Source organism: Ctenopharyngodon idella, chromosome 9 (genome assembly GCF_019924925.1).
Source record: "Ctenopharyngodon idella isolate HZGC_01 chromosome 9, HZGC01, whole genome shotgun sequence".
In the NCBI taxonomy this organism is placed as follows: Eukaryota; Metazoa; Chordata; class Actinopteri; order Cypriniformes; family Xenocyprididae; genus Ctenopharyngodon; species Ctenopharyngodon idella.
Genome location: NC_067228.1, coordinates 7,655,301 through 8,225,002, shown reverse-complemented (window position 1 = coordinate 8,225,002; position 569,702 = coordinate 7,655,301). Strand labels below are relative to the sequence as shown.

Below are 569,702 nucleotides of genomic sequence, written 5' to 3'. Positions count from 1 at the left end.
ATATGAAGCTGCCAAAATTGTCAATGAGATGCAGCTTAAATGAGATGTCACACGAATGACTACGGAAATATGATAGCCCTTATTACTCAAAATTATATGAAGCAAAATATTGGCTTGTTTGTTGAACTAACACTGAAAATGTAGTCATTGCAATCTACATATTTTAAAGGTTACTAAACCAGAGCAGGGTCCAAAATGAACTCACTCCATTGGATGTTAACTGAGACCATTTACGATCCATAAATGTTTTTACCGACCATGAAAATGTATTTTAAATACATCATTAAAGCAGTCATGTCATTAGGAATCATCTTTTGAGATAAGAGTTAATTGTGCTATTGTACTAGTCATGATTCGCATTCATAAATGTAAAAAAAAATTCAAATATGTTTAAATTTATAAATATGAATCACATAAACTGAAATGGTCCATTGTTCCATCTTGTTCCACTAAAATTTATACAAAATGTTCTATTAGGCTCTAGTTTCTTTTACTCATTTAAAATTCTTAATTCATAATATCAGTAATTAGGGATAGGATTATTCAGTTCAATATGATGGAATTTTACTATACAATTGAAATTTGCAAATCCTAAAAGCATTGTTTAGAGTGTACCTACATTTTTGTAAAAACACACCTATATATACAATTGCTGAAATGAACATTAGTAGCAGTAAAACACCAACAAATTTTATTCATGTTCACACAAATTATGATTAAAGGGAACCTATTATGCCCCTTTTTACAAGATGTAAAATAAGTCTCTAATGTCCCCAGAGTGTGTATGTGACGTTTTAGCTCAAAATATCCCATAGATCATTTTTTATAGCATGTTAAAATTGCCACTTTTTGGAGGTGAGCAAAAACACGCCGTTATTGTTTGTGTCCCTTTAATTGCAACTGAGCTGCTGCTCCCAGCCCCCTTTCAAGAAGAGGGCAGAGTTTCAAGAACTCATGCAACAACAAAACAGGACAATCTCACGCACTAAAAATGTCAATTCTGTCAGTAGCGGTGTTCAGCCTTATACGTTCAAACCGGACAATGATGCCTACAGAGCCAGAGAATATATGCCGCATGAAGATAGAACAGGTATAGTTTAGTTTAATTACAGTTATAACTTATGGTGTCATCTTGCTTTTATCCACTATTAGTACAAGCCTGTTGTAGCGGACCCCGTCTGAATGATGGCCAAAACTTTACTGATGAGTTTTATGAAGTTTATTGTACTTCACACAAAAGATAAAGTGTCTGTTTTCACTCCAGAAGATCACCTTAAGAGCTGCATAAAACACTGTACAAGAAGTTTGCATTAAAGTCTTATCCATAATCTCTCTCTCTCGCTCCCTTGCATTATCATCAACATACACAGCGAATTACACAAACACACTTGTTACAACTAACAGTAAACAAATATATGCAGACCTTATGCCTTTTTAGGGAGGTCCCTAATAAACTGGTAAACTTTATATCCGTAAAACAACTCTGATGAATTGTAATAAAGTGCGTGCTCTCTCTTTCATTACTGCTGTGACCAGTATCGCTCCGGAGACTATAAGCTGGATCATGAACAGTTGGTACTGATCCATCTTTTTAGCAAAACCTGCACGTGTTTTGTATTGTCCCTTTGCATTGACCCTCGTTCACAAATCAGTCTGGTGTAAAATGATTCGCGCTTACATAAACAAATTTAGGTATATGGGGGCGCATTCCCTTCAAAAATAAAACTAATCCACTGCGTCTTCAGCGGCTCTGATGTCAGGAGTACATGAAGACTGTTCACTCTTACATCCAACAACAAAACACCTGAGTTGTTTTCAGGACATTCTTGTCACTACAGCTGCTCTGGCCTGGAGAACATGGCGGACAGTGTACAACTCGCTCAGGGCGGGCTTTATGCTAAGCCAGAGTCCGTCAGCAGCTGTGGACGGGGCCTGTACAAAGTGACGTCACTTTGTACAGAATCTGCGAACGGCTTGTTCTGTGAGACAGCTTATGATTTATGAGGATTAAAAAAAGGAGTGGGTGGATTTTCACTATTATAGGGGCACTGTGTACACACACTGCCAGTGCCAACACACATTTATGTACAAACACCATGTAAAAATGAATTTTGCATAATAGGTCCCCTTTAAAGGGCAGATAATCAGTTAATAAAGACTTATTTTTGCTCGATTCTTTTCAAAATACCATGTTATGACCTTAAAACAATTTTACCGTAATGCATGATTTGTAAACAAATACATTTTAAAGTTTGCATCACATAATCAGATGTCTTTTCTATGGCATTTCTGACATAGTAAACTTGCTTGGGAGCTTACCTGGTACAGCATTGCACTTGCTTAGTGCTCGGGTACGAGTCACGATAAAACAGATCTTTTAGAAGCAAGCTTTATTTATTTTTTTATTTTGATAGGGACAGTGCTCATCAATCACCAGTCAGACATCGTAAATAAGCCAGAGCTAGCCCAACAGACTAATTTTCATCTGTTGCCCCTTGCCAGATTTTAAAATAGAAACCTAAAATTTAAAAGCTAAACTGGCATGTTTGTTTCAGCAAATGCGTTTTTTTTCCTCTCACGTTTGCTTTTGTTAACACTATTGGTTAGGTTTAGTGTAGGGTTCATTGTAGGTGGTAAGTTATTTCAAACGCATTAACCCTTTTAGCGCCTTGCACTCCCTGGAGATTTCATTTCAGAACTACAGCGATATGTACAGAAACTGTTGCCAGATTCACGTTCATCTGTTTGGAATAAAACTGAACGTGCTTTTAGCGCAACTCACTGGACATTTCTTTTTGAAAATGTCAGGAAATGTGCAAGAACCAACGTACAGTAACATAATTTTGTAGAACTAGTCGCTTTAGATAAAAGCACTAAATGCATAAATGTAGAAATTTCGCCACAGGCATGTTTGTCCACTTGGATTTAAACCATTTATATTTTGCAATTCTAAAAAAAATCACAGCCCAATAACTAATTATTTGCTTGATTTAAACAGCAAAACCTCAATTTATTTGTGCTCAACACCTACATATGTTTGTTTTTATTGTCAGTGTCTGTTTGAAGACATCAAACCCCAGTATAATGACATCCACTTATAAGTGCCACATGTTATAAATCCTCTTGCCTAAGCGGAGCCCATCTCCCCTGCTAAGCATGACATTTAAAGCATGATTGTACCCCAGAATTAATGAATATTTGATGAGATATCTTTCTGAAATTGTAGACTAAGGCAGTGGTATGCTATGCTCTCAAAACCCCATTGTTGTAAATGTGTTTATAATGAAACGGATCTGTGTCTCAGACTAAATGTAAATCACTGGGGCAGTAAGTGTAATGACAGCCTATATATACTGGCTGAATAAATGCTATTTTTTTTATAGCGATTGTGGATATTTACACATAAAGCCATACATGAGCCATTAAATCTCTTGTGCATCAATGGATTTACGTCTAAATCTCTGTTATTGCTGGCACAGTGCAGCAATGGTTTTGGCAGGTTTAGCGGTGGAAGTTAAGTGCTTTTTCCCCTTACTTCTCTCCTCTTAGACCTGAGTTCACTAGTACCTTTCACTCTCATAGCTTTCCACACACCGGTATCTCTGCAGCTGGAAACATATCCGATGTGACATCTCCTCCTGTTGCTCATGCATTTTTTATGGGGCCTCCTCTCCCACCCAGTCCTCTTGGAGGAAACCCTACGCTCTGTAGCGTACCACAGTCTATAGCACATTTCACCGTCGCTGTCAACTTCATGCTTAAGCTGCTTTACTCGTAAATACTGACACGCTGATATCTGGGAGGGCTGTGTTTGGACCCCTGCTGAATCATCATAGGTTTGTGCTTGCTCATGCTATGCATATCGGCTCATGTTATGATGCACGGTATCGATGGGTGCATCGATTTTACCGCTGCATAAGATTCAATGAGCAGAAGTGCGTATTCTTCTGAGAAAGCGAGAACTGCTTGGGAGCCCCGACCCTGAAATAATGCTTTGTCGCTTGGATGTCAGCAGAATTGGGTGCTAAGAGAAGTTTCGCCACTTTGAGCGCCGTCCTGTCATCCTGAAAGTATATAGAGGTCCATTTCTTATGGTTGTTAATAGGACGTTATTAAGTCTCTGTCCCCACATCGGTCCTTCCTGCTGTGAAGGGGATAGTGCCAGACGATGTGCTTTTCATTCGTCATTCTAACAGTTCGCCATTGATCATTTCTCAAGCCTAGACCTGAGCCAGAATATCGATCTGGAAAACAGAAAAAGGTCTTTATGAAATGAGTTCCGTTCCTGCTCTATGATTTTGGTTTTATGTAGAGAAAGTGTAAAGTCAGAAATGATCTTTTTGATTAACAGGCTATATTTGTCACCACTGGACTTGATTTTAATGGGCGTTTTCTTTTAAGATGGCATTAAGTTGGCATATTTTTTATAGCAAATAAAAAAAATGTACTGTCATCCTTATGCATTATATTATATTATATTATATTATATTATAAATATAGAAACTACACAACTTATTCAAAAGTTTAGGGTCTGTAAGGTTTTTAATGTTTTTGAAAGAAGTCCTTATGCTCACCAAGGCTGCATTTATTTGATCAGAAATACAGTAAAAAACAACAACAAAAAAACCCAGTAATATTGTTATTATTATTGCTTGCTTATTGCTCATCATTACTCCAGTCTTCAGTGTCACATTATCCTTCAGAAATCATTCAAATATGATGATTTGGTGCTCATAAAACATTTATTATTATCGGTGTTGCTGCTTAATATTTTCATAGAAACCATCATATTTTTTTCCAGGATTCATTGAGTAATAGAAAGTTGAAAAGAACAGCATTCGTTTGAAATAGAAATCTTTTGTAATATTATATTTTTTTTTACTATAACTTTTGATCAAACATATGCGTCTTTGATCATCATATCCTCCAGGTCCCGCAAAAAATAAATAAATAAATATATGTAAGCAATAAGGTACAGGAGGCTGTGCTGTATTGTGAATAAGTCATGGCTGAAGGGCGTTGTTAGGCACGACGTGAAGCCGAGTGCCTGCAACCCCTTCAGCCGTGACTTATTCACGATACAGCACTAGCCTCGAGTACCTTGTTGTTTTTATAAAACGGTTACCACACAATACAAATATTAAAGCCAAAAAATCTGTATCAATGCAACTTTCATAAGGTAAAATCGCTAAAAGCCTTCCTTCTGCCGGAAAAAATAGTCCCTGACCGTGAACAGCAACAGAAGTTATATTATTATGCCATTAGATGGCGGCAAAGACTGTCTTTATGAGTGTGTCAGTCAGTAGCGAAGACTTTTATATTGAAAAGACTGAATTATTGTGAACACTGAACAAGACGCAACTGACAAATGCTTTGACTAGCACTGTCAGTCACGGGAAAACCCCTTAACTGTTAAAAGGACAGGATAATACATCGGACATTTAAACAGATTTTTTATTATGAACATAGGACTGACCTGAAGGAAAATGCTAAATCTGAATGCAGGTAATAAACTCGCTCACTTGATCTCTTTCTCACAATACTCTACAATAATTAAACCATATTGAACACATACTGAGAACATACAGTTTACATTGCTAAGAGTGGTTGCTAAGGGTTTTGTGTAGTGATACACAGAAGCGTTGGGTGAAGCGGTGATAGCCGTGTTTTATCGTGAATAAAACACAGCTACTGACCAATCAGAAGCAAGGACAGGAACTAACCGTTTATATATATATATATATATATATATATATATATATATATAGAATAATATGATATAATCACTTTTGATCAGTTCATAAAATAAAAAAAAGTTTATAGTATGTGACAATATGCATAACCTAGAAATGCATTTTTAAAATCGTTATGAACACAGGAGTTCGTAACGATTTTTTTGGCCAACATTTTGAATCGAATGTGCATTACACGATACTTTCTGTGTCTTTTTGTTTTTTAACATTCCTGCCCCTAATTGTGAATATTGGAAATACAGCACCTGAAAGCCTGGAAGTGTCACAGTGTGATAATAATATACATTGATCACCGTGGTAAAAGTTCCTATTCCTTCTCTATATAAGCATAATTTCTGCCTACTTAACATCATTGCACCTTTCCAAACCCTTCCCCGTGTAGCCTGCGCCTTTGCCAGTTCTGCAGTGGAGCATGCAGCGTTATTCTGCTAGGTTAAGTGCGGCACAATCTAATTACTCTAATGTCGGATGCGGTCTTAAATCACACTTATTGGGTAAGTGCACCCGTTTGTCTGTCCTTCAGAAGGCAAGCCGCTCCGCGTTGCTCTCGGACTAATTATTCCAACTGGATATGAGCAATTGCACTTATTGGCTAGGGCATGGCACCGGCTGCCTGCGCTCCTATTCGTTGCCAGTGAAGTCTGTGTGCGATTGGGTCCAGGGAGGGAGTGGGAGGGGCGTCCTCTCTTTCCTCCCTGTGCTGGAGCGTGTGTGGATGTGAGCACTCTTTTCTCTCCTATTATTTGAGTGGCTGCAGGTACTGGTGTCTGCCTCTATGCCTCTGTGCCAGAGGGATAAAGAGAGAAAGACAGAGGACTAGTTCTTCATATCCCCCCTCTGGCCTCCCCGTCTCCCTGCTCCCTGTCACTCCATCCTTCCTTCCTCCCTCCCGGACCACCCGTCAGCGGCTGGATCAACCCGCCCGGACCCTCCTCCCACAACCCCTTTGACTATCCTCACTTCACCGTCCCATCTTGTGAACTGTGTGCAGGTAAGCCAGCACCTAAATGTGACTTTGTTGTGCTTTTTTTCTGCTTCTGTACACTCTTTCCTCTTTGCATGTCATTTCGTCTCTGTTTCTCACACACGCTCTTTTTCACGCACCCTCCCTCACTCTCTTTAGCTTTCAAGTTTTCCCCTCTGGCAGTTCCTCTCAGAGGGAAGCGTGCAAAGAGAGATGAGGGATTAGAATCTGTGAGGTCACTGTTTGCGAGCCCAAACTCAGTTCACACAGAGTGCTTACCACTTCTTCTATCTAAGACTTTATCTGAAGCGATGTAATGCCCACCGGCTATGCTGGAAAACCGATGCTCCGCGCCACGAACCGAGTGTGTACTTTAGCTTCACACGCTTCCTCTGTGTTGTCCTTGACCCCTGCAGCAGTTTGTTTTCTGTTTCATGCTGAAGTGTTTCAAGTAAACTTACAGATGGTTTTGCGGCTCTAGGATTACCAATGTCATGATGTAACTACTGGACTGACTGATTCAAACAAGGTATTCAAACATTTAATATGATCTGTAAGGCCAGAAACATACTCCATGCATCACACAAATGCTTGGTCGACACGTTTTAAGTTTTTAGCTCTGTTGTAAATAGTTTTTAAATTTTTAAAAACACATAAAGTTTTGGTAAGCCATTTTGTAGTTTGATTTCTCTAAAAAAAGCGTGTAAACATTGAACTTTAAAAATTTCTCACTTGTTTTAGGAACTGTTTAAAACAAAATGTTTGTTGACATTAGTGCCGTGGAAATTACACATTCCACCTTTAACGTCTATATTTGCACAAATCTGACAGTAATAAACCTCAGTACCCAAAAGGGAAACGATAGTGTTACCTTAAAAAAAAATTTAGCTATTAAAGGGATGATTTTTTGTCGTCGTTTACTCACACTCATGTTGTTCCAAATCTGTATGCCTTTCTTTCTTCTGTGGAGCACAAAAGTAGTGTCTTAGTGTTTTTACAATAGAAACCAACCATTGGTTACCAATGTTCTTCATATCTTCTTTTGTGCTCCACAGAAGAAAGTCATACAGGTTTGAAAAAACATGAGGGTGAGTAAATGACAGAATTTTAATTTCTGGGTAAACTATTCTTTTAAACTGTCTTTTGTACTATCAAAATAGAGAGAAGACAAAAAGTTGTTTACGTTAACACGATTCTATAAGAAACTATTGCTCTGTCACGACAGTGTTTGACCTGAAGGTGAAAACTGACCGTAGAAGTTTGGACTTGCAATTCAGGAAGCACTGATGTGTGAAATCAAGTAGCTAGAAGCATTAACGTTAATATACTTGCTAGAGTATGTTTCAGGTCTAAATCTACAGAGCACAGCAGACAAAAACTGCTTAGGTCTTCATCCAGTTCAGTGCTTTGATGTGAATGGGTTCTGTGTGAGATTGAAGTGGTGCAAACATCAATAGTGGCCCATGGTTTGACAGATCTTGAACTCGTCTCCAGCACTTTAACAGTTGGCCAATAGTAAAGACATTTCCAAACGATTTGACTAACAGCACTACAGTTCTAGTGTTTGCTCTGTTTACAAGCACATCGTACCTATATATATTCTCTTTATTAAGCTGTTTTGAAATGTAGAGCTGAACTATCTGAGGTTATTGGAAGCAATGATTAGGTGAGTGAATTCACAGAAGAACAGGTGTCTTAATTAACACCATTATTCCTTCGCTGCCTTGTTGGCCTGTTTCCAACTGCGGAATAAAGAAGGAATGATTGTTCAAACAAAAAACAGATCTTCAATTAACACAGACGTGTTATAGGAACATAGAAGGAATGAAAGATTTTGCCTTACTTTATTTAACTGAGCGTTGATTTATCAAGTTACATAGCATCTCGCGTCCCACAGTCCTTGTAAAGTGGATTACATCAAAATTCCTAAGATGCAAACAGCATATTTTATGCTAATCGAGAAATTCATTTAACCTCTCCCTTACAGACTATCATAACTTTTTGCATTTTAGAAAGGAAATTTCAATGACGTTGACAATGACTTTTAGCTGCCCCTCATGTTTACTCTGAAACAACTCAGCGGTTTCATATTGCTGATTTTATATTATTTCTAAATCATTGCACAAATAGCGGCACCTCCTGAGAAGTGAGACGTGCCTTAATGCTTCTGTGACTCTTAGATCTAGTAGTTTCTTAGATTTGGAGGTTGTTTTACTGACAGCTTGAATGTTTTGAAATGTTCCTGTCAGGCAATCCGGATTTGCATTTTAGCATGGTGCCTTTTTTAGCTTTTGGCCTTGAAAGCTATGCTTATCACATATAGTATAATTATAAATATGGGCAGATTCTTAAGCTGGAGTAAATTGCAGATGTCATCGATGAGGACTTATATCTCTTAAACCACTTTAGATTAGTTTCAGTTGCATATTTACTTCACTGTATATTTTCATCAGCATGAAACAGATGCATGAAGTTTTAGGAAAAGCTATTACTTGCCAGACAAGTTCAATTATATTCTCTCTAACAAGACGTTTTTTTTTTTCCGCTGACGCCCATGATCTCGAAGCAGCTGGTCTTTTTGTGCTTTGGCTGTTTTTTTTTTTCTCCGGATCTCATGCTGTCCTGGCTTCCGAGTTGCTGGTTCGGCAGAGTTGCAGTATCAAAAGGCCTCTGCCATTCCCTGGGCTTCCTCTCCATTCCCTATGTGCCAGGAAACTATGGGAGCCTGGATGTCATTTCGGACTGTGATCCAAACATGTACATGTAAATCATTTCATATCCGACTTTACTTCAATGCTTTCGGCAAGTAGGATGTGGAAAGAAGCCAACTCGTCTTTAGCTTCAGCCAGAAGATGGGCCACTTTTATTTACTTTATTACATTTCACTATTACTGATACTCTGTGCTGACAGAGAATTTGTTTTTTCCACCCATCCTCCCTTCAGCCTGATTAGTACGCCGGTTTCTTCAGCATGGCCGTATAGTAAGTTAAAAACGTCATGGCTGTGTCATAACTCATAAGCGAATGCAAAGTGTTGCCGAGGGCTGAAATTGAATGCTGCACCTTTTCAAAGTTAAGGCCCGGAAAGAATTATGGCCTGTGAAATCCTGGGCCCTTTGTCTTTCCGCAAAGCCACTCTGCAGTGTAATTTAACCCGCCGATGGGCCGTGAGATCAATCAGGACCCAGGAAGCTGGAGGGGGGTGGTAGTGAGTCGAACCGGCCCTGGACCACCCGCTGCCGTCGTTCTTAATGCTTGGCTGGATGGCACGGCTATTTTTATTGTTTGCAGTGAGGTAGTGGAGAAGATCTTCTGGAAAAGGTTAGGGAAACATTGCAGGCTTGTTTGAATTTGCAGATCCATGGGTCATGTAAGCTACTGATGCAGCTGGCTGTTTGATTAAGTCAGGTCATCCTGTTGTTAATCTGTCAGTGAACCAATTTAATCAGTCATGGAGTCCAAGCTATACACCGAATGTACTTAGTTACCTTGTGCCATTCTCTGTGCATCTATATGGCAGAAGAAGGAACTCTACTCTGAGACTTGGACTCGAGTTGTGCATGTCGCACATTAATTGGTTTGAGACTGAACTTGGGCTCAGACACTTGATTTGAGACTTGAATTGGATTCCAAATACAAAATCCAGGGCTCAACAATACAGATTCTTCTTACTGATCCGCCACAGAGGAATGATCTTTTTGTTTTCTTTTTTTCTTTTTCTTTTTTTTATTTTTTTCCCTCAATTTTTATTTATTTATTTATTAATTATTTTTATTATTATTATTATTATTGTATTATTTATTTATTCCAGTGACATAGTGGAGATGTTCTGGAAAGTGTTAGGGAAGCATTGATTTTTTTTTTTTTTTCTTTTCTTATTTGATTTAAAAAAAAAAAAAAAAAAAAAAAAAATCCTTAAATGTTAAGTTTATTATTATTATTATTATTATTATTATATTTTAATAAAAATATTTTTCATTTAATATAATAATTGTAGTTGTTAAAATAATTTTATGAACAAATGAAAAATGTTGTTATTATTAATATTATTTTTATTATTATAGTGGCCATCCATGCTGAGTCCTGAAATTTATTAAATAGATTGCCCTTCAACAAGGTTTATAAAACTTGTAATTTACAGAAAACGCTGTAAGGGACATGTAGACTCTTATTCAAAGACTTGACACTCCAACTGTACCAAAGACTGTAGAATAACACAAGACGCGTCACTTGTATTGTTTTGAATGGGAGAAAGTGCAACACGCAATATGGCGGAATAAGTCCCGCCTTCGAAATAATTGGCGATTGGTAAAGTCATTGCGTTACTGCAACAGCCGTTAGAAGCTCCGGTTCCTATAGAAACAGTCAGACGCGCGCCTCCAAAATGAGACACAAGAGACGCGCATATAGGACTGCACATGCACATTAGCTTGATCCAGCCTGAAAAATATAGTTTTTTGTCATGGTTTGAGCATTTAGAAACAAAATTTATGAGACAATTGTTGTCAGATTTCATTGGTGATTTCAAATATGAAATTTAATCGAAAGCTTGGCAAACAGCTTTGGAAAATTTGATGTTTCCCCATTCAAAAAGATAGGAGCTGCACTTGCATGCCTGAGAGGCGTTTCAAAGATGGCCGCCGAGTGAAATGACTTGTCTTAAAGGGACTTTGACTGTACTTGAAAACTTTAGTCATGAAGTCTAGACTCAATTGAACAAAATAATGAAAATTGAATGTTCTTCGACTAGGTTTATTAAACTAACCTGCATTGTATAGAAAACTTTTACCAGAGGGACTTGAACTCCAAATTAAAGATGAGCAAAATATGCAAAATTGTTTGCCCTTCAAGGTTTACAAAACTAACCTGTAATAGAAAACGGTTCACTTCACCTCAAAGACTTGAGACTTGAGAAAATGTCTGCCATATGGTGCCTGTGCATTGCAGGGAATATAATATGTCAGGATAAGTCTTAAAGAGACTTTGAGGCCTGTCTTATAGCGCTGTCTTGGCAGCATGGCTGGATCTCATCGTTTTTGTTTGATTAAAAGCGCACAGGAGTTTGTAGCACACGGTAGGTGCAAGAGCAGGGCTGACAGCTTAACCACTGATTATTCAAGCCTCTTAGGCTAAGCCATGGCACTCCAGTGATGAACGCCTTCTCCACTTCACATTCCCGCTCCCTCGACTTTTTTTTTTTTTGCATTGCTTTCTTACTCCCTCTCTCTCTCTTCCTTTCTCATTGAGCAGTGGGATCAGTAGCAGAGTGATTCATGCAGTGCTGAGGCTTTATTTAGACATAATCCGCTGAGTGTCACTATGGCACGAGGCTTTGGTCAGGTTCTCCTACCATGCTCCTGCCTGCCTTCGCACCCAACCCCCAACAATATGGGAGTGTGTCAGCGGGTCACATGGCGTGACGCGAGGAGACACCCAACCATGAATGATGCAGCATTTTCTCAGCGGCCTCGCCCCTCTTATCGGACGGGGAGTGATCGGCAGCGTCGTGAGGAGGAGAGAGAGGATGTCCGCTTCCTTGCAAATGCGTTCTAATAAAATCTAGAGCCTCTGGAGCTTTTAGTAAAAGCTCTGCCTCATGTTTGGTGTCTGTTGATGCCCTCCCACCTGCTCCCTGGCAAGGCCTCCGATCCAGAGTGTTGTGACCGCAGCGATGGCCAGATTGAACCCAGCGGGGTGAGGTGTGAGGGGAAAGGTGTGACCTGCTGCTTGAAAAGTCTTTTTTAGCCTCTGAAATGGACTCCCGAGTGACAGTTACCATCTTAAACCTGTAAACATCGGCCGTGTTTTGACTGCTGGTTCACCTGGGGTCTTTTTTTGTTGTGGTTTTTTCAGGATAGCTCTTGGCTTGCCCTCTCTATAACAAATATGCTTGCCTGACACACTTTCCTGAGCCGATGCCGTTCGCTCTTCCAAAGCATCTGCACAGCTAAGTCAGCAGTAACGGTTCTGTGTTCTGGGGATGCACAGATTGAGGAAAGAGGCATGAGTTTCCTCTCAGCTCTGTGCAGTGTACTGTATGCAAATCTGAAAATCTGAATTCTATGTCCTTATATTTGCCCTCAGGAGGATTTGGCTGATATATAAAATATTCACAATATATTTGAGATGATTCTGCTGGCAATATCGTGTGAATTTTACAATAATTCTAATACATTGTTGTCTATCAAGTTTACTCAAGACTGTGTCATTAGACTTACATGATTTATAAGGATTTGGAGTCTGTCATTTGGACATCAGCATGATGTGAGTCTGTTCAAACTGTCTGTTTCAGTGAACTGATTCAAAATTCGTTTTCACAGACTCCTTGGTGCATCACTCAAAAATTGTGGCATAATAAAATGCAGAAATAGTATATATTTGATAAAGATACCATTCAGAAGTTTAGAGTTGGTAATGTTTTATTAGGGGTGTAATGGTACACATATTCGTCATATACGATGAATACAGCGTTGTAGCCTAACCACCATTAACCATCAATAATCGCAAAAAGCTCTGTGTTTTGTTACTTTCGATAAGAAACAATATGTCATCTTTCAAATTCTGTCCATTTTATCATGAAATTAAAACAATAAATGCCGTTTTGGCACGCTTTGATATGGCGTGACTGATTGCTGTATAGGTGCCTCGGTTCAAGCACGAGCGAATGAAATCATCCCTTCTTATTTACTACTAGTTACAGAATAAACATGAATGAACATCTGAAGGTGTGTCGAAAGATACAGTACAAATTACTGAAACGAATTATGTCTGATGTAATGCCTTAATCAGTGTTTTAACCACGGAAAGACATCAGTAAAACAGCTTGTAAACAATCACGTAGCGTAGCATTTACCTCAGGCAAGTCATTCAGTGTCCACAGCATGTGAGTTCACTAGAGAAATTAACTCTAGAGTGGAGCATTTCATTAAATATATGCACTATATTACCCTATATATTCATATTTTACTTAACCTATTAGTGATGTCTTGATTATTTAAAGCTGCAATCCGTAACTTTTTTTGGTTAAAAATGATCCAAAATCTATTTTTGAACAAGTACATAACCAGCCAGTGTTCAAAACTATCTCCTTACCTTAGCCCGATTCACAATCGTCTTTGTGTCATTACGTCATGTCTGTTTACATAAAGAAGGAGTCCCAGCTAGTAGGATATATGGTATGCGAGGATGCTGCAGGTGGATCATTTATAGCCTTTTCTCACAGCAGCTGGAATAATTAAATGTATCATTTTGATGGTGGATTGTATGGTATAACAAATTAACATTAGATTGTACAGAAATTGAAATCTACAGATAGCGCTAATACACACTAAATACACGTAGTTACGCAATACTGATGTTGTTAACATTAACAATTTGAGAACAAAGTATAACAATAATAATAATTTGTAAGGTTTGATGTGATATGAGCTAAGTGATCATTAGATTTAATCTCCATTGGCAGCGCAATTTATTGTAATGCTTTTTTTTTTTTTCTCAGTTGGTCAGAACAAAAGTGGCAGATTTGTTACTTACTTGTTTAGATGACATTTTCTGGTGAAAATTCTTATTTTGGTCATACTTCCAAGACATAGAATCTGTGATTCCGAAGTACAGTATCCACACCGGTGTGTTGACTGACAGCAAACATTAGATTCATCCATGCTGAGCAGCTGTGCCGATGCACAACCCACGCAAAGATGATAATTCCACAAATAACTGCAATTGCAGGTTTCAAACAGAGATGGCGACAAAGAGGCAAAACTTAAGGACTGCAGCTTTATTGTGTTTAAATAAATCCATCATGAAAACAAGTTATGACAGCCACTGTGTAAATGATTATATTTCAACAACAAAATGGAGTAGAAACAATTTTATAATTAGATATAAAAGTTAATGCAAAAACTGCCTTATGTGCAATTTACATGTTTACATACAATTTTTTTTTTTACCTAAAAAGAAATAGCAAGTGAATTTAATATTTTGGGCTCTGTTGTTAATTGTTACCTTTAATATTATAGTAATGTGCAAGTAAGGGCCCCCAATAGTTTACAGTATCAGCAGAGGTAGATTTTTTTTATCCTTAAAGTATATTTATAATTGAGTTAATTTAAAGACAGATAAAATTTGTTCAATAAACCACTGTTTAATAAAAAGAAAAAAAAAAGAAAAAAGAAAATAAAAGAAAAAAGAAATACTGAACCATGACTTAAATACCGAAGTATATATGTATTATGTACTCTTACAGCCCTAAGTCTTATGGGTCACAAATACAAAATTACATAATACATACTTTAAAGTAAAAATATTAATATTGTAAAATATTATTGCAATTTATAATAACTGTTTTCTATGTTAATATATTTTAAAAAGTAATTTATTCCTGTGATGGCAAAGCTGAATTTTTAGCAGCGATGCAGTCTTCAGTGTCCTTCAGAAATGTTTTCAGGATTCTTTGATATCTAGAAAGATCAAAAGAAAAGCATTTATTTGAAGTGGACATTTTTGTAACATAAATGTCTTCACTGTCATTTCTGATCAGTTTAATCCATCCATGATCTTACTGACCCCACACATATAAACGGTATTGTGTGTGTATTGTCTAAAATATTTATTAACACGCTTAAAAATGTTATGATTTTTATTGGCCAGTCTTAATCATAAGTATAGAGAAATGCTGTGTATGTTTGGCCAAAAATTGAGCTTATGTTTTCTCTGAACTGCCTGAAACAGTTAAACAAAGTACCGTGGGCTAGCAAGTATTAACAGGATACTTATTAGGTACGCATTTCTCCGTTTTGTGAATAAAGGCTTAGTCAATATACCCTTACATACTGCTTTGTCATTGTTAAGATCAGTGTAGAGATAATATTGATTTTTTTTTTTTTAATGCTATGCTCCACATAACTATAGAAGACAATGATGATCTGAAATATTATAGCAAGAGGAAGACATAACAAATAGAGCATATGGAAATGGAATAGGGCCATATGATACTCTTGACACATTAAACCCATATATCATCTGCAATGCATGCATTTTCTCTGTGATGACTGCTGGAAACATTTACTCAAACCAGATGAGCAGGATTTCATCCATGGTTGAAGATATTAACTCAGTGTGCCCATGCATAAGCAATTTAAGTGTAGTGTAATTAATGGGATCTATTTGATTTCTGACATTTTTTTTCAACAGCACATCACAAGTTGAGACTCAATCTGCTTCTTGCAGGAAAATCTCAACCGCAGATTAGTTAGTGCACTATGATTTCTCCCACGAGGTTGAGGGATTTGATCTATCGGCTAATTCCACTCGATGAGAACTGTCTGTGACATCACAACACTATCCCTCACTTCAATAAAACCTCAGCAGAGAAGGTAAAGCACATGATATCGCTATCTGTTCTTCTCTCAAGGGGGGAGGTACAGAGCTGTGGAGATATTCAAATGTGCGACGTGCCTTTGAATTTCTGCAGGAGCCTTTTTGCAGGATTAAGACTTAAAAGCCTTTAAAGGAGAACCCCTCCAATCATAAAGGTGTGAAAGTGGCAAGCGTTTTGCCAAACATTTCTGCAAGTCTCGGATCCTGTCTATTTTAAAAGCTAATTTGCAGTCTTTCACATTGCTCGGTGTTAACCAAACACATTTGAATAGTTATAAGAAGCTCATACAGTATGTGCATCTTCACATATCTCAGAAGTTTGGGGTTGGTGAGATTTTTTTTTTTTTTTTTATATATATATATATTTTTGAAAGTGAAATTAAGTAAAAACTAGTATTGTAAAACATTGTTACAATTTAAAACTGTTTTCTGTTTTAACATATTACAATACATTTTTTTCTCAGGATTCTTTGATCAATAGAAAGTTCCACATTTATTTGAAATGGACTATTTTTGTGACAATGTAAAAGTATTTACTGTCATTTTTAATACATTTAATGCATCCTTGCTGATTAAAAGTGTTAATTTAAAAAAAAAAAAAAACCTTGCCCCCTGACCCCTAATTTCTTTTGTATCATCTACTATTTTAAGCTACTGTATTTTAGGGATAGTTCACCTAAAATTAGTAAATCATCTGCATTCATTTATTAACCCTGTATGGTTTTTTTTCTTCTTCTGTGGAGCACAAAATGAGAAATTTAGTTGAATGTTGATTCTTTTCCATGCAGTGACCATGGTGACTAGTGGCTGTCAATCTCCAGAAATGACAAAAAACAATGTAAAAGTCGTCCATACAACTCATCTAAAGCATTTTATGTCTTCTGAACCCATGTGATAGCTTTGTGAGAGGAAAAGACTGAAATTTAAGTTGTTATTCACTGATAAGTTGCTGAAGAGCCTATGTTTTCAAATCTCATTCATGTTTGTGTATATTCAAATATTGAACGTCAAGACATGTCGCCATGTTTAAAGTCAGTGGTTCTTGTGTATCTCTTACCCTATTGTGATGTATAAATGCAATAATTAATTATATATAATTTGCACAATCAAACAAGCATGTCACATATACATATTTATGTATGTATACACTGTATGTGCATATTTATGTGCATAAGGGTTATAGCTCATAAGTGAATGGCGACTTCAATTTTGGTCTCTTCCACACATAAACCTGTCATATGGCTTCAGGAGGCTTGCAATATTGCATGCCATTCATACAATACATAATAGTTTTATTGTTCTTTTATGGTGCTTTTTTGTCATTTTTAGAGCTTGACAACACCCCTTTCACTTTCATTGGAAACAACAGTGTGTAAACAATATCCCACCTAACATCTGCTTTTGTCTTTGACAGGAGAAAGAAAACAATACAGGTTTGAAACGACATGAGGTTGAGTAAATGATTTTAAAGATGCTTTTTTGGAACTATACGTTTAAGAATTGAAGGACTCAGTAATTGCAGTGTTTATAAAATGACTCACTCATAAAGACATCACTTATTTCATAACTGGATGAATCAGCGTTTATGAACAAATCTTTTGAATGAATGATTCAATGACAAAAAACATTTTTTTAACAGTCAGTCGCCACCTACTGGTGTAACAATGTCATTGATACAATCAATGTCAAGTTACTTCCAAAAGGTGATTTTTTGATTGCTGCCGTAGACATCAGTGTTTATATTTGAACTATAAACTTTTATCCCAGTACTTCTGTGATTAATTTGAGTTATTGTAACATAGAAATAATGATACTGTGGTTGAAAAGACTGTTTGTGAAGCTGTTTCATATCTATACATGACATAGTCATTTAGAAATAAGAAAGTTGTGGGTGTTTGAATCGAGATTGCGGTCTTTTAACAATTAATTGTGCAGCTCTACTGCAAACAAAGACAGTCAGATTGATACAGATGCACATTTAAGCATTTGAAATTTCCAATTTGGCTGTCAGTGATCAATAACTGTAATTATGACCACTACTGTAAAAAATGTTTTGTGGTGTGGGCGGCCACTTCCGTTATCGTCTGTGTTTTACAGCAGTATTTTATAGCGTTCTTCTGCATGGCTGGAGTACTTAGCTCTGCCCTTTCACAGATTGTGCGAGCGACTTCAGAAGAATCCCACCCATATGTTAAGAACACACACACTGTGAAGGATATTATGGGACAACTGTCTCCCTCAGGCACAGATACCCAGGTGGAATAGGGGCTTCTGGGGGACTGACTCTTGTCTGAGGCTCAGCACAAACCGCAATATACAAAAGCCGCTCAGCACAAAAGGGGTCAAATAAAGGATATCTATGAAATGCCATTAGCTCTCAATTAAGGCCAAGGGCATATAAAGTATAATGACTCGTCGGGCTAATACGCGTGTGTCCGGAAAGGCTGATACAGCTATTGAAAATTGGCAAATTACAAGCCTTTTATCTTACTTGCATGTAGAGCAGTGCTCATTGAGAGGGGTGAGGAAAAGCGTCGGTGTGTAGCTGTGAGGATGTTTTGGCCATTTTCATATTAAAATAATCCTTTTAACTCTGTAACATTATTTTTTTGACTTTGCACAGTGAAATATCCATTAATTTAATGTATTTTAGTATATACATTACTGTTTAAAAGTTTGGATATTTTTAAAAATGTTTTTGAAGGAAATCTCTTACCCTCATTAAGGCTATTTATTTGGTCAAAGATACAGTAAAACAGTAATATTGTAAAATATTATTACAATTTTCAAGTTTTATGTTTTATTATATTTTAAAATGTAATTTATTCCTGTGATGGTAAAACTAAATTTTTCAGCATCATTACTCCAGTCTTTAGTGTCAGAGAAATCATTCTGCTAATTTGATTTTGTAACAATGTAAAAGTCTTTACTGTCACTTTTGATATAATCCATCTTTTCTGAATAAAAGTATTAATTTCTTAACAAAAACTGACCCAAAACATTTGAACAGTAGTGTGTATTAACAATGAAATAATTCTACAGTATAGTTTAATTTTAAGAGCTAATGAAGCTTCTGCACTGTATTATTTGCTGATGAGTTTCAGTATTAGGTGTTCCTTAGGCATTTAAATCATCACTTCATTTTCACAGACTCAATTCTAGATTAAGTTGTCACACTTATGAGTTTATTAGAGGCACTCTCTCAAGAATACACTGACACCTTAGTTTTGATGCCTTTAGAGATTTGGTAATTTGTTGAGACAACTTCTTAATTAATTTCATGTTTCTATTTGTTGTGCTGGACAAACTGATGGCTAAAAGATCAAGCCCTGTGAAAATATACTGGCATGTACCACCAGTGTTGGGGTAACGCATTACAAGTAACTTGAGTTATGTAATCAGATTACTTTTTCAAGTAACTAGTAAAGTAACGCATCACTCTTTAAATTTACGACAAAATATCTGTTACTTTTTCACATTTATTGACTGACAGCTCTCCTGTCTCCATGTTGAGAGAAATAAAGTGCAGAGGTGTTGTGTGCGCTGTGTGAACATGATGGGTATTGTAGTTCTAGACCAAATGTGAACATGCATTTACGCATCTCACTTGCACAAAAACATTCAGTATTCCTCAAAATGAATAAAAACAGTGAAATGCAATCAGAATTTTATGCAAACCTGTAATAATTAACTATATTAAATTACCCTAATATGCTTTATGTATTTAATCTCACTTTATTAACCAATGTCTTTGCTGCTGACCTTCAATGATCTAATTCAACCATACTAATATGCAAAAATTACTTTAGATTAGATTTAGAAATAAGAGTGTTAAACTTCCTTCTCCTGTACACTCTTCTTCTTTAAATGTGGCAGCACAGCTGAAAGGTTTGTTTGAGCTGCGCCCTCTACTGTACAGGCGTAAATATGCATTTCCTTCAGCCTGAGGCTTATTCATTTCACTTTTGGTGTGAAAGGGCCTTAATATTTGCCAAAAATAGAACTTTTTTGTTATTAAAAAACAAACAAGCAAGCCCAGCCCAGGTGAGAAAAAGTAACGCAAAAATAATGTAACGCATTACTTTTCATAAAAAGTAACTAAAGGCTGGAATACACTACATGACTTTTCCCCCGATTTACAGTCTGAACAAGTTGACGCTAGTTGCTAAAAAATCAAAGGCAGTCTTGAGCTGACAGATTTCATGGAAAATCACGTAGTATTAGTATATGATGGTCACAGACTCCGATTTTTCAGACTTTGATTCCATCCAGTCGGAGGATTTAAAACCATGTTTGATATTTTGAGCCGATTTTAGAACACATATCAGTGTATGTTATGCGTTGCTAAAACAACATAGATAAAACTACACCATTTACCTCTAAATACTGTTGTAATCTGTTGAGTCCATACTGACTGTGTCTACCCACCCCTGTCCATCTCCAAACGCACTTGGCTCGCATCTTCCACTACTGCGGGTCATCTCATCTCCTGCATTTGTTTCGCCTGTCATGTGTCTCCTGGCAACGAGGCGCATGTTTTTGTTTGTGTTCGGAACGATTTTAATGTCTGGTAGTGTGTGATCCTCAGTCATGTAGTGTATGATGCCCAGCTTTTCTCTGTAGCCATTTACAAAGTGGGCAAGTATATGATGCCTGCTGTTTAAAAATCAGTTCAGATTTTGTGTAGTGTATTCCAGCCTTAACGCAATTAGTTACTTTTTTGGGAGTAATGCAATATAAAGTTACTTTTAAAGTAACTTTCCCCAACACTGTGTACCACTATGTATCAAATATTTAATAATTGATGTTATCGTAATGTTTTTCAACAAATAATCTAATACCTAGAAAGTCATTTGTGTGAACAGTAGTGATATTGTAATGTAGATTTGTGACTCAAGGCATGATTATGCACTAATGTCTGCATTTTCAACAGGTTTTTGTTGCAGAGAATGAAAAGAGGTGGCAAAGTCAAACAAGCTGGTGTAGATGAAATGCTTTTAAAGGTTCCTCTAAGCTCCTTTGCTGGGTGTTTGTGTATAAATGACAGCCTCTCACAGCCCTGTCAGACTGTTTCTGCACATAAGCAGTTCTCCTAACATTATGCTTACTGCTTCTTGACTTGTTTTGTTCCTGTGTAATCCCTCCGCACTTGGTCGGCTCCATTCGCTGTGCTCCGGCTGCTGAAACTGCAGCTCGCTTTTAAACCTTGCTCAACTTTTCAAACTGACTTTCAAAGCATCTTGTCATGAGAAAGCAAACCACCAAACTCTCTCACACCGTCACGCCCGCATTATTTTCATTACTGGGCAAAAAAGAGCTTTCATCAGTGTTTTCTTTATTGCATGGTGGCATACAGTTAGCAACAATTTTAATATTACTGGGAGAATTTACACTTGATGTATAGTCCTGGTATTACAAAAATGTGATTGTTCAACTCAAAAGTTGCTTTGTGTCTGCTAAATTCTGGGATTGAAACGTATTCAGTTATATATATATATATATATATATATATATATATATATATATATATATATATATATATATATATATATAAACATCTTATTTACTGTTCTATTCTTCTTAAAATATTTTTTCTTTATATCTAAAAAATTAAAACAAAACAAAAATAAACAAAATAAATGAAATGGAAAATCAAAAATGTCCACCCTGTTAAGGACAAATGAACAACAGTTTAAAATGCGTATGATTCTAATTTATGGCCTTTGTGTACATTTTCCTTAGACAGCTCATGTCCATTTGTCCCTTAAAAAGCGTATCAGTTAATAAATCATCAGAAAATATAGATATTATGTATGAATTTTACTTCTCACAAATGCATTATTTTACATTTTTTGTTTTCAGATAAAAATGCCTCAAATGCATTTTTGTCAAGTTTTTAAAGTACTACATTATTGGTACTCCAATAAATGTTCATTGTCACTGAATTATTAATATATTTTTCTGTTTTTATGAAATTATTGTAAAAAAAAAAAACTGCTTAACAGGGTGGACAAAGTAATAACAGGGTGAACTAAGTAATGGGATAGACAAAATAATAAGAGGGTGGATAAGTGGTATAAAGAATGAATGGATGGATGATGTCCTATCTCTCACATACTGTACAGCTGGTTACAATATTACTTTAGCCTTGCACTGGATTTTTAACAATGTGTAAAACATTACCAAAAGGTCTGTAAATACACTACTACTTCAACATTAAATTTCACCTATTATGCCCATTTTTACAAGATGTAATATAAGTCTCAGGTGTCCCCAGAATGTGTCTGTGAAGTTTCAGCTTAAAATACCTCACAGATCATTTATAAATCCATGTTGTAAATACCCATTTCTGACTACAGTCAAGAACAGGCTATTTTCGTGCATGTGCCTTTAAATGCAAATGAGCTGCTGTGCCCCGCCCCCTCTCCACGATCACAGTTCCTGCCTCAATCGGATTCTCTGCCAAATATTAACAAGAAATCTGCTTGGTTTATATTATCATCTGTATCGTGATTACTCTCACGGATAGCATAGTTCTTTCATCATTAAAGTTTATTTTTCCACGCGTTTTGAAGGTATAACAGTTTAAACTTCTAACAGATCGTTTTCTGAGCGCACTTATCTGAAGCACGCGCACACAGACAGCTGGCTGTCAGACATCAAGTCTCGTGAGTAACTTCTCCTTCACATTTTTTGTTTTGTTTAAACTTTCAGATACACACAAGGTTCTGTCAAAAACACACACAGTTCACATAAACACAGTCAGTTATGTCTGTGAATGTAAACAGCAGGCAATGTTACAGAAATCGTATGTGTATATTAGATCTGTGGCGCATTCCCTTCAAAAATAAAACTGATCCACTGCGTTCAGCGGCTCAAATGTCAGTAAATGAAGACTGTTATTTTCACTCATACATCCAACAACAAAACAAAAAAGGAGTGGGTGGATTTTTTATCATTGTAGGGTGGTGTGTTCATACACTGCCAACACACATTTATATCCAAACATCTTGTAAAAGTGGATTTTACATAATAGGTGCCATTTAAACATAAATTCCTTCACAATCTCCATGTACACTCTCAGTGTCCCCTCTGTTAGAGTTTCTAATTTACCAGAGTGGACATTCTGAGCTAAAATCAGCCACTGCACCATGTTTGAGCAAAAGGAAGTGAACATATAAGGTTTATCTAATAAAGAATTGCATGGTTTTTAAAATAGTAATTTTAAAAATATGATTTTTCTACAAACTTTTTTCATAGTTCCCTTGACGGAGTGGACGTAACAAGGTTGACCACATCAAATTTGAAAGATAAAATTTGTCAAAATAGACACTTAATAGAGGATCTTACTCACTTTCAGTGATGATTGCTTTATGATTTGATGTCATTTAACTTTTCCAACTTTCATTTGAAGGGAAAGTAGTCAAAAATAACAGAGTGGACAATAACTTGAGGGACAAGCTAAAAACCTTTATTATAATTGTTAAAATAAGTTTAATAATTGGAAAAACTCTTTACATTAAAGAGAATCATTACTGACAACAATGGAAAAAATAATGTATAGTAAGTGTATTTATCATGCAATTTATGTATTTATTACGCAAGACAGATAATATAGAGATAGATTACACAGAGAATATGATATATTGTGGTTCAAAATGCTGTAAAATGTCTCAAATTATTTCTTTTAATCAACTTCAATATGCTTATAGTTCAAATGGTGTTATTTATAACTAAGATGGCTTTAAAATTGATATTGTTCAACATTAAGTCAGAAAGATCATGATCTTTACTGGGGACACAAAAGGCACTGAATCCAAATGAGGATAATAAAATGATGATAATTTTATTCTAAAATATTATTTATTTATTATTTTTATAATATAATTATTTCATGTTAAATTGCACAATGAAAACAAGGCTAAATGCAAATAATACCAATAATCACACATAATTAGATTAGTTATTATATTGGTAGATGATGTATCTACATATTTTTCTATTAACGGCCATTCATTGCACACTTCCGGGGGGTCGTGGCCAGCCAAACATCTGTCATTGAGATGAATGGGAAAGCTAACGGATAGCTTTCTCCAGGTATTATAAACTTCCTTGGGTCCACCCATAAAAATTTCATCCGAGGCCCTGTGAATTCAAGCGACAGGCCTGGCTGAAATTAATGGAGACGTTTGATTGATTAGACCTGCATTTCAGAGAGATTCCTTTGCAAATCAATGACTGCCTGCATGTAAGCGTTAATGAAATTGCACACCGGCAGAAGTGAGCTGACTTTTTCCATGACGGAGTTAAGAGTCTGCACTTTCTCTAAAAGCCCCGTGGAGATCTTTCCCCATTTAACGTCTCCATCAAAATGTCATTTGATTCTAAAATTTTACAGCCAGTGAAGTGTCTCCAAGTTGATTCATTTATTTATTAGTAAATGAAAGTAATGAAACGCTTAAACACATTTCAATAGCACTGTTTTGTGCTGCTCTGGTTTTATTGCCTTCCGAGCGCCCACAAAGATTTACTTATTTGATTAATGCATTAGGTGCTTTTACAATATTTAGCAAAGCATAGACCCTCTTAATTTATTACCCCCTGGCTAAATGAAAATGGAAAAATATCTGCTTTCCTCTCAGGCTTGATATTACGTTTTGAAGCACAATGTTGAAAGGGCTGCAATTCATTATTAATGCTCACAATATAAATAGTTTAGATCTTATTAATATTTCATTTATGGTAGAAAAAAATATTTGAGTGACTGCTACAGTATTGAAAATCTGTAAATATATTATAAAGGCTGTTTGTCTGAAAGATCGCCTGTGGGAAAAGCAAAATGTAAACATACGTATGCCATATGTGTTTGTCTTTTGAAATAATTCCTGCTTCACTCGTTGAGCGCAATATGTAACAAAGGAGTCCAACGGTTTTGTTAAATATGCACTTACATCATGCATGTGCCAAGCGTGAGTATGCTTGTCTCTCTGGGCTGTGTGTCGTACAGAGATAACTTGTGTGTTTTATGGATCTTTTGAGCACTGTAACCGCCATCACAATGGAGATCTTTAATCTCACTGATGTGTGTTCGCCATCGCATTGGGACAGTCCTTGAGTAGGGGTCAGGTGATAATCTGCAAACGCCGGGACGCGGGACCCTGAGAAAGCAAAAAAGGAATATAAGCTTTTAGAGATCATTAAACATTAATACAGTGTGATTTGTGTGTCGAGCCCTTGTGCCGAATTTCAGTCTACATCATTATAGAATTTCATCTCGGGGACCCTCTGAAGTGGCTCCATGTCAAACAGGAGATCAGATTGTAAGCGCCTTTAGAGGAACTGATTAACTTCTGGTTTGTACAATCGCTCACAGGCTGACGACCGAAGTGTTTTATCTGCATCCGCTTGAAGCCCCTAAATAAATTGGCCAAATTGGTTTTTGGACCAGCTGAGTCTAGACTAGGTAAATATTTAGCAGGTTTTTCTTCTGCCAATATATTACATGTGGAGAAGTCTACATGTTCCTTTTTTTCCAGAATGGTCATCAAATTGGAAAATGATTGACAGTACGTGTCAGTAGTTTATTTTGCCAGTAGATGGCAGTCTTCCCTAAGTACTGTAAATTGTGTTTTAGTACACTGAGATGGGTCAAGCTTCAGAGTTTTTGATATAGTGTTTAGGAGAAACTTCAGATGGTTCACCCTCTCTGCCATAGCTAGTCGGGCTAAATATATCTCACTAGTTCCATTATTGTTTGATCCTTTGGTAATAAGACCATGATTAATGTAGTAACTTGCTGAATGAATATGAAATGTGTGGTCGTGAGTGTGTTTAGTGGCATTTTTCTGCAGATTTGAAGGTGGCTCATCCAATCAAAATGTAGTATGAACTAACCGTTTTATAATAGATGTCATATATTTGATAAACACTTTTAAATCACAGAGCCAGAACCAAATTCATCACCATCTTGTTAAACAATGCAAAACATGGCCATTAGAGGGAGCACTTTTCACACACACAGACAGACGTTCATTTACTTACACTGATAAATGTCTCCTTGTCTTTTTGAAGGAATTTCTCATTGCCTGGAGTTGAAGGCTGGATTTGGCAGTGCAGTCACAGACGTAAGAGATGGTTGCAATTACAATAATATGTATCAAAAAATCATAACTCTTTCTACAAGCTCTTTTTTTATGCAGATTTGTATGTTAGACATGGAAATCTGGAATCTGGAACAAGACAGATTATTCCTGTTATGCATTACTTTTTGATCTCCTGTAATTTGTGTTGTAATGTATGGTATTATTTCTATAAAATTACATAACAGACTTGTGCTCAAATAGATATAGAATTATTCTTTTAACTGTAAGACTGTAAGACTTTAATGTTTATAAAAATAATTATAATGCAATATTATATAACAATTTGTTCATATTAAATTTATCACCCTAATTTCTGCATGTTTGGATTGAAATATTTCTAGTAGAAAATTAAATCACCCAAGGACATGACAGAAATAACATCATCTGCTCAAGCCAATGTAATGTTCACTTAATTGTGAAGTTGTGTGATGATTTAATTAATTTTTTTAAATAATATTTTACCCAATTTATTAAGACATATGTGATGGAAACATTAAAATATCCTACATAACAGGAAATAAAAACATGTAGTGTTAAAGGCACTGTGCAAATACATTGAATAGAATTGGATTCCAACTTTTATTTATTACTTAATATAATATGCAAATGTTTCCCCCTATCTTTCTTGCAGAATCTTGGTTTGGGCGAGCAGAAGAAAACCTTTAAATTCAAATTAAAAAAATAAACCTCCTGTACAGAGAAACAGTAAGGAGTTGCTCAGGTAATGCATAGAATTCATACAATTCTGTGAATCAATGGATTTTTGAATGTTTTCTCACACATCTGCTTCTGTTTAAAAGGTGAGGTACACTGGACAGACGGACCTCGGAACCCAAGTCGTCTGGAAAGTGTGACGGCACGTGGTCACATGACCTGGAAGAGAAAACCCAAGAGACTTCTGGGATCCCTCTCTGGTTAGTGACACCATTTCACGTATTTATGAATCTCATAACATGGCAGATTTTTTTTGGTTCAAATCCCCAAAGGTGGTGCATCCACAGAAATGTTAGATGCTTAACTAGAAGCTGACGCTTTTGGCCTTTTTTTTTTTTACACAATGTTCCTGTTTAAGGATTCAGTTAACCGTGAGATAAGTAAATCAGCGCACATATGGCTTGTGCAATTTCACCCGTGCTCTTGAGGCAAACCCCCTTTCGCTACACAGAGACCCTGATGTGGAGAAAGTGCAACGTATGGCAGCCTCGCATGACTGACAAACGTGGTTTAAACTGACATGACGACACAGTGTGTTGTTTTGATTTGCCCTTCTGCCTGCAGAATGGGCCGGTTATCAACCTGGAAAGAAGTCTAAAGGCTGATGAACTGATCCGCACAGCGACACAGCTGCGCTCTCTTCCCCTCTTCGTCTGTCCAATCTCCCCATTTATGTCCTGAGATCCACAACTTTCTGCAACTCTGGTGAGTACTGTGCCCTTTCTTTGTCCGTGTGCCTATTAGAACCCCTTCTAATTCTTATAATCTTGCTGAACTGGTTCCTGCAGTTTCCTCTTGGGCCCATTTTTTGACCAGGAAATGTCATTATAGGAAATGGGATGACCTTTTGGGTTGGCAATCTATTGATGAATCAGCATCCATTCTGCTGGGAGCTTTCGCTGACTGTTGTAGGCCTTGAAGCGCGTGGGTTTATTTCTGTGCTGAATTCAAAGCGTGGAAGCTCTGAGCACGGCGTGTGAATTGATTTTTTTTTTTTTTTTTTTTTTTCCCATTGAATGTTATGAGCATGTTTCTGGAGGAGAGAGTCATTTGCAGTAGTATGGGAAAATTTGACTGTGATATATTTAGCCAGTTTGATATGAGACTTTCTTGCTGACTGTGCTTGCGGTTCAGGGCCTGGTTGATTCTGACTGAGCGAATGCTGTAGAAATTAGGCTAACTATCGTAATGAATATTAATGGCAGATGGCGTGTTTGCATCTGTTGCCATGGGTAGTTCCAGAGGTTTCTGGCGTCTCCCTGCACACGATGTTGCGTCATGGTTATTTTCCTTCCCACCGACCTGTCTCAGATACCTTAGAGGGAACTCTAAAGGGAGTTTTTGTCCTTTGTCATCGCAAGTAGTTTTGCCACATTGGCAGCTTTTGCTCAAGGGCGATCAGCAAAGGGACTGCGGAATAGAGCATTAAAAATAACTCGCGTGAACCGTCGAGAGCTTGTGTCACACGTTGGCTCACGTTGGTGGTGAAAGGGGATGTCGAAGCTTTGTCACGACGCGAGAGAGCTCACCCTGACAGGCTTTGCTTAGATGTTGGGAAATGCTAGACTAAACTAGACTAATTTAACCAGTACTGACACATCAAATGACCAAATATCTTCATGTGTCTTGGCATAATAACATGGCTATTGTGTGATTAATTATGTTGAGGGGGAAGAGAGAAGTGTCGATAGGTAGTAAGTTTCAAGAACTGTATGTTCAATAAAAAAAAAAACAATAGTAATTTTATTAGATAATGAAATATATATATTAGAGAACCACTGCCATAATGTGTCTGGATGTAATTCTCGTTAGTTTTCTTTGCTGTAATACAGTACTTTTGGTGTATTACAGTAAAAAATATTGTAATCAAGCATATTTTTCCACCAACATCTCATTACTGTAACGTGACAGTGATTACTTTTATTATCAATGGTGATTTTCAATAGATTCTTATTGCTGCACTTTTTCATCCATATTACATTTAAAATAAAAACAAACAATACAGAACATTTTATACACTAGCTGTTCAAAAGTGTGAGGATTTATATATATATAATATAATATTCGGGACTTACCTGGGTTTTGAAGTTTGGTTCGGTACAGGTTCGGTAAGGTAAAGCAGGGGGAGAAAACTAAACATAAAACACAGGCTAAGTAAAAAATAATGAATATATAGGCTAATATAGTGCATATATTTAGCAAAAGAGTTAATTTCTCTAGTGAACTACGGAGCTGTGAACACTGAATGACTTGCCTGAGGTAAATGTAATGCTACATGACATTGTTTACAAGCCGTCTTTTCCACTGATTGAGTGAATACACAAGATATGATACGTTGCCGTAAGTTGTACTGTATCTTTCAACATACCTTCAGATGTTCATTCATGTTTATTCTGTAACTAGTATTAAAGCGGAAGAGATGACTGCATTCACTCGTTCTCCTGCTTGAACTGAGGCACCTATAGAGTGATCTGTCATGCCACATTAAAGAACGTCAAAACATCATTTACTGTTTGAATTTTGTGATAATAAAATGGACAGAATTTGAAAGATGGCAGTTCATTTCTTATCAAAAGTAACAAAACATGGAGCTTATTGCGATTATTGGTGGTAAATGGTGGTTAGGCTACAACGCTGTATTCGTGCATACCGAACCGTAAAACATGTACTTCAAGACAGAATATTCTCCTGTCTTGAAGTGTCTCCTTTTTATGAAATTTCTCTTTGAAAGTCAAGGTTGCTTGGGGAAATAATATGCGAAACATAGTGCAAAAGGCATAAAAATTCTACACAGTCCAGGAAGGATGGATGAAGAGGCTTGTGGGTAGTTAGCATGCTGGAGCGCTTCCTGTCTCGGCTGCATGCTTTGCCTTTTCGGGTATTTTGGCTTAAATGATGCTCTTGTCATCTGGGCACACATTAAAGGCAAGCCCATCTGTGACTGCGGGATGAGTGAATGCAGGGCACACGCAGATTACTCTTATTAACATCTCAGTGCCACCATTATCAGCTCAGCAGGGACTGGAGTCCCCTGTTTGTCACAGTTAATGTTTCCAGTGTAGTCAAAGCCTGACTTATGATGGACTATTTCACCCGTGTTTAAGACCGACTCCGTCTGGTGTGTTGTGTGGTCGTGACTCTAATTTGTCATTCTTAAGTATTCATATATTCATAGTGCACAGCTTGAGCACATTCACTTGTGTTTGTTTGTGAGAGCTTGGATGCATGTTTTTTTTCCCCTCATTGAACTCTTTGAACTTCTCTTAATGTATGCGGCGTATGACGGCAATGACCATGCAACTTATGTAAACATCACCGCAAATCAATATATATTCAAGCTCACTGGAATGACTGTTTTACCAGGTACAGAATTTGCATGATTCCTTTAGCACCTATTCTTTGTAGTGTGAGTCCATTATAGACTCTTTTTTTTTTTCAGTCATTTTAAATCAAAAGCATTTTCTAATCGGCTCATGAAGTGAATGACAATTTGACTTAATTATTAATATGTCAATATCTCACTCTTGAGATTCTTTTTTAGTTATGTATGTTTAGAACCAACCACAGAGAGGATATGCAAGAACATGCCCAGTCTTAAAAATCCCACATTACAGCTTGGTCAAGGCTTATCTCTGTGCTCTCACGGGGCTCGGATTTCTGATGGTTATGATTTTCTAACGTTTGCAACCCTTTCTGTCACCCATCAAAAATGCATTTTGTTTTTAGAAATTTTTATATGTACCAGAAAATCTATATGTAAATATATAAAAATAGAAAAAAAATAGAAAATTTATATCTATTTTATATTTATATATATATATATATATATCATATTATGTTTTTCATTAAATTAAAAAAAAGTCATAAAGTGGAATTGCAGCTGTATAATGCCAAATTGCCAATTTATGTTTATTATATAAATATTTATAATTATTGCATCTGCATTTTTTATATATATATATATATTATATGTATGTGTGTGTATATTTGTAAACAAAAAAATTAAAAATGAAAATTTTCATGTTTTTTTTATTATAGGTTTTAAATTTACAATAATAGAGGGAAAATATACAAATGTTTATACAAAACTTTACTAATTGCTTTTATAATTTAAATAAAAACATAAGTACAAGATCAACAACAGTGTCTACACAGCTCTGGTCCGATTAGACAAGTGACCGCCCCATCAGCTGCACCCAAACTCTCTCACACTGACCCCAGGGCATCAGGCCATTCTTATTGTCAAGCCCCATGTCATTGTAAGATGCCCTCTTGCAATATTTACCAAATCTTGAAATTGCTTTCTGATATGAATTCTGCTTTTTGGATTTGTTATGTGGAAAGTACCACCATGCAGAGGTATTGCTGCCAGTTTTAAGCTCATTGGAATTTAAAACTTGTTTGGACTTCTGCACACAGGGTCTTGTACCTACATTGTACAGAAAGATGAACCAGCCAACTGAAATTGAAAATCAGCGTGAGCCTTGTATAAAATATCTTCAGATTGTTGTAGTTCTTTCACATATAGCGTAGACCCTCACCGCAATCATTTTTAAATGCACTGCCATCTATTTCAGAGCTGTGAGGTCTTGTAAATCTCTCCTGCCTGAAGTGGAAGTTCCTCAGTTCCAGCTTGTAGATGGCATCCCTTTTTCACAGTTTGGTCGGATATGGCAAAGAAAGTAAAACGAGAAAAACTAGAAAAGAAAGTAAAATGAGAAGCATATTACTAACATTAACTGACGGTAAAGAGAGAGAGAGTGTGCGCACTTCTGTTGCATGCTCTTGATTGCTGATCGCTTACTCAGCACACATGCGTCATTTGGATTAAAACTAAATTGTGTGTGCAAGTAAAAACATGAACTGTTAAGTGATATTTGTAGCCTATAACGAGTGGTTCCTTACATTATTACAGGAAGGCAGTACAGTAATCACATGACATTTTCAGTCAATTTTCTGTACACTAACAGCGCGCTCTCAGAAAGCTTCCTCTCAGACAGCATGCGAATAGCCTATTAAATTGAGTTCTCCTAATAAATCTTGTATAATAATCAGTGTTAATCTAACAACAGAAGACAATGAGAAAATCACTCACTGCTCTTTACTGGTTGAGCCCTGCTGGAGCAGCTCTAAATATTCACTGTGCTATTAAGTTAAATTAACGATAAAATATAATAGAGCAAAAATATGAACAGTGAAAGTAATATTAGCTCATTTTAACAGGCATAATTGGTTGTGAAATATCCATTTGCTAAGCCAACTAATTTGATTCATATTCTTTTGATTTCTCTGTCCAGTATTTTAAAAATTACAAATGCAATGAAAATATATAGGTATAGGACATAGGTATCAGTACTCGGTATCGGCAAGCACTAAAAATGAAAGTATCGGTATCAGACTCCTTCTGGAAAAAGAGTTATTGGTGCATCATCACATACTGTTTTTCTATATATAAACTATATATAAAGGAAGTATGCGATTTCGGATAACAGTTTGATTTTTGCACCCCTGTTCTAGACTAATGTAACTGCCCCCCTAAAGGCAGAACCAGCCATATATATATATATATATATATATATATATGTTGTAATAAAATAATCGTGGTTTTAGTGAGACGTGGTTATGTTAAGAACACAAAGGCGGCCATGTTAAGTAAAATACATGAAGTGGATGATTTGGAACTCATTTAGCTGTCAAAACTAAAAATGTGTGCACAGAGGCAAGAAAAGTAGGATAAATAAAATAATAGAAATAATAGCTAATAGCATTTTTTCCCCAATTAGGCTTAGGGTGCGTTCACACTTGTAGTTCGGTTCGTTTAGTTCATTTGGTCCTGACCAAAAAAGAAAAAAAAACATTTATTCCTGGTCCGATTAGCGTTCAGACTGGCAATTTTATCACCGAACCAAAAGATACCAAACCTAAAGGCATAGGGATACATTCACAACCTGATTGGTTGGATTTTATGACGTATTGCCTATTTTGAGACGGAACATACCGAACATCCAAAACAATGCTGTGTGCTGAGGTAAATGTGCTCGTTGTATGTGTGTAGCCTGCATATGATGGTATTTTGGCCAGCTGGGAACTTGTGAAGAGCTTATAAAATGTGTAAAGGAGTCAAAATAGCGGCTGGAATCCATCCGTCACACACACAAACGATCTCCTGCATGGAGACACACGTCTGATGCCTGTGATGGGCAAACTCATGACTATGACGAGAAAAAAAAAAAAACGATATGCGTGAGGATTATGTCCTTTTTAAGGTCTCATCTTCCTGTTTTTGGTTCGTTTACATGTCTTTGGTCCATGTTGCGTTCATATATCATTCGAACCGCACCAGAGTTCTTTTGGAAGCGGACCGAGACCCATCTTTTCAGGGGTCTCAGTCCGCTTGTTTGGTGCGCACCAGGTTTCGGATGGCAGCGTTCACACATGCTCAAATGAACCGCACTAACAGAGCAATCGCACCAGGGTTCGTTTTAATCGAACCAAACATGCCAAGTGTGACCCTTAAAGTCCAGTATGGATGTGTTATGTAAACGGAATAGTCTGCGACCTGTTATGTCACCTGAACACTTTGAAAGTGGGAGGTTTTTAGTACTCTGTAGAAGGAAAAACACTTTATTTGATCGTTTTAACAACCTTGCAAAAGTTCCCCCCCCAGAACCGCCCCTGCCTGTCAGCTGAGCTTTTTTGAAATCCAGAGCGATTGCCCCATTGATCCGGTCTCGAGCAAAATGCACTTTTGTGTTTTGCATAATTCGCCTTGTTAAACAGTCATGCTTTTCAACAGCACATGGATTGTTTGTTTCTGTTCAAGCTTCCTTTGCAATACTTTCCTCTGCCACTAATGATTCACTTTGATGCTGATGCAGTCTGACTGATTCTAAGGCAGGGCATTAAACACACACACACTTCTCAGTGCTCCAGAAAACAACAAAGGCAGGCATTTTAGCTTTGATTTTATAGGTCTACACATTCTGAAAGCTTATATAAATAAACATGTTCTACACTTATGTTTACAGATTTTGTTATTGTGTGCATAAAGTTCTATTTTTTCCCCCCTGCAGCAGGGTGAGGTGACTACGTTGTGGTCTTTTTTTTTTCTTTTTTCTTTTTTTCCCCATTTTTTTATTTTTTTATTTTTTTTGTACTATTGCACTGTTTTTGTAGTCTTCTATTTTATTGATTTGCAACCAGGAAAACTGGACACAAGCATCATAAAGTACATTTAAGCTTTGTTAAATATTTTAAACAGAAGCTGCGACTTAAAATAATTCAGGGCTGTCAATAGACTGAAACAACATATTCTGTTCTTCATAGCAATACAAAATCAGATGGAATTGCCTCCAGAACTATTGAAGCATGTTTCTGCTTTGAGTGAAAAATGAAAAGTTAGACCTTCTTTTTCTCATAATTGACTTCAGAGTTTATTTCTCAAAATTGCAACTATTTCTCATGATTGTGGTTTTATTTCTCATTATTGTGCCTTTATTTCTGAAGATTGTGACTGTTTATTGTAATTGCAACTACCTGTATATATCTCACAATAATGAGTTATCTTGAAATTGCAACTTTTGCAACTTTTTCTCATTATTGTGTATTTTTTCATAATTGTGACTTCATATCTCACAATTACAACTTTAAGTCTCAGAAACAATGTGACTCCTTATTTTAAAGTAGCTCACAATTACCTTTTTTTAAGTTTTAAACAAATATCTGCAACATTAATCTTCCCATTAGCCCTCAGAAATACAAGAGAATATAACATGCAACAGGCCAGCTCTTTTCTAGATAGAAAATAGGAGAGAATTCGTTTGTTCCTCAAAACTCTGCAATTGAGAGCAGAGTTTTTTTTTTTTTTTTTTTTTTTTTAAATCATTCTTGCCTTCTCGACAGAATGCGAGGATGATATCTCACAACTCCCCTGAGACAAACGTTCAGACACTGATAAATGCATTTTGATTTATTTAGACTTGTTCTACAGTCCTTTGCAATTACATCCTCCCTGACATTGCAGTTTCAATTTTATTATCCTTTTTTTTTTTCATATAGCAATGTAGGCTATATATCCGATTGACCGTTATAAAAGATTTTTGGCTCACCAGTTGGTTTTCTGTATTGTATGTTCAAGTTGCCAATGTAGACAGTAGGAGTCAAACATGCTATGAAGAATAGCCTTAAGTGTATACAAGGAGAGGGAGTTTGGCAAGAGAACTCTGGGAGAACTTCATCAGTGAGTCGCTGTGACATCTTCCTCGGCCACTTCAGTCCTGTGTCACTGGGTCTCGGCACCCGGCCACATGAGCCGCAGTGTTTGGGCTTCGTGTTCTAGATCAGAGGGGGGGCTTGGCGCACACGAGAAGATATAGCATAGGACAGCAAGGAAGGAAAGACCCAGAAGACTCCAGAGGTCTCTCTGAATCACTGGCACTGTTTGAAGGATGATGAGGCATTGCTTTAAGGAAGGATGAGCCATGTAGTGTGCTGCCAAGCTGACCTGAACAGACATCTTAGTAGGATGGACCACATTAACATGCAGCGCCTGTACACAATATCTGAATATCTCCACACCAAATTATTATTTTGCATTACAACATTGGCTTTTGCTTTTGCATTTTTATTTTTCGTTTTATTCAAAATATATACCTGGCTTCTTAAATGAAAGCTTTCTAAAGTGTTTTCCCCAGAAAGCATTTACTTATAGTTTTATATTTTATAGGGGTCTTTTTTTTTTTTTTTTAAGAAGTGCAGTAACACACAGCAGAATCTTTTCACTCTAAATCTTGTTTCTAGCATGTTTAGATAGTGCTTTGATATAGTTTGTATGAAACATACACTGCCGTTGAAGTTTGGGGTCAGTAAGATTGTTAAATGTTTTTGAAAAAAGTCTTCTAAGCTCACCAAGGCAGCATTTATTTGATCAAAAATACCATAAAAACAGTAATATTATGAAATATTTTTACAATTTAAAATGAATACATTTTAAACTGAATTTTTAGCAGCCATTACGCCAGTCTTCAGTGTCACATGATCCTTCAGAAATTATTCTAATATGCTGATTTGGTGCTCAAAAAACATTTCTTATTATCAGTGTTGCTGCTTAATGTATTTTTTACTGTGATACATGATTTATTCTTTTTACATGTAGATAGTTAAAAAACAGCATTTATTTGAAATGGAAATGTTTGTAACATTATAAAAGTCTTTACTGCTACTTTTGATCAATTGAATGCATCCTTGCTGAATAAAAGATTTAACTTCTTAAAAAAATAATAATTTCCCTCAGTGTGTAAAGCTTTATGTCAAATTCAAAACTTTACACATGGAACAAATGATGGTAGCGGTGTTAAAGAAAGGGATAGTTCACTCAGAGGTAAAAATTTTCATAATTTATTCACCCTCTTTTTCATTCTAAACCTGTTTGACTTTTTCTTTTGAACACAAAGGAAGGTATTTTGAATAATGTTTCAACTGTTTTCACTTATGAAAGTCAGTGTGATCAAAAAATTACCTTTTCAAAAACATCTTTTGTGTTCCACAGAAGAAAGAAAGTCATACAGGTTTGGAACAACAATGATGAACTATCCCTTTAAACATCTATCAGTTCTTGATGGGTATATGAGAAGCCTTTCCAAGTTGAACAAGAAAGGGACACATGGATAGTTGGAAGGAATTCTGCTTTTTTTACTGCTTGATAAATACAAGCAGCACGACTCAACGGTTCATGTGCTCGTTGTCGCCTTATTAGGACCCGAAATAGATAAACATTAAGTCTGCTTTTTAAAACAAAGAAAAGGAGGATGGTTAGTATGCAACAACAGCGGGAAACTGTATATTCGTGCAGTGTGCGCATGTTAAAAGATTAAATCTGATCAGAAGCTTGTGACATATAAACGCGCACATCACCCTGATCACTTTTAGCGTTCACGTAAACACTACGTTCGGATTCAACAATCAGAACGAATTCATTCAGATTGAAGCAAGAAGTGTCCATGTAAATCTAGCTACTGAAAACTACTTGCTTTGACATGCTTTCTTGTCTTACTTCTTTAGTGGTACACAAAAATTACATTTTTTAAAGAGTTACCTGCTGCTTTTCCCACCTACATAATGAAAGTGAGTAGATATGGGTGTTGTCAAGTTCCAAAATTACAAAAAAACAAACAAACAATCTAATAAAAAAAAAAACATAGATTTGTCATAAAAATGGTCTATATGACTTGCACACTATATTCCAAGTCTTCTGAAGTCATACTGTGATGCTTTTATTAATTAAAAACTGGTCCTCCACACTACCTCTCAAAGCAAATATGGCACCTGTTTGTAATCAGTGGTGTCTTTAGTCTTTTTAGACACATCTAAAAGTGTTTCAGAATGAATATTCCTCAATATCTACAAAATATTCTTTAAAATGTACAATTTATTTAAAAATTTACATTTTGTGTTCCACAGAAGAAAGATAGTCACATAGGTTTGGAACGACATGAAGGTGAATAAATGATAACAGAATTTTTTTAGTTTTTGTAGTTTTGAACCATTCATTTAATAAAACTGTTTCGCGCCATATCAGAGATGTAGCACACACATAACTTTTTGTACATTACATGGCCTTGCATGTTTTATCTCTGTGAATTACCAAGGTTGTTTATGCACCATAAAGGTGACAGTTCCACTCTGAAAGATCCATTTGAAATGGATGTCACAAGCTATTGGTTTTAGCTGCAGGGGTGTCCCATTATTGAAAGCTCTCACTGCAACCAAATGGAGGGTCAGGCGAAATTTTCCATTACCGACTCTAGCTAGGTCTGGATGAGAGGGGTGGCGTAAAAGCTTTTAGAGCAGGGGCAAAAGCCAGTTCGCAACAGCATGACTGAGACCCTAGGCAACAGAATTTTCCACTTATCCTTAGCCTGTGTGTGTGAAGGTATGGCCAAGGGATACACTTAAACTACAGAATTCCTCCAAACCTCCAGGGCAACGTGTCTTAAGCATCCACTTCCTCTTAGAAAGGAAGAACTATTCTCACATTGACCTCGAGCATTTTAAACATAGTGGGGTATGAACCTTTCTTTCCACTGTCAAAAGGAACCCGTATTGTCACTAATAACGTCCTGAAGAACTCTTTTTAAAGATCTGAGTGGAAAGAGATTTTGCTCGAGTGCATAAAATAAGAGGCCGCTGTCATGCGGTACTGGCGTAGGCATTTGCACATTCCCTCTACGCTCAGCGATTTATGGATTTTTCAGGCCTCTCGAAGCAAAGGCACTGAGCCAGTACAGCGGTCCTCGTGTCATGCAGTCAGTAATGAGCTTCTTAATTAAACCCTGCAGGCCTGTGGCTCAATTAGGGCTTACAGACAAAGTTAAACTGATCAATCCTGGAAGTGTATCTGCAGAGCATGACAGCTCTGTCTGACGTACGGTAGAAGAGTTCTTTGAAGAACAAGAGACTGATTTGATGTTCTGTACAAAATTTTCATTGTGCTTTCTATGAGATCAGGTGCCCTTCACCCTTTCAAACTCTGTATGGTTGTTGTATCTTTGTCTCCTTCATGCTCGTCATGGCCTATTAGCTTGCTCAATTGATGAGTGTATGATGGACCCAATGCTGTTCCCAAACAACTCCACTGTGCTTCCCACCCCACCCTGCCTTTTGACCTTGCTGGGGGCAATGGTCGAGTTTACTTATAGGACTAGGCGCATTCACGTTCCTCTCATTTGCCTACTGTCTCCCATCTCTGGTCCTTATTAAACCTTGAGAACTTCCCTTTAACACTGGTAAGGATTCTAAAATGTATAAACCTTGGGTTTCTGATTTTGGTTTGCACTTCTCCACAGGAATCACTTGAAGTTTCTTTCCCTTTGTGAATGTTTGAACTTTTGTCTCTTTGAATTAGTGTTTTTGTTGTCTTCAGTGACCGGATTGAATTTACCTCAGTGGAGAACGAAAGAAGCACCCATTTGATGGGTCTCGAAGTTAAATGCTTTTGAGTTGATGTCTTACCTCAGGAGTACCTAGATTCTCAATTGTTGGCGTACTATGCTTTAAGTGGCTTTTTTAAACCTTTTTCAAAGACATTGAAAGAGATATTTGTCTCAGTAACAATTTGTAGTTCCTGTAACCGAGTTGTGATTCTACAGAGTTTTAACCTCAATGATTCATGATTAATTCACATTCTGCTGGTCAACTGAAGCGAATTAGCCTAGGGTTTGTAATCCAGATTGTGCCAGCGCAGCTCCCCATAATTCCTTACTCTGCCAGATTAAAATGGCTGGTAGACGCAATGACTGTCAGATATTGTGATGTTGATCGAAAGCCACCCCTCACCCTGCTTAAATCTCTTGGTTTCCAGGCCATGTCTGTTCGCCTGTTTTTATTGCTCATGCCATGCGTATTTTAGCTCTGAAAAAATGAGGACAGATTGCGGTGAGGGATAGGTAGAAGGGGCATGGAAACATATGAAGGTTAAAGCTTAAATGTCACAACAGACAAGTATACAGTGTAATGACAAAAGTAACTGATGTAAGAGTGTACAGATGGTGACCAGACACCCTGGGCTGGACCAGACTGCAGGAATGGGCATGTACAGTGGTGGGTACAGCTTCGTTGACGTGTCGCCCGCTGGAGATACCCAGACGGCTGGAGTCTTGGGTGCCGATTCCACCCCCAATACCCCTGGGGCTGCTCGCTGAGCGTAGTGGGACTTCTCTAGCCTCAAAAACCTTTACCTCAGCCCAAGCAGTGATAACGCTGTCGACAAACAAGGAACTGCTGCAGTGAAATTTGGATTTAGGCGTTTTTTTTTGTTTTGCGCATTGTATCCGGTGAGGGATCACGTGTCCAGCGCCTTACCCACATGACCTCATACCAGGACCAATCAAATGGTGTCGTTCCATTGGGGCTGAGCGACAGATCACTGGAGAAATCATTTTCCCTCTGTGGTTTTTAATTTCAGTCCTTTCCGAACATCAATATTGGTGGCCATCGGTTAGGAGCTCTGTGAAGGTAAATCTTTTTACATTTTCAAATGTTATTTTTGGCATAGGTTTCAAAATAACATTGTGGCCTGGCCAGTTATGATTGGTCTTAAGAAACGGCGTTCTGTATGTCCGTTCACTGAAAAATTAACCTTACAATATCTTTATGGATGATGTTCCTTTGGAATCATCCATTGGAATCATTCTTCTAGCCCCAAGTCTCCTAATGCTAGCAGTTTTGGGTCATATATAGACTATATTTATATATTTTTGACCATTTAACATTAAATTAAATGGTCTTTACATCTGAAGAAATTTCTTGAAACTGTAGGAAGTATGTAGTCTAAGCCTGTAGTCTAAGTGATTTGCTTTATTTGCTGTAGGTTGTGGCGTTTGTGTTATATCCGTATATTGTTCGACAATGCTCTGTATGCCGCAGACAGTATGGCGTGAAGGATTGTGACTTGTGTGTCAGTCTCAGTTGCGATTCCGACCTTGATGGCAGTTCGTAACATTAAATGCTGCTCGGCCCTTTGATTAATGCTTCTAGAGAGGTACACAATTTTGTTCGTCGTCGTTACTTCAATTATCGTCATAGGTTCTTTATCTGTCACAATGAAGCGGAAGAGATTTCATCCTAAAAAACTATTGGTGCAGAGTCCAACCATTGCTAGGATTTTAACAGATTTGTGTATGAACAGAACAACAGTTTTTACAATATTTAAGGTTATTCTGAACCTGAGAACCTTAAGAGTTTCAATTTGTGTATTTATATTGTCATGATACTATCTTCCCAACATGTCTAATGGATTGTTGGTGCCATAGAATTGCCACATTCAAGGGTTGAACATTGCATTATAGACTCTTTAGAAAATTCAGCCAGTTTATTTGGAGATAATGTACTGAAACGCTTTTAAAAAGTGTCTAAAGATGCAGGTTTACATCGTTACTGTGCTTTCTGCCAGCATGTCGATGATTTTAGAAATGGTTTTCACTGTGATGCCTGGAGACGGCCAGAGGTGTCTCCATTTAGCATTTCGGCACTTTCGATTAGTAGGCCGTTAGTGTAGCATGGGTCATTGGTACCGATAGCCCGGATCTCAGATCCCTGGATCAGTTTTGCTTGATCTTGCATTGGCATTGCTGGGCGACTGAGCTCTTGATTATAATTTGGGTTGAGATCCAGGCAAGGGCGACTGATCAGGGCTGACAGTTTTCGAGCCGCCTGTCAGGCTGAGTAGGGGAGGGTGCCCCTGCAGACACGCGTACTGCAACAAAAGGCTCCTCTAGAGTTGTTCACATATGAGTGTTCATGCGCCCCCTCCTCCCTCATAACTCCAAGCCAAAGGGACCCCAGCCCTGGTGATGCTGCATGCCCATGGGGAACGTGTGTGCCAGAAAACTTAAATTTTTTACAGTGAAAAGCTGTATTATCACTTGGTTTTTACATAGTGTGCTTGTACTGCATGATTAGGAAATCAATATTTGGCTGAGGCGCCGTTTTAATCGATACGTTTCTCATGAAAGATTTTGATTGGGCAAATTACTTTATCTGTATCAAGGACTGTGTGATTGCTCATTTTGTGCATGAGCTGGGAATCCAATAAATGAAAATGAAGACTATAGGTTTATGCACATTCGGCTTGGTCTTAATCATAGTGTTTTTAGTTATTCATAATGTAAACTGAAGGATATGACTTTGAATAGTTTTTGAAATATAATTAAAATGATCCCTTTAAATACTTTTAGCTCCATATTAGGGCTGCATCCAACAACCATTTTACTAAACAGCTAATCTGTTAATTATTTTGATTAATTAAGGCAAGACATCCAGGTGAATAGGGTCAAAAAAAACTAATAGATATCACCATACTTCCCTAGTTGATTGATTACAGTAAGAATTGCAAACATTTTTTGTATTACAAGTTTTCTGAAATGTTGTTTAAATATGCAAATGAGGCAGTATCTAATTAAATTTGCACTGATTTGCATAAATTTCTAGAACAAAAATCTGAACATTGGAAAAAGCCAGGTTCAGAAGTCTTGTTTCATTTTTTGACACGTCAAAGGTTTTTACAGAGGGGATTTTGGATATTTTTTTAACACTCTATAAATCAGAAAATACTGTCAACAGCCAAATAATAATAATAATTTTCACCATTTTTTAGGAATAAAATGTTATAGAATAACATCAGGCAAATTATATATGAACAAACCCCTCTGTAAAAACCTTCAGAATATAGATAGGAATAAAACTGTAAAGTTTGGTGTATGTAAGTGCTACTGAAATGGAGATTTCTGGCTGAGCGCAGGAGCAAAAAACTTATTTTGAGAAAACGGCCTTTAAAGATCTGTACTGTAATTGAAATCTACAGGCGCAAATAGATAAAGTGCTTAAAAGTGTATTTTGGATGTTTTCTTTCCACTAGTTTGAAAAAACACTTTATGAAAAGCCAAAAAGCCCAAAATCTCAAAATTGACAAATGCATGAAAAAACAGTTTTTGCCTGTAGTCTTGCCTTAAATGAATATTCCACATTGCTCTCTATTTAAACAATTTGCAGTTATGTGTATGGTATATAAAATATAAAGATTTATATATAAAATGATGGGCATGATTTATATATACATATTTTATATATAAAATATAATGATTATAAAGTATTTTACTAATGATAATTTTTAAAAAGTTGTCACTTTTTCATTTATAATTTTTTAAATGTTTAATAAAACAAAAAGTGATTAAAAACTAAAGTTTTCATGCAATGAAGTATTGTAAGGGGCTTGATTTATTCTCCAGTTATATTATAAATTTATTGTTCACATAAAAATGCAATTATTTGCTATGATTATTGAATTTCAGGTTTCAGTTTAGGGTAATTTTGGACCCTTTTTAAATTATAAATATTATTTGAACATTTTTCTCATTCTGTTGAACTATAGACAATGCAACACACCAGATCTGAACATGCGTAATAGCTAAAATACTTAGTGTTATTCTATTTATGGAACAGCCATCCTATTATCACAGAATCACAATCTGAAAATGCAGTTTAGATTTATATTAAAAAGTACTATGCAATTGAAAAATGTACTAAATACACAATGAAGTATTTGACATTCATAAACTGAGTGGTTACGAAAGGGTTCATAAGTTCATTCTGAGTATTTTATGACAGTTTAGGATGAAAGCAACACTTTCTGCAGTCAAATTCTCCTTATGGCGTGGAATTATGAAGCAGGCTTATGGCCGGTTTATGTTCGAATGTAATGACTGCCTTGGAGGATTAGGGCAGGCCAGATGACGGTGGATAGACTCAGATTATATTTAGCATTTTCCACTTGCTCCCATTATATTGCTTTGTGTTTTCTGTGTTTATTAACAATTGCAACAGTCGTAGGAATCATGCATTATCTTTCAACAGTATTGCCTCTCTGTATCTCTAATGGCTGCAGATCAGATGCTCCCACCCTGCTCTTTATTCAGAGTTTTTAATTTAATTCCTCCCCACAGTTAGAGCGATGACCCATCATAAGGACCTCATCACCAGAGAGAATATCCTCTCTTAGCCGAAGCAATCATAATACAGATCTTCAAATCGGTATTAAGGCAACCATTTGCACATATTTTACATTTGTGAAAATCAAGGCATTAGAAGTGGGTGGTCTGTTACTTATTTGCATACATCAGTGTTTATTTTTGATTATTCAGACTTTTCAGTTGCCATATGTTTATTATAGTAGAAAATACAGAATGCTACTGGACATGTATATAGACATATCTTTTTTTCTCTTTGATCTTTTTGATCCTGCTGTAAATCGCAGTGGAAGTATTCTGCTGTGGGTTCATAATCCTGTTTGGAATCATATTATTTTGTTGCACTACACATATAATATTTAATCCTCTAGTTTTTCTTCGCCCACAACAGCAAATTCTCTTTTTGATTATTGTCATTTTCATGTTGAGCATAAATACCGTTGATTTATCTAAAATCTCTGCATGACCCTTCCGACCGTTCATAGACATAGACTGTGGACATTTTCTACACTGCAAAAATCTGTGGCATTGTTTAAACGTAATACGTGTTAAACAAAACACTTATTGGTGGCTGGAAGCATGATCAAATTAGTTAATTATTTACACAAACATGCAAGGGGTGGGGAACACCTTTGATTGACAGGTAAAAATATTTTTGATATTTCTCGTATTTTTATCTGTTTTAGAAATGTTTTTTTCAGATGTGTTGTATTAAGAAGGGCTAAACCAGGACAAAATGTACAAAAAAACAAGTAAAAATAGTTTAGACAGCATGAACAATTTAATTTGGCTCTTGTTTTGGCCCTCTGAAAATAGTATTTGACAGTCTTTCAGGTCGATGAAGAATGACTGTGCTGCTTCCGCCACACTATACTGCCGATTATTCCTCCGTTACCTCCCTTCTTCCTGGTTGCTTTTTGTCTCTCATCCTCGTGCCCGCCCATGGTTGTGATTTCGAGAGCAAGAGAAAAGACAAACTGCCTCAGGCTATAATTTGCCCTGAAATCTCGCATGAGCCAGTGTCTCCAATAAACACTGTCGCCTCTTGTTAAGCTCTCGCCCTTGATACACTGACAGGACTAGTGATGTGTTTAACACGATAAATCATGGCGCTTGATTTGTCCAGGCCTCCCTGCCAGCCCACTTGTCTGGGGACTTACCCCATCTTTCTGTCAGAGAGGACCACACTCGCTGTTCTTTATGATTTAACATTACCTTAAAGTCAACATGAAAAACTCTATTTACAGGTTTCTGTTCTTGTTGAAAATTTTTCCAAATAAAACTGTTCTTTGTAATCTAAGCATCTCATTTGTTAATCAAATCAGTCTACGTTTTTTTTTTTTTTTTTTTTTTTTTTAATGTGTGACAATGTTTTATAGAAAAGAAAATGAGCTGCGAATGCCATTTCATGTTTACTTTAAAGGGATAGTTCACCCAGAAATGAAAATTTTGTCATCACTTACTCACCCTCAAGTTGTTCCAAACCTGTATGAGTTTCTTTCTTCTGTTGAACACAAAATAAGATATTGTAAAGAATGATGGTCAAACAGTTGACGGTAGCCATTGAATTCCATAGTGAGAAAAACATACTATGGATGTCAGTGGCTACCATCAACTCTCTGGTTACCAACATTCTTCAAAATACCTTTTGTGTTCAACAGAAGAAAGAAACTCATACTGTCTGGTAAAGTGTTCATTCTGGAATCACTGAGTTAATAAGGAAGTAAGTAGGGTGCAGTAAATGTACGATCTCAGCACCCTTCAACTTCTCTACAGAAGCACAGTTAGTGTTCTAGCGGTGGACAGTGCGTCAGCAGTTTGGATGGACATGCTTGCATTGACTAATCTTTTTGTCACCCAGTTTTTTGATGCCAAAAATATTCGTTCACAAAATATAAAAAACTTTTGTCAGTGTTATTCATGAGTTGCTTGAGGTATTGCATGACATATAACCAAATGTTAAGAAAAGTTAAACAAAACGGACAACTAGACAATGCTAAATCATAATTAAATTGTCATGAAATCAAATTTGAGCCTATTTTCTATCTTAAAGCATGTTCCTGGTATTATTGTGCATGCTATTCCAAATTTTTAGTTTTGGTAATCTTCTTTCAAAGTTTCCTTCATCTTTGAAACATCTTTCCTTTTCAGCTGACATCACACATGTCTCTGTCTTTTTAGCCCCTCTCCTTCAATCTGACTCCATGGGCCCTATCATACACCCAGCACAATGCGGCAGCAGGCTAGTTTTTTGCTAGTTTCAGCCCAACGCAGTTATAATTTTCATGTCCTGCGCCAAGTTGTTTAAATAGCAAATGCATTTGCGCCCATGGGCGTGCTAGTCTGATGTTCAGGTGCATTGTTGGCGCATTGCTATTTTGAGGCAACTGAAAACAACTGCACCATTGACCAACTGAAACCTGCTCTAAAGTCAATGGCGCAATATTTTTTTTGTTATTTAAAGGGCGCATTTGTAATATGCGCCTATAGGCGGGTGCACAACACGCGTACACTCTGCTTACACACACACAGGGAAGCTGTAAAAGATTATTATTGTGTGCATAAAGATAAAAATGCTTTGGTGGAATCCGGCGTGTCCATTAGAAGGTCTGCTCGTGCGCTTTAACCTCGCGCATGAGCAGATCCATTTCCTAACTAGAGAAGCAATCAACTTTTCCCCTTGCAAATTCTGCCATGTAAATAGCGAATTCACCATGGCGCGAGAGCACCTGGCTTTTAAAGGGAATGGGAGATGAGGCTCTGGTGCAACTACGTGCAACCCATTTAGACCATGCACCGGGCACGCCCACCATTTTTCCCTTCGTTACACTAGCAAAAGTGGATTCGGACACGCCCTAAGAGCACTTGAACCGTGCGCTTTAGACCATGTGCTTAGATCATTAAAATAGGGCCACATGTTTCACTCAGAAATGCATCATACTGTGAACGACATTTCAGTTTAACTTTAATGTCAGGTGACTATTTTGGCAAAATTGTTTCATTACAGTATTTGCCCTTTCTCATTATCATGATTTTGTCAAAAGAGAAATTAAAGGTACACTATGTAACTTTTGTCCCTTTGGCGGTTAAAAAGCAAAGCTGCATGCATTTAGTGGAAGAACATTGTTTTGGTTGTGCTTCGGCTCTGTGTGACTGTGGATGAATATGGTTCTTTCTCATAACTAAGAGAGAGAGAGATTATCCTACTGCTCATAAAAAATTCACTACTAGGCTCAAGCGATATAATGGAAAGGATCTCAAGCTGACTTAGCTAAAGACGTTACTGTATACCAATAATAGACAAGGTACTTCCTTGAAAATAAATTCCAGCACAGCGCTACATGACCATTCACAATAGATAATTCTTTACAATGAACTCTGTTAGAGAGCTACTTATGGCAATTTATCTCTTCAGTAAAATACCTTACTCACCTGTTGAGTATTAAAAACATCATCTCCACATTGCTTTTACAACCTTTTCAAATCCCTCAGTTCTCGCCATCTCTGAAAAGACAAGCCGATGTTGATTCTCATTTTATTACGAGTTCTTTCGTGTTCTCTTTTTGCCAGCAGACTCTCCTCTGTTTAGCATTTTTTGTTTGAAAAAATACAGGTGATTCCCTGGAGGTTTGAGATTTAACATGCTCCATGTCAACCTTTCCCGCTTGTTGTGACAACTAACCTATGCCAGTCACCAAACATGCGTCAAAGTAGCCGGAGAAACTTTTATCTATTTACGGATATGACGTGACACACACAGGCGAGTGACGTATGTACGCAATTTCCTGCATAAACCATATCCCATCAGGTCTAAAACATAAACACCTAGGCTGACCATAGTGAATCAGGGTAAGACAAAAACAAGTTTTGGAAGAAGGATTGATGATGAGCACAAAAAGTTACGTAGTGTACCTTTAAATGATTGTACCCTAGTGTTACCCACACTTCTATTGTTTTGTGATTCAGCCAGTAGGGGTCAATAGCTTTGAGCAGTTGACAAATGGCTTGTTTATGTAGTCTTCTTGCTCCTGATGTTCAAGAACTTTTTTTTTCCATTTCACATTAATTAGAAAAACAGCCTGTATGGTCTGGAAAAGCATTTTGATTTATTTTCTCATTGCAGAACTGTTTAAATTGCAGTGGTCATTTTAGGAAGTGGGGTGTTTGTTAGTTTCTGGTTGTGTGGGAGTGAATTGCAGCCTCAGGTTCTGTCTCCTATTATTTTCCCTATTACAAGGTCACACTGTTGTAAGCAATAGGGTTATTATTTTTCTTCTCCTGTTATAGCCGCTATCAAAACACCAGTTTAAATGTTCTTTGAATATTCTTTTTTTCTTTTGTACACTCCATATATCCACTCATTCTAACCTCCCCTTGCTGGGGAAATCAACCATGGTCAGGTGTGGTGAAGGCATAGCAGTTATTTATCACCTTAAATCTAACATAGTCTTTACATCTATATATATTTGTCATATCAACCATGTAATTTGTCTTCATGTATCCATTGTTTTTAGAAAGTCCACAGAAGTTGAGATATTTTTTGGTAATAATCGTTGAGATTTTAGCTATTAAGACCGGTGAAGTTGAGCACAGAGACAATGGAAATTAACCTTGAGCTGCCGGTGCCCCATATGTGTTTTTCATCTGCAAAATTGAATTTTAATTAAATTAATTTTAACATTACCAGTTTAAGGCTGTGTATTACACATTTTTTTTTTTTTAACCACATTTTAGGGGTCAGAGCAATGTAGCAACTTAAAGGGACAGTTCACCCAAAATGAAAGTTACTGAAAATTACTCCTAATCATGTCATTCAAAACATGACTGTCCTTCACTGTTATTTTAGTATTATTTATATACTTTTATGGCATTTAATAATATTTTGAATGAGCTTTTTTTTTATTTTAAGTTTGTTTTTATTTTTGTGTGCTTTTGTCATTTAATTTAATTTTATTTATTTTTTTATTTCTTAGCTTTATTTTCATTTCAATTTTGGTTATAATAATTTTAATACTTTAATTTATTTTCAGTTACTTGCCATGGCAATATTTCTAATTTTCATTTAAGCATTAAGTTTTTATCTAATATTTATATTTTATTCGATTTCAGCTTTATTTCAATGAACAAAAAGGATTTTTAATCATTTTAGTTTTAGTTTATTCTAACAGTGTTTTCTTTTGAGGAACATCTTATCTTTTTTTTGTCCATTCAAAATCAGTCAAATGGGGTCTAATGTTCAACACTCCAACATTCTTCAAATAATCTACCTTTTTGGTCAGCAAACAAAATAAATGCATGGTTTGGTTTGGAGTAAATGGCGAGTAAATTGCTGTTTTAAAGGGGCCATATGGTGCTATTTTAAAAGTTCATTAATTTGATTATTGAGTGTAGTAGAAAATGGTTTAATGTTCAAAAAATGCACATACTGTACATTATTGCAGCTCCTCTATTCACAGTCTGTCTGAAATGAACAGATTTCTACAAAGCCCTTCCTTCTGAAAAGCGCTCTGTGCTCTGATTGGTCAGCTGACCCAGTGCACTGTGATTGGCCAAACACCTCAAGCTTGTGTCAGAAATATAATGCCCCTTACCATAATCGTGAGCTTCAGCTTCTAAAGCATTTGTAGACACACAGTTAATAATGTCGTGGGTTTTACCGTATCAGTTTCGAGCCCAAATCGGATTCTGAAAAAGCGGATGATCAAGCCGATCGATCAGAACCAACTTTGCAAGCACGACTTGAGCAGAACATTTCAGGGTGATAAGTAGTCTTTGTGTATTGCCGCCTATGCCGGTGTTGTAGCCTACTCTCCCAGGTTCAGGAAGCTGTCCTCTGTAAAATGCACTGTGCACAAGCAAACTTTTGGGTTGTACTGCTCGGGACCAGCTCAGGACCAACAAAAGCGGTTTTGCTTTCACATCCAAACACACAGCATCTTCGCGACATTTACTAAAAAAACATCGCCTTCTTTCTTTGCGTATGCCTTTGGGCGGGCATTATGCTAATATTTGACATTGTGACGTGGACGTTTGACGAAATAATATATGGACTTCGATCTAGGCCTTTGAGGCAGGTCTGGATCAGTGTTCTGAATAAATCCCTTTGTGGGAGACTGAGCTTTGTAACTTCGCAGGTCGTAAACAGATACATTACACACTAAAGGAAAACATTAAAAAGCATCATATGACCCCTTTAATTTTTGGATGAACTATCCCTTAAAGAAAGTTTAATTAATATTGAATGTGCGGTCACATGTATGTTTATTTAATAAAAATTTAGTCTGAACTGTTTTTTTTTTTTTTTTTTTTTTTATAACTAAACAACATAATTTCACAGATACCGTATAACACGTTTGGCTGTTGGTCATTTATATGAATTAAAATGAAACCGTATTGTGCTGCATTTGAAGCAAAGTGGAGAGAGATAGAAAAAGGAGCATTTTGGGAGCACTGCTTGACCAAGCGTAAAGCGTGATTAATTCAATAGGTACCACAGAGGAAGGGGCCAGAAGCTCTTTAGAGGAAGGGCTGACCCACTTTCTGTATCCTGCGCTTCAGCAAAGACTGAGCTTATCTACCACCGGGAAGATATCAGACTTATGATTAACATAAAATAGAATTAAAATGTGAAGTATTTCAATGGCTAATTTTTAATCTGCTCATACTTTTTTGAAAAGCATTGGAAATGTACCTGCTAAATACACACACTTCGACATCAAAAGAAAGTGGTTTAAAGGACACATGCCATTTAAGGTAACATTAGTGTGTTTATGCAGCCATTGCTTTTGCTCTGATGACTGCTGTAATCAGCCCACAGATGTAGCGTTCAGATGTCTGCTGAATTCTGCGGGCTGTTGTTCACCCGACCATGTGTTTGTTCTGTGTTTGGGTGTTTTTTGGGCACTTTTGACCCTGTGGACTTTTAGAAACTAAACACACTTTTCACACTTTCATTAGTTTATTTAATTTTTCTACTAACTATAACAGTGTATGCATGCCTCACATGATTCTGTATTTTTGTGATTTTATTTTTAATAAAAAAAATTTTTTTTGATAGAACTGTTTTTGTCTTGCTATAACTAATTTCATAGCTAGATGATGTATACTAAATGCACACAATTGAATATTTTCACAATTCTTGCTTATTTGGCAAAATTACTGAGGATGCACAATTTAAATATCACGCTAGTTATCTTTAACTTTTTATTTGTCTTTTTCTTAATCTTTCAAATGTCTCATATTGCATCTCAAGTTTTAGAGGCAAAATTGTTGGTTCAATCATTATTTGTGTACAAATTTATATAAATAATTGAAATGATTTGTTTCATATTCTGTTTTGTACGGAAGTTTGTTTCTGCCTCTGAATAAAAAATTAAAAAGGTAATTACCACTTTTTATCTCACAATTCTTTTTTTTCTCGCAATTGCGAGTTTACATCTCGCAATTCTGACTTTTTTTTTTTTTAAAGTCTTTTTTCCCCTCAGAAGTGGACTTTATAATTCGCAATTGTGACTTTATATCTCACAATTCTGAGAAAAGAAGTCAGAACTGCGAGATATAACTGGCAATTGTGCATAAAAAAAACTTTGTGAGGGGGGAAGAATTGTGAGGAAAAAAGTTAGAATTGTGAGGTGGAAAAAGTCAGTATTGGGAGGAAAAAGTCAGAATTGCGAGGAAAAAGATCAGAATTATGAGGAAAAAAGTCAGAATTGTGGGGGGGGGGAGTTAGTATTGTGAGGAAAAAGTCAGAATTGCAAGGAAAAAGATCAGAATTATGAGGAAAAAAGTCTTAATTGCGAGGTATAAACTCACAATTGCGAGAAATAAGTCAGAATTGTGAGTTTATATCTTTATATCTATTTTTCGCAATTGCGAGATTGTATCCCACAATTCTGACATTATAATTTTTAAGCTTATGAACAATGTCAAAACTATGGAAGCTTGTTTCCGCCACTAAATAAAAAAATAAAAAAGGTAATTGTGACTTTTTATCTCACAATTCTTGCAAAAATCTTTTAAATAAATGATGGTGTTGTAAAAAGTTTCCTAGACCATATTAAATGTGACCTTCATATGACAAAAATAATATTTGTGCATTTAAATCAACCCAGAGTCTGAAGAAACACTATTATGTCACCTCAAAATATACAAAGAAAGAAGCACTTTAAAAATGTAATCCTTCAGGCATTCGTAACGGTTCACTAAACATGATCATCTAGTAATAATATTCATGTTATTCAAGCAGCTTTTCATTGAAGCACCAGATATGGAGCATTAGCATCACATAAACGATAAGATTGCCTTTCCTCAATCCAAATTTAGTGTATGCGTAAAGTTGCCACAAGGTGTTAGCACCTCGCCCACAGCATCCATGTTGTTTGTTGTCTTACATGCTGATTTAATTAGATAAGATTTCATGCGGGGTTGAACTTGAAGGCATTTGAGATTTAAGTCATCTGAGGAGGATGAAGAACTACAACATTTACTGAGTCATGAGGAGAAGTGTAGAACATTGTTTGTTCTCTGTGACCAAGCACACACTGCAGCTAAATACAGTTGTCACTCCTCTTAATCCTGTTCTGTACGCACACGGGGATACCTGCAACATCTCCTTCAACAAATTCACGCCCGAAACTTCCAACCACGCTTACCCTGAACAATGTTTTCCTGATTTGTAATTTAAGGGATTTAAATGTGGTTGTCACTTGCAAAACATTGCATTGAGTTTGTGGTGTGTGTAAGTTTCTACACACTACGATAGAAAGTATTTAAATACAATGACAACGTAGAAGAAGAATAAAACATCAAGCGATTGCATTCAATCCAATTTACTTTGTAATTACTTTCCTTTTTTACATTATTTATTCTTTGAGTGAATTGCTACAGCATTTCTCTGAATCCATAAGGCCATTTTCACACACGTTTTCTTTTGATTTCTCTTGTGAAAAAAGTAGTACACATTAGCATACTTTTTAAAGTTACTTATTAGGGGTGTGATGAGACCGTTAACTCACAAGATGAGATGCAAGATTGAGTTCACGAGAACAAGACGAGACAAGATTTTTACACAGTATTTTTAAGAAATCCTCAATGATGAAATACATGACTAGAAAAAAAGTCTACAGGTGCGTTTGAAATGATTTAACTAATCATCCTGTAATGAAAGTCATTTCAGTTCTACTTTCTGAGTATGAATTATCATATGCAGTAAAAGACAACAATACTCAAGCACTGTAATGTTTTGCCACAAACTCAACTTGACTGGCTTCTCTCCTGTATTTCATATGAGTCTCTTCAGACCTTACTGTACATGATTTATGAGCTTCTACAACGTTTGACCTCCTAACTGAACTCCTTTCCACAAATTGATCATAGAAATAAAAACAGTATAAATAAAAATGAATAACACAGTTTTCTTTTAGTCTTATTAAGTGCAAACAATAAGTGCAACCATAATCAAAGTACTCTCTCAATATTCAAAGTGCAAATAGAGACCAAATTTTTCTTCAAGCATGATAAAGAGCTAAGAGATGGTTACAACTACATAGCCCAGCCTAAGATAGCTTTCATATTGGGAGATATTTGCATGCATCAAGGAGATGCTTTTACAATGCAGGGTACTGAAATCACGTTTGAATGTGCACTCGCATTTTACTTTCGCTTTCATGCGAAATCTGTGAATAGGGAGCGGCAGTGCTGAGTGCGCATTCTACAATACTACAATTCTACTCTGTTGTGTTGCGAATCCTTAGCCATGGTCTTGTCAGTCACTTACTCTCGTCACGTGACTCTGCAGCTCATGTTGTATGAGCTGGATGGAATTAAAGTGACCGTTATATAACTAAATGAAATGGTTTCTATAAAAAGCGAAATGAAAGTGGATGAGTAATGTAAACAGCGGTGGCATATTCTATCCTAATTTCACCCTCCCACTCCAGTCATGATAATATTGCAAGCTTTTTACCTTGTCGAGAAAACTCATCACATTTTAATCTCGCGAGATCTTGTGGCATGAGATCTCGTCACACCCCTATTATTTATTAAAGTACTTCATCCTTTAAAAGAATATACTTAAATGCTAACTGAATGTAATGTTTTCGGACACTAAATTGCAGTTGTTTTCTGCAATTAAATGAAATGTATTCTAGTTTAAATTTATATCAAATGTTATTAGTTGAAGTTACTTACTTGGGTCAAAAAGCACTCTTAAGTACATTTTTATATGTAATATATATGTAATTTATATGTATGTATATGTGTGTGTGTGTGTGTGTGTGTGTGTGTGTATATATTTGTATTTACACATAATGTAATGATAATTGTAATGATGTTGCAATTTAGTACATTTAAAATGTATTAGCTTATAATATCAAATACCACACTACAGTTAAAGTTATAATCAAGTACTTACATGTGCTTTAGTAATCAAAATAATTGTGCTTTGTTAAAGCTTGACAACATTAAAACATGATTATAAGTCAATACTTTGATTTTAAAGTACTTTGAAAAATGTGTGTACTTGTTTTTAAAAGTGTACTTAAGTGTTTACTTAGTCTTAAAAGTGAACTCTCTTTAAATGCACTTAACTTTTTGTTACATTAATATTAAAGTATCTGCAAGTATAGTTTTTAAAAAATATACTTTTAAAGTGCACATTTATTACCATTAAGAGCACTTCTTTTTCACAAGGTTTTCTCAGGTCAGGGGCTTCTTAAAATGGAGGACACCCATTTGTAAGAGTACAGGCTGGTTCACTTCTGTCCATTTGCTTTGTTGCTTCTGTGTGCTCTTAGCTCAGATTAGAATTTTCATGCAATCTGTGCTAAGCAGGAGATTTGCGGACAGCTGGCAGCTCATCTCATATACCCATGTGAATCTGTTCTTATCTTCCCTTTGCTTTCTCGATGCGTTTCTCTCACACATAACCCGAACATTTGTGTTCAAAACTTTGCTCCGCACATCTCATCCTCAAGCACGCATGCTATTTTTCTTTCATCGTGCTTTTTACAGTCACCATCATTCACTTTTTGCTCTCTCTTTATCCTGCGCTCCATTCGAAGGTCTGGCAGCTGCACTGGGACGGCTTAATGTTTCAATCTCTCAATCGTTGTCGATCCCCAGACCCACATGACGGCATAAATCACTGAAAAAGGGACAGGTCTGAAGCTGTGCGGAGGAGTTAGGATTTCCCCCTCCCTCACGAGAGTACAGACAGATACTCATTATAACCACTGAGGATGAGAAATCATCGGAGGGATCAGAGACCCAAAATACAGATTCGGATAAGCTGAATGTTATGAATTATTACGCAAAATGGAAAATAAGTTGTTTTATATGACCTTGTTTGTGGTAAACCCACAGAAATCTGCAGATTTATGTAGAATTGAACAGGCATTATGCTTCTTTTTTTTTATTAATTTACTTTTTTTATTTATTTTTTAATTCCATATTCTTAAATGGTTTTAAAATGTGTATATTTTTATTTCTCTTCCTCATAGCCATGAAAATTAGTTTTAATTGAATAGAATTGGTCCTTGGAATGTATAGAATTTTATTAATGACAGGTATGTTTTGCAGAAATCAATTACCGTCTTTGTCTACCCATAATATTATCATCAACATTGTGTTTGTGTTCTTGATTTTTGGGCACTGAATCTAAATCTTTTTTAACAAGAGTTTACTGAGATCAGTTTGGTTTTAACTCTATTGGTTTTGTTCACTTTGTAAGACATGTGTTTTCTCACACTGGCTTAATAGCCCATGAAGTATTGTGCTATAGCTAAAAGCCGAATGACCTCAGCGGCTATTAGATTTTGAAATTAATTTGAGATTACTGCCTGGCAACAAACATATTTAGTTTGATTACTTGTGAAGTGCTCCCTCTTGTGTTCAGACTATGAATATAAAAGGCTATTAATGATATGGCATTGTGGTGTTAAAGGAATTTTCCATATTCAATACAACTATGCTTACTGCATAAGGTTGATTTATCATGGAAAATAGATTGACTTGTAAGTCATTTAAAAAAAATGAAACACACAGTATATAAAATGTATATACTTAACATATGTTAACATACATTATGCTAGTGAGATGATAAAATTATATTCAGTCTTTGCAGGAATTACAATACAAGTTAAACTACAAGTTCGCATTTCTGTTTTTAAACTCTCTGGAATGGACTGTATACTTTTTACATTAACGTTTAACTGTAAAAAAAAAAAATGCAATTTTTTTATTTACACTATTGTTTAAGGACAGCAAGTGTTTTTTCAGTTTGTTTGTTTGTCTTTTTTAGAAATTAATAGCCTCCTATTATTCAGCATGGATGCATTGAATTGATCAGAGTGACAGTAAAGACTTTTTTTATATATAATTTTAAAGAAGATTTCTGTTTCAAAATGCTGTTCTTTCTATTCAACAAGATAAATGTATCAGGGTTTCCACAAAAATATTAAACAGCAGAAAAATGTTCAATGTTAATTAAAAGAACCGTTTCTTGAGCACCAAATCAGCATATTAGATTCATTTCTGAAGGATCATGTGACACTGAAGACTGGAGTAATGATGCTGAAAATTCAGCTTTGCCATCACAGGAATAAATTACATATTAAAATATATTCAAATAGAAAACAGTTGTTTTAAATTGTAAGAATATTTCACCATGCTATTTTTTTTTCTCTACTTTGATCAAATAAAGAGAGCATAAGAGACTTTTCAAAAACATTAAAAAATCTTACCGACCCCAAACTTTTGAACAGTAGTGTATTTATTTTAAACGAGTCGAGATTATTTTTTGTGACAATCACAAATGCTGAGCCTTTCAACAGAGGAACATTCCTTTAATTCCAAGCTTTCGTTCCTGAGCTGAGCCAAACATTCTGCAACCGTCTTCATTTGGAAGTCTTGGGCTCTTATGACACTTGTGAATTGTTATTCCATCCTCCCTTGCAGGTGACTGGTTGGCTGCTGAACCATCATTCTCGTCCTTCTCCTGGGGAATTCCTGTCACGTGACCATATTCCTGCTTCACCTCCACTCCTAGTATGGAACCCAACAAAGTCCAGTCAGAGGGCGGGCTGAATGTGACCCTGACCATCCGGCTTCTCATGCACGGCAAGGTAAGCTGAGCCCGCAGAGCAGTACAGAGAGAAGTGGATGGGGGTAGGTTGGTGATGTCACTGCAGAGTGTGCCTGAGGGATGTGTCCTCTCCTGACCCACTGTTTCAGGACAAGGTGAATCAGGGGTCGTCAGTACCAGTGACCATTTAGACTCGTTAAATCTCTGTAAACAAGGACTGAATATAAATAGCATTTTTGTGAGGAAATTTGTTCCAAAATGTTCTGTTTATGCTTGCAAAGATTTGATTTGTTTGTTTTTATTCCTGCAGGAAGTGGGAAGCATCATTGGAAAGGTATGTTAGATACAGACACTGTGTATTTGTGTGTGTGTGTACATGTTTTAAGCACTGAATCTAAATATTCAATTCTTATTTTTGCTACAGAAAGGGGAAACTGTGAAGAAGATGCGTGAAGAGGTATGTTTCTTTTCACTAATTTATTTTACCAAAACCCTCTTGTTCTGTTGAGATTGGCTTTGTTTTTCATGTTCATGAATTACAGCAACCTCACTGTTGTATGTCTAAATATAATAATAGTAATTTGAAATTTACATGTTATTTTCCCTGTTAAAATAAGATAGAGGAAAGTATTTTAAAATTGCACCTTTAAGTGTGTTTTTGAGCTATTAAAAGGGTATTGGAGTCTCTCAGACGGAGAAGAACAAGAACATGAGGGTTAACTTGACATTTGACATCTTACAGAGCGGTGCTCGCATCAACATCTCAGAAGGAAACTGTCCTGAGAGGATCGTCACCATCACTGGACCCACAGATGCCATCTTTAAGGCCTTCGCTATGATCGCGTACAAGTTTGAAGAGGTGCTGTCTTGAATACAATATTTGAAAATCTCACTTAACACAAACAAACCACTTTAACAAAACTTGACCAAAATGTTATTTGTCAATGTTAAAGGGTTAGTTCACCCAGAAATGAAAATTCTGTCACCCTCATGTTGTTCCACACCCGTAAGGCCTTCGTTCATCTTCGGAACACAAATTAAGATATTTTTGATAAAATCCGATGGCTCGGTGAGGCCTGCATTAACAGCAAGATAATTAACACTTTCAGATGCTCAGTAAGCTACTAAAGACATATTTAAAACAGTTCATGTGACTACAGTGGTTCAACCTTAATGTTATGAAGTGACGAGAATACTTTTTGTGCGCCAAAAAACAACAATATCTAGTGATGGCCGATTTCAAAACACTGCTTCATGAAGTTTCGAAGCTTTACGAATCTTTTCGGAGCATGTATCAAACTGCCAAAGTCATGTGAACCATTGAAATTTTGAAACATTTTGAAACACTTATGATGTAACAAAGCCTTGTTTACTGAAATCATGTGACTTTGGCAGTTTGATACATGCTCCAAACCACTGATTTGAAACAAAAGATTCGTAAAGCTTTGAAGCTTCATGAAGCAGTGTTTTGAAATCTCCCATCACTAGATATTGTTGAATAAAGTCATTATTTAGTTTTTTTTGGTGCACAGAAAGTATTCTCGTCGCTTCTTAACATTAAGGTTGAACCACTGTAGTCACATGAACTGTTTTAAATATGTCTTTAGTAGCTCTCTGGGCATTTGAAAATGTTAATTAACTTGCTATCAATGGAGGCCTCACTGAGCCATCGGATTTTATCAAAAATATCTTCATTTGTGTTCCGAAGATGAACGAAAGTCTTTTCTGGGTTTGGAACGACATGAGGGTGAGTAATAAATGACAGAATTTTCATTTTTGGGTGAACTAACCCTTTAATGGTACTGTATACACAGATTTTTAAAAGTTTTTGAAAATTTCTTATGCTCACAACATTTAGTTGATCAAAAAATACAGTTAAAACTGTAATATTGTATTAAGATTTAAAATAACTGTTTTCTATGTTAATATACTGTAAAATGTAAATGATTTGTGTCATGGCAAAGCTGAATTTTCAGCATCATTACTCCAGTCTTCAGTGTCACATGATCCTTCAGAAATCATTCTTATATGCTGATCAAGAAAGACTGGGTTTCAAAATTGGTAATACACATTTTTTAATAATCTGATAAAATTAACAGTACTTCATCTGTTTTGATATTCTTCTCTTTATATTTGGAACTTGATGGACACAAACCAAAAGATAAGATTAGTTTGGCTTCAATGCACAAACATCTTCACAAACAAACAAACAAACAAAAATTTCAACTGTGATTTCTGATTAGATTAGCTACATTGTTGTTGCAGCTATATTAAAGTTTTATTGCTTATTATGTAATTGTTTTCTGATATTTCTTCAGGATATAATCAACTCCATGAGCAACAGCCCAGCCACCAGTAAGCCCCCTGTCACTTTGCGCCTTGTGGTGCCCGCCAGTCAGTGCGGCTCCCTCATTGGCAAGGGAGGCTCAAAAATCAAAGAGATGAGAGAGGTACGAAACTGCCATTATTCTCACTTTCAGGTCAAGGATTGCCATTGAATTTACTAGCCTATGCAACTTTACCAAGCCCATCTTGTACTATAAATGGGCAATACTGTATGATAGGAGTCTTCAACCACAAAGCCACAAACCTCACAAGTATATACAAACATGTAAATATATTAATATGCCACCAAACACATGCTGTTATAGCCCAGACTAAGGGTATGTTCACACTTGGCATGCTTGGTTTGATTGAAACAAACCTTGGTGCGATTGCTCTGTTAGTGCGGTTCATTTGAATAACTGTGAACGCTCCCATCCGAACCCTGCTGCGCACACCAAACAAGCGGACCGAGACCCCTGAATAGATGGGTCTGCTTCCAAATGAACTCAGGTTGAATGAAATATGAAAGCAACACAGACCAAAGACATGTAAACAAACCAAAAACAGGACACAATGTCACAAGATGTGACCCTTAAAAGGACAGAATGCTCAAGCATACCTGTTTTTTCTCATCATAGTCATTATAGTTTGGTACAGGCATTGGAACCGCATCTCCTCGCAGCAGATCGACGCTTGTGTGTGTGACGGAGGGATTCCTGCCGCTGTTTTGACTCCTTTACACATTTTATAAGCTCTTCACGAGTTCTCAGCTGGTCAAAATACCATCATATGTAGGCTACGCACACACAACGAATGCATTTAGCCCAGAACACAGTATTGTTTTGGATGTTTGGTAAGTTCCGTCACTAAATATACGTCATAAAAGCCGAGCAATCAGGTTGTGAACGTATCCCTATGCCTTTAGGTTTGGTGTTAAAAATGCCATTGTGAACGCTATGCAGACCAGGACTAAATGTGTTTTTTTTTGGTCCAGACCAAGTGAACAGAACTAAAAGTGTGAACACACCCTAAAAAGGCAGTTGTGACCCTGGACCACAAAACCAGTCATAAGTTGCACGGGTATATTTGTAGCAATAGCCAACAATACATTGTAGGGGTCAAAATGATTGATTTTTCTTTTATGCCAAAAATCATTAGCATATTCAGTAAAGATCATGTTCCATGAAGATATTTTGTAAATTTCCTACCATAAATATATCAAAAATGTATTTTTGTGAGTGGATATGCATTGCAAAGGACTTAATGGACAACTTTAGAGGCGATTTTCTCAATATTTTGCTATTTTTGCACCCTCAGATTCCAGATTTTCAAATAGTTGTATCTTGGCCAAATATTGTCCTATCCTAACAAACCATTTAAAAAAATTGACCCTTATGACTGGTTTTGTCGTCCAGGGTCACAATTTTTTAGTCCTTTGTCTAAAAAAGGTTGAAGACCCCTGCTGTATGGAAATCATGACAGTGCTGATTATGTATGTTCTTGTCTTTTAAATGACTTCAATGGAAACATATGCTTGCATGCAGATGGCAACATTTGTCCCAGTGTTCCCCTGAGAGCTGTGTGGTCTCAGAGCTGATCACACCATTATCAGCAGTGGATGCTCTGAATCTCTCTCTCTCTCTCTCTCTCTCTCTCTCTCTCTCTCTCTCTCTCTCTCTCTCTCCTCTCCTCTCCCTCTCCCTCTCCAGTCCACAGGAGCTCAGGTTCAGGTAGCAGGGGACATGCTGCCTAACTCCACAGAGCGCGCAGTGACAATCTCCGGCACCCCGGAAGCCATCATCCAGTGTGTCAAACAAATATGTGTGGTCATGCTGGAGGTACAGTATTGAACAGTATTGTTCAAGGGATAGTTCACCCAAAATGAAAATTGTCATTCTATACTCCCCCCAAATAGCATTTAAAACCCATGTGACATTCTTTACACTGTTGAACACAAAAGCTCAAAATGGACAGAAAAGCACTATAAAATTTTCATTGAAGTAGTCCTTTCGATTTCTAAAGCTATATGACTGAAATTTAAATTTGGCATGAAATGAAAATGTTTTCTAAATGCATGTTATTGATCTTTTGGGAACTATTCATCCACGCATGTTGTTTTTTTCCAATTTGGCATTAAATGGAAGTTGCGATAGTCTTTTCTTCCCTATTGTGATGTACAGTATATCTGAGTGAAACGGCTTCTCGAACAAGAAAAAATGTAGGGCGGGACATGATTTTGTCAATCGGGAATTGCTATTGCTGTGATCTCATTTGAATGACAGGTTGTTCCGCCCTCACGCCAGTGAACGCGTCATCGGAGAAGAGAAGAGATGTTGTTGTAAGAGAGAGGGGAAGTTATTTTAATTAAAGATTATGAGGGCACTTTTATAATAAATACTGCAATATTCCAGAAAAAAATAAGAATTGTCCAATTTGATTTTATGTCATAGCTCGATTGTCTGGTGAAACGTGAGACTACTTTCTCGGGTAACATATGGTGCCTTAGACCACTTAAACCCTGCAGTTGTATTGACTGCAAGCTCACTGCCTCTATCAACAACCAATGGATTGAACCAAGTCCTTGCCCTACATTTTTTCCTTTTTCGAAAAATCTGTTTCACTCAAATGTGCGTCACAATATGGAAGGAAAGATCACTGCTGTCATTGCTACCATTTTATCATAACTTTAAGTGGCTATTTACTGAAATAGCCATCTTTTTTGCCTTTATGCCCAAGCTGTTGTTTGCGTTGATATCTAATTCATGAACAAATTGTTCTTTTCAGTTAGATCTTTTAAATTAATTGTTTGATCAAGTTCACTAGTTGACTTTAAAATTCTTGGATATGGTGCATGAGTCATTTGTCATTTGTATTTTTATGATACAAAACGATGGTTTTGCATCCTTTTTAAACCTTTAGTCCTGATTCATTGTAATTGCATGGAACAGAGCAACCAGTACATACAGTGGAGCATTTTCCTTTTGTGTTCCACAGAAGAAAGTCCAATTTGGAACAACTTGAGGCTGAGTAACAAATGAATTTTCTTTTTTGGAGGAGTGAAATCCATTTATTATGACAATAACAATGGGTGGATTCACAACCATACACACAGCCACACTCCATTACAGCCACTCTGCCAAAGAGAGACTACATTGTTTTACTTGTGATTAATGAGAAACACAAAGCATCCGTTGGCTTTCTTTCGCCATCTCGGTTTATTGATTTAAATGTTATTCTTATCCACCAATGACGTGCAGGGCTGATTTCCTGCTGAGGTGAATTGTGCTCTGATTGGGTGCTATCGAATGATTTTCATTCTTCGCTTGTACAGACACAGACATATTTCTAACGTAATCAGATCGCCTGGGAATTTACAACAGGTACTCTTATCCTTTGTGGGTAGATGAAATTTTAGGGCTATTTTTTTATCTTTACAAATGTGCAGTATACAGAACACTGCAGTTATTATTGTACCCAAAATTCACTGTGCTTGATTTGAGCTTATATTTCCAGTGTGACAAATAAATGGGAAATAATATCAGCCATGGATTTTAACATAAAAATGCAAAAAAAAAAAATTTTTTTTTTTTAAACATAACTAGACTCAGTGAAGTAAGCATGCAATGTGATGAGGTCATATGGCTACAATGTAGCGTACCACTATATTAAACATTTATGATGGAATAATGCTACATATTAACTTAATACATTGTATACTGCCTACTCTTATGTAGAGAGTCTTAAAGGGTTAGTTCACCCAAAAATGAAAATTCTGTCATTAATTACTCACCCTCATGTCGATCCAAACCCGTAACACTTTCGTTCATCTTCAGAACACAAATGAAGATCTTTCAAATGAAGATTTCTGTCCCTCCATAGACAGCTACACAACTACCACTTTGACGCTTCAAAAAGTTCATAAAGAACTTGTAAAACTAATCAGATTTCATCAAAAATATCTTCATTTGCGTTCTGAAGATGAACGAAAGTCTTATGGGTTTGGAACAACATGAGGGTGAGTAATTACAGACAGAATATTCATTTTTGAGTGAACTAACCTTTAAGTACTTTTTGTAGAGTAGACAGTTGAGGTTCAACAACACAGCCTAGCGCAGGGGTGTTCAAACTTGGTCCTGGAGGGCCACTGTCCTGCAGAGTTTATCTCCAGCTTGCCTCAACACACCTGCCTAGAAGTTTCTAGTATGCTTAGTAAGACCTTGACTAGCTGCTTTAGGTGTGTTTAATTGGGGTTGGAGCTGAACTCTACAGGACAGTGGCCCTCCAGGAGCAGGATTGGACACCCCTGGCCTAGCAAATTGGACATCCCTAGCGTTGAGGTCTCACAACATGCCTGACTTTGTTTTTGTACAACTTTACCACATAAACGCTCCACCACGCACACCTGTCTGCACCTGTCTCCTGGTCTAATGCTGTTTCTGCCTCTTACCTCTTCCCCTCTCCTAGTCCCCACCGAAAGGTGCCACCATTCCCTACCGCCCAAAGCCCGCCTCCACCCCCGTCATTTTTTCAGGTGGCCAGGTAAGAGCCGACCCGCTGGCGGCGTCCGCAGCCAACCTCAGCCTTTTACTGCAGCACCAGCCACTGCCTGTTAGTTCACTCAGGTTTTCTCACCTTCTCACTCGCATGTTGTCACACCATCCTGACCAGGGAAATGCTTGCAGAGAGGAAGGAGCTTTAGATTGTGAATGAGAGCTCAAAGCGGTCCTCAGTGGGCTCTGCTCTTCTGCCATCACATATTTTAGTCTTCTACTGCCATCCAGCAAATATGGAAATGAAATGAAATGCACATTTTTGTGTTTTTGTCTTTCTGATGCAGTTATGCATTGTAAGAGCTCTTGGAAGGTGCTCAAAGTTTAGTTCACTTTAAAATCACTTTGTAAGTTACTTTGCATTTGTGTGTAACTATGTGCATTTTGAACTCGAGTGCTTTGGTTTCACTTCATTTTCATATTCCAGACATTTCACCCATATTACTATACAAAGTTTGGAATGAGGCACATATTGAAAAAGTGAAAAACTGTAACATGTTGGGCCGCTCTTACACTCTTCAGGAAATCAACATACAGATGCCTTATAGTGGTCTCTGCAGATTAAACTGGGCAAGAAAGAAAGTATTCCACCATTTGATATATACAAAATTGCACACTTCATCTTTACATGGCAATGAATGCATTTTGGCTCTTTTGAGTGCATTTTAATTCTAGCACGACTGTTCACTCTTATTGCAAAATAAACTCCTCCCTCTCAGAGCAAATATCATATCCTTTTAATATTTTCAAAGCTTGAGGTGTAACATCACTAGAAACTCTGAATGACCTGGATTTGCATTATTTTGAGATTCCAATAAAACTTGAAATGTCAAGTTATAAATATTAAATGGATATGCTATCAAAAGTCATCCCAACTCATTCGCTAACCAACACAAAATACAATTTGTTTGTAATTTTTTTTCCCACTAATCTAACATTCCATTGATGAATAATAATAATATCCTTTAACAAAGCTCTCAACATCTTTTTAACATAACTCATTCACGGGCACTTCATCCAACATGACCGTAGATGCCACATCACGGCTTTTCCATGAAATACAACATGATTATCAGTGTGACACTTTAAATTGAAATTCTCTGGAACATGTACAGGAAATGAAGTCATTTTTGATACTAATACTAGCTGATATGAGGTTAAAATTTTTGTGTACTTTCTTAAATAGAAAACTTGAAGGATGTTATATATTCATCTATTCAAATGGTTCAGAAATTGATTTGATTTTATTGTTGGGTATATTTACCCAAACAAGGAATGTTTTTATCTGTTATTATTTGCAGTCAGTATAAAATATATTTCAAGCATAGATAAGAAAAGCTAGGAGTGTTGTAAATGTGTGTGGAGAAGCCTCTATTATTTAAGGCGCTGACTATTATTACTGTATAACTACCCATAAAATTATTCACGCAAAATATAAAAGAAAATTTCATCTTTTGAAGCCAAATGTTTCTGTAAATTATTAATAGGTCCTTTAGCGGTTATGAATCAGTTAGTTCTTGTGTTTAATGGGCCCTGCAGCCTTGTGAAAATGTTGATTCGATTTTTCTTCTCTTTTTTTTCCCCCCTCTCCGTCTTCACAGGCTTACACAATTCAGGGACAATATGCCATTCCACACCCAGATGTGAGTCCCCAGCCATCCACCCCCTTCCCCCCAGCACCGTCAGCAGTCTGCATGGCTATGTAGTTTTCAGTGTGGACCTCTCTATTAATATTAAGCAGTAATATTAATATGAAGTTTCTGATGTGTAATTTTTGTCGCATTACAATCTGAAAATGTTCTCAACTTCAGCCCTCCGAAATGTAAACCGAACTTCTAAGGACTTGGCCTGTTGGAGGAAATGACACTGTTTGTCATTTTCTAAATGGTCCGCATAGAATTACATATGAGACTCGTAACGCTAATTCAAAAGTGATGTGGATACCTAATCCAGTGGTTCGCAAACTTTTCAAACCATCATGAACCACTTATCATTTTTTCATCTATTTTTTTTTTTTTCATCATTAAGCAAATCAGCATTTCTGTGAGAAATATAATACCGCCTAAAACTACAGTTGTAGTTTTGTCAAAGGACGAAAAGGCATCATTTGTTTACAGAGAAACAAATCCTCTGTCAGACTTATTACATTATTGATAGAAGTATCAAAACAAGGCGAACAGAATTATATCTCTCTTTTTTCTTGATTATCATTCTATTTTTAGCATACGCAGCCTGAGAATGATCATCACTTTATGTGTTTTTACATGCACAAAGCTGCATTGAAATTGTACACTACCATTCAAAAGTTTGGGGTCAGCAAGATTTTATTTAGAAAGAAAGTTTCAATAAATTGATCAAAAGATGACAGTAAAGATATTTAGGGTCCTATCATACACCCAGCGCAATGCGACGCTAGGCGCGACACAAGTGTTTTTTACTAGTTTCAGTCTGACGCAGTTATCATTTTCATGTTCAGCGCCCACATTGTTTAAATAGCGAATGAACTCGCGCCCATCTGTTCACCCATGGGCGTGCTGGTCTGAAAGCGAGGTGTGTTCAGGTGCATTGTTGGCGTGTTGCTATTTTGAGACGACTGAAATAGATTGCGCCATTGACCAACTGAAACCTTCTCTAAAGTCAATGGCGCAGTATTTTTTTGTTTGTTTAAGGGTGCGTCAGTAATATGCACCTATAGGTGGGTGCACAATGCACGTACACTCTGCTTGTTACACACACAGGGACGGGCAGCAGCACACAAACATGCCAAATATTAAAAATAAAAGAATTACAATGTAAAAGATTATTATTGTGTGCCTACATGTCATAATGGATAGTCACTGCATGTATCAGAATTACCTATTTGCAGTAATGACGAATAAAATTGGCTAATTATTTGACCAGTCGTGGCAATACACACGTATATTTAAACTAACTCGTCAGGTTGAGGATGTCTATATTCCGTCATGTAAATACTGTAGAAATCAAGCGCACCTGGCTTTTAAAGGGAATGGGAGATGACACTGATTGGTTTATTGCACGTTACTCCCAAAACACACCCATGACTCATTAAGAGATTAGGTACAACCCTTTTGGACCATTTTTTCTGCTGTTAAACTAGCAAAAGTGGATTCAGACATGTCCTAAGTGCACCTGCACCATGCGCTTCAGACCATGCACTTAGATCATTAAAATAAGGCCCTTAGAATGTTACAAAATTCATTTCAAATAAATTCTGTTCTTTTGAACTTTCTATTCATCAAAGAATCCTGAACAAACTATCATGGTTTCTACAAAAATATTAGGCAGCAAAACTGTTTTCAACATTTCTTAAGCATCAAATCAGCATATTGGAATGATTTCTGATCAAATAAACGCTACCTTGGTGAGCATAAGAGACTTCTTTCAAAAACATTTAAAAACTCTTACAGCCCTCAAACCTTTGAATGGTAGTGTAGATAGGAAATGTATTTTCTACCTACAACACCAAAATTACAGATCCCAGTTTGAGAACCACTGACCTTTTCAAATTGGAATCTTGGTCATTCTTTAATCCTGATAGTTGTGTTTTCCTCACTGATAATCTGAATGAATGTCTTTCAGAGAGAAGGAGAGATGCTGTGTGTTAGTCCTTTTCATTTAAGATTGGCAGTGATTGATGCTTAGAGATGCTTCAGCTGACACTGCAATAACTCAAGTAGAGGTTGGACATCCCTTTCAACCTCCTTTAAACTCAGATTTAGGGGATGTACACAACAACACCCAGTGCAAGTCTGCTCTGGTTCAAAGACTGTTTATAAAGGAGGCTTGTGTGTCCTCTGAAGGTTGCCCAAGCACTTACATGTTCATATCTCTGATAAATAACGGTTCACTCGTAGTTCAGGCGCATGTCTTAAGGACAAATTATTCTTGGTAATAACGTCACCTTCTAATGCATTTATACTCTTCTGAGATGCTCAGGTTACATAAAATCACAAACTAAACTCACAAGGATATTTAGTGCCTATAATCGAAATGACTTTTGTGCTAGAGTCCGATTGACCTTTCGTTAAGCTCCGCCCCCTTGGTTACTGTTGCTCAATCAGGCAAGCTTTACAGAATGCCCAATAAGAATTAATTTGGACATTTCTGTGAATAGCACCATTTTCAATAAAATGTGGTCATAAAGTAGTAAATAATATTAAAATATAAAATATTTTGTGGTCTGACATTGCTAAGCATTTTAACAAGTCTTTTTTTTTTTTTTTTTTTTAAGTGAAAAAAAAAAAAACAGTAATATGATTAATTGGAAAGGGCTACATTTATAAATCATAATTTAAGGCGGGGCTTAGCAAAGGTCAGTTAGCGATCAGATCAGGTCAAGGCCAGGCCAAGTCCTACTAAAGTTTCAATCTCTTCAGCTTTCTCTTTTGCTCTTCTTCCACCACAGTGTGTCATGGCTTCTTATCCTCTTTGTCTCTTTGTTCTAGTTTAGTTTCTTGATTTCTTGGTGTGACCTGTCTTATAACAATAACCTCTTAGCTCTACTGTCCCTCCAAACCCTCAGCAGTTGACCAAGCTCCACCAGTTGGCTATGCAGCAAACCCCCTTTACCCCCCTCGGACAGACCACCCCTGCTTTCCCTGGTACGTACCCACGAGCCCTTTTGAAGTTTCCTTCTCTTTGTACCTGTAGAGACGCTCTCTTTGTCTTTCTCTCTCTCTCTTTCCTTCTCGTTCCATGTCAAGCATCATGACATGCCCGTGGTGGTTGCTCTTCACTTTGTCAAATTTTTTTTTGTTTACTTATTTTTTGGGGGGTGGTGTTTGTTTAAAAATGAATGTTACTGCTTTTTGTTTTGTCTCGTTTTGTTTTGTCTTGTGTTTTTTCTTTGGTCTTGTTTTCTTTTGTCTTGTTTTGTTTTGTTTAATTTTTTCTTTGGTCTTGTTTTCTTTTATCTTGTTTTCGTTTCTTTTTTTGTCTTTTTTTGTTTACTTTTGTTATGTTTGGCTTGGTCAGTGTTTTATTTTATTTGGCTAGTATTTTATTTTATTTGTTAGTGTTTAATTTTTTTTTTTTTTTTATTAAACAATACATCCATTAATTGTTTCATTCTTGCTACCCACAATTTATTTATTTTCTAATTTTTTTATTTTTATTTTTCTATTTATTTTCTAACTTCAGGGTTAACTTTGGGGGAAAAAGCTTAGTCATAAATGTCAGAAAATTACATCTCCCTGTTATACTAAAGCAACTTGCATTGTTGTTGTTTTGTTTTATTTATTTATTTATTTATTTTTTGTCAATTTTTTCTGAAGCACCTTATCCTGTTTTGCTAAGACCCGGGATGCAAGATAGTGATGTTTTGCTGCTTATGCAACATTGTCACGTACAGGGGACTAATGGTGTAGAATTTTGTGCTTGAAAGAAATTACCAGTAGCACAAAAAGTGTTCTTTCCTGCCCTTCAGAAGCTGGTGTAAGAGAACCATATCAGTGTTTTGATTTTACAGACCACAACACATCTTCCATCAAGCCATTCATTACGTATTCATCTTGATAAACACTGTCTTAGCTCAGTTTAAAGCAGTTACTAAGGGCAAACCCAATGCCATACACTTGAGTATAACATGCCTTGCTATTCACACACACAGTATATCACACACATATCAAATATATGTTTGTGTCAGACCAAGGACATACTGTAGGAAACTTAGCTTTGACAGATGACAAGATGTGAGAACCGCTAGAGATATTTATGGTGGTTTAAGGTGAAAAAAGGCCTTCATAAAAAGCCTCTGGAGGACTAAGAGTTTCTCGCACTCTGCACCTGGTCCATTAAGGTCACCAGTCTTCTAAAGCTCACACTCAGTGTTGACGCCATCATGAGTGTGTATGCAGTGCTGTTTATCCTAGGCTGTCTCTCGAGCTTCCTTCTGCTCTCTGATCCAGGTCTGGATGCCAGTCCCCCGGCCAGTACTCATGAACTCACCATTCCCAATGATGTGAGTATAAAGATTCATGCTCAGTTTTGACTATCAGTCCCTTGTCAGAAAATCCTAAAAATAATTTTTCATAACTGAAGACAGAAATGAGTCCATGTCAGGGTCTTTCAAGAACAAATCTACATCAAGTCTCAAGGTTTTTAAAGCAACACAATGTAGTTTTTTTCGACCTTAAAATAATGTCTCTAAAATTATTTCAGTGGTAGAACAACTCTTAACCGAACAAATTCTACTGCCGCTGCTACCTGAGCAGCCTCCTAGCGGCTACAACCACACTCTGAAAGTTTCGTGTTCGGGTCGGTACACACAACCCTGCCCATCCCCTGCCAGCGGAAGAGTGCAACCTGATTTACAGCATACGTCACATATTTTACACATGAGTGGAGTTAGCCAAAAGCTAACTATAAGACGGAAACGATCTAATATGCAAGTCTCAAAACCATGCGGACATTTTATTCTATTATACAAATTACACCCTTTGCAAACAATGCTACATACGAACTATGCGAGCATAAAAAAAAAAAAAAAAAAATAGGCTAACATACTACCGTTCTTTTTGTCATTTCTCTTTTTGTCAATTCTGGAGTAACAATAACAATGTCAATTCTGGAGTAACAATAAATAAAACTATGTAATGATATTTGTAGAACATACTGTAACACGGGCTACTTTACCTGGTCGGTGGACATGGTTTCCAAACGAGGTTTCTATATTTGCCGGTTCCGTCAGCTTAGTCAACAAATTCACGTGTATTGCGCTGCCAACGGGGAACCTTATACAGCGACAGTATTTACGCCACTGGTAACAGACAATTGCGCTTATCAACCACATGGGGGAACCGTGAGCCAATGTTCCATGGTGTTGCTTGAAGTCTGAAAATCCCTTTTAAAAATAGGTTTGTACATGTACCGACGTACACAAAAGTTTGGGGTCGGTATGATTTTTAAAATGTTTTTCAAAGAAGTCTCTTATGCTTACTAAGGCTGCATTTATTTGATCAAAAAACAGTAAAACAGTATTATTGTGAAATATTACAATTTAAAATAGCTGTTTTCTACTTATAGAAAATATACTTATATACTTTTCTACTTATCTACTAATATATTTTAAAATATATTTTTCAGGATTCTTTGATGAATAGAAAGTTCAAAAGAACAGCATTTATTTGAAATGGGTATCTTTTGTAACATTAGAAATGTCTTTACTCTCTTTTTTTTTTTTTTTTTTTTTCAATTTAATGCATCTTTGCTGAATAAAAGTATTATTTCTTTCAAAAGAAGATCCCAAACTTTTGAATGGTAGTATAAGTGTGACTCGATTCTATGTTTCAGACTTGAGTTTCCATCTCTAGTTTATCCAGTTGGATTAAATTTGATTCTTCAATCCCATTAAAGGTGGGGTAAGCCATTTTTCAAAACCGCTGTTGGACATTGTTGATATTCGAAATCAACCCAAACAAACCCACCCCTCTCTTCATTGCTCTGCCTCCACAACTCACCCTCCAATCCTAACCACCCAACAAGTTACTTACAACAAAAGGAGCAACGAAAAATAAAGCGCAGATGATGAACAAACGACAAGGAAGCACAAAAAAATGTACGTGTAGTACACAAATGTAAATACAAACAAGAGTTTGTTGTTAGTCGCCAACAGCACAGCAGCTCCAGACAATCAATGACACTCAAACCCAGTGTTACGGAATCAAAGCAGCCTCTTTGTCTGTTTTCAGGCCTTCCCGCTTAGCTCTCTCCAGCGCTGGAAAGCTTTTCTAATATTAACGCGTGTCCTAAAGTGCTTGCCCAGTCATAAACCTTCATTCCAGTGATATTCTTTTGAGCTCTTTTGTACTGTCTCTCATCTCTCTTTCTGCAGTTTTTCTTCAAATCTCCCTCTTGCTCGTTCTGTCTCTTCGACCGTCATACGCCCCCTAATGCTGATTGGTTATACGTTTGTTGTTGGTGTCGGCCCGACTAACTTCCAAACAGTGTTTTTTAAAAAAGACTTACCCCACCTTTAAGTCCGCTTCCAAATTATTAGAAAAATTCAAATTGCATTCCTAGGATTTTTTGACATGGGTTATCTGACTGTCTCCAGCATACCTACCTACTATACTCAAATATTCTGTTGTGAATAATACAAAACGGATCATACTTTCTGTAACATGAAGAAACGAAACTGATTTTCTTTTGACAGTCTTTTAAGAACCTTTGCGCTTTCTTCCCAGCTAATAGGCTGCATAATCGGGCGCCAGGGAACCAAAATCAACGAGATCCGTCAGATGTCTGGAGCGCAGATCAAAATAGCTAATGCCATGGAAGGGTCATCAGAGCGCCAGATCACCATTACAGGAACCCCCGCCAACATCAGCCTTGCCCAGTACCTCATCAACGCAAGGTGAGCCCATCAACGTTTCACAAAAGTGTTGCCATTTTCTTCCAAACTGCAGTAACCTAACTTTTTTTAATGGCCTCATGCTGTTCTAACTCAACACAGTTTCTTAAAAGAAGCTCAGATAGGGTCATCGCAAATGCAACAGTGTTCTGTTTTCCTAGCGATATGTTTGGGGAATCAGAGATGCTTAGCCACAGACCCTCTAAATCTATTCTTGTGTGTGATATTGAGGCTTGCAGGGTAGCGGCCAGGGCGATACTAATGCATATTGCTTTCCCACGGTTCTGATGGCAGGTTCAGAGACGTGGCAGCCATGTGGAATGACCCCTCATCAATGACTACATCCTGAAGCCCCAAACTGCTTTCATTATCTGAAGCTATCAGCAGCTGATTCCCAATAAACCTTACATACAATCTTCCCTTAGAACTCACCAACCCTTCCCTTAAACCCCATGGTCAACTTCATCAGTAGCTTCACTCATGTAGGCAGACTCCTGAAATTAAAAAATGAAGAAAAAAAAAAAAGAAAAGCAGGACAACTGTAGTATGATTTGTTCATGTTATGCCGTGTTTCAGTGTAGTATTTTAGCATGCTGAATGCTTGGATCTTGTTATATATTTATTTATTATTTTAAATTGGATAGATTAGTTCAGTATGGTTGCTGCATAAGTCTTGTAGTTTGACAGCAAAGCCTAAATGATTTAAAAAATGTAAAAAAAAAAAAAAGGATTGCATACAATAGCATTTTTAGCAATGCTGTTGGCAAGGAGCTAGTGATGTGATGCAGATGTTGTAATGAAGTACAAACGCATGTCAGAATCGAGGAGATGTTGGAAACTGTGTTTCTTTAGAGGCGGAAAAGATTTTATTTTTACATTTGACAGTGGCTTGATTGTTTTCAGCTTGACCGATTTGAAAGAAATGCATGATTATTACTCAACGTGGAGAGCAACAAGGCGGAAAAAGCGATCATTCTTGTACAGAAGTGTCAAATGCTTTCAGAATTATTTTATGTTATCTATTTTTTCTATCTTTTCCTTACCCCTCCCCTTTTTCCTCTTCCCTGAACTATTCTAGGCTGACGTCTGAGGTCACTGGAATGGGCACTCTCTAATTTCTACCCATGATCCTTCACTGCATCACATGACCCTTGAGCCAATGGCATTGCACCTAGTTTGTTTTCTCTCTGTACTTTTGCTGTCCTGTATTTTCAGTACTTCTGACTAATTTATATTCTATAATGTACACATAATGTTCCTCCTTCTCAACCTTTGTTGTGCTCCCTACTTATTACCTGTTTAATTTAAAAGACACTTTACTTTTTTTTTTGACTCTCTAGTACCTCATGTCACCGGTGTCCTGTTTTGCCATAGCTTTCACTGTGAATTCACGTTTTCCGGTCCGTATTCTATGGTGTGGTACAGCTAAGCCAATGAAATCCTACTTTTTTCCAATCTTTCATTTGGTCAGACTGAATTTGTAATTTTTAAAGCAGCAGTCCTGTGCTTTGCTCCAGGGCTTTGCTCACCAGGTACCTTACAACCATGCATCTTTTACATGAATAATGAAACAAACTGATGGAGTTGGAATGTTTGCACCACGCCTGCACGATTTGTTTGCATTTGTCATTGTGGCATGCGGAGTAACACAGAGAATCCATTATCAGCCTCTTGTATTCAAGGAAGAAAAAAATCAGTGTGAAAACAAAGGATATGAGGATGTGGCAGCTTTACTGCATGCTGGGACATTTCAATTCAGCCCACAATCTTAGTTTAAGTAATTGAATATATTACAGCAGAATTATTTATAGAATATTTTTATATGCGACGTGTTTTTGCAGTAGTATGAGAAATACGAAGGCTTTATTCCTTTGGAAGTGAATACAGACCTGCTGATAATGAAATCCACCCCATGTTCCTCTACCATACGGCCTCTGTGAGTATGGTAAACTCTCATGTAGGGTCCAAAATTAACTTTTTGCCATATCAACCAATGGCAGATGAATTTGAACATTTTCACCTACTATGAAACTGTATTTTGCATTATTTTTGGGATCTGCACCAGGGGCCTCATTTATAAAACGCATGTACGATCGGATTTGATCCTAAATTCCCTTTTATCCTACATCAAATGTGAGGAATATTTTGGGATTTATAAAGGTAAAAATGTGCGTGAAAATGTTCTTATGTATACGCCAACTGAAGAGCATGCATACACACTTTTTGAGCTTATATTTACCAGTAACTAAAATAATCCAACGTCGTTTAAAAAAATGTAAAGATAAATAGACAATCACGATGTATATTAATATTATTATATGCGCAAATGAGCAACTGCTTAGTGATAATTGTCACTGAAATTAATGTATTAATTATATATGATTTCCTGAAAAAAAAAAGATGAAATGTGATTTGTAAAGGGGGATTAATTCAGGAAAATCTTTTGTGTGTATGGACATTTTATAAATCGTTTGTATAGGAACATTTCGGAAATTGTTGTACGTTCATATTTAGGAACATTAAGTAGCAGTCACACTACATTTTTCATTCCATTGACTTCCATTCAAACGCATGTGAATGCTGGAGACTGGAAATGCAAAGTCATGTGAAGAAGTTTCATTCCAAAGTTCAAGTTAAACTCTGACCTGTAAGTTCATGTCACGTAAGACGTGTGACAAATAGAAGATCGATACATCACCACTGCGACCTCTTGGCTGAATTAAAAGAATGCAATTTTTGCAGTAAAGTGGAGTAGATTATATATATTAACCTTTTGGATTTATTATTATTTGTTATATATTGAATTTGTTTATAAAAAAGACGTCATATCATGACTAGTTTTGTCAAAATTACCGGTACCAAGTCGGTACTGAAATTTTAAAAATGTGACGATACCAGCATTTCCCCCTAGCATTTTGAGGGGATTCGTAAACACCTCTGATTGGCCGCTGTGTTCACACGCTCAACAGATATGTTTGTGATTGGCTATAATGATCAACGCCATTTGAAAGCACACAAAAGTGTTTGAAAGCGGGAGCGTTTGATAGCAGGCCTGCTTTCAAAGGCTCCAGTGTGCATCTGTGTAAGCGCTCGGTGAAGAGCATCAAAGATGTCTATTATCAACATGTTTTTGAAGCATTGATCATTGTAGCCAATCACAGACATATCTGATGAGCTCGTGAACACAATGGCCAATCAGAGGTGTTTAAGAATCCGCTCAAAATGCTAGAGGGTAATGCTGGTATCATCACATCTTTAAAGTTTCAGTACCGAAGTCGGTAGTTTTGACGACACTAATCACGACCGTTGCTCAAGGTCTAGTGTGACTGCGGCTTTATACTCGCATCTTTATAAATGAGGCCCCTGATAAATTTGATCAGTTTCTACTCACATTTGGTATTTGATTAGTGTTAATTTTGGACCCTGCCCTCATGCATTCAGCAACACACTTCATTTTGACAGTGTTTTCATATTGCTCTCCAAAACCCATTTATCAGTTGAACTGAAAAGACATGCACAAGCTCTGCATGCGTCAAATGAGACTAAAAGGTCGTTCTCCAATGACATCTTTTGAAACACGCGCACACACAGTCGACACAGCTGCCGAGGGCGTATTTCTGCTACATGGCAATACAACAGAATGCTTGGTTATTTTCCCTAGGCCACCTCACCAATGATAAGTCAGGATCATTTGTATCTCGGGCTCTGGAATGTTCATGGGTTTAGGCCAGAATTTCAAATGTGATTTTAAGATTTACCACCCTGGTCTGCTCTTAAACATGATTGTTTCTTTATAACAGCTGTTTTGTTTCAGTTAAGATCACTGTGTGTTTTTATTATTATTACTGATACCCATGATTCCTGCTGATGTAGCCTTACTGATCAGCTCTAATAATATTTTTCTCACGTGCAAAATTTGATTGACTTTAGGCTGTTTATGTTGCATGTTTTGCTGTGGATAATTATTAAGACAGCCTGTGTACACTATAAATGATGCATACATATTCTTTCCTATTATATTTTTCACCTATTGGCACCTTCGATCATATAATTTCATCCCAGCTAGAAGAAATGTGTAATTTCTGCGGCACAAAACAATTGCAATCTGTTTCTTTGGCATGAGTTTGGGGGGGCAGAAATGTTCTAATAAAATGTGATGCATCTCTTAAGGAAAGTATAAAAAGACATTGAAATGCTTTTCAAGTACAAAGACCTTTAAAATGAATGTGTAATGCCGTAAATCCCACCTGTTGTACTGTAAATACCTCTTGAGAAATTCTTGTGGCTTGAATGTGGAAATGAGTTCCCCTCCTCCATGCATGTTGAAGATTAGCGGCAAGGCACTCAATTTATTATGCGTTTCCACACAGAATCTGTTTAGTCACTGTACCGAGGCATTTCGTCCTTTGACTTCCATTCAAACAGACAGGGGAATGATTGAAGTCATTATTTTTTGCAATTATGTTTGTTACCGCTAGTGGCGCACAAATTACACACTTCAATTCTCACCTCACCAAAACTGTCAGTGTGGTGTTGCTATAGTTGAGCAATTTATTTCCAGTATCGAAGCCCTTTGATTTAAGTTTTCCCTTTTTTTTTTTTCTGAAGATTACGTACCAAGGAGAAGTCATGTTGAGTTACCCTTTTATCCAAATCTGAACTTTTTCAGTCAGCAATCAATATGTATTTCATCCTCCACATTTAAATGTCTAAAATGTGGTATTGAGGCTGAAAGTTGAATGTAACTGCTTCAACATGTGATTCATTATTCAACCTCTAGTTTACACTTCTTGCCATTTTTTCCAATTGCACTAGAGGAAACAATTTTCTTTCCCAGTCTTATAACAGAAAATGCTTTCTTATTGAGGTAATCAAGTACAAAAGAATGCATTTAGGCTATAAAGATATATATTTCTATATTTTTATTTGGTATCTGTTGAGCAGTATCATGCACTGCAGCCAAATCTTAGATATGCACCCGAGTTAATTTACACCAAAATCAGACATTTTATGATTTATTGTCCATTATGAGCACAGAACTTTTATAATATTGGAATCTAACACTAAAAGGTATGCACATCCGTGCACATGGCCGGAAATGATGTCATACTGTTGCTTTAAAATAACTAATTTATCTGGAATTATTCAACACATTTTGTTGTTTTTTTAGATTCAGCGTTCAGTTTCTTGTTGTCACATTTACCATACGTTTTGCACTGCTTTGAGATGTAATTTGTGTCAGTGTCTTAGGCTCTGTTATACATTAAGTTAGATTGTATGTTTACACAAGACTATGTCTTGTGATATATGTATGGAATGTTTTATTTGATGTTATGTTTAGTCCATAATGTGCTGTACTCTAGATCACTGTACAGATGCATATTAATATTCAGACAGCAGCATGCGTAACTTTGACATTTTTCAGTAGCAGAATGCTTTACCAAGGGAGGCTGTTGTTATTTTTTATTACTATTGTTATGCCTATTATTTCACAAATGCAATAAAAATAAATGTGCGTATAGGACTGCAGTGGCGTGTCGAAAATGATTAACTATTTGGTGGAAAACTCGGTATGGCATTACAAACGGCTTTTATATTTTTTTCATGTTTCATCTCTGCCCGACCTCATGATATCACATGATGTTGTTCTCATAAATCATGTGGTTGATTTGCACTCATAATTTTAATACACATTAACTCACACTGTGCACATCTGAAATCATTACATTCATTTTGTTGGTCATGCAGTTTTTCAATGTACTAGAGCAGCAAAAAAAAAAAAAAAAAAAAAGGAAGAAAAAAAAAACATCTACCTGTCTGTGCTTCTGTAAATGATTCTGTTTGGGGGAAAAAATGTAACAGAGTAATTATTTTATGTTGGACAATTTGCTGCTTGCAGGTCTATATTAGATTCAATTTACTGCTGAGTTTAGTTTAACTTTGAAATGTTTTGTAAAAAGGAGAGAATAAAGTTTGTTTTTTTCCCTTGAATTTTTGTGATGCCTTTTTTTTATAATTTATTATTTGCGGTTTGTCACTATGGTGTAAGGTGAAAAATTAGCCAGGGCTTATGGCAAAAAAAAAAAAAAAAATGGTTGTGATCTAAAATAAGTCGATTTAATGAATGTGAAGAAAACATTAGCAACATCTCCATACTTGAAACATAAATCGAAATACATACTTATACAACTTATTGTAATGGTAAACAGTGCTGTATAATATGAAGTAGGGACTATTTGTTTATGTTAAATTATTTTTAGCACACTTTAAAAAATCAAGTTGAGAACTTAAAAGTTTAAGGCAACCAGCTGTAGGAGATTTTTGAGTTCTCTCAACTTGTAAATTGAACTTGTTATACAACAAGTTGACAAAACTCAAAACTGTCCTTTAATATATATATATACATTCAAACCAAAATTTATTCAGACACCTTGAACATTCCATTCATTAATACAGTTTATTCACTAGAGTTTAAAAAAATGGTAATAAAATATGACAAGATCTCAGAGTTAAACTGTGTCAGAAAAAAATAATCTTAATTATGTCAGATAACACTTTAGCAAAACATGGTCAGGTCAAAGTGTCTGAATAATTTTTGGTTCCAAATTTGTATCAATTTTACTGGTAGTCCACTGTATGAAGAATTTTTGGGTATAATATGTCACAGTTTACTTTATTTTGCTATCCTCACTTACATAAATGAACTATAGTGTCCTGCACCCACTAGTAAAAATATATAAAAAAAAATATCAAAAATGGCTGAAAGATTTTGCGTTTTACTGTATATATAAAGCAAACCAGTAATACTTTGGCACTTTTTGCCAATCCTTACCACTAGAGGTCGCTAAATGTTGTAATTACCTTCATGTAAATTGACCTGTATATGACTGCCTCAAGAACAGTTTTAGTGTGACCAGGTGTTCTTTAACTTAATATTTAGTATAAACCTTACATTTTTTGAGATGCTTTACCTTGCATAACCACAAACAAGCATTATACAATTGCATTTAAAGTGATTAATTGTCAGGCTGAAGATCTTCTTCAAGTGTGACATAATCAATAATAGCCAGTGGCTATAGGTTTCTATGATGCTTTCTTCTCTGCAGAGAGCGTATAGCAAGATTCAAGGTTGCACATATACAGGAATCACCTGGGAACCACAAACAACCTGAACTGTTATTTAAAATCCATCAAGTTTTGAACAAAAGTTTATTCGCTGTCCTCTGTAATTCTGTTGCACAAGGTTCTCTACAGCACTAATAAAACTCAAAGTCATTTTCTTTAAATTAAAAATGGCAGTGTGGCTAATCGCCGGTTGATCCTGCCGGCCTCTCTTGAACACCAAGGGAAGGCAGCAGAAATGGCCCTTGATCACCGCTATGCTTCAAAATTAGTACGTCACTCCAGGGGGAGAGGAGGTCACCTCTACCCACCCTTCGTCATTGGCCTCAGTTTGTTCCCTGCCAGAAATAAGCTCAAATTAAAACACCTCTTGATTGCCCTCCCTAAATCCCTGAATACATTTGGCTGTGCATGTCCCCCCTGGAAAAGAGTAGACAAGGTACAGTCCAGAGGATAAACAGCCCATAACTTCAGTGTTTGTTGTGTTATCACCGGTAGTCTGTGTAGTTATCCGAAACTCCATATGCTTTTCAGTTTCTTGAATAAAATTGACCATTGTAGGGGGGATTTCTGTTATTGAATTTTTTGGACAATTGACTGCTGCTGTATAATCTACTGCTGTGAAACTCCATTTGCAAAAAGAGAGGTTTAGAAAAGGTCTGTATTGATATAGTATTAATAATATTTTTAAGCAATTTAGAATGCAGAATTTTCATGAGAGTTGATATATACTTTTAGATATTCTAATTTCTGAAAAATCTTTTGGTCCATACAATTAAATTCAATCTTGTTTGGACCACAACATTCTTTAGAATACCTTTTTCTGTGTTCCACAAAAGAAAGAAAGGTTTGGAATGGCATCAGGGTGAGTAAATGGTGGCAGAATCTGACCTATCCCTGTAAGATTTGATAAACAGTGGGTAGCTCCTATATTTCTTTTCAACATGTATTCAATTGCCTGTTCTTCCATAACTCTGCAGCTGCTTGCAGACATTGCATTGTGTTGTGATCTTAAATATGTCAAGCTAAAGGGGATTTTTTTCAAGTGTTCTATTTCCTTCTGTAGAATATTTCTCTTAGATGTGCACTAACTCATTATATCTTCATCTCTTGATATGACATTCAATTTCCACTGACAATATTCTGAATTAAAACTGTGCCCTGAGGATCTGACTTCATCCTAAATATACTAAAACCCAATAATATGTGATTCCCATGTGTCCTGACAGCCTTATTTGAAGTTGCATAAAGCATAGCTGCCAATAAAAGAAACTCAATTCATTAAGAACGCAGCTGACAAAATAAATAAGCTTAAGTTAAAAACAACATTGAATCTTCAGCAAGGCTTTAGCATAATTTTGGGTTTGCTAGACAGCCAATGCAAAGATTAAATGAATTACACTTATTAAAAAAAAAAAAAAAAAATCACTTTGTTCATAAATGTGTGGAGCAGGATACATTTCAATGTCAATCACAGAGCAAAACGCCCAAATCCCTTGGGTGCCACCCTCTGAATTACTGAAAGGTTGGCTTTTATGTTGGATAAAATGGGGCATGGAAACTAATTAGGTGTTTTTTTCTCCATCAATTATTCATCAAGATAGGACATTTAATGTGTATTTAAAAGATAAGACAGAGATCTACTGCAGGCATGTGATCTTGGAAATGATAAAAGTCAATCCACTTCATATTATATAATGTTCTGAATTTTTTAAGTCATGAATTGTAGATCACCATAAGCTTATTAGCCTTTAGTGCAGAGACACTGTGGTGTTTGCTAAAGCGATCATCATTTTAATTTCTCATATTTAAAGTCACCATGAAATCAAAATTGAGAATTCTTATTTTTTATGGAATGTTTATGGACAGTTTATCCATGCACATCATTATTTTTTAATCCTTTGTAATGTTTAATCAAAAACTTTAATGTCCCTTCTCCCTTGATCCAACGATCCAATCAATTCCCAGTGGACAAAATTCCTGCCCTATTTTTCCTTTTCATGCCAGCTTTAAAGGGTTAGTTCACCAAAAAATGAAAATAATGTCATTTATTACTCACCCTCATGCTGTTCCACACCCGTAAGACCTGAATTTTTGTTCATCTTCGTAACAAAAATTAAGATATTTTTGTTGAAACCCAATGGCTCAGTGAGGCCTAAATAGCCAGCAATGACACTTCCTCTCTCAAGATCCATTAATGTACTAAAAACATATTTAAATCAGTTCATGTGAGTACAGTGGTTCAATAATAATATTATAAAGCGACAAGAATATTTTTGGTGCGCCAAAGAAACAAAATAACGACTTATATAGTGATGGCCGATTTCAAAACACTGCTTCATGAAGCTTCGGAGTGTTGATTGAATCAGCGTGTCGAATCAGCGGTTCGGAGTGCCAAAGTCACGTGATTTCAGCAGTTTGGCGTTTTGACATGCTATCCGAATCAGCTTCAGGAAGCAGTGTTTTGAAATTGGCCATCACTATATAATGGATCTTGAGAGAGGAAATGTCATTGCTGGCTATGCAGGCCTCACTGAGCCATCGGATTTCAACAAAAATATCTTAATTTGCGTTCCGAAGATTAACGAAGGTCTTACGGGTGTGGAACGGCATGAGGGTGAGTAATAAATGACATTATTTTCATTTTTGGGTGAACTAACCCTTTAAGGTTAGGGATTTGAACAAGCTTCTATGATTTGTTCAAATCAATAAGCAATGTCCCTTCTCCCTTGATCCAATGATTCAATCAATTCCCAATGGACAAAATCCAGTCCCACCCTAAATTTTTTCTTGTTCGAGACACTGTTTCACTCAGATATACGTCACAAAAGGACAGAAATGACGGTTGCTATTTCTGTTTCATGATAATTTAAAGGTTAGTAATTTGAACCTCTATGGATTAAAAAAAAAATCTCACCGAATTAAAGGGATATTTCACCCAAAAATGAAAAATCAGTCATTAATTACTCACCCTCATGTCATTCCAAACCTGTAAGACTTTTGTTCATCTTCGGAACACAAATGAAGATGTTTTTGGTGAAATCTGAGCGTTTTCTGTCCCTCCATAGACAGCTACACAACTACCACTTTGATGCTTCAAAAAGTTCATAAAGAGATTGTAAAACTAATCCATATGAATTGAGTGGTTTAGTCAATTTTTTCTGAAGAGACACAATCGCTCTATATGATGAACAGATTGAATTTAGGCTTTTATTCGCATATCAACATTCATCAACTCACACATCTGTTGTGGTAAAAGGAAGTTCAAGCCTGTTTGCTTGACGTGTGTGAGAACCAATGAGATTCGTTCTTGTGTGTTACGCAGCACGTTTGAGCTTCCGGAAGAGTTTGGTGGAGCTTCTGTTTATGTTCACTGATCAATGTTTATATGCGAATAAAAGCCTAAATTAAATCTGTTCATCATATAATCAAGTCTCTTAAGAAAATTTGGACTAAACCACTCAATTCATATGGATTAATTTTACGATCTCTTTATGAACTTTTTGAAGCATCAAAGTGTCAGTTGCATAGCTGTCTATGGAGGGACAGAAAGCTCTCAGATTTCATTAAAAAGATCTTCATTTGTGTTCCAAAGATGAACGAAAGTCCTACGGGTTTGGAACAGATGACCACAGATATCACAAGGTCTAAAATGTTATTTGGAAATCTGTATTAAATTTGCGTTGTACATGCTGCCTAAACCTGAGGTCTTTAAACTGTTGATTGAATTTTCCAGGCTCCAGTTTCTTCAGAAGCCATTCAAATTTCCGGGCATTGCATTGTTATCAGCTCTGTGCATGGCTGACCGTTTAACACACAATACAGGACAAAATAATTTCCCTTTTTCACAGCTCAGTACCTCTCATCCGCTACGGAGTCTGTCTAGTGCTTCTCGTAGGATTGTTTCACATTGGATTGTCACAGCGCTTATGCGTTGTAAGAGCAGGTTTTTTAATTAACCTCTGAAACACTCGGTTCGTCTTGGCTCTGACTAATGTAGGTGCGCTGTGGGACTTGGTTTGCAGATTGGTGACAGTGACCAGCAAACCCTGGCTGGACCTTGAAGGATAATTGTGATAAATCTAAGTGGGTTAAAAGCGTATTTTAATCAGGAACCAACCCATCAGAGGAGATGGATTTGCTTTGTCGCAGCACTGATTCGCTTGAATTAGCCCAATGGTTACAGAGGCAGAATTCTCTTTTGGGACTTGACACACGTAATTTATCCATTAAAGATGCTCAAGAAGAGGAATTCATTGAGGTGAAGGTGTATTGAAAGAGAAAATGAGCTGCCTTAATAAACAGTTAAGTAAAGTTTGTTCATGGCTAAGGACCATGCAATGACACTTACTCTGCGTCTCCTTGGAACCTTGATTAAATCCAAGAGGTTTTTTTTTTATTTATCCCCAATAGAAAGCAACGTAATTACCGTCATTCAAGGTCCAGAAAAGTACTAAAGACATCGTTAAAATAGTCAGCGTGACTCTATAGTGGTTCAACCCTAATGTTACGAGAATACTTTTTGTGTGCAAAAACAAAACAAAAATAATGACTTTATTTAACAATATCTAACAATAACAATATCTTCTCTACCCTTTCAGACTCGTATGCAGTTGACGCAGTGAACGCAGTTCAGCGCTTCCGTTTTTACATACGAATGCCGGCTTAGTATTGGCCGACGCTGTTCACATGACCACCACGACGCATGCGTGTCATGCTGATGCAGGAGCCGGCCAATACTGAGCCAGAAATTATTGAATAAAGTCGTTATCTTTGTTTTGTTTTTGCACACAAAAAGTATTCTCGTCGCTTCACACATTAAGGTTAAACCACTGTAGTCACGTTGACAATTTTAACAATGTCTTTAGTACTTTTCTGGAGCTTGAATGACGGTAATTACATTGCTTTCTATTGGGGTTAAAAAAAAAAAACTCTTGGATTTCATCAAAAATATCTTAATTTGTGTTCTGAAGATGAACGAAGGTCTTACAGGTTTGGAACGACATACGGGTGAGTACTTAATGACAGAAATTTCATTTTTGGGTGAATTAATCCTTTAATTCTGCAATAAAAGGTCAGGTCATTTGATGTTAACTAAAAAATTTTAAATTCTAATAAAACCAAATTATCTGAGCTATGCTATCCACAATTATTATACTCTCACTGTGCTGTATGTCAACTGTTTTCTCTTTTGTGTCTGTTTATTTCTAAGGATTTTTAGGAGAAACAACTGAAATTTAACTGAGAAGAGCTCCATTGAGTCTTAAGAGCTAAAGAGTAACCTGTGTGCAATAACATTTTCCAATGGGCAGCAGAACAATGAAACTAATAGAAGAGTGATATAGCCCTTCAAAAAGAGATAGAAACAGGACGCTTTTCACATTAAAATGGATGAATCCAATAACTGAATTTTTATGGGATTATAGCTTGATATACACTAGAAGCCTCACTTTCTCATAAGTGAATACCACCATCTTTCTTTTATCTTTTCATAACTGTCCACTTCAGCAAGGATGAACATTAATAATGTATCTAATCTACCGTAGTTAAACAGAAAGGTCAAAGAGACCTTTTCTTTAAATGTCTCCACACACACCATTAAGAGTCCAGATCTGCTCAACATGGAGTGTAACATTCATGTTCTCTTATCAACCAAATCAGTATAGACTTTTTTTTTTTCTACAGTAGTTTGTTTTGTTCTGCCCAGACTGCTGTTTGTGATCTTATGGGCTATAAATCACAGCTCACTTGCATGACTCTTTCACTTTTAACTTTCAATCAATCCGAAGCACATTGAGGTAGGTGATGTGTTGAAATATTCATTAATCTAAATACAACCCTTCAATCTAAATTCAATCTTCCTCAAGGGGATCACCAAATTGGGAATATTATCTTAGTAATTTAAAGTCTACTTTTATCTCAGTTGGGTGCCATGATGTGTCATATAGCTGTAAGAAATCTCAAAGCAGAATGACAAACGTCTAACTGCAAGTGCAGACAGACTGCTGTCCATACTGTCACTCAATTCTTGTTCGTTTAGACTGAGCGATTGCAGGTCATCTGTAATTTCTGAAATAGCTATCTACTCCTGCAATGATTGGACTCAACTAACAAAATCAACCAGGAAGCAATATTTCTACAACCCCATTTCCAGAAAAGTTGGGACATTTTGTAAAATGCAATAAAACCGTCAAAGAACAGAGGTAAGTCTGCTGTATATATACCTCCTGATGCTAATTGAGTTGATTAACTGAATGTGCTCTTCCCATGTTAATTATGTTAATTATCAAAACGTGCTCCTCCCGAACTTGGTTAATAAAACATAATTTCTCTTTAACCTTTAATTAACTGACAAAAGTATAAAGAAAAGATTTTCAATGTCTTAACTGACCAACTTCATTGTATTTTGGGACAGAAATGACCCAAATGACTGTTGAAAATACCTCCCTCTGAGGCTCCGACTCGTCCCGCCATGGTTGAAAAATAATTCCAAAATGAAATTTAGGATAACTTAGATGTTATTAATTAATTAATTAATTAAGCATTATATATTAAACTACACGTAGCTTATAGTCAAAGTAACAATTATACATGCAATCCCAGAGAATTGTAGACATGTACAAATGTATCTGAATGTTCTGTGTTACATATTTTTACTGATTTATGCCGTTCTACCGCAACTATTTTTGGCCAGGGACATCGACGTTGCCGTCGGACCAGTGTTTGCTAGGTAATTGTTGCAGTTTTGCAAGTGGAATTTTTTCCCAATCTCGCCTGATACAAGACAGCTGCTCAACAGTCCGTGGTCGTCGTTGTCTGATTCTTCTTTTCATGATGGGCCGTACATTTTCAATAAGAGACAGATCTGGACTGCAGGCCCACCAGTCAAGCACATCTCTATGGTGTCTAGAAACCACTCTGATGTAGCACATGCAGAATGAGGCCTGGCATTGTCTTGCTTCCCAGGAAAGATGTCGTCTTGATTGGCAGTATATGTCTCTGTACAATCCCATTATACACCTCCACGTCAATGGTACCTTCACACATATGCAAGTCACCCCTTTGCACCGATGCACCCCCATCCCATGACAGATATTTGCTTTTGCACCTGTCGCTGATGAAAGTCTGGATGGTCGCTTTCATCTCAGCATACATTTCCACTGTCTTTTGGACCATCTGAACTGAGCTCTGCATTGTTTGACAATTTTCTCATGAAATTTGGCACAAAGTGATGAGCTGTGACCCTAAGACTGAGCCTTTGGTGGATGCTTCTTTTATAGCCAAACGTGATACCCTCACCTTTACTAATTCAACTGCCAATTGTGGACTGTTTCAAAACAGTTTAACTTGGATATTCTGAGATCTTTTCACTTTTATTTTGCCTCTGTCCCAACTTTTTGGAGTGTTGCAGCCATCAAAATCTAAAATTGTTTATATTTACAAAACGCAATTACGTTGGTCAGTGAAAACATTGATTTTTTTTCTGCACTTTTGTCAGTTAAATAGAGGTTTAAGAGAATTAACAAATCACAGGTTCTTGATTTTATTGTGTTTTACAAAATGTCCCAACTGTTCTGGAATTGGGGTTGTAAAAGGCTTATTTTTATGTGCACTTATTGGCACTTTTTTGGTTTGTTTTAAAACTCATACTTTTGCATGGTGAGAACAAGTTTATTAGAGCTCTGGGCATTGTAAAAATGCATTGATCTGATTTACTTTTTGCAGCAGACTGAAATAAAAGAGACAGTGATTTCTGGTCACACAGTTTGAAGGACTGAATGAAAAGTTGCAGCAGCTGTATTGCTTTATGTAAAATTCTTTTATTATTTGTGCCATTTCCATGTCATGCCATACATGCTAAATAATTTTGAGTTTTTTGTGCTTTTTATTACATATACTGTATTTTCATATATTTTTCTATATCTACATTAAAATACATTAGGGTGAATCTGTCCCACCAGTGCACTAGTTTCTATTAGTAGAAATGGCCTCTTATGCAATTCTAGTAAATGGCTGGAAGATAAAAATAGTGCCCCAAGTACAATGAGCAGCTGAGGAAATAAGAATTCGGAGAACTGCTTACAAAACACAAAACAATAAAAGGAGGTCAGTGAGTGTCTGCCATCAGCAAAATGTACAATGAAAACCAGTATAATGCCAAAAAACAAACAAACAACAACAACAACAAAACTCTCTTATCTGTGGTGAATGGTAAAGGACGTATAGATAGGTGTTGTTTGGTTACAAGAAGATATTGTGAAATGTTTGGTTGTGGGTTGTTAGAGTAACAAACTAGCATTCTGAAACTGCCCAAAGACAAACTCCAGTCACACTGAAGTCATTAAAGCTGTGGAGAAAAATATAAAAGAAGGGGAGAAGCTCTCCAGAGGGAAACATTTGGGACTTATGCTCTCAAACCAAGGTCTCAGTGAAGATTTGAACATTATTCTTTTTATGAACTCCATCTAATGTCCCAATTATCTTCACATTTTCAGTTGCGAGGAGCTCTCTGAGGTGACTGTTCTGTTCACAGTATCCTCAATACTTTTAAACTTTTGTTGGTTTTTAACTACATTACCTATAATTCAACTGAAGCAATTAAGGTAATACGTTGTACTAGGCAAGTTCGCTTGATGTAAATCACACCCTGTAACTGATGTGATTTAATTGGTGGATGGTGTTGGAACAAACACTGTGGTGGTAAGTAATTAAATGCCTTTGATTTCACACTTTTAATTATCTCGAGGACTACAGCCCTGTTTGAAACTGGATTCGTTGTATAAGTTTGAGAACATCCAACACTAAAAAAGGAGCAGTTTTCTTATCTTTACCTTAGGGAGGAAACCCTGAACTACCACATTTAATAGGATTCTGCAAATGATGTGCCCATAAGGCTTTCAAAATACAAAAAATGTTGTGATGTGCTCTGCTGCTAACATAAAACATTGTTTCAACCAGAAATAAAATGAATTGGTTGTGGACGTTGATGCATATTTTTCCTTTAATTTCTCAATGCCCTACAGACAAATTGTTTTAATATAATTTTTATCTTCATTTAGAGCAGTGCACCCAGTATTACAGGACTTGTGAGTATGTCACATAAGCAAGGTTTTGACAAGTAGGTTTCCCATCCTGTGCAGTGATAGTCTGACCTGTCAGCTGTCACTGACAGACTACTCATTATGTTGAGTCATTTTATATTCTGCAGTCCTGCCAAAATAAGGAGATGTTGGCTATTCTAGGTTTGTGCTGAGGGATTTGAATTAGTTCCTGAATCATTTCACAACAATCAGGTATAGTTGAGTTTTATACAGGCCTGGATAAATGTTCTCAAGTATTCCAAAACATGCAACAAATGCTATTAATATTTTATCATACTGATTAAATTGTATTCTCAGCACTAGGAAGTATTTGCACAGGTATAATCTTTAAGTCAGGTAAATAGAAATCTACTTTTAGAGAACATTCGCATCCAATCTTCAATGTCCAGTCTCCAATCAACACTCAGAATATTTCCATGTTACAAATAGGCTACACAGTATGCCAGTATCAGCATCCTCTTTTCACTGGTTTGCACAATCTTAAAAAACTTCTAGCATTTATGAGGTCAAACCTCATGTACTCTTTCATATATTACATGGGGGAAAAAAACTACTGCAAATACATGTCTTTAATGACACAAAATGGCAAAACGTACTATATATATATATATATACAGTTGTGGTCAGAATTATTGGCACCCTTGGTACATATGATCAAAGATGACTGTAGAAATAAATCTGCATTGCAAATATCGAAACTTTCATTGAAGGAAAAGAATTGAAAGTGGGGGGAAAATCACATTATGAAATAAATGTTTTTCTCCAAAACACGTTGGTCACAATTATTGCTCCCTTTTATTCAATACTTTTTGCAACCTCCTTTTGCCAAGAAAACTGCTCTGAGTCTTCACCTATAATGCCTGATGAGTTTTGAGAACACCTGACAAGAGATCAGAGACCATTCCTTCATGCAGAATCTCTCCAGATCCTTCAAATTCCCAGCTCCATGTTGGTGTTTCTTCTCTTCAGTTCACTCCACTCATTTTCTATAGGGTTCAGGTCAGGGGCCTAGGATGGCCATGGCAGAAGCTTCATTTTTTGCTCAGTGACACATTTTTGTGTTGGTTTTAATGTTTGTTTTGGATCATTGTCCTGATGGAAGATCCAACCACAGCCCATTATTGGATTTCTAGCAGAAGCGGTCAGGTTTTGATTTTTTATCTGTTGGTATTTGATAGAATTCATGATACCATGTATCTGAACAAGATGTCCAGGACCTCCAGCAGAAAAAATACAACATTAAAGATCCAGCAGTATATTTAACCGTGGACATGGGGTACTTTTTATCCATGTGTGCACCAAACCCATCTGGTGAGTTTGCTGCCAAAAAGCTCTTTTTTTAGTTTCATCTGACCATAGAAGCTGGTCCTGTTTGAAGTTCCAGACTCTCCAAGGAGAGTCTTTGGCCACTCAAACTTTCCTCCTCATCGCTCATCAGGACAATTTAGACACACGTCCTCTTCCAGGCAGATTTGTAACATCTTTAGTTGATTGGAACTTCTTAATTATTGCCCTGATAGTGGAAATGGGGATTTTCAATGCTTTAGCTATTTTCTTACAGCCACTTTCTATTTTGTGAAGCTCAACAATCTTTTGCTGCACATCAGAACTATATGCCGGCATTTGGACGTATACAAGGAAGCGCTGCACTGAGTTCACTACATATGACAACGGTTCAAATTGTTGAATAAAGTCGTCATTTTTGTTTTGTTCTTGCGCACAAAAAGTATTCTCATCGCTTCATAACTTTAACTTTAAGTCACGTTGACTATTTTAACCATGTTTTTAACTGCCTTTCTGGACATCAAAAGGTGCAATAACGTTGCTGCCTATGTGTGGATCAGATACCCTCATATTTCATCATAAATATCTTAATTTGTGTTCCGAAGATGAACAAATGTCTTACGGGTGTGGAACGACATGAGGGTGAATAAGTAATGACATTATTTTCATTTTTGAGTGAACTAACATTTTAATTGGAATTAAATGTATTATATATATATATATATATATAGTTTAGGGCATTTTAATACTTTTGCTGTTAAGATGCTTGTATAATATTTCTGCAGGAATAGTATAATGTTTTATGAAAAAATGTTATTAGAGCTTTGTTTCTTTTAAGACAAAACGACACTTGTCTCCACCACTGGAGTAACGATGTAACCTGCAGAAAAGAACCACTGAACGAACCAGTTACCGAATCTTTTTGGTGAACTGATTCAAAAGATTCCGAAAGCGTCACTGAACGAACCCGTGAATGAATCTTTGTGGTGAATTGATTCGAGTCATTGGGATGAATCAAAATCCCCACCACGAGCAGTCAGTGAGAACGCGGGTGGAGCGAGCGGTCAGTCTCCGGCACAGCAAACAGGGCTCGCCATCCAATCAGCGCAAGGCGGCTGTCTTATAGCTGCTGTGTGCTCTTCACTTTTTACACTCACTGCAAAGGCGTCTGATCCTCTAAAGTATCAACAAGTATGGTAAGTCACGATAACGCATGCAATTTTTTTTAAACCGTACATGAAAAGCTTAAATGTAAGTTGTAATTTGTTCTGGAAAGTATTAAGGTTTGTCTTTTTGTCTTGTTTTTATACAGTATGGTCGTGTAATGTGTTTGTGATAATCTTGCATTCATCTTTTCATTTATTTTATTATTATTACGTCTTTTGTAGTTCCCCATTGAATTTAGGTTGACATGCTATTCTATATTATATTCCCTAGTCAGCTGTTTATTGTAATAACAGGTGCAAATTTATACTATAACATAATTGGACGTGTTTTCAAGCGTGGTCATTAAATATAGACTTTGAGTAGACAAGGTTCACAAGCACTATGGTCAGTTTCGTTTGAAAATGACTTAATTTCCCACATTATTGTCTAAATGCGATTACTATTTCACTTCAGCGTTCCTTTCTCGTATCCAGTCTGTTGTTATGAGGTAGTACGCTACCAAGTCCAGCCTCGTACTACATAACCGTCGTCATGTTTTGTCAGGTACATTTTTCAATGTAAAGTGTTTACCAGTAGCATATATCCTACGTCTTTGCCAATGAGAGAAGACAGAAAGATGAGATAAACTGATAGTCCAGCGTTGTCTAGTTCGCTCTCAAATAATATCAAAGCTATATGATTCATGCAAGTCTAAACAGTCATACTTCCAGTTGTGGGCTATTGTTTTTATATTCCATCTTACATGTACCTACTTGTTACATTGCTCTCGTATATGTTCATTTCTTTCTTTTTAGAAGATTTTTGATATAATTTGCGGTGAGGTAAAAGTCTCTTACCTCAGAAAATGCCCCTCCTGTTCAGACTCCCCTTTCTAGTCACTTTAACCTTTATTTCGCGGGGGAAACAGTAACGTCTCGTGCGCTCATTCAAAAAGTCTCCTCCACTGACAATATAGTTGAAACGTTTGGTGGTTACATTGCGTGTTATTGACACAAATTTTATTTTTAAGTTCATGTAACGTTAAGTTTAAAAAAGCAGACAAATTACGTGTTTGCATACAGGTAACGTTTTTGAAACGTCTTATTCAAAGATTATGCTAAAACAAACGTTGCAGTTTGGTCAGGTTTTGTTTCCTTAGTAAAAATATTGATTTTTAAGGCTAAAGAAAACTGACCAAGTAGAAATTTTCAACGTTTTTAAAATGTTTTTAATTTTTTTTCAGTTTTAGCCTATGTGCGGTTTCTTAAGGATGTTTTTAAAACGTTTTACTGTGACTTTACCTAACTGCAACCATGATGTGCTTGCTGGGGGTGTATCTCTCTTAGTACAATCTCTCTTTCGCAACACACCTTTATAGATGAACCATGTATTGTAGCCTACTTGCATCCTATTGGATTCTAAATGTGGCTTGTGGTTTTAGTATCCATCACAATAATCAACTGCTACTGAGCTGCTGCTGATACAGCAATCAATCCTGAGCTGTGTTTGCTGTGTACATTGCCAGCGAATTAATCTTTTATTTCGACATTTTCAAAATGATGCATTCAACATGTCTCGAGTGCTGCCTGCATGTGACAAAGTTTTACTGGAAAGAATGAAAGTCGCTTCACTGCAGCATGTGTTCGGCATATTAATATTTTCTACCTGCCTTACGGCCTCTTGTAAAATGATTTGCTGTCTCAGCAGAGGGGGTTTTAACAAAAGGGCTTTTCACAAAATGTAAAATAAGTTATGAGGCACACGATTGACTGTCAGATAGTCATAACATTATAACACTGCATCGTTTCACACTGTACAAGTTTGGCACTGCAATGTAGGGTTAACACAGCAAAAGCGGTACTAACCCTGCTCCGGAGCAGGGTTTCATAACCCAGGGTAAAAAGAGGTGCTTCTAAATTACAAGTGTGAAATGTTCCTTTACCTGGGGTTAAAAGCTGGGTTTAGAGAGACGATAACCTGGGGTTAAGCGCAGTGTGAAATGCCCTAAAGTGTAAGCTATCCGTGTAGACTGGTTCATGATCTGATTGATCGGCACAATGTAAGGAGTTCATATCATCTGTTCTTGAATGAAGTATTCCTCCCCCGTCTTCTAAGCTTAAAGGTATAGTGCGCCCAGAAATTAAAATCTTGTGTTTTCCTCACCCTCATGTTGTTCTGACGCTGTATTATTTTTGTTCTTCCATGACACACAATGAGGAATTTCAAAGCTGCTCCAAGCTTTGTTTGATGAACAGACTTTAATTTGATCATATATAGTTTCAAAAAACTTGAAGTATAGTTGTCATATGGACAACTTTTATGATACTTCTGAGAAGCCATTTTATCCTATTTGGAGTTTGTCAGTATTTAGCAGTGTTCACTTTCCTTGTGTTGAAATAAACAACTGGGATATTCTCACTGGCCTACATCTTTTGGATTTCACTGATGGTAAAATTACAGGTTTGGAATGACATGATGGTGAGTAAATGATATTTTCATTTTTGAGTGAACTATTGGGAATGGGATATTAAAAAAAAAAATGTACGTATGTCTAAAGGAGCCTAATTCTTTTTTGTTTGCATCATTAGAGTTTTTAATAGCCATTAATGAGCATTGTGTTGCTGTGGAGCAAATGAGAAATTGATTTGTTTTGTTTTAATAAATCAGCCCTTTCTAATATTATTGGATTATATGCAGCATAACAAATGTATTCGTCTGCAAGATTATGAGACTTATCTAAAATTGTTTTGTCATGGTTGGAGCCATTTCAGGTCAGAGCACTCTGTGTGATATGATGTTGCTTTGCATGTTACAAAGCACATCTTAAAGGGATAGTTCACCCAAAAATAAAAATTAGATCATTCTTCAAAATATCTTTTTGTTCCACAGAAAAAAAAAAGAAAGTCATAGGTTTGTAATGACATGAGGGTGAGAAGAACAGAATTTTCATTTTTTCTCTTTTAGTCAGTCTATAATTCATATTTATATTGATCAAATATGAATGTGTTACTTTGTTAATCCACAACATCTATGTGTGGGTGATTCTTGTGTTTTCCTTTTGTTCTTGCAGTTTCCAGACTTGGCAGGATGGATGTTAAATGAAGGGAGCCCTCTTCATGTTTCTTCTCCTTTTGGTTTCTAGCCTAATTAAAGCTTGGCTGCAGAACTTTTTCCTCTCAAATCTTTTATTGCCTTTCAGATGTTGATTGACTCATTTGGATTCTCTCCAGGACATTCACAATGGCTTCAAACACCTGAAAATTAAAACCACTACTCTACATGTGCTCAAAGGGCGTTAATAAGGAAAAACTCCTGCTGTTGGAATGACACAGTGACCTGTAATGTTTATTCATTAATTTTCCAATATGACATGGATTAACAATGGCTGCCCTTGAACAGTAGAGCATTCTGAAAGTAAGTAACTGGACATGACTTACCCTGGAGGGGCTCATGTGTCAAAGAAAGTCTTCATCCCTCATGGCTATCCCCTTATCTTGAGATTACTTTTAGCCGTGATTTGTTTGAGCGTGATGGGTTTTGCCTGTCCCAAGAGCTGCCACTGCTCCGAGAGGAATGGCTTGACAGTAGTGCAGTGTTCCTCTCGCAACCTTGAGGAGATTCCCCCCGACCTTCCGCACGATACTGTGTCACTTCAGCTGTCCTCCAATCACATAACCAAAATCCCAAACCAGGCTTTTAAAAATCTTCCCTGGCTCCAAGAGTTGGACTTATCAAGGAACGCTATTGAAACCGTGGACGCTGGGGCTTTTCAAGGTGTCACGGAGAGCTTGCGGGCGCTCGACTTATCCCATAATCACATGCAAAGCGTCCCCAAGGAGGCCTTTGCTCGGCTGCATGCCAAGATCAGCCTGTCCAATAACCCATGGCACTGTGAGTGCACCCTGCAGGAGGTGTTGCGCGAACTCAGGCTGGACCCCGAGACGGTGAACGAGGTGAGCTGCCACACCTCTGTTCAGGAAGAGTACGCAGGCAAGCCTGTCATCCAAGTCTTGGATTCAGGCATAAACTTTTGTAACTTCCACCATAAGACTACTGATGTGGCCATGTTTGTTACCATGTTTGGTTGGTTCACGATGGTTATCGCTTATGTCATCTATTACGTACGGCATAACCAGGAAGATGCCAGGAGGCATCTGGAGTACCTCAAGTCTCTGCCAAGTAGCTCCCAAATTAGTAAGGACTTTGACACAATCAGCACTGTTCTCTAGCATCAATCAATGCAGTGTAGGAGTGAATGTGTTTGGCACAGTGATGATGGCACAACAGCAAGCCTTATAAGGATGAGTGGGGCAAGATGTGTCATTTACTGAAGATGTTCTCTAGGAAAGGAGAAATGATGAATCGCTGATGAACACATGAAAGATTTACATTTCAAATACATATAAATCAACATAAATGAGAAAAAGAAAACATTTAGCTAATGCACAATTATTATTACAAAGTATTATTTTGCTGCATATTATATACATTTTCATAAAAAGAAAAACATTTAATTTTCTGAATATTTTAAATATTTTATTATAATAGTATTTTTGTGCAGTTGAAACCAATTATTACCAAATGCAAATAATGCATGAAATTTATCTTTTTATTGAATTATTTATTTATTTTAACTATCCACTAGGATAGTTCCCCAAGAATTAATTTCTCCCCCGGCCCATGTTCCTGGTTGCATTCGCACCGGGAATAGGAACTGTGAAACGGCCGACAGCAGCGTCTTTAGGCGTGGGATTTACAAACACTAAAACCCGGTGGATGGAAGACGCCATGATTGGAGCTGTGTTTGTTGTGCCGTGGGTTTCGTGATAATGAAGATGGAATGTAAACACATAATTTACGCGACTGAAAGAGCAAAAAGTGGGGCTAAGAGAAAAAATCTCCTATGACAACTTTCAGTATTACATATCATTGGGGCGGAGAAAAGAACACAACCCTGCAGACAACAGTTATATGCCGTTATCACCATGTTCTTGAAGTAAATGTGTTTACATGGCTTTTTAAAAATGCCGGGTGCCAGTGTTTGACATGCGTTTGACTAATCAACGTACACTCACATCACTGATAGTTCCTATAGTGCTGGTTTAGACCCTACTCTGAAGTAGGAGCTAATTTAGTTCCCCCAAAAGGAGTTCCTAGAACTAAAATCATTCCTAGTTCCTGCGGTGTGAACATTTCAGCCAGTAGTTCTAGGAACTATGAAAAGGTTCCTCCGGTGTGAAAGCCCCTAATTTTTACATGCAAAAGAAAAAAACATTTTAGCATTACAAAAATCTAGCACATAAAAAAAGCCCTTTTTTAACTCTTTCCCAGCCATTGATGGAAATTTCCAGCAATCCATGTTTTCACTGTTATACTGTAGGGGTGCTATTATGCTTCTTCTGAAAGAGTACAGAATCTCAGAATCAAAACACAGGTGACAGAAAAAAGCAGAAACAAGCGATAAAAGCATTGCTTATGCACATGTAAAATAACATGATCATCAAACATTAAACAGCATATTAATCAAAACTCCCCAACGTTACCGAATGAAATGCCAACTATCAAGAGGTATAGGACTGTGCAAGCTTTGGGGGTGTTGATGGACTCTGTCTTCTCCATCTATGTTATGATCATCGTTCTGAATCTAATCCAGACATAGTCTTTGACAAAAACACAATTTTCTCTGCTCTTTCATGTCTTATGTTCAGATATTCATACAACAGAATATTCTGGGAGCCATGAAAGTTTTGTAAAAATAATGATCAAAAATACTGGCGGTGGCTGGCAACTTTTTTTTTTTTTTTTTTTTTTTTTTTAAATGCGGTCAAGGAAAGAGTTAAATACATGGCCCAGTTTGTTGGTTTAAGAGGGTGACAGATTACTAACTGACACATCTTACCCCACTGTTCCCAAGTTACAGTATTATTTGATTTGATTGTGAATGTTTTCAGTGGGTTTTCACACAATGAATGTGTTGACAGTTGTTCCGTGATGCAATTCAGTGTTCCCATTCCCCTCAGTCGACCTACATAAGTCCTGCAGTCTCTGTGGTGGCCGCTTTGTGCCTCACAACAAGCTCTGCAGAAGCTCCAGTTTTTCTGCAGGTGCTTAAATCACATTATTTCTTGAATTAATTTATTAATTTGTATGCTAATGTAATGGTGTTTCAGAACCGAATATTAAATGCTGGATTAATGGGATTTTTATTTTCCTTATTTTATAGCATTGACCAAGTAGAGCAAGTACATAAGCACTGCCAAAAAAAAACAGTTAAGCTCTGCCTTGATAATTGGAAACTTGCCCCATTTTGGCAGAGTTCTTTAAACTCAAGTGCCTGATCCTGGTACCTCAGCACCAATACACTGTGCATTGGGCATTATTTGGTTTGCTATCTCTCTGTTGTTCTACAATAATAAAAAAAAGAATCCTTTGATAGTGAGTGTTAAGTAGAACAGTGTAATATTAGGTCAAGTGAAAATGTTGGTGTATTTTAAAGATTTCTCAGATTGATACTGGATCAATTATGTAAGATTAGAAGATATCATGAGATGACATTCAAAATGGATTTTGTCACCTGTGCATTATAGTTAAAAGGGCTTGCAGGTTATATTTCATGTAGGCTAATGTGAATTTCTGTCCACATGTATCAGTTTTTCATTGTGATAAGCCTTTCAGCAGTAGTGTGTATATCATAGAATCATAAGAAAATAAAAATGCTATTAGAAGGACTCTGCCTTCTTGCCTAGACTTTTCAATTTCTTTGTTGTTTTTTAAGTTGCATTCAATTTACTATGAATGAGCTTTTGTGGACATGTTCAGCAAACAAAAAATCGATAGCTTGGGGTCCTTGATTTTATTTACCTTTGTTTTGTGTGAGTACTAGGCACAAAACAATGCCTTGCAGAAATGTTTCTTGAACCTTCAGGGATTTCATGAGGAGTCATGCCACTGAGAGAGGATATTATGATTGCTTTCCAGCAGGGTGCTTGAGGTCTAGCCATATGTGAGTCTGTAGCTCTAGATCAATAACAGATTCATTACAGGGGAAGGTTTGGAAAACTGCAGTGAGCTTTAAGGCATGCTGTTCTGGGAGTAGATGGCACCCTCAATTCAGTGAGGATCTTTCAAGCCAAAGTATAAGTGAAAGTGGTTTGAAGTTTGTGCTTCTGTCTTCAAAGAAAACATTGAAGGGGTGGTCTGGACTGTTTAGCACTAAAGTGCTCCATAATGATTTACTATATCTGATTATATGTAAACAAATGACCCTAAAGTTTGTATTTATTAATTGCAGTAAATCCCCATGAAACCCTTGAGGTTTATCAATGTACCTTTGCCAAAGTCTTGATTTGTCCTTTAAAACAGGTTTTGGATCAGTTTCCCTCAGCACTGTAAAACTATATATAAAAAGTCTGTTACATCCTGATTGCCTTCCATTGCCTTCAATTTCATGTACTAACCCATTGTTTGATTACATGTTATATAAAAAACCCATTAGCAAGTATTAACTCCAATAAATCTTGAAGGTGCTTATCTGGAGACATTAGCAGGATATTAACTTAAATCTAGGAGAAGCTTATCACATTTGGGATGTGAATGATTTATTATGTACATGATTTAAGATATCACTTCTGCTGGGTTGTTTCTCGTACTTAATGGAAAATTTGAATGTTTTAATTATCTCTTAAAATTGTGTAAATTATTCATAGTAATATTGTTTCAGCAGTTTTAGGAACGAACATCCCAATGATACAGTGAATACACTGGGAAAAAAAACTGGTGTAGGATTTTCTTTGAAACAATTTTGATTTAGAAATTGCTTGTAAATTTCAAAAATAATAACAAAGAAATGACACTGAATTAAATGTGAAATTTTGAAGTAGAAAGACTGAAATAGTATATTCTTATAAAACATACTCCAATAATTGTTGTTTTATTTACACATTTTTTTACAGTATAATTTAGATGTCTAGGTGAAGACATCTGTCTTTTTCTAAAATGAGCTGCCTGCATACACTCTTAAAAATAAAGGTTCCTAATGGCATCTATGGTTTCATGAAGAGCCTTTAACATCCATGGCACCTTTCAATTGCACAAAAAGTTATTTATAGATTATTTTAAAAATGGATTCTTTTAAGAACTTTTCACTGAAAGGTTTTTTGGGGAAACAAAAATAGTTCTTCTAGCATTGCTGTGAAGACCCCCTTTTGAAACCTTTATTTTTAAGAGTGTAGATAACATTTAAACGCATGCATCAGGTCTTTAGTGACCCCGGACGTCATTCACTACCCTGCCCCTCTTTCATTTTTTAAAGTTAGACATCAACCTTAGTATTCCTCAATCTATTCATTATAAACATTACAACAACAAAACAAAATTATAAAACAATTTCTGTTTTCTAATTAATTTTTTGACAAAAGTGTATAGGGTTGCTAGTGACCTAATGTATGTAATAGTGTTGTTAAAGGTAACGTCTTCAGTACCAAGTCGGTACTGAAATTTAAAAAAGATTTGAGGATTTCCCTCTAGCATTTTGAACGCTGTTGAGCGTATTCTTAAACACCTCTGATTGGCCATTGTGTTCACACGCTCAACAGATATGTCATTTAGACATCTTTGACACTCTTCACCGAGTGCTTACACAGATACACATGGGAGCATTTAAAAGCAGTTTCTGATCTGTTAAAGTTAATTAAAGTTAATGTAACTCATCATTTTGATTATAAAGTTTAACATTAGCTCAATGGTGTAAGCAGGTTATATGATATGAAATTTCAATGTAATGCCAAACCAATCAAATAACGTTAACACCAGCTCGAAATTCAGTAGGAACACATGGGAGTCTACCCTAATGGTACACAGCTTATAAAGGATCATGTTTTAATTATTATTATTTTTTTATTTTTTTTATGTATTTGTGCGTTAAAAGTGCCATTCCAGCCGCAAGAATGATGCTGAACTAAATGAAGATAAATGTCTTGGCATCTGGCGTGTTTATTGAACCAATCAGAATAGAGTAAATCGAGAGTCAGCGAGAAGCTCATTTGATTGGCTACAAGAAGAAGGACCCGCCTTCCTCACGCTTGCAAAACTCAGTGAGTGAGAGAATCGTGCCAAAACTGTAAGTGCAGCTTAAAGAAAGACGGAACTGTACATATCGGGTTATTTCAGGACACTTTTGCCCTACATACACAAGTCATTTAGACATTTGCAACAGTTTGATTTTTACACATACAGATTCGTTTTGCAGTTCTTTAAACTGCTGTTTTCACATGCAATTCACTGTTAACAGGCTTGCAATGCTTTTGGACGTATTTTGGCAAAAAAAAACGTGCCAAAAGTGTAAGTGCGGAAAAATGGAAGTCAGAAGAATACAGATCATATTTATTTTGCCTTTAGCTGCAGTTTCACAGTTCATGAATTGCACTTACGAATAACAGTATAACAGTAAATGAGGCAAATAATTTTTTCTTATGCTTGAAATGCGATTTACACCTGTACAAATCTTCTCTTGCGCATGCAAATTTAATTTACACTTACAATCTTGTGTACATTTCCACAAATATTACCGTGCGCATGCGATTCTTTATGGCATCATTTTACCTTCACACAGGTGTCTGTCAGCGGATCTGGATATATTAGGTATTCGCTGATAGACGCCTGCTTTCAAATGCTCTTGTGTGTATCTGTGTAAGCGCTCGGTGAAGAGCGTCAAAGGTGTCTATCTACAACGTTTTTGAAGTGTTGATCATTGTAGCCAATCACAGACATATATTTTGAGCGCGTAAACAAAATGGCCAATCAGAGACATATATGTTGAGCACGTAAACACAATGGCCAATCAGAGGTGTTTAAGAATCCGTCAACCATAATTGAATCAATGATGACTCAATAAGTGCAATTCACTTTTAGTTCTCAAGGTTGCAGTGTCTGATAGACAATGTGATGTTTCACTCATAATTACCGTAGACACAAAAAACAAAATAATGCACAAGTATCATCAGCAAAACTTGAAATGGCTCAGCAGTTTAATGCAGAGCAAGTATTGTGTGCAATCAAGTGTCACTGTAATTTGATGGTGGATCTGGTGAAGAAGCTTTAAGCGAACAAAATACTGATTTTGAAGTCTGAAAACAACAGTTTTGAGAATATGGTTGAGGTAGTGAATATGAGCCAGATGCTTAATGAACTGGGGAAATGAGCTCTGTTGATGACAGTTATTATGGCAAAAAGCATCTGCTCAAATTGAATCCTTCCAAGTTCCAAAAGGTAAATATATGTGCTTTATTTTATTCTTCTGTAATTGTTATTAAAATATCAGGTCTGTTTTATATTATTGCTGTAGCATCCATGTTAAATATAGACCCGGGTCACAAAAGACCCGAATATGTAATAATGATTGGTGAAACATTCATGCATTTAAGGGTTAAGCTAATTTTAAAGGGTTAGTTCACCCAAAAATGAAAATTCAGTCATTAATTACTCACCCTCATGTCATTTCACACCCGTAAGACCTTTGTTCATCTTCGAAACACAAATTAAGATATTTTTGATAAAATCCGATGGCTCAGTGAGGCCTGCATTGCCAGCAAGACAATTAACACTTTCAATGGCCAGAAAGCTACTAAAGACACCACACTCTAGCAAAATCAAATGAATCAATCTCCTGTTTCAGCAAGTTTTGGAACAGAGCCATTTTGATCACCTCAATGAGTTATAACCCTTTTAAATAATATACAATAACTCATCATCTTGCTGAATATGTTGTGGGTGTGGTTGGCAGCTGTAATGTACATGACTGATTCTGCTGTTTTAATACATTTGATGTGATGGGGTTTTAGCTCTATAAATCTTATGCCTGTGAGGTTAAAGCCTGTACACAAGGAAAAAGGATTAGATGACAGAATGGAGCATATAATAGACTCCAACCACAACAGTTTAGGGTCAGACCACAACACTATGTGAAGTGCATTTGACTTTCACAACAAAACCATAACCACAAAGCAAGAGGGTTATATTCTCTTAAGGAAACATCAGCAATTTTCCAAACGTCATCACTGACCTAGTTCACCTCTGAGAGATGGATGTTGTTTGAGCATCTCAGCATGGCTTATCCATCAGTCTCTGACAGCATAAATGACGGATGCTCTTTGTGCCCTGAAATGACATGCAGTCAGCTGGTCCAAAGACACACAGTAGCCTTACTGGTTTTTAACATGCACTATTCTATTCACATCTCCTCACAGGTCATGCACTAGACAATGTTTTTATTGATAAAAACATATTTCATGTCATTTAGCTGACAAAAGATTTTGCAGCAAGTTTCACATTTAATGAGCTCACAGTCTGCTGCATGGTCAAAACTTTTTCAGACCAAAAATAAAGAATCAATTTGTTTTTACTTTCTTTTCTGGCCGCCTATTACAATAAGCTAAGACTTCATGAAAGACCGGGCCACAAAAACATATTTGAAATGAATAAATAAGAATAAAATGTTGACTAGAGACCCCCATGTGTTCAAGCATAATACCGCCTGAATATTAATTGTTTTTATTGATCTCAGTTTGGGCACTTGCATATGATGAAGGCCACCTATTAAGAGGGTATTTGAAATAGTATTTCGTTAATCAGAAATACTGAACTAGAGCTTTTTATAAACCACTTTTCCCGAGCTATTCATACTAGCTGGCAGGAGTGTTTTTCTAAGTGGAGCTCACAGCACTTAGGACACATTAGAGATTTATTACCTTTTTTTTTTTTTGTTCATCTGCTCTAGATTGTCATTTGCAGAAGTGTTATCTTTGCTTGGCCAAGTGTCCTCCCACTGAGTTGTTTATTTGTTGGTGCTCTTTCACCACAGGGGTAATCTGCGCCATCCAAACAGTGCTTTCCTCCTAGATTGCGTGTATTGAGCCTCCAGCACTTTTTAGTAATAATTCAAAAAGCTCCTGTGGGTATATGTTTCTATTTACGGTTTCGGTTACAGTACCAGTCAAAAGTCTGGACACATTCTTTATATAAATATTTTCCACATTTCTAAATTACGCTGACTCTTCCATGCGTGTCCACACTTTTGTCTGGTAGTGTTTTTATTTATTTGTATTTATTATTTATACATTTGTTTAAATTTTTTATTGTGCAGAATTCACCACTTCACAGTTTTTTTCATTTCATTTTTTACATCATTGACATTTTTTATAGTGTGTGTACTAATTATGCATGAACAGAATGAATCTTCTGCTGTATTATATATATATACATAAAGGATGCGGAAGATTATGGATTTACTTTTAAACAAACATATAAAGATATAAGTTTAGCATGTGCAGGATGATGATGCATCAGCCAGTGTGTTATTATAGGAAATAAATAGAAACATTTGCTAATTTAGATGTTATAGCACAAAATGTCATATAATAAAAGAAGGGTAAGTTGGCCCCCTACCTGGGGTAAGAAGCCCCCCCTGGATAATTTTTACAGAATGTATAAATGACTTTTGATATAACTCTTATTAATATGTATATATTTTTTATTAATGTAAATAGTGTCATAAATGCACAAAACTAATATATATATTTAAAATTTTATTTTGACAATTTAGTTGAAAAATTATTGAATAACAAATGACAGACAAAGCAGAATACCATTAAAAGTGATAGTAAAATTATTCTATGACTTATATACAGGCATATGAATATTTACTTATTTAATTGCCCATAGATATGTCATAATAGCAACACTATGAATGCAAATTTTATGATTTAACTAACCTATAGGTTTTAATAAAAGCAAAGATATCTGAAATCTACACCTAATTCAATATAAATACTGAATAATAACCTCATTAATTACAATATTTATTAAATTTAAAAAAAATAATAACACTAGAAACAACATGCCACTTGGGGCCTTCTATACAAGTCTTCCCCCAAGGGTCTAATTTGATCTTTTTACTTCAAATAAAAACTATAACTTTTACTCTACAAATCTAAAAACATGAATGTGTCCACAAATCCCCCATTAACAAAAATCTTTGATATTCAACATAATACATTGTCATAGATCACTATTTTCCAGAGACACAAAATTAGATCAATTCATCTCAAAACTGTTAGTATTATATATATATATATATATATATATATATATATATATATATATATATATATATATATATATATTACTGTATATAATGTGTGTGTATTTTAAAATCTGTATTGTTTTAAGACATCACTGTATTATTTTTTATTTAATACTATTTATTATAAATACTGATTTTAAGGGGGAGGGATAGTGAAATATAAAAAAAATAATAAATTTTTGTCATATTCACATTTTAAAATGTTCAAAATTCTTAAAGTTTGTTTTGAATTTGATCTTGAATCAGAGATTTTCAGTGTAGTCTCAGACACGCCACTGCTTTTCCTTTGACTGGTCTGCTGTTGCTTTGCCAAGTGATAAACTAATGGTACAAATGAAATTTTTGTTTGCACAAAATAATGGCAACATTTGCCTCTATTCTAATGATGGCAGCACTAAAATCAGTCTCTTCACTCATTATCTATTATTACCATAACACCACCAAGCCATCCTGTCATTACATGTACTAATTTATGTGAAGGAATGTGACCCTCTACCTCAGTCTGTGTTTGGTTGTTCTGTCTGGCCATTAGCCACATGTGCCATCTGTTCATAACAATATAAACACTTCTAGATTAAACCCCCTGCTTCTTCTTCCTGCAGCACACAGCCATTTGTCCTTGTTCTGTTGCACTACCTTTACTGCCATCATTTCCCCCCGATGGCATTCAGGTGTAATGTGTGTGTCGGTTGGAGACACAGTCAGGCAGCACCCATGCTGTGCCCCTTCTGACCCCACCTCCCACAAGACTTGTGTTCCATCCACCTTCATTCACATATATATGAATGCCATAGACCATCATACCTTCTTCTTCATGTTCATTAGTGGGTCCAATGTAATTTCTAATATGCATGCATGATCATAACATTATTTTCATGTGAGTTTGTTTACTTCATTATGAATTAAATCTCAAATGTTTTAGTCACTCCTTTATTCTTTTAAAACTAGATGTCCTCATCTGAAATTCATGAACAGAGGTCAGGGTTTCTTCATTGTATTATTTGTATGACACATTTAAAAGACACGCGATGCCAGTAATTAACTTCCATTCAAGTCCCACTCCTGTTTAAACTGGATCTGGAAATCTGTATCTACTATAAGTAGAGGTTCAGTTTTCCTGAGAACTAAATTGGATTTTCTGAATGTGATGTGTGACTTACACGAACAGCTGTAAGAACATTGTTTATTATTCCTTTTTTTAAAGGAAATGAGGTTGACAAATTTAGTTTTCAGCTGGCATCTGATGCAAAACGAATGCATCTATTTCTCTAGTCTTATTTTGATGGAATAAGATATTATTTTTTGACTGTGACAATTGTAAGAGATTGTTGTCTTACATATCTTGTTTAAATCTGTCTTTTTTGGGAGAAAAAACAAACCAACATTATTTGTGATGCAGTGACCTTTATAAAGCATTAATTCTGGCATTGCTGATTTAAATGACAAGCCTTTTGTTGTTGTTTTTTTTTTTAAGTACCCATTTTTGTGGGGGAGGTATTCAAATCCTATTTATATTTGCGTATGTGTGTCAGTGTGCTCACATTTACCTTGGTTCCTGCCTTTATTCTTTATCAAGTGTTGATTAGGCGGCTGGCAGGCCTCATTTGTGGTTTTGTGTGGATGCTAAAATTAAATTTTATAAAACGAACCCTCGCTGGTCTAGAGAACATGCGTAAGATCAAAAAGACCCTAATGGAGGATGCATGTGCACTCTTTTGTTTTCTCAAGCTCCTGTTTCATTAATGGAGATTCTTTCATGTGCTTTCCCATTCACTGCTTTTTTTTTTTTTTTCTGAGAGCGTAGAGAGCTCTCTGTGTGTTGATTTCCTGTAGAGGCTGAGGAGCTTTAGTATTCTAGAATTTGAGCCAAAGGAATAATGCAGCCAGAAAGGGAGAAAAAAATCATTAACTCACCGTCACGTCATTCCAAACCTCTATGGCTTTCTATCTATAGAGCACAAAGAAATTTCAAAGAATTTTCAATGATTAAGAGAACTGGAGCTTTCAAGCTTCAAAAATTGCAAGTATCATAAAAGTGGTCCCATTAAAGGATTAGTTCATTTCTGAATGAAAATTTCCTGATCATTTATTCACCCCATTGTCATCCAAGATGTTCATGTCTTTCTTTCTTCAGTCGAAAAGAAATTAAGGTTTTTGAAGAAAACATTCCAGTATTTTTGTCCATATAGTGGACTGTAATGGGGTTCACCAGGTTGAAGGTCCAAATTGCAGTTTCAGTGCAGCTTCAAAGGACTCTACACGATCCCAGGCAAGGAATAAGGGTCTTGACTAGTGAAACGATCTGTCATTTTTTACAAAAAATACAAATGTATATACTTTTTAACCAGAAATGCTCATCTTGCGCTGCTCTGCGATGCGCCATGCCAAGGTTACACGTGACATAAACTTCATATAATTTTCTCCTCCAACTTCAAAATCGTCCGCTATCGTTGTTTTACCTTTTTTTTTTTTTTTGTAAAGGGCGTTTGGCTTAATATTTGCACGTTCGCTTTGTAGACACTGGATCGGTACTTTCGCCTATGTCACGCTCAAGCATGACCTTTGTAACGTGATTACGTCATGCGTGCGGATCGCAGAGCTAGTGCAAACCAAGCATTTGTGTTTAAAAAGTATATAAATTTTAATTTTCTTTAGAAAATGACCAATCGTTTCGCTAGATAAGACCCTCTGCTGGGATCGTGTAGAACCCTTTGAAGCTGCATTAAAACTGCAATTTGGACCTTTCACCTGGTGAACCCCACTAAAGTCCACTATATGGAGAAGAATCCTGGAATGTTTTCCTCAAAAACCTTAATTTCTTTTCGACTGAAGAAAGAAAGACATGAACATCTTGGATGACATGGGGGTGAGTAAATTATCAGGAAATTTTCATTCAGATGTGAATTAATCCTTTAACTATACTGCATATTTTCTCTGGCCGGTTGCACGGTTGCTTCCGTGGCGGTCTTACAAGTTAGTCTTCAATTTTTTTTTCTTTAAGACTTTTTTTCCCTTTAATTTTCTAAACATAATGTCTGTTTATGCAACAGGCCCCTGAAGTCATACAATAGCTTTTGCATGAGGAATTAATCTTAATTAATCGTTTTATTCAGTTCACAAAATCAGTCTAAATGATTCATATATTAATAAGACTGATCCAAATCTCATGTTCCGATGCAATAATGAACAGTTAAAACCTCATGAGGGGAAGATTATTATAAAGTGATGTCTTAAATTTTGGTCTGTTCATCACATAAACCTTGTATTACTTTAGAATATCCACTTTATTTTTCAAAGCTGAAGTAATGTGTTTTCTGTGAATGTGCGAGACTTCCGATTTATTAGCCGCTATAGGGAAATAACAAGAAGATTATCAAAGTGCAGTAAACTAAAACTGTATGCGCTACAAACCAGCATGTTTATAATTAAGACAATACATTAAATTTACAAATGGCCGTGTCCGCTCTCAAAGAGGTGGTTGATTATGATTTAACTTTAGTTAGTGTGTAATGTTGCTGTTAGAGCATAAACAACATCTGCAAAGTTATGACGCTCAAAGTTCAAAGCAAAGGGAGATATTTTCTTTTAAAGAATTCTCTGTTTAAGGACTACAACAAACGGCTGGTAGGGACTACAACAAGCTTCTTCCCGGGTTGGTGACATCACTAACCCTAAAATTTACATAAACCCTGCCCCCGAGAACACACAACAAAGGGGTGAGGCCATGTTATTGCAATACAATAACACAAATGCAATATGTCATAAAAGCAAGATGACAACATAAGTTATAACCGTAATCAAACTAAACTATACCTGTTCTATCTTCATGCAGCATATATTCTCTTGCTCTGTAGGATCTTACAACAGTTCCCACATGAGCGATTTATAGATTATCATGACAGAATATGCTAATCAACTCCACATCAGCTACATAAATTCATTAATTAACCATTCAGAAACGTCCAGTTGCATTCAAAATGTTGTCACTTCTTCTTGAGTCTCTCCATCATTGTCCAGTTTGAACATGAAAGGCTGAACAGTTTCTGACATTTTCAGTGAGTCTGCGTGAGGTAATCAGAATCGGAGGAGCTCTTAAAACTCCACCCTCTTCTTGGGAGCAGCAGCTCATTTGCATTTAAATGGACACACAAAAACTGAGCGTTTTTGCTCACCCTCAAAAAGTGTAAAATTTAACATGCTATAAAAAATTATCTGTGGGGTATTTTGAGCTAAAACTTCACATACACACTCTGGGGACATCAGAGACTTATTTTACATCTTGTAAAAGTGGTATTATATGACCCCTTTAACTGAAAAATAAAGTGGATAGAATATATAAAACACTCTAAACCATATTCAGTTGCAAGGAAAAAAAACAAGTAGTACATTTCTGTAATTGTGTTATACAGAAGAAAATCATATCGATTGACTTCAGAGTGAGTAAATGATCTATTGCGTATCATTTCCTATTTCCTTGCACTGATGGAAAGGCTCATCCATTGACGACATCAGTAAATTTAGACTGCATTGAGACTATTTGTGTGATTCAGCATGTCACGCCAACTCTCACCCTCTCCCACCACCTCCTCCTCAAACAGGCGGTCAGTCTGTCTTCACATTCACAGAGTGCGTGAGGCAGAGAGTGGGACTGCTATTCAAGGTGTCCACAGAGTATTATGTACTTTAATCTACCTCTGTACCTCAGGGATGTTTTCTTCAAGGGGGCAGTGCAACCTCAAAGAAATTCAGAGAAGATAATCGACAGTACAAAAATAAGACAAAACAAATATTATGGAATGTGAAACGAAATAGTGCGGCAACTGTTTTTATAAAGTATCACTGTCCAACAGCAACAGTGGATACAGAAGGCGACGTCTCTTTTGCTTCACTCAAGGCCACTGTGTTCTCATTGAAGTCCTAAAGTATAGTGTATGATTACTATATGATATGTGTATATGTTTTGCTTGTTTTTAGCGTAAGGGTTGGTAGTGTAAGGTAAATGGTGTTCTGTGTAAACATCAATTGGTATTGGAATATAAATTCACAATGCACTAAATCCCCCAAATATAGAGAGGGAACTTTGCCACCTCATTTCAGAAGTCCACCACATGCCACAGCGGTATCTTATACATTAATCTCGCTGCCTCTGGGACGTACACAGAAATGCACAGAAATTCAATCTGTAAAGGTTTTATTGATTTGTTTTGTGAATAATAAAAGAACATACTCATTCAAGGGTTGTGTACATTGTTTGATGCGTGCATTTAAGCCCTAAACTCTCATGCATGTAAAGAGGATTTAAACCATTTGTATTTTGGGATTTGATGGGAGGCTCTGTTTGCACAGATTCAAGGGACCGAGAAAGTGAATCATTATTAAAAGATGTTATTAGCCTAAGATTCAGCAGTAAATCCATTCTGTGCCTTACTTGGCAGGGGGAGCTTCATCTAGGGAGATTAATGACATGCTGTAGGCATAGCGAAAGTGTTACACCTCCTTGGCTGTAGATTTCAGAAGCACAAGAATAAATCAATACTGTCCACCCAAAACACTCAGTTTTGAAAATGCCCTCTGTCAGACTGGGCTCATCTAATGTTCTGCCTACTGGGTAAAGGAGTCTTCCATCCAATAAAAAGACTAATGCACTTTGAAGAAAAGAGTGACTTGCTTTGGTGAAGTGCCAACGTATTAGCGATAAAATCAGCTTTACAGTGCCTTGTCACTCTGAGAACTGTGTCACAGGGCTCTGCTCTTAGCCGATTGTGATTACAGTATTAAACTTAGATGCATAATCTTATTTGCATTTTTTAGTAATGAAAGTGAAATCTCCTGTTGTTCTGTCCCATCTAATTATGAAAGGCACCAACCCCTTTTTTCTCTACAGCGTAATGCTAGCACTCCAGTTAAGGCTAAATGAATTAAAGGAAAGCTTGGGGTTTGACTGGTTCTTTTCTGCAGGTATCAACTTGATGCATGGCATAACTATACCATTATAGAGGGAAACGTCATTATATCATAGTAGACGCTTATTGACCAATTTGTTTTGGAGTGCTCTTAGCAGCATGAAACAAACTTAGGCCTATATTTTTCCTTTGCTGCAAAAGTAGCTAGTTGCTTGCTAAACTAGTTGAAAAGTTTTAAATTCAAGTGAAGCTGCTTTCCGTGGGTGGTATCCAAGCACCAAAACACCCTCATTCACTATTCCGTACATCAGTCCACTAATATAGTCCACTTGAGGGAGTAAATGAAAGCGAATGAGCGAATACGGACACTTTTGGATAATTTGTGCTGGCTGTTTAACAGTTATTTGAAACTTAGCAAACTGGCAGCTCCGGTAATAAGACAATTTAATAATCAATTAAAGCTGCAGTCCATACATTTTTTTTTGGTTAAAAATGATCCAAAATCAATTTTTGAGCAAGTATTTAACCAGCCAGTGTTCAAAACTATCTCCTTACCTTAGCCCGATTCACAACGGTAAGCTTGTAATAGTATTTTCTAATTCAAGTGGTATTGGTGGGTTTCCGTGGGAAATTCGAGCATGCCGCCATTCGTCTTTGTGTCATTGTGTAACGTCTGTTTACATAAAGAAGGAGTCCCAGCTAGTAGGCTATATGGCATGCAAGGATGCTGCAGGTGACGGATCATTTATATCCTTTTCTCACAGCAGCTGGAATAATTAGACTTATGGCGGATTGTATGGTGACAAATTAACATTAGACATTAGACTGTACAGAAACTGAAATCTACAGGTAACGCTAATACACACTAAATACATGTAGTCACGCAATTCTGTTGTTGTTAACATTAACAATTTGAGAACAAAGTTCAGTTGGTCAGAACAAAAATGGCAGATTTGTTACATAATTGTTCATGTGAAATTTTTTGACCAAAATTCTTATTTTGGTCATACTTCCAAGACTACAATCTGTGATTCCGAAGTATAGCATCCACCCGTGTGGTGACTGAAAGCCACACATTCTCCTCAAAACGTTAGATTCATCCACGCTGAAGAGTCGTGCCGATGCACAACCCACGTAAAGATAATTCCGCAAATAACTGCAATTGCAGGTTTCGAACAGAGATGGCGACAAAGAGGCAAAACTTACGGACTGCAGCTTTAAAGGTGGGATAAGTAGATTTTGAAAAACGCTGTTGGACATTGATGATATTTGAAATCAACCCAAACAAACCCACCCCTCTCTTTATTGCTCTGCCTCCAAAACTCACAATCCAATCCTAACCACCCTGCTCCGAGTCGGACACGCAACAAAATGCTTCACGAAAAGTTGATGAACGAACAACAAGGAAGCACAAAAAATGAACGTACAGTACACAAGAGTAAATGTTCGTTGTTAGTCGCCAACAGCACAGCAGCTCCAGACAATCAAAACCCAGTGTTACTCACATGTGAAGCGGAATGAAAGCAGCCTCTGCGTCTGTGTTCAGGCCTTCCCGCTTAGCTCTCCCCAGCGCTGGAAAGCTTTTCTAATATTAACACGGGTCCTAAAGCGCTTGCCCAGTCATAAACCTTCATTGCAGTGATATTCTTTTGAGCTTATTTGTATTGTGTCCCATCTCTCGTTCTGCAGTTTTTTTTTTTTTTTTCCTTTTTTCAAATCTCCCTCTTGCTCGTTGTGTCTCCTCGACCATCATACGCCCCCTAATGCTGATTGGTTACACTTTTGTTGTTGGTGTCGGCCCGACAAACTTCCAAACAGTGTTTTTGAAATTCTACTTACTCCACCTTTAAGAAGGAACTTATATATACCTGTATGATATTACGCTGTAGCCACATTGGACCAGCGATTTGGAAAATGGATGGATGGACGATTCATTCGGCGTGACCCTCACAGTGCATTATGGGTATTTTCTAGCGGCTGACCATACATTGTTCATACACTCGTTGTTGCGGTGCATTGTGGGACTGAATGAGTGCACTCGATAACATACACTATGGTTTCGGACACCACTACAAATGGCTGTCCCCACAAATAGTACCCTATTTAAGCGGATGGGGGTGATTTCAGACAGAGCCAGAGTGAGAGCGGGATTGTGGCAGCCATCTGGTAACCCTTGTGTTAGCCATCTTAGATATAGGCTAACACAATTGCTCAATATACATTGCAATGCCCTAACAAAATATACGTTTTGATCATTATTTACAGTTAATTTTATGGACATTTTATGTAACTTAACATAATGCAGCTGAATGAGCCAAGTCATTTCAGAGCACTCTTTCTCTCAAGGGAGTGTTAAATATGACAGTGGCTGATGACACACACTAATGGCCTAATAAAATCCAAAGTTTTATTATATTTCACTGTACCAACCTATTTTATAAACTCTGCAGGTGACAGTCCCCAAGCATCAAAATGCATTCAGACCTTTTTAATGCTCATCTTTCCATTTAAAACTTCTTTCAAGATGACAAAATGTAATTTTCTCAGTAAGGTGACAGAGTTCAGAAAAAACATGCTGTTATCCTCCTTGTATGTTTGATTGTTTCACCCCAAAGTGCACACTGAATTAATTTTTAGATGAGCTCTTGATCAGATGTTGTGTTGAGGATTGTAGTGTTGTTTTCAAAAGCCTTTGGAACTGTGTATTAATTTCGGTCCATCTGTCGTGTACAATTTTTCATTGTCTTGATGGAGTCTCAGAGGCGTTGTTCGTTTTGACAAGTGTAGATTACAAATCTAATTGCATCTTCTCTTGGGATTGGCTTGCAAGTGAAGTGCTCTGTAGAGTCATTCATTCTTTGCGGTTTCACACATTCAGGGTGCGTTAGTTCAGTACTCTTTGCTTTGAATTGGCTAGTGATTGCTGTACTCGTATTGCATATAGCAACAGATTTTAAGGTAGAAAAAAACCTAGCAGTGAAAATCTGTTTGAGGGAATTTTCGTGGGAATTGAAATGTTAACATTTACTATTGTACTCATGTAAATATAGCTGATACAAATAAAAGGGATAGTTGACCCCAAAATGAAAATTCTGTCATCATTGACTCACCCTCAAGTTGTTCTAAACCTGTATGAGTTTCTTTGTTTTGTTGAACACAAAAGAAGATGTTTTGTTGTTCATAAACAAAACAGCTGGGGACCAGAAATTGTTTGGTTACCCACATTCTCCAAAATATCTTCTTTTGTGTTCAACAGAAAAAAGAAACATAAAGAATTAGAATAACTTAAGGGTGAGTAAAAATGACAGAATTTTTATTTTTGGGTGAACTCTCTCTTTTAATGTTAGTAATAAGGTTATTTGACTTTGAACATTATGAAGAAAGATTATATATGAATATATAGGTGCTCTCCAACATGATTTGGAGTGACCTGAGCCTTTAATTATCTTCTTTGAACTATGGCAGATGAACAAAGAGGTCATAATCCAGGGTCTAAATGATGCTCTTTATACTCTTTGTTGACTTTGTGTGTAGATATATAAGGAGGAGGGGGTAGGATGATGTTATGTGACCTTTAGCATGTACTACTTAAAACTCTGGCCACGTTTCAGAGTATACAGCCAAGTAAAGATTCTATATTTCTGGCAGTTGCTTAGAAAATGTTAAAATGTCTAATAGAGGGAGATTTATTGCGTCTTTAGAGAACTGGTCTTTCATTATTATGTAATGTGTTTTACAAGCTAAAGTATGTGTAGTCTATAAAAGTTGGGAAAGCTCATATAGGCCTTTGACAATAATTATTCAGAGATTTAAAGATTAGATGGATATCAGTAATTAGATTAATATTTCATAGATACGGTTTTTATTTTTACATTTAAAATATCAGAATCTGCCTATCTTTAGTTTCAGCAGTTCTATTATAATGTATAAATGTAGAATCACTATTGTAAAAATCATTTCTCACAAATAAATAAATTATAATTAATAAACATTAGAGTGGAAAAACTAAAACTCAAAAATGAAATCATATTGAATCATATGCACTGGTGCTTTTTTATACTTTTTGAGTTTGACATACATAATGAACTTGTTACAAAACAGCATACAAATGCATGACAGTGAGTAAATAATGACACATTTTATTTTATTATTATTATTTTAGTTGAACTATTCCTACTGAGCTATAAAATTCAAACCTTTTTAGACATAGCATTATTTTTATGGATTGTTTCTGCCCAGAGTTTGCAGACATCTTTCTTTTCTGTGGTACAGTATGAGTGAACAACATCACTTTGCATCATCTTGATTGTTCTACCCTTCATGACGACCCCGGTTGAGACAGGCTGCATAATAGGTTTAAGTGAGCCAATTGTCAGAGAACGGATGTAATTGGAACAGCGAAGCACAGCGGTCAGCGTATGGCCCTGAGAAGCTGGAAATACATACAATCAGAGACACTTCAGTAATTTCAATCTAGAAATTTCCCCATGATTTTCTGCTCCTTGAGTTTAATAAAGATGTGCTGAATGTCTGCATCATGCCAAAGATGTGTGTCATTATTGTAATGGAAGTCATTCTTATGCACTGTAATAGTCGTATACAGTTTAAAAAAACCCATAAGATATCTCCAAAGGTGCTCTTTGGTAGGGAACGGGGCATCTTTAAATCAACACCACTATATTACTGTATAGTAAATCAAAAGTAGCGGCGAGATCTGCTTGGTTGCAAACATTCTTCCAAATATCTTCCTTTGTGTACAGCAGAACAAAGAAATTTATTCAGGTTTGGAACAGCATGAGGGGGAGTAAATGACCACCCTAAAAAATTATCCCTTTAAGACTGTGTTAAGGTTAGGGTTAGGCTTACTTTCAGTTTGTTCTTTGTTTATTTTATATATTAAAGTTATGTTTGAACATTCCTTCTTCCTGTATCTACGAGCTGTGTTACAGGCTTTTTAATAGGTTGTTTGCAATCATGTGGTTCTGGTGACACGCAAAATTCAGGTGGAGGGCAAGAAGTGAAAATTACAATGGAAGAGATGGAGAAAAGTCCATACTGCACTGGTTTAGAAAGGTATAAACAGAAAATCACCACATATGTTGGACGTGATCCTTTTGCTATGAAGAGGAGCGATTTTTCTACTGAGTTAAAAGACTTGCCTGCCATCGAGACGGTAGATATAGAGAATGCGAAGCTGCCATCACGCTGTGTTCTGTTCTAGTCTGGTTTGTTTATATCGCGCTGCCTTTCTGCTAGTGACGTTAGGGCAGTATTTAGATTTTCTGTCATAAATGTGAAAAATGTCGCCATTGTAGGTCATTTATGCTAAATCGAGAATTGCAATAGGAACTCACATCATCGTTCAGGGGAAAAACTGGACGGTGTAATACAATTTTCACCTTTTCTATGTGTAAAAACACACTAAGGGAAGCAGGTTGAGGAAGTGACGGGAAGACGCCGTATAGCAAATCTAATAATGTCACTGATTAAACCCACTGCCTGTCACTCAATAAAATTGTTAAAAAACGATAAAAGTTACGTAAAAGATAAAAGCTCCTTATGGTTTCTCGGTTTGATCGATTTGAGCAACCATAAACGTTGCAAAACGTTTGAGTTTGTGATAGGATTCCTATATAGAAAAATCACGTCCTGCCCTCCAGCCGCATTTCGCGCTATAGCAATGACGTCATGTGCAAACAACCTATTATTTGAATCTGAAGTTGAAATCTTTTTTTTTAAATATTATAATTTGAAGAATGTCGGTAACGTGACCATTTTGGTGACCATCTTTAATGTGCCACAGAAGAAAGTAAGTCGTACAGGTTTGGAAAAACATGAGGGTTAGAGTAAAATATTCATTTTTATTTTCAAATGAACTATCTATTTAAGATTGTCATAACCATTTTGAACATGTGGAATGGAAAGAAACTGAAGATTTTTCAGTGACTAGCAACCTAAATGTCTATTTGTTTCTCACACAAAGCTGTCAGATAAAGTTATATAGTCATTTTTTCTGGTGTTTTTAATGCCTTTTTGGAGTTGAAAAAGAAAAGATTTGTTTGAATATGACTGAAAATGAAAATACAGCATACAGGATACAGGTTTATAATTACAGAATTGTCATATTTGGATTGCATTGATGGGCATTCCAACAGCGTTCCTGTAGGAAAATTAGAGACTGATGAAAAGTCAGCGAGTTATCGACGATTCCTGCTATTTATACTTCCTGTCACCTCATAAGTGGTGGAAGGGCCCTGCTAGGAAGATTTGCATGTGTGGAAGCAGCTAATGGGAGAATTCGCCGCCAGCCATTCTCTCTCTCTTTTAGTTACGGCAGACATCTCTCCTTTCCTACCTGTGGGCACTGGGAACTCAGATCGCTTTGATTAATGCTTCTCAGCATGAGGCATGACCCACTCTACCCATATGAAGCCAGTCTGAAACAGTTCACATCCTTCTTCCAGCTGGGCCTCTATAGTGTCTATGTACGTTGTCACATGGCCCCTTGAGATTTAATTGCAACATTTGTGCAGTACGGAGTACAGGTAACTAGAGCAACAAATATTTCAGCACTAGCTCAACCTCTTTTAGCTGGTACTCAAAACATCCAGATCTCGGTTATAACAGGCTTTGCAAAGATTTATGGCAGAATATTCTACTTGCAGTTGACCTACTCCAGCTTGTTATGTCTACTAGTTTGCTGATACACTAGATACGCTGTACAGTTAGCCTAACACACAATGTAGGCCTATACTAAAAATACTGGTTGAAAAAAATATACGCATTTTATTCAATCATCCTCCCACCTCCCTGCTTTTTGTTTCTGCTGCAGTGAATTCAGACAATTGTACAATCTCCTAGAAATTGAGGCTAATTAATGGGCACACAGAGACAGTAGAGAGACATTCAATTCATGAATTATCTTCTCGATTGGTGTGTAATTATGTTATCTAAAGAGGTCATGGTCAGAAAGCCTGAAAATGCTTAAGGTGCCCTTGGCATTGATTTTCCAGAAATTATTAATTGAAATGGATTCAAAGCAATGACTCATGGAGCCAAAACGTGTTTCAAGAGTAGACAAACACATTTTCATCTGCATGACCTAATAAGATCTAGTCTAACTGAAGTGGCAAACTGAATACCTGAAAGCCGACTGCTTTTTTAGCTGACGTGGCTACAGTACCTGTTGCCTTGTCAAAGTAGTTAATAAAGTAGAGGAACAGACCAAAATATAAGCTGTTTTCACTGCAAATAAATAAATGAAAAAAGGTAAATGTAACTTTATCAAAATATGCAATTATATGTTTAATCGTCATGCTATATAAAGTACCATTCGAATGTTTGTGTCATTAAGATTTAAGATTTAAGTCCCGCTATGGTAAAAATAAAGTTTTTTAATGTTGTTTATATGTCTATGTGGTGTTTTTAATATGCTTTAAGACAAACCATGTGCAAATTCATAAGTCAACACCATTGTCGGGTATTTTCTCTTTAAAACTGCAGTGATCTGAATAGTTTCAAAAACGCGGTTTGAAATCCTGGTGTTTCTGACGTCACAAACTACCTTGTAACCAATCACGTCAACTTGCCATGTGGGCTTTAGCATATCATTAACTATGACCGATTTGAAGCAGAAGAGTCTCAAGAGAAGGTTATCCCGGTATATTTTTCTGTTGATATGAAAAATTGGGTAGATTTAGCAATATAGCAGGTGTATGATGTATATTACGATGTTATGATGAACTATATGCCTTTCTCCACTGACGTTCTAAGGTGTTCAAAACGTTTCTAAGGATACTGATTGTTAGAAGGCAGCTGTCTGACTCGCAAATGTGAACATGGTTTGTGTAACGTTAGCAACACATTATTAGCTGTTTAATAATGTAGTCAAGCAAAAGGCTAATCATATTAATTACCGTCATGTCTGATGTTGTAAAATACGATAACATTGTGCAGCGTTTACCTCAGTAAGTTGATCGAGTGGATCTCTGAGCTTGTGCGAGTGAGTGGAGGTGGGGCTAATTAGCATATTCATAGATCTGCATATGCTAAATGAAGCAAGGATGTAGGGTTACATTCAAGCTATTTTCACAGGAAAAAACTTTTAAATGTGTCATTTTGGTGATCAAAGATGAGTTTTAAGGGATAAAAATATTGTCTACAGGGAGACTTTAAGAAATTAAAAAAAGCAAAGACACATTAAACTGATCAAAAGTGACAGTGAAGACGCATAATGTTACAAAATATTTTTATTTCAAATAAAATATATTTTTCATCTATTAATCAAAGAATCCTGAAAAAGTACAATGTCCTCAAGAATATTGCAGCACAACATTTTTCAGTTTTCAACATTGATGATAAGCATTTTTGAGCACCAAATCAGCATATTAGAAAGATTTATGAAGGATCGTGTAACATCAAAGAATATTAAAATAGAAAACATTTTTTTTAATTGTAATTATACTTGTGATTATACTGTATTTATTTATCAAATAAATTGCAGCCTTGGTAAGCATTAGAGACTTTTGAAAGGTAGTGTATCTAGACTTTATGTCTCAAAATTGGACTTTGTATCCCACAATGTGAATTTATTTCATATTTAAAAATAATTTCACAATCACTTGTTTTATTTTTTACTCTGAGGCAGAAACAGACTTCCATATGGGGGCGTTTTTGTGCACTTTTAATAAAAAGGCATAATTGTACCAAAATGCCATATGCTATAAAAATATAGGTAAATGCAGGCAAAAGCAAAGTGAAAGAAGTTGGTGTAGAGTCTGCAACTGCAATGTACAGTGACAAAATGAGGAAACCTTTAATGGAGGTGACTGACAGAGGACAGGAAGGAAGCAGGTAGCTTTGACAAACATCTGAACTGAGGTGGGATGAGATGGGCACAGTGATAAAGCTCTGTTAAAACCTGCTTATCCCCTTGATCGATCCATAGGAAGATATGAAGTACTCGAGAAAGCAATCATTCAGAGGTGTACTGAGGGAAACCTGGAATGAGTTTATGGATCCATCCACCTCCTGGAATATCATGCCATCATCCTTTTTTTAAGCTTTCGTGAGTTTTAACTGCAAAGCTGAAATGAAAAATGGCATCTGTAGCGACAGATCCTTTTAAGCTATCTAAAATTTCCTTTGAGTTTAGACTGCAAAGTACATGGAAAGAAGTGATGCTGTGCTTGTGAAGTTATGAGTGGATAGATGATGATGATGAGGACACGCTGAGCTTTCCACAAGAGCACTTGTGCCGCTCAGCTCATTTATTGGCAGAGATGGAAGCAAAGAGCACTAAAAATAGCATCGGTGCTGTAGTGATGCTACTCAAGGGGATCAACATGTTTAGCAGGGTTTGTTCACAGAGGCGATCAGATGTTAAATATGGAGTCAATCAATACTCAAGAGTCAAAACAACACTTCAGAATAATCACTACAATCTGGGAAAAGCAGGAAAGCACATGACTGCAATAACCTTTCTCAACCTTCTTGTCTATTTATCTCTTCTCAATTACTCACTCATTCTTTCTTTCTTCCCCTCTCAGCCAGTTCATTACAGTTGTGTGACACACAGCGCACCAAGGCTTTTAATCTTTTGTGAACAATGTGTTAGATCAATATAACAGAATAACACACATCTTTGTCCACCAATTTGACAAAGTACATAATTATAGTGATGTTAAGCTGTGAGCCATCTTTATAAGGTAAGTGACAGTCTTTCATCCATAGCCTTAAAAGAAGTCTTTAAATTTTAAATACAGCGTCTAGTCATAAATGTAAATAATCAAAATACGAAGTCTGAACATCTGTCAGGTTGCTTTTAATTCTATTCTATTGGGAAGGGAGGTATTAACAATACAAGAATCACTATTAATTTTTCTAATACCCGATTAGGCATTAACAAACCTATTAAACAAACCTGTTAAACACATTACTCATCACTGCTTTTAACATTTGTGAATGTCATCTCAAATGGCTTGTTGAAGAGAAATGTGTTCAGATTTGAGATGTGTGGCCAGGATAAAAAAAAAAAAAAAAAAAAAAAGGGGCTAAAATAAATTCCATTGACTTATATCTAAAGAAGGTCACATAAAGTTCATTTTATTCAAGCTAGTAAGCAACCACTCAGAATACCTTAGCTCAAGCATCTTTACACAGCCGAGTTAAAGGGTTAGTTCACCCAAAAATGAAAATAATGTAATTTAATACTCACCCTCATGCCGTTCCACACCCGTAAGACCTTCGTTCATCTTCGGAACACAAATTAAGATATTTTTGTTGAAATCCGATGGCTCAGTGAGGCCTGCATTGCCAGCAATGACATTTCCTCTCAAAATCCATTAATGTACTAAAAACATATTTAAATCAGTTCATGTGAGTACAGTGGTTCAATATTTATATTATAAAGCGACAACAATATTTTTGGTGCGCCAAAAAAAACCAAAATAACGACTTATATAGTGATGGCCGATTTCAAAACACTGCTTCATGAAGCTTCGGAGCGTTATGAATCTTTTGTGTCTAATCAGTCATCAGATTTCAACAAAAATATCTTAATTTGTGTTCCGAAGATTAACAAAGGTCTTACGGGTGTGGAACGGCATGAGGGTGAGTAATTAATGACATTATTTTAATTTTTGAGTGAACTAACCCTTTAAGCCGGGTCTGTACCTGCTCAAAATTCTGTGTAAAGACGCAATGCCGCATAAAAGCAAACCTAAAATAAGCCGGGTCTAACCCACCTCAGCCCCTAGTATCAAAGGCGACTCTGATACTGTTTTGGTTCAGTGTAAATGAACGCGAGCTTGTGCCACTAAACTACATCATTGTCATGACAACGCCTGTCAGCTCAGGCGGCGCGAGAATCAAAAGCGGGAGACAAAACATAGACCTCGCTTCATTGTTTTAGGCAAATTATACAGTGTATACCAACAAGAGACAGTGAAGTAAAAGAGTCCTGTACTCACATCGTGAAGTCTCCGTTTGTAGTCTTCCTTTGAAGAGACAGGCAGATCAACGCACTGCTACAATTCTCTCAGATATGGTAGATGCTTAACCCAATCGGCGTCACTGTAATTGTGTATTGTTATATTATATTCCAAAAATCCTCTCCTTGAGGATAATATTTCACCCACACACGACGGACTGGTGACATCTGCCACTGCTGTCCTGCCTGAAATGCTAACGTTAGCATGTGTTAGCAACATTTGCCAGTGACTTTCTAGATCTTTGAAAAAACTTTCGCCCGCTTTTAATCCTGTGGGGATGTACCCGGTGTAAAAATTCATAATTTCTTTGTAGTGTTTTTTCCAGCTGGAACAATTTTATTAAAAAAAAATAGAAAATAACTATCAGTACCAAAGAATTATGACAAACATCAAAGCGCGCTGTAACGCGCAGATTATTTTGATTTATTTCGAGTTGTACAGACTATTATTTCATTATTTTTAAATAAACACTAAAATTTGTAACACTTTGTTAAAACTGTAATTTTAAAATAGTTATGTTCAAAGCATTGCTTCCCACGATTTCAATTCCTGTGTAAATGCATTTATGCCGCATCAGAGCAGCATTAAACAGTCTGTGTAAATGCACATTTTCATGGTTTTATGCCGCTTCAGATTTGGTTTCTGTGCCGCCTTTGCTGTGTAAAGATGCCTTCAAGAAATGCTAGAAACTGCTTCGCAACACTATATCAAAAATAGTGTACATAGCATACAAATAGCAACCACTTGGTAACCACCCATTTCCCACAACACCCCACGGAAACCACACTCCAACACACTAAAAACCTATTTCAATTATAAACTGTAACATGCACATAACAACACAGAGCACATTAAAGTCCCCCTGTAGTCAACAATTTTTTCCCTTAAAACTTATTTTTGATCACAAAAATGTTATATTTAAATGTTTTTCCTGTGGAAAAAAATCTTCATGCCTTAAAATAGCTTGAATGTAACTGTGCGTTCACACCACCGCCTTCACTCACTCACACCAGCTCAGAGATCCACTTGGTCAACTTTACTGTGGTAAACGCTGCACAACGGCAAGTGGAAATACTGGCTTAATTCAGCCATATATCTTTGAACCAGAAACTGATTCAGAAGAAGAAGTGGAAGAGTGAGTTATACAGGGTTGTCTACAAAGTCGATGTATCAGAATGGTAATGCGTTTTATGTATCGCTCTTTACAACATCGGACACATAATGGTAACTAATATGATTAACCAAACAGCTAATAATGTGTTGCTAATGTTACACAAACCAGAAAATACTCAGCAATGGTGTTGACTTATGAATTTGCACATGGTTTGTCTTAAAGCATATTAAAAACACCACATAAAAACAATATTAAAAACTTGATTTTCACCACAGGGGGACTTTAAAAACCTTAATAAGCACATAACAACACCCTGGCAACCACCGATAACATCTATAATGCATGTATGTATGTGCGCACAAGTGCAAGCAGATAACAAAGTAGAGGCTGTTCCGCCATGTAAACCTCAAAGACACATTCAGATGTATTGTGTAGCACATAATGTATTTTTTTTTTCCAAAGCATTCTCTTTTTGTTAACCTTATCAAATTTACATCTATTCATGTGGAAGGATAATTTTGTTCAAAGTGACTTGCAGTGCATTCAAGCTATACATTAGAACATGTATTCCTTGGGAATTGAAACAGTGACCTTGGCATAGGCGGCTCCATGCTCTACCAGTTGAGTTACAGCTCAACTTATCAGTTCTCAGCAAATTTACATAAAGCAAATGGGGTGGGAATGGATATATGCCTCATGGCCCTTGAAATTACAAGTCACCTTTCCAACCTCTATTACAAGTGTTCTAATCTATGCCTGATTACAAATCAGCGAGTAAGTACAGTGTGTGTGACTATCTCAGCCAACACACCAAATCACAATGTGCATATTATGCTCTTTAGCTCAGAGGATCATGAAGAATGATGAAAAGATTGAGTGTTTTAATGAGGCAAATTATTCAACCCCCAAACCAGTCTTTAAAAAAAAGAATCGAATAAACATCTGTGCTAAGGAGTTTAAAAACAAGAAAATAAAAATGATAATGGAAGACAGTGGTGTATGACGACACATTTTTATGAAGAATAGAATAGCAACGGCATTTTCTGAGTTCTGCACTATGTATTTGACGGAACTTCACCAAACATACTGTATGTGTGTAAGATAGATAGACAGACATGACCTACAGTAGCTCAGAGAAAGCATAATCCATTAAAATGAGCTATGAGAGCTTTGGCAATGACAGTGCCAAAAGTTGAACATGAAGTGGTAAATGTACCCATTGACTTTGCTGTTTATAGATATTTTGCATCTCAGAAAAATAAAAGGAAGTTGTTTGTCAAATACAAGGATAAAAAAGTAATAAAAAGCGGGCTCTTTCAGATAACTACTTCATATAACTTGAGGCAGAAAATGTACCACGAAAATCCACACAAAAAATCCTCCCCACCATCTTTGTGTTCCAAGAAAGCAAGTCAGTCATACAAGATTTCAGAATTTTCATTTTACGTGAACTAGCTTAAAAGGAAAAAAAAAAAAAAAAAAAAAAAAAAAAACTAGATGAGTCCATATGTCATTTTTAAAAAATCTGATTGCCAGTGAGATTCCAAATATCGTCCTCGGTGATCCAAGTAAACTACACAAAAACTAATTACTGACCTCAATTCATGTTCATCACTAATGTTTGTAATTAACAAAAGCCATTAATGTGAATAACCTGTCACTTCTTTGATGATGCAATTTGGGTTAATTAATGATGTCTCTCAGAATATTATAATGTGCTAATGTGGAACACACACACATATAAATTCCTTTAGACAGCAAGACATCTGTGCAAATCTGATTAGTAACAAAATTCGCTTTTTCCACAGATGTCACTGTCCTTGCTGTCATCAGGGATAACGGATTATAAAAAGATAGAAAAGTGTCTTCAAACAGGATTTTGGCTCAAAAAGGATGGATTTTGAAAATATGTTTACCAAAATTTGTTGATTTGCAGGCAGATCACATTTTATTTTGTTTTCTTGATTGTCTCTTTCACGAGTTCACACTTACATATAATTAAATAGAGTAAAGGTTATGCGTATTTGGCGTGCTGTCCAAGGGGAGGGCTCTGTGCTTGAAATTTAGCCCAAACCCATAGAACTCCCCCCATCCCAGATTGGGAGAGGAATAGTTAGAAGTGAGAAGATGGGGTGGTGGTCTGCTTAGGTCTGCTGTATATATACCTCTTATCTCGCTAATTGAGTTGATTAACTGAACATGCTCTTCCCGTGTTAATTAGGTTAATTATCTGAACGTGCTCCTCACGAACTTTGTTAATAAAACAACATTTAATATAATGTGAGTTAAACTAGAATTACTACTGTGAGTTAAACTAGAAGTAAATTTAACGATGCATTATTTTTGTTATACCATTCATGTTTGCAGTAAAGTTTATACATTCAAGGATGTTGCATGAATAATATTTTTATATTAATATTTTAATACATTAATATTTTGTTAATTTGCATCTTCATTGCATAAGTTGTTGTTGCTGCCAGTGTGTCACTCTTAAACTAGTTCTGTCATGACAAATCTTGGAGAGATTAGATTATGGCATGGTGATTAATGTGTTTGGCAGAATAGATCTGCTATGCTGCTGCTGCTGCTGCTGTTGTTGTTGATTATTGCTGCTGCTGTTGTTGTTGATTATTGCTGCTGCAGAGCAAGTACAGAGACTTGCTACTGGAAATGGACAATACAAGCCAATATATGCATGATCCTGAGGGTAAGAAAGCAAACTGCTGCATCAGACATGCATATATCCGCACATCCTGTATGGATGAACATAGGACAGGATAGGACAAAACACCCCCACCCACCCAAACAAGCAGATCTACTACCAAAACATATGTACTGCTGCTGCTTCAAGAGCCATGAGACCGCATGCTTTACTATTTACCTGTGCCTGGGCTATCACGCTGAATGGCTTAACTCTAGTGGCCTATGACTATGTGTGCCTGGGCTACCACGCCGAATGTTTTAAAGGATTAGTTCACTTTAAAATGAAAATTGCCCCAAGCTTTACTCACCCTCAAGCCATCCTAGGTGTATATGACTTTCTTCTTTCTGATGAACACAATTGGAGTTATATTAGTAAATATCCTGACGCATCCGAGCTTTATAATGGCAGTGAACGGGGCCAACGAGTATGAGCTAAAGAAAGTGCATCCATTAATTATAAACATACTCCACCAACCCCGGGGGGTTAATAAAGGCCTTCTGAAGCGAAGCAACACATTTGTGTAAGAAAAATATTTAACAAGTTAAATAATAAAATATCTAGCTTCTGTCAGATCGCCTTCCGTATTCAACTTACGAAGAAAGTGTAAAATTCTCTTATTTCAAAAGCTTACGCTTTGTCCTATGCCTTCCGTATTCAAATTGTGAAAAAAGCTTTTTCCGTAAGTTGAATACGGAAGGCGGTCTGGTGGAAGCTAGATAAGATGTAACCCATTTATGATATCAGTAGCTTAGACGGTGTATCCTCACAGCAATTATATACAATAGACTGATTGCTGCTGCATAAACACAATTGCTTCAACGCTGCTGCTTATATGCTAAGTACTTCACTCCTTAAACATGTTTAAACTTGTTATGATTATTTAGGAATCAATAAGTAGACCACACAATATGCACAGAGACATGGATTAAAACAGAGCTTACTTACCTTAAGCCCGGGGTACACTGCACGATTTTAGCAATCCTATAAGATCATTACTTTATCACACTGTGCGACATGGATCTATTAAACTTGGGTACGACATGCATGTAGACTGTATGTTGACGACACTTATTGACTCGTAGGCTACGATGCAAGTTTCTATACAAGAATAAAATGTCATCAGCATGCGCTAGTAGTTAACAAAAAGACCATGTTGAATCACACTTTGGCAGTTGTAGTTTTTATGTGTGCTGAAAAAAAAGGAAGCAGCGAAAGAAGAAGGGAAAAGAGCTTGAGGCAAGCAGTTTTAAGTATTAGCGCCATGTCACGTTGATTTCATTTCGCATTTTTATTGGCTGGTCAGTAGACGCAGGTCGTAGCAGCAAACACACTGTGCGTTGATCATGCTGAATTTCTGACACTGTCAGAAAATTATCGTAGGCTATCTTTGGTCGCAAGACTGAGAAAACAGCTGTCTTTGAACCTCTCTCACTGTATGACATAGGACCACCGATTAAGAGCCACGATCACAGAAATCGCCACGATTGTTTCACGATGGCAATCTTTCATCTGGGACAGCCGAAAATGGTGCAGTGTATCCTGAGCTTTAGATGCTTTCCAAAAGTGTCCTGCAAACTGCTAACAGCCAATACTGCCAACAGACAATACTGCCAAGTATTTGAATGTTGAGCAGTAAGCTCATTGGCTGCTGATGCAAAAGCAACCAATCAGCTGCACTATGTAGACAACGATGTGATTGCTCGCAGATTGAGTTAAGGACCTATCAGCCTGCACCATCTAGAGTTTCATGACAGAACTATGTATTTCTTTTTATGTTGACATTGAGGAAATCTCATTCTCTCATTCCTAATTTCTGTTCAGATATATTTGCACCTGTTGATATAATCGTTTAATTGCATGTGTTGTTTTAACACCTGATTCACTAAAGTAATTATGCTAATCTGATAATGGTGCAAACGCCCCCCCAAAAAATCTGTGCTGAATACAGTTTGCAAGGTGCAATTTCCCATCTTGCAGGCCTGTTCTGAGTGAATACAGAGCAGAATATCAAAATCAGGGATGCTTTACTGAAATACTGCATGCAGAAGTGTTGCAACTGTTTAATGAATTGACCTCTCTATCTTTAGAAATATATTCAAGTATGTTGAAAAAGAAAAACTATTTACTAGCAGCTGTGCACAGCCATTACCCTGAGATATGCCAGGCTATTCGAAAGCAACTTTTTTAGCGTTATCAACCCAACTGATATATGGTGGCATCAAAATGATGTTTCTCTCAGGGTGACAATCTTTTCTCCCCAAACCGCTTCATCAGTCTTTTATCTGGTTCATTGTCAGGTCAGCTATGCTGAGAAATCTTATAATGTCGGCTTTTGTATTAAGTCATGAGTCATCACTACTGATCTTTCATACGTTTATTTCTTTAATCAAATTCACATCATTTTATTTTATGTTACCTCTGCAGAGGTATTTAAAATAACGATATCCTAAGTGTGTGGCATTTAAGCTGCAAACATCATTTAAATGAGAAAGTAGGTGAGAAAAAATAAGATTCTCAGCGAGGCACATTTTTCCAGCAATATGTCTAAATGTTTCTTCAACTACATATGGATTATTTCCCAGGGGTAGATTTTTATTAAAAGGATAGGTCATTCAAAATTTCTCTCATCCTCATGTCATTCTAAACTTTTTTTTTTACTTCTGCATAACAAAAAACGGAAAAAAATGTAATGCACTGGTAATTTTTTATTCAATTATGTTTAATGGGGACTGGAGTTTTCATATATCAAAAAGGACAAAAAAGCACAAAAGCACCATATGATTTGTGCACTGAATTGTCCCTTTGTGTTCCACAGATGAAAGAAGTCATACAAGATGGGAATGTGGGGGTGAGGAAAGATGACAGTAGTAGTTATTTGAAACCAAAAAAATGAAAATTAAAATTTCATCAAATTAAGTGGGAATGTGAAAATGTTTGTGTGCATTTAAAATACAAGATATACTAAATAATGCTCAATGCAACTGTCAGAGTCCAGTTGAAATACAAATTGAGGAAAGGATCTAAGCGCAGCAGTATAAAGTTTTTATCAAACAAATAACTCAAAAACCAAACACTCAGAGCACAACAACAGAACAACCAGGGTATAATGCGCCAAGAACTGACAAAGAACTGAAAGAAACACAGGGCTTAAATAAATACACAACCAAACCAATCAATAAAATCGACTCCAGGTTTAACTAAATCAGTAACCAAAGCAACAAACACAGTACTTAACACATGAGGGAAAACCTGTAGCTTTTGGTAGCTGTGCATTATCAATGATTGAACGGAGTTTTGCCCAAATTGAGAGTGCCTAGCTATAGAGAAATTCCATCAATACACAAAAAGCGATGGACAAAAAGTGTTTGTACAGTCTGACCATAAGCCTCTTGAGAATATTGTCAGGAAACCATTGCTGCATGCATCCAAGAGACTTCAAAGTATGTCAATGAGACTCCAGAAATATGATTTTGTCATTACCCATGTTCCAGTAAAGGAGATGCTGTTGGAAGATGCAATGAGTCGAGCATACCTGGAGGACACCGCACAGGAAGGATTGTCTTCTCACTTCTAGGATTGATGGAAGAAGAGATAAGGTGTGAACATGATTCAGGACCTCCCGATATCTGATGAGAGACTAAAAGAAATCAGAGGCGGGATAAAAGATGACACACTTCACACACTGATGAAGACAATCAGAGAAGGATGGCCAACAAACAAAAGAAATGTACCAGCAAGTTAGTTCGTGGAAGAGATGTTTTGAGAAGTGTGATTCGTGTAGATCACTGGAAATGAAACAACAGATAAAATCACCACATGAACTGCCAGACCGTGGTCTAAGGAGGGCACAGATCTGTTTGTATTCAACAATTATGACTATCTGATCACTGTGGATAATTTTTCACATTTCTTGATTAATTGCCAGACACAAAGTTGTCCATGGTGATCAACAAGCTGAAAGCTCATTTTGCCAGGCAAGGCATCTCTGACGTTGGGTTCTCAGAGAATGAGCCACAATACACAATACAATGTTAAATAAAGTCGTTATTTTGTTTTTTTGGCGCACAAAAAGTATTCTCTGCGCTTCATAACATTAAGGTTGAACCACTGTAGTCACATGAACTGTTTTAAATATGTCTTTAGTAGCTTTTGAAAGTGTAAATTAACTTGCTGTCAATGCAGGCGTCACTGAGCCATCAAATTCCATCAAAAATATCTTAATTTGTGTTCTGAAGATGAACGAAGGTCTTACGGGTGTGGAGCGACATGAGGGTGAGTAATTAATGACAGAATTTTAATTTTTGGGTGAACTAACCCTAGCATAAGCTCGTTGTTTTGGTTCAGGAGGAACTATAAAAGGCGGCTGCTGTTTGTTTTTGGCGCTCAGTGACCGTCTGTTTACAACTCTGCATAGCTTTACGAAATGCGCTAATGAAATGTGATGTCTGTGTGAGCAGGGTGCATGGAGGTTATGGAAATACATATGTTGACTGGCAGGTAGGACATGGTATCGGACCAAATGCAATGATTGGACGAACATTTTTTGGTGCCGAGACTTCCACATTGTATGTAAATTTTTTAGATATGTAGACCACTTATATTATTGATTGCTATCAGGATGTGAAGAGAATTTCAACCAGTATAACAAAAAGTATTTATAAATAAAAAATTTCCTACCCTACCTTTAAGGAGCAGAAATGCCTGATAATGGACGGCAAGGTTGCTTTATTTCTTCTCGATAAGTGAGTAGCATTGGTTTTGCTGTGTTTAACAGAATTAAGATATGAGATTATAAGCCTAGAACGTAAAGCTCCTCCACCGCCCGTTTTAAGCATCAGCAACATAATGTTCTCCTTTTTCTCATTTGAATATTTTAAGTTTATGTTTTCTGAATAATATTTATATTTTATTTTACTTCAGCTTTATTACAATTAATAAAAATGGTTTTTAATAGTTTTACTTTTAGTTAACAGTAACAACACTGTTCCAGTGCGAAAGGTGTTTTAAGGGAGTTATTTTATAAAAATAGGTCAAAAGTGCCCATAGTGGAATATTTAGTATTTAGTAACAAACAGCCTTTTTTGGAGCTAGGCCATTTCTAATTTCTGTTGGCAGTCCTTGTACAGTACATCATTTTACTGAAATGTTTTTTTTGGACTAGTGACAGCCAGAGCACAAAGACAGCATCTTCTTTGACAATGATGAACATGCATGTATGAACCCTTTTAAAGAAAGCTTGAGGAATTTCCCCGAAACATCCTAGAGTCTCTAATCAAATGCTTCAGGCTTCAGAAAAGCTTGTAAGGTTGCAGTTACTTGAAGTGTAGTACTTGAAATGATGATTTACACTTATCATATGCAGTTTTGAAAACAGAACAATTCAGCACTGGCAAACAACACACTTCAGCACTCTAAATGGTGACAAACTCAATGTGCTAACAGTGAATGATTTGGCTAGAACTTTGGCTAACGTTCTGGCAAGGTTCTCTCAAATTTAAGAAAAAAAAGTTATTTCAGTATTGTTAATAAAATGTTTGTTTAAAGTTAACTGGTCTTTCATAATGTTCTCAAAACCTTAGCGCAAAAACATTATCTAGGGTGAATTCAGGTTGATTGGGACACTTTCTGCCATTGAGATGACTGGGAAAGTGTGTCCCAATCAACCTGAATTCGCCCCTATACATCGTTCATGAAACATTTTCTTTCTAAAAAATATATTGGTTGGATGTTCATCTAACATTTTTAAATGTTATTACTTGTTTTAAAATGTTCAGAGAACATCCAAAAGTAGTGTTCCCATAATGATTGCAAAATTATAAACTGGAATGTTCGCTTAACATTAGCATAACCAAGAAAAAGAGTTTTTAAACATGTAAAAAATTGACGTTTTAAATGTTCAGACAGACAACATTCAGATATAAGCTCTGGCATTAATTGCATATAGTATGGATACATTTTTGATACCTTCATATTGGAAGACATGACCTAAACCCCACCAGTAACGTGCAGCATCCAGCGTAGCTGGTGATGAGAATAATAAGGTACTTGGAAGCAATTTAGCTCAGTTGAAATGGCAAGAAAGCTTCCCTTGAGAATATGTTTTGCCAGTATGTGAAATGCAGCTGGCCTTATGCTTGGAGGGTCATAAAATCATGTGTTGCTGTCAAGGCTATCTGGTGGAGAATGATAATATGACAGTTTTGATGGCAGAACTCCATTTCCAATGCAGAAAACTGCTGGCTTGGCACTTTTATTAAGGTCCAATTGAGCTGCTGCGCTGACCAAGATGTCAGGGGGCTGAATGGGACAGACGTCCCATAAATGCTGCCCACATTCACTCTGTCTCCCACTGATTGCGAAATAAAACTCTCCACTGAGTGTGAAATAAACCTCTCCACTAAAGCTAAGAGAACCTTTTGTCTGTTGTTTCCAAAGGTAACAATTTTGCTGGCAGACGGGTTACACCTCATTTCAGGGCTGGAAACTGGCCTGCATGGCTCAACAGGAGGGCCACCCAATTATGAGGTTGATGGGGCAATCCAATTTCAGTTCACTTGATGAGACAAATGATGACTCATTTTAAATAAAACTGCTATATTCTCTCCTTTTTATCTCCTATTAACATAGGACCATGGTTCAGTCACCACGCTCATTCATACACTGTGTCTTAGATCTTGTACATATAAAAGTTTTGTCATAACCAGCAGTGACTGGGATAATGAGAAGCAACGGGACATTTTGTTGATTGCCTGATTTCTATTTTCGCACAGTTGCAGTGGTTAACTATTCACTGTGAAATCTGATTGATCCAAAGTCCTGTTTCAGAAAAGATTATATTAAACATCAAATATTTCCCAAGTGGCTGCAACTTTGTCACGCCACACAGCATATATTGTATCAAGTCGGTTGGTAAGGACACAGTGTTAAAAACTGTTCCTGAATATATCTTTAGTCTATTAAAATAAAATGCTCTTACCAGATATACAGCAAAGAACATCTGAAACAACAAAACATTTGATACAATATGCATTAGTTCAGCAAATGCATGAACTGGACACACTCTGGCTTTAAAAATCTGGTTACCTTCAGGTAAAAAAATTTAAAATGAATTAAAAAATAAAAGTTGAAAAAATAGGGGGGGTTGATGGTTGTGGGTTTCTCCTCGGCCGAAATCGCATTCCGGAGGGGGAGAAATGGGGGAACACGGGGGCACCGCGATACGCCTGCAAAGGGCACTTTTACTTTCGAGATCCGATTTGTGCTTTATTTTCAATTTTTTCGACGGCATTTCGATCCTTAGTTCACCTCAGAAAGTTAGTGAAACGAATTAAACTCGTATAAACAAAAAGACGGATAACATACAGGATTTTAAGAGAATAACGCCAGGAGCTCACAAAAAGACGGGCACTCAGCTCTAAGTCATAACCACGCCCCCACTAAGGATATTTTTAAATATATCTCCTATTGTGTTCGTCTGAAAGAACATAGTCATATACACCTAGGCTTGAGGGTGAGTAAATCATGGGATAATTTTCATTTTTGGATGAACTATCCCTTTAAATCCAGAAAAATCAGCTATTTTTAATTTTATTGCATTGCCTGTTAATGACGTCATATCCGTTTTATCCTCGATTTCCGTTTTACTTCCATAGAGGCCATGGAAACCAAATACGCTTTAATATATTATGCGTTTTATAGACAGGCGAGCAACTGTTTGGATACCTTTATCGACAGAAAACTAATCATTGTTATAGCGCTCAACACAGTTAGTCTTACTGTTTGAATCTCTTGTTTTCTTGACATACAAGTACCATGTTTTTACCATGCCTCAGGGACATCATTATTTTGTGAAGTGGCTAACATAGCAAATTATGTGAAAAATAATGTGAAGAAAGTGGACGTTAAGCGTAACTTTAATCATAAAATAAACATAAACAACAAAACGAAAGGAGCGACAGTGTTTGACTGCGGCATATAAGAATAATAAAAACAGCAACATAAAATGTCCCAGGCTCTCAGCCGAGCCCTGCTTCATATCACAGTAACATTAATAAAATTTTAATACATTAGCTAATCTATGAACATAAATTTCTCCCTGAGTCCCATCGGATTGCTTTTCATCAGCTGTGGAGGTGAAGACGACAACTCCCATGATTCCACACTCATTCACGGCGCCATCAAGCTACGGCTTTGTTATTGTTTTGAATAAGCAACTTCTAGCATCGAAACTTAAAGCCATTCATAACAATTAGAGTTTAGAACCCTTGTTTTATTTAGTGCACTGACAGTAATTGATTGATTGATAGGTGAGGAGGTGGTTCTTCACTGTTGTTTGAAATGCATCAAGACTCAGCTGGAACCGGGCCTATAGCTGGTAACGTGAATCATGAAAGGTATTTCAAAAAAACTCTACAAAATTTCTGACATAATTATATTTAGATTATAGTATTATATTAATTGTAGTTTTGAATTTCATTTGAGAAGATTACAAAACAGTCATCTTACTATTTTACAGATTGTGCCATAGATCAGTTCCTGCTGTTGTTCTATTAAATGAGCCAATTTGATAGAGGAAGACCTATCTGGGTTAGAACAAGATTGATACAAGTCTAACACTGTGTGTACACAACAAGGCTAAGAACACACAGTGGTCCCAGCGGCGATGGGTATTTATGGGGAGAAATTACCCATTACTGTATCTAATTTGTGGAGAATCGATTCTGGTATCATGCTCCATCATCCACCCACAGCCACTGTGATGTTTAGACTCAAACCGTCCATTCATAGTGTCTGTCAGGCAGGGGATAGAGCTGCTGAGAGACAGGGAGGAGAGAGGCTCATATCACTAAAGAAACATAAAGGGCAAAAGACCTTGAAATGAGACATCTCTGTAAGAAGACTTCAACCATGATGTCTTTATCATTTCCTTTTAATATGCACTTGGCACAAGCCTGTGTAAATAAGGCTGAAGCTTTGTCAAAACTAGTCCTCAACAATGTTTACAAAGTTTTCTTAGGCTTTAAGGTGACTGGTTAGATTAATATGACAATAAAAGAGCTAATTTTTCACTCAATTTTACTTTTTATTTTTGGGTCTGAAGAACATGTAATGATCCGGGAAGCCAAGTTAAATGAAGTTTAAAAATAAAGTTCTCATTGTTTCCGACTAAAACCTGAGAGTTTCGAAGGAAGTAAGCATTTAAATAGCCAATAAATATATTTGAATATTTTTTATTATTTATCTGAAATAGTCTATGCAGTAATTTTTTTTTTGTCAAATTTTTGCTTGAAGATAATTATTGGCATCTTTCAGAATTAATTAGGCAATTAAAGTCTTTCGTCTCAAACTACTGAGTTGTTTGCTTGCTCAGCAATCATGTGACTTCCTGTGCTGCTTATCTTTTCATTCAATTTCCGGACCTTCTGTTATTGTGCCTCATGGAACAATGGAACATGAGACTGTGCATCAATAATGCATATAGATTATCTCAATAATCATTAGGCCTTTAAAGAATGTAAACATTCAGGTAAACAGCCAAAGAGCAAACCATGTGGCTTGATTTCTGTATGTAAACATGCAGACCTGATTAGTTGGTCTTTGACCAAAATGCAAATGCGACTCCAAATAAGCGCCATTGCTAAGAACAAAACCCCTATTAATGAGTAGTTGAACAGCAATCCATGTTCAAGCTGTCAAAAATGCAACAATTACTTAAATGGAACAATTAGAACAGCAGATGGGCATCTTCAAACATGAACACATCAAGGGTTGGATGGACTACAGTAGTGAAATAACACGCCAGGCTCCATTCATACCAGCTAAGGCCTGGAAGATAAAGCTTATAGCAGCCACATGAGCAAAAACAGATGAGTGAGGATAGGAAAAACATAGCCTGGTCTGATTCATTTCAATTTCCGCAAATACTAGGGTGAAAATTAGGTGTAAACAGCACAAATCTGCGGATTCTTCCTGTGTTTTGAGCTGATGTTGCAGTGTAACGATACTGGAAATGTTTTCCTGGCAAAACTAAGCCCCTTTATGTCAAATGAGCATAATTTAAATGCAAATTCACATAAATGTGTTCATTCTGACTGTCCTTTTATGGCCAGGTACAGTCTGTCCACTTTCAAATTGAAATTCTCAGCAGGATAATGCTCCATGTCACAGAACACACATCAATGGTGCTGACAGCAACCTGCAGTGTTCTTCATCACGCCTGCACAAAACAACAACAACAGCCTTCCAGCGAAAAGTCACTTCAGTAAGTTCCAGGTTATCTATATAATACATTAATGTCCTGTATTATATCTTCAGTGAATTCAGGTCTTTCTACATAGTTGCTCGAACAATGTCTCTGGTCGCTAATAAATATTAAGCCTATATAAAAATAGCGATCTTCTTCTTACACTGCGATGTCAACCATCGAGATTCATAAGTGCTCCTTGTATTCAGTACACACACAACGATAGTCCACGGGAATCAATCCTGTATTTAAATGCTTTGACGCTCCTAAAACTTTGCAGTGTGTATATGTGACCTTTATTCACAGAGACTAGATTTTCATCGCCACGTTCCACGGTATTTATTTGCTCTTTCGTCCTATAACTTTTCTTTCTTAGGCAGAAAAGATAGATTACCACTTATGTTTTTGCAGCTGCAGCAAACACAGAATACTTCAGAAACGTCAGTGAGCAAGGTCTCACAGAGCCCGTGTGCCATTTCCTTTTTCTGCTGTTTCATCTTTTTGTTAAAAAACATGAAACACCTGTATACTTGAACTATGTACCGCTGACAAAGCCAGCGAGTAGTACTTTGTAATAAATCACCTAATAATTGAGTTCAGTGTTTGCTATAGGGCTACATTGCGTTTCACTCAAGGATGAATGGGGAATTACTGCCATCTAGCTGCCAAGCAGTTTAATGACACATCCTGAATGACTATCTATCTATCTATCTATCTATCTATTAGAACGCTATCTGTTAGCATTGTTATTCATCCCAATAATGTTTTTGATTTAGCATTAACATGAGAAAGGCCACAACATTTTCGGTTATTAATGAAGCTGTTTTGGCAAATGGAAACAGAGAGCAGAAGAAACATACAGGGGGATGAAATGCTTGATTTCAAGTGTTGCACATTTCAAGTGTTGTTTCCTCATCTTTTTCTTTTGCCAATCAGTTCCTTCCACGTTAAATGTAATTTTTGCCAATTTCAATAATATGGTGACTACCCTCATTTAAATAGTACCTGCATTGTGTAAGCCTTAGTCATGCTGTAGTAAAGTGAATTAAAAAAAAAACACAATAATTGACATGCACAATTTGCTCCTAGTTCTCTGGATTTTGCGCAGCTTGTCAGGTGGTCCCGGTGGATCATTTAACAGAATGTGTCCTGTTGTAGGAAATAGCTTTGTGATTTTTATTCTGCACTGTTGAACATGCTGTGATCTTCCCAACTAAACGATTCCCTCCTGGTCTTTCCATCTGTTGTTTTTCTTCAAACAAAGCAGGGAGGTAGTGGGATTCTGGAAAGAGTTGAAGGAAAGAGCTGCTCTGCCACAGAAACCATACTGTTTAGGTGCAAGGAGGTGTCAGCTTCAAAGACCTTACAGGTTTCAATCCCAATTGCTTTTAATATTGGCATAGAAAGCTTTATAAAAACAATTCCTACAGAGGATCTCTTTCTGGTTGTGCCTGGTTAAATTTATGAGGTGCAAATGCTTTGTTTTGAGTAAGCATGTGAAACTTGACTAGACTGACATCTCTGTAACCTACAGCAATCTGTGTGCTCCTATTGTGCTGTAATAATGATACAGTCTGGATGATATTCAAATCATACTGGAAAGCATTCCAATGTGTCACTGCTGTTAAATACATATTTGTTTAGATATGTTTGCAAAGTACAGTTTATCCAAATGTTAAGTTTGATGTATTTTAAATTGATTTATTTAATTTTATTAAGTTTGTTGTATGACTACTTATACGGAAGCTATTTTTTTTACACAAAAGACATTTAGTGGTAAATATCTATCAAATAAAATATAGTGTAGTCTCCTCCAGGATCTTTGTTTGTCAAACACATTTTTTCTTTCATTTTTAGATTTTTTTCTCTAGATTCTCTAGTTTGTTTAATGTGATTGGATCATGTTTTGATACCTGGGGCATCACTTGACATAGATTTCTTTTCTTTTGCTGGTGTAAGCAGGGTTGTGACAAAACAAATATGATTCATACGGACCTGTGTCATCTGCTTTTGCTTCAAGCATGTTTGGCTTTTGAAGATTCCCTTGTTGTTTTGTAAATTTGGCTACAGTCTCTGTAAATGCTAGATACAATAGATAGATAGATAGATGCTCATCAGATGCTTTAAGTTGCTTTATATAAAACGTGTGTGCTAAATTATAAGTAATTAAGGACATCACAGATGGTGATGTTTCAGCTAATTATGAATTAAACATCAGTTGGTCAACATCTTATAAACATCTGGGGCATAATATTAGGCTTGTAGGGATCAATGATGTACAGTTTATTTTTTTGTAGTCCTGCATGTCTTATGTAGCACCATGGTCGTGGAGGAACGTTGTTTCATTTTTCTGTGTACATGCTGTAGCTGAAATAATAATAAAGCTATTCTGACTCTGATTAGGAAAATTATGTTGACAATATATCTGATGATCTAATGACTCATTTTTTAGTTGTCTCTCATTTTATCTTGGTATCGACTATAGGGGACTGCGACCTCATACTGTAAAACTACACTGGATTTTGTCCACTCTGCTTTAATGTACAATTGAGAGATTGTATTTTCTAAATAACAAGAATTCATTTTTAATGAAGGTGACATTGCCTCCTCCTTCCTAACAGGCTAATGCACAGTCAGCGGAGCGCTTGTCTCACCTCTTAGATTTAGATCTGCTGAGTCAGCTGTCAGTTCCTGCTGTCACTTTTTGTTTTCTCAATCACAGATAATAAAAAAAATCAGGGACCATGTGCACAATGTTTCTTCCCATCTATTTTAACTACAGCACTTGAAACCACAGTAAAACAAAAACAGTATAGTGTGTTGTACCTCTATAGACAGCAAACCACTTTATTTATGTAAGCTAATAAGTAAGAGTCAGAGGACCAATTTTTTGATAGTTTATGACGCTTTTGCAAACAGTGTATAGGGACTGACTCAAGAGTATTGTTGAGTAGTATAGGCCTACACTATACGTCTCTGTAATCTTATTTTTAGTTTCTGTTTGCCTGAGTTTGTTTTTCCTCTCCATTGTATAGTCAGTGCTAAAATGAAAGAATGAAAGTGACGTGTAGCCAATGGTGTTCCATACTCGGAATCTGTGCTCTGCATTTCACCCATCCAAGTGCACACACCCGGAGCAGTGAGCAGCCATGTTTGCTGGGGGGGGGAAAGGACACCATACTTGGCTACACGTCACTTTCACTTTTTCACTTTCACTTTAGCACTGATATAATGGAGAGGAAAAACAAACTCAGACAAACACAGAAACTCAAAATAAGATTACAAATGGCTAGAGAATAAATAATACTCTTTCTAGAACAGAAATGCTAAATTTTCTGAAGACAGAGGCATCATGCACAATAATGCTTTTAATGAATGAACAAGTTTTATACAAATTCAGTTTTAGCTCATGCTAGAAAACTGCCTCAACAGACAAGGTTAAGCTACATAACAGTGCGTGAGATAACACATAATGTACTGCAAGATGCAAACAAACATATAAATAGATACATTAATAAATAAAACTAACAGTAGACAGCTGTCCTTCTTACACACCATCGCCACCCAGCGGAAGAATAAATGCAACGTACAGATAGAAATCGAAAGTAAAGTCTGTCTACGGTATTTATTAAGTCAATACAAGGTTGTGGCGTAAACCTGTTGCTAGAAAATGAATAAAGTCATTTTGAATAACAAACCTAAGCTCATCAAATGGCTTAGTGTGGATTTAATGCATATTTTGCAACATGTTCAAGCTAAAGAACTTATAACAATGCCGGAGTACGATGAACTGAAGTCTGTGACAGTTCCCAGAGATAGGGTTGTTAAACTTTTGGACATCATCCTTGGAAAAGGTGAAAATGTGTGTCGAGATTTTCTGATTTTGCTGAAAGACGATGATGTGAATGAAATTTCTCCTGAACTCAGAAATTGGATCAAAACCGTGGACACTTCAGGTATGTTTCTTTGCAAAATACAACGTGCACATATAATTGTGCACTTATCATTTATGATTTAATATCGCTTAAAAACCAGTTCATAAAGTGAAACTAGTGGCCCATTTTTGCTGAAGGGTGTCCAAATACTAGCAACCAAATAGTCTTTTTCATAAGATAGGGTTTGGGAATACGGGAATAGGCTACTATAGGCTATGTTTTCGTATAGTGATCATTCGTGAAACTTTACTTAAATATGTCCAATATTTTCATCTTATGAATAAATAAACATCCAGCCTTAGTAAGATTTGTCTGCCCACCTTAGCAGATCATCGTATGCTCAACTTAAAGTCCAAAACAGTTAATCTAAAAGCCATAAAAGCGTTTTCTACAAGAATGAACAAAATGGCGTCGATGACGTTGAGTTTTGATGTAAAGAAAAAACTTAAAGAGAAAGAGCGAACTAGACTCAATATGATTTTTCTATATGAAACGGAGCCAAAAGACAAACCTATTATGCCTAATGAAAAATGGCTTCCAACCTAGGGTGAAGTTATTAAGTTGTCTTTATATATTAACAACAATTTGGGACAAATAATGTAATTCAAGGGAAAACGATGTCGGCTCCGTCAAGTGTCTTCTTTCAGATAGTTCAATTTTCGTATAGGCCTATTAAACTGCCCTGTATGGAAAAGAACTGTAAAATTCTTCAAAATCATATTTATATAAATTATATACACATTAGACTCAATTCTTGCAAACAAACAAATAAATAAATAATTCTTCTAACAGGTCATTACAAGGTTAGATTCAATCCTTTTATTAGTCTCACCTAAATAGCCTAGCTATGTGTTGTGTTAAGCTGGGCACTCTGCATTACTGCCCATAGGATGCTTGCATGATTTTTGCTATCTAAAATAACATGGTCTTGCCTTTTTTTCCTCTAGAGACAGCAAACACGGTGGGACAATCAGGCATCCAAGTAACAAGTTAGTGTGGTTTATATTTATTATAATGAGAAACATTATAGAGTGCAACGGCCGGGTTCCGGAAGTAAAAATTTATTCAAAGTCCCTTTATAGGAAAGTCTGTTCACTCAGCAGCCATATTTGCAACGATCTGGGCAGCTATTTCGGGAATCCAAGGCCAAGTCTGTGTTCAAAATCGCCCCCTATACCCTCATTTCATTCACTATTCCCTACATTACCCCACTAAAATTGTCCACTTGAAAGAGTGAATGAAAATGAATGAGTGAATTCGGACACTGAGTGTGCTGATAGGGCTGCCGCTTTTATATAGTTTGTGCTTTAATCATTTAAAACTTAGCAAACTGGCAGCTCCAGTAGTAAGATGAAAATATTTATCTTGAACTCTGTCACAATGCAGAAACCTTAATTTAATAATCACTTAAAAATGAACATATACATGATATTACACTGTGGCCACATTGGACCAGCGCAGTTTGGAAAATTGATTGATGAATGATTCAGCTGCGGGCGCCATCTTTTCTGTGAGATGGAAGAATTTATTTGGCACGTGACTCTCACAGTGCATTATAGGTATTCTCTAGCCTTTGAGCATGCATCAGTTGTACACTTGTTATAGCGGTGCATTGTGGGACTTGATATCGTGCACTATAGTTTCGGACACCACTACAAATGGCTGTCCCCTCAAATAGTGCCCTGTTTAAGGGTATAGGCAGTGATTTCGGACACAAAAATTCTTCAAAATCATATTTGCATAAATTATAAATATATTTATAATTTATAAATATATTTGATTAATTTTCTTCATAAGGATATTGATTTTAAACAATAACTTACAAAACTTTAAAGACAGACCTACTGTGAGCTACAATGTTGTTAATACATGGTATTTGCTTCTCCTGAAGCTGTAAGCCCGCATTATTTCAGCTTATTTTTAAAATGATCGTGTTTAATAGTGGAATTCCTGGTGAAAAACTACATTACCTATGATGCCGTACAGAAAATCACGCCAATCAGAGTTTAAAAAAAGCAACATGTTCCAAAATAGCTCTTTAGCTCCGCCCACTCTCATCAAGCACTGCAAATGACAATCTCCATATGCTCTCGAAATACTGAAATGTTTGTGTAGGCTATATGCATATTTTTGCCATCTTTTTCAATTGGATATGCTCTTCGCAATGCTTCATGGGATTGTAGTCCTTTCCCTCACTAAAACCGTTAAGTACACAGTCTTGTACCTTTGTTATTTTGTCTGATTTTTAAAAACTTTTTTGCTTCAAATCAAAGTTTGTGGTGTTGTGTAAATTAACCTCGCAGCTGATTGGCTTGGTTCATGTCTTATAACGAAGACTATTTTAAAACCCTTATGGGAAAAATGATTGAAAAAAATACTTACGGAACCAGCGCCGCCGAAAAAGGGGATGGGCGCTGTTGCACTCTATTGGATGTATAATGAACAATTGTATGAATTGACATATTTTATGCAAACAGGCAAAATCTCTGCATCTGATTGCAGCAATGTGAATTCACCTATCATAACTGGTGCAACTCTAGGCTCCTTTACAATGAACGTGACTAATGCACCCTCAGGCAAATCAAATGTGCCTGCAAATTGTAAGTGTAATACATGTGAATCTATTAAAACAGTTTTTTTTTTGCCAATGTAAATGTATAAAATTAGACTCAGTAACAGAGTCCAAATTAAGCTTAATTAATCACTCAGGGGTTAACTAGTTTGGTTAGACCAATTTTTAGGGAGGTTACATTTTGCTCAGTGTCATGTTCAAATCTGGGATACAGCTAAATGTTATGTTTTTTGTTTTAACTATTGGATTGAGTTTTGTAAAATGTGTCAAGAGGAATTGAACATAATAATAATAATAATCTCACAATAGAACATAATAATAATCTCACAATAATCCTATTTTTTATTTTTTTTTGTTTCAGGCCAGAAACCTGATAGAGACTGGGAAGGAAGAGAAAATGGTAACAGGCCAATACAAGGTTAGATTCAGTCTTTATATTCTTTCCCATTTTGCCTTTATTTTCCTTTTCATGTTATTATAATTTTTTTTTCTTTTTATATTCCCAGATTATCAAAAGCTTCTAAAAGCAAACACCAGTCATTTGGTTCAAAACGTGAAGAACATTGATGCAATTATTGATGATCTTAAGTTCTTGCACAAAGAATCAATTGCAAATGTGAGAGCGAAACCAACACGGCAGAAGATGATGAGGGAACTGCTTGACTGTGTGAACTGTAAAAGCTCTGCTAAGGAACTGGTCGATGCTTTGTTCAACCATGAACCAGATCTCATGAAGGATTTGCAATACTAAAGGTTGTATGGTTTATGCACCAGTTTAACAGCAAATATTACAGGGAAGCAATGGCATTATGTACCTTTTTTTTATTTTTATTTTTTTTTATGTTTTTAATAATTGATTGGTGATGGAGTTTTACTTTTTTTGTATTGAGAACCAAGTATATTTTTTACAAACAAGAGTACATATAACCAAACTTGGCATATAAATGATATATGGTATTGGTATCTATTAGGTTGCTTCTTTTTTTCCCCCTTTTTTTAAAAACTGATATCTGTGATGGTGTATATGGATGTGTATGTCCATATGTATAGTATTTTTTAATATTTTTAGATGTACCAGTCGATGTTGGAATGCTGGTTTTGAGTCTACTCCAAATTTTCCTACTAGGGACAATAAAGTATATTTCATTTCATTCATATTGTACATAATATAATAATAATGATTGGTCAGTGATTGAACCATTGCATGCTGAATACTACTATCCTCTGTGAACTAAAATAAATGATGTTGTCTTAACATAACCATACGCTATTGTTTGTTTTTGAGTTTAAGCACTTTTTTGTTACCCTTTTATAAAACGGTTTGTTCCTGTCCTTGATTCTGATTGGTCAATAACTGTGTTTTATTCACGATAAAACATGGCTATGACCGCTTCACCCAACGGTTCTGTGTATCACTACACAACACCCTTAGCAACCACTCTTAGCAATGTAAACATATGTTTGTTATCATTGATATTGTTTATAGAGTACCTCAGGGATAACATTTTTGTAGGCAAAACCCGGAAGCAAGTTAGCATTTTAGGACTTCCGGTTCCATCGCCCCGAAGTCAATGGGTTTTTTTAATGGGTTTTCGCCTGAAATAAGGTCTGTGGTTAACAAAGCCTCTAAATATTTTCACGTTTTGATCTATGACATAAAACATACCAGTTATAACACGCTTGTGATTTTTTTAAACCTTTATTGTGTCTTAAAAACGGCGAATGCTAACAAATTGCTAAAAGGGACTACTTCCTTTGGCGGGGACTTTAGACGTCGTCATGACAAACAGGACATTTGGACAGCGTTTCTCATGAAAAAGTGGATATATATTCATACACAGTGCAGATCATAATCAGCAAGCATGTTTTTAAATAAAGTTGTTTTTTAAATTAATTTTGAGGAAGCTTGGTGGTGGTGACGTTGATCCGCGACCATGATGTGCTGTAGTCCGTTTATAGCCTACTGTTAGCTTTTTATATCTGATGACTTTATTTAGGCTTCAAAATGTATAAATGTTGTGTTAACTTGTAAAGATTATCTTGATAGACAAAATGTGCAAGTGTCATAACCCTTTGTTAAACACAGCTTATTTTTTGCAATTTTCCAAAAGTCTATGGGAAAAATGCATAGGAACCCGTGCGCTGCTAACTTCTGTGTTGGCCTAAAAAAACACATCATCCCTGAGGTACTCTATTGAAGCTTACTGTATTATGTAGAAGAGTATTGTAAAAAAAAGGACTGCATTCAGATTTAGCATTTTCCTTCAGGTCAGTCCTATGTTCATAATAAAAAATCTGTTTCGCGTCATGCCTAACAACGCCCTTCAGCTGTGACTTATTCACGATACAGCACAGCCTCTCGTACCTTATTGCTTACTTATACACTATCAGAAACAAATTATGGTCACATACATAAAGGAACATGAGGTAAGACATCTCTCTTAGGACTAGTGTACATTTACTGATAAATTATATTTAGATACCAATTTACTTGTTGGCAATGTAACATCTTATAGGCCTATGCGTGGGAACTAAATTAAAATGTACATTTGCTAAAATGTTGTTCTTTTAGTACAACATTGAAAACGATGTGAAACTATGAATTATGTCAACAATTGTAATCTATATAGCAACCTGTTATATATAAACATGAAAAATATAAAATATATTATTAGTTTAAAAAATAACACTATTTTTCTTTCAGGCCTACACTTCTACGTTTCTTTACTTTTTACTATTTTACTTAGACTGCTTAGAACCAATTAAAAATCTTAGGAGAACCAATGGCGAAATTAGCCTTCAAAATGAGAAAATCCCATGGAGAAAATCCCTCACAGCCTTGTTATCATTTAATATGATATCTTGGTTATTTGCCCGGTTTCTAGCACAGCCGCGTAGAACTGTCAAAAACAACTGGAGCCGCAGTAACAGAATTCAGGCACTAGATGGCGATGGTGGTTTAGCACAGTGAGTGAAGAGAAGGAATGAGGAGCTTGAACCGTGATCTGTTGGCATCCAGCATGGCACAGGTAAAAATAAATACAACTGTAATCTTAATTATAAACTGTTGTTCACATTATAGAGCATTATTATACTCGGGTGGGTAAGTTACTTTTATATTCACATTCATCATATACTCGGGTTTGGGAGGCACTCATGCTTGATGTTTTGAGGTTTGTTTTTGTAAACATTTCTAAGTGTTGTTTGATTCTCCTCCATTAGACTTGTGGGAAATTTTAAGTGCTTAGAAGAATACACGAGAGCACACAAAGTTCTTTGTCTGGCATTACTTGCACTAGAGCAGTGGTTCTCAAATGGTTGGGCCATCCATCATCCATGATGGGACCCACATTTTCCCATGGTCATAAGCCATGATGAGTAATGATATATATAGGCCTATATAAGCCTATATATAAGCCTATATATATATATATATATATATATATATATATCATGGCTCATCATGGCTTATGACCATGGGAAAATGTGGGTCGTCATGTAAAAAAATGTAGTGATTGCAGTTACGTTGCGTTTATAACTAATAAGCGAGACGCTCGCGTTCTCAGTGTTGGTTTACTCATTTGCTTGCTCATGACAAATAGCAACACAGCGAAAAGTATTTCTAATATGTTGGACCTTTTATTGAGAGTAGCCTGTATTTACCTGTTGAGACGTGCCTTCACAAGCAACCATAAGAGCTTTTGTGATGTTTGAGTCGACAAAGGCTCGACATGCGAAAGGTGCGTTTGCAAAATATGCTGTATTGTTGTAATCCGCTAGGTGCCGCTAGTGTCACACAAACAACATACTAAATCAGACACGACAAATAAAAAAAACACCATTTCAACGTCAATTTAAATGTATGCCAGAAGTATTTTTTAAACTAATAATTAAAAATAAGTATAACACAATAAGTATTAGCAGCCCATTATAAATAAAAAATAAAATGTAATTATAAATATAAGTAGGCTATAATAAATAAAAATAAATAAAAATATCAGTATTCTTTAAAAAAATAAGTTGAAATTGTGTAAACTGATGACTTTTAGCAAACGCATTTAACATCCTCTGATAGGGTCAGACTGTCTTAAACAAGTTGTGACAAGTTTTCATAAAAAAATTGTAAAAAAAAAAAAAAAAACTAAGAAAATTTTCTTAGTTTTTCTAAATACAATGGGATTTTCGGTGATCGAGATCTGGCAGCAGCTCATTTTTCCTCTTGGGCGAGCGGTCCGCTCACAGTTTATCCTTAAAGAAAATTACCGTCGTTTGGCAAATAAATAAATTACGGACAGTTATACGCATTTCCAATCATGTAGGCTTTATGGTACACATCAAACAAGGGATTTAATAGTCATTTATAATGTTAATTTTAGTTGCAGAGTCCACGAATAGCTTGGCTATGCAGAGCATTCGCAGCTTATATGAACTGCACGCCACTGATATATATATACAGGTGCTGGTCATATAATTAGAATATCATCAAAAAGTTGATTTATTTCACTAATTCCATTCAAAAAGTGAAACTTGTATATTATATTCATTCATTACACACAGACTGATATATTTCAAATGTTTATTTCTTTTAATTTTGATGATTATAACTGACAACTAAGGAAAATCCCAAATTCAGTATCTCAGAAAATTAGAATATTACTTAAGACCAATACAAAGAAAGGATTTTTAGAAATCTTGGCCAACTGAAAAGTATGAACATGAAAAGTATGAGCATGTACAGCACTCAATACTTAGTTGGGGCTCCTTTTGCCTGAATTACTGCAGCAATGCGGCGTGGCATGGAGTCGATCGGTCTGTGGCACTGCTCAGGTGTTATAAGAGCCCAGGTTGCTCTGATAGTGGCCTTCAGCTCTTCTGCATTGTTGGGTCTGGCATATCGCATCTTCCTCTTCACAATACCCCATAGATTTTCTATGGGGTTAAGGTCAGGCGAGTTTACTGGCCAATTAAGAACAGGGATACCATGGTCCTTAAACCAGGTACTGGTAGCTTTGGCACTGTGTGCAGGTGCCAAGTCCTGTTGGAAAATGAAATCTGCATCTCCATAAAGTTGGTCAGCAGCAGGAAGCATGAAGTGCTCTAAAACTTCCTGGTATATGGCTGCGTTGACCTTGGACCTCAGAAAACACAGTGGACCAACACCAGCAGATGACATGGCACCCCAAACCATCACTGACTGTGGAAACTTTACACTGGACCTCAAGCAACGTGGATTGTGTGCCTCTCCTCTCTTCCTCCAGACTCTGGGACCCTGATTTCCCAAGGAAATGCAAAATTTACTTTCATCAGAGAACATAACTTTGGACCACTCAGCAGCAGTCCAGTCCTTTTTGTCTTTAGCCCAGGCGAGACGCTTCTGACGCTGTCTGTTGTTCAAGAGTGGCTTGACACAAGGAATGCGACAACTGAAACCCATGTCTTGCATACGTCTGTGCGTAGTGGTTCTTGAAGCACTGACTCCAGCTGCAGTCCACTCTTTGTGAATCTCCCCCACATTTTTGAATGAGTTTTGTTTCACAATCCTCTCCAGGGTGCGGTTATCCCTATTGCTTGTACACTTTTTTCTACCACATCTTTTCCTTCCCTTCGCCTCTCTATTAATGTGCTTGGACACAGAGCTCTGTGAACAGCCAGCCTCTTTTAGCAATGACCTTTTGTGTCTTGCCCTCCTTGTGCAAGGTGTCAATGGTCTTCTTTTGGACAACTGTCAAGTCAGCGGTCTTCCCCATGATTGTGTAGCCTACAGAACTAGACTGAGAGACCATTTAAAGGCCTTTGCAGGTGTTTTGAGTTAATTAGCTGATTAGAGTGTGGCACCAGGTGTCTTCAATATTGAACCTTTTCACAATATTCTAATTTTCTGAGATACTGAATTTGGGATTTTCCTTAGTTGTCAGTTATAATCATCAGAATTAAAAGAAATAAACATTTGAAATATATCAGTCTGTGTGTAATGAATGAATATAATATACAAGTTTCACTTTTTGAATGGAATTAGTGAAATAAATCAACTTTTTGATGATATTCTAATTATATGACCAGCACCTGTATATAGCTTACTCAACATAGCCTAAAAGGTAGGCTATGTTGTCCCAAACAACAGCTGTCCCAAACTAGTTTTTGATACAATAAAGTTAGTAAGTTGGTATGAGCCACTACAGTAGTCAAAAATATACAAAATAACACAAAGTGAAAATAAAATGGCATTTTAGGGTTACGGAAACAACAGTTACCATGGGAACTCTGTAATACTAACATGAACTGTTAATGAAATATGGAAACTGCTCCTGATGAATAGAACACATGCATGCGAATCCTTTCCAGCTAAGAAATTTATTTATACTTTTTGGTAATTTCATGACTTACTAATTGATAACATAACTACAGCTATGCATGCTAGTAATTTCTTCTGTGCCAATGAAGTGATGTACAGCCATGCACCGCGAGCACAGTATAGGCTGACTTGACAGGAAAGTTCGCTTTTCTGAGGTGAGAGACTTTTTATTTCGTAACAAGTTACTAAAATAACATTAGAATAATGATGACACTGACATATAGCCTGGGTTTTTCTCAGGAACTCTTTACTTAAACTGAGTCTAACAGAAGTATCAACAGCTTTCATGCACGACTTTCAAAATAAAAGACTTGCATCAGAAAAACAGAATTACGTTTGTTGTTTTTTCTTGACTGCACAATTCGCGACACAGTATTGTGACCCACCTTTACGTCGCGACAGTTGAGAAACACTGCACTAGACGGTACATTAAAAGTAAAAATTTTAACCACAGTGGTTGCAGTAGTTATCAGAGCTGTAGATTTATTGTGCACTAGCATCCGAGAGGCCTATATGTTAGTGACTTTTTGTTTATTTTTGTTTTGTTTTATTTTAAATAAATCTTCCCTATGTATGTTCCACAACTTCTTAGAACCATTACCAATCAGATGTCAAATTTCTATGGTACATTTTAAAACAAACGTGTGTTAAAATATCGAAATAAAAACACTATAAAATCAAAATCGACAATTCTTATTTTCTTTTAATAAAATATTGCAGTATTTATAAATGATTTATCCGTGCTCATCATTTCTTGGGTCCATCGAAATAACTTCTCCCTCTTGCAGCAACATCTCTTCTCTGATGACCCGCTTACTGGCACGAGGGCGGGACAACCTGTCACTCACATGAGATCGACCAATAGCAAACCACTACAATCCAATCAATTCTCAATGGACAAAATCAAGTCCCGCCTTACATTTTTTCTTGTGCGAGAAGCCATTTCACTTGACATATGTCACAATAGGGAATAAAAGACTATCACAATTTCCACTTCATGCCGAATTTAAGATTTAAAAGGCACAGAAAATGCCAACATTTTACATTTGACTATAGAGACTGAAGTGGAGGACAGCTTTGACAGAAATGATTAGCAGTGACCCAGAGAAAATGTCTGTTGTTGCCAATTGTTGCAAGATTTGGTTTATTTATTTATTGCACATTCTCCATAGTGTCATTCTTGGTGGAGTTTAATGAGATTGTTCAAACTGGATTAGAGAGGATTGACATTGAGAAAGACTTAGTGGAACGGCTATAACTGAAGATGTCATTGTCTTTCGCTGATTATAAGAACAAGACCTCATCTGACATGGCATTTTTTTTATGAATAAACTTAAAGGGATAGTTCACCCAAAAATTTAAATTTTGTCATCATTTACTCACCCTCAAGTTGTTTTAAACCTGTATAAATTTGTTCTGCTGAACACAAAGGAAGATATTTGGAAGAATGTTTGTAACCAAGCAGATCTCGCCCCCCATTGACTACCCCATTGATAGTAGGAAAAAAAAAATACTATGGCAGTCAATGGGGGGCGAGATCTGCTTTATACAGGTTTGGAACAACTTGAGGGTGAGTAAATGATGACAGAATTTTAATTCTATCCCTTTAAGACATCCGCTCTGTTCTAAAACCTAGTGAACTGCCTAACATCATAACCGATGTGAATAAACTGTTTATCTATCTATCTATCTGTATGTGTGTGTATATATGCAAATCTCTCGCTAATAAAATCCTGTTTGGATGCTGTATTGTATGGCAGTTTACTGGGTTTTTTAGTACATGGAGCCATTATGATTTAATAAACTTGCAACTGTCCAAGTCACTTGTTTATATGAAGTGTGGCTGTTTCAAGTACTAGAGCTTTTCCCATTCAACCTTTTTTCTGACTCAAGTGTCCTCACTGCAGTAGGCTAATTGTTATTCCTCCTCTTGCCTGCCTGTCTGATGTTCTCGGGCCAGTCTGATGCTGCAGCCGTAAGCGGATCACTGCCCGGGAGCTCACGCATCACGCAGCAGACAGTGTAGTGGTAAACAGGGTCAGAGATTTCTCCTCCCTGAGCGACTAATGTGAACCCACAAGAGTTGCTATTCCACTTAAACAGCTTATACCGGCATGTATTTCTGGTCTGAATTGGTTTATGCTGGTTTGGAGTTTCCTACTAGTCAAGAGTAGATTGGAACAGATTGTGAACAGATGAACGCTATTTGGAACGCTTAGCTGAACAAATTCAGATAGACTTTAATTGAGAGAATGAGTGGCCTACCAGTGCAGGCTGACTAGATACCATGTGTTAATGATGGCTTGAAATGGAAGTTGCGATAGTCTTTTCTTCTCTATTGTGACAGATCTGATTGAAACGGTTTTTCAAATGAGAAAAATGTAGAGCAGGACTTGATTTTTGTCCGTCTGGAATTGATGGGATCATTGTGGGTTGCTGTTGGTCGATATCATGTGACAGGTTGTCCCACCCTCACACCAGTAAACACGTCACTTCTCAGAGAAAAGTTGTTGCAATAGGGAGGAAAGATATTTTAATTAAAATCACAAGGACATACATTTTTTAAAAATAATGATGTGCACAGAGAAATCATTCATAATAAATACTGTCCATTTTGATTTCATGGTGACTTTAAATGTGTAGATTCATAATACACAAACACACACACACACACACACACACACACACACACATATGTGTGTGTGTAATGGGGTTCAGTGTTGTTTTTAAAATATCTTTTTTTTTGTGTGTGTGTTCCACAGAAGAAAGTCATACAGGTTTAGATTGACTTGAGGGGGTAAACTGGTTCAACCGCATGACACTTACAGTTTATATAACAAATCTTTCATGGAGTAAAGAATGCGAGTTGGTCCTCTCAAACTAGATACTTTAGTTTGCGAGTATTGGACAAGGCTTATTTAAAGGCCTGGCACACGTCAATTGAAGTATCTGCAAAATGCTTCCCTCTGCGGTCCTCTAAATAGCGTTGTGCTTAGAAGCATTCCGAAATAGTTTTTGCTTTCTACAAGCTAGACATGGGACCACAGTGTCAAATGTCAATTACTTTTCTTTCTTTTCCATTCCTCTGACTTCCATATAGCTCCCCTTGGGTATAATTAAATACCCTTCTTGAGCCCCTTTTAGTGCGGGTTACCCTGATGCTTTTAATAGTAAAAGAGTTTCAAATAACTACTGTATGTGAACGCCTGAAATGTTTTCAATTTTGTAAATGATAATATATATATATATATATATATATATATATACCCTTCGTCGGGAGTTTGATTGACAGGCGATCTAACCAATCATAACGCCGAATCCGCTATTTTCTCCGACAAAGCAGTCAGGGGACTTGAACTTGAAAAATGGTGTGCACTGACGTTTTTCCGTGGTTAAAACAACATTCATTATGATGTTCATTCATGTTTATTTGATGCTATAAATAAACTAGTAGGAAGGGATGATCGGATCACGAGCCGTTTGAACTGAGGCACTACAGCGATCTGTCACGACACATTAAAGAGCTACAAAACGGTGTTTATTGTTTAAATTTCTTTAAAAATGACAAAATTTGAGACTGTTTCATATCAAAAGTAACCTGCTCTGTCTTGTCCGTCGACGCGTTGTCAGTGTCCTCTTTGCTCCGCGATGTATTTTCGTTGCATGGCTCGGACATAGCAACAGTAACTAAAGGGGGCGGGTCTTTGCGAACGGTCAATTAAATCAACATATTAGAATGATTTTTAAAGGATCATGGGACACTGATGCTGAAAATTCAGCTTTGCATCACAGGGATGAATTACATTTTAAAATTAAAATAGAAAACTGTTAATTTAAATTGTAGCAATAATAAACAATACTGATTTACTGTAGTTTTGTTCAAATAAATGCAGCCTTGGTGAGAAAAGGAGACAAAAAATTAAAATTGTACTGAACCCAAACTTTTAAATGATAGTATTTAGAGTTTTTGTGTACATATGCACACAAAAACTCTAAATACCATATATATATTTCATTATCTGTCCATTTAAGTTCCCCTATTTTTATATTATATATTTTTGTTTGCAGTAACTTATAAAGTGATAGTGTTATATTATGGCAAAGACTTCACATTTTTAAAATCAGTATATGTTCAGTTTAAACCATTTTGACCAACCTTTGAGACCATTAACCACATTATCTTGTTCTTTAGCTACACAATGGAAAGTGGAAGAACCACATTAGAGAAATCCTGTATGGAATGAAAGAAGGAAGTCACACTTCCTTCTCTGATTTCAGCACACAGTGATTTCAACATGATGTCTGAGTCTGATTACTTGTTACTTGCCCTTTAAAGCTTATTGACCAACATATTTGAAAGAAACATCATTTTATAAATCCATCAAAAACTTGTTTAACTTGCATAATAATGTGTCATTCAGAGTCATAATTATTTCCAGCACTGCCAGTCTGTTTTCATTGGTCATGCTGAATTATGCTGTTGAGGTTGATTTTGAGACCTTTCAGGGACATTTGGTCATGGGAAATGGCATACTGTACTATATGTAGTATCACTGGGGAGTTTGAGGGGAAAAGAGATGAGCTAGTTCAACATGGCAGGTCAGAAACTTAGAATATCCTAAATAATATACAAATGGAAATGTTGATGTGCACATGGCTGTGCCTTTTTTGTTTGCTAAACCTCTTGTTTGTGCTTTTTTCATATAAGAGATTGATAGAATCACTGTGTTTAACTTAAGACTCTTTATCTCACGCTGTCTTGTTTACCACTTGGCTAAGTGAAATTATAGATGCCATTGATGGCATTTTATTGGCCGGTTAGGGCTTTTAGAAAACGCAGTAAAGAGTTGCATCCATCTCCTATCAGAGCTAACAGAAGCAGGATTGGTTTTAAATGGCAATTTGATTAGGCTAAATATAATTATGTTATCTTATTAAGTAAAGTCCCTTCCAGTTTGCCATCTGGACAGTATTTGAACTTTTCACCCTTAAGTGCATTACAAAAAAACAATATAAACAGACAAAGTATGATTCATAAGCTGCAATTCATTATTGGAAGTCTTTTTTTTTCTGATTCAAACAGAGATTTTGATTATTACTTGCTAGAGGTTCAGAACCATTATTCTTTCAATAGTTAGTTTGAGCCCACTATCATAAGAGACCAGATAATTTGCAGTAGCACATGCACCCATCTGCATACGGAGGTAACGGTTTCACTGCACATCTGTTCAGCAGACATTGTGACTAGGGATAAGTGAGGGCTTTTTACAGCATTCTCATTAGTCTGTAAAGCTCTTACTGAATGTTAAACTATTATGTAACATCTTGTTAGAGTATTCACAGATTTATGTATGCAGAAAGATTGGCAACAGACATTGTAGTTTAAATTTTGAGCTGATGTTCTTGATTGGTAAATGATTGCCAGTGTTGATGAATCTTGTGTTGAATAATGTTATCTGCATCAGCCCAATGTTTTTATATTTCTTTAAGAGCTGAATGGACTACTTGCGCTGAGCCTCGTGACGCACATCCGGTTTGAAATATTACGGCTCAGTTGTTTCCGGTTATATATATTTTCAATGCGCCGTTATCGTATAGCTAACTAAACTCCTCTTAAAATGAGAGTCCTCGGGGTGATTTTAAATTCCAGGCATATTCAGAGACAGGAGAAGAGATATTCTGATGATTACCGTGTACAGACCTTTCCAAACTCAACGGAACTTTAAGTTTTAATCCAACATAAGCCGTGATTCTTTCACCACAGGGTGTCAGTGCTCTACTAGTGATCGCGACGCTGCAGTGCGAGACGTGATGAATAAAATCAGAATAAACATATGAATATTTTAGTCACTATTCTGTGCCATTTTTTTTTTTTTTTTTACTGACAATCATTTGTATGTAATAAACACATTTACGCCAAAAATCCTAATATTCAAAGTAGTTGCGCTGTCATTGCGTTATTCTTTAAGATTAATTAAATATTTAACGTTGTTAAGGCAGTTATCACATTCATTCAACTATTTCAAACACTGGAATAAAAGAGCACCAACGCAAGCAAATACTGCTCGTACGAAAATTAACCATAGTTACTACACTCTTACTATAGTAAAACCATGGTTCGCCTTCATAAGTATTTGATTAATTATAACTATTATATGAAAGGTAAGTTATACTGCTGTTTAATCGTCACCTTGGTTTGTTTGTGCATGTCTTGTGTGCTCTTTTGCTCGTTTACAGTCAGAAAGCAGCTAGCACGCGATGCTAACAGTGCTAACGGACTTACAGTGATTGTCATTCTGTTAACAGATAGTGTTTATCAGTTAAATTCATTTTAATGTAAATTTAACAGGGATGAAATATGATGACTAAGAGAAAAACACTGCTAATGAAAAGACAAGCACTTGACGGCGGCAGGTTAGTGGGGAAATATATTTATTTATTATTCAGAATGCGCATTTGGAAGGGAAAAATATTAATAAACATTGCAGCAGGTTGAAGATAATTAATGTTAATGCAGAGAATATGATTAATTGTTTAAAAAACATTTTGCAGCCCTAAAACGTAGTAATAATCTGCGTTTTCATGAGAAGCTCGCTGTATGTAAGTGCGCTGAACGCTGACCGGTGTTGTGCCGAATTTTGACTCCCTGCCAAATTATTACCCCCCCTCGTTGAGGTTGCTACCTGATTGTCTAATCCTAACTCCACCCCTAATCCTAACCCCTCCCCCACACCTAATCCTAAACCTACCAATACTAGGGGGGTAATAAGTTGGCGGGGGTCAAAATTCGGCACAACACCGGAAACGCTCGAGCCGTAATAAGTAGAACGCGGAAGTAGTTGTGCAAGTAGTCCATTGTCTATAATTCTGTATTTTCTATTTATTTGCTGACATACATTAGGAAAATCAATTGTATACTTTGTAGGGGTGTAATGATACCCTCATGTCACGATTCGATACATATCACGATGCTGAACTCATGATACGATGAAATTGCGATACCACAGGTCAACAAAAAATTGCTAAATTTGGTAACATTTGGTATTACATTGGGGGTGGAAATGAATGGACTTGGTGCTGGTAACCCAAAGAACAGGACAATTGGGACGCTGGAATAAAAATATTCATGATTCTAACGCTGAAACACAGATTTATTTTAGATGAATATGTTTGCACTCTGTCACTAGATGTATTTAAAATAATGTAGGCCACTTTTTACTGCTATAGACATTTGGCATTATCAGACCCACAAATATTCTCCCATTGCATTATTATAAATTATATTCAACATTATATATAGTAGTTTAATTTAGTACTGACACTCTGCAAACTTGATTTTTTTTTATTTTTTAGTAATTTTCATTTTGGGTGAACAATGCACAACACATATTGTCACTATCCACGATACAATATTGTTGCATTTTTGTATTGCGATATATTGTGACACGACACATTGTTACACCCCTAATACTTTGGCAAGCGGATGTCTTTTAAATCCATAGAAAGTTATTCATGCTACAGTTGTGCAGAGTTTAAAATATTTACATATTGTTTGCAGTTTGCACTATGAAGTGCATTACATTTTTTTTGTCCCTGAGGTCTAACAAAACTAACAAATAAGGCCTGAAATTCTTTGTAAATTCTTTGCTTGCCTCATGCAAAGAACTATTGAAACTTTAGTTTAGTTTGCTAATTAGCCACCCTGAAAAAGAGGAAGACAGAAGGTAAAAAGAAATAAAACAAAAACACCCACTCAGTTTAGATTTCTTGTTGTTGGTGACTCATTCAAAAAAAAAAAAAAAAAAAATCCATATGTAGAGATTTTCTTATGATTAATTATTTCACTTTTGTTATACAAAAGGTTTTCCAAATTTTTTCACTAACATTCCCCATTATGTGTTTAGGCATTGGAGATAATGAAATGAAATAATACACAAAAAAAATTAAAAGCAGTCAATAGTAATTCCCGGCCTGAAGAGATGTTATTTTCTAATATGCTTATTATAAACATCTATTGCAAAGGAGGAGAAGTGATTTGCTTTGATTGTCTCATTATTTTACATTCCTTGTGAAGTCATACCGCTCTCACCTAGCCTCCAGCCGCACGTCATCATGAGAATACTAATAAGATTTAATGTTTCAATCTGGCTGCAGCAAATGCTTTATCAGGCTGAACAAATGTGCAGTCTACTAAAGCTGTTTTGTGGCATTTGATGGCAAATAGCAAATAAATACAAATAATCTCATGTTGTATAAAACTGAAAACATTTAACCTTAGTTCATTTTTGAGGGACACTCTTGTGGCGTTTTTCTGATCCATTCTTTCCATGACTCTCTGAAATGCAGGATATTTTTATATCTATTTCAGTCTTGCAGCTTATTTAAAGGCTTCCCAAAGTCCAGTTCATCTGCCGATGTTGACTTGCTATTTTTAACACCAGCACAAGAGGTGAGGATGAGTCATCTTTTATTTTTATGCTAAGGGGCTTAGAGATCACTCTGAGTTATGAACAGGTAAAAGGATGGATATAGTGAAGAGTGTAACCAGTGTAACTATAGGTGGAAATGTAAATTGCAATGATTTCGCAGTAAAACAGTTACCACTAGAGCAATAAACAGAGAAATTTCAAATTTGCTAATTAAATTTATTTTCATTCCATTTTTCCACACCACTTTGTAGGGTCACAGGAACCCTGAGCCTACAGTAGGGATGCTAATCAACTTCTTTTTGTGGAATGTTTTGCTTGAAATCTTCTCTTCTATTGCCTTCCCTGTGTGTAGCCATGTTAACTCCCCATTAACCTAGATGACAGTGATGACAGTCTAGCAATAGAAGATGAAAGCGCGCTTGGAGAGTGATGGTTTAGTTTCTAGTAGCTATGCCCACACGGGGTCAGTGGTGATCCTGCTGGGAAAAGGATGCAGTTGTATGGGGTTTTACAGTATATGTTGAGTAGAATGATGAGTCAGATGTGTTGCTCTTTCATGTTTTTATTTTTTGGTGTTTTTTTCTTTTTCTATAGTTGTTTCTGACCCCTTTAAGCCATTTCTCGACCCCATATCTATACCGTCAATATCTTTTCCTTCACCTTGAAAGCCCTATTGTTTTCATTCAGTGGTGCTTCAGTGTCCTTGGAAAGCACTACTGGAAAATTTTTTAATTTTTTTTTTTTTTTGGAAGAAATCTCTTATACTAACCAAGACAAAACATTTTATTTCAGCAAAAACAAACAAAAAAACAAACAAACAAAAAAAACCCCAAAACATTTATTTCAGCAAAAATACAGTAAAAACAGTAATATTAATGTTATTACATTATAATTTAAAATAAAAATGGTCTATTTTAATGTATTTTAAAATGTAATTATTCCTGTAATTCTTTGAATAGAAAGGTATGGAAGCCCGTTTCCGCCACTAAATAACAAAATAAAATCAGAATTCTGACTTTTTTTCTCACAACGGCGAGTTATAAAGTCAGAATTGCGAGATATAAACTCGCAATCGCGTGATATAAAGTCACAATTCTGACTTTTTTCTCGCAATTGTGAGATATAAACTCACAATTGTGTGAAACTTTTCTCACAATTCTGACTTTTTTTCTCGCAATTGCAAGTTTATATCTCAGAATTGTGACTTTATATCACGCAATTGCGAGTTTATATCTCGCAATTCTGACTTTATAACTCGCAGTTGCGAGACAAAAAGTCAGAATTCTGAGATAAGTCGCAATTACTGTCTTTATTTTTTATTTAGTGGCGGAAACGGGCTTTCATAGAAAGGTCAAAAGAACATAATGTATTTGAAATTTAAATATTTTGTAACATTAAAAAAAAGTCTTTGTCACTTTTAATAAATTTAATCCTTGCTGAATAGTAGTATTAAAGTGTTAGTTCACCCAAAAATGAAATTTCTGTCATTAATTACCCTCATGTCGTTTCACATCCGTAAGATGCTATATAATGTCCAAACACAGTGATCTCACACCATATTTGGTTACTATTTTACATTGTGTACTCTTGGTTTTCAATGCCATTCTTACATCCTGAATCTCCAGTATTGTTTCTGCAAACGAATTGACTGGTGTGTAGGTGTAGTTTTCCAGTTTGGATTCTCTGTGTCATATGGTGTTTGTGCAACTGTCAGAGCCCTTTGTAGGCAGCTTGCACAATAACGATTTAAACCACATGTTTGTGCTTCAAAAGCCTCACTGATGCCCCATGAATTCATGCTTTGGAAACAGGATTCTAATTAGCAGGCAGAGAAAAAGGGGATGGTATTTGATTAATGATGCTCCTTAATGCAAAATTAAATGTTATCTTATCATATTTGTTCATCGCTTTTTCAATACAAAACAAATCATTATTATTATAATCATTATAGCCATTATTACCACAAGGATTTTAAGGTTTTCTAAGCAAAAATGAAGGTAAAGGTAGTCTCTGACATCTCTGAAACAGCTCCACTAGGTGTATGAAGGTGTGAAATTGGAAAAATAGGATAATGAGATGTGAGAAATCTTTTAGGAAGAAAATTCGGCTGACTCTGGTTTTATAATAATTTTGTGCTTTCTTTTTTGTTTGCTTTCTAATTATATTCTGTTTAAATTTCCTCACTACTAAATATTCCACGGTCAACTGTTAGTGGTATCAAAACAAAGTGGAAGCAATTGGGAACAACAGCAACTCAGCCATGAAGTGGTAGGCCACGTAAAATCACAGAGCGGGGTCAGCGCAGTGCGCAGAAGTCGGCAACTTTCTGCAGAGTCAATAGCTACAGACCTCCAAACTTCCTGTGGCCTTCAGATTAGCTCAAGAACAGTGTGTAGAGAGCTTCATGGAATGGGTTTCCATGACCGAGCAGCTGCATCCAAGCCTTACATCACCAAGTGCAATGCAAAGCGTCGGATACAGTGGTGTAAAGCACGCCGCCACTGGACTCCAGAGCAGTGGAGACGTGTTCTCTGGAGTGACGAATCATGCTTCTCTGTCTGGCAATCCGATGGACGAGTCTGGGTTTGGCGATTGCCAGGAGAACGGTACTTGCCTGACAGCATTGAGCCAAGTGTAAAGTTTGGTGGAGGGGGGATTATGGTGTGGGGTTGTTTTTCAGGGGTTGGGCTTGGCCCCTTAGTTCCAGTGAAAGGAACACTTAATGATTCAGCATACCAAGACATTTTGGACAATTTCATGTTCCCAACTTTGTGAGAACAGTTTGGGGATGGCCCCTTCCTGTTCCAACATGACTGCGCACCAGTGCACAAAGCAAAGTCCATAAAGACAGGGATGAGTGAGTTTGGTGTGGAGAAACTTGACTGGCCTGCACAGAGTCCTGACCTCAGCCCGATAGAACACCTTTGGGATGAATCAGAACGGAGACTGCGAGCCCTTCTCATCCAACATCACTGCCTGACCTCACAAATGCGCTTCTAGAAGAATGGTCAAAAATTCCCACAAACACACTCCTAAACCCTGTGGAAAGCCTTCCCAGAAGAGTTGAGGCTGTTATAGCTGCAAAGGGTGGGCCAACTCCATATTAAACCCTACGGATTAAAAATGGGATGTCATTAAAGTTCATGTGCACGTAAAGGCAGGCGTCCCAAAACTTTTGGCAATATATATATATATATATATATTACATTTGTTAAATATTGTTTTAAATGTAGATCCTTATGTTTATGTGTTTGCATCTAATTCAATATTGTTAATGATTTAAAAAGATCCATTGATCAGTAAATAATGTGTCTGAGCAGCACATAATGGAATACAACAGCAAAAAAAATCACATCATTCAGTATAAACCATAAAATCTATAATTAAATTATATTATTACCTTGTATAACTTTCATAATACCCAGAAATCCCTTTGTGCAGTATTTCTGTGCTCTATTTTGTTCTTTCAGTTTACAGTACATCTACATCATGTTCCTCCAATAAAGTTTCCCAGCCATAAATTTCCATGCTTCATCATCAGCAGTATGAATGATTCCCATGATTGACTGTTGACACTGACCACAGATCTCCCAGACAGAAGATAAAAGTCATTCAAGTGCTTATATTTCTCATGTGTTAGCTACATTTCTTTGAATTTGAACATGGTGAACTTTGTACAGTCATCTGTACAACATATGAGATCAGAACAGTCTGTGAATGTCTCTATAAATTTAGGATAGTGAAGGCTCCTTTCCCTCAATGTGATATGCCAGCAAGAATGACTAATGATGTCTACGTGAAGAAATCTGTTTGGTTTAATCATAGAGAGAAGTCACAAATGTACTACTGTATTACGTCAGAAACAATTTCCTCTCCTTCCTGTGTGATTTACATTTTCCATCTGCATGTTAAACCAGTAGCTTATCACGCTATGGTCAATGATACCTCAACTTGTGTGGCATGTTGAGGAGAGGTGAGCCATTATTTTTCAAAGTGATCAGACTTACAATTTTGAATGTAAAACGGGTGAAAAAATGTCCTACTGACCTACTGAAGGAGGGACTTGCACATAGGTCATAAAATCAGACTTGGGGCTGGATATTTTCGACTAGCAGCCAAATAGCAGTATGGGAACATCTTTGAAACCGCACAGAAAATATGTAAAGATCGTGTTAAAACTGCAAACTGTAAGAAGTCATTCACTTTAATGAACTTAGCAGTTCTGATACTGATTGAAACTGGTTGAGTGACATCATAAAATTGCAATGGATCTAGTTTACAAGACTTAGACATTTTTAGACATCAGGGCATCAGGAATATTCCAAAAAGTTGCATTTACTTATTTGGATAACTTCAGTGCTATCTGTTCCCATCTTTTTGCCAATTCTATTTTTTCTCTTTCCTTTGGTTACAGTGTAGTGCATCCTAGGAAAACCCATAGCAGAAGTTCAGTAAACACGCTGAAAGGTCAAATAAAAATCATTTGCGTCAGAGATGCAAAACCTAAAATCTAATGTATACTAATCGATGCTGAACCTCCTCAGGGAATCTCAATGAAGATGTACTTTAAGAACAGCTTTGTCACAGTTGGTGAAAGAGGCAAATTATGTAATTTATTTCCCTTGAGCACTATTGAGATGCAATTATAGTCTAACATGTAGAAGAACTAACATTTTTAGCTCAAGCTGTTAAACTGACACAAGCATCAATTCATTTTTCATTTGTTAGATAACATATATTCATAAATCGTGGCCACAAATTTAAGGGATAGTTTACCCAAAAATGAGAATTCTATCATTTACTCTCCCTCAAGCTGTTCCAAACCTGTATAAATTTCTTTCTTCTGCTGAACACAAAAGAAAATATGAAGAATGTCGGTAACCAAACAGTTGTTGGGACCCTATATTGACTTCCATAGTATTTAAGTCAATGGGGTCCATCACCTGTTTAGTTACCCATATTCTTCAAAATATCTTCTTTTGTGTTCAGCAGTAGAAAGAAATTCATACAGGTTTGGAACAACTTGAGTAAATTATGACAATTTTTATTTTTGGCTGAACTATACCTTTAAAAATTCATTCCCGTGTTTTAGTAAATCATGGCCACAATTTACTAATTCATTCCCTCGTTTTAAATAATGGCCACCTTGTAATTCATTCCATTGTTTTAGTTGAATCAAAACGAGGGAACAAATTAGTACAACATGGCCACAATTTACTAAAATGAGGGAATGAATTTGTAATTTGTGACCATAATATGTAGGTTTTTGTCCGCATATCATGTGAGGGGCTTCGTAGTACGTTTACTGTTTTATATTTTTTTTCCTTGTATATAGGCTTACTGATTTTGATGATAACAAAAATTAATAAACTAATTACATGAAATGCTTATTAAACACAACTTAAAGGGGGACTCAGTATAGTATTTCAAATACACTGTTTGGAAGTTAGAAGGGCCGATACCAACAATGACGGTCGAGGAGAGAGAAGAGAGAGATTTGAAAATAAGAAAAAAAAAAAAAAACTGCAGAATGAGAAATGGGACACAATACAAAAAAGCTCAAAAGAATATTACTGGAATGAAGGTTTATGCCTGGGCAAGTGCTTTAGGACCCGCGTTTATATTAGAAAAGCTTTCTAGCGCTGGAGAGAGCTAAGTGGGAAGGCGTGAAAACAGACGGGGGGCTGCTTTGATCCCGCTTCTCATGTGAGTAACTCTGGGTTTTGATTGTCTGGAGTTGCTGTTCTGTTGGCGACTAACAACGAACACTTTGTATTTACTCTTGTGTACTGTACGTTCATTTTTTGTGCTTCCTTGTCGTTCGTTCATCAACTGCGCTTTATTTTTCGTGAAGCATTTTGTTGCGCATCAGCTGTGATAAACAGACATCCACTCGCATTGCGTGTGTAACAGTGGCCAGATAGTGAGAGTTTTGCTGTTAAACTACTGTACACTGACGACCGCTAGAGAATGCAGTGTTTAGCGTCATTGTTAATGCACTCGCCTCGCATGCCAGTGGCGATCGGGCCGGGGTTCAAGACCGACTCGGAGCAGAGTGGTTAGGATTGGAGTATGAGTTTTCGGAGCGGAGCAATGAAGAGAGGGGTGGGTTTGTTTGGGTTGATTTTAAATATCAACAATGTCCAACAGCGTTGTTCAAATTCTACTTAGAGCACCTTTAATCAAAAATTAATCGCTGAGTTCCACATGGTTGAACTAAAATAAAGATCAGCTTCTTTGAGGCGTTTCCACCTAAAAATCATTGAGTTCAATGACACAAAAACTTTTGATCATCTAATCAAACATGTTTTACTGACACATCCACACCCATTTAGAAGGAATACTTCATGCACTGATTTTATCTAAAGTGTTCCGTATGTTTTATACAAGTTGCCTTTTAAAGCCCTGTATTGATTTGATCTGTTGTTTGATTATGTAACTATGTTACATAGCAGATGGCAAACAGCTCTGAGTTGCAGCTCACTCAACTTTTGTTATGTAATTTAAGGCCATTATAAATACATTTGCATCTCTTTTCACAGAATGATGTAATGTTATTCAAAGTCGCACACAGAAATCATCACAAGTGAGTGGTATTTTACCACATGTTTGCCACAATTAGTATGTCTTTATGATGTGCAAGAATGTCTTGTTGAGTGCACAAGCCAGTCGTTTAAGAGCCTGCAATGCTTTGTCTTATTGTATCAATCTCTTTTCAGTTCTTTTCTTCTGACAGTAGCCACATCATCCTATTAACAATGCTGTTTGTTTAGAGTTAAAACCCCTCATTGCAGGGAGATGCTGACAGATTGTGTGGGTATTCAAAAAAGTGCTTGAATATTTCCCTGGATTCTGATAAACACACCCCCTTCCCCATGTGAAGGGGAGCATCAAAGAGACTGCACTGTAACAACCAACATAGGCTATAAGGCAAACCAGCAGGGTTCCGGAGGAAGAAGACGACGACACCTCACTCCATTCTCCTATATTGTTTGCTTGTTTTCTGTTTATTTGCTTTCTAAATCCAAGAATGTACAGCTTAAAGTCAGCTGTCATGATGGACATTCCCTTTGCCCAGTAGTAAATTTTTGTTTTTTTTCCCCCTCTCATTTCATATTTTTTCGTAAATTACTGTGCAGTTGTGTGCAAGTATAGCGATAATAGGGATAGAAAAAAGATCAGTTGAGAGCTGAACTGCTGAGGTTTAAAAGTGGACATGAGGAGATGAAGGTGCTATTAAACTGAAAGATCCATTGCCCATAGATGAAAGTCAGAAACCGTTGAGAGTACTTTTTTAAAAACTGAATACTGTATGAGATCAGTCAGAGCAGATTAAACCTGATGAGATTCATATGTGCAGACCATTTGGCATTTGTGAGATCCCAATATTCTTAATTTTGGATATTCAAGATGTATGATCATGAAGATGTGAACTAGAGTTTTGGCATCTTTTTAAGCCAAAAGTGAAATGGGGATGGAAAATGTCTCAGGTTACATCTGTAACCATAGTTCTCTAAGAAAGGAACGAGACGCTGCAGGGAAATGCCTCAACTATTCATCTGCTGACTGTCTGTTTGGATGCAGGATACCCCTTTTTAGGCGATTCAAAACAAACAAATAGCTGATCGGTTTTCCTCCACAGGGCAGCTCTGTGGACATAAGTATCCAGCGCTCTCACTGGACACAAAAGATTTAGCCTTTCCTGGTCCTGATCTCCGAAAGGAGGAGGGCAGAAGGCCTGTAAATCAATAGGCCGCGGTACATTGGTCGGCACCTTGGGGAAATAGCCCGGCTTAGGATACAGGAATGCCTTGACCATCCCTGGTGTAAACTCAAGGCACGTGGGGGATACCGACAGGGCCTGAAGATGAAATAGCTAGAAGGAACACAGTTTTTAAGGTCAGAAACTTTTCTGGAACCATTTCAAGGGGCTCAAAGGGAGCCATAGATATCCCTTCTAGCACAATAGCCAGATCCCAAGCTGGAACTCTGGAATGAATTGCAGGCCTCAGCCTCAAAGTGCCACAAAGGAAACATGGGACATGGTAAGCTGCAATTGCTGCCACATATACTTTCAACGTGGAAGGGGAAAGCCCTGCAGAAAAACAATCTTGAAGAAACTCTAGCACTGAGCCAACCGGGCAATTAACTGGATCCCACTGTCGCATTCTGCACCAAGAAGTGAAGAGTCTTTACTTCAAAGCATAAAGTTTCCTCATGGAGGTAGCTCTGGAGTGAAGTATGGTCTCAACAACTTCAGTTGAGAGACCTGAGTCTATGAGTTGGGCCCCCTCAGAGGCCAAATCCACAGGTTCCAAATCTCTGGGCAGGAGTGAAGGACTCTGCCTCTCGCCTGAGACAGAAGGTCCCTCCTGACCGGAATCTCCAGGGGAGAGCCATCGAGGAGGGACACTAGGTCCGAGAACGATATTCAGCTCAGACAGTACGCGCTACTAGGAGTAGACTTATTCTGTCCCGGCGGACCTTCTCCAGAAATCCCTGGGAGCAGAGCAATCAGGGGAAATGTGTACAGACGCAGCCCCGGCCATGTCTGTACCATAGCATCCAGCCCCGGGGGACTGGGTGTGTTAGGGAGAACCAAAGTGGACAGTGCAGTGTAGTGCACAGTGCAGAACAAGCACATGATGGCCTCTTTGATCTGGGAGGAAGTGCTTCAATGCCATGAAAGCAGCCATCATCTCCAGGCAATTTATGAGCCATGAAAGATGATTACTCCTCCACAGACCCTGAGAATAGCAGGAAACTGAGCGGCCTTCCACTACCACTCCCCAGCCCATGAGAGAAGCATCTGTCATGAGCATGACGCGATGACAATGAGCTCCTAACACAGGGCCCTCAGACAGGAACCAAGGCTTCCTCCATATAACCATCTTGATCATACGAAGTGGGTTGCCCCTCGGGTCCTGAGCCACCACTGCAAGGGTCTCATGTACAGCAGGCCAAAAACATTGGATGCAGCTGCCATCAGACTCAACAGTCTCTGAAACTGTTTAATGAGGTGTATACCATATAATGAGGTGTCCACCGCTCCACCCTGAAGGGGGCTGCCCTAAGAAGACTTCTTTTTAGCCGAAGCCTTCTTCACGAGAAGAATGGTCCTCAGATCCGCCTTCTGCTTTAGAGGCTTCGACTGAGAGTGTCGACCCTGTGCCCCATGACTTTGAGGGGGTGCATGAGAAGCATCACTCTCTTGTTGCTGTGCCCTGTGTGAGGAGGACGGTGAGGGAGATAATGCTTAAACGCTTCCACCTGTTTTTTACTTTCCTGGAACAACGACATTAATGGCATCGCCGAAGAGGCCAGGCGGCTAAAGTGGAGCATCAAGGAGAAAAGCTCTGCCTTTTTCCTTAATATCAAAAACATTTAACCAGAGATGCCTCTCTGTGGCCACCAGAGCTGACATAGACCGCCCAATAGCTCTATTGGTCTCCTTGGTGGCCCTGAGAGACAAATCTGTGGCCCGACGCAGCTCTCGAACCGCGTTCCTCATCATCCAGATTCCTCAGCAGATCAGCCTGGTATGCCTGGGATACTTTGGGAAATACCATATCAATTCTCAAATATATTGTTTTCTTTTAAAACCGTCAACGTTGTTAGACAAAGCTGTAGGGAGGCTGGGTGCCCTTTTATATTCAAAAGTGTCTTTATTTTCTCCTGTTTTTAGATTAGAAAATGAGTCAGGGCAGATTTTTGTTTATTTGCATTTACTTTTAAATTAAGTTAGTGTATTTACTTTGAAATCAAGTTAGCTTTTCCTGTCCGCTTTAGGTAGATGATGTTTTGTTTATAACATTGGCTGTTCCCTCTCCTGAAGTCTTGCTGTTGCTTCTCTAATTTTGTTTTCATTAGTTAATAAATATTATTTGACTTGGAAAAACTGACTGTTGTGGGACTGGGGGAAGGAAACTCCACAGTCATTTATCACTCCTCAATTGTAGACTAGGGAGTATGTAATGGCTTGACTATCCAATGGGCTGCTTGTTTTTTATGATTTGATTTTAAACAAGTTTTGGTGCTTGTAATTTATGGATCTGACAGCTCAGAGTTCTTAGTTTTCTTACGCACTCACCCTCACATTGGCCTCTCTCTTCTACTGGCAAAACACATTTACTGTATGCTGGCAAATGCTGAGAGCTTGTAGTTGGAGGTCTGGGTTTTATTTAGGTCATGTCCAAGACTCCTACATGTGCCTACACAACTTGAACAGACTCAATATGACTGCCACTGCTGCCATCTAGTACTATTTATTCTTTTCTATAACCACTGATGCTCATTTCTTACTGCTTTGTGAAACTGTCAGCCTATTCTAAAGGCTATAATACAACGGTTATTTCTGGTTATTTGATTGGCAGTGGCAATATTTTCTGTTTTGAAACTGTGTGTACTGTGAAAAGCATTACATAAACTGACTTGATTAATATTCTCTACCTACAGTATATTAAAATTAATCATATTACATATATTTATATGTACGTATACTAGCATTCAAAAGTTTAGGGTTGGTAAGATTTTAAAGCTTTTGAAAGAAGTCTGTTATTCTCACAATATTGATCAAAAATACAGTAAAAACGGTAATATTGTAAAATATTAAAATCTAAAACTGCTTTCTTTTTAAAAATATATTTTAAAATGTATGCCTTTAGCAAAGCTGATTTTTTAGCATCATTACTCCAGTCTTCAGTGTCACATGATCCTTCAGATATCATTCTAATATGCTGATTTGGTGCTCAAAATAATTTATTATTATCAATGTTGAAAACAGTTGGTCTGCTTAACATTTTTGTTAAAACTGTGATAGATTTTTTTCAGTATTCTTGGAAGAATAGAAAGTTCAAAAGAATAGCATGTACAGTATTTGAAATACAAACAAGAGCAGCTGATATACTTAGTGAACTGGGAATAGTTTTCAATTCTCTATGAGTGATATTTTCACTATGTCCTGCCAGAGTTAATGCACCTGCAGTGGACTGAGTGGCCTGTTGAAGTCTAAGCGAAGTGATGAATGGTGTGGTGAAAAATAAGAAGTTGGGAGTACGGAATAACTGAAGATATCAACTTTCCGTTTGCACATTTAGCTGTACTATTTAGCTGTACTTTGTTATTTACTTATCCTGTCGGTAAGTAAATAACAAAGTCAGACCTAGCATGTAAAGAACCTGTAAATTAAATAATTTTATAAATATTTTTACAGGCAGTCCAGTCTTGACATTTAGAGTTATACTCCAGCAATGTTTGGCTAGGGTTATGTAATAAAAGCGTCTACAAGGAGATTATGTATAAATATACATTTATCTCTGACATGTCTTTTGTTGTGCTGTAATTGCGTTCTCTCCAAGGTCCAAAACACCATTTTTTTTTTTCTCTCTTGAGCTTTGACATTGACTGCTTGATTCGCAGTATTAAATGTTGTGGAAGCTATTTTGAACTGTAGCTTGTGAAGCTACAAGCTTCTCATAAGTTAAAGTAGCTGTATTACTGTCAATCTACCGTTTCAGTTGTTTGCTACACTAAAGCTTCTGCAGAAAAATAGATATTTTAAATAGCTTCAATGTAGTAAACGATGACTGCAGTATTGTTGTATCATTTGTATGTAGTATCAGTTTAATATGGCTATACTTATATTTAATGTTTATATGTTGACATACATATTGATCAGTGGTGACTGGTTGGATCTAGATGTTAGTTGTCCTTCATCGAGTGCTGGCAGATGGTCTTTAGGCAAACAGGAAGCTGATGCTACTTCCACCCCCTCTTGTTAACTGGGCATTCACCAGGACAATAGCAGGAAACAAGGCAGATGAAATTTTACATAGCTCTCCTTTCTATTATAGGAACAACTTCTAAAATGAGCAAGATGTGTCAATACATTGAATAGGGAGAGACTATTTAGCAGTCACTGGCCTTTAATTGACCGCATTGACCTCTTGGATACTCTTAGAGATTGGAGATCCTCCAGCTGTTACTAGGATACTTGGCCATTGTTCAGCTTTATGGTATAGTTCACTGATTCCCAACCAAAGGTTTATTTTAGTCTTGTATAAGATAGATGTATAATCTACTAATTACTATTTAAATAATATAATGACCCCCCTCCCCCACAAAAAAACAAAAACAAACAAACATTGATGATAATCCGAAGTAATATTCATTATAATATCAAATAAAAAGAACACATTTCTGTTTTGGTGTTGATAAAGTAGTACTTAAGCTTTGCTTGGGGTTACCTGGGAAACGCTGTACAAGTTGTTACATATTAGGATGTGTTTAGGCCCTTGGTGAAATAGGAACTTTGAGACAAGAAATTAGATGTGTAAAGCATAGCCACCTGTCCACAAGTCACCACCCAAAGCAGTTAATTTCATATGATGTACTTTTAAGTTAAGCCAGAAAAAAAGTTCCAGAAAGCTGCAGTAATCACTCAACACAATGTTTTGATCTATCACTTCCATTAAATAGTTATTCCTTATAGCAAATATCGTAGCTCTCTAAAGTAGCTCTTTGGCTTTAACCTGTAGTGATGGGATTACTGTCACTTCATCATTCTTAACTCTTGCATTGATCTTCTGAATGCTGCTGCCAAGACGAGAATCAATGACGTCACATGTCGTAATGGGAGGACTGAAAATTATAGCTCAATGAATTGACGCTCTGGCATGATTCCGTCCCTCCACGATACCATCCAACTGCCGATCTCCACTGCTTCTTTGCAAGAGCCTGACGCCCCTTTCCTTTTTAGCCCAAGGAGTTTTGTTGTTCTCCACAGTGCTAAATATTCAGACCAGGTCTGACTAATGAGTATGTTTATCAGTATTGCTGTTCTGTTTAGGCCTACGGGTGATTTTCCTACGGGTGATTTCATCGCCCTATTAAGGCAGGAACACACCAAGCCGACGGTCAGCCGTCGAGCAGGTTTTGTTCGTCAGCCTACTAAGTTTTCTCAGTGTATTCCGCACTGTTGGCTGAAGTTGGTCCTCGCCGGCTTTTTTTCGGTCGATTCAACATGTTGAATCGGTGTCGAAGCTCGTCCGTCGGGCAATCTGATCATTCTGATTGGCTGTTCAGCTACTGCCACCTGCTGGTACGGAAAGGCATTTCATCTTACGCAGGCACAGAAGGACGTGTTACTTGGCCGTCGGCTGTTGAGCGTCGGTTTGGTGTGTGAGGGTAACTTTGGACCCAGCACATTTCCTGAAGATGTCTGTGTGCGGTGGCTCTTGATGCACTGACTCCAGCTTCAGTCCACTCCTTTTGAAGCTCTCCTAAGTTCTTAAATCGGCTTCGCCTGACAATCTTCTCAAGCCTGCGGTCATTCCTTTCACTTGTACACCTTTTCCTTCCAGTCAACTTTCCATGAATATGCTTTGGCACAGCACTCTGCGAACAGCCAGCTCTTTCAGCAATGACCCTCTGTGGCTTACCCTCATTGTAGAGGGTCTTGATAATCGTCTTCTGGACAACTGTCAAGTCAGCAGACTTCCCCATGACTGCTGTTGGGATTACTGACCTAAACCCAGTATTTATACCCTGAGAAGGGTAATTTAATAGATCTTGAAATTAAATATTCTAATAATTTGAGATACTGATTTTTTTGATTTTGATGAGCAGCAAGCTGTAATCATCAAAACGAAAACAAAAAAGTCTGGAAATATCTTACTTTATGTCTAATAAATCTAGAATATATTTAAGTTTTACTTTTTGAATTAAATTACAGAAAAAAAATAACTTTTTCATGATATTCTAATTTATTGAGATGCACCTGTATATCTCTGATTGTGTTTGTCTGAAAGAAGATAGTCATATACACCTAGGATGTCTTGAGGGTGAGTAAATCATGGGATAATTTTCATTTTTGGGTGAACTATCACTTAAACTCTTCAATGCCTCAGTTATAACTAGTGTTTGAGGTTGGGTCAAATTAGACGTTCTTCACGGGCAGCTAATGAAGACCATAGGCTGACATTATGCAAATTTGTTACAAACCACGTAAGTTTGTGCAGGAAGTCAGACTGGAATTACTGACAACTCAGTTCAGAATCGGTTCGTTCTTTTGGGAGACAATTACTCCATTGTTGTGCACTTTGATCTGCTGACCTTTTACATTCACAAACAGCTATATTAAACACTGCGTGAAAGGTTATATCTGAAAAAGCATAGTAGGGGCACTTTAACGGAGTATAGTGGCGAATACAGCTTTGGCAGAAGAATCCTTCTGGTGGTAGCGTTAGCATTATCTGCATCAGACTAAGATGGAAGTATGTGTTACTTGAGCAAGCTCATCGTTGCATGCCTCACTGTCATCATGTCATCAAATCACCATGGCTACAAACACACTGCAACCAAATACAGTCACTATATGAGTCCTGAGTCTTGTTTTATACAGACACAGTTCACTGTAGTTCACGAGCGACAGTCACATTCTATAACCAAACTCACTTTTAAAAAATTAAGGTTGTGGCAATGAATTTATTTTAAATTTGCCATTTTTTCAACATTGATAGCTTGTCTGAAGTGCAGGAAATCTGTAAAGGTTTAAAAGAAAATGGCATACATACCAGTCTCAAGTATAGTCAAGTATAGTTTATGTCATCAAAAATAGCTAACACCAAATACTGTCACTGATAAATAATAAATACAGTAGTCAGCATTTGAAGTGGATCAAAACTTTTCATCAAAGTTGTCCTAAAACCTTCTTCTTAGGACAACTTGATTCTTAGGACAACTTTAATGAACTTTTTTGATCCACGTCAAATGTTGCCTACTGTAATTCAAATAGAGTAACCAATAAATATTCAACACACACACACATATAGGTATATTTTAAATGCGGTTGTCACTTTTGAATCTTGAAGCAGTGTTTTCTTGGCCCATGAGACTCGGTCTGTTTCCAGTTTGTCATCAAATAAGGAGTGCTTGACAGTGACTGATTGTCTCTACAACAGGTGAATCAAAAAAGCTTTCAAGGCATGTAATACCCTGTCATATGGATCTCATTATTTGGCTACTGTAGGTGTCACTGCTGTCTGAAATCCTTGGAGAGCTTTGTAACTTGCTGTGGTATTCCAGAAGGAATAAGTGATGACATCTGGAACTTTTGATAAATAGTGACTCTAATCATTTTTGCTGTAAATCACTACAAATCAGCACTTTTAGTTCTAATGACACATCGTTTGCCTCATGCAGTGGGACGTTCAGTGTGAAAGTCTTAATTGCTGTGCATGTTCTGTTTAATTGTATTAGATGTGTGGCTAAACAGTGTAATTCTTGGCTGAGGTTAGAATTTGTGCTTTCAAAGCTGGAACCACAACAGTGACATTTGCAGAGATTAATCTAATTGGACTGGATATGATGAGCAGAATTAAAATAAAGGTCAGCGTGGTGCATTGACAAAACAGTGGGATTTACAGTCAAGTGGCTTCTCTTCTTTGTGTCAAAACTGAAGCTTTGTCATCAGAATGACATAGCTAAAAGCTTACTCCAGACAAGGGTCTTGTTTACATAATTTGCATCAATTAGGCTGTTACATAAATTGTTTGCCATGCCCTAATGTAAGGTATATATATATATAAATAAAAATGATTTTAAAAATATTACAATTAATTTTTGTATACTTACTACCAAGCATCAAAAATTTAGTTAAAAGTTGCATTTAATATGAGGAATTATGAATTTCTTAATTGTTTGTGTAAAACCTGATTATCATGTTAACCAGTATGATTTGAGAATGATCCAAAGATCATTTTGTGCTTGAATGGAATGACCTATAAAATGTGTAGAATTTTTTTATTTATTTAGCGTTGTAACTTTTCTTTGTTTCAAACTTTATTTCCAGGAGTAGATGATGAAAAAATGGTCTCAGACCTTTGGACCCCACTGTACGTAACAGTATAGAGCAATTGTTCATGTAGGCAGTGCAACAAATTTTTTTCTAGACTCTTCAAACTAAACCCACGTTTGTCCCGCCACGAGGCTTCAAGTGTTTTTAGAGGCCATGTTAGTCACTGCTGCTGTGATTCATCCTCTTCACAACGCATCACATGTTCTAACCCTTCTTATGCATAAGACCAAGGCTGCACAGCTACATTAATTCAATCCCAAATGGACTTCAACACCCACCTTGAGGGAAATATATATATATATATATATATATATATATATATATATATATATATATATATATATATATATACAGTTGCAAGAAAAAGTATGTGAACCACTTGCAGAATCTGTGAAAATGTGAATAATTTTAACAAAATAAGAGAGATCATACAAAATGCATGTTATTTTTTATTTAGCACTGTCCTGAGTAAGATATTTTACATAAAAGATGTTTACATATAATCCATAAGACAAAAAAATAGCTGAATTTATTAAAATGACCCAGTTCAAAAGTTTGTGAACCATTGATTCTTAATACTGTGTGTGGTTACCTGAATGATCTACGACTGTTTTTTTGTTGTGTGATGGTTGTTCATGAGTCCCTTGTTTGTCCTGAGCAGTTAAACTGAGCTCTGTTCTTCAGAAAAATCCTCCAGGTCCTGCAGATTCTTCAGTTTTCCAGCATCTTTTGCATATTTGAACCCTTTACAACAGTGACTGAATGATTTTGAGATCCTTCTTTTCACATGGAGGACAACTGAGGGACTCAAACACAGCTATTAAAAAAGGTTCAAACATTCACTGATGCTTCAGAAGGAAACACGATGCATTAAGAGTCGGAGGGTGACAACTTTTGAACAGGATGAACAGGTCCAAATTTTTCTTGTTTTGCTTGAATATCATTTTTTTTTTTTTTCATTTAGTACTGCCCTTCGGAAGCAACAGAAGATACTTGCATGTTTCCTGGAAGACAAATTAAATACAATTTACCTTAATCTTCAAATTCCAAATGTTTTCACCCCCTGTCTATTAATGCATCATGTTTTTGTCTGAAGCATCAGTGAATGTTTGAACCTTTTTTAATAGTTGTGTTTGAGTCCCTCAGTTGTCCTCAGTGTGAAATGATGGATCTCAAAATCATTCAGTCACTGTTGTAAAGGGTTCAAATATGCAAAAGATGGTGGAAAACTGAAGAATCTGCAGGACCTGGAGATTTTTTCTGAAGAACAGAGCTCAGTGTAACTGCTCAGGACAAACAAGGGACTCATGAACAACCATCACACAACAAAAAAAAACAGTCGTAGATCATCCAGGTAACCACACACAGTATTAAGAATCAATGGTTCACATACTTATGAATGGGGTTATTTTAATAAATTCAGCTATTTTTTTTTGTCTTGTGGATTATATGTAAACATCTTTTATGTAAAATATCTTACTCAGGACAGTACTAAATAAAAAATAACATGCATTTTGTATTATCTCCCTTATTTTGTTAAAATTATTAACATTTTCACAGATTCTGCAAGTGGTTCACATACTTTTTCTTGCAACTGTGTGTGTGTGTGTGTATATATATATATATATATATATATATATATATATATATTTATATATTGGATGGATGGATTTGGTGCTCATTGACTGTATCTTCTTTTATATTCCACAAAAGAAAGAAAGTCATACAGTTTTGGAACAACATGAAGACAAGTAAATTATGATAGAATTTTCATTTTTCACTTAAAAAACACTACAGCTTTCCCCAATTTTCCCCGGTGTGTCATCCTACATGTCATGTAAATTGAAAATATAAAAAATACTGAAAATATAAACAATGATTTCCATCAACAATGCTGAGATGTTTTCCTTATTAGTTGCTAGGTAGCAAATGTTCTGGGAAAAAAAAAATATATATAAACAAGTTCCCTTGTGTCCTTACGGTCTTCCTCCATTTATGATTTTTGGAAATTAGTCAGACTGACATACATTCCCACCACAGTGATGATGAATGGGAACATTTATCAAGGAACCACAGCAATATTAAGTGAAAAAAAAAATTTACGGAATGATTTTCTTACCAAAAGAGAGCATGAGGTTTACTTAATATGCTCTACTTCCCTCTGGCGGGAATGTGTAGACAGCTGTGCACTTTGCTCATTGCTCTACTCCAGGGAATTTGACATGACTTTCATGCATAATTCATCCTCAAAAACCTTTTAATTAAACTTCATTATTCTGCTTACCAGATATAGTTTATCAAAATATAACCAGGCAATGAGTCCCACTGGATTTGCTTTGTTTGGATTTGCATTTGCTTTTTGTTATTGCTAGAACATCCTCCCATATCCTCCATCCTCCATATATACAGTATCTCACAGAAGTGAGTACACCCCTAACTTTTTAAAAAATATTTTATTATATCTTTTCATCTGACAACACTGAAGAAATGATACTTTGCTACAATGTGAAGTAGTGAGTGTACAGCTTGTATAACAGTGTAAATTTGCTGTCCCCTAAAAATAACTCAACAAACAGCCATTAATGTCTAAACCGCTGGCCACAAAAGTGAGTACACCCCTAAGTGAAAATGTCCAAATTGGGCCCAAAGTGTCAATATTTTGTGTGCCCCACAGATGCTCAATAGGGTTTAGGTCTGGAGACATTCTTTAGCAAGGCAGTGGTCGTCTTGGAGGTCGTTATCATGTTGGAATACTGCCCTGTGGCCCAGTCTCCGAAGGGAGGGGATCATGCTCTGCTTCAGTATGTCACAGTACATGTTGGCATTCATGGTTCCCCTTAATGAACTGTAGCTCCCCAGTGCTGGCAGCACTCATGCAGCCCCAGACCATGACACTCCCACCACCATGCTTGACTGTAGGCAAGACACACTTGTCTTTGTATTCCTCACCTGGTTGCCGCCACACACGCTTGACACCATCTGAACCAAATAAGTTTATCTTGGTCTCATCAGACCACAGGACATGGTTCCAGTAATCCATGTCCTTAGTCTGCTTGTCTTCAGCAAACTGTTTGCGGGCTTTCTTGTGCATCATCTTTAGAAGAGGCTTCCTTCTGGGATGACAGCCATGCAGACCAATTTGATGCAGTGTGCGGCGTATGGTCTGAGCACTGACAGGCAATCTTCTTATAGCCTACGCCATCTTTATGTAGAGCAACAATTCTTTTTTTCAGATCCTCAGAGAGTTCTTTGCCATGAGGTGCCATGTTGAACTTCCATTGACCAGTATGAGAGAGTGAGAGCGATAACACCAAATTTAACACACCTGCTCCCCATTCACACCTGAGACCTTGTAACACTAACGAGTCACATGACACCGGGGAGAGAAAATGGCTAATTAGGCCCAATTTGGACATTTTTACTTAGGGGTGTACTCACTTTTGTGGCCAGCGGTTTAGACATTAATGGCTGTGTGTTGAATTATTTTGAGGGGACAGCAAATTTACACTGTTATACAAGCTGTACACTCACTACTTTACATTGTAGCAAAGTGTCATTTCATCAGTGTTGTCACATGAAAAGATATAATAAAATATTTACAAAAATGTGAGGGGTGTACTCACTTCTGTGAGATACTGTATATAAAAAGATAAACTAAGTATTGGTGTTCAACATAGTTTATTTAATCAAAAACTTATGTCACCTTTATTTTGTTTTATTATAGTAATTGTTGAATGCTCAGTAGAAACCTTCTGCGGAGGGGGTTGAGATGATTTCTGAAAACCTCAATCATCACAAGCAGGTAAAAAAGATCCTTGCTGGTGATTTTACACAATCACAGGAAAACTGCAATGCCTTTTCCCTTTTGACTACAAACTCAACTGGCAGAAGTTTCCTCTTTCTTGATTTGGACCTCCTTAGTATGAAAGACTCTTAGGCTCTTGGTAAAAACAAAAAGTTATCTCCATACAATACCATGGGAAATATTTTCCATTAGTTCCATTAGTAGGACTTCCTAATGTTTGTTATAGGGTTGTTTTTTTAGTGTGTAGACAAACATCCCAGTTTATGATCAATTATGTGGGATGGGCTGGCATTAAGTTCATTAGGTGCCACTAAAATAACAATCTTTCTATTCAAGGAAGTGAAAAGTCCAACACAAAACATTAAGGTTGGCAACATGTCAATCATAAGAGTATTTTCTCAACAGATGCTTTTTTACCAAGAAAACTATTGCGTAAGGAGTGCGACTGTAGGTATTTTCTGCATAGAGCCATATACCAAACCAACCAAACATTAATTTGAAGCAAATAAGTAAGAAAAATACAAACTGTGTATTTAATTGTTTTTTTTTTATTTTTTTTATGGGGGAATGAAATACTTATCCAATGATGAATTTATAATTAATTGAATTAGAGCAATAGTACAATAACTATTGACTTAAGTATAATGCGCAAAATATTTAGATTTGTTGTAAAATATTCAACAAATAAATTACTAATCTGAGTGGAGTGATCGTTCACAATGCTTCCCTGTTTGGTGAATCTCTCTAAAGGTTTATGGGTGGTAGAGTTCTTCAATTGTACAATTAACCTTCATTGTTAGTCGAAATCATACATACTTGTCGCAACTTAATTTCATGTGTTCAATCCACCTAATATATTCAAAACTGAAAGTTTACTTAATCCATTTTTTTGTTGGGACTGCATGAATCATTTTTGTTGACATACTGTAATTAACAGGGCAGTGGATCTGTAATTCCCAGCATTCTTTGCAAGGGACTGCATTAAGAGAGTAAGGGCCAGATTTACTAAACGGGGCAAATTAGCATGAGAGTGCAATTCCACAAATGCGGCGATGGGAGTGGCAAGTTTTGCGCATGATCTACTGCTGATGCTCAAATTAAACAACACAGACGCAGTCAAATCATTTACATAATGACCAACGCATTCTAACAAGAGCAGCGAAAATTAGCGTTGGGTCGCAAAAAAACAGTGCTGATGCCTGATGCTGATGCTCTCATCAGGTGCGGGTCGACACAGGCGCAACTTAACATGTTTTCTGACAAACACGTAGCCTACACATATATCGTTTGCCAAGTCACGTTGGCCTATATATATATATATATATATATATATATATATATAATATATATATATATTGACAAACAATATGTTCGGATAACGGCATCCTCTGGCATTCCAAAGAAATTAATACGAGTGGAAAATAATTTCTCCCTTCTACCACGTGCTCTGTGTTCTCTGCGGTGTCTCCTCCTAGCAGCAACAATTATAGCCATGTCGCAAAATGGGTTAAGACATGCTATTTTGGGGCGTTAAATAATGACGCAAATACCAGTAAATTGACGAGCACTCATCTTAGTAAATCGCATTGCGGGATTCATTTAAATACTCTCCTCCCATAAATTTTGCTTCTGAAATGGAAACTCCTACAAATGCATAAGCAATAAGGTCAGCCGCAAAAACAACTCAGTCTACGCCTTTTCAGCGCTAATATTGCACTGTGTGTCTTTAGTAAACCACCAAAAAGAGGGTTTGCGCTGGCGCAAGCTGTTAGTAAATCTGGCCCTTAATTTAGAGATTTGCCCTGCATATGAAATTGCGTACTTCCCTACTATATAGTAGGCGAAAAACAGTATGTGACAAAAGAAGTATGTCCGAATTCACAGTAGGCTACTCATAAGAGTAGGCAAAAAGTACCCCGATGACCTACTTCTTCTACCGAGACTCTGAAATGTGCATACGATGGACACTTTACTATCCAATGAGGCCACTGGAGAGGATTTATGAATGGCAGTAAAGTGACACAACTGATGCTGATAGGTCACATGATAATGACAACACGGCAGATGTAGTATGTCCGGATTACATTCACACACTACATTAAACTACATACTATAGTTATGGTATGAGTTGCTTTACTCAGTGAGTAATAACTATACTATATATTACTATAGTATACTATACTATAGTAATATATAGTATACTATATACAGTATATACTATATATATACAGGTGCTGGTCATATAATTAGAATATCGTGAAAAAGTTCATTTTTTTATTGTAAATTATTTTAAAAAATGAAACTTTCATATATTCTAGATTCCCTACATGTAAAGTAAAACATTTCAAAAGTTTTTTTTTTTTAATTTGTTGATTAGAGCGTACAGCTAATGAAAGTCCAAAATCCAGTATCTCAAAATATTAGAATATTTACATTTGAGTTTCATTAAATGACCATCCCTACAGTATAAATTCCGGGTATCTTTTGTTCTTTGAAACCACACTAATGGGGAAGACTGCTGACTTGGCAATGGTCCAGGAGACAATCATTGACACCCTCCACAAAGAGAGTAAGTCACAGAAGGTCATTACTGAATGGGGTGGCTGTTTACAGAGTGTATATCAAAGCATATTAAATGCAAAGTTGACTGGAAGGAAGAAATTGGGTAGGCAAAGGTGCACAAGCAACAGGGATGACTGCAAGCTTGAGAATACTGTCAAGTAAAGCCAATTCAAACACTTGGGAGAGCTCTACAATGAGTAGAATGAAGCCGGAGTCAGCGCATCAAGAGTCACCACACTCAGACATCTTCAGGAAAAGGACTACCAAGCCACTTCTGAACCAGAGACAACGTCAGAAGCATCTTACCTGGGCTAAGGAGAAAAAGAACTGGACAGTGAACAGTGGTCGAAAGTCCTCTTTTCAAATAAAAGTAAATTTTGCATTTCATGTTGAAATCATGGTCCCAGAGTCTGAAGGAAGACTGGAGAGGCACAGAATCCAAGCTGCTTGAAGTCTAGTGTGAAGTTTCTGAAGTCAATAATGATTTGGGGGGGCCGTGATGTCTGCTGGTGTTGGTCCATTGTGTTTTATCAAGTGCAAAGTCAATGCAGCCATCTTCCAGGAGATTTTGGAGCACTTTATGCTTCCATCTGCTGACAAGCTTTATGGAGATGCTGATTTCCTTTTCCAGCAGGACTTTAGCACCTGCCCACAGTGCAAAAACCACTTCCAAGTGGTTTGCTGACCATGATATTACTGTGCTTTATTGGCCAGCCAACATGCCTGACCTGAATCTATGGGATATTTTCAAGAGAAAGATGAGAAACAGTCGATCCAACAATATACAGATGATCTGAAGGCTCAATAGTGCCTCAGCAGTGCCACAGGCTGATCACTTCCATGCCACACTTCACTGATGCAGTAATTTGTGCTAGGAGCAAGTCATTTGCTGTAATATGTCCTGCCGATCAAGTATTGAGTGCACAAAAGAACATACTTTAAAGAACTTGAACTTTTCTGTTTTGCAAATCCATTTTTTGATTGATCTTAGGAAATATTCTAATATTTTGAAATACTGGATTTTGGACTTTCATGAGCTGTACGCTCTAATCATCAAATTTAAAAAAAAAAACTTTTGAAATGTTTTACTTTACATGTAGGGAATCTAGAATATATGAAAGTTTCATTTTTAAAAATAATTTATAATAAAAAAATGAACTTTTTGATGATATTCTAATTATATGACCAGCACCTGTGTATATATATATATATATATATATATATATATATACTATTGTTTACTATATATACTATATGTCATTATTAACAGTCTCTTATTTTTTCATTGTATACATTTTTTCATTTGTATTACATAATGATGAAAGAAACTGCATTAGCAATAGTGCATATTACTTTTTAATTACTTAATTTATTAAGTTGGCTCAACAAAACATTATTTCCTTAAATTAATTTGTGCCATTCTAATTGTAGTGACTTTTTTTTAGTGTTCTAAAGCGTATGAATGCTTACAGTCATCAGAGCTCATGGTTGGTCTGTGGTTTATACATTATTGCTAAAAAATCTGTTGTTCTATGTAGAGAATGAATGGGATTTCTACTATCTAAACCCTGAAAGGGTAGATCTGAAGAAAAATCTAAAGTAAGACATCTGTTTGAAATATAAAATGTAGTAATTGTTGTAAATTCTTCTGGACAAGAATTACCCCACTTTTTATCCCACTAAGGGTTCAGCTGATATTATCGTAACATAGGTCAAATTACAGAGCACAAGTCATTAAAAATGAGTGGATTCAAGGATTCATGTACAAATCTAGAGCACATCTTAGACTTCTGTTTGATTCACCATGTAGGACGAGAGAAAGAGAGAGAGAGAGCACTCAAATGTACTTGACAGCTCTCCAGCTCTCAGTTATGCAAGGATCCCCACAGGCATCCCATTTCTCGCCTCAGCATCCAGACACTGATGTACATTAGGGTCTGAGCAACTAGACTATGGCTTAGTTCAGACAAGCGGCAAAAATCTGATTGTTTTGGCTGATCCGACTCAAATCCGTTTAGTTGATTATAGTCTAGTGATTCGTGAACAAGTCATTCCTCTGAACCAGTTCTTTTGAATGATTCACATGAACTGATTCGCAAAGTGTTTGTAAAGCATTCCACTGTAGAACTTTGGATATAAAACACAAAATTACCATGGTATCCATAGTTTCCACCAAAATACCATAGTCACTACAGGTATCGGTGCTGTAAAACTGTGGTATATGCCACACTATCAAAAAAGGAAACCAGACAAAAGAACAATAAGATTCTTTTTACTGTTAATTAATTGACTATAATTGTGGTATTTTGGTGGAAATGTTTGGTGATCCTGGAAATTTTCACAAGAAGGGTGACATTGGAACCATAAACAACATACTGTAGCGGTTTACATCATCTTTATAATGAATGCTATATGTAATTAAAAAAATAATAATTTACTAAAGAAATGAAATATTAAATTCTGTACTTGGGACTATTGACTGAAGACACTTTAAAATGACAATTCAAATGAATCTGTGATTTGGTTATTTTAAAAAACAAATTCTTAATGAATCGCTCTTTCCAATGTTAGTCTGTACAGCAGATATCAAGCAGAATTTTTTTCTCTCATTTGGGATATGACATAGCCTAGATAGTCTCATTTTCTCTCACATGTGTCAATTATTCTGTGTTGAATGGTGAAAAAGTAAATGTTTTTGGACGTAGAATTTGTATAAATGTGTAAATTAGACAGTAATGCTCCTGGTGCATATGTTTTCTGAAGGATGATGAGTTCAACACCATCATGATGGGCAAGAGAAGTGGTATCATTTCAGTTTTCAATCCTCTTCCACAATGACAGCTTCCCTCATGTCTCTTGCTGTCACTTATATCATTACTATGGCAACCGGTATTGATATACAGGATATTAACCATTCCATCTGAACAAATGGATCTGAGTTTATCACTTGCAACATGACAGTGCAGACAGTCAATCCTAAAGATTTGATTTGATCAGATTTACATGCATTATGAACAAACCCAGAGAAACAAATATGCACTATTCAACCAGCAATTTCAAGGTTCTTTTGAATACACTCTCTATGTTAGTAATGCACATTTTTAATGGATTTACTTTGCAGGAAGCATTGGCATGAGTTCATCTCAGTGGGTGGTTGACAGGTTTATTTTAGAGTCAGTGAGGACACATTAATGTAGCTCAGGCTACTCTCAAGGACCTTACAGAAGACTGTTCTTCCTGTATCTGTTTTCCACCAGCCTTTTAAATGCACAAGGGCATTATAATTTACCTCCTGCACAAAGGCTTCAGTAGCCATACTGAATCATACATATGAGAAGAGCTCTAGTTACATACACCCAGAGCTATGTCCTGGCTTTATCCTGGGATTCTCACTTCCCGTTAAAGAGTGTCAAATACGATACACCTGTCTCCACGCAGGGTCTAACCCCATCAATCGTCACCAAGCTTGCTATCTGACGCATGTTGGCACCAGTAATGGAACGACTTTCCATGTAAATTTGACAGCTGAATGAACCCATCTGCGTTACCATTAATAGCTTTGGTCTGAATTGCTATTTATGATACTAAATATTATTTTTGTGAGATTTCATAACCATTTAAGAATTGCATAAGCATTTATTTATTTATGTACTTACAGTATTTATTCTAAATGTAATTATGTACAGGGGTTGGACAATGTAACTGAAACACCTGGTTTTAGACCACAATTATTTATTAGTATAGTGTAGGGCCTCCTTTTGAGGCCAATACAGCATCAATTTGACTTGGGAATGACAGATACAAGTCCTTCACAGTGGCCAGAGGGATTTTGAGCCATTCCTCTTCCAGAACTGTGGCCAGGTCACTATGGCCCTGTTTACACCTGGTATTAAGATGCGTTTTGGTTTGGTTTCGATCGGATCACAAGTAGAAGATGTAATGGAATGACTTTCCATGTAAATTTGACAGCTCAATGACCCTATCTGCTACCACAAGTAGAAGAGGGAGACACATACCCGTTTACACCTGTAGTCTTTTTTGTCCACTTTCAATCACTTCCTGATTTCTTTGATGGGAGGGTCTAGTGGAGGGTAAATCAATGTTGTTGTTTTTTTCAGATCTTTCGATCTAATGGCCAAATAAGCTCACACAATTCTGCTATGACAGTGCGTGTTAGAATTCGGGAATGGTGAGAGAACATTGTGCTTGGTACATTTTTCATCTTCAAACCAAACTTGGGTCTCTTGCCAACAAAGTTGAAATCCCGTCTGGCTTCCCATAATGTTTACACGTTAGGTCAGTAGGCGGAGAGTAGGTGGTCTTTTGTGGCTGTTCGAATGCATTTGACCACATGAGCGTCTACACTTCGAAAGCAATTCAGTCGACTGCGTTTTTGACTACCTCTGAAAGTGGTCGAAAGGGGACAAGCTCTAAACGTTTTAGACCCCGTTTACACCTGTATCTAGCGTCGTCCACTTATGATCAGATCGACCAAAACACATCTTAATACAAGGTGTAAACAAGGCCTATGTGGTACTGGTGGAGGAAAACTTTGCATGACTTTCTCCTTCAAAATACCCCAAAGTGGCTAAAAAATATTTAGACCTGTTTACTGTGCAGGCCATGGGAGATGTTCAACGTCACTTTAATGTTCATCAAACCATTTTGTCACAAGTCTTGCTGTGTGTATTGGTGCATTATCATGCTGATACATGGCTTCCCCTTCAGGGTACAATGTTTGAACCATTTGGTGCACACGGTCCTCCAGAATGGTTCAGTAGTCCTTGGCAGTGACGCGCTCATCAAGCACAGTAGGAAATGCCATGATATTGCAGCCCAAACCATCACTGATCCACCCTTGTGATTCACTCTGGGCAGCAACAGTCTGGTGATAAGCCTCTTTGGATCTTGTCCACACTATAACTTCCACGGATGTGGGAAAGACAGTGAAGGTGGACTCATCAGCGAACAATACATGTTTCACATTGTCCACAGCCCAAGATTTGCACTGTTTGCACCAATGAAACTGACATTTGGCATTGGCACGAGTGACCAAAGGTTTGGCTATAGCAACTCGATCATGAATATTGACTGTTTTGGTGGAAACAGGAAAGTCGAGATGCACATTTAATTCTGCAGTGATTTGGGCAGCTGTGTTTTTTTTGGATACAATCCAGGTTAGTATCTGGACATCCCTTTCAGACAGCTTCCTCTTCTGTCGACAGTTACTCCTTTTGGATGTGGTTTGTCTTACATGGAGGTTTGCCGACATCACCCTGCATAGGTCTTGATACACCACAAAGACTTGCTGTGCTGGTCTCAGATAAGTCAGCGAGATGAGCACCAACAATTTGTCCTCCTTTTAAACTCCGATATGTCTTCCATTATGTTGTGTGGATTACAATATTTTATGTAAAGCTATGCTATTGCTCTGCTAATTTAACCTTCACACTCTGGTCTTACTGAGGGAATGTAAAATCAGTGAAGATTGCCACCGGGCTGTGTATATATAGGCGTGAAACCTCCAACACTATATTGGCCAGTGTTTCAGTTTCAACCCCTTAATATATATATATTATTAATTTATTTATTCTCTTTTTTTTATTAAAAACATTAGCATGGCACATGTAGTTTTGCTGACCCAATGTAATTGTTTTCGGTTGACCCAGGATTTGCAATGCAATGGATCTGTAATATAGCTAACATTCTGGCTGTCTGAGTTTAATTTGGCTCATGCTGCGCCCAGACAACTACGACAGGATGTTCCCAGAGGCATATGGCATGCTCACTGGGTGCTTTCGCTCACAGCTGTGGCCTATACACCCCAGGCTCTCAAATAACAGCACCTGTCCTTGTTGTGTCCACTATGGACTCTCCTGGGAAGTGTGAGAGAGAGACACGATTTCTCAGAATGCATAGGTCAAACATCTGACAACAGCATGAACTCTGTGTTTATTGCTAAACTGAACTAAACTGGGGACACAAACGTGGGGGGAACAGTTGTGGATCAATAACACCTCCAGCTTGGTTGCTGTGGGACCCAGTTTCAGTCACTTTGAAAATGGCTGAGGTTTAATTATGTGCGCTGTCCATGTCTGACGCATTTTCACATGTCTTGACGTCAACTGTGAAATTACAGTGCCACACCTCTTATATTTCATCCGTTCATTTGGACAAATAGAATAATTTGTGGCAGGTCAGAAAATAGGACTCTCCAGGCATTCTTGTACTTGTGCTGCATTTAGTGTGCATTTGTGTCTGTATTGCAATAATGTGTACATTGTCTTGATATTTATGGGAATCTCTGCATAATCTCATTTCTGCATTCTCTGACTAAAGGTCTCTTGTTGTACCATGTGAAAATTGTTAAAACTGAGCAGATCACCCAACAGGCCTTGCAAGGATAAAAACTAATTGAAATCATATAACCTCCTGGGAGCCGGGCACTTTTTTGCCTCTGTAGGGGACATCTGTCTTTTTTCTGAATGTCTTCAAGGGTTTGTCAAATTAACTTCCTCTTCCTGGTTTTTGAATATTGTTGACTCATCTTGTACAAGAAAGACATCAATATTTATATCTGTATATCAGGACTAACTGCATGTTTTTTCCCCAAGTTGGATAAACTGCAGGTAAAAATGTATTAGTAGCAGTTTTTCTACAGTAAATTTTCATGTTTAATGCAATGTACTTGCTGTTTCTTTATAATTGTTTGTAAAATTTACTAGCAATTTCTGAGTGAGAAAATTTCTTCATCATATATATATATATATATATATATATATATATATTCAGGCGATCCACACTCCAATCCAGAAGGGGGCGCACGCAATAATATAACGCTGTTTGCTAACCACCACAACAGGAAAAAGAGCAGAAGAAGAAGAGTGCATATGAGAATGACTTGAGCGCTTGAAAACAAAGTCCACACTTGTCGAATGCATCTTTCTGTGCTCATGGACAAAGGACAATACTTTGAAAGGCTCAAGCACTGCGAATACTTCATCTTTTTATGCGTACACTAGCATATGAGCACAGTTGAACACACAGCTTTGAAAGTATACTTCATTTGATTCGTACGCATACACAGGTATTCGATGCATGCCCAGTTTTGAGCAATCTCTCGCCACAAGTTACAAGCTACAGCCTCCGACATCACGCCCACGGACCATTGGCTGAACACCTGATGCATATGGCACACTTATCTGGAAACATTTCAGCAGTATCGAAGTCGTCATCTGGTTGGTTGAATTCTACAGGATGTCCGGGAGATGTGTGTGTTGCATTGTTTAATGGTCTGCTTGAAAACAAATGCCGTGACGCCAAACCCCCTCGTAGAAGAATGCCGTCATGTAACTGTGACAACGAGCACTTATCAGGATCAAATAAACACTGTTTTTTTGTGAAGTTCGTGGCTCCATTGTTGCAGTAAACTTGCACAACGTTCTTGAATTAATAAATTATAGATGCATGCCGGACTGTTATTGTAGGGACACCGACTTTCATTTTCACACCCCTAAACATGACGTGGAACAAAACAAACTCTGATTGTTTGCTTTACATGTCAGTCAAACGTCCTCTTGGGCGGTCCTTAGCCAATGAAAGCTGCGATAGAGTCCAGACCTTCTGCCGTCAGTCTGAAGGTCTGGCTACGCGAGACTACAACCCATGTAAACATCTTTGTATTCTTTCGTGCTAGAGTTTTACAAATGAGGGTACTTTCTAACCTCCTCACACAATCTCTCTTCTATGTAGGCCTCCATTGTCGCTGTAGCTTGCATGCGTTCCGGTCTGTTCTGTTTATGCAGTTTTTCTTTGACTACGTTGTGAATCGACGCCCCCAGGACACGCTTGCCACCTTGTGGATAAACTAATTACTGCAAAAAATTTAATGCGCATGTGCGACCTGCATGTACAAGTACACATGGTTGCAAAAATCCGAAGGTGCGCATACTCTTCTGATGGTGAAATTCGGTCACACGCACTGTACGCTGACCCTCGCGTTCGCATAAAAAGTGAACTATACTTTGGGATTCACGATCTCAACTGTGTGCGAAACGGAGTGGAACATGGAATAATAGGTATAGGAGGGTTGGGCTTAAGCTTTGAATGTTTAAATACAGTTTAAGTGGAGCAAATTGTAACACTCCTAATGCACAAGTTTTATTTTTCATTATTCTATTTATTTTGTACTTTTATAACACAAGATGCTTTTCGGTTTTGTAGCTGATTGTGACCAAATACCTTTTGTTTTTATCAGCCTAGGTCAAAAAATGACTTATGCAAGAGTGCATTCTGTTTACTGCTTAGTGCTTAATACAGGAGGCTGTACTGTACCAACTACTTCAGAGGGACTAAATGCTACTAGGTGTAACAAACTGTAATTTGCACTACTGTCTGTTCAAAATAAATGAAAAGAAACCTATCCATTGTGGATTTGTTCCTTTGTCTGTTAACACTTGACTTGACATTGTCAATACAGGATCTTGACCATAAAAGTAATGCACCTCTTGATGGAAATAAATGTTATTTCCATTACAATGCAAGAGGTGAGCACTCTGTAAAGTCTCCTCCAGCACATCCCAAAGATTTTCAATGAATTTAAGGTCTGGACTGTCAATTCATGTGTGAAAATGATTCTTCATGCTCCCTCCCAACCATTCTTTCACAGTTTGAGCCTGATGAATCTTGGCTTTGTCATCCTGGAATATGGCCATGATGTGTCTTTCTACATGGTTGGTTAAGAAATGAAAAGCTACACACTATGTAAATCCAAACAGCGACTTTTTTATGAAGAAAATCTATCGATTATATATGAAGAACATCTATAAATTTGTAGGGTTCCACAATAATAGGTAAATTATTACAAGTATTTTTTCTCAAAATTATAATCATTATTGTTTATAGCAGTTATGTTATTTGAGATCCTGTTTATATTGCCTGTATTGTATTGCCTCAGGATGTCCCAAACATTAAAATGAAGTGAAAAGAACATTCCAAAAGTCCAAAGACTTTTTGTTTGGGGCCTCAGGAGGATGTAAGATTAGCCGTGCTTGAAAACAGTGTTTTTTTAAGTTGAACAAGTGATATAACTCTACATTATCACATCAAATGTACCACAGTCCCTTATTCCCTTGGAAGGAGCTCTTATTCAAATGTCTTGTTTACTTTACAGATAACTGGAAATTGTACAAGTAAATAGTCGACTCCCTTAAAATCCTGGTAGCATTCCTGAGGGGGGACCAGTGCTATCTGGATGGTCTTTAGTGATTGTTTTCACTGAGTAAAGACTCTCCCATCTGCCCATTTCCTGTGCTATCAAAGACAGGGCTTGATTAGATAGAACAAACACACGTTTGGCGCCTTTGTTTCCGGAATGAATTTGTGCTAGCCAGGTCAATGTGTCACAGGTCACAGGCTGCGATGGGGTTCAGGACCCCATTGTATGTACTATGAAGTCAAACATTTTGTCCGAGTTCAGGAGTGATCCTGAATTATTTATACATTTTTGAAAGATTTGTCATGAATGTTTTCTTCCAAAATGGAATACCACCTACCAATACAAGTACTTTTTTTTAAATTTCATTCCAGCCTCTCTTGGATGTAATTCTCAGTCATTCATGTTTCTCATGAAGTCATACATTTAGGTCAGTCATATGTCAGCAGGTTAATGCTGGTAAACTGCAATTTCCTACCCAAGGATGTTCTCTTAGATGTCCCTTCAGGGTCTTGTTGGAGTCTCTTTTATTGTTATGTCTAGTAGAGTGACAGTTATGTCGTCAATCATAATATTGCCCAATGAACTGATTTGATTATTTTGGATATTTACATGCCAATGTTTATCCTATTAAAATTAAAGAAAGCTGATGCTAGTCACATGTGCATTTCATTTAACCGTGCACGTTGTTTGGCCAGTCATGATCATTTTAAGTAAATGTGCTGTCGTTTCAACAATATAATCATTTTTGGTGATGTAAGAACTATGTGCAATTAGTGAAATAAACAAATGGAAGAACAGGCTTTTCTATGTGTGTTTTCCATTTGCTGTGCTTCAGTCATGTCTTTCCCTATAGGCACATGAATGTGTGAGGATGAAAGTGAGTGTTACTCACCCATCTGTGAATTGTAATAAAGCATGTTTTTATCAGATTTTGAAGCTAAATGCAGGTGACAATGGCCTTGGGCAGCCTCTACCCTGTGTTATATTCCATTAGTGTGGCCTGCCTGCTATTTAGGTCATTTAGGGCTAACTGTGTTTTTAAAACATGGATGTTAATGTTGTTGCATCTCCATTGTGTGAGATTGTGAGAGATTCAAGTCATTCATATCAAGACAACTGAATAGATTAATTAAGGTGAAAGCAAGATTTACCCATTTAGAAATGAGTAATGTTAATTGGAATATATTCTCAGGGGGAGCAAAGATATTCAACTTCAAAGTATAGGTAGAAAGCATTAATGTGCCTACAAACACTAAAAAGACTATTTTAGATGTTACTTGTGTGGATGTGGCTTTACTGTAATGTATGTAGTTTATGTTTAGTATAGGAAAAATTAATTTCTGTTTATTTGATTTTGGCATAACAGTGCTAAAAGGTATCCAAGATAACTTTTACATGAAGTCAGCTTTACAACACTACAGCCCCGCCCCTTTTCAGCGCTGCGCTCGTTGTCTTCCGTCTTCTTCCGGTTTGTATTTCCACAGCGATTTTACAGATTTATGAATGAACTGCTCGTTTTAAAATCTTCCCGGTCTACTGACATTTGTTAAGACATCTGCTTTAAACATTACAATGCTCATAGAAACTTTCGTTAACAATACAACAAGTAAATCAACTTAATCAGCTACTCTACAAGAGCGATGTCATAGAAATACACGGAGCTACCGCACAAACGGAAGTTCAAAGACAATATTCTGAAGATGGCTGCGATACAGCAACTGCCGGAAGTGAGGTAAAATTTCACGATAAAATAACAATATGCTACTTATCAGATTGGATTGCCTCATCATTCCTGCCGTACTACACCTACCCCAACCCTAAACCTACCCTTACAATATTGCAAATACAGTAATTAAATTACCCAATATTAATTTTGCGCATGCCCAGTGTCCATAGCTGTATCCTTTCTAGTCTTTACCCATGTTTCTCTGGAGAATAAGGTCTATAGACAGTATAGAGATCAGTGGAAGATACTGTATAGGCTACACTTTTATTTTATAGGTCAAGCCTTGTGCTAAACGTTCATTTACAATAGAGAAATCATCTAGCAGTATTAATAATGAAATTCATATTTCAGCAGCATTTTATATTTTATCCAGTGTTATTCTTATAGGCAGTGAAAATGTTTAAAAATTAGTAAAAATGTTTCATTCATGCAATATATTCTATAAAGGTTTAGTTGGTAAATCTCACAAAAACATGCCCAAAGGTCTATTGAATTAATGTCTATTTTATCAATGATAAACAAATAAAAATGATGTATTTAAAACATATTTTCTAGGGCTATAAAACTTTTTGTGTTATTTTCATGGCTTTTAAACACATTTCCCACAAAATTATAACCATAATAATACCATAATTACAAATACTGCAATACAATGACTGCAAAAAATTCTACCATTATTTATACTTTTTTTATCATTAGAATGAGTTGTTTTTTTTTTTTTTAAACATTACAGTAATAAGAATTTGTATGAGGGTGTTCAGAATTGTAATAAAAATAATGTCAAAATGTAATATTCCTAAAATGCATTGTCTTTAAGCAAAATATATTTTCCTTGTTCTTTCTTATAAATTTGGGGTGGAATATGACTGGGTCTTTTGTAAGACTGGCCCTGTTGTATTTAGTTTGGACAATACATATTGTGGTTTTTAGCTATTAAAAGATATTGCGTTTAATAAAACAGCTTCTATAGTTCTTCCCCATGTACTAAATCAACATCATTTGCAGTCATTGTGATATGCAAAGTCTTCCAAAAGAGCTGCTGCTGGAAGTAGTCTTTAATTTATTCCTTTCCATCTGACATTTTCTGTATGTCCTTGTCTTTGGCATTGATTTCAGGATGACAATTTTGGAGTGAATTATTACTTTAAGATGACTAATGTGGCATTTTTAATACTCTGAGTTTGTTTTTAACCTAAAACTATGAACTTTTTTGGTTCATTTTGGGGTTATTTCTTAATCTCTTGGTGAAAAATCATTGTAGTCTCTTCAAATGCATTCCTCACCTGGCAGAACTGCCTCATCGTTCCTGCCGTATCTCCCTGAATACAGATGAGTACTATTTATTTAAGGCAATGACGTAGGTTACTGTTAAAATCCTTGGATAAAGCAGAACATATGGTGAACACGCATTCATGTGGGCAGAGGAATAAATGCTTATCTCCTGTTTGTCAAGTGTATGTTAGCCCACCTGTTTCACCAGCTCTCAGTTTCATTGGACTTTCCCTCTGATTAGACACTGTTCTACTTGTTGAGAGAGATTGTTTTTTTAGCTTGAACACTGAACATGATCTTTTCAGTTGGAACAGAATAAATAAAACACATTCTCCTCTGTGTTCAAGCTAAAGGAAAATGGGCACCAAAGTATAACATTTCAGACTTGAATAGTATTGATGATGACTCCATTTCTCCAAGGCAGTCTTGTATTTTTTGTATGGCTCTCACAGTTTGTTTTCCATTCAAGTGTTGTAATGACTACATCACAGTGCTCTTTGGGATTGCCCCATTTACTTCATTCTGTCCAAGATGGTGGACAGCATATGTTCTCAATTTAATGCTGCACTGTGGCATGTCAAAGGAAACATCTGGCGGGCAATACTTCCTTGGTAAACTTTTTTTTTTAGTCTTCACTCCCAGCATGATGCCCTTTAGTTCTCAAAAGTATCTGATGACATGCAGAACAGACATTACTCCTGTAAATTTACTCGTGCTGGTAGGAATTCAACTATATTATCTTCTTATTTTTACTGTTTGAGTAACTGTTTACCTCACCCTATTACATAAAATAATGCCTACTACTTCATTATTTCCATTCGGTGCTTAATTACATATTACCCCTCTAAATTAATATTTTTTTCATCAGTGGCTACTAAATGAGCAGTTCTCAGTCTGTTTATACTATTTTCAGACAACTAGATTTTTTTTATATACTGTTAAAGGCACAATATATAAGATTTTTGGAATATAATATCCAAAAACCGCTAGAACAATGTTATATGTTTTGTTGATGTGTGTACTTACATTATCCCAAATGTTTCCAAGAATGTTTAAAGGGTTAGTTCACCCAAAAATGAAAATTCAGTCATTAATTACTCACCCTCATGTCGTTCCACACCCGTAAGACCTTCGTTCATCTTCAGAACACAAATTAAGATATTTTTGATAAAATCCGATGGCTCAGCGAGGCCTGTGTTGCCAGCAAGATCATTTCTTTTTTCAATGCCCAGAAAGCTACTAAAAACATATTTAAAACAGTTCATGTTACTACAGTGGTTCAACCTTAATGTTATGAAGCGACGAGAATACTTTTTGTGCGCCAAAAAAACAAAATAGCGACTTTATTCAACAATATCTAGTGATGGGTGATTTCAAAACACTGCCCCCCCCCCCCCCCCCCAAATGGCTAAACACTAAGCTTTTAAATGTCTAAACCAAAAATTATTGGTCAAGAAATTAGCAAAATTTAAAGGGGTGGTTGATTATGATTTCACTTTTAGTTAGTGTGTAATGTTGCTGTTAGAGCATAAACAACATCTGCAAAGTTACGACGCTCAAAGTTTAAAGCAAAGGGAGATATTTTCTTTTAAAGAATTCTCTGTTTAAGAACTACAACAAACGGCTGGTAGGGACTACAAAGAGCTTCTTCCTGGGTTGGTGACATCACTATCCCTAAAATTTACACTTTAAGATAGTTAACTCCACATCAGCTACATAAATTCATCAACTAACCATTTAGAAACGTCCTGTTGCATTCTACATGTTGTCACTTCTTCTTGAGTCTCTCCATTATTGTCCGACTCCAGTTTGAACATAAAAAGCTGAACAGTTTCTGACATTTTCAGTGAGTCTACTTGAGGTAATTGGAGCTGCTAACACTATGTGCTAACATGAGCTCTTGAAACTCCGCCCTCTTCTTGAGAGCAGCAGCTAATTTGCATTTAAAGGGGCACACACAAATGGAGCGTTTTTGCTCACCCTCAAAAAGTGACAAACTTAACATGCTATAAAAAATGATCTGAGGGGTATTTTGAGGTAAAACTTCACACACACACACTTTGGGGACATCAGAGACTTATTCTACATCTTGTAAAAGTGCCATTATATGACCCCCTTAAGCAAATACTTAAAAAGCCCATTGCTGTCTCAGGAAACATCAAAGACAGAATGAAGTTTTTGGCAGAATATGGCAAATTGTGTGTGCCTGTGGAGTGATGAATCACAATGAAACACGAGTTGTCTTTGAAAATCTGCTGAGAAATATAATAAATGCATCTCTACCACAGTGAAGCATGGAGGAAGAGTGTCATTGTGTGGGGAGCCTTTTAGCTGCTGATATTGGTGAATATTGCGGAATGTCTTGCTTCCCACAATTGAAAAGGAATGATCAGATGTTATTTTTCAACTAGACAATGCTCCTGCCCAAACTGCAAAGACAACCAAGAAGTGATTTGAGAACAAGTTAATCAGGACCATGTTTTGGCCTTCTTCAGAACCCTTTAGTGAATATTTGTTCTCACTAAGAAAATCAAATGAACTAGGAGACATTTTTCAACTACTCATGAACTGTTTGAAGCCATTAACATTGAGTAGAACTACACTGACTCTTCTTCCTGTAAAAAGCTGTCTGCTAGTGTACCCACATGGCCTAAACTTTTAAAGAAAACAATGAAGGCTATTCTGTGCTAAGTTACTTTATCTACAGTACTTGAACTATTTCCTGAACAGTGATTTGTGATTAAAATGGTTAAGACTGTTAAAAGACCACTAAATATAAATTTAGCCATTTTTAGCCAGGAGTCTAGTTGTTGTTAAAATTCCTCTAACTATAACAGAGCAGTGTTCATCCAGATGCATTGGCTTTAGCTTTAGGAGAGAAAAGTCCTTCTTGTTTCTAAAGAATTGCGAGTCTGTTTTCCTAAGCCACCTTATTAAAATCCACTCGACTGAAGGCAGTTGAAGGACACGTTTGATGACGAACATGACTTGTGAGCGGACATCATTAGAGATTGCCCTTGGAATTTGAGTAAATTAATTTCAGTCCAGTTCAGTGTGAATAGTGGAACCATTGATGTGCTTTTGTATTTTGACCAACATCTATTCCCCACCCCAGTGCTTTTAATGAAACACACATTAGCATTCAAACAAGACACTTGAAATAATAATCTATAATTACAGAATAATACAATACACATGATTGCAACACTGCCCACATTTTATGAAATAAATGTTACACGAATACACCTCAAGAGAACAAAAGACAAATTACATTCATACAGAAAAGAACATTTGTAGTGGTTGAGTTTAGGTGCAGCATAGACACAATACAGCTATTCTGATACCAACATAGAAAGCAAAATTAATTTTCACAAAAAGTACAACTTTAAATACCAGGTCGAAAAACGACAAGCAAATGTATATTTGCAACATACTATGAAACATATGAAACCGTCCTGCAGTGAGTATTTTGTTTTCACTGAAACACAAATTATCACAAACAACATAACAAAACATCATGAGCAACAGTAATTGGCACACATTCATGAAAAAGAAATGTTGTGTTGAGTCGATTCAGTGGATATTTGGCATTTTTTTACATGCTGTGATTTGCAGTATTAATACTGATTTGCTCTGAACCCAGATTGAGAAATGTTTCTTGTTTAGAGAGGAAGAAATGTAATGCAAAGCAATATTATGCACACCCCTATAAAATATTCAGATGTGATTACAGCTAACAATATAATATTTACATATTTAGTACAAGCACATTCACGCACGTTTGTAGCATTACCTGTGTCAACGATTCTGTTTGCATGGTCTAATATGGACAAAAGCAGGAATTAAAAATGAGTAGTTCACCCAAAAATAATGTGGCCAGATCGGGGAGTCTTTTTTTCCACTGATTTATGAACCTTCAATTGGCTCATTCATAACAGGCTCAGTGAATAATGACTTCAGATTTCAGTCTGTTTGTCACGTAAAGTGAACAGATTGAAATGTAAATATTGTACGAGTTCAGAAAGCTTATATATATATAGTGCATGAGTCAGATGTGATCATCATTAGAAAGAGTGGAGTAAAATTCATCAGAAGTTTTCCTTCTTTCCAACAGAAATAGCTAACTGCATATAGGTTTGGAATGACATGAAGGTGAGCAAATAATGACAGTTTTCAGTTTTGGGTGAACTATTCCTTTAAGCATTATGAAAACTTGCTGATTATCAGAGAAGAACAGAGTGAGCTTAGGTAAAGCTGTGACATCAAAGGAAATAAACACTGGGCACATTATTCAAATCATGGAATGTAATTGAATTTAGTGAAAGGTAGAATTTAAAGCATCTTTAGAAGCCACAGGGTCAAATATCAAGAACCTTTTTTTATTTAGTTGCTTCTGAATCCCTGCACTTTGACACAAGAGAGCGATATCTTAAACACTCCAAGCGTATTATAGGAAATATGAGTAGCATATTCTAGGTAGCGGATTATTGTACCTTATTTCATAAAAGTCACATGACTGAACACTACAAGCATGTTAAGAAATATGAAGTCAAAAAACACTGAAAATGTGGCATGGGTAGTATAAATTTAATTGTGAAAAAATAAACATATAAATTAGATTATACTGAGAAATACTGTATATCTTAAAGTGATAAGCATGTTTTTGTACTGTAAGACTTCACACGGAGTTCTTACATAAATTATGGTCCAATCTCCAGTGTCATTTTCAGGTGTCCCTAAAGCAGGTGTTTTGGAATTACTTCACAGAGAACTCACAATATTTGTGATTTGTGTTGTCAAATAACGGATATACTTAAATAGCAATTAGAGACCAAAATTGTGCATACTAATAATACTAAATTTTATTGATTTCTTCCTGAAGTTTAAATTTACTTCGTCCAAAGAAACAACAGCTGGCTATAATACTGTTTCAGATTTACGTTAAAATAGTTGCCAAATCATTATTAGGCCGTGTGTCCACCAAAGTGTTTTTTCCAGCGGCTATCATACTTTTCCAATTGTTTTCAATGGGAGCGCCACGTTTTTTAAACACCAGGAGTGTAACGAGGCGCTGAGCGTCTTTTTCACGCTCAAGCGCAGAGCGCTCGGCATTTTTACCGGTCGCCTCGAGTTGAAGAATGTTCAACTTTGAGTAAAACGCTGCGCTCATCCCTTTTTACTTTTTAGCCAGCCGTCCAATCAGAGTGGAGGAGGGGTGGGACAAATACAACACCGACCAACTGTCACAACATTATTGCTGTACAATGACATCAACAAGCAGAGATCGGAACAAAATGAATGAGAAATTAATATTGCTGGTCTCCGAACATACAAAGCAGATACTCTACATTGTGTCAACATTTTTAGTCTGAAACAAATTATCAGCGAATTCAGTTACAAGTAATAGTTACGGTATTCCGTATCATTGCAACAAAACGTCTTAATTGGAAAGAAAAAAAACTGCAATGCCGAAGTGCTCTCAAACGCTCACAGATAGGCGTTTTCAGCAGAGCGTCTAGCGTTTTCAGCTGGCTAAAACGCTTTGGTGGACACACGGCCTTATAAAAGAAAAAGGGGCACTGGCTTTTGCGCACTCTTCAATTTTTGTTTCAACATATATATATATATATATATATATATATATATATATATATAGTTGTTGTTGTTGTTTAAAAATATACTCAGTGTGGTCATCATTTGGATTAGAGGGACAATCCTATAAGACAAAGAAGTGCATTACATATAAGAGCTGAATATTTACACTTAATTCCACTGCAGACAGCAGTCGAGCAAACTAAAATACTGTGAAGAACAAAGACATGGCAAATAATGCTTGTATTTGTCCATTGAACATTGAATGAAGGTAGCAAAATGTTTTTCAGTGTAAATTCTAAGAGAAATACCTTTTCTCCATCCTTCAGAGAGTATGAGCGGTGAATTATGGGTAGAAAGGTCCAAGTCAGCCATGTGACAGCTGTTGCTGTAATCAACAGTTTATATATATACTGCCACGTTCAGTGGCATCAGGCAAAGGGATTCTCCGGTTTTAAGATGTTGTCAATGTCATTGCAGTTTTTGCCATTCAAGTGTTCTGTGTGGCCATCGATGCTGTAACAGCCCTGGACCTCTGTAATGGAGGACGCTGTGTACGAGGCAGACCTCATAGCGTCGGACTGCGCGATGGTGCTTCCAAACTGGATGCGGTACTGATTCCAGTGCCGCCTTAAAACTGCTTGGACCTGGGGAAGGTATGGACAGATGATCTCAGTGAACATACATCACTTATCATGCAGCATTAATAATACATTATCTACTTTTTGAGCATTTAACAATTCACTTTTAACTAGTTTTATAAAATAAGATTTATGATTTAGACATAAAGAGCCAGATTTACTAAACAGGGCAAATTAGAGCGCAATTCCAAAAAAGCGCCTATGGGAGTTATCTACTGAATTAAAGAACACAGACGCAGCCGGATCATTTCCATAATGACCAACGCAATCTACCAAGAGCAGCGCAAATTAGCGTCTGGTTTAAGACATGCTTTTTGGGCAGTAAATAATGGCACAAATACCAGTATATTGACTAGCGCAAACCTTAGTAAATCACCTTTAATGATTCATTTAAATACTCTCCTCCCATAAATTTTGCATCTGAACTCATAGAAATGCATATGCAATAAGGTCAGTCATAAAAATAACTGAGTCCATGCACTTTCAGTGCTAATTTTTCACTGCTAGTCTTTGGTAATCCTAACAGTAGTTTTTTAATGCCAAAAGAGGGTTGTGCTGCCGTAAGCTGTAAGTAAATCTGGCCCAAAATCTCTAAACTCATGTCACCATTTTAGGGTGTGGGTGTCATGACCAAAAACATAAAATTCATTTCATTGTAACTTTATATATTGCAATTTAATTTTTTATAATGGAAATTTAGCAAATAATAATATAATATTTGTCATATAAAAATTTATTATTTAGAAATTTAGCAAATAATAATAAAATATAATATTTATAGTCACAGATACACTGATATTTGCTGAAACAGCACGATTGTGAGCATGATGTTGCTTAAATAACCATGTGGTAATGCATATTTTTGGATATCCTAATTAAAATAATTACTATACAAATGAAAGTAAGTCATCTAAATTGATTTATAAGTTTAGCTAATTATAAGTCTGGCATCAGTACTAAAATCAGCACAGTGCCATGCAACAAAACTCAAAACAGTAAAACATATATTATAAAATTGATATTTCACAGTGGTATATACACTCCTAAAAATTAAGGTTCTTTGTTGGCACTGATGGTTTTATGAAGAACCTTTAAAGGCCCACTAAAGTGCTTTGGAAAGCGCAGCTTCATTCACATAATTTCCAATGAAACAGGAAGACAGGGTGGGATATATCTAGAAGCTCCTCCCCTTTTTTCAAAATAGCCAATAACATTTTGCCTAGATCACAGCTCGGCCAGAGCCGTTGAGCTCGTAAAACCCAATTTTCCTCATAATCTCTTACCGTTACTCCTCCATATTGCTTTAAAAATATAGCATTGTTTGTAGAATTCAAATGTGTCTGAACGTTTTGTGGTCTGTGCCGACTCACACGTATGAACCGCTCTGTGCTCTTGTGTCTCTGGACCAGAGCAGACTGTGCTCACGCTGCGGCAGTTCACGTGACACTAACGTGAATCCGGACTTCATTCGCGTCAATGGAAAGCATATTTACACTGTCAGAATCGTTCTCTATCCTTTATATAGTGCCCTTTGTGCTATTCAACATATAGAAACTAGTAAATATGTGAACAAGTGACCGATTTCAGCCACTGCTGCAGCGTCTGTTTATAGTGTAGAAGGGGGCGGGACTTCAGATTCTAGAGAGCATTTGATTGGACAGAAGATTTGATAAGAAGCTGAAGTCCATGCTGATGTCATGAAAATCATGATCCATTTTAGTGGAAGTGAGAGACTAAGTTTTGAATGCTTATATCTCCCAAATGCTATTTCATGCTATTTCATGTATTCTGACTTATTTACACTGTTAAAGAGTTGGATTCTCATGCTAAACATGGCCAAAGTTTCAAAACACGAGATGGACGTATGACGGAGTATTTCTGTGCCAAAAATACTTTTGCAAATCCAAGTCTTTTTTTCGAGTATGGGGCTGTATGACGTCATAAATGTCAGAATTTCCGTGTACTGGCACTTTTCCCGGAAGAGCGTCCCAATGTGCGTTCGGCTTTACGGAAGCCGTTGGCAGCGCTGCACAGGTCACAGGACTTCACAACTTCACTTAATGATCCCGGTCATAAATCGGAACCGCAGGTGGTGAGTAAAACTGCTTCAAATGTCTGTTTTGTTGGCAATAGGCACCTAAGTGCATATAATGTAAACAACACGAACGTAGTGAATTCATAAATTCATTATTCATCATTCACTATACGCTATATTCATTATAGTGATTCAAAGGTTATCCAGGGATAATGCGATGGTGTATTGTGTGTGTTTAAATACATTTGTTTAGCTGACCATTAATAGCTTGCAGACGATCGCTACGCAAAAGCTGCGCGATCAGATGCTTTCTTAACTGCTGTTTTCTCACCACTGTCCTTTTTGTTGTGTGTTTATTATGTTTTTAAGAGGAAAGCACGCAGCATGTATTTACATATTCATCTAAACATCGCTTCCAGCAGCAGGGGCGGCATCAAGATGTACATTAAAAAAAGTATATATCTAAGTGAGTATATCGTGGCACTGAATCACGGTCAGTGTCTTGTATGTTAGGAGTGTGAGCACAAGCAATAAGTTGCTTGCTGTAGTTCACTTAACGACCACCGGTGTCGCTTTTAAGGGTTCTTTGGAGAACCAAAAATGGTTCTTCTATGCCATTGATGCCCTTTGGAACCTTTATTTTTAAGAGTGTATTTGATATAGATATTCGTCATACATTTTGAAAGCTATAAATCAAACTCTCTACCGACTGACACATATATCATCATAGCATCAGCCATCCATTTAAGAATACAGGTTGTATTAACTGCCAGACTGGTAATGTTATCCATAATAGCTTCTGCATGCCGCATTACCACAGTGCCTCTAAAACAGCTCAACGAAAAAACAAAATGATTTGGACAGGTTCCCTCTGAGTCAGGCTTCTCGTACTGGTACATGTGGATTCCTGCCAATGTTTTTAGGATTTAGCATTAAACAGCCAATACAGAATCTCCATATCTGAGCTTTGCTTTCAAGGAAAAGGATGTTGCACAATCTGTAATTCCTTGCAGATAAACAGGAAAGTTTTTATTTTAGTGGGGTAAACTCTTACCTCTCCGTTGAAAAAGCAGAAGATTGTGGCCACCAACAGTCCCTTAAACATAAAATCAGAAATGCACGTCAGCAGTAAATCAGCATAAACTGCAATCTTGCATTGCTAAACTATAATCTCCCATATCGCAACCTCTTCACTAATCATTTCTCGGCTGGTGTTGAGTACTGTTCTCCCTTGTGTTTTGACACATTTTGGCAGAGAGTGCTCTTGATGTGCACGAAAGAGGCATCTGGGATGACAAGCCTGTTTTGTTGCATTATTCATTGTGCCGATTCAGCTAGGTCTAGCAGTACCAGCTGTCCAAGGCTTCTCACTTTGCTGTTTTCTTCACAGCAGACTACAAATTATTATTTTCTTGCTGCTGTTCACCTACCAATTTCAAAATAAATGTTCATAAGTCAGACTCTTAAGAGGCAAGTGGCCTGATGTCATTATTCTAACTTTTATTTTAAATGAATAGTTCACCTCCAAAAAGGTTGTCGTTATTTACTTTTGCTTGTGTTATTTCTTCAGTAGATTTTAATGGAAATCAAGATTATCTGTGAATAATGATTTGTCTTAGACTTTTGCTTGCACTTTCACAGGACTTTCAGTGTTGTTTAATGGAAAAGACCAGTGTGGAAAACCTTTGTTTACCACAGAAATAAATAACAGCATATGGTTTAGGAAAAATATGAGGATTAGTGATTAAAAGCAGAATATCTAAAGAGACAAGTTTTCCCCTCTGGCTAGTATCTAGAGAGCTTCTGTTGTGATTTGCTTTACAAGCTTTTTAAGTAACTAATGGAAAAGTAAACTTAATTACAGGCTGCTGAGCTTCTGCCAGTCAAAGGGACAAAGAGAATGAGAAATCCAGCCTTGTAATAATAATAATGTACCCATGGTCAAAACTGAACACTCCACAAGTGCAAAATGCAAGTAAAATTTAGCATAGGCAAATAATTAAAGTTAGGAACTGCAAAATAATATTTGTTTAAAATAAAATGATAGTCTGACTCTCACTGATATAAGGCCACGTACACACTGTAAAGTAATAAAGTTAAATTGTAATAATATTTCACAGTATTTTTGATCAAATAAATGCAGCTTTGGTGAGCATAAGAGACTTCTTTCAAAAATAGCACAAAATCTTACTGACCCCAAACTATTTGACAATGTTTTACCTGATAATGCATTAAGATATGCATGATGTAGTCGTAGATTTCAGCGGAAACACGCCCTGCAGGTTTATATGGGAGGAGAACATACTGGATGCCCAGGAGTGGAACCAGAATGAGGGTGGCGCGGACAGCTTTCATATACAGACTAGACTCTGCATGGTGCGTTACTTTCAGTTTGGTGATGAGGACTCGTACGATGTTCAGCAGAAAAAACAAGTTCACCTGGAAGGACATGCAAGATGAGTGGCAAACGCAAAGCAAAGACAAAGGATCTCAGCTGGCTGGCAGATGTCAGAAGAGAGTTCATGTAGGTAACTTCAAACCACTTTAGCATGCTGGTTTTCTTTTTGATGTACTGATACATATAAACATTGTGCTAGGCTACTCGAAAATGAATTCAGATTGGTGAATACAAACTTCTGGATGCAATTTGCACAAACAATACACAAAGATTATAATTGATGCTGCACAAAAAGAATGTGTTTTGGAAACGAAAAGGACAAAAACTTCCAGATGTCTTACCAACAGCGCTGCACAGATAGGTCCATGAATAATGTATAGCAGAGAAGTATTTGAGCTGATCCAACAACTGTGGATTAGGAAGGCAAGGATTAGCCAAACATTTGATATGGATCCCTTAAACAGGAGTATTATTTTGTACCATAATTACTTTAATTCATGCGGATTTAGGTAAGCATCTTAATAAAAAGGATTAGCTTTTTTGTGTGGTTTATAAAAGTACAAATAAATAAAATACCAAAAACTGTAGTCACACTATCCTACATTATATCCTACATTAGCAATAATAATTTTAAATTTAATCAAGTTTATGCACTATACTTTCCCAGATGATTGATTACATTAAGAAACAAGTTTTCTGAAATACAATGTCAAATGAGGCATTATCTAATTAAATATGCACTAATTTGCATAAATGTCCTGAACAGAAATCTGAACATTGGATAAAGCCAGGTTCAAATTTTTTATTTTTTTTATTTGATCTTTTTTTTATCACTGTCAACAGCCTGAAAAAAAAAAAAAATCATCTTGTTTTTATGAATAAAAACATTATTGTGTAAAATCAGGCAAATTATATATAGAAGCTTGTTTCCGCCACTGAATAAAAAATAAAAATTGACATTTTTTTTGTTAATATCTCAAGTTAATATCTCACAATTGCGAGAAATAGTCAGAATTGCGAGTTTGTATCTTGCAATTCTGACTTTATTTCTCACAATTGCGAGTTTATATCCCGCAATTGTGAGTTTATAACGCGTAATTGTGAGTTTGTAACTCACAATTCTGACTTTATTTCTTGCAATTGTGAGTTTATATCTCGCAATTCTGACATTATAACTCGCAATTCTGACTTTATTTCTTGCAATTGTGAGATTATATCTCGCAATTCTGACATTATAACTCGCAATTCTGACTTTATTTCTTGCAATTGTGAGTTTATATCTCGCAATTCTGCGATTATAACTCGCAATTCTGACTTTATTTCTCATAATTGTAAGTTTATATCTCGCAATTCAGGCAATATAACTCGCAATTGTGAGTTTATATATCAGATGTAAGCTCGTTTAGATGTAAGCTCGCAGTTGTAAGTAAAAAAGTCAGAATTGTGAGATAAAAAGTCGCAATTACCTTTTTTATTTAGTGGTGGAAACAAGCTAATAAAATAAATACTTAAAGGTGTATTTTGATTTTTTTCCCCACTAGAATGAAACAATGCGTTATGAAAAAACAAAATCGCACAACTGACCAGTGCGTGAAAAAAACTATGTTTTACTTGAAAGCTACAAAGCAAATATACTCACTTATCATTGTAGTAATAACTTCTGGCTACAGCATGTATTGTGGCGGGTATAAGTGGGAAACCTGTAGTTTAAAAAAAAATGGATTAAAAGAAGTTAGGTTTCATTAATTCAATCAATGCTATAAATAAATGCTTTGATTTATTCGAAAACTCACCCCATCCAAGAAGGTAGTACCACATTAAATGCTGTTTTTCAGCAAACACTGCCACAACAATGAGTGTGTGCAAGTAAATCCCTTCACAAAGCATCCAGAAGTAGTTGCATCCAAAGATGTATAGATGGATAAATTGTGATACTTTGCAGCTGATCTGAATAAAAGCAACACAAACATTTAAGGACGATTAGCACAGCAGACTGATGACATACTGTAATGCCTTTAAATAATCAAAGGATAATACTGCCTTCATTTATTCACCCTTTTGTTCCATAACCTGCAAGCCTGCATTCTATGGCAAGAGATGCAAAATTTTTCAAAAATGTCTCCTTTTGAGTTTCACAGGAAAAAAAATAAAGCATACAGGCTTGGGATGACATGAGGGTGAGTAAAAAATGACATATTTTATATTTGGTTGACTAAGTTACTTAATACACACTTACTGGGTTTTTCTGAACCAATTCCTGGTTGTTTGCCACTGCTGTTAACCAAATGATAGTGATAACGGAGTTTAATACAAATGAAAAGAAAAGGTTTTTGTGCAGGGTAATTCTCTGGCAGCTCAAACTCCTATAAGCACAAAAAAGATGAAATAATTGTGATAAGCATTATTAACATGAATACAATAGCGAGAGAGACATTTGCACTTACTTGAAATGAAAGAATATGCCTAGTGAGATGAACAAAGACGTTAAAGAGAGCCCATGACCTATTAACGCCAAGTAGAACAAGTTCATTGCGGTCTGCAATCACACAAACAATAGAGTCATGAAGTGTTTATAGCACAAGCCCATTCAAATGTGTGTTTATATTCATCTCAAGTGTTTGTAGTGTTTACACTCATACCCTTCGTCCTTCAGTAGTGTGCAAATTACATCTGGTAAAATTTGTCCATGTGCGGTTACTCTCAGGATGCAAGAACCACTGCCCACTTTCTGTACATATTTTGGTGACCATTTCTGCAGAAGTAGAAGTAGATCAAAATATGTTACTGAGAGAAGCATTAGTATTAGATACAGACACAGTGGAAAGCATTATTCATTTGTAAAGTGAAGTTTTTCACCATGAACCAACTTCATATCTTGATAATACTGGCTAATCTTAATAACATTTTTAGGTATGGCATGTCATAATCCTCTTGTCTTCTATATACAGTATGTGGTGTGCTTTATTTATTTAATATTTTATTACATTTTAGGGTGTATATTTTATCACATGTTAGGGTGTGTTGTGTATTATATATATATATATATATATATATATACACACACATACACACATATATGCTTTATTCTTTTCTTCATGTATTTTTCTCTATTATTATAAGTGGTTAAAATGTTGTTGTTGTTTTTTTTTTTTTAAATAAAACAACACTCAGCTTCTGCCAAAAAATGGCTAAAGTACTATTTTACTGCTATTGTCCTGAGCACTTTTTAAGATGAGTGTTAGAAATTATTTAAGTAATTAATAACTTCAATGCAAAATCTTTTGAAACTGGAAAATGTCTTTAATATTGAAAACATGCTCATTCATTCACCTTATCTTTCTTCATGGCAGAAAATATGTCTTATAAAAGTTTTAATAGCCATTTAGTCTATGATTTTAGCATGATTTGACAGTGAGGGGTAATGGAGCGGAAGAACTGAGATAAATCTAAGATGACGTAATTGTATTAGGCAGGTGAGTAAACCTGAAAGACTGAACCTTATACAGGTTAAAGGAACCTTATACTGATCTCTAACATTCACCTGTAGGGTCAAAGTCCTGGAAATAGTCAGGACAGTGTTGCTCGGAGGTGACACCGACCTCTGTATCATCCCAACACAACCATCCATCCCAGGTCCTGTTGCACATCGGGTCAGCTGAATATAGAAAAAGACCAAAACATTTATTAGTTCCTATGGAGACTGGGAAACCGTAAGTTCCTGTTATTTTCATTATCACTATTCTTAGTTCTATCTGCCTGTTCCAAAATCTAGTCCCCCATGCTCTATTTGTGTGCCGCAGCCTTTGGAGAGTGTTCCAAATCCATCATTGTTGTGTCTTGTTTAGGATGCCAAGTATGCAGCCCACTAGGTTTTGGAGCAGAGCTAATATTTCACAGCTGTCTTGCCACCCAACGGGGCCAACTGCACTCTGCCTAACAATGAATATGAGTCACCTGAGGCTTTGTGTGTTCTTGCTGTACTAATTAGACAAGATGACAAAAATTAATGTCATGGTTTGCAATATATATGAGGGGCTTACTGAAAATCTTATTGAATTATTACTATTATTATATATTGCACATTTAGCATGACACATTTGTGCTATAGTATTTGCAGTAAAATGCAAATACAAAAAAGTTATGGTTATATGGCTAGTAGAGTAGTCAAAAGTATCGACTTTGGTACCAATCGGTACTGAAATTTTAAAAATGTGATGCTTTGAGCGCTGTTGAGCAGATTTGTAAACACCTCTGATTGGCCATTGTGTTGATGCGTTCATCGGATATGTCTGTGATTGGCTTCAATGATCAACGGATGGGAGTGTTTGAAAGCACATGGAAGTGTTTGAATTTGAAAGCGGGAGCATTTGAAATCAGACGTCTATCAGCGGACTGGTCTGCGATAGACGCCTGCTTTCAAACGCTCCCATGTGTATCTGTGTAAGTGCTCGATGAAGAGCATCATTGATGACTATTTACAGCGCTTTTGAAGCGTTGATCATTGAAGCCAATCACAGACATATTCGATGAGCCGTGAACACAACGGCCAATCAGAGGTGTTTACGAATCCGCTCAACAGTGCTCAAAGCGTCACATTTTTTAAATATAAAAATACGAAATATAATTGCAGAATTAATTTTTGTAAAGTGTTTTAACATTGAAAAAAATTACACACATCATCTTTGTCAGGATGCAGGATAATACATCTTGTCAAAACTCTAATATGTAAAGTATCTACCTCTTTTGTCTTGACTGTTGTCCTTCATGATCTTCTGATAGCACTCAAACTGTGCAGTCACAATCTTGTTTCTGGTAACACCGATGTCATGGTACACATTTTGAGGATGTTGTTGTTGGCTTTCGTTCACCTCAGGACTGGCTTGAACAATGAACTACATACAGCAGGCACATTAGGAAATGTCTAAGAACAGGCTAATTTCACCAGCTTCTTTTATTAGATGTAGAAGACAGGTACATGTAAAATACTGCCTTTTTTTTAGTTGTTACTTCAACTATAGGCACTACAGCGTTTCATGCTTTGTGGAAACCATTTTTTTTTTTTTTACCATGTATAGATTGTATTGTTTTCCCCTGCCCTAGTCTGTAAAACAACTGTAGTTGAAATATGCTAAATACCTAATCTAATCTGTCCTAATCTCTTATTGTATTTAGCTCCTTCAGTTACACATAATGTGCCATTAAGAAACATTTACCCATCAAAGACATTACCCTATAGAGTAATAGAGAGCTGCAGGGTATGTTTGTAGGCCAAAACCCAGAAACGAGTTACTGTTTTATCACTCCTGTTCCATCATCCTGAAGTCAATGGGATTTTTAAATGGATTTTTGGTTAAATGCCTGAAATAAGGTTTGTGGTTAACACAAGTTCAAGATATTTTCATGTTTCATTCTACGACATAAAACACATCAGTAATACCCCCAGACGATCTTTTAAAAGCTTTTGCTTGCTAACAAGTGTCTAAATGGGACTACAGAGGTTGTCGGGGCATTAAGCCTCAACAAGCTGAACAGGTAAACTCATGTATTCGCTAGTCCGCTTTTACATCCTCATTGTGTTTATAATCACACTCTTGCAAACTATTCTAACTCAGACTTGTTTAAGCAAAGACTGAAAGAGTTGTCAGAAGCTTAATGGAGGTGACGTGGAAATCATGTGACGGTGGGGTAGTTTGTTTATAGCCTACGTTTAGCTTTTTACTTCTAAAAAACTTGAAAGAATAATAAACTTTTTGTTTTCTGCAATGATATAAAAGCCACTGGAAAATCCTATTGGGCTTTTGTTGAGGGAACCAGGTTGATGCTTACAGTACTTCCGGGTTAGCCTACAAATTACATAATCACTGCAGCACTTTATATTTTGAAGCTACAGAAATCTTACAGATGTTTATAAAAATGATGTGGAAAATAATCTTTCACCTCAGTGACAGATCCCATCAGAAACAGACAAATCGTCCAGTCGCTAGCTGTCATCTTCTTTGGCATTTCCAATGACCCACTATCGATCTGCAAGGAAGGTAACGTCAATAAAACACTGTGCACAATTCTAAGGGCTCTTATGCTGTTATTGACACAAACAGAAGTACTTGTCTTCTTTTCTAGCCTGTTGTAATAAACCCACACCCGCCACGCATAAACATACAGACATATGCACAGAATATGCATTTTAAATTTTTGTCTATTGCCTCTGATGGTCATTTCAGTTCTTGCAGCATTGTTGAAGAATATGTGGAAGTTAGGCTGGTACAATATAACTATAACAATTATATGTTTTACAATGTTGCTTAATTATATCGACACCAAAACCATTGTGAATATAGCTTAAATATATTTGTGTGGTTTCTTTAAAACTCAGTGGTGAAGAACGGTTTAGAAGAACAGACTCTCACAATACACTTATCTATTGCGAAAAAAGAGTAGCTAATGTGGAGAAAAGATCCCTGATATTACTAAATAATGTCCCTTGACTGCTCACATGGAAGGTATGGCATGTCTTCAGGTCCGTTTGGACTTGTGCTTCTCATATTGTGTCACACTCTTGCAGTGGTGTGGGGAAAGCAAAAGGGGGTATTGCAAAATAGAAACAGATGGTGAAAACCAGTCGTAATGTTACTCACAATGCAGCATATCATGAAACTGCACTGGCAGATCCCAAGGGCCACTGCTTGTAGCTGCGTCATTGGCTGTAGCTGAAATAATGGTGTTTACTTTTCCATTCGAGGGAATAAACATGCAGGTTAGAGCCTTTGTGAGCCATTCTGCAGGCTGGTTGCACTGATATCTGTCCTCTACTGATATCCGCACTATTTTATCTTCTGCAATACTTGAACAAACAGCTATTTTTCCCTTGCCGATGCAGCCTTTTGAGTACAACCAAATGGGAGGAAAATGAAAGTGTCTTATGTTCATTTTACCTGCTTGAGTTTGAAACAAATAAATCAACTAAGTACTCAGGGGACGAGACGAGGTGTAGCAAGTTCAGTCGAGCTTCTTTTTAAGTTGTTGTCAACATAAATGTAGTTAATTTTTTTTGAATGCAGTAACATCCTGTATGTAACTGTACAATCTCTAATCTTCATAAAGTTTTCAGAGCTTTACAACCCTTGGTCACCCGTAGGTTTCTGAAGAGCATTTCTGAAGCCCAAAGTGGGCGGAGCCAGCCATTGCCATCTTGGCAGCACCTCACCGTGCGTCACTCCCAGATAACCAAAAATGGGCAAAGAGGGGGGACGTGGGTGGAGCTGAGGTGCCTGGTTGCTGAAACCACGCCCGCCTAGCTCGACGTGATTAAGTTAGCTCAGGCTAAGGAGAAATATTAATAAATATCCTGATGCATCCAAGCTTTATAATAGCAGTGAACAGGGTTCACAAGTATGAGCTGAAGAAAGCGCGTCCATCCACATCCATCCATCATAAACGTACTCCACACGGCTCCGGGGGGTTAATAAAGGCCTTCTGAAACGAAGCGATGCATTTATGAAGTAAAATATCTAGCATCCGCTAGACCGCCTTCCGTATTCAGCGTATGAAGAAAGTGTAAAACTCTTGAGGTTCAAAAAGCTTACGCTATGTCCTACACCTTCCCTATTCAGCTTACGGAAAAAGTGTAACTGACGCGACACCAGTTTACACTTTCTTTGTAACTTGAATATGGAAGGCGGTCTGGCGGAAGCTAGATATTTTACTTCATAATTTTTTTTTTTTTTTCTACACAAACGCATCGCTTCACTTCAGAAGGACTTTATAAACCCCCCAGAGCCGTGTGGAGTACGTTTATAATGGATGGATGTGGATGGACGCACTTTCTTCAGCTCATACTCGTTTGGTAACGCTTACTGCCATTATAAAGCTCGGATGTGTCAGGATATTTATTAATATTTCTCCAATTGTGTTCATCAGAAAGAAGAAAGTCATATACCTGGCTTGAGGGTGAGTAAAGCTTGGGGTAATTTTTATTTGAAAGTGAACTAATCCTTTAATTAAGCAGAACTTTAAGGCTTAATATAATTTAAATGGATAACTTATAAAAAATAAAAAAAAATCACCCCCCTCAAAGTTGTCATAAAAAGGCAAAATTAGCTATATAGACCAAAACCACTTTTTGTACCAGGCTGTAGCTAAACATATTTTTTTCTGCTGTAAAGTTGGGCATTTTAAAATGGGGGGTCTATGGGATCGACTCCCTTCTCTAGCAGCCAGTCGATGAATTGCAGTTTAAGTCACTTCCGTGTTGGATTCAAGAGAGAGACCGGAAGGTTGCCACTTGACTTTCATATATTGGACACTTCACTTATGCTCTGATCTAAATACATTTGTGTTGTGGTCATTGCACAAGTTAAATAGTTCCCCCTTCTGAAATTTATCATGCGCCATATCAAGTGGAGAGCAATTCAGAATGAGCATGAAATAATCAAGGGCTAAGTCCACACACACTCCTCTGAGTAATGACCGATCATCTCCATCCTTACACTTCCAAACGGAAATCCAATAACGCTTCCTTAAATGACACTTTTTGGAGTCATTAGTCATAAGCGAAATTGATACCATTTCCTGCAAACATGCAGTCTGATAAATGACTAAGCGTTACAAACTATGCCGCGTGTGTGTTACCTTATTACTGCTGCAATCGATAGACAAAAAGGTCACTTTGTTGGTCAGGCAATCTCCCTTAATACCTCATTGGGTAATATATAAGACTTTGACGTGTTATTTAATTCAGCAGAGCAAACCATGTATCACACATTTATAGATCATGTGTGAAGTCTTATTTATATGAAAAACCAACAGGGGCACAGGACTGTATTCAATTCAAGTCCACTATTATTTACTGTTATTAATTATACACTATTATTTATCCTACAACAAAGACAATATACACTTCAATTCAAAACTTTGGGGTCAGAAAGTTTTTTTTTTCTTTATTTATTCAGTAGCTGTATTCAGCAAGCATGCATTAAATTGATCAAAAATGACAGTAAAGACTTGTAATGTTACAAATCTATTTCTATTTCAAATAAATGCTGTTCTTTTGACCTTTCTATTCATCAAAGAATACTGAAAAAAAGTATCACAAAAATAAGTTTTCACAAACATATTAAACAGCACAACTGTTTTCAACATTGATATTAATAAGAAATGTTTTGTGAGCATTTTTTTTTTAAGGACGGTTTTTTTTAAATGCAGCCTTGGTGAGAAAAAAAAAAAAAAATCTTACTGACCCCAAAATTTTGAAGGGTAGTGTATATATTAAAGTGATTTAAACACTGTGTACTTGTGTATAGATTTGTAAGAAATCTTTCCTTACTGCTTATCGGCACTATTGTTTTGAATGCAGTTGAAGCTTGTAAACATCCTACAGTGACCAAAGGATGTTTACTTGCTGTCCAAGTTCCTTCTAAGCGTTCACAATTACCTTTTCCTATTTACAGAATAACCCAGGCTCGCTCAGAACTCCCACAGTGTGATCTGCGGCGATTAGACTTATCGCTCAGATACATGCTCGGCACAGACCCAGTGGCACATCTCTTGATGTAAATATGCCCCGCACACAAGTTGTATTAATCTCATTTCCATTAGAGATGCAAATGTAAACACTGCAACTGTGCACTCAAGATAAACACTCCTTAAAATATATTGAATTGAAATCCTAGAAAATGTGGGAACCGTGGACAAACCAGACAAATGAATCGTTCAGATGATTCTTTCAAAATATAATTCCAGAAACCCAAGCTCAGAGAATGTAATTTTCGGCTCCAGTCCGTCTACAGAACAACCCCCTGCTAGGTACTTTTATGGCACCCATGCTTCCTGACTGAAGGAAAGGTGGCAAACTTTTAAGCCATTTGTAGAAACCAAATGGTCGAAAAGACCTGTTTCTCTGAGTGACCTGTTTCTCTAAGTGACCTAACTTTACAGAAAAACCCACAGAGACTGTTTCTACAACTAAAACTGCATCGAATTGTTCCAAACAATTTGAAACTGACTTATCAAGCATCTTTCAACTACATAAATTTTATATCATGTCTACACATGCTACATGTGACCAGTTATGTTTTAGAACACCCACAACTCATGTAAATGTGATAACTATTGAATGGTTGAATGAAAGTATTTCTTGTTTGAAATGTATTTAAATCTCTAATTTATGTTCAAATAATGGCTTGAATGAAATCTGTGTAAAATGTATCATATTCCATTTAATAGAAATCATGTCTAAACGGTACTCTCTGCCGAGACCGGCAATTCCAGAGGCCCGAGGTAAACACTCAGTTTATGATTGGGGCGGAGAAAAGCCACCTTTGAAACAAGACGATACCTGATTGGTCAGAACTCCTCACAGAGGTGGGACAAACCCCTAAGTTTAAACAGTCACATCACAAGACTAGAACAAAAAACAAAGACTAGGGAAAAAAAACAAGACTAATCTGAAGACAGACAAGCAGCTCATTCAAGCCATCCAACTTTTACTCACTTTTCTTTTCTTTTACTGTAACTTTCTTTTCCGTTAAGTCTCATGTTCTAAGCAAGTTCTAAGTTAGGTTTCACCGCAAAGTTTAACCAATGACTTTTGCCACCTCAACTTTAAACTCCAGCCACTACAAGAGACTTCATTTCATCTGCCAGCACGCTCAAACATGATTGGTTTTTACCTAACCACAATCCAGACCTGAAAAGATCCTGCAACAAATCATCGACTCGGAAAAACCCTTCTCTCAGCCAAGAACGCCAACGAGGAGATTCCCATTTAAAGTTGACAAGCAAGTACCTGCAGATTCTAAAGCTGAACTGGTGCATTAAATTAATAATTCATGGTTCGTTCAGGTCAGGTCTTTTGAAGTGCATATTTTACTAGAAATCATGCTCATCATTTCATTCTCTCTTAAAACTCTTTCTCTCTCATTTCTTTTCTTTCTGCAACGTGTATGAATGTTTGTGTGTGTGTGTGTGTGTGTGTGTGTGCGTGTTTGTGTTAGATTAGTTTGTGTTAGAATAATCAATAAAGTCTCATGTAGATTTTAAAAGAAAGTGCCTTGTATTATGTGCTTGAAAATTTAATGTCTTAAACTGTCGATCTTGTTACTGAGCTATTAATTAGTGTTTTCACAATAGTTGGATATTCATATCCACTACAAGAGCTTATTATGGTCCGAGCGAATGAACGCTGGGCGATTCAGTTGCTCGGTCGTAAACTAAATGACTCTTTATAATTCCCTATAAATTAATTATTTCATTTGAGCTGATTTGTTCCTACAAAAATTGTCATTATTTACTTACCCTGATGTTATTACAAACTCATTTGCTGATATTTTTAAATGGAAAACCAAAGGGGAGTTTTTAAAGAATTTCACATAGATCCACTGGCAGATCATAGTGACCACAGCTATCAAGCTTCAAAAATGACAAAAAACACCATAGTGCCATAAAAGTGCTCTATATTCCCAGACTTTTGAAGTTGATAGCTAGCTGTGAGAGAAAAAAATCCTGTCTAGAACTATAGGATTTTTTTAGAACCAAAGGACAAGAGTTTTAAGAAAAGTTTGACAATTGACTGCATATTTCAAATGTAATTGATCTAAAAACACATGACCGTAATGCATTTTCTTTCCTGAGATGTATTATTTTAGTATTATTTAGTATATTTCTGTTTCTTTAGTACTTCAACTTATTTTATTTCAGTTAGTTGCCAATGCCTCACTTAAGTTTTTTTTTTTTTTTTTTTTTTTACGTTTCAGCTTTTCTTATACGTTTAAAAGATTAGTTCACTTTAACATGAAAATTAGCCCAAGCTTTACTCACCCTCAAGCCCTCCTAGGTGTATATGACTTTCTTCTTTCTGATGAACACAGTCAGAGTATATTAATAAATATCCTGACACATCCGAGCTTTATAATGGGATCAACAAGTATGAGCTGTTATGAAGTAAAATATCTAGCTTCCGCCAGACTGTCTTCCGTATTCAACTTACGAAGAAAGTGTAAAACGCTTACACTACATCCTACACCTTCCCTATTCAACTTACGGAAAAAAAAACTTAACTGACGTGACACCAGTTCCATTTTTTCCATAATTAGAATACGGAAGGCGGTCTGGCAGAAGCTAGATATTTTACTTCATAACTTGTTAAATATGGATATATTTTTTTTTTTACACAAACGCATCGCTTCACTTCAGAAGGCCTTTATTAACCCCCCAGAGATGTGTAGAATATGTTTATGATGGATGGATGTGGATGGAGACACTTTCTTCAGCTCATACTCATTGATCCTCGCTCACTGCCATTATAAAGCTTGGATGTGTCAGGATATTTATTAATATTTCTCTGATTGTGTTCATCAGAAAGAAGAAAGTCATATACACCTAGGATGGCTTGAGGGTGAGTAAAGCTTGGGCTAATTTTCATTTTAAAGTGAACTAATCCTTTAAGCTGTATTCTTTTATGTTTATAGCTTATCTGATCTTTTAGTTAACAGTAACAACACTGCTCCTAATTGCAACACATTCTTTCTTACAACTGCAACTCTTGTGTATTTCGGAAAATCTGCAACAAGACCATGTCCTAGAAAGCCAAAAGGGTAACAGCTGTCTTTGCACCAGACATTCCCAGCTGTAACCTGCCACCTGATTTTCACAAAACAGCCAAAAAAGCCCTCAGGTGCAGTTCACTCCTTCACACACTTACTCCACCCGTTTGTTTTGTCAAGGCACCTCAAACCCTCAGACGATCCTTTCATGTCATTACACTGTTGTTGATTTTTCTGTTATTTGCAGCTGATGTGTATTAGCTGAACATGAGGATGAAGCCAATATTGGCGCACAGCTTGCCTTGGGCACAAACAGATGTTAAGCTTTACGAAGCTAATCATAATGAAGTCATGCAGATGCTGGAGAACATGGCTTGCGATGCTGTCAGAGAGAAAGCTGCTCTGAAGTGTCTTGGAAGGTGGGTGGGTTGTAGCACAGGCCATTAGAAAATGCCAAGCTTTTACTTCCTCTGATTCCCGTGCCCTTTCACAGCCCTGCACAACTATCCGTCACATGCAACAACTCATACAGTACAACTATGGGGGAGTAATGGCTCTGATGGTAAACAGCGGCAGAATGTTTTTTTTTATACAATGAAATTTCTTTTTTTTCCCTTTAATTTGCATTTAAATAAAAGCACAGGCAAATAGCACAGGCTCAAACTTAAAAGAAAATACAAAAGAAATCGTATGTCATATGTTGAAATTTCATTGTGTTTGTGTTATTAGCATTAGTAATTTTCAATCACATTTATGTGCATTAACATCCTCGTCTCAAACAATACAGTAATTCAGTTGTTCTCAACTGGTTTTGATTTAGGTTTTGACTTAAGTATTTTAGATTTTTTTTTAGGTTTGGATGCCAAGTGGTGACCCAGCAAAGTAACAATATTGTTGCAAGTGTTGGCATGTTGGCAACTGTATAATTTTATTAACTTCTACTAGTTTAATAGATTCATTTTCTTCATAATTTTGTAGAGTTTGATTTGATGTCAACAAAAAAAAGTCAGAAGTGTTTTTGTGTTGTTAAAGATAAGAAGCCTCTAACTATTCGCAATTATACAGTACACTACCTTTCAAAGGTTTGGGGTTGGTAAGTTTTTTTTTTGTTCTTTTAATGTTTTTAAAAGAAGTCTTTTATGCTCACCAAGGTTGCATTTATTTGATCAAAAATACAATAAAAACAACTATTAAATAACTGTTTTCTATTTTAATCTATTTTAAAATGTAATTTATTCCTGTGATGCAGAGCTGAATTTTCAGCATCATTACTCCAGTCTTCATAATCACCAAAGTCCCTTTCAAGGAAAGTCTGTTCACTCGGCGGCCATATTTGCAACGCAGCTATTTCTGGCATCCAAGACCAAGTTCTATCTACTTGAATGTGGGAATCCTGAAATCTTAAAAACTGCTTGGTGAACTTCCAAATAAATTACGTTTTTCAAATCAGCAACAAAATCTGATATTAACTGTCCCATAAATGTTGTTTCTTATGCTCAAATAGCTTTAAATAGCTTATTTGTCAGGCTAGACGAGCCAATGCGCATGTGCAGTCCTATGCGCGAGTCTCAGGTTTCTATGGGAACCGGACCCTCTAATGGCAGCTACAGTGACGTAATGACTTTATCAATCAGCGATTAGCTCTTTTACTTAGAAGGCGGGACATATTCTCTCCCAGTTTCTCCCATTCATAACTAATAGGAGTGAACCGTCTTTCTATATCTATAGTCTTTGGTATCACATGATCCTTCAGAAATCATTCTAATGTGTTGATTTGGTGTGCAAGATTATCAATAAAATTAAAGATGATCAATAAACAATGCTGAAAGCAGTTGTGCAGCTTAATATTTTTGTGGAAACCATGAAGTTTTTTTCAGGATTCTTTGATGAGAAAGTTCAAAATAACTATATCTATTTGAAATAGAAATCTTTTGTAACAATGTAAAAGTCTTCACTGTCACTTTTGATCAATTTGCAATGGTATACTGCAGACACAAGCTTGTCATGTTTGTTTTCTATTAATTAAACGCAGGAAGGTTGTTTCAATGTCACGTTATGGTGGTTTCAACAATAGCAGCTAATGCAGTGACAATTTGAGGGATTATGTATACTTGAGCATCAGGTTCGTCTAGATAGCTACAGGATATTACAAAAGAGGGTGTGAAATCATACACTGTAACACAATCTGAGGAATATACAGTACCAGCACTGTAACTTAAAATAGAGCCAGAGAGTATGAAATGAAGCCTATAAAAAGTAGTAGAGCATTAAGCAAATAAGTATGCATGTTTTATTCAGCCTGAATACTACACCAGCATTTGTCAAATCAGGGCAGCAAATTGCTGTTATGAAACACAGCAAGTAACTACCTGGAAACATCTGCCAATGTTGATTCGTGGTAATGTGATCTGAACCACCCTTTTCCTGCCCCAGCGTAACACAGCTGAACACGCAAAACTACAGGGGCGACCATTATCCTCCAATGTGGCTACTGATACAAACAGCCCAAGGAGAACAGAAATAAAACAGGGTGGCAAAGCTGTTCATAAACAGTTACAAATATACACATTTAAAAATAAAGCCATCACAAGCTGCTCCAGAATAACACCTGCAGAGTAAATACATATTTTAAGCTATTTTAGGGCTCAATCCATAATCCATCCCCAAAGTGTTTCCACTGTTTGTCATAACTTGCTCTTAAGTGTCTGGATACAGATAAATGTTATGATACAAAATTGAAAACTATCATTTTGGAAATGCAGGGGTGAATTTACTAAACAGCTCAACTAGCTAATTGCTAAACAACTGATTTGCAGAATTTCTTTGGTGAATTGCATGTTAAACAACTCATAAATGCATGTAAATAAAGTGTTGCCAGCTGGCACAATTTAGATGTTAAGTGTTCTGCTGATAGCATATTGTAACTTTTAGTGTAAAACTGGTAGTGTTGGGGAAAGTTACTTTTAAAAGTAATGTTATTGTGGTACCCCCTAAAAAGTAACTAATTGCATTACTTAGTTACATTTAATGGAATGTAACGCATTACATTAATTTTTAGTTACGTTTTCTCACCTGGGCTTTTTATTAAGGAAAAAAAAAAATAAACAAAAGTTCTATTTTTGGCAAATGTGAAGGCCCATTCACATCAAACATGAGATAAATAAGCCGTTCAAGTCCAAATTTAGACATGCACTCGCAAACTTCCCTAAGCACTTCCCCTGAAGTGCGTTCAACTTCGTCAAGTGGCTGAGGGAAGTTTACTTTCACAGACCCTCGACCCCTCGATTTTGACCGTGGGAGTGAGTCTACGCAGTACACTTCAGGCAGAACCATAGACCAAAATGCACCATGATTGTGACGTCATAGCAAGTCGCGCTTAATTTACCCCCACAAGTGTATGATATTGGTGTTATTTTGACATTTAACCACGTTTAATACATGTAACTACCTTAAGCTTACTTTTTAACACAGTTATAGTTTATTGTATTGTTATCATTTTCGTTTGTGTATTTTTTTATATAAATATATGAATATATTCATATTTAATATTTGTTTATATTTAATTTTTTAACAGCCCAAGCATACATACGGGCCTATAAAATGGTGCGTAAAACAAATTTATAAGGAAAAAAATGTAAATAATAAATCAGCTCCATAGCAGATTCCAAGTGATTAAGGGCTTAGGGTGTTTCATTTAAACACATATCAAGGGTTCTGGCAGAAGTAGGCACTCGTTCAACATAAGCAATGACGTACATTCAAGTGAACGAGATGGAGGAAGTTAATGAGGGAAGGGTGCAAAAAAATTGGACTTAAATGCAGCCCAGCACAGCAATAAAAACAAAAAATGAAACACAAATGTTATGTTTAACTAAAGCCATTTTTGCTTAGTATTGTTGAATTGGATCATCGAATGCAAATACATTGGTTAATAAAGTGAGATAATAAAGTATATTTGTGTTATTTAACATTTAATTATTGCAGGTTTGAGTAATATTCAGAGTTTGCATGTCACTGTTTTTATTCATTTTGAGGAATACTGAATCTGTTTTTGTTTAAGTGAGATGATGCATGCTAACATTTAGTCTAGAACTCTAATAACCATCATGTTTACACAGCGCATACAACGCCTCTGCACTTACTCCTGATTTCTCTCGATATGGGGACAGGAGAGCTGTCAGTCAATAAATGGCAAAACAAAATGACTCAGATATTTTGTTGTAAATTTAAAAATAATGCGTTACCTAACTAGTTATTTAGAAAAAGTAATCTGATTATGTAACAGTTACGTAATCAGATTACTTTTTATGTGTTACCCACACATTGGCTTAAAAACACAGCTCTCTCTAGTTTACAATAAATGCATTATTCAAAGCATAAAATGCAGATGCCCGTATGCAAGATTATCACATAGCAGCTCCTGCAATGAAGAGAGATTTTTTTAATGAAACATTCCTCAAAGAAACCTGCAGATCAAGTACACTCTAAAAAATGCTGGGTTAAATACAACCCAAGTTGGGTTGTAAATGGACAAACCCAGTGACTGGTTGGGTTAAATGTTTGCCCAAGGTGCTGGGCAGTTTTATTTAACCTACTATTGTTTAAAATTACTATATGGCTGGCTCAAAATGAACCCAAAATTACATATAATTACTAGAGGCAACAATAATAATCAAAAGGTGAACATTTATTAATAAGCAATTTAATAAATGTTTAATTATTATTCATTAAACTTATTATTAAATGATAATTTATTAAACATATTAATAAATGTTCATTTCCAACACATTTTGGGTTCATTTTAAGCAAGCAATACAGTAATTTTTTAAACAATAGTTGAGTTAAAATAAAAAAACTCCCCAGCAGGTTGGGCAAATACTTAACCCAACCGCTAGGTTAAAACAACCCAGTCACTGGGTTTGTCCATTTTCAACCCAACTTGGGTTGTTTTGGGTTGTTTAACCTAGTATTTTTTAGAGTGTAACAGCACAAATAAATAAAAAAATAATAGTTTATAAAAATATTTAAATACCCCCAGTGCGTTTCAGTGCATTTAGCATTTGGTTGAGTCATTTATGCCTCGTTCAGACTGTCAGTCCAAATCTGATTTTTGTGCATATCCGATTGAAATCCGATCAGATTTAGCAATGAAATGCGATTTTTACAAATCTATAATTCAAATCTACAAATCAAATTTTACAAAGCTATATGTGGTTTGAAATCCTATTCAAATCGCATTTCTGGAAATCCATTTCAGTCTGACTGCTCTGATCGGATTTCGCGTGGTTTATGTGACTTTCTCACGCAACGTAAAACGTATACATCAGACGTTGTTATAGGAAACATGCTGAAAGATGCTGCAGAAACAAGGATGTGTTGTTGCAAAGTCCCGGACGAGCAGAAATTAGCAATAGGCTATAACTGAGACATGTTTTGAGACCGACGGAGACGACAGCACGGAATAAAGCCGCTCATACCAGCCTCCTATGTTTCTGCCATTGCCTCATCATAACGCAGTAGTCCAGCACCGGCGGCTACACGTTGTCATGATGTAACTAAGAAAACATCTGTATTGCAAACCCCTCCATGTTGCGGTTGTTGTTGTTGTTTTTGCCGTATACCTACCAACGCAACGTCATTGCCATAGAAACCAATGCAGATATTCCGGAAAACGAAAAAGCGAAATGGACACACACAATCAGATCTGAACAGTTGCGACACACAGTGTGGACGTCAATAATTTTAGATCAGATTCCAATCGGATACACAAATAATCGGATTTGGACTGACATTCTGAACGAGGCTTTAGTGAATTTCCAATATGATCATTTTCAATTTTTCCATCATTTAATTTGTGCTGTTACTTGCTTTGCGTAATTTTTTTGGTGAATTGGATGCTAAACAACACAGAAAATGCATGTAAATGCATCAGCTGACACGATTCAGATATTCAAGTGTTCAGCTGACAGCATATTGTAACTTTTAGTGTTTAAAATCGGCTAAGAACATCCTGTGAAAAATACAGCTGCTAAAAACACATTTCTCTCTCGTTTACAGAAAATGCATTATTTAAAGCATGCACCGCAGATGCCCATATTCAAGATAATCACATAGCAGCTCCTGCAATGAAAAAAGTTTTTTGTTTAATGAAGCATGCAGGACTAAAAAACAACTGATTTTGCATATTCTGCAGTAACAGGCTTGTTCCAATAAATCAAAAGGACAGAATACGTCTCCTTATTTCACATGGCATTTTTTTTTTTAGAATACATAAACAAATTGAAGAGACAATTAGGACTTTCTCAAACCACAGAGACAGAACCTCTAGCCTCCTTTGATAGTGATTCCAGCAACCAAAATTATAATCTACTTCATCGCTTGGAAATCTGACCAATCACATGCAAATGCATCCCTAATGTATTAAAACGACAGCTGAAAAAGCTCAGGGGAAGCATTAGAGAAGCACTGTGTTCAAGATTCCCAAAGCTGTCCTGCTGTGTCTAGCATTTAAAACCACTTCCTCTGCAGACCATTATTTGGGACCATGAGTTCTGCCTCTGCAGGCCACCAGTCTGCGCTCCCAGGATTCCTCTGAGCCATGGAAATAAAACTAGGAACCTGATCATATTCACCCCTATTTTTAAACCTGCAGACCTTCAGCCTGTACCCTCTAGGACTATAGAAGGCATGTGAAAGGTCCTGAACTTGAACTTCAGGAGACTTTGCTGCTTATGGGAGAGAACGGCATCGGAGCGTTCGCACGGAAGGCTGCGGCCCAATGAGTTATGCAACTCAGGTAACACTTTCGGCAAGCTCCGTGAGGAGCAAACAAAAGTGGGAAACTAAGGGGAGGAGGTGAGTGTTAAAATTAGAAGAGGAAGATCCGGTTCCACTTGGTGCTCCTAAATCATTCTGAGAAAAATTCAATCCCACTTTAAAGGAAGTGTTTGGCAGACACATGATAACCAAACTGACCCACTTGGAAGTGGGTGGGCTTTGATTCATCCACATGCATTCCCAGGATCCCCCGCACTCCCAAGTGGTGGCAGAGGCCAGTAAATCTTAAAGCCACTGCCCGCCAACGGCAGTTTGTTTACTGTGTATCAGCGTTAAACACTCATTCCGAAGGTCCGTCTATATTTCCAATGTTCGGCAACCCACACAAGCCCTTCATCTCTAGGGTCCATTTTTAAAAATACTACAGCCTCATTCACTCTGTGTCATCAGCTACATGTATAGCCATGATTAATCATACTGCAGGACAAACCTGGCTGCCAGTATTCATAGGAATATTCACATAATGCTGTTATTTGAAGGCCTGTATATAGCGAACCATAACTAATATCTAGAGTGGACGTGGCCAATAGCTGATTTAATGCCAAAATACAAAGTGGTTCAAAAGTCTGAGAAGCACATCTATTTTGAATTTTTATATATAAAATTATATATATTATAGTCATATATATATATATATATATATATATATATACACACATATATATGTATGTGTGTATATATATATATATATATATATATATATATATATATATATATGAAGAGTATATACACTGTATTGCCAAAAGTATTAGGACACCCCTACAAAACATTGAATTCAGGTGTTCCAATCACTTCCATGGCCACAGGTGTATAAAATCAAGCACCTAGGCATGCAGACTGCTTCTACACACATTTGTGAAAGAATGGGTCGCTCTCAGGAGCTCAGGAATTCGAGCGTGGTACCGTGATAGGTTGCACCTCTGCAATAAATCCATTCGTGAATTTTCCTAACTACTAAATATTCCACGGTCAACTGTTAGTGGTATCATAACAAAGTGGAAGCAATTAGGAACAACAGCAACTCAGCCACGAAGTGGTAGGCCACGTAAAATCACAGAGCGGGGTCAGCGCATGCTGAGGCGCACAGTGTGCAGAAGTCGCCAACTTTCTGCAGAATCAATAGCTACAGACCTCCAAACTTCGTGTGGCCTTCAGATTAGCTCAAGAACAGTGCGTAGAGAGCTTCATGGAATGGGTTTCCATGGCTGAGGAGCTGCATCCAAGCCTTACATCACCAAGTGCAATGCAAAGCGTCAAATACAGTGGTGTAAAGCACGCCACCACTGGACTCTAGAGCAGTGGAGACGTGTTCTCTGGAGTGACGAATCATGCTTCTCTGTCTGGCAATCCAATGGACGAGTCTGGGTTTGGTGGTTGCTAGGAGAACGGTACTTGCCTGACTGCATTGTGCCAAGTGTAAAGTTTGGTGAAGGGGGGATTATGGTGTGGGGTTGTTTTTTAGGGGTTGGGCTTGGCCCCTTAGTTCCAGTGAAAGGAACACTTAATGCTTCAGCATACCAAGACATTTTGGACAATTTCATGCTCCCAACTTTGAGGAAACAGTTTGGGGATGGCCCCTTCCTGTTCCAACATGACTGTGCACCAGTGCACAAAGCAAGGTCCATATAGACAGGGATGAGCGAGTTTGGTGTGGAGGAACTTGACTGGCCTGCACAGAGTCCTGACCTCCACCCGATGGAACACCTCGGGGATGAATCAGAACGGAGACCGCGAGCCCTTCTCATCCAACATCACTGCCTGACCTCACAAATGCGCTTCTAGAAGAATGGTCAAAAATTCCCATAAACACACTCCTAAACCTTGTGGAAAGCCTCCCCAGAAGAGTTGAGGCTGTTATAGCTGCAAAGGGTTGGCCAACTCCATATTAAACCCCACGGATTAAGAATGGGATGTCATTAAAGTTCATGTGCACGTAAAGGCAGGCGTCCCAAAACTTTTGGCAATATAGTGTATATATACATAATATTTACGTATATATATATAGACACACACATGCACACACTTTATACATATAGTTTTTGAAAGAAGTCTCTTATGCTGACCAAGGATGCCTTTATTGTATCAAAAATACAGTAAAACAGTAATATTGTGATTAATAATTAATAATTAAGTTATTAATTATCAGTATTGATGTTTTTGCCGCTTAATATTTTTTTAGAAACCGTGATACATTTTCTTTTCACATTCTCTGATGAATAGAAAGTTCAATGAACAACAATTATTTGAAATAGAAATATTTTGTAACATTTGTAAATGTCTTTACTGTCACTTTTGATCAATTTAACGCATCCTTGCTGAATAAATGTATTATTATTATTATTAAATCTTTCTTACCCCAAACTTTTGAATGATAGTGTAACACAATTTAAAAAAAATAAATAAATTAAGCAGCACATTTGTTTTCAACATTAAAGATAATAAGAAATGTTTCTTGAGCAGCAAATCAGCATAAATCAGCACATTTTGTAGGCTCACATGACACTGAAGACTGGAGTAATGATGCTGAAAATAATCCCAGGAATAAATTACACTTTAAAATATACTGAAATAAAAAGCAGTTGTTTTAAATTGCAATAATATTTCACAATATCGCTGTTTTTACTGTATTTTTGATTAAATAAATGCAGTATGGTGAGCATAAGAGACTTTCTTTTGATCGTTCAAACTATCTGTGTATATAGCAGACAGATATTTCATGAGGTTATACCATGCATCTCTTTAACAAGGATTACAAAATAAACATCACTGACTTTGTGTTTGATGCTAGGTGATAATACTGATTGTGAGTGAAATAGAAATGATGGAAATAACAGCTAGAGAGCCGGTTGCAATAAAAGGCTTGCTGCAATTCAGCGCATATAAAATCTAATGAATCTAGAGAGAGGAAATGAAATGGTCCTATTAGCCTGACGCAGTTTAATGCCTGAAACAAGACACTGAATCCCTGACTGTAATAAATCTTTTTTTTTTTTTACATTGAAGCATCTAATCATGAACACTGGCACCGCTGTTAATAAAAAAACATGACCTGTCTCACAGTGGAGAAAACATTTACTTTGCAAATGCTCAGGGGTGTTTTGAGTTCACATGCATCTAATTATGTGACCAGTGTGCACAAATTCTATTAATCCAACCAGTGGGACTTTTTTACTTATAGTACAGGACTGTGATAGCTATATTTGCAATTAAACATTCTGGCATTGTTTACTGTTCGCTCTCCACGTTTCCGTGACGGAGGTAAGGGGTGAACCATGGTAATGGCACAGTAACTGAATGCTATGTCGCCAGGGCAGGAACACAGCTTTGTTCTACTGACATTAAATCCTCCTTGAAAGCAGTACTCAACCCTGACAAACACATGCATGCTTTGGGGCTCTGCATTGAGAAGCACATAAAAGGCTCTCAAACGGCGAGGCTAAATAATTGATTCCCTTTTAAAAGCATAATCTATGCTCTTTAACGTATTCTGTGTGTGGATTAATTGGCTTTCCGTGATCTAAGTAGAAAATCCTCCTTCATTAGGTCCCTTTGCCAGCTCGCATCCCCAGAGACGAACAGTCACTTTTAATTTCGCAACCTATGCAGCTGAATCCGTAGAACAAATTGTTCATACCTCAGCAATATAGTCACGCTTGTCCATGTAAAACTCGCCACCATTATGCTGGAATGTGATTGCCAGAGCTATGCCATTGCTAAAGTGGTTTACCACACTTCTGTGCAGTTACTAGAGTATTCAGAGTGATTACTATGGCATTGCTAGGTGACTGCTAGTGTGTTCTGGTTGGTCTATGAAAGCTGCATGATTTAAGGTATTATTTAAACCAATAGCACAAACTGTGCAGCATTAGTTAGTTACGCTCCAAAGTTTAATTTTTACATTAAGAAATTTGTTCAAATCCCTAAGCTCAAGTATGAGTAATAATAATTGATGCTTGCATTAACAATTTTTTGAGATTAGAGAGCCAAGCAACAGAGATGAGACAGAATTTCAATGAAATATCTTAGGAAGATACTGCATGTCAAACGGAGACGGTGTCATTGCATCATATGAGCTAAATATGAAAAGATCATTTTAGCAATCTATCCCCCATCGGCTCCACAGTATTTCACCACATGCAAGCGGGCTGCTTTTGTAACCATGTGGCACAAATACCAAGGCTATCTGTTGGCTATTATTTATCACAATTTTCCTCCACAATTTTCCTCCTTAGAGAGACTGTCAGGCCCCTTCTGTCAGAAGTGTGGTTAGGTGTCAACAGATCTTGGTATTTCTAGTTACTTCATGATCTTGGTATTTTATCTTCTCAGTTCCTGGCACTGATGGGTAGGCTATAAGGTTTTGGAATAATGATTAAGTATAATAATAAGAGGTACAGTCCTAAGATTGCATGGAAAATAAATATGTTTACAATGCCCCAAATAATTACTAGTAAATCTACATTCAGTTAAGGTTTGCCATATAAAAAAAATCAAACTTAAAGTGGATTTACCTTAGGTATTGTGTAATAGTAATGACATTTCTCACTTTTTGTCGATAACTCTTGGATTTGCTAAGTAATCTGGCAGTCAACATTATTTGGGGGGGAAAAAATGGAAGAACCATTGGTATGCTGGTATTTAAAGCAGTACAGACATTATAAATTATTATAGTTTGAACCTATAAATACAAAAAAAAAAAAAAAAAAAGATCAATTTGTTGGTGCAATACAGTTTCGGTCGTTCTAATACACAAGCACAGATGTGCCCACACTCACATATCTCATCTCTTTAACGAGAGTTATTAAATTACCGGAACACAAGAGCCAATATCTGAACGACATTTCAGTCCAATAGACAAACTCGCCGTTTATTTCTCAGTTTGAAGCTCTTATTAATTCATAAGAAGTCTGAGAGTCTGTTAAGTCAGCAATTGTTATAACATGACAGCCGGTTGACTGGAGAGGCTCCAGCAGCACTAAATTAATTCCCTGTCCATATATATAATTTACTAGTCGTTCGTCCGTATCAAGCATTTTCTTACCTGTAGATTAAATCCAAGGTGGTCTGGAGAGGTTCAGATAAAAACGAACGCGCCTTCTTGTTATTTAAAAACATAAACAGTCATTACTTTCCTTTGCGACGTCACGGTGGCATGAAACGATGTACAATATCACAGCGCGAGATGAAAGAGCGCGCGAGACGCGGGAGCGTGTGAATGACGACGGCTGTCAGGCTGTACGATATTCAGTGTAGTGGCTTCCTGTTACATCATCACTGCTTATCCCCGCCTCAATGGCACATTGAGCTTTCCTTACACTGTTTGCTTTTTTGTCATTTAAAATCATAAGATATAACATAATATATATTATTAGTGTATTCAAACAATTCTAGCTTCTAAAAACTCTACAGACGCCTGTGAGCCTTTTCTTTATATTTTTATTATGTGCTGAATACCTTGTTTTTTTTTTTTTTCTTAATGTATATTACATTTTATGTAGCGTTTTCAAGTTTTATGTCGATTTGATGATGGGATATTTGTGGACACAGTAATTCATTTAGGTAATGTGTCCTCCTTGTTACACGTTACATATACTTACTGTAGTAATAACAGTAAATTATGCATAATTACAGGCACCTAACTATAAACCAAGCCCCAATCCTAACGTTAACTCTATAGTAAGTACATGTTGTTAATTAATATCACTCAGTACTTACATGTATAATTACACTGGAACAAGGACACCTTAACATAAAGTGTAACCTTAAATTATATTTAAAAATTTTATATTCTCATTTCGGAGTAAAAAGTTAGACCCTTTGGGAAAGATGACCCCCATCTTATGACAGTTTCACAGAACAATATGTACACACTAAGTACATTGTATCAAATGCTTTAAATTTTAATAAAGTTCATAAAAGTTAAAGATACCTTATGTAAAGTGGGACAGAAAAACTTCACCAGTCAATAATGAAAGATCATTCAAATATAAGTGTTTAAAAAGAGTGCAGGTAAATGTATATTAACAACTGGGTGGTAGTGGGTTTGCAAAATGTCTTCTCAAGAGCAACAGCTCCATCTTGTGTGGAAAACAGCAATTTTTTAACATACCTATCATCAAGAAGTTTTAAAATACTTTTCATGAAGGAATCGCTGGTACTTTATTGGTAGTTTAAATTATGCAGCCAAAGAGAGGTAAGAGATGTTCTTAGTGATGATCTGTTGGTCACATTTAGTATATTTTATTATAAAATTTAAGGTTTTTTTTAATGTTAGACTCGAGGGTTTATCACTGTGTCCTGGATAAAAGAGTTATTTTCCTCTAGTCATTACATACAAACAGTGGCATAAGTTCAAGACAGTGCAAGGGCAGAAAAGGAAACATTTTGGAGTGTACTGTATAAACATGATAAAAAGACAAAGAATTAGTATGTTTAAACATTGAGAACAATTTAGAATCCTGAGCAAATACTTATAACAGCCATAAATACTCAGTGTTAAATAGATCCATAAGCAGCATTGTGAAAAAATGATGAGTAATTTATAATATAAAAGTTAATGAGTCCTTTAGTATATAAATTTGTCCTTTCTTCCCCATAAAACGATATAGAGAAGAAAATTATGTTTGACATACACAGAATGTCTTCATATATGAAGCCAAGATTAAAATCCATTAACTGTGGTAATTATATACATGCTAATAATGTGTGGATCAGCAAGGTACAAGTACATTGCTGCTGTCTCTTATTTTCTCAACCACAATCACCAAAGGTGCATAAAAGAGAGGTTTAGGATTTGGTATCATGAAAATGTATGTCCTAGACAGATCGGAATAAGATATTCGAGTTCCTCGTCTTTATCCGTATTTGCTTTCTCCGGACGTGATCTGAAAAAGAAACATTGAACATAGAGAATCAACAATACACATAAATCTTGCTTTACTTTTCTTGTGGTCCACCCTAATGGAAGCCAAGTTTTTATTTTTACTCTGTATCTTTGAGCATGCATCATCATCATTATTGACACTAAACTACACAGTTATTATAATATTAAACCCTCCAAAATAAACAAAGGCTGCAGGAAACACACCTTTCATGCACATTTTAATGCAGTGTCTCTTGTGGACAAAGTTGTTTTTGTTGCCTCCACAGCCACTGTAGCGAAACGCCTGGCATCTCCCAGTCCTGGGGATGTACACGTATCTCCTCTCAAAGCCGTCACAATCGCCCCGATCGACCGGACTGAAGCAGATGTCTGGGATATTGAACTCTGAAATACAATAACAATGTATTGACATTATCACTAGCAGTTTAAAATACACACACATGCATGTTCCACTGAGACAAAACCCATAATAATATGACATAATACAGTATTACATAAAAATAATAGAGGTACATTATCTCAAAAAGCTAAAATATAATTGACATTAGAGTGCCCCTATTATGCTTTTTCAGATATTGCCTTTCATGAAGTGTGTAATATAAATGTTTGTGAATGTAAAATGTCTTTACATTTAAAGATCAAAGTGCATGATACATGAAATTATTGTCTCCCAAAAGAAAGAACCGATTCTGGACCGCCTAAAACGAGTCGTCAGTAATTCCAATCTTACTTCTTGCACAAACCTATATAGGTTTGTAACAAATTTGCATAATACCAGCATATGGTCTTCATTAGCTGCCCGTGAAGAATGCAGAGGAGGGAGCAAAACAAAACACCAGTCATGAATTAGAAGTCTAAAATGAGAATTTTTATGGAGAAATGTTGGAGGATTTCGATATAAGAGAAGAGGAGCCCTATTTGTTTGAACAGCGAGTCTAAGCTTACGCTACTCCTACATCGCATCAGGGTTTACTCTTTTGGCGTAAGTCGACGTGCTTACAGCCGTGTGCCAGAAGCCAATTATTTAAGTTTTTAGGATATTTTTCTAACACAAATGCATCGGTTCGCTACAGAAGGCCTTTATTAACCCCCAGGAGCTGTGTGGTTATCTTTTATGACGGATGGATGCACTTTTTTGGGCTTCAAAATCTCATCCTCTATTTACTGCCATTATAAACCTTGGGAGAGCATTATTTAATATAACTCTGATTGTATTCATCTGAAAGAAGATAGTCATATACACCTAGAATGGCTTGAAGGTGAGTAAATCATGGGGTAATTTTCATTTTTGGGTAAATTAACCCTTTAAGGTCACAGTAATCTTGACTTGACTTGATATAACTTATCCACTAGATGGCAGTAAAATCTAAGCATCATCCTTCAATGGCACCACAGAGAATTTGGACATCACCCTTCTAACCCATAATCAATTACTGTAATTAATTAGCAGTTGCTTTTAACCCAAAATGTCAATTGCAAATAATAAAATAGTAAAACAGACCACTGACAGGATGGTTTATTTTAAACATGGTAATTCACTTATTATACTTCATTAACCACAGGCAAATGTGGATAAAATAAATAGCTCCCATTAACACGTTGTAACCATGTAAATACATTAAATTGCAAGTGTTTAATAGTTTGTTTCAATTTCACCTTTAAGAGCCCACATGCAAGAAGAAAATATAGTTGAACACAAAATATACTTGCAATTACAGACACTGAAATTCATTTTTTACATTTCAAAACTGAGGGTTAATATTATAAAAAAAATCACATATTTGACTGTGAATTTTGTGTCTCAGTGTGTGCTATCTCTGTGCCAGACTGGGATGTCATGAGCCCTGGGGCTGTGGTGCAGAGAGCAGCTCTTAACTGTCAAAATAAGCAGAAGGAGGCAGAAAAAATGGCTGCTACGCTGCCCTCTGGACTCAGACAAACAGACTGTCTGACATGAAAGCACAGCTGTCTTGAACCCTCTGCCTTCACATCCACAGCTAATGTATGTGTGTGTGTGTGTGTGTGTGTGAGAGATGTGTGACTCTCACCTGGTTCCTGTGCAGCTGGTTTGGGCACTCTTTGCAGTGGCAAATGTGATGCAAGCAAATGAGCATCATCTAAAAATAACCAAACACTTAGTGAATCACAGAAAAGATTCATATAAAAGTTTTTGTTTGATCCCTAGAAGGTGTCAGTATAAAGTATAACATTCCAACAATAATCAAAAACAAACAAAAGATGGCTTAGGGCACCTTTAAAAACAGATCATTGTAACATCCAGTACAAATAAAAAGGTTTTCTGACATTATCAAAAAGCAGGTTGTGTTTCATCTCACCATGTTTAGGGGGAGGTTCTGTCCTGGGTTTTGGTTCCTTCTCCTCTGGTTTTAATGGAGAATTTTTTTCCTTGTGGTTTGAACTAGCTAAAAAGGAGGAAACAAAGTGAAAACATCATATTTGTTATCCGTTTGTTATAGTTTTTTTAGGTAGCACTAACATGCACCATTAATACGTTTCCTGTCTGTCTGTTTATCTAGGTTTAGTGCTTCTATATTTAAACATATGCTTATTAACAACTAACTATTCAGTGCTTGGCACCATTTAAGTCGAGAAGGTACAAACATTATTTGCACACTTCTTTTAGAACTTAAAGGGTTAGTTCACCCAAAAATTAAATTTCTGTCATTAATTACTCACCCTTATGTCGTCCCACACCCGTAAGACCTTCGTTCATCTTCGGAACACAAATTAAGATTTTTTTTAATGAAATCAGAGAGGTATATGACATAGACAGCAATTTAACCACCACTTTCAAGGTCCAGAAAGCTACTAAAGAAATCGTTAAAACAGCCGACGTGACTGCAGTGGTTCAACCTTAATGTTATGAAGCGACGAGAATACTTTTTGTGCGCAAAAACAAAACAAAAATAACGACTTTATTCAGCAATATCTACACCAGAACGCAGGCTCAGTATTGGCAGAGGCTGTTCACGTGAGCAGCATGACGCATTCGCAGGAGCCAGCCAATAATGAGTCAGCATTCTGACGTAAAACCTGGAAGCACTGGACGTAAACAAAAGCGTATGAGAATGACACAGAAGAGAAGATTTTGTTGAATAAAGTTATTTTTGTTTTGTTTTTGTGCACAAAAAGTATTCTCGCCGCTTCATAACATTAAGGTTGAACCACTGTAGGTCACGTCGACTGTTTTAACGATTTCTTTAGTACCTTTCTGGATCTTGAACGTGTTGATTATATTGCTGTCTATGGAGGAGTCAGATACCTCTCGGATTTCATCAAAAATATCTTAATTTGTGTTCTGAAGATGAACGAAGGTCTTGCGGTTGTGGGTGAACTAACCCTTTAAATTCTATGATCTCTCTGGCTTTGCATTCTCTTCACATGACTCTTCATTTTTAATTTTGTTCAGTGTTTTTCAACATGAGGAAAGTAGTGAAGCATTTTGTATTTTGTTTCATTTTAGTGGCCCTTTTAGGAAATTTAGGACACCTAGAGATTAAAGGTGCAGTAAGCGATTTCTGAGAAGCGCTGTTGAAACTGGATCAGACCGAGCACCACAACACAATTGTAGCCAATCAGCAGTAGGGGGCGTGTCCACTCATGATGGGGGAGGAGAGAGACTGAGCAAGAGGGGTATTTGAAGAGGCTGTAGAAAGAGAGATGGCTGAGAGACATTACAAAAGAGTCAAGGTCAGAGGAATATCACTGGGGAAAAAAAGGGTTATGATCTGGCAAGAGCTTTAGGACCCACGATAATATTAGAAAAGCTTTCCAGTGCTGGAGAGACCTAAGTGGGAAGGCCTGAAAATGGACACCGAAGTCGCATTGTTTCTGCTTCATATGTGAGTAACATTGGTTTTGCTATGTTTCACAGAACCAACATATGCTGCTGTTGTAATTTTAGCTAAAACAGAACAGTTTTGAGTGTTGTGGGGTTTGTGAAGCTGGTGTGCTGCTGACAGCTCTTGCTTGTATATACTCTTGTCTTCTGTACTGTATGTTCATTTTTTGTTCCTCCTTGTCATTCCTTCGCCATCTTCACTTTATTTTTTCATGAAGCATTATTTAGCTTCGCTTTAGCTTTTATAAAGAGACATCCACTCTTGTGTTGCGTATTCCTGCATTTGGGGGCGGAGCAATGATGGGTTGATTTCAAATATTAGCAGTGTTTCTCAGAAATTGCTTACTGCACCTTTAAATAGGGTATATATGTTATGAGGAACAGTCATCTAAACAAAAATCCAATTGTAGTAAACAAAGAAACATTTATGCGTCCACCCTGGGGTTACCTTATAGTTTTGTTAAAAGGTTTTTTGTTTGTCAATTTTTTTCCCCCACCATAAACAAGCTGCTGTCCCTTTAAGACATCTGTGTAAACACCCTGTTCACATGTGAAATAAGATACAGTGCTGTGCTGCTCTAACACACAAACTGTCTGGTCCAATATACTGTAACAGCCCTATCCTTCAAGTACAATTTGATTCCTAAAGATATAATTTTCTACAATTACAGTTCTGCACTGATTTTGACGGTTAAAATTACTGCCAAAAAATAGAATGCAACCAGCTGAATTTGTGTCTAAATTAAAAGTGCTAACTGTACTATGGAATGAAGGTTATAGAGATCAGAATACTAAAGGGATGTAACCTTTGTCATGCAGATGAATTTAATTACAGGACTTGTACAAAAACAATATGTTATTATTGAAAATTGCAGAGAAGAGAAATGTTTTGTTGCTGGTACATACGTAGACATCTCTCATGGCAATCTCTTACGGTCCTAAAGTTGTTGGCATTCCCAAAGCAGCCACCATAAAAGAATCGTTTGCATTCCTGGCTCTTGAAATCAAAAAAATAACGAGGCACCAGTCCTCGACATGGCCCCGGCTCATCCTCCAGACGACATGGACTCTTATCCTCTAAAAAAACAACAACAGCAAAAAGACAGACCATAAATCATGTGTTCCAATATTTAAAGCCACATTTTCATTAATTTCAGTCTTGGACAGTGTTTTTGTTTTGAAAATATATTTAAAATATATATGATCATGAGAAACATGTGCTTGATAAACATGAGCTGTAATAACTACACCTTCTGGCTGCATAAAGCCATGAATTGACATAAGATTTATTTTTGCAAGTAATATAGAAATTGTGAACATTTCACCATCTTATAGTAGCTATTTTACCAGTGCCTGATTTTTCGAGGTCTCTTCATTGAAATTAATATTTGTCCCTGTTTGCTACCTTTAATTTTACAGCTCTGGATAGTCACTTACAGCACTTATAAGATAATTAAAAGTTTGAGAAACTGCCTTCACTAAATGTTTAAAAAAAAAAAAAGGCATTCATTTGTCCATTATTTTTATGCAAGATTTTACAATGAGAACACAGGAAATATTTGCACAACATATAAACTATGGCATATTAATATGTATATTGAGCGTTTCATGATTAATCTAGACAAATATTGGAATTGAATATTAAAGCAGCGGCTTTCAGCAGAACCAGTTTGACCGTTGCCTTAACAGATCCGCTGGCCATAAGCCACAAACAGGCTGGAGTGATTGATATATTTTAGCTCAATCTATAGCACATACCCTGTTGATAAATTAATGGCTGGATTCCAAAGTTCCACAGATTAAAAAAATCACTTAATTTCCAGCCACGTTTTTGCCCCGTAATGCAGAATTTATTTATGGCTGCTGCTAATTAAAATATTTCACTTAAGTGGCAATTCATCATGAAGAAAGGCAGCTTTAATCAGCTAGGAGAAATCATCAGGGTATTTTGTTTTTCTCTCTTCTTTCGGATAAATCGGATTTAGAGAGAACGGTGAGTTGCACAAACCTAATCATAAACATCACATAGTAACTATACAGATTGAAGCAGGCTGTTGATTTTGGATATAATTCAATGTTAATTGCAGTGTCACTTAGGCTACTGCATGAAAGTGGTTAAAATGTGATTAGAATCAGGGCAAAATCAAAAACAAAAACAACAACATATATATACAGGGCCTAAAACTTTTTACCACACCTGCCAATGGCAAGTGACTTGAGAAAATTTACCGGCCATAAATATTTTTGACCATCCATTTTGCAAAAACAGGCAGTTGTGACACCAAAATTTAGATACCAGTGCAAATTCACAATTTTTCAGGTACAGAAATGTAATAAAGTAATCAAATTTAAAACAATCACTGCATAGTCTTCACTGTATAAAATAAACGTATATTAATCCTTATTAACATTTAAACAGTTATTCAGATAAGAGCAGTGAGTGACTTTCTCTTTGTCTTTTGTTATTTGATTAACATTAACGACACAGACAGCAGCAGGATTATTAGGCTGCTGTCACTTTAAGACCTGTACATGCGTTTTCGTTCTCATTCACTTAAGACATAACCGACTATGTTTACTAGGATACTTTGTGCGAATTTGTCCTTTCAAGCGCAAGAAGATATGAAAGAGAGCTCAATTCAGTATTCGCACGATATGAGACACTGCTTTCTGAACACGTGTTTCGGATGTTTGCGCACAGAAAACTTCCCACAGCGTGTGAGAAACGAATTGAGTTCCCTTTTGTGACGACGCAGCACTGTTCAGAGCATCATTCATGCATGAACATTGCATTGTTAGGATTCATAAAAATGTTACCGGCCAACTGGCGATTGACACCGTTTCATATACTCACCAATGCTGTTTTTTAATCATATTCATTTTAGGCCCTGTATATCCTTACTGTTTTTCCTGTATGTATGTGCGTGTGTGTGTGTGTTCTGCAGAAGAAATAAAGTCTTACATGTTTGAAACATGAGAGTAAAGGTCCGTTCACACCAAGAATAACTATAAAGATAAAGATAACAATAAAGATATAGTTCTAAAAATCGTTCTAAATATAAAAGAACAGCACTATCCACACCACAGCTATAACTAAAACAATATATAGAAATATATTGGGACAGTCAATCAGAATCCATTCTAATTTAAGGGCTCGCACATTTAAAATGGCACACGACACTGCAGAGAAGTTAATCGCTGAGGTCCAGAAAAAGCCACCACTGTTTGACAAGGCAACCTCATTTTCAATGATTCTTTAAAGAAAATGGATATATGGAAAACAATCAGTCATACATTTGGAATAGTGAGAAGTATTAATGATGAGATCATTATTCCAGGCTAGCAAACATAAAATTACCTCAGGTATACAGCGCTATGTCGACAACATTGTCTTGCTTCCTTTGAAGTTGCAGTGAAAAAGAATAGGCGTTGTTTTATTCCACTATATTAACTTCGTCAGCTAAATTCACTGTTAAATTAGATCAATTACACTAGATATTCACTGGAAACATAGCATGCTGAGGATATCTTCTGGTTAAAGCCATGTAAATGCAACAAGAACAGCAAAAATGAGTTGTACACACTTTGAAACCGCAGCGCGTGATCTTACAATAAACAGACCGTTATCGTTCGTTGGTGTGGAAGTTATCGTTATAGTTATCTTTATAGTTATCGTTCTTGGTGTGAACGGGCCTTGAGAGTGAGTAAATAATGTAAATAATGACAGAAAATACATTTTTAGGTAAACAATGCCTTTAAGATACTACTGAGTTTATTTGCATTACTGTGTTGCCAAGATGGCCAAAAAGTGGATTATCCCAGTCATTTGAATCCCGTAAGTTTCTGTAGATAAAACTTGTGAGCTAAATAACAAGTAACATACATCAATACATGCATATACATCTTATTCAATTTGCATACTGTGTTGTACATGATGAAGTGTGAGAATTCATCAGTCAGCAGCTAAACTCACTGCATTAGATAGTGTTCTGATTTAGTCTACGTCCCAGACAGTTGTCCTGACCGAGAGCTGTGGAGGAATGCTAATTAAGCTTAGCAAATGACCACTCACATACAGCATTGATCAAAAGTTCACATTCACAAGGACACCTAATAAACTGAATGAAATTAACTGAATACTAATGCTACAAATGGATTATGCAATTTGAAATAGTCATAGTCAATATTCTTATACTTCCAGCACAGAGAAGTGCAGATGGCATGCATCTAAAACACTTACCATATGAATAATTCAAAACTGCTGTTCTCCTGAACAGCCTCTTGGGTGCTATTTAGGAAAGGAGATTGTATTGATGCCTGGCTAGTGTCTCTCGCTGTGCTTGTCATTTACTCACAAGGACAGGACTTATGGTGTAATATGTTTAACTGAGTGCCCATTAACAAAGATGGCAGCAAGACAGGTAATTTCAAGTAGGTGCTGCACCAGCTGAGCAACTACCATTGAGATGAATGTAAAAGCTATGGAGAGCTCTTTCAAGACATCATAAACATCCTTGGCTCAAACAAACAGATTGCAATTCCGTTTATAGCCACTAGAGGCACAGAAATTAAACACATCACCTTTAATATTTCAAAAGAAATGTGTAATGATACTGGATCAGTCTCCTAGGAAAAACATTTAGAAAATTATGTTTCTCTCCCCCTATGTCTCTTTCTCTGTCTCCTACTTTACATATCAATGCAAAATCAAACATGTGCACTGATAATTTGATTCACTAGATGGAGACATTCATCAATGATTTCTCACAGTGGTTTATTATTTGATGTTGGTTCCATATGCTCAGTGATTCCCTTTGAATCTGAATTTTAAAAAGTGAGAAGAGCTTAAATGCAAGCAGTGTGGGCTCATTTAATTGTTGCCTTTTCATTTAGAAGATGCTTTTATCCAAAGCGACTTACAAATTTGGAGCATCACAAGCAAGAGCCAAAGTACCGCAATGCAGAGTTACAATGCAGAAAAGCAGAGAAAAGTGAAAGGAAGAGGAGATTTTTTTTTAATAAGAAGTGTATTCGCTTAAGGTTATGGTCCATGATACAACATAGACTATTAAAAATGAAGGTTCTTTATTGGCATCTATGGTTCCATGAAAACCTTTAACATCCATGGAACCTTTCCATTCCACAAAAGGTTCTTTAGATTCTTAAACAGTTCTTTACACTAAGAAAAAAATGGTTCTTTTAAAAACTTTTGTTCTTTGGGGAACCAAAAATGGTTCTTCTACGGCATTGCTGCAAAACAAACCACTTTTCTGGAACCTTTAAGAGTGTAAAGAAGAGTTTGTGAGCTTCAACCAAGGGGAGTGTGACATAAATCCTCTTTGGTCCATTGAAGACCAGATGTTATGTTAGAAGGGTTGTTATGTTTGAAGGGTCAAAATGTTCCCTCTATTACTAGGAAAGCAAGTTTGGTGGCCACAGAAATTAGAAACTGACTTGGCAGAGCTGAAAATAAATAGGAGCATGTGGTGAAGAGAGCAGAAGAAATGAATCCAAACACAGCAGTCAATTTCCTCTTCAGCCTCCATGGGGGATCTTTGGCAATACTTTGCAGGCATTTACGAGTGCTCATGTCCTTGGAGGTGTTTGTCCAAATGAGCTGCAAAGTTTCTGTTTTCCCTACTCTGTGATGGGACTGAGGCTTTTTTAGCAGTCACATGACAGAGTCTGTTTTGTGCTGATTATTATGATGATCTCTCACAGGAGGCAACGTTGCAGGGGCCAGTCCAATTCACAATGACCCCCACTGGAAAGCGTAATGAGATATGACTCACCCAACCAAACAAAGTGCTGTAAATAATACAATGTGGCTTGGCTTTACTGTGAACCGCACATTTGTCCTCTTTTTAATTGGAAAAGGACCAAGAATTCTTTATTATTCTTGCAGAAATAATCCGATTGTTTAAATGGTTTCTCCCTCATCTCAGCCTTGGCTTGTTGCCATGAATTGGACTCGAGTAATCTCCATTTCTGCCTTTATATACTAATTTAATGCCAATATTGAAGATGAAACGTAATTTAATGTTTTTTTTTTGTTTGTTTGCTTTTCCTTGCATTAGAATTCTTTGTATTCATCAGAGCATTGCTTTGAAGGTCTACAAAACATGCATTACTCCATATATGGCTTCCCATGTGTATGTGAATGTTGGGAACATACACAATGTCTTTGTTTGAAGGTTTTCTGAGCAAAACAACAGCTCTTCTCCTGCTCTTAGTCTCAGTATTTTTAAGTATCTGTCATGCCCCCTACAAAATAATATAGTTCAAGTTATAATCTTGACACTTCTACACAAAACCATAATTGCAGTACTGTGCCAATGCATTACGTTACTGTTTTTTATGGGATGTTAATGAGTCACTGGGAGTGACTCCCTCATGGTGAACTCTTCACTCTTCCCATAAAAGTTTATGTTTTGGTGGAATGCCTGTTATATCTATGATTGTAAAATGAGTAGTTCCGGTTTTGGATGCTGATTGGTCAATACAGCATTCCAGCTGTAGTAAAGTACAGATATGACGTCCAATACCCACATCACTGTGCTGCACCCATAGACTAATGTGCTGTTATTGTTTATATGTCAAGGACTATACTGGGGTCCAAAATGCTGAGATAAAGTTATGTGTTTTTTTTTGTTTGTTTGTTTGTTTGTTTTTTTCATGTAAACTTACTTTAAAGAAAATATTAGGATTTTGAGGAAAAAAGGAAAAAAACAATGAGATTCTGAAATTCATATTACATTATTAAATCATCTTTTAAGTCAAGTTGTTGTGCTGATAGCAAAAAAGATTAAATTAGAAAAGTATTTAGCTTTTATTTTTATTTCAGATTTGATTTTAGTTAAGGTTTTAGTACTTTTTATGTGCTTTTGTCATTTTTTTCATGCCTTTTTTTTAATACACTGCCCGGCCAAAAAAAAAAAAAAAAGTTAAAGGTGCCCTAGAATTGACATTTTACAAGATGTATTATAAGTCTAAGGTGTCCCCAGAATGTGTCTGTGAAGTTTCAGCTCAAAATACCCCATAGATTTTTTATTATACCATGTTTTAACTGCCTATTTTGGGGTGGCATTAAAAATGCTCTGATTTGGGGTGTGTGTACATCTATAAATGCTCGTGCTCCCCGCCCTCAAGCTCGCGACTCCAATAAACATTGCATAAACAATACTGAAGTTCACAATATAACTCTCAAAATGGATATTTACAAACTATTCGTGATGCAGCATATCAGATCGCGTAAGTATGGCATCTATTTTGTGGATGTTTGCTAATATTTGATTCTGAATGAGTTTGATAGTGCTGCACGACGGCTAACGTGGCTAAAGCTACACACAGTTGGAGAGACTCAATAAGAATGAAGATGCGTTTATGAATTATACAGACTACAAGCGTTTTCGGGTTAAAAATTAAAATAACTACATGGCTCTGCTCTCCGTGAATACAGTAAGTAACATGATGAAACATGATTAACCACATTTAACAGTACATTAGCAACATGCTAACGAAACATTTAGAAAGAAAATTTACAAATATCACCAAATATATCATGATATCATGAACAGTTATTATGCATCCATCTGCCATTTTCGCTATTGTCATTGCTTGCATGCTTCACAATACCTGCAGAACGTCTGACGATTGGGCTGTGCAGCTCCAGATGTTAATACTGCCTTGCCTTGAACATGGCCTGGTATATGCAAATGTTATTACTTAATGTACATATTAATGATCCCGACTGTTGCGTCACAGTCGGTTTTATGTTGAGATTCGCCTGTTTTTCCGTGGTGTTTTTCACGCACGAGATTTACATATGAACGAGGAAACAATGGTGTTTGAGGCTCATGGTATGTCATTTCCATGTACAGAACTCTTATTATTCAACTACGCTAAGGTAAATTAAATTTTCAATTCTATGAATGGATCATTATTACAGTAATTATTATGTTTCTAGCATGTTTTATGTTTGGAAACAGTTCTTTTAACCCTAACAGGAGTTAACCCTAATGAACCCTAACCCTAATGGAGTGTGTAGCTTTTCATTTCTTAAACAACCATGTAGGAAGACACATCATGGCCATATTCCAGGATGACAATGTCAAGATTCATCAGGGTTAAAACTGAATGAGATCAGAGATCATTTTCACGCATGAATGGGCACTTCTGAGTCCTGACCTTAAGATCAGGATGTGCTGGAGGAGACTTTACAGAGTGCTCACCTCTTGCATTGCCAATACAAAATTTGATGCAATACAAAATTGATGCACCTCTTGATGGAAATAACATCACAACATTTATTTCCATCAAGAGATGCATACATTTTTGGTCAAGATCTTGTATTGACAATGCAAGAGTCGAGCACTCTGTAAAGTCTCCTCCAGCACATCCCAAAAACTTTCAATGAATTTAAGGTATGGACTCAGAGGTGCCGATTCATGTGTGAAAATGATTCTTCATACTCTCTGAACCATTCTTTCACAGTTTGAGCCTGATGAATCTTGACATTGTCATGCTGGAATATGGCCATGATACATCTTCCTACATGGTTGTTTAAGAAATGAAAAGCTACACACCAACTTTCACGGTTAAAAGAACCATTGCCAAACATATAACATGCTAGAAAAATAATAATCACTGTAATAATGATCCATCCATAGACTCTTAAGTATTTGCCTATTAAAATCTAAACAGCGAATATTTTTTTGGCTGGGCAGTGTATGTGTATATATATATATATATATATATATATATATATATATATAGATAGATACATATATATATAGATTCAATACATTTTCATGTCAGTTGTAGTCATTTTAGTACTTATTTCAATTAGTTACCAAGGTAACATTTCTAATTTTCTAGGTTTTTCATTTAATATTTATATTTTATGGGTAAAACTGGGTAACACATTATTTAATTTCACAGTATCCTTGTTACAAATGTTACAAGTACTTACTGCAGTAATAACAGTAAATTATGGAAAAATTCATGCAACTAACCCTAAACCCAATCATATTCCTAACCTTAACACTATAGTAAGTAGTACATGTTGTTAATTAATATTACTCAGTACTTAAATGTGTAATTACACTATAACGAAGACATCTCAAAACACAAGCACTTTCACTAGTACTTTCAGGCTTTTGGAACTCAATGTATATGGAGTTAATGAATTAAATAATTAAAATAATGCATTTCCTTTATTTTTCTGTACTAGACGTTTAGATTACTAATATAGAATTAAGCAATAAGTTATGAGAGGCTGTGTTATCTTGTGAATGAGTCAAAGATAAAGAGCAATGCTCAGCAGAGTATATACTCACAATATAGTATATATTGTGTAATATTATATATTGTGAGTATATATACTCTGCTGAGCATTGCTCTTTATCTTTGACTCATTCACAATATAACACAGTCTCTCATAACTTATTGCTTAATTCTATATTAGTAATCTTTGCTTTTACTTAACCCAAGATACGCTTATCTGGAATGCTGTTTATAGCATAGGTGTGTGGAACACTGTCGTGACACACGAGTCTGGGTCAGGCCATCCAATATAGTGGAGCGAAAATGGAACAGGACTAACACAAAGAATGCATCCTCTTTCTGAAAGATGCACTTACTCTGAAAAGGTTATTTTATGCCATTTCCTAGAAAAAAAAAGTTGACATTTGTATTGATTTTAATGGTTATTCGTCTTTGAAGAGTAAGGTAAAGATTGCCTTACCTTTCACAAGACACATTTCCTCACACTCCTGCAGGGTCTCGAAATTGTTTGCATTGCCTTGACAGCCTCCGTATTCAAAGGGCTCACAGCGACCTGTGTCAATGTCAAAGTAGAACCTGTCCCTTATTGCCTTGCACGGCCCTTCGTCTTTCTTCAGGGCGCATGAGTGATGAAATATGCGGAGTTCAGACCTCACTCCATCTGCTGAGGGTGGAAGGAAGCCAGAAATTATAATTTGCTCTGTACATAATTCACAAAACTCTGCGTGGTAAATTTAAGCCATCTATAAGCTTTCACCTAAGGCTTTGTAGGGGGTGAAAGAGCTTTCTGGCATTGGAAAGTAACCATACACCTACTTTTAACAGAGTCGGCACCCTTGCTTATAAAGATCTCATTGACATGACAGTCTGTAGATTTTAGGGATATCACAGCTTTGCCCTTGGTGTTTTACGCTTGGGTAAATCAGGATGAACCTCCTACACTATTCCACTCTCAAGCCAACGAGGATGATAAAGCGCTCTTTTTTGAATATAAATTTGAACGGTTTATATAAAATTTTTTTCCTTTCCCCAGAACTAGGTTCTTAATCCCTATACCAAGAATCAACCGTATTAGTCTGTTCTAAGAGCATGCTGGGTAAAGTGAACTCAGTGGTTCTTCCTGTTCACACAACACGGACTGAATCCAAAGTGCCACAAACTAAAGTAACAGATGGTCTTGGACTTGAGTGACAACATCCTGCGGGGGTGGCTGGATCACTTATCCTGTCACATCCTGATGTTCATCTCCCCACTGCTCTCAATTCAATCTAAAATACTCTCTCAACGCTGCCCTCGAGTTGGAGAGAGTTCTGATGAAGTATTCCACATGCTCTGGATAAAATTCTTGCCTGCACAAAAGCAGGAAACACACACCCCATAGCGTGGTGGGTTTGCCACTGTAAAAGATAACAAAGCATCGGTATTCTTATTTGCATTATTATCTAATGCATACAAAGAAGAAAAACACTAAGTCACTAAGTAGGAAATGCTCACATGAGTTTTCAATGATGGGTCTATTTGCCAACATAAATTTAAAGATTGCATCTCAACACAAACTTCAAAAATTGAAGAAGACTACAGTCAAACTAATGGAAATGACCAAAATCTGAGAAGAGGAAGAAAGCATCTGAAAAGCAAATACATTTAAAGAAATATTTTTTTATAAGCTGCACTGATAAACAGACAATTATCATAGCTTCTATCTATAGCTCACATACACTACTGTTCAAATATTTGGGTATTTGGGATTTTGGGAGTTTTTCTTTTGATTGTTGTGTATTTATTAAGCCAACCAGAGAACTCCCTTGCCTTACAAGTCATCAAACACTATTCATCTAGTTCAGTTTCGTAAACTTGATGACAAGTATTCCAGCCTTCAGTGTCACATCATCACATGATGATGAGAAATCATTCTAATATGCTGATTTGGTGCTCAAGACAATTTTCTTATTATTATCGATGTTTTTTTTTTTTCTTTCTCAGAATTCTTTGATAAATAGAAAGTTGAAAAGGACTGTTTATTGGAAATATAAAACTTTTGTAACATTATAAATGTATTTACTGTCACTTTTGATCAGTGCATTGCATCATTGATGAATGAAAGTATTCATTTCTTTGTATGATTCCATCTTTAAAGAATTTTCACAGAATTTGGGGTTTGCTAAATATGAGCACAGTTGAGACTGTTGAAATTGCTGAGATGTGAGATTTACTCAAGATGAAAAAAAGAGAAGCAGGAGTACGGTGTACATTTTAGGACATCCTTAGACCTCAGTCATGCAACGAAAAGGCATCATGCCTCAGACTAAAAGGATTCAGTCATTGGACAAAACGGCGTCGCGCCTCAGACTGAAAGGCTTTAGGTCTCAGGAAAAACAACGTCAGGTGTCAGGTCTTGTACAATTAGGCATCGGACGAAACAGCCTTAGACTAAAAGGCATCAGACGAAATGGACTCAGATAAAAAGGCATCAGACGAAACTGACTCAGATAAAAAGGCATCAGACGAAACGGACTCAGATAAAAAGGCATCAGACGAAATGGACTCTGACAAAACGGCCTCAGACATGAAGGCATCAAATGAAACAAATTGCCCCGCCTCAATGTGACGTCACATGCATGCAGTTTTCTAACTGTTAAATGTTACACTAAGGTGTATAAAACATATCCCACTGAGATTATTTTGTAAATTTGTATTATTCGCTAGTTTTATTTGCACATATAAAGTTAGCTAAATAACACATTGTAACTAGCTTGCATTGCAAACTATCATGATTTTTTTGTCGGATTGATACTATTTGTATAACAATAGTTTTACTACAAATACCATAAACTATAGTGTAGCAAAATCATGGTTCATTTATAGTTACCATGGTTTAACTACAATAACCATGTTTTTTTTTGTTTTTGTTTTTTGTTTTTTTTTGTAGTAAAAAATAATTTTTCTAAGGGAAGTAAAAAATCTTTTGAGCTATAAGCACAGCTGCTTTGTGTACAGAGGTTACCAAGGAAAGGGCTTTATTTCTGCTGTTCCAGCGCCACCTACTGTCAGAGAGTCGATTACATTTTAATTCAGTTAATTGCTGTTTATCTGCAGACCAATGTTCTTTTCTGTATAGAACCTAACCAGTGTAATATCTAATTAAAGCTGAAATATCATAAAATATCAGGTAGCCTATAGCTTACCTTCGGCCCCTCTCTCTCTGCTTTCTTATTGGTGTTCAATGCTCAAATAACAATAACATAAAGAACATTGCAAAGGGATTAAATAGCCTACACGAATACCATCAATAGATAGGTTCTACATAATTAGCACACACACCTTAGACCAATTTGGGGATAGGTACAGTTAAATATAAAAAGGGGGAGAAAGAAAAAGACAACTGAAGGATGGCATTATAATGGGATAAAAGCCAATAGAAAGTTATACAAAGAAAACATAGCCAAGTTTCATCCGATGTCTTTTCGTCTGATGCCTTTTATTCTGAGGCCATTTTATCTGATGCCTAATTGTACGAGACCTGACACCTGACGTTGTTTGTCCTGAGACCTGAAGCCTTTCAGTCTGAGGCTCGATGACGCCTTTATGTTGTATGACTGAGGTCTGAGGATGTCCTAAAATGTACACCATACTGGAGAGGAAAGTGAAGTCTAGATATAGATTTTATTTGTGATTTTTTTTCTCCAATGAGCCAATATTTTTTTCTTATCTAAAAATTAAAAATGTCCCACACAGCTTTTTTATTTTATTTTATTTTATCATAAAACCATTATAAAGATTATGGTTAAAAATTCTGAACAAGGTAATTACATTAATTATGTGAGCCAGAATTTTTTTTTTTTTTTTTTTTTTTTCATTTCATCATACAACAGCTTTTTTAAGACAACAAGGTTGTGTAGGTCCTTTACAATTTAACAGTTTTTAAATATATCTACTAAACATGCATTCAAGTGTTTTAAAAATGTTTATTCAAGACAATAGCTGGACCTGCAGAATTGCCCCCAAAAAGTTATTTTTATAATAGAAAACATGGCAGGCTGTTAAATTTTTAACTGCCAGCTGCTTTTTTAGGCCAGCACAAATTGTCTGTTCTGCTTGGCTTCAGCCTCATCACACCTCAACTGGGATAGTGGTCAGAACAACCCAAAACTGGTGCTTTGCCAAACTTCGTTGCCAAAGCTGAGCTTGGGCAGGTTGCCCCATGTTGAGACTCACCCCTTTCTTGTTTTTATACCCGTGTGAAAGAAAGAGAGGTGTTGATTTTATCACAAGCTGGAATTCAGCACATCGGTCAGTATCTGAAAAGAGCACAATGCATGCAAATATCCGTTTACAGATGTCAACGTGTCATGTTTGCTCAGGGTTTGCTGTTAGCTACCTGAGCAACAACTCAGTGATTAATAATACCGTCAGCAGTGAATCTACTGTAACACAGTGACACTATAAGGATGAGTGGCAAAGTATTTGTAATTTGTAAATTAGTAACCAGTGAGTCAGTTTTAAATTCAGCCCCTTTTCATTATGTAGCATAATAATAATACTTATCACTGGTACAGATGTGTGTTGGACAGTAGTCATAGAAAGAGAGGTTTCATAGCCAGAGGGTATGATTTTACCAGCCTGAGTCATACTTCTGATTATCTGATTTAGTCAGCAGAGAGAGTCCAAAGTCCAAGGGAACAGTCACTCAGGTGGGAACAGTCACCTACACCTACACACACACTAGGGATGTGCATCTCCATAACTGAGGCCGATGCGATTCGCATCTCAATGCATAGCCAACGATAAGATACATTAAAGATACATATGAAGCAGCTACCGACACGATGCGATTCACCCCTATTACGATGTGATGCGATACGATTCACCTCTATTACGATGCAGTGCGATCCGATTTCGATTCGATTCATCACAATGCGATTCAATGCAAAACGATGCAATGGAAAAAAATATGATGCTATGCAATTCAATATGTAGGGCTCTAAACTTTAAATTTAACTATTTCTCAAATTCTGTTTTATTTCCAAATTACTGTTAAAATTAAAACATGGATGAAAAATTGTGTGATAGTAGTAGTATTACATTAAGACATACATTATACCATACAATAGTAATACAATAGTAGTACATAGTAATACTATAGTAATATATTTCTGTTATAATTTAAACCAAACTTTTATTTTGATGGGTGGCCGTAAAGATCTTGAAGTTTCTGTGTGTAGGCTATATGATATGACTGGTTTTTCTCAAATGAAACAGTAAAATGCTCATGAAGTGACTCTCAGAGCAGCTCTGGAGATGAAGTTTATGTGTTCATGTAGTCATACAGTCAGATTAAGACGCTGAAAAAAAAACACTGCGAGTGTCATGCGTGCTTCAGTATGTGTAGTAAACATATTCGCGCGGATGCGCCATTCATGCAGAACATGCAGGAATCATATTCAAATAGTCTTTTTGCGGGTTAATATTTACAGACACTAGTCCATATTCCGATTTGATTTAAGTGTACCCACCTACTTTTGATTTATTCATCCAAAATTTGACAAATTCCATTACATTATACAGTAAATTCCGTTTTTATGAATGGATTCCGCGATTCTGTCCATGTTTTCTGCATCGTGGAAATCATAGGGCTCTGAATATGGTACAGATAGTTCGCTTTTATTTCTTTGGTTCAGACAGACAGCAAATCATAAATTAACTTAAGTGCCTTCTGACCTCTAACGCATGGACCTTTCACAAACATTGTAGTGCCATGATAATCTATAATCTGTGTGACTCTCAGGACACACCTCGGTCTCCGTAGTGTTGTGATACGTCATATTCACGTCGCAGCAGTGGTGATGAGAGAACACGCTTGAGAAACAGTTTATAGAGGAGAAATCAATCTACATATAAAATACTGGTCACAAATTATTGTTCACTTTCTAAATAATAAAAAGTATTGCGCATCTATTAATAATTATATATAAATAAATCGTTTTTTACCGATGCAAATATGTGAGAAACGATGCATCGCGATACAAATGCTTGTATCCGATGTGCACTTTTTAAATCGATGCATCATTAACTTTTATGCCGATGCACCAATGCGAATCAGTGAATCTTACCATCCCTAACACACACATATATATATAGTTCAGTCATGAATCTCTTCCGAGATTCTGTTCTATCTACGTAACCTATTTATTCCCGACTTCGAAAAGGATCAGTTCATTGCAGCGCGTCATGGGATTTCGCTTGCCCTCCACCTTCCCCAGCACCACCTGGCTAGATCTGCTCTGGGGGGTTCTCCCTGTTTCCCTGCAGCAGCCTGAATTCAATTCACTGTTTTCATGTGCATTTTAGATGTATCCTCACAGCAGCAGCAGCAGCAGCGTAGCAGATCTAGTCCATCAAGACCAAGCCTATGTACATTCCATGATTATTAATAAATGCTGGTTAAATTCATTCTGAGAGTTGTCATAATTGAAATATGTGTGTGTGTGTGTGTATATATATATATATATATATATATATATATATATATATGATAGAGCTTATAGAATGCAGCTATATGCTCCTAAATTCAAGATATCAGGGCAAAAATGCCCCTGTATGCGTTTTTGTTTCATATTTATATCATGATATAGTTAAGCAATATCACACAAGTAACGAGCACAGTATCACACGAGTGCTGTTTTTGTCCTGAATAGCATGAGTGCAAATGTGATACTGATTTTATACAACAGTTCAATAAAAGTTAATGGCCCAATTCAAAAAGAGAACCATTTACTTAATTCCTGAATGAATCAGCCATTTCAACGAATCGAATGAATGACGCAAGTGTTTTTTGCTAGTTTCAGCCCGATGCAGTTATTTTCTCATCCAGCACCCACGTTGTTTAAATAGGAAATGCACTCACCCCCATCTGTTCACCTGTGGGCGTGCTGGTCTGAAAACGAGGTGTGTTGTTAGTGCGTTGGTATTTTGAAGCAACTGAAAACGACTGCGCCATTGACCAACAAGAACCTGGTCTAAAGTCAATGGTGCAGTATTTGTTATTTAAAGGGCGCGTTAGTAATATGCGCCTATAGGCGGGTGCACAACGCGCGTACACTCTGCTTGTTACACACACAGGGACTGTGCAGCAGCACACAAACATCTTTGGTAACACTTTACAATAAGGTTTATTAGTTAACATTAGTAAACTACATTAGTTAACATGAACTAATAATGAACTGCACTTATACAGCATAATCTTTGTTAATATTAATTTCAACATTTACTAATACATTATTAAAATCTTGTTAACATTAGTAAATGCACTGTGAACTAACATGAACAAACAATGAACTGTATTTTCATTAACTAACGTTAACGAAGATTAGTAAATACAGTAACAAATGTATTGCTCATGGTTAGTTCATGTTAGTTAATACATTAACTATTGTCACCTACTGGCAGTTTTAGTTTCTTAATTAGAGTATCATTTCACTTTAAAAAAAAAAATTTCACATTTCTATAATAAATTAAAAAAAAAAAAAAACGTTAAAGGTATAGTTCACCCAAAAAAGAAAACTGTCATAATTTACTTAATTTATGTCATTGAAGAATACAAGTTCGTGTAAATTCTCTGTTTTTTTTCTTTTTCTAAAGCTACTTTTTTTGTAATATCTATTTGATGCTATTCTTATTTAATACAATAATGACTTCAAATGATCTTTTGGGGGTAATTCCTCAGCCAAATTTGATGTGTGATTATTAGATTAATTGTCACATCTTGTAATTAATTCGATTAAAATGTATTTATTTATTTATTTTAATATGTCCCTTGAGATTCCTAGAGTTTTTTTTTTTTTTTGTCTTCCACAAAAATTAAAAAAAACAAACATATATGATGCAGGTAAAAAAAAAAAAGGATCAGCATCTCTTGTCATCAAGTTTTTGGAACTGAACTAGCTGAATCATGTGTATGATAACTTGTTGTAAGACAAGGGAGTTGTATGGTTATCTTAATAAATATTACAACACAGCCTTGCACAACAATCAAACTTTTGCTCAGTAAAGCTGAAATGTGTAATTTCTGTCACCAAACTGAACTGCAACAATAATGACAGAGGTCTAACTACTTTTCCAGAGGAAGTTTTGTGCACCACAGGTTGAGCTGTGTTGGGTTAGTGCCACAGAACGACAATGTTTAGCCTACCCTTTTTAAATAGCTTACAAATAAATATTAAATCGTTTACTTATACTTGTCTCTGCATGTTAAAGTGGGATTAGAGAAAGTAATTTAACAGAAAAAACAAAACAAAAAAAAAAGCAATATGGCAATATGGGTGTTTTGATTTGTTTATCTTATGCACTGACTTCTAACCTAGCTTTGACATTTTTTACTTTGCTGTTGTAGGTGTCCAGACTTGATCGACGTCTAGGCCTGTTTGCCAGTGTTACTGCAGATCGACTTTGTCTACAAAATCCTCCACTCCTGCAATGGCTTGGTTGTTTGCAACACCTTAAAATCCCAGATAGGTCAGAACTTGTTTATTCTACTACCGTTCAGAGATAACAACAATGGGTGACCTAGTAAACCTTGTCGTGTCGGATCCCATGAAACTCTTGTGGGACAGAAAATCCGCCTCGCTGTCACCTTGTGCAATTATCTGAGGTCTGCAGTTCAGGGCTCGATGAAGCAAATAATCCTGTACACCCCAATTAATCATTGTCAGGTCTGCAACTGACTGCATGAGAGGATTCTGGCTCTTTAAATGAGTGTGTGGCCACCGGTCTGCTCGACCATATGGGACACCTGATGTAGACATACGTTTAAACATAAGGCTGAGAGGGAAAGATATCCCGCAGCATTGCATGGTATGCTGTATAGCTAGTTAACCGCCTAAGGTAAAAGGCTTATCTGGTTTATCTCTGCAGTAAGTCTATACACAACACAGAAAATGGGAAATTGAGAACGCTGATTAACCACCACAAGGCTGTTGATGTAAACGTGTGCAGGCAGGAATACATATAGGGCAAATAAATCAGCACGGTTTCTGGGTGTTTAGAGGCCGCATATTGAAAACAAATTTGTAATGTACAAAGATATTTACGCTCACTTTCAGCTAATTGCTTGTTTAACCCACTGATACAGGGTGTCTGGAAAGATCTTAGCCCTTTTAAACAATTCATGGTATGGTTACAGTCAAACCACTATGGGTTATTACCTTTGCTTTGGCCCTTTCTGATAATTCTATATGACTGTCCTCTTTATATGTCTTGCCCCCGGTTTCACAGACAAGGCTTAAGCTAGTCCCAGACTAAAATGCATGTTTGAGCTTTTTTAACTGAAAGTAATTTGCACCTACATATCTTAAAAAGAGCCATTGTTTTGTCTCAAGATGCACACCAGTAATGTTTTTTTCTAGGGTATATTTATAAAAGCTACTTAAATACCCTAATTTAACTAAGGCCTAATCCTGGCTTAGTCTAAGCCCTGTCTGTGAAACCAGGCTTTGGTGTTTTTATTTTTGACAACATAAATTACAAATGGCTGATGAAATCAAGCACCTCTGAAATATCTACCTCTTCCTTTTCAAGGAGATCTAAACTGGTAAAAAATATTATAGAAAAATGGAATATGATTTAAATGTTTTCATTCAGGTACTATCACTGTTGATATATTAGTTTATTTTCCATAACTTAACACATCTGTACACTATAGAAGCTTGTTTCTGCCACTGAATAAAAAAAAAAAAAAAGGTAATTGCGACTTTTAATCTCGTAATTCTGACTTTTTTTTTTCCTCAATTTGCGAATTATAAAGTCAGAATTGTGTGATATAAACTCGCAGTTGCAACTTATTCCCCCAGTTTCACAGACAAGGCTTAAGCTAGTCCCGGACTGAAATGCATGTTTGAGCTGATTTAACTGAAAAAACTTGTACTGATATATCTTAAAATATGTCAGTGCCATTGTTTTGTCTCAAGATTCATACCAGTAATGTTTTTTTCTAGTGTATGCTTATAAAAGCTACTTAAATATCCTAATTGAACTAAGGCCTAATCCTGGTTTAGGCTAAGCCCTGTCTGTGAAACCGGGCCATAAAGTCAGAATTACGTGATATAAACTCGCAATTGCAACTATAAAGTCAGAAGTGCGCGATATAATTTCACAATTGCGAGGTGTAAAGTAAAAACTGTGTGATATAAACTCGCAATTGCAAATTATAAAGTCAGAACCATATGATATAATCTCACAATTGCGAGTTATAAAGTCAGAATTGCAAGTTTTTCTCAGAATGGTGAGGGTATTTCTCACAATTCTGCCTTTATAACGCAATTGTAAGTATATATCTTGCAATTCTGAGAAAAAAGTCAGAAGGATGCAATTAGTTTTTTTATTTCTGTTGCAGAAACAAGCTTCCATACACTGCAAAAAAGTACTGTATTAAAGAGTACTGAATGTCCACTCAATGTATATTTCTAAGACTATTTAAAAGGACATTATGCAAACTTTATATTCTATGTATATTAAACAGTGTCATTTAACAATAGGGTATTAAAATAGGGTAGGTATATGAAATAGCAATAGGTATACAATCTATTTTCTACTCTGAGCTAGATCATATTATACTATGTAATCTTATGTATTAATAACAATTGTTGTAAGTTATTCTTATATTCTTAGCTTACATTCAAATTGCAATCGGCCTATAGTACATTCCAACCCCCAAATGCATGGTGTAACTCTCTCAAAACTCGTAACTGCTTGTTATAAAGTCAGAATTGTGAGTTTTTCTCAGAATGGCGAGGTTATTTCTCACAATTCTGACTTTATAATGCAATTGTAATTATCTAGTCAGAATTGCTAGATGTCGCAATTATTTTTTAGTATTCTGTGGCAGAAACAAAAAAGTACTGTAGATTAAAGAGTGCACTTGGCCTATTGTACATTACAACCCTAAATGCACGGTGTAACTCTCTCAAAACAATTCTTTGGAAAAAAAATGGGGTCTTTCTCTACCAAATGTCTTAAGAAAAACCTGGCAGTCAGGAGATCATTTTCTTTCCTACAGGATTAGCTTTACATGAAATAAAACAGCATAGGCAGTAGAAAACTGATCCACTATTAGGTTATAAAGTAATATCTGACAATTAAAAATCTTCTGATAACCTCTGCTAGGCTACAAACAGTTCAAAAACCCTACAGGAATACCACACACTACAGGGAGTATGCACTTTCTCCTGAATGCAGTGAAATACCATCAATCATGGTACAAAAGCTTTCAAGGTCAGAGGGAAGATGAGACCCAATATTTGTCTATGCATGCATGAATACCATTCCAGTGCCCGAAAAGTCAGTGAGGTAGAGTTTAAAAAGAGAAACCTCAACCGCAGTGCTAGTTTGGTGTCATGATCTGTTGAGTTAATGCAATAGATCAAACAAGGTCTCGACAAACCGGTAGACCTTTTGACTGTTTTTTCCACAATAATTATCACCATGGGAACAGTGTCATGAAACTAGTTGATACTCTTGGGCACAGAATGTTTGACTAAGTCAAAGAAAGAATTGAGACATGCCTTTTGGGATTTTTATGTGCAAGGCTAAGATGCTGCATGGTAAGAGCGTGCATTTCTGAATCAATATAAGAGATATTAAAAGGGGACAGATAAATTAATGGGAAAAATCACAATATGATAATTTTAGGAAAGGAAGTCCTGCCCTTTATTTAAAATGCCACATTGCCTTGTTTGGTAAAATATTTGCTGGTCTTATTGCTCAATAACATGCATGCTCATTAGCTGGACCGACCTAAATAATGTAGGGTTCATTTCAGCCAGATTTTAGCAAAATAAAAACACAAAATGCCATTTTGTAAAATATGATACCATGTTTTGAAATATGAAACACAAGCTTAACCAACAGTTTCTGATATTTCTGTCTTTCCACATTCAAGTAGATAGGACCTGTACTTGCACGCCTATTGCGATAGAAAATAGCTGCCAGGGGGTGTTAACATGGCTGCCAAGTACACTGACTTGCCTTAAAGGAACTTTGGTTATTTTTTCATATACTTTGAGATTTAATACAGATGGCTGTAGGCACACACACATGCTTTTAAAGGTTCATAAATGAGATGACATAATGCACTAAAACGCAATGTCCTTCGATCATTTTTTAATCCCTGCAGAAGTGATTGGCTGACTTTGGCCTGGAAGAAAAATATGATCCTGCCACAACGAAGTCTCATTCTCCAGTTTCAGAACACAAGAGAAAATATGACCGCAAAGGTTTGTTGATAATATTGGAAGTACAGTCCATGAGTAATTCTGACGTTAATCTTGTGTGTTTTGCATGCAAAACCCATCCAGCGTTAAAAACTACTCAACCATGCTATATTGCTATAAGTGATAAACAGCCCAGAGGGCATTTGCAATATGTGATCTTAATACGGTTCCTTTATGAACTGACAAGAAGACAAAGAACAGTGTCAGAACGTGCCTTGACTCAACCCTATTGCTGAGCTGGGTTGTAATGAAAGCAAACCTATGATGTCATCTCACTAAGAGTCATTGTGGAACTTTTGATACATGGCATGCATGACGAGCAGGCCCAGACAGAAGCGGCAGAGGTTTTTTTTTTCCTCTTTTTTTTTTTTTTTTCATTTTATGTGCTGATTTTAAAGGAAAATCATTTGGAATTCTTTATCAAATTAACCCAATAATATGCAAAGTGTGAACATGTGAAGAACCCGATGCATGTTGAACTTAGTTCTGTGGAAATATACTGAACTTTCTGTGGAGTTCTGTGGGAAAAAATTCCATGTGGGCCTGATGATAATTCTCACCGAACAGCTGGCTTAGGGCGCCTACACACAAGGGAAGCATTTGATATATAGGATTGTTAAAGTATGTTTTAAGGGCAGAGCGGTATAAAGTTTCTGAGTAATAGTACTTCACTACTAGTATTATTTTGGGGAATCTGTACTTTACTTGAGTTCTGTTAAAACCAAATATAATTTACAAGGGAAAAAATTATACTTTTTTTACTCCATTACAAGTTCATGTAGTCTTAAAGATACAAAGCATATACAGTGGGTACGGAAAGTATTCAGACCCCCTTAAATTTTTAAGGGGTCTGAAAGTATTCAGACCCCTCTTTGTTATATTGCAGCCATTTGCTAAAATCATTTAAGTTCATTTTTTTTCCTCATTAAAGTACACACAGCACCCCATATTGACAGAAAAACACAGAATTGTTGACATTTTTGCAGATTTATTAAAAAAGGAAAACTGAAATATCACATGGTCCTAAGTATTCAGACCCTTTGCTGTGACACTCATATTTAACTCAGGTGCTGTCCATTTCTTCTGATCATCCTTGAGATGGTTCTACACCTTCATTTGAGTCCAGCTGTGTTTGATTATACTGATTGGACTTGATTAGGAAAGCCACACACCTGTCTATATAAGACCTTACAGCTCACAGTGCATGTCAGAGCAAATGAGAATCATGAGGTCAAAGGAACTGCCTGAAGAGCTCAGAGACAGAATTGTGGCAAGGCACAGATCTGGCCAAGGTTACAAAAAAATTTCTGCTGCACTTAAGGTTCCTAAGAGCACAGTGGCCTCCATAATCCTTAAATGGAAGACGTTTGGGACGACCAGAACCCTTCCTAGAGCTGGCCGTCCGGCCAAACTGAGCTATCGGGGGAGAAGAGCCTTGGTGAGAGAGGTAAAGAAGAACCCAAAGATCACTGTGGCTGAGCTCCAGAGATGCAGATGGGAGAAAGTTGTAGAAAGTCAACCATCACTGCAGCCCTCCACCAGTCGGGGCTTTATGGCAGAGTGGCCCGACGGAAGCCTCTCCTCAGTGCAAGACACATGAAAAAACACCTGAAGGACTCCAAGATGGTGAGAAATAAGATTCTCTGGTCTGATGAGACCAAGATAGAACTTTTTGGCCTTAATTCTAAGCGGTATGTGTGGAGAAAACCAGGCACTACTCATCACCTGTCCAATACAGTCCCAACAGTGAAGCATGGTGGTGGCAGCAGCATGCTGTGGGGGTGTTTTTCAGCTGCAGGGACAGGACGACTGGTTGAAATCGAGGGAAAGATGAATGCGGCCAAGTACAGGGATATCCTGGACGAAAACCTTCTCCAGAGTGCTCAGGACCTCAGACTGGGCCGAAGGTTTACCTTCCAACAAGACAATGACCCTAAGCACACAGCTAAAATAATGAAGGAGTGGCTTCACAACAACTCCGTGACTGTTCTTGAATGGCCCAGCCAGAGCCCTGACTTAAACCCAATTGAGCATCTCTGGAGAGACCTAAAAATGTCTGTCCACCAACATTTACCATCCAACCTGACAGAACTGGAGAGGATCTGCAAGGAGGAATGGCAGAGGATCCCCAAATCCAGGTGTGAAAAACTTGTTGCATCTTTCCCAAAAAGACTCATGGCTGTATTAGATCAAAAGGCTGCTTCTACTAAATACTGAGCAAAGGGTCTGAATACTTAGGACCATGTGATATTTCAGTTTTTCTTTTTTAATAAATCTGCAAAAATGTCAACAATTCCGTGTTTTTCTGTCAATATGGGGTGCTGTGTGTACATTAATGAGGAAAAAAAATGAACTTAAATGATTTTAGCAAATGGCTGCAATATAACAAAGAGTGACAAATTTAAGGGGGTCTGAATACTTTCCGTACCCACTGTATGTCATACACAGTGCTGGGTAGTAACTGATTACATGTAATCTGGATTACATAATTAGATTCCAAAAATGTTGTACTGGTAATTAGATTATATTACTTTTTAAAATGCAAAATAATTAGATTACAGTTACTTTTTTATAGATTATATGATTACATGGTATTCACACAATGGCAGTGAATCATTCATAATATCTAATTCTTCTTTTTACTCTTAAAGGGTTAGTTCCCCCAAAAATGAAAATTCTGTCATTAATTACTCACCCTCATGTTGTTCCACACCCGTAAGACCTTCGTTCATCTTCTGAACACAAATTAAGATATTTCTGATGAAATCCGATGGCTCAGTGAAGCCTCTATTGCCAGCAATGTCACTGAACCTCTCAAGATCCAGAAAGGTACTTAAGACATATTTAAAACAGTTCATGTGACTACAGTGGTTCAACCTTAATATTATAAAGTGATGAGAATACTTTTTGTTCGCCAAAAAAACAAAATAACAACTTTTCAACAATATCTAGTGATGGCCAATTTCAAAAAACTGCTTTGAAGCGTTATAAATCTTTTGTTTCGAATCAGTGGTTCGGATCGCGTAAACTAAGCCTCGTTTACTGAAATCACGTGACTTTGGCGGTCTGAACCACTGATTCGAAACAAAAGATTCGTAAAGCTTCAAAGCTTCATGAAGCAGTGTTTTGAAATCGCCCATCACTAGATATTGTTGAAAAAGTCTTTTTTTTTTTTTTTTTTTTTTGGCGCAGAAAAAGTATTCTCGACGCTTTATAATACAGTATTAAGGTAGAACCACTGTAGTCACATGAACTGTTTTAAATATGTCTTTAATACCTTTTTGGATCTTGAGAGGTTCAGTGACATTGCTGGCGATAGAGGCCTCACTGAGCCATCGGATTTCATCAGAAATATCTTAATTTGTGTTCTGAAGATGAACGAAGGTTTTAGGGTGTAGAACGACATGAGGGTGAGTAATTAATGACGTTATTTTCATTTTTGGGTCAACTAAACCTTTAAATTTTCCTTTCTAAAACATCCTGTTGTGTGTTTAGCTTTGACTATATTCACAATATAAAATGGCCATGTGAATGTCATGTAAATAAATTTGTGATGATTCTAAATTTGGGTACAAAACCTCTCAATGTATGAGATTAATTATTATACAAGTTACTAACCACTGATGATATATAGCTGTGAAACTGTGTGTCTGTTTATTATTGTTTGTTTATGTAATGCAGGGATTCCCAAAGTTTTATTACCTAAAATATTTACTTGGAGACCCCTGGGATTTTAAGATTAATTTTTCAATAATTTAACAACATATTTGCATGCTTCTCTGATGTCGGATAATGGTCACATGGACATGCAGGTAAACAAATAAAATATTTATATTTTTTGTGTTCAATCATTTTATTTTTTATTTTCAAATAATGTATTCATTTTAATTTGACATTTTTATGATTTATAGCTTTTCATAAGCTCATAACCCCCCTGCAGTTCTTTCATTAACCCCAATTTGGGGAAAACCCTGGCATAATGTAATGCTTAATGCATTTCATGTTGTTGATAAAAAAAAAATTAAAATATTTTCTTTTTTTTTCTTTAATCAAAACTAAGTGATGAACAACTTGTTAGGTAGAAAGTAATCTAAAAGTAATCGGAATACATTACCTACAATGCATAATCTAGATTACGGTACTAACTACAATTTTCATCATGTAATTATTTTTGCAATCAGTAATTGACTACAATTTGCAAGTAATCTAGCTAGCAGTGGTCATACATCACTATGACTTAAATCTTTCCCAAAATAAATTTAACTTGCTTTTATTTAAACAGCCACTGACATTTATTTTAGTGTAGATACTGGTTCCAAAGTTCCAAAAAATGACAAAAAAAAGCATCATAGCGGGAATCATTATATGAGCATGAAAGCATCATAAAAGTAGTACAGTACTCCAAGCCTTCTGAATCCATATGAGGCTTTATGTGAGGAAATTTATGTTGTTATTTACTTGCATTTAAAATCCAGCTTAACAGCCATGGCCTTCGTTCTCTTTCATTATATACAAGATCAATTTGGACATTGTGCTATAAATAACTAATTTTGTGCTCATTTTGTTAAAAAGACAAGGTTGAGTAAATTACCATTTCATTTTTGGGTGAACTATCCCTTTCTGATTCAGACTTTGAACTAGTTATGTTTTATAATAACTATTGCTATAGATGGATGAACTTGAGTCAAGTGTGAACACAGTTCATGATCAGTTTTGATTATTAGTCTAAAAAACACTAAAAAAAATGTCCAGATGTCCAGATACTGTAAAATCATCTGCTGCTAATTTTAGCTGAAAATATTAAGATATCAGGTTTCAGGAAATTCAGGACATAGCATCCGTACTTTCCCCTTAACGGAGTATCTGTTTAGGCCACTCAAGTTTTAAAACAGATGTGTGGAATTGGCGCAGCAGTAGCAAGTAAGGCTTGCAGACCTGGCTTTTAACGCGATCAACACGGGTTCGAATCCGCCTTTTGCCGAGCTCGCATTTATTTTCAATAAAAATTAAAATAATGTTCTAAAAGTGGAAAAAAAAACTGTGAACGAGTATTTAATAATACTGGGTTTTTCATCAAAAATATCTTAATTTGTTTTCCAAATATTAACGAAGGTCTTACAGGTTTGGAGCAACATGTAATTAATGACAGATATTTCATTTTTGGGTGAACTAACCCTTTCATTTCCCAGTACATTATACACCTCTGTTTAAGGACAAGGAAAAGCTTGAAACCAAGCGGGAATACCTGTACCTGCTTCTCTGACATTCTCATTGGCTCATTGGTTTGTCACTTTCGTAAAAACCCTTGCATTCTCCCTCTATACGCTCTTGTGACACAATATTATTGAAATCAATGTATTTACAGCATTCTCTGAAGCAGTATAAAAGTGTGTAGGAGCCTTTCATCTCAACCCACACAAGGTTACTCTACATATCTTAGCCTTTTTACACAGTTTGAGCAATAGAGCTGCCATATGAACACATTTGAGAATAATGTATTTTTAACCATGTAAGTCTATATTTAATGACATCAGTCTTGCATGGAGTGATCAGGAGCAAATGTATAAGGAATGACAGATGCAATTACAGTCTCTGTCACAGTCCAATCAAGGAAGCACGCTTCTCGCTGACCTCTACTGATGTTTTACTGGAACTCCAGATATGGCACTTCAACTTTTACAGACCATTCAAAAGTCCCTTAAGGGAGGAGCTTTGTGCAATTCTGCGAAGACATTCAACAAACACTGAAATAAGCCATTCGTTTCGAAAAAGGGTCCGACCTCAGGAAAAAGATAGAGCTATCGGCTCAGACAAGCCTTCCTCTAATGACTCATTCAATGAGGCATGACTAATAGCTGTATATTTAACCCAGAAAGAAAAAAATTAGTGAGGATTATGTGTCTAGCAGCTTAGGATGGCTTTGCAGGGTTCAGTAAAATTTCGTGATGAATATTAATGTGAAGTAGCCAGTAATGTCCAAAAAATATACAAAGCCAACAACAAACTTTGTGAGGCTGAGAGTGTTTCTTAAATATAAATAAATACAAAAGCCAGCAGAATGTGTTAATTTACATAACCTTTGTCATATAATATTCAAAACACTGTCAGTTATGTCATTAGCATAACGAGAATTCATTACATGTTTGTTCATTGAAAAGGTTACTAATAAATCACTGGTTCACAAACTGTCACGCCATATCAGAAGCCTGATCTCTGCATCGCACCATCTTGAGAATGGAGGTCACATGTGGTGAGAGTGGATGTCTCTTTATGTGAGATTCACAGCCGATACTAGAGTACAACCCCATTATTCACAGAAAGGAACATCTCTTACTCTTCCTTCTAAATTTTTCAGGACTAAAAAGCATATGTCAGAATCTTTCAAAAGAAATTGAACTAGTATTTCTATGCACTGTGTCAGGTCACAACAGGGGAAAATATAAGTAAATATATAATATGTCAAATTAAAGAGTATATATATATATATATATATATATGTGTGTGTGTGTGTGTGTGTGTGTGTGTGACTTATTCACGATACAGCACTAGCCTCAAGTACCTTATTGCTTTTATAAAAGGTTACCACACAATACAAATATTAAAGCCAAAAATATGTATCAATGCAACTTTCATGAAGTAAACTTTCACTAAAAGCCTTCCTTCTGCCAGAAAAAATAGTCCCTGACCATGAACAGCAACAGAAGTTATATTATTATGCCATTAGATGGCAGCAAATACTGTCTTTATGAGTGTGTCAGTCAGTAGCGAAGACTTTTATATTGAAAAGACTGAATTGTTGTGAACAAGGAACAAGACGCAACTGACAAATGCTTTGACTAGCGCAAAACATGGTCAGGTCAAAGTGTCTGAATAATTTTTTGTTCCAAATTTTTTATCAATTTTAATAGTAGTCCACTGTATGAAGAATTTTTGGGTATAATATGTCACAGTTTACTTTATTTTGCTATCCTCACTTAAATAAATGAACTATAGTGTCCTGCACCCACTAGTAAAAATATATAAAAAATGTCTGAATAATTTCTGGTTTGATTGTATATATATATATATATATATATATATATATATATATGTATAAATATATATATATATATATATATATATATATATATATATAAAATTCCCAATAATCCCAATTTTTTTCAAAGTAAAAAAAAAAATATGTAGTGGTAACTAGCCTTCATGTTTTAGATAAATCATGGTTACATTTTGTCTTAGGATATTATTCTGGTACTCAATCAAGTTCATATAAGGGCTTCATAAACCATATTTAATCACACTGTAGGCTTTAAAGAAAAGAAGCATCACTTTAAAGTAAAAAAAGTCAAAGTTAAATCTGCCTAAACATGAAGCAAGTATAGTGTCAAGCAGGCAGATTTTTATAACATTACCATATGCACAAGCCAGAGTTTTGCAGCATTAATATTTCATTCCACCCATACGTACACCAATCTATTTTTGAAGATCATTTAATTAAAACAAATCCTTTCATCATAGCAGCAACAGTGTTGAGTTGAGATTGTGACCTCCAAGCATTCAGAGACGCTAAAGAGATTTATGGAGGATAGAGAGCCAGCATATTGATTGCTGCTGTTAAGCAGGTCTAAAAGTTCACAATGCATGGACTGCAGCCAAGAAGAACAAAACCCATTTCTTCGGCGTAAGCGGTTTCCATGTGCAACTTATTAGGGAACTATGGCAGCAAGGGGTGGGTTATAAGAAAATATTAGACTAATAACTAAGTAATCTCATCTCACTGATGTTATATCCCAACCATAATGAGATCTATCTCTGTACCTAAAATCTAAGAATTGTATATTGGAAAGAATTTGTTCTAGTCAGGGTCAAAATTTAACAATGGCTTGGGACAAAAATAAAACAAAAATCGATAAAGAAAATATCCAAGATATTTATATTAATAAATATGGGGGGCAAAAAAATTCCCTGTAATGAATTCATCTAATATCTTGAAGATGTTTATTGTGCTACGATATCTTGTGTATTATTTACAAATACTTTTGTATTTAACATTTATTTAATTTTATATACAACAGCCATTATTGTTTAGACTGGGTATTTTGCTCATTTAAAATAATATAAATGGATGGCATTCGGTGTTTATAGCCTATATAGAAAATAAGAAATAAATGCCTCATAAATTACTGAAAATCAAATACGTTTTTGCTAAATATTGCCTCTTGATAGAAAAAAAAGTTCTCACACTGATTTTGATCTGAATGACTGACATGAAAATGAACTGACTGATAAAATCTTTGCATTCAATGATATTTGTTGGTGCCTGCGATTAAAAAAGTCAATAAAATCACTGATTTTGTTCTTTTTTTAATCAGATTTCCTAAACTTAAACTAAACTAAGAACATGTAAAGTTACATTTAGCTACATTTAATCTAATAATATAAAGTCAAACATTACATAATTGCAATAACACAAATTATAGCCATTCAAATATAAAAGACATCTACTGACCCGTTTGTTTGCATTGCAGGGATTAAATACACATAACCTACCAATAAGCTAAATATTAAATTCCCATTCCCAAAAGTTAAAATGTCATCTTCCCATATTTATCACAGCAAACAGAACAAAAGTGGCACAAAATGCTCATTTTAATGCCAAATTCTTACAATCCTTGAGTTTCATCTTCTTTAGACATTAAGGTTGTAAATACACACAGCCCTTGTTGACAAAAATAAATCCTGAAGATTATTTTGGATTTAACCATCAAAGTTTGAGCCACCAGAGAGCTTGAACTCTCAGTGGCGGGACACTTTAACCATAGGCAACCTAGTATTTAGTATGCAATCCTGCAATCTTTATAATCCGTGATCTAAAATATAAACTTAATATGTCACGTTAGATTCAAAGCAGCTTTGTCTCTCTGTAAACACTTTAAAAGGTGAATACTGCGTGATTTGACTTTCATTTCCTTGACAGTGGTCGTGTGAGGGTAAAGTTGCATGTTCTGACAGCAAATACATTAACTATAACACTCGAATCATTATTGTATTTAAATCAACAACTAGAATAGCACAGTTGAATCTTCTGTTCTTAAACAGTTTAAAATGCTTTTAGAACTTCTAGAAGTGCTCCATAAAGCAGCATATTCCCTCCAACTCTGGGAAAAGGAACTTTAAAATAATAATCATGAAAAAAAGTAATAATAACTCACCCCTTGCAAATGTCGTGAAACATACTCCAATAAGAGACAGTAGAAGCAGCGGTGTACATGACAAGCTCAGTAACGGAGCCATTCCAGCAGGCGAGGCAATCACGCTTACAGAGAAATGTGGAGCAGTAAGTATGCTGTAGTTTAGTTTGTGGCTCCAAATAGTCAACTACTCCAAGTGTTCATTGACTGCGCGGTAATAATGTCACGCACTTCCGGGTGACCGTTCGTTCTGGCAAAGTGTTTCTGATTCCCTTTAACGATTCTGGTTACATTTATGATTCTTTTAATACTTTTTAAGAAAAAAAATATTTGAAAGAAATGCAAATTCCTATTGTATTTACTGCCCGCAGTAGTCTGTTGCTAAATTCATTTTAGAGTTCAGAATAGGCCTATATAACACATCATAAAATTAATAAAAATAATTCAAAAGGTTAGTTTACAGACTTTTTAATGACTTTTCAAGGAGGTTGCATAGGTCATGCAACAAAATTGTTTCTGATTATATAGGATATAAAAAAAAACAACAAATGTGGTAACAAACATTCATTCACTTCTTCATGTTTTTAATAAAGAATTCTGATTACAGCAAAGTTTTATGAGCCGTTAGTTCTTGGTTCATTTCGAGTTGTTAATAACTTAATAACTAATTAATAACATATCGACAGTAATAACTTGAGGTTCAGTTTTTTATTCTCTAAAAAGAGCCGGATCATAAGAGTCATTCATTCGGGAATCGAACTACACTGGTCGCGTTGTATGTTTTGATTCACTCAGGTGAACAGGTCATTTGTGAGGCAGTAGGTCCTCATGGTTCTGCTCTTGGTTTTAAATCACTAAAATGAATCCGCTCATAAGAGTCATTCAAAGGTCAAAGCAATCTGTCTTAATTAGCAAATCAGTCTGAATTAAATCACTGATTTGAACTGATTTGCTAATGAATCATTCAGACCTATTTGTAAAATAAATAAAAAATAGGTTCTCAAATCAGAAGTCATTATGGTTTGCAAGCTATTTCTACTTGGGAATAATATTAATTAAAAAATATTAATAAAAAAATTCAATGATATTCAAGGCATGGGAATCACATCTGTTTTTCCTTTTTTTTTTCTCCCCTTCTTTTTTTCCCTCTTAATTTCCTGGTTTTCCATGAGAGTGATAACCCTGATTGCGGCCATGACACTCAGTTTACTGGAACTGGATCTGTATTCTTTAGTGACTCACTGCTTTTACTTGTCCTTTTGAATAGATGGTCTGTTTCTGTCTTAAAGGGAATTATGATTCACCTTTAGAGGAAGTATTAAACCTAAATGAAATTTAGACACTTCAATCCACTAATTCCCCCCCCCCCCCCCCCCCCCCCCCCCCCAGACCTGACCTGAGCACTCTTGATGGAGTGTATATGGCTATGTTAACCCTGAGAGAAATTTTGGAGCTAGCCCATTTAACGATTTAAATACAGACACTAAAATCTCAAAATCAATCCTAAAATAAACCGGAAGCCAGGAGAGCTGTCAGTCAATAAATGGGAAAACAAAGTAACTTAAGTTACTTATTTGAAAAAGTAACTCAGATATTTTATACATTTAAAAGTAATGGATTACTTTACTAGTTACTTGGAAAAACCGGAGGGAGGCCAATATGGGTGAAATGTGTTCACATTTGGTTTTAAAGTGTCCAAACCCATATGCAAGCATCACTAGTTCCAAATGCAATGATTTCAGTTTTTAAAAAATTAAGGCTATCCAGGCTTAAATATCTTCAAAACATTTCAGCAATGGTTTTAGAGAGTTTCCATCTTTCCTTTTCAAGGGTAGATAAAGCTGAATGAAATGAGAGGCCATACTTTGTAAGAATGTACCCTAAAAAGTAAAGGTGTAAATGTTGCAGTGATGTCCAAAGACAATCTCCTTGAGCACTCTAAATGGACTTTTATAGGGTGAAGTATTTATTCAGCAATGGAAGAAAAATAATGTGAAGATTCAAGATTGGAGAAGCTTTAAAGGGATGACTAAAAAAAATACACTAACTGTACATTAAACATTATCTACATACAGTACATGCACACTTACCTGTGCAAAGTGTCCTGATTACTTTTGCCTTGATGTTCACATCCCGTTCAATGCTCAAATGAGTTTGTAGATTTGGATTTCCACAACCACAAGTTCTGTGTGATTGTTTGCAAAATAGGAAAAGAATGTGATTTTGATTTGTGTGTAGTTAAGGCATGAGGTTATATTATTCTCTTCTGTGTAATTCATTATTTGAACAATAGGGAGTCTTTTGGTCTATTTTCTTTTGGTCGCCAGATCTGTTTTTGCCTGCCTGGCTATGTTTACTAAGCCAGACATGGTCAAAACTTTTTTTAGTTAATGGTTGGACATAGTGGTCAGGTCTTCCAATTTGTCTTTTCTATTTTGCCAAATAAACAGAGTGCATTCCAATTCAGTCTGTTTATCTGTTGTTTCTGTCTTAATTTTGTGTTTTCATTTAAGTGAGAGTTTTTATTCTGTGGCTGATCCGGGCATGTTTTGATTTGTGACCTTAATACCAACCTTTTTTCCATTTAGGCCTATTTTACCTCCACCACTTCTTCCTCAACTGTAAACAGTAATCATATTTTTCAAACTTTTATGGTTTACAAAAATGTGCATCATATAATCTAAATTAGCAGCTTTAAAAATACAGTAAAAATATAAATTAATATGATTGAATCAACCATACTTAGTTCGGACACATCAGCAACAGTTATTTCTACTAGTCAGATTAAGTAGAAATAGCTTCTTAATGTAATAACTGCACATATCCATTTTCACATTCTAAACTGGAAAAGTGGAAAATTTTCTTTGGCCTTTTTTTCCCAGGATACCACATCATCACTCTCAAAAAATGTGTATCAAAATATTCCATGTGCCAGAGCATAATGTTCTATCTCCGTTCAGACCCTTATCCCACATGAAATTGTATACTGATATCACAACATCTCAATGCAAAGATGAAAAATTTACAGACATGAGCTTGATTTATGCTTTATGGTCTATGGTACCGCTCATTACATCAGCAGGAAAGTATTAAATGTTCCACCAACATCGCTCAAGACAATATAGAGCAAAATAACAACATATAGCCATATGTTAAAATGTTTACACTGCTCTACAATATACAGACAGACAGATAGATAGACAGATAGATAGATAGATAGATAGATAGATAGATAGATAGATAGATAGATAGATTGTGAAACAATCTGGATGGTGCGCGTAGTCTGGATAATGTTTTAGTGGATGCATCCTCTTTCATCTCAGATGGGTCCCACAGATTGGTGTTTACCGTGAAGGCAGGTTTGAAAATATGATTGGGGCAGGCGTGCTCTCATTCCCCTGTGCTGTGCTGGCCGATGTTGCCTGGAAACAGATGGAAAATCACAGTCCATCATGCATTTATGGTGGTGATTACCTTGAATATCAGCCTGCAAGGCTACATTCAATTAGTCTGCAACCACAATAACTTTAAGTTTACTCCAAAAAGGTCAAGTGACACTTGTAGACATCCTGCTCAGAATTAGAAAATGAATCAGAATCAGAAAAAGTAGCCTTTTTAGCTAACAGTCTGATATTGCTCCATTAAATCACGAGTCTTGTGATTTGCTCCAAATTGATTTTGCCACCTGTATGTCTACACTATCCCTTCTCACATCATCAGTGTTGTGGGTAGAGTTGTCAAAAGTACCGACTTCGGTACCAAGTCAGTACTGAAATTTTAAAAATGTGACGCTTTGAGCGCTGTTGAGCGAATTCGTAAACACCTCTGATTGGCCATTGTGTTGACGCGTTCATCGGATATGTCTGTGATTGGCTACAATGATCAATGCACGGGATTGCTTGAAAGCACACGGAAGTGTTTGAATTTGAAAGCGGGAGCGGCAGCGTTTGAAAGCAGGCTTCTATCAGCGGACTCGTCCATGATAGATGCCTGCTTTCAAACGCTCCCGTGTGTATCTGTGTAAGCGCTCGGTGAATAGTATCATTGATGACTATTTACAGCGCTTTTGAAGCGTTGATCATTGAAGCCAATCACAGACATATCTGATGAGCCGTGAACACAATGGCCAATCAGAGGTGTTTACGAATCCGCTCAACAGCGCTCAAAGCGTCACATTTTTAAAAATTCAGTACCGACTTGGTACTGAAGTCAATACTTTAGACAACTCTAGTTGGGGGTAACGCATTACAAGTGACGCACGTTACGTAATCAGATTACTTTTTTCCAAGTAACTAGTAAAGTAATGCATTACTTTTAAATGTTAAAAATATCTGAGTTACTTTTTCAAATAAGTAACTCAAGTTACTTTGTTTTCCCATTTATTGACTGACAGCTCTCCTGTCCCCATGTTGAGAATTTGTAAATGCAGAGGTGTTGTGTGTGCTGTATGAACATGATGGTTATTGTAGTTCTAGACTAAATGTGAGCAGGCATTTACTCATCACACGTGCACAAAATCATTTCCATTTCCTTTAGCCTGAGGCTTATTCATTTCAATTTTGGTGTAAAAGGGCCTTAACATTTGCCAGAAATAGAATTTTGTTTTTATTAAAACCAAAGCAAGCGCAGCCCAGGTGAGAAAAAGTAATGCAAAAGTAATGTAATGAATTACTTTACATAAAAGTAACTAAGTAATGCAATTAGTTAATTTTTTAGGGAGTAACGCAATATTGTAACGCTTTACTTTTAAAAGTAACTTTACCAAACACTGCACATCATAATCATCATATAAAAGCTAGGTCAACCTCTCAGTCTCCCAAATCATTAAAAGCCTCTCACTGTGACAATACACTCTCCATTCATAAAACCTTTAAAGGTTTACAGTCAAAAAAAAGATAATATAATACACTTGAAATAATGGTTTAAGTCACAGAGATTTGATTAATTTAATAGTGGAATATTGAGGTTAATCTTATTTGTTAATCAATTAATGAATTATTATTATTATTTTATTTTGAAAGCGTCACTATTTGATATTGAATGAGAGAATCACCTCTTAGTGTCTGAAGGTCATTATATTATTTGTGCTAGTTATAATAAGCTTCCTCTGCAGTCATTTAATGTCACAGTATACCTGTGGGCAACTTGGGTTACATCTCATTATGCAATGCACTGACATTTACAAAAGAAGTTTGAGCACAGAGACTGGAATGTTTTTAGTTTGGTAAAAATGGTAAAGTGACTGGAAAGAAGTTTAAATAACTTGCTGACTCACTGTCGAACATTATTTCGAGACAGATGCCAACATTTGTATTGTAATTTATTTGGCAGGTTATTCTTTGAAAATATAAAAATTTATATTTGACCTTTCATACTGTTATGAAGGAATAGTTCACCCAATAATAAAAATATAATTTCTGTTGTCATTTATTCACCGTGGAAAGTCAAAGGTGACCAGAGCTTGTCATGCTCCTAAAAGCACCGTTGATTTCCAAAATAATTAAACTAGTTCTCATTTATAATCTCAGTTCAACATAAAGATGAATAAATGATGACAGAATTTTGATTTTTGATTAATCTATTCCTTTACAATCTGCAGTATGAATTTTACATACTGTATGATAAACCTTCTTGATTTTGTCTTAGTCATTATTACATCCCTTTCTAAAGATAATCAGCAGAACCTTAATCCACTGACAAAAGAGGGCCTGTGAAAATAGTGTGAGAAGTCACTATCTCTGACATGTTGTCTCTGTTAATGCAAAATAGTACAGCTAACAGTTTCAGGATGCTGTGCAATCAGACTCAACAACAGCTCAGTACACTGAGATAAAGAATAGAGTGTCAGATCAAATTATCCACTTATCCATCTTAAGGAAAACAAACTGCTTCAGGTCACCTTCAGCAATGGTTTGCCCAAAGGAAAGAATCGCTTTTCTATTTGGCCCTTGGATACACTTAGGGTTCTGTGATTTCCTAAAGTGAAATTTGAAAAAGAGAGTTAACTGATTAATATGTATTTGGGTCTGGTGTTCATGTTATGCAAAAAGCCTGTAGGGTTTAATTCGTTGCCAATTATCCTATACAGGAAGTTGAGAACAAAGGCTTGCTGCCATAATAGTGATTCTAGCATAAAAATTCTTAATCACTGATGAATCTGAGATGATGGCTTGAAGACACATATTGGAGGAGAGACTTATCACGTTGGGCAGAACAGTGTAGCAGACCAGTTAAAGTCTTTTAATTTTTTATTTTTTATTTTGCAGTTAATAAAGAGACATAATTATAGGCTATTGTAGTGTAAAACCAAACCATTTTTCTGTTAATGTTTTTACATGGGCTTTTATGCTGAGTAACTGTATAATATTCAAAATTAGAAATGGTATTTGTTATACAGTAAAACATCTGTTTTCAAATACATTTTGCTTAAGTGTACACATAAGACTTGTTTTTGGGGGGGTTTTTTGCATGCATTTGCTGTTTTTAATGTATTCATATTTGTTTATAACACATATATTAATATATATTAGCCCCGTTTTCACATTGTTAAATAAACAGTAATTACTCCGTAGAGACCGTAGAGACCGTAGAGACCTCAAGAAAGTCTGCATTTGCTTTACACAAATGTGTGAAGACTCAAATACTGCAGACACAAGTATTAATCTATCAAGGATAGAGGCCATAAAAAAACAGATCAAGAGAATTGTGACATATTCTTGTGAAATTTACTGGTAGAGCAAAAGTCAAGATATGTGTGGGTTTGTATCCATTTACTGCTACACTATAGTAAACAAAGATACTACACTATAGATAACAAAGGGAAAAAAAATAAAAAAAAATAACACATGATGGACCATGGTGTTTCCATAATGATAACATATTAAATACTGGGGAGTGGAATGAATGATGGTCCAGTTAAGGAATAATGTAAGTTACAAGGTATTCTGACTAATGTATTAGTGTATTAGTCATTTTAGTCATTTGGTAGAGCACACTTTTAGTTTCAGTTAAAGCTACAATATGTACATTTTTCGCCGCTAGAGGTTGCCTATTTAAAACAAAGGCATAGCTTGATGACGCCTAGTTTGAGCGCGAAATCTTGGGAGATGTCGTCTTCACATCACAGTCAGTGGAAAAGAATCGGGACGGGACACGGGCAGAAATCATATTCATGGATGAGATTATTAATGTTACTGTATGAAGCAGAGCATGGCCAAGTGATGTGGGAGCTGAACTGGGAGCTTACACCGCGCTCTGCAATACTCAATTCGGATTGGTCAATCGCGTCACACAGCGGTCTGATATTTCCTAAAGGCACATATTCTACTCAAACATCTCGATTTCTCTCGCGCCTTTGCGTTCTGAAATGTGCAGAGAACAACGGATATCAACGCAAGTTTTTGTTTTTAGCGGAGCAACATTTTATTAAAGAGAACATTACTAAGCAAGTTAGTCTCTTTCACACTGGTAAGAAAAAAACCGAGGTGGTATCGCCGGCGTGACTGCCGACCCGAGGGAGTTAAAGTCATAATATGCTTATAGCAACTTACCGAAGTAATAACACATCCGGTTTAATGTCAACGACTTTGGCTGAATCCCAAATGGCACACTTCTATGCACTTTCGGTCTTGTGGACACAATGGCTACCACGACTTTAACCGGCAGTCAAAGCAGCATTACGTCACGAAAGTGCGGACTCAGAGGAAGACCGTGAGGGTTTCGGGTGCCATTCAGCCTTTTTATCGCCCTTGTTATCGCCAGACAAACGGAAGTAAATTTAACTGGATCGCGCTTTGCCAGTGCTTTGGCTAATCGCTGGCCTCTACGTTCACGTACTAAGTACACTTGCATCGTTGTACATGCAAACGTTGCAGACTGCTCTTCTAACTGTCATATTTTGTCATGACGGATGCTTTAACTCAAATGAATATTTAATGTCACTTATTTATTTATAGGCTTAGTGAGTGGCCATGTTGTAAACTGGTCGATGTAGCAGTGGCTACTTTTGTTTCATGTCTTAATTTTTTATTTCACACAAACTTATTTTATTGAGAGTGGTGTTGAACAGAAAGTTGCCACGTATTTATTAAAGGATTAGTTCACTTCAAAATTAAAATTTCCTTATAATTTACTCTCCCCCATGTCATCCAAGATGTTTATGTCTTTCTTTCTTCAGTCGAAAAGAAATTATGGTTTTTGAGGAAAACATTCCAGGATTTTTCTCCATATAGTGGACTTTAACAGTTACCAACGGGTTGAAGGTCCAAATTGCAGTTTCAGTGCAGCTTCAAAGGGCTCTACATGATCCCAGCCGAGGAATAAGGGTCTTATCTAGTGAAACGATTGGCCATTTTCTTAAAAAAAAAAAAAAAAAAATTTACAAATGCTTTGTAAACACTTGCTCGGTACTTCCGCATACATCACGTGTGACCTTTCCAACGTGATTACATAATGCATGGCGCATCGCAGAGCTAGTGCAAGATGAGCATTTGTGGTTAAAAAGTATATATTTTTATTTATTTTTTTAGAAAATGACTGATCGTTTTACTAGATAAGACCCTTATTCCTCGGCTGGGATCGTGTAAAGCCCTTTGAAGCTGCACTGAAACTGCAATTTGTACCTTCAGCCTGTTGGTAGCCGTTGAAGTCCACTATGAGAAATCCTGGAATGTTTTCCTCAAAAAACCTTAATTTCTTTTCAACTGAAGAAAGAAAGACATAAACATCTTGGATGACATGGGGTGAGTAAATTATCAGGAAATTTGAATTCTGAAGTGAACTAATCCTTTAATAATAACAATCACAGTGGTGTCTGGCAGAAAGTAGGCCATAGTGATTTTTAATTTTTGACACAAATGCTAGGTGGATATCTACTGGCCCAGATAAAAAAAAAAGGCCTACCCCAAGTCTCTCTATATTTTGGTCTATGGCTCAGGTAAATCCTTTAATATAAGTCTATGAAGTTTTGTTCTTTCTTATTGTCTGATTAGCCTGATTATGTAGAAAATAATAGCACACCTCACTTAAACAAGCTATATGAATTGAAGTAGGCTATAATTTATGTTCATAGCACAAACTGAGGTTTAATATTTAGAGTTAAAGACTGGTTTAGTTTTGCTTTGTTGAGTATGAGCAGTATTAATAATGATGCTGGTCTCTGCATCACCACTAATTATGATTTTTATTTACAGATACCACAATTTAATTCGTTTCCCTATGATAAAACCTGAGACTGATATGTTTTGACTGGAAGTTGATGTATCAAACTAATAATAATTGTCACAGTGCAATTTTAACTTTATTATGCATAATGTTCTTATTCCCATAGATGAACATTAAGTACCGCTCTTATAATTACAGGATTAAAATTTAAAGAAAGAAAATGAATCACGAGTCAAAGCAAACAACAATTCCAGAATATGATCGCAAAGACCAGCTGGAGTTTGGACCTCATGAGGGATGAGATCAAATAAACACTAACTCGGGCCAAATACAATAAATGGCACATTTATATCCAGTTTCTTCTTACTTGAAAACACTAGCCATGACACTGAAGCTGCTCTTTTTAAACAAACAGATAAAAATCATATTAAGTTGCACATTTTATTGAATAGTATCTATTGTTCAAATTCAAGTCCACACGGACACATTAAACTTGAAATCTTTATTTCTTTGTTTAAATACAAAATTATTGTCAGTGCTCAAATAATTAAATAATAAAATCATCCACAAGTAAGCAAAATGTGTGGATATATATGTTTATAATATTTCTTGACAGGTTTATATGAAATTTTCTGGGGGTGGCCTAGTTTAGTTTGGGAACACCCTGGCCTGAATGATAAAATAATGCTAACTTTTCCTTCCCAGAAAAGCAGGCTGTGTGATTCATCTTTAGTAAGTGTTCTTCTGGCCGAAGTGGCCGTATGGCAGAGATGCACTGAATGTTTTTTTACTCTACAGCCTCTTACGTCTCTACACCTCACTGTGTTCATCACAGTATCATAGTATGTTAATATCTAATCAGTTCTGCATGGATACAATAATTAATATGTCTTGATAATGTTTGTTTTTTCATCAAATTCTCTCTGTTAAGCAGACTGCCACCTCAACAGTGCCCATCTAGACAAGTGCAGCTCTAAGACTGCATTCCACAGAGGACTGGATGATCATGGTATTTCCCTCCTTAAATTCAGTTACCCAATGAAGTGAGACTCCCATAAGGTATCTAATGAAGCAAATAACTGATTCAGGGTTGGTTTTGAACAGGCAGGAGGGAAGAAAAACATAGCGATGAGGCTGGAACCCACAAGACAGTGCTGTCGACTTCCATTTAGTTGTCTTACTGGAGACTGTGCCAAAAGTGCTTTTCTACATTTGCTTGGAATAATCACAGAAAAATCTCAGAGCTCAACTTTTGCTTTGAGGAAGAGGAAGCAAAGACAAGGCATGCCTGCCAGGCCCAACAACAATCTGGAATACTAGTTTAGCAAGTCTAATGAACTTAAGTTTATACAGAGTATAGTACTGTAATTAAAATTAACAGATTAAATCACCCAAAAATGAAAATTCTGTCATTATTTAATCACCCTCATGTTGTTCTGAACCTGTATGACTTTTTTTCTCTCTCTCTCTCTCTGGTGCACTCTTGTGAATTAAATTCCTAGTCATACAATAGCTTAATTTAATTCATTATTCACTCATTATCTCCACCACTAGAGGGCTGTTAACTGCTGGGACTGGTTCCGAGTTAATGAGTTGAACTCAAGAACCAGATCATGTTCATGTCTATGTCATCTTCAGATATCACTACTTTTCTTATAAACGCTCATTCTCTTTTATTGTAGTGAATAGCAGTTTCGAACGATATGAGGGTAAGTAAATAGTAAATAAAAATGATTATTCAATAATTTTCACTTTTGGATAAACTATTCTTCAATACATGCATTTTCATCAAACAGCCATATGTTTTAGTTTGTTTGCTGTGATTTGCTTTTCGTTGTTATTATTTTTCATCATACCACACAGTTTATTGTTTAGAATTAGTGCATTTAGGCTATGATCCGTTTTAGCATTCACAGCAAGCTCAAGTTCAAGTATGTTTTTCTGCTTGTGAATTAGAGTGCTCATTGACATGACACAAAAACAAAAAGCCCATTAACACGTTTTAACTGAAACTCTTTATCGTACAGATTAGCATTTTTCCCATAAACCACACATCTCATTCTGCCAGTAGATGTGCTGGGCTTTTAAGGGAAAGTCCAGAAAGGGTCACAGACTCCTGACTGAAAAGTCCATGCCGAGAAGCGGTGCCAGTAGGCCAGAACAAAACTATCCTTGTGAGTTAAAATAAACTATGCCAAAAGTATTGCAAAGAAGATTTCCCTTGAACAAATTTACTGTTTCTATGGCACTGCTATCTCTTATTTCAGTTGTTGGAGAAAAGCCCAAGATTCCGAAGGTTAAGCAATCCAGTGTTCTGGAACATTCAGTTCAAGCCTTCATTATCTGCAAAAAAACAACTGTCAAACTCTGGAAAAATAGTTGTAAGGAGAGAGGTGAGACAGCCTATAGGAGTGGACAGTAGATCGACATGAATTCACCACATTTTCCTTACACATTTTCATTAGAAAAATTATTTTCTAATGGACAATAATAGTATCAAATGTTACCTGGTACTTCATCAGTGTGTATACATATATATAGTATAGTTAATTAATAGTACTCAGTACTTATTTGAGTAATTAAAATGTAACTATGGCACTGTAAAATAAAGTGTAACCTATATTTTTTTATACAATACAACAGTTCTTTCTGGTTCTTGAATTTGATTGGCTGAGAGCCGTGCAATATTCTAGTGATAACAGCACTGTTACCTTTTCACCTTTTTACCTTTTCACTCTGCTTAAAGCGAGTGTCATGGTGGCTGAGCAAATCCACCGTATTTTTTTACAAATGTTACACTTGTTGTACCACAAACTGTAGTATGTGACTCATATTTAATCATAGCACCTATTTTACTAATTGTTTAAAAGTTATCGGAGATGCGAGCTCCAGGCCGTCAGAGGCCGTTCACTCCTCGTGTACCCGCTGAGAACAGCTTCATCTCAGCCAGTGCTTCGGGGATTTGCGGCTGTCTCTTATAGTGGTTAAACATGAGATATAATTCATTTTGGGTACATAAAACAGGCAATCTTTGGTCTTATTAATCTATTACTTGTTCCTGAGCAAATCGAATTGGGCTGTGTTAAATTTAATAATTGAATATTAAGGCTATATTTAACTTACATCCTGTAGATCACTGCCTTTGTACGTTTGACTGAACTGTACAATTGTGTTTTTTTTCTATTGTCATTTATAATGGCTATTGTTGTTAATTTAAATATTGTTCTATAAATATTATTTTATCTAAAAATGTTATATTTGGTATTGAGAAAGGGTCCATTAGTGCGTAATATGGATTGAGTAAAAGTTACATTAGTACGCCATTAGATGGCGGCAAACTTTACGAGTGAATGAGTCAGTCGCAAGAGACTTTTAAATTAAAAGGGACTTTTGTAAACAAATGACGTTGTTTTAGCGCTGTTATGGAAAATTCCCGTAACTGTAATAAGGACAAACACAAAGATCTCTTTCCCCAGCGGACATTCAAACAAATTTTTATAATGAATATAATATTATGGACATCGCCCTGAGGAATGAATGTTATATCAAATGTAATGCTATATCAGAGGTAATGCTCGCTCAGGTGATCTCTTTCTCTCTCTCTCTCTCTCTCATACTGTACAAAATACAATGAGTTTCAATGGAGGGACTCAATATTTCGTCGTTACTAGTTCTAAAGTGACGTTTTAGAATCACAGCCGTGCTGATATACAGCTATATCGCACAGCTACTCGTGTGATATTGCTCAATTATATATATATATATATATATATATATATATAAAAGGTCTAGGTAGTTTAGGTTGTAAGCCAGCAATCAGTTCTTGTAATCAACATGTTGGATGTAGGTGAAATGGGCAGGAGTAAAGATCTGAGTGACTTTGACAAGGGCCAGGTTGTAATGGCAAGGCATCAGAGTGTCAGAGTATCTTTGAAACGGCAAGGCTTGTGGGTTGATCCAAGTCAGCAGTGGTGAGAATTTACCAACAGTGGAAGGAGGGGCAAACCACAAAACGGCGACAGGGTGTTGGGAACCCAAGGCTCATCGATGCATGAGGACAACAAAGGCTATCCTGTCTGGTTTTTCATTTTCAATCTTAAGCCGGGTGCACACTGTGCGATTGCGGCCACGATTTTGTCGTCTGAGGCAAACTTGGAGAATCCTAAAAGATTCCTGTAATCCTAGGCTAAAATCTGTAGTCTTTGATCGCTAGTTTGACTTGTTTACCAACAGCCGATTAATGACCGTTGTGATCAAATTTGACCTCAGACGAAATTCTGGCAGTGTCAGATTTGGGCGCACAGTCCTGCAGTGTGACTTCTTTTACGATAAACATTAAATTGTCTTCGTTTTCAAGACAAGCCGTGATCAAAATTAACGCTAAAGATGTCTTTGTTAGCCACCATTTCAGTCCTGTGTGTAATGTAGCTCACAGTCACCGAACGTGTACGGGTTGATGATGTAAAACTCCGGACAAGTTTTCATGTGCGCATCCGTTTTTAACACGTCTTGACTGTCGTACAGTCTGACGGCCGAGATCACACAGTGTGACATGAGGATCATGTTCGTACAGTCTGACAAGCAACAATCGTAAAGGACTATTATAAATTGCACAGTGTGCACCCAGCTTTAAGCTTTTATTGTCATTGCATTGGAATGCAATGAAATTTCAGAGACTACACAGAGGTGCTACAATCCCGGTAACCACATACAGATAAACTGCAATAACCTAATCACAGTCCATGTATAAACCTGAATGATGCAGGTACGACAAAGAAAGTGCAGTTATATGTACAAAAATTATTGCACAATGTTTTTTGCTCTGGATAGGTACAGAGTGTTTGCAATGTCCAAAGGGAGAGGGCAGCCAGCGATGTTCTGCGCAGTGTTTATGACCCTCTGTAGAGCTTTTTTGTCAGCTCCTGAGCAGCCCCCCATACTACACCGTGAGACAGTATGTTAAAATACTCTCTATGGCAGAGCGGTAGAAGGCCACCAATAGTTTTTCTATAGGACTCGCAGGAAGTGCAGACGCTGCTGATTAATTTGCCTAGCTGATATATATTGGTGTGTTTTTATTATAAAGAATATATATATTCATTAATGTTAACTGTTTATGGGATCCACAAAACAGATTCTATCAATCCAACTACGAATAAATATTCAACTACTACTATAACTGATTTTTGCCTTCTTTGTCCTTTGAAACCGCACCGAGAACAGTTTCCGTTCTTTGTCATAGTATTTGCCTCTACAGGCTTCAGGTAGTGTTCAGCCACAGTTATAATCACCGGAGAGCAACTTCAGCATCTTATTACTTAGCTGTTTCTGGTTGTGGACTTATATGATGAGTGATGTGGTGTCCTATAACTCAATTAGAGGAGACACAGTCTAAAGATTTTTTTCTTCAAGAATCATTTTCTAATTCAGTTTATTAATCTGTGCAAAGACATCGTGAGCTGTCAGACTAGAGAATCCTCATTATTCAATACACCTGAAGAAACCGACAGGCCCTGTAATGAGATTCTCACTCTGTGCTTTTGCAGTCTCATACCAAACAGCACAGGGTGCCGCTGAGTAACTGTCTAGAATAAAAGCATGTGAAAGGATCAAGAGAAATGTGATTAATTTGGTTTCACAATTGGCTTGTTGGTGCAATTTCACTTTCACTAATGTTACAGACCTGAATTAACAATTTAATGGTATGACCCTCAGTGGTCCCTTGTTTTATTGAAATTGGGTCATTTTCAAAATATGGGAACAAATATATCCCTAGATTTTTCAGTTATGAAAATATTTTAGAACAATAAGCTTTTTTGTTCTAAAACTGACTGGCCTGCACAGAGTCCTGACCTCAACACCTTTGGGATGAATCAGAACGGAGACTGTGAGCCAGGCCTTCTCGCCAACATCAGTGCCTGACCTCACAAATGTGCTTTTAGAAGAATGGTCAAAAATTCCCATAAACACACTCCTAAACTGGAAAGCCTTCCCAGAAGAGTTGAAGCTGTTATAGCTGCAAAGGGTGGGCCAACTCCATATTAAACCCTACGGATTAAGAATGGGATGTCATTAAAGTTCATGCGCACATAAAGGCAGGCGTCCCAAAACTTTTGGCAATATAGTGTATTTTGAATAAGTAATTATTTTGTGACCGCTAAAAAAGTATGTTCAATATAGTATGAATGTGTGTAGTATGAATGTAATCCAGACGTAGGCTACTACATTAGCCATGTTGTCATTATCATGTGACTTACCAGCATCAGTTGCGTTGCTTCATTACCATTCACAGATCCTCTCCTTTGACCTCATGGAATAGTGAAGTGTGAATGTCGTTTTGACTTTTAATCATTCACAGGATATAAATTCTTAATAACAAATTTTTAAATTTAAATTTTCACTAGTGAAAATGGTAATTCTTGATATCAGGGTTTTTGCCTGCTGTGAATTCGGACATACTTCTTTTGCCACATACTGTTTTTTTGCCTACTAAGTATGCGATTTTGGATCACTGCTGGTCGAGACACAGAAACATGTTATTGTAGGCTATCTTTCACTCTGAAGCTTTTGAAAATCTTAAATCTTAGTTTAAAGTTACTCTTTACACGTTCAGATTTCTGATTTAAGCACATTTAGCACAACAAAAGGAGACAATGTGCAGCGAGGACGTTGGATTCCAACTTCAGATCATCCTAACCATTTTGTTTCATTTAGTCTAATGGCTACACAGACTCACCAGTTTTGAATATGTTTATTGTTATGTGCTTGTCTAACAAATTAGTCTTGCAAATATTTTTTATTTGGTTGTTTGTTCATTTTTAGATCATTATTCATACCTCCTCGAATGAGGTATTAGGCGTTATAGGCTACTGTAGGCATTTCCATAATGAACTTATTTGAATTTATCAGGTGTCTGAGGTCTGTTTATGGTCCGAAACACTGTAATTATTATTTTCTGAACTCAATACATAACTCTCATAAACTTTCTTTCTTTCTTTCTTTTTTTTTTGGAGAATGACCCAATTACGGAAGGCTATTGAACTTAAACCCAAAAGGTCTTTTATCTAAATACTTTCAGGAGGGGATTAATCCTAGTTTTGGTGCTAAAGCCTATTTATTTGAAGTTGAACTCAAGGTATTAAGGTCTTCCTTTTGGCTTTAAGGTGTTGATAATGTAGATGCTCTTTCCTTTTAAGGCGCTCTTTATCAAAATCTGTCCTTGGCCTTTCTCTCATTTTTAATCTCAACACGTACCAGGCTCACGTTAATGAGAATATCACTCCCATCAAACACTTAGTCAGACGTCATTTCTAGGATGAAGTTTGTCAAAAGCTTCGGTTATAACAGTGATGCCTATAAAAAAAATGAATGCTGCGAGCTTTAGGGAATTGCATTGAAGGCAATGAGTTATAAGCACAGCTAATGCTACTGCTTCTCTATCAGACTACAAAGTGTGGAGAGCTGGATCTGGATAATAAATGAAGACTGAATTCAATTTTAGTGGAAAAATGCCATTTTTAACTTGAGCCTGATGCATTGTGGCTGAATCTCTCCATCATTTGTGACATTCTGTCCAAGGTTAAGAATTTTGTTTACCAGTCAACTTATTAATGTCACCGCTCTCATCTTTTCTATCATTTTGTTGACAGTCGCCCAATTTATAATACTGGAGATAAAGTTAGTAATTCGACAAGAATCAGACAGACCTCTCCGTCTTTGCAGACTGGATATCAGAGGCCTCAGATAAGCTCCTCACATTCATTCTACATCTGTTTTCTTCATAGTGCGTACAACATCTTGTTTAGTTTTGCTCTACTGGACAGTTATGCTTGATCTAACATATTTTGACATCTAGTAAATTTGAAGTTAATATGGAACAGCATTTTCAATTCCCATTTAATGTAGTATTTTCCCAGAGTTGTTGTATAAAATTTTTGATTTGGGCGTGGGGGCTTTTATCTAAACTGCAGCAAGATGACCTATTGGCATATTCTCATTCATTTTATCTCAAGGGTGGCATGCATTTAAATAGCAAAAGGTTAATGGTATTATAATGACTTTCTCAAACAGTTTATTGATTATAACGCTCATTAACGTTTGGATGTTTCCCAGCTGATGCAGCATATAATGTAATGCTCCAGACTTTGCCTCATGGCCATATGATCCTACTATTCACATCTGATAGCCAATCCAGCAGTTTTGTTGCTGTAACCTTTTACTGCTGATAGATTTTTTCTCCTTTTATTGGTGTACCACAGCATTAAAAATACAACCCACTGTGTGGGAGCTAAAGCACTCACAGTTAGGTGTGTGATTAATGCATGACAATATGTTGAATGTGGACTACTTGCAATATAAATAAACTCATTCTCAGTGAGACTGGTATGTTTAGAATCAGAGATTTGCAGTGCTATTCACATTTTTTTGCCTGTTATGGTGGGCTCTATCCATTGATTTATATTTTGTACACTAAGCTAATTATGTTTTTTTTTTTTTTATCCCTAAACCCTAAACCTTCAAGTCCCCCTGTGGTGAAAATCAAGTTTTTAATGTTGTTCATATGTCTATGTGGTGTTTTTAATATGCTTTAAGACAAACCATGTGCAAATTCATAAGTCAACACCATTGCGGAGTATTTTCTATTTAAAACTGCAGTGAAAAAACTTCGCTTGTGTTTCTGACGTCACAAACTACCTTGTAACCAATCACGTCAAAGTGTCGGCAGCCTTTAGCATATCATTAAACCATGAGCGCTCTGAAGCAGGAGAGTCTCTAGAGCAGTGGTTCCCAAAGTGGGGGTCGGGAGCCCCCGGGTGATCGTGAGACATCGAGGCAGGGGTCGCGAGATGATTTCCAGAAAAAAAAAAAAAAAAAAAAAAAAAATTAATGATTAGAAATAGCATATTTTATGAATAATTGTAACAAAATACTAAAAATATTAGTTAAAAAACAAAAACCATGAAAATGAAAAAAGCCATCAACCTTACGATTTTCCTTCCCTTCGACCGTGACTCCTGAGGTGATTACGACAGATTAACGACATATTAGCAACAGCATCAGTTGCAGCAGGTCAATTTACAGCACCATGTTAAACATTCAGACATGTGCATGTAGGTAATTCTTTAGGCTTTAAGCTTTGGATATTATTTTTCTCGAAATGAAACGTTAATATCGACCAAAGACAACGCAGAGAGGAGAGCGGAGAAGGTGGAAAAACAAAATTTTTCTGAGGGATTTCTTGTAAAAAGATTTAAAAGGAAAGAAAAGACGAGAGTCGCCTGTTTTTGTCTGTTTTAAGTCTTAATTTAAAATGTTTGTGATTTTAACATAAAGCTTATGTTTAAATGTGAGCAAGTATATAAAATATATAAATCAATATATAAATCAAAAGTATTACTTTATATAAATATAAAGTAATGAATTGAATAAAACAAATGTAGTGCGTTTAAACGTGACATCTATGAAATATAGGCTAGTGTATACAAAGCGAATCGCAATGCTGACAAGCCATGTTCAGTAACAACTTTTGGAATTGAAATAAAAATAAGTAGGCTAAATGTTGTTTGTGATAAACAGCCACGGATCAATTGCGCACTGTAAACGTGGCATATGTGAAAGCACAATAGCACGTGATATGTACTGCAAAGGCATATTCACCTAAATGCCAGGTAAGGTCCCATTTTTCTTGCTTTACCCGAGGCAAAAAAGCCATGTGTTGACTGTGTAACAGACACTTTAAATTATATGCATCTATGGTTAAATTAGTAGTTTTTAGTAGTTCGTGTCAATACTTGTTTATTTTAATGCGAACAGTGAGCTATCGTTTTAATTCAGCGCGGTGCAGCGCAGAAAAAAATAGACTGTGCGTAAATGATCGCTGCACTGCTCCAGACGTACCGCTCCTGGAACGCATTGCCGGACTGCATCCGTGTGCAGTGTGAACGCTCTAATCCGTTAATATGGGAACGGAAAAAAATACGCACTGCAAACAGAGTATGTGTGAAAAAGTGCGTGTGCGCCATTGCGCACAACGTTTGTATACTGTAGAGCTGCTGTGCAGCCAAACAATGTACCAGTTATCAATGTAAAGCTGCTTTGACACAATCTACATTGTAAAAAGCGCTATATAAATAAAGGTGACTTGACTTGACTTGACTATACTTTAACCACCTCCGAGGATAGTGGGGGTCGCGAGTCACTGGCATTGGTATTTTGGGGGTCGTGGTCTGAAAAGTTTGGGAACCCCTGCTCTAGAGAATATATCCAGGTATATTTTTCTGTTGATATAAAAAATCGGGTAGATTTAGCAATATGGGAGGTGTATGATGTATATTATTATGTTATAATGAACGACATGCCTTTCTCCACTGATGTTCTTTAAAGCGTTTCTAAGGATGCTGATTGTTAGAAGACAGCTGTCTGACTCACGAACAGGAACATGGTTAGTGTAACATTAGCAACACATTATTAGCTGTTTGATAATGTAGTCAAGCAAAAGGCTAATCATATTAATTACCGTTATGTGTCTGTCGTTGTAAAAAGCGAAACCATTGTGCAGTGTTTACCTCAGTGAGTTCACCGAGTTGATCTTTTGAGCTCGTGCAAGTGAGTGGAGACGGGGCTAATTAACATATGCATATATCCGCGTATAATGAATGACGCAAGTTACATTCAAGCTATTTTAAGGCATGAAGAAATTTTTTTCACAGAAAAAAATGTTTAAATGTGTCATTTTGGTGATCAAAGATGAGTTTTAAGGGATACAATTATTGACTACAGGGGGACTTTCACATAAAACATTTACATCAAGACATTACTTTTTAATAATATTCCCCACAATGCAGGTGATTTCAGGTTTTACTATCCTTGGGGAGCATTCTAGGTCACTGAATTTAAAATAATCAGCTTTTATTTGGCTACTGATATGAATGGAGTCATCATCTCTTTTGCGTCAGCGTGATTTTTATAAGTAAAAAAAGAACTTACGTGTAAAACTTTTTAAAATGAGGAAATAATTACTGAGTGCACATTTAATTACTTTGGTTATGTCATGTTTCTGTTGACCTTTTGTACAGAGGACTGGCATCTATTGTCTGTCTACAGAGACACTGATTGCAGATTATAGGAGTTATAATTGCAGGGTTGTTCTTGGAATGTATCTTCTCAAGTAAATAACTATTATTTGAACAGAATACAATCATTAATCACTAAAGATTTTTGAAATCAAATGAACACCTTATGCTCACTGCATGATAAAATGATTTATGTAGTGAAATAGAATAATGTATTAGGCATGCCGTAAGTACAGGCAATTTTCTGTACCCTCCCTGAAATCAAAGAAACTGCAATATTCTATACATATTTTATAAAAACAAATACATATGATTGTCTGCCCTCATCTGTGTTTTAGTGACTGAAAGGAACCATTATGAATGCTGGCAGGCTCCATGGCTTGCTGGCACTTTGAAGCAAGACGTTTTGGTCAATGGGTTTTGCAAGGGTAAGAACTTTCTCTGCCAAATTCATAATTAATTGCAAAGAGGCTCATTTGACATGTTAAATGGAAGTCTTAAATCTTTTGCAAGGTTCAAGCATGGTAGAAAAACAGTACACAAGACCTTGATAAAAAGACTATGAGGCAAAATACGAGAGAATGCAATAAGCACTTTATGGGAATTAAAGGTGCTGTAATCCTACTATCTGACAGATATCACTTATGCCCTGGCTGAGATATTACACTCATCTACAGACTCATCTAATACTGGAGAAAGCTATCAGTTATCATTTCCATTGAGAGGGCAAGCAAAATGGTTGAAATCAGTTACTGCCCCTCTATGCAACTAAAAATTATCAGAGCGTTTTTAAAGACATCAGATTGTTTACTCTATCTAAGTGCTTATGTGAAAGTCTTCAGCAATACTCTTTTGGACAAATTGTTTTTTAATTGCCCTCTAGAGAGAGCCAAGACTGGATGGATATATATCATTATCTTCTGTTGATGCAAATGCCACTGCAACATGTCCTTTCATTTATTTTTATTTTTTTCAGTCTGGAACAAAAACTTTGTTTTTATATTTAAATTAAATATAAGACTATGCTTCTGCCTCTGAGGACGGAGGTCCACACTTCACTCTGCAGGAAGTCTGCATTGACTTGTAGCAACATTAGGCAAAATGGAAAGTTGGGCTGCAGGGCATACACAAGAAAGTATGCTGTCAGATTCAGCAGTCTTTTATAACAGTGCAGAACAGTGGTGGGGAATGACCCAAAAAATTTTAAGAGTCAGTGGTCTAGGGTCACAGACATGGAGGAATAAATGCAAAACTGAAATGCTACCAACCATTGTGCATTTAGGATAGCAAGGCTTGTCAAGTTGGCTGTTTGATGTTAATAATTTTGCATATTGTTGGACTTTTGATTTTTGTTATACTTTAATATCATGAACACTATTTAGCTTGATGTCGATATAAAGTCCTGAAAACAAAACTGTTGAGAACCAGTGATCAAAACATTAAGGTTTCATTCAATTGTTTTCATTCAACAGAATATCTTGGAGTTTGTTATACAGTCTAATGCAAGGGTGCCCAACCCTATTCCTGGAGATCTACCTTCCTGCAGAGTTCAGCTCCAGTCTTGTTCAACACACCTGTCTGTAATTATCAAGCGCTCCTGGAGATCTTAATTAGCTGATTCAGATGTGTTTTATCTGGGTTGGAGCTAAACTTTGCTGGTAGATAGATCTCCAGGAACAGGGTTGGGCACAGGAATTTCATTTCTAATAAAATTATCTTTTTCAGGAACATGTTGAAACAAGTTTTCTGCTTCTGGTTGGACATTCATAAAAGCAAGGCTGTCTGTTTGCAATGCATTAAAATTTAATCCCTGAAAATAAATAAATAAATACAGATTATTGCTGTCTTGTTAGAGCCGATAGCCTTGTGGGCAGCGCTCTGATGTAGTGTGGTTGTGTTTTGAGCCCCGAGTTTGAGTCCCAGCTCGTGGTCCTTTCCCAATCCCTTCTCCCTCACTTTGCTTCATGTCAGTCCTCTACTCTATCCTATCTCAATAAAGCCAAAAAAAGCATAAAAATAAATTAAATAAAAAGTATTGCTGTCTTAGAAATATTATATTGATTTGAATGGATAATGCAGTATGTATGCACTTACAGGCCGCATAGGCATTTCCTTGCTGGAGATTTGTTTCCCATAAGGCATTAGGTCCTTCTCCAAACATTTGTGGTTAAACAAAGTGGGATTTGGCAGGTCATAATTAATAATTCAACATATTACAGAATAAGTTGTGTGATTTATGTCATTTCAAGTGTAAGACAGCCCAACCTGATCTCACAGGAAAATGTAACTATATTATGAGGTGGCACTTTCATATGAATTTGTACAGTGTGAATTTTATTAACAAAAAGAGTAGTCATGAAGGTCCACCCCTAGCCCCACCCTTAAACATACCCATCAATGAGGCATAATTTATATGAAAGAGATTGTACAAATTCATATCAGTTAGCTACCAAGCTGCCAAAACGTAAAATAGTTACAAACTACCATTAAATTGTGTTGGACCACAGTGTTGGGGCAAGATACTTTTAAAAGTAATGCGTTACAATATTGCGTTACTCCCTAAAAAAGTAACTAATTTTGTTACTTAGTTACTTTTTATGGAAAGTAATGTGTTGTGTTACTTTTGTGCTCCTGGGCTGGGCTTGTTTGTTTGTTTGTTTGTTTTTTAATAACAAAAAAAGAAAAGAAAAAACTTCTATGCTTGGCAAATGTTAAGGCCCTTTCACACCAAAAGTGAAATGAATAAGCATCAGGCTGAAGGAAATGCAGATTCACGCCTGTACAGTAGAGGGCGCAGCTCAAACAAACCTTTCAGCTGTGCGGTCAATCTGGATTGCAGAAGAATGCAGGAGAAAAAAGTTCAACACTCTTACTTCAGCAATAAAAAATAAAAAAATAAACACAAATGTGATGTTTATCTAAAGTCATTTTTGCTTATTAGTATAGTTAAATTGGATCAATGATGGTCAGCAGGTCAGCAGCAAAGACATTGGTTAATAAAGTGAGATTAAATACATAAAGTATATTTGTGCTATTTAACATATTTAATTACTGCAGGCTTGCATAACATTTTGCATAGTTTGCATTTTACTGTTTTTATTCATTTCGACACTGAATCTGTTTTCGTGCAAGTGAGATGAGTAAATGCCTGCTCACATTTAGCCTAGAACTACAATAACCATTATGTTCACAGAGCGCACACAACACCTCTGAACTTACTCACGATTTCTCTCAGCATGGGGACAGGAGAGCTCTCAGTCAGGACATTATTTTGATAAAGTAAAAGTAACATATTTTGATTTAAAAGTAATGCGTTACTTTAGTAGTTACTTAAAAAAAAAAATCTGATCATGTAACTCGCATTACTTGTTACCCCACACACTGTTGGACAGCCATGCAAAAACATGGCAGAGATAAACATTGTCAGAAGTAGATGTTAGAGACATGTCCAATGTGAGATATTTCACTGCACAGGCATCACTCTTATTTATTTATTTCATATCGTCTTTAAGACATCTATATCTCTGAGGGGTACGACAGAGACTTCATCTTTATATTGAAGTCAAGGACAGGTTCTATTTTAATAAATGTCTCTGGAGAGTTCATGCCAGTGTCTCTTAGGTGGGGTCACGGTAGCAGTCATTTTCAGGGTGTATATATCTGGACGAACACTTACAGGAGCAGGGAAATAAGTGCACAAGTATATACATGGGACTAATCTACTTAAATGAGGGTAGGAGCATATTTTTCTGCTCTTTGAACACCGCTTAATATCATCACAGTAGTTTGCACAAGATAATTTACAGTACTTTCAGCATTATCTGTGATATGATATTGAGCTTGCTAAAACATAATTTCTCAAAATTGAAATTCTTCAAACAAGGGCTGTCATATCTCTCTTCAACTTTATAATCAGAAAACAATCAGTCTTATACCATAAGAATTTCGATGAAATTGCTACGTTTTCTTTGGCAGACAGTAGACCTATTCTCTTTAGGGTACAAAATAGGGACTGAAACTCTTAAACAACAGATGGTCAGTGAAAAGAGGTGCTTAAAATGTAGGTCATTATGCTCAGAAGGTCAAACTAAATATTATATGAGCTGTTTTTTTATTTATTAATAATATTAATATCATTTTTCATTCATTTTAGATTATTTCTAAATACAGTTTTAAATAATTATTTTATGTTTTATAGCAGTAAACATTCAGTTCAATTCTGTAGCAGAATGGATAGGCTGCTGTCGCGTAGCTACTTTTTAAGTCCTTATAGTAATTTATTTCATCTTAAAATATGTCTCTTATGTATTGAAAGTCTGATTCATTCTAGCGAATGGGTTTGTCCTAAACTACTCCCTCTCTCTTATGTACTGTTTCAAAGTTTGATTCATTTTAGGGAATCGGTTCATCCTAAACAGTCATATGTAGCATTGGAAAGTCATTTTCATTTTAGTGAATCTGTTTGTTTGGACAGTTCATTAACTGATTAAAAAGTGATACACTGATTTGAGTCACTGTTCTATGTACTGTTTTATACATGGTTATGTAAGTCTTTTTATGTGTGTGTGTGTGTGTGTGTGTGTGTGCGCGCATTTTTGTGACATATCAGGACACACATTTGTATAATGACATGGGTATGACATAGGTATTACAAAGAGAGGGTGACTTATGAGGACATTACCCCATGTCCCCATTTTTCAAAAGGCTTATAAATCATACAGAATGAAATTTTTTTGAGAAAGTAAAAATGTGCAATTTCCTGTGATGGGTTTAGGTGTAGGGTTGGTGTAGGGTGAAAGAAAATACGGTTTGTACAGTATAAAAACCATTACGCCTATGGAATGTACCCACAATTCACAAAAACAAACCTGTGCGTGTGTGGTAGTTAGTATAAATGCAAAGTTCTGTCATGAAACTCTAGATGGCACAGCCTGACAGGTCCTTAACTCAATCTTCTTGTAATCGCATCATTCTCTATAGGGCACAGCTGATTGGTTCCTGCTGTATAAGTAGCCAATGAGCTTGCTGCTCAACCTTCAAATACTTGGTCAACATTTGCTGAAACAGTGCAGCGCTTTCAGAAACCCTCCACCATCCCCAGCTCCACCTGTATAGATCTGCTACAGGTATTTATGCCTTACTCGCTCACAGCGTGTCATGTATGTATTGGTAGCAGCAAGTCAGCAGTGTAGCAGATCTATTCCACCAAGACCAAACATATCAACACTGTCATATCCATTACCATGCCAAACACTCAGAGAGTTGTCATGACAGAACTGTATCCCTTTGATTGAGATGTAATATTTAACGTGTTAAAAACTAGCTACGTTTACGCTAGATTATGTTTATGTTGGATAATAGTTCATGAAACATTTTTAAGAGATCTCACTATAGAAATGTGCTGTACTAATTCTGGGAAATTACACAAATGTATGCTGTGATCAAAAGCAAAAAATGCTTGCTAGTTAATTCTTGATAATTAGTAAATTCTTAATCTTGGAATTACATTTATTTGATTCATTATTATTTGATTCATTTTCCAGCAAATTACAGGGTCTCAGATCTGTAGAGACAGGAAAGGCAGGGCACTTTTCTTGATAAAGAAGACATTCATGGAGGTGTGAGTAATATTACACAATTCTGTAATTTCTGTACACCACTCACTTTTGTCTGATTACGTGACATTTATTTGCATGAATTATAAGATTGGTTTGGTTGAGCTGGGAGCTCTTTCACAACAATCTGTCACTTGCATTGTTCTGTTATTAGCCAGCTGAAGCTGGAGCGTTTTAAAACAGGCGTGTAATTGGCTATTTCCAGTATAAAGCAACCTCTAGCCCAGGGGATGCTTTGACCTCTATAACTGCCATGTTCCATATGTGAAGGCAATGGGAAGCCTTTGTGGGGTTTTTTTTTTCATCAGTCCCTGAGAAAACATGCCACCTGCACATGAACTCTTAAATTTTTTTCTGAGAGGATGACATTCTGGCATATTTTGGTGCTGGTTCATAGCATGCTCAGAGAAACATAAAGGTGATGAAATGTATCTGTAGTCATCAACAGAAAATCGACCCTGTTGGTCCCCTAAGTGAGCCTTGGAAAATTAGATTGCTGAAATGATATCATGAAAGCTGCCACAACGACTTCAGCTTGGCAGTTCACCAAAGCTCCCGCAGATATAGCCTACTCCCAGTGGGCTTCAGACATGTTTTTTAAAGAAGGAATATATCTCTGTGAGAAATAATGTTCAGGAAAGGAGACCAAGAAGCCCATTGTAATAACCTGTATAGATGAATGGCACTTGTTTTCGATGTTATATGTGAGAAGACAGTAATGCTTTTCACCAGCATATAGGCCAGCTAGGATATTACAATTTTCTGAATGAGACAACAGCTTTCTAAAGGCTTATACATACTATTTTTGAATGTACATTGAAGTACTTGTGAGTGAGCTGTTTTAACCATGGCATTGCTGTGTTTGTAGTTTTTATGTATTTATTTATTTTCACAATATATCTGTGTCATTATTGGTCATTATTACTCTGGCTAATTATTTCGCTTACGTGGCTGCTGACTAAATCAATTAATGAATTGAATAAATGATGAATTGAATTACTTTATCAACTTACCTGTATATTGTTGCTGATGCATGGGCAGAAACCTTGAATCATTTCAGGAAAAAAAAACATTATTTTTTAAATAATAATTGTCAGATATTGTGGCTTTTTAAATGGCCAGACACTTCAAGCTCAAATGGAGTACATGCTTGTTTTGTCTGTCATTAGAACAGCCACGTCTGAGGCGGTACATGCATTGCATTACATTTTTACAGGTTATAAAGTTTATTGTAGCTATGTGAGTGTTCAGTTTTTTCTGTCATTTGGCCAAGATCTCATTTTATTAAAGACGAAGTGCTACACATAGGCTATTTAAGACAGTACTGGCTATATGGGCAAACATTTAACCCAACTGCTGTGTTAAAACAACTGGGTTTGTCCATTTTCAACCCAACTTGGGATGTTTTTAGCCAAGCTTTTTTAGAGTGTATGAAATATCCTGTATTCATGCAAAATAAAGGATGTGTCACGTAAACACAGTGGTTGTGTAGTGTATTTTACAAATTTGAGTAAATATGGAAATATTAACCCAGGTAAGGTAAAGGTGAGGTAAAATTAGCTAGTATTCCTGTAAAAAAAAATGCTGGGTTAAATAAACAACCCAACATGCTAGGTCAAAATAACCCATAGTTGGGTTTGTCCATATTTGACCCAGAAATGGGTTGCAAAACAACCCAAATTGGGTTATTTTTTTCAACCCAGCAGTTTTAGTGTGTTGTGTTCATGAGTGAATTGTGTTGTGGTGGACTACTATTTTGAAAAGAAAGTCTGAACTGTTGTGCAATGACATAATGACTTTAAGCAACAGCTGCTCAGAGATTGTATATTATAGCAAAGAATATACACTGACAAGAAGCGAAACTCAATAGAAAGTTCCAATGCAACACCGGCGCCCAGCAGCAGCCCTGTGTTTCCATCATTTTGGGGTGAACTCGCAATCCTCTAGTTTCTATGGCAATATCAGCTGCTTTGTTAAAAAAAAAAAAAAAAAAAAAACGTACATTAAAGCTAGAATCCAACCTGAACGATGACAACACAGAATAAAATACTATCATAAGTGATCATCAAATCCTTTTAACAGTTTATTTTATGGACTTTGTGTTTAAGTCTTCCACTTTTTTCACAAAACCTTTTCTCTCTTGAAACCAGACAGTTTGGGTTAAAATTCTTTAAAGTTCAAGTATTAGCATTATAAACACTGAATTAATACAACATATGAAATTAAATGAAGGACATGCATCAGAAAAATTGGGAATGTTGGACAATAAATATATAACAGAATATAACAGCTTGATAGTAAACTGTTTTCGCAGTGTTGTCTAATATTAATGTCCGTTAAAGCAAGACTATGTAAACAACAAAAAAAAACAAAAAAAAAAAACACAGCCACTGTGTCCAAAAGTGGGAATTATGGGATAACAGACACAGCAATGCATCATGTTCTAAAATATCATGTTTGTAGCGTGATCCAGGGGATTAAAATGTATATATTTCAGACCTAGTGGAGTAATTTACTCTACTTTAATCCCCTGGATCACGCTACAAACATGATCTTAACTTTATTAATTATTAATTTATTAATTTACTATTAATAGTAAATATGTAAGTTGCATAAAATGGAAATACTCAATAAAGTAGGCTAACTAAGTTACCTCAGATGTGTAATGGTTGGATTCCACAACTGATAATAATAAAACATATATAGGCTAAGACAATACAACATTTACTGTAGGTGTCATAAAATTGACTGAATTTGAGAAATTTTCTATTGCGTTTCTGATTTGGATGTGAGATTCGCCGATTTTGGGTGCGTAAGATGTGATGGATTCTATTGTCCAGTAGGCATTTTCACCCCAAAATGGCTGCCGCGCTACCGAAGCGACACCTAGTGGCTGTTACCCAAAAAGCATCAGAGTTTCGCCTCTTGGGTTCTATGCTCTTTGCGTACTAGTAGAACGTAAAGAAGTATCAGTTAAATTCGCGCATGCGCAACAAAACGCCAGAACGCCATTGCCGTTGTATCAGCAGCTGCTGCTTAAAGTCCCTAATTAATAATGTGTGGAGAACGGAATTGAATGAGTAAACAAGATGGATGAAGTTCGCTACTCCTGTCTCATGTGCTTTATTGCTGCTTATAACTCCTGACAGATACCACGGTGTGTACTTTTTTTCTGTAAAAATACCTGTCTCAGTTGTTTTGATTTTCATATTTCAGTTCTGCTGCAGCTAGTTTGAGTCATTTTACAGCCTCCCACTGCAGAATGAGTAAGATACCTCCCTTTGCTCAGAATCCCAGTGTGTTCATTTATAACTGGGGTTGTGTTGGGTCGTATATTACATCACGGACCAACACCAACTTACATTAAACTGTATGTTCTGAAACCCTTTTAACTTTTGTTGCAGCTGTAGGGATATCTTCTGCTTATACTAGCACCCTCGGTACAATTTTTGCCTCATTTAAGAGGGTGTTTTTTTAATCAGTCTTAATAAGGAAAAGAACCCCACCTGCAAAAAAAGTTCAAATTCAGGCAGTCCAACAAATTACATAGATTTACAAATTATATAGACTTTCTTATATCAAACCTATTTTGTTGATCATTAACTTCATGACAGCAACATTCCTTCCTCATAACTAGCCTCAAATGTGTCTATGCCGCAGTGGTCTTGCTGTGGGTAGAAGCAATAGTGAGGTGTGAAATTCTGAGCCACTTTGAGCAAACTGTGATCGCCTTATCAGTGGACCCTTTTTAATGGGATTTTCTGCTCTGCCCGCCAGTGCTGTTTTGCTGCTTGTTGTCTGGGTGTCTCAACTCCTGCTAACATGCAAAGTTTGTTCCTTGAGAAAGAAAAGATTAAAGCAAACAGCACATAGTTCAGATGGGGTCTTGGTCCTCACTGGTATCTCTCTGCATAAATAGACGTGTATTATCTTTTAGGCAACATATAAGGTGGCAAGCAATACATTTAAAAGTTTCCTATTCTCTATGTCAGTATGAAGTGGTTTCATTAATTATGTTACAGCAGATGAAGAAATAATGCCTAAAAATGTATTATTCTTCATTTACAGATTTTTGTGACTGCAATTTAATTTATCTTTACAAGAAAAAGAGGAGGTTTAATGAGCACACAGAGAGCTTGTTACAGAGATAATGTAGTACATTGTTAACCCGTCTCATGACAGGGAGCTCATTTCAATTAATCACTGGCTAAATAGTAAGGCTAAAAACTTTTCCTGTTTATAATAAAATACATTTCTGAAAATAAGATGTGCGACAAGAAATATAAATAAAGATAATTGGAATATGTTTTACAAGAAAATACTATTTTGGTCTTTCTGCTTCAAAATTTAATTCAATGTGTTACTTGCTGTTTTTTTGTAATTATTTGTGAAATTTACTAGCAATTTCTGAGTGAATTTTTTTTTCAAAGTAAAACCTATGCCAATATTATTTTTCAGTGTGATTCAATATTTAATATATTATTTGCATGTGACCAGGGCTGGAAATGGCTGAGATTTACTGGGGGGACTGTAGATGGATTTTTTTTTTTTTTTTTTTTTTTTTACTTTCAATGACTTTTCAGATGTATTTAAACAAAATATTATATAATTATATAATATGCTAACATTAAACAGGCCTATTTCATGTTTCCTCCAAACAATGTTTTCTTAATTATCAAGCAGAGACATGAAAGGTCAATGAACAACATTTATGAATTGTGTGTGGCACAAACATGTTTATCCAACAGAATCTCTGCTTAGAGAAAATTACCTGTTTAATTTTGGCCAAATTAAAGATACATTGTCTAGGAACTAATATGTGGTGCATACTGAACTTAACAGGTCACAGACGTTTTAAATACATTTGTCCTCAGGTTAGAAAAAAGTGATGTTTATCATTTTATAAAACTTTTTGTTTTGAGGATGTTATCATAGACATGGAGTTTTTTAAAACATTGCTACCTAAACATGCAGTTTTGTTCTAATATTCCCTGAAATAATTTCAACTGCTGATTGCAGAATTTAAAGAGTAGCCTATTAATGAGTTGTTCTCCTTCTCACAACCCGTTTCATCACATCAGGTGATCAACGAGCTGCAAGATTCTGGATCACAATTTTTTAAATAGTGTTCACAACTCTCCCATGATTCTGAATAGACAACTAAAAAAATAACGTATAATTTACTACAGGTTCTGACATAATGTTAGTTGCTGCAGTCTATTTACAAAAAACATTAATTATTTTAAATCAATTATTATTATTTTTTAAAAATCGGTTTGAATAAATGATTCAATGACTCAATTATAAAGATGTCACTTGTTTCATAGATGAATCAACGTTTTTGAACAATTCTTTGTAATGAATGATTCAATGACAAATACATTTTTAACAATCATTTGTCGCCACCTACTGGTGTAACGATGTAATTGATACAATATTTATTTGAAGCATCAAGTTACTTTCAAAGGGTGATTTACTGTATTTTGTTCACTTCTGTTTGGGATGGGGGACTGGTTGTCTCCCTCGGTTGCGATGAGTTTGGGTTTGCTCCCTCGTGAGGTTTATTTATTTGTTTGTTGCTTTATTTTTGCAAAATGGTCCACACATGCAAAGTTGGTTTATAACACAACTGCAATAAAGTAACAGCTTATAGTTAACAATCACTTGTTTACAAAGTGCCATGGGAAGTCACACTATCTTTACTTAAAATGTTCTTATACTGAACATGTTAATTCTTGGAATACAGCCAGGTTTTTCCTAATGGGCATATCTGTCATATTAGCAGAACACATTTTACACATGAGGAAAACTAATGTTTAGTCAATAATTCAAGAAGATCCATACTTTAAAGCTCTTGATTCTAACTTGCACTTGGCCCTATGAAAAGTAGTTCTTGTAATTGTTTAACCATAGCATTTGTTACAATAAGGATATAATTAAAGCTAGACCATTGATGACTCCTCATTGCATGCTTAGGGCAATGTTAACTTTTTTTCTCTTTTTTAAATCTATTCCCTTAACAACAGTGACAGGGTCATGGGCGGCCAAGGCTCATTGATGCACGTGGAGAGTGCCAGCTAGACCATGTGGTCCGATCCAACAGATGAGCTACTGTAGCTCAAATTGCTCAAGAAGTTAATGCTGTTTCTGATAGAAAGGTGTCAGAATACAGGAATGGTTCAGGAACAACGAGTTTGAGGTGTTGACATGGCCTCAAAATTCCCCAGATCTTAATCCAATCGAGCATCTGTGCTGAAAAAACGATCCATGGAGGCCCTACCTTGCAACTTACACGACTTAAAGGATCTGCTGCTAACATTTTGGTGTCAGATACCACAGCACACCTTCAGGGGTCTAGTGGAGTCCGTGTCTTGACGGGTCAGGGATGTTTTGGCAGCAAAGGGGGGACCAACACAATATTAAGAAGGTGGTCATAATGTTATGCCTGATCAGTGTATGTACATGCTTTAATATTTAGACCACTTCTTTTATTGATTGCTATCATGATGTGAAGAGAGAAGTTCAAGAAAGTCTAATCATTAAATGATGTTGCATCTGCAAGTAGAATGTTGTTCAATTAATTCAGTATAATTTAGCTGATATCACTACAAAATTGGCACTGTATTAGTGCAAAATTACTATGTCGAACTCGTAATATATGTCTGAAATGTAGAAAAATTTATTTTGTGCAACTACTTACCATAAAACATGCAGTTAAATCCAAAAGTCATTATTTTTAAGTGCAGTGCCTGGTGTTCAGAGATGTAAGCACTGACATGCAAGTGAAAACTGAACAGTTCGCCTGGTCCTGCATCAGTATCAATATCATTTTGTGTGTGTTATACACACAGAATTGGAAACAATTACTTCAAAGATAGATTCTAATTTAGTTGCATTGTTTGAATGAATTGCTGCCTATTTTTAAAATACACCAAGTTATATGCTTAATGACTGATCAAACAAGACTCCTCCCAATACATCAAAAGATATTCTCTTAATTGGAAAGGGGGTTGTTTTGATGTGCATATTCAGCTTGCATTGCCATGATTACCTGTCCTTTCACATCTGTGTGTTCATCAGATCTCAGTGAGTTCATGAAAAGATATAGCGAGACTGAAAATGATTATAATTCTTTCTTTATGTAGACTGGACCACTGGCCTGTAAGCGATTCTCTTAGTACTTATTTACAAGCAAATGTAAACATGTAAGTATTTACTGTGATGAGGTTTTGAGTTTCAGTGCGCCATAAATGTAAATCATGTTGTTCATTGAGCCTTATAAAATGTGCCACCATTCCAAATGCCATGATCAGCCCATAATAAGTGGATGTAATATATATTATGAAAAGTTTAATGCCCATATTAAGCTTTAGTTGGTCTTGAAATAGTATCCAGTAGAATAATACAACTGTTTTTATCCAATTTTTTACACCAAATATCTGCAAATATCCTACACATTCCTTACATTCAAATTTTCACATTCACATGCATACAATGCTATAATTTTAGCCTTCATTTTTCCCCTCCTCAGTAAAGCCTTTGTTCCTGGGATTATATGGGTCTCTGCTCTGAAGGAAAGGATTTCATGACTTGTAGCTATCTGATAACTAGGCTATGTATGAGCTTTTTCATTAGAGAGAGTCAATTATCTTTAAAAGGCTTGTTGAGTAAAATGAGATGGAACAACAACCTCTTGTCTGATAGCTTTCAGATTCTTAGATCTCTGTACATCAGCACCCTTTGAGAGAAGAAGTCTCTATGACTCTGAATACAGGACAGCATTTGAGGCGTAGTCATTAAAATTCATTCATTATATGAAGTACGTCCTATATTAGAGATATACTGAACAAGGAATACATGAAAAAACTATGAGATAGAGTCATACGAGTTACTATATTATGTTTGTCTTTATTACAGTGCAACAGTACTGCAGTACCAAGTTCATGGTTTTGATAAATACTTTCAGTGGCATAACTTTGTTTTAGTGGGTGGGACATGAATGTGTGTTTATTTTGAAATAGCAATGAATATGAAAATCATGAAAGATTGATATACCTTGGTTAGTTTTCATGCCAAGCATTCAAAATATAACATCCGTTTTTTTTTTTTTTTAAACAAAAAAGGTCTGAAAATGTTTTAAGCATAAAGAAAAGAGATCAGATTCTCCATTTGTAATGCGACAGCAAACAATAAAGCAAATCCATGTTCTTTCAACTAAGTGTTTGTTAGAGGTTGAACTCAAACTGCCCATAGGATAAGGTGACCAGATTTCTGAAATGGAAACCGGGGACATTTCCTATTTGAGTGGTCAAAATACCACCAAAATCTCATTTGTTATTATCTGTTTATTAAAAAACGGGGCAATACATTTTTGTTTTTAATTGATGTGGGTTCCTTATATTATTGCATTAATAATTATTATGATATAGTTTGATTATTAGGATTTTTGCTCTGTTTTTAATACAATTCACCAAAAAAACTATTACACAATTAATAAAAGCATTGTAAAAGCAGTTCAAAACAATATGCCTGTTATGACAGAAGTATAACTTTACAAAAGCACATTACATTACAAAAATAAAACAACATAAATATAAGATAAATAAAACGGCATTTAACAAATATTTAACATTATTGAATTTAATATTTTAATTTTCACAAGCTGTTTTTACTGTATACAGAAATTACAACTGTTTACTATTAACTATTTTAGACTCATTTTAAGCACAAAGTTGCACGTGTATTATTTATTTTATTTTTTATTCATATCTGAGTGTACCTTCACCACGTGATATGCGGAACTTTTGTGGACGTTTAAAATTGTGCAAAACAATCTCGCACGCTGTTGAGGCCCTGTTATAAAACATACAAACAGCATTACTTTAATTTAACATGAATAGTTAGTATGTTACTACCTTGAAGCCGATAACGATGTTTATTTTGATATTTGACGGTAGCGGCGCGCGCGCGACCAAGTGTAGATTCACAGCCCCCTCTGTTGGTGAACATGATCATTACACAGTTGCTCCGATAACCAGCAGGCTGCTGTATGCTGGTCGGGCTTTTTTTGAAATGTATTTGCGGGTTGTTTTGAACGAGCTATAAAACGGGGACATTTCCGGGGACAGAACACCAAAAACCGGGACTAAAAACGGGGATGTCTGGTCACCCTACCATAGGATGTCTACTTCATAATTTGTATGGTTCAGCTCACTCAAACCATATATGGAAATGTCCTTATATGGTCACCAATGTAGTCTGGATGTCATCTAGTGGAAAAGTTTAGTACTGCGCCCAAACAAAATCTTACTGAAAGGTAATTTTTTGAGATATCATCAAAATGTGGAACACTACGGAGCCCCAGACATGACATGCAGGAAAAAAATAGTAGGCTAAATCGTGCGCACAATTTACTATTTCATTCCCTCGATTTACTAAAACGTGCGCACGATTTACTATTTCGTTCCCTCGATTTATAAATCATGCGCATGATTTATAAATCGAGGGAACGAAATAGTAAATCGTGCGCACGTTTTAGTAAATCGTGCGCATGATTTAGTAAATCGAGGGCACGAATTAGTAAGTCGTGTGCACGATTTAGTAAATCGAATGAACGAAATAGTAAATCGTGCGCACGATTTAATTTTTTTTCTTGCATGTCATGTGCGGGGCTCCGTAGAACACAACTTGTTCAGATTTTTGGCTTTGATTTTCTTGCAGTTTTATAGTCAAACATGTTTAGTAAAATTCAAATCAAATTTTAAATAAAATATAAAACATTTTTTACATTTTACATTTTCATGTAAAATGTACTTCTATAACGTTTTTGAAATTTCACTTTAAATTTTTTTCACTTCTACAATAATCTGCCAAGTGTCTTCTTCAAAAAGAGACCAAACTTAAGTCTGTGCTCCTAAAGATTCATAACAATTGAAGTTAGAAATATAATTTTGGGTCTATATGCCCATAAAATGGGACTCACAGTTAATTGACAATTAATGTGTATAAAGTTCTCAAATTCAATATGTTTTTCTTTACTTCGTGGCCATATCAACAACCTTATATTTAAATTTTACACCTAGTGGAAAAAATGGTATGACATGAGACATTCAGGGTAGCCTTTCAAAGGCCAAATGTAGTTTTTAAAATGTGTTTTTTTTTTTCTCTTTTCTTTTTTTACAGTTCAATGTCAGACTGGCCAACATTTTGGCCCACCTGTGCCTTTTCTTTCTCTTGAGTGATTACTCAAACACAGTTTAGCCATTTAATTAATGGTAAGGTATGCGAGTGAGCTCTTTCTTTTGATTAAGAAATGCTGCATTTTCATTCGATTCACCCTTAATCTTGATTGTCCTCTGTGAACTCCAAAAATTTCAGTTAAAAGAAGTTTCCGCTTGATTAAGTATATTCTTTTGGAATGAATTTGTTCATATTGTAGCATTTCAATCCATTCATTTTTTGAGAACAATATTATAAATTTCATTGAAAAGAGAGTGATTACATGAAAGTCATTTTTGTACTATTCACTATATATATCCATGGTTTGCCACTGAATATTGTAATCAGTGTGATTAAAGCATGTTTTCTCTTACATTTTTACAATGATAATAATAAATCTCAGCTCCATCATTTTATGTTCAGTCGTAGCTAGCCAAAACTAATGTCTTAAACCTCTCTTACACTTTGTCCCTGCACCACTTGGCTGGCACTGTGCTAAAAAATCAGCATGATCTCTTTGTGAGAGCTCCTTTTGTGATGCTAAAGCAGCCATTCTTATTCTCCCTGGGTTCGTCACCTGAGCATGGCACACATCAGTTTTTCATTGACAGTTGATGAGAGGCCTTTTTATAACACTGATGGCCTTTTTATAATAATAATCTAAATGTAGGCCTATCACTTGCACACATCATATTGAACTTTTTTATGAATTATAATGAATAGAAAGATGAACAGGTGAATTAAAAAATGTAAGGCACGTCAGTCAAAAACACTTAGCAACACTAATACTAACACTAATATTGCGTTAATCCCTAAAAAAGTAACTAATTGTGTTACTTAGTTCCTTTTTATGAAAAGTATAGCGTTACATTACTTTTGTGTTACTTTTTCTCACCTGGGCCGGGCTTGCTTGTTTGTTTTTTAATAACAACAAAAAGGTTCTATTTTTGGCAAATGTAAAGGCCCTTTCACAACAAAAGTGAAATGAATGAGCATAGGACCTTGAGACAGGAATTGAACTCCGGTCACCCTGAACACATTTGCTCCATATGTCGGAATACTAACCACTAGGCTATCAACGCCAACTGCATGTTCACATTTAGTCTAGAACTACAATACCCATCATGTTCACACAGCGCACACAACACTTTTGCACTTTATTTCTCTCAACATGAGAACAGGAGAGCTGTCAGTCAATACGTGTGAAAAACTAACTTGCGTTACTTATTTGTAAAAGTAACATACTGTAGATATATTGTTGTAAATTGAAAGAGTAATGTGTTACTTTACTAGTTACTTGAAAAAGTAATCTGATTAAGTAACTCGAGTTACTTGTAATGTGTTCCCCCTAACACTGTACCACTCCTAATGAACATAAAGCATAGCAGAATAGAGATTGTGGAAGTTTAGAAGTGGATATTATATGACAAAACCCTTAAGTTCCATAAGGAAAACCATAAAAAGCAAGCAGCCTGCCTCACAGAAACCATGAAAATACAAGGCATGTGTTCTTAGTTTTTCATCTGTGATAGTCGTTTTGGGTCTTGGGAGTGCTGGCAGGCAGTGTGCAAATACAGAGCTGTCTCATTTTGAAGGCCACATATACGTCATCAAGGATGTCTCATTTCAGAAAAGTAACCATCATAAAATTTCTTTATTCTTTGTGGAGCATAAATAGTTGTAATTTCTTTAGGACTTTGGAATGTAATGGTTACTTTACTGAAATGAGGCAGCTTCAATGGTCCTGTCCTACGGTCTCCTGGACTTACAATGGCTGCTGTGTGCATGTGATTGTGAGACCGTAGGGTGTCCCATTTTTAATTTTAGGTTTCAGAAGGGTGCTCGCAGGCAGACACTTATAGGAAGGCCGCAAGTGTTTAGGGTGCCATTTGGGACAGGGCCTTTTGCAGTCAATATGCGCGCCCTCAGTGCACACTTTTGCCGAGACTGCACTAAAGCGAGCTGCACAGCGGACTTCTACCCAACAGTTAAAGCAGCGTTACATCACAAAAGTGCATACTCATAGGAAGACTGCATGTGTTTAGGGTGCCATTTGGGACAGGGCCAATGACAAATGCAGCTGACAAATGCAACCTCCGGAAAGCGCAGCCTTAGAAATGAAACACAGCTACAGAGAACTTTTCGTTTCGATTGAATGTTTCGATTGACTATTTTGGGATTGATTGCGTTGATTCACAATGTAATGGGGCTTGAAGATCCAGCCACACCCTAACTCATCCACCCTATCCCTAAATCTAATTAGGTCCACAGAGGTGCAGCTGGACTAGGGAAAGCTCCACCTATTATGTTCAGAGATGGGCAGCTGGAAGTCATTAGGCTCTGCAGTAGGGGTTGCACCAACTAATCAACTAGTCGACTTTAATGCTCTACCATAATGCTTTAAGCATGACATTGACTAGTCGCAGGTCATGGCTTATAGAGGGCGCAGCAGGATAAGAAATCTTTGAAGTCCACATTTACGCTTTGTATCCAACAGTTAATGACAAGTAAATGCATACTCCCAGAGCGCTCCACAAGATATCTTTGATAGTACCATCTGGATTCTCGATATTGATCAGATAAATGCACGTTTTAAACAGCTTATTGTACACATAAGTTAATCGGTGTTCTAAATTGCGCTGCTAAATTATGCACACGGCGCTCACAGAATCATTCAGTAGTGCAGAAATGTACTGTCAACACTATTCTATGATTTAGCAATAAAACTGAAACTGAAAAGTTCTAGCATATATTTCTTAGTAACTAAAACCCACAGCTTCACTATTTGTAGACAGATGCAGCCAGGTAGAATTAATTCACACACATTTGCTCTCTGCACTAATGCATTCATATAAATGTAATCTTTACTGTGCTACTTTATTTAAATATAATGACCCAAAGACAAAAGAACTGATAAAAAATAAGCTGTTATGTAAGCAATATTTGTGGGCAGCGTTATATGCCATGGCTGTGCACAAGGCAACCTGCGTTCGAGTCTCAGCTCGAGGCTCAGACTTAGGGCTCGTTCACACAGAATGCATTTTTGCTTTCAAAAACGCAAGACGCGGGCAGAGGAATGGGGGGAAAATGCAAGGTCTCGAGACGCTTTTTTTTTAAAAGGTTGAACTGATTTGAACTTGAGTTTTTAGAATGCCATATGCAAGACGCTGCAAAAGATGCAAGGCACGAGCATAACAGTCATACATGTCTGTCTAGCACGTTTACATAGAAAAACAATGTAAAAGTAGCGCATTGGAATGGAAAAGCGCGTTCTGTGTGAACAGACCCTTATTTGTTCATTAATGACATCATCATCGACTAGTCGACGTCGACTCGACTTTAATCACATAAATGACGGCTTTAAAAAATCTGAAGCCGTTCAGCCTCTACTCTGCAGTGAGTACCTACCACTTGTTAGGACACTTTGTTAATGCCTATTTTTTCCCCCACAATCCAATCAATATATAGTTTTTTCTTGTTAAATGTCCTGTTTCACTCTGAAATGTGTCAAATTATGGAGGTAAATTGGTTAAATTTAATGATAAGTCAGAAAAAAAATACAATACAAAATTATGTCATATAATATAAAAACACCATAAAATTACAAACTTAACGTGGAAAAAAAAAATGATGTGATCAAAGGCATTTTTATTGAGAAATTCCTGTAATATCAGATGAAAAGACCTGCTCACGTGTTAAATATGTATAGGGGAGACTGGGGTTGTTGTCCCAAGGGCTCAACCTCAGTATCTATAGCCTAGATTTTGAGTCAAAAGTCCAGTTACACAAATGTGTTCTTTCTTCAACAGTGGTTTTGTAAATTCTATTCTGAAATTCTCATATTTTTATTATATAGCAGGTGAACAAACAAACACCATAAAAACCACCGAAAACAATAGTGTTTTATATTATTATGCTATAGTTTAACTACGTTCTTAGGGCAAGAATATTTTATAACAATATAACATTTAAACATTTGACATTTGTTTTGAATGTTATAATGTTATGCAATTTATTTACAGTACAAAACAATGGTTTCATATTTTAATATGTTATATTTTAAAATTGTGCTGTTCCATGATTAATTTTGTATTTCTTAAATTGTTTTACTTTGCTGAAAAGCCATCATAGTATGTTTAAAGGGGTTAGTTCACCCGAAAATAAAAATTCTGTCATTAATTACTCACCCTCATGTCGTTTCACATCTGTAAGACCTTCGTTCATCTTCAGAACACAAATATTTTTGATGAAATCCGATGGCTCAGTGAGGCCTGCATTGACAGCAAGATAATTAACACTTTTAATGCCCAGAAAGCTTCTAAAGACATATTTAAAACAGTTCATGTGAGTACAGTGGTTCAACCTCAATGTTATGAAGCGACGAGAATACTTTTTGTGCGCCAAAAAAACAAATAACGACTTTATTCAACAATTTCTAGCGATGGGCGATTTCAAAACACTGCTTCATGAAGCTTCGAAGCTTTACGAATCATTTGTTTTGAATCAGTGGTTCGGAGTGTGTATCAAACTGCCAAAGTCACGTGATTTCAGTAAACGAGGCTTCGTTACATCATAAGTGTTTCGAAATTTCAGTGGTTCACCACTGGGGGGCGTGACTTTGGCAGTTTGATACTCGCTCCGAACCACTGATTCAAAACAAATGATTCATTAAGCTTCGAAGCTTCATGAAGCGGTGTTTTGAAATCGCCCATCACTAGATATTGTTGAATAAAGTCGTTATTTGTTTTTTTGGCACACAAAAAAGTATTCTCGTCTCTGAGCCATCGGATTTTATGAAAAATATCTTAATTTGTGTTCCGAAGATGAACGAAGGTCTTACAGGTGTGGAACGACATAAGGGTGAGTAATTAATGACAAAAATTTTCATTTTTGGGTGAACTAACCCTTTAATAGCAGATTTCTGTTGAGACAACGTATTCAATATAATGTGACAACATGCCCCATTGCCAAGTCAACGTTTGTAAATGCATTTTATCAGTATTTACGGCTCATACAAAATGTCTATTTTTAGCTTAAAATGTGTTTATTTGTGCAGATTTATGAAGCATGATACACGATCTAAAATGTGTAACAGTAACGAGACATGGAGTATTTGTTTGCATCCGAGTAGCGCTCATAACCCTTATTCTGCCCCTTTAAACCTCCAGCTGGTTTGCGAGACTCCTGCGGTGGCATTTAACTGAGTGGGTGACGTCACTAAACTTTCTAGCGGGCTGTGTGTGTGCACGCGCGCTCGTGTGGAAGATGAGAGAGAGAGTGTGTTGAAGACAGCGTGTGCGTGCACTGCTTTGGACGCGCCGAGGATTCCTGTTTTTCGGTGAGTGGATCGTACGCTTTGCCTCGGAAAGTAAGCGTTTCGGGATCGTGGACAAACAGAATTGTGATCGTGGATTGTGTTTGTACGTCGCTTCTCTTTAAAAAGAAACTTCAAGTCCTGGAAAGTGAGTCAGTCCTTGTAGAGAACATGTGTAAAACTTTCTTTTACATTCTGTTTGTCAGAGGAAGTAGTTTCTGCCATGATGTAAACATTGGTTTGTTTAAAGCTGTATCCTAGAGGAATTTTATGGACGTAATTTGTAAGGATGAAATGCGCTCGAGCAGGTTCATTCTATAACATGGATGCAAGGGTGCCAGCAGGCGGGATCTTTCTGCTCTTTCCTGTGATCTTGAAAGTGACAATTGGATTTAATGGTGGTGGTGTTGTTTGTTGTTGGAACTAGATGTTGCATTTCCTAAAGCTTTGCATTGGTTTTTAATTTGCAGAAGAAGTGCAGGTTACTGACGCGTCTGACAACTGTTTTGTGTTCATGTTTTCAGACTGATGCTATAGTTAGTTTATTGATGCAAATCATAATGTTTTAAAATTGGGTCACATTTAAGGTGAATATAGGTAGAGCAGGACACAAGTTTTACATTTAATATCTCTTCGTTTTTCCCTTTGTGTTGTGTGAGGGACAAAGTCATGTAACAGACAGTCTATCAGATAGTTTTACATTTTACCTGTATTAACTTGCGAAAGTCTGTGTTTATTCGTCTGTCTTTCTTTTTATTTGTCTATATGTCTGCTTATTTGCCTGAGCTGTTTACATTTGTCTGTCTAGCTGTTTTTGTTTCTCGTCGAATAGATGCTGTAGATACTGCTCTACCTGTCTGTTTGTTTATTTGTCTATCTACTGTATCTGTCTGTCAATCTGCATTTTTGTCTATCCAGCTGTCATTCTATTTTCCTTATCTGCCTTTACCATTTTCCTATGTCTGTTTATTTATCTGTCTGTGTATCTGTCATCTTCAAATAAATCTGTTCATTTGACTGTCTGCATGTGTATCATGCTCTGTTTTTTTTATGCACAGGCTTATTCTTATCATATTATTTTGTGTTTTTTATAGTTTGCTGAAGGGTTTCACCCTACTTCAGATTTTCAGTAGTTAAAACTCCTTTTTGGCCATGCGGCACCCCTGGGAAGGACTGGCAAGGTCTGTCCATGGATACCTCTAGAGGCCATTTCCAATGTAATCTGCATGACAATACCTTTTCCTTCAGTGTGAGCCAGTCAGATTTACTGGATTTACAGTCCCTCTCTGAGAAAGGCAAACTGATCACTGTCCACTCTCAAATATTCTGCCAGCAAGGAGACTTCAATAAACTCTCCCTGCCATCCATTCTCTGTCCAGTCAGTCATTTGCGCAACATAAGGTGCCAGTGTGTGACTTTTTAATATTTGGATTCGGTCAGTCTGTTTAATGACAGGGTGCAAAATGACTGCAAGGCTTTAAAACTGCTACAGTAGTTGCTTTAATTCCCCAATGTATATTTTTGTGAAAATTAGTTGTAAATGAGTTGCATTAAATGTGCTTTTTGTCCCATAGAATAGAAAATGAGACTCTTCATTATAAAAATGGCAAGCAAAAACAAGCAAAAAAAAACATAACTTTTGATAGTAAACAAAAATAAAAGGATTTTTATAGTAAGCTCTTAAAGGGTTAGTTCACCCAAAAATGAAAATTCTGACATCAATTACTCACCCTCATGTCGTTCCACACCTGTAAGACCTTCGTTTATCTTAGGAACACAAATTAAGATATTTTTCATAAAATCTGATGGCTCAGTGAGGCCTGCATTGCCAGCAAGACAATTAACACTTTCAATGCCCAGAAAGCTACAAAAGACATTTAAAACAGCTCATGTGACTACAGTGGTTCAAACTAATGTTATGAAGCGACGAGAATACTTTTTGTGCACCCAAAACCCCCTTAAAATAATGACTTTATTCAACAATGTCTAGTGATGGGCGATTTCAAAACACTGCTTCATGAAGCTTCGAAGCTTTACATCTTTTGTTCCGAATCAGTGGTTCGGAGCATGTATCAAACTGCCAAAGTCACGTGATTTCAGTAAATGAGGCTTTGTTACATGATGAGTGTTTCGAAATGTCAATGGTTCGCCACTGGGGGGCATGACTTTGGCATGGCCTATTATGCAAAATTCACTTTTGCATGGTGTTTGGCTATAAATGTGTGTTGGCAGTGTGTGTAAATCCAACCACTCCTTTTTTTTAATCCCCATAAATCATAAGCAGTGTCTCAGAACAAGCCGTTTCCAGATCCCTGGCAATGTGACATCACATTAGCCACAGGCCCCGCCCACGAATGTTGACAGACACTGCCGTTTTAACATAGAACCGCCCTGAGTGAGTTCACAGCCAGTTGAACAGTCCGCCATTGCACTGACGAACGTCTCGCAAGCATTTTAGGTGTTCTGTAGCTGGATTTGTGAGTGATTTAGAGCACAGCAGAACTCGGTCAGATAAAGGCTTATTAATGAAAGTTCCTGTCAAAAAAATTAATTGTATTAAAAGGGCAGCTATAAAAAAAAGCCAGTGTTGAGCAGCAAACAGGTATTTGAAGCTTCTGTTGTCTCTGGAGTCTCAAGAAGCTCTCCATGCAGGCTGGCAGTTGTGCGTAAAGATGCATTTCAGCTACTCCAAACCAAAGCTCACAAAGAGAAACATTTACAGTGGGTTTAGAAATACATGAAGACTCATTTTTAAATAGTTTTATTCACTGACTAATGCTGTACTACAATGGATGGTCTAAATGGATGGATTTCTGGATGGTTGGTGAATGGCCACCACGTTCCAACAAGACTGCGACGTCAGCAAGGAGCTAGTGGGTGATGATTTGGGCTAGAATATTGGGAAGTGAGATTGAAGGTCCCTTTAGGGTCTCTGAGGGTATTAAAATGACTTTTGCAAGATATGTGGAGTTCATAACTGGCCATTTTCAGCTATGGTATAAAAAGGAGGATAGTGCCTTCTGAAATACAATGCACTATCCCATGCTGCAAAAAAACACCACAGCAATAAAACTGTTTGAAAATGTATTTCTACACCCACTGTAAATGTTTCTCTTTGTGAGGTTTGGTTAGTGGTGGCTAAAATGCATCTTTACGCACAACTGCCAGCCTGCATGGAGAGCTTCTTGAGACTCCAGAGACACCAGCAGCTTCAAATACCTGTTTGCTGCTCAACACTGGCTTTTTTTTTTTATAGCTGCCCTTTTAATACAATTAATTTTTTTGACAGGAACTTTCATTAATAAGCCTTTATCTGACTGAGTTCTGCTGTGCTCTAAATCACTCACAAATCTTATGATAATTTGATAATCTCCATTCAGATTTCACACAATATTAGTTGTTTTCATGCCTTTTGCACAACATTGGACCATTTCATGCTTTTCATCTTCAGAAAGATCTTTCTTCCTCCCCATATTGCATGAGAACTGTGAGTTGCTTAATAATGTGGAACAACCTCTCAGTAGGGTTTCCATAGACCTGGCAAATTATTTTGTCTGAGATTGATACCAGTTAACTAAAAAGACATGGATAAATAAACAAACAAACATTTTCTTAGAAAAATTAAAATCTGAATGTTTATTGTACTGAAATCTTACTGATATGTTACTTGCATAATAATTTGGAACGCGGTGTAGTAGTGATTACAGCCACTGGTGGTCTATCGTTAGGAAATGAGCCAACAGCCATCGAGTTTGTTTGTTTTAGTATGGGCTACAACTGTTTTGATTTGATTGTATTTTAATTCGTTTGATAAGATAACTTGTATAAATGTATCTCTGGTGGCATAATAAAAGTTTCAGTTGTGATTATTTTGTCATTCCCTATTGCTTTCTCAGTTGATAGCCTGCATAACTTTAACCAGACATTATTTTTAAACACATTGAGAGTTAGGTTTATGTTATGTTTTTGATATGCATGAATTAATGCATGTAAACCTTTATCTTTTTCTGCAAAACACACAATGCTTTATATGAATAGAAACATGAAGAGACAGTGATATTAGCTTCCCTGCAGCACTTTCACAAGGTTTTAGTTTAATTCTACAAGCTTTCCACAACAATTAAAATGTTAAAATTAAATTACAAATGGTTAAATTGATCAACTACAAAACTAAAGTTACTAATGTGGGTTTTATTTACAAATACAGAGAAGACAACTGGCAAAAGTATGAGGAATATTATTATGTGGATAATCAGATAATTGTTCTGTCATTTCTTAATAGCTTGCTCAGTTGGTAAATAATTTCAAAGAGACTTTATTAAATGCAAAAGTGAAGTGTTATTTTTTTTTTCTTCATATTATTAGGAAACATTCTCAATCTTTTTTTTCCACAAAATGATGCATTTCATTGACAAAACATTTTAATGTGGAAAAAATGTTGCACTGTTGCCTGATGCACTGTGAATCAGGATTCAGTTTAACACAGTGTTGATATGAAACTATATGGAACTAAGTTGTGAAATGATCAAACCTGCAGTATATTCACAATGAAATGTTTTAGTTCTATTCTACAAGCTTTCCATAACAATTAAAATGTTTAAATTTTACATTTTAATACACCGTGTAGTAATTTGCATATCTGTAATATCAAAGATTAAAGTAAATAATGAGAGTAGTTTCATTTTGAATAAAAAAGAGCAACTGATTCTGTGTTGAAATTTTATTCACAAACAAGAAGTCATGATATATATGACATATATAATTAGCAAAAACACACATTAACACACTTCTCACAGAGTCTTGGGCTCCCAGACAAATGAACGTTTGGTCTGCTCATGTGATCCCAGTGATACCAGCCTTTGCTACTGACACAATCAATCTAAAATATATAATAAAATGACATTACAACAAACCTGTGTTATTAAAATTTTTAATACACTGTGGAAAAAGTGAAAAATGGTTCAATAAAGTGTCTGGTGTACAGGGATATTTATTGAAAAAACTCATCTTTTTTTTGGGAACGAATCAAGGTTATATTAGCTATAGACATTATATTAGTTATTACATGCATAATTCATCATGGCCTGTTTGGATAATCATTAAACTATATTTAAAGTATTTAAATTGTTTTCATGCATGTGTGCAATTTTGCATAGAAATTCAAGTCTAACCAGATTAGAAGTGCTTCTGCAAACTAGGAAAGTTTACTGCTGCCTTCATCACAGGAGTTTACAGTTAATATTATTATACTACCATACATTTCGGCAAACATTTAAAACGATATGCTTTAAAGACTCAGAAACAACAAAAATAGGCTACTTACGCTATTGGCTCGTTTAGTATCCTAATGACACCTCTGGCAAATCATTGGCTGTGTTCATATCAAACATAGCTAACGCATGACACGACATGACACAATATAGCTTATATATAAAATATTGTGCATCAATAACAGTTAGAGTATAAGCTTGACTTCGTTTAACGCTGAAACATAGGCTAATTACTTTTAATGTAAGCCAAAGAGCATGCACTAACATTTTCAGTGGCGCTTTAACACAAAACAGGAAAGTCGTGAATATTCATGTAAGCTCCGCCCAGTGTCACTGAAAATCTCAAACACCGAATATTTCAGAACACAGCTGAAGACGAGGTGGATTAATTTTGTTTTCGAAGAAAATGCTTCCTCAACTCTACCGAAATTCGTTTATGTCTGCGCGAATCATTTCACACCGGACTGCTTTGTGAACGAATGTCAATACAAAGGGACAATACAAAACAAAATTTGTTACTAAAAATTTGTTACTCAAGATTAGATCAGTACTGTTCGTGATCCAGCTTACAGTCTCCCAGAGTGATACTGGATATGGCAGTAATGAAGGTGAGAGCACTTTATTACAGTTCATCGGAGTTGATTTACGAATATAAAGTTTACCAGTTTATTAAGCACAGGGGAGAACGAGCTCTTGAAGCTCCACCCTCTTAGGCTGAGCGCGGCAGCTCATTTGCATTTAAAGGGCACACACTGAAACGGCGCGTTTTTGCTCAACCCCAAAAAGTGGAAATTTTAACATGCTATAAAAACTTATCCGTGGGGTATTTTGTGCTAGAACTTCACATACAAACTCTGAGGACATCAGAGACTTATTTTACATCTTGTAAAATGGGGCATAATAGGTCCCCTTTAAGAGCAGAGAGCAACTTATATTTTGGTCTGTTCCTCACACGAAGACCGGGGCTATTTTTTTTATGTGATAATAGCTTGAATTAACTTCTTGTAACAGAAAGGGGTAAATTAGGAATTTATTCCTTTGAACAGAGGAAAAATATTGCACTATAAGTACATTTTGATGTTCTCAGCTCTATCTTTCTCTCTGTGTTTGTGTCTCCTTATGCTAGTAGTAGGGCTTTGTTAGTATGATGGAAAACATTTTTACAGTATTTAGAGATTTTGCAAGGTCTGCTGTCCTGCTTTTATGTGTAATGACATGTTTCCTTTCAGTCTGAAGCATGTTACTGTATGTTTTTCTGTAAATTGCATTTGATGCATTACTGATCTAAAATCATGTTTTGCTTTTTTTGTCAGACATGAGACTCTAAATCTTTTTAATTACAAATGCCAGTCTGCCAGATGTAGTTCATTATTCAAGAGAGATGTTTTTATACTGTTTTTAAAATGTCCTCAGTATTGGGATGAAGTTTATAAATGTTGCATACTGTTCATTTTCAGTGATCTGCTGATTTGCAAGTTTAATAGCTCCAAGGAAGTGAAGGTTCTGTGGTGCTACACGCACAAACGTTAACTTGGCTTATCTAAATGAGGACATACCATAGGCTTCTATTGTTTTTATATAAAGCTAATTATAAATACTACCAACTGAACTTAACCCCTAAATGAAAACGCTTGCAGTTTTAAAATAAAAAAATAAAAAAATGTATATATTATTTATACATGAATCTTTTTTCCAGTTGAGGCCGGGCGTCCCTGGATATCCCCAAGGAAGATTTTGTCAGATTTAGCTCACTTCTGAGGACAAATGTGTCCCCAAAGTATAGCTAAGTCAGTCCACATACACACATTAAATGTGCATTCACTCGCATACATTAGTCCTTGAAGAAACCATGAGGAAAGGAAAAATCTAATTAACAATCCGTTAACAGTGCTAACACATCTTAGAATACATAACCGTAATTGCATTACACATCGATTATTTCAGGGGTGTTCAGCTCTCCTGTTCTGCCGACTTTTTATCATTGAAATCATATTTGAATAAGGAGTATTTAACTTTTTATGCCCAATATTATTCATGACATGACTCTACTCTTGATTTCTCAATTTAAACTTGATGTTTTTTTTCTGTGTGCTCACGTACAGTGAACTTCTTGTCTAAGAGCAGGTTTAGCGGCAAAATCAGCTCCATTTTTATTTCTGTCAGAAATCTGCCAGATGTATTTTTGAAAGCACCGAATTGCAAATGAGGGCACACAGAAAAGGATGAAGCAAACATCCAGTGACCTCATTACTGGTACAGACGGTGAATTGTCTGAATATAATGGCTCTGTCATGAGCGGCATGAATTTTTTACATCATGATTTTTTTTTTTTTTTACAACTTAAATTACTTCATCTGTAGTTGAAGTCCAGATTAGAGGAAAACAATTGGAACATAGAAGTGCAAGTTAGCATGAATATTGAAATAATCCTAATTAACATTAATCTTAAAAAAAAAAAAAAGATTAGGGCTTGGTGTGGTTTTATATTTTTTTTTGGAACATTGGCTCAATCAGAATGAACTTGGAGTGGGACTATCTGCGACTATATTTGCATTTCTGTCAGGTGATAATATAACACTTCAGGTTTAGATAAATAATTTATCCATAAATGTATATTCTGTCATCATTTACTAATGTAAATCCAAATTTGCATAATTTTCTTTGTTTTATGGAAAACACAAAGTGATTTTTTTTCAAAATAGAAAGCTTCAGCAATCAAATCAAATATGATGCTTTTGGAAGAGTCCTTTCAGGTTTGATATTAATGACATTTGGTCAAGAATCATTTAAGAACTGACTCTACTCTGTGTTTGTCACATAAAGGTATTGTATGGCTTTAAATCTGCAGTCCGTAACTCTTTTTGATTAAAAATGATCCAAAATCAATTTTTGAGCAAGTACATAACCAGCCAGTGTTCTAAACTATCTCCTTACCTTAGCCCGATTTACCAACGGTAAGCTTGTAATAAAGTTTTCTAATTCGGGTGGTACCGGTAGGTTTCCACAGGAAATTTGTGCATGCCACCGTTCGTCTTTGTGTCATTGCGTCACATCTGTTTACTTAAAGGAGTCCCAACTAGTAGGCTATATGGCATGTAAGGACACTGCAGGTGGCAGATCATTTATAGCCTTTTCTCACAGCAGCAGCAATAATTCAACTTAGCATACAATCCGCCATTAAAATGATATGACAAATTAATGTTAGAGACTAGACTGTACAGAAATTGAAATCTACAGCCAGGTAACGCTAATACACACGTAGTCACGCAATGCTGATGTTGTTAACATTAACAGTTTGAGAACAAAGTATAACAATACTAATAATTAATTTGCATGGTTTGATGTGATGCGATCGTTAAATTTAATCACCACTGGTAGCACAATTTATTGTAATGCTTTTTTTTTTTTTCTTAGTTGGACAAAACAAAAGTGGCAGATTTGTTACTTACTTGTTCAGATGACATTTTCCAGTGAAAATTCTTATTTTGGTCATACTTACAAGACGTAGAATCTGTGATTCCGAAGTACAGTATCCACATCGGTGCGGTGACTGACAGCAAACATTAGATTCATCCGCGCTGAGGAGCCATGCTGAGGCACAACCCACGTAAAGATGATAATTCCGCAAATAACTGCAATTGCAGGTCTCAAACAGAGATGGCGACAAAGAGGCAAAACTTACGGACTGCAGCTTTAAAAGCCTTGGAATATTGCATAGTTGTGTGGACCATTGTACTTTTATGGTGCTTTTCATTGGCTACGTTTACATGCACCCAAATAATCCATTTGTAATCGGATTGACGGCTCAATCGGATTGAAAAACGTTCATGTAAACACCTTAATCGATCCGACTGAGCTCGATCCAAATGAAATTTCGATCGGATTGAAAGGGGTGGTTTATTCCTTTTCTAATCCGATCCAACAGCAAAAAATTACCATGTAAACGCTTGAATACGACTACTTTCTCAATCGTATTCAGAAGTCTCTGGGGCACATGCGCAGTGCAATGTTGACAAGCATTACGCCGTGCGTAAGTTCACGTTCACGTCTTTAGTTGTAAAGATGTATGCCAACAGGCAGTGGCGTAGCTGTAAAAAAAAAAAAAAAAAAAAAAAAAAAAAAGATTAGGGCTTGGTGTGTATCCCTTCGTCATAATATTGGAAATCTTTCCGTTTTAAAACAAAAAGGGGACCCAATGGATATCACACAAGAAGCAACGTGCAAACTGCCGAACCTAATAGTTATAATAATAGACTAGAAGAATGTAACATACATTTATTGGAAATACCAAATCCTCTTAATATTGCCAAGATTTGTTGCTTTTGACAATATCTCTGGCTATCGTCGATACATGATCATCGTCTGTTGACGCAACCCGGGTTACCGCATGTGTGAGTGATATGACGTCACACACGCAGAGTGCATGCGCAAAAGTTTTAATCGGAATGTAGACTATATAAAACACATATAAATGGATATTTGAATCAGATTATAATGTTTAGATTACATGTAAACAGATCTGCAATCGGATTCAATTCATTCGGATTGACGAAAATTGGTGCATGTAAACGTAGCCATTGTTGTTTTGGAGCTTGACCCCAGAACCAGGTTGTTCAGAGATTCATCTTTTGTGTTCTATGGAAGAAAGTAAATGATGATACATTTTTCATTTCAAATTAATTGTGCCTTTAAGTTTACCACTGAAAGTCGTGAAAATCTTTTAATCTCTAATGCCAGGAGTGAGTTTCCTTTTTTTATTATTTTTTTCCCCCCACAGACCTTGTGGTCTTTTATGGCATTTCTCAATAACAAACATTTATTTACACAGCATTTTCCCTATAAATCTGTCATATCTTAATTAGGTTGCTACCTTTGTTGACCTCAGAGGAAATGCTCCCCTGAGATAAAAATGGATATACTTATCCTCGGGTGCCCGTTATGGTCGCTGAATCTATTCTTATTGTTGTGGCTTTTACCAAATGACTGTGGAGGTTTGTGAAGTTCATGCCCCTAGCATTTGGCTTAACGTCTGACTCTCAAGCACAACTTTCAGAGTGCTGAAGTCATAATTCATGGGAGATAAATCTTATTACACTGGATGGTTCTAGGTGCAACCACTATTTGGAGTTTCAGGATTTATTCATTTTTGAGGTTGCTGACTACAAGGGGTAGTTTATTCTGCAGCCCATTATTGTCCCTTGAAATACTGCTTCTGCATTGACTTTTAAATTTGTTTGATACACTTTTTAAGATTTAATTAAGAGAACCATGCATTTCCCCTCTATACTTTTCTTTTGTCATTCGGATGCAGTTTTTGTGAATTAAAGTTCAAGTTTCAAGAATTAATTAAGTTTAGTTTGGAAATGAGTTTGTTCTCCCATTCACTTTCCACTTGAAATGGTTTGCCGACATTTTCCAAATAGCATCTAAGCATTCACCAACAATAGCTGTGAACAAAAAGACAGTGATTCTTATACTGCAAAAATCATTCCCTCGTGTTTTTTTTTTTTTTTTTTTTTTTCTCAGCGCCAGCATTTTTGATCATTTTCACAAAGCTTCCATGGCCCTAGAATATTTTGGTGTATGAATACCTGAACATAAAAAATATTAAAAGAAATGAAAAAGCCTCTGCTTTAAAAAAACAAAAAACAGAAAATTATTCTAGCTTCATGCATTTGTTATCAACACTTGAATGTGGTTAAGTTTCATAAAAAAAAGAACAAAAAGCAGAGAAAATTGCATTTTTGTCAAAGACTATGTCTGGATCAGATTTAGAATGATGATCAAAACAAAGATTGTATAGACCACGTCCATCTACACACCCAAAGATTGCACGCTCTTTATACCTTTTATGAGTTCGACATTTAATTCGGTAACGTTAGGCGGTTTTGATTTATATGCTGTTGAATTTTTGATGATTGTGTTAGCTTACGTTAGGGGTGGGCAATATGACCAAAATCTTATATCACGATATGAGTAATTTTATTTCACAATAACTATTTCAATATCACAAAAAAACAAACAAACAAACAAACTACTAGTAAAAAGTAAAAAAAAATCTCAATCTCAACCTTTCTGAAGACAAGTACAGTCAGTGATAAACAAAGTGACAAACAAAGAAACTAATTATAAAGAATAGGACAACATACTACAATAGAACAAACATAAATAGCATAAATTGTATAAAGTATCAAATGTATAAAAATACTGCATAGTCTTCACTGTGTAAAATAAATATACATTTATTCTTATTAAAGTTACAAAAGTGATTCAGTCTCATAAATTCATAAATTTTCTCTTTTGTTGTTTGATTAACATTAATGACACAGACGACAGCAGGTATATTAGGCAGCTGTCACTTTAAGACCGAATGCACAGATCCTTTTCCTTCTCAACTGTTTACGTTAACTTAAAACATAAATGAGGTAACTTGCATTTTGACACACAAGTATGTGTATTTTTAACCGTTCAAGCCCAATTAGGCGATTTAAAAAGAACTCATTTCAGTATTCATGCGCTCTTTGAGCAGTGGCTTCATGTGCATGCATCTCTCAAACAGTGCTCCTGTAGCGAAAGGAGTTCTATTTTGTTGCTTATTGCGCTTCAATGGTTTAAAATCACATTTTGCAATGCTTAAAAATGCATGCAAACAATAAGCTTTCGTGACCACGCAGCACAGCAATGTCAAGTGAATGTAACCGCGATAGAGACAATAGTCTAAAATAGTTTTACCGGTATATCGCCCACACACCATGCCGTAATAACCATAAATAAAGCTCAGTATGCTTTCGTTACGGTACATTGATGTCATACACCGATTGGTCTGCATAGCGCCGCTTCAAGTCGAACACACCGTAAATCTGCAGTGGTCAGGTGGTAGAGCGGCTATGTGGTACTAGTCATATCTCTCAGAAAATTACGAGTTTACACATTGTAATTACAAGCATGTGAAAGCTTTTTACAAGATTTAGAACTATTTTAGAAGATGCGTAATAGCGCCCCCTACTAGGGCTGGGTAAAAAATATCGATTTCTCGATTTTAATCAATTCTCATTTTTATGAACCGATATCGATTCTTAAATCCCAAGGATCGATTAGTCTAGTCTGTTTTCAGTTGATGAATGAGCAGAATATGTAGCGCCTCCCATCCAATAAATTGCAATAATTTTTGTTACTTTTGATATGAAACAAAGTCTCAGATTTCAAATGAGGTCCATCTTATTATGACATTCAAAAAATAAATACCGTTTTGGCGCTGTTTAATGTGACGTGACAGATCGCTTTAGCGCCTCAGTTAGAAGCGCATTTGAACATCCTCTCCTCCGCTTTAATACCAGTTACAGCGCTAAATAAACACAACTAAACATCTGAAGGTATGTTAAAATATACAGTACAACTTACCAAAATCCGTATCATGTCTTGTGTAATAGCTCAATCAGTGTTTCAACCTTGGAAAGACGTCAATAAAACAGCTTGTAAACAATGTCACGTAACGTCACATTTACCTCAGAAAAACATATTCAGTGACCATAAACTCATTAGTCAGCTAAAAAAAAAAGTGAACTCAAGAAAGCAACGTTCTGATAAATATAGCTATGCACCGTTACATATTCATTATAATTTTTAATGTTCTTCAATATTTAATGCATGTTTGAATAAATCAGTTATGACGGCCGCGATTTAAATGTTTATATTTCAAAAAAATGAATTGGAGTAGAAATATGATTATGTAATTTCTAAACTTTATTTATAATAAAAACATCATTGAGTGTAATTTAAGTGTTTGTATATAAATAAGTTAATTTAACCTTCAATATTATTATAGTAGTACCAACAGACTTAAATGTGTACTTTACAGCATTAGTTGAGAGATTTTTTTTCCTCTAGAAAATTTGCCATGTACTGTAACTGAAACACTACATCCAAAATAATCGATATCGAATTGAATCGAAATCGTAATCGAATTGAAAGCATGTGAATAGTAATCGAATCGTGAAAATTATGTCAATACCCAGCCCTACCCCCTACCATATAACACTGAAAACATGGATTTCTTACCTCATTAGCAATTTTGTAAGCAAAAGGTAAGGGAAAAAACTCTATACATTTTGTTAGTTTTACAGATTTATGCTTTGCGTTATTGTTTAAAGGAAAAAAATAGTTTGCAAATGGTTTGGAAAAGGAAACTTTACTACAAAGTTTATCCTCTGGAATATTGTCATGCAGTTTGCTTATGACACTCAAGTAAATTTATCTTGTTTCATAGATATTTAGATGTGTTTTTTAAGCCATGCATAGTGTCCCTGCTCTTAATTTCTCTCTATAGCTGTACTATAAAATTATGTTCATTAATGACAGTCTTCATTATGTACCATTTAAAAGTATCTGGAAGCATGATCTAAAATTAAGTTTATAAAACACTGATTGGTTTTTGCCATCTCATGCTATCTCATTACTTAAGCTCCCATTAGAGTTTAAATCTATCAGCCAACTGAAGCAAAGTTGCTTAAAAAGAACAAACAGTTTATGTCTTAAATATTCTGCTAGGCCTGGATAACCTGATTTGAAGTTATTTATTTGGGTGCCCTAATCAGTATGTGCCAAGTTCTTCCCCAGCTAGACCCATAAAACTCATTCTCAATGAAACCCAATGAGATTTATTTTTCTTCATTACAAGGCTTGTCTCCAGTGACATTTGCACTGGAATGGGATTTGCTCTGATTTTATGCAGCTGTTGATGCCCAGTCTTGAGATGTCAACACAAAGCAATTTACCTTTCCTTATCCTAGTGCAATAAAGAGATGATGGGCGCACCTTAGAAGCAGTTGTTGTGTTGCTGGATGGCTATCCAATTTTTATGTTCTTTATTGATTGTGATTGTTTCAAAGTGTAGGCCAAAGCCAAGGCTATTGAATAATTTTAGAGCATCTTTTACTGTGTCCAGACATATTCTTTGTATGGAAAGTGCTTGTCAAACTTCTTAATGTCACAAATCTTACGATTTCCAGTCGGTTTTCAGTGCTCTTAACCTGTCTCTAAAGATAATTCACATACCACTGTGATTTCATCTGAGCGCCTGTTCGGTGCCACATAATTTCCCAAACCAGTGAAGCCATTATCACATCTAATGTTATGCTTTTGCAATAAAAGGCCAGGTTATATAAAAGCACAGCCGAGTTATTTGCAAACTAAATTGCGCTTACAGTTCTGTTGTTTCTAAATGGCTCACACTGGTGATATACACACTTGTTGCCACGGAGTTCCTAATTTACATATTTGAAAATGCCCTTTTAAGTAGAGTCTTTTGGATGAGCAGGCATACTGTTTACTGCAGTTGATTAAGGTCAAGTTAAAGAGAGAACAAAAAAATAAAATCTGTGAAATAATCTGCAAAGGGTGTATGAATTGTGTAAGCTTGTGCAATGCGGGATGTGTATGCGGTTAGAATGCTGGAGTGGCTCATGTGAGAAAGGAAAAAGGGCAAAGTGGTGTGTGAGGAGAATGTGTGACCTCAGGTGATGGATTATTGAAAACCTCTCCCACAGGAGGCTATTCTTCTGTGACTAACTTACTGTATTCCAGTCAGCAAGTGTGCTTCATCCAGTGCTTTAGGTATTCTTTACATAAGCCAGCACCTGGAGTGGCAGGTCACAATGAAGGAATGAACAAAAGTAGTCTATAACAGAATAAATACCTTAAAGGAGCATAGAAACGTTCTGTCATTGTTTTCTCACCCTCATGTTGTTCAAAACCTGTATGTCATTTTCAGCTGACCACAAAGGGAGAATTTTAATGTATTTTCAGAAAGGGAGAATTTTGATGTATCTTCAAAATGCTCTTTTCCATACAATGACAGTGAACATGGAAAACTCACCATAAAAAGTAGTCCATATGACTTTGCTATATTGCAATTATTTTGAAGTCATACAATAGACTCAATGGAAAAATGTGCCTCTACTTACATTTTTGCAAAACTAATAAAAAACAAGCTACCTATTAGGGGTGTGATGAGACGGTTAGCTCATGAGATTAGACACAAGATTGAGTTCACGAGAACGAGATAAGATCCTCAATGATCAAATACGTGACTAGAAAATAGTCGTGCATTTGAAATGTTTTAACTAATCATCCTGTAATGAAAGTCATTTCAGTTCTACTTTCTGAGGATGAACTATCATATGCAGTAAAAGACAACAATATTCAAACACTGTAATGTTTTGCCACAAACTCAACTGACTGGCTTCTCTCCTGTATGATTTAATATGAGACTCTTCAGACCTTAGAACTACCTGATTTACAACGTTTGACCTCCTAACTGAACTCCTTTCCTCAAATTGATCATAGAAATAAAAACAGTATAAATAAAAATGAATAACACAGTTTTCTCTTGGTCTTATTAAGTGCAAACAATAAGTGCAACCATAATCAAAACCATAATCTCAATATTCAAAGTGCAAATAGAGACCACATTTTTCTTCAAGCATGATAAAGAGCTAAGAGATGGTTGCAACTACACAGCCCAGCCTAAGATAGCTTTCATATTGGGAGATATTTGCATGCATCAGGGAGCCGCTCTCAAAATGCGGGTTTTACTTTTTAAAATCGGGTTTTACTTTCGCGATTGCGTGTACTCTGTGAATAGGAAGCAGCAGTGCTGAACGCGCATTCTACAAGATAAGACGTTTGTCAGACGCTTAGGCTCTGTTGTGCAATGAATCCTCCGCCATGGTCTTGTCAGTCATCTCGTCACTTCTCGTCATGTGAGCAGAGAACTCTTGATTCCTGCTGCACTACGTACGACTCTGCAACTTGTGTTGAATGAGCTGGATGGAAATGAAGTGACCGTTATCCAACTGAATTAAATAGTTTTTATTTCTATAGAAAGCAAAACGACAGTGGAGGCATAATGTAAACGTAGCAGTGGCCTATTCTAATCTAGTTTCACTCTCATACTCCATCATGGCAATATCACGAGACAGCTTTTCAACTCAACAAGAAATCTCGTCACACCCCTAATACTTTTTACTTTGGAATTGTTGCGAAACTTGCAAGAAGCAACGTAATGTCATTTTTCAGAAATGTCGCCACAGGCTCGTTTTTTCCAGAGAGACTGGGTTGGCTTTGTATGAGGAACAGACTGAAATTTAAACCATTATTCACTGATGATTTTCCCCTCCATTGAGCTGTGACCGGATAATTAAGTTGATGAGTCACAAATCGAGCTGTTCCAGTTCGTGAATTCGACTCACTGATTCTATCTTCGACAAAAGGTTCACTGGAGGGCAAGATTATCAGCAAAATATGACAAAATTTCAGCTTCTTCCTCACTGTAGCTCAAGTGGAATACACTACATCTACGTTTTTTATTTTGTTAAATATTATTGACAGACATGGTCAATAAGAGCTGCTTTTGTATAGGAAAATAAGAGAATAAAATTTCTCCTTTTGTGTTTCACAGAAAGAATAGCACACAAGGAACGACATGAAGGTAACTAAACAATCACAAACTTTTCATTTTTTGGTTGAAGTATTCCTTTAAGGTAGCACCATGGAGTGTCAAGTTGAAAGAAACAAAGATAAGTGTCCAAGTGTCACAAGAAATTCTCTATTAAAATGACTGCCACAAGTGGATGTCATCAGAGTAATGATGTTGTGTATGTTTGTACATTGTTCCTCAAGAAATGAAGAAAACAATATATATCTAATCTAAAATATCTAGCATAACAAATCTGATGTTGGCTGTTAAAAACCACTCTCAAGTTTCTCATGCTAAATCAAGATGAGTTCATGGGAATTTATTTTGTTATGCTCATATTGTACCCTTATTAAGAAGCCAAAAACTTTTAAGTCAGTCAGGCCCAAACTTAGCTGACAAGCCACCAGTGTAAAATGTACTTTGTGTGTACAGAGGATTAGCAGTCTAAACTGCAGCAGTAATGTCTTTTCAGGTTCATATCTTACTCAAGGCAAGAGAGTCTCACAGCTCTAGACACTCACAAAGTTATTAGAATCATTCAACCCTGAATTTGAGCTGTATTTACCTTCAAAGTCTCTCCCAAGAGGCTTTAAGTCATGCCTGCCACATGATTCAGTTGATGTGGAATGAGTTGGACCATATTGCTGTTTCCATAACAAATACTCTCACCACTACTGAAATGTAATCGTTTTAGGATATCCATGTGATGCTTACCTGAGGCACTGACCGTATCATAGATTAGTGGTACATAAAGTTAAATTAGATTTCAGCCTGAGGACTTTTTTCTTTTACTTTTTTTGGCTGAACTTTTTCTATAAGAGGTGCTTGGTATGTGGTATATTAACCGAATTTTGCTTAATTTGCTGTTTCACATTTGATGCATGAGTAGTCTGGTCCTGAGGTTAAATATCCATAAATGTTATTTAAGCATAGTTTTCTTTTTCTTTTAATCTTTTGTGGTGTACGGGAATATAGAACCTATGTTTCACTGTGCTGAAATAACAGAAAAATATAAAGCACAATTATATACATATACATGCATATACATACACACACACACACACATATATATTATATATAATATAATATATATATATATACGCACAAGCACGCACACATATGTATGCGTGTGTGTGTATGTATGTATGTATATATATTATATATATATATATATATATATGTGTGTGTGTATATGTGTGTGTGTATGTATATTTATTTATTTGTATTTTATTATTTTTTTAATTTTGAATAACATAGCATTTATAGTAATTTCTGGCAAGTTTATTCTAGAGTGATCATGGAAATTCATTATTTTGTTAACCTAGAATCCCAGCGAGTTGGCTTTTTGCACCTGCATTTCTGAAAGGATACACAGTGTGGGAAAACCTGAGTAATGCATAATCCCAGTGTTTATGCACTGTGTGAATACTCTCTGTTTCAATTAGTGTTTGACCTTCTGGAAATTGGACATGAATCCCGCAGCTAGCCTTAAGAGTTTTATCAAATCTGCCATATTTCACCTTCTGAGGGTCCTTAATCATTCAGGGTGATTTATGTAATGTTACAGTACTTTCTCCTTACTCAACTTAATATGCAGAGACAACTTAAAAAAAAAAAAAAAAACATCTTAAGCTAGCCCAAGCTTCTTTGCTGGTCTCCCATTTTTTTTTTTTTTTTTAAACAATCAGGCTCGCCTGACACAGCAATGGTTTGGTTTAGGGAGGTACTATCTTTTTGGCTGACCAATGGAAATTTTTTACACACTGGTGGCACATAAATTACACACTTCACCTTTAAATAAAACACAGAGACCGAGAGGATATTCAGAAAGACCTAAAAACAGTTTTGTATTCTGAAATGTTCTATGTTTCAGTCCATCAGCAGAATGAAGTTGAACCACATGACCTGTGCTTTCGACGCCTGCTATCCGACAGCAATCAACCCTGTTACTGGGCAGTTTTCTCAAAACATGGCCTTTTAACACCATTGACATAGCTAGTATTCTGTCAGAAAAGCAGATCACTTATGGCGTTGCTGTGTCTTTATTGCAGAGTCAAGATAAAGAACCCATCACCACCCACTGGTGCTTTATTCTTCCAGCCTTTCATCTCACTTCTGGGCCCTTGCTCCCTCTAGCTGGCCTGGCTTGGCCTTTCTTCTTTTGTTCTGTGAGCCAGGACATTTTGTTTTGCCTTTGTTGCCCTTTGTGAAGACAGTTAGACAGGGTGTACATACATTGCTTTGCAATTGGATTTATATTCCAGTAATTTGGTTTGACACATAGATACTGCATGCTTATGCTTGTATCAGTTTAATTTTATGACAGCAGACCAGGATTTTTCCCTCAGACCAGGGACTGAGGGAACTTGGAAAATGGGTTTTATGATTGAAATCATTATTTTTACGCCTTATTTTTCTGTCCCATTCCAACATACTCAATACTATATTACACAAATAAGCCTTTTTCTTCCAAGACATCAATGTCACAATTCTGTAAAAGTAGTCTTAACATATCAAAAAGAACATAAATAATTGGAGAGATGAATAACAGCAGAATATTTCTTTTACCTGTTCCATCTTGTGAAAGTGTTGTTTTTTTCTTTTTCTAATTTTAAAATCATATAAAGTGTACTCTGAAAAGCTGTTTAAATTTATATGCAGCACATATTTTTATTAGGACTGTGATTTAAAAAAAAAAAAAAAAAAAAGTATAAAAATGGAGAAGTTGAAAAATGGAACATTGTTGTAATGGAACATTTCATTCAATGCTTTGAAAGAAAAGCTTTATTTTGAACCGCATTTATCCCCTTGTCCATCTATAGACACAATTACCAGTTTCATTGTACTGACCATGTGAACTTAGAACCCAATGATTTAAGTTTGGAAACAAGCATATGTTGCTGGCAAGATCAGCCAGGTTGCCAGGAGGCGGCTGCTCATAGGGCATTTGCAGACTACCGTTTTCGTGCTGGATAAGGAATATGTAATTAGCGTGAGCATATGACACTAGCCACAGGAAGTGGGGAAAAACATTAGTGTGGTTTCAGGAAGTGGGAAAAAGATGCTGCATTATTTGTTTTGTTTTTATGTTGTCCACATTAATCACAGAAAATAATGTGTGAATTTCCATGTGGATTTTTCATTCTGTGATCACATGTAAGAGATGCCTATGAAAATCACATGTAAGAGATGCCTAATTTCTTGAGAGATTCATCTTTTTCCAGTCAAAAAGTTGGGATATGATTACATGATAAATGCCTCTATAGTCTCCTCTGAGGTGCGCAATAAACCCATAGATGCTCAAATAAAGCAGTGCAATCAATGCAATTCTCAGATAAATCCTATTATTCAACCTAATGATGTGATAGATTTTTCTTCATCTTCTCAATTTCACTCTTCCAAAATTAGTTTCTCTACTGTGTGTACAAACTTGCTAAATGGCCTGTACTTGTTTACATTTGTACAAAAAATGTGTGCACTACATAAGCAAACATCTGAATTTGTGCATTTGTAGGTGCAATTAATGTGTTTTCATAAGCTGTTATTAGATTTTATTTCTAAAGCTACATTCCCTGTCTTTCAGGGAAATACCACGTCTTGTTAGCTGGCTAGCATTAATGAGTGTCTGAGTTACAGAGAATGAAAGGAAGTAAAAGATATATGTTATTCGCTTTGGCTTAGCACTATTTTCTGTTATTTATTGTGCACACTTTGGCTCTGTTACAAAACCTAGTGCCTTGCTGTCTACTGCCTACTTAGGCAACGGCCTTCTAAGAGAGTTTTTCTAACTGAAATGTGATTGCTTTTGAGTGCTCTACATAGGCAAAATCCCTACATCATGTAAATAGAGTGGTAACACTTTATTTTAGGGTCTTTTAACTAGTTGCTTATTAGCATGCATATTACTAGAATATTGGCTGTTTATTAGTAATTATTAAGCACATATTAATGCCTTATTCTGCATGACCTTATTCTGCATTCTTAATCCTACCCAATACCTAAACTTAACAACTAACTTGCTAACTATTAATAAGCAGTAAATTAGGAGTTTATTGAGGGACAAGTTGTAGTTAATAGTGAATACATGTTTTCACTTTTTTTTTTCTACATAGACACCTAACAAGGGTTTGGAACAGCAAAATAGCAAATTACAAAATCACAGGATTTTTCTTTTTGCAAGAATTGTATGTTCCAGTTTTTGTCAAACCATGTTGTCTAATGGATCAAATCTCTCACCAGTTGTAGGTCTTTTGCACTCTCATGTTTTGACCTTGGGTGTTTTCTGCAGCTCCCGTGGAGACAAAGCTACAAGCAGCTGTAGGACATCTTGGCAGCCTGGTTTTATCTTGTGCTTCATAAGCTGTGGTCTTCTTTTCCGTTATTGCCATCCAAGGCTATGTGCCTCATTATTGTCCTCTTCATCTGTCAGAGCTCCACCAGTGTTTGGGATAAATGACTGTGATTGATGGTAATTATTCTGTTCACGTGATCTTGTGAGTCTAGCAAAATGGCATGTGTTCTCTTCTTGGCATTGTTTTTGTTTTATTTTTTATTGTAACCCAGGCTCATTGGAAAAATGTGCCAATGGCAATATTTCTGCATAATTATATTATAATGCTTCTTGCATTTTTTTTTTTTTTTGTGACACTTTTAAAGTGATATGTATGTTCTTTTGTATTTTTCTTTTTTTGAGTTTTATGTATAGTATATTTTGTGAGTCTTTGATCTGTTTTATGTTTGTATAAAACAAACCTGGCAATTTTATATACACTGGTTGTTGTACGTATCGTGGCAGTTTGGAAATGAAATGTCTAGTGAGTGGCGCTAAAAAGTTAATGCTCTATTGCGTTGGAAAATAATACTGCCTACACTAATCCCTACCCTAAACCTTATTGATAGTGTTAACAAAAGCAACGTAAGATAAATGCATTAGTTAAAGCAAGGGTGTCCAACCCTGCTCCTGGAGAGCTACCGTCCTGCAGACTTCAGTTCCAACCCTGCTCCAACACACCTGCTTGTAATTATCAAGTAATCTGAACACCTTGATTAACTGGTTCAAGTGTGTTTGATTGGGGTTGGAGCTGACACCCCTGAGCTAAAGCAACCATGCCATTTTAGCTTGCTTCTTCAAGTGTTTGAGCTCTTTTTTCGTGACACCTGTTTCACGGGACTCACAAGCGCTCAGCAATGTAAGTGCAAAGTTTACTAAATCAGAAAAGTCATACGTATGGAGCTGGAAATGTGATGCAAACGTCAACATGTGCAATGTGCAATATAGTGCGATGTTCCACACTAGCCTCAGAAGTGCTAATATAAAATGGCTTTTTTTCTGGTGTGTTTGTGTTGCTGTTGAGCGTTTGTTTGAAGTGAAAGTGACATGAAGGCCAAGAGTTGTAAATTGGTATTTGTCCACTGCATTTAACCCATCCAAGTTAGTGCACACACATTAGGAGTAGTGAGTAATGAACACACGCACTGCAAAGCGTGAACACACACAGCCGGAGCAATGGGCAGCCGTTTTGCTGTGGCGCCCGGGGAGTGATTGGGGGTTAGGTGCCTTGTTCAAGGGCTTTTATAAAACAAAATATTCCAGTTTTCTCTTTGACAATAGGATTACTTTCATCCATGGATCTAGTTAGTAGAATCAAACCCGCAACCTTCGGGTTACCAGTCTGACTCTCTGACCATTAGCTCACGACTGCCCCCAACTTTAAACAGTAATTTCAGCTATATCACAACAAAGCTTGTTGTTTACTATGTCAGAAAAGACATAATGTATAGATGGAACTGGTTATGTGATGCAAACTTCAAAATATATCATGCGTAAAATTGTTTTGAAGTCATAGCATAATATAGTGAAAGGAACTGTGTGAAAATAAGTGTTTGATTAGGGATCAGATAATCCATAAATATAATTGGTGAGGAATAAAGTTTTCTGTGTTTTACTGCCACTAGTGTTCAATTCCGCTGGAAACTGCAGTAAATTTAATGTAAGTTTTTGGAGTTTTGCAAAAATGTAGGTAGAGGTTTTTCCAATGAGCTTAGGTTGGTTTATTACTTGTTTCTGGTAAATCTTTCCATGCAGTTACAATGAAAGTATCCAAAAGCAGCATAAAAGTAGTCCATATGATTTGTGTGCTGTTTTCCAAGTCTACTGAAGTCATACGACAAATATTGTATAATATATTTTTTTATTGTTGCTTAGCAAGGCTCAAACTATTTACTACACCCCTTTTACAACAACACTGTTCCCAGCCAACATGTGTATGTGGGGCCCAAATGGGTATGAAATGGGCTGAAAAACTGGGCCCTATATAGGACTTTCCGTTGTTTCCATAATGTCCCCATGCCAATGGCCCACATGAATTTCATGCAGGATTGCACTTGCCACTAGGTGGGTTCCAACTGGGCAACATACACAAGATCCATCTTGGTTCCAGCTTATTGCATGCATGGAAATCTAAGTGCTAGTTCAGTATACACAAGCAAATATTGGGGACTTTAAACACTGCTAGGGGTTCCTGTATTTCTGTGTGTCTGTCTCAGTCTCTTTGTCTTTTTCATATCTCAATCTCATTTTATGTATTGATTTCAGTTTCATGCAGTCTGCCCTTGCCTGTCTTTGTAGTTTATGCCAGAACATTTTGCAGAATGCATTAAGATGAAAGGACACCCATCTACCATGTTGTTTATGATTGAGCCTTTATCTTATCCTGTATCTCACCCGGAATATAGACACTTTGGAGAAAAATTGAGAGGCTCCTCATAGATTTTATCATTGAAATCATCATAGAAATTATCATGCTGTAACACAACATCATTGGATTATTAAAAACTGTCATTTTCATTTGAGGTCTGTTTGGTACCGTGAAAATGTTCCACACTAGCCCTGGATCCAGATCAAATTAATTGTGATGGTAATCTAAAGAAGCTCAAATCCATAGTATTCTTTTGGAAATGGTACCTCTCACACACCACTTTTTGTTCATTTTCAGCTCAATTTGAATGACTCGCTAATCTAAAACAGCTTTTTTTCTGGGGTGTTGAAGTGTCGTTGTAGAGCATTTGTTTGTAAACCATAATTTCATCTACACAAATCAGAGTCATATGGGTTATGGTGTCAGTTCTGCTCTTTCTGACTGCTGTTACTGTTGTTTACTACTTTGTCAGTGGTTGGCACTTTTATCCAAAGCATCTTGCAGTACATAGATGGCAGCCTTGGGTTAAGTGTCTTCCTCAAGGGCACAGTGAAGATAGTTTATTGATCGCCCCTTTTGGGGGTTTGAATCTACAACCTTTCGGTTACTAACTCAGCTTTGACTTCCAGTATAAGTGCACAATGTATACACGCATAAGCTCCAACAGAAGTTTATCAAGAATGTAATTAGTTTCCACTTGGCATAGTCCATAATTAATCTAATTACCACTCTAATTAATCTAAATTTAATCAGACCAATTAATTTCCTCAAGGAAATAAAGCTTTCTAACTAAATTGGTATTCCATTTGTGCGATATTACATGCTATTTGTGCAATTCATTGCTTTAGAGAATCAGTTTTAGAAAAAAGCCCCTGGCAGACATCAAAGGGCTTTTATAATACAATATATTCCAGGTTTTTCCTTTGACAATAGGATTACTTTCATCTATGGATCTAGTTATGAGTTTGTGTCAAGACTGTCTTTAGTAATATGGTCATTTTGATCTCCATCTCCGCTATATATGAGAGCTTTAATATCACAAGACTGATATAAGGGGTAGCGTTACTGCCACAGAAAATGGCAGTGATTGTTTGTCCACTATGTATTTTTTGACACACTGCACACAAGATAAAGGGCCAATGGGCTAGTGTTTAATAGCTCTTTTTTTCAATTCTGATCACCAGCTTCCGTTAAAAGCACAGACATCTAAGCTAGGAAAATGTATACATGGCTGGTGAGCGTGTAAAACAGAAAATAGTATAGCTGTACACGTCTGAGTGATCAGTTTACACAAGTTAATATAACGGGTTGCCAGTCTGCTATATGTGGAAAAAATAGCTCTAATTCCAGCATTATAAGCCCATGATTAATAATAGACCCATTTTCTTGTTGGATAATGTTCTGCTCACATCAAAAAGAATGGAGGAAGGACTCCAGACAGTGATTGATGGGTGCATTTAAATGGCTTTTCAGTTTGAATGGCTCAATCACCAGTAGCTTTTGAAAATATAGCCTGATCTTGCATACTATTTGTACTGTTAATTTAGAGTGCTTTCTATTTATAGAGGCTGGAATAGTTCTGGAATCATTGCAAAACAAAGCTGAATACTGCTATCTTGTTTTTCACTGCAGTTTATAGGTGAACATCCTGCTGTGCACAAGCAGACAGACATACTGCAGAAGTCTATTTAGGCTCATCAACAGAGACCTTATTATTGAATTATTTTAAGCATTTTCTTTGCTTTTCAAATGGATATTGCGGTATTCACAGAAGCTGTACCTTTAGCACACTCTAAAGGGGTCATTTACCTAAAAATGAAAATTGTGTCATCAGTTTGTTCCAAAACTGTATGCATTTCTTTCTTCAGTGGAACAGATATTTTGAAGATTGCTGGGTTGAAACAACATTGGACCCCACTGACTTCACAAAATTGAAAAAATGCTGAGACATTCTTCAAATATTTGTTTTCCACAAATTTCCTGATACATGGTACCCCTTCAGGGTACAATGTTTGAACCATTAGGTGCACATGGTCCTCCAGAATGGTCCAGTAGTCCTTGGCAGCGACGCGCCCATCAAGCACAGTAGGGAATGCCATGATATTGCAGCCCAAATCATCCCTGATCCACCCTTGTGCTTCACTCTGGACACGCAACAGTCCGGGTGTTAAGCCGCTTCTCCACACTGGAACTTTCACGGATGTGGGAAAGACAGTGAACAGAGAACAATACATGTTTCACATTGTCCACAGCCCAAGATAAGCACTGCTGGCACCAATGAAACCGACATTTGGCATTGGCACGAGTGACCAAAGGTTTGCTATAGCAGCCTGAGCATGAATATTGACTGTTTTGGTGAAAACAGGAGAGTCGAGGTACGCATTTAATTCTGCAGTGATTTGGGCAGCTGTGTTTTTTTAATACAATTCGGGGTAGTACCTGGACATCCCTTTCAGACAGCTTCCTCTTGCATTGACAGTTACTCCTGTTGGATGTGGTTCGTCCTACGTGGTGATATGCTGATATTATCTTGGATACCATGGCTCTCGATACAGCACAAAGACTTGCTGTCCTGATCTCAGATGAGCCAGCGAGATGTGCACCAACAATTTGTCCTCTTTTGAACTCTGATATGAGTACCTTTCCTTCTGAGTACCTTTCCTTTGTCCATGGAAAAAGTTTTTCTCTGCTCGCTCCTCGACTGGAGCTTCCCCTCAGCACAAGTTTGGTATTGTTTTATAGTGCAGCATTCCAACTTTGTGAATATTCATAGCGAATTCTCACTTCTACAGCATTTATTCATCTTTGTTAATGTTAATTTCAACATTTACTAATACATTATTAAAATCAAGAGTTGTATTTGTTAACATTAGTTAATGCACTGTGAACTAACATGAACAAACTATAGCTGTTTTTATATTAATTAACTTTAACAAAAATGATCAAATACAGTAACCATTAAAGCTGCAAGCAGCGATGAAAGGGCCCTCACACCCGGGCTCACCGCCACCCGGTGGCCTTAGGAAAACAGTGAACAGTGGGCAACATGCATGTAAGCGAGTAAATACAGGAGAATCATGGCTAAGTCATTTCAAAGTGCCACACTTCCTGCTGCCAACAGGTGGCGCTTTGACTGTAACTGAATATTGCCATGTAGATGTCTTCAGGCCAGGACTATTATCAAACGTGAAGTTTGAAGCAGATCGGACATTGTATGTCAACAACTTCCTGTTTTGTGGCGTTAATAGCATACATTACCACTTAGCCAAGTGTTGCATGATTTAACGTGTTTCTAACATGTTTGGTACTTCATGGCATATACAAATGTGTTTCTGGGAGTGAATTACAGTGCAAAGCATGCCATTTCCTGCTGCCAGCTGGTGGCGCTATGACTAACTGAATATTGGCATATAGATGTCTTCAGTCCAGGACTCTTATCACACATGTAGTTTGGGGCAGATCGGACATTGTATGCCTGAGTTACAACAGCTTCCTGTTTCATGGCGAAACATCAGACTTTGTCAGGCTGCCACGGACACGCCCCTCAACGAAAACTCAAGATCTTTGCAATTTAACATCACTAAGGCCTTAAAATCAGACTGACAAAATATGATGTTAATCTGATTAAAGCTCTAGGAGGAGTTTGTTAAAGTACAACATCTGGAAATGGCAAAAACTGCAAAAATTTTGTAGAGAAAATTCAAAATATCTCACTTCCTGTTGGGTTTTCAGATTTTGCACCCAGGGACTTTTTTGTAGGTACTGCACTGTTACATGTGTCTACCGAATGTCATACTTGTACATGAAATGTAGCGTGAAGGGCGCTTAATTGAAATTTTGTAGGTGGCGCTGTCGAGCCATTTTGCCACACCTAATTCTGAAACCCATATCAGACATAAATTTTCACCACTTAAAGTGTCTTAAGTGAATGTTTGGTTAACTGTTGGGGAAAAATATCTGATGTGTAACATTATATTAGATCTGTGTGGTACAGTAGGTATATAGGCTGTCTGTTTCATTAATGTTAATCAAACATGGAAAAAAAAATGTTGAATATAAATTTTTCCTATATTTGGTTTTGACTTGGTGTATGCCAAATTTGGTGTTATTACTAGGGATTTTTGGGGTATGGTTGCTAGATGATTTTGTTATGGAACCTTCAGAAAACTTTAACTCAATTTTTCTCAATTTTGACTTTGCTGACTCTGTCGAATTAATGCACTCACACTTTATATACATATAAAAAGATTTATTTTGATAGTGTAGCTGGAGAGCGAACGGGGCCGGGTCAGGAAAGGAGCATGATGTCGGAGCGCTGCCCACATGGCTATCGGCTCCGACCAAATAAATATTTTTTTCTATAATAAATTTCAAATGCCAAGAAAGAAGAATCAGTATTTACCAGACAGTGAAGGTAGATCATACTCTTAAATGATGGAAAATACAAAATATTTTTTTTTCCAAGCCTACATTTGGCTAAAGTCTGTTTTTTGTTTTCAATATGTTATGCAATTTCTTATCCAGGAATTTTTGATAAACTCACCTAGTTAAAATACTGAAATTCAAGTATACTGTTTAATCGATAACGTGAATACTCCCTGTCTTTTGTGCCTGTGGAATTTTCAGGCAGAGGTCTCCCAGTTTGCAGTTCAGGTTTGAAGCCTGATTAATTCCATTCTGCTTTCTCGGAATTACTGCTCAACTTAACTTGACTCAGTTGACACATGAAATCAATTATTCTAACTGGGTCAGGCAGTAATGTAGCCTCTACCTCTGTTTCTATCCTCCCTCTTTCTCAGCACTCTAGACTTATTAGCTTTGGCTTTAAAAGAACAATAATGGAGAAGGGACTCTCTGAATATTAAGGTTCAGACTGATTTTGTTTCCTTCTCAGGCTGAAGCATCATTGAAGCTGTTTACAGTCAGAATCATTCGTTTGTGCTCCTTAAGGTTTCTCAGTGGGGGATGGTTGTTTGGCTCTGTTGACCTCAGTTTTAACAAGCATTTGTTAACTGGTTTAATAGATGGAAAGGTTGTGTCTGGTTCTTGGAAGCTTGTCTCCAATAGCTTCCAAAATTCATTCTGTCGCGGTCTCTGTGGCTGGTTTTGAGGCTCTTATCTGCCCATGCCAGAACATTGGCATTGAGAGTGTGGTGGAAATGTGGCTTGGAGCACTTAGTAGGGTTAAAGGGCTTTACTTCGGCCAGCATCCCTTTAGAGTGAGAAATCTGTTAGAATAAGGACGTGTTTTCCATTTAAAACCTTGTAAAATTATGGAGGATTCTAACACCAAACCATTTGCCCATTTTGTTCACTTTTTTTCCCAAGCATGGTACGGCTTTGGCATGTCTTCACATCGCTGCTTTTAACAGAAGCCTGTGGCTAGTCCATAATTCACTGAATCCATTAGTTTCCTTACAGTGTTTGCAGGAAGCCTTGTCCATTGAAAAGGGCTGAAGGACAATTTCCCTCTGTCCTAAATGTCACTCACATTTTCCTCCCCTCCATAAGTATAGAAATTTTGATGTGCTGACATCTTCAAGTAGTATTAAAAAAGCTCTTGAATATTCTGCTGGTGTGTTTGGGAAGCCCTCGAACTACTTCATGTGAAGCAAATGAAGACAAAATGCCTGTCATATTCTGTGGGCCTTTTCTGCTGATGACAGCAGAAAGATCAATCTATCTGGAACAGTCATCAGGACAGCGCCTGTGTCGTAGTGAGGGTCTGTGTTTGATTCACACTTTCATCCTTCACTCCTTTCAGTTTGTTTTTAATGCACCTCCTTGACTTGCTATCTAAACAATCTTTTTCACACACATTTTTTAAGGTTCACCCAGCAAGCCACATTCATGAAACTTGAATTTCTGTGAAATTTGTTTGTAAACAGTTCTCCATTCAAGAAGGGACTGAATGATTTGCATAGGAACTCCTCGTGCTCGGGTTTCATTTTGCTTGTTTCACTCTCTCTTCTTCATCCCAATGGTCTTGCACTATATATGACATGTCCTAATAATCTTTTAAATAAATTACATGCACATATTTTAAATTTAGAATTATGGTTGACCTTAACAGTTTTCACTAATCACAACAATGATTCTTCACTGGCATCTTCTTGTAGTAGAATAGGTCATTTAGCTTAAGGTCATCATGTCTCAGCTAACTTCTATATTAATGGGTGTATTTGATGTTAAACATGCTCAAGGCCATCCGGTTTTCTGTCTATAAAATGTTCTGCCCCCTGCCGGGATGTTTTTTTCTACATTTGAGGTGAATGTGTATGATTTCACCAGATGTGGGGGGAGTGTTGGGTTTTTGTTGGCAGGAAGTTTAAAGCAGCTTTTTCACATTGAATCCCACAGCATGTACACAGTGTTTTTGGCCTAATATTTGGGGTGAATATTAAATTTAAGACTAGGTCTGCTGGGATTGGCAGTATAGTTTGTCTAGGGAGTATTTTTATACCACAATATATAAAAAATGAATTGGTGCAACTCTGGAAGATATTGTTCCAAGGATTCCAGCATCTTCCTTTCAAATGCAGTCTAAATAAGAATGTTGAATACCTTCAAGTGTTTCAACAGGATCATCAGCAGAAAATTTCGTTTCCTGTTTGCATACAGTAATGTGGTGCTTGGTCTGGAGATTTTGAGTACTGTGGTTGCTGACTAAGGCTAAGGAGAGTTGTGAATCACTTAAAGGGAAAAAGTATATGGAAATTTTTCTCTCAGAAGAGGCAAAGTTGCCTGCTTTGCTCTCAAGACCATGAAATCCCATCTCATGCTTTATTAGCTGATGAAATCTTTTGTGTTGTTTGTGGTAATGTACTTTCTGACTGTAGCTTCTGGTAGTCACACTGCATTTTTTTTTACCTCCCATGGTTTCCAATCATGCTGTTTTCTATCAAAGAAATTTGACTTAAAATTATTATGATATTGCTTATATGAGACCTGATTACTCTGGTTTGTGTTGTAGGTTTCACGTACGGCCAGAGCTATCTGGCTTCACATTGATTCTAAATATTTAAGTGAAGGATTGATAATTTTCTAGGTGGTTTTCCTCAGAATATTGTTTTGTTTTCTTCACTCAGCGGTACATTTGAAATTTATCTTCTCAGAATTGAGAAAGTGAGTCCATTTTCATTCTAAGTTACTTATGGCCACTTGGAACCAGGTTTTTCTGATCCTCTTTGCCTGTGATTTCTTTTTTGGGACCCTTTGGGATGAACACTGAGCTAGTTTGTAGTTGGCAATGTTTGTCTGCACAAGGGCTGCAGTATTTGATTATTCTTTTACATGTGTCTCAAGTGGCATTGTCTAAGAGATACTTCTTTGCATTAATAACAGCATTAGAAGTTTTTTTTTTTTTCCCCTTTTTTGAAGTGATGCAAACTTTCAGAATTTTACTAGGTCCTATCCACGGAGGCTAGTGGTGCTATTCTCAATTTTGGTTGTAGAATTGCATGATTTTATGTATTTTGATTCATTCCAGTGATGTGGCATCTAAAGTCGTATCTTATTCTGCATATTTGTCCCACAGGAAATATGTTCCATTCTTCTTCTCTTGAATATGAAAAAAGTCTTGACCTATATCTGCCAACTTCAGTCAGTAACAGCACTGGTGCCACTCAAGACTTTCAATTTTGACACTGCAATTGTCTTTACTGGCATCAATTTCACCCATAAATATGTATAGAAGTAACACAGATTTCAGCAAAGGAAATGGTCTATGATAAATCAGATGCTCACAGAGATGATCAAAAATGGCATTTCATCTGTTGAAAGGTCCTTCTCATGTTTGCTGCACAACTTCAGTTAGTTCCACTGCAAACTGACTCTAATTGGCAATTAGGTCTCCTCAGTGTGGTGTTTACAGATTCTATATTCCTCTCTCATTAGTGTTAACTGTTTGAAACTGAAATGCAGCGTATTCCCATCTGCGGTCTAGACAGAAGTGTGAAAGGGACAGAGAGGGTTAGACATTGGTGGTTTTTTTTTTTTATGTTCTAGGTTCACTTGATCATGATCCATTGGCTCTGCAGCCACGGGTACATTGGCTTTGACAGAGTGAGCTGGCTGTAATTCAGTTTTTACAGATATAGAGCAGGAGCCTCTGATTCTCTCACTGATGGACCACGTTATACGACCTTGCAGGTTCAGAGAGAGGTAATCATGGGATATGAGAGGCTACATTTTGAGGGCTGTTAGACCGAGTAAACATTCTCTACTTGTCCATTTTCTTTTTTTCTGCATTATTTAAAAACAAACAAACATTTTTTTAAATTAGTTCATTGTATAATTTAGTGGATATGATTTAACTTTTTATAATATGGTATATATTTTTGTTTTTGTTTTTTTTAATATTTTTTGAAAGGAGTCTTGCTCACCAAGGTTGCATTTATTTGAACAAAACTACAGTATTATTACAATTGAAAATAACAGTTTTCTGTTTTAATATTTTTAAAAAATTTAATTCATTCCTGTGATGAACAAGCTGAATTTTCAGAAGACATTACTCCAATCTTCAATGTCCCATGATCTTTCAGAAATGATTCTAATATGATAGTTTGGTGGTCAAGAAATGCCAATGTTGAAAACGGTTGTGCTGCTTAACAGTTTTGTGGCAACCATGATTATTTTTTCGGGATTCTTTGATGAATAGAAAGTTCAAATGAACAGCATTTTTTTTTTTAAATAATAGATTTTTTTTTTGTAACATTGTAAATCTCTTTACTGTCATTTAAATCAATTTAATCCATAATTTGCATTCTTTCAAAACATTTGAACGGTGATGGAGCTACGTACTGTATACAAACTTTCATAAAGCGTTCATACTTTCTCTTTTTACTCGGTCTATTGCATATCTACACTTAAGCAATTTTAAAAGCCTAAATGTTTCCTGAAAGAAGTCACATCAGTGTCAGCTGTTCAAAGCAAACATGCATATTGTATTCAGTGTGTGCTATTTGAATTGAATGGTGGAGGACTTCATTTCCTGCTAGCTATAGTCTGAGTGGATAGATAGGTCAGCTCAATTTTCTCAGCTCTCAGCTGCAACAATTTGTAAGTGTATCATTGAGGCCGAATCCCACATTTCCTGCTCAAGATCCACTGGTGGTTGTAAACACATGTTCTGTCTCAGTACAGCTGAGGGTTTTGCTTAAAAGATCACCATGTGGTTACTTCAGAAGGCCATGCTTTGTTGGTTTAGGTGAATGACTTGGGGATGTGGGGAAAAAAATGGTCTAAATGACCCCTACAGTAATACTGTAAACATAAAAAGCTCTCTAGTGTAGCTTCTGTAGCACTGAGCTTATTGATTTGGATCTGAAATGTAGTGTTCATGCGTTTATTTTCTGAAACATGATGCAAAATTAATACTTTGAACTGCCAATTCCAAGTAAGGGTACCTCACAATGCAATCCAATGAATGGTTTAAATGGAGTTATAAAAACTGTAGTCAAACCGCTTCAGTGTTTTTCCAACCAGATCTCACGGCAATTCGTACATAATTTACTAGGTGGCTAATTCGTACGAATTCGTATGACCTCACTCGTACGAATTTTTTGTTAAAAACATACGTACTTTACGAGTTGCCAAATTCGGATGAATTCGTATGAATGACCTACCCCTAACCCCGCCCCTAAACCTACCCGTCACTGGGGTTTAGACAAAACGTATAAATTCGAGTGAGGTCTGAATTAGCCACCTCATAAAATACGTACGAATTGGTCGTGAGATAGCATTGGTTTTTCACTTATACACAAGGACAAAACAATCAAGAAATAATGCAACACAGTTTCATATCTACTAAGAAATATTTATTTTTCAGTAAATTTTCTCAGTTCACTCATCATTAGTAGTTGTGGCAAAATGTTAATTTTGGACCCTGCACTCGTGAGATTGGGGCTCCTCCCTTGCAATTTGATATTCGTCTAAATACTGTCTAATTATGAAGCACTCAAACTTTCTGCAGCAAAATGGCTCTGAATTTCTTAAATTATCTATTCATTGTTCTTTTGTCTCTTTTAGTGCTCTTTTAAGTGCTCTTTTTGTGTGAAGCAGCATGAGTCATTATAAAAACATATCAAGAGACATCAGTAGACTCTGGCCTTTCAAGCACTTCTGAATAAATCCTGCTGAACCCTAAAACCTCAATTTATTGAATAGTGTAGACCATCTTTGCTCACTGAATTAGCAACAAGCTCTGGTCTATTTATTTTAATTGTTTCTGTGTTGGTTTCCTCTGCTTCTTGAATCAGGGAGAAATGTCAACAGCTGACCTATTGAAAAATGCTCTGTTGCTTGACCTTGGAGTTGTGCTGTTAGTTGATGGCATGGTTTGTCTTGAAGAGTTTTTCTGTAATTACAGCTCATCAAAACCTGTTTATCCTAATTATTATAACCACTTCAACTTTATAAGTGGCTGATTTGAAGGCAGCAAAAAGTGATCCTTACATGAAGTGCAGGGGGGATTGAACTCAATAATGATTTCAAATTATTTTGCCATTTAAAAATAAGCAGCCAAGTAGGAACCAAGTGAGCCAGGACTACCACTGATGCGCCCTCAAAAACAAGTTGAGAGCTTGTCAATGATGCCTTAAAATGCTTCCTATGTAGGCAGCTCACTAGGAATTTGATTTGAACACCTTTTTTGTGCCATGATCAGGTACAGATACAAGTACATTCCTAGAAAAGGAAGACGGGGTAAAGCAAAAATAGAAATGCAAAGACTTTTACCTCAGCTAGCTTCCGACCTTAACAAGATTGTGCTCCTCTTTCTCCCAGCCAAGAGCTCCTCACCCACCCATTTCTTTTCATCTTCTGCAAGTCGCTGAGTCAATGTATCGACATACATAAACACTCTCAGTTTCTCAGTTTCACATTTGAGTTTAGGGTTAGAAGGAGATATATAGCTAAAGATGTATCTCAATATTTTTCAGACTTTTAACAATATTCTCTGTGTTTATTATTATTGTAGTCCAGTCATGTATATTTATATTTAATATTTAAATTACCTCTTTATATATTAATACTACTTATACTACGGGGCTGTTGAATGCTCGAATCTGATTGGTTGACCAATGTTCTAAGGTGTGCAATTATTTTCAGGGAAATGCGCGGCTAAAGTAGTTCTAGGCAGGTCTTGACCGCATTGCAGTTCCACATCACTGCACCAAATGATTTCAGTTATTTCAAAAGGTCCTTACAGCCTACAACCAAAAAACAAAAACAAAACCCACAACGACACCGACCAAGCAAATATAGTAAACAAAAGGATGAAAACGACAAATAATTGTCATGGTTTTGCGTTTGTCATGGACTGCGTTAATAACTGTATCAACAGTATTATTCTGCTATCAAGGCTCAAGCCTCCCTTACTAGTTCTGAAATGACGTTTTGGAATTAGCAACGAAGGCTTGGGATGAGATGCATAAGAAATTAGTCCCACACACAAGAGTGTTTTAAGGACAAAAATGTCTTTGAAACAGTGTCTTGAGGTGTGGTAATCGTAGTATAAGCGGAATAATTGACTCTGGGCCGTTAAATTCTTAGAAAATTATGCACACCCGAGGCTGTAATGTGGCCACGACGCGAAGCATTATTTTCTAAGAATTTAACGGCCCGTCGTCAGTTATTCCTTACATAACTTACATTTTAGACACAATATTGCCAGTTCGCTCCACCACAGAAAACGGTTCCAAAAGAAGCCATAGAATTGCACATTTTGGGGTAACAATGAATAAATCAGTTGCTGCATCTGAATACTTCCACACTATATAGTATGCGAAAAAAACATTACATCAAAAGAGTAGTATGTCAGAATACATTGCATTCGAAAAACAGTAAGCAAAAAGTATCCGGATGTCCAACTTTCGCTGAGATTCTGTGATGTGCACTTTACTATCCAGTGAGGCCCCGAGAGGTAGGTCACGTGACAATAACAACATGGCGGATGTAGTATGTCCATATTCACTCTATATAGAACATACTTTTTTTTTAACGGTCACAAAGTTGATTCAAATTCAAATGTAGTACCTACTCAGACAGTGTGAAATTTTGGACACACCAAGTGTTTTTTAAATTAATCTGTTGAGTGAATGATTCACTGACTCACTTATAAAACATTCACTTGTTTCGTCCCCGAATGAATCAATGTTTTTGAACGGATCGATTGAATGAACAATTAATTGACTCACTCATAAAGAAAGTCACTTGTAACCTGCAGAAATAGTAGCTTAAATGGATAGTTCACCCAAAAATGAAAATTATCCCATGATTTACTCACCCTCAAGACATCCTAGGTGTATATGACTATCTTCTTTCAGACGAACACAATCAGAGATATATTTAAAAATATCCTTAGTCCTCCAAGGTTTATAATGATTGTGAATGGGGGGCTGTGTTGTGAAGTCAAAAATAATGCATCCACCCATTAAAAAAAGTAATCCATACAACTCCAGGGGGTTAATAAAGGCCTTCTGAAGCAAAGAGATGCGTTTTTGTAAGAAAAATATCCATATTTAAAACTTCGCAAGTCCCTTTAATGTCCCTTTATTGCACTATTCCACAAATGGACAGTTGGTCTGGAAACCACACTTCTGTGAACATTTTTTGAATGGTAGCACAAATGAATCATTGGGAAACTCTTTAAAATTGATTAATTAATATTGAACAGTTGATCATTTTGTATCACATTTGTGTGTTACTGCAATCATTAGTAGTTGTTTAAGGTCAAATTGTTGATGCTGCTTATGCTAGTTTCTTTCCTGGCTCATCTGTAAATGTTATCAGATTTTCACAAGATAAACATTTAATTGTCAACATTTCTTACTAATATCAGCCAGGTGCATGCAAGATTATGACTACTTCTGCACTTCTTAAAACATATGGTCCAAACCACAGAATAAGTACTTTTACCTCACGAAATGGAAAATGCCAAAGTCTTAAACGCATTACTTTTCCCCTCCCCACATCTGTCCACACAAGGCGGTGGGGGCGAAATGATGGAAAGGAAAACAAATTTTAGGATAATAAAGGAAAAGAATCTTTTAAAATATTCTCAGACCTGCTGATGCCAAGACTAACACAGCCCCACCCAGATCACTCTACTTCTTTTTGGAGAGAGTGGCTGTACTTTTCACCATATATATGAGCTGTACATTTCCATGTCTGCTGTCTGCCTAGTGTCTTGGTCATCTGTAACAGTTGTGACATGTTGAATAAGGCATAGGTGTCATATTTCAGTGAGCGTAGCACCATTAGCTGCCAAAGTCCACTGTCTTGCACTCAAGTTGCTCTGTGGCTGAAGTATGAACCAGAAATTTTGAGGTTGATGATTTTTTTTTTTCTGTGGTGGAAATTTTTTTTGTTGTTTTCATCTGTTCAGCAGGTTTTCAGTGAGTTAATGTCCTTATGTGAATTACTTACACTGGTTATTTTTGCCTTGCTAACACTGAACGAAAACACCAAGATACTTCTTTTTGGGGGAAAATGGTAACACTTTGCTGTTTGCTGTTCTTAATTGGCATTGATGGTTCCATAAAGAACTTTTAACATCTTAACATTCTTCTTTATTGTAGAAAAAGTTTTGATTATTAAAATATTATTCACACTAAGAAAAAAAATGTTCTTATTAAGAACCAATTACTGAAAGGTTCTTTGGGAAACCAAAAAATGGTTCTTCTGTGACGTTATTTAAACTCCCTTTTGGAACCTTTATTTTTAAGAGTGTTGGTCATTTACTACAGTGTTACTACAGTTACTACATTTTGAGTTGCAAGATGGTGCCAATTGTTTATTCTAATGTTGAAAAGGAAAATAAATGGGGGGGAAAAATGAAAATGAAAAGGGAGCACCAGTATGGAACCATGAACAGCGGTCAAATATACAGTTTAGTGCTCATTATACAGAAATATTTGATTGTGCTGTGCTGTGATTGGCCAATCGGAATGAAGTATTCCAGAGATATAAATCTAAATATTTTCCCCCCTACACAGCACTTATTTCCGTCCTTCATTCTTCCTGTCTCCTTTCTTTCAAGAGGTTCTCTCACACTCATGAGACACCTCGTTTTGCCTGCAAACCCGCCGCCCCTCTTACTTTAGTACTTCGCATAACCCCATCTGGCCCACAGCTGAAAACTATTAAGCACTGCTGGAACTTCCTCCTTAGTATCCCAGCTTGTGTGAAAGCGAATAAGTCGCCCGGCTCTGCATTTCACCCATCTTTTTGCTTTCGTCTAAAAGCGCTCTCCACTGGCTCCCTCAATTGGTTCGGTTTTGGCAGAAGACACTGGCTGGTGCTTTGGAAATCTCCTCTCATTATTGGTAAGAATGTTGGCCTTTTTATGTGGAGAGGTTTGACAGAAAGGACAGGAGTGTTTGGAGTATGGCTCCGAGCTCAGCGGTGAATAACAACTGATCCATGTAAGGAATGCAGAGGGTTGAATTAATAAACATTGTTTTTGAATGTTTGCTATTTGAGCTCAGTGACTGGGGTTCTGTTGAAAACAAAAGATAGTTTTATTTCATTTTGTTTTTCTCAATGCAGTTGAGGTGGTGAAGCATAGTTTTGTTGTAAATGCTGGCAATGTTGACTCAGAATATGGGTCATATCAGTGGAATGCTCATCAGCTTTGAACAGTCTTAACCTTTCTTTTTTCTTTTTTTGTGGCTGTGGATGTTTACATTCTTCTGTTCATCCTGAGCTGCTGCATGCTTTGAGCTTTTGGAAATTTTGGATATTTGAACATGATCATAAAAGAAATTCTAGTAAGGAAGTAGGCCACTTTTTAAAAATTTCTAAACATCAGTATGATTTGTGAATGTTTGTTGTCCTCCTTAGTTCTTACTTTACTTTCAATTCATTGTTAAGGAATATTATTTAAAACATTTCCCAAAATATTGTTGTTTATAAGAAATAACTAGAATCTTATTTAATTATTTGAAAATTAGTGTGTATATATATATAGTTGGATAGAATTTTCAAAGAAACACCATTTCCTAATAGTCCTTTCAGGTTTTTAAAAGGTTCTCTTTAAAATCAATTTTCTTCCAAAAAATGATCCTGTTGCAGCTTCTGCTTTGAATGAATGTGAGAGTAAAGGGTGCATGAATTGGAATATTGGTGGTACTTTAAAACAAAAAAAATTGACTATCCCCTGTACCCACATTTGTTTCTGCGTAAGTCATTTTTTCCAACACATTAAATCTTTTGAAAAAAAAAAAAAAAAAAAAAAAAAATTTCAAATTAACGGGTTAGTTCACCAAAAAAATTAAAATTCTGTCATTAATTACTCACCATTTTGTCATTCCAAACCCATAAGGCATTTGTTCATCTTCAAAACACAAATTAAGATATTTTTGATGAAATCCGAGAGCTCTCTGACTCGTCCATAGACAGCAATTTAACTACCACTTTCAAGGTCCAGAAATGTATTAGAATTAGACATTGTTAAAATAGTCCATAGTGACTACAGTGGTTCAACTTTAATTTTATGAAGTGACAACAATACTTTTTTTTTGTGCTCAAAAAAAATAAAAAAAAATAATTACGACTTTATTCAACAATTTCTTCTCTTCTGTGTCATTCTCATACGTTGTTTACATTCAGCACTTCCAGGTTCTATGACAGAACGCCGGCTCAGTATTGGCCGACACTGATCACGTGAGCAGCACAATGCATGTGTGTGATGCTGATGCAGGAGCCGGCCAATAATGAGTCGGCGTTCTGACGTAGAACACGGAAATGCTGAACGTAAACAACGAATGAGAATGACACAGAAGAGAAGAAATTGTTGAATAAAGTCGTTATTTTTGTTTTGTTTTTGCGCACAAAAAAGTATTCTTGTCGCTTCATAAAATTAAGGTTGAACCACTGTAGTCATGTGTTCTATTTTAACAATGTCTTTAGCACCTTTCTGGGCCTTGAAAGTGGTGGTTAAATTGCTGATATGGAGTCTGAGAGCTATTGGATTTCATCAAAAATATCTTAATTTGTGTTCCAAAGATGAACGAAGGTCTTACGGGTTTAGATCGACATGAGGGTGAGTAATTAATGACAGTATTTTCATTTTTGGGTGAACTAACCCTTTAAGTTGTTTGCCCGATCTGTGTTCAATACACTGCAGAATGTTTTAGTCTAGACTTCCTTCATCAAAACGGCCTATTTCATTAAAACGGACAATTCCTAAATGGAATGTATTGGTAAAAAAACAACTGTTATTGTTTTAGAATATTAATCATTTTGTGAGCTTTTGAGGTAAAAGACTAATTGCACTTGGATCCCAATAATTGCTGTTTGCAACTATATTTTCATTTTTAATCCAGCAAAGAGGACCAAAGCAATCTCAGACCTCATATATGGGGGACCGTAGCTTCTCCACCAAACAATTATAAATGGCTTTGGGTTCTCAGACATGCCTAAGCTGGAGTTCACTTTGAAGATACTAAATATTATCAGCAAACTTTGCAGCTCAGCATAAAGGAAGGTCTCAGGGTCTCTTCTGTGGGACAGAGTGACCAACCAGGAAGTGATAAACAGAGAACAAACACAGCTGCTGTCAGTCAGGCGGGTGGACGGCACAGCCAGGTGTTTGCCCAGGTGTGACCGGGCAACAGATAATATTGCGTAGCAGAATAACTGGGAAAGAGTGGGCATTACAGCCACAGAGTTTTTTGGGGTTTTTTTTCCGTTCTCTATGAAATGGTATGGGCAGTTTTCCTGTGAAGTTGTTGAGCAAATGTGTTAATAGGTTAGGAAATTTGTGCAATGTTGACCAAAAATATGGTTCGGTTTATATATGTCAGCCCTTCTTCACAAGTTTTCTGAACTGTGACAGAACTCCTAATGATTTATGAATTCTCTCAGAGTTGTTCCAGTTCTTGGTCTCTTTAGGCTGCTGGCAGGGGTGACGCGAAAAACTCGTGATTTCACCTGCTCAGTCAGTGATGACCACTGTCCTTGTACGTTTGACTCTCCATGGCTCTTTATGACAGCTCAATTGCCTGTGAATAAAAATACAAGTGCCTGCCTTCCAGTTCAGCCCCTTTGCATTTAAACTTGGCAGTCTGTCAGTCTATTTGCATTGTTCAGTTGGGAGCCAAAATACGCCTGTATACGTGTAACATAATTTCATATTTTCTGACTCTAGTTTTACAGACAGACAAAGGCATTTATTTGCACAGTTATGCAAATAAAAATAGTCATAAAGAGCCTTATTAGATCAAACCATTAAACTGCTCACATATTGTCATCATCATGTAAATTGTACAAAGTGGGGTGAATGATATGTTTAAGATTTAAAAAAGAAACATGCATTGTTCTGTCATGAAACCTTCTATCACTTTCTTCTGTGCCAAGATGTCATTCCAAAATACTATAATTTACTGCTTTCCTTTAGTGACGCACCACACCCTTCACATGAAAACACACTATAAAAATCATAGGCATCACTTCTTACACTGCTTATTTTGCAAGATGCTGTGTGAAAGGACTTAAAGAATTAAAAAGAATTTAAAGAATTCTTGCTCATATCGAAACAGCATTTCAGACAAAGGGTTTAAATGAAGCTTAGCATTTCCTCTGAGGGCAGCACTAATATAATATAATATAATATAATATAATATAATATTATGGAAGTTAGGGTTATATATATATATAAATACTATGGATGTCAGTGGTGCCCCATCAACTGTTTAGTTACTGTCATTCTTCAAAATATCTTTTGTAGATATGTAGAAATCTATACAGGTATGGAACAACTTTAGGGTGAGTAAAAGATAATAGAATTTTCATTTTTGGGTCAACTATCCTTTTAAGGCTACTCAGTTATTCACAACAAGAATATAAAACATCTCTGCTCATATTCAGTTGTGTACAGCATTAAAGGATTAGTTCACTTCAGAATTCAAATTTCCTGATAATTTACTCACTCCTATGTCATCCAAGATGTTTATGTCTTTCTTTCTTCTGCCTATGTCAGCTGTGACCATTCCAACGTGATTACATCATGCGTGGCGCATCGTAGAGCTAGTGCAAGATGAGCATTTGTGGTTTTTTTTTCAATAAGAAAATGATCATTTCGCTAGGCAAGACCCTTATTGGAGAGCCCTTTGAAGCTGCATTGAAACTGCAGTTTGGACCTTCAACCCGTTGGTAGCCATTTAAGTCCACTATATGGAGAAAAATCCTGGAATGTTTCCCTCAGAAACAATCATTTCTTTTTTACTGAAGAAAGAAAGACATGAACATCTTGAATGACATGGGGGTGAGTAAATTATCAGGAAATTTTAATTTTGAAGTGAACTAATCTTTTAAAACTGCAGTTTTCTGTTATTGTCTTACTGCATTTTCATATGAACACTATTAGCATGATTACACAATAAATTCAGTGAAGTCATGCAATGATAAACATATCCAGGAAATAAGATGCTCTGTGTCATGTTCAAGTTAAGATGACTGCTAAATCACAGACAGACAGTGGGTGTGATGAGCTTCCATTGAAGTCATTATAAAGTTAAAGATACATTTCTCTGGAGAGCCTCTATGAAAAGGATTTGTCTTCCCTGCATCAGGGAAATCAGTAATGTGCACATGGACTCCCTGGGGAGGTCTTGCAATCTCTTCTTTCACCATTCATTCATTCGTCAGTGCTATTGTAATATGTCTGCCCATTGGGCTTAACATTTAAATAGTTTGTCTCATAGCCTATATAAGTCATTGGTTTAGCTTATCTCCTGATGTTTAACAATGTGTGAGAAGGAGAAGCTTAGGAACTAGTATGCAGTGAAAAGAATTTCTTTAGGACATCTCTCTCTCTCTCTTTTTTTTTTTTTTTTTTTTTTTTTTGCTATAGTGTCTTAAAGGCTTAAAGACCCACTGAAATGAGCACCATTTTCTGTCTGTTACATTGCTTTTCCTATTGATACAGGTTGTTTTGAGTGGTACATAGGGTAGGGCTGCACGATATTGGGAAAAAATGACAATGTGATGTTTTGTTTTTCTGTGCAGATATATTGCACTATATATTAAAAAAAAGAATTTTCATCAGATGGCTTTAATGGCTATATTTGGAAAGAATGAATCATTCTTGAGTGGGGTAATTTTTGTTGTGGAGAGTATCTGCAAAGAAAAAAAAAATAATAAAAAAATTAAAATTACTTTTTACTTTGAAGACTTTTTAATAGCAAAATCTTTTTGGGCTGAACGATTTAGGAAAAGCTTTACTGTAATAAAAATATTTTTGTTGTAAATAAAACATTATTGGAGTATGTTTTACAAGAAAATACTAGTCTTTCTACTACAATAGTTCACATTCACACTCAATGTTTTGGTGTTTCATTGTAATTATTTGTTTACTAGCAATTTCTGAATGAAAATTGTTTTAAGGTAAATCCTAATCCAATTTTTTTCTAGTGTTGATAATTTTTAAAAAAAAATATATAATTCCCCTTCAGTTTCGATAGGCTACATTCCCCTGGATTTTGACTAATTCAGTGACCTATAATTGTTTTTTTTTGTTTGTTTTTTTTGTTTTTTTTAAATAAAATTATTAAACAAAATTAAAATATATATATTGTAGGCCTAATAACATATTGTACTGTAAAATAAAAAGTGGAGTAATACAATTTTATTTTACTGTAAAATTACAATACTAATATTTGCATCTAAATATATTCATTTTCAAACAGTAACTCATCAAGCTTTTATTTTGACGGGTTGCTGGCAAATAAAAATATGTGCGGCACTGAGAAATCTCAGAAATCGCTTACTGCACCTTTAAGAGTACATAAGGATATAGATGGCCTCAAATACATAGACAAATAAAAGTCCAATTTTATTTTCATTGGGATCTTAAGCAATTTCAGGTGTTTTCAGCTTATTTTTTTTTTTTAAATCTCTTACTGCACCTTTAATTTCACTGTCTGACTTTTGAAAACACGCTGCATCTACCATCATCCACAAATACATGTTCAAATATTTGAACTATGAAGGGCATATTTACTCATAATATTTATAGTTTTGACTGTTTTTCCCCTACCTGCTGTAGTACTTCTGGTTTATCTCCCCAAAATAATTTTGTGAACACATATTTTTTTTATTTTTTATAAAGGTGTTATTTCTTTTGAACCCAATAGCTTAACCCAATAACATTTTGCGCAATACCACACCCTAGGAGGTTTAACCTTAAGGCAATTTCAAAGAATTTTGTTTTTGAAACATGTAGTCCTACTTCTCAGACTCCATGGAGTAAATTTCCATATACGCTCTCATCCCGCCAGGTAGAGGTGGCACATTCCAGGAAATTGCAGCCAAAGACGGAGCATTTTCAAGCATGAACCGGGCATTTAACAGAAAAAAAGGTATGTGTTGTACCAGTTTTCATTTTGCTTCCCTCTCTTTCCTCTGTCTGTCCATCCAACAGAATACTTAGGGCTGTCAAATGATTAAAAAATGATGACTAAAAAATGATGATGATAAAAAAAAAAAAAAAAAATTAATCAGATTAATGACACTGTATTCTGCAGAGAATGATTGTTTTTTTTTTATAATTATTCACATTACATTAATGTGTTAAAATTGGCAGTCCTAACAGAAACCCTTATAAAACTACTATTCAGACTCCTTTTCCATACTTCTGTCTGTCTGTCTGTCTGCCTGTACCCCTCTCTCTCTCTCTCTCGCTCTCTCTCTCTCTCTCTCTCGCTCTCTCTCGCTCGCTCTCTCACTCTTTCTTTCTCTACCTCTCTTTGTTCTTCTCTAGTCTCTCCTCCCTTTCTGTCATTTCTCAGTGGCTTGGAGCAGACAACCTGTCTGACTCTAGAGGTCTGTTTTTTTTTTTTTCTCCATGTATTTACAACCACCTGTCCCACCCTTCTTTCCAAAATGAATTAATGGATCTTTGATGCGATAAACCCAACTGGCCAGTCTTCGATCCCAGATGGCAGGGATTGCACTGGTAATATTTCTGTGTTAGGAGCTCCTGTTGCTCTGTCTGGCTCGCTTTGAAGATATGGACTAAAATCGCAAGTGCTGTCCAGTGCTAAATCCCTCAAGATGATGGAAAATATGATGTTTAGAGATATGTTTTCAGGTGACTAACAAGTGAGAGGTGAGATTATATTATAGGGATGCACAATACCATTTTTTTCAAGTACAAGTTCCAATACACTTCCTTTACCAATAGCGGTATTTTTATTAGTGCAGTAATTTTCAAGTACATTACATTGAGAATAATGATTTGAGGGTGGCTTGTTTAACAATTTCATGAACTGTTTACTCCACTGTTAAGTATATCAGGTAGGACACTATAGCTGAATGAATTTGTGAATCATTCTTTTTGTATTTTTTCCCCATTCCAATATGCAAACAAACCAGTTCATCATTGTATTTCATCATGCATATTGTTGCGTCTCTAGTGTACTACATTCATATAATGTGCTCATTTATCCAGAAAAAGTTGTAATCTGATTTCATAAAGAGGTTAGGCATAACAAAGTAATTATTTTGGCACTGAAAAAAGCTCTTGCGGCCACAACACATTTCCCTCCACTGCCTTGCACGGATGTTCCTGCTGTCACAATTGCCTCCTTTCTGGTGCACAGGACAGTGCTGTTGGACCGTGGAGAACACCAATAGCCCATCTGTCTGAAAGACAGCATTAAATTCTCCAACTCACACAAAAAGGTCTATACAAGCCACTTATGAACAATAGCGACATTTACCAGAGAGAGACAGTAATCATTTTATGGCCATGCATTCATTACCAGCAGTGTCTGGTGTAAGTGCTGATGTGACGTTACAAAAGATTCACAGAGAGGTTTCTGTCTAATGAAGTCTCACTAATGCCGCCCTGCATTGAAATGAGGTGGGTGATTCATCATTGTTCAGTAAGATAGTGTAAATATGTCTTTCTTTATTGTTTCTTTTTGGTCATAAATTATTATTATTATTATTCAGAGTTAACGGATGATCATTTGTCTCATAAAACTCTGCTTAATAAAAGCTTCTAGGAAAAAAGTTAATAAAGATGTTTATGCCTTATGGATACTTAAACGGTTAGTTCACACAAAAATGAAATTTCTGTCATTAATTACTCACCCTCATGTCGTTCCACACCCGTAAAACCTTCATTCATTTTCGGAACACAAATTAAGATATTTTTGATAAAATCCGATTGGCTCAGTGAGACCTCCATTGACGGCAAGTTAATTAACACTTTCAATGCCTAGAAAGCTACTAAAGACATATTTAAAACAGTTTGAGAATACTTTTTGTGCACCAAAAAAACAAAATGACGACTTTATTCAACAATATCTAGTGATGAAGTATGAAGCTTCGAAGCTTGTTTCGAATCAGTGGTTCAGAGCGTGTATCAAACTGCCAAAGTCACGTGAACCATTGAAATTTCGAAGCACTTATGACGTAACAAAGCCTCGACTGAAATCACTTGACTTGACACTTTCAAGTGTAAATTAACTTGCTGTCAATGCAGGCCTCACTGAGCCATCGGATTTTAATAAAAAGATATTAATTTGTGTTCTGAAGATGAACAAAGGTCTTACGGGTGTGGAACGACATGAGGGTGAGCAATTAATGACAGAATTATCATTTTTGGGTGAACTAACCCTTTAAGGATCTGTATAGTTCGAAGGAAGGAAGGAAGGAAGGAAGGATGGATGGATGGAGTATTGAAATTGAATAAACCATAAGTTTAAATAAAAATATATTGGCAATGTCAAGCTGTCAAAATAATTGGTAAGACTTTATAATAGGCATTCAGTAATAAAGTACTTTTATATATTGTTTATATATTGTAGTCTCTACATTGTTAATATATTAATTGGCTATATACAAATAGTGAGTTCTTCATTCATTGCCACTGTAATTAACAAAATTATTGTTGTTTAATTAGCTCATATGTAAAGAGTTAGATAATGTGTTTTTTTTTTTATATTATTTTATTATTTTTTTTTTTTTTGCCATAAATAGTTGGTGACAGAAAATCTGTAAATATAATCAAGTGCTTTAAACCAGCCTTTTTGGACATTAATTGCATTAGTATTAAGTGTTCCTTGTGTTCTTGTTTACCAATACATTAAGCATAACATACTGTTAAGATTGTGAAAAAGACAAAGCCTTCCCCCAGAGAGCCTCTCCTGGCTATCCAGTTTGGATCTGGAAGGGAGCAGGAATGCACTGGCACGTGTTTTTGATGGGGCTGATCCACTACTTTCACTAGTTTCGCTGTTTGGTTTTCTTGTTATTTTAATTCCCTTTTCTCACTCACTCAATTCGACTAATTGCAAAGTTTCTTCAGCCTGAACTATTAGTGTTAAATTGCCTCTTAATCCCAAAAAGAGGCAATCCAGCTCCAAATGTAAGGTTCCATATGCAATAGGGTTACTCATCCTAGGGATATCTTAAGGTCCAATCCCTTGTACACTCAAATCAAAAATGATTCAGGCCTTTCATAGATATGACACATTTAAATTTTGTTCACTTATAAGGGATAGATTTAATGTTTGTTTCAGATACAGGGTTAACTTAACCTTCCTTCTAGGGCTATCTCCATTAGGTCCCAATCCCCATGGGGTAGGTTTAGTGTATGTTTTGGATACCGGGTCAGTTTAAAACATGGAAAACCAAAATGTGTGTGTGTGCTTGATGTATTTGTAAACATTTAAGGAACACTTATGAATGCTATTAATGTCCAATAAAGATTGGTTTAAAGCACTTTAATGACATTTTCCTTTTTCTATGACCTGGTCTAAAGTGAGAACAATTTACTCATAATTAACAACTCCTTTACTACTGGTTTAAAATACTGTACATCATTTATATGTTTAATAAGTTAACAAAGTATAAAAAAACATGAACTATTCTTAAGAGCTAATTAAACAATAATTCAACTATAGTGACAATGAATGAAGAACTCTCTATTTGTATATAGCCTATTAAACAATATAGAGACTACAATACATAAACTATGAATTAACTATAAACTAATAGTTTGCAAATGATTTGTAAGCACTTTATTGCTGTATACTTATTATAAAGTGTAACAAAATAATCTTTTGATTCTCTAGGGTTATCTGCTGAAATATAGAATAATGAAATGTAAAGTTACAGGTTCAATTACTGTTCACATACTCAACAGGTATAGACTTTGTTTCTGAATTAGATGGTTGGAAATTCACAAAGCTCGAAGGCAGAAACACTGTTTGTGTGATGACAAAGAAATAATTGGACCCAGATTCTTTCCAGACTTATGCATCCAATTACCAGACACAGAACATTAAATAGCAACAGTGTCTGTTATTTGGAGCATAATAAATTCAAGTTTGAACCCACACATGATCAGCTTGAATAGCCCAAACAGCACAAAAGACTTCTCAGTCGTGCGACTTTGAGTTATGATTTGGCATAATCTCTGATGTGATTTGTGCTTTTTTTTTTTTTTTTCATGCTTTTAAGCTCAGAAATGATTGCGTTTGGTGAGTGCAGCTGGTTAATTAGTGACAACTAGGATTTTCCAGAATCCTTCACAGTATCCTGTAAATAACCTTAGCTAAATTATACACAATACTACCTAATTACTTATATTACAACAGTTATTGTGCTATCCTTTTCTGTCTCTGTCTCATTCTTTCGTTTTATTTATTTCCCTGCAAAACGCTTGAAGAAATTTCTGATCATGTCATCATCGCATTGCTAATACCTCCAGGCTTTCATAGCATGTAGCTGGAGATGACAGAAATACCTTGAGAATATGGATAAAACATAATCTTTATTTAATGAAAAATTGCTTAGGTTCTTACAAGAACTTGCGGTCCAGAACATGTATTAAAATGCATATTCAACACTTAATCTATTTCAATTGAAATGCAACAGAAAGGCTTAGCACCCAGGGCATTTCTTTACTGTTTGTTAGTGGCTTAAAGAAGCATTAGTATTGTAATAGATCATTCTTATCTTATTTTTGCTATAACGTCGTCTTATTGCCATTCAGAGCTCCATGAATCAAAGCAGTGAGCTGTAAAATTAGATGTGGAGACTACCAAGGCTCTTACGCTCTTATGAAGCCCTCGCAGAGGAATCCTGTTAAGAATATGCCAAAATGTTGTGATTTGACAGACTTGATATTCACTCATTGATCATTGGATGTTAGTGTGGGAAACGCTGTCGATATTTGGCCATTCTTCCAATTCAGTACTATTCATTAAATTCAAAACACTCCCTCAGCCTGCTATTAGTTGATAGTCGAGATGCTCAGATATGCACAAGAAATGTTTTGATGGCACCATATAGACACAATTGCTTTTGTCACATTTCATTGCTTTCTGTAATGACCTTCTGACAGATTTTTCTCTTTGTTTCTCCATTTATATTGGTTTCCCTTCAAAAAATATAAGAATAAGCAATACATTTCTCCAGACACTTTGCCATCAGTTTCAGCATCGCTGTGATCCTTATGAAACACCTACCGTTCTTACACACAGATCTACGCAGGAGCACTGTGACATTTCGAGGTGTGCGCTCTTCATTTGACCTATGAATCACACTCTATGAGGAATCTCAGCGGGCAAACACGCTATACCCTGACAATCCATGGAAGAAGAAAAACTGGCAGATTTTCAATAAGCAATGGATTTATGAGGATAAGAATGAGATCAAAATATACAACTGTGAACCTTGATAATTAACTTTGAGGTTCATGTACATGACATGTTATATCTGTAACTACTCAGCAATTTAAATCCTAATAGCACTGAATGCCTCAAAAAGTGTGGCTAACTTTTGTAATGACCGCTTATCTAAGAGTCATTTTTCAGTCCACAGGCCATTTCTTTTTCTGTATATTTACAATTAACTGCTAATTAAAATCAATCACTGCTTTCTTGAAAACCCAGAAGAGGTTTTGTGTCCTCAGGGGTCTTTTATTTCGATCTGCCTGAGTTATACTTGGCTAAATGGGAGATTAATTGGTCGTTGTTTCCTTCTAAATGGCTGTATGGCGAATGTCCAGAATACTGTTGCATAACACTCTCTCAGAAGCTTCACATTTGTAGTACATTAAAGCAAAGTTTAAAGAAAGATTTGGAAAAAAGAGTGTGAAGAATGATGCATTGCCAAATGGCCGACACAGGGAGTGATTTCGGACACACAGTGGTGTGGCCATCTCTGTTTGTGAGCTCCGGGTGTTGATGCCGAGTAAATCGGCAGGCGCTCTGAATGTTGTGACTCCTGCAGCTTGTTTGTCACGGTTAGGCCTTGCAGTTTCCTCTAAGCTGTCACACAAGCACAGGCATGTCGGTGTCTCCTGTCCATCACATCTGACCCCCTGTCTGCACTCCTTTAAGGCCAATTTCAGTATTTGCGCTCTGGCAAGCCAGTTTGAGCTACACTGCAGCATTAGCTGAAATCCTTCTTGTACACAGGCATATGGCTGTTCATCTTCTACAGTTTTTGAAATTGCTTTATTTAACAGTTACGTAAGGACATTAAAAGAGAAGTAATTATTTATAATCATGTTCTGTTGTTGAAAGCTATTTACATGGGCTTCACTGCTAAGAGGTCTGGACAGCAGTTAATAAATAATCATTTATAATAACAGGTTTGTTGTTTATAAACATTTGCACTAGAATTTTCACTGCTAAGAGGTCTGAACAGCAGCTGATTTAAAGGGCTGACTCTGTTTTATAGACTGTTTGTCTAAAATGTTAAAAATATCATTAAGGTATTGCATGCTTCATAAAACACTTTATTAAGTTAATAGTGTTCTCTCTTTCTAGATAAATCATGGATGCACACTCCAGAAGCTCTGGCCAAGCATTTTATAGCATACAATGCCAAGGTATGTGTTATGAACCTCTTTTTCCAAATATTTTTCTCTTGTAGATGATGAATGTGGCTGTTTTGCTAATCCATATTTGTTTGTAGTGTTAAATTTTTTTTTACTACCTTTTTTAAACCGTTCAAAGGTTTGGGGTCAGTAAGAGATATTTTTGAAAGAATTGTCTCAACAAGGTTCCATTTATATAATCTAAAAACTGTAAAATGTTGTGAATTATCACAATTTAAAATAACAGTTTTGTTTTAGTATGTTTTAAAATAAAATTTATAGCTGAATATTCAGTAGCCATTACTCCAGTCCTCAGTGTCACATGATCCTTCAGACATTCTAATCTGCTGATTTGGCACATTGAAGTTGAAACATTCAAACTAGAAATCCTGTTGTGCTGCTTAAAGGGATAGTTCACCCAAAAATGAAAATGCTGGCATCATTTACTCACCCTCAAGTTGTTCTAAACCTGTATGCATTTCTTTTTATCTGTTTAACACAAAGAAGATATTTTGAAGAATATGGGTAACCAAACAGTTGCTGGTCCCCTTTGACTTCCATTGTATGAAAAAAATACTTTAGAAGTCAATGGGGACCAACAATTTGGTTACCAACAGTCTTCAAAATATCTTATTCGTGTTCAGCAGAAGAAAGACTCATACAGGTTTAGAACAACTTGAGGGTGAGTAAATGGTGACAGAAGTTTTATATTTGGGTGAACTATCCCTTTTACTATATATATATATATATATATTTTTTTTTTTTTTTAATAGATTTGTTTTTCTTCAATGAATAGATGAAGTATGAAAAAACAGCATTTATTTGCGAGAATTGTTTTGTAACATTAATATCTTGGTAATTTCAATGCTTTCTGTCTGAATAAAACTACTTATTTAAAAACTATTCATTTTTTTTTTTTTAAAAAAGAGAAAAAAAAGTAAATGATACCATTTTTGAATGATAGTATGTATGTAGGCCTATATCTCTTGATCTTTTTCATATATATATATATATATATATATATAGAGAGAGAGAGAGAGATAGATAGATAGATAGATAGATAGATAGATAGAGATAGATAGATATTAAATATATATATACACACACACACATTAAATGTATATATACACACATTAAATGTATATTAAATATGAGTAGTTTATATATAAAAATGTAACAGCCTTATGGAGGACAAAATAATAGTAATAATACATTTATTTTGTATAGCGCCTTTAAAAGTTGCTTTCTCAAAGCGCTTTACAACACAAGCTAAAAAAAACAAAAAAAAAAACCTTTTACTATGAACTATGACAATAAATAACTTGACTTTATTTGAAATAACAGTGAATCTTGCAGAATAAAACCAGGAGTATGAAGAAAGAAAATGGGGACAGTTTTGATTTCATGTTGACTTTAATGCTTGCTGGCATAAATACAGCAATTGTACTTACAAAAAAAAAAAGAAGAAAAAAAGACAAATATCCAGAGGTCTAAACTGATCAATGAAAACACTATATCAATTTTCAGTCTTTTTTTGTATAGTCTTTTCACAAAACAATGAATTTGTTTGTGTCTCTTTTGCTATTCATCAAACATTGTGTGGGAAAGAACATCTCGTATACACTGTCAGTGCTGTTTTACGCTCCGTTTCACCAAAGACTCATCTTCTGTTCAGAGCTGAGAAGCTGTCTACTCCTGAGCAGTGCTTCTAAGATGTCTTACTGAATTCCTCCCAAAAACTAAAAAGGATTTTGATCCTCAGAGCTGCTGAAGTTTCAGCTGTGTTTTCTGCCTTTGGAGAGGAGAATAGAATAGACAAAGCAAGTGAATTAAAGAAGGAAAAAATGGTATTCTGCCAGTGTAGCAGGTGATAGATGAGCGAAGGCTGGATGTCTTTGGCACAAAAACACCTTCGAACAGACCAGCAGGGAACAGTCGTCAGGAACAAGAGACTCTCCACCCAGTGTAATGTAGTGTATCTATCACTCCTGCCTCACATTCTGTCCTACCGTGCTCACTTGCCCTTGAGTGTGGACGACATCCATCATAAATACGTGCTGCAGATGCGTTTATGGAGTCGGTTTTGTTTAACTCCAGTTTGGATGATAATGCATTTCTTGTCCACCAGAAGAATTTAGTATTTCACACTACATGTGTAATGATCAGGGCTAATCATGAATCCATTTCTTCCAATGCGTTCTTAGAAAAAGGCTGACCAGCAGTAATGACTGAGTCACAGAAATTAGTGTTTGAAAAGGTAGAGGGACCTTTTAATGATTCTGTTTATAGCCTCATCAGAGAAAAGTAATGTTTTTATGACGAATGAAAATGGGTCAGACAAGAAAATCATATAAGTATAGTCTGGGAATCTTTGTGGTTACTCTCAAATTACTGTTCATTTATTCATTTCAATAGAGTAGCCATTAGACTAAGGAAGTAATGGCAAGGTGTAAGCCATTAGTGCATGTTTTAAGGACCTTTGTTAAATCAGCTAGCACAGCATCTTGACCACAAGGACTGGGTGTAAAAGGTTAATAGCTCCATCTGTTGGAAGCTAAATGTAGTGTTTTTTGTATCACAAGCTCCAATCTGTTCCATATTAAATGTGGAAAGTTTTCTTAGGAATCATCAAAGCCTTTTAATGAAATTCTCAATTATAGGGTTCAGTTATAATGTTAATGTCTGCACAATGAACAGAAGTACTGATGTTTGCTTTGTGGTCAGTTTCCTTAAAGGATTAGTTCACTTTCAAATGAAAATGACTCCAAGCTTTACTCACCCTCAAACCATCCTATGTGTATATAAACGTTCTTCTTTCTGATGAACACAATCTGAGAAATATTAATAAATATCCTGACGCATCTGAGCTTTATAATGGCAGTAAGCGTTACCAAACAAGTATGAGCTGAACAAAGTGTCTCCATCCACATCCATCTATCATAAACATACTCCACACGGCTCTGGGGGGTTAATAAAGGCCTTCTGAAGCGAAGCGATGTGTTTGTGTAAAAAAAAAAAAAATCCATATTTAAAGGGATAGTTGACCCCAAAATGAAATTTCTGTCATCATTTACTCACCCCCAAGTTGTTCCAAATCTGTATAAATTTCTTTGTTCTGCTGAACACAAAGGAAGATATTTTGAAGAAAGGTTGTAACCAGGCTGCTTTGGGGCACCATTGACTTGTATAGCAGGGAAAAAAAAATACTATGGAAATCGATGGTGCCCCAGAACTGTTCAGTTTCTCACATTCTTCAAAATATCTTCCTTTGTGTTCAACAGAACAAAGAAATGTATACAGGTTTGGAATAACCTGAGGGTTAGTAAATGATGACAGAATTTTTATTTTTGGGTGAACTATCCCTTTAAGTTATGAAGTAATATATCTAGCTTCCGCCAGACCACCTTCCGTATTCAAATAAGGAAAAAAAAAAAGACGTCAGTTACACTTTTTCCGTAAGTTGAATAGGGAAGGTGTAGGATGTAGTGTAAGCATTTTAAACTGCAAGAGTTTTACACTTTCTTCGTAAATAGAATACGGAAGGTGGTCTGGCGGAAGCTAGATATTTTACTTCATAACCTGTTAAATATGGATTTTTATTTATTTTTTACACAAACGCAACGCTTTGCTTCAGAAGGCCTTTATTAACCCTCCGGAGCCGTGTGGAGTACGTTTATGATGGATGGATGTGGATAGAGACACTTCCTTCAGCTCATATGTGTTTGGTAACGCTTCCTGCCATTATGAAGCTCGGATGCGTCAGGATATTTATTAATATTTCTCCTATTGTGTTCATCAGAAAGAAGAAAGTCATATACACCTAGGATGGCTTGAGGGTGAGTAAAGCTTGGGCTAATTATTATTTGAAAGTGAACTAATCTCCTAGTCTCCTTCATGTGCAGCTTATTTTTTCATTGACTTTTATTTTTTATTTTATTAAATATCAAATCTGCATTCATAAAAAAAAATCTTTATTTTATTATTTGTATTAATTATTATTTTCAAATCTGTGTTCATAAAACATAAAAATGTTCCACGCCATATGATTTTTGTTTCTCCCATAGTTTCTGGGGAATACAGAAGTTGATCAACCCAAAGGTACAGAAGTCGTAAAAGATGCTGTCAGAAAGCTCAAGGTAAGTTACCGTAGCTTCACGTTGGCTGCACACAATAGGCACCATTGTTTTCATCTGGAAACAGGAAGTGGTATTTCTCGAGAAGATGTAGTAATAGCACCCTCCAGCTGTTTCACACCTTCAGCGGTGGATCACAGCTTACCTGTTTAATGAGGCATAGAGAGCTTTATTTTATAAAACCTTCTCTCTTAATGTTACATTATCGCTTATAAGGGGTTTTGATCAAATAAGAAAAGCTATTTAAGGTCACATGTATTATTATTATTAATATAATATCTATTATACATATCTGATCTCTTTGAATCTGATTGTGGTCTTTCTTTCTTTAAAGTTTCAGAGGCATATCAAGAAGTCAGAGGGACAGAAGATCCCAAAAGTGGAATTACAGATCTCCATCTACGGAGTGAAAATATTAGATCCTAAATCAAAGGTATGTGCATAGCCCAACAAACAGATTTATGAAACAAATTGCCTCACATGAGCCATGTTGTTTAAGAAGAGCCAACTGAGAGACTTTAATGGCCCCATAAAAAGCAATTGGACAGTTTTTGGTTGTTAAATGTTAGTAGATAATGATCATGGTTAATGATATACTACACCTGTGATAACTCTGCTAGGACACCCATGAGAACCTGAGGAGAACTGACTTTATAATCACCATAGGATAAGTTGGTTAATACTTTGTTGTTTCACTTACATTAAAAGATTATATAAGTGTCTCCTAATACTCTTTGGTGCCACTGTATGCCCATATCTATCTAAAGGCCATATATTTTGTCTATACTGTCTCTAATCTTGTTTTTTCTTCACAGGAAGTACAGTACAACTGTCAGTTGCACCGGATATCCTTCTGTGCAGATGATAAGACAGACAAAAGGATATTCACATTCATTTGTAAAGATTCAGAGTCCAACAAACATCTCTGCTATGTGTTTGACAGTGAAAAATGTGTAAGACAACAGATAATGTCATCATAATAGTAGTCCTAATTCTTTTTAAAGCTGCTGTCCGTAACTTATTTGGTTAAAAATGATCCAAAATTAATTTAAGCAAGTACATAACCAGCCAGTGTTCAAAACTATCTCCTTACCTTAGCCCAATTATAACGGTAAGCTTGTAATAATGTTTTATAATAAAATCTGTACTTGTAGGTTTCTGCGGGAAATTCGAGCATGCAGTCGTTCATCTTTGCGTCATTACGTCATAGTCACTGTTTAGATAAAGAAGGAGTCCTAGCTAGTAGGCTATATGGCATGTGAGGATGCTGCTGGTTTATAAGCTTTTCTCACAGCAGCTGGAATAATTAAACTTATCATTTTGATGGCGGATTGTAATCCAGAAAAGTCCAAATGACAATCATCAGTGACAACTGGAGATTAATGCCAAGTTTACACTACAGGATTTTAAGCCCGATTTGCAAGTTAAGGAGCTCGCCGACAGGTTGGGCTGTGATCGGGGGAAGATCAGCGGGTGATCGGCGCTCGCCAATCTTTATGTGTGAACTACTCAATGACGCATCAAAGAGGCTTGCTAACGTGCCGCCGACACCTAGCTGACGCCAGACAAATATCTAGCATGCTAAATATCTGGAGCTGTCGGCCGACTCGACATCCTGTGGTGTCACGACGCAACAGACAATGAAATATACATTGATGTCTATGGAAGCAGCAATAACAATCCATTCAAATATAATTTGCTGACGTTTATTCATATCAGATACACATTGTGTAAGTAACTATAAAGCTTACTCTATTCTTCTCCCAGTTCACCAGCCACATGTATTTCGGTACAAATAGATGAATTCACATGCTATAGCCTATAAATCCAACTGACAGGACTCTCTGAAATAAAGCGCAAACAAACAAGGCGATGCCCATCTCGCGTTATAGATTAAGATCAAAATCATGATGTAGGTTTTTAAAAGACAAAACACTCACTTGCAAATATATGAGAGTCGGAATATCAGATAGTTGATGACATGGTGAGAAAAGCGATACATCTGTCATACAGTGTGGCCGCGGTGTGTCACGTGACAATCATGACACGTCGTCATGGAAACAATAAAGGAAACGTTCTAATGGTGGCCTTAACTCTGGGAGATCAGCCAGAATATTTTAAACTTATGTGTGAAAGGGTTCATTTAATTTTAATTAAATTTAATTCAAAATTTAATCTAATTTCTTCCCAACATCCATTTTCAAATAAAGCCGTTGGGTGACAGTTGTCGTCAGCTCGTGTAGTGTGTAACCCCCTGTTGCGGATCATATACGTAGTGTCACGTAGTGTGAACACCACAACAACTTCAAGACTCCGCAGCATGTCATGTAGTCTGAACAGCACAGCGATCTGCCGACGTTTAAAGTCCTGTAGTGTAAACTTGGCATAACCCGTAGTCAAAAGCAAAAGACTTCGGACTGCAGAGTGGCTACAGAAATTAATATCTACAGGTAACGCTAATACACACTAAATACACATAGTCATGCAATGCTGATGTTGTTAACATTAACAATTTGAGAACAAAGTATAACAATAATAATAATTTGCACAGTTTGACGTGATCCGAGCTAAGCGATCATTAGATTTAATCACCATTGGCAGAGTGATTTATTGTAATGCTGTTTTTCCTCAGTTGGTCAGAACAAAAGTGGTAGACATGTTGTTCAGATGACATTTTCCGGTGAAAATTCTTATTTTGGTCATACTTCCAAGACGTAGAATCTGTGATTCTGAAGTACAGTATTCACACCAATGTGTTGACTGACAGCAAACATTAGATTGATCAACTCTGAGGAGCCGTGCCGATGCAGAACCCACATAAAGATGATAATTCCGCAAATAACTGCAATTGCAGCTTTCAAACAGAGATGGCGACAAAGAGACAAAACTTATGGACTGCAGCTTTAATGAAATGATTCTGACTTTTACATATTTATAAATTATATATTAACTATATTCATATTACTTTTAATTTAAATGGATACTTAAATGTGGCTCAAAAGACAAACGGCCTAACAAAATACTGCTGATGATGTTACTAGGAAAATCATCTGTATTTTATCTGTCGATTCCAGGCAGAAGAGATAACATTGACCATCGGCCAAGCATTTGACTTGGCTTACAAGAAGTTTCTGGAGTCCGGGGGAAAAGACGTAGAGACAAGGAAACAGATCGGTGGCCTGCAGAAAAGAGTGAGCATGATTTACAGTTGCAGTTAGAGAATATATGCCATAACTGTTGTTACTCAATGACTCAAATATTGTAGGACCATTTGTGTATGACAAATCCATATCTGTCTTTATAGATTCAAGATCTTGAAGCTGAAAATTCTGAATTGAAGAAGCAGTTGCAAGTCTTAGAAGAACAGCTGATGATTGCTCAAGTTCCTCCTGTAAGCACCGGATGGACTTCCTGTCAGTAGAGTGTACCTGATTGCCGTTCACCATTCTGTTAATTAGCTGCATATAAAACTGACATCAGCTATGCCTAAAGACATTTTCTAAACTCATGAGCTTTTTCTTTTTTTCAAAGAAAAATCCCAGCAGGAAAACTAGATCACCAGCGCTGACTAGTTCTGATCTTTCCACAGCTTCTTCACATTAACTCTTCTAATGAGGCCTATATGCTTCAGAGACCCTCATCTCTCTTCTGGTGTCACAACGTTACCTCGTTCTCTTGTCTTGAAATCTCTTCTGTTACACTAACGCCAATGAGCTCACCTGACTCTAACCTTTCTGCTGGTCTTCTGACTCCTCCACCTGCTAAACCAGCTCTGTCAAAGCCTCCCAGTGGAGCCAGTGTTCCTCGCCCTCCTGTTAAGCACTTTTCTGTTTACTCTTTCTCTGTTTTACCCTCAGATTTTAAAGGCTAATTCACACAGCCCCAACAAACGGCAACACCAGATTCCAGCGGTTGTTGGGTTTTGTTGGATCAGTGTGTTCACCCTGTGGGTATTTGTTTGGGGCTGTGTGAACCAGCCTTAAGTGGTCATAAATTTTCACTAAGACCTATTTTACTCCTGTAATTTGAAATGTTTCCAAGTAAATCTTTTAGCAAGCAAAAAAGGTGGGGCTTGAATTTATAATTTGGGAATTGATTGGATCATGAAAATATGGAAGCTTGTTTTCTGCCAGAGAAAAAAAAAACAAAAAAAATTGCGAATTTTTATCTCACAATTCCGACTTCTTTTCTCGCAATTGCGACTTTATATCACGCTATTCTGAGAAAAAAGTCAGAATTGCGAGTTTATATATATTACATGATATAAACTTGGAATTCTGACTTATTTCTTGCAATTACGACTTTATATCTCATAATTATTACTTTATAACACAGCAATTCCAACTTTATAACACACAATTGTAAATATATAAAAAATAAATCACAATTTTTTTTTTTTTTTTTTTATCATGCAGTTCTGACTTTATAAATCGCAATTGCGAGTTTATATCATGCAATTTTGAGAAAAAAGTTAGAATTGTGAGGAAAAAGTCAGAATTGCGATTTATATCTCACAATTATGACTTTATAATATGCAGTTCTGACTTTATAACTCACAATTGTGACTTTTTATCATGCAATTCTGACTTTATAAATCGCAAATGTGAGTTTATATCGTGCAATTCTGAGAAAAAAGTCAGAATTGTGAGATAAAAAGTCACAATTATCTTTTACATTTTTTTATTCCATGGAGGAAACAAGCTTCCATATAAAAAAGATTAGAAAGTGAGAGGAATTTGTAATATCAGCGAAGAAATAATGTTTGTGTACAGAATTTTTTATTTTTTTTTTATTTTTGATTGATTGAGTTGGGTATATTTTGATTTCATGTTGACTTTATCATTATATATACTCTTTAATATGTAGCACTTCATTGGTGTTTTAACATATGAAAAGGGTTTTCAAATGAGTTATTATTCAGAACGCTCATCTACCTCACCCATTTTTGCAGGGAAACAGCATGTCCTCGAAGACCCCCACTGACATATTTGACATGGTTCCATTTTCTCCAATGACCCCATTGGTTCCAATACCAGCAAGTAATGGCTCGGCCCCTCCACCCCCAGCAAGGCCTACAGAGATTAGTAAGCTGTCTCTTTTTCTCTTTTTTACCAAAAGTTGATAAATGTTGGCTCCTTCGACCATAAGGTTAGGTTGCGTGGCCATTCCTTTTACTTTATATATTATAGAAGTTAGCCTTAGTGGCCTGTAAAATGAAGGAAAAAAAGACTCTTCTCTTTTTCTTCAGGGAGAGACGTGTTTGGTGCAGAGCCATTTGACCCATTCACCTGCGGGGCAGCTGACTTTCCTCCCGACATCCAGTCAAAGCTGGATGAGATGCAGGTGACTACATGTCTGTGAATTATTAGCAAAAGGACTGGTGTGAATGAGCAGCTAATGGAGCTGACGGTAGGCACTGCTGCAGCTGTGAAGACACTCTCAATTCAGAACGGACCAGTAGGATGATTTCATAAAATTTTGTTTTATGTTCATTTTGGATTTGTCTTGGGAGTGCTATATGTGGATGAAAAACTTTCAAGAGAAGTGCTAAGTGTGCTTTTTTGTTAAGTATGCTTTGAACCCGATTTAAATAGACTAACATGCAGGAAATCTTGCATACAGAGCAGTTACATGAAACATTTATATCATTTGCCAGTTTTGCTCAACTAACAATCTCACTTTTCCGTCTCTTTGCTCTCTTTCTGCTTGCAGCGGCAAAGATGGTTTGTATTCTAAGAAAATTTGATTTATTTCAGATGGCATATAGCTGAGGTCTACTTTGACATGTTTAAAGGGATAGTTCACCCAAAAATGAAAATTTGATGTTTATCTGCTTATCCCCAGGGCATCCAAGATGTAGGTGACTTTGTTTAGTAGAACACAAATGATGATTTTTAACTCCAACCGTTGCGGTCTGTCAGTCGTATAATGCATGTCAATGGGAACACGATCTATGAGAGTCAAAAAAAACATGCACAGACAAATCCAAATTAAACCCTGCGGCTCGTGACGACATATTGATGTCCTAAGACACGAAACGATCGATTTGTGCGAGAAACCGAACAGTATTTATATCATTTTTTACTTCTAATACACCACTATGTCCAACTGCCTTGAGCGCACGCACGGCATCTGGTGCGCGAGGTGTGTATGCGCTTTGGCGTAGTTTAAAGGATTAGTCCACTTTCAATTTTCCTGATAATTTCCTCACCCCCATGTCATCCAAGATGTTCATGTCTTTCTTTCTTCGGTCGAAAAGAAATTAAGGTTTTTGATGAAAACATTCCAGGATTATTCTCCTTATAGTGGACTTCAATGGTCTCTCCAAACGGTTGAAGTTCAAAATTACAGTTTCAGTGCAGCTTCAAAGGGCTTTAAACAATACCAGACGAGCAATAAGGGTCTTATCTAGAGAAACGATCGGTCATTTTCTAAAAAAAATACAAATGTATATGCTTTATAAACACAAATGATCACCTTGCACGTGCTTCCGCTTTCCGTATTCTTCAAAAAGCTTACGCTGTATGTCCTACGCCTTCCCTATTCTACTTACGGAAAAAACGGAACTGCCGCCGAGTTCGTTCCGTAAGTTGAATAGGGAAGGTGTAGGACATACAGCATAAGCTTTTTGAAGAATTGGACATAGTGGTGTATTAGAGGTAAAAAAATGATATAAATACTGTTCGGTTTCTCGCACAAATCGATCGTTTTGTGTCTTAGGACATCAATGTGTCGTCACGAGCCGCAGAGTTTCATTTGGATTTGTCTGTGCATGTTTTTTTTACTCTCATAGATTGTGTTACCATTGACATGCATTATACGACTGACAGACCGCAACGGTTGGGGTTAAAAACCATCATTTGTGTTCTACTGAAGAAACACAGTCATCTACATCTTGGATGCCCTGGGGATAAGCAGATAAACATCAAATTTTCATTTTTGGGTGAACTATCCCTTTAAAAGGGATAGTTCATCCAAAAATCTGAAAATTCTGTCGATTTCTCACCCTCATTTTATTTGTGTCCACACGTCTCTTTTCCATATATTGAAAATAAATGGTGACTACTTTACATAAACTGTGTGCATAGTTTTGTGTCCAATATTCCAAGTCTTCGAAATACAGTAATTTTGTGGTACACACCAAATTTTTGAATCAATTTAAATCGGTGACAAAAATATGTTTGATATCATTGCCAAACATAAATATGCACAAATCGCCCAAATGAAATTTGAGAGCTATAACAGAAGATTAACTTTGGAATGGGCTATATTTCATACTGTTGTCTCATAAAACTTGGAATATCTTTTATTATGCTTTTCGTCGTTTAGGCTTGATGGCCCCTAGTCACCATTCACTTTCAATGTATGGCAAACAAGCGGTCAGTATTCTCCTTTTGTGTTCCATTGGACGAAGAAAATCACACAGGTTTGGAACAACATGAGAGTGAGTAAATGATGGCCAATGTGTTTTTTGTTTTTTATGTGAACTATCCCTGTAAATGTCTCTAAGATTAATTATTTGCATCCAAACTTTAAAGGGATAGTTCACCCAAAAATGAAAATTCTGTCATCATTTATTCAACCTCAAGTTGTTCCAAACCTGTATGAATTTCTTTTTTCTGTTGCACACAAAGGAAGATATTTTGAAGAATGTGGAAAACTGAACAGTTCTGGGGCACTATTGACTTCCATAGTATTTTTTTTTTCTTACTATGGAAGTCAATGGTGCCCCAAAGCAGCCTTGTTATAAACTTTCTTCAAAATATCTTCCATTGTTTTCAGCAGAACAAAGAAATTTATACAGGTTTGGAACAACTTGAGGGTGAGTAAATGATGACAGAATTTTCATTTTTGGGTCAACTATCCCTTTAAGCCCTGTGTCATTTTCATCTTCCTCATGCCCTGCTTAAAAAAGATTTGTATAAATGTTTATGTATAATGTGGGTGTTTTAGAAGGGTTGTGGGTTGTTTAGAAGTAATATTAATAGAGCTTGTTTTTTCCTGTTATTTTTCCTCTCCAGGAGGGGTTCAAAATGGGACTAACAGTAGAGGGCACTGTCTTTTCCCTTGATCCACTAGAAGGTCGTTGCTGATGCCAAGAAGAAAGTTTTGTCACTTTCATGTTAAACCATTTGTATTAAAGTGCCAAACTCGGGTTTACAGTCAAGATGTCAATGTCTTATCTTACGTTTGTTTTTTGTTTTGTTTTTTTTGTTTTTTTTTATGTATTTTCATTTTGAATTTGGTTTACAAAAAGTATATTGAGAAAATCAGAAGCAGTAGATCACTATTTTTGTAAGAACTAAAAAAAAAAAAGAACTAGAAATGTTGTTTTAACACTCCTTGCTTGTACAGGCAATGAAGGATGTAGAACTGCACAGTCTGTGTCAAAGTTTCATAACTGTTATCAAACTTAAATTCTTTAAGCTTGTGTTACACATACATTTTTATCTTTATGGCATATTACAATCCATAAAACGTTATAATTATAGAGAGTTCCCTTTTACATTATTTTATAACTTTATTTTTTAACATTTAATGTGTTACTGTACATCATAACCACACTTTTTTTTATCAGATCATATGTAAAATTATGATATTGTTTTTGTTTATAGCAGTGGATCCATTAAAATACAGTATTTTTTAAATGAACAGCAGTGCCATAAATTGCAAGATTTCCACATTAACATGTACTTGTATTGCAGTTTAATTTTATATTACATATTTTAGTATACTCTTGCACAAGGAAGCACTTTGGAAGAGCTCTGTTTATGTATTATTGTTCATTCAGTTTGTAAGCAATATTTTAGCCTTTGCTGTTGTAGTCATTAAAAGAAAACGGTACATATTCTCTGTGTAAGTTGTTTTGTAACACATCTTTCTTAAACCTTTACCTGCATTAAATAAGAGACTCTTTTTTTTAAATTAATTTTTCTTGGTGGCTCAACAAATTGTCACCCGCATGCTATAGTGTTAAAGTAATTTATTTCAAGTGGAAGATAATGTATTGAAAATACAATGTAAAGAAATTTTAATATTACAGTAAAATAATCATTATATACTCGAGTACCATTCATTTTCAGCACACACTTTTTTTTTGTTTGTTTTAAATATACTCCTAAAATTAGTATAAAAGCTTCAAATGGTATGTTTTCCACCCTATTATAATTCATGATTTCTTTTTCAAATTCAAAATGTAATTTGGCTCAGTTATGTAATCTTTTGTGTGCTGTTCCTAAGTGTGTCTTTCTGAAGAGCACCATATCATGGAGCATTACTTCATTCTTCTCACATCGATGCTTTCGTAAGCTGCTCTTTCCCATCCTTTTTTCCGTTTATAGTCTTCCTGCACCAAGATATTTCAATGCAGTAGAAACCTGTAGAAAGTCTGTTTGAAGAACACATACAAGGCATAATAACATTCACACAGGATTCATAAAACCACACTTCCTGTTAATTAAATACCCAATTTTTATGGTCCTAATTTAACAAAGCAGTCCTCGTGATCCTAGACATTTATGGTTCTGATCGTATTTGACAATTATACTTAATCAAATGATTTTTACATACAGAAAAGAAAAAAAATAACTAGTATTATCCCTGCCATGTCTTATTTACTCAAAGCAAAAATAAAAAACAATCAAAATAAAAACATTCTGACAAGTTTTAACAAAATTGCATAAATCACTCTAGCAACTTTTAGAAGATATAATGAAGCAAAGCAATATGTTACATTTTTATTCATTAAAAATATATTTTCATGCTTAAAAGGTGAGGAAAGAAACAAGCATCTTCAAAAGTCAAGAAAAAAAGAGGAAGAAAAATTTTGATTGATTTAATAAAATGGTAAATGTACTGAGCATATGTTTAATTTGCAAAGCAAATACATGAGATTAGCTTCAAAGCCATACCAAATGGCTTAAAAGAGTTCTAAAATAATAATAAAAGAAGAAAAAGCGCAAGAATGATAGGTATACCTGCATGCTTTAGCAAATATGACATCATAAAAATTGTCAATACTGCTCTAATTTATTTAACTGCTCCAGCATTTTACTAAATTGTGCCTTTTACCTTTACAAAACCTAAAACTAAAGCAAGGGCTACTTTTAGATCACTAGAGGAAAAATATATCTCCTGCATTGCACTTGGATACTTGGTTTTCATTTTGGGAAAGAGAAATAACAATGCACCTTTTAACAATTAGAGTCTGAGATGCATTTAATTTTATTTGCATTTCCTTATGCTGCTTTGTACCTTTTGATGAGAGAAATACAACCAGTCGTACAGCTCCTTATCAGAATTCACGTACAGCAAGTCTGTTGTCAGCTTTCGCCAGTTTATAGAAACGAGGTAGCTTGCACTAATGAATAAATGTTTTCATCTTTAATAGTAAATTCGGTTCGAAAGTAATTACAGGGTGAATGTACAAGAGTACAGTTTTGGGAGTCAAAAAATACTCAACTGAACGCAAACTTCCTCTATAGCACCATTTTTGTTTGTAAAAATAATAATAATACAAAAAAATAGAAAACATACTGTAATGAAAACAGGCAAATCCAGATGATTTTAATTGCAACTAGTGTTGGTACAGTGTGTAGCATCATTACTCTATTACTTGCAATGGCCATGTCAATTTAAAACAGCAGTTGATGGATAGTCTTGTAGTATAAAAATTCAGTCAAATTGAATTTCTTTTTTTAAGGGACCATTCTGTAAAAACCTTGTGGAGCGGTTGTTTTCTTGAAATGCTTGGAAGGCACAATAAATATCTCGCTAAAGGGCCAGAAAAGTCCAATGCTCTGTATGTACAAGGCTGATCTTGTCAGCAGTCACTTTAAGAGTCTCAGGATTCTCTTCAATGCATCTCTATTCCTTGATTTACAAGAAGCACACAGGCCCAATATCAATACCAAACTCCTGGTCTGAACCTCCAATGTCCACAGGTGCAATATCCACAATAGGTAGTCTTGCTGTTTTCTGGGTCCTGTATTCAAACACCGTCTTGCCCCACTTACCATTTGCTTGCTGTGAAGAGAAATACATTCATTTAGGTTAGTATGGAGGCACTGGTTAAATTATAAGGTATCTTATGAACTGTAGTACTGATGCTGTATGTGCATGTCTGTTAAAGGGTTAGTTCACCCAAAAATGAAAATTCAGTCATTAATTACTCACCCTCCCTCATGTTGTTTCACACCCATAAGACCTCTTCGGAACACAAATTAAGATATTTTTCATAAAATTCTGATGGCTCAGTGAGGCCTGCATTGCCAGCAGGACAATTAACACTTTCAATGCCCAGAAAGCTACTAAAGATATATTTAAAACAGTTCATGTGACTACAGTGGTTCAACCTTAATGTTATAAAGTGACGAGAATACTTTTGTGCACCAAAAAAAAAAATTAACGACTTTATGACAATATCTAGTGATGGACGATTTCAAAACACTGCTTCATGAAGCTTCAAAGCTTTATGAATCTTTTGTTTCGATTCAGTGGTTCGGAGTGCATATCAAACTGCCAAAGTCATGCCCCCCAGTGGTGAACCACTGAAATTTCAAAACACTTATGTAACGAAGCCTTGTTTACTAAAATCACGTGACTTTGGTGCTCCGAATCCCTGATTCGAAACAAAAGATTCGTAAAGCATCATGAAGCAGTGTTTTGAAATCACCCATCACTAGATATTGTCATAAAGTCATTATTTATTTATTTTTTTTGGCACACAAAAAGTATTCTCGTCACTTCATAACATTAAGGTTGAACCACTGTAGTCACATGAACTGTTTTAAATATATCTTTAGTAGCTTTCTGGGCATTGAAAGTGTTAATTGTCTTGCTGTCAATGCAGGCCTCACTGAGCCATCGGATTTTATCAAAAATATCTTAATTTGTGTTCCGAAGATGAACGAAGGTCTTACGGGTGTGAAACGACACGAGGGTGAGTAATTAATGACAGAATTTTCATTTTTGGGTGAACTAACCCTTTAAATCTAACTCAAATCTCTGTTTCAAAACCTAGCTGTCTACATAGTTCCCGATATAAGCATTTCCAGAAGGTAAGCAGCATAACTATAAGATACCTAATTTTGAATAAATTCTAAGGTAGCATAATCAGTGTTGGGGAAAGTTACTTTTAAAAGTGTGTTACTTATTTTCAGCTGTGCTGCCATTCTGGATTGTAGAAGAATAGGATGCAGGGGAAGAAAGTACAATACTCTTACTTCAGCAATAAAAACAATAAAAATTAAACAAATTTGATGTTTATCTAAAGTCATTTTGCTTATTGGTATGGATGAATTGGACCACCGAAGGCCAGCAGCAATACAATGGTTAATAAAGTTAGATTAAATACATAAGGTATATTTGTATTAACAATTATTGCAGGTTTGTGAGATATTCTATTTTATTGTTTTTATTCATTTTAAGGAATACTGAATCTGTTTTTGTGCAAGTGAGATGAGTAAATGCACGCTCACATTTAGTCTAGAGCTACAATAGCCATCATGTTTACATAGCGCACACAACACCTCTGCATCTACGATATCTCTCAACATGGGGACAGGAGAGTTATCAGTCAATAAATGACAAAAAGTAACTTGCATTACTTTTTCAAACAAGTAACTCAGATATTTTGTTGTAAATTTAAAAGTAATGTGTAATCTGATTACAAAAAGTAATCTGATTACATAACTTGTAATGCGTTACCTCCAACACTGACCATAAAAAGGTCTGAAAAGTATATATAGTATATGATATCAAAGTATTCCTATGCATAGTAATGTTTTGTTAGCTTAGCAACATGCTAAAATAACCTAGTGCTATTTTTGTGTTGATGCAGAAGGTTGCTGTCTATGCAGAGCGTTCTAAATCCAATCCTCACTTATGAGGTTCCATTTTGAGTTAGGCTGCCTTAGAAAATGTAGGCAGTAGAGAGCAAGACAGCGTACTAGATTTTGAAAAGGGGTTTATGCCTTTATACAAATGATGTTCTGCAGTGTACTTACTGAGCAGCTGTCCTCAAGGACAGTGTATCTAAAGCGGTTATTTCCCTCAGCTTTGAGCTCTAGATCATTTGAAGCTTTGAGGATGACTGCTTTCTTGAGGTTTCCAGTTGATTCATCCTTGTAGCCCACAGTGTTCTTGCAGTGGTAAGTGATAGTTTGTGATGCCTCTTTGGAGAGCAGACGGATGAAAGTCATCTGAACTGTGACAGTGTTGGCTGGCTGGTCTTTGTTCCCGTAAGTGAACTTCACAAAGACATAAAAAGAAATAAATAACAGGCATGTACAGTTTTATGTGATGGATAATTCTATTACTGCTTGTCACATAATGTTATCTTGTATTCTAAATGCTATAGCACTAATTGACCCTTCGCCAGGAGTTTGATTGACAAGCGATCTAACCAATCATAACGCAGAATCCGCCATTTTGTCCGACAAAGCAGTCAGGAGTTAGAAGATTAACCTCGTGGACTTGAACTTGAAAAATGGTGTGTACTGAAGTCTTTCTGTGTTTGAAACAACATTTCTTCTCATGTTCATTCATGTTTATTTGATGCTATAAATTAACTAGTAGGAAGAGATGATCAGTTCACGAGCCGCTTGAGCTGAGGCACTACAGCGATCTGTCATGACACATTAAAGAGCCACAAAACGGTTTAATTGTTCGAATTTCTTTAAAAAATTACACAATTTGAAAGCTAGGACTTTGTTTAATATCATAAGTAACCTGCTCTGTCTTGTCTGTTGATGTGTTGTCAGTGTCCTCTTTGCTCCGCGATGTATTTTTCACACTGTGGCGTGACAGCGCCATGGCTTGTCGAACAAAGCAACAGTAACTAAGGGGGGGGCGGGTCTTTGCGAAGGGTCAATTGAGTTCACGCAATTTACATGATTAAACAACATCATTTTCAGAGGAGTGAGAGCTGAACGTGCTTACATATGTTCCTCCATTCATGTTGGCTCCAAACCACACAGGTTTATTTCCTGGGGAACTCCACCATGACTTCCGGGGGATGCTTGTGGGGATTGCGGAGATGCATGTCTCTCCAGTGTCCATATTGCATTGAACTTTAATGGCGTCCTCTGCACTTCCCTGGTTTGGATCCACCCAGTATTCACCTATAATGTAGAGATGAAACATTTGGGGATGTTTGATTTCATAAGCATCTGATATCCTGGTATTTACTACAGTATATGGGGAATAATTTTGATTCTTATTCAAAATAACAACTACAATGATATAAAGCAGCAATGCGGATGTTAGAATAGTAATACTATTGCAAACATACTGTAAAAACTGTAAGTTTCTAAATGTAATTCGATGTAACTGTATATGTCAACCTAGGTTCATTGGAAAAAACAAAACAAAAAAACAAACATGCCTCTACCTACATTTTTGCAAAACTCCAAAAACATACCTATACATACAGCTGAAATGACCACTAGTGGCAGTAAAACTTCAAGTTTTTATTCCTGTTTTATTCCTGTTCACACAAATAATGTTTACAGAGGTAGATAGACTATTAAAGGCATTTATGCGTGGTTCCTTGCACAATACTATGTTTTGACCTCAAATTTACCATATTACCACATTTACCATAGTGTATGATTCGTACATTTCCGTTTCAGATAAAAATGAAGGTGGTTTTAGCACCACTCAATGGACATTTCACTTTGAAACTCTTGTGAAACTTGCAAGAAGCAGCCTAAAGTTATTTTGCAGAAATGGCGCTACAGGCATGTTTTCCTAATGAGCCTCAGTTGGTATATGTAGGCTACTGATTTAGCACGTCAGTGGCCTACTTAACACAGTTGGTTATAATGAATTACATGCTTGTGGAATACTATTAACTTACCACTCTTTTTTTGAGGGTAGCATTGTTTCAAGTCCTCACAAGTTCTGGCAGGATGCTTTCTACTACCATCAGGGCTACGCATGCTATCAATCTGGCTGCTCAGGGCCTTCAAAGTAGCCTGAACTCCAGGATCAGCCTGGAACATGCCTGTAGAGTTACTCTTGGGAAGAGCCTCATCCTCACTCATCTCTGGGGGAGGAGGACCAGCATCATAATCTTGAGGCCCACCAAAAAAGTCTTCCATTGCCGCAGTGGGAGGTCCAGGAGATCCGGGAGGGCCAGGTGGGCCAGGATCTCCAGGAGGTCCCTAAGCATGATGACAAAAATAAGTCCCTAAGCATGATAACAAAAATACGTTTTATTACTATGTGAGATGGCATGAAAGTTTAACTTGCCTCTGGTCCAATATCACCACCAGACCCTCTTGAACCAGGAGGTCCCATAGGTCCAGGCTGTCCAATGTACCCTTCCTTTCCAGGTGGCCCAGAGGGCCCGGGAGGTCCCTGTGACACAAATTATTTCATTGACATCAATCACCTTTTGACTAATTGTAAATCACTCACATTAAACAAGTTGAATGCATACCCTTTGTCCACTTGGACCAACAATGCCTGGGGCTCCCTGTTCTCCAGTTGTGCCCTAAAAATGAAGTAAATGTAAAAGGTTATGATGGGGGGGAAAAGCTTCACTGATATTATATTGTTTGATATTATACAGTATATTCAATTATTTATAGACTGGGTGCAGATGACTTACAGGTGGTCCAGGAAGACCTTGTAAGCCTGCAAATCCTCTGTGACCCTTCTGTCCTCTTTCTCCATGGTCACCCACATCTCCCTTATCTCCTCTTGGTCCTTGAGGTCCCTTAAATAGATAGTTGGAAATTAAGGAGCAGTTGTTGTGTTGTTTTTATCAGCAACTTCATGGCAAATAAAGCCTTTCGAATTATGCTTTAGTGTGTTATTTAATAGCTTTCTTACTGTGAGTCCTCGTTTTCCAGCAGGACCTGGAGGGCCAGAGGGTCCTTTTGAACCCTGATAAGACAGTGTGAAGAAATGTAAGCCAAAATGCTTTAGAGATGTCATTCTTGTATACATTAAATATAAAGAAAATATGAGACTTACAGGTTCTCCTCTCTTTCCAACGCCTCCAGTTGCACCGACAGGACCGGGGGAACCAGGTTGTCCTACAGATCCAATCAAACCCTCTGGGCCTGGATCTCCTCGATCACCCTTTTAAAATTAAGCAACTCTGTAAGATTGGGGCAAACAGCTTGAATTAAAGATTCAGAAATGGGTCATTTGATGTTTTTGGGTCTCACCTGGGCTCCTATGACACCTTCCTTTCCTGGTGGGCCATCAGATCCAGCGGGCCCCTAATGAACAAAATTTGCAATACCATTGTGTTAAAAAAGTGCCATATTTATTTATTTATCATGCCAAGTAACTCTTTTCATTGCAAATGTATTACTATAACAATTATATTAAATTTATTTTACATCAGGTCCAGGATCTCCCCGAGGTCCATTAGCGCCAGGCACCCCAACTGGGCCAGGAGGTCCTTTGTCTCCTGGGGCTCCTGATGTGCCCTGTTTTCCTGGAGGACCCTACATGAGACAATCGTGAGCAAACAGATTAGAGGATATCTGAAGTTATCTCAGATATCATTTAATATGTACACCATAGAGAACAGTAAACTATTACCTGAGGCAAAACTCAAATTCTATTCAATATTTATATAATATTTTAGCATATTTTAGCCTTTTTTTTATGATTCTGAATGTTTTTTTTAATGGATACTAACAGCTGGTCCAGGGAGTCCTGGCATTCCACGTTCTCCTCTTTGACCAGGAAGGCCTACAATTCCTCTTTGCCCCGTTGTTCCAGCAGGACCTGGTGGACCGTCAGGCCCCTAATGGAAATAACCATTAACATTCTGGTTCTTACATTTAGTATTTCAGTTGAGAAACGTCTGGTGCCCTTACCGGTGGTCCATCTTCTCCAGAATCTCCTTTGTCTCCAGGGCCTCCAGAAGGCCCAGGGGGGCCTCTCTCTCCCTGGCGTCCTGGGGGTCCATGGTCTCCTCGAAGACCAGGTGGACCTTCTTTTCCAGGAAGACCAAGTGGACCTGGCTCACCAAGAGGACCCTAAGAAAACAAACTCTTAAGGTTTTAAAAAAATGTTTTGAGTTTTCTTCATTTCTGATTTGTAATTGTGAACCTTTGTAGTCCATGCAACATACCGTTGGACCAGGTGGGCCAACTCTTCCAGCAGATCCAGGGAAACCTGTTGGGCCCTAAACAGTACGAGGTATGTTAACTGACTAGTCATTCAAAATGCATTATACAGTAATTGTTTTCACAGCTACACTTACAGGTGCCCCCTGTGTTCCTCTACCACCCTTTGGTCCAGCCACACCAATTTTGCCCTGTAGTCACACATATTAGAGGGAGATTATTAATTTACTAGCATCTTCATAGCATCTTCTAAAAAACATTTTCATGCAAGTGTTTTATCACCTGTGGACCTGGAGGACCAGCCAACCCTTGAGGGCCAGGAGATCCAGCATCACCCTTTTGTCCAGGCTCCCCTGGTGGTCCTTTCACACCGGGCTGACCATCAAGACCCTGTTGTTTTGAAAGTGTACCATGTTCAGAACCGGTTTACTCACTGATCTGAAAAAAGCTTAGTGCATACAATATCAAACAAACGTGAGTTTTCTGTCAGATTTCAAAAATTCTACTTACAGGTGGTCCAACAAAGCCTACAGCACCTATTGGCCCAGGTTCACCACGGGATCCCTTGGTTTTAGCACAAATATTTGTTAATAAGTCAAAATATTCAGCTAATTTGAAAGATTGTAGCCTTTTGTATTTGAGTGTCAAATATCAACTCACTGGCATTGCTCTTGATCCTTGAGGTCCAGGTGGTCCCTTAGGGCCTGGTTCTCCCTGTTAAAACACTATGTTAGAATTATGTGGTCCTTAAAAGAAAACAATATTACAATAAAATATAGACAATAATATGATACTATGTACCTTTTCACCACTTGGGCCAGCGGGTCCTGCAGGACCAACTGGGCCTGTCAAGCCCTACATGAGAAAGGCAAATGTCAGTATGAGATTATCCTTTTGTGTATGTCAAGCATGAGTTATAAAGAATCATTTTGTGTGTGCATCTGTAATCGGGCCTGCTTGAACAAGTCTTGTACAGGTCATTCTCTGTTCAATTACTACCATGAAATTTTGTTAAAGCTTCATATTAAGATTTATGCTTTCTCTCATCTTTTGTAAGTCTTGAAATGTTTCTTTCAAATATAATTCACTGAAAATCACAGAGAGATAAATTAAGGCAACTAGTTGCTGATTATCAAAATTACATATAAATAGGAATAGTTTGAATAGGCTGATTTCATAGCTAATTCATTTTAGTTTTATATTATTTATTTCATTTTTTATTGTTTGTCCATGGCACTATCAGAATGACTTGCAACCACAAGTTGAGAACTACTCAATTAAGATGTTTTAAAAATGGGAAAAAACTATGATAATTACCCTTGCACCATCACTTCCTGGAGTGCCCTCAGATCCTTTCTCACCAATAGCTCCCTAAAATGTGTGGGAAGAGGTTAATTAAAGAACTACAATATGCAAATAGCTATGTACATACTGTAAATCCAATTGCATTACTGCTTACTCTATCTCCTTTTGGACCAGGTGGGCCAGAGATCCCTCTTTCACCTGGCATTCCCTGCAGACCAGGAGGGCCTGGATCACCCAACGTACCAGTAGGTCCAGGGCTACCCTACAAAAAATTCAATAGAATGATGAATTAGCATTCTGTTTTCAATATACAGTAAGCTAAGTTCCATCAACAATCAGTAATGTTGCTGATCACCACAGAAAATCATTTTGACTCATCCCTTTAGATTGGTAAAACAGACACTTGATTTAATTTAAACTAAGAAAATCTCACCACTAATAATAAACACTTAACCATTTGGTTCTACCTTTGGGCCATCAGGACCAGGTGCTCCTGGGATACCTTTGGCTCCAGGCAGACCAGCAGATCCCAGCTCTCCTCTCTCTCCCGGAATTCCACGCTCACCCTGTTAAATGAACAGACTGAACATTAAAGACACGTCTTGACATCAACAACATGTGTTTACAGAAGTGACAGGTAAAACTAGAACTCACCCTTGGCCCAATTTGGCCTACAGGGCCTCCCTCACCAGGGATACCCTTGAAAAGAGAAAAAAAGATAATTAGCAATGTTTTCTGCCATTTGTCCCTTTTTTGTCATCTGTTTTTCCAAGAATTTGTCGCTTGATGTGTGTTGAACTAACTGTACCTGATCACCAGGTTTTCCTCCCTCTCCAGGAGCACCTGCTGGTCCTGGCAAACCCTGAGAAACAGGTAAGGAGATATTACAAAAGAGCTAAATAACAAGAAAGAAAAGAATAATTTTGAATGATTAAATAGTCATTAATCAAGCACCTGGAAACCATTCATTCCGGGAGGTCCCTGTTCGCCTCTCTCACCTGCTGGACCCTGAAAATCATGAAATAAAATAATGCACTGTACTCAAATTTCTACTTTTCTAATTGTAGATATAATAAAGAGACAAAATAGCACTTACATGTGGGCCTGGTGGACCAGCTGGGCCTACTTCTCCATCTTTCCCAGGTGGGCCCTACAAAAAAAGTCAAAGTTGAGGGGGACGGCTAAATTTTATTTAGAACAAGATTTGGTAACACTTTAGTATGGAGAACACATATTCACTATTAACTACGACTTTTGCCTCGATAAGCTCCTAATTTACTGCTTATTAAAGTTACAATATGTAGATTTTTCGCCGCTAGAGGTCGCCTATTCAAAACAAAGACGTAGCTTGATGATGCAGAGTTTGAGCGCGGAATCTTGGGAGATGTAGTCTTCATCTCACAGTGGAAAAGAATCGGCACGGGACTCGAGCAGAAATCATGTTCATGGATGAGATTATTAACATTACTGTAGTATGAAGCAAAGCAGGGCCGAGTGCTGTGGGAGCAGAACGAGGCCGCTGGAGAGACTGCTAAAGAGAGACGAACGCAACACACGCCTCGCGAGCAGTGGAGCTTCCGCTTCTTCCGGTCAAGCGTATGAGGTAACACAGCGCTGTTTATCATATTAGATACATTTCACTGTGTTGAAAATTATGTTATAACGTTACTCTGTGTGTTTGCTCGCCGGCTGCTGTGAGACACTTGTTGCACACTGCAGTAAGCTAGATCGATATTAGAATATCATATTAATAAATGCTGGTTGGCTTGTGCTGATAAATGGCATGCAATTAATTTTAAAACGTAATGTATGATGGAGAAAATGCTGTATTACTTAGCTACTTGACAAAATAGTGTTTTTGTCTGAGGCATGGTACTCTCAGAAAATCAAGAAAACTAGATTTAAACAATAAGACTAAATGTGTTGAGCTTTATAACAATAATTCGTTTTCGGTCTATAAATGTAACCAAACAGTTGTTCCCTTGTCTAATAAAACATGTAATATATTAAAGTGTCTTTGGTGTTTCTATGGTTTCTACAAAATAAAACCGGAAACCGAGGGTAACGCAGATATGACGCCATTGACAGGCGACTCCCGAACACGTCCCGTATCCAAGGTTAAAATTGCGATTTTCTCACGATTTACAAATAGTTGGAAACATTTGGGATATTGTAAGTACTCAACTGAACAAAATATATAACACGCCTATTGGTTTTTGGATATTTTACTGCAGAAATCTTACATATTGTGCCTTTAATAGTTAGTAAGGTAGTTGTTTTATCTACCAGTTTTGGTACTGGGTAGGATTAAGGAGTGTAGAACATGGTCATGTAGAATAGGGCATTAATATGTGTTTTATAAGTACTAATAAACAGCCAAAATGCAAGCTAATAAGCAACTACAGTAGTTAAAAGTAAGAATTGTTAAAGAATTGTATGATTTTATCATACAGCAATGTGATTGTTCTGAAATGCTTTTTTGTTTGTTAGTTTGTTTTTGGCAGTTGCTTGGGTGTTGCAAAGTCTAAAGTTATTCTGTAAGATTTATTTGACTATTTTATTGTCTGGAAGGCACAAAATGTTTGTCAAGAATGTCTGTAGCACAGTCATGCACAAGTATGAGCAATAGTAATAGTAATTCTTGCCTTAGCAATCACCAGTATTTACTGCAAGCAATATGTTTTAATACGTGTAACTGCTGTTACTCACCCTCTGCCCAGGAACTCCTGCAGATCCCTGCTCACCTGCCTTTCCTGGATCCCCCTAAATTATAGTTACAGTTATAAACTTTGTACTTGTATTAATAAATTAATAAATGTATAAAAATTCCACTTACGCTAAAACCCTTTGGGCCTATTGGTCCCATAGTTCCAGGAGGGCCTCTTGTTCCAGTTGACCCTGCAGGCCCTGGCCGCCCGTCCTCACCTGGAGCACCCTGCAGAAAGGTAAATTTCGTTATTTTCTGTTAAAAATTTGGGTATTTTATTCCAGTCATAAATGGAAAACATCAGATAAATGTACCAGTGGTCCTGGCTTTCCTTCGGCACCCTGAACTCCAGGTGTCCCTGTTAAACCCTGAGAAAAAGAGGGTGCAAAAAATTAGTTAGAGTTGTATTTGAAGGAGGAGTCAACTTTTCTATGAAAAAGATACAAGGCATGACAAATTTTACTTACTCTTGCGCCTGGTAGACCTGGTTCACCTGTTCTCCCTGGATCTCCAGTAGAGCCTTTAGGGCCAGAGGTTCCTGTAATTCCACGGTCACCTTGTGCACCCTTAGATGAGTATGAATAAAAGTATTAGTTCAGTATTCAGCTAATTATATTCAAGTAATTAATACTTTGTATTTATTTTAACTCTCTTATTACCTTTGGACCCTGTAAGCCATCTTGACCAGGGAACCCTCGGTTTCCAGGTGCCCCCTAAATTAGACAATAAAAATCCCATGAAAATTGAGTTGGTTTTGCAATTACATTCACGTTCAAGTTTGCTGTAGCAAATGCAATATAAGGAAAACTAGACTCACTCTCTCACCAACAGGTCCGGGAGGGCCAACAGAACCAGGATCTCCTCTGGGTCCACGTTTTCCCTCCTCTCCCTGAGGTCCAATTACTCCCTGTGCTCCTGGTGGACCCTATGACAATAGTAATTTGTCTTAAAAAAAAAAACATCTTCTAGTTTTTTACTAGTTAGAATCTTTTTTGCAATTTCATTTGATGAGGTGGTGCACAAATTGCATATACTCCACCTTTAACTTGAAAAAAAAGAGTGAAAAAGATATCTAGGTTTAGAGTATTATTCAGTCAAAACTTACAGGTTCTCCTTTAGGTCCAGCCTCTCCTTTAAATCCAGGAACACCTACATCTCCCTAAACACAAAACAAAACAAAAGGCTGATTGGAGATCAGTTTTTAAATTATTAGTTCCAGAGACACATTTTTAGGGCACAAATACTACATACATGTATATATATTCATTTTATGATGTTTTATGTTATATGAACACAACAAATCTTCAGTCCATAAAAGAAATATGCCACAACACGAATGAAGAATGCCTTACCAATTGACCTTTGATCCCAGGCTGTCCAGTGCTTCCCTGAGGTCCTGGTGGGCCAAGTGGGCCAAGCAGACCAACAGGACCCTGAGGACCATGAGCTCCCTGGAGAAAAGAGTATTTTGTTAGTTGCCAATATCTGCATTCGTAATCCAATGAAAATTGAAATATTTTAACATTTAACATTATAACATACCACTGGCCCTTTGGAACCTGGACCACCGTCAGTGCCCATAGGCCCCTGAAAAATTCAGAATCATGTTTAATTTGTATTACAGATGATTAAATAATTGACTCAGAATTTGTGATCATGTACTGGTGTACAAAATGAGTATCACAAACATACTTGTTGTCCAGTTGGTCCAGGTCTGCCTTGATGTCCTGTCTCTCCTCTCTGTCCCTGTGGTCCCTCTGGTCCCCTCACACCTGTAGGTCCTGGTTGACCCTGTAAAGCAATTAATTTCCTTTTTAATACTAGATTTTACAGCGATGTCAGGTAGCTTTAATGTTCAGCTTAACTACTACAATTTATTAAAATATGTAAAAGGTATCATTGGTAGTTATACAGTGCTCAGCGTAAATGAGTACACCCCCTTTGAAAAGTAACATTTTAAACAATATCTCAATGAACACAAAAACAATTTCCAAAATGTTGACAAGACTAAGTTTAATATAACATCTGTTTAACTTATAACATGAAAGTAAGGTTAATAATATAACTTAGATTACACATTTTTCAGTATTACTCAAATTAGGGTGATGCAAAAATGAGTACACCCCACAACAAAAACTACCATATCTAGTACTTTGTATCCTCCATGATTTTTAATGACAGCACCAAGTCTTCTAGGCATGGAATGAACAAGTTGGCGACATTTTGCAACATCTATCTTTTTCCATTCTTCAAGAATGACCTCTTTTAGAAAGGGTGGAGAGTGATGCTCAACTTGTCTCTTCAGAATTTCCCATAGGTATTCAAATGGGTTCAGATCAGGAGCCAATGAATCACTTTCACCTGTTCTTCTTCAGAAATCCAACAGTGGCCTTAGATGTGTGTTTAGGATCATTGTCATGTTGGAAAAGTGCACGACGACCAAGGGCACGGAGTGATGGTAGCATCTTCTCTTTCAGTATAGAGCAGTACATCTGTGAATTCATGATGCCATCAATGAAATGCAGCTCCCCGACACCAGCAGCACTCATGCAGCCCCACATAAGGATACTGCCACCATCATGTTTCACTGTAGGCACCATGCATTTTTCTTTGTATTCCTCACCTTTGCGAAGCCATCAGTTCCAAAAACATTTATCTTGGTCTCATCACTCCAGAGTATAGAGTCCCAGTAGTCTTCATCTTTGTCAGCATGGGCCCTGGCAAACTCTAGGCGGGCTTTTTTGTGCCTGGGCTTTAGGAAAGTCTTCTTTCGTGGACGGCACCCATGCATGCCATTCCTCTGCAGTGTACGCCGTTTTGTGTCACGGGAAATAGTCACCCCAGTTTGGCTTTCTACTTCTTTAGATGACAGCAGTGAACTTGCATGCCGATTTTCTTCAACCCTTCTCATCAGAAGACGCTCCTGTTGAGGTGTTAACTTCTGTGGACGACCTGGACGTCTCTGTGAGATGGTTGCAGTTCCATCTTTTTTAAATTTTTGTACCACTTTTGCTACAGTATTCTGACTGATAAGTAAAGCTTTGCTGATCTTCTGGTAGGCTTCACCTTTCTGGTGTAAAGAAATTATTTTCTTTCCCAGGTCTTGTGACATTTCTCTTCCATGTGGTGCCATTGCTGACAGCATGAAATGGGAAGGGGTTTTAACACCCCTTTTATAGTCAACTGTCTGCTGGACACCTGTGTAATGAATAATTAGACTCACCTGTGGTTGAATTCTTGTTAAATTAGACATTTGTAGTCTAAAATTTAGCTTTGCTCCAGAGACTTTCAGTGGGGTGAACTCATTTTTGCATCACCCTAATTTGAGTAAAACTGAAAATTTTGTTCTCTAAGTTATATTATTAACCTTACTTTCATGTTATAAGTTAAACAGATGTTATATAAAACTTAGTCTTGTCAACATTTTGGAAATTGTTTTTGTGTTCATTGAGATATTGTTTAAAACGTTACTTTTTCAAACTCATTTATGCTGAGCACTGTATACTTAATTATACAAAACATATGCATAGATTCTTATTGCCAACCTTCATGCCTGGACCTCCAGGATACCCTGGGGCACCATTAATTCCCAAAGGACCCTTAAAACAATTAAAAAGTTACAGATTAGCATCATGAGTTATGCAGTTGCTTGGTATTTCACACTTTATCTTTTGGTTGATTAAAATGTCTTACCATTGGACCTGGTTTTCCAACGTTTCCTTGAGCACCACGCATACCCTGAAATAAAAAGAAAAAGAAAAAGATAACTAATAGTATTAAGAATAACAACAAAATCAATATAGCTTTGATTAAAATCATCTGAAAAATGCTATCACTCTTAATGTTTTAATGCCCTCACCGGTGTGCCACTAGGGCCTGGGCGTCCTCTTTCTCCTGGCATTCCCCTGGGACCCTGCATTTAGCAATAGGCCATTTTAATTTTATTGGAAACAAGGCTAGAAGCATTTGTGGCAATGTAAGAATCATTTACTAGGTTCACATCAATAATGATTTGATTTGTATTATGTTGCTGTCTTCTTACCATAGGACCAGGGGCACCCATTGCACCGGGTCCACCAGATTCACCCTAAATGAATAATAAATAATGTAATATATGATGAAAATGTACTTTGAAACATGAAATGGTTAATAAAATCACATTTAGTATTTGTGTGTGTGTGTATATATATATATATATATATATATATATATATATATATAAATGAACAGACAACTATGAAGTACTCAAATACAGTCTACTCTTTTAAAGCTTTGTCAATATTAACAGTTAATGTCTATAGTAAATGGCTACTTAATAATGAAGTTAATTTTATATTTGCAAAAACTGAACCTTTGATCCCAAAGCTCCACGTTCTCCTTTAAGACCCTCTACACCTTGATGCCCCTGAATTATGAAAGGAAATAACAAGATTATTATTTTGGCAGACTCCACCTAAAATAAACAATAGAAATGAAATTTTGAACTGGAAAATCATTCTTTGTGCTTTCTACAAAGTATTTATATAAATTGTTTGTTTCAACCAAGGGAACTTTGTGCTAAAAAGTTGATTGGTGCTTTTGCAAAATAAGCTGCAATTACTTATTTTCAAATATGATTTTTCAAATTTGTTTAACACTCTGTGTGTGAAATCTGACTTCGTGTCTTGTCTGGCTTGCAGGTGTTTCATGTGGCGTAAGCATTCAAGACAAAACTGATGGCTTGCTGGATGATCTGTAAGTAATTCCAAAACAATGATGCTTTGAAAATTCATGTGAACTCAATATAAAATCTGCAGACCAAGAGAGTGAGATTCTCACACTTGACATAAAAAGTGGGATATGATATTGAAAGAGCATGTAAATCAGTGAGATTAAAAAAATCTTCTACTTTATATTCTTTTCCAATTTAATACAAAATGAGTTCACATGGTCAATGTCACAAATTAGCTTATTAGTGACCTGTAGAATCATAAATACTTTTTCTTTGTTTTGTCTTTTTCAAAACCACAAAGGTTGATTTCAATATAAAGTCCGGATTTTGGACCCCACTGTATGCATGTCAAACTTGTAAGTCTTAAATGAGGCCTAGAAATTAAGAAGTTACTCACTCTGTGGCCCTTTAAGCCTGGAGGCCCCGGCGTCCCTGGAAATCCTCTTGCTCCCTGAGCACAAAAGTTATTTAAACAATACAGTACATGTAAATGCAACCACCATCCAATGATAAAAGCTGCTAATGAACAATGTCAAATATTACCGCAGATCCAGGAAATCCCATTTCTCCTGCACTTCCTGAAGTCCCTGGTTCTCCCTGTGACAACAGAAAATTCCATTTCAGATCCTGCTTATTTTTTCCACATTGTTGTGAGGATGCCCAAAATGACAGCGTAGAGTACTCACATCTTCACCAGGCTTCCCTGGAGGACCCTCCGGTCCTCTCTGGCCAGTGCCACCCTACACAATGCAGAAAGTAGTTACCAAAAGATGATTACAACATAAAAACAATGATGCATTGTACAGATGGAGTGCTCTTTTAGTAACAAAACAATGTATTACCACCATTTTTGTAAAGAGGCTTGAGTAATGTAATTTGGGGATTTATAAAGGGTGGATCTGCAGCACTGATGGAGGTAATTATACCTAAAGATTACAGTTTCAAGTTTCAAACTGATAACCAGATGAATCAAAGCACTGAATGGTCGGAAAAGAATGTTAAGTATATGTATAAAGCCACTACAACAATTTCTTTTCTTTGAGAATGTGAATAGCCAAAGTTGTGGTTCCCTTTAATAAATGAGCCATGAAAATTGACTGCAGTATGCAAACAACCAGCAGTTTTTGAGTTTATCCTGGCTGATGTTTGCACTGAAATAAAGAGTGTGGGACAGACTTCCCCAGTAAATTATAAAGTCTTCAGAGACAGTACACAATTAATCATGTTCCCTCACCATTGACCCTGGATCTCCAACATCACCAGGAGGTCCTTGTGGTCCTGCCACCCCCTAAAGGAAATTGTATAAACTTAAAATATGCTACTGCTGGAAGCAATATTCTTTTTACCAGAAAAGTAAATACTTACTGGTGCCCCATTTGGCCCAGGGGGTCCCCTTGTTCCAGCCTCTCCCTATTGAAAAATAGCTTTGTTAATGGAATAATCACAGACTGCTTCAGAAACAGCACAACACAACACAGCACCCAAATCAAATGTCGCAATGGTCTCATTCTGTACTCTAGCTTAGTATGATACAGTTCTTGTAATGTTTCTCATTTATATGCAGTTTGGGGAAAGTTACTTTTAAAAGTAGTGCATTACTATATTGTGTTACTCTTGTGTTACTTTTGCATTACTTTCTCTCACCTGTGCATCTTACAAAGATCAGCAGCAAAGAGATTGGTTAATAAAGTGAGATTATATACATAAAGTATATTATTTAACATATTTATTATTGCAGGTTTGCGTAAAATTCTGAGTTTGTATTTCACTCTTTTCACTCATTTTGAGGAATACTGAATCTGTTTTTGTGCGACGTGAGATTAGGAAATGCATGGTCACATTTAGGGCCAGATTTACTAAACAGGGCAAATTAGCATAAGAAGAAATTAGCATAGCGGAAAGTTCTGCACGTGATCTACTGACGACGCGCAAATTAAAGAACTCAGAAGCAGCCGGATCATTTCCATAATGACCAATGCAGTCTACCAAGAGCAGCGTAAATTAGTGTCTGGTTTAAGACGTGCTTTTTTTTGGCAGTGAATAATGGCGCAAATACCAGTATATTGACTAGCGCAAACCTTAGTAAATCACCTTGCAAATACTCTCCTCCCATAAATTTTGTGTCTGAAAGGGAAACTCCTACAGATGCATATGCAATAAGGTCAGCCAGAAAAATAACTGTGTCCATGCCTTTTTAGCGCTAATTTTTCACTGCACGCATTTGGTAAATCCTAACAGTAGTTCTTTTAACGCCAAAAGAGGGTTTGCGCTAAATCTGGCTTTAGTCTTGATAGAACTACAACAACCATCATGATTATAGCACACCTCTGCACCTGATTTCTCTCAACATGGGGACAGGAGAGCTGTCAGTCAATAAATGTAAAAACAAAGTAACTTGTGTTACTTATTTGAAAAAAGAACTCTGATATTTTGTTGTAAATTTAAAAGTAATGCTTTACTAGTTAGGCTACTTGAAAAAAGTAATCTGACTCGCGTTACTTGTAATGCGTTACCCCCAACACTGCTTATATGATATGAGTTCTTAGATATAATATTTCTTTTTTTGTTGTTGTTTTGTTTTAATTACAGAATCTCCACTTACCCGAACTCCAGGCATCATAGCATGCTGAGCTCCTGTTTTGTCAGCAAATCCCCCGGCCATATGTGAAGACAACTCGCCCTAAGTAACAGAGGAAAAGAGGCTTTATTTATACTGTAATGCAGCACTTTATTAGATGTTGCTTTTTAATTCTTTATTTTTTTTATTGTGTTGTTTATTGTATTTTATGATCCTCTGCTCTTTATATTTTGTCTTAGTCCTACTTTCAACTGGCCTTTAACCTAACATCAAATCAGTCTGGTAATACTCACTCCTGGGGTATGTCCTGGGGGCCCTGGCTCTCCTGGCTGTCCTGGAATACCGGGCTCTCCATCATATCCTGGGGGACCTCTGAGACCCTACAAGAGACATTAAAATCAGGCTAAAACAACTTAACATTACAATGATATTACACAACATTTCACATCTTTAATCACATTTCGAAACTGATTTGCAGTTTCTTACAGGTCGACCTTTCGGTCCGCTGTCTCCTCTAAACCCTGGTGCTCCTGGAGGCCCCTATATAATAAAAAAAAACAAAAACATAATTAAGGTAAATAAAAACCTTTATAGCATTAACACTATTGCATTAGTCTGTGCAAGTTGTTGTCATAGTCTTACACATGTGTTGACTGTATGAATGCCCGTCCTGATTTTGAACATATTTAATTGATCCTGGAACAACATTCCTGTCCAAAAATGTAATACTTACCTTATCCCTACCCCTAAACCTAAGCCTACCCATAAGTTATCCCTAAAATCAGATGGAAATGATAGGTGTATAACACTGATGTAGAAGCACCTAACCCTGGTTGTAAACCTAAACTTGACATAAACCGTTCACTTGTTTCTCAAATCTGATTGGTTGATTGGAATGTTGATCCAGGAACATGTTGCACCAATGTTGCAACATTATATACTAGAATGATTACTTGAAAATACATTCAAGTAAAGACTTATGGAAATACACAGAGCTGTGCTCTGTCCCCATCTAGTGTCCAGACATCAGAAAATATATAGCAAGTAAACTACTAGATACTGTATATGTGGCAAAGCACTGTATTTGAGTACATGAAAGCACTGGTTTATTTACTATATGTTTAATTGTATAATTGGTTCCATTTGATTTATCTATTTATTGATTTATAGTGATCAGGACAAAAGTCAATGAAAGAAAGCTCACCATTGGTCCAGGACGACCTCTTATTCCAGTAACCTGAAATCAAGATGGAATGTTTGGATTATTTACAGACTTTACAAATATATCCATCCTCATCTTCAAATGTAAGGTAAATTTTTATTCAAACATACATGTGGGACATCTCCGGGTTCCCCTTTCTGACCCTGAAATCAAGAATAGTGAAATTACAGAGTCATAGGAAGTCACTGGACTGATACATTATTATTTTTTATTTATTTACTTAAATAACTGAATATTGGCAGTGCTGAGTGTAACTATATAGCTTACCTTGACAATTCTCTCCGCTGACGAGTAAAAAGAAAGAGACAAAAATAGTTGCTGTTTATCTGTTCTTACATTTCAAAACAATGCATGTTTTTTATGACTTTGTTTTGAAGGTTTTTGTGGTGCTCATCCTCACCTGGTCTGCCATTGCCACTGCTATCTGATGTGTCACAAACAGGACAGCACTCTCCTTCTGGGATTACTACCTTTCCACAGTTAGACACTTCATCACATTGCACCTCATCGCACAAGATGGTCCCGCTGTCACAAACACAGATCCTGCATGGTTCAGGTTTCCAGATGTCTCTGTTTGTGTACACCTGCCCGTTTTCTGCACAGCTCAATTCATCCTCTACAAGCAAAAAAGGTAAACACTATATAAATAATACTATATATTTGTGCACTCTGTGTGTGTATTAATGACATATGGAGCTTATATGATAGGTCTTTAATCGAAACACATCAACTAAATACAATAACTTTCTTTAAAATGTTCCCCCCTCTTTTTTTCCCATGAGTCATTCAGTCTTTTTCCAGCCATATTTTTCCAAATTCAAATATGCACAATTAAAAGCCTGAATTTTGTATTTATACTTCATATTTTTCATTCTTTATTTAAAATCATACTTTTCAAAATGGAGAAGGCACTCATGGAATCACCTGGTTATGTGTGTCATGCCATGCAACTAGTCCAGACAGAAGTGCAAAAGCAGCGTTATACCCTGAGAAAGTGGCTGAAAATTACTGGAAAAGGTGATCCCTTGTCTTTTGGAAAGGCTCTTGTTGGGAAGGCATGAGCTAATGCTCTCCAGGAAGTCTGATTCATATAAACTGTTTCCAGCAGACCTCTACTGCAATGTGCTATTCACTCCATCATTGAAATAAAGTTAAAATATTTATAATAAACAATTTCCTAATAAAGTTTTCAAGCAATTAAGTACAAGAATTTTGCTGAACAGCTGTGGCAAATATTTGTTCAAATTTAGGAATGCAGTTTGCTGCTGTAAAACCAATACACCAGGTGGCACCCTTGAGCTTCATCCAGCTGCCTTCAATGAAACCTTTTGGTATTTCTGCTCACCTGAAAACTTCAGTCTGAAGAGGATGTTTTTGTACCTTCTGAGAAAGCGGGTAAAAATAGTAAGTAAGGACTATGAATGTATCTCAATATACTGTAATACTCTAATCTGTACAGACAAGGATGTCCAAAACCTACATACAGCAACAAAGTAGGAAAAGATGTAAACTTTTTTAACACTGTACTCGTAAAGAATGTTCATCACGTATTGACTCTGGGATGCAGATCAAATGTGACTGCACCTTATAGCTTAAGGGGAGATTCAATCATTAAATTCTGAACTTGAGCATGTCAAAATTGCGTGCACAAGCTAATGAATAAAAATAGCATAAATGAATGAAACGGATGTATTAGGAGGGTGTTGATTGGAAATAACTTTTTGACCTGAGGGAATGAATGTGTCAAGGAAGGATGCCAAAGAAAAGGGAGATCTTTTCCTGAATACATGGCTGCTGACAACCTAAGAGAACACACCAGCAAACATACCCGTTTAGTAAGGAATAATTGATGATGGGCCGTTGAATTATTAGAAATTAATGCACACCCGAGGTGGTAATGCGAAGCGGAGTGGCCGTTACACCTTGAGTGTAGCCTTAGCCTACATTATTTTCTAATAATTTAATGGACCTGCGTCAATTATTCCGCTTTTACTATGGTTAACACACCTCAAGATATTGCTCAGATGTTGTATTTCAAGACATTTGTCAGTTTTTTGTCCTTAAAATACTCTTATATGTAGGACTAATTTCCAATTTTGCATCTCATCATTTTAGAGCAAGTGGAGGCTTGAGCCAGTGATAGCAAACTAATGCTGTTATTAATGCAGTTATTTGAGAGGGAGCGAGAGAGAGAGAGCAGTGTTCGGCAGCAGCGTTTCTACTAATAGCAAAACTGTAAGTCTATTTGCTTCATGAACAGTGCTGTTATTACCTCGCTAGTGAGAAATATCACGTAGTTCTTAAGTTGCTATACTATTTTACTGATAAAATTGTCAGAGCAGCACTGACAACACGTTTCTGTGAAATTGTGTCTGTACTGTATGTGTGTGCATTAGATTGGGAGAGAGAGCGGGAGAAAGAGAACGTGTTCTTCGTACATAATAAAATGTAATTTTGTGGCAAAATACATGCAAATACTTTGTTGTTTTTATCCTGTTGTTTATTATATTTAGTTGCTTGGTCAGTGTCATTGTGGGGTTTGGTTCTTTAGCTGTTGGAGGCTGTAAGGACCTTTGAAATAATTGAAATAATTTGGCGAAGTGATATATATTGCCTGGAACCAGAGTCCCCTTCAGGCAAGTCATTTCACTTATGGAATGTCAAGAAGCTCAAAAGCACATGAATTTTAACACATAAACAACGGGGCAACTACGCATTGTTTGTCTATTTTCAATGTGCTGCGGTTACGTGTCGATGACACGTCGAACTTTAACATGCAAATAACACTTAAACAACACGTAAACGATGCACAAACAATGCATAGGCGATACACATGTTTTTGAGCACTCTGGCATTCCATATTCACTCGGCAGCCATCTTTGAAACGCCTGTCGGGCAGCTATTTAAAATTTAAATCATGCAAGCATCTCATTGAAAGAAGAACATCAAATTCTCCAAAGCTGTTCACCAAGCTTACGATTCAATTTCATATTGGAAATTACCAATTAAAAACTGACAACAATTGTCTCATAAATTTGGCTTCTAAACGCTGAAATCATGACAAAAAACTGCATTTTTAAGGCTGGACCAGCCAATACGCATGTGCAATCCTAGGTATGCATCTCAGAACACTGACTGTTTCTATAGCAACTGAGCTTCTAATGGCAGCTGCAGTGATGCAATGACTTGACTAATTGGTGATTAGCTCTTTTTCTTAGAAGCCAGAATTTATTCCGCCATTCATAGTAATACATCTTTGTATATCTAAAGTCTTTGCTGGAACTACTTTAGCCATGCATTTCCCTGAAAATAATTGCACTTCTTAGAACGTTCATCAACCAATCAGATTCAAGCATTTAACAGCCTAACATTAGTTAACATTAGTTAACTATAATAACTTTCAAAGTCCTTTTAAGACAAGTCATTTCACTCGGCGGCCATCTTTGAAACGCCTCTCAGGCATGCAAGTGCATCTCTTTGAATGGGGAAACATCAAATTCTCCAAAGCTGTTTGCCAAGCTTTTAATTAAATTTCATATTTGAAATCACAAATGAAATCTGACAACAACTGTCTCACAAATTTTGTTACTAAACGCTCGAATCATGACAAAATAACGGTATTTTTCAGACTTGATCAAGCTAATGCGCATGCGCAGTCCTAAAGTGCGCGTCTCTTACGTCTCATTTCGGAGGCGCACGTCTGTTTCTATAGAAACCGGAGCTTCTAATGGCCGCTGCAGTGACGCGATGACTTTACCAATCGCCAATTGGCTTTTATTTAGAAGGCGGGACTTATTCCGCCATATTGCGCGTTGCACTTTTCTCCCATTCAAAACAATATGAGTGACGCGTCTTGTGTTATTCTATAGTCTTTGATAACTTTAGACTGGTATTCAGGCTGATTTTTAGTATATTTCACTATTTGTATCATTCCAGACTGGAGTATGTGACTTTTGCAGATTGGGAGTAGAGCAGGGTTTGGGGACAAGCTGGTCAAATTTTATTTATATATCTTGTTTATAGATCTGTTGCATAACAACAATGTTATAGTCACATACGTGCTGTTGGCGTGAATAATTACAGTAATATATTCAAGCAGTATTGCGCATAAAAAGCTTCCATTTCCACTTTCCATTGTCACAGTCTATGGCATTCAAAGTAATTCATTGAAAACAAATGGAACAACACTCATCTAGGATAATCAAAAGGTTCGGTGGCAAGAATTTTAGACAATACAGCTGGAACTGTCTATTCCCCTGTGAATATTTCATAGAAAAGGTGTTTGAGTCATTACAAATTTATGGGAGGGGAACTATCGTTCTCAAGCCACCCCTGAAAACCTTACCATTAAAGGTGAAGAGAAAGCTCACTCTTTCCCTCGGTTAGCTAATTCATTGCAGACTCTGCGCTTTCTACAGCAACGCTTCAAATCCCCTAGTGATGATGATAGCAAAAGCATGGTCCTTTGTGGACTTCTGACGTACATTTTCCACCAGTCTTCCAGTCTGGCCTGACCTGACCACACTGAACATGCTCAGCATTACTCCATGTCAGCTAAAGTCTGTGGTTCCTTCCCAAATGCTCAGGCTTCCGTATGAACGGTCTAGGAAAACAATGGGCAGTTTCTTTACAATTTACATCTCCACCAAGATACTGCATTGTGGGAGTTTAACTAATATAAATCGCATGTATTTTCCTTTGGTTTATGTGGAAATACTCATAACTTGCTGTGTTCAGGGACTTTGTTGTTGGAACAAGGCTGTATGGGTTAGAAAATGACCTTATGGAAACAGTGACTCATCTGAGTCTGTCTTTCCAACACCAAGTATATGAGATTATGTGTGTGAGAGAGTAGCCTATAATTCAATAAATAAGAGTTTCATCTGAACACCGAACAATGTTAAATTATAATTTGATTATATGGTGACTGTAATAACTTTATTGATGAATGATGATGTACGGTAATCACACAATCCAGGAAAATGCTTTTTTCCCATAAAGGAAGCATCTGTTTAACTGTTTAAACCAGATAAGTTGCATTCAAACTCCAGGGAAACTTTAAAAGGTCTCCAGTCCTGCTTTTTAAACGTCAATGACACAAATAAATTGTGTGTCTCACAGACCTCTGACCTCTCTTGTAATTAACTGATAGAGTTCCCCACAGTTCACACACAACTCCCTCTTTTTGAAGAAGAATCTGTGTGAAAATGGGATGTTGGTGATTTGTCTACATTGTAATTCAGACTGTCACTCCAGACATATAGACCTCAAAGTGACTGTGAAACCTATGATTATTCAAGCCTTGACTCTATGTCCTTGTGGCTACCCTTTACTGAGATACAAATGAGGATCTTCAAATGAAGAGTCACACTGATTTCAGTCTAGGAAGAACAACCTCGTTTCGCAGAAGGAAACATGGTTTACTCTGGTTTGGACATGTCTTTAACCTTTTTTTCTTTTTTGTGCTTTCGATGATGTGCGGTGAGAAACTTGGCCTAGTATTTTTTCTTTTTTGGACTGCATAATTTTATTGCCACATCACTCTGTGCTCTAAATCTCTTACCACCAGTCCTTGATGAACTAACTTCAATATTTAACTTGTTTAATCTAAACTTTTATGCTTGATTAGGCTTAATTTTTCAAACGCAACCTATTCTTTGAAATTATCTGCAATTGTAATGCTAAAAGCTATTAACAATGTCTCCCAGGCTTTATTTATTTATTTATTTATTTATTACACAGCTTTCACCACATGTCTGAGATATCATGAAATTTATGGTGTCATAATACTCTTGGCTAGAAACAGAGCTGGGGTAGATACAAATCTTTGCTGCAAAGAAATTGATGAAAAATGGCAAAAACTGTTCATGGCATATTTTGTTATTTAGCATTTTTTGGATTTGATGGATGGATGGATGGATGGATAAATTGATTGATTGATTGATTGATTCCTTGAAGGGTCAGTTCACCCAAAAATAAAAATTCAGTCATTAATTACTCACCCTCATGTCGTTCCACAACCGTAAGACCCTCGTTCATCTTCAGAACACAAATGAAGATATTTTTGATAAAATCCGATGGCTCAGTGAGGCCTCCATTGACAGCAAGATAATTAACACTTTCAATGCCCAGAAAGCTACTAAAGACGTATTTAAAACAGTCCATGTGACTACAGTGGTTTAACCTTAATGTTATGAAGCAACTAGTGATGGGCGATTTCAAAACACTGCTTCATGGCAGTTTGATGCATGCTCTGAACCACTGATTCGAAACAAATGATTCGTAAAGCTTCAAAGCTTCATGAAGCAGTGTTTTGAAATTGCCCATCACTAGATATTGTTGAATAAAGTCGTTATTTTGGGTGTTTTTTTGGCACACAAAAAGTATTCTCGGCGCTTTATAATATTAAGGTTGGACCACTGTAACCACATTAATTATTTTAAATATGTCTTTAGTAGCTCTCTGGGCATCGGAAAGTGTTAATTATCTTGCTGTCAATGCAGGCCTCACTGAGCCATCGGATTTCATCAAAAATATCTTAATTTGTGTTCCGAAGATGAACGAAGGTCTTACAGGTGTGGGAACGACATGAGGGTGTTTAATTAATGACAGAATTTTCATTTTTGGGTGAACTGACCCTTTTACTTGCTTTTTAATAATAACACAATTTGAACTCCTTCACTTTTTATACAAACTCAATATATGTTTAGATGTTGAAGGGTAAATGTGTCTCTGTGTGAGTGTCAGGGAAGATATTTAATTTATGCAGGTCAATACTAGTCACATTCTTGGCCGAGATCAACAAAATCTCATGACCAGTCATAGGCCTACTCATTGCCATGAGTAAAACTCTGGGCAGTTAAAAAGTAACTTAAATTTAAAATGTTAATGATTCATCATTATTAAGAAAAAATATACATCAATGTTTTTCCAGGCTGTGGATTTAATTTTTTTTTTTTTTGGAAATCTCTGTGCATCCTGTGAGGAACAACCCTACTCATTCTTTCCAGGGACTAGAAACATCCCTCCCTTATGTTTCTCTTTGTAGAGTGTTTCCTCCTCTTTGCTTTGTTTGGATGTTGTGAGAGCTTGCAGAGCTTCCACAGCTGGTCTGTCATGATTCTAGCTTACATTACACTCTTTTGGATGGAGAACCTTTAGGCATCAGCGGAGAGGATTTATATAAACATTTACTTCATGTGACCCCACACTGTGGTACTTCCATTTCAGATCATCCTCTTGCCTTTTTCTATTTTTCTATCTTGTATTAACTTAAGGACCTCAATAATCAGCTTCAACCTTTGTCATTAGAAGCAACTGTCTTCTGTCAACAATCTCTGTCTGTTATAGATATTTGAAATTAGCTGTAATGGACATGATCTTACTCTTATAAATGTGAGACTGCAGACTACTCCACTAGAAGGCATCCCACTTGCTCTGAGAAAACCTTTGAAGTTTATAGCGGCTTATATCTTTTTAAAGCATGACATTTAGGATGGTCAAAGGGTCAGCTTAAAGGTCAGTTCTTGCAAAGGCCATAAATTGTATAGACTGTGATACTGGCTGGTCGTGTACAGAGCTATTAACATATGCACTTAATAATGTATTGCAAACCGCAAACTCATCCAGCATGTATAATATCAAAAAAATTTACAAACACAAAGTACTGACTGGTTTTCTATAGCATACTTTATTATAAAAAACTTGATTTGGTTACACTTTATTTCAATGGTCCACTTTAGACATTCTACTAAGTAACTTTGCAAATACATGTCAACTAACTCATTAGAGTATTAGTAGGCAGTAGTAGACTGACTTAAGCAGAAAGTATACTTTTTTTCTTAGTAGGCTAGTTGTACGCGCAGAGTCGAATGCACCGTCGTGCAAAGTATGCTTCACTTGACTTGTATGCGTATACAGGCGTTCAACACATGCTCATTGAGACAAATTGCAATACCTCTATAAGTTACAGCCCATGTAAACATCTTTATTCTTTCATGCTAGAGTTGTACAAATGAGGGTACTTTTTAATCTCTTCGCACAATCTCTTGTCTATGTAGGCCTCCATTGTTGCTGTAGCTTGCACGCATTCTGGCCTGTTCTGTTTATGCAGTTTTTCTTTGACTACCTTGTGAATTGATGCCCCCAGGGCATGGTTGCCACCTTGTGGATAAAGTAATTACTGCAAAAAAATTAAATGCGCATGTGCGACCTCCGAGTACAAAGTACGAGCAATTACAAAAATTCGGCAGTGCGCGTTCAGTACGCGCGTACTAATCTGATGACAAAATTCACATCATGCACACTGTCCCTCGCGTACACGTAAAAAGTGAAGTATACTTTGGATACTTTTAGATAGTTCACCCAAAAATGAAAATTGTCTTCATTTACTCACCCTCAAGTTGTTCCAAACCTGTATGAATTTCTTTCTTCTGTTGAAGAATGTTGATAAACAAACAGTTGATGGACCCCATTGACTTCCATAGTATTTTTTTGTTTTGTTTTGTTGTTACACTTTATTTTACAGTGCCGTAGTTACATTGTAATTACTCAAATAAGTACTGAGTACTATTAATTAACTACATGTACTTACTATAGAGTTACAGTTAGGGTTAGGGTTTGATTTAGGGTTAGTTACTTGTAATTATGCATAATTTACTGTTATAGTAAGTACATGTAGTAACGTGAATCACTGTAAAATAAAGTGTTACCTTTTTTTTTCATACTATGGGAGTCAATGGGGACCATCAACTGACATTCTTCAAAATATCTTCTTTTGTGTCAACAGAAAAAAGAAATTCCTACAGGTTTGGAACAACTTTCATCATTTTCAGAATTTCCGTTTTTGGGTGAACTATCCCATTAAGGTTAGGGTTCAGGTTAGTAGAATGGGGGTAGTAGATGGGGGACCTTCAAAATAAAATGTTAGCAGATATTAGGCAAACAATCAACTAATACTCTAATGAGAGTTAGTTGGCATGTAGTTGTAAAGTCATTTATAGTTAGTAGAATGTCCAAAGTGGACCATTGAAATAAAGTGTTACCACAGATTTTCCTTATATAATCGTATTTCTTTCTGATCTGGTTTTATAAATAAAAGAAAACAGATGGACTAAGTGAATCTTTCCAAACTCAAATTTGATAGGAAATAGGAAACCATAGACTCATTATTAATTAGATGAGAAATCGATAAGAGAGTCAATGCTTTATGTCCTTTTCATGATTCCATGGTTATAGTTCTTTTCCGTAGAGCTTTTTAAAATGTCTGATTAGTCATGAGCAGCTGGTTTGACTGCAATGTTTTGTGGGAATACTGGTCCGGTTCTAAGTGATTAACCGCAGAGTAATTTCAACACTGTTAATCTTTTGACCTGCAATCTATTCATCTAGAAATACCATTACACATTACATGTACCATTGCACTCTAGGAAAAACAAAAATCATATATACAGTCTGTTTCTGACTCTTTGTATAGAGATACAAAATACTGATATTTATTCAGATATATTATATTATATTATTAAAAATGTACATATAAAGCCTATGAAATTTAAATTGGCAAGTGTTAATCAAACCGAATCAAACAAAAGTTTAGATTAAACAACAGGTTGAATATTGAAATTAGTTCATCTAGGACTAAGATGTATAAGGTAAGGGTTTTAGAGCACAGTTTGATGTTGCATTGAAATTATGCAATCAAAAAAATGCAGTTTTCATAGGGGTCATGTATATAAGTTGCACTTGTTGCCCGCAAAACTGCACTCGTCAAGCAATTGCATGGGGTCTTTAAGTGCACTAACAGTAAAAAATACTTCATTAGAGCATCTTTATTGACTGAATAAAAATGTAAGACAATAAGATGTAGATTTGCTATAACCATTATGGGATAGCAGGGAATGATATCATTGCTCAGACCTAGACATTACTCAGCGTTCTCTCCAGAGGAAATGCCAGTGTGAGCCACTTCCTGCTGTGAATATACAAAAATGAACTAATTTACAAGGTGGAAAAATGTCTCTCTCGTGAATGTGTTTTTGAACTTTAAGCTCCTGCCAGACTAAAGTTCTGTGCCTGGATCACATTTTCTTCCTTAATATGATATATAAAATGTTTTGGCAACATTGATTTATTGGATACAGAAAGATTATAGCTAGTTTATTTGAAGGACATATGAACAATGTTTAACGTCTGTTCAATGTAAAAAGTTCTGGGATTTCTTTAATTTAAACAGTATGGGGAAGTAATTGGCCTAATATTTACAATAATCGAGTGTACACTGGATATACAAATGGCTTGGCAAGTAATAGAACAAGAATGAAACTCATTAACAGTAATTTGGTCATTCCTTTATTTTCATTTTGCGAACCACTTCAAACTGCAGCTGTATTTTTTTTTTTTTGTAACCAATAGATATTTTAAACAAATAAAGATTTAATACAGTGTATGATTTTCTCATAGGTCTCTGGCATTTACAAACTGATGTGTGCAACTGCCACATGGCATCTCAGGATCACAGTGTCTTTTTTCACACGCTATTAGAATCTAATCGTATTGTGTCCATGACTCACTAAACTGTGCAGATGTTTCCATACAAACTGGGCTGACTCAGATGGCCTAGTAATGAGTTTATGAAGTGCAGGATAGTTGCTTGTTGAAAAGCACAATGTGTTCTCGTGTTGAGAGTTCTCATTTTTCTCTAGAGTGGGCTCGGTACAAGTAAATACTACAGAAAAAAATGTAATTTCATTAAATAAGATAGTTCAGGCAAGAATTTAAAAAAGTGAATTCTGTATTTTTAGTCCTCAATTCAAGGTTGTAGAAATCTTTTTGTTATGTTTACAATGATTCTTTAAGTAAGCATCAAAGTTATAAAATTAAGCAAAACCTACTCAACTTTCTGAGACTGGTGTTCCCATCATGCACTGGGGCATGAATAATTATTAAGGTTGCATTTTTCTAGCTGTGTTTACACTGTTTTATCATTGCTTTTGTTGTTAGGTTTAGTAACTTGCTGTTTTGTGACATCTGGAGACAATTTTCTACTCAATATGATCCATTCATACACTATTCATAATCATATTCATACTATCCACTGATTGTTACCGTTATTGTGTATTGTGTACCAAGTATTGAAGTCTCTGTGTTTGTTTAACTCACTCTTTGTTTGTTTGTGTTTACTAAAACAATATAGGTAATGAGGTACCCAACCAGAGTATTGCAAGGTAAACTTCCAGTGAGTAAGCAGAAATTACTCAGCAACCTCTAACTGGCCAAGTTAAATGTGCTCGTTCTTTTTGTTCATTTTACATAAGTAGAATTTACTTAATTCCATGCAAAATTTACTGAATTGCAAGTTCTGCAATAAGAGTATTATTAAATGTGGATACGTTAAGGATTCTCATAGCCCTCTCTCATAGCCCACAAATATGTTGGTATGTATTCAAACTCAATTTGAATTAAAAACGGACTCCTCTGCCTGGCTTTCAATCCCTGTTCCAGCCTGAATGACATCTGTTTCATTTTCAGCACACTGTAGATATAATTATAAGGCTGTGTTCTATTAGTCATTGGCAAAAGTCAAAAGTAATGTGGAATAGTTATGTTGAATTGATCTTATGGCCCGAATCCAAAACCTGTGTCATTTCATCTTGTCATAATATATTTTTAAGCTGGGCAGCCACAAAGGACTTCATGTACTTTAAGTATCAGTATCAACTTTAAGCATCGGTATCAATGCCATCATGATACTGTAAGTTTCTCATCTTGTGAATGGTATGGCTGTATGTTAGTTAAACAGACGAGGAATCAGTTTTTTAAATATTACTCACTCTTTTAGTATTATACAGATGCACTACAGCAGTGGATAATTGGGGTAACTTTTTCCACTTTTGGGAGGCCATCCGCAGAATTTTTTTCCTGGATAGGTGGGCTAAGAAAAATGAGGCAGCGGATGTGATATGGTTCAGTTAGAAAAATGACTTGTGCCATTGAGCATGGTATCTGTCCTTCAAGGAATAGTTCACCCAAAAATGTTAATTCTGTCATTATTTTACTCATTCTTATATTGTTCCAAAATTTTGCCACCAAAAGGTGAATTTTTGAAAAATAGTCTGGCCTTATATAGTATTGAAAGTGAATATGGGAATGTCAAGCTCCAAAATTACAAAAAAAAAAAATCAGTATGAAGATATGACTATGGTGTATTGTAAAACTTTTAAAGACGTGAAATTTAAATAATTATATTTTTTAATTACATGATCACAAAAACAATTACATTCCCCAAGGTGTTCATGATAGAAGTAGCAATGTCTAATTTGAAAATAAATCATTCTTTTGAGTCAGATCAGTCAACAAATCTTTGAAATTTTAAATCTGTTCATAAAAAAACAGAAATGATTCATTGACACCTATTGCATTGTTAAAAAAAAAAAAAAAAAAAAAAAAAATCAGAAAAAAGAAAGTCATACAGGTTCATTTTTGGGTGACTAGTGCTTTAGCCCTATCCACAAAATAATCAGTATATGAAATATGCTAATCTAAGCTTCTTCTATTATCCATGGTTTAGACCCATGTAGCAATAGCAGACAAACAGGACTAAAAACTTAAATAGGCCAAATCCAGATGATATCCAGACCAATTGGAACAGCTGTGTAAGCTTATGAACTGTCTCAAGGGAAGTTCTCGTCATTTTCTCCACTGCCAACCTCTACATTCTCTACACAGTCATGTTTGGCATATGCATGTCTCATCCTCCTTGCTTCCTGATCCTGTAAGACTGCCAAAAGGATATTTGAAGGTTTTTCACTACATCTATTGTACATGAGGCTGAATGCTTACTTGCACGTGACAAACAAAATATACAACAGACTTTGCTGAGCTATTATAGTATATAGTGGCAAAATATCTGCATTTACTCTCATTTTCTAACCCCCATTGTCCTCAAGCCTTTGCTGTTCGAAGACACAGTGTTCTTTACATCGACTACGACTTCCTCCACAACGACGTTTTAGCCAACATTTGTTTTAATATTTTACAAATACTGCCAAAGCAACCAGTTTAACATCTGGAAGTCATCCCCCAGGCTTGCATTTGCTGACTGCCATAATTTACTTTATAAGTAGTTCCCATGGAGCAGTCTCAAGAGCGCCCTGAACATTAAAAATACATCCTCTAAATTGTTTATTCCATAGAGACGCCCAGTGCCATCTCTGCGGGAGATCAAAGGTGCTACAGATTGTACAGTAAAGGTTATAGACTTAAAAATTGGTGTCATGTGGAGAATAGGGTTCTCTCTCACTCTCTCTCTTTCTCGCTGTCTCTTTCCCTCCCTCTTGCAGGACCAAAGAGGCATGTAATCAAGTCATAGCTCAAAAATGCAGCACATGTTTTTCATCAGCACATAAGCTGTGGACTTGGTCGAATGCACATATTTGGATATTTAGCTGTAAAGTGAAAACACCCTATTTGTTGTAATATAATTGATGTGGCAGTAACAACTGAAACTAGTTTTTTAAACAAAAAAGGACATTCATTCATGTAAAATACAGAAAAGTAGAATAGCACAGAATTGCTACACAGCCTTATAATAAAAAAGTCCAATCAAGAGTATAATGCTAGAAAGACGATCATCTGTTTGGGTCAGAGAGAAATTACAGTGTTTTTCACTTTATTGTGAGAAGTAATTTGTGTGGATTTGTTTAACCAAATTTACATAAAATTACACATTATCCAAAAGATTGGGGGTATTTAAAACCGTTCCATGAGATAATGCTCAGATGAAAAGAGTTTCGGATGGGTCACGTGGAACAGACGAAGAACAGAACAACTTCACTTGGACTTTATGTGGTGCGTGCTGGCATTGAAATGCCTGTGTGAAAGGACAGGATGAGAGAAACTGCATCTTTTATGCATTAGATAGAAAAATACTAGCAACCTAACCACATTTGCCTGAAAGCACATTTCATTTTTTTGTTGTTTTGTTTTTCTGGAGTAATTTTCTTCTCTTTACGTTGCGTAAATATTACCGTTGCAACTAAACTATTTAGAAAGAAACAGCTGCTTTCAGTTAGTCACTTTAACTAGCTTGAAACCAAACAATTTAGACACTTTCTTCAAGTGAGGAATAGTATGTACTCAAACAGACTTTAGTTAAGTTGGTAACACTTTATTTCAATGGTCTGCTTTAGATATTCTATTAACTATAAGTAACTTTGCAAACTCTCATTAGAGTATTAGTAGACTGTCTGCTTAATGTTTGCGAAAAAAACTTTTGATGCTCCCCAACAGACATTCTACTGACTAATTTTGCAACTATGTCAACTTATTTACTAACCCGAACCCTCCTAACCTAACAGTCTACTAATATTCTAATGAGAGTTAATTGACATGTAGTTGGAAAGTTACTTGTAGTTAGTAGACTTTCTAAAGTGGACCAAACTTAATTAATTGTATTTGCGAAGTACTATAGAGATTAACATACTTATGAGACTATTTATAACTTGTTTATATGGCCTATTCAAATGGGCAAATATGCAGTTTAGCGTGATAATGCCACCAAAATACATAGTTTTAGAGAAATGCTACCAAAAATAATACCAAATTTTCACCTAAAAACATTATTACTTCTTAGCCCAAAAGTGAACAGACTGGTGTGAAAAATAAAATCTCTTTTTTACATATAATGCCATTATAATTGTGTATTTTTGCTCTATTATTAACTAGTATTATAATTTAATTTTGTAATGATTATTTACCACAAGGTGGCGCACTGCCTGTGAAACCCCAGTAATAGGCTTTAAATCCAAGAGACACACGTAAAACATGTTTTTCAGATACGCATATATCAAAATCCGCTAAACATTCAAGATCAAGAGAACCTCCCTAGAAGTGTGTCTGGTGACATCATTTAGGGAAAAATATACGTCACATGTTTGAAATGCTCTAAACCGGGGCATGACTGAGGTAATAGCACTCAGGTGTTTCTTGGCTGGGTGTTTTTTTTTTTTTTTTTTTTCCTGCATGTTCAGAGTCAGAGCCTTACTCATAATATCCTCACACATCTGCTCTGCATTAGGATGCAAGATGTGTTTCTGTAGAGACATGTGAGCGCAGTGCTAAAGCTGAAATCGATTCAGCAGATGTGAGAGGAGAATATTGATGTGAGTAGAAAACAAATCTAATGGTGCATGTTGAAGAGTCAAGAGTAAACTGTGCCCTTTGCCCATCCTCATATGTCACAAAACTCCTCACCATTAATCATGTTACAGTATGGTGACCACATGGCATAACTTGCTGGTCAAAAGTACAACCAAATCTCCAACTTATGGCATAACTAGAGATGACTGCTGGTCAAAAGTACAGCCAAATCTTATATGCAACGTCGTTTAAAATTAAGCTCCAATTTTTCAACAGTTAACAATTAACATTTAAGCAGCTTTATATTCGACATCTTCACTTTATATACCTAAATAAACCTTACTGGTAATAATAATAATAAAATAAGACTAGTCCCATGTCTTTACAACAAAATCAAAAGCATCAGCTTTAGCATCAGCACAATTAGCTTCATGAATAAACAGCAACTTACCACCGTTTTCTTCTTGGCATTTCACAAATTGTAAAAAAGCCAGAGATAAAGCCAGAAACAGGACAGTCCTATAAGGCTGAAAGATCATCATGCCCATATCAAAGACATGAGCTGTTCTTGTGTGCAAAGTAACAGGGAAGAGGAAGGAAAAAAAGAGTCCAGGTTATCGCTGCACCATGAAGACAGACTGAGGTTTTTCCTGCTCAGAGCAGCAATCAGACCCAGCCCCACTCTCTACTGCCTCTTTTTTAACAGCTTTAAGTAAGAAGAATGCTGCCAACCCTAATTTTCCTCCCCCTTTTGTCAGGGCTCTCTCATAAGCATCCACTCTGGCTTTGTAGAATTACACTGTATGTTCCTCATAAGTCATGACTATTCTTTAAAGATCGGTTGTTCTTTGCTAATATTGTATATTGTAACGGTAATTCTTGAATAAGTTTTTGGTGATTGTTCGCTGATAATGTTAGAGTCTGTTGCTAAGAAGGACGGTTAAACTGGCTTTATGACAGTCTTAACTGAGCTGACTTTACTGCCGTTGCTTATAGGCTCTCTTTTTACAAGGGAACAAGAAAAGAGTTTATATCCCATTTGTCTTGGGTTGCAGATGACAGATTTAAACCCCTAGTTGGAAAACAAGAAGGGAAGACAATAGTGAAAGGTAAAAAAGCAACTCATTTTCTGCTGCTCTGAAGGCGTTTTAATTCATTGTTGCTCAATCCTCATTGTCTCAGTACTGAATACTAGACAATAGGATCAGCTAAACATTCCCTTTGCTGGTCAGGAAGCTTTTACAGTTCCACAGACTTGTCCAGTTCCACATTTTATTAAGTGTATTTCACATGCTGGACATATGGGTATGTGAATTACTTCATGAACACAAACATTTATGTGAAAGATGACCAAGATCTTGCACGTGGTTTGGCTGAATGCATTATTTGTCTTTATAGTGTCAGGTTTTGCTCTGTTTTTTTATTTGATTTCAAATTCAGTAAAATTATATACTTGCATTTGAAAATGATCAAATAAATTATAATAAAATTATGAGACATAGTATAATTTACTTAATGTTATCAGGGGGTATTTGATCAGATTTCCTCAAAATGTGAGGAGCAATAATTACTGTGAGAAATTCAGATATCACTGATTTAGGTGTCCTGAGGAATCACACCTGTAGCTGACACCTCTAGGCTCTGTATAGAGAAAGAGTCAAGTAAGCGGCCAGTGCATTTTAGCCTATTAGAAAATTCTCCCTGCGTGTTCAGATTTGCTGACGTCAGGCTGGCTGACATGTCTTTGGAGGGCAGGGTTTTAGTGAGAGGGCGTGTGGGATTGGGGTAGGGTGGTCTAATTCTAGAGGAAGTTAACAAAACAGCTGAAATAGCTTACAACCATCATGATAGAAAGTTCCCTGTTTGTCTGTCTGTCCGTCTATCTATCTTTGTTCTATCATCCATCCATCCATCCATCCTTTTATCTGTCTACATTCTATCTATCTATCTGTCTGTCCGTCTGTCCGTCCGTCTTTGTTCATCCATCCATCCACATTCTATCTATCTATTTATCTATCTGTCTGCCTGTCTGTCTGTCTTTGATCCATCCATCCATCCATCCATCCATTTGTCTACATTCTATCTATCTATCTATCTGTCTGTCTGTCTGTCTGTCTGTCTGTCTGTCTGTCCGTCCGTCCGTCCGTCCGTCCGTCCGTCCGTCCGTTCGTCCATCCGTCCGTCCGTCTTCCATCCATCCATCCATCTACGTTCTGTCTGTCTGTCCGTCCGTCCGTCCATTCATCCGTCCGTCCGTCCGTCCTTGTTCCATCCATCCATCCATCCATCCATCTTCATTCTATCTATCTATCTATCTATCCATCTGTCCGTCCGTCCGTCCGTCCGTGCGTCCGTCCGTCTTTCATCCATCCATCCATCCATCCATTTGTCTGTCTACATTCATTAGGATCTATCTATCTATCTATCTATAGATCCGTCTGTCCATCCGTCTTTGATCCATCCATCCATCCACCCACCCACCCATTTGTCTGTCTACGTTCATTAGGGTCTATCTATCTATCTATCTATCTATCTATCTATCTGTAGATCCGTCTGTCCATCCATCTTTGATCCATCCATCCATCCATCCATCCATCCACCCACCCATTTGTCTGTCTACGTTCATTAGGATCTATCTATCTATCTATAGATCCATCCGTCTATGGGTCCGTCTGTCCGTCTTTTTTCTATCCGTCCATCTGTCCGTCCATCCGTCTTTGTTCTATCATTTTATCCATCCTTCCATCCATCTGTCTACATTGTCTATCTATCTATTTATCTATCTATCTATCTGTCCGTCTGTCCGTCCATCGTCTTTGTTCCATCCATCCATCCATGCATCCATCCATCTACATTCTATCTGTCTGTCTGTCTGTCTGTCCGTCCGTCCGTCCGTCCGTCCATCCATCTTTGATCCATCTATCCATCCATCCATCTACAGTTGTGGTCAGAATTATTGGCACCCTTGGAAAATATGACTGTAAAAATAAATCTGCATTGTTTATCCTTTTGATCTTTAATTCATAAAATTAGCAAAAATCTAACCTTTCATTGAAGGAAGAGAATTGAAAGTGGGGGGAAACTCACATTATGAAATAAATGTTTTTCCTCCAAAACATGTTGGCCACAATTATTGGCACCCCTAGAATTTATTATGAGTAAAATATCTCTGAAGTATATTCCCATTCATATTTACATTTTTTAGCACACCAGGGTGATCATGAACATGAAATTGTCCAGCCATGACTTCCTGTTCCACAGGAGTATAAACATGAGGAAACACAAAGGCCAAATTCCCGTAATCATTCATCACAATGAGTAAAACCAAAAAATACAGTTCTGATGTGCAGCAAAAGATTGTTGAGCTTCACAAAATAGAAAGTGGCTGTATTTCCACTATCAGGGCAATAATTAAGAAGTTCCAATCAAATAAAGATGTTACAAATCTGCCTGGAAGAGGACATGTGTCTAAATTGTCCTGATGCGCGGTGAGGAGGAAATTTTGATTGGCCAAAGACTCTACAAGGATCACAGCTGGAGAATTGCAGTGATTAGTTGAGTCTCAGAAAGCCTAAAAAAATTATCAAACAGCACCTACATCCCCACAAGTTGTTCAGGAGGGTTTCAAGAAAAATCCTCTGCTCTCATTCAGAAACAATCTCCAGCATATTCAGTTGTCAGACAAGACTGGAACTTCAAAAGGGACCTGGTTCTATGGTCAGATGAAACTAAAAAAAGAGCTTTTTGGCAGCAAACCCACCAGATGGGTTTGGTGCAAACAGGGATAAAAAGTACCCCATGCCCACGGTTAAATATACTGCTGGATCTTTAATGTTGTGGGCCTATTTTTCTGCTGGAGGTCCTGGACATCTTGTTCAGATACATGGTATCATGAATTCTATCAAATACCAACAGATAAAAAATCAAAACCTGACCGCTTCTGCTAGAAATCCAATAATGGGCTGTGATTGGATCTTCCATCAGGACAATGATCCAAAACAAACATCAAAACCAACACAAAAATGTGTCACTGAGCACAAAATGAAGCTTCTGCCATGGCCATCCCAAGCCCCTGACCTGAACCCTAAAGGCCATGAGTGGAGTGAACTGAAGAGAAGAAGCACCAACATGGAGCTGGGAATCAGAAGGATCTGGAGAGATTCTGCATGAAGGAATGGTCTCTGATCTCTTGTCTGGTGTTCTCCAAACTCATCAGGCATTATAGGTGAAGACTCAGAGCTGTTATCTTGGCAAAAGGAGGTTGCAAAAAGTGTTAAATAAAAGGATGCCAATAATTGTGGCCAACGTGTTTTGGAGAAAAACATTTATTTCATAATGTGATTTCCCCCCCACTTTCAATTCTTTTCCTTCAATGAAAGGTTAGATTTTTGCTAATTTTATGAATTAAAGATCAAAAGGATAAACAAGGCAGATTTATTTTTACAGTCATCTTTGATCATATTTATCAAGGGTGCCAATAATTCTGACCACAACTGTATCCATCTATTTATCTATCTATAGATCCGTCTGTCCGTCCGTCCATCTTTGATCCATCCATCCATCCATCCATCCATCCATCCATTTATTCATCCATCCATCCATCCATCCATCCATCCGTCCATTTCGTTTGGTTTGTACGTTCATTAGGATCTATCTATCTATCTATCTATCTATAGATCTGTCCATCTTTGATCCATCCTACCATCCATCCGTCCTTCCATTGGTCCGTCCGTCTTTGTTCTGTCATTTTATCCATCCATCCATCCATCCATCCATCCGCCTACATTCTATCTATCTATCGATCTGTCTGTTAGTCCGTCTGTCCGTCTTTGATCCATCCATCCATCTATGTATCTATCCATCTATCTATCAGGCCTCCATCTTTACCTATATAATTGATCATGGATATAGATGTATATGCTATGTATATGTAGTGTTTTTTTTTTTATCAATTAACTATTATTTCAGCAGATAGTAATTTTCTAAAATACATTTTAGAAACAAAAGATTTTTTCACTACTGATTAGCTTCTCCTTTCCACTCCCTCATTTTATCTGAACATTACTGGCAGACAGCAGAGTTCTGGGACACATTTGAGTTTGTATTTGAATTAGTCAAGTTGCCAAACAAAGCTTTTAGTTAGCTAGCATCTTCATGAGGAAACTGATTCTGTATGTCAACTGGTGTGTATGTAATAAAAATCCAACTTGAAAGTTATTTTTAGATTAGACAAATGCTGATCATACGAACTGAAAATATTTCACACCTTTCAGGAGTAAAACCAACTACTAAATATGAGAATATCTTGCATAAGGTGAACCAGAGGACTTAAAGTGTTCAAAATAATGCTTGACTAATGTTGTATTCGAATCCTCCTCGGTCTTTTAAAAACTTCTAAGGAAAAGGGGAGGAAACAGCTGTGAGCCGTGTTCTCTGAGCACTTGATTTACTCTCCATCTCCAATGCTTGTGCAGCACAGAGGAGCAGAGGTGAGGAGGGGGTGGGCTGAGTCACAAAGCAGCTCTGCTGGTGAAGCCCAGCCCAATAGAGTGGCCAATAGTCTTTCCAAACCACTGTAATATTGCTTGCAAGAAGCAATACTCTCACGGCAAGCACAGGATTATTTTTTTTTTTTTCAAACTTTTATAACAGGTTGCCAAGTATTGGGTCATAAGAGAATGTAGCCCAGAGGAAGGTAAAAGCTGTAGGGCTAGACACTGCAATGAGTTATAGTGCTTTCCTTGCTCGCTTGTGCTGTCTGCTTTGTGTCCACTGGCATGGAAGAAATCTGCTCAGTATAGTCAAACATGCCAGAAGTTTGCTGCTTTGGGATGTGTGTCTGTAAAATGTACAGCAAGTGTGGTTGTCTTCTGTGTGCTCAATGATTTCTTTGAACACAGTGACAATAAAGTCATCACATACACTGTCATAAAAAAACAAAACAAAAATTGGGAAATTAATAGTTTTATTTAGCAAGGATGCATTCAAGTGATTAAATGTGACAGTATGGCTACAAACAAATGTACAAACAAAAACATTAAGCATCACAACTATTTTTAACATTAATAATAATAATAATAATAAATATTTCTTGAGCACCAAATCAGCATAGAATGATTTCTGAAGGATCATGTGAAACTGAAGACTGGAGTAATGATGCTGAAAATTCAGCTTTGCCATTGGAATAAATTAAATTTGAATATTTTACAATATTAATGTTTTACTGTATTTTTTTTAATCAAATAAATGCAGTCTTGGTGAGCATAAGTGGCTTCTTTTGAAAACATTTTTTAAAAATCTTATAGACCCCACACATTTGAAATTACAGTGAAAAATGCTAATGCTAACTTTTTTTTTCTTTTTTTTTTTTTGCAGTTTTTAGTGTGCAAACGGTACTGGAAATCTGAATTAATATAGTTTTAATATGGTAATATTAATATAGTAAGTACTATACTAATATTACTGTATTACTATAGTAAGAGCAAAGAACACAAGATACGTTTTAAATGGGAGAAAGTGCAATGTGCAATATGGCGACATAAGTCCCGCCTTCTAAATAAGCGATCGACTAATTGCCAATTGGTAAAGTCATCGCATCACTGCAGCGGCTGTTAGAAGCTCCGGTTCCTATAGAAACAGCCAGACATGCGCCTGCGAAATGAGACACAAGAGACGTGCATTTAGGACTGCGTGTGCGCATTAGCTTGATCTAGCCTGAAAAATACAGTTTTTTATCATGATTTGAGCGTTTAGAAACAAAACTTATGAGGCAGCTGTTGTCAGATTTGATTGGTGATTTCAAATATGAAATTTAATTGAAAGCTTGGCAAACAGCTTTGGAGATTTTGATGTTTCCCCATTCAAAGAGATAGGAGCTGCACTTGCATGCCCGAGAGGCGTTTCAAAGATGGCCGCCGAGTGAAATGACTTGTCTTAAAGGGACTTTGGTAATAGTAATATTAATATAGTAATATGCAATATGATAAACACTATCGGCAACAGATATTGAAATGCTTACAACATGTCCTCGTCTTTTTCATTGGGCAGGTTTAGCTCCATGGGGGGGGAAATCATTGTTTTTCATGTCAGCAAGGATGAAGTGATAATGTAAGTTGTTGCTGCAGAAATTCTATAGGTTTATAGGTATCAGTGACTAACACAGACCAATGTGTTTTAGCTGACCGCTTGTGAACAGATCTTAATACTTGGTGTAAACAGCAGCTGTGCTGAGTGACCAAAGTTAGTGTTTTCCAATGTTTTTAACTATAATTCTTCAAAATAAGTGATAGTGCACTCTAGGAAAAGTCTGTTAAAAAGGGCATGGTGTACTGTGTCAATATGAATTAATTTCTGTATTGATTTTTCACAGGTTTCGTATTTTGAATTATGCATTGTATTGTGTTGTGTTTTAGGGTTAAAGGAAATGTCTGTAAACTTAACAGATAATGTCCTGGCAGAAAATGACCAGTACTTTTTCTGTTTTTCTACAGATTTTTTTTTCTTATTTTTTTTCCCCTATTTTTTTTTTTTTTTACAGTGTTGTCTAAAAAAAGATAAACTGAAATGTATTTAATATCTACTGAAAACTGCAGGTTAATCTTTCGTACTTAGCAGGAGATGCATGCCTTACTGACTGTGATGAAAGGCATTGAAAATGGTGACAAATGCTGAACTCTTTATTGCACCACCCTCTCAAATACAATGACTGATTTATTCAAAGGAATGTCTCGTCTGGAGAATGGCCAGATACTGACTTGCACTGGCTTGTTTTTTGTGTTCACTTTTCCCAAGTAAACAGATAGAATATAGAAGCTCTGAATGTGATACTGGTGTTTTGTTATTTGAGGGAAAAGTCAAGGCCTTGGCACAGTAGCTCAGCTCAGCTTTCCAGCTTTTTTTTATTTATTTATTTTTATTTTTTTATAAATAATACACATTTTTTGGTTTGTTTCTGTACTCCAGAGACCAAACTAATTTTATGTGCACTATCATCTTTGAAATTAAAATGTTCCTCAAAATGTACTCTGTACACAGTTTAATCAAGAACAAAAATCATAGATATTACTTTACTCTGACAGCTGAAATTTCTTTCCAAGATCCTATTTAATGAAAAATAGAGAAAATTCAAAAGGTTTGTAGTTTTATTACAGAGACACATGAAGTCTTTGTTTTCATGCTTTTGAAATGTGGAATAAACCGAGATCTTGTGTGGCAGAGTAAGTGATTTGTGTCAAAAGGTGATTATCATCTCTATTGACACACATATATACACAGACGCATGTTTGCAAAACAGAAGACTAGAATGTACACAAGCCCCTTCATTTGCCACGCACAATATGAAGTGTCACTGAGTAAGCAAATAAAATTCTGTGGCAACCAGTCACACACTTTTTTCCAGATAACCATACTGTATAATCTCTTTTGAGGCAAATATGTCTATAATTGAACTCTTAGCTGGGCTGTTTCCTAAAAGCAGCATAAGCTAGATCTTACAGACCAATGGTTTCCCACAAAATACTGAGGCTTATGATGCTGGACTGCAAGGAATACTGGTTCAAAGACTCAATTATTTAAAATGGAATAAGTCTAGAGAAGCCTTAAAAAACACAAAAAATCAAAAAGATAATATACGCCTGAGCTCAGTAGCCATTTTTCTTGAGACATTCAAAGCTTTAAGACAACCCTCTTCAAAATCCACCTAAACTGACAGGAATTACTTTTTAAAAATTCCCCTATATACTATACAAACTACTCATCGTCATGACTTGTATTTAATATCTGTAGCAGTACCTTATAAACATTATGGTTTTGTTTAGGGTGATTTTTCTACAGTCTAAAAAAAATCATTTTTTTCAACCCATGTTTTGTTCAAATATGGACAAACTCAACCTTTGGTTTAAATTTTTAAATTACATTTTTAAACCCAATAGCTGGGTTTGTCCATATTTGACCCAAAAATGGGTTGAAACAACCCAGCATTTTTTAGAGTACTCATGCCACTACAAAATCCAACAGGTAAAGTACTTATTTCAGTGTTTTTGCAGTTGCATAGGTTTCTTCGCGATGTTTGATGGCCAGCATACTGTGTCTGGAAGTTGCGTTGATTTATGTGCAGTTTTGTATATTGGTATGAGAGAGTCTGCTAATGTAAATGCACATTAAATAAAACAACAAAACCTTGTAGAGACATGCTGGTGGTGCTGTATGATCAAATTTAATCAAGGTTGCTATTGACCCACTGCAAAGGCTCTCAGAGAATGGAAATAATTAGTACGGTTTAGATCTCCAAGGAAACAGCTGCCAAATACAGCTATAAACAAATTTTCCAGCCAGTGCTTATACTCCCATATAAAATGAAGCTGTCTTCTAGGACTGCTTCCCCACCAATCAAATTATTTCCCAAAATCTACTTTGTGAACATACAGGCGTATTTTCTTTGTATTTTTTAACCTTATCCTTTCAAACTATTATCTTATGTTAGTATTTATACAATCATTTTATCATATGTTATATAAATAAATTGTTGTTTGATTATTTTTTACTCTCTGACATATCGGATTGAGCTAACCCCTAACCCGTTTTTTTTTTTTTTTCTCTCTCTTTCTTTGCTTTGATCAGTTTTGCTGATTTGTGCCAATCTTGTCAGTGGATTTCTGCAACTCAGATATAAGCTGAACAAAGACTTCTTCCTGCTTGAATCCTCCCACATACTATGTTCTGCTAGCCGGCACTAACTATTTCTGCACATGGTGGAGATCCCCAGGCAAGGCTATGATGATCCCTCCGATCTCAAATCTTGTTCCATGTTTTACTGCTAAAATCATATTTACTAGATACATCTGCATCCAATCAAAGCACAAATAAGCAACGGAAACACAAAGAATAAGACAGTCCATTCAAGGTACAAATGTTTACCTTTTTATATTAAAAAATATTCATTTATAAATTTGTAGATTTCTACAATGCAAGTACTTTTTAATAATAGGTCGTAAATTTCATGACCATTGTCTCAGTACGAAGTAACTGATAACATTTGATTCTATGAACTGCAGTCCATCAGGTCTCCTAAGACAGTTTGTTTCCAGAAACATGTTGCCACCACATGTAAGGAAGTTCCTGTTATATATGGTTGTCTGTATTTTCCATGCATGAACATTCTGCATGGCATGTGAGGAAGTTTCCACATTCATATAATGGTCTTTAATGTCAACAGTATTCCTCAGTTTCTTGTTGAGCATCAATGAAATTTCCTCTTTTGAAAAAGAGATTTTATTTGTCCAATGCAGCATTTCTATAAACTCCAGCAGCTGTATATATAAGCGCTAACTATAACTATAGAAACTGTACACAGCTCTAATGATCCAGTTACAAATGACAAATGGAAAGCGAAGACGCATTGCTGTTCTCACCTGGTATTGACATGCGTTTTAAATGTATCTATTTTGCCAAAAAAACAAAATGCATAAGTATAAAATAAAAAGGTTCATAAAAATCTAAAATGAACTAAAATGTATTATATTTTCTTACTTATTACACCAAGAAGAACTTATTTCTTACAAGAAACTGAATTTTTAGAGTTCCTTAAATGAATTCAAACATATATTGAAAAAGGTAGCCTATTTTTATTTATTTATTTATTTATTTTTTACATTTATGAACGTAAAATTGTGCAAGGAACAGTAACAAAATAATTATAAACTTAAAATGAAAATGGACTATTTTCACCAAAAATACACATTTTTGGCTAATACAAAAGTTTGTGGATAAGCGTTTTAAATGTAGACCTAGCCTATCCTGTGACCATTAGTGCTCCGAATTCGTCACACCATATCACTGGCGTGTGAGTGATGTGCGGAAATATGATTGAATGAACAAACCGTGAGCACTATGAGGGAGTGGGAAATGAGGCGATTAAAGAAGACGCGATTTCAGTCGTAATCTGAGAATTTTGATAGAAAGCAGCGAAGTTTGAATTCCTTGTGTCGATGTGCTTCCTCACAACACGCCCCATAACAATCTCGCGTTTAAAGGTACTGTACTGCTTCTGCCTACAGTTAAAGACTGTCCGATGCATTCTGGAATCTTCCCACATAAAAATGTTTTTAAGTTCATAACTGTGAAAGGACATATATTAAAAATACATTACAGTCTCAAATAGAGTAAAATAAAATAAAATCTTTCTTTAAGCATGTCTGCCTAACCCAAAGTTGTAGGCCATCTTGCTAGGGTATTCCAGCCATTTTCTTTTGCTCTTCAGCCATGTTTCAATGATGACTACCTCCAAAAAACATTACCACTGCACTAAAACATGTGGGTCTTATCTCTATCAAAAATTTGTCTACAATGTTAAAGATAAGCCTAAGTAAATTGGAAAGTTGCTGTTTACTGTAAAGCTACAGTCAGGAGCTTGTTAATAAACAAGATATGTTCTTTGTTTAGATAAATTCGATGCTAATTAAAATTTTAATCACTTAAAAGTGAGAACACTTAAACTCAATAAAACATAAGGGACCCCTACTTTTTATGTTAGATTCATGCAGTGCAAGTAAAGGAAAATAGGGGGAGGATTCTTTTGAGGTTTGTGCTCCTAACTCAGGAACCACAAATGAAATTGGTTTTTCTTGGTCAGGGGAAATGATTTGCACCTACTGGAAAATGTTAGCAAATGCAAGATGGCTGGATATATGACTCACTGCTGGGATATCTAGGGGGGAGGATGGTGGTCGTCTGCTTGAATGTGAGACATTTGTTTACTTTCCAGACAGTCTTGCTTGGAGGCTCCAAAAGGGGACCGCCATGGAGAGCATGATTTTCCAGAGCTGCGTAAAACAGAGGAGGGCTGAGGTCAGAGGTGACGCTTCAAAATGGCTTCAATATAGAAATGCTCTTTGGGGAGATGGAATACTCAAATGGACAATTCTTCTTGTTTGCTTTCCTGCAGTTTTTTTTTTTTAATCTCAGTCAATAATAGAGGTGCACACAACACAGGTGGTTTTGGAAGTATGCATGCTTTTCAAGGTAGACAAAATACTGTCACACACTTAAACGCTAACAGGAGTTATGACTAAGAGGTCAGTCTAAGAGCATAAACCACATTTTCTGAAACAGAGTTTGCTGGTATTTGCTCATCTGAGCAAAGGTACTTTATGGAATGTCCATGTGTGGACCATCCAAAAAGGTCACCAATCTAATGCTTTAGTTAAAAGCTGTTGTCTTGACAATGTTTATTTGACTTTATTTACTAATATAATTTTAAGTCATCATTTTTATATTATAGAAACAAGGAATTTCAAATGATAAAATAATTTTATGACAGAATACCTCAGCTCGGCTTATACAGAGAAATGTAATTATTCTTGTTTTGTGTGTCTGTGTCATATATGAGACAAAAAGTTTATTTTCCGCTCAATGTAATTGTTATTTTTACCTTTTTTTTTTTTTTTTGAGAAATTCCTGTGCTCATTTTTAAAACTAAATGATGACACTTAAACAAAAGTAAATAGCCTTTTTATTATAAAACTTCTAGTCATGTTGCTGTTATCAATTTTTATGTAAAAGACTTGTATTAGTGTCTACCTCCAACAGTAGCCACACCCCCTTACCCTCCCCCCACCACCCTCCATTACAAGAATGTGTGGTCAGCGCAGATTGTCTCTTGCCTGTCCCATTGTGGGGGTGTGATTGATAACTTCAGTGCTGCTGAAAGTTAAAAAGCACAAAAACCATTGATAGCCTTCTAGAGATATCCCTGGCCGAACACCAGCATTTGCTAGTTATATCTTAAGAAAACGTAAAGAATTGTGATCTTTAAATACTAGATTATTGTGTAAAATGTTGGTGATGTCAAGCTGATGTCACACTGTGTTGCTATTCTGACAGCTGACTGTTTGATTACAGCTCTTGATATTGATGATTACATACTTAAACATTTTGCATGTCTCTGCAGAGAAAGTTGATTCATTCAAAAATGTGTCCGTATTCACTTCTTCATGTGGCTGATTGATGGCAGAACACGGATAAAAGGCAGCCCCAAGCAAGCTTTCTTTCAAATAGCTCTTAGCTGAGTAATGACAGCCAAGCATAGCATTATTTTTTTGGCCCGTTGTTAGCATGTGTGTGTTGCTACTTGCAAGCTCTGCATGTTATGTTCCCTCGATTCAGAATTAAGTGCTTGGAACAGCTGAGTGTCTAACTATTGTTCATTGCATATAAAATAATACACATTTGCATTGCTTCTTGCTTTACATGCTCCCTCAATAACCAAGCATTCATTAGAGAAAAGTTGTTACTTTGCATGTCAAGAAATTACGTTTCAATGTTTGTGTGTTTATAGATCTAAACCGCCATTTCTAATTCTGGGATTAAAATTGCTCTCCTCCTCCTCCTCCTCCTCCAATAAAAAGCACCATTGGTTAGTAAAACCATTGCAAAATTGAGAAGAGTTTCTAGTTTCTCTCTAAAACTGCCTGTGCTTGGCACAAGTTCATTTTCTTCACTAAAGTAACAATCTGTTCAAAAACTCGGATCCTCACGTCACGTACTTGTTCATTGTTCACAAAATGTAGTTGTTTTACATTCTCTTCTTTTTGAAGGATCTTAAAGCTTTTCCGTTGTTTGAGAAGTACAGTATAGTGAGAAATGCAGATGTAAAGCACTCTGTCTGGGGGGTTGCTGTAAAGGGAGCTGGGACTTCAGAGTGTAAAAGGGAAATGCTAAAGCCATGATGAATAGGATATGTATGACCTCAGTGCTCAGATCTGTTCTCCACATTGCCTACATGCTGCTTGCCTAATTGAACTGTTTTCTGGAAGAAGTGAAGACCAGCTTTTGGCTTAAACAAACTGTTTAGCTAAGTATAGATATATTGTTTGCATCTGATGTGATTACCCTTTTTGTCAAAGCTTGTTTGGAATGAGTTTATCTAAAAAGTAAAAAAGTAAGAAGTTTTGTTTCAAACCCATATGACATTCTTCTGGTGAACTTAAAAGACATGTTGAATGTATTGTATGTAATTTAATCAGCTGTTTGCAAAATTAGGATTTCTTTGCTTTAAAAAGGACAGGCAATTTCGAATCATTTATATTTTCACTCTCCAGTTATATTTACCATAACAAAACAGGGATAATGAAAGAGGTGACATGTTTGTATCGCTGCAGAACAAAATGTTGTATTTATTCAGATCGTCGTACATGTCTCTAGGCCATCCTCCCATGTAAACACGTCTGGTTAGGTGTTTATTCAGGGGTTCTTTTCTGTTGCCATCCTCTTAAAGTGCAGACCTGTCAAGTCTGAATGTGCAGGCTTGATATACGGCTTACATGTGTAAAAATAAAACACTTGTAAACTATCAAACACCTACATGCTGCTGATGTTTATGGAAACAACAGGATGCAGACAAATCTTGAAGCCCATGCTAACATTGTTTTAGAACAACTTTAGTGATCCAAACTGAATGTGCCAAAAAAGGAGAAAAGTGCTTTAAGACCAGAATAAACACAGCAAACATAGAGGACAGATGGAAATTGTAAAACCAGTTAATAGAAAAAGTTGAAAATGGATTTATGGCGCACTATCAATTCTGAAGAGGCTGAATGGATTAAACATGTTCACTTCAGTGTTGTGGTATTGCCATTTGCTGTTCAAGGGTGCTGCAGTATGTGAACTCTAGGGATTGGAATTTGGCCTGACTTTATGCAGATGTTGTTTGCGCTGTTGTTGGATTTAAGTGATACTGTTCCTCTGGCTACTTCTGGTTAGCCTTCTTATCCCGAACTGCAACACTGTTCTGTTCAGCATTTTATTTGTCTTTTGAGATCATACAAACACACAAAAACATTAGACGAAACTGTCAGTTGGTAGGTGAGATCACTTTGGATTTTTCTTAACATTCTATTTGCTCTTGACCAATCAAACTCTTTTTGTTTTTGAATTATAATAAGTCTCTAGGGGCATGTTTTGCAGCAATAGCACATTTGCGGTCTGACATTCCCAAAGGAAGCTTGCCTTCTCCTATTTCTTTCTTTCTTTTTTTTTTTTTTTTTTTCCAAAAGGGGTGTTGAACCGCCTTCTAAAGTGTGTGTTTTAGTGCAAAGACCCTTGTTGATTAGGTGATATCTACAATATTGTATAATTTATGTAACATCTGCAATGTTCTAATATTATAGCTGACCAACTGGGAACGTGTAGTAGTTTTGAGCGCATCTTTCTGTCCTTTTTTTTTTTTTTTTTTTTAGAATTTGTCATTGAAAACTGCCCTTGTCGTTTTTTCTTTCTTTCTTTTTTTCATAAATAGGAGGGTGAGAACAAGCATCAGATTTCATAAAGAGCTTCATTTTCTCTTGATGCTGAGACTGCTCTTTTGAGCCCATAATGCAGAGCACAATAAATGTGTTTCAATTTCAGACAAAGGAGCTTTGTTAATATCCATGCAACTATTAAGTAGTTTTATTGGCACTTTGTGGGATGATTTATAATCAGTTGAGACACAAGTCAGACACCACATTCTACATATATAGGCTACACAGAATTAAATGAATAGTAATGACATACACTTTTTTTTTTTTACTGAAACAATAGAGCAAAATAAGCCATGGGAACTTGACATGGGTGAAGTACAGTGTAACACAAAATGATTGTTTTGGAGAGAACTGTAGTGGTCTTTAAACAGCAGTCCTTCTGGTAGACCTGTAATCACCAGCCCTAAAGGCAAAACCACTGGACATCCATCCCATCCTAGCCAGTACTTGCAAGATCTGTCTGACAGACTTCAACAATCAAAGACATAAAGAGAGCTAACAATGCCAGTGTTCAAATGACTGTTTCAGGAAAATGAGTTCATGAGTTGTTCTTTTTTTTCTTTTTCCAGATTTAGCTAAAACCCAGTGCATGCTCCGGTGGTGATTTGTTTGAACGCTTTGACAAAACCGCTATGACTTGTCTGAATTCTACAATTTTCATTGAAAGTAAAACAGTCACTGCATTTCAATGTCTTCTTCTCACCCCTCTCCCTCGACTGTCTGGATCTGCTCTGAATCTTGGCACGGACATGGTTTACGTCACTTTTGGCATGTGGGGGAGTTGAGGGAGTCAGAGTTTTACACGAAAACCAAGTTTTAAGTCTGTGCCTAAAAATGTCAGTTCTCTGCATGATAGGGTCTCATTTAATAGTTTCTTTGACCTCTGGTTGTTTGGGAAATGCATGCATAATAGTTACTGCTTACATTTTTTTTAGCGTACTGTACAATGTTTGTCTATAAATTATAAAACAATGTAATTCTCCTCACCAAACAGATTCTTTCTTATCTCTCTCACCAATCAAACAATCATCCTGTTTTTTTTCCTTAACTTTTTTCCCTGTTAAAGTCAATTACAAGAAATTTTAGTTTTTTAAAGCAGGATCAAGGAAAGTGTTCAACCACTTTAAATAGTTGTATTAGAGAGCCACCTAGTGTTCATAATGGGTATTCAAAAGTGTTGGTCTCTGCAGGTCGGAGCAATGAGCTTGCTGCAATTGGTCGCAAAAGCTGCCTGTTCCATATAAAGGCTGGCCGTAAGCTTAAACGCTATTGGCCTTCAGATTAAAAGGAAGTAAGGTTGGTCAATAAAATGTGTCTTTTTCCCTTATGGAATCCTGTGAACCATGTGTCATAGAAGCTTCTTTATTATTTCACAATCAAACGCATGGCAAATACATTTTGTTTAGCAAATGCTGTTTGTCATTTATTCAGCATTATACAATGATAAAAAGGGAGTTTAATATAACGATTGTAAATAGTAGTTTGAGAACTGTGTTTGAAAACTATTATCTACATTATCTACACTATTATCTACACTATCTACATTATTTACTGGTATCTGTTATCTGTGAAGAACATTTTAAAAATCTGAAGAACATTTTTCCACTATAAAAAAACATATTTGTATATAGGCTATTAATATTTTAACAATGTATAGACTACAATATGTAAACTATGATTATAAACTAATAGTTTGCAAATTATTTGTAAGTACTTTTTTACTGTATACTTATTATAAAGTGTTGCCAAAACCTTTTGTGTAAGTTCCATGGATGTTAAATGTTCTTCGTGGAACCGTAGACGGACAATAGATGGAATCATCAGACATCCTGTCAAGAACAAATTTTGAATGGTGCTGACTTTTAAAGGGTTAGTTCACCCAAAAATGAAAATACTGTCATTAATTACTCACCCTCATGTCGTTCCACACCCATAAGACCTTTGTTCATCTTCAGAACACAAATTAAGATATTTTTGAGGAAATCAGATGGCTCGTGAGGCCTGCATTAAGAGCAAGTTAATTAACACTTTCAAACGGTCAGAAAACTACTAAAGACGTATTTAAAGCAGTTCATGTGACTACAGTGGTTGATGTAATGTTATGAAGCGTTAAAATAAAAAAAACTAAATAACGACTTTATTCAACAATCTCTAGTGATGGCCGATTTCAAAACACTGCTTCATGAAGCTTTACAAATCTTTTGTTTCGAATCAGTGGTTCGGAGCGCATATCAAACGTTCTCAAACTGCCAAAGTCACGTGATTTCAGTAAACGAGGCTTCGTTACGTCGTAAGTGCTTTGAAATTTCAATGGTTCAAGTGACTTTGGCAGTTTGATACACACTCCGAAACAAAAGATTCGTAAAGCTTCGAAGCTTACAGTATGCAGCCTCAAAAACAGTATTTAGTACAAAGTGTAAGAATTGTGTCATTGCAACCTCAGACATAGAAGGCTATGATGCATTCTGTGTGAAGCTGGTTAGCTTTAACTCTAATAACACCTCATTTAAAGGGTTAGTGTTGATAAAATCTGATGGCTCAGTGACGCCTATGATATGAGTATTATTCAAATGTCCATAAGATACTTTATTTGTGCATTTGTGTTTTATTTTAATTAAAATATTTTATTCTGTGGTTCAACATAAAAAACAAAACAAAAAAACAACAACCTGGTTTGATAAATTGGAGCAGATGCAAGATGCAAGCTTTATTCAACAATATTGATTTAACTGAATTGAAACTACTGGATGAGAACTGAACTGAGCTGGATGACGACATCACTGTTTTTCTGCAGAACTGCTTTATAGATGAAATAAACTAATTTAATAATCAATGATCTTTACAACAGAACTGAATCATCACTGAACTGACTTCAGCTGAACAATGACACTATTTTCTTTTAGAACTGCTGTACACCTGAAATGAACTCTGTTTGCATCATTGAATCATTTTCCTGTTATCACTGTAAAGCTGCTTTGAAACAATCTGTATTGTATAAAGCGCTATATAAATAAAGGTGACTTGACATGCAAGCATTTTGAGAAAAGTTCTAAAAGGTTTTTAAAAAGCATCTTATCTATTTAGGTTTTTTGCATGATACAATCAGTACAAGTTAGTATTTGAGTCAACTTTATTCAAAATTTAGTGGTGTTTATCAAAGCAATATTCTTGATCACAATGTGGAAAGTATCTTGTAGAGAATGTCCAGTGCATGAGCTGCATGAGTTGTCTAGTAGTGTTTACAGTTCGTCATGCCCATAAACATTGTACTCCTTGAGTGATAAGGTCCCATCAGCATTGTGATCATTCTTTTGGAACACATCTGCCACAACATCATCAAAATAGGTTTCATCTTTCTGTGAATTTAACTTCTTGGCTTCCATTTTCAAGTATTCTTTAATCTGTAAATCCAAAATAACAATATATGTAAATAATAATAATAAAAAAAAGTATATTCCTAATACAACAGTATTGCATATTTACCTCTTCTTTTGTCAGGGCCTTGTCGTCATCAACATCAATTTCTTTGAAGGCTTCTATGCTGCGTGGTCCTCTGGTTATGAACAAAAGCTCCACCTCAAAGACCACTGTTGCATTTGGCGGTACAGGACCTATTCCACCACAGAAAGGTTGTTAATGGTTTAATTTAAGCCCTTCAATTTTAAATGTAACTATTTTTTGCATAATTTTAATGTATTTGCTTATTTTAATAATTTAAATTAGGGGACCATGGAAGAGAAAACCAAACAGATTTTATATAATTTACCTTTCTAAGTATGTATGTCCATATAGTATTTATGTTTCTTTTATCGCCAATGTCCAGCACCATCCTGAGGGTGCTCATTTTTTGTACGTTGTATTGAGTAGTGGTATTTTTAGTTAAGCTGCTTTGAAATCATTGTGAAAAGCTCTAAACAAGTAAACGTGAATTGAACTGAAAATGATTCTGTAATATCCCAATATTGGGTAGAAAAAAATATATATAGTGCTTTAGATTTTTTAGAAGGAGGGTCCCTTTCAAGGAGATCATCTTATTTTCAGCTCCATAGCAGCATCAAAATTCATTGGAAATGTACTTTAGGTTGTAGAATAAAACTTCAAAGTCTTCGGGATGTCCTACAGATTGATGTCAACTGAGCAGCGCTGTTGTATCCATTTACATTTGGGGTAACCTTTTATATTTGATTAATGCAGACCCAACCTTTATTCAAATTTCTGGCTTATAGTTACATTTTTATTGAATAATCTGAGAAATAATTCTATTTATGGTTGGAAATACGAATTTTAAGCATTTGCTCCTTAATTGCCATCTAAAATATGGTATTCAATTACTTGGTTGTCTGTTTGAGAACCCCTATTTTATGGGGATTTTCCATAGACAATAATGATTTTTATACTGTTCAAACTGTATCCCCTAACCCTACCCCTAAACAACAACCCTCACAGAAAACGTTATGCAAAAAAAAACAAACATTTAGTTTGATTTATAAGCTGTTTTCCTCATGTGGAACAAAAATGTACCCACAAACGTTTCTGTTATTACTTTCCTTGTGGGGACGGTTCTCTACGTATTTGAGGTAAAAGACCTACCTTTTCCTTTCTCGCCATACGCCAAGGAAGGAGGAATTGTAACTTTTCTCTTCTCACCGGGGCACATGTCGTTCAGGCCTATATCGAGACCCTTAATAACTTCTCCAACGCCTAACACAAACCAGTGTGGGTGACCCGTGCTTGTCGAACGACTAGAATAAATGAAAACGAACAGCTTTACTTGGCGTAGGTTGGAAATAAAAGACTTTTTATTTAGTACGTTAAATACTAAATACACTGTTAATAACCCTACCTTGAAGCAGATAAATATAGACTGCAATATTTAATACAATAACTGTGTAAAACAAAACAAAACGTTTACCTGCAATAGAACTGAGATCCGTCTTTAGCTAGATATCCATCATAATGCGCATTCAACATGTCTCCTCTCTTGGATTTCTGACTGCAGTTTTCAGGCAGAAACGTAACCTCAATTTTAACATCGTGTTTTGATTCGTTTGCACGAATTAATACGATGAAGAGACTGAACGTTTGCAGAGACAAAATCAAACAAAAGTAAAACGTAGTAGACCGCTGGGACATCTTGCACATCTGTCGGCGTGGCGTCGGAGGCCGGACAGCTGACGCGGCAGTGCCGCCCAGTACTCAGATTTCTTCGGGGTGTTAAATGTATTTTTTTTTTTCTGCTATCGATCTAGAATAGATGCAGATGTATTATATACTGTACGTGTGTATATATCACAGCGAGAAGGAATTATAGCAATTCTAATATTAGGAAAAATCAAAATAATATTTAAGATGCTGTTTTAGACAGAGCATGTCGTAAAGCAGGCCACAGCAGGACACGTTTTTGTGTTTGTGAAAAATAATGTTCCTTTAGTTGTTACTGAACATTATGGGTTTATTTTAATCATTTAAAGTGTGTTTTTAACTAGTGCAAGAAACAGAAAGGATATGTTACTGAAACAAAAAGGCTTATTAAATAAGCTGTCAGAAGATAAAACTGTAAAGGAACCTGCTTTCTGTGAAAACACATTTAGTTTTGTAACCAAACTATTGAAGACACGAAGCTGTTATTCAATGAGTGAGTAAACATGTTTCATACATTTAAGTAGCATTCATTTATGGAATACAGACAAACATTTTATGGTGCTGAAAACATGCTTTATTAAATCAGTAATTCATAAAACTCAAGGAGGCTGAATATATGGGTAATACTACATAAATTAGTTCTAATAAATCAATGTGCAGGGTATTACATTCATGTATTTTTCTTTTCTTTGCACAGCACATGAAGTCTCTGTGGTACATAGCTTGATGGATACCCTGACTGCTGACAAAGTGAGATTCTAATGCTAACACACACACAAACACACAAAATATAACCTAGCAATCCTCCAAGAGTTGGCACAGCTTCTGCAAAGAAGCACTTGAACTGATTTTGCAACTATTGGCCAGGTGATGTTACTTTAATAAAATCAAAATTCAAACAGTCCTTTGCCAGAAACCGTGCACAAACATTATAATTAACTCATTGTGCAGGCCGCTCGCACATTGAGCTTGTCATTAAAATGGCGGTATGACTTCGTCAGTCTGAACACAAGGCCTAGTTGTCCTGCTTACATGAGGGTAATGCAAACAGCACTCAAGGTCTTATGTTCAAGTCATAAATTCTTGTGTACTGCATTACTGCACGCACAAATGTACAGTGCATAACTTTGTCTCTTTGATTTTAGTAAACTTCAACAGGGAGCCTCTCTACCTGTTGAGGCAATCTTAAGACTTCAACTTATTGTTGAGGCACATAGTTTTGTTTCGTTTCAGGTTTTACAGGGTATTCGTTCCATGTGAAACTTTCTCCTGTTAAACATTTAGTTCCATTTGTTAATATTGTCATAAATAACAATGCATACATTTTCCATAACCGGTAAATTCGGCTATATACATTATGTACATGTCACAAAATGGTGCAGAGCTTCTGGTCATAATTATCCAATATGGCACATTTTATAACAGCTTTAGACTTTAGTCTAGTTTGGCATAAATTAATGTCAAGTTTGGTATAAAAATAGTTCATATTTACAAGAACAGAAATCCAGGTCTTTATCAAGAACAGAGTATTTTTTTTCTCATTCTATAAATAAAAAGGTTTTGAATGAGGGAAATGGGGTGAGGATTGGATTACTATTATATAATAATTATTATCATTTTTTTTTTTTTACATGGATCGAATGCTGACATTGACAGTAGTGGTATCAGATCCAAACTCGTTAACAAGTTTTAAGGTGTATGCACCAGCATCAGTCTCTTTTACTCCACTTATAACAAGAGTGGTGACATCTTGAGAAGAGTCAATCTGCAATCGTCCACTCTCCTCCTTGCTGGACAGTGTCTTCCCTGCACGTGACCATTCTATGCAAGGGGTTGGGTCTCCAGTGAAAGCACAGGCTACAGTCAGGACCTTCCCTGGCTCAATACTGATATTTTTAGGGGCAGCCTCAATCTTTGGTGGTATACCTGGTTAAAAGACAACAAAAAAATCTATTATTATGGTGATATAGCTCTGCTGATATGTTTTGTTGCACTGTAAATGCTTTTTTTTTTGTAGCAAAGATGCATATATTTTCCATCTCACCTTTGCGGCCAAGAGAAATGGCTTTGATGGATGACCCCTCAACATGCGAGTGACTGGACATTGCCATCATACTGCTGGAGCTCATAGCTATCATACTTTCAGAAGTCATAGAGGTCATGCTAGCCGCTGACATGCTCTGAAATTTAACCTCAGCCATGCTGGAACTGCTGAAGGATGTCTCTTGCATTTTTGAAACCACGTGCTTGGCAGCGTAACTGCCCTGCATGCTCGTAGCATCAGAGGCTTTCTCCATAATTATCATTTTGGCGGGTTCCTCAACCAGAGCTGTGAGAGTACAGTAAATAATGACCATGTCACTGAAGCAACTGATTTCATAAAAAGGTACAACAGTCAATTCAAATGGAGTAACTGGTCTCTGTTTTCTGTTTAAAACATTTGGGCATATTCAATGTAAATAACACTGGAACATTTTTTGATGGCTATTAATATTTTGGTATTATTACAATAAAAAATATTTTAGTTGCACCACTTGTATATTGTACCTTTAAGGAAATTCATTTGGTAAAGCTAATCAAAGAACACAGATGTAAAATTATTTTGACTTTATTCTAATACAGTGTTATTTTTTGCACATATACATAAAATGAATCAAACTAAGGCATGCTAATAATACGGTTTGGTTATTTAAAGCCTCGAATATTCGTGCAGTTACACATTATCACTACGTCAACTGCAAATGCAATTATATTATACAATGCTTTATCATATAGTGTGGTAATTAATTCAGTAGGTGACTAAAGATGCAAATCAAGTTAAAGTAAAAAAAAAAAGATCAAAAGAACATAGTTCTATTTGTAGAACTGATGGTTAGATTTTGTTAGCTTGATTAGTGAGCACTGATTATTAGTGTGTGCAATCTTTTTAGTCAGAGTTTTAATCAAGGGACATCATGAACGTGTTTGGTTTGACCATGGACAGGATGCTCATACTTGGTTACTGGAAGAGTGCTGCTTTATTCTTAGGAATGGATCAAACACTTACTGAGGACATTCAGTGATGCTGTTGCAGAGCACTGTCCAAATTTGTTCTTAGCTTTTACTGTGTATTTTCCACTGTCTTCAATGGTAGCATTGTGAATCTCAAGGGTGTACACATTCTTAGAGCGGCTCAATTTCATGTTTGATGTAATAGATATCTGCAAGGATGAAAGGACATGTAAACATACTGTTATGAGTGAAACACAAATAAATTGTTTTTGTTTCCTCCCCCAAAATATAATGATAAGCTACTCACTACTGCATTATCCTTGAGCCACTCGATTTCAGGAGAAGGTTCACCAGTGATTTCGCATGTGAATGTGACATTTTGTCCCTCGTTAACATTCTGGGAGTGTGGTTGCACAACGAAATTTGGTGCATCTGAACGAACTGCACTGATGGTCATATCAAACTGGCACTTGACCACACCATGTTCAGTTTTGGCCTCACATGTGAGAATTCCCTGGTCATGGGAGCTGATGGTTTTAATTGTCAGGGTGTGATCATTGCCTGACTCACCATATCTGTAGTTCTCTGAATTTGATAGCTCAGCTCCATTAAGGATCCATTTCACATCAGAGGCTTGAGGGATGTTTGCTCGTAGTGTGACAGTCTGACCTTGATTTATTGTTATTTGGGTTTTTGATGCTTTAATTTCTGTTAAGGACTTCACTTCCTCATAGGCAATCTCCTTTTTCACTATTTGTTCTGTCAACTCTGCTTTTCTTTCCATGGCAACTGCTGTTGTTCGTGCTGTAGCAGAAAGAGTAGATCATTTTTTAAACTGTACATGCAAAATTACACAAAATTATTCTGACTAAAATTACATTGTATGTGTATTTTTAGGTCTAAATTGTGCATTATAATACCTTGAACTGTAACAGTGCAGTTTGTAGTAACAGATCCAGCACTGTTTTTGGCTGTACATGTGTATACTCCACTATCAGAGATATCAGCTTCATATATTTCAAGATATGCTGAACCATGTTCTTCAAAGATTTCATATTTTCCACCTTGAGAGAGGTTCTGGGAGAAAAATGTTCAAATTAATTAGTAAATCCATCCAATCTATATAAATGTTTTTTTTTAAAGTAAAAAACAAACAAACAAAAAAAAAACATTCTTACCTTTCCATCCTTCATCCAGCAGATTGTTGGTTTAGGCTCACCAGACAGTTTCACTGTCAGCTTTATAATAGTATCTGCAGAGGCTGAGATGTCTTTAAGTTCTGCTGAGAAGGTTGGCTTGGATGTTTTTTCTTTTGGAGTAGGTGATTTTACCATGGGTGGAGACTTAACTCTTGGTGGAGATTTAATTGGTTCAGGTGATTTAATTCTCTGCGGAGACCTAATTCCAAATGGTGACTTTATACGAGGAGACTCTGGAGACTTTACTCTTGGAGGTGAAGCAACAACTTTCTGTACAGGTGTTGGTTTACGAATAGTTAGACTGAACTGTGCCTCCTGTTTACCTTCAGAGTTCTCTGCCACTACAGTGTAATTACCTCCATCAGACATTTCTACTTTGGTTATCTCAAAAGTAGATCTAAATTCAGTTGAGGTAACATGGCGACGATGAGATGACACAATTACTTGTCCCTCTTGCATCCATGTTACAGAGGGTGCAGGATCACCATCAACATCACATGTGAATTTGACCGATTCTCCCTCTGATACTGTGAGTGACTGTGGTTTAGTCAGAATTGTAGCTGGATGAGTTGGTTTCTTTTCCTCAATCACTTCTTTCACTACGGTTGTCACTTCTGTAGCTTCAAGTTTGGTCTCTGACAATTTCTCAACCACAACTTCCTCAACTGTAGTTACTTCCGTAGCTTCAAGTTTGATCTCAGATGTTGCTTTTTCCTCTTGAATAACAGTCTTAATTGTCTCTTCTATCCTTTCTGTTTTCGTTTCGGATACTTCCGCTTGTGTTTGTGATACAGCTGCTGCTTTTATGGATGAAACATGATAAACATCCGTTTTAGTCATCTCAGGGATGAAAGGGGTCGGTGGCTCCTCATCTTTGCGTTGTGAGGCATATGCAGAAAATCCACCCCCAGCAACATCGAGAGTGGCATAGTCAGAAGCTTCTCCCTTTACATTTGTACAGACGACACGGTAGGTACCACTGTCCTCTTCCTGGCAATCAATGATTTGAAGAGACAAAACACCACTCATGTTAAACATACGGTATTTTCTGCTTTCTTCAATAAGCTGTCCATTGTGGTACCATTTAATTTGTGCATCTGGCTTAGATTGGACATTCAGTGTGAATTTGGTGTTTTGACCAATTGGCACACGGTGAGAGCGCATTCTTACAGTCACCCTGGGAGCATGGTCAAGAGTAAAAGGCTGCTGGGTCACAATTTCAAACTTCCTCTCAGTTTTCAAGGCTTTCTTTCTTGACTCATACCTTGACATATAATCAATTTTTGTTGACAAGTCTGGTGTAGTGGCTGCTTTCTCAGTAGATTCAAGGCTGGGAGAACGTGGGCGTGTCTTTTCAGGTGAAGCCGTTCGAACTTTTTCTGCCACAGCTGCAGAAGGTTTCTTAGGATGAGTTACTGTAGCATAGCCAGGAGAGAATGATGTTGTAGATATATCAGTTATGGCTGCTTCAGTTACTGCTGACACAGAAACTCTTGTTTTTTCCTTTCTTTTGACCTTTGTTTTCTCTTCAAACTCAATGTGTTGCAGTTTGCTCTTGTAGGAAGTTAATTTTGTCGTGGTAGATACAGACCTAAGCAGTTCCTGGTCTTCTTTTTCCTCATATAACCTTTGCTTTTGCCTTGGAGGTCTGTATGTTGCCCTATCGTGACGCTGACGCAAGTCAATATAGCTTGGACCAGCCTCATATTTAGATGGAATACGATATGAGTCATATGTGGGAACTTCCTCCCCTTCCTCATCATATGTAGTTTTCTTAGGTGATGGGTGACGCAGTGCAGAGAGTTCAAAGCGTACAGGGCTCAGACTTGGTGGAGAAGCAGAATAGCCTAACTGAAGTTCATCCTCAAGTTTAAGTCTTTCTTCCTCTGTCCTCTTCATTGAGAGGTATTCTCTAATAGGCAGAAGCAGTTCCTCATCAGAAAGATCACCAAGAGAGCGTCTCCTGATTCTGTAGTAAGCCTCCATTTCTGGAGAAGGTGTGCGATGTCTTGCTGGTCTTACAGTCTCAAGGTCATCTTGTGAAACAGGAATGTGCCATTTTGGCTTGTATTGATCTCTAATTCTTGGCACGGGTACATCATAGAACTGGTCCCACCTTGACAGCCGGATGCGCTTAAGTCTTTTCTGGGGAAACTTTTCCATTGGCTCTGGGAACTCATACTGATCTCGGAGTTTCTTGTACCACTTCATATCAGAGAATGGCACAAAGTGTTTGATTTCCATGTCCTCCTCAAGGGCAGTAGGAGCAACAACCCGAGGAGAAGGAACAACATATGGCATTCTCAACCTCTTTTCTTCTGCTCTCTTCTTTTTCTCTTCTTTCTCTCTGGCTTCATCTGCTTCGCTCTTGACTTTCTTGGTAGTGATTGCTGGCTTGAACATGGTTGCAGCTTCTCTTAGTGCTTGCTGTGCGACTGGAGTAAGTGGGGTAACGTCTGCACCTGCTAGTATCTGAGTTAGCCTTACTTTCTTGTCCATCTCTTGCTGATCAAGATCTTGTTTTTTCTTTTCTTCCTCAATCACCTCCTTCTTGATGTGTGTCACACGTTCAACCTTGAGTATGGCTTGACAACTTGCAGACCCAGCTGAGTTAGTTGCAATGACTCTGTATGTGCCAGAATCCTCTGGAAGAGTATCTCTTACATGTAAGACATAGTAATCTAAGCCTTCATGCACAACCTCAATTTGTGGACCAAATGCCAAAGGCATGCCATCTTTCTCCCATTTCAGTGAAGGATGTCCTGACACTCGCATTTCAAAACGTGCGCTCTGACCTTCTCTGCACTCCAAATTAGCAAGAAGACGTTTGAACATAGGTCTCAAGGTGTTATCAGCAGGAGCAGGACGAGGGACCACTTTGAGACGAGCCTTGCAACTGTCCTCACCAAATCGGTTCCGTGCCACAACAGTGTATTCCGCATCATCATCTGGGTCAAGATTGTGAATCACTAATTGATACAGACCCTTGTCACTAATAAAAGTGTATTTCTTGTCATCATCTCCTGGCATAATCTTTTGACCCGTTTTCAACCACATTACACGAGGTTCAGGATGCACTGTGATGGTGACACCAAAGCGCACATTCTCTCCAATGTAAGCAGTGCGGTTGCACAATGGCAAAGTAAATTCAGGAGGTCTTTGGAGTAGTCTGGCTGTGTCAACTCTGCGTTTTACTTTCTTTACCACACGTGTAGTAAAGAACTCACGATAGGATCTTACCCCTTTGACAAAGAGCTCAGCATAGGCACTGTCCTCACCATACTCATTGACAACTTTACATCTGTATGTTCCATCATCCGTTCTGTTGATTCCCTTAATAGTTATGGTAGCAAGCCCATCTTCGTAAGTAATTTCGTATCTAGCGCCTTCTTCTAGTTGTCTTACTCCACAGTACCATGTTACTTCGGTAGTGCTGTCATAATTGTCAATGTTGCAAATAAACTTGATATCATCGCCTTCATCGGCAACACTGTGTTTAATTTGTCCTGCAACTGGTCCATGTTCAAATGATGCAATCTTCACTTTAGAGACTGTTACTCCTCGCTGACTTCTGATCGTACCACCACTGGCAACACGAGCAGAAGAGACAACAGTGTTCCATTCTTTCTTCACCATGGCTTGGTAATATCTCTTATGGCGTGTAATCTTGATGGACCTAGTGCTTAGCTGCTCTGAGTTCATAGTCAGCCAAGGATGATTCAAAGCCTCAGTAGCAGTCATACGATGTTTGCGCTCTTTGGTTAGTAGGCGGTCCACGAAGTCTAATGCCTCAACACTTACATGCTTGAAGGCTTCATCATCAAAACTGTACTCAGCATTGCAAATGCTCTCAATTATTTGCTGATTAGTTTCAGCAGCGAATGGATTAAGTCCACTAAGAAGAACATAAACAAGGACACCGACAGACCACATATCTGTCACAGTGCTAACCATCTCATTTTGATGAATTTCTGGTGCCGCAAACTCAGCTGTTGTATACTGAATCTTAATTTGGTCTCCAGGTGTAAGATGTCTAGATTGTCCAAGCTCAATGATCTTGACATTAGTTCCCTTTCTTGTGGTGTACACTATATTTTCAGGCCTGATATCAAAGTGACCATAACTCTTGCTGTGAAGGAATTCAAGAGCTTCACACACTTGTCTGATATAGTTAACAATTTCACGCTCGCTGAGCTCAAAGTTGGCTGTACCAAGGCGCTCAAATATGTCCACACCAGAGATGAACTCATAAATCATGACTAGCTCTTCAGGGCTGTCAAATGACTCATGCAGTTGCAGGAAGTTCTTGTGGCGTGCCACATTCAGTGTTGCAATTTCTTTTTTCACTAGTGCCTGATCTGCACCTCTAACTTTGACAAATTTAGCCATGTAAGTTTTCTCAGAGCTGGTCTCAATACACCGGTGAACAATACTAAACTGTCCGCGGCCAAGCTCTTCAGCAATCATATACTTGGTATGAATATTCTTAGTCTCTGAATGAGGAGCTTTGCTTTTGGAAACTGGCCTGGTGTCATCAACTTCTTCGTCATAGTTAAGAACTCTTGATTTGTCTTCCTTTGTCACAACGGGTCCACTTGGCTCAGATGGTGCACTCTGACCAAATTTATTTTCAGCTATGATTCGGAATTGATAGCTTGTCTTTCCAAACAGATTGACAACAGTGTAGTGGGTGTCACGAGACTGGCCAACACGAATCCACCTTTCTGCTGTGGTGGCACACTTCTCTATGATGTAGTTTGTGACTTTACTTCCACCATCACTGGCTGGTGCTACCCAGTGGAGTGTTACAGAATCTCTTGAAACATCACTGGCTTTGATGCCACGTGGTGGATCAGGCACATCTGCAACATCAAGCTCAACTGTTTGCTGGTCAATTCCAAATCTATTTTTGGCACACACAATATAGAAACCAGCATCATTCCTTTCTACTCCATTCACGAATACAAGAGATGTGAAGGATCGTGTGACAATGACTTGATAGTGTCCATCATTATCAAGAAGGTCTTGTCCCTTCTGCCAAGTGATAACTGGATCTGGTTTTCCACTGAATGGAATCTTGATGTTCACTACTTCACCACGAAGGGCAGGGATAGCCTCCTTTCCTTGTAGATTCTTAGGTAGATGAATCTTAGCAGGGACTGAAAAAACAGAAACATTTTAATCCATCGTTTGGAAATAGCTTGTATAACCAAGTAAAGTACAATATATAAAACTTTGGAAGCTTACCTTCAACATCTAGTGAAACAGTTGCAGAAATTGATCCGCCCTGGTTTGTTGCTCTGATTTGATATACAGTTGAGTCTTCTGCATCGCAATCAGCAATAACAAGCTGATGGTAGCCTCCCTTGAATTCTTGGATCTTGATTTTGGTGCCATCAGCTTGAATTTCCTTTCCACGCTTGAACCATTTTATTACAGGCTTGGGCTGTCCTGTTATCTTGCAGACAAATGTTGCATTGCTCTTGAATTTTACACTCATGTTTCTGAGGTCTTCCTTGAAGGCAGGAGCACGCACATCAACATCAGTCTTTGGAATGGCAGGGTCAGATACTTCACTGTATTCACTTTCTCCACCAATGTTTTCACATTTCACACGGAATTCATACTCTAAACCTTCTGTCAGGCCCTTGACAGAATAAACAGTCTGGTGGATTTCATCTGTTGTAACTGCAGCCCATTCACCCTTCTTCTTATCTCGCTTTTCAAGACAGTAGGTCTTAATTTTAGAGCCTCCATCACTGAGAGGTGGCTTCCAAGACACAACACAGGAGTTTTTGGTAATTCCAGACACAACTGGTTTTAATGGAGCTCCTGGCCTCTCTGTAAAAAAATACATTTTGATTTGAATAACAACACTAATTAATAACAACAAAATTGTGGTTACTTCTTTAAACATATTTCTTTATGACTTACCTAGCTGACTCTTGATGAGAATAGCAGAAGGAGTCTCCAGTGATTCACTATTGCCATAACGATTTTGTGCTGAAACACGGAAGTAGTATCCCTCATTTTCAACAAGGTTAGGAATTCTGCATGAAGTGCCTGTGATGGATGATGATACAAGTTCCCACTCTGCTCCATCCTTGTCTTCACGCTTTTCCACAATATAATTTGTGATCATAGATCCTCCATCATCTTTGGGTGCTTTCCAGCTAATAATCACAGAATTCTTCAACAGAGCATCAAGAACAAGAGGACCTTCAGGCATAGCAGGCTTATCTGAAAACACACAAAAGAATATGTTAATGGCTCTTATTTCCACTGCTAACTACAAAACCTTTAGGAGAATTAGGAGACAAATTATGAAGCATATACCTAAGATTTCAACTTGAGTTACAGTATCTGCAGCCCCGAAATGGTTGTTGATCCTGATTCTGTATTTTCCTCCGTTTACTCTGCGCTGTACATTCTTGAGAATCAAATGAGTGTAATGCTCTGTATTTTCAATGATCACATTCTCAGACGGCTCCAAAGCCTTTGCTCCATAAAGCCACATGATTTTAGGTTGAGGTCGGCCAATGTAAACAACATGTATGCGCACTGTGCTACCACATGTTGCAAAGAATTTGTCTTTCAGTGGCACTGGGAACTGTGGTGCTGCTTCAAGGACCAGAGTTCCACTGGTCTCACAGTCACCTGCTTCATTCACAGCCTTGCATGTGTACAGACCCTCATCTTCCTGTTGATCTGTTGAAATGGTCAATGTATGGTTGCGACCATCAGAGGTTGCTGCATATTTTCGACCTTCTTTGATTTCCTTTCCGCCCTTGTACCATTTAATTTCTGGAACAGGTCTTCCAATAATCTGACACTTGAGAGTTGCAGTTTGTCCAAGTTTGGCAGTGACTTCATCCATCTCTTTTCTAAGAGCTGGTTTATTTCCAACTGAAGAAAAAAAAACAGCAAGGACAGCTATAATGACATTTATTTTAATCAAACACCCCCAAAAATGCATTGGGATAAATACTGAATATTATTATTGTATTGACAAATCACGATACACACAACAATCCCTCTAATGTTATTTCAAACAGTGCTTACCACCCAGTTTAGTTTTGATGCCAGTTGCTGTTCTGCGTGGTCTGCTGATTCCAGTTTCATTTTCAGCAAATACTCTGAATTCATATTCAGTTGCCTCTTGTAGACCACCCTGAGTGTACTGTTTGTCCTTTGTGCGCTCCTTATTGCATTTCTTCCAAGCACTCTCTCCAGACTTTCGGTATTCAATCCAGTAGCCAAGAACTGGTTTTCCACCATCACATGCTGGAGCCTCCCAGTTAATTGTAATGTAGTCTTTGGTTACAGTCATGGTGTCAATTTCTCCTGGCTGGCTTGGTTTATCTAAATAAACAAACAGTGTAATAAAAAAATATTTTCCATAAATCAAGGCAACAATTTTGAATCAATTACTTAATAAACAGAAGACATATTATGAATACATATTATGAAGACCAATTAAGAATGGGGTCATACCAAATGGATCTTTGCATATTACTGAATCTGATGCAGGTCCTGGTTCACTCTCTCCAATGTCATTTACAGCAATTACACGGAACTGATACTCAGCATCAGTAGTGAGCTGACTAAGAGTATACATTGTTGAGGTAATCTTTGTCTCATGACGAATCCACTTATCAGACGACACTTCTTTGTACTCAATGAAGTAACCAGTAATGCGAGATCCACCATCATCCTTAGGTTTAGTCCAAGCCAAAGCAGCGGAACTCTTTGTAACATCCATGATTTCTGGTGGAGTGCCTGAAGCCTCTGGGACACCTAAAATATTAACAGCAGAAAACAAAAGAAAATGTTTTTATGTTTAATAACAAACATGCAAATGCCTAGAAATGAGACAAATGACAAGCACTTACAAATGGGAGTCTTTGGTACAACAGTTCCCTCTGATTTCAGGGAGCTGCTGATTCCAAACTGGTTCTCTGCTGTCACTTTGAAGTGGTATTCAACATTTTCTTCCAGTCCTTTAACCACAAGGGATGTGTCAACCACCCGCGAGTCAACAGTGTACCAAGCTGCTTTTGTTACTTCACGTCTCTCCACAATGTAGCCAACAATTTCAGAACCACCATCTTCTGTTGGTGGTTTCCAGCTAACTCTTACAGAATGTGCTTGTATATCATCAAATGCAAGAGGGCCTTCAGGTGCAGATGGGCGGCCAATAACCTTGACCTTGATAGGAAGCATCTTTTTGCCACACTTATTTTCCAGATGGAGATAGTAAACTCCAGAATCAGACCTTTCAGCCTGTTTGATTACAAGCTCGGATACATCTTCATTAGAGGCAATCATTGCACGGTTGGTCACCTCTGATCCATCCTTGGTCCATTTGCTGGTAGGAGTAGGTTTACCTTTGATGGGCACTGAAAGTCTGATTACTCCTCCAGATCTGACTATAAGGACATCTTTGTATTTTGCTTCAAGATCATAACTTGGAGGATCTGAAACACGGAACATTTCAAATGATTAAATTATTCCATAAATGTAACACTTGACACATATAAGTAAAATGAGTTAAGGACATGGTCATGAGACCTTACCAAGCATCTCTGTTATAGTCACAACTCCAGGTACTTCAGCTGGTTCACCTGAACCACCAGAATTGCAAGCCATGACACGGAATTTGAATTCCTCTCCTTGTGGCATTTGTGTCAAAGTATATTCACAGATCAGTGAAGGTGTAGTGTTGCACTTAATCCAGGTTACTGAACCAACTTTTTGCATCTCAATTAGATAGCCTGTAACCTTAGCACCACCTTCCTCATCTGGAGGACTCCAGGCCAGAGACACAGAAGATTTTGTGGTATCTGTGACTCGTGGGTTTTGAGGTGACCCAGGTGGATCTGTAGGGATTATGCAATAGTTTAATAAGTGATGATAAATTAATGCACCAAAATTCTACAGTATTTTAGTAAAAAAAACAAAAAAACAAAATTTTGCTCACCAACTGGATCATTTGCTACTGCTGGTTTAGAAAGAAGGCTAGGTTTGCCAACACCACGAGCATTGATGGCTGTCACTCTGTGCTCATATTCCAGGCCTTCAATTAATCCAGTGGATCTGTATCTTGTCATTGTTACTGGATTTTTATTAGCACGGATCCACCTGTCCGATCTGACCTCCTTGCGTTCAATAATGTAGCCAGACACCTCTAAGCCTCCATCCTCATCTGGTGGCTCCCATGCAACAGTCATGCCGTCGCGTGATACATCAAAGACAATGGGTCTTCCAGGTGGCCCGGGAATGGCTGTAACAACAATTCAATATTGCAATCGTGTAGGTCTAAAATATTTATGTCTATCTATACAGAGATATAAATGTGCATATGCTATTTTTTAAAAACATGTTTTTCTTACATTTGGAGCTCTTGCACATTACGACTTCTGACTGTAAGTACTCCCCAGTGCCATAACGATTGGTTGCTGCAACCCGGAACACATATTCATCGCCCTCTGTCAATCTGTCAAATTTGAATGTTGGTCTGCTAACTGATTCTGAAACAGGTACCCATCCTGGGCGATGAGCATCACGTTGTTCAACCACATAGTTGCTAATTGGTGCGCCGCCATCTCTCACAGGTGGATCCCAACTTATTGTAACTGATGTTGCATCAATTTCATCAAATCTAATGGGTCCTTGAGGCTCATCAGGTTTAGCTAAAGAGAAAGAGAGAAGAGGGTTGTTAATAATATTAATTTTCAATCATTTTAAAATATTCATTTTAATGTAGGGAGTGGGTACTTACAAAGAATGATGACTTTGATGTTTTCAGTAATTACTCCTGTTATGTTTTTCACCTCTAGAGTATACACTCCACTATCATCAATGGTGGTGTCAAGAATAGTTAATTTAGAGAATTTTCCAGTTGACCTTATCTTCACACGCTCCACAATCTTTATCTTATTGTCATTGAAGAACCAAGAGCAAACTGGTGGTGGTCTTCCTATGATTGGCAAGTCAAGCTCAAGGGGTTTGCCCTGCCAAAACACTGATCATCTTTTGTGGAATAGTTGATAGATCAACCTTTGGCATAACTGAAAGAGAATAAACAAACGACAAAAAAAAGAGGCATAAACAGTGAGACATAATAACAACAACATCTTGTGACTTGTATTGTTATCATTATAATACATACCTCTTTGTTCTTGAACTGTCACTGCTGTCACAATTTCTTTTGGCTCACCAGCTCCTCTGCTATTGACAGCACGTACCCTGAAGAGGTACTGCTCATTCTCATTCAGTGACACGATAGTGAACTCAAAGTCTGTAAGTTTCAAAGTTGCCACTTTCATCCACTTATCAGTACCAGCCTTACAAGCCTCAACAATGTAGCCAGTGATTCTGCTGCCTCCATCATGTAAAGGTTTCTCCCATGCAAGTGAAACACTGGATTTGGTTACATCTACAACTTCGAGCTTGGCTGGTGGCAGTGGAACTTCAGACACCAACACAACATCGGCTGTCTCACGAGGTTCACCAACACCATAGATATTCTCTGGTAAGACTCTGAAATAATACAGCATTCCTTCTGTCAGACCAGTAATTTTGTATGATGTCTTGCTGCATTTGGATGTGACTGTTTTGTATGCTCTCATTGATGCCTCTCGTCTTTCAATGATGTAATTGTTGACAGGTGCTCCACCATCAACCTCAGGAGCATCCCAAGTAATATGAGCAGAATCTTTTGTGAGTTCTTTCATCTTAATTGTACCAGGTGGACCAGGTGTATCTGAGAAAGAATCCACATGCTGGTTAGACACCATTTCATGGTATTTCGTTATATGCTCTCAAAATAATTTACAGGATTTAATATGAGAAAACATACCATAGATTTTCACAAGGATACTTGCATCCTTCTTCCCAGCTGAATTGGAAGCTTCAATTGTATATCTACCAGCATCATAGCGGTGCACCTTGTCAATAATGAGAGTTGTGGCAGTATTGGTCACCTCAATAAAGCCACGATTTTCGAGGTCCACACCAGGTTTGCTCCAGGTTACAGTTGGGATTGGTCTACCAGTAACAGTAACATGTAGGCGCAGAGAACTTCCTGCTCTCAGACAAATTGTCTTTGTCAGTTCATCAGGCAGCTCAAGGTCAGGAATTTCTAGAATAAATAATAAAAAACGAGAATTTATTAGAGAATACACTGACTGAATATTGGACATTACTTCTTTCTTGCATTCGTATATATATATAAAACTTCAGTACCATACAAACATTTAGAAGTTGTTTGAACATACCGATTCTTTCTACAGGTTCAGTCTCTGCACAAGGATCACTGAAGTCACCCATTCCATTTACATTGACTGCTGCAACTCTGAAACAGTACTTTTTGCCAGCAGAAAGGCCTGTAACTGTGTGTTCTGTCAACCTAAGACTCTTTTCATGCACTTTTGTCCATTCCTCTGCACCAGCTTCTTGCATCTCAAGAACATAACCAATAATATCAGCACCACCATCTTCAACTGGTCGTGTCCAAGCGAGACTAACACTCTCTTTGTGTGTGTCTGTAACCCGTGGAATTGAAGGTGGACCTGAAGTGCCTAAAATGGGGATTTAACATAATAATGTAAACATTTTTACCTTAGTAATATACACATTTAAATGTTAAAAATGATGTTGTTTCGGGAACATACCTGTTGGTACTCTACATACTGCATACATTGACACTTCACTAGGTTCACTATCTCCAGCTGCATTCATGGCTGTTATGCGGAACTGGTAAATGTTGCCTTCATGGAGACCAGTGACTTTAAAAGATGTGTCCTTGAGAATAGAATCTCTGTTAACCTTGATCCATCTGACACTCTTTCTTTCACGGAACTCAATCAAGTAGTTTGTAACTTCACTGCCACCATCGCTCTCAGGCTTCAGCCACTCAATCGTTGCAAAGTCTTTTCCAACTGCAAGGATTTCTGGGGCTCCAGGGGGTAATGGGACAGCTGTAATTGGAAATGAAGGTGCAAAATTGTAATTGTAATTGTAAGATGCAAAATTGTAAAATCTCTCATCTAAAGGTTTTTAATATTAATCATGGTACTTACTGAATGTGTTTCTGGCAAAGATGGGGGTAGACTGTACAGCCACGCCAGATCCATACTTGTTCACACCTCTCACACGGAATATGTATTCATTGTTCTTGAAAAGTCTTTTAACTTCGTATGTTAGGGCTTTGCATTCAGCCTCCATGATAACCCAGTTAAGTCTATTGGTATCCCTTCTTTCAACAATGTAATGTGTGATTGGGTCTCCACCATCCTCCAGTGGCTCTTTCCAAGACACTGTGCATTTTTCCTCGGATACATTGCTGACTGTAATATCCTGACAGGGACCAGGTGTATCTTGTAAAAGAAGAAAGATTATCATTAACATATTAACATATTTAAAACTGAAGATCATGTTTATTTATGTTATGGCTGTATGTTTAGCACACCTACCAAGCACTTTAACATTGACCTCAGCGGTTTTTGTTCCACTAGCATTCTTAACTGTCAGAACATACTTCCCAGTGTCATCTCTGTCACAGAACTTGATGATTGCCAGAGCACGGGTAGTAGAGTACTGGAGAGCATATTTTTCACAAAGTTCTAGCTCTTTTGTACCCTTGGCCCAGCTGACTTTTGGATCAGGTTTTCCACCAACAGCAGCATCTAGCACTAAATCAGATCCAGCTCTGATTGTAACTGTGTCCACAAGGAGTTTGCTGTCCAGCTCTGCTTTTGGAGGAGCTACAAAACAATTTAAGTGTCATGAGTATTTAGGTTTTTATTAATACAACGTTAGTCTTTTGTGTATTGTGACAGAACCATGTATTATACATACTGTATTCTGCTTTGCAGGTCACTGGTCCTGTTGAAACTGATGCCAGGCTCAATACTCCATTAGCATTTTTGGCAATGACACGGAATTCATATTCCTCTCCTTCTCCCAGTGCAGTGACAGTGAAATTTGTGTCAGTAACATTAGTGTAGTTACACTTAAGCCAGCGACCTTCTCCAGTGACAGTATATGGCTTTCGCTCAACAATGTAGCCTGTGATTGGGCTTCCACCATCGTTTAGAGGCACAGACCATTTGATTGAGACTGTTGATCTTGATACATTTGTAACTTCTGGTTTTCCTGGAGGATCTATATATTTGTATCATCATAAAAGAACACATATCAGTATTGTTTTTTTCTGATCTAAACTGGTATGAATTACTTTTTGATTGTAATATACTTACCAACTGGATTTTGTGCCACAGCTCTCTTTGATGCTTCACTTGCTTTGCTGAGACCAGCACTATTCATTGCATACACTCTGAACTGGTATTCAAGACCCTCAACAAGGCCTTCCACTTTGTAGTAGCATTCAAAGCAGGGAATCTTGTTTTCTCTCACCCAGAGAATTGTGTTACGCTCCTTCTTTTCAATCCAGTATCCAGTGACCTTGCTGCCACCATCATGGTATGGTTCCTCCCAGCGAATGCTCATGCTGTTGGCAGTTACAGAGAACACTTCTGGCCTTGTTGGAGGGCCTGAAGGAACTGTGAAAATAAAAACATGTAATAAGATATTTGATATTTCATACTTCAGTATCTCAAAACTGCCAATTTTCTTATTATCTATTTCATACCAAATGGATGCTCTGCAACAATCGTCTCAGATTCGGTTGGTTTGCTCACACCAAAACGGTTTTCAGCACAGATACGGAAAGTGTACTGCATGTATTTAGTTAGACGTGAAACATGGAAAGATGTTCGCTTTACACTTGAGTTAATAAGCTGCCAAGCAGTGGAGCCAGATTCACGCTTCTCAACAATGTAGTTTGTGATGTCTGTTCCACCATCATCCTCAGGTGGATTCCATGATAGTACGCATGACTCTGATGTAATTGAGGAAATCTCAATAGGGCCCTCCGGAGGGCTTGGTCTGCCAATAACATTGACATTGACAGTGAAAGTCTTTGACCCAGTGACATTCTCAAGAGTTAGGAAATATCTGCCTCCATCACCCCTCATGCTGTCTTTAACTGTGAGAGTGGTCCTGTTTTTGCTAGTCTTGATTGACACCCTGTCAGTTTGTTTCAGCCTCATTTCCTCAAGCTTCCAGGATACCTTTGGAGCAGGTCTTCCACTAATTGGAACATCAATCTCAAAAGATTCACCAATCCTGCTAATAACGAGTTGGTTGGTGATGCCACTGAGGTCTGCGGTAGGTTCAATTCGTGGCTCTTTAATGATGACTGAGGAGAAAGCTTCCCTTGGCACACTGAACCCAGCATCATTCTTTGCCTTGACACGGAATTCATACTCGCTGTTCTCTATAAGTCCTTCAATTACAAGGCTTAGGTTTTTTGTTGTGCCACAAACAACCCATTTATCTGCGTCTTTAGCCTTTGACTCTACACAATATCCTGTTATACGGCTTCCTCCATCATGCTCCGGCTTGAGCCAGGCCAGGGTTGCTGATGTGTCAGTTGTATCAATGATATCAACTCTCTTCGGTGCAGCAGGTTCAGCTGTGGCAATAACTGGGTCAGGCATTTCATATGCTTCGCCAAGACCATACTGATTCTCAGCCATGACTTTAAAGAAATAAGGTACACCTTCCAGGAGATCAGAAATTCTCAGGCTTGTTTGAGTGGTCTTGGGTCCTGCCTCTGTCCATGTACGACGGCTTGCCTCACGTTTCTCAACAACGTAATGATGAACACGTGCACCACCATCGTTGGTAGGAGGTTCCCAAGCAATTGTGAGAGCTCCTCTCGAGACTTCCTTGATGGAGAGAGCCCCTGGTACACCAGGTGTGTCTAACACTTTGACGGCAATAGTAATAGATTTATTGCCACTACTGTTCTCAAGAGTAAGAGTGTATTTTCCAGTATCATTTCTAGTGCAATTTTCCAGTGTCAAAGCTGTGAATGTCTCAGTGGTGGTGATGTCTGTCATAACACCAAGTTCTCCATCCACTTTTGTCCAGGAAGCTGTAGGTGTTGGCTTTCCCTTAAAGGCAATACGGATGCACACACTTCCTCCACTTTTTACAATATGTGTCTGTTTAAAGGATGCATCTATGTCAATTTCTGGTGCCAAGAGCCTGTCTACTGCCTGTACAGACTCAGATATCTCTTTGGCTTCACCCTTTCCAACAGAATTGACTGCACAAATACGGAACTTGTACTCTGCAGTGGTTTCCAAACCAGTGACAGTGTATTTTGTGACAACACAAAGATCCTCATTGACTCTGCGCCATTCCACTTCAGATCCCTTGCACATTTCAATAATGTAGCCATGGACTTCCATACCACCATCACAGGCAGGTCTGGTCCATTCCAAGCTGACAGATGTATTGGTAGTGTCGGTCACATTGACAATAGATGGGGCATCAGGTACTTCTGTTGGCTCAGCACATTTAATTGGCATTGAAATGTTGCTTGGTGCTCCAATTCCAGCATCATTTACAGCATACACACGGAATTCATACTCCACATTCTCAGTGAGATGAGTCACTCTGTGTGCAACCTCAACAATGGGTTTCCTTGTTAGGACTTTCAGCCAACGACCAGTCTTCTTTTCACGTCTTTCCACAATGTAATATTTTATTGGGTTTCCACCATCATGTGTTGGAGGAGCCCAGCTGATTGTGATACTCTCTCCATCAACATCCGTTGCATCTGGAGTTCCAGGAGAATCTGGAACAGCTGTAGGGATGAAAAAGAAAGAAATTACAGAAAATATTTTTTATAGTGTTGTATATAAAATTTGAGAAAAACATTTTAATATAAGCTGTTTATTATCTTACTGTATTGCATCTGTGCAATCACAGGAGCTGAATCCAGTGGTCTGCTAACACCAAGCTTATTGACTGCAGAAACACGGAACTGGTACTCGTTTGTCTTGATCAGTTTGGTGGCAGTGTATGTGCATGCCAAGCACTCATCTGTAACAAGTGTCCATGAAATTTTCGAAGTTTCACGCTTCTCAACAATGTAATGAGTGACCTCAGAACAGCCATCATTTTCAGGTGGATTCCATGAAAGTGTTACTTTGCCCTCAGAGATATCTGAGAACGTGACTGGACCAACAGGCTCTCCAGGTGTATCTTAAAGACAGAAATTATAGAAGCATAGGTTAAATATATGGATATCAAGAAAATCTATAAATAAGATGGATAAAGGTACAAAAATTATTCATACCAAAGACTTCAACTTTCATTGGTTCCTTTTTAGTTCCTGAGGGATTTGTGGCTACCACAGTATAAAGACCACGGTGACTACGGTCAGCATCTCTGATAAAGAGGGTACTTGATCCAGAAATTGTTGTGATATCAACCATTTTCTTGGTTAATTCAATATTATCTCTGAACCAGGTAACTTTTGGTGTTGGTCTTCCAGTGATAGTAACTTTGAGCCTGATGTTTTCTCCAGCTTTAATAGAGACTCCCTCAAAGTATTCCTGGCCAAACTCAATGTTTGGAGCAACTGAAAGATAAAAGATTTTGCACTTTTTAATATACACAGCGCAGCAATTGCATGTATTGTGACCACTGAACAATGAGAAACACAATATAAACTGCATGAACTTACAGCTCTCATCTCTGATTACGACATATCCAGAAGACTGAGAGGGTGGGCTCACTGTGCCAATGGCATTTCTTGCTATGACTCTAAATTCATAGCGTTCACCGCAAGCAAGACCAGTCACTGTAAATTCTGTGTCAGTCACATTCGAAAAATTGCTCTTCAACCACCGTCCTTTGCCCTGTCGTTTCTCCACATTATAGGCAACAATTTTGCTTCCACCGTCACGCTTGGGTGCCTCCCATTTCAGTTTAACTGATTCACTTGTTACATCAACATAGTCAGGGGTACCGGGTGGATCTGAGGTTAAAATACACAAGTTATTTAGTATTTAGCTACTGTCAATTGTCATATTTTAACATGCAAGTTCTGCATGAAAAAAAAATGTCTTAAAGTTGAACTTACCAACTGGAGAAACAGCCATAATAGGTTTGTTTGCATCACTCATGCGACTGTATCCAGCATCATTCTGGGCGTAGACTCTGAACTGGTATTCCAAGCCTTCAATAAGACCAAGAATCCTGTACTCCCTTTTTTTCACCAAAACTGTGTTGACTTTTTGCCACATTATGCTGTTCTTCTCTTTCTTTTCAACATGGAACCCAAGGACTGGACAACCTCCATCAAAGATTGGTGCATCCCACTGAATAGTCATGCCATCGTTTGTAACATTGTAAACCACTGGCATGCCTGGTGGGCCGGGTGGTCTGAACTCATGCTTGGCAATGACATTTTGTGAAACTAAAGGTTCACTTGCACCATATCTATTTTCTGCACAGACTCTGAACTGATATTGAATTCCCTTGATCAGGTTAGGTACCTTAAACGATGTTCCAATTACACTTGAACAAGCCATTTTCCAGTCTGTCTGAGAGGTGTCACGTTTCTCAACAGTGTAGCAAGTAATTTCTCCACCTCCATTATCATTTGGTTCATCCCAAGATATAGCTATACTTTCTGCTCTGACCTCATCCAAGCGAATAGGTCCAATAGGTTTACAGGGTGGTCCAAGGGTAATAACCTGTACGTGAAATGATTTTCTGATGAATGTGTTGTCAAGAGTAAGTGTGTATTTGCCTCCATTCTCTTTCTCCACATTTTTTATCATAAGAGTGGCCTTGTTTTCAGTTTTCTTGAAGCGGATCTTTTCACTCTCCTTCAGTGGTAAGTTGTCCTTTAACCAAAGAATGGTTGGTCTAGGCTTACCCTTGTATGGCAATTCAATGTGTACATTGTGTCCCAAACGCACACTGATTTGTCCATCAGGATACTCTTCAAGGTTTGCTTCTGGTGGAATAATGTAGTCCTTTACTTTAATTGGTCCAATTTCAACAAAGTCACTAGTACCCTTTTCATTCTTGGAACAAACTCTGAAAAACATTTCAGTGAGTTCCTTAAGCTTTGTAACTGCATGTTCACAGTGCTTGTTTGTGCCAGCAGGAGCCCATTCTTCTTGACCTTGGAGTTTCTTTTCAATTATATAGTCTGTAATAATGCTACCACCATCATAATCTGGTTTGTTCCATTGTAGTGTTACTGAAGTCTTTGTGGAGTCTTTCATAGAAAGGTCTTTAACTGGACCTGGGGTCTCAGTGGCTTTAACTGGCTCTGCTGTTTCACATGGATCTCCAACTCCATTCTCATTTTCTGCCAATACACGGAAGAAGAACGATGCCTTCTCAGAAAGTTCTTCAATTACACATGTGGTTTCTTTGCATTTATTTGTTACACAGGCATATGTACGCTTCGAAGAGTCTCTTTTCTCAACAACATAGTTGGTAATTTCAGCACCACCATCCAGTAGAGGAGGCTCCCAACAAAGAGTAACTTTTCCACGAGTGACTTCTTTCAGGATCAAATTCCTACAAGCAGCTGGAGTGTCCTGTACTTTAACAGACACAGTAAGTGACTTTGGTTCTCCCACACCATTTGATATATTAATGGTATATTTACCAGTGTCACTTCGAGTTACTTGTGTAATTATGAGACATGATGAAGTGTCTGTGTTGTGAATGTCGTATTTAGGATCATTGTCAATGTTCTGGTCTTCCTTTTTCCAAGAGATGCTTGGGGCAGGTCTGCCTTTGAGGGGAACCATGATTTCAACATCTTTACCAGCTTTCACAATGTAGTGAGTTCTCACTGCAACATCTGTATCAATCTGGGCTTCCTCTGCAAAAATAGCAATTAAAATAAGATTTATGCTGTTGTTACAATCAGAAAACATTATTTTAAAATATACAAAGATATTCCAAGCATTTTAACATGAATACATACCAAGAATGTCCTTGGCTTGTACTGGCTCTTCCATTTCTATTGGGTCTCCACGACCAGCACAGTTAACAGCAGATACACGGAAGTAGTAGTCAATATCTGGTTTAAGATCTGAAGCAACATACTCTGTAGTTCTCACTTCTCCCTTATGGCTAATCACTGTCCATTCCCCTTCTTCACCAACTCTTTTTTCTACAACATAGCTGGTGATTTCACTGCCTCCATCATGCGCTGGCTTTGACCATCCAAGTGTGATTGATGTTTTAGTTGAGTCAACCACCTTCAGCTTAGTTGGTTCATATGGTGGGTCTTGGGAGAAAAAATCTTGGTTAGAACTCTATGTCAAGACAGTTTGACTCAAAATTAAATATAAATTTAGTAAAATTAACAGTTTAATAAAATTATACAGTAATACGTACCAACTGGATCAGCAGCTTTGTAGAAGTCAGAAACATCTGTGTATGGACCTTCCCCAGCTTTATTGATTGCACATACACGATACTGATATTCATTTCCTTCTGTGAGATGATGGACCTTTGCTTTTGTGTCACTAATGGGGTCCTTGTATACTTTTACCCAGCGCAGGCTCTTCTTGTCACGTCTCTCCAAATAGTATCCTGTAACCATGCTACCACCATCCACAATAGGTTTATCCCAAATGATCTGCATTGATGTTCTGGTGATATCTGTTGCTTCAGGTGTAGAAGGTTGTCCAGGAGTAACTGAAAAAATAGCATTGATTGAATAAATAGTGTAGTTGTGATCTTATATACATTATCTGGTTTACCAAAACTATATTATTTAGTTTAATAATATTGATATTCGATTTACTATTTCCCTACCAAATGCATTTTTGGCGATAACAGGCTCAGACTCCAGAGGATCTCCAGCTCCAAATTTGTTAACACCTCTGACACGGAATACATATTCATTTCCTCTGGCCAACTTTTGGACAGTGACAGTGCGTGCTTCCGTTGCCTCAGAAACTGTAGACCACACTACCCTACTTGTCTCTCGTTTTTCTACAATGTAATGAGTTACTTTGGCACCTCCTTCATCAGCCACTGGCTCCCATGCAATTGTTATCTTGTCAGCAGTGACTGTTTTGAATTCAATGTGTCCAGCTGGAGGTCCAGGTTTGTCTGTTTATAGAATGGAAATGTATTTTAATTTACAATTAGGAAATGGATAAGACACTGAAAGAGGTGGATAAGACATTGAAATTACATATCATATTTTGACACAAATGATTACCTACCTAAAATCTGTATTCTTATAGAAGCAGATGCTGTGCCAAACACATTCTTGATTTTGAGCTCATAGGTTCCAGTATTAAGACGAGTACAATCTTTAATGAGGATGGCTGATGAGTCAGTTGTGTTCTCAATTGACATCTGTGCACTTGACACTAATTCCTTTTCATCTTTAAGCCATTCAAAAGTTGGCACGGGTTTAGCAGATATTCCCACTTTGATTTTGATTGATGAACCAGCTTTGTATTGCACAACATCCAAATACTCTGGGGGCAGGTCAATTACTGGAGCACCTAGAAATGGGGAAAAATGGAAAAGTGTGTGTAATAAAGAGCAAGACCCATTGCTGTGCATGGTAACATTAAATAAATAAACAAGCAATGTAGAAGCAATATTCTTACCAGAAATGTCAACACAAGTTACTGGTCCTGCAATTAGAGATGGGTTGCTAACTGAGCCAACTGCATTTTTGGCGAAAATCCTAAATTCATATGACTGATCTTGAGTCAAGCCTGACACAGTGAAATTAGTATCAATGACATTGGTAAAGTTTGCCTTTGTCCATCTGCCATTTGGAGCATCTCTTCGCTCAACCATGTAGCCAGTGATTTTGCTTCCACCATCAAATGGAGGCTTCTGCCATACAAGGCTAACTGAATTTTTTGTAACCTCAGAAATTCTCACATTTGCCGGTGGTTCTAAAATAAAACAAGGATTTGTTATTTGGCATAGAAATTCAGAGAAACTTGACACATCTCAATTTTTTTGTATTAAGCTTACCACAGGCATCAATCGCTAGCACTTCTTCTGATGTCTTGCTGAACTTTCCAATACCAGCTGCATTTTCTGCAGCTACTTTGAATTCGTAAATCATTCCAGGACATATATTTGTCACTCTTATTTGAGTTGCAGGGATTGCTGTTTTGTTCACCGTCTGCCAAAGGATGCTGCTTCTTTCTTTCATTTGGACATGGTATCCAAACACCGGGCTTCCACCATCTACTACTGGATCATTCCAGCAAACAGTGAGGCTTTCCCTTGACACATAGCTCAGCCATGGTGTTGATGGTGGACCAGGGATAGCTAAAATATACAATAAACCAGCAGAGGTTTAACAGAAATTTAGACACAACTAGAAACAAATGTACATTATCCAAGTACTTACTGTATGGAAGCTTCACTGTAATTGACTGAGTATCAATGTGGTCACTGATGCCAAAGCGATTCTCAGCTTTAACCCTGAACTGGTATTCTTCTCCCTTTGTAAGTTTGGTGACTTTAATAGCACTTCTTGCAATTGTGGATGACACTTCTGTCCAGGCTGGTGTACTTGTTTCACGTTTAAGAACAACATAGTTTGTGACAGGGCTGCCACCATCATACAGAGGTGGGAGCCATTTGAGACACAAGCTTGTCTCTCCCACACCGCTAACTTCAACTGGACCAACTGGAGGACCTGGTCTATCCAGGACCAGTATGTTTACAAACATCTTGGTTGTTCCACTTGTGTTTGAGGCGACAATGTCATATCTTCCAGCATCACTTGCAATACTTTCCTTAAGGCTGATATTAAGACTTTCAGGGGTTACTTCAAAGCTGAATCTCTTTCCGCACTTAACTGGAGCTTTGCCTCTTGTCATTGTGACCTTTGGCATTGGTTTACCAGAGAGAGGAAGCTCAAATTTAAGATTTGATCCTGCTCTCACATATACAGTGTTATGTGGGAAGTTCTTCATATCAAACTCAGGGGCATCTGTTAAGAACAAGAAAAAAAGTATAAGATCAAATATTAAAATCTATTAAATATAATAAACATGGAATAAATTAATTAATTAAGACTCACCCAACTGATCTTTAACAACCACAGGGATTATCATTTCTTTTGGTTCACTAAGTCCAGCATGATTCTCAGCACGAACTCTGAAAAAGTATTCTGCATTTTCCCTCAGGCCCTTAATTATGTGGGTGTTGGCTTTAACACTGGCACATTTAACCCACTTCTGTTGGCCTTTTTCAAGGGCATCAATGAGGTAGCTAGTAATTCGGCTTCCACCATCATGCTCTGGTTTTGACCATGCAATGGTGACGCTATTCTTTGTTACTTCGGTAACACCAAGTCTGGCAGGTGGACTTGGTTTTTCTGTTGGTGCAAAGTTGAAATCATATTTAAAACACAGAAAGAAAACATGTATTCTGAAACTTTTTTTCTAATTTTCAGACAAATAAATCTTGTAATGATTTTTACCTGTAATCTTGGTTCCATCTTTAGTTTCAGTAGGTACACCTGTCCCAAACTCATTTTCTCCAGTAACTCTAAAGTAGTAGATTGCACCTTCTTGCAAGTCTTCAACCTTGTATGTTAGACTGTGACAGTTGCTTGTTACACATACCCAGGCCTTTTTGCTTGCTTCACGTTTCTCAACATGATAAGCCTTAACAGCATCTCCTCCATCATTCTCTGGAGGTGCCCAAGTAACTGTAGCAGAATCTTTTGTGACTTCTGTAATTTTCACATTAGTTGGTGGTCCAGGGGTGTCAAGGACTTTGACCACCATTGGCAAAGATGCAGTTCCAACACCATTGTCCAAAGTAACAATGTATTGTCCAGAGTCATTTCTTGTTGCTTTCTCAATAGTAATAGATGTGTATGTTTCTGTTGTTTCTATGCTTGCCCTTGCTTTGAGGTCAGTTTCCTCTTTATTCCATGTAATTGAAGGAACTGGCTTTCCCTTGAATGGTGCCGTCAAAGTAAATGAATTACCATGCTTGACAATTAAAGTCTTTCGCATCTCAATGTCAACGTCAAATACAGGTTCCTCCTTTCTCTCAGTTGCTGCTTGTGGCTCAGAGACAGCTGACCGCTCACTAACACCAATTTTGTTGATTGCTTTAACAGCAAATACATACTCCACATCAGTTGTAAGACCAGAAATGGTGAATTCGTTGCTCTTTGTCATCTGAATCGCTACAATCCATTCCTCATCCTCAGATTTCTTATATTCTACAGTATATCCTAGGATCTGTGCACCACCATCAGATAATGGCTTTTTCCAGGCAATGGTAATAGAATTCTTGGTATGATCCAGAATCCTTGGTTTAGTTGGTGGGGATGGCACCAAACGTTCATCCTCTGCTCTTGCTGAATGAGATGGGTTACTAGCTGGACTTAAACCTGCCGCATTTTCAGCATAAACTCTAAACTCATATTCACATCCTCTTCTTACTTTTGATATCACAGCTGTTAGGCCTTTCACAAGCTCCCTGTTCACACGAACCCAGTGAAGGCCAGATTTATCTCGCCTTTCAATTATATATCCAAGGATCTCACTGCCTCCATCAGATGCAGGCTTTGTCCAAGTTAGATTCATTTCCTCACTGGTCACACTTGTAATTTCAACATTTGTTGGGGCTGCTGGGATAGTGTATGGATCAGTGACCTTGACAATTTCACTTTCAAGGGCTTCGCCAAGTCCAAACTTGTTGACAGCTAATACTCTGAATATGTACTCATTTCCTTTCAGGAGCTTAGTGACCTTAAATGTTGTGGTTTTGACCTCTCCATGGACAAGTGTCCATGCCAATCGGCTGGTCTCTCGTTTGTGAACAACATAATGTGTTATTTCAGAGCCACCAATTTCTTGTGGTGGTCCCCATGACAATGTGCACTCCTCTGCTGTGAGGCCAGTTACTGACAGTGGTCCTGCTGAAGGTCCTGGTTTATCAAGAATAACACAGTTTACTGGTGTTGTGACACTTCCTGCAACATTCTGTAATGTCAAAGCATACTGCCCAGAATCACTCCTTTTGCAGTCTTTAATTACTATCATAGTACTTGTATCTGTTCCAGTTATCTGAATTCTTGCCTTGTGTTCAACTTCATGTCCATCCTTTGACCAAGTTGCAACTGGAAGAGGACGCCCTGCAATGTCAGCATTAATCTTCAGGGTTTCCCCAGCTTTTACTACCACAACATCTCTGAACTTGACATCCATCATAATGCGTGGTGGATCTACATTATCTTTAACTGTAATAGGACCAGTGTTGTAGGATGGCTCACTGAATAGTCCAGCAGCATTCTTTGCAATAACACGGAAATCATATTGCTCATCCAATGTAAGGCCAGTAACATCAAAGTAAGTCTCTACAACATTGGTAAAATTGCATCTTGTCCAGCGACCATCTGGGAGATCTCTACGTTCAATTATGTAACCAGTAACTTTGGCTCCACCATCATATTCAGGCTTTGTCCAAGAAAGAGATACAGAGGATTTGGTAATGCTAGTTATCACAGGTTGTCCAGGAGGATCACAAGGATCTCGTGCAGCTATGGCCTCACTGGCTTTGCTTGCCTTGCCAATTCCAGCAATATTTTCAGCATAGACACGGAATTCATACATCATACCTTCCTCAATACCCGTTACTTTGAATTCAGTATCCTTGATGAGTGTCCTGTTCACCTTTGTCCAAAGAATACTGCTTCTCTCCTTACGTTCTAAATGATAGCCAAGGACTGTGCTACCACCATCATTAACTGGCTCATTCCATGTGACGAGCATGAAGACCTTGGTGGCATGAGCTACGCGGGGTGTAGAAGGTGGACCAGGCTGTTTGAATGTGTACTCAGCAGTAATGCCTGGAGAGTCAATTGGCTTACCCTTTCCATAGCGGTTCACAGCATAGATGCGGAACTGGTACTCAGAACCTTGTGTCAATCGAGGTACCTTGACTGAGGTTCTGGCAACATTTGTTGAAACAATTTGCCACTCTGTTGTGTTGGTATCTCTCTTCTCAACAATATAATTATTAATGGAGCATCCCCCATCGTATTCTGGAGGGGCCCATGACAAGGTAATACTGTCAGAAGTCACAGCGTCAACCTTCACTGAAGCTGGTGGCCCAGGTTTATCGAGAACAACAATGCCGATATCTGTGGACATGGTGCCGGCTGTATTAGCGAGAGTGATTTCATATTTACCAACATGTTCAATAGCAGCTTCTTTGATGATAATTTTGCTTGACACAATAGTGTTGACAATTGAAAGAGAGGTTGTTTGCTTCAAAGGAAGGCCATCCTTCTTCCAAGAGACAACTGGCTTAGGCCTGCCTCTCACAGGAACTTCCACAGTAAGATCACCCCCAGCCTTAACACTGTAAGTATTGAACAGCAGATGAACAGAGGGTTCAATTTCAATATCTTTAGCTACTACAGGTACACCAAGTTCTTGAGGCTCACTCTTGCCTTTTTCATTCACTGCAATAACTCTGAATGAATATGTTTCACCAGGTGTTAGGTTGCTCACAGTAGCCTCTGGAACCTTAACTGTGCAGCTTACACCCCATTTGTCACTACTCTTGGTTTGCATCTCTACATTGTAGCAGATGATTTTACTGCCTCCATCATGGACAGGCTTCACCCAAGTAAGTGTCACACTATTCTTTGTGACATCCACAATTGTTACTTTTCCTGGAGGCATAGGAACCTGTGCAACCTTAATAGGACTCTTTGTTTCTGCCATCACACCAAAGCCATACTCATTAACAGCACACACACGGAAGTAGAAAATGCCTCCTTCCTGCAGTTCATCAATTTTAAAGGAAGTCTGTGTGCAGTTGCTTGTGACAGTTGTATAAGCTTTTCTTGTAGATTCTCGTTTCTCAACCACGTAATTGGTTATTTTAGCCCCGCCATCCGTAAGCGGTGGGTCCCAGCAGAGAGTCACTGAATCTTTCTTCACATCTTTTACTTCAAACTTCTGTGGAGAACTTGGTGTACCAAGCACCCTCACGTTAACAAATGCAGATTTTGTGCCACTCTTATTCTCAAGAGTTAAGACATATTTTCCACTGTCAAATCTATTGACATTGTCAATTACAAGCATGGTGTACGAACTGGTGGACTCAATCTGAGCACGCTCAGTAAGAGTTCCATCCTCCTTTTCCCATTTGACGGATGGCTCAGGTCGACCTCTAATCGTAATGAAAAGACGAAGGGATCCTCCTGCACGAACAGAGACAACTTTCCTGAGGTCAGCATCAAGTTCAATCTCAGGTGCTTCAAGTCTTTCAGATGCAGTCACTGATCCATGAACATCAGCAGGCTCACCAACGCCTTCAGAATTAATTGCACAAATACGGAAGTTATATTCAGCATTTTCCTTCAGGTTTTCAACTTTGAGGTGTGTTGCTTGAATACCAGCTGGAGGTGTGCATATGATCCATTCCTCTGAAGAAACCTCTTTCATCTCAACAATATAACCTTTAATATATGAACCACCATCTGAAGCAGGTTTTCCCCAAGACAGAGAGACAGATGAGTTTGTATAATCTGTCACTTTAGGATGATGAGGTGGACCTGGGGGAGTTATAGCATTTACTGCTCTATAAAACAGTGATAAGTCACTAGATTCTCCCACACCAGCTTCATTCTCAGCAGACACACGGAATTCATAGAAATGTCCCTCTGACAGACCAGTTACTTTGAAATGTAGATCGGACAGCTTCTGCCGGTTGCATTTTGTCCACCTTACACCATCTTTGTCACGCTTCTCCAAGTGATAACATGTAATTTCTGCACCACCATCGTTCTCTGGGGCATCCCATGATAAAGTTATTGAATCCTTTGTTATCTCACTTGCCTCTGGTGTTGATGGCGCACTTGGTGGCTTGTATGGATTGCGTGCGATAATTGCCTCAGATTCCAGAGGTTCACCAATGCCATATTTGTTGACAGCCATAACTCTAAAGATATACTCATCGCCAGACAGGAGCTTGGTCACTTTATAACTCACAGTAGGAATGTTGGAATCAACAACAGTCCAGGATAGCCTGCTAGTTTCCCTTTTCTCAAGGATGTAATGAGAAATATTAGCACCACCATTTTGAGAGGGCTCAGACCAGGACAGATGACATTTATCAGACATGATGCCAGTTACTTGTAGTGGTCCGGTTGGTGGGCCTGGTCTATCAAGAACTTTTACTGTTATTGGAATTGTTTTTGTTCCACCACTGTTGCTTAAAATTAGGTCATAGTGTCCACCATCCAATCTAGTACAGTCTTTTATTGTAATAGAAGCATATTTTTGTGTACTTCTTACTTCAATGCGCAGTGTCTTATCCATTTCCTTTCCTTCTTTTAGCCATTGAATATCAGGTGTGGGTTTTCCATGTATATCTGCATCCAAAACTAAGTTGTCTCCGGCATTGATAACAATGACATCCTTGTACTTAGGATCCATTGAAACACTAGGAGGTTCAATTTCATCTGTAGCAGTAATTGGTCCAGTGCTGTCCGAAGGCTCACTGAAGACACCCACTGCATTTCTTGCAATTACTCTAAATTCATACTGATTGTTTACTGTTAAGCCTGTATTTGTAAATTCTGTCTCAATTACATTGGTAAAGTTTGCCCTCATCCATCGGGCCTCAGGCAAATCTCTTCTTTCAACAATATATCCAGTCACTTTGCTGCCGCCATCATATTGAGGCTTTGTCCACTGAATCTTAATGTGGTTCTTTGATATTGCAACAGCCTCAGGCTTTCCAGGTGGATCACATGGGTCACGGGCAACAAAGCTCTCTGAAATTTTGCTTGCTCTGCCAATACCAACAATGTTTTCAGCATATACCCTGAATTCATATCCAATGCCTTCTTCAAGATTGCATATTTTGAAAACAGTATCAGTAATAAGGGTTTTGTTTAGTTTTGTCCATAGAATACTTGTTCTTTCTTTGCTCTCAAGGTGGTATCCAATCACTGAACTGCCACCATCATTAACTGGTTCATTCCATTCAATTGTCATTTGATCCTTGGTGGCAGATTTCACATATGGAGTACCAGGTGGCCCAGGAGGTTTGTATGGATACTGCACAACAATGGACTTTGAATCTAAAGGAGCACCTCTACCATATCTGTTCTCAGCAGTGACTCTAAACTGATATTCAGCACCAGTTTTCAGCTTGGTAATTTTGAGGGATGTCCTAGCAACTGATCCAGCCACAACTTGCCAAGTAGTTTCAGTGGTGTCTCGCTTCTCAACAATGTAATGCTTTACTTGGCAGCCTCCTGTATACTCTGGAGGTTCCCATGAGATGGATACAGAATTGTTGCTTACTTCATTCACTTTTATTGGTCCTGTCGGGTGGACCAGGTTTATCCAAGATTATAATACTGATATCTTCTGTAACTGCACAAACACTGTTTGTTGCAGTAACTGCATACTTTCCAAGGTCATCTTTACAGGCTTCAGTTATCTGTAGGATTGTTGATGTTGGTGTGTTGGAAGTAGTAACTCTGGATGTTACTTTAAGTGACTGCCCATCCTTTGACCAAGTGATCTTTGGTTTTGGACGTCCAAAAATAGGTATTTCAAGTTTGAAATCCTTTCCAGATTTGACACTGTATGTGTTAAACTGCAACTTCAAGCTTGGTTCAATTGTGAGGTCACTGGCAATAACTGGAGCAGCAAGGGGCTTTGGCTCACTTTTGCCTTTCTCATTGTATGCCAGAACACGGAACAAATATTCCTGACCACCAGTCAGTCCAGTGACTGTTCCTTCACATGTTTTTACATTTGTTGCTACACCCCATTTGTCAGTTCCTTTTGGTTGCATTTCTATCAAGTAGCCAGCAATCCTACTACCTCCATCATGCTCTGGTTTTTCCCAGGCCAGAGATGCGCTTACTTTTGTCACATCAGTCAACATAACCTTTCCAACTGGCTGAGGTACTTCAGATGCCTTTGAAGCAGTTTTTGTTTCAACTGGCAAACCAACGCCAAATTCATTTTCAGCCATAACTCTGAAGTAATACATGGCTCCCTCTGCAAGATTTTCCACCTTATAAGTTGTCTTGCTGCACTTGGATGTTACATTTGCATAGGCCTTTCTTGTGGATTCACGCTTGTCAACAACATAATTTTTGATCTTTGCTCCTCCATCAGTAAGTGGTGGTTCCCAAACAAGTGTGACAGAGTCTTTCTTGATATCCTTAACTAAAAGGTTTAGTGGTGCTCCAGGTGTATCTAACACTTTAACAGCCACAAATTCAGATACAGAGCCACTGCTGTTCTGTAGAGTCACAGTGTATTTTCCAGAGTCCCTTCTATCACAGGAGTCAATTGAAAGCTGGGTGAAGTTAAGACCTTTTTCAAGCACTGTCTTTTCTGACAATTCACCTTCATCTTTAGTCCATTTGATATCTGGTACTGGTCTACCTCTAAATGGTACATTGATTCTTACTGATCCTCCAGCGCGAACAACAATGCCTTTCCTCAGCTCTGAATCAAGATGAATTTCAGGGGTCTCCAGCTTGTCCTCAGGCTTGGCAGTTCCTGGAATAACTGCAGGCTCTCCAACACCTAATTTATTAATGGCACATATTTGAATTTTATATTCTTGTTGCTCTGTTAGCTTAGTGATTTCAAATTTGTTGACACGTAAGCCAGTAGGGGGAGTGCACATAGTCCATTCTTCCTCTTCAGCTTTGCAGATCTCAACAATATATCCTTGAATTGCACATCCACCATCATTAAGGGGTTTTCCCCATGATACTGTAATTGAAGTCTTGGTGGTATCAACAACATGTGCATGCATGGGTGAGCCAGGTTTGTATTTGGGATCACAAGCCTTGTAGTATGAAGTTGGCAAGCTTGGTTCTCCAATTCCAGCTGCATTTTCAGCCGACACTCTGAATTCATACTCGTGATCCTCAATGAGGCCATGCACTCTGAAGCATACATCAGTTACTTTTTGCCTGTTGCATCTTGTCCATCTAATTCCAGACCGGTCTCTCTTCTCAATGATGTATCCAATAATTTCACTTCCACCATCAGTATCTGGTGCACTCCAGCAAACAGTCATAGAGTCCTTTGCAATATTTGTTACCTCAATAATTTGTGGTGATCCAGGGTGACTAAATGGATCTTTCATTATTACGGATGGTGAGTCAATTGGCTCACCAACACCATAACTGTTGGCAGCCATGACACGGAATATATATTCGTTGCCTTCAAGGAGCTTTGTCACTTTGTATGTTGTTGTTTTACAGTCATTACAGACCACAGCCCAAGCAAGACGACTTGTCTCACGTCTCTCAATAATGTAATGAGTGATAGTGTTTCCTCCATCATCAAGTGGAGCACGCCATATCAGTGTGCATTTATCACTGAACACACCTGTGACATGAAGAGGCCCTTCTGGTGGGCCTGGTTTATCAAGCACTTTCACATGGAATTGAACAGTCTGAGAGCCACCAATATTCGTGAGCTGAAGAGTGTAGTTACCACCATCTTGTCTGACTGCATCTTTTACTATAATTAGTGCTCTGTTGTCAGTGTTTTTGATGTCACACCTAATTGTGTTTTCAAGCTCTTTTTCATTCTTAAACCACTGGATTGTGGGAATTGGCTTACCATGAACATCAGCATCGAGTCTGAATGTATCTCCTGCATTCACAATAAGAGTCTGAGTGTATTCTGGGTCAATTGAGAACTTTGGTGGCTCTACCTCATCTAATGCAGCAATTGGTCCACTATTGTATGATGGTTTGCTGATAGTGCCAACAGCATTCTTTGCAATTACCCTGAAGTCGTACTTGGCACCTTCTGTAAGCCCAGTGACAGTAAAATTGGTTTCAATAACATTTGTGAAACTTGCTTTCGTCCAGCGACCCTCTGGAAGATCACGTTTCTCAACGTTATAACCAGTGATAACACTTCCACCATCATACTCTGGCTTTGCCCATTGGATAGTTATGGAATTTTTGCTCACATGGACAGCTTCTGGGGTTCCAGGAGGATCACATTGATCACGAGCAACAAAGCCCTCTGAGATTTTGCTACATCTTCCAATGCCAACAATATTTTCAGCATAGACTCTGAACTCATATTCGATACCTTCCTCTAAAGGACTGGTTTTGAATCTTGTTTCTTGAATCAGTGTCTTATTTATCTTTGTCCAAAGAATGCTGTTTCTCTCCTTCCTTTCAAGATGATATCCAATAATGTTACTGCCTCCATCTGAAACTGGCTCATGCCACTCAACAACCATATGGTCCTTTGATAGGCTTGACACAAATGGAGTTCCTGGAGGTCCTGGTTCTCTGTATGGGTACTGAGCAACAACAGCTGAAGAGTCCAAAGCGTAGCTCTTGCCATACCTGTTTTGAGCAATAATTCTGAATTGATATTCAGAACCAGCCTTCAGTCGTTGTACCTTAATTGTTGTTCTTGCTAATGAAATTGCAACATTCTCCCATGTTGTAGTAGTTGTATCTCTCTTTTGCACAATGTAATTTGAAATTGAGCAACCACCAGTATACTTTGGAGGATCCCATGACAATGTAACGCTTGACACAGTTATCTCATCAAATCGCACAGGGCCAGTTGGTGGGCCAGGTTTATCAAGAGTGATGATTTCAATGGTTGCATCCTTTTGTCCAACAACATTGGACACATTTATTCCATACATTCCACCATCTTCTCTTGCTGCTTCTTTGATGCTAAGAACAGTGCTGTGTGCTGTATTAGAAATGTTAACCCTTGTTGTGAATTTGAGGGCTGCACCATCCTTTGTCCATGTGATTTTTGGCTTTGGACGACCAGAAACTGGAATTTCAACTTGAAGGTCCTTTCCAACAAGAACACTGTAGTTGCTAAATACAGGTCTTACATCAGGCCCAAAGACAAGGTCTTTTGCTTGCACAGGGACAGCAAGTGTTCGTGGGTCACTCTTTCCTTTTTCATTGACAGCAACTACTCTAAAAGTGTACTCCTCTCCAGAGTTCAAATTATTGATTACAGCTTCCAATGTTTTTACATTGGCACAACCAGACCATTTATCATTACCCTTGACCTGCATTTCAACAAGATATTGAAGAATTCTACTGCCACCATCATGAATTGGCTTTTCCCAAGAAAGAGACACACTTGATTTAGTAACATCTACAACACTTAATTTTCCAGGACACTGTGGCACCTCTGAAACTTTCAAAGGATCTGTGATATCTGCAGGTAGCCCTACACCATATTCATTTTCTGCAAGCACTCTGAAATAGTAACTGCAACCTTCTTGAAGTGGTTCAACTTTCCATGAGAGTTTGTGGCAGTTTGTTACAACGGCAGAGAATGTTTTTCTTGTGGTCTCACGTTTCTCAACAATGTAATTTTTGATCTTTGCTCCACCATCCAACAGTGGAGGCTCCCATGTAAGAGTAACAGATTCCTTTGTAATTTCTTTCACTTTAAAGTTGAGTGGAGCGCTTGGAGTGTCAAGGACTTTCACAATAATTGTTTCAGATTTTGCACCAGCAGAGTTTTCTGCAGTCACAGTATATTTACCACTGTTTGTCCTGTTGACTTTATCAATCACAAGAGAAGTATGACTGCTGGTGGTCTCAGTCTGTGCTGTTTCCTTAATCTCCCCACCATCTTTTTCCCATTTGATTTGTGGGGTTGGTCTTCCTTTGAAAGGGATGGACATCCTAAGAGAACCTCCAGCTTTAATACGTACAAGCTTTCTAAACTCAGCATCAATATCAAGATCTGGTTCCTCTGTTTTGTCCTCTGGCAGAATAGGCCCAGGGACATCAGCATGCTCCCCAACACCGACCTTGTTAACTGCACAAACCCTGAATTTGTATTCCTGTTTTTCCTTCAGATTTTCCACAGTAAAGCGTGTCAGTTTAACACCTGTTGGTGGAGTGCACATGGTCCATTCTTCAGCAACTGCTGATTCATCTGCAGCCTTTCCTTCTTCTACTGGAGTCTTTATCTCCTCTATGGCTGCTTTTGCTTCACATACTTCGACAATATATCCCTGGACTTCACAGCCACCATCATAAATAGGCTTTCCCCATGCAAGTGCAACAGATGATTTTGTCATGTCTAACACCTTTGGATTATGTGGTGGACCTGGCTTGAATACAGGATCCAGGGCTTTATAGAATACAGTTGCAGAACTTGCTTCACTAACTCCAGCAGCATTCTCAGCAGAAACTCTGAATTCATACAGGTGGTTCTCCATGAGTCCAGTAACTTTAAATGTGAGGTTAGTAACTGTTTTCATGTTGCATCTGGTCCATCTAATGCCTTCCTTGTCATGTTTCTCAATAATATAACCAGTGATAGGAGTACCCCCATCATTTGTTGGGGCCTCCCATGTTAAGACCATTGAATCTTTCTTGACATTAGAAACTTCCACTCCTTTTGGTGCATCTGGAGGTGTGAATGGATTCTTGATAACAACTGCACCTGATTGGAGGGGCTCACCAACACCAAATTTGTTCACTGGTAAAACTCTGAAGATATATTCATTTCCTTCTAGGAGTTTTGTTATTTTAAGATTTACAGCTTGCACTTTGGGTTCAACAACTGTCCAAAGTAGTCTGCTAGACTCTCTTTTTTCAACAATATAATGAATGATTTTGCTGCCACCATCTTGTTTAGGTGGTTTCCAAGCAAGGCAGCACTGCTCACTGGTTACACCTGTGATAGAGATGGGTCCCTCAGGTGGTCCAGGCTTATCTAGGACACAAATATTGACTTGCACAGCTTTCTCTCCTCCTGGATTTTGCAGCAGTAGAATATACTGACCTCCATCAGCAAGTTTGGCCTCCTTTACATTCAAACAGGTATAGTTATCTGTGCTTTTAATTTCACGATATATGGTGTTTACAAGTTCTTGCTCACCCTTCATCCAACGAATTGTTGGTATTGGTTTTCCATGAATATCTGCATCAATCTTGAAGTTGTCTCCTGCATTTACAACAATTGTTTGAGTGTACTCTGGATCTATGCTGATACGCGGTGGTTCAATCTCATCCTTTGCCATGATAGGTCCAGTACTATATGAAGGATCACTGAAAACTCCAGCAGCATTTCTTGCAATGACACGGAACTCATATTTCTGGTCTTCTGTAAGACCTGTTGCAGTATACTCAGTCTCTATGACATTGGTGAAGTTTGCTTTCATCCAGCGTCCTGCAGGCAATTCCTTCTTTTCTACAATATATCCAGTGACTTTGCTTCCACCATCATACTCTGGCTTGGTCCATGCAATTGTAATAGAATTCTTTGTGATTTTAATGGCTTCTGGTGTTCCAGGAGGATCACAAGGATCTCTGGCAACACAGCCCTCTGAGATCTTACTAGCCTTACCAATGCCAACAATGTTTTCAGCATAAACTCTGAATTCATACTCCATGCCTTCTTCAAGCCCTGTGGTCTTAAAAGTTGTGTCTTGGATTATGCTTTTGTTTAACTTCACCCAAAGAATGCTATTTCTCTCTTTTCGCTCAAGGTGATATCCTAAGATTGTTGCTCCACCATCAATGACAGGTTCATTCCACACTATCACCATACTATCTTTTGTGGAAGACTGCAAGAAAGGTGTTCCAGGAGGGCCCGGTAGTTTGTAAGGATACTGTGCAACAACACATTTAGACACGAGCACAGGGCTTTTGCCATATCTGTTCTCTGCTGCAATTCTAAATTGATATTCACAACCTGTCTTCAGTCTTCCTGCCTTAATCTGAGTTCTTGCTAGGTTTGCTGCTACAACCTGCCAATTCGTTGTGGATGTGTCCTTCTTTTCTACTATGTAATTATTAATGGTGCAGCCCCCATCATACTCTGGTGGCTTCCAAGAAATGGTAACACTGTCAGATGTTACTTCATCAACTTTAACAGGGCCTGTTGGTGGCCCAGGTTTGTCAAGAACAACAATTCCAATATCCACTGTTGTCTCACCAGCTGTATTTGATAGTTTGACACTATACTGGCCAACATCATCTCTACAGGCCTCTTTGATTACTAAATTCAGCTGTGTATCCGTAGAGGAAAAGTTAACCCTGCTTGTTTGTTTAAGTGGAACTGCTTCCTTTAGCCATGAAATGGCAGCTTTGGGGCGAGCATTATATGGAATATCAATTGTCAAATCCTCTCCTGCCAGGACACTGAATGTAGAAAACAACATCTTAGCCGATGGAGCAATTACAAGGTCCTTTGCAATCACAGGCACACCAATTTGACGAGGATCACTGGTTCCCTTTTCATTTCTTGCAGAAACACGGAACATATACTCTTCACCAGGTGCAAGCCCAGTAATAACTGCTTCAGGTACCTTGACAATCACAGCTTGTGTCCATTTTTCACTCCCTTTGCTCTGCATCTCTACAACATATGCAACCACTCTGCTTCCTCCATCATGTTCAGGTTTTTCCCATGATAATGTCACACTCGTCTTTGTGACATCCTGAAGTGTAATCTTGCCAGGGGGAAGTGGCTTCTCAGACACTTTAACAGATTCACCAGTCTCAATAGGAAGACCAATGCCATATTCATTTTCTGCTAGAACTCTGAAGTAGTAGTTGCATCCTTCTTGGAGCTGGTCAACTGTCCAAGTAGTTTTGTGACAATTGGCATTTACTGTAGCATATGCCTTTCTTGTAGCCTCACGCTTCTCAACAATATAATTCTTAATTTTTGTGCCACCATCGTTAAGTGGAGGATCCCAAATAAGTGAAACAGATTCTTTAGTAACCTGGCTTATTTTTAAGTTTTGTGGTGCTCCAGGCGTATCTAGAACTCTAACTATTACAGAGACTGTCTTTGTTCCAGAGCTGTTTTCTACAGTCAAATTGTATTTCCCACTGTCAAATCTATTCACATTTCCAATAACCAGTGATGTAAAAGAAGATGTAGTTTCAATGGTAGCTCTGTCTAAAGGTTCATCATTCTCTCTTGACCATTTGGCCTCTGGTGTTGGTCTACCTCTAATTGGCACAAAAAGTCTTAGTGTATTGCAGGCTCTGATGTTCACAATCTTACGAAGTTCAGCATCAAGGTCAACCTCTGGTGCTATGAGTCGTTCCTCTGCTTTGGGTGAACCTGGTACAGGTGCTGCATCTCCAATACCCTCGCTATTTACAGCTGACACATTGATTTTGTATTCCTGATTTTCTTTAAGATTTTTAATTGTAAATGATGTCCCCTTTACACCATCTTTAGGGGAGACAATTGTCCATTCCTCCTCATCAGTTCCAGGGAGACAGGTCTCAACAATATAGCCAGTAATTTCAGAACCGCCATCATAAACTGGTTTGTTCCATGCAAGCGTGATGGAAGAACTTGTTGTGTCCAGGATTCTTGGATTGCCAGGTGGACCTGGTTTAAAAAGAGTATCTGTGGCCTTAACAAATGGTGATGAAGGACTTGGTTCACTTATTCCTGCTGCATTTTCAGCAAAAACTCTGAATTCATATTCATGGCCTGGAACAAGAGCAGTAACCTTGAAATGCAAGTCAGTAACATTCTTTTTGTTGCATTTTATCCAGCGCAAACTAATCCTGTCTCTTTTCTCAATGCGATAGTTGGTGATTTCACTTCCACCATTGCTGGCTGGTGCACCCCAACAGAGAACTGCTGAATCTTTAGTGACTGCTGTTATCTCAGGTGTTTGTGGAGGATCCGGTGGTACATATGGATTTTCTGCAATTATTGCTTCAGACTCAAGAGGTTCTCCAACACCATACTTGTTAACAGCCATAACTCTAAAAATGTATTCATTTCCTTTGAGCAACTGTGTCACTTGGTACTGATTAACCTGCAATTCGGATGCCACATTTGTCCAAGCAAGTCTGCTTGACTCGCGTTTTTCAATAACATAATGTTCGATATTTGCACCGCCATCATCTGCAGGTGGATTCCATGTGAGCACACATTTTTCAGCTGTAATATCAGAAACTGCCAGAGGTCCTTTAGGTGGTCCTGGTCTATCAAGAACCTTCACATTAAAAACATGCTTAGCAAAGCCACCAACATTTGTTGCTGTCAGAATAAATTCACCGCCATCCCTTCTGACAGAATCCTTGTTGATCAAGACTGATGCAAGTTCTGTCATTTTAATCTGTAGTTTAGATGTGTTTTCAACATCTTTTCCATCTTTTGTCCAAACCATGGATGGTAATGGCTGGCCTGCAACATCAGCTTCAAGTTTAAACTGTTCTCCGGCTTTGATAAGGACAATATCTTTAAATTTAGCATCAACCATAATTCTTGGTTCTACAATGTCATCTTTGCAAATAATTGGATCTGATGGATCTGATGGGTTACTAACAGCACCTGCTGAATTTCTTGCAAGTACACGGAATTCATAAGATGCTTCTTGTGTTAGACCACTTATTGTGAAAGTGGTTTCAATTATATTTGTAAAGTTAGCTCTTATCCAGCGACCAGCTGGAAGATCTCTCTTTTCCACAGTATAGCCAGTAATTTTGAATCCACCATCATACTCTGGCTTCGTCCACTGAATAGTGATGGCATTTTTCGACACATTTACTGGGACAGGTTGACCAGGTGGATCAACTGGATCAAGAGCAAGCATTGGTTCAGAAGCTTTGCTTGGTTTTCCAATTCCAGCTATGTTTTCAGCAATCACACGGAATTCATATGCCACACCATCCTCTAGTCCTGTGGATTTGAACAGATTTCCGACCACAAGTGCCTTGCTAATTCTGTGCCAAACAATACTGCTCCTCTCTTTCCTTTCAACATGGTAACCAATGACCTCACTTCCACCATCAGCAACAGGTTCATTCCAGCCAATTGTCATTGTATCCTTAGTGAAAGCAACAACTTGAGGTGTTCCAGGTGGCCCAGGTGCCTTAAATGGATATGCAGCAACCACTGCCTCTGAGGTTATTGGAGGCCCTGTACCATATCTGTTTTTGGCCTTGACACGGAATTGATATTCAACTCCTGTAGTTAAACGAGTTGCTTTAAATGTTGTGCGAATAATTAATGAGGAAAGTTCTACCCATGTCTGGCTTGTAGTTTCCCTTATTTCTACTATATAGTTATTGATTGGTACGCCTCCATCATTTTCAGGAGCTTCCCAAGAGAACTCAATGAAAGTACGAGCTATTTTATCCAGTTTAATTGGTCCCTTTGGTGGTCCAGGCACATCATGCACCTTTACTGTGATGCTGTCTGTGACTGAGCCAACAATGTTCTTTCCTGTCATTGAGTATATTCCACTGTCACCCCTTAAACATTCTTTTATGATCAAGATAGTTGAGGTAGAAGTATTTTCAATCATTGTTCTTTGTGTTAATTTGAGGGCTTGACTGTCTTTCTGCCAGGAAACTGTTGGTTTTGGACGTCCAGAAATAGGCACCTCAACCTTTATATCTTCACCGGCCTTGGCAATAACTGTCTTCTGACACACACCACGGAGGTCGAATTCCGGTTCTGAACTTTGTTCTCTGATAACAACAGGCTTGCTTACACGAGGATGACTCCGTCCAGAACTGTTCACGGCCATCACGCGGAATACATACACTTCATTTTCATTAAGATTTTTTACAGTAAAGTCCAAAGTCTTCACAGTTGTCACATGGGCCCACTGATCTGTTCCTTTCTTTTGTGCCTCAATTACATACCCACTAACTCTACTGCCACCATCATGTTTTGGTTTAGTCCATGCAAGACTAACTGTGTGCTTTGTGACATCAGTAAAAGTGACATTTTCTGGCGGAGATGGTGCTTGAGATACTCTGACTGGGTCTGGGGTTTCAACTGCTTCACCAATGCCATACTCATTTTCAGCGTAAACTCTGAAATAATATTCCAAACCCTCTGCCAGATCAGGAACTCTGACAGAGCATGTTCCACATTGTGTGATCACAGCAGCATATGCTTTACGAGTAGACTCTCTCTTCTCAATGATGTAATTGGTGATCTTGGCACCTCCATCAAAAAGAGGCATTTCCCATTCCAATGTGATACTCTCTTTGTCAATTGCTTTGGGTTTCAGATTGAGAGGAGGCCCAGGGGAGTCCAAAACCCTTACAACCACAGAAGCTGTCTTCTTTCCAGCAGCATTCTCTAATGTTAAATCATATTTCCCTGCGTCACGTCTATTACAGTCAGGAATGACCAGCAGGGTGTATGATTCAGTATTATCGATGATTGCACGAGTTTTCAATGGTGAGTCCTCTTTTGTCCAAGTCACTGCAGGGGTTGGGCGTCCTTTAATAGGAATAAATATACGAATAGATGCACCTGCCCTAACAACTAATGTTCTTCTAAGTTCTAAATCCAGTTCTAAATCAGGGATTTCTTCACGTTCCACAATTTCAACGAGATCCTCTGTCTGTGCTGGTTCACCGACACCCATTGCATTCATTGCACTAATTCTGAAATGATACTTTACTCCAGCTTGCAAATTGGGAACAACAAACTCAGTTATCCTCAAAGGCGTAGCTGTATCTTTGACCCATTCTTCTTCTCCCTCCTTTTTGTGTTCAACAAGGTATCCTGTGACTTCCATGCCACCATCACTAAGTGGTTTGCCCCAGCGCAATTCAGCTGTTGTTTTTGTTGTGTCTGTGACTCTTGGGTTGACTGGAGGACCAGGTACATCTGGAAAGTAATAAAACACGTTAGGAATATCTTTGCTATCATATCAAATAATCATATAAAATAATATTTAATCACTTTACTTACATGCAACAAGCTTGGTCCTCACAGGCATTGAAGGTTCACTTGGCTCACCAAAACCAGCCTTATTCTCAGCAGTTACTCTAAATTCATATTCAACTCCCTCTTTTAGTCCTTTCACTTCAAAGTGGAGGTCAGCAATTGTTTTCTTTGATGCTCGTGTCCATCTCATTCCCTTCTTTTCTTTCCTTTCAACCATGTAGCCTGTTATATCACTTCCTCCATCATCAGCTGGTCTTTTCCAAGCAATGGTAACAGAATTTCCACAAACATTTTCAACTTCTGGTTTAGCTGGCGGGCCTGGGGGACCTGAAATAAGTAATATGTCTTTTGAGAACCTTATTGCATATACATATGCAGCATCACACACAAAGGAGCAGTATGGAGCAGTATGTGAGAGAAAGAGTTTTTTCAAAAATAAACATACCATAACTATCCACCATTTTCACTGGCTCCGATTGAGAGGCATCACCAGCTCCAGAATTGTTGACAGCAGAAACCCGGAAGATGTACTCATTTCCCTGGATAAGTTTATTGGCAACAAAGTGGCAGTCAATAACCTTTTCAGCAAGAATGGTCCAAAGGAGACGGCTTGTTTCTCTTTTCTCCAATGTGTAGTATTTAATTGGAGATCCTCCATCTTCATGAGGTGGTGTCCATGTCAAAGTGACCTTTTCGGATGAAATTCCACTTGCTTCAAGTAGCCCTGGTGGACCAGGAACATCTAAAATTGTTACTTTCACATTTTCCTCTTTGACACCAAATGGGTTACTTGCTGTAATTGTGTACTCTCCTGAATCCTTCCTACTTGCATACTTGACAGAAAGAGTAGAAGAAGAAGGTGTAGTTTCTATCTGACACACATCTGAAGGCTTGAAATACTTTCCACCCTTTGACCAAACAGATGTTGGTTGGGGTTTGCCCAGAATGCTCGTTGCAGTTATCACAATTGTATCTCCAGCTTTGACAGTAAGCCCCTCTTTGACGGTTGGATCGATTATAATGGTTGGTGCCGCTGCAAAATAATCAGTACATAAACTAATCAGCAAAATAATTTCCCAGGTCGGATGATACGGTACATCATTTACTCATGATACATGCACTAGAAAGAGCAATTGAGTCTTACCATATTCATCCATGCACACAAGGGTATCCGTTTGTTCAGAGGGTGGACTTATTGCTCCAGCTGCATTCTTTGCTCTGATTCTAAATTCATACTTGCAACCCTCTTGCAAGTCTGTTACAGTATATGCACAGTCGACAACATTTACTGTATTAGCCTTCACCCAGACCTTGGCTGGGAGATCACGTCTCTCAACAATGTAGCCTGTTAGCCTGTGTCCACCATCATATTGAGGTTCAGTCCATTGAAGTGTTACAGTGCTTCTAGTGATGCTAATCACATCTGGTTTCCCAGGTGCATCTATAATAAAATATATGTTTAAATAAATGATTAAAAAAAAAAAAACATATACAATTTGGGGTGTTTAGATAGTATAAAGACTCAAGCCTTTATAATAAAATGTACTTACCAATTGCATCCAAGGCAACCATTGGCTCAGTGGCAGGACTTGGTCTTCCAACACCAGCCAAATTAATAGCCATAACTCTGAACTCATACTCTAGACCCTCTGTTAAGCCAGTCACTGTGTAATCTCTCATTTTCAACGGAGTTGGGTTTGCTCTTTTCCATAACATGCTGTTTCTTTCCTTGAATTCAACATGGTAGCCTGTAAGCAAAAAATACTGTTTATTTATCTGATTGTTCTAGTATTGTTTTACTCCTAGCTATATTTGAATGAAAAACATGATTATTGTCTTATATTCATTTAATTATTTCTGTACCTGTGATTGGTGAGCCTCCAGTTTTCCTTGGATCAAACCATGTAAGAGTTGCTGAATTATGACGCATATTCATGACTTGTGGGGGAGGAGGTGCATCCGGCACATCTGAGGAAAAATCATGAGTAAGAAAGTGTGATTTTTACACTTTGATATTATTTATAGTATATATTGAAAATAAATAATTTAAACTCCACTTACTGAATGGATGCTTGGCAACCACAGGCTCTGATTTGAGGCCCTCACCAATTCCATATTTGTTTTCTGCACTAACTCTAAAGATGTATTCAGTTCCCTCATGGAGACCAGACACTCTGAAAGTGTTTGTGTCCACAGTTGAAGTCACAGTAACCCACATGTTAGTAATGGAATCACGTTTCTCAAGAATGTAGTTGGTAACTTCTGATCCACCATCGTCTTTAGGAGCACCCCATTTTAAGGTTGCACCATCTGCAGTCACTTCCTTGAACTTTATTGGTGAAGTTGGAATTCCTGGTTTGCCAACAACTCTGACGAAAATTGTGGACTCTTTTGTCCCAGCAGCGTTGCGAAGAGTGATGGTGTATTTTGAGGCATCTGTCCTTTGGCAGTCACGTATCAAGAGAGTTGTGTTTACAGCTGTGGATTCTACACACACTCTTCCTGTGTCTGTGAGATTTTCATCCTCTCCCTTCTTCCATGTGACAACAGGGACAGGCTTTCCACTAATAGGAATCTTGAGACGAACATTGCTTCCTTCTTTTGCAATGTAGTTCAAGTTAGGCAATTCCCGTAAGTCACAGCTTGGATAAACTATAATAGTATAGAAAAAGAATGGATAAAGAGCAGATTTAAAACACAATATACCAGAAAGAGCTAAAGGGCATTTTTATACATATATGAAATTAGAAATCTCACCATTGACATCTTTTGCAATCAAAGAGAGTTCTTTCACAGGACCATCACCAGAATCATTTGTTGCTAATACTCTGTATTTGTATTCCCTTCCTTCAACAAGATCTTTTGCGCTATATTGCATGTTCTTTGATCGAAGAAGCTCCTTCCATTTGTCTTCGCCATTAAGGACCTCAAGCACATATGCAATGATGCGGCTTCCACCATCACTGATGGGTTTTTTCCAGGAAAGAGTACAAGAGTCCTTGGTTACCAGCAAGGTCTTGAAGTCCACAACTGGTCCAGGTTGTTCTGGAAGATATTACGTTTATTCAGTAATAGATAACCTTTATAGATAACTATTATAAAACATGTATTGGAATTATTGGTTTCTGCAATTGAGGATTACATGACCAAAATGATCTTCACTTACCAGAAGCTCTAACAGCATCCTCAGTTTCACATGGTTCACCAATGCCATACTTATTTTGAGCCAGAACCCTGAAGCAATAAGATCTACCAGGTTCTAAACCATCAATCTTGAAAGATGTTTTAGTACAAGTGTTTGAAACATTTGACCATGCTTTCCTTTCTGCATCTCTCTTGTCAACAATGTAACCTGTAATCTCACTTCCACCATCAATTAGAGGTGCATCCCATAGGATTGAGGCACTGTCCTTTGATGTCTCTTTTATCATCAGATTAAGTGGAGGTCCAGGGGTATCTGTTTAGTGTTATAAGAGTTATATATGCTTTAGTTAATATAAAATATTAAATAAACTATGTATATAAAAGAACAAAACAAAAAAAAAAACCTGTTAATATCACATAACTCACCAATGACCTTGACAATAACTGTGTACATCTTCATTCCGCTTACACTGTCAAGATTCAGAATGTATTTCCCTGCGTCATATCTGTTCACTCTCTCAACAAAAACCAATGTATCAGTGTCTGTCGTCTTGATTACAATTCCTTGTCTGTCCTTAATGTTGGTGTTCATCTTGGCCCAGGTGACCCTGGGGGTTGGTCGACCCTTAATTGTGGCATGAAGTTTCATTTTACTGCCAGCTGTTAGCACCAAAGTGTCCTTCAGCTCTGCGTCAAGTTCAGCCTCAGGAGGAACTGGAATAACATTGAAAAAATACATTTATATATTTCAGGAATTAATTAAAATATATTTTTTCAATATTTTTTATAATTTTTTATTAAAGATATTATAATTAATGAAATATACAATCATTTTTTTTTAAAGTTAGTACCAAAAATATCCTTGGCAACATGTTTTTCGGGAACTTCACAAGGCTGGCTGAATCCAACTTTATTTACAGCAGTAACACGAAGTTGGTACTCTGAGTTCTCCAAGAGTCCAGTCACAACATAATTTGTATCCTGAAGGTTCTTTGGTACATTGCATCTTATCCAGTCTGTTGTATTAGTTCTCTTGCATTCAACAAGGTATCCCAAAATTTCACTTCCACCATCATTTGCAGGTTTAGTCCAAGTTAGTCTAATTGTGCTGTTGGTGGTGTCTGTGACCTTGGGAGAAATGGGTGGGCCTGGAGGATCTGTAAATAAGTATTAAGAGGTACTGATAAATGCTCTCACATATTTGTTGATATACAAGATATTATGAATGGATTCTGATACTCACACAAAGGATCAAGAGCAGAGGTAGCATTAGATGGTTCACTGGGTTTGCCAAGGCCAGCTTTATTAACAGCAATGACTCTAAACTCATACTGAGCTCCCTCAGAGAGACCTCCAACCTCAAGTGTTCTCTCCAGCAAGGGTTTTCTGTTCAGTTTGGTCCAGTTCACTTCCTTGGTTTCACGTTTCTCAACTAAGTATCCAAGGATAGGGGATTTTCCATCATCAGATGGTTCCTTCCAGCTTACAGTCATACGCTCCTTTGTGATGTTTGTAAGGACAGGTGGGTCACATGCTCCAGGAACAGCTGTAAATGACAAGTATGTTAAAACAGAAATGATATATCCAAGCAATAAAATACATAAAACAATAGTAAGGTCTTACTGAAGGGATTCCTTGCCACAACAGGGTCTGATACGATGGCATCACCAGTACCATAGCGGTTCTCAGCACGAACACGGAACTGGTACTCATGCCCCTCAATAAGTCTCTCCACTGAACATTCTCTTGTATTACCACTGATTTTAGCAGAATACTGGGCCCAGTTAGCCCTGCTTGTCTCACGTTTATCAACAACATAATTTGTAATCGGAGAACCACCATCAGCAAGTGGAGCCTCCCAGCTCAGCTTAATCCGATCTGAAAGTATTTCATCAAACTTCAAAGAGGCTGGTGGGCCAGGTATATCTGTGTAAGGGGAAAACGTGATTATTATTTTGCAAAAAGGAGACACAAATATGCTATATTTCCAATTCACTTAGTAGTATTTAGGTGAAACAATAAAAATATAATTTTATTCACCTAAAACTTTGAGTTGTATTTCTGCAGTTGTAGAACCACTTGCATTTGCTGCAAGAATTCCATAATTTCCACTATGAAGTTTAGTAACTGCATCAAGGCTCAGAGAAAAGAGATGTCTCTTTTGAGACATCTTGAATTCTTTGTCAGCTTTTAACAATTCTCCATTTTTGCTCCATGTAACCTTGGGCATTGGTTTGCCAAAAATTTCAGCTTCAAGGCAAACATCTGACCCAGCCTTTACTGGCAACATCTTTTTCATCTGTATTGAAAGCTCTATTCTTGGAGGTACTATAGACAAGCAAACAAGACAGAAAATCAATAAGACAAATAGCAATAGACACAGCCATTTCGAAAATATTTAAAAGTCATTTTAAAAATATAAAAATGCTTACCATTTTCTGCAGACACCAGAATGGGGTCAGTAATTTCAGATGGCCTGCTAATGTTAACTGCTGTCTTGGCAATTACCCTAAACTGGTACTTAGCACCCTCTTCTAACCCAGTTGCGGTGTACTCCTCGCGAGGCACATTTTGACTACTTGTATTGCAACGCACCCAAGTGTCTCCTGGAAGCCTCAAGGCCTCAACGTAGTATCCAATTATCTTGCTTCCACCATCATTCTTTGGTTTAGTCCAAACCAGTGCAACTGCGTTCTTAGTCACATCAAGCACCTCTGGTTTTCCAGGAGCATCTAGAATAAAAAAAATAAAAAAAATATATATATATATAGAACATAAATATCTAATATGCAAACATTTATACCTACAAATTTATTTTACATGCACTTACCAACAGGTGTTCTTGCTGTGATGAACTCAGTTTTCTTGCTTGGTTTACCCTGTCCAGCTCGATTTATAGCAGACACTCTGAAAGTGTATTCCAGACCCTCAATTAGGCCAGCACAGGGATATTCTGTTGTGCGAACAACAGAATCATTAGCCTTCACCCAAAGGAGACTGTTCCTCTCTTTGCGTTCAATGTAGTATCCAGTAACTGGACTGCCACCATCAGACTCAGGCTTATCCCAAGCCACAAACATGCAGTCCTTGTTCACTTTGTTGATGCGGCAGTTCAAAGGTTCTCCAGGAACATCTAAAAGAAAATGAAATTGTTAGACACTGACAAATAGGCCTCACCATTTTTGTCATCAGTTGCATGTTGACAGACACTGCTGATGCTTGCATTTCAAACTTACCAAAGGGGAATTTAGCAACCATCCTTTCAGATGTAAGGGGGTCTGAAATACCAAATCTGTTCTCAGCACGAACACGGAAGACATATTCCTTTCCAGGAATAAGCTTTCCGATTCTGCAGCCAGCTTTGCCACAGCTGGAAAGAGCAGTAACCCAGTCACCTCTGCTTACATCACACTTCTCAACCACATAATTAGTGATATTGCTACCACCATCTTCAGTAGGTTTGTTCCAAGAGAGTGTGCAGGCATCAGAATCGATGTCACTGATCTCAAATGGTGGCTCAGGTGGTCCAGGAATATCTGACAGAAAAGAATGTTTGTAGAAAAATTAACTGCATGTTCACATAGCCCATTATTATTGAAGGTGGTGATGATGAAGTTCTAACCTCTGATGATGATTTTCAAAGTCTGGTCAACTTTTCCAGTGCTGTTCTCAGCAACAAGGCTGTATTCAGCACTGTCTTGTCTTGAAACGTCCTTAATGATGAGCACACACATGTTCTGAGATTTGTGCACAGCAAGACGGCTTGATGGGACTACATTATTTTCTCCCCGTTTCCATTGGCACACAGGTGCTGGCTTTCCAGATACAAGAGCCTCAACCCTCAGTTTTGCCCCTGCCTTTGCAGTGACAAGCTCAGGCATTATGATTTTGGGCTCCACTGGGGAAAAAAACGCAAGATTTAACAGGTGTTTAGTTAAAATCTATTGATTCAAATAACTGAGTAACACATGTTCATTCTATTACTTACACATCTGCTCCTTGATCTCATAAGCTTCTCTTGTCTCTGTGGGAAGACTGGATCCCATGGCATTTCTTGCCGCCACTCTAAAACGATATTTTCTTCCCTCCTTTAGTCCAGCAACAGAGATGCTCAAATCTTTTACGACTGTGTATGGTGTCCATTCCTCCTTTTTCTCCTCCTTCGACTCCTTGTCCTCAACCACAGGTTCAGGTGGAGGAGGAGCCACGGGCTCTACGCCAGGCACGGCCTCACCTTCAACCTCTACTGGTTTCTTGGGAGGTTTAGGCATTGGAAGCTCAAGGTAGTCAATAATGTAGCCATCAATTTTAGATCCGCCATCCCGCAGTGGTTTCACCCATCCCACAGTTGCACTGTTCTTAGTAATCTCAAGAACATCAACCTTTTGTGGTGGGTCAGGCTTGCCTTAAGGGAGGAGACACAATTGTTATAGTAATACTGTTTCAACAAAAACTTTAAAATTGTTCTGGCTAAGAATGCACTTACTGATAGGATCAGAGGCCAGATAGGATTTTGGTGTAACTTTTGGGACTCCGGGACCATACTCGTTTACAGCTATGACCCGGAAGTAATACTCTGTTCCTGGGACGAGATTGCTAACTTTAAATGTGGTGTTTTCAACATTAGCTTTCACTGTTGCCCAAGTCTTGCGATCAATTTCTCGTTTTTCAACCATGTAATGAGTGACATCACTGCCTCCATCAATTTCAGGTGGAGACCACGTGAGGTTGCAAGAGGACATTGTGATGTCAGTAACCTCAAGACCAACAACAGGTCCAGGTGTATCTGTTTTTAAAATGCAAAAAAGAAAAAATAAGTAAATATTTGAGTAAAATTGTATTTGAAGTATTTTCATAGATTAATATATTTTACTTTACTCATCTGTTTCAGTCATGTGATTTTTTTCTCACTCATCCTACATGTTTAAAAATAATCATAAGAAGCCTCATGACTGAAACAGATGAATAAATGGGAGCTTGTATTTTACTTACCAAGTACTTTGACATTCACAAACACTGCCTTCTCTCCAGCTGGACTGGATACAGTCAATGAATATTTGCCTGAATCATCACGAGTACTTTCAGATATAACAAGGAATGTCATAGTGTCAATGAGATCAACATGGCCCTTCTGAACAACATTATCTTTTCCCATCCTCCTCCATAAGACCTTGGGAGCAGGTCTTCCTCTGATTGTTGCAACTAATCTTATTGGGCATCCAGCCCTAACTGTCACACCTTTCTTCAGTTCTGCATCCAAATCAATCTCGGGGGCCTCTGAAAATTTGGGGAAAAAAAGGATAAAAACACAATAAATTGGGAAATAGAAAGGAATGTTGCCAAAAAGGTTATAGAAAAGTCTATGGAAACTCACCCAAGACTTCTCTTGGTGTCACAGCTCCCTCGAGATTTGTTGGCTGACTCAAGCCAACCTGATTTTGGGCAGAAACACGGAATTCATATGCAAGCTTCTCATCCAGGCTCGAGACTGTGAATTCTGTTCCGATCAACTGGGCAGCAACATTGCACCTTTTCCAGCCATCATCCCCCTTCTTGCCTGTGCCCTTGACTCGGAGCTCAACTACATATCCAATAAGAGGAGCACCTCCGTCATATGTAGGCTTTGTCCATGCAAGAGTGATTGATGTCTTTGAGCTGTCAGCCACCTTTAAGTTACTAACGGGACCAGGAGGCTCTGCAAATAGAAAACCAAATAATAAAAGTGACTCTAAAGACAAAAACAAACATTTCACCAAATATTTGACTGTAATTGGACATACCAACTGGATCTCTTGCAGTGAATGATCTGGATGGCTTGCTTGCATCACCAACTCCAATTTCATTTTCAGCCTTAACACGGAACTGGTATTCATGATTAGGCAGTAAACCTGTAACAGTCATCTGTGTCCCTGCAATTGGGGACTTAACGACAGGGCCCCACCGAATGGCATGCTCTTCTTTCTTCTCAAGAATATAACCAGTGATAGGTTTTCCGCCATCATTATCAGGAGAGCACCACATAACAACCATTTCTTCTTTTGTAATTTTAGTCACTTCTGGAGCATCTGGTGCACCTGGTCTGTTAAACTGGGTCCTTGCAACAATAGACTCAGTTTCAACAGCAGGGCCAGCACCCATTTTGTTCTCTGCTCTCACTCGGAATTTGTATTCATTCCCTTCGATAAGGCGAGTAACTTTAGCTGAATTGGTAATTATAGCTGCTGAATGAACTGACCATACCCCTCTCTTTGTCTCACATTTTTCTATGATGTAGTTATAGATCTCACAACCACCATCATCTTCTGGTATCTCCCATGTAAGCTTGCATCTGTCCACAGAGATGTCTGACACTTTCAGGTCTCTAATAGGACCTGGTCTATCAAGAACATTCACCTTGGCCTCAGCAGAACAGGTTCCAGCAGCATTTGTTCCAGTAATTATGTATTTTCCAGTATCTCCACGTCTTGAATTTGTAAGCAGGAATTTAGTGAAGTTGGTGCCAGTTTCAACTTGCACTCTTGGGTTTTTGGTGATATCTCCAGTGACACCTTCTTTAGACCATTTTATATCAGGCTGAGGTTTACCTATAACCTCTGCCTCAATTGGAACTGCATCTCCAGCTTTAACAACAAGAACTCCTATCAGTTTGACTTTGAGCTCTGGCTGTACAAGTTCCTCCTTTACAAGAACTTCAGCTGTTGTCACCCAGTTACTCTCTCCTCCCTCATTCTTTGTTTGAACTCTAAATTGATAAATTTGGTTCTCAATACATCTGTCAGCCATGAAATAGGTTTCCTTTATGGCACCTTTGTGTAATCTTTCCCATTCATCCGATTCTTTAGGCTTCTTTTCAATATGATAAGCAAGGTTACGACTGCCACCATCATATTCTGGTTTCTTCCATTTGAGGAAGACAAATGTCTTGCCAATTTCAGTGATGTGGAAGTTCTCTGGCTCACCGGGTTTCTCAACTGGGTCAACAGCAAGGACTGGTGCTTTTGTTTCTGTTGGTGGACCAGCACCAATTTTATTCTCTGCACTCACACGGAAGAAATACTCACAATTCTCAATAAGTGGAGCTTTGACAAGTCGTTTAGTGCAGTCAGATGTAACAATTGTCCATCCCCTTTGACTTGGTTGTCGGCACTCAACTATATAATTAGTAATTTCAGTGCCACCGTTATCCTCTGGATTTTCCCAAGACACCATACATGACTCTTTAGTTACATAAGCAACCTTCAAATTCTGACAGGCTCCAGGAATATCAAGTACATTAACAATAATTGTAGCATGTGCTTGACCACTGCTGTTCTTTGCTTGAATTGCATATTTTCCATAATCAGCTCTAACAGCTTCCTGAATTACCAGCTCAACAAGAGGGAAGTTGTTGTTCATCTCAGTGCGTTTATCTCTGCCTAAAGCTCTTGCATCTTTAGTCCAAGTGATTTCTGGATCAGGTCTGCCCTTTACACGGGTCACAAGGTTGATGATTTGCCCTGCTCTAACTGTTAGGAGGTCACGGCAAGCAACATCAACAGTTACTTCGGGGGGAACAAGAATGTCCTTGGCAAGCACAGATTCTGTGAGTTCTCTTGGCTCACCATCTCCAACTTTGTTTGAGGCTCTAATACGGAATCTGTACTCTGTGCCTTCACTAAGTCCAGGTACTCTAAATGCACAAAACTTGATTAGATCCTTATTTATTTTGTCCCATTGTGCAGAACCTGATTTCTGGCATTCAACAACATAGCCCAGGATGGGGCTGCCACCATCTCTGGAAGGTTTGGTCCATACCAAATCTGCATATGACTTGCTCCAGTCTTTCAGCTTAATGTTACTTGGAGGCCCTGGAGGACCAATTGGACGTTTAGCTTTCACTGGGTCTGATGGATATGAAGGCTCACTTACACCAGCAACATTTTCAGCAAAGATTCTGAATTCATAGCTGTTGCCCTCAAACAGACCACACACCCTGTATCTTATATCCAGGACTGGTGTTTTATTGACACGAATCCATTTGCCGGTCATCTCCCTGCGCTCAACAATGTAGCCACTCACAGGGCTTCCTCCATCTGTTTCTGGTTCAGTCCATGACACTGTTACAGCATTTTCTGTTATATCAGAACATGTTGGTCGGCCAGGAGGGCCTGGTGGATTAAACATATGCTTGGCAATAGTGGGAGGACTTTCAAGGGCAGCTCCAATGCCAATTTTGTTCTCTGCACGTACACGCACAATATATTCACGTCCCTTCTCCAAACGTGGGACTTTGGCCTTTGTGCTGGTACTTCCAGAACTCACAACTGACCATGGCTCCCAAGGCTTCTTGACATCCTTCTTCTCTACAACATAGTTCATCAAAGGTGTACCACCATCATCTTTTGGAGGACGCCACTGGATTATCATATGATCGGGGGTAACCTCAAGGATATTTACAGGACCAACTGGAGCAGATGGAACATCAAGGACTGTGACATGTAGAGCAACGGACTTGCTTCCAGCAGGATTTGCCACAGAAAGTATATACTCTCCGCTGTCATTTCTGACACATTCACTAATAGTCAAGACAGTTGATTTTCCTTCAGTAACAATCTTAAATTTGCCCTCAGTTTTAAGCTCATTTCCTTCACTTTGCCACTTGGGTGTTGGAGTTGGGATTCCATGCATGACTGCTGGGAGAACAATTGTACTGCCAGCTTTGACAACAAGACCCTCAATAAGCTTCACATCAACTTCAATGGTTGGAGCCACTGAAAAAGATTATTAGCATAATAAAATTTAATTTTATGTTGTCAATAAATATTTGTATGTTAAAAAATAAGATGATATAATAAAATATTGTATAAGTCTTACAGGTTTTTTCCTGGCAAGTAATTGGCACAGTGGTGTCTGGTCGACTAATGCCAATTGCATTTTGTGATTTTACACGGAATCTGTAGGTTTTGCCCTCCACAAGTCCAGTAACATGGCATTGAGGATTGCTGACAGTCTTGTAGGTTACCCAGTCTGTGGAACCTTCTTCTTGATGCTCAACAATGAATCCAGTGATCTCACTTCCACCTGTGCGATCAGGCCACTCCCATTGAAGCCATACTTCAGTTTTGTCTGCATCCACATGATGCAGATTCTTGGGTGGACCAGGGGGATCTTTAGGTAAAAATATACAACTTAATTTAACAAACTGGTACATAAATTTCAAGCATTTAAAAATATTACATTTAATACTTACAAAGAGGATCAACTGCCTTGATGGGCTTGGTGGTTTCAACAAATTTACTCCTGCCAAACTGATTCTCAGCTGCAACTCGGAAGAGATACTGAATTCCTTCCATCAGATACTGAGCCATGAGGCTCAGCTTCTTAGATGCAGCAGACACTGGAACCCAGTTCTCAGCTGCTACATCTTTCTTTTGCACAACATAGTGGGAGATCACAGCACCACCATCATCTTCTGGCTTTTTCCATGTCAGGTAAGCTGATTCACTTGTGATTTCAGAGATGGTAAGATTCCTTGGAGGTCCAGGTTTATCTAAATCAAAAAGAAAAAGAGTCATTGAGGTGCTACTATAGGCATCTACTTAATTATACATACTGTGTATCTATCTATCTATCTATCTATCTATCTATTCATCCATCCATCCATCCATCTATCTATCTATTGTTCGTTAAGAGTTGTTCTTAAAACATTCATACCAAGAGTGAGAACAGTGCAAGTAGCAGATTTCGATCCAGCTGCATTCTGAATAGTGATGGTATAATTGCCACAGTCAGCACGGGTACACTTCTTAATGTGAAGTTTGCTTCCGCTTGCTGTGACCTCTATAAGGCAATGAGCAGGAACTTCACCATCATTCTTTTTCCAAGAGACAGTAGGTATTGGCATGCCCTTAATTGTGGCACTGAGTGTGATGTCTGTCCCAACCATGGCAAGGTGATCACGAGCCATATTGGCATGTAACAGCAACTCAGGCTCCTCTGCATGAGAATTGAGATAAGACAGACAGAAATATGAATTAATACATTTTTAGCGATTACTTTCCAGTATGTGAAAAACATACTTCCAGTTACAGGAGGAGAGTAGTATTATAAAACAACACCTACTTTTTCAATACTACTCTTATGCATTTTCTGAATATGTAAACAAAAAGAAAGAAATTACCAAGTCTGTCATGAACTGTCACTGGTTCCTTGACATATGCAGGCTCAGATTTTCCAGCTGCATTCACAGCCATAATTCTGAATTGGAACTCTCCACCTTCTGGTAGATTTGTCACAACAAACTTGGTGTCTGGGCATGATTCAGGAGTTTCATTTGCCTGGATCCATTCGATTGCACCGGGCTTCTGATACTCAATCAAGTAACCAAAAATTTTGCCTTTACCATCATGACGAGGAACACGCCATGATAGACTCACAGAATCTTTAGTCTTGTCAACAGCTTCAGGCAAAACAGGTGGGCTTGGCAAAACTATTAAAGAATAAAGTGAGAATGAGTGAATAAAGAATGATCAACAGTACTTCTTCCTGATAAGCATTAAGAAAAGGAAACCTTTAAAACACAAAGACTTACCAATGGGATCCTTAGCAAGAACAGGTTTACTTGGAGGGCTAGGATCTCCAGTTCCAATTTCATTCTCTGCCATTACACGGAATTCATATTCACAGCCTTCAACAAGGTCTTGTACCCTATACTGTGTAGCAGGGTAGATTGGATCTCTAGTTGCACGAGACCATCTCTTAGCGGAGGGCTCCTTCCTCTCCAAGATATAGTTTGTGATGGGCTTTCCACCATCACGAGGCCGGTTCCAAATCACCAGCGCTGAATCATGAAAGACGTCTTTTACAGTGGGTTGCTCAGGTGCCTCAGGTACCCCTGTAATTATGTGCAAGATATTAGGAACAAAACAATTTTTTACAGCTTTAATGTTCAACTATTTTTTTTGTGTGTTTTTACATACTGAATAGATCTTTAGCTTTCATCTCTTCTGACTCCAGTGGGTCACTTATGCCGTACATGTTCTCAGCACAAATTCTCATGATGTATTCACGACCCTCTACAAGCTTAGGTACTTTGCAGTGGGTTTTTGTGGAGGCAGATGTTACAGCTGTCCACATGTCTCTGTTTACATCTCTTTTCTCAATGATGTAGTTAGAAATTTCACATCCACCATCATCAAGAGGGGGCTTCCAAGAAATAACCATGTGATCTCTGTGAACTTCCTCAAAGACAACTGGGCCTTCTGGAGGCAATGGTCGATCTAAAAGAATGGACAGAATATTCATAGATAGATTGCTTGTTAGTTATAAGCCCAAAATATGTATTTTTATTCATCTTATTATTAGGGCTGCCCCCTAATAGTCGACTAACAGTTAGAAGAGGTTGTTTTTTTTTTTCGTAGAAAAAATTTAACTTAAAATACTCCGTCATTTTGGTCATACAGAAAGAGAGTAATGCGAACTGTAAAGGGCCTACTTTTTATTTCTTTCATTTTGTAAAATAATAAAAAACAATCAGGATGCGCTTTCTGGCGTCTCGGTCTCAGTGACTTGAGCACGTAACAAACATGAACAGAAAATCAGTGTATACTTGCCTCACAGACATGAGAAATATATCTATAGAAAGCTTGAGATGTCTACTTTTAAGCTAACCAATTTAAATGTCAAATAAATATTCTCAGTTTATGTAATCCGTATGAAATATGCATATAGGTGTGCATATTATAATGTTTAGACAGTCTCCTTGCTGTATTTTCACGACACACTCGTAATCATTACGTTTGCTGGTGCTCTATGGCAAGCTTTATGTGTGCGCTTGGGTGCTGATTAGGCTTATGTATTATATATAGGCAATTAAAGGCTCATTATTATGATTCATGGCTTATTAATATAAACGTGCGATTAGTTGACTAATGGCTTAAATCGAGTCGACTAGAAAAATCTTTAGTTGAGGGCAGCCCTACATATTATTTTACAGTTAAATAAACTTTTTTTCTCTCTTTTCATGAGACTTACCTGCAACTATGACATTACAAATGCCTTTACGAGCACCAGTACAGTTTTCAACTGTCACACAGTATTTGCCACTGTGCCCACGCTGAGCTTTCATAATACCCAGACACATTGTGGTAAGTGTATTTTTGAACTTGATATGATTGTCTGCTTTCAGTTCTTTGTCATCCTTAGACCAAGTGACAGATGGGGCTGGTTTTCCAGTGTAACGCCCCTGGAGTGCAAAGCTTTCACCAACACGCACAACAACCTTATCACGGAAGTCAAGCTCAATTGTAGGGGGCTCTAAAATTGAAAAAAAAAAAAAATCATATCATGAATGTCATTAATACTTAAAAAATAGAGTTAGCGGTTTATAATAATAATAATAGTGGTGTACATAACGAAGAACACTTGAAAAACAAAAACACTTCACTCACCAAGTTCGTCTTTACATGTAATTGGCTTAGTGGAGAAGGATGGTTTACCCGGACCAACTTCATTCACTGCACTGACACGGAATTCATAGGTGTCACCTTCACGGAGACCATCAAAAGTATATCTCCTATCCATCAGTGTTTCTTTGGTCAGTCTGACAAACTTGTCTTTGCCAATCATGCGAGCCTCAAGAATGTAGGATATCACCTCAGATCCTCCATCATACTTGGGTGGTTTCCATGTCACACTGATATAGTCTTTAGTGATGGCAGTCACCTCAATGTCTTCTGGACGGTCTGGAGCATCTAGTAAAAAGAGGCCAAATGATGATTAGCTACCATCCAATGTTGAATACTATTTTACAGCTGCATTACTTAGTCAATAGTTTAAAGCTATTTTAAATCCAGGGCGAAAAATACTTACTGATACGATCTTTAATCACAATTTCGCATGGTGTTTGGCAGAAAGGACCTACTCCAATTGCATTTTCAGCTGCAACTCTGAAGAAATATGCCTTTTTAAGCACCAGATTATTTACTACAGCATTTTGTCTGCCAGCTGTGTAGGAGCAAGATGTCCAAGCCTTGCGCTCAGCTTCACGTTTCTCAATTATGTAGTTGGAGATGGCAGATCCACCATCATCATCAGGGAAAAACCAGTTCAGCTTGCATGAATCAGTTGTAAGATTTTCTGCTGTGAATGGTACCCCCACTGGACCAGGGATATCTGAAGATGCAAAATAAGAACAGAAAATGTAAATTCTCTAATGTAGCTATTTCATAGTAACGTATGGATGATTTGAGCCTGATAATTCTCACTTACCAAGTACGTCAACAATAATAGACTTCTTCACCTCTCCTCCATCATTTTTGGCTGTTATTGTATAAACACCTCGTTGTGCCCTTGTGCAGTCTTTAATTACCATTGAGCAGCTTATTGAGGTGGTTTCAATAACAGCTTCTGGTGGGACTGGGTAACCATCTCTGCCCCATGTTATCACAGGTGGAGGCTGGCCTGACACATAAGCCAGGATACGAATAACACCTCCAGCGTGAATAACCATCTTCTCCTTTACTGAAATATCCAGCTCAAGAACTGGCAAAACTGAAATTAAAAAAATGTCACACGTGAATCTTTATTTAGATTTTACATCATTTTGCACACAAACAAAGAAATCACACTTCATTGGAAGAATTACATGTTAAATCACTGAGACTTACTTATTCGGTCCTTCATTTCAATGGCATCAGCAACTTCTCCTGGTTCACTCAGGCCAGCAGCATTGAATGCCAAAACTCTAAACTTAAACAATGCATTCTCTTTCAGTCCACTGACCACAAATTTAGTCCCTCTAACTTCCTTGTCTTTGGCCTGGAACAGAAAGAAGATATTTTTGTATAAAAAAAAGTATATGAACATGTTTTGCTGAAATGTACATAGTCGAGTCTTAAACAAACCTTAACCCATGCTTCTGTGCCCTCCTCTTTGTATTCAACATAGTAGCCCATTATCTTTGAACCTCCATCCTTCAAGGGTGGAATCCATTCCAAGTCTGCTGTAGTCTTAGTCCAATCGGTAACTTTTGGTGTTGGTGGAGAAGGAGGAGCTACAAGAAAACAGATTTGTCAAAGTGTGAAAATAGTGTGTCATAGTGTATCAAAAATATGCCATAGAATCTCACACTGTATTGTTTTCCTACCTATTGGCTCTCTGGCAAATGTTGGATCAGATGGCTCACTTGGAGGTCCACATCCTGCTGCATTAATTGCAGTCACACGGAACAAATACTGAGATCCCTCAATGAGTCCCTCGACTTTGTGAGACACACCAAGTGGCATGGGCCTGACTGGATCCCGAGTTACTCTGTTCCAGCGTTTAGATGTAGTTTCTTTACGCTCAAGCCAATAGCCTGTGATTGGAGTCCCTCCATCTGTGTCTGGCTCTTCCCAGTTCACAGTCATGGAGTCTATTGTGATGCTCGAAAGTGTTGGCTTCTCGCATTGGCCAGGTGGCACTTAAAAAAGCACATAAAATGATCAATGTAATCAACTGAAATTATTGTAATTTAAACATACAACATGTCCCTAATATAAACATTAAACATGTGAATGAATACTTACTGAACACATCTCTGGCTACTTCAGGTTCACTATCAAGAGGATCACCAACACCATATTTGTTTTGAGCCCTAATGCGGAAAATGTACTCGTGGCCTGGCATTAGATTCTCGACTGTGTATATTCTCTCTTTGGGTTCACTAGTGACAGGTATCCAAGTCTTCCTGTTGGCAACACGTCTCTCAATAGTGTAGTTTGTAATTTTGGAGCCACCATCATCCTTAGGAGGCAGCCATGACAGTGTTATTTGTTCAGCATGAATTTCCTCAAATTTGATGGGGGCAGATGGAGCCCCAGGAAGTCCTGTTTAAAAGAAGAGAATTATGTTATTTATAATAACAACACCTATACAGTATATCTTCATATAAAAAATGGTTGTTGCAATTTACCTAGAACATTAAGCCTCATTTCCTTGGAAACAGTGCCAAGGCTGTTGCTAGCAGTAAGAGTGTAGAGGCCTGTATCTGAGCGTTTGCCCTGCTGGATCAGCAGTGTACAGCTATCATCAGACACAAGCTTGTTGATGTGCTCATCATACTCAACATCAACCTTGCTTTCACCCTTGTGAGGTGGAGCCTTCTGCCATGTGAGTGTTGGGAATGGGCATCCCTTAATCTTGGCAACAATATGAATATCTTCACCCTGTTCAACCTCCATGAATTCTGGAAGCTCAATGAAAGGTGCCCCTAAAAGTGAAAGGAAGAAAGGTGAGTTGGTACACCATGCATCTCTTAAATTCACTGAATTGCTTTGTGTGTGTGTGTTGCTCTGTACATACTGTTCTGGTCCTTAATGATGATAGGTCCTGCTGTAGAGGATGGTCTACTCGCACCAACCTCATTCACAGCCTTAACACGGAATTCATATTCAGCACCCTGGTGGAGATCCTCCACTTTGAATGTGGTGGTATCAATATCACGGCGGTTGCACTGTCTCCAGGACTCTTGCTGCTTTCCACTGCTATCCCACCACAGACGCTCAACATTGTAGTGAGTCACAGGTGCACCACCATCATTTTTGGGTGGCTTCCAAGTCAGAGTCACAATGCCCTTGGACACATCAACGATTTTGACTCTTGTGGGAGGATCCGGAGGATCTACAATAATACAGAGTTTTGAATAGTTAGAATAAACTGTATTTAAGCATTTTTAATGACAGACTCATATACAAAATACACTTACGAATAGGATCCCTGGCTTTAGTCCGCTGAATGGTTGCGGTATGGGGCCCCAAACCAAAGCTATTCTCAGCTCTTATACGGAAAAAGTATTCTTGTCCTTCATTGAGGTCTGGCACAACTAAGGACTGCGCTGCACAAGCTGGGTTGACCTTTGTCCAAGCCTTTCCTTCAACAGTCTTTTTCTCAATGAAGTAGCTCTTGATCCTGTCACCACCATCACAGTCTGGAGGACTCCAGGTTAGTCTACATGTTCCACGTGTGATGTCACTGACTTTAATGTCTTTTGGAGCTCCAGGCAAATCTAGACAAAAGAGACACATTATGTGATATAATACATACTTCTAGACTTTCTGTATTCTAATGATACTACTATTTTATCGGGTTTTGATGTATTCATGATTTTAGGGATTTTGAATATGCTTACCAAGTACATTCACGCGCACTTTAACTACTTTAGTGCCAGCCTGGTTGTTGGCAGTGATGATATATCGGCCAGAGTGGTTTAATTTACATTCAGGGATTGTCATTACTGATGTTGTATCACTGGATGATATCTGCAGAGTTAAAATGTAAAATGTATTATTTGGTTTAGACTGAACAAACTGAGTATTTTGAAAAAATATGAATAATCCTACTTCTGAATCCTTCGGCAGAGTGTGACGCTCATTCTTTTTCTCTGTTGGAGCAGTTCCATCAAAGTCCCATGTCACATTTGGAATAGGTTTGCCAGAGATGGTGGCTGGAATCTTGATGGTTGTTCCAGCACGACAATTCAGAAGTTCATTAACTGTGACCTCCAAGGTAATGACAGGTTCCTCTGTGAACATGTCAAGTAACACATATATCTTTAATCATATATAATGTTCAACATATATGTATTAAATATTATTCTGTATTATTGTAACACACAAAAGTAAGACTTACCCAGAATATCCTGTACAATGATATCGGCAGTTCTGGGACTTGGCTCAGATTCACCAGCAGCATTGACAGCAACAATCCTGAACCTGCATTTCTTATTCTCTTTAAGCCCTGACACAGTGTATGCATTAGTCAGGATCAGCTTCTCCGGTGTATTGATCCTTCTCCATTCATGTGAACCTTCATCCTGAACTTCAACAATGTAACCCTTTATTGGACTTCCTCCATCTTTTTCTGGTGGGGTCCAAGAAAGGCTCACGCTGTTTGTGGATTTGTCTTTTACTACAGGTGCTGGTGGTTGACTTGGTGGGTCTACAAGTAACATTAAGAATGGAGAGTTGTATTCATTAGGAACTGGAATTCATAAACATATCAACATAAAAAATATTACTTACTTCTTGGATCAAGCGCAAACACACACTCTGTTGATTCACTTGGAGGTCCAACGCCAGCTGCATTCTGAGCCATCACACGGAACTTGTACTCGGCACCCTCAATAAGGTGCAGCACATTGTATTCCAGACCCTTGACTGCTGGTTTTGTGACTGGTGCCCTGTTAACACGACTCCAGTATACAGCACCTCTCTCTCTCTTTTCAAGCCAGTAGCCTTGAATGGTTGAGCCACCATTGTCTTTTGGAGGCTCCCAAGTGACCAACATGGATGAGCGAGTGTGTCCAATAATCCTTGGCCTCTGGGGTGGACCGGGAAGACCAAATGGATCTTTGAGTTCAACCTTTTCTGATTCACAACCATCACTGACCCCAAACTTGTTCTCAGCTTTGATCTGGAACTGGTAGGTACCATAGGCCTCCAACTTGTACACCTTCAGAAGGGAATTAAAAAAAATAAAAAATAAAAAACATTTAGAGTATTTATAAGCACATAGCACAGTGTCATTCTAGAAGGAACTGTCTCAAAGTAATACGTATTAATAACATGTATTAACCCCATAACGTCTGTCAATAACGCAGCATGTCAGCTGTTCCCAGTCAGACTTCTTTTTGCTGGCATCTCTCTTCTCAATGATGTAGTTAGTGAGGTCACTTCCACCATTGTCCTCTGGAGCATCCCAGGTAAGGTAGCAAGACTCAGCTTTGATGTCAGACACCACAATGTTTCTTGGTGGCAATGGGCGATCTAGGAAATAAACACCACAGTCACAGTCACACCACAAGTCACACCTCATAAAGGTAATCTTGTAACAAAATTGCTGAAAATAAAGTATGTCCCTAAAATAACTTAACTACAGGAAAAAATCCTGTGTAACTTGTACCATGTGGTGGAAAATCAATAAGCTTAAGTAAAATCATACTGAATACGGAATAACATTTAAAGGCTTACCCAAGATATCCACACGGATTGTGCGTTGACCTACTCCACGGGTATTTGTGGCAGTTAACTTGTATAGGCCGGTGTCTTGTCTTACAGTTTCAGGAATGCCAATTTTGGTGTTGATAGTTTGTCTGTTAATCTCCTCTGACTCCAACGTCATTGTCTCAGTGGGTTGGTCAATAACTACTCCATTCTTTGTCCACTCAAAGGTAGGCAAGGGTAGGCCAAAAATTTCAGCAGGAATTTCAATAGCTGCTCCTTTCTTGACAATAATGGCATCTCTCTTAAAGAATTTCAACCACTTAACAGTAGGTGAATCTAAAATAGAGCAAAATATCAATGAAAATGTTAAGGCATAATTTGTATTAGCAAACTAAAACTACACAAGTTCAAAATTGGTCAAGGAGTTATATTATAGGGAGTGATACATACGTTCATCATCCTGAATATTGACGCTGATTGCTTTGGATGGTTCCCCATTGCCAACCTCATTGACAGCTTTCACTCTGAAGTCATACATCATGTTCTCAGTCAAATTTTCCAGAGTGATGGTGAGGTCTTTGCAGAGTTGACGGTTGGCAACATCAAATTCATTGCTGTCTTGCCTCATCTTTTCAATATAGTAGCCTCTGATTGGAGAACCGCCATCACTACGAGGAGGTTCCCAAGTCAGTGTAATAGTATTCTTGGTCCTTTCCGTATAGTGCAATTTCTCTGGGGCAGATGGAACTCCTAAAATTTCAAGAAAGTTGTTTATCCCTTTTGTATGAATATTAAAACAAGTAATACAACATGTAATATATATATATATATGTGTGTGTGTGTGTGTGTGTGACCTGTGCTGGCAAAATAAGTCGCAATGTGCAAATGAGTTATTCTCTATTAAAAATATTTGTTGGAATCCGACAAAAAATGACTGAGCTGTTTGAAGTCAATTTTGAGAAAAATCAAGTTAAAGTTTTCTGAATGTCCCAAAACAAAATCATCTAGCACCCATACCTCAAAATCCCTGACAATAACACCAAATTTGGCACAAACCAAGTCAAAACCCATATCTATAGGAAAATTATATATATATATATTTTTTTTTTCCATGATTCCACAATTGTTTGATTAACATTAATGAAACAGACAGCCTATATATTAAGACTTACTGTACCACTCAGATGTAATATAATATTACAGTTACACATCAGATGTTTTTAACCAAATGTTCACTTAAGACATAACAGATAATGTTTGCGTGAATACTCGCCAAAACAGATTTTTTGAAATACTGTAATTCTGTGTGTATATCGGGATCGCGCACTGTCAGATCTGTCAGTCAGCGCGAATAAGATTGTTTTGTTTACATCAGCATGAGTTTGAAAATCACATTTCATTGGTTCAGACTCATGCCATCAAGAATTAGGTATGAATATTCACAAAGTTGGAATGCGCTTTACAGCGATATCAAACTTGTGCTGAGGGAAAAGCCAGTAGTCGAGAAGCAAGTAGAGAAAAATGGCATTTTTCATGATCAAAGAAAAGGTACTCCTCTCAGAAAACGTACAAATAAAGATACTTTTAGATGTTTATTTGCTATTTGGAGCATTAGGCTCGCTAGACAAGGGCCTTAATGAACTCATTTTTGTGAAAACCTCAATTTCGACAAAAATTGACATTTTTCACTTGTTTTGCCTATAGCTCGAAATTATCCTGTGCGCATTCTGACTCCTTTTGCCAGCACAGGTCATATACATATATATATATATATATATATATATATATATATATATGCAATTTAAATTCGAATTCAAAATATAATTCAAATTCAATATATAATTCATTTTTATTGTCTTTACCTTTGGGATCCACTGCTAAAACAGGTCCAAGGTCAACAGGAGCACCAAGGCCAAACTTGTTCCTTGCAACTACACGGAACATGTATTCTTCTCCATCAAGAAGACCAACAATGTCACATTTGCAACTGGCAACTTCCAGGGGTTGTCTGTAAATGTGCATTTTGGCATCCTTTCTCTCAACAACATAGCCCATTATGTCACTTCCACCATTATCCAGAGGATCTGACCAGGTGAGTGAAATCATCTTCTTGCTCACATGAACTGTCTTAAGATCAACCACTGGTCCGGGAACATCTTTTGTCCAAAAAAACAAACAAACAAGAAAACATTTCAGAATTAAAAAGCAAACCATTTTCCTAAGACTTTTTTGAAGAAAATAATTTTACTTACCCATCACATCCACCTTAACAGAGGCAGACTTGGTTCCACTGGGGTTGGTACCTGTGATCTGGTATATGCCATGGTCAGTTCTTAAAGCGGTTTTGATACTTAAAGTGCTGTTCTTTACTTCTGTCTCAATAACCATGCGTTCCTTGTCTGGCTCTGCATCATCCTTTGTCCACTTAACTTCTGGTACAGGTCGCCCAGTAACAACAGCAGGGAGACGCAATGTTTCTCCCGCTCTAATGATGACTCCATTCCTTACAGAGATATCAAACTCAACCCCTGGTGCCTCTGTTAAACAATGCAGATTTAAATATTTTGATTAGAAAATAATCTTGAGTGACAGCTTAATTTAGTTTGACTGTTCGAAAAAGAAAAACATTTTTAAGAGCTTCAGATCCTCTTTTGCACACTATTTGTAGCAAACGCCACAAACTTTTCAACATACCTTCAGGTTCTTTGGCCTGAACAGGTTCAGTCATGCCTGGGGCTCCATGTCCTGCATCATTTACAGCATACACACGAAGGTAATAATCAGCTCCTTCAGTCAGTCCAGTCACAGTGTACTTGCGGTCTTTGCATCTAAACTCAGTGCAGCGGACCCAATCCTTCTCTCCAACCAGACAGCGCTCAACATGATATCCAAGAATTTCTCCACCACCATTGTACAATGGAGGTACCCAGCTAATATCGATAGTAGTATTTGTGACATCAACAATTTTTGGTACAGGTGGACCAGGTGGCACTGCAAAAATTGTTACATTTAATTAAATTATAAAGCCATTTAAATCTAGTTAGTAAAAATCATTTTTCATTTTTCATTTCATTTTTCACACTTACAGATTGCATCCATTGCAGTTTGAGGATCAGTTGGTACACTGAATTCTCCTGGGCCAGCAAGATTTTCGGCACAGACCCTAAAGACGTAAACAAGGCCTTCCATAAGACCCTCAACCTTAACTGTCAGTGCACTAAGAAGATTGGCGTTCACTCTGATCCAATATTTGCTGTTGACTTCACGTCTCTCAACCCAATAGCCCAAGATAGGGCTACCATTGTCCTTTGGCTCATGCCAGCTAAGGGCAACTGTGCTGGAGGTGACCTCTCCAATTCTTGGCATGTTGGGAGCATCAGGTGGTTCTGAAAAACAATATTAAAATAAACTCAAATAAACTATAACATAAGCCAACCACTGTTCAAAGTATATCTAAAATATAATGTTACCAAATTGATTCTTCGCAACAAGTGGTTCAGAGTAGCATGGGTGTCCACAGCCAAACTTGTTTTCAGCTGTGACTCTGAAGATGTACTCCTTTCCTTCAATAAGCTTGGTTACAGGGTAATTGTATCCCTTGTGAGTCGAGGTCACAGTTACCCAACCAATCTCATCCGTCATGTTGTCTTTCTTTTCCAGTATGTAGTTGATGATCTCACTGCCACCGTCATCAAGAGGTGCATCCCAAGTGCAAACAACAGAGGTGTTCCTGATCTCATCAAATCCAAAGTTGACAGGGGGGCCAGGCTTATCTGTAAGTTATATCAGGCAGAAATGTTAATACACAATTGCTTAAGGATATACCCATAGTAGTTCCAAAAGTAACTTACCAAGAACATTGACGTCACAAGATGCTGTTGCAAAACCATGGGTATTCTCAACTCTAATAGTGAAATTTCCATGGTCAGACCTGACGGCATCACGCACCATCAGAGCAGTCTCACCCCTTTTGCTCTGGTCAAATGACAGGCGATCTAAAAGTGGTGGATGGAATTCTTCTTCAGGTTCAGGCTGAACAGACTTCTTCTTTTTCTTCTTCACAATTTCTGGTTTCTTCTTAGCTGGTGGCTGCCTTACATTCTCATCATTTCTGAACCATGTAACAGTTGGGTAGGGAGATCCAGATATGTAAGCATCCAATCTAATCTCCTCTCCCTTTCTAATACGGAGGCCAGAAGCAATACGGGCATGAAGTGATACCTTTGGTGGTTCTGAAGCAGAAAATTTAATAAAGATTTTAAAAAGTGACATTTAATGTTTTATTTGACACACAGAAAAGTTTGCATACTCAAAGAGGAGCTGTAATAGATTTTGTTTTTTAACATACCAACAGGATCAGCAGCCTTAATCAGTGATGTACTGCGAGATGGGTCACTTGCTCCTGCAATGTTCTCTGCACGGACACGGAACTGGTATTCTTTTCCTTCTGTCAAACCAGTGACGGTGTAGGAGAAACCAGGTACCAGATTCGGAACGCATCTCTCAAATCTGTCACCATCTTTTTCAATCTGTTCAAGAATGTACCCTGTGATTGGGCATCCACCATCATATGGTGGTGCCATCCAAGTAATAGTGATTGAATTTGAGGTGGGATTGTGTCCTTCAACCTCAATTGGTGGGTCTGGATGTTCTGTAATATAATAATTGTAAATAATAATGAAAATATGAATGACAAACATGACCAGAGAGACTGTGCATAAAATAAGTTGATAAAAATATATATTTAATAATTATACTTACGTTTCTGTTCTTCTGATATGACAGGATTGCGAAGTTCAAGAAACTCGCCACTGCCAATTTTGTTAACAGCTTTCACTCTGAAGTAATATTCACCATTGAGCATAAGATCTTTGACCAGAAAACTTAAAACATTGTCTCCAGACATCACAGGCAAAAATGTTTTCTTCTGAGCTTCCCTACGCTCCAGAACATAGTGCAAGATTGGGCTACCACCATCACTCTCTGGAGGCTCCCAAGAGATCTTGCAAGAGTTCTTGGTGACCTCACTTGGAGAGATGTCTTTACATTGTCCAGGCAGGCCTTTTAACGAAAAATGTAATGAGGGATTAAGCTTGATTTTTAAGCAGTAGGTATGGTGTAAATCAGTTAAAGCCAATTTATATAGTTTATACAGTTTCTTACCAATCACTTTTACGTTGATTGTGCCAGTTATTGAACCCAGACTATTCTCGAGAGTAACAGTGTACACGCCAGCATCTTCATGTTTACACTTGAGAAGCTCCAGTTGAACACGATTAAGTTCACATGTCAATGTCAGTCTGTCTTCAGTCTTTAATTCAGTGTCACCCTTTTTCCAGACCATTGATGGTTTTGGAATTGCTCTGTATGGGATTTTTATATTCATCTTCTCACCCTCAACAACAACAATATCTTGAGTCTCGAGATCCATGGTTGGTGCACCTTTAAAATATTGAAAAATGTATTAAATACCAGTATCAGACCAGTGGAAAAAATATGCCCTTTCATTCACAATGAATAATTTAATAGTCCTTACAGTCAGGGTCTTTGGCAAAGACACCATCGGAAATTTCAGAGGGATCACTGACTCCAATAGCATTGATAGCACGAACTCTCAACACATATTTTTTCTCAGGAATGATGCCTTCCTCAGCCTTAAACCTAAGCTCTTTGACAGGACGGGCATTAATTCTCATCCACTTCTCAGTTCCAGCTTCAGACAGCTCAACGTGGTAGCCTGTGATTGGACTTCCTCCATTCTTTTCTGGAGCTTTCCATGTGATGTTGATGTGCTCTCTGCTGGCATCAACAATCTTGACTTCAGTTGGAGGAGAAGGTGGACCTAATAAACAAACAAACAAACAAAACACATTAATCCAGATAATGGGGTGTACACAATCATCTATAACTACTTCAGCATTAGTATGTTATGCATGCTATGTAATTATGCATTAACTAAACATACTTATGGGATCCTCAATGGTCATGACAACAGTAGGTTCACTCGGGTGGCCAACTCCAGCTTCATTCTCAGCACGGACCTGGAACTGCACCTCACTGCCTTCATCAACATCAGTCACCCTGTACTTGCATTCAGGGCCAGATGTCTTTCCAGACTTTACCCAGCGTGTGCCTACCTTCTCTTTCTTCTCAATAACATACCTACAAAAAAAATAATTCATGAGACAATTGTGTTTGCATTTTATAAAACCTGTGTAATTTTTTTTTTTTTTTTTTTTAATTTGTCCATACTTAGTGATTGGTCTTCCACCATCACTGTTGGGTGGCTCCCATTTCAGGTCAACATGTCTCTTGGACACCTCCACAACAGTCAAAGCGTAGGGTGGTCCAGGGGTTGCTAAAGAGGACAAGAATGACTCACTTTAATCAAAACAAAACAAAACAAAACAAACATACAAAACATGTAGTTCAACTTACTGAAAGTATCCTTGGCCAGAACAGAGTCCTCTAGTTCACAGAACTCGCTTACACCAGCTGCATTCTCAGCAGCAACACGGAACACATAAAGAGAGCCTTCATTAAGTGGAGTGACAGTATACTTGGTCTCTTTCACTGTGGTGTCCACAGCCTGCCAGGCCCTGCGTCTGACGTCTCTCTTCTCAACAACATAGTTGGTGATCGGAGAGCCACCATCACTATCTGGTTCAGTCCACTTCAGGTCACAGTTGATTTTACTAATGTTAACCACCTCAAGCCAACGTGGGGCATTTGGAGGGTCTGGTCAAATGAGAATGACAAATATAATATTATCATCATCATTGTGGTTTGAATATAAAAAGAAGAGAACGTATCAGTGATACATTTGAAAATTTGGGATGCAATTAGTCTTTTATATCTTTCATTAATATTTACATTGACAATGGGCATTGACCACGTTTACATGTTTGCTATTTTCTGATTAAGATTAATATTCTGGTTAAGCCATTGTTTAGAAGAACATATTTACATGCTTCAACTTGTACTGTGTACAGTGTTTCTGTAAACAGTTAATTTATTTTAAATGAACAGTAGATATCCTGAGTAAGATGACACAGAATTTGACACAGAATTTTAATTAATACAAGCATATGTTCAGATTTGTATAAACAAAAATATTGGCTTAATCAAGTTAAGGCAATAAGGTTAACACATTTACACTATTTATACTTAATTGGAATATGACTAAATTCTGATATTGGATTTTTAATGAGCATGTACCATGGTCAATGTTGTTTTTGTATGCAGTCCAAAAATACAATTAAATGTCATGCTTATTGATATATCTAGATAATGATATCTAGATATATTCTTGATATACTGTGTAGCTTTTGACTATAATGACCAAAATGTTTAGATAAATCAGTTTTCAAATCCTTCTGTCAACACTTACAAAGTCTCTCTTTGCAGACAACAGGGTCACTTGGGTCACTGGCTTCACTCTCTCCAGCAACATTGACGGCCTTGACTCTAAAAGAATACTCTTGCTTCTCCATCAGACCCTTCAATAAATGCTCTGTTGTTGGCACATCCTCAGCTACACGAACCCATTCCTCAGTTCCGGTCTTTTGAAGCTCAATTATGTAGGACTCAATCTTAGCGCCACCATCATGCTCAGGTCTGGTCCACTGCAGGTGTGCTGAAGTCTTGGCAGTGTCTTTGATGAATGGTTTCCCAGGAGCCCAAGGAGGATCTAAAACAACAACATTTGAAATTCATGACTTTAAATTTTAATTATTTAATTTGCCACAAAGTTGAAAAATAAAACCGTAACATACCAATTGGATCTTTAATCAAAACTGGGTCAGTCTCATCACTTGGCTTTCCTGGTCCAGCAAGATTCTCAGCCAAAACACGGAACCTATACTTCTTCTTTGTTGGCAAACCTTTCACCCTTAAAAGGCAACATTATTTGAGAATTTCTTTTGCCCTTCCTTCACCATTCAAATGTCGACACAATGAAAACAATTATCCTTACCTGTAGGTTGCGTCCTTAATCGGCAGCTTGTTACACCTGATCCATTTGTCAGTCTCAGGATCAAACCTCTCAACCCAGTAACCAGTGATGGGGCTTCCACCATCTTCATCAGGCTCATACCAAATTAGAGTTACAGCATCCTTTGTGATATCAGAAGGCTGAACCCTGGTTGGTGCCCCAGGAGTATCTGATTGACAGAGAAAGAGAAATTATTTTGTAAATAAGGTTAGGTAAAGAAACTTAGTGTATAATATAGTGAAGCATACACTTACCAAATGAATACTTTGCAACAATAGGCACATGCTCTGCAGGAGTCCCAATGCCATACTGGTTCTCAGCAGACACTCTGAAGACATATTCCTTCATAGGCACCAGTTTGCGGGCTTTGAAAACAGTTTGTTTGATTGTAGCAGACAGTTTCTGCCACTCTTCTTTATCTGTGGGTCTCATCTCAACAATGTAATTGGAAACTGGGGAGCCACCATCATCTCTGGGGGCATTCCAGGCCAGAAAGCAGGATTCATTGGTGATTTCAGAGATATCAAAAGCAGCCGGAGGGCCAGGTTTATCTGTTTTCAACACAATGAAAACAAAAAAATAAATATATTTACCATCGATTTTTTTAATTGCATTATGCAGAAATGACAGATTACATGAAGCAACACCCTACCAAGAATGTTGACGTCAACAGTTGCAGTGGCACGGCCACTAGTGTTGACAGCCTCAATGATATAGGTGGCTGTATCAGATCTGGTTGTGTTTGCAATGGAAAGTGTGGAATGTCCAGGTTTTGTGTCAATGCTAATCCTATCCTCTGGTTTCAGGACAAGGTCAGCTTTTGTCCATTTCACTCTTGGCTCTGGTTTGCCAAGCACATCAGCAGGCAGGTCAATCTTAGTGCCAGCCCTGGCAGTCAAGCCTGCAAGAAGCTTCACATCCAGCTGGATCTCTGGTGGCTCTGTAAAATAATAAAAATTTTAATATAGCAGATTCTAACCATAATTTAACTATTATATTGATGAATCTAGATCACTAACCTTTAGGATCAACAGCAAGGATCTCGTCTGTAGCCCTGCATGGTCGGCTGGCTCCAAGTCTGTTGACTGCTCTCACACGGTAAGCATACCATTGACCTTCAATAAGACCAGTCACCTGGAACCTAAGATATGTATAATGACACAGATTACAGATGTATCTGAATAATTATTAAACACAATTATATGCTTTAGTTACACTATGTTCCATTACGAGGATGCACATTAAGAATCACCACTCACTTAAGCTCAGGTATGGGATCTCCACAGGCTTCCCATTTGTCAGTGCCACGCTGACATTTATCAACAATGTAGCCCTTGACCGCAGCACCACCATCATATCTGGGAGGTTCCCAAAGCAGGAAGATGCCCTTTGCTGATTTGTCCCTCCATTTCAGGTTCTCAGGAGGGTCAGGCACAGCTGTATTTCAAACAAGTTTCATCGGTCATACAGTGTATATGTACATACATATATATATATATATATATACACATACATATATATATATATATATATATATACACATATATATATATATATAGTATTATACAAACATTGTGCCTGTGTGTAACACTTTTTAAAACTTACTGGCTGGGGAGGACACATTAACAGGTTCATCAATGTATGCTGGCTCTCCTGGTCCACATTTGTTGCAAGCAATAACACTGAACAAGTACTCCTTGCCCTCAATGACATCTGTGGCAGTGTACTCAAGGTCCTGTATGCCTGACATCACCTGAAGTGTAGATGCTGTTAGAACCTAAATGTTTCACTGAGTGTACAAATACTGTAAAGTACAAGTACAGTAACTGTTAAAAACACCTCACCTTGACCCAGGTCTTGCGGGAAACCTCTCTTTTCTCAATATTGTACCCACTTACAGGGCTGCCTCCATCATGGTCTGGTGCTTCCCACATTAGATGCACATGATGTCTGGTCACCTCTGCAACTTTGAAGTCTTTGGGTGCACTTGGACATGCTGAAAGGTGCAAAAATATGATTGCACATTAATTGTTGTGCAAAACCAAAAACAATAAATTAAAATGAAAATTTGCATACCAATAACATTGACTTCGATCTCTCCAGATATAGTTGTCACATCATTCTCCAGTTGTAAGGTATACGTTCCTTTGTCTGGACGTACACTTGGTGCAACAACCAGTTCGGTGTATGTAGGCTTTGTGACCATGGAAACACGGTCACCTGCGGTGAGCTCTTTGTCACCAAATGACCACTTGGGTTTAGGCACGGGATATCCCGTAATGGGAACTCGGATGATAAGAGCATTGGGGACAATGACCTCCAGACCATTTGCGAAACCACTGAGGTCCATGGTGGGACCCACTAAGGGCAGAAAATAAAATTGAGAAAACATTTAAAATAAAGTACACACACACACACACACACATATATTTCTGTATGTACACTGTATGACAGTGTATGAAACTTGGTCATATATATACAGGTGCATCTCAATAAATTAGAATATCATGAAAAAGTTCTTTTTTTTTCTGTAATTTAATTCAAAAAGTAAAACTTTAATATATTCTAGATTTATTAGACATAAAGTAAAATATTTCCCGACTTTTTGGTTTTCATTTTGATGATTACAGCTTGCTGCTCATCAAAATAAAAAAATCAGTATCTCAAATTATTAGAATATTTAATTTCAAGTTCTATTAAATTACCATTCTCAGGGTATAAATACTGGGTTTAGGTCAGTAATCCCAACAGCAGTCATGGGGAAGTCTGCTGACTTGACAGTTGTCCAAAAGACGATCATCAAGACCCTCTACAATGAGGGTAAGCCACAGAGGGTCATTGCTGAAAGAGCTGGCTGTTCGTAGAGTGCTGTGCCAAAGCATATTCATGGAAAGTTGACAGGAAGGAAAAAGTGTGGTAGGAAAAGGTGTACAAGTGAAAGGAATGACCGCAGGCTTGAGAAGATTGTCAGGCGAAGCGGATTTAAGAACTTAGTAGAGCTTCAAAAGGAGTGGACTGAAGCTGGAGTCAGTGCATCAAGAGCCACCGCACACAGACATCTTCAGGAAATGGGCTACAACTGTCACATTCCACGTACCAAACCACTTCTGAACCAAAGATAACGTCAGAAGTGTCTTACCTGGGCTAAGGAGAAAAAGAACTGGACTGTTGCTCAGTGGTCCAAAGTCCTCTTTTCAGATGAAAGTAAATTTTGCATTTCATTTGGAAATCAAGGTCTGAAGAGTGGAGAGGCACAGAAACCATGTTGCTTGAAGTCCAGTGTGAAGTTTCCACAGTCAGTGATGATTTGGGCTGCCATGTCATCTGCTGGTGTTGGTCCACTGTGTTTTCTGAAGTCCACAGTCAACGCAGCCATCTACCAGGAAATTTTAGAGAACTTCATGCTTCCTTCTGCTGACAAGCTTTATCGAGATGCTGATTTCATTTTCCAGCAGGATTTGGCACCTGCCCACACTGCCAAAGGTACCAAAAGCTGGTTCAATGACCATGGTGTTACTGTGCTTGATTTGCCAGCAAACTCGCCTGACCTGAACCCCATAGAGAATCTACGGGATATTGTCAAGAGGAAGATGAGAGACACCAGACCCAACAATGCAGATGACCTGAAGGCCGCTATCAAAGCAACCTGGGCTTCCATTACACCTGAGCAGTGCCACAAGCTGATTGCCTCCATGCCACACCGCATTGATGCAGTAATTCATGCAAAAGGAGGCCCAACCAAGTATTGAGTGCATAGAAATGAACATATTTTTCAGAAGCCTGACATTTCTGTTTAAAATATCCTTTTTTTTTATTGATCTTATGAAGTATTCTAATTTATTGACATAGTGAATTGGTGGGTTTTTGTTAAATGTGAGCCAAAATCATCACAATTAAAAGAACCAAAGACTTACAGTACTTCAGTCTGTGTGCATTGAATTTATTTAATACACAAGTTCCACAATTTGAGTTGAATTACTGAAATAAATGAACTTTTCCACGACATTCTAATTTATTGAGATGCACCTGTATATATATATATATATATATTTTTTTTTTTTTTAAATCTGCCTTTGAGGGAAAATGCCTAAAGTTAAAAGTTAAAATAACTTACCATGAGGATCATCGGCTAAAAGTGGCCCAAGTGTATCGGCTGGATCAGACACCCCAGCAGCATTTTCTGCACAAACTCTGTAGTGATACTTCTGACCAAACTTCAGTCCAGAAACCTTAATATAGGACATAGGATGCATAAGTGAACACATTATAAAACAAAAAAAAACTTAATTAATATTGTTAAATTCAAAACATAACATTTGTCAAGAAGACATACCCTGTAGTAAAGGTCAGGGCAAAGCCTAGCGTTACATCTCAGCCACTTGTCAGTGCCGTCTTCACACTTCTCAATGATGTAGCCTGTAATCATGCTGCCTCCATTGCTGATGGGTGTTTCCCATGACAGCTGAACTGAGTCTTTGGTCTGATTTGTGTAGTTGAAGTTCAGAGGTGGACTTGGCCTCTCTGTAATAGAAGACAAAATAGAAAGTTTGACCCTGGGTTTTGCAACAACTCTAAGACAGTGGAAAAAAATATAAACCCTACTAACCAATGGGATCCATAATCTTCACTGGATCTGTGGCAGTGCTTGGCTGTCCAATTCCAGCTTTGTTCTCAGCTCTGACCCTGAAGATGTACTCCTTGTTTTCAACAACATCGCTGAGTGTGGCTGTGCGATCCTCAGCTTTGACCACCATAGCAGGCTCCCATTTCAGAGAGGTTCTGTCACGGAGTTCAATGATATAAGATGTGATCTCAGATCCTCCATCAAACAGTGGTGGTTCCCAGGACACCGTGGCACCCAACCTATTGACAACTCCAACCATAACCTTCTGAGGTGCATCAGGCACATCTGTTAGAAGCACATGAATGAATAAAAATATTTTTAAGACAATCTAAGATTAGTTGTTACAGTCTCAACTATTACCAGACAATCCGCTTGTTAAGTTGTGATGTAAGGATGTGCTGTTTTTGGGTCCAAGCTTCTATTTCAACAGTTATTTATGAGCACCATTTATTCATATCACACATTTAAGTTAAGCTTGTTTTTTAAAAAACTCACAGTGTACACTACAGTCTCCGGGCTCACAGCCTCCCGGACACCAGTGTTTCAACGATTCATAAAAGACGAATCATTGTCTGGTCATCTGAGATTTCGGTATGTAGATAAAGATTTTTTCTGTGGTATCTGTGGTTCTGTGCGTGACATCAGACTTAACAAACGAATGAAGAAATAAACTAAAGCACAGCTCACCAAATTTGTTCTTGGCTCGAACTGCCTCATCTGTGGTAACGGTCTCTCCATGTCCAACTCTATTGCGAGCACATACACGGAAGAAATACATGTTGTCCCTCTGCAATCCACCAACACAATACTCTGGAATGTCAGCACGGTCTGTGGCCATTGTCCAGGTCTTGCGTTTGACATCTCGTCTCTCAACAACATAAGCCAAAATCTTGCTTCCGCCATCACTTTCCGGTTCATCCCAAGCAAGGCTGACCTCACCATCAGCAGTGTCAACAACATGCAGGTTCTTCACAGGTCCCGGAACATCTACAAGAACACTTTTATTAGACATCTAGAACACTTAAAATTGTCTGTAGATCATCTAGTTGGATTTCCTACTCACCAATTACATCCAGATTAATGAACGCCTCTCCCGTTCCGTGTTTGTTCTTGATGACAATCTTGTAACGACCCTTGTCTGACTTCTTTGGGTCCTTGAGCCTGTACTCTGTCCGATCATTAGATGTGTCAATGTTTTGCCCAGGTAGGCTGATGTCATTGTAAAACCATTCCGCCTCAGCACGAGGATAAGCATCGTAGGGAACCGTCATCACAAAAGGCTTTCCAGCATCTGTTACAAGGTTCTGATCTGTGGTCTTGATCTTTGGAATAGCTGTAAGGAAAAGTACAGGACATTAACAAAAATGTCCCTTTATATGAAAAACCAAATTGAATTAAAACACACTCTTCCTACCTGCAAGCTCAAGCTTGGCTCTGGCATCCTTCTCTTTGGCAACTATTCTGTATTCTCCCTGATCACGGGGTCTGATCTCACAGACCTGCAGTCTATGTACTTTGCCCTCACTGATCATCTGGTATTTGTCACCCTGGACAATGACCATGTTGTTCCTCATCCATCTGACCTCAACTCTGTCCTTATTTAGTTCAGCCTCAAACACAATATCGGATCCTGGAGGCTCAAATACATCTGTGGGAGGTCTGACGATTTCCACTGGAATCTCTGTTGAAGAAAGAAAAGACGCATGCCATGAGCATATCAAATAATTGGGCAATATGAACATGGATACCAGAAACGGTCTGTGAAAAAAATTACCTTCAACGAAGAGACGTGCCCTTGACCTTTTATCTTCCACTCCACAGGCATATTCACATTCATCATCTGGTCTGCACTCTTTGACTACAAGCTTGCATTCTTTTCCATCTTTCTCCATATGATATCTAAAAAGATCATGACCATTAGCATAAGTTTTCAATTTATCACAGAGTACTTTTTCATAGTTTCATGGTTTAAAACTAACCTTGGTCCTTCTCTGATTTCACGTCCGCTCCTGTACCATTTAACATGAGCTTTTTCCTTTGACAATTTGCAAGTGAACTCAGCGTCCTCAAACTCTGTGATGGTTTGGTCACTGAGCTGAGAGGTAAAATCAGTGGGTGCCTCACTGATGACCAGTTCTGCTGTGGACTTATCAGCGCCAGCAACTACAGTGTATTCACCTTCATCTGCTAGGCTGCAGTCCTTAATGGTGAGAGTGTGCTTGTTCTTGTCAACACGATACAGAATACGTTTGCTGAAAGTGATCTCTTGACCAGCCTTCATCCACTGGACTGTCACATTTGGTCTATTCACTTTGCAAGTAAAAGTAATGGTCTTCTTTTCCTCTATTTCACAGTCCTCTAGCGGCTCAATGATCTTGAGGGCTTCCTCTGTGAATGTGAAAAAAAAATAAAATAAGCATTTTGCATTTACTTCTGTCAAATTACACATGGTATAAAAGGTAGACATATAATAATGACGCACCTAGTACGTTGATGTTAGCAGAGCTCTTGGCCTGTTCTCCGCGATGGTTTGTCAGTGTAATGGTATAACTGGCTTCATCTGACTTTTCTGCAGCTTTGATTCTCAGAGAGAACACAGTGTCTCTCTGAGCCATAACAAACTTGCTACTCTCAAACATTGTCTCGTTGTTCTTCATCCATTTGGCTTTAGCTCCCTCTGAGTTCACCTCACAGTTAAGAACAATCTCTTGTCCTTCCTTTACTTGGGCATCCTTGAGGGGAGTGATTATCCTCAGTTTTTCTAAGGAGACAAGCAAAGGTACCAGCTTTAGACCAATTTAAAACGGTAATTCAAAATTGAACTTTGGAGACCTGTTGTACAAAAATATATTATAGAAAAATATACTAAAAAAGAAAAACTTACCAATCACCAACAAATCTGCTGAAGCCTTTACAGAGCCAATGTGGGCAGTGAATGCACCCTCATCTTTTAGTTCGCAGTTTTTGACAATGAGCGCCCTCCTCTTGCCATCAATGACAATTTCATACTTGTCATCAGTTGTAAGTTCTTTGTCTCCTTTGAACCATTTAACTTCATAATTTTCCTTAGACACTGAGCAAACAAACTCAGCCTTTTCACCTTCAACGGCCTCTTGGTTTTGGGGTCTAGCAATGAATTCAGCTGCCAACTCTAAAGCAATAAAGAGAGTCAGTTTTAAGTAAATCAATGCCTAATTAAATTATCAGTGAGATTATTCAACGCATCAGGATTCCCACATCTTTTGATCAGTAAACTTTGACTTTTCCAGTCATTTGAGATTACTGGATATTGGATTTGCATGAAAATCACAATTTTAAAATTCCCTACTTTTTTACATGGTTTTTACATGACCATGGGAACCCTGAGCTTGTAGGACTTTATTACAACAGCAAGTTTGAAAGAATCTAAGCTTAAAACGTACCACTGATCTTTAGAGTTCCTGTTGTTTCTGAAGCAGGCAGTTTGCAGTGGTACTCCCCAGCATCATCCATACGGAGGTCTTGTATGATGAGAATTCTCTTTCTCCCATCTGCAATATGTTCATATCTACCACCCTCAGGGATCTCCTGGTCACCCTTGTACCATGTAACCTCTGCACTAGGTTTGGAGACCTCACAAATCATCTTAACGCTGTCGGTTTCCGTGCCCTCAACATTGGACAGGTTCTTTGTGAATCTAGCTTCCTCCTCTGCAAGGCAAAAGGAATTGTCATTAATGTCTGTATTTTAGCTTAATTGTAGAATAATGACTGAAATAAAACTCACCGACAACTGTCAGCATTCCAGAGGATTTGGATGTCCTTGCGTCACATTCATATTCTGCCTCATCATCAAACACTGCCTTACTGATGATGAGAATACGCTGTAATCCCTTGGCAATAATCTCATACTTTTTGCCTTTTCTGATCTCAGCGCCATCTTTGAACCAGCGGACCTGTGCAACAAACGGTTATGAATCAATACACTCTCAGCATGCTGTTGTTAAAGTACAATTGTAAAACTAAAACTTTTGCGAATTTTTCAATTAAATTTTTCACTCAAATTGATATGCTAATAATATACTTTGTAATAAAACAATTGCATTAAATTATAAAAATGTTAACCAGAAACAGATTCACTAGTAGTCTCAGACTTTTGGGCCTGGTCAACACAGATTTTTGTTAAAAAAAATACCTTGGCACTTTCACGGGACACTTCGCATTCAAACTTAGCAGTTTCCTTCTCCTTAACCTCAACATCATGAAGAGGCTTAGTGAATTCAACAAATGGAGCTGAAAATAGATAGACATATGCATTACACAAATCCACTGTGTTGTTTATTTTATTTCGTCACGATAGTTGGCTTTATTCAAGTTTCTACACGTCAGATTTTTGTCTGAAAACTTACGTTCAACATTTAAGAAAGCAGACGTCTTGAACTCCTTTGCATCACAGGTATATGTCTTGGAATCATCAAGGCTACACTCCTTGATGATCAGCCTCCTTATGCGTCCCTCAGCCACCATCTCATACTTCTTGGTTTTACGAATTTCCTGTCCATCTCTGAACCACTTCACATCAGCCTTCTCCCTGGACAGTTCACACTCCAGAATAGCTGTGGCTTCCTCCTCAACAGTCTGGTCCTCCAAGGGCTTGGTGAACTCAACTGGTGGCTCTGTGATATGTAATGTGGTAACGTGAAACTCCAAGCAACCTCTATTTTTGACAACTACTACAAAAACAACCTCTAACATAGATGTATATAGGTATACAAACATTACAGGTTTGCACACATGTTCCAGTGATATTATAGTTAGCTAAAACTAAAACAATAAAAAAACAAAAAAACATTTCGTTACTTGAAATAATTGAAATAAAATAAACATTTACTGAATAAAATAAAATATAAAAACAACTTATTTTTCATTTCTCATTCTTTAAAATAATAATGGAAAATACTAAAATGTAAATAAAAATTAATAAACACTATATCTATATCTTTGTTAAATAATAAAAATGACAAAACACAACAAAATTACTAAAACTTTAAAATTAAAATAGAAAATATTAAAATAAAAACAAATTCAAAATATTAATAAAAAAAATAATAGTATCTAAAATATACTAAAATACAAATTTTATTAGTATGTCTTATTTATTTATTTATTTATTTAATTAATTACCATTCACAGTAAGTTTGGCCTGGGTCACAAAATCCTTTGCAGTAAGTTTCACTTCTCCAGCCTCTGTCATCTTGACATCTCTCAGAGTCAGGGAATGCAGTCTCCCTTCTGCTCTGGTGACCACCTGCACACATCAATGTTATCAGTTATCAATTGCTCTTTTCCCATTTATGCAACAACAATTTCAAAAGCAAATATTAACTCTTTCCCCTCCATTGACAGAATTTTCAGTAATTTATGACCCAACGCTGCCCCTCCATTGACTGAATTTTCCGGCAATCCCTGTTTTTACTGTTATACAGTAGGGGGCGCTATTATGCATCTTCCGAAAGAATAAAGAATCTAACATTAAACAGCATATAATCAAAACTGCCTAACTTTACTGAATGAAATGTTGACCCAGGAAAAGGTATAGGACTGTGAAGCTTTGGGGATGTTGTTTTGTTTTTAATGCAGAGGCTCTATTCTTTCTTTTGATATATTGCATGTTCATATATACATAAATGCTGGCGCTGACTGGCAATCTTTAAAAAAATAAAAATAAATAAATAACACTGGTGGGGAAAGAGTTAAGGAAATGGCAAATTCAAAGAAAATTTGATGTCTTTAAATTATATAACAAAATTATCTGTTTTTTTTGTTATCTGTTAAACTATGCAAAACAACTAATACATTAGGAATGAGAAATATTAGAAATATATATTTTTATCAAATGTCTAAAGGATTATGAAGTTCACTATACCAGCACTTCAACAACACTCTTGAAGCAGTTAAAAATAACCAGAAGGGCGCCTGCAGGGCAAAATGGCCCAGTGTTATCTCAAAACCAGTAAGTACTGCTGGAAGTCCTTATATGCAGAACATATTTATATAAAGACTTTTCACTTGGAATTGTCACCCTAAAAAAACTAAATATATATACTATGTGTGTATATAGTTATAGAACTATATATTACAGTTAGTATATAATGTATATTGTTATAGTCTCTTATAATTTTGACATAACTTCAGCTGAAATCACAATAAAATCTTGAAAGTTTTGACATGGTTAAAACTAAATTGAAAATGCCCCACTTAATGATTAAAGATTAAATTGCTGAAATCTAAAGAAAAGTATCTTACCCTATCACTTGGCTCCATCTTTGTTGAGCCAACAAACCATTCAACAGGAATATCTTCATATGAGAGCTCACAGTCAAAGGTGGCAGTCTCTCCAGCAGTAACAGTGACATCCCGAAGAGGTCGCAGAAGGCCAATTGTGCGTGCTTTAGAAGAAGAAAAGGCCATCTTTAATAATGCCAAGAAACAATCCTACTACTACAAGTTGTCATTGTGCTCTGTCACTAGGCTACAATTTGCAAGCTTGAAGTACTATTCGCTTTTCCAATTTATCACACAAGGCTCTGCATCATTAACATATTGAGATTCCTTGCACTGCCTGTGGTCAGATAAACTAACAGGCATGTTTCAGCTCTGCCAATCACTCCCACCCTCTCCTGATAAGGAATGGGGCTTCTAAAATAGTCTTATTGGCTTGGCTGCTGACTAACCCCCACTAAGTTATCTGTTACTGTCACTCAACATTTTCTTTTTAGTAAAACAAAAATGCAGGTTGGTTTGTCACCCAATGTAAAAAAAGGTTGCACAAACAGGTTATTTTTGTCATAAAGAATAAAAAAAAAAAATGGTTACAGAGAATAATGTTGGCCAAATGCTTATTTTTTTGCTCACTTATGAGGATTCTCACCTTTAACTCTGAGCTGAGCACTCGATTTAGCATTAGCAGCACTGAAGTCTACACCACCAGCCATTTCCATGTGGACATTGTAAAGGATAAGCATGTGCTTGGTGCCTTCCTCCTTAATTTCACAGTCCTGGGTGGAACAAACACATTTAATTTGTTATTGAAAATATTAGTATAATATGTAAACAATATTTAAAAAATAATTTTAAAACAACATGCACTGCAGGAAACCCTTACGGCAGACTGGTGCAGGGCATCTCCTTTGAGTTTCCAGTGTCCATGAACATCCTCCTCAGAGATTTCTGTCTCAAAGCGAGCAGTCTCTGTCTCTGTGACCTCCACACTGTACAGTGGACGCACAATCTTAATATCACGTTCTGCAGAGAAAAAAGAAGGAGCGGAGGAGAGACTAGGTTATAGTATCTCATAGTGATTTTATTAACTTAATCTATCAATCTACACATGGAATAAAAAAAGACAGAATACAAATACAAGTACCTTCAATGTTAAGCTTGGCTGTTGTTTTGTCTGAGCCGCAGTCACACACGTAATCGCCAATGTTGGCCTTCTCTGCCTTCTTTACCGTCAGGATACGTTTCTTTCCATCAGCCTTGATGATGACGTTCTTAGAGGGAGTGATCTCCTTGCCGTCTTTGAACCATTTCACCTGAGCAGATGATTTGCTCAATTCGCACATCAGGACAACCTCATCCTTCTCAACTGCAGTGTAGTCCTGCAACTTGGTGGTAAAGTAGGCTTCTCCCTCTGTTGATATAGAAAAGAATATGATATTTTTAACATGATGTACAAAAATGTCTATGAAAGGGATATAAACCCATATAGAGTGATCAAGACTCAGGCACATAGTTATTTTTTCTATGGACTAGTTAGTCAACAAATTTAGCTTCCTCTAATTTAAGATCTCTGTTATCTGCCTCATATTTCTTACTTGTTCTTTTGAGCAAGGTTTTCATTTTTCTGGCTTTAGATGAACATTCCTGAGCTTCTAGTTCTCTATCAAATTGGTTATGCTCACTATAAAAATTAATACTGAACACCTCAGATGGTTATTTTCACTGAAGTTTGAAGTAGAAGTTTTGAGAGAGAAAAAAAAAAAAAAAAAAAAAAAAAAAAATCACAAGATGGCACTAAGTTAGCTATTGTAACTTGTACTGGTAAAAAAAAAAAGTGAAACAGCCTGCAGGGTGATAATTAAAGCAGCCCCTGTTTATGGTCTTTATGCCACAACTGACCAATTAGAATCAAGTTTCAAGAGAAGTATGCGTTTGGAAAAATTATGAACACTTACCAAGTACAGTGAGCATTGCTTCAGAGCTTTTTCCAAGAGCCTCAACTTTAATGAGAGAAGTGTCATCAATAGACACCTCTTTGAAGGACAGAGTATGGATTTTGCCATCCTCGGACAGGTGCACCACTTTGCTTGGATGCAAACGCAAGTCATTCTTGTACCAGGTGACTGGAATCTTCTCATGAGAGAGTTCAATGCTGAATTCTGCAGTCTCACGCTCCTTAACGGTGACATCTTTAATGGGTCTGACAAACTCAAGACGGATGCCTGAGTAGAACAATAAATGCAGATCAGAAAATGTTTGAAAGGAAATGTGATTACTGTGTATTATATATTGCACATAACAAGAATCTTTTTATTACCCTGAATAACAAGTTTGGCAGATGTTCTCTTGTCCTCAGCTTCAAATATGTACTTAGCCTCATCCTCATACGCAGCAGATTTGACCACTAGAATATGTCTTTTTCTCTCTGCGAGGATTTCAAACTTTTCATCAGCCTTCAACTCCTGAGATCCCTTTAGCCAACGGACAACCTTAGCCTCTCTTGACAATTCAATTTCAAATCTGGCATCATCTTTTTCATAGACTTGTACATCGCTCAAAGGCATGACAAAAGAAATGGGCAAATCTATGATAGAGGTGAACAGAAAGATTAGATAATACAGAAAGGATTTGCATTAAAGACATTTTCAATAAAATATAATTTGTGTATATATATATATATATATATATATATATATACACACACTGTAAATACACACACATTATATTTTAAACTACCTTTCACTTTAAGATTTGCAGAGCACTTAGCATTCGCTCCCTGGAAGGTAACCTCTCCAGACTGGGAAACTTTGCAGTTGTAGAGTGTTAATGTATGTTTTGCACCATCCTCAATAATCTCAACGTCCTGTTAAACAAAAAGCACATAAGGAAATATATCTTTAGTATTTTGCAAGATGTGTCTTAAAAAAGATGGTTTTAATTTTTTGCTGCAACTTTGCTCACAGGTGAAGAAGATAAGACTTCGCCCTTCAGTTTCCATTGGCCATGGACATCATCTTCAGAGATTTCCACCTCAAAACGAGCTGTCTCACCATCAAAGAGCTCAACACCATATATGGGTCGCACCACTTTAATGTCACGAGCTGGAATTCGAAAATTAACAAATAAAACCCCATCACACCCCTGAAAGGTTGCAATGTTTTTGCATTTTAGAAATACAACCTTAATTACTGACCTTCAATGTTCAAGTTTGCCGAAGTCTTGTCTGTTCCACAGTCGCAAACATATACTCCTTTTTCTTTGTTCTCAACTTTCTTAAGATTGAGGATTCTTCGTTTGCCATCAACTTTCATCATAATCAACTTAGAGGCTTTAATTTCAATTTCATTGTGGAACCACTTCACAGGAACATCTCTACTGAGCTCGCAGTCAAATGTGACTTCATCTTTCTCGACTGCGGTGAAATCTTGCAACTTGGAAGTGAAATATGCATCACCCTCTGTAAAAACAGGTTGCTGTGTTAATAAAATTCAGAAACTAAAATATAATGAGTAATACTCTACACAAAAGGTTTTGTTGCGGTGCAAAGATGATGGTGGGGAAATGAGGGGGAAAAACAAGATTAGTTGACCAAATAAAATGTAAGGGTAAAATAAAGGTAAATTTACCTATTACCAGCAGCTTAGCCATTGTGGATATTCCTTTAGCCTCTGCTTTTATTAGGCAAGTATCATCTAGTGATACTTCCTTAATTTCTAGTGTATGCCTCCTTCCCACCACGCTGGTGAACACGGTTCGGCTCGGATGTACTTTTATTTCATTTTTGTACCATGTCACGGGGACATTCTCATGAGAAAGCTCAAGCTCAAAAACAGCTGTTTTACCTTCCTTCACAGTTAGGTCCTCTAATGTTGAGGTGAAGCTCAGCCTCATACCTATGACATTTGTTCAGTGCATAACAAATGGGCGCAATAAATGAATTTTCAACAAACTATTGACGCAATAAATGAATATACTGCAAACTTGAATAATGGGTGAATTTATTAGTGAATTTATTAGAAAAAATGAATTTATTAGATTATTATTAAAGATTTTTGTTTACTATTCATTATTTGTTAGACTACTCATTAATAAACACCCTTGTTAAATTGTGTCAGAAAGCATTTTGACCAACACTTCACTAACCAAGATAATAACTAAGACTTACCCTCTACCATCAGTTTTGCTTTTGATGATTTGCCCAAGACCTCAATACTGTATTCTCCCTCATCCTCAAAGCCACAGTTATTAATAATAAGTATGTGTTTCTTTCCGTCATCAATGATTTCATACTTATTTCCTTGTGTAACAATATCAGAACCCTTTAACCAAATCACTTTAGGCACATCCTTATTGATGGAGCACTCAAACTTTGCCTGTTTCTTTTCATGCACAGTAACGTCCTTCAATGGGACTGTGAATTCCATTTCCAACTCTGGTAGGTATGAATGAACATTGTCCATATCGTCACTCATCTGCATTTGTAAATTTGAATTTTCATTTTCTTATGCTGTAGAAAAACGTTCATGGTTCTCTTACCTTTGACTGTGAGCATAGCACTTGTCGCAGCATTCAGAGCTTGGTATGTAACTTCACCAGCCTGATCAAGCTGAACATTTTTGATAGTAAGGAATCGTTTGGTTCCCTCAGATCTGATGTCACATGTCTAAAAAGGAAGAAAATTTTGAATCAGCAAATTTGCTGAACAATGTGCTATAAAAAAATCACATACCTGTATTAATACTGTTGGGAAGTAACTAACTATAATAATAATTTTTTTTTTTATTTATATAGCGCCTTTCAACACCGGAGGTCGCATTACAGATATAGGTTAAGGAGTAGGACAAGATAATCATTAACATAAAAGCACAACACAAAGATGTACAGACCAAAAAAAAAAAAAAAAAAAAATTACAGACTGTGAGCAGAGGAGTAATATTCAAAAAAATAATGTGTTTTTAAGAGATTTTTGAAGGAGAGAAGGGTGGATGCTTGGCGGATGTCTTGAGGAAGGAGCCACAACACTAAAAGCCCTAGCTCCCATAGTCACCAGACTAAACTTGGGGGTGACTAACAGTCCTGCACTAGAAGAGCGTAAGGAACAAACAGGAGCATAAGGCTGAAGTAAGTCAGATAAGTATGTAGGACCAAGGCTATGGAGAGCTTTGTAAGTAAGAATTAGTACTTTGAAGTTTATACGCAGGGAGACCGGAAGCCAATGAAGATGATATAGGATTGGAGTAATGTGTTCATTCTTTCTTGTATGCGTGATCAGGCGAACAGCAGAGTTTTGAACGTATTGTAATCTTTTGATATTTTTAGCTGAAAGGCCATAAAGAAGTGAGTTACAATAATCCAGTTGAGATGTGACAAAGGCATGTATTATGGTTTCAGCATCCTGCTGACTAAGAGAGGATCGAATACGAGATATATTACGTAGGTGAAAAAAAGCTGTCTTTACCACTTTACTAATGTGGTCATTAAATGAAAGAGTGGAATCAATAAGAACACCAAAATTGCGAACAGTTGTAGAGGGCATTATCAAGTCACCATCCAAATTTATCTGTTGACCGGAGAATTTAGAAACGACTGATTTAGAGCCGATCAATATTACCTTGGTTTTATCTGAGTTAAATTTAAGGAAATTTCCCTCGAGCCAAAGCTTGAGTTCCCTGATACAGGTTGTTAATGTAGGTGGTGGAAACACTGAGGTGGGAGGTATGGTAAAATAAATCTGAATGTCATCAGCATAGCAATGAAAATTAAACCCATAGCGTTTGATAATTTGTCCAATTGGTAGCATATAAATGGTGAAAAGAAGAGGGCCCAAAACAGAACCTTGCGGTACACCAGAACTGATAGATTTGGTGGATGACTTATGCTTCTTGTATTTAACAAATTGTTGCCTCCCTGATAAATAAGAGGAAAACCAGTCAAAGGCTGTGCCAGAAATCCCAATTGCTGTAAGCCGTGACAGGAGTATCTTGTGATTTACAGTGTCAAAAGCTGAGCTGAGGTCTAACAGAAGGAGAGTGCTAAGAGAGCCAGAATCGGAAGCTATGAGGAAAAGATCATTAAGAACCTTAACCAGGGTTGTTTAAGTACTGTGTAGTGGACAAAGCCAGACTGGAAAGGCTCATAAAGGTTATGTGCTATTAGATGGGCTTGTAACTGGGAAGCAACAACTTTTTCCAATATTTTAGAGAGAAAAGAAAGGTTTGAAATAGGCCTGTAGCTACTTAGAGGCGAAGGATCAAGACCATGCTTTTTAAGAACAGGGGTGAAAGCAGCAATCTTAAGCTTAGATGGTACAATTCCAGAGGACATTGAAGTATTAATGAAATGAGTGATCGTAGTGACAAAGCAGTCAGGCAATTAATAAAAAAAATAATAGCAGCACAACTAATTTAATTAAATTTTTCCGCAGAACACTGTAGTTTTAGTAGTATTTTGTGTAAATATCTGTTTAATTGAATTGTCATACTAATTGTGTTGCCCATTGTTTTATTGTTGTTGTTGTTTATCGTGACAGATGAAGGACATTTTTTTTTTTTTATAAAAATGACTTTAATCATCTGATCTAAAAAGATGTCACCTACTTAAGTAGCTTTAAGTGGTTTGCTTTTTTTCTTAGTAGCTTGTAGTGTAGCTAACTACATCTCAAAATGGGGAGTTTGGCTATTTATATAGCCAAAGTAGTTTCCCCAGAACTGGGAATGACTAATATTGTAGCACACTTGAATAGGGTCTTACCGGTGATCTTGTCAAAACCTGCCCTCTAAGTTTCCATTCTCCAGGCACATCATCTTCTGAAATTTCAGTGTCAAAGTTGGCCTCCGTTTTCTCAACCACCTCCACACTAGCAAGAGGCTTCAAGATCTCAGCTTCACGTTCTGAATAGAGATTAATAGGTTTATACACAACATTTTAAGATGGTAATGTAAGCAGAAATCAACAGTCCTCAGTTGTTGTTTTGTTTGTTTTTTACGTACCTCCAAGTGTTAGTTTTGCTGCGTATCTGCGGCCTTCAACCTCCACAGCATACTCCGCAACATCATCAGGCTGGGCATTTTTGACTGTAAGAGTGATCTCTTTACCCTCCTTCTTCACCTCAGTCTTATCTGTAGGCTCATTAGGGATTTCATCATTACCCTTGTACCACTTCCAGTTAGGTGTGTCTTTGAAAAGCTCGCCCTTGAATGTAGCAGTGGCCTTGGGTTTCACATGCTGGTCCCGTAAAGGTTTCACTAACCAGTCTCTTACAATTTCTGTTGAATACATACATGGGTGAATTCATACCAGCTCTAAATTTACCAAAGACATTAAAGTAAAAAAAAAAGAAAAAAAAAGAAAAATCATATACATACCAATAACCTTGACATTAGTTTGAGTTTTGATGTTTTCACACTCGCATGTGTAAACACCAGCATCATCATCGTTTGCGTCCTGGATTGTGATGGACTGCTGTAGCCCAATAATATTGATTTGAATTTTGCCGGGAATGTCCTTGATCTCTATTCCATTCTTCTTCCAGACCACGCTTCTGTCCTTGCTCAACTCACAGGTCAAATACATTGGCTGCCCCTTAAACACGGAGGTCTCTTCTTCCAGATTCTTTGTGAATTTGACAGGTAATTCTATATGAGATGATAAAAGAAATGAAAGTTTAACATAAATGGACTTTAGACAGGGCAACAACGTATACAATTTTTTATGTGACTAGAAATGCTTTGAAGGATAGCATTCACAAATACCTTCTACCACAAGTTTAGCTGTTGAGGTCTTTTCCTTGTTGCCAAGCTTTGCAACACACGTGTACTCTCCAGTGTCTGAAAGCTGTACATCAATGATTTGCAGTTTGCGGTCTTTGCCATCAGATGTGAATTTGTGCTTTGGACTCTCCCTTAGATTGCTTCCATCTTTCATCCAGCTGGTGATAGCTGTAGATGGAGAGATCTGGCACTCGAATACAGCCGAGGAGCCGATTGACTCAGCCTCCTGCAACACAATGTCCTGGAGCTCCTTCACAAATTTCAAGGGGACCGCTTTGAGCTGGAACGCAAATGGTGATTCTCCAGGAGGCTTGTCACCACCACCACCAGGTTTCCCTCTACCCCTTCCAGCATCACCAGGAGATGGAGTTTGTCTTGCTACAATAAAAAGAAAAACATTTAAATATTTAGTTCTATCATTATGGGCCAGTAGAATTTTAAATTATTCTTTCATAACTTTAAAATGAAGTCTATTATGAACGTACGTCTTAGTCCTCTGCCTCTGCCTAGTGCTGGCTCCTCCTTTGGTTTTCCATCTGTTTGAAATATTGTTATAGTAACTTGCTTGAAATGGTAAAACAACAGAGGTCTGAAATGTTTGGTTGATAAATGATATACATCTTATACAATATATGTGAACGAATTAATGAGACAATAAAACAAGTTCAGGACAAATGACAGTCCAGGACAAATGACACCCACAACAAAAATGACAAATGAAGATGAAGATGAATGAAAATGATACTGACAAACAGATTTATGACAGAACAGGACTTGATAGACACACAACATTTTATCAAGAGGGTTTGAACAAATCAAGAATGAAAGAACGAACTAATCAAGGGAAGGACAAACATCAAAGAACACTGAATACTTGAAAACAGAAGACACTTGTTAAAGGGTTATAATGAAGGTTGGGTTGAGTGGATATTATTTGGAACGACTGTAGGGAGCCATGAGATGCCAATGGTAAGCTTTTGGTGCTACCATCTCACCTTTCTTGTCACCCATTCCTGGGGTTTCAACGGCCCCATCCTCCAAAACGTCATCAAAGGTTTCGGAGCCATAACTGTCCCTAGGAGCAAGTTCCCATCCCCAAGTTTCTTCATCTTCATCATTCACGGCCTCCTGCTCATGTTCATAAACTACCTCCTCTTGCTGTGTAGGAATCTTTTGTAGATGCAAAATACTAGGAGACAACTCCTTCACCATTGGCACTTTGTCTTCACTTGTTTTCAAAGGAAGTTCCTGAGTAGTCTTTTCTTCTTTGGGGGAAACTGTCTTTGCAACCTTCTTCAGAATTACAGACTCAAGTGAATCTTTTGGTGAAATCTTCTTGGGTGATTTTGCACTAGACTTTCTTTCCATTGGAATGGATTCAGTGGGTTTAGGTTTTGTTATCTCTGCTTTTGGTGAAGGTGTCTTTTTCAGCTCTCCGGGTTCTTTTCCCTTCATTTCTTTTGGTGGAAGACCAATCTTTTCTGACATTGCTGGCTTATCATCATCTTTTGGACTCTTTTTTGTCAGTGAAGCGACTTGAGGACTAGGTTTATCTACCTTTGGTGAAGGTGTTTTCTGTGCAATTATTTTTCCTTCTACGGGTTTCAATGATACCTCTTCTTTTTTCGCTTCATCCTTTGGAATAATTCCACGCTTTTTAGTTATTGCCTTTTCTTCCTTGGGAACTTCCTGTGTTGTCTTTTCTGGAGTAGTAGTACTCTTCATGGGGAGATGATCATGGGGTGACTCTAGCTTTTCGATCTTTTCAGGCTCTTCAAATGTTTTTTCACTTTTTCCTGGTTCTTTTACCTGGATGTGAGGTTCCTTCAGGATATGATGTGTTTCCGGTCTCTCTGGGCGCTTAATATCTGCAGGTTTTTTCTCTTTTTGTTCTTGAGTAACCTTTTCAGGGGTTACATCAGCATGAGATTCTTTTGAAAATGGTTTCAGAGTCACAATTTCTGGCTCCTCATCCTGCGATATAATTCTGGTTGCTTTCTTTGGAAATTTCTCATGTTCTTTGGAGATTTCATCTTTAGCCACAGCAGGTTTTGGCATCATGGATTCTTTAGCTGTTTGATCTGTAGGTGTCACCTCTAATTTCTTCTTTGAAACAGGCTCATCCTTTATGAGTCTTTCAAGTTTCTGGACACCAATACTATCTTTGCTCCTGTCTATGTTGCTGTCTTTCTGTGGACTTACAACAGCTTTATCTGATTTCTCGACAGGTTTTAATTTTACAGTTTCCTGTTCTTTCTCAGTAGATATTGACTTGGTTACCTTTTTCAGAATTGGCTGTGGTATCTTGGGTTCCTCTTCCACTGGAACTTTAGTTCCTTGTTTACCTGTATTTTCTTCATCTCTTCCTCCTATTTCGGGAGTAATCCCTTTCTGCTCACAAACATCCTTGTGCTGTTCTATCTTCTTTCCCTCCCCCTTTGATATTTTCTCTGTTTTTGTGGCAGTTTCATATGACCAAGTATCTTTTGTGACTTCATAGCTGCTGGTGAGTTTGACTTCAGTAACAGCCTTTGAATACACCATCTCCTCTCCAACTATTTCAGATTTCTCCACTTTCTGGAGAAGTTTTCCTGATTCTTTTGGTGGTTCTTCACGCTGAATCTTATTAACTTTTTTCAGTGATATAACTTCATGATCTTCCTGGTGTTCTTTTGATCTTCTGGTTACTTTCTTTACGGTTGGCATTTCCAATTTTTCTTCTTCCTTGACGTGAATTTTACTCTTTTGTTTAAGAAGTGCTTGTGTAGTGCTAGTTGTTTCTGAGGTGATAAATATCACAATATCACATAACATGGACAGTACAATCAGCATGACATAAGACACCTGTACACATATTACACAGCAGGGTTGAAGCTAAAGTCATCAGTGTAACCTACATGAAATACTATACTATTTTTTGACATGTAGGATTATGATGAAATTAATCTCAACCGTAATAAATAGCACTGACCCAAACTGTACAGCACAAAAATAAAGAAAAAATGGAGCAATAAAAAATAACAAAAAAATAAGCTAACAAAAATGAGACAAAACAAACATTACAACAAGCAGACATATGAAATGTGATACCTGAATAACTGATTTGAATATGTTTAATAATCAAACCTTGGAAGATTAATTTGTGCCATTTAGGTCACACAGTAACATACCTTTGGGAGCAGGTCCAGGAGCTGTAACAGGGCCCTTGTCTGCATCTGTTTCAGAGATCATTTCAGATTAAACCAATACAAACACACATATAAGTCAGAACGAGAATTCACTCAAAAATTTCAATTCTATCATCATTTACTCTTATCATGTCTTTCACAACCCTTTATATATGACTGTTTATAATGTTATATCCTGCAACTCTTTTCTACTCAATGAAAGTAAATGGTGGCCAAGGTTGTTACATTTTCAGAAACGCATTTAAATTTCACTCTTGTCCTTAGATCATTTGGCTTTAGAAAACTTTGAATATAAATCACAAGTCATCTAGACTACTCATATGAGGCAATTTTGTGTCAGTATTTTCTGGAACTTGACAGTCACTGGTCCCTATCCACTGTCATGGTATAGAATACAGTAGCTCATACATTCTACTAAACATCTCATTTGGAGTTCTATGGAAGAAATAAAGTAATGCAGGTTTGAAAGGCATGAAAATGAGTAAATAGGTAAATGCTTGCCGTAATTTTCCTATTATGAATGTGCATACTAACCTAAGGAATATATGTTTAAACAAAGTGGAATACAAAAGTAGAAAACTCACATCCATAATGTTGATTAAGAAACATAAAAACAATGTCAAAGTTAGTATTTTAAAACAAACATGTAGTAACATAACACGATTTAAAAGATACTATAAAAAGTAGAATACACAATAAATTGAAGACAACAAAGACACATTAAAAACCCAAGGGAACACCAACAACAATAACAACTGACAAAGAAGACATGAAAACAGAGACTCTACCTGTGGGAGGAGAGACTTTCTTTTCAACTGGCGTTTCTGTTGGCTTTGGTGCCACAGGAGATGGTTCCTTTTCAATAGTTGGCTCTTTAAATAAAATAATACCACAATCACAACCCAAATATAGTGAAGACAAATGTTGAAGAAGATGTTATTTGACTGGACAAGGAACATTTAAAGATAAACACAAATAAGAACAATCACACATCATACCAAAGACTATAGACTAGCAAAAATGTTTGCCAGTTTTGCTTTAAATACCTTTTGGAGGAGATATTATTTTCTGTTCTACTGGAGCCACAGTTGGCTTTGGTACTTCAGGAACTGGTTTCTCTTCAGCAGCTGGCACTTTAAATAAAACAATGCCATAATCACAAGCAAGAATAACAAAGATAAGATAAAAGATAAAACAAAGATAAGACAAGGACCATGTAAAGATGAGCACAGAAAAAAGATCATTAGATTAACAAAACAAGCAGACACATACAAAAGACTGACAAACAGACCAGAAAAGAGTTCTACCACAATGTGACTTTAAATACCTTTAGGAGGAGGCATTTTCTGTTCAACTGGAGCCACACTTGGCTTTGCTGCCTCAGGTTTTCTTTCAACAGTTGGCTCTTTAATTAAAACAATACCATAATAATAATCAAAAATAATAAAAGCACATATAGAATAATGTGTAACTGGACTGGTCAAAGAACATTTAAACATGATGACAAAAGAATATACAAAACAAACAAACAAACACACATAATATCAAAGGGAAGTGGTTCTTCCAGTTTTGCTGTATACCTTTTGATGGAGGCAATATTTTCTGTTCAACTGGAGCCACAGTTGGCTTTGGGACTTCTGGTTCAGGTTTCTTTACTAATTCTGGTTCTTAAAATAAAAGTAAGCCATGATCACAATCAAGAAATAGACCCTGAACATTTACAGATGAGCATCCAGACGCATTATCACATAATGACTAAGAACTGAAGAATAATAGCACCAAATCTCCCAGCCTTTTAAGTACTTTTTGTAGGTGAAACAACTTCTGACATAGGAGTTGTAACAGCCTTGGTCTACTCGTCTAATTAAGAATTATAACATATTCAAGATACAAGAAGCTAAAGAGGAACTTTAGCAAAAAAAATGCAAGCACATGACTAAGACACAGAAAAGAAAACCACAATTGCCTTTTCGGCAAATACCTGAAGGCAAACAATTCAAGTAAAGATTGCAATATACCAGTTGAGGCATTTGCTGAAGATTGTAAAGTTTACCTCTTTGAAGTACTTTACGCACTTCCTTCAACTCAGGTACTTTTTCTTTTGGTTTTACTAATGGTGTTATCTCTGATGATATCTGAGGGGTTTCCTCATGTGATCTGTTGTTTTCATGAACAGACTGTTGTAAGTGAATAGACTCTTTCTTGTGAACTTCTATTTCTCTCTTAATGACCATCTCTTTTCTGGGGGTGTCATCTCTCTTTTGTAGAGGCATATCTTCAGTTTTTTTCTTTTTATCTGGCATAATTTCTTGACTTTTCAGTGATGACTCAATGCTAGGTATCATCACAGCTTCTGGAGAAGTTTCAACACTCTCAATGTGCATTTCTTGCTTTGACAAGGTTGTTTTGGGTATTTCCTTTATTTGTATCAGCTCAAAAGAAGGTTCTGGCTTCCGAGAAACCTCTGTTTCAACTATTTTCACTTCTTCAGTAGCTGATTCTCTACTGTGATGTCTCACATCCATCTTTACAATATGTTCTTTAAGAGACAAAATTTCCTCAGGTTGATGAGGCATGCTTTCACTCTCTTCCACAATTTCCTCCTTCAAAACCATTTCCTCCATGTAAATCTTCTGAGTTGTTTCCACTGTATGGGGAATTTGGTCAATTTTCTTCTCAGAAGCTGCAAAGACTTTAAAGATGAAAGATTTTCAAGATTGCACCATGCAACGGTGATATAAGAGTTTTCAACAAAACATGCATATCAACATAAAACATCAAAGAGAAAATACCATCTTAAAATACCATTATTTTAGAAATAATCTTTATTTTGGCTTTACTGACAAAATGCAGCTCTTTTCTCTGCCTTGGGTTATTGAAGGTTCTTTAAACTTGAAGCAGATTAATATATATTAATAATATTAAAAATAATTCTCCAGCTAACTATGATTAAAATGTTAGAAATGGTTACCCTGTAAAAAAAGTGAGAGATCTGTTTTTGTAACACAGACAGATCTAGTAATGCAGATACAAATCGATTTGTATCTCCCATGACCAACCAAGCATACCTTTGGCTGGGGGCATCTCAGTCTCCATTTTAGCTTTAGTCACAGGCTTTTTCTCAGATGGTAGTTCAGCAGCCTTTACTTCAACAACTTTGTAAATATAAAAATGATACCAGACAAAGAACAACACATTAAGAAGAGTAAATAAGATCAGCAGTACTTTTAAGAGAGTTTGTACTAATTGCTACCCCATTATTGCAGGGCATATTTAAGAGCTTAATATGAAGATTTAATAATACCTTTCTCTGGACCTTTCTCCTTTTTGTGGTCAAGTGCTGGCTCACTGATTTTAGGGGTTGGTTCACTCTTTGGTGGCACTTGTTTTTTATCTGCTTTATCTGCTTGAGGTAACTCTGAAGGTTTAGGGGAAGGCTCAACCTTTCTGACTGATTCTGCTTGGGAAACTTCTCTGGGAGGTGGCTTTCTTGGTTCAAGTATAACCTCTGGTGGAGCAGATGGGACTTCTTGTTTTCTAACTGCGTCAGGAGGCTGGATTTGTGTAGGTTTAAACTGACTAGCTGGCTCTACACTTGACGGCTCAGACAGGACAGGCAAATCATCTTTGATAGATTCATCTTGTAGTAGTGTAGAGGCTTCTTTCTTTGGTGGCTCAGCAGCAACAAGTGCAGGCTCTGGTTTTCTATCTAGCTTTACTTTTGGTGCTTCTATTTCCTTCACCTCCACAAGAGCTTCAAAAGAACACATATGTGTTATACAATGTATTATCACAAAAAGATAAGCATTCACAGTAGAATGCAGAAGCTCATATAATAAAAAGAATTAATTAGACGATCAAGAGAAGAGTTACACATGCATTCCAAGAGCACCATTTTTGGTGACAAAGCTTTGAACAGACAACAAACAAAATTTAAACCATTTTAAGCGGTTTGCAAGAATTAAAAGTGGTTTGTAAGAATTATATCAATAATTATGCCTCTTATCTATTGAGTTACCTTTTATTTGTGTAGTAACTGGCTTTGGAGTTAAAGCCTCAGGTTTTTTAATAACTAAGGATGGTTGAGGTGCAGCTTCTGGCTTCTTTGGAGCTTCAGGTGCTTTTAAAGAACAAAAAACAAAGTAGCATACAGTAAACCCCAAAAATATAAAGCTGATGAGACTATATTCTTAAGTTGAACAAGAGGAGGATTCAAAGAGTTGAGGACTGCACATACAACAAATTTAGGAAAATATTCGTACACACTGTACTTGACATACAAGCACGCTCACAAAACAAACACAAAGAAAAAACTGCAGCACAGACGATTAATCACACACAATACCTTTGACAGAAGGTGCCTCGTCTTTCTTTGCAACTGCAGGCTCAGGTTCAGCCTCAGGCACTGGTGTAGCTTTTGGCTCAGGCTTGGGCTCAGGTTTTGGTGCAGCTTTTGGCTCAGGCTTGGGCTCAGGTTTTGGTGTAGCTTTTGGCTCAGGCTTGGGCTCAGGTTTTGGTGCAGCTTTTGGCTCAGGCTTGGGCTCAGGTTTTGGTGTAGCTTTTGGCTCAGGCTTGGGCTCAGGTTTTGGTGTAGCTTTTGGCTCAGGCTTGGGCTCAGGTTTTGGTGCAGCTTTTGGCTCAGGCTTGGGCTCAGGTTTTGGTGCAGCTTTTGGCTCAGGCTTGGGCTCAGGTTTTGGTGCAGCTTTTGGCTCAGGCTTGGGCTCAGGTTTTGGTGTAGCTTTTGGCTCAGGCTTGGGCTCAGGTTTTGGTGTAGCTTTTGGCTCAGGCTTGGGCTCAGGTTTTGGTGTAGCTTTTGGCTCAGGCTTGGGCTCAGGTTTTGGTAGAGCTTTTGGCTCAGACTTAGGTTCAGGCTTTGGTTCAGGCTTTGGTTCAGCCACTGGAGCTTTTGGTTCTGCTGGCACCTGAGGTTTAGGCTCTGAGGGTGTAGGTTTTAGAATATCTATAAGTAACAATGACACTGCTATCAATTCTCAAAGGAGAATGACAACACAAACACAGACAGGAATTATACAAGATTTTTTTAGATATTTCTGTGTACATCACAGATAAACAATATGTTAAGAAATGCTGAAACCGAAGACATTAAGAATATTTTACACACTAACAAGAAAATGACACAAGAAGAAACTGCAAATTACAGTTACACAAATATCAACATTTATACATAATACACATACATTTGAACAGGAAAAAGAACATATTTAGACAACAATCAATACGGAACAGTACACACTGAAAACACACAGCTAATACCTTTGCGTGGGGGTTGTTCTTTTTGCTCTGTCACCTTGACAGATAGGACTTTTTCCTCAACAGGCTTCTTTTCTTCAGGTTCTTTAAAATATCAGGGCATCACATGAATAAAATTAAGCATCTTAAAACAAGAGCAACATGTACAGCAAGTACACAGACACATTTGATATGGTAAAATACAGATCTAACAAAACAGATTTGTTTAAATATTTTGGTGGAAACAATGAACACACAGAGAAAGAAACACATGAACAATGTAAAAAGTCAAGCAAAGACATAATAATACCTTTCTCAGGAACTGATGGCTGTACAAGAGCTGTTCCAGGTTTCTCTTCTGGTTGCTTCATAACTTCAGGTACATAAAAGATATCAGCTTTGTTAAAATACAGCTGCAAAGCTTAAGCAGAGTTTAAGTAGCCAAAGTGTCCATGCTTTTAGCATGATTGCATAAGCATTAGAAGAAAACATTCATGGACATACGACCATCAGACAACTGCAGAATGACATAATTATACACAAACAGATCTCCCAGACAAGGAAAGAACCAAAAATGTTTTTGGTTCAGCACATACATGTTGTAACTGGCAGGAAAAAAATAAAGCAGTTGGTTTGGCATACATAAATGTTAAAAGATAATCTGAGACAGCCATAAGCAAAGTCTGGCGCGAGCATTTTGCCTTCATCCAATACCTTTCTTTGGTGCCTCCTCTGTCCTTTCCACTACATGTTTTGTTACAGTCTCCTCAACAGGTTTCTTCAATTCTAATGAGAAACAAGAACATGAGCACATGAAACAAAAACTTAGGCATGAACATAGACACACAAATTCAGTTTCAAACATACACACAGAGAGTTTACAGCACAATACCTGTGGATTAAAAATGTTAATGGTGCTGAACTATAAATGGTTATTGAAGGATGGAAGTGAAGATGTTTTATAGTGAGTTATATTAAAAATAAAAGGAATACACATGATAGCTTTGACAAAATATATGTAAAAAAAAGGTAATTAAAAGATGAAGATGAGTGAAGAAACTTGTCACACGTACAAGCAAGACGAGCAAAATGTTATGCTCTTAGTTAAAGATCCTAAGACAGTTAATAAGTATACCTTGCAGTGAAGAGAATTCATAAGTTACACTCTCCTCTTGAACTGTCCACTTCTGACACTCTACCATACAACGATAATTTTTAAAGAATGTTTTATTAAAAATGATACAATTCTGTAAAATAAAAACTCAATCAGCTAAGATGTTAGTGCAAATGCAAAGATTAGAAAGAAAGAAAGAAAGAAAGAAAAAGAATGAAAGGCCAAATCTATGATTTGATTGTATTACGTTAGTTATATTACTTTAGACGAGATTAATGTGGGATTACACGGTGAGGTACTGCTGATAATATGGTAATATTAGTTTATTAATCCATTCGGGAAAATTGAGATGATTGAAGCTTAGTGTATTTTAGTGTATCTACTCGTCAAGTTCACATATTAAAGGTTAAGAAACATTAGAGATAATTTCTAGTTTAAAATAGTACCTGTTATTTCAAACTTTTCTTCATAATGAAACTCTGTGGATTCATCTTTTAAACAAAAGGTAACAATTACATCATTGTTAGGTTATATGAAACTGCAGGACTTCATAGTCTTCTATTTATATATTTGTTTACTTATTTTAATCTTACCTTTAAAACTAATGACAGATGACACATCTGGCACATTTATCGATATATCAGGAACATCTGGATAGGTTGGAATTCAGTTTATATATATATATTTCTTTATTTTTGACTGATTTCATCATTAAATAAAGTTTGCAGAATTTGTAAAGTAATTAGTTGGGGTAGGGTAAGATTAACCCTCAGAAACAATTTAGTCCATAACAAACCACTTACCAAAAGAACGTGTTCTTATTTCAAATTCTGCAAAAGAAGATAAAATGTAATTGCTGTTTACTAAACTCTAGTAAACAAGCCGTAATGTGATGCTGGTCTGGATTTTACCTTTTCCTGATAGATAAAGCTCAGCTGTACTTTTAGTTTCACCAACAGGCTCCAGGCGCGCAATCACAGAGTACACGCCTAAAAGATTTTAAGTTAAGTTAATTTTGTTTAAATCTGTTTAATTCTATATTTATAGTGAGCCACTAGGAGGATTATTGTACACACCTTCATCGTCAGATGTTACGTTACGGATGATCATAAAGTGCCTTCGTCCCTCACGCCTGAAGGTATATTTCAGGCTCTCTTTAAGCTCCCATGCATCTTTATACCAGGTGACGACCGCGTTGTCAAAAGACAACTCACACTCAAAAGTGGCAGACTGATGCTCATTCACCACAATATTTTGAATGCGCTTGGTGAATTGAATTTGATCAGCTAAAAATAATATAAAAGGATTGGAATGGTTAATTGTCTCAAAATGCATGTCACTTGTCATTTTCAAAAATAAAAATAATAAAAGAGGAAAGAAATAAGAAGAAATGTAAATGTGCTTTCAAACGCACACACACTTTTTTTTTTAATCCAACACTTTGTTGCTACAAAGTAGCCAAGCAATTTTAAAGCACTAGGAAAAAAAATGAAGACTGCTAAACATTTTCTAGTGAGCAGAGAAATGAGAAGAGGTTAGTAATTTACTTACATGAATAGACAATCTATGTGGCCCTTTCTTGCCATTCTGATAATTTAATTTCTTATAGTTGAAGTGAACTAGTAAAACATGGTGTAGGCCATAATCTATTGTGTTATATTTGTCAGTGAACACTGCACTACAAAGCAATTCTACCCTCTTACCAGGTGATGGTTTCTGCACATGATCTTTACTCTCTGTAGAATATTGACGTAAATGTGCCTCAATTCATAATATGTTCATCAATGTTGTTGTAATGCAAAGTAAAATGTCTTTAAAAAAGGACTTACCCAACACTGTCAGTCTGGCACTGGATATATGTGGCCCACAAACGACACGGTAATTTCCCTGGTCACTGGTCTGACAGTTCTTGATCTTCAATATTTGGCGGTCACCCACGAGCTTAATGTCATATTTATCACTAGTTTCTAGCTTCTGTGTGTCTTTATACCAAGACAGTGTAATTTCTGGATAGTTGATTTTAATCTCACACTCAAACACTGCCTCTTTGTTAGCTTGTGTTGTCTGATCTGTGATGTCTTTAAGGAGGGTAACAGGCTGCAAAAACAAAATATTCATACATTTAGGTCATCAACATGCATCTGATAAGCATATCCATGAATATGCAAATATGTTTAGACCGAAAAGTGTTATTCAACTTCCCAAAGAAGGAACATACTTCACTGTGTTCCATTCTCCTCTGCAAATCAGCAACAAGCTTAGCCAAATCCTCATCACTTTCTCTTCCATGTTCACTTTCCTGATTCAGAAAACAAGGGGACCTATTAAAGCTATTTGTCGTAGATTTCAATCTCAATAAGGTGTAAGAAAACATAAGATTTGGAACATCTGTTAAGACAAAACAATTTAGATTTATCTACCGGTCTTCCACTTTCTTCACCCCTCTCCTTCTTCAGAAACTCAATGGCTTGAAGGAGACCCCGGAAGTCTGTGATTCCATACATGCGAGCGTATTTCTCATACTCTTTTGGATCTACATTTCTTAGCAACTCAACAATGTCAATGTCTTTGTCTTCCTTTGGACTTTTCTGCTTTGATGGAGTCCTGAACGTAACAAAAACAGTGTAAGTTTATAATCATTACAGAGTTGTGATTTTGAGCTTTTCTGGCAAAGAAAATCCCAATTTCAGACTCACTTCTTCAGTTTGACCACCTCTGGCCCAGACTCTTTCTTCTCATCAACATTCAAGTCTGTGCTGCACTCAGTTTCTCCATGTTTGTTTGAGGCAACACATCTGTACTGGCCAGAGTCAGATTTGGTCACCTCTTTAATCTCCAGCTTGGCCTCTTGGCCTTTTTGTTGTATGTTGATGCGACCACCATGAGTCATTTGCCTCCATTTTCCTTTCATCCATTTCACATTGGGAATGGGATCACCACCAACTTTAGCAATGAAGGTAGCTGTACCCTCTGTAATCCAAAATATGATGTGATTCCATTGTGTACTTCAACATTTAATGCTAATCTAAAAAAAATTATATATCTACACTGTTTAGCAAAAAGCAGAAACTTACTCTCAACAACATGAATGCTCTTGGGCTCCTCAATGAAGAACAAGTTATCCAATTTTTTAACTGTCTGAGGTGTTGTGGGGGCTGCCGGTGCTGTTGCAGGTGCTGCACCTGCTTTATCTGAGTAATACCGGCAATGAAACAACACATTAAGCAAATTATAAAAATGGACTGAAATCTACATAAGGACACTTGCCATATTTCAGCATTTTAACAAGTTTAACACGTGTTTTAATCTGTCACAAAATCTAAACTAATAAGAACCATAAAACTCAAGGCCAAGCACCTTAAAGTTAGCAAAATACTTCGCTTTACTATTCAGACAATATGCATGACTAAAAAGATCCTTGGTTACTCAAGAATAAATATGCATGTGAAAACAAATGTTTTGGAAATATTATCAAGAGCAAAACATTGCAGCTTAGTGGTGCACTATGAAAAAAGTCAAACTTTTTAAGAAACAGCAAGATCATATGGCTCCAAAGCACTTAAAGAGCAAGTAAAACAAGATTTGGAAATTATTAAGATGGTAAAGGCAACAAAATGCATGATGATGAAACAAGAAATTCAGATATTGGCTTATACTCTACTTGGTACTATCAGAATGGTTGAGAATATTAGACCCAAAAGTAGAAAATGAAACAAATAAACTGTACATTTTTAATTTAGCTGCATTCAAATGCACATTTTGATTATTACAGAAAAGTAATAGTCTTCTGATTACCTTTGATTGTGACTTTGGCCTTGGAGAATTCACTACCAGAATTGTTGGTTGCCTTGCACAGATAATCTCCTGCATCAGATTTGGATGTCTGGTTTATCTCCAGGGTGGCTGTGCCATCCACAAATATCATCTTGGTGCTAGCAGAGGATGTGACCTCCCTTCTGTCCTTCATCCACTGAATCTTCATCGGGGGAGACCCGCAGACATGGCAGGTAAGGTTTAGCCTTTCACCCTCACTAACCGTGACTGGTTTTAGGGGAATGTCAAAAGTCGGTGGCCTTTTTTCCTCTAGATATTAAAAAAGTGAACAATTTCAGCAATTTTACTTGTCCTTTTCAGTGAAAAGTAGAATACATGTTTATGCAGTACAACAGAAAGCAGCATCACAGTAACACACAACATTACATAAATTGAATTAACAGAAATTAACATGCAAAGAGGAAAAGGGAATACAGCAATAACTAAGAAAAAAGAAATCATGCAGTAAGATCACATTGACTACCTGTGATGTTAACCACCACCTGGAAGGAGGCAGTGCCAGCTTCATTAGAAGCTCTGCATGTATAAACGCCACTGTCTTTGACTGTGGCCTTCTTGAGACACATCACAGCAGTGTTGCTCTTGAAGGAAATGTCATAGATGTCAGAAGTGTCGATTTCTCTGTTATCTTTGTACCAGCTTACAGATAGAGGTTGTGACCCAGTTACTCGACCCTCAAGCTTCACCAATTTGCCCTCAGCATCATCAATTTGCTCTGAGGGCTTCTTAGTGAAGGTTGGTGGAATTTTGCGCTCTGAAAACCAAACACATTACACACAAGGTCACTCATATTAAAAGTAAAATGCAAAACACATATCACAAAGAGTTTAATGGAGCACGCATGTTGCTGTGGTTGTTGTTGTTGTTTTCTTAAAAAAACAAAAAAAAAAAAAATCAGGTTCTTCACTTGCATTGCAAGACAAGCGTTTGTCTTTTCTGCTGTCAGAATAGCTAGGCGTGCAGTTTTATCCACACTTGAAATTTTGCATTCTCTCTCATATTAATCTTCCCGATCCTTTAACCAAATTATTCATATTTGCAATTCCCCTGTCTAATCCAACCTTTCAATCCAACTTCTAGAAATAAAAAAAAAAGCTTTCAGTCCGAGATTAAATACCTCTTAAATGTAAACAAAATTAAGGGATTCTATAGTAGAAAAGCAGGCTAAAATGTGCTTATTAGACTACTCACAGTTTGTTAAATGTGATATTATAGTGAAATTTATGAAATTTAAGCCTGAAGTGTAAGCTGTGTACTACATGAAGCAGTCTTTAATTAATGCTTTATTCAATGCATTTTTTGCTACATTGTTTTAGTTTGCATTAGTGTTGTTAATGTTAACTAAAACTAAAAAAATAATTGTGATTATTAAAATAAAGCTAAAATAAAATAAAGTATAAATATTAGATGAAAGACTTAATTATGAATTGTAGAAGTGTTGCCTTGCCAACTAACTGAAATACAAAAGTTTAATTTGAAGTACTAATTAAACTAAAATAAAAATACATTTAACAAAAAAAAAAAAAAAAAGGCACTTAAAATGATAAAAGTGGAAAAATAAAAACTAATTCAAAATATTAATAAATAGTATAATAATATATAAATAATCCTAAAATAAGACTAGTTTGCATTTGGCTATTGTGTACCAGCGCCATTGTTGAAAGTCACTGTATACTCTAAATTGAGCTTAATGTAAAGTTTTCCCAATTGTTTTATAAAATACTCAAATTGCTATTTTCGTTCATTTGGAATGATAGTCATTTCTGTTTTTCATTTTAAGTTCTAGTAATTAATCCAAAGAAAGGTTATCTCTTTGGGATTAAAAAAAAAGTCTTTGGGAAAAATTAAAAAAGATATTGAAAAAGATATTGAAAAGGTATTGTAAAGAATGGGAAAAGTTGGATATTGATCTGCAAATTCAATTAAATAAGCTGACTGCAGTTAACTAACCTGTCGCAAGGGTGACCAGCGCATGACAAATATCTGATCCATCTTCATTTGTAACCTCACAAGAATATTTTCCAGGAGTATCATCATCACACTCGTGATGATATTCCAAAACGCAAGTGTTTCCAATTACTTTTGTGTTGCATCTGTATGAAGCATAGACCTGTTTGCCATCCTTGTACCATGTGACAAACATTTTTTCAATTCCCGTGAAGGAACATTCAAGCCTCAACTTTTGCCCCCATTGAAGATTCTGGTTTGTGAGCTTCTTCACAAAACGAGCAGGTCCTAAGAGGAACAATATTGGATGATCATCATCAAATCACTGGTTTCCGCTACAGAATCAACTTGAATTCCATCCAACACTAATTTAAAGGGCTTTTAAAAGTTTACTAACCAGAGACTGTGGTCACTTCAGCATGACAAATATCACTTCCATAGGAATTGGACACCTCACAGGAGTATTTTCCAGGAGTGTCTTTGGTGCATTGATGTAAACATTCTAGAGTGCAGGTGTTTCCAACAACTTGAGTATTATATCTGTAAGAGGCATATATTTGTTTGCCATCCTTGTACCAAGTGACAAAGATTTTAGGAGCTCCGGTAAATGTGCACTCAAGCTTCAGTTTTTTGCTCATGGCAACTTTTTTGTCCTTAAGCTTCTGTTCAAATCGGGCAGGTTCTGAGAACAAGAAATTAGCGAATTTATTTTTATCCTACGTCTGCCTAAACATGAAATAAATTTGAAAAGAAGTAAACTAGGATGATATACGAACCTGTAACTGTAGTTATATTGGCATGACAGATATCAGTGCCAAAGGAATTTGATACTTCACAAGAGTATTTTCCAGGAGTCTCATTGTTACATTCATGGAGGCATTCCAAGATGCAAGTGTTCTCAATGATCCTTGTGTTGTATCTGTATGAGGCATACAGTTGCTTTCCATCTTTGTACCATGTGACAAACATCTTCGGTGCTCCAATGAATGTACACTGAAGTCTCAGTTTCTGACTGAGTGGGATAGCCATGTCGGTCAACCTCTTCACAAAGCGGGCAGGCTCTACGAAGAACAGCATCAGATCCATTTAAATTACTTTCTTAACAACGACAAGAACTATACAAACAGGCAACATATTAACCTTTAAAACATGCGGATTGTTCTTTAAAAACTCCTCAAATTTGCTGAAGTATGCAATATCTTTTAAGCTTGGAAACTTGCAGATGCAAACGCAAGGTGATCAATATCCCACAACAACAAGCACTCAAAAAACATGCCAGCCCTCACTGTAGCCTTGAAACAGGATAAAACAGATTTGAATTAAGACGCATGAGCCAATTCAATGAACGTGCACAATGTCACAGCAGCACACCATATTGTTGCCAACCCTCCAAAAAAACAAAAACAAAAACAAAACCGTGATGAACAAAAATTACACCATTCCAGGTGACATGCGGTCCAACGCTGCAATATCAAACTATTCCTTTATATCCATGGGCAAAATCCATGGGTATGGAACTATGGAAGATGGGCAGGCAAGGGTCCAGTACAAATTACAAACCTGTAACTGCCACTACTTCAGCATGACATATATCCGTTCCATAAACATTTGAAACTTCACATGAGTATTTTCCTGTAGTCTCATTATTGCACTCGTGCAGACACTCCAGGATACAGGAGTCTGATGTAACTTTGGTGTTGTATCGATATGAAGCATAGAGCTGTTTGCCATCCTTGTACCAAGTGACAAACATTTTTGGAGCTCCAGTGAAAGTGCATTCAAGTCTTAGTTTTTTGCTCAGTCGAATGGATAGATCTGTCAACTTCTTCACAAAACGGGCAGGTTCTGAGGTGAAGAGGATTGAAAAGCTTTAGTCCAGGAAATTAAATATAGGCCCATATATTAGAGAAGCGTCATTTCCAGTTCAGTGCTTATAATTACTGGTATCTTTCATTTAATTTGAGAAGCCCAAAATTAATAGTAGAGCATTATTGAAATCCATAGTATACACACCCGTCACTGCAGTCACATTAGCATGACAAATATCTCTTCCGAAGGCATTGGAGACTTCACAAGAGTATTTCCCTGTGGTGTTCTTGTCACATTCATGAAGACATTCCAAAATGCAGGAGTTATCTGTGACTCTTGTATTGTATCTATACGATGCATACAGTTGTTTGCCATCTTTGTACCAGGTCACAAACATTTTCTGGGCTCCAGTGAATGTGCATTCAAGTCTTAGTTTTTTGCTCATTGGAATGGATAGATCTGTCAACTTCTTCACAAAACGGGCAGGTTCTGAGGTGAAGAGGATTAAAAACCTTTAGTCCAGGAAATTATATATAGGCCTATATATTAGAGAAGTGTAATTTCCATTTAAGTGCTGATAATTACTGGTATCTTTCATTTAAATTGAGAATCCCAAACTTAATAATGTAATAATGGTAAATTTGTAGAGAATTCCTGAAATCCATAGTATACAAACCCGTCACTGCAGTCACATTAGCATGGCAAATATCTCTTCCAAAGGCATTGGAGACTTCACAAGAGTATTTTCCTGTGGTGTTCTTGTCACATTCATGAAGACATTCCAAAATGCAGGAGTTATCCGTGACTTTTGTATTGTATCTGTATGATGCATAGAGTTGTTTGCCATCTTTGTACCAGGTCACAAACAATTTCCGGGCTCCAGTGAATGTGCACTCAAGTCTCAACTTTTGGCTCATTGGGATGGAAATGTTGCTCAGTGTCTTCACAAAGCGGGCAGGTGCTGATGCTGTGAGGAACAGTATAGCTAGAGTTACATCTCTAGAAATGGGGGTTGTATAAAAAATGATGATTGTAGCATTAAAATGTTGTTCTGGAGTTAATATACATTCACCACGACAAGTCAAATGTATTTAATTACAAGAGTAATAACTAAAATCCATGTTGAGCACATAACCAGCATCTGATTTAAAGAATTACATAATTTTGCAAGAATACTGATATCGACATTCCAAGATGGTTGAATTGTCTGTTTTCCATTCCTCAGCCATTGCATTATTATATAATTCAGCATTCCATGTAAGAGGTAAAACATTGGGGAACAACAAGAGACCGTGTCACAGCAACTCTATGCATGTGACTGGTTATTTCATAAGAGTGATTATTTCACAATCCAAGAATAACAAGGAATTCCAGTACTCCAGTAAAGGTACCAAGTGCCATCATTTCTGTGCCATCCTTCAAGTCAAGAAATCTGAGCTGAAATTTACCCAGCCTGTGACAAAAGAAAAGACTGAAGACTCTTCAATATTAATGGCTTGACATGAAATGGAATGCATCCATTTTGAAGAATGTTGCAGTTGCTCTCCCATTTTGGTTTCTTCCAAACACAAGATGTCTCTTGAACCTCTTCTATTTCATCGTCTTTTCAAAAAAATTGGGTAGATTGTGTCTTCGAAAGGCATGTGGTTCTGATTCAGATAAGAACATTTTCAGAAGATGAAGAGTTTGTACAAGGTGCGTTGTTTGATGTTTTGCAGTCAGTTTTACCAGCAACAACTGTCAAGATATCCATTATTAATTGACCAGTAAAACCAGTCATAGTTCCTGACATCCACAACAAGATGAAGCAAGGCAAATACATTCAGTTGAAGAGAAAACTGTACCTAAACCAAACACCCGTAGCAACAAGTACATACCAAACACGGGATATGTGAAGGCACTGAATCACTCGACAAAAGCTATAAGAATGAAATACAACAAAAGATCCATTATATCCATTATAGAAAAGGTATACAAAACACAGTCCAGTCTAAAAGAACCCCAAACACTGTTCAAATATCTTAAGATACTGCATCCTTTTGCCAACCTTTAACTACAAGAGAAGCAGAACAGCTAATTACTCCAGCTTAATTCAACTCAAATGCACTCTGTGCTATCTTCAAATGTTATTGTAAGAATCTAAAGAGTAGCTTCTAGGACAAAGAATCAGTATCGGGCCTTGGAAATTCAAAGCCAAATCACAATCAAAAAAAAAAAAAAGGAGAAAAAAATCCAGTGAAAAAAAAAGTCACAATCCAGTCAGTCATTGACCATAGATGTTATGAACATAGACAAAAAGGTTTTATATAGTAAAAGGAATTAGAGTTAATTCTATTATTCAGTGTGTTTGTTTTCTAAAGAATGAACTTACGAATTGTATTAGTGATCAACATCTAATGTAATGTGTAAGCTACATGAAATGTTGCAAAATATAAAATGTCAAAATTGTACTATACGTTTAACCTTACTTGTAGTGCACTGGTGTTTTTATATTTTTATGCTTGATGTTGAAAAATTTTGATATTGCAGGTCAACCTTGAAAAATTAAAAATAAATCAGATAATTCATGGCAACAGCAACTGCTTAATTGTCTGAAAGCATTGTTAACAGTTTTAGCTTGCCATTGTAGCCCGCGCTGCCTGTTAGTAACACACCTGTTAGTGCTGGGAACCTGCAGCGATTATTCTTCTTGTCTTTCTCAAGCATACTAACCTCTTAATATAGCAAATGATTTTGAGGTGATTTTTCCAACTTCGTTTGATAGGCTACATTGGTACTCCCCAAAATCTGAACTTTCAAAGGGACGTGTCTCCAAATATTCAATTAAATCTTCAAAAATTATTTTGTCAGAATTGATATGCCGCTTATTCTTCAGCAAGTTTATTTCAAACGGGGTAGTACCAATGAGCTCACTCCCAAATAAAGCACTGGTCACCTTCTCTACATCCAGCATTGGTAATTCTTTTGTGATGGAGGGGGTTTCTGAGAATAAAAATTAAACGGATTTCAGCAAAAACCATAGTCAAAAACTCGTATTCCTATTATTAATAGTACTGATCATCTTGATAACAATAACTATAACTACACTAGCAACCAGCTCAGTTTTTTTTTTTTTTTTTTTTTTCTCGGGGGGGATCCCTCACTAAACCTAATTTTATGACTTTATGTATATAAAATTATCCATATATATTCTAAGCATTCAATAACTTACCAACAATGTCACACAAGGCTCAAGAGCCCCAAAACTTTGTAGTGCAGTTGTATGTATAAAACATTTAGATTCTAAAAAACGCAAAGTGTGTGGAAATACTTTGGTGGGTAGGTAGTGAGTTGCTGAATAACCAGCATTTTCATCATCTGTACCTTTTTACACACTTGCACACACAGAGATATGTACACTACAGCACATCACAAATCAAGTAAGACGACATGTATCACTCGGGACATTTTCTGCACAGGACTTACCATGTTGTCAAAAAGAAGAGCAGTTTGGTCCCTACTCTACAAGCAAAGCAATAACTTCTACATTGGTCTTGCCATTTTTGAAAGCCAACTATGGTATGAATCTTCCTTGCATTCTTAAGTGATCCTATGCATCCATTTCAGTTTCTGCTCATCCACCATATTTATGACCATCAGCAGGGAAGAGTTATGGAAGTGAATACAAAAAACACATGAAACAGAGATACCAAGAAAACATCAATCACTGGATCCATACCCAAGTCTCAGAATACATTTTTACAGATATCAAGTTAGCATAGACCCTACCAAATCCAATATTCGTGGGCAGGACGTTTAAAAATATTTTCATCCAAAATCCATCTCCATCTATAGCTCCAGCATAAAGAGAGACAGTTATACAGAGATGGACTGTGAATTAAATATAAATGTATAAATGTATTTGAATGTTAAATTGGGTAGGGTCTGAGCTAACGTCAGATCTGTAAAAATATTTTCTAGAACCTGGTATGAATCAAATACAGTGATCAACATTTTTTCTTAGTATCTCTGTTCAGGTGTTGTTTTCATCACCTTTGCTTTTCCCCACTGATAGTCATAAATATGGTGGATAAAGTAACGTAACTGAAATTGATGAATTCCCAAAATTATAATCCAATATGCACTCAACAAACAATGGAATATCCATTGCTAAATTTAAGTCAAAAGTATTAATGAATCTGAATATCAGTTACCTCTACAACATAAGGCCATCAAAATATTTGATAATCTGTATCATAGATGTATTGAAAATATTTACAGCTAGTTCACACACTAGAAAAGAAAATATCTTTACTTATCAAAAGAGATTCTAAAATGAGTATTAGTAATGTATTTTTAAACAAACAAACAAACAAACAAAAAAAGTCTGGTTCAGACATGGTTACAGAAACAGGTGGAAATATTAATCCCAGGTGGATTTATTGTATTAATTTAAAAAAAAAAAAAAAGCGCAAACAAAAAGATTAATATTGAGAGGAAGATGTCTTCAGTGATCTAAAAATCACTTTGAAAGAATTTAAGATGAATCATATATTGCTTATATGATTACAAAACATACACAACTCTGTCATACATAAGAGTGCAGATTGAACTTCAAGGAGAGAAAAAAGCTGAAACCTTAAAAATCAGTAACCTTTGTTAAAGAGTTGTCAGCAGCAAAAGCAAAGCATATAAAGTCAAAACCAGTTCACTCACCAGTGATGTTCAGTTTAGCAGAGCAGGTGTCACTACCGTGCTTGTTTGAGGCACGACAGCTGTATTCACCAACGTCGGCCTTTGTTGGGTTGAGGAGCTCCAGAGATGATGTGCTTTGCCAGCTGATGATCCTGAAATTGTCACTCTGTCTAATCTCTGAGCCAGACTTGAACCACTTGAAGGTCACATTAGGTGTCTCTTCAATCTCGCATTCAAATTTCACTGGGCTGCCGACGCTGCTCTCCATGTCACAGATCTTCTTCTTGAAAACTGGAGGCACTGAAATTTGCAAGGAGATAAAATACAAAAATTAATATTTAGCTAATAATATGACTACTGATTTGTGTGATATATAAGGATTCATCAGAAATGGAAAGGTTGGAATGAAAGTAATCCTGGGATGACATGAAAAAAAAAAAAAAAAAGAATGATGTGAACGTTAGCAAATAGGTGATGAAGAGCCACACATGACATGGTCATGCTTGAAGAACTCAGAAGATGAAAATGTGCCATTATATTGAAAGAGGATGAAAAGATATTTAGCACACATAATGTATGCTTAAAAATAATTCTTAAAGAAATGGTGAAGTAATGGAAAGATGATGTAGCTGGTGCCAACTGGTTAATTAGTGATGGTCTGAGTTGAATTGTTAAGAATGAATCCACACAGTCCAACCTCTTGAGACAACAGTGAGCCTTGATGATGATGATGATATCTTGCCAGCTTCACTCACAGCTTCACAGGTATATTCACCTTCATGTTTCACCTTGATAACTTTGTTGATTACTAGTGTGTAAGAATCGTTGTCCTTTAAACATTTGAACTCTTTGCCAGATTTGATCAATACTCCATTCAAAAGCCAGTTTACACTTTCTACACCTTTTATTCTCACAGACAATGTAACTTTGGAATTCTCCTCTGCAGTAATGTCTTTTAATGGTATTTCAAACAAGAGCTCTTCGGTCAAACGCTTAATCAAAATGTCCTCTGTTAAAACCTCCTCTCTTTTGTCTTCTTGAATAAGAACATTCATAGACTCTTCCACAGTGATCTGCCTAGGAGGTGCATCAACTGTAATATCTGAAACACACACCTCTCTCTTATAATGTTCAGATGAAATGGATTTCATTTCCCTGTGTTCAGTCTCACTGAAACTGTGGATCTCCATTTTGGATTCTACAGCCTTCTGAGTCACATGGTGCTCTGACTCCTGGATAGCAGTTTGCCTTTGAGTCATTGCAGACTGCAAAGAGACTTGAGCTTCTGTTTGCAGAGCAGCAGACTGCATTTTAGGTGTTGTAAACATTTCAACATTTTCTGTTAAAATTGTTGTGGATAATGGATATGAAGAAGCTTGGCTAGCCAGCAATCTCTCGGGTCTGTCAAGTTTTAAGATGTTTGACTGTTCAGAGCTGAAGACAGTTTTCTCCTGATTAAGTATAGAATAGAAAGCAGCATGAAGTTCATTTTTAAGAGCCGCTGTCTGAGGGTATACACCCTCGAAGACAATTGTAATTTCTATGGGTGGACCAGTTGTTGTAATAAGGTAAGTGAACATCATGTATTTCGGTTCCATACGCACATTGACCTCCTTTACTTCCACAACTCCTAAACCTTGCACTACATCTGCCAAAATCAAAGACTGATCACAAGCCACAGCAGACTGAAGTGTCATTTTTAACTGTTGTTTGATGTCCAAGCTGTGTGATTTTGGTACAGGAATTACAAAGGTAAGTTCCTTGGGAAGAGTTTTGCTTTCCTGTGATTCACTTACTAAAAGAGGTTCGAATGGCTGTGTTGTAATGTTTATTTTAGTCGCCTCTGATCTGGTAAATCCTTCAGACTTTTCACCTGTCAGTGTATGTTTTTCCTCCATAAGTATTGACTGCCTTACAGACTGACCTTCTTGAATCTGAACTGCAAAGTCTTGCTCTGCAGCCACAAGAGCAACACAACTTTCTGTTGATATGGCTTTTTCCTCTACATGCAAAGGCTGAACCGGTATTTTAGGCTCTACATCTGTCTTACAAGTGAATTTCTCAACTGCTTTGAAACCGTCTGTGAAACCCTCTTCTATAGAATGAGATTCAGACACGGACGCTGCATGCATGTTATTCCACCAATCCTCTTTCTGCACAATTGCACTATGCGGCTTGACTTCACTGGCAATAGGGCTTTCCTTTGAAAGTGGTACAGGCTGTGAGACTACCTGAAGAACACTCAAGGGTCTGGCTTCTGTTTTGTGCTCAATCTTAAGACCTTTTACTGTCACATCAAGACCTTTAACAAAATCTGAAGTCAGTTCTACTCGTTCTTCTTTAGTGGCTACAAATTTACGGTCTTTTTCTTGTCTCTGGGTGGCTTTCTGTTCGTCTTGTTTTTCAGCTGAAAGTAACCCTTCTTTACATAAAGTGGTTTTCGACTGCACCGAGTGGAGATGCAATTGGGCAGGAACCTCTACTCTAGGCTTTACAACCACTGCGGTATCCTTGGATGCCAACTGTGTTACTTGTTCATAAAAAACTGTTTTCTGGTCATCAGAAGAAACTGTGTGTAAAAGAACTGGCATTTTTCGGACATCTGCCAACTCCAAATCTGGCTTCTCACTAGTAAATCTGGCTTCAGAGAGAAGAGTGTCTTGGTCACTGATAAGCTGTAAATTAAGCACCTGATCCAATTCTTTCTGGGAATGGACTGAAAAAGGATGCTCCAGGACAGATATTTCAGTGGTTTTGTCAGCTTGAAGCTTGTTCTTTTCTTCAATAATCAGGGCTGATTTTAATATTGTATCTTTAGAGAGCTGAGCAGTTTCCTCAACTGGTCTATGCATTTCAAGGGGTTTTTCTTTTAAAAGAGTGTGCTCAGTTTCACTAACTGATGTAAGCACTGGTTTGGCTTGTTCTTCTTCTGCTAAACATTCAATGGACTCAACAGTCGCTAGCTCTGAAGTATGACATTCTGTAAGTGCGACATTCTCCGATGATGTTGCAGTATACAACAACTTAACCCCTTCGGTAACTTTGTAGCTTTTCACCTCTTCAGGGCTTTTAATTTTTGTGCATTCCTCTCGTAGAATTGGCAACTTAATTTCAACTTGAGGACCAATAACACTAACCTTTGGTGCTAAAGTTGTGTGAATCTGTTCTGTTTCACTTTTTATCAAATCCTCAGCTTTCACTATGCTAAGAGGTATAGTACTCTCTGAAATAGCAGACATAAGTTTTGAGGGTGTCTCAAAACTCAATTCAAGCTCTTTGACTTCTGGACTAACAATATGATCACAGTGCTGCTCACTAAAGCTTTGGTTTTCTTGTACAGCAGAGATCATTGCAGCCATATGCAGCTGCTTCAGAGGAGTTGCCACCACTGGGTTTGGCTGGGCAGGGGCAACTTTTACTCCCTCCTGCACATCATGAGACTGCAATACTGCTGCTTGGTGAGTTACCTGCTCCATTTGCACAGTGGCTGTAGATATATCTAAAGCATGCAATGTATCTATCTGCTCGCTTGCAACAGTTTGTCTGTCTTCTGTGGCAATGGTGTAAGCCATCTGGTGTCTCTGCTGAAGGCTAGTTCTGACTTGTTCCGGAAGGCTGACACTATGTAACTCAGTGGCTTCAGATGTTGAAACAGTCCTCAAGAATACAATGAGTTCTGCACTGCAAGAAGTTTCTCCAAGAGGATTAGATGCCTTACAAGAGTAAAGACCACTGTCACTTTGTTGAATGCCCAATATCTTTAAATATCCAGACCCATCTTTGTTGTTCACAATGATGCAGTACTTGCTAGGCTGTATATAGTTGCTATCTCTGTACCACTGAACATCAGGAAGTGGAACCCCTGTTACAGTGTATTCAAAGAGAGCATGGCTCCCAACTGCGCACTGCACATGCTCAATTGCTTTGATGAAATATGGAGGCTGCCCAATGGTCTCTTCTTGTTTCTTTATGTCTTTCACATTTACATGAAGATAGGAAGTACATGTTGACTTGCCAAATTGGTTGCTCGCTGTGCAAGAATACTCTCCCTCCAACTCTTTGGTAATCTTAGTTATGACAAGAGTGTGTTCTTCCTTCTCTTGGACAAATGTATAAAAAGATGAGGACTTTATCAATTGGCCATTGTGGTACCACTGAATAAATGGCTTAGGAAATCCAGACACAATCACAGTAAACTTAGCCGTGTTTCCAACAGTTGCAATTGCTGATGAGAATTTGGTAACAAAAACTGGCTTTTCTGGCTTTTTCTCTAATGACTCTGAAAACAATTTAGACTCTGGCTGGAGTTCAAATGTTTTGCTTTTTTCTTTTAAATGAAGACTTGTTGCGCAAGAGTCCTCCTCAGTTGAGATAGTCGAGGTAGAAAACACTGAATAAAAAATGATGAAATGGTTCATTTGTCATATATATATCATATAATACAACTGCCATAATCTATATCATAATATCTACAAAATACATAAAACACTCTGTTAGTAGAGGAAAAAACTGCAGATTCATTATAAATGCAAAATATTTTTTTTATAAAAGTATATATAACAAAATTAAATGAAATAAACAAAAGATAACAAGTCACCATTAATTGTATTTTATTCATTTACCTTTGGCTTCTTCATAACTGGCCTCCTCATCCACTTTAGGCACTGTGAAAACACAAACAAATATTAGATATGTGACAGCAGCAGTTTCTGTGCAGTATATCATAAAAACCCATATTCTCCTTCAATCATAATGCAAATGGACCACATCTCCCTTGTAGAACACCCATGACAGATGTGCACTGAAGTCACTGTCAGACTCCTTTAGAACAACATTTGCATGTTGTGATTTTTTTTCCTTTTTTTTTCTGTCTCTTTCTACTTATAAGAGTGGACATATGAGTAAAAAAGTGTGCCCAGGGCTAACATAAAAGGTGGTAAAGACCAAAGCATGCAAATGCCAACCTGTCTTCACTCTGAGATGAGTGCTGCATGTTTTGTCTCCAGCAGCATTGATAACTTTGCAAGAATGTGTGCCCCCTTGGTCAGAACCAATATTCTTTACATTTAAGTAGCACAAGGGCCCATCATGTTTCAAGGAGTATGACCTTGGCTCTTCAACATTCAACTGGTTGTGTAGCCATACAACGAATGGAGAGGGGCTTCCTTTGAATACATAATAAAGAGAAGCACTCTCCCTTTGTTTGGCAAGGAATTCTGGGGACAGTTTCACAAGGAACTCTGGCTGAATTGCATCATATATGTCACGCTCCAACAAAGGGATAACATCAGGATTGTAATGTCGGCTTATCTGCCACTTTGTTGTCAGGGCTCCAACATTCTGTAGGGACTCCTGCTTTTCTTGGTCAGTGGCCTTTTTACTTGACTCATTTTCAGTTTTAGAAGATTTACTGATAGAATCGGAGGGTACGGGGGTTTCGTTGGGGTTCGCTTCTTTAGCTGAGTGAGAATAAAGTTAGGGAAATTTATTAGGGATTATTCAGTAATTCAGCAAGATATTTTAGCATTGATAAGAACAAAAAAGTTAGTAAGATGGAGGATGATGTTAGGCCAGGCATATGAAGGATCAAACTATTTAAAGTATTAAAATAGATTACATGGGATATTACATTGTAAATTCAATTCAAAATTAAAGTTGGTTATAACCACATAAAACATATTTTAGATTAACAAAACACCAGCAGGAAGCAGATGGGATGAAATGAGCATCAAAGACAAAACAAAAACTATAACCACCTTCCACTGTGAGCTGTGCAGACGTTCGACTCTCGCCATTTCTATTTTTAACAGTACAGCAGTAATGTCCCTGGTCCCCAAGATGGACATTGAATATGATGAGAGAAATGAGCTGGCCTTGATGTACATACTGCACCCTTTCTGTATTTGCGATTGTCCTTCCGTTATGATCCCATACAATTTCAGTAAATGGCTGTCCACTGAAGGAACACTTGAACTGAGCCACATCACCCAGGCCGACAATTATATCACTCATTTTCTGGGTCAAAACGGGGCTTGTAGAATATTCTTCCACAGAGGTAACTTGTTGGACCTCTATGCTTTTAACAGATGTTGTGGACATCATCACCGTAGAGACGCTTTCAAAAGTTTGCATAGTGGAAGAATGAATCTCACTCATGGTCTGGGAGGTGACCATCTCCGAATGAGTCATTCCGGTGCTCGAAACACTTTGCCTACCTACTGTTCTCACACTGAGATCTGAGCGATAAAAAGAATAACATTAGACATTTGTAAATGTCAAATTGCCATTTAAAGTTTAAAAATAATAGATCATCACTAGGGTAAAGGTAGTGAGAGATGGCAGAATTCCATAGATGAGTCTCAAAATCCATGAGGATGATGACAAGCAAAATGTGATTTCTATTTCAAAAGTTATTTATATGGATGTTTTGTGAGAAAAAAAAAAAAAAAAACCTATTAATTGAAAATAAAGCTTGGTTATTATTAGTATGTGGTTAGTTTTCTCAATAATAAAAAAAGAGGTGATGCAATTTGTATCTTTTAATGTTTCTTCTAAATTGTGCCGGAATGATCAATGAATTTTGTTGGAAAACAGTGCTTTTCACATGCACAGTAAAGAATCATGGGTTCTGGTCTTGGTAAGGTCGTAGACATCCATAATGTTTGTCCAAAGTGTATTTCAAGTTAATGACCATCATGCATGACATCTAAAACCTGTATTAAGCAATGGAACATGCTTTAAAAAAAAAGGGTCAGGTTGCTCAACAAGAAAACAATGGCATAGTCTTGAGAGAAGACAAGGAACCTAAAAAGTTTGCACATACCATTGACCATCAAAACTGCAGAGCAAGAGACCATTCCTCCAGAATTGCGTGCAACACATGTGTATTCTCCTGCGTCTGCAACATATGCTCTGGAGATCTCGAGCTGGCAGATATCATCAAACTGAGACATTCTGAAGTTGTCAGACTTCACAATTTCCTTATCTCTGCAGTACCAGGTAATCTTCAGATCTGCACAAATGAAATTAATTCTTTCTTACTCCACAAAATTTTTTATATATGCTTATTATTATTTTTTTTTAAAGATTCTTTGTTTCACAATTGTTTAATGCAAAGGGTTGAGCCTTACCATCTCCAGTGACACGGCACTGGAATCTAGCTGATTCTCCCTCTTCAGCAGAGGTATCTTGCAGTGAGGTAATAATTACTGGTGGAGACACTGGAGCCACTGTGTCTGGAGAAACCACTTCTGAAACTGTTCACAGAAATTAAGTTTGTGTTAAAAATATCGGTCATATGAAAGTATCTAATACTGGTTTTAAATAACAGTTCTGACGCATGATAAGCTCACCTTCCACATTAAGTGACGCAGAACTTGTGGCTACTCCATAGTCATTCTTAGCTTCACAGTTGTACTGAGCTGCATCCTCTGGGAAGACTTCAATGAGCAACAATATGTGCTCATTTCCCTCCCTCAGGAACTTACACTTAAACCCAGAAGATAGGGCCTGAGAGTTCTTATACCAGGACACCTGAGGCTGAGGAATTCCTGTCACCTCCACAGAGAAGCGTGCAGGTTTGCCAGCCTCAACAGACAGGGGCTGCATGTGCCTGATGATCTGAGGAGGCTCAGGGACTGAATTAAATCAAGACACATATTAGACCAAGACAATCAGCTTCACAACTCAATGTAGTGGTTCAATGCACTTGGAATATACTGATATGCCATGGACAGAAAGAGTTGTTCAAGATGTATATTCAGATTAAGTATTTTATATACAAATTACCGTCCCATAGATTGGGGTCAGGATGAATTAAATTGATCAAAAGTGACAGTAAAGACTTTTCCATTGGTACAAAAAAATCTATTTCAGATATGCAGATTATGCTTTTCTTTAGAAAAAAAATTTATCATGGTTTCCACAAAAAAAAAAAAACAACAACAAAAAAAAATGTATTAAACAGCACAACTGTTTTCAACTGTGATAATAATAAGAAATGTTAAACGTAATGATTATGTGACACTGAAGACTGAAGTAATGGCTGCTGAAAATTCAGCTTTGCCATCACATTACATTACATTTTAAAATATATTAAAATAGAAAACTCTGAAAACTCTAAATTGTAAAATTTTACAATATTTAAGTTTTTACTGTTTTTTTTTTTGATCAAATAAATGCATCCTTGGTGAGCAAAAGATGCTTATTTCAAAAACATTTAAAGAATCTTACCGACCTCAAACTTTTGAATATAAGTGTTAATATGTATGCAAAATAAACCAAACATTTATTTAAATATATTTATAGATATCTGAACTGTACACTCACTCTGGACATGTAGATTGACTGTGCTCCTGTTCTTTCCTGCAATGAATGTATATTCTCCAGCATCACTTCTGTAAGTTTCAGTGATTGTCAGGCGATGTGTCTTTCTAACTGTCACATAGTTAAAGCGCTCCTCAAAAGATTGAATTTCAACTCCATTTTTCAGCCAGCGGCCTTCAATTTCATCCTCATTAACTTCAAACTCAAATGTAGCCCTCTGTTTCTCAACCACCTGAAAAAAGAGAGAAAAAAATGAATCTCGCCATGGCACACAGGTAATGTTTAAACAAGTGACTGTAATAAAACAAAAGATAGTTACAGTGATATCCTTCTCAGCAGGCTCAGAGATGCGGACATCCTTGCCCTCCACTATGAGGCTTGCTTTGGAAACACTTGCACCAGCTACCACAGAGAACTCTCCGGCATCAGACATGCGAACTGTCTGGATCATCAAACGCTGCAGGAATTTGTCAGTGGTGGCTTTGAATCTAAAACAATGAGGAAGTTACATATTATGCACACAGTTGAGATCTTGTTTGGGCATAAAAATAATGAAATATCCTTAAAACAAGATAAAGGTGATTAAGAAGCAAAAAGATATTGTGACTATATCATACATCTTTTGTTTTAAGCATTAATCTATCAAAAATGAGTAAGATTTATTATTTACACAAGTCATAATGTCTTATACAGAAATAATATCATTAAAGATATTGATTAAGAAATGTTTTTGTTTGTTTTTCTTGTTTTGCCGTTAAGATATCTGCGGTGTAATTTACATTATAACTTAGGACATACCTGTCAGACAACTCAAGCTCCTGCCCATCCTTCATCCACATCACAGGGACGCTGGGTTCAGAGAGCTCACATTCAAATATAGCCTTCTTCTTCTCAGTTACCTTTATATCTTTAATGTGCTTGGTGAATTCAATCACACGAGCTGGAGAACACAGATTTTTGTTAGCCAATCTATAAGGTTACATAAAGGCAGCTGTCAATAGAAAAACAAAACTAACCATCAACAAAGAGTTTTGCAGATGTTTCAGCAGATCCAGCCACAAACTTGTAGTCTCCACCATCCCCAAAGTGAACATTTCGGATAGTGAGAGAGTGGGTGAACTGTTTGCAGCGAGTTTGGCATCTATCACTGGATCGTATTTCTACTCCATTCTTCAGCCATTTGTAGGTGATGCCTTCATAGTTGACGGTCACCTCAAATGTAACAGTGTCTTTTTCTTTAGCATTGAGGTCTTGAAGCATGGATGTGATCAGAATTGCTGAAAGATTTGAAATTGCATTTGTGAATATGCTGTTTAACTTTATATTTCTTCTAAGTTTACAGACAGCATACAAATTACTCACGTTTTACAGTCAGGGTAGCAGAGACTTTGTCATTTCCACACACAAATGTGTATTCTGAAATGTCCTCCTGGCTGGCGTTCATGACTTTCAGCTGATGAAGTTTGCCCTGCACCACAATTCCAAACTTCTCGCTCATCTCAATCTCAACTCCATTTTTCAGCCAGGTGGATGGAACATTGAAATGTGAAACTTCACACTCGAACGTGGCCACATGGGTCTCTGGAACCTCAATGTTCTTCAGAGGTTTTGTTACTCTCAAATCTGAATATATGCAAGAAAGATAAAACATATTTAGAATGCCAAATTTCACATTTAAGGTGAACACTATTGAAGAAAAAAAAAACTCAAATACTTACATTCAACATGAAGATGAGCACTGCAGAGCAGATGTCCGACTACAGCAATGTATTCACCTGCCAAGTGACCTTCAACACTCTGAATGACAAGTTTGTGGGCTTTCCGCTCAGACAGTATTTTAATATTTGGACTCGGCTTCAGCTCCTGATTATTGAACATCCACTTAACTGGAATGTCATCATGGGACAAACTCAGCTCAAATGAGGCAGTTGCACCCAGCAGTGATGTCACATCCTTTGGCTTTTTCACAATTTTGATAGCTATAAAAGAGGTTAGAAGGTATTGAAATACATCTAATAACAGCAGACAGATTTATATAACTGTATACTTGACAAATAATTAACCTATAAACGTACTTTCAACATTTAGTCTGGCATTAGCAGAGAGTTTTCCAAGTTTGAAACCATAGACTGATTCATCTTGGGTGTTGCAGTTCTTGATCTTCAGGGTGTGAACCATGCCATCGACTGTTATCTCAAATTTATCACTTGGATGAATCTCAACACCATTCTTGATCCACTGGGATCCTTTCACATCTAAATGGGTGAGTTCAAGACTGAATACTGCCTCCTGGGTCTCAGTAACGGTTTGGTTCTTCATTGTCTTCCTGATTTTAACAGCTTGAATGAAAAAGTAAGAAATTACATATAAATAACTTAAAATGTATGAGAAAACATAATTTGCAGTAAACTAATCTAGCGGCATAGTTTACCTTCAACTTTCAAGTTGCCAGATGTCTTAGAGTTTGCCACCTGGTAGGTGTACTCTCCAACATCCTGTGGCCTGGTGATGACGATGACAAGGCGTCTAACAGCACCATTATTTTCACTTATGACATTATCGCTGAAGTCAACGGGGTGGCCATCTTTGAGCCATTTTCCTTCTGTAGTAGGATTAGCAACTTCACACTCCAGCTCGGCAGTTTGGGATTCTGCTACGGTCAAATCATGGAGTGGCCTGTTTATAGCACCACCTAGTGGAGAGATATAAAAAATAATGCCACAACTCAGACACGTGACATGATTCCCACACTGTGCATGGCAAAATAGCATGTACTTTGATTTAAAAAAAAAAGCAATTTAAATGTCTACGTACCTGATACTATAAGCTTTGCTCTAGATTCCTTCTCACCAGCCATAAAGATGTACTCTCCTTCCTCATCCTTCATGGCATTCAAAACAGTGAGGCTATAGTGTGTACCTTTGCCCTCAATCTTGTACTTTGGACCTGCTTTTAAAGGTTGACCCTTGAAAGTCCAGAGAGCATCAATGCCAGGATGAGATACCTCCACTTTAAATGTGACATTCTGGGTCTCAGTGCAAACGCAATCCTCCATGTGTTTAACAATAGATACAGCTATAAAACACAATGAACAATGCCATCATCATCATCATCATCATCATCAAGTATTTTAAAACAATTAAAACAGGAAAGAAATATATTGGAACAATTTTGAGTGACACTCACGCTGGACAGAAAGTTTACAGGTTGAGTCTACTTTGCCTGCAATCAGTTTATATTTTCCTTCATCTGATGCGTAGGTCCTGTTAATGGCCAGTCTCTGTTTGGATCCTTTGACAACCATCTGGACTCTATCACTTGCTGTCACCAGCTTGTCGTTTTGGAACCATTTTACTGAAGTTATATCAGGAGCAGAGATTTTAGCCTCAAGGACAGCTTTAGTGCCTTCTACTGTGGAAACGTCTTTTAATGGTGTCAAGAAGCCAATAGCTGGATAAGAAACAAAATGATTAATAAAACACTCTCTTCCCTCATGAAAGTGGAAATCAATGTTTGAGAATCCATTGAACATTCATTTATGGTTAATAAGTAGACTTACTTTGAACTGTTAGCTTTCCTTTTGTAGAAATGTCCTGAGCAGGAACAACAAAGGAGTACATTCCTGCATCATCCTTACTGGCGTCCTCAATGAGAAGCTTATGGGTGACTTTGTCAATGACCATGTGAATCTTACTGGAAGCAGAGATGGCTTGACCATTCTTCATCCATGAGCCCTCAACATTCTCCTGAGAGAATCGCACCTCAAGTTGGGCAATATCACCCTCACAGATTGTCAGGTCAGAAAGACCTTGCATCAGAGTCACAGGGCGCACTAGAGTGAACCAGAAATATTTAAATAAGATTTAATTGACTTTTATTTATAGCAGACAATTAAAATGAGTTTTAATAGAAAATGAAAACACTTCTAAATACTTTAATCCAAGTTTCCCCATTCTCACCTTTCATCTTAAGGGAGGCACTTGTCTTAAGATCTCCCACTTTGAAAGAGTATTTTCCTTGGTCCTCCTTTTTAACATCTTTCACAGAAAGACTATGACGACCACGACGTGCAGACACAACATATTTAAGGCTAGGAGAGATTTCTTTGTTCTCAAAATACCAGGTGCCTTCAGCATCCTCACGGGACAAAACACACTCAAACTCTCCAGAGTATGTCTCAGGTACTTCTGTATTCTCAAGGTTCTTTACAATTTCAAGTGGTGCACCTGTATAAGACATCAAATTGTACATTTGATTAAATGCTCAAAACTATTAAACACTGTTGGATAAGAAGATAAAACTGTTTTAAGTGTTGTACTAACCTTCAACATAAAGTGAGGCACTGGTTCTTATCTGGTCATCATCAACAACCACACAACTGTACTCGGCTTCGTCCTTCATAGAAATCATCAGCACAGATAGGAAGTGCACCTTTCTGTCAGAGTGCATTCTGTATTTGTCACCTGAGAAGATTTCTGCATTGTTCTTCATCCACTTGACCTTAACAAATGGCTCATTCGTCTCACATTCAAAGGTCACCATGGTGTCCTTCTCTTTAGCATTCTGATCTTCTAGAAGTTGTGTAAATGAAATAACTTGTTTGCCTGAAAGAAAAGTGAAAGAACAATGACTCAAGATTACTTTTAACATTTACTGTACAGATAATATGCAAACAGCAACAAGAAGGAAAAAGCTTTACCTTGAACCAGCAGGAAAGCATGGCTTGAGGTCTCTCCAGCAATGTTCATGGCTTTGATCATTACACTTGCTGAGTCCTCAGCTAAGACATTTCTTATCACTAATTCACAGACCTGGTCTTCTGGCCAATACCAGTAAACCCGGTCTGATTTCTCCAATAAGATACCATTCTTGAACCACTGACATTCTGGATCTGGTTTACCGGTGACTCTACAACGGAAGTGTACTTCGTCTCCCAGGCAAACTGTCTGGCTCTGGATCCGTTCGATGATCTTGGGAGCCTCCATGCTTGGAGAGAGCACAATTTTCTCTGGTTTGATTTTGGGAATGGTGAGTTTACCCTCCTCTTCTTTTTTCTTCTCAGCATCAGGTCCTAGCTCTTTGGTGTGATGAAGAAGTTCTTCCTTCCTCTTCTTCAGCATACCCTCATAAGACTCATCCTTCTTGCGGGACTTCAGATCTACGGCAGTTATTGCTTCATAGTAGCCTTCCTGGGTCCTACGCTTGAATTTGCTTCTCAGTTCCTCTGTTTCTTCTGTTAATTTCTCATGGATCACTCTCTCAGTTTTCCTCAGCTTAACCACCTCTTTGGGTTCTTTAGAGGTTTCAGATGGTTTCTCGGCTTTGACAACCTCAAATGAGACTCTGCCATGCTCTTGTGATGGTACAGGAGCAGGAGCCTTGATCTCAGGAGCACGGCGCAGGATTGACCTGAAGTCCTCCTTTTGCTGAATCTCAAATTTCACAAGATGCTCAGTAACACCTTCAGGGTTTTCAGCCACAACTTTGACATCTCCTGAATCATATGACTTGGTGTCTACGATTTCTAAGTAGTGAATACCATCAAAGTGAAGTCTAAATCTTTTACTCTTGCGGATGAGCAGTCCATTGAGGTACCAGTTGACTTTTGGGGTAGGGTAGCCTGTCACCCTACAGCGGAATTTGGCTGATTCTCCCTCCATAACTCTTACTGGCTCTGGAAGTAGCACAATCTCTGGCTTAGTCTTTTCAAAGTTATCATCTCCAGTAACTCCAGAGGGGCCACCCTCATGGGCAATACGCTCTATTTCCTCTATTCTTTGACCTCGCCTTCCCTCTGGCAACTGTGATTCCTCTACAAGGCTTTTCTCATCTTTAACAATTAGTGTAGCAGAGGTCTGGTCAACTCCAAATTTGTTGGTGGCTCTGCAAGTAATGACACCACTATCTCTGGAATAAGCAGCTTCATAGTCAAGACTGCAATAGCCAAACTCATTGATCATGCGTAGTCTGTTAGCAGCTTCCAGTGGCTTGCCATCATGCAGCCACTCAACAATCATGGTTGGGTCGCCAATAGGGGTCAGTCTGCACTCAAAGTGTGCAGGTCCAAATCGCTTCAGCCTGACTGAGGTAAGCTTCTTTTTGAAGTGAGGCTTCTGTTGCTTCTCCTTATCGTAGAGGTCACCATCTTCCCATTGTTCCTGACCATAGCGAAGATGCAGTGGCTCTAACTCTGGTGCAGCAATTTCTTTGGCCTTGTAGGTTCCCTTGGGAATTACAAGCTTTTTCTCAGGCTGAGGCTGTACTGCATCCACCTCAATGTTAACTCTGCAACGTGTGGTATCTCTGCCAGCTTTGTTGATAGCTGTAGCAGTGTACCATGCGCTATCAGATCCTGTACTTGATGGAATCTTGAAGTGAGCTTCTCCTTTACCACCCTCAATCCTAATAAACAAATACATTCAGTTAACTGTAATACAGACATGTTTTTTTTTTTTTTAATACCGCACACACATCATCATAGGGAGGAACATTTTGATAATTTACTTCAGTTTACTTAGACCTGTATATTTTCATGACTGAAAACTTACCTAATATGTGGGTGTTTGTGTGGGGAGATTATGTCACTGTTCTTCAGCCAAACAATGTCAGGAAGGGGGTTGCCAATAGCTTTAACAGCTAGCTCAACCAAAGTACCCTCTTTAACGCTGATGTTTCTCAGTTTCTCAACAAACTGTGGTCTCACCAGGTTTTCCTTGGCTGAAAATTATAGCAATGTAAAACAGAATATTTCAATAGAAATATTTAATGCAGTTGGCCTGAAGTGACTGTGATACAGAAAGTTATTCTATAAATTAATTATTAGTGTATATAGCATCATACCTTCAACAGTGAGAGTCACAGATACAGTTGTTTTTCCAGCTCTGTTCTGAGCAACGACCGTCCACTCTCCAGAGTCTTGAGGCATGGCAGGAACCACAATCATTGACTGAGTTCCATCCTCCTTTACCACAATCTTGTGGGTGTAGTCATTGACCACTTGTTGTCCTGTAATGATAAAAGTATGGTTGTCACGGCATGGTAATAAAATAATTATTTATAAAACTTCCTATGGATGCAGATCACTAACCATTGTGGAACCAGTAAGTTTCAGGCATGGGTCGTCCAACTACTTTCAGATCAAATCTTGCAGTCTGTCCCTCAGAGCACTTAAAGGATGAGGGCTTCTGTACAAACACAGGCTTGTAGAGTCTTTCTAGCTGGGCCTCATCTGTCTCATCAAGTCTACGAGCAGGTGATCGACCAGGAGAACGACTTGTGGAGCGTGGTGATGTGGACCTGAAAAATGCAATATTTTTAATATCTCAATCCAATAAATTATGTAATTTGCTATGGGGATATTACAAACTATGTGATTTTCTTAGATTGATTATTCAAAACCTACCTAATTCTTTGAACTGCCCCTGGCTGAGGAAGCTGTGTTTGTGTTACACCAGTTGGCTCCACATACAGTTTTCCAGAGCTGACAGCATTACCCTTTATGTTACTGATCAAAGCAGTGTAGACACCCTCATCTTCTGCCAGCACCGTAGGAAGACGCAGACTAGCTCTACCATCCTGCAGAACCTCCATCTGATAACGGCCTCCGTGTATGATGCGCTTGCCATCTTTGTACCAGGTTATCTATAGTTCAAATAATACAAAAGTAAGTTCCGGTCCTCTAATTTGATTGGACAAGCACCAATGATTTTCAGTACAGTAGCACTTTTGCTAGTTTGATATAGTTTAAAAATTTCACTAGCTTAGTTGAATGAATCTTACCTTAGGGAGAGGGGTTCCTGTCATCCTACAATGGAAAGTTGCACTCATTCCCTCCCTGAGTCTGTAATTTTTAACTGGAGTATTAAAGACGGGAGAAATAGCATCGTGTTCAGAAACACTCATATCCAACTGCTCCCCATCCTCAGTCACCAGCTCCTGGTAGGTAATCTTGAGTAGGTGGAACTCAATTTCTTGGATGAATCTCTGCTCCAAGTTAGAAATTTGGAACTCCTGTAAAAAATGTCATTGTAAGGTTCATACTCACACTTTGTAAATTCAGAAGTTGATTTTCAGGATTTATAATTTTAAAATAAGGCTAAAAAAACTTGAAACCTTTCATACCTCCTCTGAAATGAAGGACTGCATCATCTGGGTTTGTTGAGCCATCCTCCTCTGCATGAGCATCTGCTCTTTCTCAGTTACAGTTTCAATAACAGTAGACATCTCAGCCACTTTTGGCTCCTCTATAATAGTAGTTACTTCAGTCTTGAATATCTCTTCCTGTTTCTTCACATACAGCTCATATGCCTCTGTAAAATGCAGAAAAAAACTATTAACAATTGATCTAAAATACCACTGCAATTCATAATATAGTCACCCCAAAAAACAACCTTCATCAAGCAGCATGGCTGAAGCAGAGATCTCTCCAAGTGGGTTCCTAGCAAAGATGGTGTACTCTCCTGCATCATCAGCAAATGTCATGGAGATCTCAAGCTTGCATGCTCCTGTGTCCTTATTGTAGGCTACTCTGTACCTAGAGGATATATGAGTTTGAGTTTATTTCCTATTAATATCTTTGCATCACAGTTCACATGAAACTAAAGCAGAGGACAATGCATAAAAAGACTTTGAAAACTCAGTCGCAATAGACATAAATGTATGGCGATATTTTACAAAAAATTCAGATCATAAAGTGTATACATGTACAGTATAAAACATACCTGTATCCAGTGGTAAGTGGAATTCCACTTTTCTTCCAATAAATATGAGGCTTGGGGCTTCCTCCGACCTGGCATTCAAAGATTATGCTGTCTCCCTCCACAAGCTTCTGCACTGTGGGCTTCTTCACAAAGAATGGGGCAACACCTGCTCCAGCCTCTATATGCTCAGAGACTGCACTTATTTCAGACACTGTCTCCTCTTTGGCTTCAACTGTAACCCTGTTTGTTAAACACCAAGGAATCAGATTGCAAATTCTTACTAATTAATACTATTTAATATCGTTTTATACCACAAAGAATTCTATCAACTCACTGTCTTTCATGAGCAGACATTTCAATGTGTTCAGAAACAGTAGAGAAATCCTCCCGGCTTTCAATGTCTTCTGAGACTGAAGATGAAAAATGAACTAAATATTAGTCTATAATCACACAGATAATTTTGTTTCAAGCCAAGTCATATGATCTTACCTTTGACAAGCAGGTAGCAGGAGGTGCTGATAGTTCCAGCCTCACTGGTAGCAGTGCAAGTGAAGCGGCCACTATCTTCAGCAAAGGCCTCACGGATCACCAAGCGGGCATAGCTGTTTTCATAAGTGATCTGGAAGTCAATGGAGTTCTCAATTCTGTAATCCTCCCTGAACCACATAATGGCTGGGGTGGGGTGACCTGAAATCTGGCACTCCAGAGATACAGACTCTCCCTCGGTAACAGTCACATTCTTCAAACCCTGGACAAAGAAAAAACAGTATTTCAAAATCTAAGTAAATATTTTAACCTCACAAGATATCTTACACTTATTAAAAATTTTGAAATTTACAAGTTCACTCTGTAAATTGCACTAGACAAAATGCCAGTCATCTTGGACATAAACTGACACTTTCATGTGTAAATGAAATTTTAAATTAAAAAAAAAATGCTGAGTGCTCATTTACTCACAGCCACAATAGTTGGCGGCATCACTTGCTCTTTTGTGAGGGATGGGATTGCTGCAGTCTCAACAATCTGAATTGCAAAAAGAAACAGTCAAATCAAAATTTATATTAGATAATTATTTTGGTTGAGATGGAAAAGCAAATACAAATCAGCAGGTTGTAACAGTAAAAGATCAATGATTAATGGGTAAAAGAGAAAACTGGGAAAAGAAAATGATTCCTCAGTGAAGCAGTTGAGATCTTTACAGGACTGGTTGTGTTCACAACGGTCAAAAGGCAGGGGGCGATATTGTAACTGGCTTAATTCAGGGTGATTTCAGTCAGATTAACATGAATCTACACAACACACCTGTGTCCTAAGTTACCATCATAAGATTGTGCGAAGCCCCCTGTAAATGTTTTTTTTTTTTTGCAGCTATCATAAACTGTATTATTATAACAAAATATCAATTCAACCCAAATTGCAATTAATTAATATTTTGTATATTACATATATACTAGATATAATAATAATCAACGTAAGGTTGAATCCTAAAATTAAAGTAAAAAAATATTTAGTTTGTACACTGGACTTTCATGTCAGGCAAACAGTGACCAATTCTTGGCACGCTATATTATCATTCTATTATAAGACCATCACATGACACAAGCTATCTCTAGAGCTCAGCATCTGTTCACATCAATCACAGTCAGCTTCTGTACAACAAATAAATCAGTCTCACTGTTTGGTCAAATGCTCAATTACATTTACCTACTATTGCCTTACTAACAAACAGGTCTTTTTCAGTTATCTGTTCCACATTTATGCACATGTAGATGTAGTTTGTGTTTATATTACATTTTTATATTTTACATTTTTGCTGGCTAAAAAGATTGGTGCTATAATATATTTATTGAGGGATTCAATGTTTGTCTGTCACTGTTCATGCGTTTGTATTCAAGAGATTCAAAACAAACATGATCGTTAAATTGTTGTGAGTACTATACTTTTTAAAAATACAACTGATCAACTTCTAGAAACAATTAGGCCTCCATGCTACATATAGGTAGAGAAAAGAAACCACTGTAGCCATGTGCACTTTTCCCATTTTAAGAGCAAAAAGCAGTAAATACTGTGTACATAGAATGAATACACATTGTGACAATGCACACAACAAAGAATAGGTTAACAATAAATGTACTATCTTTCTAATAAAAGAAGTAGTGTAATTTGAGTAATGTGGTTAAACAGCATGCAGCAAATCTATTCAGATGGAAAAAATCTTTATGAACGTGCATTTCCAATTGATATATTAAATATCAGTTAAATTACATTAAATCAGTAAAACTTCAAAATGGCAAGTTAGTGAAACTTGCTGGGCTAGTATGCAAAATGAAGTGTGATTATTTAAGGTGTGATAACTGATAAATGGTGTGAAAACAATCATTCCCACCCCCAACCCCCACTGTATCTGATGTGGATTCCTTTGCACTAACAGTAGTCTCATTAATGTGTGTGTGGTCTCATTTTCAACTCAGTCTGTTTACAGTAGAAAACAAATGATCTAAAATAGCTCCAAATGATCTTTTGTCAGTGACCGCGCACATTACATTTTGAATTTTTATTAAAAATGATATTTTATGCACTTCTTTATTTTAATTAAAATGATTTGATTAAGATTTTTTTGATTATACATTACGTTTAAAAAAAAAATCCAGTAATTGATATTTTTCTTTCATTTTATTACAAAGACAAAAATGTTACTTTTTACCCACTAGAGGTCATAGTAGTAAAAATAGACCTACTTCTTTGACAGCGACTCCACTGGCTTGTTGCTGCATAGCAAAAGAACCTTCCCATTGCTGCTCCTTGTGGACAAATGTTGAGGAGGTCTGAACATATGAGGCCCCAGTAGTCATGCTGGTGTAGCTGGACTCTCCCACATAACCCTCCTGCTTCCATGGAGGCAGAACATCTGCAGCCTGTGTGACTTGTTTGTGTATAGTCATTGGAGACTTCACTGGTCTGATAGGGGACACAGACAGCCTTGAAGGGGAAGTAGGCCTAAAATATAACATATAAAAAACAGAATTAACAAGGGACAAATGCTATGTAAGAAAGATGTTTCATGTACTGTAAAATTAGGTAAAACATTAGATAAACAGAACATGGATTCATCTTTGCACTTACATTTGTGGGTGAGGGAACAAATGACTTTCCATTACATAGCAATCATTGTCACTGTTGATCTTAGTTCATTTATCTGCAATATGTACACTCTTTGTAAAGGTATTACTACTAAGTAGTAATGATGTTGAAAATATACTTCACCTGTGATGGGTGTGAATGGGGGCTTTAACGGGCCTCACAGGGGATGGTGACTGATGGCGCGTAGCTGCAACCTTTGACACCCCTGTTGGTGGGGTTGGGGACTTGGAAGTCGGCTTTGGAGGCACACGAGGTGGTGTCTTGTGAGCCAAATCACCATCCTCGATCTCCAGTTCCATCATGGCAGAGGACTCAAAGGAGGCTTCCATTCTCTGTGAAGGACACATAACACTGAGTTAGCATGGTATTTTGCTGTCAGCTTCATGAGTAATATTGTCAGAATGTTAACTACCTTTTCAACTCTAGCCTGACGAGTCTGTGAAATCTGAGAAGTTGAAACAAAAGTCTTGGTCTTCTTTGCAGGCACTGCAACCTCTTCACCTGAAATAAAACAAAAAAAAAGTAAATATTTAAAGAACACACTATATTACAAAATGTCAAGTTATTTAATTTGGAAATCAAATCAAACCTTGAACCAGAAGTTCAGCTGTAGAAGTAGTACGGCCACTGCTGTTAGAAGCACTGACAGAATAAGTTCCAGAATCTTCTGGAAAGGCCTCGGCAATCAACAAACTATAAAGGTCTCCATCTTGAACAATCTGAAAGTCAGCAGAGCTCTGAATCTCAGCTCCCTCTCTGTAGAACTTTACCACAGGTGTAGGGATTCCTGTAACTCGAACATCCAGTCTCACTTGGCTTCCTTGTCTAACAGTCATACTCTGTAGTCTTTGAATGATGTTTGGTGGCGCAGTTTCCGCTTTGAGACAAGCAAAGAAATAGTGTTTGTTTGACATAAAAAGTCACTGGCAGTAAAGTACAAAGTTGTTTCAAAAGTGATTGCTTACCTGTAACCAGCAGTTCAGCAGTGCTAGTGGCTTGTCCAGCGCCATTGGTGGCTCTCACAGAAAATCTTCCGCTGTGTGCGGCTGTCACAGCGGGGATCATCAGAACAGCGCGGCCATCGCTGAACGAGATCTGAGCGCCGGGCAGAGCGGCAGCAGTAAGAACCTGGCCATCACGAAACCAGCTCACCTCCGGAACTGGATTACCTATAGAAAAATATTGGAGGAAATTATTAAATAAACTATTTTAGAATAGTGTTTCCCAATCTTTTTGTCTTATATAAGCTCATAGCCCCATCAGTAAAGTTCAAGTACCCCTTCATCAATACCAAAACAGGAATCATCAGAAATGCTAATTTTAACTCATATTATACTGGATGTAATTTATTTTCACAGCCCTAATATTTTTATTTCAAATTTGGTTCAACAAAGTTCGGGTTAACATAGCAAAATCAAAATCTTTCCAGTTAATAATGATAAATTAATGTATTTTTATTCCACTTTTTTTCTTCTGTCCTTACCACTAACTTGAGCCTCGAACGTTGCAGCACTACCCTCAAGTGCCACAACGCTCTGAAGCGGCTGTGTAAATGTTGGAGCTTGTGTTGACATGGTAGAAGGCACCCTAGAAAAGAACAGAATCAAGTTCAAGATATCAATCAAGATAATTGTTTAATGCCCAATGAATCAAATAGAAATACAACAGCATTACTGTCTGTTACATGACAAACTAGGTGGGCTATTTTTAGCTGTAAAAGAAATGAACCGACTAATGACTAACACCCCCTACCCCCACCAGCACCTGGCCACCAGCAGCCTGTCAATTGTGAGAACTGTGAACGACGAAGCTGTCGAGTGTCAGGTCAAGCACCCAATTGAATATGTTAGAAATGTGTGAACAGCAACTGTGAGCTGTAAGATAAGGCTATAAAATAAAATAACTTGTCTAAAGAAGTAATAATCGACTAAGCTATTTCAACATTGAAGCATTTGGCAGAGCAAAATAGGCTGTATTCTTATTGGTTCCATACAATAATTAAATAAATGTATTTGGATATATTAACATTTGATTAGCTTCAAATATGATGCAATTCGTTAAAATTACCAATTACCAGAAAGTAACATGCAAAAGGTAATTTAAAATATCAAGAAAGTATAGTTTGTAAATGTGTAAGTAAAAATAATCAAGTACGAAGACATTTTAATATTTCTTAAAAACCCATTTCCAAGCTTCTGAAAGTTGGTCATCAAACATCCATGAGGATTTGGTGGTTTAAATGAAAACCTTGACCTATAAATATATCTTTATCTTTATAGAAAAAATGCTTCAAATAGCTTCACATGTGTATCATCCAGATATTTCCCACACATAATGCAATATTATTTGTCTCTAATCTGCGTGATCTCATATAAAAAATTAAAACAACAAGATATTTGATTGGATTGGATTATATTAAACCATAATTGATATGGTCTTGGACTCAAATGTCTCAAATGGAAATGGACTCAGTTGCAATGAAATAATTTCATGAGAAAGAAAGAAAGAAAGAAAGAAAGAAAGAAAGAAAGAAGGTTTACTAGCAGTTAAGCCATCTGCATCATTAGCCATCCGCAAGAAACCAACAGGTAAGAGCGGACACACATTGTCCATAACATGACTCACAATCACCGTCAAAATATTTTTGCAATAAATATCAATAATAGACAAAAACATAATGCCAATACAAATTTATTTCAGTCTAAATAGCATCATGTATGAAGGCTGATATTCAGTATGACAGAAATGGCAGTCTCCAAAAATAATCTGTCCCTTGTTTGATTGACAGTCACCATGTGGCACATAGCTGGAGGTGCAACTGATATCTCTGCTGCTGATTCCCTTAAAAAGACATCATGGCCCTGCTAGGTCACCACTCTAATGCTATCACAGGCTATTCTTGGCTATTCTGAAATCATTGCACCATTTAACAACCTTGAGAGTTATTATGTTTTATAAAATTCTTGAAGAGCAACACAAATTGACTACACTACCTCATCATACTTGTAAAACCTCAATCAAATAGCACATAGTAAGCAACAGCACTTTTATTTTGCATTAAAAAGGTGTGCAAGCATGTATTATTGTAGCTTATAGTAAGACTTGCTTTAATGGCTGTGTTCTACAGAGTAAATGACACTTACTTGTATCACAAGGCTGCCTACACTTGATGGGACTGTGCCCAGGTGGCTAGTGCCTCAGCAACAATCCTCTTATCCAAAATGATTCCAGAAAATCCAAGGTGAGAACGGTTGGGCCCCGTTAATACCCAAAAAACAAAACTACACAGGATCTAGACCGTGTAGTTTTGCTTTTCCCTTGCAATCCCTACACCCGAGGCAAGGCTGGGAATGCTCCAACTGCTCAGAACTGCTAACATAGTTGTTTTAGTTTATATACCTCGAGCCTAGTCTGCATCATCACTTCCAAGCCACTCCCAATTGGTCAAAGCATCATGGGAAAGCGATGCATTTTATGCAACTTCACACCTGTCACTCAGTGGTCCCCCTCTCTGAAGTTAATGCAAGCTTGATATGCCTTAGCCTCACTATGGAGTTTCTTTACTACATTGGGTTTGTTGATTCATTGTTCGTGCAAGTAAATGGTAATGTTCATACCCCATTCAATGACATGCCAGGCTGGAAACCCTTATGGCAGGCATTAACCTGTTGATGACCAAAAGGAGAGACTGGCTGTCCCTGTCACTCAAAGGAAGGGCAAGGCAAGGCAACCCCCACAGTAAGGGATGGATATACTGGTTACAGAATGCTTGCTAACTGTGACTATTTTTGAAATTTGTTACAATCATCCAAATTTGTGAGTCTTGGTGAACAAAACATTGCATTTCAACTTTGTTTTAATGGCCCTGTTAATGGAATAAAAAACATCCAATATTTAAAATGCACTGCTTTTGCAACAACAAGAGTTTGTGGTCACTGTTTGGGGAGTAAAATTCACCAGCTAAATGTACTTGGCATATTTAGTCATTATACTGTCTTCACATCCAAATCAGTTAAAAGATTTTGATCTTTAGCTTAGCATGATAATGCTACTGGGACAACAATTTTCCCCCCCAAATAAATCGATACTAGCTGACTGTAAAATGCATGCTTTAACTACAAGAATGAGTCTCATTATAAGATGAATTCATTAAATAGCAATACAACATGATAAACAAGTGTACAGAAAGCAATATCACTTTAACATTCTCCAAACCTTTATCCATGATAATGAAATACTGATACACAGTATATCCAAACTGATGGTTAAACCTTAAACATGATTAAACCTGATTATATTATAAAGCTGGCTGATGAGACATGTACTACAATGGAAACTGAAAGCATTAGCCTCAGGCTAACATAAACTTGCAGTTAGAAGACCAAAAGAATGGATAAACCATGTCAAGGAGTAGGCTATTGACCATTTCATCATAATCACATTACAAGCTAAACCAAAAGACTGTTTCAAGAACATCCCTCAAACATAAATGTATACTGTTTTATCATTTACACTTACTGTTTACCAGATTACTCTTTTCCAGATTATCACACTCAGATCAGCATTCTTGTCCTTCAGCTTCTCAAGTGGTGTTGGCACTTTGTGGAAAGTTGGTGGCTCTAAAATACATTTAAAATTCAAAATAGAGAGTTTTGAATGAATTATTAACAAATATTAATTCTGAACCAAATATTAATAGATATTAAAAACAATTATAAAAAATCATTGATAGCCAATAAATACAATCCTCCTAAGGCTGGCCCACACTAAAAGAGTTTTAAAATCTGATCAGATTTTCAAAATGTGAGAGGCCACAAACTTGATGTTAAGTTTTGTTTCTATAGTCTGTGGAGAGCTGCAATGTGACCAAGACAGCACACCACACACTCACAGATTCCATTCACAAACAACTAGATTCTCAACTGTGAACACGGGAAATCTTGCAAAATATCTCGCGGGCAAACATGACTTTAGAGTAAACAAACATGGTGGACGACGGGCTAGAAGAAATGGTGACAATAATGTTTGGATGGCTTTTTACAGAAAATTCACCAAAAAAAAGAAGGTTTGGATGAAGTCATGTTATGCTTCCATCAGCTCGCTTTCTAATTTGGTATCATTTCGTTCCACGTGGCAATCTACAGATGGCGTGTGTTTGTACTCAGGGTTCCCCCCACACAACAGGATTTCTGATCGTAAATATTTAACATACAATATTTACGATTTGAGATTGGTGCAGCCCTGGCGTTCTTCCGAACAGATTCAATCACTTTTAACACACATCACACCACAGGAAAATCTGATAATATGTAGTAGAACCATCAAGATAATCAGGACTTTGCCTATAGGATTGTCGCAAGGATAGAACTGGGCCCAAAATCGGCCTGATTATCTTGTAGTGTGTGGGTGCCTCTAGCATTGTTCATGGTAATACCTACTCAGCATAAATTAAAGACAAAAGAAGACCCATTTACTGTTTGACCTTTGACTGAAAAGGTGGTCTGGGGTACAGCTCATGTGGGCTTTAGTATTGGAATGAAATTGGATAACTGGTATGATATCTATATGCTCTAACTATAGGCTAATTTACATTGCGCTCTGTCACACTTTTTATAGTAAGGTGCATTTTTCATAGCTGCTCATCTCCAAATATATATCCTTGGAGAGCAGCTTGCATTCATTTATTTTATTTTTCACATCTCTTGCAATGTGTCTGCAATAGGCAAACACATGTGCAATTCTGTGACAATAAAACAACTGGTGTTTTCTCCTCCCAAGCCAACTTCCTACAGTGGTAAACAGCTGCCATTAGTTCTCAAGGTAGTACTCATGTTGATTACGCAAACAGGCCCAGAAGTACAATGTGAAAAAGAGACCAGCGGGCGCAGGGAGAGTGTGGTGGGATAAAACTCTTAAACAAACAAAACACTCTGGTCAGGTTCTCATTAACTTTATTAATTAAACATTGATTATTTACACAGTGACAAGAACATTAACATGATTCCAAACCGGATGAAACCTAACACAATGTAAATAAAGAGCTATCACATTTTCTGTCATTTTATCAAATACGGTGTAAGACAAATGAAGCGTTTTCTCATTAAAAACGTCACTTCCTGGAGGATGATGTAATTATGTAACTGGCTGTTGTTACTAAAAAAGGATATTACAATAGACTAGTAGGATAATCAATGATTTTGAGAGTGACAACAGAACCTATAAATTCATTACACACACACACACACACACCCACACCCACAACACGTTTGGTTTGAAACATTTTGATTTTAGAAAGGAAGAGCAGATAAATTGGTAATTTTCACTTTAGAATTAAAATGTACTGCATGGTTGGAATGATCCAAGGACAGTTTAGCTCTGGAAGAGAATAGTCAGTTTATGATGGACTACCATGTCCCCAATTAGATCTCTGAGTCATTTAGGGCTTGATGTCTGTATAGGCAAAAGACTAGACTGGCCAAAGCAATGCAAGTGTGTGTCAGGAGGCCTGAAATCAAAATAGTGAACATGATACAACAAGAAAAGAACTCTCCTGGATAAGCAGTAAATGACACATTCAAATAGCAATTCACTTAAAAGCTCAAAATTGCCATGGAACCACCAGCAGACAAAAATCCATAGCATGAATGTGATAAATTGTTGACTAATATTAGTCATTATAAAATAACATGTAAGGCTTTTAAGATACACTAAGGCCAGTTGTGGTGCAGATATGCCAGGAACTGCAAATACAGCAATATGCTTAATTATTGCCCATAGATATTAAATTAAATGATGTTATTCATTTCATATATGCAACAATGAAATATTGATTTAATTTATGTTTATCTTGATATAGATCTCATACCTGAAATTCCATTAATAGTAAAAAAAAAAAGTCATTATTTGATAATGTCATTATTTGTAAATTATATATATATATATATATATATATATATAAAAATGCAATATAAATACATTGGTAAACCATTTGCTGAAACTTCAGAAAACAAATGGGAGGAACGGGAAAGCTGTGTGTTCCACTCAGTGGATAAGATCTGCTTGCTCTTGTATGGCACATTGATTTATTTTGGTAGACCATCACTGTAGTCTAAAGATGTGATTTAAACAGCAGCCATTTCTGTCCCCCTCGCCAGGAGTTTGCAATGGTATCATGTCTCCAGAAGGGAAGCTCATGTGTCACCAACGAACAGCTGCGGCCTTCTAAATTCAAGTTTGGGAAACTTAGAACTGTCACTCTGTTCTTTTCCTTTAGTAAAGCAAGGAGGTGTTTTTCATACACATGATACTAACTAAATTTACTACAACTACAAATTGTTTTTAGGAGGAGAAAAGTGTCAAAATTTTGGAATAGAGGAGCTAAAATGTGGGATGGGACAACCAAGAATGTTGGTCTGGACTCTGGAGCAGAGGGCCCCTGCAGTGACTCATTACATAGGACACAAAATGAAGGCTTCTACTAGGCCCTATGATTCCTGTCTGTGTTGCTGGGTTTTATGTCAAAATAAGGTCATTACAGGGTTGTACCACCTGGGCAAAGCATTTGGTGATGGGGGTGACATAAATGGCAGCTGCATCGACAAAGACAATCACTTCAGAGGGGTCATAGTGTGACTTTGGTCAAGATATTTTATGACTAAACTAAAGCAAAGTACAGTGAATGCCCAGATTTAATTAAACCATAACACATAAAGATTTTTTTGTGTGGTTGTTTTAACCTGCATTGCATTAAGAAGCATATTTATGGTCCAGAATAACAGTTGCAAAAACACTATGATGTTGTTCCTTCCTAGCAAACATTCTAAAAAGAATCTCATCTCCTTCTGTCAAAATAGCATGCTATACCACCTGACAGGCAGTAGCAACTGCACCTCTTGGGTGTCAGCATGTTTATGCATGCATATTCAAAAGGTAGCTCCAACAGCAGTAAATGAAGAGACCGGCCACATGGCTCAATTAAAAAGATGTTACACAAAAAAGTTACCACATACATTATTTCATGACTACTACTTTAAATGACTTAACTATGTGCATGGTTCTTTCTGACCTAAACAATAAAAATATGCATACCTGAAATAAATACATATATAATAATACAATACAATGATACAATATATTTTATAATCATTCTCTTGATTTGTGTGGTAAAACAAATGTTTTCACAGGTTTACTGAGGAGCTGTACGGCATACTAGCGCCATCTCGTGGACAAACCTACTGAGGCAATCTTATAAAAGATGAATAACATCTGTATTGGATAAATTTAAAAATTCATATATATAATAAACTGGCATTTAAAAAAAATATGGTAATGGAACAATTTGATCATAATATCCATTAAAAAGGTCATGAACTGCATTTTAATTATTTTATAATCTTCTCTGAGGTCCATTTATAATGTTATCAAGATTTTTACATCAAAAAGCATTATAATTTACAGGTTATTTTCTATCCTGTTTTTGACCCTCTCTTTGAAACACTCTGTTTTGATATGTGTTCTGCATTTAAGACTTCAAAGTAAACGCCCACTGCTATGATTGAGTAACAGTTTAGCATATTAAAATAATGTCCCCACCATTACACGTGTGGAATTGTTTTAAAAACCATGGATGTGAAAAATATCTCTTACAGGGCTCAACGCTAAGGATTTTTTCTACTGGCCCGGTTCTGCCAGTGGTTCAAATTTTTACTTGCCCTACCAAAACTTTCACTGGCCCCACCACAAAAATAAAAAGTAATAAACACATTAAATAAAAAAGGGCAGAGTTATTGTTTTAGTTGTTTTTGATCCACGTAAAATGGTGTCATAAATAAGGTTATGACACCAAAAACTACTAGGCTAGCCTAACTCATATAAATGTTAAATATTGTTAAAGACAGCCAGTGATAAAATAAGAACAAATAATCAAATTACGAGCAATAGCACAAATAAATACAAATGAAATAAAGTTCTTTTCAGGTTTTTTCATGTAGGTCTAAACTAGATTTTCAGATACAGAAATAGTAATCAACTGTAAAATATAACTGCATAGTCTTCACTGTATAAATAGATTAAACCTTATTAAAGTTATTCAGTCAAGAGCAATGAGTGATTTTTTTTTCTGTCTTTTCTTTGATTAACAGGAATATTAGGCTACTGTCACTTTAAGAGCTGCACGGATCCAATATACTTACACATGCATCTTATCTCACATCTTTACGTCAATTTAAGAAATAACCGGCTGTTTTACGATGACACTCAATAAGACGGGCAATTTGACTGTTTCCTCTAAGATTTTTTTCCAGCTGTGGTGGCGGGCCTATATCCACAGTAGGAGTGGGCGTTACCCATGGGTGATTTGCCCCCTTCCCCCTGGTGAATTAAAAACGTTAAATGTTATTGTCAAAGGAACACGTCACTATTTTTGACAAAAGGCTCATTTTCCAACTCCCCTAGAGTTAAACAGTTGAGTTTTACCGTTTTCGAATCCATTCAGCCGATCTCCGGGTCTGGCGGTACCACTTTTAGCTGCAGCTTAGCACAGATCATTGAATCTGATTAGACCGTTAGCATCTCGCTCAAAAATGACCAAAGAGTTTCGATATTTTTCCTATTTAAAACTTGACGCTTCTGTAGTTACATCGTGATGAAAATGAAAAGTTGAAAATAAAAAGTTGTGATTTTCTAGGCCGATATGGCTAGGAACTATACTCTCATTCCGGCGTAATAATCAAAGAACTTTGCTGCCGTACCATGGGTGCAGCAGGCGCAATGATATTACGCAGCGCCTGAAAATAGTCCCCAGCTAGGTAATTTACAACACGACCGGCACTAAGTTTGTGTAGTTGCAGAGTTGCAGCCAGCAAATAGATACGGTTCAGGATCTGCACCAAAGTAAATATCTTCTGAATCGTCTCTCACAAATGTCTCCATGGTTGCATGGCACGCTCTCTGTGCAAGCAGGTGGTCACGTTGGTTATGTTGACGGAAGTTAGCCTATTTTCAGGCACTGCGTAATATCATTGCGCCTGCTGCACCCATGGTACGGCAGCAAAGTTCCTTGGTTATTACGCCGGAATGAGAGTATAGTTCCTAGCTATATCGGCCTAGAAAATCACAACTTTTAATTTTCCGTCGGTCTTAGTACACAATGTAACTACAGAAGAGTCAAGTTTTAAATAGGAAAAATATCGAAACTCTTTGGTCATTTTTGAGTGAGATGCTAACGGTCTAATCAGATTCAATGATCTATGCTAAGCTGCAGCTAAAAGTGGTACCACCAGACCCGGAGATCGGCTGAATGGATTCGAAAACGGTAAAACAACTGTTTAACTCTAGGGGAGTTGGAAAATAAGCCTATTTTCAAAAATAGTGGCATGTTCCTTTAATATGTCAAAACTTAACTTAACTAGGTTTCGGCCAATCTTAGACTTAAGCACTTTTTCTAAAAAATTTTACCATTCACTGTAAAAAAATCAAAAGAAAAACTCAAAAATCTGCTGAAGTTTGTTGCCTTAAACTTTTAAGTTTTCTTAACTTTAGATTTTTTACAGTGTTCAGATGTTGCATACAGTAGATGTGTTGCAGGCTGTTATGCCACGAGACTGGTTCGTGATGATCAATTTGAAATTTCATGTTCAGATTGCTCCAGAAAACAGACGATTCTTTCAGTTTGCATTCATGGGTCAAATATTCCAGTTTAGGGTCCTTCCGTTTGGCCTGGTTCTGGCACCAGGAGTTTTTTCAAAGTTTGGCCAGGTGACATTGGATGTTGCCATAACTGGACGACTGGCTTGTCTGTGCAGCATCACCCCAACAAGTAATAGATCAAGCTCGTCACTTGTTGGACTATATTGCGGCTTTATGCAAGCTTGTCCCAATGCAAGCTTGTCCCAATGCAGTCAACCAGTTTCATAGGTCTTGCTCTCAACTCTGTCAAGATGCTGGCTTTTCCAGCTCCAGAGAGAATATTGTCTATTCTGAGGACTGTAAAGCACCTTCGGGTTGGCCATTCTCAGCACTACATTTCTCTCATGAAACTCTTGGAGAAGCTCACAGCAGCAACGACAGTAGTATTTGGACTGTTGTGGCTCAGGCCATTCCAACAATGGCTTATTTAAAAGCATCTGTGTCCAGTACGAGACAAATACACAAAGAGAGTCACACATCGTTGTATGCAAGCTCAAGCACCTTGGTCACGGAAGCAGTTTCTCCTCAGAGGAGTTCAATTGGGACCTCCACCTGCACAGTGGGAGGTCATCAGGACAGATGTCAGTCTTCTCAGATGGGGTAGAGTCTGGCGCAGGAAAGGAGTGAATGGCACTTGGAGAAGGGCTCTGTGCACAGAGTTGACAGCTGTGTTTCTTACCCTTCTTCATTTTCAGACTGTTCTCAGGGGAAAACATTTTCTGGTGTACACAGACAACAGGGTGATGGTTTTTTATGTCAATCATCAGGGAGGCACGAGGTCATGGAGTGCACTTCAGTCTTGCTCACGACCTGCTTTGTTTGGGTTTAGATCAACCTGATTTCCAACCGGGCAGCATATCTACCAGGTCGACTCAATCAGACTGTGGATGCACTTTCACGCGGCAGGGTGTCGCAGGGAAATTGGACTCTACACCCAGAGGTTGTGCAGAGGATATAGAGGACAGCATGGGACTGCAGCAGGAGATGTCTTCACGCAAAGTGAAACATCTCACTACCCAAGTTGGTCCCGAGGGACGAACCAGAATCGCTGGGTTTGGATGCACTAGCTCTCTCAGACCAGACCTATTGAGTAAGAAGGAAAAGTTTGGCACACACATCCAGACTGACTGAATCTGTGGGTGTGGCCCCTGGGCCCACCGGGCCTCTCTTGGAGTGCTCACAGAGGGCCAGGTACACTGTTTTGAATGCTCGTGCTGCATCTACACAAATGTTGTACGCTTGTAAGTGGAAAGTGTTTTGTGACTGGTGCTCTAGCTGCGATGTTGATCCATTATCAGTGGGATGCAGCAATCAGAGGAGTGTCGCTCTCTGAGATTTGTGACCTCAAGTTGCTGCAGCATGTTAAACGTTTTCCCGTTTTTACAGATTGAATGTGACTACTTTGCCAGCGGTGTGTGCTGCGATGCTCTCTGTCTGTCTGGATGATTCACAAGAGGATTCCTCGTGACTGCGTAGGTATTAATCTTCTACTAGTGCTTTCAGCGCTGCCTCTGGCAGTCTGGAGTGTAGAAAAATAGAATGCTAGTTACAAACATAACTGTGGTTCTATGACTAAGTGGAAGACCGCCAGAGTCTCCAGTCACTCGGTAGATTTCAGAGAGGCTAGCAATAGCGAGCTAGCTTTGAAAGCATAAGGTCCCACCCTCCCTTCTAAAGCCATACCTCTTCCAAAGCACATGGATGCGTACAGCAGGGAGCAAACAAAAGCGTCACAAGAGACTGAGTTAAACTACCTCATGTCTCAAAGCACATAACATTACAATAATACTAAACAATAACAACTTAAAGAGCACTGACCTGTACCACCTGACTGCTGCAGTTTCATTTTGCCGTTGATAGTGTTGCCACTGAAATGCATAAATTCAAGTCATGGACCACTGAGTAAAACGTCACAAATTTCCATCTCTTCCAAATTATGGTAGTTATGGCGTGAATGCAGCATAAGCTCAATGTTTTGGTTCAGGAGGGCCTGTAAAAGGTGGCTGCTGTTTCGGTTGAGGTGCTCAGTGACTGACGTCTGTCTAACTCTGCATAGCATGAAACACACTGATGACGTGTGATGTCTGCCCAATCAGATAGGTATGAAAATACATGTCACACCAGTGCGACTGACCCATTCAGGCCCAGTTCTATAGGGGTGCTAGGGGATGCTCCCTCAGCTGGAACTATTAATAGCATATTAGTGAAACAGATTTGGTAAACGATCCAGATTATTTGTGTTTGCATTCTGGAGAGCGTCAAAGATTTCTATTTGCCACATTTTGTTCATAAAGACAGTCACTTGCTTCTTTCCCGAATGAATCAGCCATTTTGAACGAATTGATTAAATAAACGATTCAGTGACAAAGAAAAAAACATTCTATATGAATATAGATAGTAAGAATGAAATTCATATATACTACATCCGCCATGTTGTTATCATCACGTAACCTACCAGCATCAGTTGTGTGGCTTTATTGCCATTCACAAATGCTCTCCCATGGCATCATGGGATAGTAAAGTGTCCAACGAATGCACACTTCAGAAACTTGTCTGAGGTAAAAGCAAAGTTAAGTGACATTATTGTTAACAAGCTGTTTTACTGACATGTTTCCGCGGTTGAAACACTGATTGAGCGACTACACGAGACATACATTTCGGTAAGCTGTACTGTATCTTTCAACATACCTTTTGATGTTCCA

The 569,702-nt window shown here is 37.1% G+C and overlaps 9 protein-coding genes and 2 long non-coding RNA genes across 30 annotated transcripts; 5 read left to right on the top strand and 6 right to left on the bottom strand.

Annotated features, from left to right (window-relative positions):
- The first annotated feature begins 6,447 nt into the window (after nt 1-6,447).
- pcbp3 (poly(rC) binding protein 3) lies at nt 6,448-77,789 on the top strand. Of its 9 annotated transcripts, XM_051906879.1 has the most exons (18): nt 6,448-6,744; nt 7,199-7,246; nt 26,167-26,219; nt 26,869-26,958; nt 27,038-27,151; nt 27,516-27,656; nt 56,426-56,592; nt 56,863-56,886; nt 56,977-57,009; nt 57,295-57,411; nt 58,871-59,002; nt 60,587-60,715; nt 63,342-63,485; nt 65,029-65,070; nt 67,971-68,049; nt 69,355-69,407; nt 71,632-71,801; nt 72,093-77,789. In XM_051906879.1, exons 7-18 carry the CDS (start codon nt 56,518-56,520, stop codon nt 72,145-72,147), a joined length of 1,053 nt encoding a protein of 350 aa, XP_051762839.1. In that variant the 5' UTR covers nt 6,448-6,744; nt 7,199-7,246; nt 26,167-26,219; nt 26,869-26,958; nt 27,038-27,151; nt 27,516-27,656; nt 56,426-56,517; the 3' UTR covers nt 72,148-77,789. The 9 variants fall into 9 exon arrangements, with proteins under 9 accessions (XP_051762839.1, XP_051762840.1, XP_051762845.1 ...); XM_051906880.1 differs by lacking the exon at nt 7,199-7,246 and having other exon boundaries at nt 67,974-68,049; XM_051906885.1 differs by lacking the exon at nt 7,199-7,246 and having other exon boundaries at nt 6,449-6,744; nt 63,342-63,416; nt 67,974-68,049.
- A 12,569-nt stretch (nt 77,790-90,358) lies between these two features.
- Nucleotides 90,359-97,935, top strand: lrrc3 (leucine rich repeat containing 3). Its single transcript, XM_051906892.1, has 2 exons — nt 90,359-90,501; nt 93,522-97,935. The coding sequence occupies exon 2, from the start codon at nt 93,880-93,882 to the stop codon at nt 94,678-94,680; it is 801 nt and encodes a 266-aa protein (XP_051762852.1). The 5' UTR covers nt 90,359-90,501; nt 93,522-93,879; the 3' UTR covers nt 94,681-97,935.
- Nucleotides 97,936-138,107: 40,172 nt separating this feature from the next.
- On the top strand, nt 138,108-142,316 carry LOC127519279 (uncharacterized). Of its 2 annotated transcripts, XR_007931760.1 has the most exons (5): nt 138,108-138,500; nt 139,427-139,468; nt 140,957-141,079; nt 141,413-141,469; nt 141,558-142,316. It is a non-coding gene; the product is annotated as an uncharacterized LOC127519279 (long non-coding RNA). The 2 variants fall into 2 exon arrangements; XR_007931761.1 differs by lacking the exon at nt 140,957-141,079 and having other exon boundaries at nt 138,111-138,500.
- A 51,109-nt stretch (nt 142,317-193,425) lies between these two features.
- On the bottom strand, nt 193,426-226,280 carry calcrla (calcitonin receptor-like a). The gene is made up of 13 exons (XM_051906864.1): nt 225,354-226,280; nt 206,874-206,960; nt 205,675-205,828; nt 204,478-204,591; nt 203,576-203,688; nt 203,381-203,472; nt 203,173-203,299; nt 202,730-202,883; nt 202,576-202,636; nt 201,278-201,344; nt 200,759-200,977; nt 199,593-199,634; nt 193,426-196,509 (listed from the first exon to the last, which is right to left on the bottom strand). Exons 2-13 carry the CDS (start codon nt 206,937-206,939, stop codon nt 196,294-196,296), a joined length of 1,425 nt encoding a protein of 474 aa, XP_051762824.1. The 5' UTR covers nt 206,940-206,960; nt 225,354-226,280; the 3' UTR covers nt 193,426-196,293.
- Nucleotides 226,281-226,536: 256 nt separating this feature from the next.
- Nucleotides 226,537-262,013, bottom strand: tfpia (tissue factor pathway inhibitor a). Of its 2 annotated transcripts, none has more exons than XM_051906890.1 (7): nt 261,815-262,013; nt 240,803-241,006; nt 231,964-232,134; nt 229,532-229,618; nt 229,244-229,312; nt 227,400-227,579; nt 226,537-227,196 (listed from the first exon to the last, which is right to left on the bottom strand). In XM_051906890.1, exons 1-7 carry the CDS (start codon nt 261,894-261,896, stop codon nt 227,129-227,131), a joined length of 861 nt encoding a protein of 286 aa, XP_051762850.1. In that variant the 5' UTR covers nt 261,897-262,013; the 3' UTR covers nt 226,537-227,128. The 2 variants fall into 2 exon arrangements, with proteins under 2 accessions (XP_051762850.1, XP_051762851.1); XM_051906891.1 differs by having other exon boundaries at nt 240,803-241,003; nt 261,815-261,998.
- A 41,028-nt stretch (nt 262,014-303,041) lies between these two features.
- gulp1a (GULP PTB domain containing engulfment adaptor 1a) lies at nt 303,042-366,444 on the top strand. Of its 10 annotated transcripts, none has more exons than XM_051906869.1 (13): nt 303,102-303,198; nt 319,903-319,932; nt 346,901-346,981; nt 353,414-353,475; nt 357,528-357,599; nt 357,931-358,029; nt 358,412-358,549; nt 360,671-360,787; nt 360,901-360,987; nt 361,186-361,410; nt 362,548-362,680; nt 362,845-362,939; nt 365,618-366,444. In XM_051906869.1, the coding sequence occupies exons 3-13, from the start codon at nt 346,954-346,956 to the stop codon at nt 365,687-365,689; spliced, it is 1,128 nt and encodes a 375-aa protein (XP_051762829.1). In that variant the 5' UTR covers nt 303,102-303,198; nt 319,903-319,932; nt 346,901-346,953; the 3' UTR covers nt 365,690-366,444. The 10 variants fall into 10 exon arrangements, with proteins under 10 accessions (XP_051762826.1, XP_051762829.1, XP_051762828.1 ...); XM_051906873.1 differs by lacking the exons at nt 303,102-303,198; nt 319,903-319,932 and adding exons at nt 340,639-340,945; nt 363,309-363,319; XM_051906866.1 differs by lacking the exon at nt 319,903-319,932 and having other exon boundaries at nt 303,042-303,198.
- A 972-nt stretch (nt 366,445-367,416) lies between these two features.
- col5a2a (collagen, type V, alpha 2a) lies at nt 367,417-403,045 on the bottom strand. Its single transcript, XM_051906845.1, has 54 exons — nt 402,802-403,045; nt 387,616-387,831; nt 387,483-387,499; nt 387,326-387,358; nt 387,198-387,230; nt 386,480-386,533; nt 386,287-386,373; nt 386,018-386,095; nt 384,781-384,825; nt 384,650-384,703; nt 384,102-384,155; nt 383,959-384,012; nt 383,813-383,866; nt 383,056-383,109; nt 382,747-382,791; nt 382,564-382,617; nt 382,398-382,442; nt 382,250-382,303; nt 380,397-380,495; nt 380,247-380,291; nt 380,057-380,155; nt 379,810-379,863; nt 379,522-379,629; nt 379,364-379,417; nt 379,172-379,270; nt 379,019-379,072; nt 378,834-378,932; nt 378,707-378,760; nt 377,094-377,147; nt 376,952-377,005; nt 376,806-376,859; nt 376,652-376,696; nt 376,465-376,563; nt 376,152-376,259; nt 376,010-376,063; nt 375,494-375,547; nt 375,353-375,406; nt 375,203-375,256; nt 374,975-375,082; nt 374,830-374,883; nt 374,698-374,751; nt 374,441-374,602; nt 374,260-374,367; nt 373,955-374,062; nt 373,778-373,831; nt 373,581-373,688; nt 373,437-373,490; nt 373,213-373,320; nt 373,042-373,095; nt 372,852-372,959; nt 372,457-372,763; nt 371,538-371,719; nt 370,604-370,846; nt 367,417-368,621 (listed from the first exon to the last, which is right to left on the bottom strand). Exons 1-54 carry the CDS (start codon nt 402,896-402,898, stop codon nt 368,475-368,477), a joined length of 4,482 nt encoding a protein of 1,493 aa, XP_051762805.1. The 5' UTR covers nt 402,899-403,045; the 3' UTR covers nt 367,417-368,474.
- Nucleotides 403,046-420,319: 17,274 nt separating this feature from the next.
- Nucleotides 420,320-422,835, bottom strand: fkbp7 (FKBP prolyl isomerase 7). The gene is made up of 4 exons (XM_051906893.1): nt 422,559-422,835; nt 422,237-422,388; nt 421,130-421,257; nt 420,320-421,047 (listed from the first exon to the last, which is right to left on the bottom strand). The coding sequence occupies exons 1-4, from the start codon at nt 422,786-422,788 to the stop codon at nt 420,886-420,888; spliced, it is 672 nt and encodes a 223-aa protein (XP_051762853.1). The 5' UTR covers nt 422,789-422,835; the 3' UTR covers nt 420,320-420,885.
- A 504-nt stretch (nt 422,836-423,339) lies between these two features.
- ttn.1 (titin, tandem duplicate 1) lies at nt 423,340-559,663 on the bottom strand. The gene is given in 196 exon segments (XM_051906834.1): nt 423,340-424,714; nt 424,833-425,117; nt 425,835-425,988; nt 426,087-426,583; nt 426,700-426,856; nt 426,958-432,137; nt 432,226-432,819; nt 432,913-433,218; nt 433,315-433,884; nt 434,041-434,340; nt 434,473-434,775; nt 434,871-435,455; nt 435,555-435,857; nt 435,959-436,261; nt 436,371-436,670; nt 436,760-436,991; nt 436,993-437,048; nt 437,150-437,743; nt 437,840-438,121; nt 438,258-438,560; nt 438,654-438,959; nt 439,062-439,358; nt 439,455-439,745; nt 439,840-440,145; nt 440,241-440,543; nt 440,633-442,699; nt 442,801-443,100; nt 443,195-443,479; nt 443,585-443,878; nt 443,984-445,750; nt 445,856-446,161; nt 446,272-446,574; nt 446,695-446,994; nt 447,111-447,398; nt 447,507-447,803; nt 447,886-448,188; nt 448,271-448,858; nt 448,949-449,245; nt 449,351-455,243; nt 455,245-466,523; nt 466,608-466,910; nt 467,029-467,616; nt 467,728-468,024; nt 468,134-468,331; nt 468,447-468,551; nt 468,645-469,235; nt 469,341-469,628; nt 469,750-470,040; nt 470,154-470,441; nt 470,579-470,884; nt 470,971-471,273; nt 471,351-471,653; nt 471,768-472,055; nt 472,160-472,459; nt 472,558-472,860; nt 472,964-473,263; nt 473,350-473,625; nt 473,716-474,132; nt 474,214-474,513; nt 474,720-475,004; nt 475,102-475,422; nt 475,508-478,477; nt 478,581-478,874; nt 478,957-479,256; nt 479,421-479,702; nt 479,887-480,195; nt 480,298-480,600; nt 480,686-480,985; nt 481,740-482,021; nt 482,156-482,458; nt 482,577-482,879; nt 482,976-483,257; nt 483,374-483,524; nt 483,611-483,759; nt 483,853-484,167; nt 484,274-484,573; nt 484,660-484,956; nt 485,049-485,366; nt 485,452-485,751; nt 485,875-486,004; nt 486,086-486,267; nt 486,375-486,683; nt 486,767-487,196; nt 487,320-487,510; nt 487,715-488,023; nt 488,138-488,437; nt 489,550-489,843; nt 489,940-490,224; nt 490,382-490,678; nt 490,774-491,073; nt 491,158-491,460; nt 491,539-491,919; nt 492,036-492,338; nt 492,449-492,748; nt 492,851-493,129; nt 493,224-493,529; nt 493,653-493,849; nt 493,940-494,045; nt 494,126-494,425; nt 495,078-495,377; nt 495,463-495,578; nt 495,663-495,849; nt 495,935-496,231; nt 496,333-496,620; nt 496,700-496,821; nt 496,940-497,117; nt 497,286-497,433; nt 497,525-497,676; nt 497,757-498,041; nt 499,795-499,909; nt 500,014-500,201; nt 500,287-500,589; nt 500,992-501,291; nt 501,368-501,637; nt 501,719-501,985; nt 502,079-502,203; nt 502,284-502,692; nt 502,787-503,065; nt 503,189-503,455; nt 503,727-503,993; nt 504,070-504,238; nt 504,478-504,575; nt 504,692-504,958; nt 505,467-505,590; nt 506,589-506,731; nt 507,214-507,340; nt 507,448-507,587; nt 507,709-507,975; nt 508,520-508,786; nt 508,882-509,148; nt 509,301-509,427; nt 509,526-509,665; nt 509,758-510,021; nt 511,101-511,227; nt 513,315-513,454; nt 513,554-513,829; nt 513,929-514,198; nt 514,316-514,711; nt 514,819-514,869; nt 517,504-517,548; nt 518,310-518,393; nt 518,568-518,654; nt 518,849-518,926; nt 519,102-519,188; nt 520,590-520,676; nt 520,826-521,275; nt 521,540-521,641; nt 521,867-522,481; nt 522,796-522,876; nt 523,082-523,144; nt 523,486-523,557; nt 525,715-525,982; nt 526,104-526,184; nt 526,306-526,489; nt 526,582-526,855; nt 526,960-527,076; nt 527,681-527,968; nt 528,183-528,473; nt 534,188-534,457; nt 536,171-536,449; nt 540,772-540,813; nt 542,973-543,161; nt 543,280-543,405; nt 543,502-543,786; nt 544,478-544,706; nt 544,794-544,962; nt 545,273-545,414; nt 545,491-545,751; nt 545,837-546,097; nt 546,193-546,453; nt 546,550-546,813; nt 546,906-547,166; nt 547,289-547,549; nt 547,661-547,924; nt 548,034-548,306; nt 548,434-548,700; nt 548,797-549,078; nt 549,174-550,876; nt 551,023-551,191; nt 551,315-551,479; nt 551,562-551,770; nt 551,877-552,115; nt 552,254-552,484; nt 552,596-552,783; nt 552,865-553,007; nt 553,195-553,413; nt 553,508-553,583; nt 553,663-553,921; nt 554,131-554,196; nt 555,912-556,170; nt 556,438-556,646; nt 556,727-556,815; nt 556,904-557,191; nt 557,280-557,483; nt 557,798-557,901; nt 559,458-559,663. Coding segments are annotated over 195 exon segments (78,654 nt in total). The 5' UTR covers nt 557,889-557,901; nt 559,458-559,663; the 3' UTR covers nt 423,340-424,415.
- On the top strand, nt 537,590-544,946 carry LOC127519281 (uncharacterized). The gene is made up of 3 exons (XR_007931764.1): nt 537,590-537,717; nt 539,490-539,607; nt 544,811-544,946. It is a non-coding gene; the product is annotated as an uncharacterized LOC127519281 (long non-coding RNA).
- LOC127519273 (myosin light chain kinase, smooth muscle-like) lies at nt 540,880-542,789 on the bottom strand. The gene is made up of 2 exons (XM_051906889.1): nt 541,906-542,789; nt 540,880-541,608 (listed from the first exon to the last, which is right to left on the bottom strand). Exons 1-2 carry the CDS (start codon nt 542,336-542,338, stop codon nt 541,031-541,033), a joined length of 1,011 nt encoding a protein of 336 aa, XP_051762849.1. The 5' UTR covers nt 542,339-542,789; the 3' UTR covers nt 540,880-541,030.
- Nucleotides 559,664-569,702: the final 10,039 nt, after the last annotated feature.

Bases quoted from the DNA above. Each gene is read 5' to 3' on its own strand.
- pcbp3 (XM_051906879.1), top strand. From the start codon at position 56,518: ATGGAACCCAACAAAGTCCAGTCAGAGGGCGGGCTGAATGTGACCCTG. The intron at 56,593-56,862 runs GTAAGCTGAGCC...TTATTCCTGCAG, and splicing joins GGCTTCTCATGCACGGCAAG to GAAGTGGGAAGCATCATTGG. The intron at 65,071-67,970 runs GTGAGTCCCCAG...CCAAACCCTCAG, and splicing joins ATGCCATTCCACACCCAGAT to CAGTTGACCAAGCTCCACCA.
- lrrc3 (XM_051906892.1), top strand. From the start codon at position 93,880: ATGACTTACCCTGGAGGGGCTCATGTGTCAAAGAAAGTCTTCATCCCT.
- calcrla (XM_051906864.1), bottom strand. From the start codon at position 206,939: ATGCCAAAGAAGATGACAGCTAGCGACTGGACGATTTGTCTGTTTCTG. The intron at 201,345-202,575 runs GTGAGTATATTT...CCTAATCCACAG, and splicing joins AGTTATTACTACAATGATAA to TTGTTGGATCAGCTCAAATA. The intron at 200,978-201,277 runs GTAAGACATCTG...ATGTCCTTCCAG, and splicing joins CTATCTGTGCAGCGCTGTTG to GTGAACTTGTTTTTTCTGCT.
- tfpia (XM_051906890.1), bottom strand. From the start codon at position 261,896: ATGGCTCCGTTACTGAGCTTGTCATGTACACCGCTGCTTCTACTGTCT. The intron at 241,007-261,814 runs GTGAGTTATTAT...TTCCACCCTCAG, and splicing joins TTTCACGACATTTGCAAGGG to CAGATGGAGTGAGGTCTGAA. The intron at 229,619-231,963 runs GTATGTACCAGC...CCTCCTTTTTAG, and splicing joins TTGCCATGAGAGATGTCTAC to CTAGTTCAAACCACAAGGAA.
- gulp1a (XM_051906866.1), top strand. From the start codon at position 346,954: ATGAACCGGGCATTTAACAGAAAAAAAG. The intron at 353,476-357,527 runs GTATGTGTTATG...TTTCTCCCATAG, and splicing joins TTATAGCATACAATGCCAAG to TTTCTGGGGAATACAGAAGT. The intron at 358,550-360,670 runs GTAAGACAACAG...TGTCGATTCCAG, and splicing joins TGTTTGACAGTGAAAAATGT to GCAGAAGAGATAACATTGAC.
- col5a2a (XM_051906845.1), bottom strand. From the start codon at position 402,898: ATGGGCATGATGATCTTTCAGCCTTATAGGACTGTCCTGTTTCTGGCT. The intron at 374,752-374,829 runs GTAAGTGTAGCT...CGTACTGTTTAG, and splicing joins GAGGAACACAGGGGGCACCT to GGCCCAACAGGTTTCCCTGG. The intron at 372,960-373,041 runs GTATGCATTCAA...TTTGTGTCACAG, and splicing joins TTGGTCCAAGTGGACAAAGG to GGACCTCCCGGGCCCTCTGG.
- fkbp7 (XM_051906893.1), bottom strand. From the start codon at position 422,788: ATGTGCAAGATGTCCCAGCGGTCTACTACGTTTTACTTTTGTTTGATT. The intron at 422,389-422,558 runs GTAAACGTTTTG...CATTTATTCTAG, and splicing joins GGATCTCAGTTCTATTGCAG to TCGTTCGACAAGCACGGGTC. The intron at 421,258-422,236 runs GTAGGTCTTTTA...GTGGTGGAATAG, and splicing joins GTATGGCGAGAAAGGAAAAG to GTCCTGTACCGCCAAATGCA.
- LOC127519273 (XM_051906889.1), bottom strand. From the start codon at position 542,338: ATGACTCATTCGGAGATGGTCACCTCCCAGACCATGAGTGAGATTCAT. The intron at 541,609-541,905 runs GTGGTTATAGTT...ATTCTCACTCAG, and splicing joins TGCACAGCTCACAGTGGAAG to CTAAAGAAGCGAACCCCAAC.